Source organism: Chrysoperla carnea, chromosome 3 (assembly GCF_905475395.1).
Source record: "Chrysoperla carnea chromosome 3, inChrCarn1.1, whole genome shotgun sequence".
Lineage (NCBI taxonomy): Eukaryota > Metazoa > Arthropoda > Insecta > Neuroptera > Chrysopidae > Chrysoperla > Chrysoperla carnea.
The window spans coordinates 30,919,913-31,496,628 of NC_058339.1; the positions used below are offsets into that span (position 1 = coordinate 30,919,913).

At 28.5% G+C, this 576,716-nt stretch overlaps 12 protein-coding genes across 18 annotated transcripts; 5 read left to right on the forward strand and 7 right to left on the reverse strand.

The window, feature by feature from the left end:
- Nucleotides 1-17,325: 17,325 nt before the first annotated feature.
- Nucleotides 17,326-20,433, reverse strand: LOC123295110 (phosphatidylserine lipase ABHD16A). The gene is made up of 8 exons (XM_044876333.1): nucleotides 20,207-20,433; nucleotides 20,086-20,139; nucleotides 19,698-20,008; nucleotides 18,970-19,130; nucleotides 18,652-18,905; nucleotides 18,429-18,593; nucleotides 18,022-18,206; nucleotides 17,326-17,878 (listed from the first exon to the last, which is right to left on the reverse strand). Exons 1-8 carry the CDS (start codon nucleotides 20,288-20,290, stop codon nucleotides 17,470-17,472), a joined length of 1,623 nt encoding a protein of 540 aa, XP_044732268.1. The 5' UTR covers nucleotides 20,291-20,433; the 3' UTR covers nucleotides 17,326-17,469.
- A 1,117-nt stretch (nucleotides 20,434-21,550) lies between these two features.
- LOC123294581 (U3 small nucleolar RNA-associated protein 4 homolog) lies at nucleotides 21,551-25,745 on the forward strand. The gene is made up of 6 exons (XM_044875657.1): nucleotides 21,551-21,758; nucleotides 21,846-23,167; nucleotides 23,627-23,853; nucleotides 23,940-24,128; nucleotides 24,660-24,773; nucleotides 25,611-25,745. The coding sequence occupies exons 1-6, from the start codon at nucleotides 21,655-21,657 to the stop codon at nucleotides 25,728-25,730; spliced, it is 2,076 nt and encodes a 691-aa protein (XP_044731592.1). The 5' UTR covers nucleotides 21,551-21,654; the 3' UTR covers nucleotides 25,731-25,745.
- On the reverse strand, nucleotides 25,720-26,979 carry LOC123294582. Its single transcript, XM_044875659.1, has 4 exons — nucleotides 26,937-26,979; nucleotides 26,662-26,817; nucleotides 26,424-26,594; nucleotides 25,720-25,987 (listed from the first exon to the last, which is right to left on the reverse strand). Exons 2-4 carry the CDS (start codon nucleotides 26,806-26,808, stop codon nucleotides 25,811-25,813), a joined length of 495 nt encoding a protein of 164 aa, XP_044731594.1. The 5' UTR covers nucleotides 26,809-26,817; nucleotides 26,937-26,979; the 3' UTR covers nucleotides 25,720-25,810.
- A 256-nt stretch (nucleotides 26,980-27,235) lies between these two features.
- LOC123295812 (ubiquitin-related modifier 1 homolog) lies at nucleotides 27,236-28,560 on the forward strand. Of its 2 annotated transcripts, none has more exons than XM_044877272.1 (6): nucleotides 27,236-27,291; nucleotides 27,459-27,512; nucleotides 27,577-27,653; nucleotides 27,716-27,797; nucleotides 28,335-28,383; nucleotides 28,449-28,560. In XM_044877272.1, the coding sequence occupies exons 1-6, from the start codon at nucleotides 27,260-27,262 to the stop codon at nucleotides 28,515-28,517; spliced, it is 363 nt and encodes a 120-aa protein (XP_044733207.1). In that variant the 5' UTR covers nucleotides 27,236-27,259; the 3' UTR covers nucleotides 28,518-28,560. The 2 variants fall into 2 exon arrangements, with proteins under 2 accessions (XP_044733207.1, XP_044733208.1); XM_044877273.1 differs by lacking the exon at nucleotides 27,236-27,291 and adding an exon at nucleotides 27,307-27,365.
- A 201-nt stretch (nucleotides 28,561-28,761) lies between these two features.
- LOC123295104 (hamartin) lies at nucleotides 28,762-37,700 on the forward strand. 3 transcript variants are annotated; one of them, XM_044876323.1, is made up of 16 exons: nucleotides 28,762-28,839; nucleotides 29,104-29,334; nucleotides 29,413-29,533; nucleotides 29,621-29,756; nucleotides 30,866-30,978; nucleotides 31,043-31,229; nucleotides 31,290-31,363; nucleotides 32,026-32,362; nucleotides 32,856-32,963; nucleotides 33,028-33,312; nucleotides 33,962-34,505; nucleotides 34,782-35,458; nucleotides 35,942-36,407; nucleotides 36,616-36,773; nucleotides 36,845-37,135; nucleotides 37,381-37,700. In XM_044876323.1, the coding sequence occupies exons 2-16, from the start codon at nucleotides 29,241-29,243 to the stop codon at nucleotides 37,513-37,515; spliced, it is 3,726 nt and encodes a 1,241-aa protein (XP_044732258.1). In that variant the 5' UTR covers nucleotides 28,762-28,839; nucleotides 29,104-29,240; the 3' UTR covers nucleotides 37,516-37,700. The 3 variants fall into 3 exon arrangements, with proteins under 3 accessions (XP_044732258.1, XP_044732259.1, XP_044732260.1); XM_044876324.1 differs by having other exon boundaries at nucleotides 33,028-33,240; XM_044876325.1 differs by lacking the exon at nucleotides 33,028-33,312.
- Nucleotides 37,701-39,542: 1,842 nt separating this feature from the next.
- LOC123295171 (outer dense fiber protein 2) lies at nucleotides 39,543-46,533 on the forward strand. The gene is made up of 13 exons (XM_044876413.1): nucleotides 39,543-39,638; nucleotides 39,706-39,837; nucleotides 40,524-40,697; nucleotides 40,757-41,113; nucleotides 41,524-41,615; nucleotides 41,800-41,914; nucleotides 42,267-42,410; nucleotides 42,748-42,981; nucleotides 43,486-43,788; nucleotides 43,986-44,396; nucleotides 45,214-45,353; nucleotides 45,416-45,665; nucleotides 46,269-46,533. The coding sequence occupies exons 1-13, from the start codon at nucleotides 39,552-39,554 to the stop codon at nucleotides 46,449-46,451; spliced, it is 2,622 nt and encodes an 873-aa protein (XP_044732348.1). The 5' UTR covers nucleotides 39,543-39,551; the 3' UTR covers nucleotides 46,452-46,533.
- A 1,506-nt stretch (nucleotides 46,534-48,039) lies between these two features.
- LOC123294955 (zinc finger protein 135-like) lies at nucleotides 48,040-49,358 on the reverse strand. The gene is made up of 2 exons (XM_044876142.1): nucleotides 49,121-49,358; nucleotides 48,040-49,059 (listed from the first exon to the last, which is right to left on the reverse strand). The coding sequence occupies exons 1-2, from the start codon at nucleotides 49,256-49,258 to the stop codon at nucleotides 48,085-48,087; spliced, it is 1,113 nt and encodes a 370-aa protein (XP_044732077.1). The 5' UTR covers nucleotides 49,259-49,358; the 3' UTR covers nucleotides 48,040-48,084.
- Nucleotides 49,359-51,137: 1,779 nt separating this feature from the next.
- On the reverse strand, nucleotides 51,138-52,501 carry LOC123294956 (zinc finger protein 525-like). Its single transcript, XM_044876143.1, has 2 exons — nucleotides 52,177-52,501; nucleotides 51,138-52,111 (listed from the first exon to the last, which is right to left on the reverse strand). The coding sequence occupies exons 1-2, from the start codon at nucleotides 52,318-52,320 to the stop codon at nucleotides 51,191-51,193; spliced, it is 1,065 nt and encodes a 354-aa protein (XP_044732078.1). The 5' UTR covers nucleotides 52,321-52,501; the 3' UTR covers nucleotides 51,138-51,190.
- Nucleotides 52,502-52,924: 423 nt separating this feature from the next.
- Nucleotides 52,925-54,124, reverse strand: LOC123296443 (gastrula zinc finger protein XlCGF7.1-like). The gene is made up of 2 exons (XM_044877915.1): nucleotides 54,061-54,124; nucleotides 52,925-54,004 (listed from the first exon to the last, which is right to left on the reverse strand). The coding sequence occupies exons 1-2, from the start codon at nucleotides 54,079-54,081 to the stop codon at nucleotides 53,066-53,068; spliced, it is 960 nt and encodes a 319-aa protein (XP_044733850.1). The 5' UTR covers nucleotides 54,082-54,124; the 3' UTR covers nucleotides 52,925-53,065.
- Nucleotides 54,125-55,103: 979 nt separating this feature from the next.
- On the reverse strand, nucleotides 55,104-57,201 carry LOC123295987. The gene is made up of 3 exons (XM_044877447.1): nucleotides 57,023-57,201; nucleotides 56,363-56,960; nucleotides 55,104-55,108 (listed from the first exon to the last, which is right to left on the reverse strand). Exons 1-3 carry the CDS (start codon nucleotides 57,125-57,127, stop codon nucleotides 55,104-55,106), a joined length of 708 nt encoding a protein of 235 aa, XP_044733382.1. The 5' UTR covers nucleotides 57,128-57,201.
- A 9,319-nt stretch (nucleotides 57,202-66,520) lies between these two features.
- Nucleotides 66,521-448,332, reverse strand: LOC123296657 (potassium voltage-gated channel protein Shaker). Of its 4 annotated transcripts, none has more exons than XM_044878221.1 (8): nucleotides 448,142-448,332; nucleotides 113,529-113,652; nucleotides 111,217-111,482; nucleotides 89,237-89,880; nucleotides 79,130-79,259; nucleotides 72,405-72,595; nucleotides 72,168-72,335; nucleotides 66,521-67,952 (listed from the first exon to the last, which is right to left on the reverse strand). In XM_044878221.1, exons 1-7 carry the CDS (start codon nucleotides 448,243-448,245, stop codon nucleotides 72,175-72,177), a joined length of 1,620 nt encoding a protein of 539 aa, XP_044734156.1. In that variant the 5' UTR covers nucleotides 448,246-448,332; the 3' UTR covers nucleotides 66,521-67,952; nucleotides 72,168-72,174. The 4 variants fall into 4 exon arrangements, with proteins under 4 accessions (XP_044734156.1, XP_044734155.1, XP_044734157.1 ...); XM_044878220.1 differs by lacking the exon at nucleotides 79,130-79,259 and adding an exon at nucleotides 78,948-79,077 and having other exon boundaries at nucleotides 66,522-67,952; XM_044878222.1 differs by lacking the exons at nucleotides 79,130-79,259; nucleotides 448,142-448,332 and adding exons at nucleotides 78,948-79,077; nucleotides 113,762-113,822 and having other exon boundaries at nucleotides 66,523-67,952.
- On the forward strand, nucleotides 321,834-326,335 carry LOC123296658 (probable uridine nucleosidase 2). The gene is made up of 5 exons (XM_044878225.1): nucleotides 321,834-322,097; nucleotides 323,737-323,956; nucleotides 324,106-324,277; nucleotides 324,707-324,969; nucleotides 325,883-326,335. Exons 1-5 carry the CDS (start codon nucleotides 322,036-322,038, stop codon nucleotides 326,198-326,200), a joined length of 1,035 nt encoding a protein of 344 aa, XP_044734160.1. The 5' UTR covers nucleotides 321,834-322,035; the 3' UTR covers nucleotides 326,201-326,335.
- Nucleotides 448,333-576,716: the final 128,384 nt, after the last annotated feature.

Here is a 576,716-nt window from a genome sequence, read left to right on the forward strand (position 1 = left end):
ATCTTTTTTGTGTATAGCTTTCGCAATATTTTCCAATGGAATTTTAAATTGATGTAGATGTGTAATATCACTTGAGCTTTCTATTCTTTTAGATCTCTGAGTTAAATAAATTTCTTCCATTAATGCAGCTAAAATTCCTGTTGCTAATTCAGTTTCAAATGATGTTTCGTTGTGTTTAACATCGATTGAAATTTCAGGAATTACTTCACGTTTTAAGTTTATTAACTTTTTTGTGGAAAATTCAAATTGATGAAGAGATGAATCGAGAGCAATAATTGAACTTTCGGTATCAGTTAATGCAATTTCAAGATGGCAACAATCGGAAGTACATTTTGATATTAATTTATTTTCATAAGAGACTAGGTGTGATTCTATATTATATAGATTTGTTTGTGATTTGACCGGATCGAGCGAAAAAGAGTAAAATGGAATTCTAATGTATTCCATTACCAGTTTCTTGATCGGTTCTGTAATTTTAACAATTTCTAATCTCATTGAAGTAAATTTGGGTGGATTTATTTGGCTCAAATTGTAAAATGGATGAGTGAAGAAATCTTTTATCGTATCGTCTTTTTGATGTTGAAAACATACTGGCGATGGGCAAGGACATGGTATTTCAATATCTGATAACGATTCGTCGATATCCGTGTCATCATCCAAATGACTGCTGTCCACTAGTGAATCTGGTTCAATTTCGTCCGAATAGATTGCATGTTCTGATTTCGATTCATCGAATAATCGTGATTTTCTGCTATCGCTTGAATAATTTTGTAATTTCTCAGTAGATTCATGTATTTCTAGTTTAACACGTAAATTTGAAATCGATCGAAATGGTTTTGAGCTTTCGTTATTTAAATTAAATTCAGCTTCTACGATTTTTGCATTCATGGACTGAGTAATTTCGGATTTTATACCAAAATGTACAGATTTACCATGATGTTTGCTGCAAGATTTCGAATCGTTTATATTCGTATTAAATTGTATTCCAAAATGTTTTCGATTGTCCTTTTTAGAGATTCCAGGAGTTAAAACTTCAGAAGAAACTGACGGAATATACAAGTCAGAAGCAGAATGTGAATACTGCGAATCTGTTCGTATACTATCACCTTCTTTTTCCGAACAAGTGCCTGAATCTATCGTGGATTGGACATCGTCTTCGGATTGTTTGCCTATCTTACCAAAATCTCCAACAGCATAATCTATTTTTTGTTTATTTTGCTTAAGTTTTTCACTTATTGATGAATAAGAATTGTCTTCCCTCTCCGAATCTAATTCTGAAACGGATTCAGACGTAGTAGAAGGATCTGAAACTTCAGTCATTATTACGCCAGATGAACTTTTTTCACGGGTATGCTTAAAATTTGGAAATCTTGCACAATGTTTTTTATCAACTCGTTCAGTTCCTTCATCTCCAGTACCGCCACTATCTGTATTAAATTTTTCAACAGTTGTTAGTTTTTTTTCTTGTTTGTATTTTTGGCTATAACTCGTATCTATTTTATTAATATTGGGACTTTGTGTTTGATAAAAACATATTTTTTGTTCCAAAACTTCTTTTGCTCCTTCTGCTGTTCCAAGATCTTTTTTAGAATCATGAAAAATTCCATATACACAATCACAGTCTGAATTTTCTGTATCTTTTTTAGAATGATCTTTATTATTTCCATGATCTGGGCGTCCACTGCTAGCTATAGGAGGACAAGTAGAGTATTGGGGATTTGGAAGATAGCTACAATCCGGTTTAACTTTTTTTCTAGTCTTTAATTTTCGGTGTAATCTTTCTAAACATATACCACATGTTTTATCATCACAATCACGTTTCTTATCATGCTCTTCAATAATTCGAAAGTACTTCGTTCGGGTTGTCTCAACAAGGAATGATTCACACGATGTTTCAGTCTTACTTTGAGAATCTTCGCTTTGAGAAACATCAAATGAAACTGATGAGAACGATTCAATACCGTATTTAGAATCCCCTATACATACGCATTCATGATTGATTCTAACTGGGCATTCATTATTAATGGTAGGTTTTTGTTTGGTAAATCCACCAGCACGTTCCCGCTCAAACCCAAATGAATTCTTACTTCTTTTTTGTAGAAAAATATCAACTAAATTTAATGAAGAACCTTTACTGGATGCAGCTGCATAGTCATAATATGAAATAATACGTTCTGGATTTAAATTACTTTTTGAACTTCTTATAGATTCTTCAACGAATGAATTTGACTCAGTCTCTGATTCTGTACTACTACTTAGACTTGATCTAGAATCTTTTACCATCGACATGTTTTTCTGAAATATTTTATAAATACTTTAGTTAAATATCTACTACATATGATTAAAGATATACACACTGGATTTTAAACCTCCCCCCCTTAATAGAATCTACCCCCTCCCCTTAATAGCCGGTTTTTTTTTCTTAGGAGTCAGAATTGTAAGGTTTTTGAAAAACTTGATTTTTTAAAACCAAGTTTATATTTATATAAATACTTACAATATTTTTAATTAATTAATTTGTACAATTTTTTTGTTCTTAGTATTAATAATTAAAGTTAATTTCAATATATTTTTAACCATTTTTTAATAAAAAAAAAACAATAATTCCTTTTAAAATTCAATTATTTATTTTTTAATTTTCACAATTTTCTTTTGACGCAATACTGATAATTTTTAATTAGGTAGGTAAATTAATTTTAACACTGTTTTTAATAATTTTATTAAATATCACCAAATCAATATTTATGTTTGTTTCCATAGAAATCAAGGCAGATTGACGACTCGTAATAAATCGCAATCGTATAATACAATTTGTATAAACTATAAAATTTTTAAGTAAAGAGCTCTTTGGGAGCTTGGTAAATTTGAAATTTTTACCTTACCATATACCTCTGCGGCACAAAATCTGCACTGAGCAAATGTAAAAAAGGTGATATACATGTATACTAATTGGTGATATACATGTGATATACCTATCAACAAAACCTTAGAATTTTTACCAATTTAATAAATATGGATAATCAACTTGTGCAGATTTTATGACGCAAAGATACATAACATGTATCTAAACTACCTCCAAAAAAATTCACAAAAAATAAATATGCAATTTAGCAACCTTTAAAGTTAGTTTAGTCTAAATATGCAACAAAATTAAGATTTTAAAGTAGTAATCTTTTCCATCTCAGGAGTTTAGCGATTTGAGGGGATTCGATTTTTATTTTTTAGATGAATTTTTTTAAATATTGGCCGCATGTTTTTTAAATTTTCAAAACAAAGTGCCGTTTTCAAGTTTTTCGATTGGTCCCATACTTTTTGAATGCCCTGTAGGTATACTTGTAAGTAAAATGTGGACATGGCTAACACAGTTATAAAAATATCCTTTTCTATTAACACTTTATTAGAAATAATATATCTATTCTCTACTAGAGTACAAAAAGAACATTATGCAAAACGAACGGAAATATATAAAGAAATCGAATCTGAAATTTTTCTCGGCGAATACATCTGTATGTGCTCCTCTAATATAACGGAAACTATGAAGCGCTTCGATTACTATTACAATAAATAATTTAGATCATGGCCAATCCGTCAAATCCACCAATTTAAGCGTTTGTTTTAGTCTCGTTGATGCGATATAGTGACATTTACAACAACAACTGGAAACTAACAAAATATGAAAGAAACCGACAGTTTTTATGTTTATGATTGTTCAAGTAGAAACTGCTTATTATGGTATTATATGGTTTTAGGTTTATAATACACATGTAACCGTATTATTTAAGAATCGTTAGTTTATAATAAATCTAGTCAGATTGAAAATTGACGATAATATATGAACGCGAACAATAAAATTTAAATTTAACGATTTTATTTTATTTATTTTCATAAGTTTATAAACTAACAACGTTTGCCACTCAAATCGAATGCATTTTTAGTTTTCCAAGAATTTTTATTTCGAAAACTAAGCGTCTAGAGAAATAATAACAAGAGTACATAAAAAAAATAGACAAATATTGTTGAAAAAATTCAAAAAAAGTAACAATCTACTAACTTTTCTTGAATTATATACTACCAGTTATCGATTAGATGGAGTGAAAAAAAATTAGTTTTTCAAAATATTCAGCTTTCTGTTTTTGTTTTTCATATATATGTTTTCTATTTTTCATATGTTACCGTGAAATTTATCGAGAAATAAATAATAAACTGAAAAGTACTAGCAGGAACTCTAATTTTAAAGAAATCAAATACTTATTTTATTGGATTATGGAGGTCCTTTCGCTGCCAATGTTATTTTTTTTTAATGCACAATTTACTTCAAGCCAGCGAAACGACCTCCTTTTAATTCTAAACAAAGTTGCTGATATAATCAGTCAAACAGGACCTAAATTTGAGCTAGGAAGTGAAGTAATATAGTTACAATGATAAACAGTATAGAGCTAACAAAAGTAGTTGATTTATTTGCCCCTAAAACGTCACTTTTTTATAAGACGCTAGCGCGGATGTTCGTTTATAAACTGGCCTCTGAAAATCGTTAGATTTTATACTGACCGTTAGGCATTGTCAATTTATAAACCAACGAAAATAAAAGCGTTAGCTTGTAAATCGTGTAGTTCCTTCACAATCTATCGTCAGTTTAAAATCTGACTAGACTTATTATAAACTAATGATTTTTACGTAATCCGGTGACGTATGCATAGGAGCGAGATACTACGATCAATTGCGTCTGTGACAGTATATGCGTGATGAAGCGAGAAAGTAACTACATAGAGTTTTCCTGCTATACTCTGGCGCCCTGCAGCAACCCATTCGATGATGTTGACTACATATTATCTAAATTCTAAACTGAAGGTATATTTTCCTACATTTAAACATACTAACGTCTCATTTTTATACAGTGTGCCAGCCAAAGAAAGAATATAATTATATACAGAATGTATCTGAACAAATGGACAATAATAAAGAGTGTGGATAGTAAAAAAAAAATAAATGATTCCCTTCAGAATCACAAGGATCTGTTTTACACATAGCTTCGATTTTGTTCCGAATCTGTTAAGTTTTTTAGAAGGTTCTTTTTAAAATTTTACTTATTTGATATTTTGTTCTATCTCTAAATAGTTTATTTGATAAAGAACAAACTCTAGAACAGAATTCATCTCATTATTCAAAAACTGTTCAAGAACAAAACTTTAAATAAGAAAAATGTTTCTCAAAAAAATTCCAAAAAACCATGTTTGAAATATATTTTCAACAATACACAGATTCGGACCAAACGGTGGATGTCGCACGCCTTTTATCATTTTCAGGTATTTCATAAAGAATAAAAAAAGATATGTCATTTCGCAACCAAAATATGGACATGAATATACTCCTTTTTATTCAAATTTATTCCTTGTATGAAGTTTATTTTATTTCTACAAAAACCATAAATTCCAGGGCAGGTTCTTGAAAGACATTTAACAATATTTTTTACGAAAGTAAAAATTAAAAAAGGAAATATTGGCAACATATATAAATAAAAAATACGCATTGCGTAAAAAGACACCCTATAAGAAAAAAAAATTTGTCTCATAATATGTAGGGCATACATTCATACACGTATTGTTATTTAAAACAAGCAATTAAATTGCTTTGATATTTAATGCAAGAAAAACAAGATGTAAGTAAAACTGGAAAAATATGACAAAAAATTTGAGTAATTATTTCAAACCGACATACAATACAGCTTACATACTATGCAGCTTACTATATACAGCATACAGTAAGTTGTACAAGGTATCCTTCAATGTTAAACTCAATCTCGTTTATTATTAAGGTCCAAAAACTATTGTCATTTTCATGGGTGAAACCTTCTTAAGGTAGTACGAGCACCAAGGCATGAGTAAACTTGTGGTTGAAATTATTTGTACCTTATTTTCAACGTTGATGATAAATTTTATTATAACTTCATGAATGTAGACGAAAAATAAGAAAAAAAATTTTCGATATCTGCCTTGGTTTTCGAAAAATCGAAAGCTAAATAGTTAAACACAATTTTCAATTTTCGTGCAGATATGGAAAAATTGTATTCTAACTTTTCGTCTTATATTGTCATCACCAATTCACCATCACAACTGAAATTATATTTTTTTAAATTTGTGTTCCCACTACCGTGATCTTACATCCTTAATTAGTCGGGCACAACGGATTTTTGTTGTTTTCAATAATTTATTAACGTTTCAACTTTCATTTACATAGTTTTTTTTTTAATTTCCACCATCTAGTTTTGGAGAAATCTATGAAAACATATCATCCATCTACCGTTTTCGAATAAGACCAATGTTAAATATGGCTACTTTTGAAGTCATTTATTTATTTAAATAAACGGACAAACCCCCCTAAAATTTTCAGAAGTGATTTAGACTTAGTTCTACTTCATATTTAAGAATCAAGCCTTTTATCCAAAATTGTCTTGGCGCTCGTACATCCTTAAATTAGAACTTAAGATTAAATTAAAATTTATGTTTGGTACAATCCCTGTACATATGAAAAAAAATTCCTAAGAATTTTATTATTGTATATAAAACTAATTTAATTTATTTAAAAAAATATAATTTGTTTGTTTATTTTATAATTAAATTAGGTAAAAAGATTGGAAATAAAATTTTTATCAGCAACTTTTAAAATAAAAAAAATACAACCTACTTCAAAAAAAGTCAACAAAATAATTTTGGTATTAAAATCTTTTTATAAAGCCTCGATTGTCACAAACTAACCAGCATTATTTAAATAAATTTTTCTTTTCTTCTTCAACTCATCATTTTTCTTTTCTTTTTCCCAGCCACTTAGTAAACCAACGATTTGAAACTGTGGAAATATGATCAATTTTGATGATAATACCTACAATACTGTAGTACCATCTACCACCTGTTATCATATTGTACACTTCATGTACAAACCTTTTACTTTCGTGTTGCTTTCCTTTAGCTTCGTTTTCGGAACACCTGGGCCTGACGATGTATCAGGACTATTGCAGGAGCTATCGCAGTGACGAGTAGGAACAACCTGAAGGCCGTAAACTTCAAAATACTCCTGCTGTTCCTAAACAGCTACAAATGGTTCATGGAGTAGTGAGCGGGGATGGGCCAACTCATTTTTGGTATAACAACGGATCCTACTATAACCTAACGGATCCTACTCGTACCTCTACAGGATAGCCACTCTAACTTAACCTAGCCTTGTTTTGCGTTGCTGTCTCCTTCCTTTCCTCTTCATTTACTTATCTTTTGCTTACCTTCTACCCCCCCCCCACTTCGTAGTTTTTTTTTCTACTAGGTATATTTTTTATTTGCTTTACTTCTGCTTTTATTTCTTGCTCTTTCCTTTTGATTCCCCTCTTCGTTTTATTTATCTTACTGTTTCTTAAATTTGTTTTCAATTTATTTTTTCATTGATCTCTTTTAATTTCCTTTTGTTTCTCCTCTCCAGAACGTTTTATTGATACTGTACAATAAACCTACTCTCGTTTTCATATCGATCAATAAAATTTTATGAATAGATATGTTTATATAACAAAAAAATACTCGCAGAAACATTCCTATGTGACACAAAGTAAAATGAAGTACCAACATACAGAATAATCTAATAAACAACGGATTTTATCCTTAACATTTTAAAAACTTACAAACAATATTCGAAATTCAAATTAAGAAACATTAGTAGACATTGTGAAGAAAATCCAATATTCGTTAATAATATTGTAATAATTTACTTTCGTGTCTGCGAAGTTCTAGCAGTGACTCTCAAACTAGTTTTATTTTTGATTAGGTACACGTTTTATGATTTCAGAAACATTTTGCTTTGAAATCGAATAATTTAAGATCACGGTTCCACCTCCGTTTGTGTATAAAATACAAAAATTATTATTCAATGATTTGTTTCACAATCCTTAAGAGATTCTGAATTTTAACCCAAAGATTAAAATTTGACGATTCTAATTCCTTCACATCAGAACATAGAAGTCCTCCTGAGCTTTATTAAAACTATACTAGTATGGCAGCAGATTAAGCACAAAATCCAAAAAATTTCGCTTAACAAGGGACATTCACGATTAAATGGTTTGTGAATTAAAACATTTACTTATATAGAATGTATATTACGCGAAAAAATTTGAAAATGATTGAAAAAAGAAATCGATTTGAGAAAACACTATGCTTCCCGTCGCTTCCACCATTTTTTTAATTAAACGAACTTAAAAAACATAAATTACCTATCAAAGATAATAAATGCGCCCCAATTGTCTAGATCAATTTTTGTATTAGTTATATAAATACATCGTCGTAATATAAGTTAACGTGGTTGATTTTTGACGTATTCAAGTAGTGATGCTGTAGGTTTTATTTAATAAAGTAAATTTGTGTTGGGTATTTCAGTAAATTTTGATCTTTTAAAGGCTTTAGTTTCAATTTCATTTAGATTACACATTCCACATTTGGTTTCAGAACTCTGTTTATATAGATAATAAGGTCGAAAAGCCGCCATCTATATGATTTTCGAAAATTTTCGAAAGTATTTTCTATAATTTTTTTTCGTTTTTCGATCATGTTTTACAAGACCACTTGTTGAAACTACCTGCAAATTTTCAACGCTCTATATTTTATAGTTATAGAGAAATTTTGTCTTAAATTGCGCCCTCAAGAATAAACAGCGACATACGCAAACAAACAAAAAAAATTGAAAAAAAAATATTTTACACTTGTTAGATTTAATCTCTATTGAGTAGAGCGGTAACAAACCATATGTACCGAATTCTGAGTAACGGGTACGCCATCTAATACCGAGTACTCAATTTTCCGTTACTTTTACAGCACTACTATTAAGAGAGCCAAATATCTCAAGAAAGAACTACAAATTACACGATTTTCTGTGCAATAACAAATAGGCTAACTGCGCACGAAGCAATGAAGTATTTATCGTTGTATATAAACGTGAGCAAAGAAAATACTTACCATGCATACGAGTAAAAAAATAATGTTGTACAGAAAAAATGAAAGAAGAAAAGTTTCAGAAACACTGAAAAATTGTAGTAGTTTTGTAATAAGAAAAGCAACTGTATAATAGAAAGCTGAAATAGTAGGTAGATGTTTCTCTCTGAGGTATCGATTACTATACTCTAGTAGCTACCGTGTCCTGCAATGCTGTCAACAAACTGTTTGACTTACAAACTATAAAAGCCCACCGACCATCTTTTCATTATAAAAATTTGTATATCATCTGTTTCGAGTTTGCATAACAAACAAAGTAGGACGTTAATTGCTTTGTTACTAATTTAAAGAATTTCAAATTCTCTATCAAAATGTTATTTAACAAGTAAGATGGTTAACTAAAATTTTTACTATTTTTTTTGCGATTATAAAAACACCCATATCTCAAAACAAAAAATTTTAAGGAGATATAAGATATTAAAACAGATACGCTATATTGACTATCTCTTAGCTGGAAAACCCAATAGAGAAACTTCGGAAAGATTCGAATTTTTTGTGGACTAGTTCATTATGCTAGAATGTTTTCGATACTCAATATGCAATTTATACCGACCTGAATAAAAGTAATTCTATCTATGGTAGTAAAATATCATGAAGTCAAACGAGGTATTAACATTTGTTTCGATTGAGATACGTTAGATAGATAACTATGTATCAAACTATTTGAGATACAAAAGTTACAAACTTACTTCAACGTTACAGTTTAATGAATGGATTGTTTATATCGATAACTGTAGGGTATAGATAGATGGATAGATAATATGGAACAATATATACCTTCCAGATCAGATACCTACTTTGGTTTATATACTGGAGATACGATATACTTAAGAGAATTATTATTATGGTATTGAGAAGAGTTCATTAAAGGACGTTCTTGTGCCACCAATTGTATAGTATAGGGAATTGAACAGTATATAAATTTTAAATGAATAAAAAATTGAAAAATTTTGTCAAATTCTGAAAATTTAGATAATAATTATAGCCCCATAAAATAATACATAAAATAGCCATTTTTAGGAGGTCCTCAGTACCAGCTCCGATTATGATGATTTTTTTTAAATGTTTTCTTTTATAGATTGTTTAAAATGAGAAACCTTTCAGAGGGGGGAGATAATTTGGAAGGGAAAAAGGCAATGTCCAGACTGGTATATCCTAAAACCTAGCCTAAACCACGATGATAGAAGTTTCAAATTTCGAGAGAATATTAGTTTGATACTGTAAGTGTCATTTAAGAAAGGATTTTTCGAAATTCATCCCCTAAAAGAGTGGCCAGGACTCCCCATTCTTGAAACCTATTAGATCTAGATTAATTTTGATCACAAATTTGAAAAGTATGACCAACATATACTATTATTACATATTTGGTTTATCAAAAGAGGATAAAGTTTCGATTTGATATAGAAAATTAAATTGTTTTTGATTCTGATGACGTCATAAAGTTGAAAAATTCTATTTTTTTGATAACACAGGCAAATTTGATCCGATCTTATTGGAACTTTTTTGGTACCCACTAATTTTGGGTTAAGCTTTTCAGCTGTGATGCCAGTTTTTAGCTAGATATCACTAATGTGCTCAATTCCGAGACCCAGACTCCACATTCTTGAAACTTATTAGAGCTAGGTTAATTTTGATCACAAATTTGAAAAGTATGACTCAAATTTACTATTATTACATACTTGGTTTATCAAAAGAGGATAAAGTTTCGATTTGATATAGAAAATTAAATTGTTTTTGATTCTGATGACGTCATAAAGTTGAAAAATTCTATTTTTTTTGATAACACAGGAAAATATGATCCCATCTTATTGGAATTTTTTTTGACACCCACTAATTTTGGGTCAAGCTTTTCAGCTGTGATGCCAGTTTTTAGCTAGATATCACTAATGTGCTCAATTCCGAGACCCAGACTCCACATTCTTGAAACTTATTAGAGCTAGGTTAATTTTGATCACAAATTTGAAAAGTATGACTCAAATTTACTATTATTACATACTTCGTTTATCAAAAAAGGATAAAGTTTCGATTTGATATAGCAAAATTAATTTTACAAACGTCTAAAAACAATTATAAAGAATACTTTCTAATTCAAAGTTCCCATATTATTTTCTAATAACTGAGCAGAGGGCTGATCTAAGCAACCCAATCCTATGTAAGTGTATTTTCAACATTTTCCACGTAAGTGTGCCAAATGTTCTTTAGTATAGATTTTATATTCTATAAATATGACATCTCGTTTCATAAACCACATCTGCCGTGCCTCTGTGTATGTGCCAGGACGCCTACAAACTATTTTCTATTCATGCACAACAGTGTTACTTTATTACGCCGCGTTGTTGGTTATTAAACACTTCTACATCAGAATATTTTTAATATATTTCTTTCTAGGTGTATTCGCCGTGTGCAGGACCGAATTAATGCGCGAAGATATTTATTATTTTTGGATGAAATGAGTGAAAATTTCATTATTTATGTAATCATATTATCGATATTTTTATATAATATCAATATTTATTTGAAAATCTCGGCAATACTATATTATAGATTAAATATTTGTGTGAAAACTCATATTATAATAATATAATTAAATTAAAAGATATATGTTGGGAAATGGTGTGGAAATTTGAATTAAAACAAATGTTAATTACCTACACTTTAAAATAAATTTTTTATTTTAATTAAATAAACACGAGAGATCAAAATGTACACAGTTTCCTCAAAAGGATAAGAATAAAAACTAATACTGAATGCGTATTTAATTTTTACAAGCAAAGTATGCTATTTTATGACATTTTGTAACATGATAATCGCATGATGGTTTTCTTTAAAAATATATTTCAAAAATTACTTAAAAGGGTTTAGAAAGTGTTAATAGATCTTTTACCATTTCCTTTTAATTGGAAAACTAACTAATTAATTTATTTTTGAACATTGATGATTACAAATATTCAACAATATAGAAGTTATATAATTGTTTCCACGCGCGGCACTAAATTCGTTTCTACACTATAAGCAATAAAATTGGTAATAGTTTTTCTAAATAACGAAGTATGTATACAATAAATATATACGAAATTTAGTACATGCTTGATACAAATTATAATCATAAAAATGAATTCAAATTTTATTAACTTTATGTAACTGAAAAATTTTTAGAAAAGTTAGTACAGAGTTTAAAATATTAAAAATACGGTAACACATTTATTTAATAAAAGTTAAAACATGGTTCAACTTCTGAAAAAGTTCTTTAGGTGACCATCCCTACTGTGATATGCACACAGGGTGTCCGTGACTCAATGGCCATAGTTTAAGAGCGTATTTAGGCCGATCATTTAAGGATTTTTCATGGAAACTCGTGGTATCAAGCCAAATCATGTCTTTACGAACAATTAATTATTGATGGGAATGACGAGGTGAATCAGTCCTTTTTTGTGAAAAATTAGATAGTTATTTCCACAGCTAAGAACATTCTACAGAGCCGAACAATACAGTCTCTTTCACCGCTACCAGCGAACAATTTTCTGTTTAGTTATTTTTCAAAGTCGACTAAAATTAGGAATAATAATCATTACTGTATTATTTTAAATAATGCATAATTAAAATAAATTATAACTAATAATACTTCGATACTTACACATTTTAGTTCCTATAATCACTATACAGAATGAGCCTTCCTAAATTATTTGTTTGAATTTAAATTTAGTTTAAGGTAGTACCAGCATGAAATCACTTTTCGACAGATTTGGCCGAATTTTTTTTCTCGGGTTTATAATAGCTTTATTTATGAATTCCTAAAATTTCATAATTTTTGACCGTTTAGATCGCGAGATATTTAAAGACAAAGTTCGCGATTTTGAGGGTCATGTCCCATTTAAAGCATGTAAAATGTCCGGTCTCTCCAACTATTTTTTATGATATTATTATATATTGAAGAAAAAGTAGAAAAAAATGTTTATACAGTACAATTCTAAAAAAAAAAATTTAGAAATTAATTTTCACTTTGGAGATATTAATTTTGACGTAAATTGATCGAAATTGGGACGTTGGCATAATTATTTCCCATTTTAAACGGTAAAAATTTCTGAAACTTTGGGAATTAATAGTAAGCATTATTAAATTCTTAAATTTAATTTTTCGTTAAATTCTGTCGAAAAAAAAATTGTACCATTGCTTTAACATAGAAACTGCAAATACCATGCTGGAACATCGTTAAGAGATTAAATATATATATATATATATATATATATATATATATATAATATAGAGGTGGTCTGCAGCATCAACTGGGCTCTACTTACTTTAAGTAGAGAATTAGACAAGAAGGGGCTCAGAATAGCACCAGAAAAAACTGAAGCCATCCTCTGCGGTGGGAGAAAATTCAAAACAGCTTCGCTACAGATGGGAAATGTGATACTCGATACCAGTGCACACTTGAAATATCTTGGTGTTATTTTTGACCACAATTGTAGTATGAAACAACAAGAAATCGCGACTACCATCAAGGCTGAGAAATCAATAGCGGCACTCAGCAGGATCATGCCAAACATTGGTGGTCCGAAATCGAGCAACCGAAGGACCTTGGCGAATGTCGCCCACTCAATCATGTTGTATGCTACACCCATGTGGAGTCGAGCTCTCAAATGGAACAAATACAGAAAACTACTTTCAGGGGTTCAACGCAGAATTGCCCTGAAAATCTGTTGTGGTTTTCGAACAATGTCTACAAACACGGCACTGGTGCTGGCAGGAATCTTACCTATCGATATTCAGATAGATACTAGGTGTCAGAAATATCGACACACTCGAGGTATCGGTGATGTGAGAGTAAATGAGGATCTCGCCGAGTGGCAAAAAAGGTGGACAAAAGATACCGATAAAAGCACTTGGACCAGAAGGCTTATACCTGATTTATACAAGTGGTTGGGTCGTAAACATGGAGAAGTTGACTACTATCTCAGTCAACTTCTTAGCGGGCATGCGTGGTTTAATAGCTATGCTAAACGGTTTCACCTGAAGGACAGCGATCTTTGTGGTGCTTGTAATGTTGTGGAAGATGCGCATCATGTCTTCTTTCACTGCAAAAAGTGGAGTCTGCTAATTGAACTGGCAAACGCAAAAGCAGGCAAAATTCTAACCCCTGACGACTGTGTAGATTTCATGCTTGAAAGTGACGAAAACTGGTCGATAATTGCTACGCTGGCGCGTAATATCGTGCAAGAGAGAAGAAAGGAGATTGGATGACCCGAGAAGTCAAAAGGCACTCCACTCCTGAAGTAATGCTCACGCGGTTCCAAGAGCGGAGAAATTTTTAGAGAGGAGGTTTTAGTCGGGGAGGGTCCGACACTCAGTGCATAATGCATTTCCTCCTCTCCCGAAAAAAAAAAAAAAAAAAAAAATATATATATATATATATATATATATATATAAATATAATATATCTAATATCTAATCTCTTAAACTATTCGATAAAAAACTACTCGACTATAAAACTATACCCACGATTGACTTGGAATTAAGCATAGTTACTCTTTTTATGATGTAGACGCTCACTAAGAACGGAAAATTTCTCCCAAGATGGTAAAAAACGGGATGAAAGTTTGTATAAGGAAACCCCATGAAAATAATTTTATAAACAAATACAGATCGACAGTTTATAAGTCGAAAGTCTAAAACAATGATTATAAAGCTATATTCATAAATATTTAATCGGCAGACAAAGTCGAGGAAAGACCAAAAAAAGATAGAAGCTTGAATAATTTTTATACCGATTTCTAAAGGAAACACACTATAAAAGATTTTCTATCAAATATCATAGAATGAACATATTTAATACAAAATTACTAATATAGTTACGGTTCTGTAAAATATCTACTAAATTTTTTCTTTCTTCTCATGTACACTTTGTTCTTATTCATATTTTGAGTATTTAAATTGGTATCGAATTTCTTTTCATAAAAATAAATGTTAATAAGGAAACTAAAATCAACTCCAAGAAAAGGAGCTATCTCCTGTATAAAAATAAAATATATAATTTTTTATCAGAAGTTTAATGAGCGATGCCCTCTGCGTTGACAGCCAATACGACTGGATTGTGAATTGTTGATTGAAGACATCTCAACAGTTGATAAAGGGAGCATCCAGATCGGATTCTATCCCCAAATATTCAGTTGCTTTCTTTATTTTTATTTTTTTATTATGACGGTTGTTTAGACATTAGTCGTCATTATTATATTATATTGGTTCACTCAGTACTTTATGTAAACTTTTTGCATATTCGGAATAGTGCCAATATTATTAACAAAGTAACATAATAATCACATATCTATACTCACACTAACCATGACCCATAAAATTGTACTTCATTGTAGTTATTATCCAAAGCAATTAAGCTGTAGTTTTTATATACGGCTACGATCAATCTCCAAACGCCTACATACAAATATTAAAATAGATTCATTTATATAACAATTATGAATATTCGCTCCATGATATTTTGAAAGATTTCAATATTTATCGGCGTCTTGCGATTTCACACTAGTTTTAGCTTCAGAAACATTTAACTGATGATTTTGGAGGCAACGCTGGTATATTTTGACGTGATCGTTTTAAGAATCGTTTTATCGGATTATTTAAATCAAATATATTTGTAAGAAATACATAAAATAACTTAAAGTTTACACTTTTTATGGGCTCTATAAAAGCTAGTCAACTAGAAACTAGTCAAAAAGCCTATTTTGTATGTATCAAGAAGAAAAAGGAATAATTTTGAAACAAAAGTGTACAAAAATTTTAAGAAATGTTGTAGTATGTACTATAATTTAATGCTTCTCATCCAAAAATAATTTGATACATTTTTCTTATTTCCATTCACATATTATTTGAAATATAACAATAAATTAACAAACTTGGAGCACACAATAATAGTTTTTGGATATGCATGTGTCGTTAAAGAAATAATAAAACCCAAAAATCGCATATAAAATCTTAATAAATCAATATTAATCAATATTATTCAAATTACAATAAAAATATATATAAAAAAAAGAGGTTGAATGATAATTTTAAATGCAAAATTTTATAAAGGAACCACATACACGATATAGTTTTAATCGATGGTAAAACTTACAAATCACACTCACATTATTGAACATTCACAAAAGCGATCATTATAAAGTATTTATTATTAATTAATTAAGGCAGGATGTTTGGAAATAATTGTCCTTTTTTTGGAAATAAAGCGATGTATTTTTATTATTTTCAAAAACTTTACGTTTTATCCTAAAAATAAAGATCACGGTTTCTTCAATTTTAATGGTTTCCAAGTGGCTCGAAAAAATTCAGAATGTCAAAATAAATTGTTCGCAAAGTTGAGTTATTTTTAAGATTTTCTGTGTTTCAAATGCCTTAAAGTATAAAAACAATTTTATTATAAAGTAGATTCCAAAATTTCCCGATACTTTGATTTTTTTGATTTCTTAAATAATACAGACCAATCAAATTTCTCGAATTGTGACCGCTCTGATGAAATATTTAAAAAATTGTTTTAAATTCGTTAAATATCCTGCCTTAATATACAATAATTTTCAAATATGTTTAAGATAATTATCAATATGAAATGAAAAACTACATATTCATATTCAAAATTCCAAGGTTATAAAACTTGAAAATAAGCTCTGGGCGTGCTATAAGGTTTAAAATTAACATAATGCTTACAACCTATAAATTCAAACGAAAAAACGTAAGCTACAAACGGAAAATTAATCGAACATTCATGTTTATTTAATAGTAGATGTATACTTGATTACTTACGAAGAAAAATGGGTGTGTTGTTGAGTCAATGCAAAAATTCTGAGAAATTATCAGCAATAGCATTTTTACGCTTCACAGTTTTCAGCAGTCGTTATTTTGCTATCAAGCACTTTCATTGACTAAATGCATTCTTTGCATCTAAATTTTTTAATAAATTGTACAATTAATTATATGATAATTACCTTAATTATTTTGTTCAATGCAATGTTGAAATATAACCAAGTTTAGTTAAGTGGAAAATCTCAAAGTTGAGTTGTAAAGCGATTGTTTCTTAGGAGGGCGATAAAACGACAAAAAAATTCGTTTTCAATCAGTTACAAATGAGAAACCACCTAACCAAATTTGACCGTATTTTTATTAAAATGAAAATAGTTACGTATTATGCTAATTTAACAAAATGAATGCCTACGCCTTATTATTTATCAATGAAATACAAACAAATACATTGATTTAAAAGATCAAAAAAAAAAATTCTAATAAACATTTTATTACAGCTGCGAAAAATTATTAAACATTAATGATATTTGAATTTTGTACTTTCCCGATCTTTTAAATCAACGTTAAACAAATGACAATAATCATGCTAATCACTATTGTTTTTAAACTAACAATAAAGTTTTAAAAAAGATTTAATAAATAATTATGATAAGCTAGAATTGAAACTAGATGAACTAAATGACGGTGTATCCCATATTTGTTGTAAAAATTCAACCGGTAATGGTGTACAATGACTGGATTTATAATCTTTCAAATATTTTCTAGCCAAATATAATGCTAATTTATTTTTTGTTATTGTATCCATTTCATCGCCAATTTGCATAGGATATGATTTGGAATGTTGTAGAATATATGATTGAATAAGAGCTTCACATTCATCCTCATCGGTTAAACCATACTTTGCAACATATGAATCTTGTTCAGTTCCAGTTAATGCTAGATAATCAGTTAAAATTGATATTTGTTCTTTGTTATTGTATATTAACGGATAACGATGTAGCAATAACTTCGATACAATAAAATTACCACGATTTGTTGCTAAATTATTTTCTCTGAAAATTTAAAAGATAAAGTATAAATCAAAATTTTTGGATTAAAGATTATCTAGGACGGTATTATTTCGTGATGGGATGGTTTAAGGAGCATAAGCTAAAACGGCCGAATAAATATGAATATTAGCTTAAAAAATACATACTCTGTGCAAATAACTTCATCTTCTGACCGACGAACAAACAACACAGGCCCTGGGTACTCTTTTAAAAATTGAATATTATTTAAATTAACAAATTTTCTAATAGCTATCCGAACAATTGGTCCTATTGATTTCGGCATATGTTGAAGTGCTAATGGTAAAATATCGTCAAAAGAAGCATCCAAAACCTATATCAATAATTGTTATCAATACTTATTTGAATACAACAAATAGAACTAGTAAGTCTGTGGGCGAAGGAATTCCCCAGGCTAATAAATTAACCCTATTTTATCCACTTCAGAATTATTGCGAAAATTGTTCATGCTTTAACTTTTTTTCCCTTAATTTTAAAGGCCGAGAAATTCCCAACCCACAGTCTGTTATGCTTGTCAACAACAGCCAAAACCTACCACTGCTCGAACATTAGGATAAGCAGCAGCTGCCCAAGTTGTAGAATATCCACCAATACTCCAGCCATACAAAACAATATTCTCAACTGGAAATTTTAATTCATGAATAGCATATTGAACCACTACATCAATAGCATTTTGTTCCTGAGTTGGATATGGACGTCCCTATAACAATTCGAACTTTTAGCAATCATTATATTTATTATAAAAACTAAATTCTTACTGTACTGCCTGCAAAACCAGGATGATTCCAGCCTAACACAGAATATCCAGCATCAATAGGTGTACTCATAATACCAATTTCATAAAAACCGGCATTTCCTTCTGAACATATAAACAAAATATTACCAATTGGTGTTTTTTTTCGATTGTCAATAAACATAGCATCGATTTCATTTTTATCGCGTGTTTGCAATTTTGTTCGTTGACCATGAAAAGCTTCTATCAATCGTGCTCGGCCTTGAAATAAGTTTGCCGCTAAAATTTTTAATAAATTATTTTAAATATATTTGGATGCAATTAAAATTCATACTAAACGAACCTAAAAGTGATTGAATAATACCAATAGATCCTGGATAAATCAATCTTATACCAAAAGTGTGAATCGCTAAATACGCTATTATATCTAATGGTAACGTTAAAACATTAGAAAACGCTTCAGGTTTATTCATTGAATTTAATTTATTAATATTTGACAGAGAACTGCAAAAAACAACTTCATAGTTAAATACAATATGAATACAGGGGTTCCCAAAATACATTTTTAGATTTTAAACTCGAAATGAAACAAAACAAATGAAAACAAACAATTTACTGAGTCTATTGTTGAAATACCATGTTGATTAAGCATTCGTTTGTTTTTTTTACGTCATGTAAGGAAGATTAACAAACAAACACATACATAATATAAGTAACGTATAAATTTAAAAAATAAACAATAGGTACCTGTATATCACGGATCTAGTATTTATAGTAGGGATGTAGTATAAAGTCCTACTTTAGAAGAGGGGAGTGTATCACTCAATTTACTTGACTAGCTTCTAATAACAAGAAAAAATATTTTCACGAAAGTTTTATTAGCGTTTAATTTGATAAATTCGGACAATTTATGGAGCAAAAATAAATGATTCCCTACTTTTAACACAGGTAACTAGACGCTAAACGAAGTAAAAATTTGTTTCAAGTCATTTTAGGTTTAGAATCTTTAGATATACAAACAAGATGTCTTAATTTTTGTGACATATTCTATTTTTTATATAATTTCATCACCTATTCATGGCGGTAGCTCGATACTCAACAGGCCAAGCATGAAATTCAAAATCGTATTTTTGTAATGCTTTTTTATTGTCGAAAGTCATTTTCTTTTGATAGTTCTCTAGAGTTTTTAAAAACTGCATATACACAGGTTGATGCGCTCGTCCCCATCCTCGCATATACAATGACATTGCAAATACGGCACCTATACTTGTAGTAAATTTTAATAATAGATACAAACCATCGGGCATAAAATAGTTACGTCGATATAAATACAATATTATTATTGGTGAGGTATATAAGCTTAAATTCCACATAATATTCATCTAAAAATAAGGAAATAGAAAGTAGTACATAGTTCAAAAAATATCCATTTTTAATTCATTTAACGGCGTTGACCTACTGTATTCACAATTTGATCTCCGTACTTTTCGAGGCCTGACATTTCATACTGTTTCTACAATTTAGAAACGATTATATTAAATTTTTTTGCTGGATTTCATTTTAATATTTAAATAACTTACATTGTTATGATCGGCTGATCCTCGATAAATTTTATATAATTTTGGGCCAAATACACATTTCAAAGTTGTTCTAAAACCAGTCATGATTCCTGTCGTTTGATTCAAATCGTAGAAATTATGTAGTTGACAACACGTCAATCAAATTTATCGTAAATCAGGTGGACTGTTGAAAGTTGAATATGTATCATTTATTTTATCTATTTTCCTTTGAAAGGCTCTTCACCAATCGTATTAAAACTGTGATACACTGTACATGACTTGCGTAAATTTTTAATGTTTATTGCATAACATTTGGAATAAACATTTTACATTATTAGCATAATATATTTTAATATTACTTTATTTTGGCTTTTTAATACTTACCAAAACATAAAATGTTAACTCTAATAACTTTAATCATTATTAAAGTGTTACCTATTTTGATTTCCGTAATGCTGTTATGCTGTTATTTAATGGGATTTCGCCAAACACGTCAAAATGAAGTCGAATGGGAAACAAATTTTTTCTATTCGTTCGCTTTTCGAAATAAAAAAAGTCAGAAAATACAGTTTTGTAATGAATAACGTCACCGCCTGCAAGAAATATACTCTTTGACGCGACAATTCAAGAAAAATCTTACTTTTTTGATTATCCAATTAAATTAGTCCATAAAATATAAGTAAGGTTACAAAAAATCCCATAGAGCTAAAAATTGCTATGAATGTTCAGAATACTATTATAATTTATAAATGATTTGTAAAAAGTCCCCATCAATCCCCCTTCTGCAAAAAATTTTATTGAGGGGGAAGTTTGCAAAAATAGGCTTTTCGCGCAAAAATAGTTCAGACTAAAATTATAGATAATCCTATTCTCTACCAAAAGTGTCTCTACACCTTTTTTCATAAGTATTGCCATTTTCGTGATATAGCGGTTCAAAGAATTGAACAAATTACTTTTTTCGTAATACATTTTTGAACCGTTATACGAGTAAAAATATGAGGACTTATTTTTGATGAACCAGCTTCTTCTTCTTGGCGCTGTCTTTTCACAGCATCAATCATACTCTTTCGAGTATTATTAATCTAAACAAGGATTCAGAATTCAGTATATTAAGTCCAACAAAGTTAAAATTTAGGAAATAGTAATTTTTTACATTTATGACATTTTTCAATCCGACATAAAATCCACCAACATATACACAAATTCATCGTGTATATTACTTAAAAATAAACATAAAGTATAGAAAATTTCAGCTTTCACAGAAATTCTTCACGAATGTTTAAAAGAATAAAAAAAGTCTACTTAAAAAGACGAATTTCATCGGAGTACATATTAAACGATCTTTAGAAACGGTATTGTTAATACGCATGCTTACGTCAAACATTCGAACAAAAATAAAACATGTGCGTGTAGTTTGTGGGTTATGTTAACTCGAATATTTTGTTTATTTCTTAAACTTAAATAATAAAATGCCTTCTTGTAAAGTTCATAATATCGGGTTTTACAAGTTATATCCAAAGTCGATATCATGTATGTCTTATGAACCAACAAGTAAGAAAATCGCAGTTTGCAGGTACTATAAAATGTTAAAAACTTAAGAATTAAAAGTTAGTTAAATGTTAAGAGCGTTATTCTAACTAAAAGTAATGTTTTGTTTTAGGGCAGATGCAACAATCGAAATATGGAATATATCATATGCGCCATTTATAGAAAAAACTCTGGTAGGAGATACTGGTGTAGAAAGTGGAATTGAATCATTAGCATGGTGTGGAAATCGATTATTTAGCGCAGAAATTCGTGGCACAGTAACAGAACATGATTTATACACATTACGTCCAAAGTATAATGTACCAGTTACATCTGGTGCAGCATGGTGTTTAGATGTAAGCAAATCAAAAACACATTTAGCAGTTGGTACAGAAGCGGGATATATAAACATTTTTACAATGAATGAAGGCGAAATTACATTCGAAAAACTTTTAGACAAACAAGAAGGTCGAATACTTTGTCTAAAATATGACAGTACTGATCAACATATCGTTACAGGAAGTATGGATACAGTACGTATTTGGAACGTAAAATCTGGTCATGCAATACATAAGATGGTGACAGGGCGTGCTCAAAATAATCAGGAAACAATCGTCTGGTGTTTAGCTGTTACAGACGATTTTACAATCATATCCGGGGATTCACGTGGGAAAATTACTTTTTGGGATGGTAACATGGGTACATATAATGAAAGTTATGTATCACATCGAGCTGACGTGCTTAGTATTATATTATCGGACGATCAAAAAACAATTTATTGTGCAGGAGTTGATCCAATTATTATTAGTTTTGAAAAAGTACAATTAAAAGCTGGTAATTTTAAATGGGTGAAAAGTATACAACGTAAAATTCATGATCATGATGTCAGAACGTTAATACTTGCGGGTAATAAATTATATTCAGCTGGTGTTGACGGATATTTAGCTATGAGCTATTATCCACCAAAGACTTTGATAAAATATCCTCCAGTTTTACAAAGTCCAATTGTTTCTATATCAAAACAAAACAAGTTACTTTTATTACGTTATCATACATACTTAGAAATTTGGAAATTAGCAACGCCGAACACAACGGAAGAAACGGATGACAAATATACAGGAATATTACCACTTAATGAACGACCTGAAAAATTAGTCTGTGTAAAAAGTAAAAATGATGAAAATATCGCCTGTAGTGCAATTTCCGATGATGGCACTTGGTTGATTTACAGTACAACTAATAAATTACGTGTATATAATTTGTCATTGAATGACACAATTGAAATTCAACGTCTTGATGAAATTACAGAAGATTGTTCTTCAGGTTTTCGAATTATATTCTCACCTTGTAATAAAAAAGCATTTTTGGCATGTTTTAAAGGTGTAATTCAAGTAATTGGATTATCTCACGATTTAAATCGTGCTACTTTACTTCAAACTATTTCACATTCTAAAGGTAATTAATTCTATGTTCACATAATTTCAATCCAGATAAAATATTCTAGGCACATAATTATATGAAATTATCCCTTTTGCTGAGCTTTGACTTACTCAAAGTTCCTGAATTTGAATTTATGTTCTTCGAATAGGATAAAAAAATTATATAAAGCTTATTCACAGCCATAATTATGATTGGCTAATATTTTCTTTCAGAATTAAATTTCGACTTTGCCCCAATTTACTAGATCAATTTTTGTATTATATAAAAATGAATTTCAACTACCAATTTAAAACAGTATCCAACCCTACCGAATTAGATGCTTAGGAAAGCATTTAAATTCAAAAACTGGATAATGAAATAATGAACTTGGATAAGGGACCTATTCCAAATTTCCAAATTAGAATTAAATACCAATTGCAAAATATCCTAGAGTTCTCATTTATTATCTTTGATGATACTTATACTTTCTTTCAGAATTAAAAGATACAATAAATATCTTGGCTTTATCACCTTGCGGAAAATATTTAATTGCTACCGATACCCAGGGAGGAATCGCAATTTGGAATGAGGATAAAAATAAAGGGAAAGAACATGCATTATGGAAGTTTTATTGTGTTTTACCTAGATATCATTGTCCAGCAACAGCTTTATCTTTTCAAAACAAACCCTGTTTATTAGTAGCTGTTTATGCCGATCATAAGGTCAGTAAAAAAATTTCAATTAAATATAAAAAGTTTTGTATAAATTAAAATTGGGTGTAAATTAACTTTCTTTCTTTTATCTATAGATAATTGAGTACAATGTTCAAATGCGAAAATTTACAGAATTCTCGAGTTTGTTAACAACAAAAAATACACGTAAGTGGATTGGTCGGAATGGTTCGTTACCAATATTGGGTGTAACTCATGATCCAAGAGCAAAAAATGTAATAATAATGTATGATGATTCAGCGATTTATGTTATAAATAAGGCTAAGGTATAAATTTTAACTAATGTAAAACGTGTTTATTTAAAGTCAATTAACTTTAAATTAAATAAATAATAAGAATATCAATCGCCACGGTATTTAATTTATTGGAAAGCTAATTTTATGTACTTTGTAAATAGATCTACGCAAGAATAATACTCCAAAAATGTGGAAAAATTGCATTATTTGTGTAATCTCACACCTATGAATTAATTTTTGGGGATATGTGAAGTCGCTAGATTCTGCCGATAAACCACACACATGAAGCTAATTAGAATCCAACATTTGCCGTGATATTACCGGCATACGATCCTAATTACTCGGAAGATACGACTTCGAGATACATTTCATTGGCGCCAGCCATGGTGCTGTTAGTACTAAAATCATATTTAAACATAAATAGCATAAAGCTAGCTTCCCATTGAACCCAACATCATAGTGATTGATACTATTTTTATGGATGTAATTTCAATTTGATTCCCTTTAAAAAAAAGCCCGTTACAATTTATGAAATTAAATATAAATATTATATCTTTTTAGGAATTACCAGAATTAAAAGCAAAGATTCCACGAATAGAATCACCGATTGGTGATACTGAGGCCCATAATTTTACAAACAAAGAACATGGATTTTGTATTATCAAAAAATATAAGGTAAAGTATTAATTCAGTGATTGTTTATTAATATTGCTTATCTATTACAAATATAGCAATAAAATTTTTGACTCCTTTTAATTAAGATAGATTTATCGAATGACAGGGCTTATCGAGTAGAATATAAGAGCTAGGTGGCGCCATTTTAACCAAATATGGCGTAACTGACTATTGTTAGTCAAAAATAAATATTGAAATTTGAAAAAATTTGAAAAAAGTTTATAAAAATTTATGTTAAAATATACTTAAATATTCTGATTTTGAGTCATAAAAGCACTTTTTTCTTTTAAAATATTAAAATTAAAAATCGTAATTTTTAAACTGTATATCACGTGAGGTAAAACGCGAATAAGCTCTGCTGTGATGTCATAGCGGTATGAGTCATAGACCATCAGTTAGCTCAGTGTAGACAGCTGGGTATAATATATACATAGATAATAAGTATTTATATGTATTATAATCAGATGTCTATGAATATATCTGTCAAATTCATTTGTGTTATTTCGTATAGTGATACCCATATTACGTCATCAAATTGGATGCCCGCGTTTTTGACAGTTTAAAAAAGGTTTAAAATTTAATTTAAGTTTTTGGCAAGAAAGCGTGTGTATTTTTCCGAAATAAATTTTCAGTGGCTTTTTATTAGCAAAATCAACATTTTGAAATACTTTTTCAAAAATAGTGGAATACCCTATTCTCTTAATTAAGGTATTAAAATGTAACACCTGTAATTAGACTAATTATTTCATTATGAATTCCATAAAAAATTGATAAAAATGAATTTAATACAAAATAAAAACACTATTAATTTAATTTTAATTTTTTTTTTTTTTTTAGCATTTAGTATATTTCAATCATATGAATGAAGACGAATTTATTGCAGTTGAAGTAAATCCATTATCCTTTATTGAACAATTACCGCCATGTTTAAAAACAAAACAATACGGTACAATGTAAATAAAATATTTTTATTGAAAAAAGACGGTATTTTTATTTTATAAACTTCTTCCAATCTATCATCAATCTATGAAATATTTTCAAATACATTTTGGGAATGGTCCTTCTCCAGTTGGAACAATTTTAATAACCGCAGCTCCACACATAAATACATTTTCTTCGGTATCAAATAATTTTACTTCTAATTTATAACAAGTGGGAATGATAAATCTAGGTAAATTGAAGGCCATCGTATCATTTACTAATGTATATGTACCCTTCAAAAGTTAAAAAAAAATTAAACTTGATTTAGATCCAGAACAAATTTGATAGGAAATTTTCGGTAGATTCAAAATAACTCCGGTAAGTCGATGACAAAACTATCGCCTGAAAAGAAAAGTCTCTGAAAAACTTATTCCATTTTTAAAGATCTTCGAACACTGCATGTAATACTAATCGGGGGGTGTCTGAAAATAAGGTTTCACTCCTTAGTTTAATATAGAAGAAGATACTATTGAACCCCATGCAATGGAGTCACAATAGATAGACCTTTAAAAATAAGATAAACAACTTAAATAAACTTTTCTAGATGAACATTTCGTATAGGTTCCTGTATGAGTTTCCGGGCTATCGATTTGCCGGAGGTGTTTTTGCTTTCGCCGAATGCATTTTCCTTAAGGTTTGTACATATTCTGTATTTTATTAATTACTTACCTCTTGTATTGGACACTTTGGAGGAATATGAGCACTTTTTAAAACTGGGCCTACATAATATTTTTCAACTGATATTAATTCGCAACCATTATGACGCTTTGACGTAATATCTTGTATATCCACTGGCACCCATCTACCTGTTAAAGCTTTTCTTGTGGCTACCACTTCCACCTTCAAAATTACATTTAAAAAAAATAGATTACCCACAATTGTTAGCTTATTATGTTATTATTTATACCGTAAAACCTTCTTCAATAGTCTTTCTAACAAGTACTTGTCCGGTAATTCCTATAAGAGTACGACTTAATTTCTTAATTTTAATTTCACTTATATCAATTAAACGTTTCTCTGCATCCAAACAATCCCCAATTTTTTCCCAGTACATGTCTAGAAACTAAAAAAGTTTATTGACTTCTAAACTTTAGTTTAGGACACATCCTTGACTTTCTGAGAAGAAACTTAATTCTTAACATCAGGGAATGATTATTTACAAATATATTTACACTGACTTACAGAATGTGGATCTTCACAATAAATTATTAAGAAGTAGGCTTTCAAAATTATAAAAAATAAAAAACCCTTCATTGTAAATAATATAAATTAAATGAAATTTATTTTTTGCGATGTAGGGGCCATATATATAATATTTTCAAATCAATTTACGTTGTATTCATTATTGCATGCGACATGCAATGGATTATAAAAGTTTATGATAAGTTATTTTGCTTTTGTATTGTATAATATTATTTAATCTGGAAAATATTTTCATGTTATTTTTATTTGTAATCTAAATTCAATAAACATTAAAATGGAATTTATAAATTGTGTATGGATTTATGGAAAGATTCTTGTTGGATTTTAAAATTTGGTAATGATTATCTATAGTTGTTATCACACCACATTCTTGGTAATAATATTCTATGATTTATTAAAACATTAAAAGTAACCTCCAAAACAAATTGAATTTTCTTGTTACTGAGATTTGAAATAATTTTAGCAAAAGAAAATTATATTTGATTTATATATCTATTATAGGGACACAATGACATCTGTAATTCAAAATGGATTGCCTATAACAATTGAATTTGGGTAATTTTTAATTGTAAAAAATAGTTGAAAGAATTTATATTTAATCATTTTACTAATATTCCAGGGGTGGAGCGGAAACACTTTTTAACAATGTTAAAAGACATTCCATAACGTTACCACCACAGAAGGACGATACACTCTGTATATTATCAAATACTATTCTAGATCAATTTAAAATAATTAATTATTTAAAATATTTTTAGGGACAATAAAAAATTTATTAACATGGATGAAGAATAATTTATTGACCGGGAAACCAGATTTATTTTTAAGAGGCGATACAGTGTAAGTTTTTCAATTTCAGTTGTGTGAATTAAAATTTCAAAAGTTAATTCACAGAATTAATTCACAGAACAAGTTTTGGATTATAATTACATATTATAATGACATTGTATTTGTGATAAATATAAAATAGCCAAGCGTGATTATATTCATTCATTCAAGAAGCATATTACTTGTCGAAAATTTATTGGCCGTGCCGTTTAACTTATCTAAATTGAGATACCGAATTCGTAACGAATAAGCATAGATGAATCTTTGATTGTTACTCCATTGTTCAATTATATTATAAATATACAGCATATTATGTTGATGGTCTATATTTAATAAGTCTATATAAGTAACATCACTTCCAATAATCCTTTGAAGCGAAATACTTATTTCGCTAGTTATGATACCAAAAATTATCTAAAAATTAGAGCAATTGTATCATTATTATTCATGATGGGTTACCATTCTTTAATAATTATTACAAGTTTTATTAATTAATCATATACAATTTTTATTTTTAAATTGTTTTAATAAGTACATCGTTATTTTTAGGCGGCCAGGGATTATTGTTGCTATAAATGATGTTGATTGGGAATTATTAGTAAGTAATTGTGACGTTTAATAATTAAAAATTTTTCAACAATAAAATTTTGTATAATTTTGCAGGGCGATGTTGACTATGAAATTAAAGCAAATGATAACATATTTTTTATTTCATCTCTTCATGGCGGATAATCAGAATAATTAGATTTTTCTAAAATAAGAATATTTTTATTTTGTACAGTTTTTTTAAATAAAAAATAAAATTCTTTTTATATGTTTCTTTCATTTATTTATACAACAAAAAAAGTGAGAAAGTAATAGTTATAATACACCCCTGTATTTCCGTATGATATGTTCATGCCTTGTCTAGCACATGGTATAGATACATAAAAGAAAGAGATAATAATTGATAGATTAATAGAATATTTGAACCTACATATCGGACTATCGGAGTGAACTACAGTAAATCTTGATAGCATAATATATGCCCTTAAATAAAAAAATAATTTCATAGGTTCGTATGCATTAATTTATGTTTTAATTTTTATTAAAAAATACACTATTTTACAATGGTTTAACTTAAGAATTTCTTTAAACAATTAAATTTGTCCATAAATAAATTCTAAAATTGTAAGTTGTAAAATGTCAAATGAAAAGTAAGTTGTCAAAAAAGTACTTTCGATTTGTGTAGAACATAATAAATTTTATTTATTCTGCCTTGAAATTAATTTATTAAAATTTTTTCTTGATTTCACAAAAAAAAAAAACAATCATCTAGGTTGTTACATATCGAATGTAACAATGGGCATCACAAATTATAATATTTGAAAATAAATACAAGAACCCAATTTTCGCAATATTGAGAGAGTATGGTCAGTTTTTTGGTTGACATAATAATTTTAAAATACGAAATTTATGGAAACAATGGAGTTATTCAATTCCTTGGAGTCAAATGAACCAAATGTAGCCGAACAAATCAAAAAACGTTTCCATGAAAATTTTGTAACATGTAAGTTAAACTTTTTTAAAAGTTTATTTTTGTTGAGTATTGTTAAGTAAATAACTGTTTAATTTATCTTTCGTTTAGCTAAAGAACCTTGGCTATTACATGGATTATTCGATTATTTTGTACAAACAAATTCTATACGATCTGTGGAAATTATTGTCAGCGCTGCCAGGGAACCTCATGTTAAACATTTATATGATCGGTAAGTTAATTATTTTTCTTTAAGCTTACTTAATTTTTCAAAGTTTAATTTGGAATACATCTGAAATTTTAATTGTAAATGTTTAAGGATTGATGAGGGTCTTAGACAGCCAATTAAACTTCAAGCTTTAACTTTATTGGGCCATGTAGTTCGTCGCCAGCCATCATGGATATATAAAATAACTCAACATCCTTTACTCAAAAATTTGTTAAAATTACTTAAGGTAAAGTATAATAAAATAGACCGTGAGTACGTAATGGAGCAAACATTTTTTTTGTATTTATCGTTTGAAGAATTGATAAAAGTAAGTTTGGTATTCACAAAAAATTGAGATTTTAGCCGTAATTTCAGCGAATACCAATATTTTTGCATAAGAAGTGAAAAAATGGCAGAAAGTTTTCAATTGCCGATAAAGGATTGAAAAATAGATTACAATTGTTAAAAAAAAATCAATTTTACAGTTCTTTCCACTTTTGCAAACGTCTCCCCATTTTTTCGTGTTCGGTGTTGTCAATGACTTACTTTCAACATACGTAGCAGATTCAAAAACATCGTCGAGAATTCGATTTATTCGACACTGAAGCCATTGTTTAAACCACAATAGGGAATATTCATGAAATTTAAATTTGGTTCAAATATTTTTCTTCCGTAACTTTAATGACTGGACATTTTAACTAAACCATTATTTTAGTAATTAATATCTTTTTAATTACTTAAAATTAATTAATAAAAGTACAAATTCAGTGAGGGCATTTAACAATTTCTAAAACGGAATTTCAAATTTTTACACGGACGTAACATCAAAGTACGGGTTTGTCAAATTTGTTGACATACTGTATGATATTAATAACTTACATTTTATATGCTATTTCATTAAATTATACTATTCTACGGCTTTTTATTAGAAAACTTAATAATAACGAGTGTAAATTCTGTGTTGTAAATTCATTTTTTTAAAGTGTAAATTATGCATTGAACTGTCACCAATTGACAGATCACGTACTTATACGTCATCAACAGAGAGCGCCAAAAAACTGCGTTTAAATATCTCAAAATTATAATGTATTTTAAATATTTTTTTACTCTTAAATACAGCATTTTTAAGCAGTATTTATATTTTTTACTTTGTTATAACGGTGTAAACAATGAATTAAAAATATAAAAAAAATACATGAATATTTCCTATTGACTATCTTAACAAACTTACGTTTGTCAATCCTTTAAAAGGCAGATAAATAATAAGTAATATTATTTTTAGTTCATTATAGGTTCACGGTCGTAAACTTGTAAATTTTTAATTTACATTTATACATAATGATTTTTCTTTAACAGACTGAAACGGAAATATTACCACTGATGAGTGCTTTGTTAATTCTTATTATTCTACTCCCGATGATACCAGCAAATATTGGACCGTATTTAAATGATATTTTTGAAATATTTAGGTAAGTTTTTATTAAAAATAAAAATATATTCCAAAAATTTAATTGTATTTCTTTTTATTTGTAGTCGTTTGGCCGCTTGGAATCGAAACAATTCAGGTAAATTTTCTGAAGAATGTCTTGTACATTTGCAAGTCGGGATGTATGCCTTGTTCCTTAGACTATATGGAATGTATCCGTGTAATTTTTTATCATATTTACGTCAAGTGTATGGACCACGTGATCATTTGGCTGTATTTAGCCATACAATAAAGGTTGTAATCTTTATCAATAATTTTTCTATATATATTATTTAGAAAAATTTTTGATTTTAGCCAATGCTGGAGACAGTGAAAATGCATCCTTTACTGGTAACAGCCTCCAAAGACAATGAAATTACTACAAATCGGTAACATTTTATTTTGTAAATATATAATGCATAAAATATCAAAATTGAATATTTCCCAATTGGGAACTGATCAACTGTTATGATAACAAGTACTTAAAATAACTATAAAATTGCTTTGCATGTTATATTTGGTTCAATGCATGAATGGAATATCGGATAGAAAATGGATCAAATAGACGAAAACTTTTGAGAAAGATACTATTTTTTCAACTCGAAAAAATACATTTATTTGTTTTTTAGAAAGATTGAAAAAAGTGTAAGCGTTGAAATTGTAAAGCTAAATTAATTTAATCTTGAATAATTCATGAAAAAAAAATCAGCAAAACTTAAAAAATTTATTGAATGAACATCTTGAATTGAAATCGTTTTATTTCCTTTTGAGAAAAATCGAAAAAACTATCTACAATTGCTGGTTTTTTATTATATATACCGTCAGGAATAAATTCTATATAAAGCAATAAAATCTGAGGAGTAATAAAATCTCAAATTTCGATTATATTTGTCCTTGAGTACCCTAAAAGTGTATTGCTAATGGATTGAGAGAATTGAAGTTGCTATTCAATTGATAAAGAAAAAAAATCCTATTTGATTTTTCTTTTAAATGACTATTTTAGTGAATTGATGGCTTAATTTTAATGAACTTATAAATTTTAATCTCATAGATGGAAAGAAATGGGTCATCATGATGTGATCGTAGAGTGTGCCAAATTAACATTAGATCCATCAGAACGATTACGTGAAGATGCATTTTCTGGTTTAACGTCATCGTTTCGATCATCACGACCTGGTACTGAACACTCGAATACATCATCATCGTATTTCGATTCAATACATTTTCCGATACAAACATCCAGTTACCATCCATCATCGTATTTAAGTTTGGCAAATGAATTAGATAGTACAACATTTAGTCCAAGTGTTTATTTTCAATATTCAACATCACCGCCAGCTTCTGATATTAGTGTTACAACGTCTATATCGCATACACCTATTGGAAATGTAAGCTATTTGATTTTATACTAATTTAAGTTTAGAGATTAAAAGTTTCAAATTTTTTAATACCGAAAAGTATTCGACCGACTTGAAGAACCTTAAAAATGTAGAAATATCAATATTCAACCAACTCCATTACTAGATGAGTAACATTGGAAATCAAATCGAAATTTTTTAACTTCGACATACTACCGAAATCATCTCCAAAATATTGAGTTTCATGTAGGATTTCGAGCGATATCATAGAAAAACCTCTACCAACCGTCAAATTTACCCGATTTTTGTACATTTTAGGTCGAAATTACTTCATGTACCGACTTTTATTAAACTCCGAAACAAGTTGTTTGTAATTTTTTTACATTTCTTATTTAAATAAAACTCAGTATATAAAATAATTTTGACTCAAAAAATACAATAATCGTACTCATTTCATTATTGACTTGATAATTTCTGAAATATCCTTCATTCTTACTATAGTTTTATTATATTTATTTTATAGAGTTCTACACCGCAAGCAATTATATCTCATACAACATACGCGCATCAAGAAGGCACATCACCACCAGAGGCTGCTGTTGAGGCAACTCCAGAAACAACACCTATTAAGGTTCGTTATTGGGTTTTTAAATAAGAAATCGAAGCTTACTGATTAAAATAAATTTAATTAATAGGATTTAAGATTATTATCGACAAAACCGGTACCACCAAATTCATCTGTTGTGCGTGCATTAACAAATTTTAATCCAACAAAATGGGGTGATATTGGATTAAGTTTAAGTCAATCACAACCATCATCACCAATGAAAAAAGAGACATCATCCGCATTTAAATTCCCTACCGATTCATCACATTCAGCATTTGAACAACCGCGTAAAGATATAATTGTAAGCAGTATCATCGATCATAACAAATTCGATTCATGTCGTCTATCACGTCTTATGTATGATAGGAGTGTGGTAGGTCCATCATCTTCATTTTTCGTAGATTCTGGAATTGTTAAAAAAGTTCATTTCATTTGTCTCCCATTATCTTTAACTTTAATTGGTGGATGGGATGGGGTACATTTTTTAGAAATTTATGCTTAATGCTTTTGATGCTTTCTATTTAAAATGAACGGCGAATTTAAATTAAATTTCGTCAATAATTTTTCGTTTTAATGTATTCATTAACAATTTTTCATCTTATACAGCCTCTCTAAAGTCTGCGACATGTTTAGAATTGTAAATACGTTTTTCGAACAGTGAAGAAATCCATAATGTGTTACTCCGTCGGTGGGCGTCATTTCTATTGATATTTTAAATAACTATATATCCTGCATGTAAAGGAAAAATATATTTTAATTTTAGCGGTCATGTGATTTCGATTATTTATAAAATGTGGACTTATTATAGTTTCGTTATTAATTTATTTATGAGTATAAAGCGTTTCTTCTAATATATTTCGAATGATTAAACTTTCTCTCTACTATAATTTAATGTCTTTTTTGCACTCAAGTAGAAGTTTAGAAAACACTTAACTAACAATATTATTAATTAATTCTTAAAAAAATAAACTTAATTTTAATTTTAGTAAATAATTGGTAAAGAAATTGAATACTTTTCGTAGGTGAACGAATCATTTCCAGACCATAGACCGAATTCAAATTTACGTTCAAAAACACCATTAAATCATCCAACAAGTCCATTACGTGTCATATCATATGATTCAAGTGTACCAAATAGTCCTGTACCAATTGAAACAACAGCACCAGTACCGGGTGCAAAAGATTGGCATGTAGCAAAACCAAAACCCGAAAAGAATGGATTCCGTTTTGAATCACCGGTAACACAAGATATTAGCCAAGAAGACCAAGAAGTTGTTGAAATTGTTAAACAAGGCGAACAGTATCGTAATCATAATAATGATACAACGTTAATGGAATCATTAACATTACATCATACAAATCAACATCCGAATTGCGATAGTGTATTACAAGATTTTCATAATGAACCGCATAACGAGGATTTCGAAGAATGTGAACAACAGTTAGGATCACCGTGTACAATGGGTGGCCTTCATATGCCCAATTCACAATCAATGATACATCTTGTGAAACGTGTAAATAGGTTAAGGTTTTATAGTCAGTGTGTGGCAGATACATCATCAATAGGTTAGAATTATATTTTTTAATTTTTCAGTATATTTATCTCTGTGTTTAGGTTAATTTACACTCGTGATTGGAGTTAAAAATAGTTTTAAACTTGATAATGGCCAAAATCGGTCCTCGGATTTGCTACAAACAATTAAAGGCAAAAGAATCATGAAAAATGTTTAGAGAGTTTAAAGACTAAATTAAGTTTTTATCATTTATTAGAAATTTCCTGAATACCTGTCCCATATAAATTGAAAGACAAACCAATAATTAATTTATATTTTATTGTTTAAGATTATTCAACGGGCAGCAGTCCTAACGATCGAATACACATACATGAAAATATAAAAGTAAGGCGGGCAAATTCATGTCCTGAAATGAAGAAAAGTTTTACAGTGTTGCCATCAGAGCCATTGAGTAAAGTACTAAATGAAAGTGATGAAATTGAATCTTCAAATACTATACTAGTCTCAGAAAATAACAATAAAGTATCTTCTCTGCTTTCACCGCCAGCTTTGAATGGAAATGTACAAGAACAACAACTGGCTAAACAATTTAACACAATTGGTATTCAAACAATTGAAACATGGCCTCAACCATATGAATATTTATTTCTAGATTTATTCCCATCAGTAGAAACAACAAATACTGAATATACACAGACATCTGCGGGGCCCAGTCCAGCCCCTTCAGCATCACATCAACAACAACAACAAAATACAGTTGTACGATTTTCGCCATATGATATGCTAGATAAATATATAGAAACATCTAAACAAATCGGGGAAAAAGATTCTCGGCGAATAAAAAACTATGAATCAGAAATTAAATCACTTAGAGAACAACTTGAATTAGTGTATTTACAAGTACAATTTGAACGTCATCGTCGAGACGTCCATTCCGAGCGTAATAGACGGTTAATGGGTAAAGCAAAAAGTAATCGGGCATTTGAAGAGTACAATAATGCATTGGTAATTTGATTTTTTTTATTACATTAGAAATTAATAAATAATTTCTATAAAAAATTCCAAGACAAAAAACAGTGATTAAGAAAAAATAATTTTTTCGTAAAAAGAGTGGGATGCTTTTAAAATTTTTTATAATGACTTTATTTTTATAATATCTATCAATAAAATATTTACAAAAATTGAAATTTAGCACCCTACGCTTTTTTATTCGATAAAATGATTTTTTGTTTTAATCAATCATGTTTTTGTAAACTATTATTTTTTTATGTATTAAAATCTTATACATTAAGGGTAAAGGTATATTATTATAAACGCCAAAAACTTAACGAGTATGGTAGTTGATCGATAGTATTTATAAAACTTAAAATTAAAAGAATAATAAGGTGTAACTTCCTTATTGTTTGTTTCTTGTGGAAGATTAATAAAAAAATATTATTTATAACTTTTATTTGAATAAAATTTACATTTTTAAATAATTTTTTTCAGCGTGATCAATTAGCGTTATTACAAAAAGAAATAGAAAGTCTTAAATCTCAAATTGAATCAAATAAACGAGAATCGTCAACAAATGAGAAGAGATTACAAGAAGATATTGATTATTGGCAAAAACAATGCACATTACTTCAAGATGAAAATAAAATGTTAAAACATCAAAAAGAAAATATGGAGGAAGCAATTCAAGATCAAAATAAAAAAATTATTGCAGCTAATACAGAACGACAACAAACCGAAGCTACGCTTTTAGATTTACGTAATGAAATGCATTTTGCTATAACACAAGCAATTGCCGGTGAACAGGTTCGCGCTGATTTTGAACAGTTACAAAAAGAGCATATATTATTAGGTGAATTACAATTAAAATATCAAGAACGTTTTGCAGATTTACCAAATTTAAAATGTCGTGATGAAGAAATTGAATTTATGACTGAAGCATATGCTCAAGAAATTGAAGGTTAGTAGGCATTATTTTCTATATAAATATACTAGATAATAGGAAAAAGTTGATTATTACGACCTCCGTGACTAAGCTAGAATTGTTATTTGAACGGATGTAGTAAATTTTAAATGAAATTTTTATTTTTTTTCGAAAACAAAAATATACTTATTTGAACTTATTTGATTTGTGCTATGATTATAATTTTTGTTCTTTTCAATTTTAGCACTTAATCAGCAATTAATGAATCGTAATGCAAAAATCGAAGCTTTAAAGGTGCGAAATACAGATTTAGAGAATGCAGTGCAGCGACATGATGAAATATGTTCCGAGCAAAAACGTATTTTAACAGTAGTAAAAGAAGAATATCAAGAAAAATTAAATGTAAGGATAATTTTCTGAAATGAAAGCTTTATTAAAATTTCTTAAACTTTTGTTGTGCTTTTAATTTAAAGGCTGTAGAAGCGAAATACAACACACAGCATGCAATAATAAAGCGAATGGAGGAGAACTTACTAGAACTACATACACGTATTGATCGATTTGAGTATGTATCGAGACGAGTTCTAAGATCACCAGTGAGTATGAGTAGTGACATTGGTAGCGGTGAACGAGCTGGTGGCCCTAGCCCTCATTCCTCGCCGCCATTATCGGTATCACTTACATCGTCCGAGGGTGGAGGCAGTATGGCATTTTTACAAACTGGTGCAAGTACAGCGTGCGATGTGGAGATAAAAAATTTACAAGTAAGTGTTTTAATAATAATTTTATATTTTGTCTAAACCGTTTTTAAATAATTGAAACGAAATTATTGCCGCCCCATTTTTTTTTTGCCGCCGTAGGCACAGACCTACTTTGCCTACGCATAAATCCGCCCCTGCATTAGTCATTATAAAACAAATCTGAAATTTCTAGCATCAATTTTAACAATATTATTAGGTTTAAAAATTAGGGTAATTAATTATCGACTAAAATTATCCTAACTTTTAAGGATATAGTGGATCAACCAGAAAGCAAAACCAACAGCAGCATATTGAGTGATGCAGAACCAACAACCAGTAGTAAAATGACTTTAGGAACATCAAGTAGTAGTAATCGACAAACGGATAATTCAAATATTACATAAATATTTTCATACTTTTGTATTGATTATTTTGTTTTATGACAATTATTGAATATTATATTATTAATTGATTGATGGTGATTATAATTAAACAATAATAAAATATTTTTTAACGTTTAATTTCAATCATCTTCAACAATGTGAACACACATGTGATTTTTTAAAAACCTACATATTTTTTTGTTTTTGAAATTAAAAAAAAAAATGATGAAAAATGAAAAACATGACTCATTTTTGTTTGAAAAATTTATTAAATATCAAATTCATTTTAATAAAACATTATTTTTAAAGGTTATATTCGTTGTTTAATTTACTTGCATAAACTATTTTTACCCGACTGTGCAGAAAAAGAGTAATGTTTTTGGTGTATAAGTATGCTCATTTCTTCGTCCATGCCTTCGAGTGAAAAGATTTTCTCAATGGGGCCACAGAGTGTAAAGGTCTAAGTTTTGAGTACCCAATTGCGATACGATAGTTATTGTTTATTAAATTTAATATTTTTATGTCAATTTATTTGACCCATCCTGCAGCCTATGCGATTAAATGAATTTAGTTTAATGAATTGAAAAGATGGTAAGCAGTATTTACCCAAATTTTGCCATTCTGACTTTTAGTACCCACAACTGGTAATTTTACTTATAGTACTATTTTTTATCACACCGATTTAATTTTTTTAGTATTATAGGATATAATATCAATCCCCCTGGACGTAGATTTACCATTGATTTAACTCGCTGTGTTTATGCAAAAATGTTGTTGAATTTATGAAATTTTTAGTCTAAAAGTTTCTGATTTGTCCCGCTCTAGACCCAAACATTTCTGTTTTGCACCTCCATCCTCCAGGTCGGTCGAAAGGTACGGCTATTCGTTGTGTGCGTAGTCATGGTAGGGACAATAAAATCGATGCCAGCGCTTCCAGTGAAAAAATTTGGCGTTAAAGGGGGCTGTTATTACTAATTTGCAGTTCTTTACATGTTAATGTTATAGAAATGTCAAATTAAAATTATTGTAAAACACGAATTAATTAAACTTAATGCATTAAAAATTGTGAAAATAAGAAATCAAATTGCACAAATATTATTTTTCAAATGTAAATTATCATAATTATTTATTTAAACTTGTGAGACAATAATATTAAATTTTCAATGTAAGTCTTAAATGAAATCCATACAATTATATATGCATCCATACAATTCTATAATTAAAGTAGTGTATCGTTACCATGGAAACGAAACTCACGCACGGAGCGAATATAGGTACACCTAATACCTATATATACTATTAACGCGTACACCTGACACCCCTTGCATATCGTACGCAGCAGATCAATCGCTTAAAGGTGTTTATAAATAACCTTGGAGACATTTAGATTTTAAAAGAAATAAACAATATTATTTTTTTTTGTACGTCAAGCTTTTATCTGTGGCGAAGATACATGATTTATAAAGGTAAGTATTCGAAAATACTTTAATTTATGCAATCATTACGATTAAATATTCGAAATAGATTTTGACTCTTCTATTCAGGTGGTTGAACAATTTAATTTTTTTTAAAACTCATAGCAACGATCATTTGTGTAATTATTTAGATTTGAATATTCAATTCGTAATTGAATATGCTTATAATTAACTTCTGGGCTCGAAAAATAATTTTGAAAGCGTCAAAATATTGAAATTTTGATTGTTATTAATTAATAATTAATAATTGAAATGTTAATTAATATTTAAATTTAGTACAAAAAATTATTCTTAGTAAGAATATTTGTATTTTTTTTAAGAATTTTACTATTTCGACTTTCATCTTAATCATTTGCTTACCATTTGAATTGTGGTTCCCTTTGTTCTGGAAATTACTTTACCCTGGAAATTAATTGTGTCAGCATCAAATATTTTAAACATTGGTATAATTGTAATTGTAATAATAAATAAAATATTAATTTAAACGCCTTAACTTGCAATTTTTTAGCTATACATCTTGGATTTCGCGTCTACATAGGAGTAAATTATTCTGTTTAAATATTGTTTATTAATTTTGATTAAATGTTAAGTGATTTGAGTAGTCCAGCTAGTCGGAGCGATGCAGGACGAGGCGAATTTGAAGAAGCTGAAGAGGATGAAGTTATTAATGTGAATTTATTTGAACTGTATAATGTATAAATTGAAAGCTTTTACTCATTCATTTCTTACATTATAGGAACAAGCACTTCGAGATGTAGAGGATATGGTTCAGGACATGGCAGAAGGGATTCAAGAAACGTTAATCGATAATCCAAGTCTCAAAGAAAGTTTACAAAAATCATTACAAGAAATAAGAAAAGCAGTAAATGTAATTAATTTTTTTATTTATTAAAATTCAGTCAGTAAAACTAAGCTAAAATTTTTAAAATGAAATTTTTCCATTTAAATTTTAAATAAGATAAAATGATTTTTCTTGTTATATTAGTTACGAAATTTTAAAAGAGAAATTTGAATATAAATACGGTTAACAATACTAATCATGTCTGAAGAATAGTCTGAACGTGAAAGAAAAACATCCAAATTACATAACTTGCTTGCCGCTTCTATGTTTTCTATATTTTTCGTATTAACTATGCGTTATTTTTAACGTTTCTATTATTGTATAAATTTATCGCAAGTGTGACGATTCTCAAAAATAATTAACGCACTAGAATAAAAGAAAAAATCACATTAACAGGCAGGCCTAACGCAGCTAATATTGAGAAAATCATATAAGGTCAAAAAGAAAAGCATTCAATAAATATGCTTATTGAATGAAAATTATTATAAAATTGAATGAAAATTAGCATTGTTAGAAAGAAATATGTGCTTTAATTTTGAAAGCAACCTATCAAATTCAAAATGACGAGCTTTTTATTGTTAACAGAGCCGGAATGTGTATGTGCGTCTAGTAGAGATAAAAAACTAGAAAAATTACACTCGAACCGACACCATTCGTTGATATTAAGTCTTGTCAAAGAGTGTTTAATTTGTTACTATTCTTTTTAATTTAAGAGCACCGATGATATAATAACCGACGTTGATGACACTGTCGAAAAATATTGCCATCCAGAACGTAAAGATTATGATACAGCAGTAGTAGCGGAGTTACAAGAGGCTGAACGGCAAGCACAACAAACAGCTGCAGTAATAGCAGAGATTAAACAGAGTGTTGCTCAATTAACAGAGGTACTCAACAAATTTCAGCAGCATAAATGTTACGTAAGAAAATAATTTTTTTTTTGTAGAAACCGCATATGACCGACGATGAAAATATTCAATTAGAACAAAAAAACAAACAATTAGCAGCACTTTTACAAGAATTTGAAGCGAAAACACATCAAATACGAATGATAGTAAATCATATTGATGAAAATTATGGCAAAGATAATGCAATTGGAGAAATTCAAAAACAGAGAGAAATTAAAGATGAGGAAATGTTACCAAAAGTTATTATTTGTGGTACAATTGAAAATAATATGCCAAAATTAATAATTTGTGATACGGATAAAAAAGTGAAAAATAATAGTAAAACAGCGTCATCATCAGCGTCGCCAGCAGCTCAGTCAAAATTTACTGAACCACCATTGTTACCTCCCGCTGTGGTAATTTTTAAAACAATTTTATTAATTGACTATATTAAGATAGTCTTACACAATTGTTGCATGAATTTTCTCAATTTTTGCATTATATGAATAATGTAACGCATTTTTGGCAAACTGTATTTTATACGAACAAAATGAAACATTTGAAAATTCTTTTTAGCATACAAAAAATAAAGTACTTTGCAAAAAAAAGCGAAACACTTAGAAATATTCAAATTTTTTCGAAATTGCAAATAGCTTTCTTTATACATTTCAATTATTGTATCCACCCTTAATAACTTTTGACCTAATGTGATTATTGTTTTGAGTGAAAACACGTCGATTTAGATAACCAAAGATATCGATACAAATTTGGAAATTAAAATTCAATATTATTTTGTTAAAATAATATTTTTGTTTTTATATTAAAGAGTGTAATGCCGCAATTCGCTAGACGTTTAAATGAAAGTTACAACATGCAAGAAAAACTTGCAGCTGAAAATGCTGATCTCGAAGGTAAAAGGTAATCTAAATACGTAATATCCATGGATACGTAATAAAATCAATAATATTTGAATAACAAATTATTAAAAACAAAAACAAAAATAATGATAAATTTTCTGGATATTAAAATGCAAATCTTTTCAAATATAGTAATAACATAAAGTACTTATGATTATTTAAATAAATTTCTACTTTTTTAATAGATATCAATTACAAGAAGAGATTATAAATAAAGATCAAACCGTAGAAAGTCTTCGACAGAAAGTTAATTGTCTGCAAACTGAATTACGTGTATTATTATCAGAAAAACTTCATAAGGTTTCTGTTATATTGTTTATAGTTTTAAAACATATTATTTTATATACATTTCAGATCAATATTTCCCATACATTAATTTTTAATAATTCTGAGCGAATTAAAAAAAAAAATTCAATGGCGGCACTTTTTGTATCCCCTATAAGCTAATAAAATTTTTTTGGCCTTTAATTTAACGCAAACGTAGCCTTCTTTTTCGACGATATTGCTGTACTAGTATTAACGAAATTCATTCAAAATTTTCTTTCAAGTGAAATATTCTTATAAATTGATTCCATTAATGTAAAAATTACAAATTTTATTCGATGAATTTGTGAACGTTTTGTATATAATAAATGCATAAGCATTTTTTAAGGGAGATACTTGCTGTGGTAGTGGTTGTCATAAAGGCAGTAAGAATCCTACAATGGCGTGCAATTGTCCTGGAAAAGCTCCTGGAATTTGTCCTGGCGATGTTGAATCAAGATTACAAAACTATTCGGACACAACGCATGTGTTGGTATGTTAAGATATTAACGCAGTTCTCAAAATAATATTTTTAACTGTATGGTACTAATTAACCAAAGAATTTAAGTATTGGATTACGTCATTGGTATTAAAGTATTGCGAAATTAATGGTTCGACAATATGAGCACGGCAGAAAGAAATCCATTTCTATATTTCAATCTCTATCCTAATTAAAGGAGAGAGAGGATATTAGCCGCAAACTCAGTTTGTCTTTAGCAGTATCTTGGAATCTTCCATTTCGAACATTAGAAAGAAACCTGCCTTGGAAGCTTAGAAATATCTACTGCTGGTATTAAACATTATTTTGATGAATTATTTTGAATTTGTAGGAAAAACAACTTGGAGAAATGGAGTCACAAGTAAAAAGTATGCAAGCAGAATTGGAAAGCGTGCAGAGAGAAAGAATGATGCTTGAACAGCAACGCCGTGCTGTAGCTGGTAAATCTGGACCTTATGCCACAAATAATTATCATCTTTCAGGGGGTGGTGGTGGAGGAAAAGTATGTATGGGGCCATGCAGTCTTTCGGGACCATGTAACAACGGCCCTGGTGAGAAACCACAAGTGGGTAATTTTCGTTTTTATTGGTTAGGATTTGAAAAAATATACTCAAACTTATAAAGAGAAATAAAATAAAACTTTGCGAAGAGGAAGTGACCATGCGCCTTTGTGACCATGCGCCAACTGCTATGACAGATGAGCAATATATGAGAGTATGCGTTAGCGTTGTCAAAATTAACCGCACTAATACAACTACTATTCAGGGAGGGGCCTTTTCTTCCTTTCTAAAATATGGCATTCTTTTTCACCCCAAGAGAAATCAGTAGTCAAAAAATTATTTTAAACTGGCTCTGCTGTAGCCGAAGGGATAATTGAATCCTGCGTAACGATTTTTTTCTGTCTATAAGTTTGACGCTGTTTTGCGAAGAGTAAGTCTGACTTACCCTTCACAGTCTTAAGTGATATTATAAGAATACCACTTAGGCTACGGAGAGTCAATCAGACTTGGTAAGTTTCGAGTGTATGTCGATGATATAAAATAAAATTTAGGAATAAAAACCACTTTAGGAAGGTGAATCACAAATACTACGAAACGAACGAATGGCTTATACAACCCATGCGATTAGAAGTGCTTCAGCAAACGCAGGCAGCGGAGGTCCTGTAGAACAACAATTAAGAGAACTGCGTGAACAATATGCTCGATTACAGGACGATTTTCGATCAAAGTTAACAGAAGTAGCACAAATGCGTGCCGATGCTGAAATATTAAAACAGCAAATTAAAGATTCTGAATTAAACAGAGAGCAGGCAGTATCAAATTTGAAAGATAAAGAACGTGAAATTAAGAACTTACAAATGGAAATATCTCGAGTAATATATATTCTTTTATAAATTAATTCAAAGGTATCTCTAATCTTACGAATCTCTAATATTCATTAAAACTTCGCTAAATAATTCTTTGATTTAGATCGATTTCCATAAGGTTTGAGAAATCCTTTCAATTTTTATATTCTCAATATTGTTCAAATCTTTTCAATAATGTTGCGCTATAACAACATTTGTTATAGGCTCTCGGTAGTAAAGAATATCGTGCTGAGCAAGAACAACAACTATTTTTAACTCGACAAAAACTGCGTGAAAGTCAAGATGAACTTGATGAATTGCGCTCAATTGTTGGTGATCAAACAGCACAATTAGATGATTACAGAAATAAATATTTACAAGCACAACAAATTGTTGAAGAACAACGGAGACAAATCGATGTCATGGAAATGGAAAATCAACGAATCAGTGATCAAGTAAATTTAGAAATACAACGAGTGAAAAATCAATTTCAAGAAAAATTACAAGAATTAACACCATTACCGGATATTTTAAAAGCTACACAATTGAAATTACAAGAAGCACAACAATTACAATTGATGGCAGAACGTAATGCGGAAAAAATGGAATTAGAATTACAACGTTCAAAAGATAGAGTAAATTTTTAATTAAATTCATAGCAAACATTAGAATATAACTCGTATCTTAGTTAAGTATAATATTAGGAAATTAATCTAACCCCACGTTAACCAGCCACTTAGTTCATTTTTATATTCATTAATAATTTTTGTCCCAAATATCGAGCATTCATTTTTCATTTTAGATGACGAATAATCGGGTAGTTATATAATATTCAACTCAAAAATTAACAGACACTAACCTATTACAAAATGGGAGTCAGTAGCGCGCTAGAATCTCGCAAAAATGTTAAAATGAGACGATTTTTCAAATTTATTGAAAATAACGCACGATGATTACTAAACTAAAAATTTTTATACCCTACATTAAATATATGCATGGTATACTAAGTTTAGTCCCAAGTTTGTAACGCTTAAAAATATTGATGCTATGAACAAAATTTTGGTATAGTTCATAAAATCACCTAATTAGTCCATTTCCGGTTGTCCGTCCGTCCGTCCGTCTGTGGGCGCGATAACTAAAAAACGAAAAAAGATATCAAGCTGAAATTAGCTTGAATTAAATTTTACAGCATACTCAGGTTGGGTCTTGAACTATGTTGTAAACCGTTAGAGATAGAACAAAAGTTTAAATGTTAAAAATGTTCCTTAACAAAAAATAAACAACTTTTGTTTGAAACATTTTTTTGGTAAATATCACTGTTTACCCGTGAGGGCGCAAATTAGGCGTAAATTGTATATGTATGTGCAATGTGATATAGTAATCAACACTTTTTATGCATGGTATTTCAACAATTAACTTAGTCAATTGTTTGTTTTCACTTGTTTTATAAAGGAAATGGCACTTATATCAGAAATAGATAAAGCACGGGAAACTGATTCAACAACATCGGATCAAGTTGTTAAATTGACAAAAATGTTACATATGTGTGAAAAGAAATATGATGAGTTGAAATTTGATAACGACAATGCCAAGTAAAATCGTTTTATTTTTCATCTGAAATAAATAATTCTTTTACGGTGTTTTTATTTTTTAGATTAGAAATATGTCGATTAGAAGAATTAAACACGCAAAATGAAAAACGATTAGACGAAAAACTTCATGAAATTGTTCAATTGAATAGTCAATTGGAACAGTTACGTGAGGAATCTGCACGTCAAGTCGCAAGAACTAAGGAACGTGCTGAAAATCTACGCCGACAATTACAAATGCAGATTTCAGATATGGAACGTCAATTAGTACTTAGTCGAGCATCATGTCGATCTGCACAAAAAGAGCGAGATGAAGTAATATTTTTGAAGAATGGTTGCATTTAGTTGAAAAGAGCGCTGAAGGAATACAAATGACAATCACTTACTGTTAGTAGTAGTGTAGGAAGCAATCATAACATCTAGCGCTTTTTTCGCTGAATGTAGCTAAATCTTTTATCTAAAATATAAAATAGAAATACTCTAACCCTGTAAATACCAAAACATAAACTAATTGACCATCACTCCATTAAATTAAGATCATCGAGTATTTTTTTAGTTTTTCCGGGTACGGAACCCTAAACTCGCACTTCAAAAAAAACATTCTCCATTAAATACCTTTCAACCGAAACAAAAAATACAAATCATTTCATCCGTTTAGGCAGTACAATGCCACAGGCAGACAGACAGATACACATACATAGCGGACAAACTTAAACACCCATTTTTTTTGGTACGGGGTTAAAAACGTTCAAAAATATCTACTTAACAGTATGGTTTTCTATCCTATACGTGTTAAATATCGTCAATTTTGAACATTTATTGCAGCTTACAGAGACGGTATATGCTTCTAAAACTTTTTTCTACAACTGTGTCGTTTAAAACTACCTCTGTCTAAATACGAATTATTTTGAGTTACAGATTCGTCAAAAAATGCAATGTCAAATAAACAATTTAAATGAAAATTTTGAACAAGCACAATCACGCATACGCAGTTTGCAAGGACATGTTAACTTTTTAAAGAATTCATATTCTAATATATTTCAAGAAGGTGATGCTGGAGGACAAATTCTTGAAGCTTGTAGTTGTAACACTACCTCTTAATATATGGGAAATAATACATTTTAAAATAATAGGGATAATAGTTGAAATTCATCAAGTTTTTCGCAATATATTCATTTCTTTCTTTAAAAAAATTACCACTTCTTTTTTTGTTCTCCGTTTGGGTACAAAAAAAAAAAGTGTTCTACATTTATTAATCAATTGGTTCTCCATATTGTAACATAATTCATTTTTTAATGTTATGAAACTAATTCGTTGTGTTATAAAGTGGTGGACGTATTGAATTTTTTTTACAATTGGAATAAAATATTTTTTATTTGTTGAAACATAAAATGTTTTTTATTTCTACTATAATTCTGGGGCATTTGGACACTGTCTCTCGTCAAGATTTACGTTGGCTAAAAATTATGTTATTTAGGTATCGGTTGTTTCACCCATTTTTGATGTAATTCCTTATTTATAAACTTCTTCCCATATGTATTTTATTTTAAAATCCTATCCAGGGATGGATTTACACAAAGCACCGCCTTTGGGCAATGGCAAAAAGTTTATTTATCTAGTTCTGATACAATAAAATATATATACAATTTGAACTGAAGGCAAAAATTCCTCGCAAATCTTTTTTATTGATCCTATATGCTTTAAGAATTCGTCATTATTTCAGAAAGCGTGTGAATCAGGATATAAACATTATACGTTTGCTTGAGAATATATTCGCGAAATTTAAAAGAATAAAATTTTCAAAATCTTCGACTTTTTTTTGTCATGTCTAAGGTCTAATTTGCAGCTACCCAAAATTTGCCTCCTAGGGCCATGGCCAAAGTGGCCCAATATGTAAATCCAGACCTAATCCCAACTCAATAATTTAAAAAAATTAGATTGATAAACGATTGCTACAAAATATTTTGAATTTGTGAAATTTTCTCGAATTTTAATTATCATTCTTGAGGTGATTACCCCGGAGTAGATTCAGATCTCAGAAGTGCTTCATTTGCCCTTTCTTTAATATATATCATGTACATTTTGTTAAAATATATCCCCTTAAGGACCCACAATAAAAATTTTTTTTGTGGGTCCTTAAGGGGATATATTTTAACAAAATGCATAATACAGCCCATAGAAATGCTCATCTTAATTTGAATAATATATCATGTAGACAGACATTAAATCCTTGGTATTTTCACTGGAGCTTTAACTTCATTTATCACAAATGTAGCACTTTAAGGCAATCTAAAACCATGGATATTGAAATATTAAAATCTAAAACACACGAAGTATTATCATTCTATTTGAATTTCCACACGAAGTATTATCATTTCTATTTGAATTATCATTCTATTTGAAATGAGAGCCGCAGTCAATCAAAAGTAGGCACATTGCTTCCTCCCTGAGTGGTACAACCCCCTCGTCTAAAGTAGGACTTTATACTACATCCTTACTATAATTACTAGATCCGTGACTGAAACCCAATCATGGAATATAAACGAAATTTCAATTATCTACTCTGACAAAGAAATAAGCTTGAGAAGGTAATTATTGAATAACTGAATGCACTTCATTAAAAACATAATCTCAATTGTGATGTTTTATTTTTATTTAGAATATTTCTTATTTAATAAATAATGTGATGTCATACGATTTTATATATAATAATAATTCGACTAAATAAAATTGTTCAAACATTTGCTTTTTCCATTAAATCTTTTTCAAGTTTCAAATTATACGCTTCTAATGTAACAGGTCGCGTTGAACTGATTTTATGCACTAGACGATTGTGATTAAATAATGATGCATTTTGTGAGAACTTCTTGTAACATATTGGACATTCATAAGGTCGTTCGCCCGTGTGTATACGCTTATGTTTAATCATAACATACTTTGTTTTGAAACGTTTATTACATGTATCGCATTCAAAATTAAAAATACCAGCATGTATACGTTTATGAACACGTAATTGTGAATTTTGTTTAAAACTTTTATCACAACCGTCACATTTATATGGTCGCTCTCCAGTGTGTATTCGTCGATGATCTTTATACTCTGTGATACGTACAAATCGTTTACTACAAAAATCACATTGATATGGGTATTCACCGGTATGTGTCCGCCTGTGACTTATTAAATATGAACTCCATGCAAAACTTTTACCACAAAAGTCACACATATGTGGTTTTTCACCAGTATGTGTACGTTTATGTAACGATAAATTACCTTTTGTAGTACAGGTACGATCACATTGATCACACTTAAAAGGACCACCAACTCGTCTATCGTATTGTTTACGAGGTTTTCGAATTCTCGGTACTTTTACATCAAATTCATCTAATATATCATCAGTTACTATTTTCTTCTTTTTTGTTTTTCGTTTTTTCATAGGTTTTATTGGTTTGAGATCGCTTTTATCATCATCCCCAGCATGTGAATCTTCTTCTTTCACATGAATGTCATTGTATGACATATGAATATCGGGGGTGACATCTACAGGTTCCGATGTATAATCCACATCTGGTTTTGTGTCATTGTAATTTTGAATGTATTGTCGTAGTGTAGTATCCGATGATATTATTTGATTTTTGAACTGTTGTACATATTGCACTTTTTGTGCACATTCTGTGCATATTTGATGTGGGAGGCCATCGTCTGGAGCTATCTATTATGGAAATTTTGTATAAATTATATGATATTTATGTTTGAAATGTAAATTTACATACCTCTACGGGTGCACATTCCATCAATGAAAAAGCAATCGTATACGAAGATTCATTTTTTGTAAAAATATTATGTAAATCGATATTACTATTTAAACAAACACGACAAATTATATCAACATTGTTTATCAATAAATTCATTTTATTTTTTATTGTATATTTTTAAACTGTTTCTATTCTTGACAATTTAATTTTGTCTATTATTTATTGCGCATGTACAATTTTGTACATTCTTCTTAGGTCGGCTTTGTGAAGTAAATAAATAATATACAGTGTGTTTCACAGATTATAGTTTTTAATTTAAAACAGATCTGCAACTCCCTGTAAAATTTTTACTATTTTGGTTCTCTGAAGGTGCCTTGCTCCAGGTGGCTCTACTCGTTATATTCTTGTAGGGCCATCTATTAGTTTTGATAATAATTTATCCATTTCAATTGTTGTTGGGGAAACAATATTTTATATATTTTTAAATAATTAAACAATACGTCTTTCAAAATTCGTTTGCATGTAATTAAAATTCGTTAAATTTCTTTCTGTGTATTCTCAATTGATTGTCTTTATTAGCATTTTGTGGATTATATAGTGACATATTTAATTATTTTGGTCGTTTTCATTGTGCCCCTGTTCATAAACTAATTAGTGTAATTTAGTCGTTTTAAGTGTGTGTATATTTTCCGATTATTTCATTAAGTTTATTTTATCCGCTTAGGTCTTGTTAATCGGGTTGATTACATTTAGGTAGTGTTTATTTGTAATTATAATTGACTATAATAACGAAATAAAATGGTTTAACATTGCATTTAACTTACATCAAACTAATAATTAATTGTTATTAATAATGTTCATATAAAAATAAATGCTATTTTGTTTCAAATATTGCAATAAATTATTATTTTATTAATATTTGTCATTTTATTTAAAAAACTTCACTTTATTTTATATATTAGAAGACAAATAAATACAAAAAAATCAAAAAAAAAAAGATAAACTGAATAGAAATAATTCAAATAGTACCTAATTCCCGCCATTTTTTTTAATAGTTTACTGTAAGTGCCTTACTCCAGGGGGCTTTTTGGACAACATTTCATGTACAGTAGAGTTGCCTATCTATTTATGTAATAAATTCCTATGCTCTTTGTAATAAATTATAATCTGTGGTATTATATCAGTAAACTATATTCTCTGTCAATGGACATTCATACCTGTGGCAACAGTGAGGGTTTCCGTATCTAAATACTGACAATATCATACTGCACCAATAAGTTCGCTTCATTGCTGTTGGCAAGCACCCTACAAAATCCAATTTTTTAAATAGTTTTAATCAGTAACCATAATTTTGTACAGTTCGGTTTCCAATCGCGTGCCGTTCGCCGAGAGAGAACGCGAGATACGCTTTTTGTAGTATTAAGTGTGCTTACAAAGTTTATTATCAGTTTTTCATTTGTCTAAGTTCGTTTTGGACACTTACATTCTTTTAGTGAAATAAGGTGCAGTAATCCGATTGTCTCAACAGATTTTTAGGTGTTAAATAGTAAATAATAAAAGATAAATGATTAACAATATGCTTTCGTTCCTTACATAATACAAGGTATGAATGATGTCATCAATTTACACCAAGACCATATATTTATCTTTTACTCTCTTTCTTTTAACTCGTAGTTTCTGCGTGTCTTCATGTCTCCCGAAAAAATTTTGGAACAATTTTTAATCCTTTTCCCATGATCCAATCGATCTGAAACTTTGCAGGCAGACTCGTGGCAACAATAAATATTTAAAAAATATTGCGTTTAAAACAATTTAATCAAAGAAAGGCAATATAATAAAAACTTGGTTTTTATGGGTTAGTTTTTTAACATTATCAACATTGAGACTTTTGTCTAAATGGTACTTGAATTATAATCATAAATTTATTAAAATATGACTCTTTTTATTGCTTAGAAATAAAAATACAGATGTTCTCAAGACTAAGGTTTTTTAAAAAACAGTCGAAACTTTTTTATACAACTTTATTCAAATAAATTAAACTCATTTTGAAACAGAGAGTCCTATTTTAACAAATCATTTTTCTCTTAACTAATGTATTAATTTGTGTTTTCTTAAACCACTTCGATCCGAATAGGTTTTATCACACACTCCACATTTAAAGGGTCTTTCTCCAGTATGTGCATTCATATGCGTTTGAAAATGTGTACGTTGTCGAAACGTTTTACTACAAATATTACACAAAAATGGTCTTTCACCAGTATGCATTCGAACATGTATATCTAATGTGGATTTAAATGAAAATGTTTTAGCACACTGTTGGCACGCAAAATTTTTCTCTTTCGTATGAACTACACGATGTTGACGTAGCCCAGCATTATCTGTAAATTGTTTACTACAATAATCACAAATATAGGGTCTTTCACCAGTATGCGTCCGTTTATGTATAATCAAACTATTTCGATGCCTGAAACTTTTGTTACAAATATCACATGAGTATCGTTTTTCACCTGTGTGGATTCTAAAATGCCTGGCTAACGTGCTTTTATTCTTAAATTTTTTATTACATATAACACAACAGAAAGGCCTTTCACCAGTGTGAACTCTTTCATGTATACGTAATGTTGTGTTATTTATACAGATTCGTTCGCAATATTTACAAACGTAAACACCTTTTGGACGTCCTAATCGAAGGTTTTCATTAACTACATTCTTTTCCTCTATCGGTATGTTTTCTTCGGTACATGTATCGTTTTCTGGAATTTCCTCTTGATTATCAACTAATTCAGTGGGAAAATGAATTTGTTTGTTATTTACATCAAACTGATCAATAGAATTATCTTCATTTAATGAAGATAATATTTGAATTTCTAAATATTCATTTTGTAAGGATTTTGAATTTAATAAAATTTTATTTGAATTTAAACAAATATCCCGAAATTCGTGAACGCTTAATAGTTTTTGGTAACAAGTAAAACAAATCGTAGAAGGAAAACCATCATTTATTGATATCTAAACATGGAAAAAATTTCATTGTATTAATCTTTGTTTTTAATTTTACTAACTTCGCCATTTACCTCAACAGGAACACACACCATTATCGCAGTCGCGATATTATTATATGGCAAAAATCTTGTTGTTGCGGTAAAAATATCTTGTACATTGTCACTTTTATTTAAACAAATACGACAAACGTTTAAAGATTTTAAATCAATATTCATTTCAAGTTATTTTCGTTATTTTTTAATGGACATTCCTGGTCCTGCTTGTGTAGACTGGGTGAAACCTTTTTACCAGTTATTATTATTTACATGCCATTATTATACAATTTATTCATAATTTTAAAATCGTTAAGGAGTTCATGTAACTGTTATTTTGACATGTTTCAAATTAATTATTATTTGAAACTATTTCTTTTTTGTGTTTATTATGTCTTAGTTTTTAACCGACTTCAAACAAAAAAGGAGGTTCTCAATTCGACTGTATTTTTTTTTTTTTAAGTTTGTTACTTCAGAACTTTCGACTGGGTGAACCGATTTTGATGATTCTTTATCTATTTGAAAGCTGGTGCTTCCCGTGTGGTCCCATTTCATTTTGGTCAAGTTCTTATAACGGCATCAATGAGAAAACCATAAAAGTCTTTTTGCATTAAGAATGCACGACAAGAGGTCGAATAACTCAATATCACACCAACCGATTTCGATTATTCTTTTTTTAGTGACAAATTAGTTAATGTTATTCAGATTCACTAAAAATCACAAAATAAAAAAAAACTGTTAACAAAAATATAATGCAGTTAAATTTATTGTTATTTTTGGAGTCGGTAAACTGGTTACTTCACATTTGTAAAGTATGCTCGATTGCCTCTCTGGAGTCTTTCTTTTATCGCTGTGCTAGTTTTTCCTTCGTTATTTATCTGCTCTCCGAGATAGGTGAATGAAGAGGCTCCTTTAAATATAAATTAGACTATAAATGAGTTTTTTTATGTTTTGAAAAGTTTCCCTTATCTGTAAACGATTTATTACATATTTGACATTTATATGGTTTTTCACCGGTATGCGTTCGAAAATGTTGGATTAATATTTGTTTCGACGTTAACCATTTATTGCAAACGTGGCATTGAAATGATCGTTCACCCGTATGAACTCGTAAATGTTGATTCAATTCATTCTTTTCGTAAAATGATTTGCTGCATATTTCACACAAGTGTTTACGATCTTGTGTATGTATTTTCTTATGTTTTAATAAATTGTATTTACTACTTAGTTTTTTAGAGCATATATCACATTCAAAGGCTCTTTCGCCTGTGTGTACACGTATATGAATGTTCAATGCTGCATTCTGATTAAATCCTTTGCTGCATATATGGCATATAAAAGGATAATTTCCAGTATGGATGCGTTGATGTTTCTTTAAACTACGTAAACATCTATACGTTTTATCGCAAGTAGTACATTTTAACTGGCTGTTGTTATGGCGTAATTTATGTTGTTGCAGGGTTGATGTTTGTCTAAAAGTTTTTTCACAAATATCACATCTGTATGGCCTTTCTTCGTTATGAATACGTTTATGTTTTACGCAATCATACTCTTGAGCGAAACTACGAAAACATGTTTCACATTTAAAAGGCTTTTCTCCAGTATGAATTCTTTCGTGACGTTGTAAATTACAACTTTGTTTAAATTTATGGTTACATATTGTACAAATGAACGGACCTTCCTGTCGAATTTTCTTTTTTTCTATATTATTTTCACCGTTAAACGTTTCGTTATTAGATAATTCTAAAGTTGTTTCATGCAGTTTTGCATCTGATTGTAAGCATAAAAGTCGAAATTGATGAGCAATTTCGAGATTATTTATACACATTTCACATATTTTATCTGGAAACCCATCGCAATTAAAAATCTGAAAAAAAACTTTTTTAGATAATGTTGTGATGATTTATTTAAAATTATTTTTACTTGTATCGGGGCACATTCCATAATTTGCTTTGAAAATTGGAATAAGTCTAAAGAATTTTTTACACTATTTAAACAAATTCTACAAATATTGTATGATGCTAAACTCATTATATTATTCTATGTGTTTAATTACAAGAAATAGTATTATAATTCAGATTTAGAATTCAAATTTTGATGATGATACAGATACAATAGTTAGCATATTTTCTCAAAAAAATGGTTAATTGGTTAAACCGAACTTTTCCGTGAAAGTTCGTCTAAGCCGGTACCGAAATTCGTAAATTGTAGAATTTATAAGGACTTTTTTCGAATATTATCACAAACGAAGGCACCAGAAACATAATTTGACTGGTAGTTCCCAAATATGAGAAAATCAAATTAAAATTTTTTCTATCTGGGCTATTTCTTTACCATTGGAGGTGATAATGTTTACTTGCTTTAACATTAATTAGATCATTAAATAAATTTGTGAGTACCTACAATAATATATTTGAAGAAATTTATACCTGAGCGTACACTAATCAACTAAGCTATCAGGTGAATAAGAGACTATCAAATTTTATCCGTATCTTGATAATTTTTACAAAAATATTTTAAATTAATTAATTGCAAATTATAATAAATAAATAAATATTTTTAAATAATTAATTTATAAAATTTTATTTTTCTAAAACTAAATTAAAATATTTTAAATTATTTTTGTCTATCTATTGTTAGTTATATCTTAACTAACGGAGGTGACTGAATAATTTTAACATTTGTCTTTTAACAGAGATTGACCAAATCTTATGAAAAATATTGTAACCATCCAATTTTGTGGATTTATAATGAATATTGAACCAAATAAATTTATAATAATATAATCACAAAGTAACTTTATTACATTAAGTTTTAGTGCACAATATAACAATTTATGGACACTAATAAAACTAAAAAAACATTTTTTAAACAAAATTTATCTAACTGATTTACAAACTTTTGGTCCCATTAAAAAAATTGATAAATTTTAAAATAAACTTAAAAATAAAATAGAACACTTTTTATCAGACTGAAAAAAAAAAAAATGAAAAGTTTTTAATCAAAATGATTAAACTTTATTCGAGTTTTCCGTAACATTAAAGTACTTTAAACGGCCATTATTTTTCACCATTGGTAAAAATATAGGTATCCTTAAAATTATAAATTTGTTGTATTCGTTCCTAAGTTACGCATGCTAACAATAATGGGCTGTGCGCTACGCTCGATTAGTTTACTCAACAATAGGAAATATTCATGTATTTTTTTTATATTTTTAATTCATTGTTTACACCGTTATAACAAAGTAAAAAATATAAATACTGCTTAAACATGCTGTATAAAAATATTTAAAATACATTATAATTTTGAGATATTTAAATGCATTTTTTTGGCGCTCTCTGTTGATGTCGCATAAGTACGTGATCTGTCAATTGGTGACAGTTCAATGTATAATTTACACTTAAAAAAATGAATTTACAACACAGAAGTTTTCTAATAAAATGCCGTAGAATAGTATAATTTAATGAAATACCATATAAAATGTAAGTAATTAATATCATACAGTATGTCAACAAATTTGACAAGCCCGTACTTTGATGTCACGTCCGTTTAAAAATTTGAATTTCCGTTTTAGAAATTTTTAAATGCCCTCACTGAATTTGTACTTTTATTAATTAATTTTAAGTAATTAAAAAGATATTAATTACTAAAATAATGGTTTAGTTGAAATGTCCAGTCATTATAGTTGCGGAAAAAAAATATTTAAACCAAATTTAAATTTTATGAATATTCCCTATATTAGGTACTTAGCACCACATGTATCATAGTTCCACCAAAAGCTCAAAAACTCAAACCTCAGTTCGACCAAAAGCACCCAAATGCATATGATTGATAATAAAGTATTATATTTTAACTGCATGGTGTCCAGATAATATCAGACTTTTTATTTATTTAGAAAAATAAAATATATCAATAAATTTGGCAGTAATGGCATTTCAATGACTAAATGATTTGTACCAATTAGTGACCGCTAGCATAAAAAATGAACTTTGTGTGGTGTATGATATTTAGGATTTTCATTTTTTCCTACTTGAATTTGTTTTCGAATAACTACGTAAAACTCTAAGAACTTTTTTTGGTGTATGACGTTGTTTATGTTTGAGTAAACTACACTTTGTTTTAAATGTTTTTTCACAATTATCACAATTATATTTAGTAGTTCGATTACGTTTTGAATTTGACGTTAAAAGTGACTTTACTGAAAAAATTTTACAGCAATATTGACAATAATTTTTATAATTAGATCGTTGTATTGTATTTGCCGTTGATATGTTCTTTAATGTTTTAATAGGTCGAGAACATATTTTACATTTTTTTGATGGAATTGCTTTCAAATGAAGTTTTTTATGATGTTTTCTGAATTTAAATTTTGTTTTAAATGTCTGCCCACATTTTTTACATTTAAATATTTTATGTAATTCCTTTTTTATATTATTTTCTTTGTTATCTGATGTAGAATCTTTAGGTAGTAGTGATATATCATTTTTTTCATTATTATCATTTTTTACATTTACTTCTGTAATATCATCTTTAGAATTTGAGTCATCATCATCGATTATAATCGTATCACATTGTAAAATTTCAGGTTCATATTCAATTTCACAGCTCAAAAAATGACTGTACTTATCATCACGATCTTCTTGTGATGTTTCTGAATTTGTATCGTGTTCTAAGCCGTTGGGCATTCCAATTGTAACTTCATCATTCGATTGCCTTAATATGATATCTGACTGAATGCACAAAACTCGAAAATGTTGAGCAGCCTGAAGTTTATCTAAGCATACTTCACATATTACAGACGGATAACCATCGTTTGGAATAATCTACAATTGTATTTATTTTTATTAAAAAGTTGTAAATTGTTTTTATCCTGTTGTAAACATACCTTGATGGGAGCACACTCCATTATGGCTGGTGCAAATTCAATGATATCCATAAAATCGCAACATACAGTTAAGCAAATTCTACAAACATTACAATATGAGGACATGATAACAAATATTTGCGAATACCTTTTTCATTTAAAAGACTGTGAATAACTTGTATAATAAAGTAATATTTTTAGCACATTTGAAACATAAATAACATGATGCTCAAGGAGGGTAGCTCTGTTACTATACAACAATACAGAGGTTAAGTAAGTTATATTAATGTTTTTATTTCTTAAAACTATTTAGAACATTCTTTTTAACCTTGTAAATATATATTGTAGTTTATTTATATTTATTTTAATACTCATATTTATTGTTTGCATATGACTACTATAAACAAATAATTTGTTCACCATCTATTAACGAATTTTAGAACTATTTTATCAACCGAGCATTAAGATTGCATAATTCATAAAGAAGTATCGTGTAATCCCCAAAGAGATGCATTCAGCATATAGATTGGCTAGTTATTCTCATAGAGAATGGACTAAGCAATAAATGACATCTCTCTAGAAACAGAAAAAGTTTTTTCTGTAGGTCTGCCTCTCTAACAAATACTAAAATATTACTTGCATCATAGAAAATACTGTATATACTCCATTATTTTGCAAGATCCATAAGAATATGAACACGTTCATTCTCATTGATAATTTTCTTCAATGACTGTTAACCGAAAACTGAACCAATCTAAGTTTAATGATCAATTAAGATATAAAAATTCCTAAACATTAGAAAAATGCTAAACATTCTTTGAAAATGGTATAGAATTGTAAAAGGGAATAATAGCGAAATAATCAGGGTTTATCTTTTTTATTGTTTCACAGAAAGCAAAATTATTAAAGTTGTTTTTTAATAATTAATTTAAAGTTTATAAAAAGTAAATAAGAAAGATAAACCTAGATTATTTAGATTTTATGAATTCCTATGGTTTTATAAATTGACACGTCGATATCTCTTGAAAGAAGCGTCTTCGAGAAAATTCCTAGAGGAATTTTTTGATTGTTTTGAAGCCCTGAATAGCCTATATATTGGCTATTTAAACCGGAAACACCTTATATAACTTAAAACAAATTGAAATAACAAAATTCATTTTACGGCAAGTAAATAATTTTAACATTGGTGTCAAGTGAGAGGGCATATACCTGATATAATTGATCGGGAATCGAATCCACAACTTCTATCACCCAACCTCCGTTAATTAAGTTATAAGTATTGGACCCACATGAAATAATTCATACTTACCTTTTTAAATAATTACTTTTGTTTGTATAAGCCCAAAGCCTATAAAGAAAATAAAGCTTAATACCGACAATAATAAGTGATTTTTCTATAGAAAGAAGAAATTAACATAAATGATAATAATGAAAAAACAAATACTTAAATAGGAATGTCGTATATTAATCAACATTTATAAAATATTTTAAACTGTAACAAACATGACTAGATTCATACTGATTCGTCATTAAAATAAAGTGATACAACTTATAATTAATAATAATACCATAATAAAAAAAATTCGACTCACACACGCTAGGCACAGAGAATTCATTTTCTTCAGTTGGCAGTATTTCTCAAGTTTTTCACGCTGGAGTCGATGCGCATGACACAAATATGTTATAAAAACTTCTTATTTATTTAACATAATCGTTTTAAAATTGTATTTTTGTTCTTTGAGATATATAAATGAGAAGTCCCTTAAACATATTTATTGTGATTTTGTTTTGTTTTTATTTTTATTTTTATTTTTGTTTAAATAAAAAACCGAAAAAATAGAACAAAAATTGTAATTATTTCTGAGATTATGAATACCAAACACCGTTACAGAAAATTTTCACATTAAACGGATTATTATTTTAAATTTGAGCAAATGATATGCTGACATGAGTGTGTAATATGTGTTTTTGTGTGTGTGTGAACGATCAATTTAGTACAATCTCAGTGTTTTTATTTATTTATTTTTTTTTTGTATTTTATTTTTTGATGAAATTATAAGGCGGATTTTTTAAATTTTATTTTTTTTAAAGTTGTCAGAATTCGTTTTTTTTTTGTTTTTTTTTAGAATGATGATATTATACAATTGCACAACTTTTTCAAAAACATTTTTTTAAAACAAAATTGACTCTATTTTGTAGTTTTGATTGACATAGAAAAATCTTATAAATAATTTTATTATTTCAGCAGTTTGTTTTATAATAAAAATACATTTCCAATTAAATATATTCGTTGGAAATCATTTACGATATAGCTTTATATTTTTTTAAATTAAATTTTTTGTATAAATTTTTTTTATTATGTTCACTTTGGACTGTTTATGTGCTGCGTAGAACATCCTTTTTATATTTTATTAAATGCAGTAAATTCGATAAAGAATAATATAAGTGCTTTAAAATTATACATGGTAAAGAGAGCAGAAAAGTAGTGTCAGTTGTTAAGATCGAGAACTAAATTGATAGAATTTTAAAGATTATTATTCTTTTACGAATCCCCGCTAATACCATGTCAGTAACCGCCATATTTTAAATAAATAACACAGACAAGATATACAATAAAAAAACAGAGAAAAAGAAACCAGTTGGTAATGAGTTGTGTAAAAGTATATTACGAGTATAAGACAATTTTACAGAAAAAACATTATAACTATAATAATGTTTGGTCTTAATTTTTGTTTTCAGTTTTTTTAACATTTGTTTTTTAAACTTAGTAGTTTGTGAAAAGTGCACTACAATTTTGTAGTACATACAGGTTTAGAGTACATTAATTTTTTTTTTTTTTTTTTATATTTAAACTCGTTCAATTACTCTTACGAAAAATAAAATTGTATAAAAAATTATAAAAACAATTAATTTACATAAAATGTATCCCACATTATATTTAATTTTTTTTATAAATAATTTTTTTTTTTCATTTGATTATCTACACAATAATGATTATTTATTATTATAGCATTCGATTTTGTGTTTTCAAAGGTTTTTTTTTTTTTGTTATTTGGTCACAGAATATATTTTTTTTACCACTTTAATGTTTTAAAACGGATCGGCCACAATTTTGTATGCCATTTTCGTCATTTATTAAGAATCGTCATAATTCATGTTTGTTATTTTTAAGTATGAAAAATGCTAAATAGATGGAAAATAATCTAATTAATTAATATAATCTAAGTGTTTTTATCAATATTAAGCACCATGAGAATTTTTTATTTCCATTTTGTAAAGACAGTTTTTTAAAAGCATTTTCATAAAATTTAATTCCAACATTGTTTTTTTTAATAAATAACTACGTTTTAAATTTATTTTGAAGCATATTGTTCTTCATTTGAAATACAAAAGAAAGTATATTGAAGTTTAAAATTATTTTTAACGGATTAAGTAGATTTATAAAATATTTTTATTTTAATAATCATGAGTTGTGCGCATGTATCACGCATAAATTGTTATATCTAGGAATTTTTTGGCTTTGTTCCAATATACGTACATTGGGTGTTTTATCGGCCACAGCACAATGGACATTTTAGCAAGTGTATGTTTATTTCTCTATTCTGTCTATTTAAATTTATTTTTTTCAATAAACAAACAACATTAGTATGTTATTATTATATTTACTCTTTATACCAATATAGACACCATGCGCGAAGATTCTTTTTCTACTCTCATACCACGCTACATCATATAAGTAAGTATGCAGAATTAGGATATCCGAATAATGATTTGAATGAGATAAAGAGAGTAAATACATTCCTAAACACCGTTGAACGAAATCCAGCACATAGATGTATTTTATTGACAACAAATTGCCATTATTTACAATTCTCAGCCCTTTTTAGCAATCGCTGTTTCAAGTTAGGGTCTATGGAATTAATACAGCAATTAACGTTTTAACTTTCAAGTAAAGTCTTTTGGTTCGTTGTGTAGTTGAGTACATAATGAATTCTTTTTGAAGAACATGCTTTTCATATCCCAAAATCTACAACGTTTGAAAATTTCAAGAGTATGAAATGCGATTCAAATTGACAACGAAATTCGCAATAGAAACTGTCGGCTTTTGACGAGGTGTAAAAAACAAGCTAAAATGTTAATAGGTAATACAAAGTAGTGAATAATGAAGATTATAGTAACTCGCTAAGTTGGAATTTTTTCTATTTTTTCTGTAAAAACCCTATGCTTGATGAAACATGTTTAATGTGCGTCTATGAAGCATTATCATAAATAGGCTAATATATTGATATTAGTCACAGCGGAAACTTAACAGTTAAAATACCATAAACTTTTAACATTAACAAAACTAGAGTATAACATTTCCCCTTTCATATCCAAATAGAGAAGTGAAATGGAAGAGGTAAGTTTTTTAAAAAGCTTTTAATTTTCCAGTTATAAGTAGGCTGTGTAATAGAAAGAAAAAGAATTACCTATCTCAATTAGTTCCATAATAAAAGTTAGTTTCTTTATTGCGAAGCTATAACTTTATTACTATAACTTTGAAGAATCTACGGCTTTGATTTTTACAATTAATTTAATAATAATAGTGTAATAAGTTTTGAAGACGATCTTGAAAAGAGTTCAAGACAATCGCGTAAATCACATTTACTATTACCGAGAAAACCATTTCCACAGACGTAAGTAGTTTAGTTTAATATAGTTTGAATGATTTTAAACGGTAAAGCATAAAGCTCAGCATAAAGCGTTTACCTTACTCTCCAGACTGAAGACAAGGAATTTACGCAATTCAGTATACGCCGTGAAAAATTGGAAATGATACTTTGAATGTTATAAGTATATTGTGATTGTACATATAAACACATATGACATTAAAACTGTCATTGCGGATTTCCCAAAGCGATATACTGAATTGTGTAAACTCCTTGTCCTTAGTATGAGGATAACTCTAACTCCTACCTGGGGAATAAATCGAACACGACTCAAGATTAGATAAATATCCTTATATATCCCCCAATGTTATGGTAATCCGATAACAAACCCAATGTACACTGCAACAAGGCCAGTAAAAATCTAATTAGAAAAAATGTGTTGGAAATACATAGAATTAGGACGACTTTATAAATATTTTAAGAAATGATTAGACGAAATGGACAATAATATTGTATTATTTACCATTATTTTGTATGTAAATTATTTTATTTTGGACGATTTTCAGGTAAATTACGATTGATTATGTTTGTTTACAAAAAATATTTTTATCATTATTTTATTATTAGGTATTAATTATTAGTATTATTATTATTATTTTATACAATAAATTCAATATTAAAACGTTTATTTACATATTCAAAATTGACCTTTTTATTTTTAGCGTGCATATCAAAACGTATTGAATACTTTATAATAAATATCTACTATTTTTTTTTTTTTTTTTTTAAATATGCTTCATTTCTAGTAGACAAACTTAAACAATCGTGGCCGCCCGTCTCACGTTTGAAATAACTGCAATATTAAAATTTTTTTTACTTAATAAATATAGACACCATGGTTATTTTCTCCGTTATCCATAAAAGAGCTATGACCAAACTAACCCTCGTTTATTTATTATTAATTTGAATTTATTCAAAATATTTGATATTTTTACAGGTGAATTATTATCAATAAATAAAAAAATTGAAATCGTGTCGAATCGTTAATATATTTTTTTAATATAAATTTACTTAAGGTACTTGTAATTATTTTTAATAATTTGTTTATAAATTGATTTCTTTGAAAGCACATGAATCAATTCTATATAAATACCTTTGAAAAATTTAATAATTACATTTTTTTTAGATTTTGAAATAAGCGTTATAATGTCACAAATTTAATATTTTTTTCCTAACTACTTCTAATCTATTAAGTATGCATTGGACGTGTTATTTTATTTCTTAGTTTTACATTAAGATAGAAATTCATAATTTATTTTGCCAAATGACAAAAATTTGCTCACTTTTTTTTTTTCGTTTTTTTTTACTAAAAAAGAAAAATTCGTCAAACGACATCCGAGATATTATCTCCTTTTGTCTCCCTAAAAATACTAGTAAATAAACTGCTGTAAAAATATCAATAATTTTGAATTGTTTTGATTTCGATCGTTTGATATTAAAAATGATAAGTATCACTAAGTAGATATAAACTATTTTTTGATGTCGGTCGTAAACAGAGCTTGTAAGCATTAGAATTTTTTTTGTTACTTACAGGTCTAATAAACGATGTTAGGAGGGCGTGTACAAAAGCTCTGTTTTTTTAGCAATATTTTATTTATTTATTTGAATGACTCGGATTATAATTTTTTCTATATAAAATAACTTTATAAATACGTCTGAGCATTGCTGATTAACACTTAACGGTACACAAGAAATCAGTCATATTACGATGTGTCCGTTCTGTGTAACCATCATTGCTGGCAATGGCACGGTTCAGCTGACTAAAGATTTAATATAATTAGGGAACATATTTTATGAATGTTTGCATTTAGATTTACCTATTCTTTTGTTTTTTAAAAAAATAATTGTAAATTCGAACAATTGTGTGAGTATTAGGTTAAGTTTTAACAATATAATTATATTATATATTTATATTTAATTAAATTAATTTTCATTAAGAAAGCACGCATTATTGTAATAATTCGTATATATTTATTGATAATAATTATCAAATGAAATTGTATACAAATATATGGATCGCATTCGAGAGGAAATGCAATCTAATAATGTATTTTAATTTTCACATCGATGACATTCTTATTTTTTATTTATATTTAGTTTCATAGTTACAAGAATCATATTGGAGCATTAAATAATAGAACATACCCTTTATGTTGTAAATTATAGATCCCGTCAACATTGACGTCAGCGCCGCCAAGTCAGGATTATGTAAACTAATGGAATATATTAAGTAATTTTGTTCTGTCAATTAATGTTACGTACCGGGTACTAATCATTTTAAATAGTCTTTAAAGGTTCAAAACAAAAGTAAAAAGTGTTTTGTAATGTCAATAACTGAACATTGAAAATACAAATGGAAGTAAGTGAAATGTTTTAATAAAATAATTATGAATTTTTGAAAATATGAATCCAAATAAAATTTTATATAAATGTCATCCACTAAAAAAAAATTAAACTACAAAAATCGATTTAATTGATAGTATTATGGTGTCAATTAAAAAAATAAACCGCTTTTGAAAATTCGATTAGATTATACTTCTTTCTAACTTCAAATTTTGCAATCAATTAATGAATATATCTAACCTGAATTGAAAAATGTATATTATGCATTAAGTAAAATAATTTCAACAGTAATTCTGTAACGCTGATTCAAAAATTTTTCTACTGAAAGCGATCGTTTGAAACAATTGAATATAATTTAAGTAAAAATGTGTGATAAGAATAATTCGGCGGTTTTAGGCATGAAAAGATATAATGTATATTTGTTTTTTATTTGTGGGAATGAAAATATTATCGTATTTCTAGTAAAATTTGATATATGAAACACAAACATTCATTTTGAAATGTGTTCCATTGCGGCAGGCAGGAAACTAGCGACAGCTCTCAACAAGGAAGGGTCAATACGACTATTACGGTTTTTATTTAACTTTGTAACTGGTAAAATTTGGAGCTAGGCAAAAAGCTTTTCCAACCCTAAAAAGTTAAGCTTCACACAGCCCAAAAATATAAGCACTTAAAACAGTGCTTACAACTATTTTGTTTTTCAAGATAGATGAAGTGTTTCAAATGAAGAAATCTTATATTTCCAGAGAATTGAGTTTATAAAATTAAAAATAGAAAGATATTCTATATAGTTATTCCGAAACTTTTTAGTTACTTTAAGAGGTAAATTGAAGATTTAAAAAGAGGATATTGTTTAAGACTTTTAAATTTTTGTTATACCTATAATCAGTAGGAATATATTGTTAGTTCAGTTGAAACACTGCGTATTTTAATAAATTTAATGTATTTTAGTTTTTTATTTTTTTTCAACAACGATGTCCGTTGTTGATTTCAAAATGTAATATCGTACAGAACAATTTGATTTTACGTTATTTAATTAATAATAATAATAATTAAGCCTACTTATCATAGTTACAATTTGTTTTTAAGATGATGACGGTGTGAGCGGTATGTTATATTTATAATATGATACTGTCATTAAATTTAATTGATATTGTAAACTTATATTTTTCGAGTATTTTATTTTTATTTTTAAAATTTTTTTTTTATTAATCAAGTATGCTTTTTTTATAATTTAATTTTTTTTATGAAGTAATCTTGTTCTCCATTTGCACGTTTCATATAACAAATATCACCACATTGGAGGCAGGGAATTTACTATAAACTGACCCCCTTCAAGCGTTTGGCAGGATGTTGTTAAACATATTTTAGTTCTTAGTTAATCTATCTAATATATCAGAACCCTCATATTTGACTAGTCAAAATTAGATTGATATTCATGAAATGGTGAGAAATGACTTCGTACGTAAGTTAGACTTGTTTGTGAAAATACATTCGGATTTTTTTAAAGTTTTTGTTACGTTTTTCTTTTTTTCAATTTTGAATCAAAATAATTTCAACTAGAAGTTAGATTTGTCAATTGAGATAGTAAGATTGGTAGATATCTGTATAATTTCAAAAAAAGATTGATTGTTAATTATAACCTATGAAGTTGTTTTTAATGAACGGTTTAACATTAGATTTATAATAATTTGAGCAAAGAATTAATTATATATCTATGAGAAAATTAACAGGTATCTAAAAGATATTAGATAGAAAACACTAAGAACATTTATTGTGTTTATAATATTTGGTGTTCGATTCCATGGTTCCCGGCCATGACACGGGACCATCCATTTTTTTTGATAAACGGGATATTAATTAATAATAAATATATCTACAGAACCGAGGGGGGCTGGAAACACTGGAAGTAGTATAAATACATCTACAAGTTGCTACGACTGGATGATTTTGGCTATGGTTTCATTTTTTTTAAGTAGAGTTTCAATAAACGTATTTTATACTTTTTTTTTTTCTTCTTTGAAATACATAATTAATAGTAAATGTTTTGTCTTTTTTTAGTACTTTTTAGTTAACTAATTTTACTGATTTTACACTTTTAAAAATGGCGTTCCTTTCTCCTACAGAACTATTTAGTAGTAGCAAGATGAGAAAAATGTAATATAATATAATTAAAAGCATTTTTTAAAATTGATTTGCTTCTCATACTGAAACAATCTAGAATTTATATAAAATTACAATTATTGTATGTGTTTCAATTGAAGTTATTTTTTTTAATATTATTTAAATCAATTGAAAAATAGTTTTGTATTTTTAATTATAAGGCCTACTTTTGATTTTTTGAGTTTTTTCTAGACTTTTTTTTTTTTAAATTTTAATAAGTAATTTCCTCAAATAAACATTTTTTTTTAATTAATCTGATATCTAATAAATGACACGGTGTTTTAATTTTTGAACAGTCCATTTTTTTAAACTTAAAATCGGCAATTTATCTCTGTAGGTATTGCTAGTTTTATAAAAAAAAAAATTGTATCTCTTTTTAGTGGCATGTATTTGTTGAAAAATATTAAAAAACGCCTTCTTTTTTAGAATGTGTATGCTTAAATTATGATATAATTAGTTGTAAGTACATTAAATTTAGATTTTTTCGTTGAATATAAAAATAAATTTGAAATCTGATATATGGACATTTTGTACATATTTAAAACATAACCTCTATATATGAATTACTGAACATGTAAAATATCATGGTGCATCCATACATATTCATTGATTTGAATCCAATTTGCCTTACTTAAGAAATTGGACACAAAGGGACCTGCCTTTGGACTTTGACTGCGCGAATATAAACATGAGACACAACATTCTGTTGTGCAAGGGTTTCTTTCTCATTAATTTTGGTCCAGATGGGTGTACCATAAAATTTGATATCTAATTGACTTATTGGAACAATAGGTTAGATCGGTTATTGCCACCAATTTATAATATATTTTCATTGACTATTGAAAACCGTCTTTGAGTCAGCAGATATAGATGTGTAAGAAAATATTAAGAGAGTTAATCGGCCACTAAATATTTTAGAGATATTTTTCTTTGTTTTAATGAATAATTTAGGAATGGAGAAAGATAGTGAAAGATATTGAAAAAAACGAGATAGAGAGAGAAAGAGAGAGAGAGAGAGAGAAGAGACATAGAATATTATAGATATTAGGACAATTCTAAAATGGTTTTATTAGTGTCAAATAGATTTAAGTAATAAAAAAACGAAGGGGGTATTTTTTTCATTTGACTAATATAATTTATAAATTTATATGTATGATCTAAAAACGTGCCTTGGCTGGAAGATAAGGGGTAAGCATGCGCTCGCAGAGCACTCGTTTCATTCAACATTCGGTATCGGTATGCAACTAGACGCAAACAAACGCCTAAGTAATAAAAACAATTGTTATTATTTATAATATAAAATATGATCATGGCAAAGTATAAATTTGTTTTAAAATTATTTTTGTTTTTACATAAGTTACGTTTTTGTCATTTATTTTTATTATTAATTTTTTTTTAAATATTTGTTTACACGGACACAATATATCACTTGGTACGGTGATCGATCATCACGCGCCAACCACTTTCATTATTTTTAAGTTGCTCGAAGTCCTTGTTATTTGTGTGTGTGTCTTGTTTTTGATTTGTTTGTTCTTTTTTTTTCTACCTACGTTTGATCCACTTCACACATTCTTACATATAATTTGTTATCATATTTATCTATGCCTGGCTGTTGTTGTAGAATCCAGTGAAGCGCATCCCATTGTTTTATACGAGACACTGTAAAGGTCCGCGTGGTGGCGCTCGTAACCACGCCAACAATGTTGGAGGACACCACAGAGACAACGTCTCCTTCACTGAAATTAAATATTAAAATTTTATTATAATATATAAAAATTTTAGTATCATTGTATCTATTTCTCCTGGTCACGCTATAACTTGGCGTGTATATCGGATCGAAGAATTCCGCTATTTTTTTTGTGTGTGTTAATTATTGTCAGGAGAATGTTTTTTTTAAAGAAAAAATTAAGGAAGTTGAGGGAAATATTAGAAAATTTAAGAAAAAATATTAAATACAATAAATGGTGGAAACGCATATAAATAAGGCATTATATTACCTTATTATGTACTTATTAGAGCTATATGCGAGCGTAGCGAGGTCCACTGCTTTAAAATTTTATTACCGGTTAATTTATGCCCTTCGTCCGTTTGAAAGAATCAATACTTTGTACTTAGAGTTCAGTGCGATCTAAAAGTATTCTTAATTCAATTTATGAATAAGAATTCTGATCCGAAAAAGAGTAATAACTATTATTATATTATTTTAAAGGCAAAAGAAGGAAGAAAAAAACACGAAAAAAGAGAACCTACGGGTAAACACGAGAAAAAATAGAGGAATAACAATATGAGAAACCAATTAGAAGACGGTACTATACGATTTTTGATATTTTTTATAGGGTTTCGTAGTTAATCTTCATAGAAAAAAACAATGAGAAGATATGTAACTCATAAGAACGAAGAATACTTTGTGGCATGCATTTAGTGTGTTTCGATTAGCAAGGAATAAGTTGTTCTCGATTATTTTTTATAGATAATTTATGATTATTTCATAGATAATATTATATCATCTATCATCATCTATGGTGATCAGAAAATTAAATAAGTAACGTAAGTCAAATAAATCTATGCTTTAGTTTTAACCTTCTATATGCTACGTTCTATTATAAAATATATATCTGAATATATATATATATATATATATATATATATATATATATATATATATATATATATATATGTTATGTACAATAATGATTATCAGAGTATACACGAAAGTATGTATATATTCATGATGATATAGGCACTACCAGAAGTAGGTAGTTTGTACGGCATCTGGTGGTTGCTATGACAACAAGGGTGATAGAAATATGTGTGTATGTATTTTCGCGTGTGCATACGATAAGGCACCATTCTGTCTGATTTGTATTTGAGTTTGCGCTATATAATGCCAGTGAGAATGATCAGGGATTTGGAGTAAAAAATAAACTCATATCTCTACCTTGACCTAAGGCTGTCCATTTTCACAGAAAAATTCAATTCAATGTTTTATTGGTATTAATTTAATACTTATTAAGTATTTTTTATGTTCTAACAAATTAACTTTTATTAAAAAAGCTCCAAATACAATCAATTATATATATTTACTTAATTTATGATAATAGACAAATGATTTGTTTGATGTTTCAGATAGGTATCCAATTTTCAACATCTTATATTCAGAGGATTCATTGAACGCAGGAATAAAAGTGAAGCATCTACAATACATGTTTATACTAATTGTTTTAGTCCATATTTATGAAAAATTTGAGTATTTAATTGTAATGAAATCAATTTATTATATTTTTTTCTCTATAATAATCTCTACGCTACGAATTACTACTATATATACGTATAATGTGATGATACACACGTTTTCATAAAAGTGAGTGAGAAAATATAACTGATAAATGTTTATGAGAAGGAAAAACGAATCATCTGCAAGTGGTGGTGTTGTAAGCGGCAACAGGATCAATAAAGCAGAAGAATATAACACAGTTCCGTACACATTGTGAGAGTGAACCGCCGCCCCGCAATGTCGTATATAGTATATCGTGTATATATAGGTATTGTAACGACACACGAAGTTATCAATGACAACCTGATGGAAAATAAATTTTTTTTCTGAATTATAACAGTTGAAAATAAAAGAGATGAAAGAAGTAAAATTTGTATGATATTGGGAAATTGCAGACTAATAAAAGAAAAGAAATTTTATAATACGATATCTTAATTTTTTTCTTGTTAAGTCAAGTTTCTCAGTGATGTACAAGAATAGATTTCAAGAAGAGAGTTAAAGTTCAAGAATATTATTGAACTTTATGGTTTTTTATTCTATTAAATTCAAATAAATTTTGATCTTGGTGGCCAAATTATCATGTAGGTATGACACTGAAATACAGAGTGAAAAATATCACTTTCACAAACATTAAATTAAATATTACATCCCTAATAAGAAACTTTTTCTTTAGGAATTGTTCAAAAAAGACATTTTGTTCTATTTGAATAAAAGTATGTCGGTAAAAAGAATACTTGAGTATTAATCTCTCATTTATTATTTTCTATGGAAAATTAAATTTCAAATTAAAATTTATGGGGCGTATCACCTTCTATGTAACTTTTGAAGGTATTATTATACTATAGATGTATTGTTTTCAAATATATCATGCAGGTACATAATATTAATATTGAGGAAAAATGGCATAACTTGTTCATTTGGTTCATATAAGATATGAAGAATAAGGCGAAGATTGACAGTATGTTCACAATAAGTATGGTACTTATTGTGTATATGTATTCACATTTATATGATTAACATGTGCTGAAAGGTGGTGGTTGGTATGAGATGAATAAAGAATCAATTCATCTGACACAGTAAAATTGAAGTATCTCCTTGAATTCACTACTCACTCACTGACTACTCGTCACGATCATCGAGAAGAAGAGAGTACAGACTTTTGTATTGAATCTTTTTACTCTTAATATATCTTTCACAAACTTCATAACCTATTATTTTATAATAATAGATGATTAAACTATTATTATTTATCAATTTATTAATTATCTATTTATAAAATAAAAACTTAACATATATTTTATATTTTATTGTAAAACTGTTGAGCTTTACAATAAAATAATGAACTTAGAGTAGTGAAGTATATAGTTATAGTGAAGAATAATTAGAAATTATAGAAAGAGAGCCGATGGACTACAGATGCAGCTGTGCAGAATCATAGCTTTCATACATTATGCCAGAGACATTCCGGGAAATTACGAAGTCAACGATCTTAATAGAAAGGGCACAATGCTGCCGGACATAAGCATTAATAGACATCCGGAAGTTCCATTTGCGAGCTGCAAGTTGAACTTCAGAGAGGATATCTTAAAAAGGGTCAATCTTAGATGGAAAGAGGAATGTACTTGTGGTACTACAAGACAGATATGGTCTGAGTACAATCGTAGGCGTTCAGAAGATCTTATATCACTTCCAAGAGCATCTATTAGCAAAATTGTTGCGGCTTCTACAGGACACTGACTAAGTGGCAGGCAGGCTGAACGCCTGAGCCTGCCAGTGTATCATGATTATTGCAGGAGCTATCACAGTGAGAAGGAGGAAGAATCGATGTCTCATTTCCTCTGTCACTGCCCAGCTCTTACCACGAGGGGGTGAACTCACTTGAGTCAACCTTTCTTTGACTAATATGTGAAGGTATATGAAATAAACAGGGTCTTAAATATAGTAAAAACTGTGAAGGCGAGAAAAATAACCTGGTTTTGGCTTGTATTGAATTTCAGAACAGAGAATTGCAAAAGAAATGCTTACTGAAGTAGACAATCATTATAGGGAATGTTCGAGGTTGGAGTACAGTATTGGAAGGTAGATATAATGGATAGGAAAAAGTAAAAAAATAATTTACCAAAAATAGAAGTACATTATATTGGGAAAATTATTTGCCATGCGAAAACCGATACCTTAGGATAGAACGACGAAAACAAGCTCAAACTGTAATTTTCAAAATACTGTGCAAATGTATGAACGAACTGTCTAATAAAAATATTCCACTCTTTTGAGAAGTTTTGCCCTAGCTTAATACACCAGGTTCTTAAACTCAACTAATAACACAGATATTTACTACTAAATATAATATAGCTCTTACGATAATTGTTAATAACTTAAGCTTTACTTGGACAAGGTAAAATATTATTATATTAAATTAAAGATGCTTATTATAAAAAAATAATAAATTGGATTTTATAAAATGAAAATAAGCAAAGATCACACGAGAAAGTGAGAATATAGTAGTTAACAGAAATTAATGTTGTTGTACTCGTAGAACTGGAAGATTGTTGTCTTAAAAGAATCTCAAGCAAAGATTTTATAGTATGACTAACTTAATACAAGATATCTTCGGGGATGGTTATATAGTTTCTCTATTTCTGCGAATGTGAATATTTAATTAGATTATTATACTAACCCAGTAGTCAGACGTCAGTTTCAATACTCATAGCATTAATATTATTATTGTGGCGCGGATTATGGTTCTGTTTCTTAGAAAGCTGTTCCCTCGTAAGTAATATACCTTCTTCAAGCTCCATAATATCTGATGATGATTCCGATAAAGAGCTCTTTTTCATATGTTGACCTATTATAAAAGCAAAAATATTTTTATGTTCATGTAATAATATAACTAAAGGCAATATTTATTACATACCTAATGTTCCGGGTAAATATGGACAACTGGTAACATGATTGAAATTTTGTGATTGCATTTCTTCTTGATCTGTTTCTCGATGATAGAAATAGTTGAAGTTTGATACGATGACAGGCACAGGCAAGGCGATTGTAAGTACACCAGCAATAGCGCATAACGATCCCACAATTTTGCCCCATACTCCAACAGGCCTGTAATAAATAATAGGTAAGGAGTATAAGGTTAAAATAGGAATTAAAGGTGAAATTGGAAGTGAGTAGGATAAAAAATCAAGTTAATTAAATATTGTAAATTTATTATTAAAAAAATTTTTTGGTTACGGTTATTATTTTATCTAGTTCACAAGAAGCAATGGGATGAAACTGTAAGTAGATCAATCCTGTGCAAATATTTATTAGACTAGACTAAACTAGGTTTTTTTAATGAATCTTTTGGTGTCGATTTCTTAAAACATTCTAAATACTGTAATATCAATTTATTTAATAATGGCAGTTCTATGCATTAAGTAATGGGTAAGAAGTGCTGGTATGAATATATTGTAGTTAAAATAAATTATTTTGCACTTGTATTCTGCAGTTACTTGGCGATATCATTCGCTGTTGGTATTGAGAGAGGCTTTCCTTTAGTGGTTATAGAATCACTATGATGCCAGCTATCAAATGGCATTGAATTTAAAAAAAATATTTGCACAAGAATTTGTCCCTTGTTTAGACATTTTGGTAATTATTTTACTTTGGGGTAGTAAATTTTGAAAAAAATACTAAACTTTGTAGTATATAATAATTCTTGTAAGCTAAAATGTCTCCAAATAATTTCTACAAAATTTATTACTTTTTTCATTGTACAACATATATTTAGTAGTAATAGGTTACTTATTATTTCTTATATTTCAGTCTTCTATTATACTTAAGTACAGTGAAACTTCAACTGGAACAAAAACTGAATAATATGAACTTAGAAATTAGTTTCAGAATTTAAATATTATTACGTTATTTTCACCTAAAATTAAATATTTATCTATTAGTTAATTGAATACCTTGTGTTTGATATACAGTTGAAATATAAGTGATCTATTACTAGTAAAGTTTTATTTATTTTTTTTTTTTAATGAACGAGAGAATGGCACTTATATATCATAATAAATATTTTTTTAATACAGTACAAAAAACGCCTTGTGTTTTAATGCTTAAATAATTCAAATTCAAATTATTTGATAATAATAACTGATAATTTTTCTACATATGTTTCCAAGACTGACGCTAGCTAGGACAATCAGTCAGAATAGAAAAGCATAAAAACAAAAACAAAAATTTTAAAACCTGTGCGAATTCTAGAAATGTGTGACATTATTTTAGCTATGTTATTTTAAATCTGTATCGCTCTTTAAATTGACATTTAGATTTCGTTAATCAATAACGGAAGAAAATATACATACACTAGGGATTAATTATTAATATTAGAATAGAAAATTTTTCAAACAATAGTAAATGAAAGAAATTATAATTTTATAGCATAATTAAAAATAGTAAAAGTTACACATCTGCTGAGTATCAAACTTCGGAGTGAGCTTGATACTTACTATATAAGTCTTAATCTTTAAAACGATTTTCAGATCTCATATTGGGGTTTTTCATCAGATTTTTTAATTGACGATTTAAACGATTAACCTTTTCTATGAATAAAATCAATTATAAATTGCTATTTATGCTTCATGAAACTATAACACAGTTTTATGAATTTTATACTGTATTAATTACTATTAAATAATTCTTAAAATATGAAAAACATGAAAAAACACACAACACATAATCAGTTTTGAATTCTGAAAATACAATTATATTATTAGAAATATCAAAACCCAAAATAAAAATAAATTCTTACAGAATTCAAATTGCTAGTAGCATTTTGTACTTATTCAAGCAAGAACATGCTGCGCATATAGTGGTTACGAAAAAAGGATAATTCAAAAGAAACAAATACCAGATGCAATGACAAAATCAAAGAATAATAAATTATACTAAAAAATCCACAAAAAAAAAAAAAAAAAAAAACTTGAAATGTGAATTAGAAAAGCTGTTTTTTTTGAGAAATTGAAAAAAAAGAATAAAGAAACAAAATAAATAAATAAATAAAAATTCTTCTCTAAGTTTAAGAATTCTTATTTGGTAAAAGAAAATGCATGTTGTTTTTATTTACACTAACCTGATTTTTTTTTTAATTTAAAAAAAACATTTTCAATTAGAAAACTCTTCTTAAATAAAAAACTTATGGTGGAAAAGAAAAAAAACGAACGTGAATATATGAAAAGTGTAGTGTTTTAAAAAATTAAAATAAAGAAATCCATCATTCTATGTAAATAATTATTTTAGGACGGGGGGTGTTTAATAGAATACTTGTCAAAATTAGGTGAGAAGTATTGACCTGAAGAATAAATATTTGTGGGGCATAAACTATTGAAATGAATGAAAAATGTGAGTGTGTGTGACACTATTCTAGGAATATGACACACATTAGAAATGAAACTTCTATAGATCTAGTTCTAGCACTCTCTTTGATTCATTTGTGTGATTTGAATAATGTATGAGGCACAACTAATATACACTAAATGATATGAATGATCTTTTAAACTTTCAACTCCAAAAGTTATTATTTGTGTTTTAAATTGATTTTACTTCGCCAATCAACTTTAAAAACTCGTTTTAAAGTTACAAATGTTGTCCTGTATCCATATTTCAAGTACCTAAAAATGATGCTTTCACTATAGAAATTTCACTTCAACGAAAATAAAAAAATTAAGCAAATTATCAATACCTAAGTCATTCGAAAAGATTCAAAAAATGTTTATGCTTTGAAATTGGTGACATTAAAAATTTATAAAAACTCCATTTTTGGTCATCTAACTTGTTGCAATTTTTTTTTTTAAATTTAAATAAAAAGAACCGTTTGAGAAAAAATTTTTACGAATGTTTCATATAAACAAAATGAAAAAACAAACCTTAAAACAATAATCAAAACAAATTGAAAAAAAAAAACAGACTCAATATAAAATACATTTATGAACAAAAGTTTTGAATAGACGTTTAAAAAAGTTTTAAAAACAGAAAAATAAGGTTAGATAGAAAGAGCAATAGGAGATATGTAAAGAATATACAACATCGATAGCGGACCAAACATGGCGGAGTATATATTTATAAGACAACACCAAATTTCGAGATAAAATTAAATCTCGATTCTTAGCAAAATGGATGCTACATTTAATCAATTAATTAATAATATAATAGCAATAATAATAATACAAGAAAGGATACAAATTTCAAATATGTTATTTTACTTAAAACGAAAAAATATAGCCAAAGCATTTTGTTAATAATTAATTAATATCAAATTAAAACTAATTAAATACGTTAATTACTGTAACTAAGATAAAAAGAAGCATTACAGCATTATAGCAAGCAAAAAATTATTTAAATATTTAATATGTAAAACAAAAACAAAAAATGTATATATATATATATATGTATATTCCTTTCTTAGTATTATGATTATTTTGGAGACTGCTTCCAAAGTTTTCCCCGTTCTCCTGTAATAAATATTTGTGTTTTTCCGAATTTACACATCACATTTGCCGCTTTTTTTATTTTTTATTTAAATGCCCGGTATAGTTAATTAAATTTGCATTTTTTAGGATTAAAAAAAAAAAATTCGAAATTATAATATTGGCTTTTTGATTTTTAACAGTGCAAGTAATTGTTAATAAAGTGTGGCTGATAAGTTTAGTTTGAATTCATTCTTAACTATTTCCCCTTCCCTTCGGAAAACAATTTTTCTAAAATGTATTAAAATTTCTCCTAAATCAGCTTCTAACATATTTTGGTGCTAATAACTAAATAGTTCGTTATTCGTCTGAATAATAATTGATAGATAACGTATATTATGCTGTAGTTTAATGGTAGAGCTTAAGCCTGGATAGTTAGAGGGCTGTGACTTAAGTTTTTGTATATGTATGTAATATAAAATTAATAATTTAAAAATAATTTTACCTTCTCCGTAATAAGTACACCGAGCAATGTTTTTCGCAACCCAATGCATACAACGTGTTCTGTTATTGATTGCAGAAACCTAGCTGCCGAAAATATCTATACTGGTTATCGTTGGCTACTAGTTATCGAATGATAGTCAGTGAATGAATGAACAAATTTATCAATTTTTGTCATACTCGTATCTCCCAAATTAGGCCTCAGATCCAAATTTGGAAAAGAGTTTTTTTGTTGCTCTAGATGAGCTTATTTTCAGAAGCTAGGTTTCTTCAGTCAATAACAGAACACGTTGTATATGAAATATGTCAGGCGTATAGAAACGTACGAATTATAACCAATAAATTTTGCTTATGATGTATGTACCCGTACTAAACGTAACAGACCACACTCGTGTGTCAGAAAGTGTGTAAAAATAAAATAAACAATAATGTAAAGTGTATGTAAAAATTAAAATGATACAAATTAGTGTTATAAGAAAATATATTAGTTGAAAAATAAAATTCATTATAGCAAATGCAATGTGTAAAATGGAAAACTAAAAAAAAAACCAACCAAAACAAATTACAAAATATCTGGTGGTCAACGTCACTACGATGCCTGTTAATTTTTAGCGACAATATCGAATAAATTTACTTTTGATAAAATGGTGGACTTCTTTCATTTCAATAATTTAAAATAATTTTTTTTTTCAAATAGTGACTGACTGAATAAGGTTTACAGAGAAAGAGACGAATATAATGTAAGAAACAATAAATAAATAAAAATAAAATCAAAAAAAATAAATAAAGAATTTTCTAGATTTGTTTGTTTCGTTAAAATAAAAATTTTATGATATAATGGATTTGTTTTTTTTTATAACAATTTTGAGAAAAAATAAACACAAAAAGGATGAATATATTTAGGATTTAAGAAAAAATTATAATTAGGTATATCTTGTTTAAACTACAAAAGAATCGAATAGTTTGTTTAATGTGATTTATGTATCTGTGAGTCACACTTGTGTGCTTTCGATATTCAATAATTCTATTTACAGTAAATTTTTCCAAAGTGGAAATTATTTTATTATATTATTTTTATTTTTATATTATAGCCAATTGGTTCCTGTTCTATTGTCAAAAGTAGGGGAAGAAACATTAAAGTTATTCAAATTACAAGACTTACCGTAAGATTATAATGTTATTGAGTAAAAGAGCTTTTTGAACAACAGTTCTTAACTTTACTAATACAATAACTATTTCTATTTTTTAATAGATTGTTGATATTACCACAAAATTTAAAAAAAATACAATTGATAGCTACTTAGATAACGAAAAATTGGCAAAAAATATGTTTTAACTGTTATTTCGGTAAAATATTCCTCAAATAAACATTTGTTTGTAATTATATTAATATTTAAAGGGTTAAAAATAGCCGGAAATAGTACAAGTCAGCTGTTTCGTAAAATAGTAAATTATAGCAGTAATTAAATATCAAAAAGCTTCGAGTGTTTAGCTTCGATACATAAAGTAGTCACGTGAAATAGCAGGTTGACTAAACTCCCCGGAGCGAATGGTAGCAGAGAATAGATAGTCGTGATCAATCCTTTAAAATAAAACATGTGTTCTTAAAGAAAGTGTAAAAAGATTGAAATATTTGAGGATGTATTTAGCAGTTAAAAAGTTACCGATACTTTTGAAGAATTTTATTAGAATTTGATAAATTTGTTTTCTTAAAAAAGGAAGTTAGTTTTCTTAAATTAATCAGTTAGTAATATTCACGTATATAATAGATTCACGTACTCTACAGATTAAAAGAAGAAATCAAAATCAATTTATTGGAAGAAGCTTTGAAAAAGGATCTACTATAGAATTTCGTTTTCAGTATACCATTAAAGTTACTCATAGAAGTCTGTCATAGTCCAACTACCAATAATTTATCTAAGTTAAATTTTCTACAATAAGTTTTACTGATTTTATTAGTATTTAAAAACAATTCCGTGAAATAATAAACCAATCGTTTTATACCATATGTTCATTTGAAAAGTAAATATTATTTCTTTGAAACATTTTGATAAAAATTCTATAAAAACTGTTCGATTTTACAGGAAGATACAATTGTTAGTTTAAGACCAGATGAAAAATTTGGGATAACCAAAATAATGATTTTACGAATGAAATAATTTGATTTTTTTTTCTTTAAATTTAATAAAAATCTAAACTCTAATTTCTAATCTAACAAACTAAAAGCAAAAAGGGAATGTTATAGAAATATCAGCCTTAGATTTGAATTGAACTCTGTAAATGTATTTTGTTGTTGAAAACAGTTTTTAATTTAATATTTTTCTCAAAAAACTTAAGTTAAAGAAATACACATATGCAAATTTTTCATATGAACATATAGTATGTTAATCGAATTAGAGAGAAAAAAAAGGTGGTTAAAGGACAAAAAACAAAACGAAAAAAAAACAAATATACTGAGTATAAATGAAGTGGCAACTAAATGATGAAGTAAAATGAGTACATCATACGTCATGTCACCATAGCCCACGGTAGTCATCGTAACAACTGCCCACCAGAAGGCGTCCGGAATGGACTTGAAGAAAGAGTTCTCGGAGCCGGCCTCTGCGAAGTAGACGGCACTCGAGAAAAGCACCACACCTGTAAGAAGTGAAAGAACATAGATGAGTTAATATCTGTATAATAACTGTACCTCATATCCCCGTAGCCCACTGTGGTCATCGTAACCACTGCCCACCAGAATGTTTCTGGAATTGATTTGAAGAATGATTGCTCAATGCCAACTTCAGCAAAGTATGCCACACTTGAGAATAAGATCACACCTGGAAATATTTAATTAAGTGAAATAGACAGAAAGTTATACTATTTCTAGTGAAGAATATATGTACACTAAATTTTTTTCTTTACTTTCAATAACAATCTTGTTTCATGATCCATATGCATACTACATTCATGTTATTTCGAAATGTAAACAATTATTTTTGTATTTTGAAAATTAACCTTTTTCTAGATTATACTAGCGAATTGCTCCCGTTCAGAAGGGAAGGACTTAACCATTTAAAATAATGATAAAATAATATCCAGCTCCTAGTCTAAATAAACAATATATTTTAATAGCTCTCGTTGCTAGAATGGAATATCTCAAAAATTTTGTTGACTATTTTTCGAGGTATCTTTTGATCCCCAAAATGGATCTCGTTGACGATTGGACGTGTATAGTTTCTGAGATAACCTATAAAATCGTATATGAAAATCGACAATATTGAAAAATCGTCGATATCTCAGAAACAACCTACATTTATGAGCATGAATAATATAAAATTATTAACTACACAAAAAATGAACATGCAAAGTTCATATTGCTTCTCTCTGGATACGCGCTAGTGCTCTATAAACGCGCTAGTGTTTCTTAATAAGCCTTAAACAAAATTTAATCTGTAAAAAGGTAAATTTTCAAATAGTATAAGAAAATTATTTGTTTATCTTTGTAATATTGAAGTTTGAACTAGCTCAATATTTTTGTTTTAACGTTTCGATTTTACCAGAAATATTGTATAACCAATAACAAATTCTAAGTTATTATTATTAAATCCTTTATTAAGGAATATTTCTATATAATTTTAAAATTCACAATATGAAATGACTTTTAGAGCAGGCGATAGATAGAGGTGAGTGTACAAAAGTCGAGTACTGCATTTTGTCAATTGATTCTTGTTCAGAAAAGCTTATAGATTAATATTCTGGATGTTGCCGGAAACACTATTGTGCCAATTTTTTTTATATACCTTCCCCCCACAGAAATAGTCAAATGTCAATTTTTTGAACCAAATTAAGCTACCCCAAAAAAGATCCTTGTAATGTTTTCCTAAAGTTTACCGTTTTTTAATAATTGCAAATTGAGACTTTAGAATCAACCAATCTGTAATTACTCTCCGAAACTGAATTTTAGGAAACAATCACAAGGAGCCTTTTGACGTAAAATTACCCAAAAAACCTCGGGTAGCCTTATTTATTTCTAAAAATTGACATTTCACTGTTTCTGTGGCGGGAGGGGTATATAAAAAAATTGGATCAAGATGTTTTCGGGAAACATCCGGAATATTAATGTATAAGCTTTTTGAATCAATTGACAAAGTGCGTTCACAAAGTCTATCTAGCGCCCGCTCTATTTGCTAATGAAGTCTTAAATTTAGACGAATGAAAACTTCAAAATTCTAAAATATAAATTGTTTAACTAATAGTTACAAATTTTACACCTGCTCTCAATCAAAGCGAATTTTATCCTTTGAAATATTCATAACTGAATTTATCTAAAAAATGAATAGATTACAGGATTCATATTCAATTGTACAGGTTTTTCGATATTTCGACTAATATAATTAAAAATTGATCAAATACGGTTATTGTCTTCTTTATTTATAAAGAGTAATTATATACGCTAAGCAAAATAACAATTATATTATTTTAATTTCTTAAATTAAATAACCAAATATACGAATTTTAAAACTACACGTCCGAAGAATAGGTACACTTTAAATATCTACAATCTAATTTGTAAAGAAATGTGCTTTCAGATTAAATACCATATTAAATATCCAATTTTCAATAATTTTCATACGTGAGATATCTTAAGAAGATAAATTTTATGTATTCACTTTTGCTAACAACGAAGACGATAACAACATATTAATTCATTTCTTTCTTATACATAAAAATAAGTATTTAAAAGCTGTTAAAAAGGTTTTTTATTTTACAAATCGAATAATTTTCAAAAACATAAAAAGTTAAGTTTTTATATATCCAATTTATATACGTCACAGACCCAAATTCTTATTAAAAACAAAACATAAATAATAAGAAGTGAAAACCGACAATTGACTGAGTTAATTGTTGAAATACCATGTCACACATATATAACTGATATAGCCATAACATACATACTGTACAATTTGCGAATAATTTGCGCTTACACGGGTAAACAGTGATATTTACGAAAAAAATGTTTTAAACAAAAGTTGTTTATTTTTTATAAGAAACATTTTTTACATTTAAACTTTTGTTCTATCTCCAACGGTTTACAAGATGGGTCCTACGAACCCAAGACCCAATTGACCTATGTTGTTCATTTACGAACTCGACCTCACTTTTTACGTCCTAAGCACGCTTTAAAAATTTCAGCTTGATATCTCTTTTCGTTTTTGAGTAACCGTGATGATAGACGGACAGGCGACAGACGACATACAGACCACCGGAAATGGGCTAATTTGGTGATTTTATGAACACCTATACCAAAATTTTGTTCATAGTATGAATATTTTTAAGCGTTACAAACTTGGGACTAAACTTAGTATACCTTGGTATATTTCATACACATGGTATAAAAAGACACTCAACGATAACATAAATATTAAAAATTCAAATTTTGTTCATGGCCATTAATTAAAAATAAAAAATGTTGTATGCGTTAATAAAAGGCAATAATGAATAAATATGTTTAGAAATTTGATAAAACACATTAGCTTTGGAGTTTATCATTATATTTTAATCTATTATTTATATTAAGGGGTTGTTATTATACGACGGAGTTGATTTATATGTTATTAAAAGTGTGTTATATAAATACATAATAATATATGCATTCCTGTTGTTGTTGGAGGCAGGCAACGAATATTATTTTCACAGGAATTTAATTGATAGATAATTTGTGTAAATAATATTTTAATTTTGAAATAAATACGATAATCATTTATCATAATCTTATGTTTTGACATTGATTTAACAAGAATTAATAGTTATTTAATAAAGTATAAGAGAGAGATGTCTAGATCCGTCCGTATTTTAGTACATTTATGTGTATTTTTTTGGTACTTTTTCTTGCCATAAAGTCAGAAAAGTAAGTCTAAGCAATACATGTGTTTTACAATCAATGGTACAAAATTTAAGAAACTTTTTAAAAAGGTTAATTCCTGTATTTAAATGAAACATAAACAGGAAATCATCAAAGGAAGTGTTGTGAATTGATAGTGCAATTTTTTTTTGGAAAATATTAAAGTTCAACCTCATAACGCCTTTAATTGTTTGTTATAGGGGGTAATGAGACAATGTGGATTGTCGTCAAGATTATACTTTTCCTATGGTGAAGGTTTGTTCATCTGTTTTCAATGATACATGACGAAATAATAGTGAAATTTCACTAAATAAATTAATAGTTAAATAAAAAAAACTAAAAGAACAGGCTTTTGTAACTTGACCCAGAAAATAATTTCCATAAGTATCAAAAAATATAGAGTGATTAAGAAAAAAATCATTTTATCGTAAAAAAGCGTGGTGCTAGATTTCAATTTTTGAAAATATTTAATTGACAGATATTGATTAAATATTATGAAATATCTTAATAAACAACCAACCTTTTTTTACGATAAAATGTTTTTTTTAATCACTCTAGTTTTTTAAAAGAAATTATTTTCTGCTTTTTAGTTTAGCTAGCTACAAAAGCTAGCGTGATCGGGGTATTGGAAAAAACCTTTTACTTTTAAATACCTTTTACTTTTTCGTTCTCTGTCTTGTAAATTTGTTTAAAAATGAATGAAGAAAAATATTTCTTTTTCCCAGACCTTTCCAGCTGAGTGCTTGGATTTTGCAAATTAATATAAACGAAAGTTATGGATATAAGTTAAAAGTATGGTCGACTTTGCCAACATTCCCATACGTAAAGTATCTCGAATGGCATGATAATGTTTTTTTCGTATTGATCAATGCACAATATCCGGTTACTAATATAATTTATTTCCTTAATAATACTATTTTAGCATAATAATATGTAAGTATAGTGTTTTTTTTGCGATATCATTTTTCTGTGGAAAACGAACATAATAAAAAAGATTAGTGAACAATCTTGATTGTGTTATAAACAGATTAGCTAACTCTACCTAAATTTGTTTTCTAAAGTCATTTTTTATATAGTAGAATCAGGGTTTAACTAAATATATTTGTTTACTCTAGTGTGTGTTTTTAGTTTATTAATTCCATGTACGGAAGAATTAGAGTTTGGCAAAAGATCTAGGTTATTTTTATGTTTGTATAAAAAATTAAACTAAGTGCGCAACTTTAAATCGTTTCCTAAATTTCGTACATGTAAGATTATAAAAAAACTACTACTTTTGAAATATTTTCGCTTTTATACTCAGTTTTTCGCGGTACGGATGAGAATATGAATGGTACCTAGAACTACTTTTAACTTAGGTCAAAAGTATTTCTTTTAAAAGTTGGGTAATGGAGATAAATCTAAGAAACATTTTTGGAATTATTTCTAGCAAGTTAAAACTTTGTGATGTAGTTTTTAAGCAATACAAATTTGTGAGTACGACGCCAGCTTAAAATTGATGAATATCTGCCTTTTTCCTTATTTGAATAACACGATAATCAACTATCTGAAATCGTAGACTTTTATTACATTCAGAATCGATATGTTCATAGTTTGATACTTTTAAAATTGAAATTTTTCAAGTTTTGTACTACAAATCGACAACGCCGGAGAGTTGAAGATTATCTTCCTATGAAGATAAGAAACAAAGCAGACATGCAATTTATCTTGGCGTCAGATAGAAATTTGTCAGGTCCAGAACGTGCAGTTATCTCAATTACACCCTCTCTCATCATTGTTGTACTACTCAAGGTCTACGTGCACAGTAATTGTTGATTTGTTAAAATTCCAAAAAATATACAATGGCTATCTGCCTATAACTGTGTATTACACTTTTAATCATGAATATAGTTCAAACAAGCTGTATACTTTTTACATATAAACCACCATAACATATTGTTTACATGTAGCCAACTAGAATTTTATCATACAGGTGAACATTATATGTAAACATATCATCAACACATGTATTTATGTATCATTTGTATGCATATTATGGGTAAAGTCATCCAATAACAAATATTTTTAATACATTCTAACTGAAGGAACCTTTTGTGGCCAAAGGGTCCTTTTCAACCAAAATTATTCATAACTAAAAAGAACTAAAAGTGCTTAAGAAGATACTCAATTAAAAAATAAATAAGCTAAAACTTAGCTATAGAAATAAATACCACGATACTCGAAATAAATTTATTTCGAGTATCGAATCAAATATTTTTAATGAATGAATTATTTTTAATTCTATCGCAAACCAAACGTCACTCAATTGTTTTGCTTTCCCGGAACCCTTCTACTAACACTTAAACTTTATGGTATGGTATTAAAGTTGAATATTAATTATTATTACGAATGGGAATAAAGAAAAGTGTTGTTTTTAGACTTTTTCAGGCAATTTTTTAAATTTTTCTCTCCGTAAGAACCATCTTCGTACTTGCCCTTCAAAGATAAGGATTAAGATTATAGTTACTTTCCCGTATCTGTAAGAAATCCAAATAATATCTAGATATTTATATTTTAAATGTTACATAACTATTACAAAGTGATCCTTCATAGATTAACCACCATATCTGCACTCCGTTTGGTAATATACAAGTTCTGAGTTCTTAATCGACATTTCGAATATACGCCATATCTTACAATATGAGATTTAAAATTAAATTCATCGCCTTTGAGAGTGTCCTTTTAGAGAATTAAATTATACGGTTTTCGATATATCATATGTATGACCTTTAGGTGTCCGCTTTCAAATATGTCTAGACTAGAAGGGATAAGAACAATTTAAGGAGTCTATCTATGAAGCCGAAAACTATATGTAATGTAAAAACAAGTTTAGGGGTCATGGGAAATTAATGGAATAGCTGTTAATGTTATTTTTAATAATATATAAATTAAACAGCTTTCTGTGTGCATAAAATTAATATACTTCTATTATGGTGGAAGCGCTGTGACCATTCAAATAGATATACACGATGTTCCTTTTACATCTAGGCAAGTAACTATCACGAGTATGACAGAGTACATGCGTTCAGCATGTTAAGTAAGAGGTATTATAGGTGTTATATGAAATTGCAAAAGTGACTTGTATTGTGGCTTCGATGTTCTTTAAGCTATACGACAGTTCTTCTGTTGTGTGTATGCAGAGAGTTGGGGTCAACACATGTATATAATACCTCTCACTTAGATGCTCTTTAGAGGTTCATATCTTTGAGTTGACAATACTCTTTTGTTTAATAACCGAGTTGACAATTGATTTGTGTTTAGTTTGGTTTGGAAGCAAAAAAGTTTAATGAAATTTTTTAATTTTATGAAAATTTATGAATTTAACGTAATGGACCTAAAACATTGCATAAAACTTTTAACAATGAATGGCATAAAATTACTGCATTAGCATCGTAATGAATTATCACACTCCAAATTACTGTCAAAATGTAAACTAATAACAAATTACTATAGTAACTTTTTTAAGTCTCAATTTTTCTCAAAACCCATGACAAAATTTAAATAATAAAATTATCGTTTATTTTCATATTTAAGAGTCGTAGATAAAGTTTTGTATGATAAACGTGTGACAACGCATTATTAACGTAGAAACTTCTGCGATTGTTCAACTCGTGCTACGCGTTGTATGAATTTCGCAAATTAACGCTAATGATGCTGTTATCCCATTAGTATCGTAAATAACTATTTTTTTGTTTTAATTTAAAATTGAGAAACTCTAAAATTAAAAACCCGTTATTTCCACAATTAATTCTCAAATGTAACGTTGTCCAATGCTATTTAGTAGTTCGAACTAAACAGGTTTTGACTAATTTGTATTTAGTTGAGCTTTCACTATATTTTTGAAGGTGAAATTTTTTGATTTGAAAACTTTTTATATACTTTTTTTAACTTGTATAATATGTATTAATATTTATATACAATTTTATATGACATATGTATTAACATTCGTTTGTTCGGTTATATAAAAGTCGGTATGTCGGTATACGACTTGATTCCGCGACTGTGTAATATATATATAAATATATACATTCATATAAGTGTATATGTGTATACTGCTGCGAAATGAAATACCAAAATATGGCAACGTTGCTGCAGCATCTCTAGTCGTCATGACTACGAGTAAAGCATTGATTGGCTACCCTGTGACGTCAACACACGACGGTTACGATTTCACATTACGTTTCCCAAGAAACCAACAATTGTATATATGTATATATATATATATAGAAAATACGTATATGTGTGTATTATATGGAAAATAGCGACCGAGCTATATAAAATATCATTCTTATAGAGAATGAGTTTTCATAGAGAAGATTTTATAGTTTTCATATATTTTCTCTACTACAACAATAATAATTTTCTTTGGAAGTTCGCTCGGTCAGTCGTGTTACTTTTCATAAACGAACAATTTATTTTTTATTATACTAACATCATTTTTATAGATATTTTTTTGGAAAATAGAATAGGAAAACAACATTTCCATTAGAATATAATGTTATAACTAGACTTAGTAAAAAAACTACGTTTACAATCTTGCAGATTGTTGGACACAATATGGCTACAACTTGAACTTAGATTAGGTTGCAATGACTGTCCCCAAGTGAGACAGTCATAAGCCATAATGGTTATTCTAATACTTTTTTCGCTCATTAATCCAGCTCCACACTTGAGAGAGTCAGTGAACCTACTTCATGCACTGGTCATTCGAAAGAGAGTATTGCGTTACTAGAGTCTATCCTAACTGTTTTATATTAATTCTATTCGCGAACAAAGTTTTACCAGCCACTCACTATACCTATACTACGTTGCTCAGTATAAGAGCAACTGATATCATGGGAATTAGTAGCTTGTACTTAGCAGATATTTAGTTACTACTACTCTCTAAGTTTATTAAACATATTAAATACATGCATGCTATATTCAAATATCTCTGTGGATCAATTTTACGAAAAACATGTTTTTCAAAAGGCCGATTTCCATATCGCTTACAACAAATACTATTGACCTAAAACGTGGTAGGTACAGTTGATCCTGTGTGAAATTTTAGTTAAATTATTAACGTTAAATCAACAAAATATCACCTATATATCTAGGACAACTGTCAAAAATCATATAATATTGTTATTTATGTGCGGTTAGATTAATGGGAAAGATCAACAGACAAAAAAGATCTTATGCAAAACTTTTGATTTTTCGACAATGTTTCGTCAACTTTGTTGACTTCCTCAGAGCTCTGTGGTGAGAAACAAAGTTTTATTAACAGAGTGTCAACATAAATAACAAATACATCATTAATATTATAAAACTACAAATATAAAAACAATAACTAGGTACCTTATAGAATACGTCTTGCATATTAGCCAATGTCAAATGAGATATTTTAACCCATGAGATATTTTAGCCCAAATGTCAATGAGATATTTTAACCCATTGGATAGACAGTTAATACTAATGTTAATCGTTGGTGGATATCTTGGTTGAGACTTAAAAAAATAACTACTTTATAAAATTATTAAATATTTTTGAACCCCTACGTTTCGCATAAAATGCAATTCATTTTCGGATTTATTAAATAAAACATCTTCTTAATAAAGACATTATTAAGATCACAATAACCAAGATATTCAGCATCAATTATAGATAAGAGATCTAACAAAATTGCAGCCACTAATCAAAGTTTCAATAAATATCGTTAAAAGATATTGAGATTCATGATATACTTTTGATTGCTGTAATAATTTTTAATGCAACTAATAACTATGGAATTTGAAAAATAAATGGCATACACACATACACATATTTGAAAAACTGAAAGGGCACAGGCGGTGTTTAAACTTTTATTTGTCAGCTCAATTTCTTATATCTGAATTACTATGTTGTTATCGTATTTTTACATACTGAGCCAACGTTGTTAGCTCTACCAACTTTTAGGTAAACCTAACAACTTTGAATATCTTTTGAATAGAAAGTTGGTAGATTACCAACTTTGAGTAACTCAAAGTAACTAGACCTAAGATTATATCTACCAACTTTCAAGCAGAATTTGTTTGGCAATGCTGTACTGGGCTCATTAATATAGTAAATATTTTTTATCCTTTTCAATAAATCGAAGGAACTTGTTTTTCTTCGGATCTTCGTTGTAAAAATTTAGTTCGAATATAATTTTAGTTAAAACAAAAATATTAAATTAATTATTATTTTTTTATAAAATATTAATTTTGTGTACTTATTGTCAGCATAAATTTTTTAAACAAAATGCTTATGATTTGATATTTTTAGTAAGGCAATGTGTCTGATTATGACAGGAAGCAAGGTTATGTTTAAAAAAGGTAGTATAGTTAGAATACATGTAGAGAATTATTATTATATAGAAAAAGGAGCGACACACCCTTGACGTACACCGAGAATGGTTGGACGTCGTCGGTGTGCAATCGATCGCACATTCACACACATGTATAAACATACACACATACATACATACATACATATAACATTTATATATGCGGAATACCAAATAAAATGTGTATACTGCATTAAATTTTGTTACTTGATAGCTACATACAAGCCGAATATGTAGAAGATTTTTTTATATTTTGATATAATAAGATATATCTGTGCTGGTTATAATAGTAGCATATCCACATTTGACCATATAGTCGTATACTATACCTGTGTTGTACACCTTTGTACCCCAAGTGGCTTTAATCAAATCAAAATGACAAAAATAAAAAATCACATATTATTTTAAAAGGAAAAACAAAACTTAAATCACACTATTTTTATTTTTCTTTTCAAAAATGATTTCCTTTTTTTTTTTTTTTAATTTTTAAAAGCACATTATTATATAATCACTGTAATTTTTATCGCACTTACCAATAAACAAGAAAAATATGAGCAATCCCAGTTCACGCATCGAGGCCTTTAAAGTTCGACCTAATATTTGGAGGCCTTTTGAATGGCGCGATAATTTAAATATTCGGAATACACGCACTAACCTAATCACTCTGAGTATAGCTAAGGACATTGCCTGATTGGTGCTTTTATCTTGAGGACTAACGGGCGCCCTCGGAAGATTAAGCGTGTCCTCTTCTTCCGCTACGACAGTGGCGAGCGTGATGAAATACGGAATGATGGCGATGATGTCGATGATATTCATGACGTCGCGGAAGAAGTTCAATTTATTCGGACATGCCAGGAAGCGCACGGAAAGTTCAAATGTAAACCATATAATACATATAGTCTCTATAAGGAAGAATGGGTCCGTTATATCGGGCACTTCGTCTTCCTCGATTTTGGTGCCGTTTGTGGTTGTATTAAACACTTTATAATGTTTGAACTCAGGCAGCGTTTCCAAGCAGAATATTACGATGGATAAGAGGATCACAAACACGGAGATGATGGCAACGACACGAGCTGCTTGCGAACTTTCTGGATATTCAAACAACAGCCACACTTTACGCTGGAATTCGTGTGAGGGTAACGGTTTCTCTTCTTCTTTTATAAAACCTTCATCCTCCCTGAAAAATATTAATACAAATTATTAAAAAAAATTAATCTACTTAAATAAATTAAAAATGTTAATAAAAGTGTTCTTATTGTGAAATTAGTTTTTGATAAGGAAATTTTATTATGAAAACTTATTAAGTAAAGTTATAGAATTTCAATTAGCTACACCTGAAAACTATTTACTATCTTGATATACCGAAGGAAAAATTCTTTACTGTTTTTTAATGTACAGAAAAAAATCGTTTTCTAAGCTCAATAAAACTTTTTAAAATATTATTGGTCTGTCACACCATAAATATTTTTATTTACGAGTTTAACTATTCTAACATTGTCATAAAAAAACAATCAAGACACCCAGTATCGAAAATTTACTTGAAAAAATTTAAACCATCTTCGGAGTTTTATGTTAAAGTAACTAGTGGAAATATTCTTGTTTTGCTGTAATGACCCTAGAATGCTAGAATCATGCATATTAATAATGCATTTGTGGCGATACAAGAAATATAACTTCTTAAAGCAAAAAGATAACGTATTTATCACATTCACCATTTATAATCCGTAATTTCCGTAAATGAAAAGAAATAATATTAACTAATTATGTAACATTTAAAACAGTTTTAATTACTTCATAAAAAATTGAAAACTTTGTAGCAGTGTAGAAAAAAAGCTTTAAATCGAATAACAAAAACGGCCGGAGATAAATTATCGTGAATAATTGATTGGTGTTATTAACGTTACAATACTTTGAAAATACAAGAAAAATGAACATGGCACACTTTGTCTATAATACGGTTGTAATCTGTGAATATTATTTTTATTATTTATTTTAATTGAGTTTCAATATTATTTATTTTAAAAGAGAGTAATATAAAAATTATTATATTTTTCAAAAACTCAATTAGCTCAATTCAAATTTCCGCACTAAAATTGATAACACTCTTTATGTGTATGATGAATCGAAAAAAATAAAATATTAAAATAACTTTGTGTAAAATTACTATTAATATTTATATAATTAAAATGTATGTATATAAAATTTAATTGGTTTGTTATTAAATAATAAAATTTGAGAGTTATATGCACACACAACTTAAATTCATTTTATTTACATTTGAGTAAATTAAAATTGAACCAATGAGAAATGTTTAGTGTGAACATTTTCTACCTACTACATAATAACTAGTATAGGCCATATCTTAATATATATATTTCTTGTGTGTGTGTGTATGTAATTGAACTCCTCCTAGACGGCTGGACCGATTTTGATGAAATTTTTTGTGTGTGTTCGTGGAGATTCGAGAATGGTTTAGATTTACAATTTGGTCCAGTACAACTGTTTTTGAGGGCTCCGTACCAAAAAAATGAAATTTCATTAAATGGTGGGAGCGCATATAAATCATATCACATTATGTATACTATGTGTACTATGTATTTTTAATAGTATTCAGGTATTGTCAATAGGCATTTATTAGAGCCATATGCGAGCGCAGCGAGCTCTACTATCAAAGGTCAGGCCACTCCAATAAATAGGAGTTAAATTGGGGTTTAGCGGGATGGGTTTAGCGGACAGGCTAAACGTAGTATAGGTATTCATGAATTGGAGTTACGTTTTTACGGGACAACGTCCGTCGGGGCCGCTAGTACTCATATAAAGCACGATCTACAAGAAATCAGATCTATTTGTTTCAAAAACTAATCATTTACATATTTCTCAAAATAACAAGTGAAAACAAACAATTGACTGAGTTGAATTTTTGAAATACCATGCATAGCCAGTGTTGATTTCTTTATCACATTACACATGCAAACATGTGACACATACATAACTGATAATCAAGTATAGTACATATTATAAAATTTCCGCCTAATTGGCGCCCTCACGGGTAAACAGTGATGTTTATGAAAAAATGTTTCAAACAAAAGTTGTTTAATTTTTGATAAGGGACATTTTTTACATTTAAACTTTTGTTCTATCTCTAACGGTTTACAAGATGGGTCCTACGGACCCAAGACCCAATTGACCTATGATGGTCATTTACGAACTTGACCTCACTTTTTACGTCCTTAGTACGCTGTAAAAATTTTAGATCGATATCTTTTTTCGTTTTTGAGTTATCGTGTCCACAGACGGACGGACGGACAACTGGAAATGGACTAATTAGGTGATTTTATGAACACCTATGAAAAAATTTTTTCCTAGCATCATTATTTTTAAGAGTTACAAACTTGGGACTAAACTTAATATACTATGTATATTTCATATATACATGGTATAAAAATTTATAGGGTTCAAAATATTTTTACGATGTTCTTTGTATAACTGAATAAATAATAGTTTAAAAAAAAGCTAAAACACGCTTTTGTAAATAGCTGAACTAAAAGGTAGAAAATAATTTACTATGAAAATTTACTACTCAGTGTATCTATTAGTAGTTCAATGCAATTAATTTGAGTCATCTTGTATATATATATATATATATATATATATATATATATATATATATATATATTATATTTGTAATAAATTTTATTGAAATGCATTTAATTTTAATAGATCCATCCATATACAAGATGTTTCAGAACACCCATAACATTTTAAAGCTCAGAATTATTTATTTAAAAAAAGTAAATTTTTTTTTTAGTTATAAATCTGACGTGTTTTATCGAATAGTGATAATTTCAACTTAGTATTCAATCTGAAAATAAGAGTTTTAGATAGGAAGTGTTTCTTTCAAATTCAAATTATTAGTATACGGATTAAACCGGAGAATATAGGCTATTTAAAATGCGGCATGACATTTTTTTTTAGATTTAAATACCAAATTTGAACACATACCCAAATCATCGACATACCCATACATTTATTTTCAATAAAAAATCACGGTTGGAGGGGCAAGGGATAAAAAACTTGGAAGCACTGGAAACACTACATACGAACGGTCAATTGGTAAGAAATACTTGCTATTTCGGCTCACAACAGCAAAAAAATAAAAATGTTAATTTTTTGACATACACTTCGCTAGTTTTATCATGGGTGTCAAGGGTAATCTTGGACCCTCTGTGTGAAAAAAAGGTGAATACACGTATATATTAATTATAAATACTTTTTTTTTGTTTATGTATAATCGTAAAAAATAATAATAATAATACTATTAAATTATATATTTATTGTTTATACTTGAGTAAATAATAAATTTTATAATTTTATTGGGAGAAAATAGTTTTGAAGTGTGTATCTAATGTACGTATATTACAACATACATATAGGTGGAGTAGATATGTGTGATTTTGAAAATGTTTTTAAAAAAAATCCTATAAATTTTTCCAAATTATATTTTTAGCATTTTAGAAAATTAAGTAAATCATCAGTTCATCTAGGCGTAGATAATTTGTAAGGTGTGTATTGAAGTTATTCATGACATACCGCAGCATTGGCAATGGGTTTATACCACTTTTTTCGAGCCCGGTGATTCAGTTTTAATATTGTTTTGTTAAAACACTGCTAGTGTATCCGCCGTTCCATGGGGAGTGAATGAATGGCAGAAAAAACGTGATATACGAAAGAATAATGGCCTATAGATTTTCAATACAATTTACTTAGTTAACAATATTAACTTAAAAACAAAATACAATTTGGTTAAACAAAATTAAGTTTCTTGAGAATTTAATTTTCTTAAATGATTTGAGGTGGTTGAGAGAAAGAGTGGAAACATTGATTGAGCTTCTTTTTATAGTGCTTTCAAATTCGCACACTTTTCTACCACACTCTGTATTTATTAATATTTTATTGTCTAGAATATAATTGAATTACATGCGATTATATTCGTTAGTTGTGTGTTGAATGAAATAACAATAGTCCGATGCAATGTAGTATCTTGGATCTTTTTTACCTAGAATGATTCTTATTTTTTTGCTATCGATGAGATAGGCAACTAATTGAAGACGCAAAATGAAACTATCATGTCTCATTTTTTTGCATTAAAGGTTTGTCGAACAAAAGTGATTCTAATTTAAAATTATGATTAGACATTCACTATAATACATCTACCATGACAAAACAGACTTTATTTTTGTTAATAACCCTTCTTTGTATAAGCAGTAATAATTTATATCTATAGATCGACATTAAGCCTTGGATGCACTAACCAATTCTGTATAGTATCAATTTGTGTACCTACACGTCAATCTGTAGATATAAATTTGAATATTTGACCGGAGTTTTCAAAATCAAATTTTCTCAATAAATATTGTTCAAAGTGTAAAAAATATAATAGGTACTCTACTCTTGGGAAAAATTGATATTTTTCGATTTGATTATTCTATATTGCGTTCTACGCCACGCATGCAGAAATTTTTATCAAGAATAACTTTTTTCATAAAACAAATAATATAAAAGTTTTCCATATGGTGCCGAATTAATTAGACACACTATACAGGATGTTCCATGGCTCGATGGACATACCTTAAGAGCGTTTTTTTTGGAATTATTTATTATAATTATGTTTTTACTTTTTTTCAACATTATCAAGTTTCGGGACTTTTTAACGAATTTTCATCAATTTTGAAGAATCCGTAATCATTGGGTGTAAAATAAATGACGAATCCTCTTTTTTATGTGTATCAGATTTTGATATTTTTACGATTTTAATATTATACTTATCTAAAAGACTAAAATGATTAAAAAATAATGTTATCACTGTAGAGTTATGTAAAAAGTTTTATGATGCTTCGTAAAATCAATGATGGTGTAGTTTATATCAATAAGAAAATTTCTTAAGACCTCAGTAGATCCTGCGTAACGATTCTTATAAAATGCTATGCTTTATTTTGATAAAAATATTAATAGAAATATATGATACATGAGCTGGCAAAGTTTACGAGAGTTCATTTTAAGACGGCTGTATTTCGGATATTTTTCCCCTAATTAAACGTTAATTAACGCTGGATGCGCGCTGATAAGCAACGGAATTTCTATTTGGCAAAACAAAATTACACTGGTTAATTATGAAACTAAATCATATTAAAATTACAGTCACGCTATTTGAAAACGTTTGTTTTTTAATTATTAGAATAACATTTGGTGTGGTATTAGCAGCAGCAAACCTGTCTTTCTGGCAATTATAATTTATATTGCTATAAAGACAAGGAAAAATATTTTAAAAAAACTTTCTTAAAATGATTATAAAATCCGAGTTTTTTTTTGGGAATGTGCACTAGTAAACGCAATATACGTCTCAAGTGTAAGACGTATTTCGCCCCTATCTAATTGGAATAAGAACATAAATCAAAAACTCCGCCGTCAAGAAATCTTTTTTTTTTGCGTTTCCTATTATACCAATACTCTCATGAAAAGGAAAATATGTTTGAAAATTGATGTTGACATTTTCCTTCTTGTTTTTGCGATATCTTCGAGATACATAAAAGTATCATTAAAATATTCATATAGAAATATATATACTTTTCAAACATAATGTTTAAATAAATACAAGATAGCAAACAAACACTGTTATAAACAGAACACACTGTTGGATACAGGTTGGTTGAAAGCCAACAACAAAATTTAAAAATTGTATTCTGTAGACTTTTTATGGGGAATGGTTGTATTTTTAAATTTTGCACATTAATTGTATTGAATAAATAGATATATTAACGTATTTTAATTAAAGAGAATGAAAAAAAGACGCAGGATTCGAACCTGGGTCTCTTGAAGTCCTGCCAAGCGCCTTGCCAAGCTCCAGATAAAAAAAGATATCGGGATGCCATATTTTTATCCATTATTTTTAACAATTTTGACGCTACTTTACAGTTTTGTGGTCATATTTATTTTAAGATTTATTTATTTATGTGTAAATATGGAAATGAATATTTTATAAAATAATTTATTTCCGTGCAATACGAAAGTGCGTTACCAAATCAATACCCTCTATTATCGAAGGCAATAATATTTAGTAGAGACACCAGCCAGTATAACAAAAAATATTTTAATTTTCGCATCCATGGACGCTAGTATCATTATTAATTATAATCGAAAGACAAACATAAATAATTAATATATTAGCATATGTTAATCAAAACGAAATCGTAGTTAATCGTTGTTAAGAGTAATGTTAGAAAAGCGCTTGAGTAACTTTTCTAACATTACTCTTTATAAGTAGGCCACTCAGACTAGTATAACATCCATAACATCCGGCTTGCAAAGTCTGAGAGTTATTACATCATAACGTAGTACCCTTACAAAAATTCACAATAAAATGTAACCAATCGGCTGCTACAGATACCTGCAGAGAGGTATCAATGCTAAAAATTTGGCTGGAAACATTCCCAAATACACACGATCCTACAAACTTTTGAGTATGCTTCTACAGGGTGGAGCATAGAAGTGTGCGATTTTGAAAACGCTGTAAAAAGAAATTCAAACAACTTTTCTTAGTTATCGTTCTATTTTTCTTAGTTATCTAACCTCTAGATAATAAACAAATCAAGGAAATTAAGTACTGAGGAAAGTAAATTCAGTTTTTAAGTAAATGTTATTGTGTTTTAAGATAATATTATGGTGCATTGAGCTTATGCTGTGAAAGTAACTTATGAAAACAATATTAAAGTATCAAAAGAGCGTCTGATTGGCTAGGTGAATGTATGCGTCTAAAAGGACATCAAAAATGTCTACGCCTAGTAGGACGTCATCTTATTAGGGTTAAAAATTATAAGTAATACGCTGAATTCACTAATTTAACTGAATATAATAGTACAATCTGTTTCTTAAAACCCAATTAATTTTCTGCAGGTAAGTCATTTTCTCATATGCCATTTTATATAGTTTAAGATGATATTAAACAGATAATTTGTATTATACAATCGTACACTTATCTGCCACACCCTGTATATTTAGAATATGAATTTCCGGGAAAAAAAAAACATGTAACATATTTTATGCATATAAGAAACATTTTTATACAATGGTTTTGTGTTTCTTTTTGTGTATGAGAAAATTGTTTTGAATAGATACTGTGTGTGTGTTTTCATGTATATGTAAACGAATAGGTGACATATCGATTGTCAATATAAATTTCCGACAGTGATTTATAATATTGTACAAAAAAAAGCATAAGGCGATATGTATACAAAAAAAATATGATGATAGTTTTTTTTCTTTTTGTGTAGTAAAACAGTTTAGAATAGTAAAAAATAGGCGCAATATTTGACACTCATTCCAGATTTGCTGGAGAAAGGTTGTTGTTAACTTCGCACCTCACAATATTAATTTTCTCTATGAAATGATCGGTGATTTATTTTTGGAAGGATTTCTTATTCAACGACATTCAAATAAGAAGATAATTGAATAAAACTGGCTAAATTATTTTGTTTAACACTCAAGAAAGCAGATTCTCCATCACCCGACATTTAAAAAATTGCCATTTTTGAGTTTTTGTATAGGAAAAAAGCAGTAAAATTCAATAGGGTTAACTTTTTTGTGTTGTTTCAAATGGGTGTAATTTCTTTAAGGTATATTGGAGAAGTATTTTTTTGTAGTGGTGGTGTGGTAAGATTAATGCAGCTATAATCCATTTAACTCGAGAATACATTCGAACATGAATTGGGAGTAAACTGTGTGATGAGATTTTTTACCAGGTTCGATAATTTTACGCCTTGATACTATTCTACAAATGAGAAATTACAATAAGAGAGAATCTTTTTTCCTTCTTGGATAATTATTATATCTGAGTCTGTTTCAAACCATCTGTCTGCCTTTGATTAGATCTACAAATCTAAAGTTTTGCTTTATGAGTAAAGCTTCCATAAATGAGACTTTGTTAAACTTTCTCTTTGTTTTCTCTTGAAATAAATTGAAGACCCGTTACAAATTGAAATTTTCGATTCATTCGATTTTTCGTAGTACTTGTGATTTTATAATACTCTCAATTTTCATGTTAACGGTTTTAGCTACTTCGAAAATTTTACTATTGATTAAAAATCATTCTAGAATATGGTTCCCAAAATATCTAGAAGAGAGTTCTCAAAATACTTCTAGAGCTTCAATTGAAAATTCAATGAACTGATTGAACGTTATGTCTTGAAGCAGAATGTGCGCAAATAAATAAATTAATTTTTATAATGAAAAAAAACAAAATATTGAGAAACAATTTTGGATTCCTATTTAATGAAAATTTGTTTCAGATCTATTTGAAGCCAGCGAAATATATTTTAAATTCGTCCCGAGTTATTGTTCATGAGGTATTATTTTCCGAGTGTTCATATTTAAAATCGAATGAAGTAAAATTGTCTTATCTAGAAACAGTCTTATCATACGATCCAATAAACCAAGTTTTGTAATTGTGGATAAAAATAACGTTTTTGCATGATTTTCATTAAAATCGGGGAAACAAATTTTGAATATTTTTTTAAAATTTAATTTTGTCTAAGGTTGTCTGCCTAAATAATAATTTTCTGTCATTCCAAAAAAATTTTGAATATTTTTTGTAAGATCATATTTGGTAAACAAAGCACATTCGACCAAAATACTAAAAGATTCAACAAGAACACTAACAAGGCTGGCCATACCAAAAAATTATCGATTAAGGTAAAGGAGTCTTGAAATTCTATTAACGATTTCTTTATTCTTTCGAAAACTAAAATTTTGCAATATTTTTTTATTAAATTTTTGTTTAAGTCTAAAGTTTTTAAATGTTTATAAATCTTTTTTTTTGTAGGTGAATTCAAGTATAAATATATATTATTTTATCTTTTGTTGTTATTTTAAAGTGTTCTCGAAACGAAAGTTGAGGAATTATTTAGAAAATATATGTACCTTCACGTATAGGGTAAGATGCCGTACCATATTGAAAGATATGTATCAAGTAGACTATAAGTATATGAGCTTTTGTTTTCAAGTAAAAAGTTCGTAGCGCAGAAGCTGCGTTAGCTAAGCAAATTCCTTCAGAGATTGAAAAAATAACACATTAAGTCTAAAAATCCAATATTGCATTTTTAATTTTTCAAATATTTTTATTTCGAAAACTAAGAACCTAAAGAAAAAAATCAAAGGGTAATTTTTGTTTAAAACTAACCAAAAAATACAAAATTTTTCTTTTTTTGAAATTTTGTACATTTGTCATCCCAAATTTTATTCAAATCGGACTTAAATTTCGACCGCTAGAGAGTTTACAGACACATAAACGTATAGACACATACATAAATATATATATTATAGGTTACCTTGAACATGGTAGCGTAATACGAATGTGTAGGAACTTAGCAGGGGAATTTTCGAATTTAAAAAAAAGAAAAGTTGTGCTATATTGTGCTAGAGTTGTGCTACAATGTGCCGTCGAGAAAATTCGAAAATTCAAAAAAATAGAGAAATGGCGGCCAAAAATTAAATTTTACCTCAGCAGGGAAATTTTCGAATTTAAAAAAAAGAAAAGTTGTGCTATATTGTGCTAGAGTTGTGCTGCAATGTGCCGTCGAGAAAATTGGAAAATTCGGAAAAATACAGAAATGGGAGCCAAAAATAGTTTTTTCGTTAGCAGGAACTTAGCAGGGGAATTTTCGAATTTAAAAAAAAGAAAAACTGTGCTAGATTGTGCTAGAGTTGTGCTGCAATGTGCCGTTGAGAAAATTGAAAAATTCGAAAAAATACAGAAATGGCAGCCAAAAATAAAATTTTTGTTTGTATGTATTGTATATAAATATAAATTGATATTGTTCATGTATTATTTTTCTCTGTAGTTGTACACCTATATAACAAATGCCTGTGTGTGTCAATACGTGTACATTGTTAATACAAACATAATTTTAATTGGTTCGCACATACATATGCAATGTATATTTCTTCTATTAGGCAATTTATTATTTACCTTAAATTTATAAATGTATTAACTTTAATTTTAAGTTTAATTAGGAAAATCACATTCTATCAAAATACGATAGTTAAAAGATAGCTCTGATGATATTGTGAAAAATGCTTTAATATTGATTGATGTTTAAGCATAAAATATCTAATTTTTCCGTTTTAGACTTTCAACCCATGTCAAAATGCTTTTCCGGGTAAAATGACCTACCAGAAATCATGTTGAAAAAAAGCTCCTTTATGGTAAAGTTAGTTTCATGTAACTCTAATAGCGTCAGTTTTGTGAGGTACAGGTGAGTACAGTTGATAATATGAATTATACACTTCTTGGTATCTCGCCCTAGCGCTAGAAATTGCCGATGTTGATGGATAATAGATCTTCATAAGTATTCAAAGTTAATTAGACAAAAGTCTTACCGAAATATTTTATCCGCAATTTTTAGCATGGGATTGTAGTCGTTTGATTTATTGAGGATATCTAATTGGAGGTTAATTGGGGTGTATGCTTCGATATATATTTTAAATTGTATATACATATACACAAATATGAATATTAACTTCATGGGAGTCATCGACTTGCGGTATGTTTTTGATTCGGGAAATATCATCATATTTAAGCCATACGTTTCCAGTCCAATAATAGCCAATGTAATGCCCAACAGAATTCACACTAATAGAGCCTTTATACTCAATAACTCCAGCTAGGTTATATTGAGCACCACTTATGGTTACAAATTTTGGAACATTACTTAGGGCTTCTTTTACATTCCTACCAATGTCAACTTCGAAAAATAAATGCGGTCCGTACTTAACATTTTGTAATTGTGATAATTCACAACAGTTTGGGGTATTATATTTACCCATCGATACTGCTTCTTCTAAGGATTTTATTCCATTGGAAAGTAATGGACTATAATTAATGCTTATAAATACGTTAGTTTGGAATGTGCGAGTACCACATTTTGAACATTTACATTCACATGTTCGACTTGGTAGAGAGTAGAACAATTCAGTTATCAAGTTTGCGATGTTGCATTCAGCTTGAAGCGTAATGATATTTTGTGTAATATGGTGGACTAATTGTGAAATATTTAGCAATATTTTTGCACGCTCTTTATAAAATTGTGCGCATAGACCTTTTTTTACCAATGTTTGTATGCATGTATGCATGCCTGCTCTACCTTCTTCTACAATTTTTTGGTAGCTTGGGCTATTGCATGCAGCCATTGCCAAAATCTGACAGACACTATCAAATGCACAAGTATTTTCGACATTGATTAATTTTGATCCATCACGTACAATTTTGCAATTATTACCGTTAAGTATTAAAGGCAAGGAAGTGTATTTCCCAATATTTGATGAATCAAACTGTGGGCATGCTTTTACATATTTAGATTTTTTTGTTGATTTATTTTTATTTCGCCAATTGTGCTGTTCCTTTAATTCCAATATTGCTTCGTTAACATGTTCGTCTTTTAATGTTGTTGATGAAACGGCTCTCGATTTCTGGCTTGGCTCTAAATCGATGTTTTTGGAATATTCATCAGGATATTTTTCTACTTCATTGACATCACTGCCAGAAATTTTTTCATCTGAGCTGCTTAATCGCAATTTGAAGGTTTTCTGGTCTTCAAATTCTTTTTCTTCACTTTCAATTTCAGTCTCTTTTATTTTGTCTCCATGTTCTACATGAATTATATTCGCAGTTTTTATATTTGATTTCGTTAATTCCTTTTTCGAAAATGCGACTGCTTCGGTTTGGCCAGCCATTGCTAATTTTATTTTCCCAGGCAGTGACATCAAATGGGTAGCCACAAATCTGTCTGCGCGTAGTGGGTGTTGTTCATTAATTAATGTTCGATGTTTTAAATCATTAAACTCTGATTCTACAGCTGCTGAAGTTGCGTTAACTGAACCACGGCCAGTAGCTTTTCGCATTATTTCGGAAAAAATTGGAAAATATGGCAACAAAGACGTCAAGTAGCTCGCAAATTTTGGATTATAAAATCCGTTGACATGTCCAAGATCGCTTTTTGCTTCACTTTTAATTTTTTCAAGGCACTTGTCATATAAATTTTTGCTCCATTGCCAAATGTTCGAGTCTTCATTTCCATATGAATTTAAAAGCTCCTGATATTTTGTCGTTTTTTGTAATTTTTGAAAGCCAAGGGAGTTTTCAGTTGGAATTTCAATATCTTTCTCTAGTAAAACATCTTCCTGAGCTGGATAATCCGTTATTTCTTCAACTGGAGTTCCCTTAATTGATGATGTTAAACGAATCCTCGCATTGTCGGATAAGCTGAAACTATCCCCATTACGACTTAAAACAAGCAAAAAAATGTCCTCAGCAACTTTTTCAAACGCATCTAAAGTTTCTTGTTGACGCAATAGAGCAACTGATCTGATCAACATCGATTTTGCACCATATGGAGTTCCACTATAACATTTCCACCTTGATATCATGTTAATAAAATGACAAATATCAAGACGAAGTATACATATAGGTGCATTCTTGATTGTGCCGGTTAAAAATTCAAAACATGATGATAAATATTCTTTTAAACTTGCTTTTTGTGCAAAAACTCTAGCAACACTGCCAAGTAGGGCTTTGTCAAAGTCAGTTACTACTTCTTCAGGCAAAGGAAATGAAGATATCTGCTTGGCTCCTATTCTCAAAAACTCCAAGAGCCATTTAGAAATTGCGTCAGTATGGTGTTCAGCAGAGAGCATTTGGAAAACAGGTACAGTTCTATTATTAGCTTGACATACGGCTTGATAAAGATAAATATGGGGACTATAATCATTAGGTCTTTTAATAGGACGTACTACCGAACCAGTTCCGTCGATATATAATGTGTTATGAAATTTTTTATAGACTGCAAGTTGTTCTCTGGACCAGTAATGCACAAAAAATTCTATAAAGCCGACAGAATGAATTGCTGTCCCGTACTTGGTACCAAATTTCATATTTTCAAAGCTTTCGAAAATGTTATTGGTTTTTATCAATCCAAGCATTTTATCTCTTATTTGCATTTTAGCTTTTCCAAGAACTTGAGAACTGGGTAGGTGCGCTGGTTCATCATCCCCAATACAATCTATCAAACGATCGCCTTCTTTTCGCCTCCAAGTACTAGGTATAAAATTTCCATCAACCATTTCCCTCGCAACTTTTTGTCTACGCTCTCCTTTCAACTGTCTTTTGGTAGAATGTTTTACCGATCGATCAAACTCATAAATAAAGCATTCCATCTTAATTGAATCCTTCTGTTGAGGTAAATTAACGACTTGGCCGACAAAATGAGCTTTACAATCTGGGCAATCCCCAATGACTTTTAGAAACACTCCTGAGTCAGATATTTCATTATATTTAAAATTTATTGCACAAGGTATCTTAACTTCAGCATATATAGCATCATACAATGCATGTGTCCATGCATGCCGCTTTAATCGTCGCAATTCATATTTTCCTTTTCTTTGAAAATTATAAATAATAGATTCAGGGACAATATCGGACCAGAACTCAGTCAAATCAACTTCGAATTCAATGACTGCATCCAACGTGGAGTTCATAGAGTCATTACTAGAGTCGATTTTTTCGGCATTATCAACGATATTTCGGGATTCCAATATCTCCGTCAAAATATCATATCTATTCTCTAAAAGAATTGTATAAATATACTTAGGTTTTTTACGGAAAGAGTCTTCCATAGCTTCAGAAAGTTTTATGTAAACTTCACTTTTTGGAGGTAAAATTTTCCCCTTATCAGAAACTACTTCAAATTTTGATGATTTCAATAATTCTATTAATTGCATTATAAAAAGAGGACGTGGTTTTTCCATGATTATAAATTAAAGATTTAAAAAAAAATACCATACACGTATAAACAAAAAAAAATATTAAAAAAAAAAACAAAAACAAAGCAAAACAAAACAAAAACAAAGCAAAACAAAACAAAAAAACTGAATTCTAAATGAAAATGAAAACTCTCTTTAAAATAATCACAAAAAACTACCAAAACAAATAACAAAAAACCAAAAAAGAAAAACAGGATACTTAATTAAAACGAAAATTGTCTTTAATAAAATCGAATATATCTAAAACATCAACAGAAGAAAATTTTGATTTGTTAATAAAAACAAAGAAGTACAAGTATTGATACGCAAACAGTAAATGAAATTATGTGAACATCAAAAATATATATCAGTTAATATTTTAATAGTAAGCGATGTCTTCATAAGGTACTTTTTTGAATTAGTTGAGACAAAACAAATGTACATTTCAAGGACAGGCACTATTAAGAACCAATAGTCATATATAATATTAAATGTGTTGTATTTGTTATACACAATACATTCATACATGTGATAAACACATACATACAAAATAAAAATTTTATTTTTGGCTCCCATTTCTGTATTTTTTCGAATTTTTCAATTTTCTCAACGGCACATTGCAGCACAACTCTAGCACAATCTAGCACAGTTTTTCTTTTTTTTAAATTCGAAAATTCCCCTGCTAAGTTCCTGCTAACGAAAAAAACTATTTTTGGCTCCCATTTCTGTATTTTTCCGAATTTTCCAATTTTCTCGACGGCACATTGCAGCACAACTCTAGCACAATATAGCACAACTTTTCTTTTTTTTAAATTCGAAAATTCCCCTGCTGAGGTAAAATTTAATTTTTGGCCGCCATTTCTCTATTTTTTTGAATTTTCGAATTTTCTCGGCGGCACATTGTAGCACAATTCTAGCATAATCTAGCACAACTTTTCTTTTTTTTAAATTCGAAAATTCCCCTGCTAAGTTCCTACACATGTAATACGATTGGAAAAAAAGATACTTAAGTGAACTATAAAGATAACCTTCTAGAGAGAGAGTCATTAAGTACAATTGTTGAGAGTGATTCTGCGTACATTAGGGTGTGATCCTGCGGAACATTATTATCTATCACGGATCACAAATTAATAAAATGTAAATACAGTCTTTACCGAATAATATTTAAATTTTTGTAATATTTAAATTGCTATGACAAGAAACAATTTGTATTGTAATATTTAAAAAAAAAAAAGGTTTAAAATATAAAAATGTTGATCTTGATCCCAGGTATCTCACTTTGCCTTATTTGAATAGATATACCTGCATAATAGAATCTTCTTGGTATACTTTTATGACAGCTATATGCATGCATACATGGAAAATTACGCTCATATAAATTTATATAATGTTTTCTGGAAGTCTGGGGTATATTTTTAACCGACTTCAAGCAAAAAAGAAGGAGGACCTCAATTCGACTGTGTTTTTTTTATGTTTGTTACCTCAGAACTTTTGAATGGGAAAACCGATTTTGATGATTCTATGAAAGCTGGTGCTTCCCGTGTGGTGCCATTTCAATTTGGTCCAGTTATGGGAATGGCGTCCATGAGAAAAATATATTAATCTTAAATTTGCATTAAGTATGTGCGCGACAAATGGACCCATAACTCAATAACACGCCAACCGATTTCGATGATTCTTTTTTTAGTGACAAATTAGTTAGTGTACAGCAGATTCACCAAAAATTAAAATAAAAAAAACTTTAATAAAATTTGTAACAAAAAACAAAACCGCCTTCAAAAAACTATTCCAAAACAAATTAATATGCAGTAAAAAGTAAAAAAATAATTGCGTATTTTGCGAGTTCTCTTAAGTAAAATGAAATAAAAAATATTAGACTTCTTAAAAGTCAATCAAATTATTACGATAATATAATGTAGTTACAATTATTGCTTTTTTTTTGAGTCGGTTTCAGCCAAGTTAATGTAGCAAACTGTTCTGTCACAGTTGTTTTCTTGGCTGACACCAACTCAAAAAATTGCAATAATTGTCAACTACATTATACTATCGTAATAATTTGATTGACTTTTAAGAAGTCTAATACTTTTTATTTCATTTTACTTAAGAGAACTCTAAAAAATATTTTGAAAATTTTACATTTACTCACTATAAGTAATGGTGCGCTAGCGTTGCTTATTAAATAACATCGATCTATCGATGAATAGAGATTCATTATCTTCTTGTAAGGATATTGTATCTTTTTTATTTGAAATGGATTCCTTATAAACAAAAGGTTCCCACTTTTTGACAGTAGTATAATATGTATGTTTAAAGTTTTCTAGATTGGTGTCATGTGCCATGTGGCCGCCACCCTCAAAGTTATATGTGCGACCTCAACAACACTACACTCAGCTAAACATGTATATATATATATATATATATATATATTAGGGTGTCCCTTATATGACATATTTTTTTATTTTTTCAAAATTTGAAATGCATACCCTCTATATTTTTTATAAATGCTAAAACATACTCAAATATGAAATTTCATCTTTCTAGCATGATCGCAACCCGTGCCGACCGAGCTACAAAATTTATTAAAAATTATGTTCTGTCCGGATATTTCGGTCTGCTGTAAAACCAATATAAATGTAACAAATTGAGTGAATAAAAGTTAAAATATAATAAGATAAACATTAATCTTTATTTAAAAACATAAAATAATAAAAATTAGCTAGGGTAACTTCTCTTTAGTGTAGATTTTTTACAGTCCGGATACAAATTTCTATGTTCCTGGACCCAGCGCAACAAGAATTGTTTTTGCTCTTCTTCAGCCGTGATAAGTCCGTTAAAATCTTGCATTATTTTGACAGCCCTTTCGGCAGTGTCATTTACAACCTTCAAACGACTTATTCTTTTTTTTGCTTCCAGAAAAGCAGCATTATCATCCCAGGAAGATATATCTTCCTGAAGAAAACTGTCGTCGATCTGCAGTCGGGATAGTAATTGTTTGCTCTTTTCTGATACAAAATCATCCAGCGCTTTATCTGAAAGAATAAAAAAAAGTTAAATAACAAAAAACTCTTCTCTTTCTAAAGTCTGCTCCCAAACAGCACAAGCTCCATTGAAACGGCCAGTAATCGAAGCTGTTGTGTCGCAGCACATTATTTGTACTTTATTATGAAGGTTCCAGTCAAAAAGAGCAGTTGATACAGCTTTAGCTTGATGTTTTCCAGAAGAACTCTCTAGTTTTGGCACTGCAAGAAGCTGTTCTCTATCGTCAAATGAAGCAATAATTGGCAAACGTTCTTCTTTGAACTTCATACATCCATTCCGGGTAATAGTTTTCCATCCCAATGGACAGTGACTACGTCAGGTATATTGTTTTGAAAGTCAGTTTTTATTGCTTCTGCCCTGGATTTTCTCGTCTGAGTACGAATTCGCTGAATCGAAGATTTGTTAATAGGGAAATCATCGCTGCTCAGACCAAGCGCTTCTACGACCGCATGAAAAATGTAAACGGAATCTCTTATGCTTAACTGGCATCGATCTAAAGCTGCGACAAGTTTAGGTGTTATGAGATTCTTTCTACCTCTGTTTGAACTTTTTTCAGGGCAGGGAACGTCTGGCAAGTTGAGTTCAGAAATCGAAATCTGTTCTTCGTCCGAATCTTCTAGACATTCCAAGTTATTGGTAGCGGAAGTAGATGCCACATCTAATAACTCTCTTTGTCTTACACTCTTTCCTCTTTATCTAATTGTCTTTGCCTAGCTCTTTCTTCTTTATCCGCCAATTTTTTGTCTATACCACCTAAACATCCCGGTCGACCTGGCTCTCTTTGTTTCTTTAAAAATACTTTGTCTTCCTCTATTTTCATTCTCTCAAATGCATTTTGCATGATGTGCAAAATCAAATAAGTTATCGAGGTCAATTTTAAAATTATTTTCACGGCTTTTGAACGTAATTTGAGTTTTCTTACAATTTTTTTGCAGTTCTCTCCAAACATGATATAAATCAACAAGTTTCTTCACACAGTTTGGAAAAGCCTTTGTAGGAATTCTTGTTTTTCCCAAAATATAATACACTCCCTAATCACAAGATTTGCACTTTCACTGACAGTTAGTTTGACTTCGCGAATATTGTTATTTGATGGCAAGGCAGTCCGATAAGGAAAATATTTTGTTTATCACTCCGTAATTCAACCGACATCTTTATGCAATAAACAATAGCGCTCTACTAATCTTAAAAATCACTGATGAAATGGCAAAATAAACACGTATTTACAGGTCACATCGCATTACCAGTGTAACTTGTATGGACAAGTTTCAATCGCAAGTCGGCACGGGTTACCGTTTATAAAACTGACTAATATTTTTTTCTAGGCAATAATGGGTCATTTCTAAAGTTTTAAGAGGGTATGCGTAAAAATATTTCGAACTTGAAATTTAAGGGACACCCTAATATATATATATATATATGTGTGTGTGTGTGTGTGTGTGTACCTCACTTATGCATAGTTGGCCGCCCCACGATGTAGTCGTTCGTTCGCCCGCCGTCAGTATTGATCGCCCTGCGCGTTGCTGCCCTTGTATATATTCTATATTACCTCTACACTATATACACTATCGTCATTATTATTAATACAATATTGTTATCTTTGTCATACACAATTTATATTTCATATAAGTATACTCTTGTAATTTTATATAAATATAAATATATATATATATATATATATGTTTTATGTACATATTTTCTCATAGCAGAAGAGAAAAAATACATTTTCTTCGTGTCGATGGATAAGATACTACATGGATGAATGCACGTTTCTACATTATCAGGTCGTATGGATGGATGTTGTTGTGTATTGCCATCGTTCTGATTCAACTGAAGTTTAGTAAATGTGATTTGTTTGTTTAGTTACTGATAGTCGAAATGATATTTAAGATGAAAAATGCGAATCATATTAGCTTCAAAAGTTTCTGCCATAAAGAATGGATCTTTCTCTTGTAGTTTAGACTATAGTGGTTAAATGGCAATATAAGGGAAGTAGGTTGTACGGCTGATTCTGCAGTGCCGAAACTCACTGTATCGTTTTTACTACCTTTTTCGGTGAATATTTTAGCTTCTCGATTACTTTGAAAGGTTGATTTCATCTCTTTCATACTTATATCATGCACTTAAACAGCGAAGTCACAACTATAAATAAATTAGTTTCTGTTATGACGACGATTGAAGCGGCTGCCATTTCATCTACTGAGCCATGAACATCAAAAGTACAAATTACCAAAATCTTAAGCGAACCAACGGACTATGGAATATTTGACCATCAAAGTAATATTGAGGAAATTGTCAATGTACGCACACATACTTGGAGAACATTCCGTGCTTCGAAAATAGAAGAGATATTGATATATATATATATATATATATATATATATATATATATATATATATATATATATATATATATATATATCAATACGTCCGGAATTTGGTGCTAGCGAAAGCTTATATTAAGAGTTGCTCAACATAAACAAAATCACTAAGTCCGAAAAGTAGGTGCAGTATACTAACTGAGGTAGCACAATTATCTTATGCGGTATTAAATTCTTTTGATGGGAGTGCATGCTATATGAATGAAGAAGGTTCACTTTGCCTCTCAAAATAAAAGAGGAACTAGAAAATAGAGAGCCAAAAGTAGATGTTAAAATAGCTCTTATGGCGTAAGCCTGTTCCACGTGCCAGTCCACGTGTCAGTCAGTACATTCAGTTAACCACACTCGGAGATATCATAATTTACTCAGATAACCAGAATTCAATTATATATGTAGCATTAAAGGACAAGATAAGAGATAGTGATGAGCTACCAAGAAACGCTTTCCACGATACAACATGTATAGAGGAAAGAAAAAATAAGCTTTAAAAAACTGTAAAAAGATCCACTTCTGTAAAGGAAAATATGGGGACAGGCAAATTGCTAAGATCGACAGCAGAAAAGGTTCGCTTAAAGATTTTGGTGTCGACATTTGTCGCGTTCGTCCTCATTATTTTATAAATCAATCACTAATCATTTTGGATTGAATACTCGATTCTTACATAACAAATTTGAGTAACATTCCATTTTAAAGTTTAAATTACAAATTAATTTTAAACCCTTTTTAAATGATTATATAATCAAAAATATTATTAAAAACAAGACAGCATATATTATTATGAAGATGGTAATTAAAATTTATTGATGTTACGCAAAGAAATTCTAATTAAATTTTCAAATAAATTAATATTCAATTTTACAATTATTTTCTGAAAATTGGTTATTGGTGCTTGTTATTCTACTCTTTGCTTATAAAAACTGGGTGTTTCAAATCATTCGTTCGTTATAGCTCCTTCTAAAAATCAGAATAAAACATTGAAAAGTCGAATCTCTTATCAGTGAGTTGGCCGAATTGATTCGGGATGGTTTTCTGTTTCTATTAGTATTGGAATTAATTTATTCAGACTTACTTGTGTAAATGATAAATCTAGAAACACTAATTACAAAAATTATTTTTTTATAAAATTACTGGAGAAAAATAATACGTTTTGGCGAAATCGAGTGCGGGTTCGAACATATTTTGATTTTGTAGGAAATTTTTTTGAATGTTGTGTTTATCTATATTGTATTAGTAAGGGTCCAAATCACTTCCAGTTGAAATTAGAAAACGTACCCAATTGATCGACATTCTACGCGTTATTTGGAACAAATACGGGTGGTTGCAGGCACTCGGTATGCATAGATAACATTTATTATTGAATCTTTAATTGATATAATTAATTTGACAAATTTTGTTCGAATGAATGTTTTATTCTAGATGACATAATAAATTTATTTGAGAGTCGATAAACGAAAAAATTCCAATTTACTAGAATAATAGGATATTGTTAAAGTTAACACTGGCCAACAAAATTTGATTATATATCCTTGATACGAAAGATTATTTTGTATAGTTTTTGGAGTGCTGAATTCGCATTCGACTCCTGAATTTTTGTAACACATTTGTAACACATGTCAGTTTTTGGTTAGATTCGAAATTCCGTCACACCACTATATAATTCTTTTCTCATATAGAAATTGGGAGCCATCCTTTTTCTTCCCTCTTCCTTTAAATCACAGCTTCAATTTACATTCACCTTTAAAAAAGAGTAAACATCCACGGAAGAGGATTTTCTCAGTCGAAGTGAGCTGAGGTTTCACGAATGTGGAAAAGATACTGGCTAAAGATCTAATGAAGAAGTTATGAGTTTTAATCAAGTCAAATCTATCCTAAATAATGAATCATTAATTCCGAGTATGGTATGGTGTACTCTATCTCGTTTTTCTTTCATAAAAAAAACTATTCCCAAAATAAAAACAGATAACAGATCGATCATTCATTTAAAAAGTCTGCTTAATTTACCGCAATTCCTCTCGAGTGAACATGATCAATTGAAGAAAATAAATGTATTCATTTTCCAGAAATGTTTCCCAATGGTGAACTCAGTGATGATAGTAAAAAATTGACAGTTATCTAATGACGACATGTGTATGTATCAGAGCATAGACTACCTTGAAATATTTGTCTTGTTTTCTAATTTTATATTAACCTTGGGGTTCATTAAATGACAAAACTTTTTTTTTTAATAAAAAATGAATCGAACTTACCTGAATTTATTTGTAGCTAATTCTCCTAATTCGTAAAACTTAATCTCTTCGGAGAAGACATCTAGAGGCACATTGACCGGTCTTCGGAGCCGTCCTCCACTTTGGTAATAGTAAAGAATGGCATCAAAACTCGGCCGGTTGCGGTCGAAAAAGTATTCGTTCCGCAGTGGATCAAAATATCGTATACGGCGTGCTGGATCACCCAATAATGTATCGGGAAATTGATTCAGAGTCCGTAACTGCGTCTCGAATCTTAGGCCGCTTACCTAGAAAAATATTTTATTGTAGTTTAAATTCAGCATAAAAACAAAATTGTTGGTGTTTTGCTTAAAAATAATTCAAGAAAATTCCTATATGTGTTAGTATTCTTTCCATGATACAAAATTTTTTAGTAGAGCTGGAAGTGGACATAGAGTTTTACATACAGGTGTCCCAAAAATCACTGAAACTTGTTGAAATCGGATTATAATTTTCATATTGAATTTTTAAACTCTTGATAGCATCACATATTTTGATTCAACTGCTCAAAAAACATAAAGGTAATAGTTATTTACGATACTAGTGGGTTAACATAACATAACAGCATGATTAACATACGCCTACGAAGTTCGCACAACGAGTGCATAGCATGAGTTGGACAATTGCAGACGTACGTTAATAATACGTAATCACACGTGTTATCATACAAAACTTTATTTATGCCTTTAAAATGTGAAAATAAACAATAATTATCATTTAAAACTTTTCATGGCTTATTGAGAAATATAGAAAATTAAAAAAGGTACTATAGTAACTTGTTATTAGTTAACATTTTAATTTGGAGTGTACTAATTAATCCATTACGATACAAGTGCAGTAATGAATTCATTAACAAACTAAAGCGGTAATGAATTATTTTTCCCATGCTTAATGAGTGAAAAAAGTACTTCTTATCTCACGAGCGTTGATAAAAATTATTCTAAATCGTAAACTTTTCAATTAATTGGTCAAAGATTAAGCATTCAAATGTCGAAGAAAAAAAATGGGATAAAAATAAATTATGTTTTGAAACGATCCAGTGACTTTTGTTAACCCTGTTTCTTAAAAAAATTTTAACAAACAACATTTTTAAATGAATCAATTTTTAAATGAATATGATGTTTATGTGAAAGCTATTTTTATAAATAAAATTGTTTCTATCGATCATAATATTGATTCACGCATGGTGTCCATTAAGAGTCAACGAACACTTATTCTGCTTAATATTCGTTTGTAATGTCTATACAATAAGTTTTTAACTTAAACAAATTTTTAACATAAACAAATCATAAAAAAACACTGACTCACGTTAGCAAATGAAAGATTGTTAGTTTAAAAAAGAACTTTTGTTTAGTAAATTAAAAAATGTAAAATTTTGGAGACCGACAGAGGAATAAAAAATAAGCATATAAATTTTACATTTGTATAATTATAACAAATCCGGTTTCATATTTAAATGTAGCAAGTTAAAGTGGCTATAAATATAAAGTCACTTTTAACAATTCCTATACTCAATTCAAGTCACTTTAAGTTTAAAGGTCGAGCTGAGATTGACGCAATTTGGATACGAGTTTTATAAAAATGGAGGTCAGCGGGTATAGCAGGCTTATAAATACTGGGTTTTGGGTTATTATCGACTCAAAATCAAAAGAAAAAAAGTTCAATTTCATAGAATGTAACTCATTAAAATCGAAAAAATTTAAGAACTTATAAATAGTCTAGTCAAAAAGTTCAAATTGGTGAAACTTAGAAATACTGGTCGCATAAGTACGTGTGATAGATCGTTGGATTCGGAATGATGTCTAGAAAAAGGTGCCAGAAGCATTTTTCAGCACATATTTTAGGAAAAATTGGCAAAATACCTTTTTTTCATCTTTAATTGTCTATAACTTTAGCAATTTTTATGCATCTGGCGCATATTTCTATATTTCATCAATTTGAATCTGTTGCTTAGACTTAAGGAACACAATTATTTGGCTTAAAAATATTCCGAAAACAAAACTAGTGACAAGATGGAAAGAAGTAAGATTTTTCTCTTTCTCTGAGACGAATAAAAAAATGGCGAAACGAAACGTAATCAGTTTATATCGTCTCATAGCAACATTAAAGCTTCCTCAGTTAAGAAACTTGATTCCGAGTTAAGATCCAGCCTTAAGTTCAGTTAAGATTTAATAAGTTATTGATTCCGTTAAGGCTCGAAAAATAATATCCAGAAACTTCTTTTAAAGATCATGGATTTTAACTTGAATTAATTACCTAGAAAATAAATTTTTTAAACAAAAGAAGTTACTTACGTTGATAACGACCCTCTCACAAAAGTCGTGATCGTGTGGAATGGGCTCGAAGTGGGCCACGCCAGTGAACTGGGTATGGGCGTTTGGCCCATCTTCGTCCTGACTGCTCAACTTGGGCAGCGACCTGAAAATAAACAAAACAAAAATTAACTTCCAAATAATTGTAATAAATTTAAAATTTCTCAACACATTTTGAAAAAAAAAATTCAGGCCCATTGTTATTATAAACATACCTATGTTTAGAATGCTGACGATCTTTTGGAATACATAATAATTCACAACAATTGAGCATATCGGTAAAAAAATAATTGTAAATTTAATGCAAACGAGTAATTTTTATGAAATTAATTTGTACTTATTTAATTTAATTAATTAAATTAATTAACGACAAATTAGTATGTGTGTATGCCATTTAATCATTGATGTGTTTGATAATAATTTTATAAGTTGGTACTGAATTTTTTTTTGTAATAATCAATGCTGTCTCTCAAGGTTTAATTTTTTTAGCCATTTGTGTGATTGACTTTAAAGAGACACCAACTCATTTCAATAATTTTTTATTCTTATTAAAAAAAACGATTGTTTCTTGTGGGTTAAGTTGTGTATTGTTTGAAGTGTATATATTGAGTGGACCAAAAATATTACTTAAAAAATTATAGGCACAAGATTTGACAAAAAACATACAAAAAAAAAAAATTCAGACAAAATTTGTAGAAATTTTCGACAACTTTTATAATTAATGTTAATACGATTGAAGGTATAAGAAACGAGATATTTACAAATAACTGATGTTCGATACCTTTGACCTTGAATATCTAAGGACGGTCTCGTGTGACCATATGTGACTTTTGAGACAACATATATACTATCAAAATAAAGGTTTGTACAAAAATTCAGGTTATTCCGTTAGATTCCGAGGTGAAACCCTACGATGATTGGAATAAATACAAATTTTTTAATTTTTGTTTTTTGTGTGAAGCTCTCAAAATTATTTTGTCATAAACATTTTAAATAGCTCAATATCCATAGTTGTTTGACAAGAAACACATGCATAATTAAATTTGACCTTTTCTATTTATTATGAATGGGATAGGCTGAAGGTCCGTATGAAATTTTTTTTCCTTGATCACACGCTCATAAATCTTTTTTTTATTGACTTGGTTAAAATAAATTGATTAAGTTGTTTACTATTTACATTGTCTTTCAAAACCCTACATTTCACAGGTGATTTTTATTGTTGGAGAAAAGTTCTTTTGTTTAAAAGGTTCGCAAAAACGAATTCACAGAAGCAGATGAAAACTCGAAGTACTCTGATATTCATAAACTAAAGTAAAAAAAAACTCGGCATATGGTTAGATTGGGATATATGGAGATATTTTGTTCAGCCCTACGACCTATAGAGAACTGATTGATAGACTTTATTATTATTGAGAGCATTTCACAGTAATAATCTATAAGTCGAACTTTAATGGGGACTGTGGATGGATATTAGGCCTCTTTGCTAATTATCATCGATCGATAAATGAAGTTGACATATTTCGAGTACACTTTATACATAAATTGTGTGTTGCTCAATCGACAATTGATGTTAAAATGCATAACGTATTATTTATTTCTGAATCACGATTATAATTGAAATGTACCGAAAATACACTCAATGACAAAATTGATAAAAAATTGTTGGAACATTATCAAATGTCTGGTACTGTTAGTTTGTAACCGAATTTTCAAAGTTTTCAGATTTGTTTACGTAAATAGAGTCAGTTTGAAACCTTGAAAATGGGCTTTGAGAGGAAAAATTGGCCTTTCCCATCTACAGAGCTTTAAAGAAGTTTTTAAGAGTAAGCAACGTTGAATATAACAAGCTTATTGCCAATTAATTAACAGTCAATTAACAAGAAATAAATAATATATGGCATACGTACATAAATTCGTAAGACCAGTTACATTAATTATATTTTCTATAATAAATTATATATTAAAAATAAAAGGAAAATTAACATTTTTTATAACCATAAAGTTAATTTTTACATCAGTATATTCGGATAGAAGAGTAATGCAAATAACAAGTCAAGAGTCTTCATCGGTAATCTATGGTTGGCTAAAACCGAAAATGATTTCATCCTAAAGCTATATATGTCTTTCAACGGATGCCTCTGTTTTTAAAATAAAGTAGGATTTTTTTCATCATTTGTGAGTGGTTAGGTAATAGAATTCAAGACAGGTAAGTGTATTCATAATAAATTCTAAGAATAGTACTGACTCTTCATGTTATTTTTTCTCTGTTATGAACAAAGGTTCTGACCCTAGCGATTGGGTATAGACATTATGTGTAAAGATATTAGCAAAAAATCGACAAATATGACCCCGATCACAATATTAACACGATTTGTGTGTTTCTAGAAAAGTTATTCGTGAGAAGTTTAGTTTTCATCCATCGGGAAAAATTTATTTATGTATGCTTTTAAATTTCTACTTTCGCTTGATATTAACTGAATACTTGAAGCTTTTCCGAAAGTAAATATACCAACAAACTGAATCGAAAACCGTCAATTCTTCTTATATCAGATTTCAAGAGTATTTGTTAAGGAACTGATACGTATCTTTTTGTAATCTTAACCATTGAATGTAAAATAAAGGTGAAAAGATAAGAGATATTTTCGAGATCTTTGCTTTTTACCTGCCAGAAGGTGTTAAACTAAAAAGTTTTATTTGCCCTTCTAGTTGAGTGTTTTTTCAGTGCTTTTTCATCGTATCTCTTGCAGTAGCCTAAAACTGATTTCCTTGAAAAAACCGGATTTCCCAGCCAAATGTAGAGGAACAAGTGGAAGAATTTTAATTTTAACTAAATAGAAAATTTCTTTGAAATTCGGTTAAAAGTTTAAATAATTATTAACTGTAAATATTTCGAGTATAGTTATGATATTATTATGAGAACTATTGCTTTTTATTTGCTTTTTGTCTCTTTTAAACTTAAAATTCTACAAAATTAATTCGAAAAGTTAAATAACAGTTTTTTTTCTTAAATTATTGAAAAATTATTTTAACTTTTATATTATCATAATTTTTTTATTTGTCTATTAACTAAGTGTCACGAATACGTCCTAAAATACATTTATATTTTATTTTTTATTTCAATTCGAAACTTTTTAAAGCGTGTGTAAAAATATTTTTTTTTATAAATATTCAAAACGATTCAATTGTAACAACTTTTAATTAAAATTCATAGCAAGTATACACACACGATATAACTATATATTGTATGTAACGCCTTTTAATAGATTGCTAGTAATTATTGTTTATTTTCCAATAGAAACAATCCTTTAATTGATTTCTTCATTTGGTAGTTGTTATCAGTTCATAATCAATATTTTCATTAATTCACTATTGTTTTATTTTTATAAATGAAAACGATTAAAAACTATTAAATATTATTTACAGATGGCTTCTGTTAATTCATTGATTATTACAAACATTTGTAACGCTCAAATAAATGAAGAAAGGCAACCGAGTAATAGGCCACTCGTACATTTAGTAATACTGACAGTATCTTCAAATATTGACAGTATTACTGTTCTTGGAAGAAGCAATACTCATAATATGGAATGATAAAATTATTAAATGCGGTCTGTATCGGGAAAGCCAAGCAGGCTACGATAACATACTTAAGCTGAATTTCAGCTGGCGTCGAATTAATAGATGGATAATCAGAAACCATAGTAATTCACAAAAATAATGTTCAAATGTATGGTTATTCCATAGACCACTGCAGCCTAAACAAAATTTAAGCCAACTTATAACTGCCACATTGACTACGATTGACTTGCGATTTTCACTATAACCATTCGCTCAGTAATATTTACATGCCCGCTAAATGATACCTATGTCTCATTTATTTTTATGCATAACTTAACAGGCGCTTGCCATTGCAAGAAAAAAATTTATTGGAAAGTCCACAAATCCCGCGAATTGAACAAGATAAGGTGAAAGGAATCTCCAAGAATTTCTTACATATAATAAAAACCAAATATGCAAATCTAAAACTTAGGAGGCTTTGACGATTCATAAAAATGCCACGCCTCCTGGGTTAAGTCGAATTCGTGGGAGGCTTATTCTTTGACCGAAAGACTATTCGAAAATTGTCAATTCCAAAAGAATCACCAAATCGTAGAATTCATATCAAATACCTTAGGCTTACAGAGAACTGTCTATAATAATACTTGTGTTCGGCAAGTGGTTCTAAGTGTTGAAAACTGGCCTTATATGGTGAAAATTTGATTATATTGCAGGGATATAGTCAACTGAATTTCAACGTTTTAAAAAATTTATTGAAATCCAATTTGGTGTTTAAATTACTAATTGCTAACTAATTTTTGTAACTAACGAAATAGAGAAATCAAGGTTGTAAATGCTGTATAATTATAAAATTAAGGAGCATTCTTATTTTCTATGTTTCAAATAACACTGAAAATAGCGTTTCATGAATCATGAACAAGTTGTATGTAACACACTTTTATTATTTTTATATGCAATTGACGAAACAAAATTTCTGGCACTTCATTTTGACTTTGACGGTCTAAAATGTTTAAATTATTTTACATTTTCTCGGAAAAATTTCATTATTATTTATGAAAATATTTGCAAACAACTAAAATACTTAACAAAATTGAAAACTATTTGAAAGTAACGTCCACTCGTTCGTTCATGACCTACAAAAACTACTTAAAAATAAAGAAATAAATTTATTAAAAATAAAGCCGCGAGAGAGTTTTCTAACTCTTCTGACGTTGTTAATGATAATTATTGATCGCTTAAAATAAACGTCCTTGGTGTGGTATATTACACTGTAGACCACGTGTGTGTAAGGAACAGAACAGTACACCTAATGACGACACACATTACAAAAGAGAGTGTGTCAATTCGAGCTAATAATAATAATACATAAAGCACACATTGCACATACAGAATGTACACTGAAAGTGAAACCAACTCCGTATATAATGCTTTAATTTAATGATTGGATGCGGAGTTTCTGAGATATCGCAGTGCCCACCAGTCAACAAATGTATCCGATTTTTGTACTTTTTGGGTCAAAATTACGTTATAAACTGAGTTTTATCAAAATCGGAGTTTAACAAATTTTTTTTCGATTTTTTGCAATTTTTTTAAGGAGTTTGAAAAAATCGAGAAAACGCAAAAAAAAATTTTGTTTTGGAATTTGATGAAACTTGGTCGATGGGGGTAATTTTGATCCAAAAAGTATAAAAATCAGGTTAATTTAATGCTTAGATGCAGATTTTCCTGAGATATCGCAATATTTGGATCGATTTTAGTCCGTATCTCAAAAACTATTCGACCAGTCAACAAATGTACCCGATTTGTGTACTTTTTGGGTCAAAATTACCTCATAAACTGAGTTTTATCAAAATCGGAGATTAAAAAATTATTTCGATTTTTTGCAATTTTTTTAAGGGGTACCCCTTGGAAAAAATTGAGAAAACGCAAAAAAAAATTTTGTTATGGAATTTGATGAAACTCAATTGATGGGGTAATTTTGATCCAAAAAATATAAAAATTAGGTTAATTTAATAATTGCACCTATAGAAAGTTACGTTTAGTTAACTTAAGTGATAGTCTTTGTTTTAAAAAGGAGAAATTACCCAGCAAAGCAGGCGGGTATCTGCTAGTTTTAAACTTAGCAAAATAATATCGGCCATATGGATGTAGTTATAAATAGGAAATGTGTACAAACAGGTTACATGTTTTTTATTCATGTACATAGTCTAACAGTATATATCATAATAATTGTCCATACACGTAGGAAAATCATATTTGTTTGCAATATGGTAGAACTTACTAGTTATGTAGTTCTGTATATTCTCAAACACGATATCTTTTTATACTGGAAAATTAATAGTTAACCGGTTTAACCAATCACAAACTTAGTTACGTATATAAATCACAAGAATTTCGAAAAAAATAAATTTATAAAACTAAAGAAGAGAAAAATATTACATAATAATTTAAAAAAATTCAATTTTAAAACAATTTTGCAGAATACCTTCAATTATATGCATATGTCCAATTGAAGTCCGTTTCCATTAAAGAATTTATTTTATATATCCAAATTGATCGATTCAACTAATTTTACACTATTCCTTAATAATTCCAGGGTACTCGTAAAAGTTTTAGTCACTTCTCAGCCATAAGAATTGGCTAAATTTTTTATATGCATCCTGTATACATACACATAATATTTGTTGTGATTATTACAACATGAGTGATGGTTTATTTTTATATAAATATAATATGAATTGCGGGTATAAAAATACTATAAAGTGTTTGTTATATTGTATATGTCTGTATTTGATGTAAATTGTAAAAAAAAAAAAACAGTCTTTGTTAGAAAAATGAGGTTAGGTATATGTTGTTGTGTGGTATGGTTTTGTATGTGTTACATATATTATTGTTAATACAATAATGTTTCTTTTTTTTTTTTAAATGTATGTTCTAAATGCACAAATGGGATTATTATGATCTTGTTTCTCTGTGCATGCATTTACCGCTAAAAGCTTATAAAAAAAATGTAGTAAGGAACTACCTAGAAACCAGGTTTTCTCACAATGAACAAGCTTGATATGTAGTCAGTGGCAAGAGTGAGGGATGTAAATACTAAGACAAGTAATATTTTCAAAATATGAATGAACTAGCTTGATACCCGCCTCTCTTGATCTCACTTATTAACGTTCCACAACACTTGAAGGGATTGTTTTAGGCAGCTAAAAGATATGAACAGTTTTCAATTTTTTAAATTGTAAAATAGTCATAATTTTATAAGTATATCAGAAAAGGTGGCCATGAATGTGACATTTACTGTTTTAAATTTTTACAGATATCTTTAATTTATGGTTCAAATCTATATCTTTATAATTTATAGTTAATATGTTATTCCGATGTATGAGCTATATTGCTGTACAGTTTCATTAAAAACCATTAGCTAGTTTTTGTGTGAAAGCGTAACAAACATACAAACAAACAAACATCCTTACTTTACATTTATAATATATAGGGATTTATTGTTTGATAGTTTTGTATGGTAAAACCTATGGGAATTTGATTCCAATATATTGTGTACAATTTGCATATAAAATAAATGTTATCCAAATTTTTCAACTTTTTACACATAGGTCATAGGTCATATTACAATTAAGTGGGTTGTTGTAATTCTTGTGAGATTTCCTTACGGCACACATATATTAATAACATACATTTTTCTTTTCCTCAAAGCCTTCACAATTTATTTATAATTGTATTATAATTTTCATGTTGTTATACAGGCTGACTCAAAAAATGAGGAGGCTATAACACGGTAGTTTTTGTTTTTAAAGTTGAAATTGCCCAGCAAAGCAAGTGGGTAAGTGCTGGTCATTAATATTTCCAAAAAAATTTGAAATTTCTGGCATATTAAGTAGAAAAAATATAATATAAACATTAAGCTGAAGCTTTTTCAGTTTCAGGGTATTTACCATACCAAGTTCAGGAATAAAATGTGAAAAAGTTATCTTTTACAATAACGAGTGTTTATTGAAGTTCAATGTCCAATTCAAGGTTGGTGACGGCATGAAAGATTGGTGAAGTACTTAAGGACCATGCTGTATATAATTATCATTATGTGATAATTACTGTATACACATATAAAAATTTCTGCAATTTATACATTCGGTCTCAGCTCGGCATCTGTTTAGATTTCTGAATGAAATCATATTTATTTTAGAAAAGTTTTCGAAATACTTAAATTTCAGTAGACATAATGAATAGATAATTAGTTCAAGGTTAGGCTCTAAGAATGACATTAAGAAAATTTATAAATAATGTTGTTAAGAAAAAAAAAGTCTGGCATGTCTAACTATAATATAGGCACTTGAAATTAACTGCACTAGTTGTAGAGTATTTATTTTATCTATTATATTTTTATTAGGTATTTATAAGTAGTTTTTAGACTTCTGCAAAAGATAATTTTCATATTTTGAATATACATTTGTTACTATTATTTTTCATGTAAATTAGTAAAATCAGTCCTTGTTTTTGCACGAAAAATCCACTTTGAAAGCGGTAAGCAACGAATCGATATTTCGCATTTCCGGAATGTACACATATTTAAGTATACTCTTTTGAAACTTTGAACGCGTTTTTCTCGAAACAGCATTATCAAAGTCGGTGAACAAGATTTCTCCGAAAAGCCTCCACCGATCGGTATCAAATTTGTACACAATTTTCTGAAGATATTTTCCCCAGATATTGATCGAAGGATTAAAATTTCTGAAATTTTTTCGATATTTTAGACCTTTTGAAGTTGAAAATTTAAAGAAATTTTTGGCATTTTTTCATTTTAAATAATCCAAACCAGAGATATTGTGTTCACCATCGGACACCTTTTTTAGAAGACCTCTAGGGTAATACCTACAGGAGTAGTACCATATTAAATTTTTGAAACACTAGTTATTACTAAGTTGAATTAATTTAATTTTTCTACGGTATTTCTTTACAAGAAAAAAAAATCTCAGATTATTCCGAATTCTTCTGGATTATGCAAGAATGTTCAAATCTGTGGCCAACGTACCAACTTGACTTTAAAAGTATTTTCTTAGATTATAAACTGTAGACAGGATGTTCAAATCCTTCGAAAAAATTTATAAAATACTCAAACCAATTTGTTATATTTTCATACACAGGGAAATGTTTTGACCTTCAGATTTTAGAAAATTAATTAATTATATCTTCTGGATCTTTTAACCATCAAATGTACCCATGTTAAGTATGCTAAGTTTCCTAAAATTGACGCTCTTTTGCATATTTAAAAGCAAAGTGAATTGAATGAATCATTTATATGACCTAAAAGATTAGAAAAATTCCTAGAGTGTCCGAATAAAATGAATAAAGATGAATAAAGACATTACTTCTATTAATCATTTGAAGATTCCTACTAACCATAAAACAAAACAGCTTGCCTTGCTTCAATATACAACAGCATTATGAGAAAGAGAAAATTGAATATTTGCCAAATAAACTAACGACTTAATTGTTCATATATGTTGTGTATGAATTTTGTACAAATTATAACTTTGAACTATAATATGTGTCGATTGAAAATATGTGTAGGTTGGTTCAAGCAACTTAACCTATAAATACTTCACTATGAATGTATGAATGTATGTTTATATATAAATATTATTAAAACTATTTAAAATTTACTAAAATATAAACTTTATGTACAATCACATGCTAGCGTAATTTATTGTTTTATGAACTTTATTTAATTCTTCCCCATTCCATTGTTTTTAAGCGTGCCATTTAGGTTAGCTTTTTCTAATAGAAATGACTAGCGTTTACTCACTTTGGCATTTAATTATTATGTTGAAACAATATTATTCTCGAAAAAATTTGATAGGAACCATTATACTCTATTGTACGAAAATCGAACTTTTGGCTTCTTTCTTTCTAGATCTACGTTCTGTCTCTAATTCCCGAAATGATGTGGTTTAAAAGAACTTTTTAACTTTCTTGTCAGTGTTTTACTTGTTCACTTATGTAAGTAATGTTCATTATACAATTAAAAGAGGTTAGGTTAGGTTAGGTTATATTGGCTGTCCACCAAGGACACACTTAGATCATAGAGCCCATTGTGATAACATATATGTGTTTTACCACCTTTTCGCTGATAATTTCATTTATCAGCTCCTTAATTTCAGAGGCTGAGTGTACCTTCTTCATGAATATACCATGCATGAATACCTAAGCGTACCGCGGACGGAAATGGTTACTCCTTAACGACCTGAGCTAATAGGGCGACATTAAAAGGCGAAACAAATGAAAAATTATAAAAAGTCCGCATTAAAATTTTTCAAAAGCGTGGATTTAAGCTTGAAGTCAATTGGTAGCTCGGACTACCTTGACATATAGGCTCCGATTGCCAGTCTTACTGCAGTTTTGCTTATATTACTTAACGATAAATATGAGATGAACTAGGTGATATAGAATCGATTGGTTGATATAATTACAAGATACCACAAATTGTTGTTCTGCTAGCCCTTGGTTAGCTATTCCGTTTAAATTTATCTAAATATAATATTTAAACAAAAGATTATTATATTTTATTTGTGTGGTCTCTAAGTATGTTTGCATGTGTTTGTAAATTATGTAAAATTTCAATTTCAGTGTATACAATTTAACAATATATTTTTGCCTTTAGCGAAAGGTAAATTACTTTTCAAAAATGGCCTGAAATCAGTAAGTACAGATTAGTTTTTTGAATAATAAGTGTCATACTAAAGCAACTTGAATATGCAAGCGTCTTATCAATCGTTTGGACTATAATTTAAAGTATTCTACTAGTTTAAGTGTCTTAAAAAAAAGTTTAAAAATTATAATAATAAATTTTGCAAAATTTAATATTTTGAATGACAAATTCAAAGAATGGGGTGCTCGATATCTGTCAAATCAGCTAATTTTAAGAATGAATGAACATAGCACCCCACGATTTGAATTTTACATTATAAACAAAAAATTACTATCCAATTAATGCAATAAAGCGTGTTTTTCGTTATTTAACTAATAATAATAATAATAATTTTTTTTTAGGTATTTTGGTGGCTTTGATAGAGTGGCAAATTGGGACACCCATTTTGGTATCATGTCTTTAAATGTTGTACAGACTAGACTATCTTTAATAAAGTTATGTAATTTTTAACATTCTCCACTTTCAATTTCCTTTGCATTTTTTGTTTGGCTTCTTAGAAAATGCTATAAGATTATTATTATTTGTATAAAAATAGTCTGTTACTACTTCCTTTGATTTGCTGTCATTTTAATAAATTAGAAATTTCACTAAAATCGATCTTAAAATTTAACAAATTATTATTAGCAATGCTACTGTTCTACAAAAATAACTAGCAACAAAAGTACCTCTTTCTGAAGGTAAATACTTTCATTAAGGCATAAAGAAAAATTTTGTTCGGCAAAATTCTTTGTCAAGGTTACAGTTAACAGTTTTGATTTATCGTCAAGACTAGATAAGTTGACGAATAGTCAGTTTCAGAGTACTTAAAAAAACTACCAAAGAAGTACCCGCTTACAATTTTATCTTTCAATTTCGTATTCAAAAGTATTTCAAATGCATACTTTAAAATTATTATTTTTTTGCATGTCCAAATCACCTTTATATAATTTTGCATATATATCTCTGAAAATTTATCTAATTTTTGATTCATCAATTTAGTAATATTTATAATAATCATTTTGTAAATATTTATAGTGATGAAAATTAATTGGTTTTACTGCCTACACCCATCAAATGTTTTTAATTTAAGTTTAATAATTTATAAATTTAGACATAAAATTAATTTGTGAGTCGTAATTATATTTGAAAAGGCATTATTTTAAATTCATTTAAATGAATCAATCGTTTTCAATTTTATTTTCTATTATAAAATAAATAAAAAGCTTTCAATGAATGTTTAAGTTGATAGCAAAAACTTTTCGTGGCTTTGCTTACTGACAGCTTCATCAAGGTCATTGGATCAAGTGTAATGAATGGAATAACTACTACTTGGTAAAAGTTAAATATTTTCGTCATGCTCAAAAGTGTGTATGTATTATTGAAAATTTCATCCTTTCGTTAAAAGAAATTTTTGGGATACATTGCCATAATATAATTTGACAGGAAAATGTCTTTAAAACGACTACCCATCAGAAGGTATTTCAATAATTTCTTTGATATATTTCTAGTCATTTCTTAAAAAAACAAAAGGGTGTTATAAGTTTTTGCGCTATGCGTGTGTGTGTGTCTTTCTGTTTATCTGTGGCATAAATAGACAGACAGACGTAGTGCCTAAACGGATGGACCGATTGAAATTTTTTTTGTTTTGTTTGAAAACTTATTTAATGCAGATTGTTCTTAGCTATGTTTCAAGTGCGAGTTTAGTTTCCATACCCGAAAAATTTGACGAGGGTTTTTTTCAATTTTGTAAATTTCACTTGTTTTAATAGTAAAAATATCGCAAAAAGGGGCAAAAATTGAAGCAATTTTTTTGTAAATTTAGTAAAACGAATGAAAGATAATTCTTGCGTTCCATATTTAAGCTCATTTTTGTTTCATCTAGTGATCAATAAATATCATATATTGATATAATAAATAATAAGGATAATGATATGATGAAAATGCTACTTAATTATTTGTTTAAAATTTCGATTTATTTATGTCGAGTACATTTTCGTTATAAATGAATCTTTCTATGAAATAAATAAATAAATAAATAAGTGTATATACTAACTACATAGATGCATACATAATATAAACTACATACATATATATTGCATAGAATGAATATACAATATAATACATAATATTTGAACTAGGCCGAGTTGACGTCACACTATGTTGTGGTAGAGTTTATTCTGACCCAATATAATACTTTGTATATAGGCATGTAATGTATAAACATTATATGCAGTTATAGAAAATGTTTGTTAGTATTATTGTACACGATGGAAAACATGTTGAAAAATCACACTAAGCTGACTGATCGATCAACGCACAGCTCAAACTGCTGGGTCTAGAAGCCTGAAATTTTGTACACACGTTCCTTGAATGATGTAAGTGAGTTCATCCCCTAAGGGATTCAAAAGGGGATGTGAATTTCGTATATGAGAAACCCATGTTAATAATTGTATAGACAAATATAGATCAACTTGTGTTATAATGTAACCACTGAAGATACAAATTTGAATTAGTTAAAAGATTTCTAAAAGATTTTGATCCAAAAGTTTATTATTGGATGCAAATTTTCGGAGATATCCCAATATTTGGATCGATTTTAATCCGTATCTCAAAAACTATTCGATCAGTCAACAAATGCACCTGATTTTTGTACTTTTTGGGTCAAAATTACCTTATATACTGAGTTTTAACGAAATTGGGGATAAACAATTTTTTTTTAATTTTTGCAATTTTTTAAGGGGTACCCCTATGAAAAAATCGAGAAAATCGAGGAAAAAATTTTTGTTTTGGAATTTGATGAAACTCAGTAGATAGGGTAATTTGGATCTTAAAAGTATAAAAATCAGGTTAATTTAATGATTGGACCTATAGAAAGTTACAATGTCAGCGAGTATCATGGGCAAACCTTATATTCAAAAAAGTAAAAGTTCTCCAACGAAAAACTAAAATCCATAATAATGTGAACAAATGGGGGGAATAATTGAGGGCTATAACGTGATAATATTTGTTTTAAAAAGGAGAAATTGCCCAACAAAGCACAAAATTTTGTATTTGTTTCAAATAGAAAATATTTTTGTACTTTTTGTATTTTTCAATCTCTGAAGGAATTCGCTTAGCTAACACACTTTTATTCTGACTACCAATTTATTAGGATAATCCCCGCTAAGTAATTGCTGTTGAATAGCATAAAGTTAATGCACAAAATTTCAAATAACTTTATAGATGGACATAAGATGTTGGACAGAAAATATTCAAGAAAGTTATAAACATGATGTATGTATGTTTGTATATTTATTATACTCTAAAAAACTAATAACTGTGATTACTTTTTCACAACCAATAACTAGGTTTTATTTTTCCAATGTGCACAACATTTTTCTATATATGTACAGTAAATAGTAGCCTTGTCACCGCTCTACATCATCAATTTATTCTTCCTTCTATTTTTTATATGTACTCTATGTAATATATTGGCATTGTAAAATGTGTACATATATGAAGATGTTACAATTCACACATTTGTTTTTGTATAGTTTTCTTTGTCAGAGGAAAATACTGTCATTTTAATCAAAAAGATGTGTTTGTTGATTGGTTATTAATAAAATATTATGACGGCTTTATAATATAATAGCAGAACCAGGCCAAAAAAAATATGTTCAATTTACTAAAGCTGATAATTTGAAGATTGGTTATAGTAGTTGTGTACACACACATACTGCAATCAGTCAAGCGAACGATAGAACCGGGGTCAGATATATGATATCGAAACGATTAAGTTTTACGTGGTACTTAAATGAATTTACTAAAGCTGAAAATTGTTATACAGATTGTATAATGCATATAAATAACAGTTAAATAACAGTTAGTCAGTTAGGTGTTAGAATAAGACTGGTCAGTCAGCCCTTTTTTATGAATAATAAATAGATAATATTCATTTATGATTTTCGTGATATTTAAATGAATTTATTAAAGCTGAAAATTGTTATACAGCTTATATGTTGCATATAGATAACAGTTATGACGGTCAGTCAGTTAAACGTTATAACAGGGCTGGTCAGTCACCCCTTATTTGTGAACAATAAATAAATAAGATTCATTTAGATTTCCGTGGTATTTAAATTGATTTATTAAAGCTGAAAATTGTTATATAGCAATATACAAGCTTATTATTCGATTAAATTAAATTTCATTTTCAGTTCACTATAACTTGCAAAATAAGTCGAAAATTTAGTTAAATTAAAAACTTTCCTTTAATATAAATTAATTTGGTCGATTAATATTTAGAAAAAGATTTACAATTTTTTGTGTCTTTTGCTTACTTTTACACAAATTGCGGGAAAAATCTACATTTACCTAATATAACCGTGACATAACTTGATATCTAGATCTCGTAAAATAGTATATAAATATTACTTCTTTAAACAGAAAGATCAATATTTAACCCATTTAATTATCTGAGTAAGTTTAAGGTGTAGACCAAAAACTGAAACTGGACTAAATTATTCCTGTAAATAAGCAAAAATGAAAAACTAAAATGTTGAGCATACTGGGAGCTATTATTTCATCATTTTTGAGTTATAAACACGAAACCCAATAGGCTTATTTATCGAATTATGTCTGGTCCAGTTTTTTTTTACCGGCGTTATACCTACAACTGTGTTTTGGTATTTATTTTCAAAACGTAAATTGGACAAGAAAAGAAGTTTAGAAATTTGTAAAAAAAGATCTTCGCAAAAGCCATTTTTAGCTTCAGCTATACGGCAGATTAAAATCAAAAGTGCCAATTTCGTTCGACTATTAATAATTCGAAAAAAGCACATGTTCTAGAGAAAATAATAAGCTTGACAATGGTAATATCGGTCTTCTAACTAATAACAAAAAAAAATTGTTTTCTGCTTATACCTTTTCGATCCTAGAGCCTTTCCAAAATACTTGACTTTTTATGTTAAGTTACATAAGCTATTAAATACTCTAGTGTTCATCGTTCAAATATATTATCTTTATTGTGGATATGCCAATTTATTTCCAAGAATATAATAAAATCGGGACATTCACCACATTCTCCTTGTCACATATAAAGGCACACATATAGATATAGATTTTAGTTATCTTCTATAAAGATAAATATCGTATATATTAAAGATTTATATATTTGCTCGTTTTAAGTACCTTTATTTTTAGTTGGTTGTTGTTGGAGAAAAAGCAGTAAAAATGATACTGAAATTATGATTGTATGACAGAGGTAACTGACCCTAGATGAGGGTGAAAGGTTAAAGTGCACCACATATTATACATTTTCTGTAACAAGAGTAACATAAAAGCTGATATAACTACCTACGTAACTTTTTTTTGCAATATATTTTTGTATTTAAGATTTCATTTTTATTTTACGAATTGAAGCTAATGTTTTTTTTCTTCGCTTTCTGTGGATGTATTGTTTACATTCATAAACTTACTGTTATTTCAAATGTGGAAGAATTATCCTGAATGAAAATCAAAACTAGCAGAGTCAATTGTTTAAATACGAGGCAAATATTTAGATATCAATGTTTAAAAAAGGTAATGATCGTAAATATTGCTAAAATTATCCAAAACAGATAGATTAACAAAATGTTTTTACATTGGATGCTTCAGAATTCCAGTACACAATGTTAGGTATATGTTCTCTACCATAAGATAAACAATCTAGTTTATTTTTTTCTGAATGGACTCCCCACAATTTCTACTTCTTCTCTTTCATTTATCATCATCAGGCTATTAAAAGCTTCAATCAGGTCATTGAAGCTGCAGTACAAGTTATTCTGAATTTTATATTGTTATATTATAGTCTTAGTTCGAGATGAACATATATTTATATGCACTTTTCTGTTTGTTTTGTGGTATAAAGCACATACTTAAAATAATACCTTAAAGTTCTGAAACACTATGCTTAGAGTTTATGTTCAAATTTCTTCTTGGGTATATAATATGCTTTTAAAACTTTAGCTTGGTATATCTTTTTGATTTGGATTTTTGTGAGGAAAAGAAAGAAATGTAATTTTGTAATCCGGTTTAAAAAAATACCATTACGAGAACGAAAACTTACCGTAGCTCGGTCTGTAGCATTATCATACGATGATTACAACGAGAATAAAGAAAAGTAGGACTTACTCACTACAAGCACGTTTCTTTTATCGCAAAAAATACCTTTAATATACTTTTATTTTTCATATACTTCTGAAGGAGTTAGAGCACTGAGTTACACTTAATAACATAAATGTGCGGATGCCACTAATAAAATTTCTTTGTAATATTGATGATTGAACCACTATATATATATTACTGGATACTTACTGGAGCTGCGTTAGCTAAGCGAATTCCCTCAGAGATTGAAAAAATAAAACATTTTCAATAAAATCGAATCATTTTTTATTTTTCAAGAATTTTTTAAGAAAAATCAGAAGAGTACTTTATTGTTTAAAACTGATCAAAAAACAAAAATATTTTGCGCACCCCCACCCCTTGTTTATCTATCGATTTTTCTAATGAGCGAACTTGGCCTTTCAAATACCAAAACCCTTCTTGATACCAAATTTTATTCAAATCGTATTTAAATTGCGACCGCTAGAGAGTTTACAGACACATAAAACTTATAGATACATGTACAATACATATACATATATACATTTTAACATATACATATACATATATAAATTTTAACGATAGTCATTTTTGACATCTAATAGGTAGGACCCATGGAAATTTGAAGAAATTATTCCAAAAATCCATCATCAGTACAAAAGCAATAGCTCCATTTCCTTCGGCAATTCGCTAAAAAATTATTTTCGCCATAAATTTTAGATACGATTAGCTGATATACGAAAAAAAAAAAAAATTTGTTATCAGAGAATAGTACAATACAAGGTTAAGATGCAATTAAATAATATTAAGAAAATTATCTAATGCTCTTTGAACTTAAAAAATGCTCTTTTAACTTATAATGTTAAATCATTTGTTTTAAATTTATTTTTATATTTAGCGTTATTTCCCATTCAGAAATCAGAATCAATTACGAGATGTATTTATTACAAAAAGTATTCTTTACACTTATTCTGGTCTTTATTATTGGTAAGACTCCAATAAGAAGATCTAGAAGCTAACTAGAAAGACAATTTTTGCAAAATAGATGTACAAAATAGCATGTAGCATCCATCAAGAGACAGAACTTTTTTCAGAGAGTTTGATGAATTGATTTTTCAATTTTTAAACATTTTTAAGCGGAATGAAAACCATCTTAATTTTTAGACGGAGAATTTTTTATGCTCAAATAGGGTTTAATTTTTTTAATCGAGTAGATTCTTGTTTTAGTATGCAAAAGAGAATTTTTTTTTAAACCAGCAAATTCGTATCAAAATAGAATCGCTATATTAAAAAAATTGCTATGAAAGTAATGTGAGTTTTTGTAAATATGAACTTTTCTTTTGTGAACAACATTTACGTAGAACAATTTAATTTTGTTGTGTATATGTTGTGTATAAAAATATATATGGGAAATTTTTCATTAAAATAATTACAATTTTCAATTTTACCATCAGAGCTACAGAGCGTTAACCCATAAAATTAAACAGCATGCAACACAATTTTTACTAGAATAATTTTACTGAAATCAAAAGTAACCTTAAAACTTTCTTATTTTAGAATGAAATAATGTTCTGCTAAAATTTTAATTAAAAATAGTTCCAAAAATATTGTTACTCAGCTGGTAATGTTTACAATTTAAAGGTTATTAACCTATAATATTTTTAGATTAACCAAAAAATAACTTTAATGATTTTACCCCTACACAAATAATATGTAAAGTGAAAGAGAAAATATGAAAATGCAACCTAGTTTCTTTAACGAGTTACGTTCTGTTTTGAAAAGAAAAAAACTTCTAAGACAGATATCAGAAATATTAAGTGAATCGTGACGTTTAATGAGGGTTTCGTAGGTTCTTCATGTAAACATCATTGAACATGGATTGCTACTTTTTCTATTCTTATTGTACTAACGTTAACCAGTGCCATTTATAAATTTTTTAGTGCTTTAAAAAGCATTTTATCCTGGACTTCTACTTGAACATGCCGAAACAAAATTTTTAAGTATTAAAATCGTGAAACTAATAGACTGAAAAACATAAACAATCCTTTAAATTACCAACACATGTGGTAATGAGTCGAGTGGCTTCGGATACAATCGTTTCGACATTAATATAATTTCCTATGTTTGACAATGAAATCATTTCGATTATGAGTCCGTTATATCTCTTACATATTTTTTCTTAATATGTAAACATCAGTTAATGTAAGTAAATTTAATTTAATTGCCTAACGTAACAAGAATTGTAGTTAAAACTAAAAAAATAAAGAAAAATTCTACCTTAAATTTATATTTATTTATAAATATGGTGGGAGCGCATATAAATATAGAAATGATAGGAACTGAAATATATAGGTAACATTGTTTCATTGTTTTAGAGAGGATTCAAGAGAAAGCTATACTAACGTTATAAAACTTTCTAGACTTTACAATGGTAAAATATTTGTTAGACCACGATCCGTCAAAAAAAAACAACTAAATTTGTTATCAGAGAATAGTATATTACAAGGTTAAGATGCAATTTAATAATAATTATTATTAAGTAATTATCTTATGCTCCATGAACTTAAAAAAAATGTTCTTTTAACCTATTTAGTTAAATAATTTGTTTTAAATTTATTTTTGTATTCAGCGTTATTTCCCATTCAAAAATCAGAATCAATTATGAGAAGTATTACAAACAGTAATCGTTACACTCTGAAGTAAAAACTCTATGGATTTTTCTATCTGCGTTTTGTAGAATTGAAGGGGTAAGTTTGATGATAAAAAAAATTCAAGTTTGAGTCGTATGCTAGAGATCGTGTTAATGTAATTCAGGATTTTCAATTAATATGTTCTTCGGTTATATAATTTTTCTATACTGTATATACCAGATTGCAGAAAAAAAGGTCTGATATCATAACGTATCCTGGATTTTTTCCATGCTACATTTACCGATATTTATTAAGTTAGCCTAAGTGGCCGAGCGGTCTAAGGGGCTAATCTTGTCCGTTCGTCTACTTAGACTTAGGTTGCGGGTTCGAATCCAGGCAGTGTGAACAATTATGGTTAATGAGGGCGGTAGAATTGATCACATTGTCGTCGCTTGAATAAGATCGAAGTAACCGACCCCACCCACATCAAAATGTAATTGTAAATATGTTTGTAATTAAATAAATAAAGATTAACAAATAATGATGTGGGTGGCCTCGGTTATAGGCGTATATGTCAGGAGGTTATACCCCATTATTATTATTATTATTATTTTATTATATTTATTAAGTTAGTAAATAATCAACTAGAAAATTTAGTAGATGATTCTCTGTATTCAGAAAAAGTTCTGCTTAAGAAATGTGTTTCCTAAAATATTTAGAAATAACTTTTGATATGGAACGGAACCCTCAAAACTATGATAAGGTTAAACATTAAGTATAGTTAAATTCAGTAGTTTTATTTGTTTGATACCGTCAAAAAAGTCACGAATATGGGAGTGTGGGATACATGTTATCGTAATATGCAATCAAATCGACATTTGATTAAGGGAAATATGCTTATTTGAATTTGTTGTTTTTTCTAAATTTGAATGTATAATAAAAAGTAATAACAGCAGTTTGAGTTATAGTCTTATTATACATTTATTTAAAAAATCATATGGAAAAGCTTTATTGTTTTTTTTTTTTTAGTTTACAGTGTGGTTCAGAAACTTCTTGATGTAAAAGTAAGATGAACAAATATATAAAATTTAGAATTGATATTATTCGTATAACGTAAACAATTCTAATATCTACTGATTATCATTGGCTACTGGTTATCGAATGATAGTCAATGATTTACCAATTTATCAATTTTTGTCATACCTGTAGCGCCCAAATTAGGCCTCAGATCCAAAATTGGTAAATAACTTTTTTCTTTGTCTTTATGAGCTTATTCTGTTGGCCCCCGATCTGCAGTTAATAACAGAACGCCCTGTATAGTGATTATTGAGTATGGTTTCATTTTGTGACCTATTTCAAAATTTGATTACTACAAAAATTCACTTTCGTTGTTATGAAAATGCAACTTAACAACTAATGGCGAATTGTTATATAAGATACATAAATATATCTTTTTTTCTCCACACATAAAGGTATATTGTAATTCTGCCATTGTATTGCCATTTCTATATTCTTCAGAAGTAACTGCAACTAAAATGGGTGAAAATCTTGCATAGCACGGAATTTAAGTTTCAACTGATCAATAATTCTAGTTAAAATACTACAGTTTAGTTCAAGCATGGATTCAAAAAACATTTTTTTGGGTAGAAATTTTTGTATCTTTTTAGAACTTTTTTTTTAAGTAACAAACGTATACTTTTACTTTTTTGCTTACTTCTTAGTAAATTTATTCGGAAAATGATCTTTTTTAATTTTTGGTATACTATTGGTTGTAATTCTTGAGATATCGGCTAAAATTTTTCGAAAAGCTTTTATTGCGAAGATATTCTGGAGATAATTTGAAAAATACTCATCTAATCACCACAAGATTTTTATACTTTTTGAATTTTTATTACTTTTAATGTATGGATTACACACATTTGGTTAATTTTGTAACTGAATGACTCTTTAAGTTGCCCAAGGGGATTTTTGTTTTTGGTCAAAATTACTCTAGATAATGATATGATTCATAGCGGGGGGGATTATTTTAATAAACAGAATCGGCATGCTTCGTTTAAAAGGGAACCTTTTATATAAAAAATTAAATACATAAAAATATAGGTTAATGTTTATTTTTTTTTGTGTGTATAAAATGCATTTGTAATTTGATTAGATAATAATAAATAGTCAAGTTGTGTTATCAATGTGGTTGGTTTATGTTTGGCTTGGTTGGCATTTCAAATACATTGAATGAATTTACATAAGAAATATCCACATATTTATATTAGTATGTCAAAGATATGCAGGATATTGTATTATTTATTTAAATGTTAAATGTATGCCGTGTTTTGGTTTTTATATTTTACATACAACATCTAGAGGGGTGAGACGATGAGTCGTTTAAAATCAAAGTTATTCAGTCTATATTTTGTTCAAAATATGAGGTGCTTCCTAATTCGTACCGTGATTGAGTTTTATTGGAGGCGTTTCCATGGTAATGTAAGAACAAGCTCTTATATTACCATGGAAACGCCTCCAATAAAACTCAAGCACGGTGCGAATTACGAAGCACCTCATATTTTGAACAAAATATAAACTATGGTCTAGTGGCTAGGATACCTGACTCTCATCCAGGAGGCTCGGGTTCGATTCCCGGTATCGGAACCATTATGTAAGAGCTTGTTCTTACATATTAAAGTTGGAATAAGGAGAAGAAATAAGAACAACCATTTGACGTCTTTAAATCCACTTTTCAGTGGGTTATTGGTTGTTTGTGTAACCAAAGTAATATGTACGAGATGGCAACCATAGATCTCATTGATCTTGCATACGATCAATAAGAAACAAGAATCACCAGCCCCTTACAGTAACGATACACTACTTTAATTATAGAGTTGTATGGATGCATATATAATTGTATGGATTGCATTTATGACTTACATTGAAAATTTAATATTATTGTCTCACAAATTTAAATAAATAATTATGATAATTTACATTTGAAAAATAATATTTGTGCAATTTTATTTCTTATTTTCACAATTTTGAATGCATTAATTAATAAGTGTTTTTCAATAATTTTAATTTGACACTTTCTATAATATTAACATGTATAGAATTGCAAATTAGTCATAACAGCCTCCTTGATCGCCAAAATTTTTAACCGGAAGCGCTAGCATCGATTTTATTGTCCCTACCATGATTACGCACACAACGAATATATTTTGTTCAAAATATGAGGTGATTCATAATAGCCGCGGTCTGACAATAAGTTCAGTCATGGCGCAAGAGGCTGGCCACTACTGTAACCTTCGAAAGAGATAGATTTTTTGTTTGTATCCCAATATTGAATTATCAGTTACTAAAAGATAAAATGCTCTGCCGCATAGATGTATTGAACGGTAACTACCCACTGGTAGTCACCTAATTGAAGTTATAGTATGTAAAGTATAATTAAATTTATTTACGTGAATCTAAATCTTAAATCTAGTCCACTTTGTCTATTTAGTCTATTTACTCTTTCACTTTTGCTTAAGAGATTAATCACTTCAAAGTTTGGGTGCCTTTCAAGGCGAATCGAAGAATAAGTAAAAAAAGAAGATAAATAAAATTTCAAAAAAATTAATACTATATTACTAGAAAATATTGACAATTTTTATTTAGTTTTATAAACGTAAAAAATCTAAAAATATATTATCAAGTTTAGTTAAAATTGCACTTACATAATATAACCTGATATGCAAATAAGTTTTTCGAATCCATAAATAAACTGTTTCTAAACTTTGCCTCAATAACTTACCCAAAAAAAGAAAGTTTTTCATTCACCATAATCATATAACTAATATATATATTCTTACTAATTTCATGGTTAACCAATTTTATACGATATATCTTAATGTATATATGTACCTATATGAAAATTAATAATCTTTTTGCAATAAACGTGGAAGATTATAATCAACGATGAACTTTTACACATAAGAAATGATAAAGGGAGACGATGTATGAAGGTAAGATTGTGTGCAACTGTAACCTCACATACAATTAAAATAAACTTCTATACAAGGTGCATCATTTTAATCGATACATTCAAAAATTTCCTAAAATACACCAGCTATAAAATTTTATTAAGAAATAAATCTTAATTTAACCTTGAACTTCATTTAACATAGTCAACTCCTAACCCTGATAAAAGATAGAAGAATATTTTAAAATCCTAGTTGTTCCTTATAAAACCTTTTTTTTTATAATCGAATACTAACAAATAAGAACAAATTTGTGACTTCTCAATTTAATAAAATAAAAAACCTAAAAAACAGATAGATGACTTTCATTGTCCATTTTTATCTAGATGATATTTTTGTGCTGAAGACTTGATGAAGTTATTTTCTTTCAATTAAATTTAATAATAATTTATTATTTTAAATTTCATTTCCTCCGAAAATAAACGACTTCGAAAAAACTTCATTAATAAATAATAGATCGAGAAGTGTTGCGGGACACACGGTATATCTATTTTCCTTTCGTACCTTGGTATATTATAAATGAAGCGCGTACTTTTTTTATTTACAAGATATTTTTCTGAAAAATTAGGGTATTCATTTTATAAGTCAAATACTTGTTTGACTCTTTAAAGAATTTAATTTTTTTAACTACTTTTAGTTTTAACCGTATGAAATAGTTGTAGTATTATTTAAAAAAAAGACATACTTCTGATTTAGTAGTCAACCCAATATGTGAGCACATTTCGTTTGGTTTGATTAGGATATTTATTATGACATGACATAAAAATGGCATTGTACTTACTTTGAAATTGTCTTTGTTTTATTTAACTTCTGATAACTTTCACAACTCAATTTTTTTTAAGATAAAAATTAAAATTTTGACGAAAAATACAAATTGACGTTTATAAAAAGATTTTTGCATGGCAATCTGAATCGATTGAAAAAGTTATAGTTTCTTATGCAACCTAGATGAGATTGTTGGTGTCTGTTGCAGTTTTTTTGGTTTTAACTCCCAACCAGCAAATAAATGTCGTGCGATAGGGAACACAGTTTCAAAAATATTAATTTTTTATGTCGAACAAAATCAAATATTTTAACCAAGGTTAGGTTGGTTTAAAGATTTGTGGATGTATCGATTAAAATGATGCACCCTGTATATCTATATATGTGAAAGTCGTAATTTTAAACTATTGATCAAATTTCCGTATACAATACATTAAAATTTCCGTAATGAGTTTTACTTTGGTAAACTTAGTAAAGTAGAGGAGAGAAGATATTAACTACTTGAAAATTATTACAGTTAGATAAAATCATTTGAACATATAAATCAAACGATATATTATTACTATCTATATATACATAGTAACATGTAAACTGGTGTATTTGTGAAAATACTGAAAAACGATGGGGGATGGAGATGCAAGGAGTTATAAAATCACATTATTCCCGCTTCATATATAAGAAGAAATGTTTATTACTCTAGATCGATATTTTCATACAATTTATTTTCTTATCGCTTTTTTTTTTCAACAATTTTGTCATGCTATTTTATTTAAATATAAATTATTGTACTTATGTTGCCCATTTCTGTTGTTGTATTATTCTACCGTCTATTTGAATAAGTTTTGAAAATTTCGTTGTTTCGAAATATTTTATAGTTGAAAAAACAATTATTAAAGGCAATACCTTCAAAAATTTTTTTTTTATTATTCTTCTTCAAACTTTACCCACTTTGTGCAGTATACTGTAAATATCCATTTTTTCCATTTTTCTTGAGTAAATTTATTGATTTGAAAATGTTATTTTATGATAAGAATTATCCAGGTCTTTTTTTTGCAAAATTAACGCCAATTCAAGTAATTTGTTGACTAAAGCTAAGTACTTAAAGTGTTTACGCAAAAATCGCACAGATTTAACTAGAGATACTAAAATGTGCGTTTTATGTGACACAGAGATACGTTGGTTAAAATTTTTTTAAACAGTTTGATGATTTCCATAAACATTGAGAAAACCACTAAAATAAGACGCGTGAGATATTTTTAGAATCCTTTTCTAGAGACTTATATCAAAAATGTAAGTTATAAGCTTTGTCAAAGTTATAAGCTGAATCGCACTTATAAGTTGAATCAAAGTTATAGAACTTTTTTAGCAGATGATTGCAAAAGATAAGTTTGGTTATTAAGAAAACTGAGTATTTAGATGCAGCGATTTTTGGAAATTTGGAAATTTGGAATTTGGAAATAAAGTTCTTAAATTAAAAATTATTTTGCGGATAACACAACTCAAGTATGCCCATTTTTTTCCACTTTGATTGTTTTGTCAATGGCTTTCTTAGCTGTATTAAAGAATGCAATGATAAAGTTCTTACAATAACTACTTTTACTGAATTCATAAAAAGTAGTTTAAATCACTTATATAATGAAAATATGATCGAACATAATAAAATTCATTACTCTTTCATATAAATTAATGAGTTTTTATGGTGAAAATGTAATCAAAACTATTTAAAGAAAATTATTTTTTTTTTATAAAATAAATAAATAAATATATGTATATAAGTTTTATTTTTAACCTATCATCAATAAAAATTTTCTGTACTATGTTTTCTTTTCTCTTTTATTTTTTTTGATTAATTGTTCATATGCATGACTTTGGATAAACAAAATGCAATTTAGATATTTCAGTTTTTAGTTGGTAAATAATTGCCTGTCTGCTTGTAGTATAAACGTATGAATACATGTATTTTTGTATGTACGGTGAAGTTCTATAGAAAGAAAAAAGTTGATAAATTATTTTGTAAAATCATCTTTTAACACGTAAATCTTGTATTATTATTTATGAATATATATTTTTTTATATCCTTTTTTCTTGAATTTTCCTAGTTTTTATAACAGTAGGAATTAGTGGCGCATCGTGATCTAATACCTCTCATTGTGAAATGTAAATTTATCCCTATCCCTTTGATAAGTCCGGAGTAAAAATATCATAAGTAAACTACAAATAAACTTCACAAAACTCTTAAAAGTGCAAATCATTTATTTTAAATTTCTATTTTTGGTTTTGTAATGATTTAGAGCATTCAAGTTTTTTGATCCGATTTACCAATAACGAAATGGTGTTTTGTTCATTAATTAATATATTCTAAATTTATCTCTACTGATAAAATTAGGATATATATATTTTTTAAATATATTCAAATTATTAATTGAAGGTTTAAATAAATTAAGTTTTGTTTACATATTTGTGGAGAATCAATCTCAGTGACTTGAAAGTGGAAAATTTTATAACTTTGTAAAATTCAAAGTTATTACTAGATACAATAATAAATTTTTAATGGCAATGTAAACAAAATTTTATTTTATTCATGATTTACATAATGTGGAGATCATGTGAGTAGTTTACTTATAATTAAGTAAAAATTTTATCAAAGTGTATTCTCTTATCGAAATCGGGCATTATCCAATCGGCATTTGAGTTTGCCAAATGATAAAGAGCAAAGACAGGTCTTTGATCAAAAATACAAAAATTAAAATGAATACACTATTTCAGTCTTTTTTTATTTTAAGGTTTTTTAGAAAAAATAATGATAAATTTATAATAATTTGAAAGTTATATTTTTTTAGTAGGTAGAAACAATTTAATGAAAACATTAATTATAGAAAGTTATTTGGATCATTGTGATTTTGTCATTGAATGAACCTCGAACATCAAGGTACTAGATAAATTAGGTAAATTGTTTTTATGAAAAATTTAAGGTATGGCACGAACTTACAAATACAGACGTTGGTATATATATTTTTCAAAACTATTTTTGTGTGTTTTAAAATAAAGTAAATAGTTTGTAATTTCTTATTATTTAATAAAATTTTATAAAAAATTTGAGCATTATGATTTTTTCAGTCCCATTTATTGGCCAGTGCGTTAGAACAATTTGCTGACTAATTTTCGACGTTTAACTTAAAAATAAAATTGTTAAAAACTTTTGTACACGTTACTCTTAAATTCCAAAAATACCGAGCAAATCCTTAGCGATTCTGTCTAATAAAACTTTCGAAGACGGCATCACAAAAAATTATGTATATAAACCGTATAAAAAGTACAGTTTCCTGATGAAAAGTTTATAGGCTCGCATATGCTTGGATATGCTGATTTATTAAATGCGTATAAATCTTTATACTTGACTTGTGTATTGATTACAATTGTGAACATTTGAAATTGGAATAAGATTCAACTCACTGTCAGTGTATTGATTATTACACTTGATTTGAAATTGGCATAAATTTCAACTCATTAAATCAAATCTTAATTTGTACTTAAACTTCAGGTACTACGAGCACCAAGGCAAATTTAAACTTGTAAACTTTGATGATGGATTTTGTTATAGCTTCATGAATGTAGACGAAAAATAAGAATACAGTTTTTCGATATATGTCTTGGTTTTCGAAATATCGAAAGTTGAATAACTAAACAAAATTTTCAATTTTCGATATTTTGAAAATCACTTCAGATATCGAAAAATTGTATTCTTACTTTTCGTCTTATATTGTCAAGTTATAACATAAATCATCATCATAATTAGTCGGACACAACTGGTTTTTTTTCTTCAACAATTTATATTTAATTTTAATATATTTTTTTTAATTTCCACCGACTAATTTTGGAGAAATCTATGAAAACATATCACCCATCTACCGTTTTTCCATAAGACCAATACTAAATGTGCCTACTTTTGAAGTCAATTATCTAGTTTATCGGGCAACTCCCCTTAAAATTTTTAAAATTGATTTAGACTTAGTCCTTCACTTCAAAAAATGAAGCGTTTTATCCAAAATTGCTCATACATCCTTAATATTTTGTGTATCTAATCCTATCAACTAAAGCACATTTGATAATCATACCGAATGTAATCAAAACTATTTTAAAATAAACTGAAATTAAATTTCAAATAAAGTTGAAATAGTTATAAACTGAAATGGTTTTCATATTGTTGAAAATTTCATATAGCACAATAATAGATATCTATTGCAAATATTTATAATAATGCCAACTCGAAAATCATCGATGCGAAAAATTATTCTTGTTTATGTAATAAGAGTTACGTCAGAATAATATGATATGATTTCCATTTCTTAATAAATATTTATTACAAAGTTAATGTTTTAATATAACATAGTGGAAATAGGATTGCTAATTATTTTTGAGGAAAGTAAACAGTATTAGATGATGGTAGTAATTCCACCGCAATAAGACTCAATTTATATTTTATTTTAGTGTTTAACGAGGCATGCCGTTTTATGCAGCCAAGAAATGTTATACTTTGAAATAAAAATTAATATATTCAGGTATACCACAGAAAGATAAAATTGTGACTAGCATAGTTCTAGCTCGTAATTAAAATTCTAGCATGGCTTCTTTTTTCAAACATGTAGCTACTTGATAGATTTTAAGAAGATTTTCAATTAAAAATGTTTGTATGCTTCCTTGAAATTATTTTTCCTTAAAACATTTTCGTTTTAGGTCTTCATTTTACAAAATTTTGGCCTACTATATACTCAATACTCATAAAACCTTGTCTGTCCTGTCTTTTTAAAGACATTAAAAGTCACGAATAATAAAATAACTATAGTGTTGTCCGGGAGACTTTACTTCAGTCAGCTTTTGATCTGGAAGTGTCCTGGAAATATAAATTAAAAAACTTATTTTTTTAATGAATTTAAACATTTTTTTTATCTTTTTGCTTCCGTTCATCGCAAACAGATATAGGATGAGAAATCATAATTTTTAAATTTTGCACAGAAATTTATTTTTGAAAATAATGTTCATAAAACTCTTTCCCATTATTGTGTTCTGAAAAATAAAAAGATAAGAAAATTGTATCTCCCTTTTTTCGTTACAAAATTTACTTCTGTTATATAATTTTCTTTATATAGGCACAAACAGTCAAAATAGAAGATATCATAAAAAAAACAATAAAAATATACCGATACAGTACATTAATTGGGCGAGGTCGTTTACAAGGTCATCACCAACGAACAAAAATTTTTGAAATTTGGAAAAATATTAAAACTATTCAATATATGACAAAAAAAGAGCGAAATCATTGGATTAAAGTTTTATGCCAGGTTGGCTATGTTAGATTTTGGGAGTTGCGCAGTGAAATATACCGTGAAATTATGTCTCTAAAAGTGTGAGTGAAACTAATTTGGTTAGTTTTCTATTTACTTAAAGTATGTTTTTCAAATTGTATTCAAGTTTCAAAGAAATTGATTCATTTGTAATTTTTGTTACATCATAGAAAATTTTTAACTTAATGTGAAACGTTATATGATCAAAAAATCTGTAGTTTATCCGAAATAAATAAGTTAACATAAATGTTCGAATTAATCAATTTATAAAATATCATTTGATAAAATTTATTCCATGGGCAAATAAAAAAAGATAATATTCAATTCGTCAAATAAGGTAACAAAAAAAAAAAAAAAAAAAGAATCAAATTATTGTTAAAATTACATAAAATATAGGGTAATAATATAGATATCAAATAAAATTTATTTGATGCAAATTATTTGAAATTATTCTCCTAAATAAATGGTGTATTATATTTGTTTTATCAATAAATAACCACGTTCATGTTTTTGCCAGTTTTTACTGGTCTGTAGATAAAAAATCAAGCATCTTAAACCCTCAATTTATTATAAATTATAAGTCGATTGAATCACATTCTAATTGTTGATGCGGTAATATTCTGTTAAACATTTATTTTATATACAATTTCATACAACTTCGAAAACATCTTCGAAATAATTAAAATCAAAATTAATAATTTTTTCTTTATATATAGAGCGAACTAATTTTCATTTTTTTGAAGAATTTTTAAGGTTTATTATTTTTGTATTTTTATTTATTTGTATAGTAAATCTGTATCTTATTTCAAAATGGCGTCGAAATACATTTTTTGGAAGACAAAAAAGCATTTTTGAAAATATATTCCATAAATGATAGATAATGGCTTCCAATAACATAAGATATTTCGAACTTTTTGGTTAGAAGTATTTTAAAATATAAAAAATTTACAATGTATTTGAAAATTGTATAAACAGCCATGTTTTTTTTTCCAAAAAACATATTCGATAATAAATAATATAGAATATTAATCAAAAATGAAAGTTTACAAAATAAATTTGTTAAAAGATTCGTGTTTTGTGTACCTTGAACCATCTCCTGGGTCCTCCGCACCATTCTGCCAAAGGGGGCATGTGTCCTGCCTCGGCTTGAGGACAGGGGTCAGCCCCCATTTCTCGATGAACTCGATGCGGGAAATCTTGGCGTTGGATGGCGTTCACGAGAGGGGGCCAGTGCTCCCCCTCCCGATGCCCATGGCCTGCTGACAAGATGGTGGCTGTCAACCCTTTAAACGTCACGTCAATTGTTGTGATTTTGATGGTTATTACAACATTTCATTATTATTATTATAATTATAATAATTAATACAACACCTTCCCGTTAATAACTTACAACTAGAACACAATTTATAAACACAGTATATACATTTCATTTATAATAACAAAAATTTTATTTTTCTCACACTGCTACGTCATATTAATAATAGATACATTATATTTTTTTATGGCTGTTTTTTTATTAATTTATAATTATTTATCATTTTTTATTTATAATTACTCAAATTCTCAAATTACATCTTGAATAACTAGAAGTCACTAGTAATAATGATTGTTTATGTAATAAGATTGCATGGAATAAAAAACTGTTTTTTATTAATTGTATCTTTGAAATCATTTTTGGTCATAGTGACGTCATAAATGATGGAATTTATTAATTTTTTTAATGAATATTGTAATTACTGTAAATGGTTGAGTTTGAATGAAAAATAATGACAACATAGTGTTTGCCAAAACCAATGTCGTCTATGACGTTTAAACATATTTACAGTACCGTAACAAATTTTGTTTAACCAACATTTATTACAAAATTTTATAACAACAATCCGCGAAATAACAAAGTGGAATTTTTTTTTGTTAATAATAAGTTGATGACAAAAATTTGAGAAAAAAAAACCACGAACAAATTTAACAAGAAAAATCACAGACAAGACCACGCGCGCAAAAGATAACGCCTATGCTGCTGCTTGTCGCTGCTGTTTATTATAATGATATGTGAGGATATTTTTTTTTAATAGAATTATTTTAAATCAAATCTTTTTTTTTTGATTTTTTTGGATTAATATTTATTATCATGAGCCGAAACTCTTCGTCCTCTTCAGTCAGAGAGGCAGAACAACTAACCACCGCACCGCGTGCTCCTGCCACTGATGCGTCGCTGGATGTCACCACCGGTAGTTAGCTTGCGCCACAAATGTTGCGCCGTCGTTACAACATCCCCGAATGTTTGTGCCGACGCCTGTGTCTTTTATATGTATGTAGTAATTATACTATCTTCGTTCTAAACGTGTTTCATATATTATAGTTATCTCATGCTTGTAAGTATTATGTGGTACTATGTATCTTTGTTTGTATCATTATTAATGTATATATTTTGTCTTTTTCTACCTCTTCTAAAACAGTGTTGTATACTTTATTTATGTGTGTGGTGCTGTTCCTTGCTTTTGGTCTTGTTCCATGCGGTTTTCTACACAATGTTATATATACGTGTGTATGTATGTGTATTTATGTATGTATGTGTTTGTTACAACGTGATACGCGCATTTTTGACTCACGTAGAGTTATCTCGTATGTTTACTCACTTATTATGTATCATGTTGTATGTTATAATATCGACTATATCGAATATTTTCGAAGTAAATAGCTTAACTTTAAAATTATATTATCTCGAAACGAATATCATTAATATGTCTGTAAAAATTTGGCTGTTGTATTGAGGTAACAACCGGAAAGCCATTTTTGCTTCTTTTAGTTTTTAGGTTTAAGTTTAATTTCTAAGAAGCGGTGTATTTTTTTATAGAATGAAATTAATTTGTGATCAATTATAATTTTAAAGTTTCTGTTTCTGGGTATCCTAAACAAACTGATAGATTTTATTGGTTTTTTATAATGGTGATTTTATTAGAATTGTTTTAGGCCATGCCCCAAGGAATTCATTTAAAAATAAAATACTTTAGACCGCGTTCTATTAGCGAACGGGAGTTCCATTTGCGAATTGCAAGTTGATTCTCAAAGTGGATATTTTAAAAAAGGCCAATCTTAGATGAAGGGAAGAACGTTCTTGTGGAACTACAAGACAGATATTGTTTAAATACAATCTTAGCGTTCCGAAGAGTTTATATTACTTCTAAGGGTTTCTTTTAGCAAAATTGTTACGGTAACTACAGGACACTGGCTAGGTGCCAAGCACGCCTGACAGTGTATCATGATGACTGCAGGAGCTGCCACAGTGAGGAGCAGGCAGAAACGATGTCTCATCTCCTCTGTCCCTGCCCCGATCTTGCCACGATGAGGTGGGCACACTTGAGCCAGCCTATTTTTGACGATCTCTCCGACCTGAAGTCCATTGACGTCAAAGAACTCCTGATCTCCCTTAAAAGCTCCAAATGGTTCATAGAGTAGTAGCCGGGAATGGGCCAACTTTTTTTCGGTATCACAACGGACCCTATGGTCTAAGTGTCTCGCACACCAGGATAGCCACTCTAACCTGGCCTAACCTAAGGTCGCGTTTTTGCTTGTTTTACATGATACACGCTTGATCTTGGTGGAAGCGCGGATAAGTGTACATTTCTATTTATCATAAAATATCTATATATTTTTTAAATAATTGGCATTATAAATTATAAATACCAGACAATTTTGCCATTGCTAACACCGCGCTGCGCCAAATACAATTCCAACAATTAAAGAAGAACATTTTCAAATGTTTTTAATATGCACCCTAATTTATTTGGATAATAAAATACAGCCGATGTTCCTTGCTGATATATGATATATATGGAGCATTCTATAAAGGAAAGTGGATTCAAAAATGAAAAATTTTCATTCAAAGTTTAACCTCTTTTCACCACGTCAGAAAAAAACCATATATAGTATGCGCCAATGGTCAATAAAGTTTAAAGTTAATAAAGTAGTATTTCGCTTATATGTAGATTTTGGGAGACATTATAGAACTAATGAGAATCTAATATTTGATGTAAATCTAATATGCTTACAAGTGTAATATCAGAGCATTAACTATTTTTTTACACAGAAAACAAATGGATATACCATATTAAGAAACAGATAATGAAATGATTCTGAAAATGAGCTGAAGAAAAAAGTATGAATGAAATTTTAACCTTGGCTTTCCACATGTCTAAATTTTACTCTATTGTGTCGCATTTGCCAAAAAGTTTTTTTTCTAAAATCAAGTGTATATTTAGCTATATTATTTATTATAGTCAAGACATGAGAAAAGTAGACTGATATAATACAATTTTATCGATTTTTTTATACCATGTGTATATGAAATTTGCTAAGTTTAGTCCCAAATTTGTAACGTTTAAAAATATTGATGCTACCAACAAAATTTTGGTTAGGTGTTCATGAAATCACTTATACCAAATAAGTTCATTTTCGGTTGTCTGTCTGTCTGCCTGTCTGTATGCCCGTCTATCTGCCTGGACATGACAACTCAAAAACTAAGAGAGATATCAAACTGAAATTTTTATAGCGTGATCAAGACCAAAGAGTGAGGCTAAGTTTTATATTGAGCAATATATGTCAATTGGCAATCTTGCAAACCGTTAGAGAAGTATTGGTCTACTAACTATTGGAAATCGTTTTACCTCTGAAATAAGTTTGATCTCTTTTTGAGGTAATATCTACCTCTGGAGATTAAAACAAAAGCCTCTTGCATTATTTACAGAAACAGAAGAACATTGCCAGCGAAGTCTGTTCAATCGACGCCTCACTGTTTTAAAAAGTTTTTTTTTTTTCGGATATTCAAAGTTGTTTGATTTCTTTATGGGATGACATCCATCTTTGAAAGAATAAAACATAAGAGGCTATTATATTATTTAGAAAAGCAGAAAAATGTTACAAGAGGTGTAAATTTATTACTTAGTTTTGGGTATCTATGTATTCATAAGTTAAATGTTATCTCAGAAAATAAATAGTCCAGTTAAATGCAGGCTAACGAGAGTTTTATAATAAATTACTAATCTATCTAAAACTTAAAGTCACCACTATGTATAGATTACATTTCTTGCAGAAACGAATATCATGAAAATAATGAAATATATGTTTCAATTCCAATAATGAAATGTACCTACGTTTCAATTTATCTCTTTAATTTTACTAAGCAGGAAGAGGAAGTGTGAGATTTTGAAAACGCTCTGAAATAAAAACTAATCAGTTTAATTACATAAAAAATCATTTAAGGAAATTTATTAAATATGACTGAGCTTAAAGAATAGCTCCAGTCAGATGACATCCATTCATGCTTATACATATTTCGGGACGGTCAACTTATTCTTCTTATTCTTATAGTATTTTTAACATCAGCGGTCATAGAATTATTAAATTTGTTTATGTGACATAGTGCCTGTCATAAATTAATTTAAATGTTTAATTTCGGGCGGGTCGTTCCCAAGTACCTCATTCAACCGTCCAACGATCCTATAGTATTAGATATACTTCATATTTTGGACAAGCGATATACTTTATATTTTGGGCAAACAAACAGTATATGTTGGACTGCTAGTAACACATTTGGGCAAAAAACTGCTCTGTGTTGGGAGTGTATAGCATATTTAAAAATAATTTATGTATTTAAAAAAAATATATGTTGGAAAAAATAATTTGGAAAAATTGATCAATTTTTGTTTAACAGCATTTTCAAAACTACATGTTTCTTTCCTACTGTGTATATATTTGAAGGTTACTGTTAAAATAATAACATTATAATATAATTTAACAAAATATCTCTTTTTAGACTACACTCCTACGAGTAACAGAATTCAGTTAACAATGTCAAAACTAAAAGAGCAATTAATTTAGTTACATGAAATAGTTTTCGATATAAAAGTATAACATTTTCGATACCTTTCTTTGCTTGCTTATTATAGGTTAGAATATCCACCTTCATTTAATAGCTTACTTGATTCTGGCTCTTTACCATCTTCTTCGATATTTATACAAAAGCGTGAACTATTTTACCATCGTTTAGTATGTAATTCAATATTATTTGTGAAACTGTTATTATTATTATTTAATATTATACTGCCGAACAAAGTACAGGACTTTCAAAAAGTTTCAGTTTCTCTAAACGTGTTTTCTGTGAAATATCGTGGTATCTCATCAGTTCCTGTTGTATTGTCCGTACTGAATACAAAAATTACCTGCTTAAGATTTGCTAGTGGAGGTCATTGAACCAGATCTTGCAATAAAGTTTACAGCAACTTGAGGCTATGACTGTCACTTAAACTTTGTAGGCTTCTAATTTTATGTGTATTTAGTCGAAATATTTTGCTCTACCACATTTCTAGCCTGAAAAAATAATTCTGCCAGGCAAAAGCAGATGCAGAAAAGTGAAAAGATGTCTTGCAGAAAATTGTATTACTTAACCACATTTAAAATTCAAATACTCCTGTCACTAATTCAGTGGCATATCGTCTCAGAAGCAGGTAGGATGATTTAAAATAGCACTTCTGCCGAAGCTTTGTTGGTTAAATAATGTGTCCAGCAAGAACCTTAAAAGTATTCTAATTTTACTTAAGTTTCGCTGATTGGACCCCTTTATCTAGCTAGAAAGGTGACAATACAATACATTGTAATAAAATACAGATTACAAAATTAAAATAAGATATAAAGCCTTGCAATAATTAAATAAGTTTATTTGATTATCCTGATCAGGATCTTCAGGATTAACGATTTCCATATCTGAAAATATATACATTTATTTGCGCTCCCACCATATTTATACATAATTTTTGATAAATAAATCATAGTCTAAAAAAACTAAAAAACACTTAGCTGTTTTAAGTAATTTTAGCTTAATTACCTAAAAAAATAAATTATATCCTTACAAAAATTTCTCTACAATATTATCCAAGTGAAAATATCATATACTTGTTCAAAATATCCCCTTAAATTTAACCTTGCAATAATATCCTTATACATATTAACGCTTTACAATCGTCGAGAAATAAAGTAAATATGTATAAAAGTTGTACTAGTTGACCATGTCTATAATGAGCCCAGTTCAGGATACGCCTGAGGACATGCAATAAAGGCTGAGATTCAAGACTGAAGATTATCCTGTTGACCTTGCCTTAAAAAGGTTCTGAAAGTAATCCTTTTGATTACATTCGCCCTGTGGCCAGTACGAATCATTAGTATATTTGTTAAACTAATTACCTCAAGTTTTTCATCTCTATATATTATAAATGCCAAAATAAGCATGTTTGTTTGTTTCGCTTTCACGCTAAAACTAGCGAATGATTTTTAATGAAACTGTCCAGCAATATAGCTGATATATCAGAATAACACATCTCTATATATTATAAATGACAAAGTAAGCATGTTTGTTTGTTTGTTTGAATATTTATAAGAAAAAAAAAATTTAAAAATTAATTTAATTTGACATTAATACAGATTAATGTAATTAATAAATTACAGATTTCTGTAAAAGTAGTCATTTGACATTACCATAAATTATCTGTAAAAATAGTCAATATAAAATATTTCACGGCTATATTTCTGATATACTCAATGAACTATTATACATTTAAAAAATAGAAAACCATACATATATTTTACCCGTGTAAACAATTCTTATTTCGAGTGTTATAGAAAGGGGATACGCGAGAGCAATCATGATCAATCTTTACTTTTAAATCCAGCGAAGCGGGTGAGTATCACTCTAGTTATACCATGTATATATGAAATACATAGTATATTAATATAAATATTATCGAAGATAATAAATGAGAACTCTAGGATGTGTCGAAATAAATTTCGATTTTTGCCCCAATTCCTAGATCAGTTTTTTGTATTTTTAAAATACGTATTTTCGACTACCAAGTCCGCCACCAAATTAGCAAAGAGTAACATTCACTAGCTAATTCTTACTGATGATGACTACTTGGTAGTCGAAAATACGTATTTTAAAAATACAAAAAACTGATCTAGGAATTGGGGCAAAAATCGAAATTTATAGTATATTAAGTTTAGTCCAAAGTTTGTAACGCCTAAAAATATTGATGCTATGAAAAAAATTTTGGTATAGGTGTTCATAGAATCACCTAATTAGTCCATTTCCAGTTGTCTGTCCGTCTGTCTACCAACGCGATAACTCAAAAACGAAAAGAGGTATCAAGATGCAATTTTTATAGCGTACCCAGGACCTAAAAACTGAGGTTGAGTTCGTAAATGAGCAATATGGGTCAATTGGATCTTGTGTCCGTAGGATAGAACAAAATTTTAAATGTAAAAAATGTTCTTTAAAAAAAAATAAACAACTTTTGTTTGAAAAATTTTTTTGTAAACATCACTGTTTACCCACGAGGGCATGGTATGCATTAATATGGGAATATCAGTGTGTCTGTAGCTATTTAAAAGTGGATATCTTTTTTTATTTACGTGACGTTAAAAAACAAACGATTGCTTCATCAACACTGTCTATACATGGCATTTCAACAATTTACTCAGTCATATGTTTGTTTTCACTTGTTTTTAAATAAATTAAATGAATCAATATGTTTATACAAAGTGGGTTTTCTTTGTTCGAGATACTTATACGAGGGTATATTGACCTGTATCTGTACCTGTACCTGTATATTAAAGTATGTATAGCACGTTCATTTTTGAAACACTTGGTATATTGAAAAACATATTAACGATTAGTTTTACTCATATTGCAAGAACTTTAGTATTATGTTCAAACTAATATTCATTTCCAGCTATCGTTTAAAGTTTATCATCCATATATTACCTAACAAAATGGTCTGACTATTCTTTATTTTAAAACGAATCATAACTTTATGGTATACAAACACATTACTTTGGTGCTTGCTTTTGGTGAATAATAATTTGGCAATAATAAATTTTCAAGTTAAAGAAGAATTTTATGTATTTTCTTAATTATTTGTGTGTGAAAACAAATAAATTACATAAGATATCTTTTGAATATTTTCCTTGTAATAATTTATAATAGAATATGTTCCAAGAAAATGGAAGTGGAAACGTCGTGAAATACAAAATAAGAAATGTTGACGTAAAGAGAGAGCAAAGTACGATTCTTATGAAAATAAAATAGGGCTTTTGGTTGAACTATGGATTCTTATACTTAAAAAATGGATTAATAGAATGGATAAATGGAATTATAAAAACTATGGATTCTGATAACTAAAATTCTTGATCGATTAAAAATTTTCACAAGCACACTTTTTTATGTTGGGATTTTTCGATATAAGGTTAAAAATTCAGGCATAGGTAATTATACATGCGAGTGAAAAAACTATACCTATCTCAGATTATCATAATTAAATTGGCCAAGAGAAATTTTCATTTTTGTTCACCTCCTTATGGCATGAATAATTCGGTAAAACCGAGTAAAATCTGCCAAAATAAACCCAATGAATTTTCTCCTCAGTTGACTATAACCTAAGCGTTTGCAAAACTTACAGTCCATCATTTGGACTTCAGTCTTTTGTAATTAACAAGTTGTAATTAACAAATCATTGAAATTAAACGCTTTTCTAATCCTGATGAAACTTTAGCTCTTAGATATACCAAGGTGATCAAAAAGAGAAAAAATTTTTAAGATGCAGATTTTTAAAACTGTTTTTGGCCTTACCATTTTATATGATCACCGGAAACAAGGGACGCTTTCTTCGTGATCGCCTAATGACAAACCTTTTCCATAAAAATGAATTGTTTTTCTGGCCTAATTGTTTTCTTCTTTTTTGTCAAATAGAAAATTTTTTAACAGCCGAAGCCCCGCCTTATTCAGAACATGGAAGCATGTAGAAAATCCTTTATGTAGTGAGTGAAAGCCCACTAGAGCATTCGTTTATTACTAGCTAAGCATTTGTTAACCTTTTTTTACCACTACTAAGTGAAAGTTTTGCCTAATTGCGTTATCTCAAAGCTATAATCATTACATTCCTCACTGAGAAGATGAGAATCCTACCTCCATCTTTGACTTAAATATAACCCATTTGTCATAATTTGGAAAAACATTCTATGCGATACAAAAATGCGTTAATAGTTATTCTAAAGACAAAGATAGATATAAAATAGTATTTTTTGATAATAATGTGACCTATTTTTTGAAAAAAAAAGTATTCTTGATTGAAAGGCGTGCACAAAAAACAAATTTTTAGTTGATTTTTTGCCAGGCCTATCTGTCTTTTTTATTTATTGGTGTTTTTCCAAAAATTAATGAAATTATCCTTGGTTTTATTGCAGTATTATAACGGGAAAATATAATTTTTTTTCCGATGGGGAAATAATTACTTTGCCAAAATCATCGGTGTTGTTATTAATTTTTTTTTATTTGGCAGTAATCACTTCTGTAAATTCTTTAACTTAGAAGTTATAAAATATGGCAAAGGATAACTTTGAATCAAGAAAATCTTTATATCATTCAGAGTTTGCCATCCCATTAACCCTTTCAAAGCTTACAATTTTTTCGTTTATGAGTTTCTCATCCAATAAAATTCTTATTTATAATACTTTAGCAAGTTTTTTTTCTGTCTTACCCTTACCTTATTTCTTTATCAAATTCCGTGATCCTCATTTTCAAGCTTATTATGTCTAAGTTTGACGAAAATATACTCACAATCTAGAAATGTATCGCTTAGAAAAAAACAAGCTAGACAAATAATATGAACGATAAAATATCATAAATTTATATGTTATTTTTACATGTTTTCCTAATATTAATTAAAGAATTTTTGATTTTTTTCACCACTTTTCTACGAAATTTGTTGTTTTTAGCCACATTCATAGAATAGCCACGGGCTACGTTAACTAAGGGAGCAGAACTCCGCACGAATGGAGCTAGTTAACTTTTATTGTAACATCTAAAAACTCATTAACAATATAAAACTTTAAAATAAAATCAAACGTTCAATATTTATTTGCATTTTTTTTTATATTAACAAAAGTAATTTATTAGTAGTTAACCTTCAGCTTTGCAAGACTGTTCTTTAGAAAACAGATACTTCAAATTAATATTTCCTCTTGCCCTTTTTAACTCCTTAAACTCCCATTACTTTAGATAACAAATAGCTAATGAGAACTTCTGTCTTTAGCATACCTTCATCCACTGCGTGATATAGATAAGCAAATTAAGCATTTTAAAGGAGGGTTAATGAGTTTATAATTTAAGTGTTTAAATTCCTGCCGCATACATGTTTGAAGAGGAAGCAATGGGAAAAGTGAGAAAACATTTACACCTAGATTTATTCTTCAACCTGAACTTGGCCTTTGACCTTGCTTTACTTTTGACTTGGCTCCTGCCATTAGTCTCAGAGCTTAGAAGTAATATATTATTTACTTCATCAAATATTTATAAATAATATATATCCCCAAAGGGCATAAAAGGGCAGTTATATAGCTCGAAGAGAATAAAAAGCAAACCAGATATTACGTCAAATTTATGATTCCGAAGACATATTTATTAAGACCTATGTTTGAAGTTTTTTTCCTCCAGATCCCAGCTGTGATATTCTTTGATGTGATCAAGATCATTCAATTCTGCTGTGTTTGTTCATTTTGTAGTACACCGACTCTGGTTAAAATCATATTTTCAGGGTCAGGATAACTGTCAGGATAAGTTTCTGGGATAGAAAATATAACTGCTAGAATTATTACATGTATAGATGAAAAAAAAAACGCTTCATGAGATAAAAAATTAATCGAAGAAAAATAAAAATAATTTCAGTGGAAATGCTTATTATTTACAGTATAAGAAGGAACACAATAATTTGGTCCTGTGTTTGTTACACACATGTGCTGGTATATCATCATTGATCAGAAGAGTGATGGGGGGATGAGCGACGCAAGTGGCATGCTGCAGCAGTGGTGGCGGCAATCAATATTGTGCCTGTCCCCGTAACAGTGAGAGTTTGTTGTGAGCGAGGCTGCTACACAAGGATCATTTGCAACAAACTCTCTGTAATATGGTATGTATGTATGTATGCTTTGTGTGTAGAAGAGTAGTGTAGTAATATTTTCTTATAATACGAAAACTCACACCTGACCTTGTTCAAACCCAAATTCTTAGAACAATAATGATTTCATACGAAATTTGTAACGAAATTGTAATATTATTTATCATTTAACATCGGTATGAGAAAAAGTGGTTTTGAGTAATAACTTCAATTAATACCAAATTTGCCCCGCGGAAGCTGCGTAATTTTAGTAAATATTCATATGGAAATTAATAGAGCTTGGACCCATAATATTATATGTATAGCATATTCGTTGAAAGAAAGTTATTGAAATCAGAATCTGTGGAAAAATGGGACAAGTATTGAATGGTTGAAAAAATGCAATGAAATTACCAATCTCTTTTACTTGCTGAAAGTTAACTGTCCTTTTTTTACTTCCTTAAATTCCAACAGTCGAGCCATGTTAAAATCGTTATTTTGTTTATTATCAAACTTTTGTCAATCCGCCAAAAGGCAGGTAAAACGAATCATAAAACTTTCGTTTTATATTTAGAATCTTGGACTTGAATCTTTACACATTTATTTGTTATAATTATTTCTAGTTTTGTTTAGAAAGTTCAAAAATAGTTTCTTTTCTCCTCGCCCTATCTGTTAACGTTCCGACTTCCGATTTTGACATGAAATTTTATAAAATTTAATGATGGTATTTTTCGACATGTACTAGACAGAATCGACAAATATTTCAAGAAATTTTTCGAAATCATTCATCTCCACATAACCAATTGCTACATTTTTTTTAGAGAAAATTTACTCAAGTCATATTTCGGAGAATTCGGTAAACAGAAAACTAAATCATTTTGGAAGGCACAAAAAGTTTGACAGGTTTATATAAGTGTTTGTAATATTTGGCAGATGATACAAGATTCTAAGAAACTATATTTCTATACATTTTATACAACATTAATGTACTTGAAGGTAGTTTTTAGTCTCCAATGCCATTTGTTTAAATTGCATGTTTTCGGAGAATCTTCTAATTCTATTATTAGAAAGAAGTTTGTTGTACTGTTGAAAATAAGAAATTTAATGCGCGTCCCAGTCTCTCGTGCTATCTGCCATATATGATCAGTGGCTTGAGGCATCTGTCGTTGCTTTAAATGGAATGATCCATATTTATGTTTTTCTTTTTTTTGTAATTTGCAGGATGGATTTATTTGGATTGATCAAAAGCATTTTGATGACAATCTGAACAGCTCTTTAACCTTCTGTTTTGTTATGTAAGATAAAATGAAATAAATATGATACAAAAAAGTGTGAACTACCGAGAAAGTGAACAATATTAAAAATTGTTGTTTGATAATTTTATGATAAGTTGGTAATTTGTGTTACTTTCCAACTCTTCTACAACAAGAAATTAGAGATTTGTAATATCCGACGCAAAACTGTTTAAAGTTGTTTGTTTCATTCCATTCAACGCTTTTATCAACTACCATTTTACCATTCGTTAGTATCCATTGGAATTTGGGAAGGATTCGGTTTTGCTTACTAAATTATTTGCTTTGCCCTTTTAACAACATTAATTATAATTGCCAGACCGTTCTAACACTACACTAGGTATTATTAAATTTGTTAGCATTTTTCCAAAGTTTTCAAATAGCCTCCATACTGCGTCAAACACATTCTTTTAAAAATCCATTATTACAGGATTTTACTCTCTCCGAGAAAAGGGACTCCGAGTAGATACCAGCGTTATTATCATTATTTTCCTTCCATTTATTACGTAATACGATCAACTAACGAATCGCCATACTGTTGCAAATAACCTGAAATGTGGTGTCAGTGCCTCCGAGTCTATAAAGTCTTGTGAAATTGGAAAACAAAAACTATTAGTAAATTAAAGAGAAAAGTTGACATTATTAAACAGTTATATAATATTTCCTCGATTGAAGTTAGTTTTTGTATAAAATTGTTCTGCTATAATATACATTACAACAACACAACTGTGTATATATACATAGACACACACTACGTAGGATAATGGTATGAAGGTAGCAGCCTGCGCGTCGCCTCGATTTACCCCGATGACTCTAATCGTCGTTATTTCACATTGCCTGAGACAAAAGTGTGTGTTGTATTTTGCTTATACAACACAGAGTAACATGAAACATACGCTATAGCATCATCATCATTATGCCAGCTGATTCAAAGTTGGCTGGTGTTGTTCGTCCATCAACGATATATCCTTTTATAGACAGGAATTGTACCCTTTATTTTATTTAAGCTAGTACAATTGTTCTTCATCTTCGCTTCAAATATTTCATTTGGAAATGAGTTTCAAGTCAAAAATAGATTGATAAAACGATTTGTAATGGTCTATAGTATTGTGATAAAGTTTTCATGACCACACCATGTTAAACTGGCAGTTTTTGAGAATATGAACTGTCAACGTTACAAAAAAATTGATCTCAAGACGACTGGATTTTGCGTATTCATTTTTTTAATCGATTTGTAAAGGGGTGACGTACACTTGACATCTATATTCCCGAAAAAATCTACGAAAATTACTGATTTCATAATAATTTTAGGTCAATTATTTCAAAATTATTTCCCTTGTCTTTTTAGCAATATGCTTGATAATTTCAGAATATAATTGCATGGCTGCAATTTTAATTTGATTTAGTTTTATAATTAAAGAATGTAACTTTTTAATTTACCGGATAGAAAATCGGTTGCTTTACCCTACTTAAGTTCAATCATGACAATAATATTCGAAATTCATTCGTATTAAAATAAACTTTCAAAGACGTTGCGGGCTCGTACCTTATTGTGCTAGAGAACAATTAATTATGTTTATGTATACGACTACTTGTTTTATGATAACGATCCGAAGGACGCTTATAATTTAAGTTTTTCCTCAAAGAATTGGCGTTTGGGATCAATTTCCAAGTTTTATCCTAGATTTAATAACGCACTAAATGTGCTAGTTTCTATGATTAAGGTCACTGTTAAAATACTCAGGATTCTGTTAAATAGAAAGGGATATGCGATCTGCTTGCAGGTAAAGTGTTTTCGTAGCTTGTTGTATTTAAAAAAATTAGGGATATAAAACATCAGTAAGAAATAACGGCTTGAAATTTGAGGAATAAGCACGAATTATATAGAAAAATTTTGTACCTTTCTCGTTTCATTCAAAATTTAAATTAAGAATATCTTGAAATCTGCTTTTTTAAATCGTAACAAATAGACGAAATAAAAAAAATTTGTATTTCAAAAACATACAACTTTTGTGTGTTTGAAATACTTTATCATAAACATAATATATTTGCCACACAAATTATACAAAATAATATTACCTATATGATGTAAATTTTACTGCATACTGAAATTGTAGCAAATCTACTGAGTTTATGAAACAAATGTTTTAAACAAGACCTGTTTATTTGCATTTTGCTTTTTGATTTGAACTTTTTTTCTATCTGGTATGGTTTAAAAGGTACATTTTACATTCAGATTTATAAATTTTATACTATTTAAACGTCTACTATTTATGCTGTTTAAAAATTAGTCTTTGAGAATGCACTGAAGAAATTTCCAAATAATTGATAAATATAAAATGAACAGAAGATTCCTAATTAATTCTAATCTAAACTTCTTAGATACATCTAAGCTTCTTTAAGTTTCTAATTCGTCATTTGGTGCAATATGTTATCATCAGCGAAATAACTTTATCAAATGAAATGGGATTCCAATATATATTTGTTTGCTCCAAAGTATGCCAAGTTTTACATTCATTCATTGCAATGTATAAAGTCATGGATTTCGAATCTTTTTTTGAGTGTAAATATTTTTCTAAGCATATGAATTATTCTTGTTGGTTCTATCACAGGTATTAAATATTCTTTTTTTAATTGCAAAGTATTCCAGTAGGATGTATTTCCCTATTCATTATAAAGTGAATATTATGTGTATTTTTACATTCATATTTAAGTTTTACTGTGTATAGTATACCTGATACTCGTGACACATATATAGGTTATATTTTCATAATGACGTCATTCATAGATGGTTACAGAATGAAGGCTTTTTTTGATCCCAAGCAGTCACTAACCAACAAACCATTTCATACACAACTTATAAAATGGCATATACCGTGAGTTAGATGGATAGCTGGAACTCTAGGCTAGGTTACACAAGCTAACAGCTCTAGAAAACAGTATAGATATAATATGTATATGGTTTGTGAATGAGGAGATGGTATTTTGCAGATTGACCCAATTTTCCAAAGTGACCTATTTTTATACAAATAGAATTATTAATCGCCGTAAAGAAGAAACACGATGTACGATGACGTAGATATTATTATCCATTCTATTGCAACCACATTAATGTGTAAGTTTATTTGTGTGCACTTCAAAAAATAGTTGGTAAGGTTCGTGTTTTCTGGTGTCCGTTGTCAAAAAAAAAAACAAATGTCTACCGCAAACTGTATTTTAATTATTTTCAAATACTGTAGAATAATTTCAGTAGTGATTCAATCAAATTAAACTTGAAAAGGGGGTGAACGTAGCATCAAATCAGATATGCTTATTTTTTCCAAGTTTTCAAGTTCGGAAGCCAGATCATGTCGAAAAATAAGAAGAACCTCAAAAATTTTGATCTTATTTTAATTTTTAGCGATTTTGATCTAGAAGGACTGATTTTTCATAAAAAACTGTAGTATTTGTTTTTAGAGAAGGTTTTAGAGAAGGAAATTTGCAACAATTTGAGATCAAGCCGGTTTTTATAGGATCGATAGTTTTTGGAGTTATAGCCTTTCAAAGTTTGTCTATTTATTCAAGTTATGCAATTTTTTGCAAAATTTCACCTTGTAAACCGTAAGAGATAGAGCAAAAGTTTAAATGTAAAAAATGTTTCTTATAAAAAAATAAACAGCTTTTGGTTGAAACTTTTTTCGAACAACATGTAAACTGTTTACCAGTGAAGGCACGAATTAGGACAAAATTTTGGTGTCCATTTTCTCCAAGACCCTTTGGTGTCTTTCCTTACCCTTTGGTGTCTTTTCTTTAAGTTGAAAAATCCACCAAGCTGTAGATTTTGAGAAAACTTTGCCTTTGGTACCAAATAGAAAAATATTTGACGCCGTCAAGAAAATAATAAAAATCTATGTTTATAAGGCAGCCTATAGTTCAAGCGAGGGTGGATGTAGTAAGTAAAATATCATAAGGTGAATTGAAAGATGCTTACTTCTTATTTTATAATAAATTTCTTCTCAAATCCCTACGAACAATAAATGTTGTGGTCTAGCTACATACTTGACAACATTTTTTTTTTTAAATATATAGTATTTACGTGAAAGCAGAAGAACAAAGATGTTTAAATAATGTATTTTCTTTTAGATACATACAATGGTGGTATTATACACAGTGTTTTATAATAATTATGCTTCAGCTGTTTTAGAAGGTGAAACAACCGAAAACAAAGTAAACTTTTTCTGAGCAATTAAACCAAAATAGTTTTAAATGTTATTCAGTGTTTGTTGGATTTTGTTAAATGATTGCTTTATGGTAAATTTAAAAAAAAAAAACAAGTGAAAACAAACAATTGACTGAGTTAATTGTTGAAAAACCATGTACAGACAGTGAAATACGTCTCTTTTTACGTCCTCAGCACGCTGTAAAAATTTCAGCTTGTTAGATTTTTTCGTTTTTGAGTGAGATCATGCTCACAGACGGACGAACAACCGGAAATGGATTAATTAGGTGGTTTTATGAACACCCATACCAAAATTTTGTGCGTAGCATCAATATTTTTAAGCGTTACAAACTTGGGACTAAACTTAGTATACCTTGCATATTGCATATATGCATGGTATAAATAGTTATATAAATATGGTGGGAGCGCAAGTAAATGCATTTGCAAGTAAATAGAAGGGCAAATACTTAAATTGAATTTCATCCATATTTTTAAAAGTTTGATACCAAAAGACAGAATAGAGTATTGACTCAACTAGAGTATCAAAGGTCATCGGTTGAAAGTTACGATACATTTTAAACATGAGATGGATATTGGGAGCACCTACGTGATAGTTCGGTATGTGGGTTTGTGTTCTAAGCAGAATAAATTAGATACTTTAACTTCTAAGGAACTTCAGCGTAAAATTCAGTCAAAACATAGCAAAGTAATATCAAAATCTCAAGAAAACCGCAGTTACTTCATATTTTCAAATTTCTCTGATTGAGTTACCTCATATTTTCGAAAAATAGAGTTTTTGCATTTCGGGAAAAAGATGTAACTTATGATCATAAAAAAGAGTGGTAATATGAGCCGAAACATTACAAAACAAAAATGCAAGAAACTCGAAAACATTCAGATTTGCATCATTACAAGGTAGAAAAATTGAAATTTCCAATTTGTTGCAGGTTTTGAATACTGTTTGTTTTTTTCAAAACCTGTAAAAAGCAAACTATTAAAAATATTTTTGCCATTTCCCAAAATTTACCGAATTTATTATCGAAATTCGGTAGATTTATTTAACTATTCAAAAAATGTAGATTCAAAATTTAATACTCATTTCGATGAGTTGAATTATTCCCAATGAAATATAATTTTGCAACATTCTGTAATATCTTTTCTAAAAAAAAAAAAAAAAACTACTTGTGATTGCTATTTGTGTCTTTATAGTCTTTGTGGTGTGTTTAAATTCTGAATGATTATTAACAAAATTAGTAAGGTTTAAAAATAGCACACAAAACATTAAATAATATTTTTTTTCTTAAATCTATTTATAGAATTATATTTGGAATGTTGGAATATGTAATATTTTGAAAACATGATAATTATTATTTAAATACCTTGCGTATTTGATAAAATCAATTATACTGCACTATGATAAAATTTTCGTTTTATTGAATATATAATTTAAAAATAGACATATCATTTTTTTTCGGCGCTATATGCAGATTAGATATAAAAGCATCGTCGTATATTTATTTTATTATATAAGCTTATATTTGGTTTAAAAACGTGAAATCTTGCTGCGCTTAATTTATATTTTATAGCTTTTATATAAGGTGTTTCGTTATGATTGTATTTGGATAATACAGGGATAGGTACACTCTTAAAAGGCCATAGGGTTTGAATCCGATGCACTATTAATGAAATATTTTTCGCTTTGTTAATCGTAGTTCCGGATTTGAAGAATTTTTTGATTAATATCAGTAAAATTTTTATGCTCTATATATGAAATATATCAGAGTATATTAAGTTTAGTACTAACATAATTTTGGTACGGGTGTTCAGCGCATCACACAACTTGCATGTTTTTTAATTTTATTTTTTTTCGAAAGTTTAATAAAAATTACTAAGAAAAATTTAAACCAAAATTTTTTTCAATTGATTTTTCATGTAATTCTATAATTGAAAATGATTTTTCTAAACTAGAAATTCGAACGCCAGTGCCGTCAACACATCGTTTTTAGCAACGCCATGGTGAAATGATAAAATAACATGGTTTGTCTAATTAAACGTAAATTTCTATAGAAACTGAAAAATTTAAATTTAGTGTGTTTCCGATTGGTTCAAAGCCTATGCGTAAAAACGTCATTACCGTTTTTTTATTCAAAAATATAACTCTTTTTTTTTTATTAATAATTAATAACAAAATGGAACTAGTTCAGCTAGTTACAAAAGAGGTCTTTTTAGTATCTTTAAACTATTATTTTTAGGATTTTAAAAACAACAGCTTCTAAGAGTTTGGAAATGATTTTTCTTGTACAAATGCGGGATTTCGAATTTGTAAGATTTTTCTGAATAATTAATAATTATATATTCTTATATCGTTGCCTAATAAAATACAATCTAGCACATTTTGCGAGAGAACGGCAAGTTTTTGAGATATACATTGCAATTGATATCATTCGTATATTATTTTAGTTGAAAGCTCAGAAATTACACGAAAGTTTCTTAAAGACCTCTTTGGAAAAAGTGAAAATTGCAGTATTTTTACTATATTGGAATTTGATAAAACTGATTAATCGAGAAATTTTGACCTTAAAGTAATTTTTTATATCACTGATAATCCTGTACAAAAAGTTTATATATATTTTTTGGGTCTTCTTATATATAGCTTTAGATTAATTTCCCCAATTAATCTAAAGCGATTCATATACGATTTTACCCGATATCTTCCCTACTTCTTAAAATATATGCCAAATATTAAAAAATTGAAATTGATTTATCTATTATATAAGTGGATCTTGTCTTAAATTGGAATCCATAAGCATAGCAAAAACAAAAGATATGATGCGTACACACGAAATGATGAAAAAAAGACATATTCCACGAAGCAAACAAGATGTTTGTCCAATAAAAAGTAAAATAACAATAAAAAAATTATACAAAAGGAATAACAATAATATTATTAAACAAAAATCCCAAGCAGTCATCCAAGCCAGGAAGAAGCGTTTTTTTTTATTCTTGTTTGTTGTTGTAGCAACTAGGAAGCAGCAAGCAAAACTTCTTCTTTATATTTATTGTATTAGGAGGTTATATATTAAAATATTAGCGCATTATGTTTACGTTATAGATTCTATGTAACGACTGTTACTTCACACACAAGAGTGAGTGGTGTGTTCGTTTTACGTCGGTTTCGAAACGTTGCTTTTCATCTATTCGAATTAGTTTAAATAGAATATATATAGATGGTGCCACTAAGCGGCATGGTACGCTCTGCTGTTGTTTAATGCGGTGGTACTGCAGACACAGGCGGGCGGTGTTGACCTTGACATACGTTGACCTACTACACTGTATACCATTTATACATTTTATACTTTCCTGTCGTTCTCTATATTATTCATTCTGTATAATATTATGTACATTATACATGTATCTAAAATGTACATAATGTAACGTAACAACAATGCTGCCACCTACATAGAACATTGAACCGTTAATTCATCAAATATAAAAGTATCAAATAGAAATTGTGAATTGGTTAGGCTTACGTAATTTTCAATGAAGGAGCATTCTGATAGACACAAGAAGCCCGAACAAGTAAGTATAACTACTTGATTTTAGAAATTATATTTGGCAGTGCAGGTTTGGAAAATAGATATACTTGTCGTGAACATATTGTGAACTGGATCGGGTTACATAATTTTAGTACGGCCTCTGCAAATGTAGCATTATGGTCATGAGGCAATTATATTCCAAGAGCCAAGCCTGCCAAATTGTGATCCTAGGCTGAAATTCCGGCATAAGTACATGCCAATCGAGTAGCAAACAGATAACGTTTAATTAAATGCCCGTAAATACTGCCTTCTTCTTTCATATAAGCAGAATCTGATCGTTTCAGAATATCGGGCTTAATCAAAACATTCCATTTGGTTAATATATTTCAAGATACATCAGAAGTTTCCAAAAATGGGTTCATTTTACAGACTAAAATGGATAGCCAAAATTTGAGTGATGATGATTCTCGAAACATTTTTCGCGATGACATCCTTTCTGAGCTCTTTTTTCGGAATGGGTAAACAAACCAACAGCTTAGTTGATTAATAATGCAAGCAGTTCAACAGAAGTTTTATCAGGCTATTCATATACAAACGAACAAAAAATTATTTGTAGTATTTTTCGATAGAAGTTAGTAAAGATTTTAATAAAATGTGAATAAAAGGAAGGGGTGAATGCTTTCTGCAATGACACAGCCTACCAATCAATTTAAAAACCAATCCATTGTTATAGTAGGTCTTACATTCTGTTTCAAGTTATTTTATTTCAATTGGTGTAGGCAACAATCTGGGACTCTGATCTAGGAATAAGAATGACGCAATAAGTATTCTGTACCTGATGGAACAGCAATTTTATCTGGACAAGGTCTATATTTTTCATTACAAACAAACCCTTCTTGTCAGCATTAAAGCATACTTCTTTCTGCAAGTTTATACACATTTGAATCTCATGTGGTGCCGTTTATTCTGTCTTGAGAAATATTAAAATATATTATTTGTCACATATTTAAATGGTTTACTTCAATTCGAAACAAATGCAATTATTAATTTTTCAATATTCTTTGGAGAACTAGAATTTCGGTACTAAAAATTATGATTGAGGTCAAAGTTTAAAAAGAAAAAATATGCGCTGGAAATGGTTGTCGCATAATTTGAAGCTTCCTTTAGGTAATTGATTGATTGCCATTATCAAGGAAGGTAGGGAAGGGCAGTTGGCCCACTACACCATCCCCATTCCTTGGTACTAAAGCTAGACACATTCATGCTTGTCATGGCCTGATATAAATACAGAACTTGCATAGATGACAATTATATTATATTCCTTATGGTTGAGAAATTTTAGGCAGATTGCCTAGTAATTGGTAGGCTGTGTGTATTTGTTCGGAGGGAAATTTTATGGAGAGAAACAGCACTTCAACCTCCACTTAGGTTTGGCCCTTTCGTCTTTGCGAGGCCTAAACTGGGAGGAAATTCTTCAAATCTCGCTACGTCAGTTTGTCAATTATATCTAGCGGGTGATTGTTTAATTTATTTAACGCTGTATTAGTAACAACGAATTAATAGCTCAATGAAGGCTTTGCAATTTTCTCTTACGCAATACAGATGAATGATGAATTAATCTTAGTGCCCGAAAGAAAAGCCGATATTTGTAATATTTAAATTTATAGATTGACACTCCGAAGTACGAAACAATTGAATAAAAATAAAAATTTACATTTAAGTTATTACATTTTTATTTAATGGCTTTGTTTGATTCTCTTTGTCAAAATAAAATAAAAACATTATAAAAAACATTTCACCTACTTCAACACCTAACCTAAATTATTTGCTAGAAAGCAAGATATTAAAATGATTGTTATTATTATTATTATTATGATTGTTGTGCCTCTGTATATTTGTGTGTTTGTAAGTATTTATAAAGTGTGGTTTTTATATTATTATTTTTTTGATGAATGAGTACGTCATCATATGACGTATGTAATAAATATAAATACATATGGACGTCATTATGTTTACAACATGTAAACTTCACTTTTTAAGTATAGAATCGCATGAATTTTTAATGTGTTTTTATTATGATGATAAAAATTTCAATTGATTGTAATGTACCGAGTGAGATTTTTATTTTGTTATGAATGAGAAATGATTTTTCTGTTGTTTATATCATTTTATGTCGTCCTATTAGGTCAGTTGGTTAAGGCGTAACCAAATCCGTCCACGGTCTGCTTAGGCTAGCGGATTCGATTTCCGCCGCCGCAACAAAATTAATTTAATTAATAGATGTGATTGGCTGATGTAGTGCATAGTATATGCATGAAGGAGGTGCACTCAGCCCCTGAAATTGAGGAGCTGATAAATGAAATTATCAGCGGAAAGGTGGTCAAACCCATATATGGTATCACAATGGGCTATAGCCTAAGTGTGTCCTTCGGGGACAGCCAATATAACCTTACTTAACCTAACATATCATTTTACACAAAGGTGAATATTCAAAAGAAAAGAGGGTTTATTTTAATTAAGCTGTTAATTTCTGATTGATTCGTACAGTATACAGTTTATTTGGTACATACATTTTGCATAAATATGGCATCAAGTAAGTGGTCGCAGACTTATTTACAAGCCACACATTTCAAAAAATCTAGGAGAATCATTTTTGTTCTAGTTTCTCTGAATATTTTTCAATTTATGCTTTATCATTTGTTGATTTTAGATCACTATTCCGACGTTAGGTTGGACGATAACTGCTTTTCCGAACTGCGAACTGTAACTGTCAAATCATTATCATTTTTAAAATGATTTCTAAACGGTAAAAATTGTTGTGTTTTCTTGTAGCTTTTCATTTTTAAACATCCTAAACTGTCTGTAGTCAAGCTGTCTAACAAAGATGTTTGTTTCTTCATTATAAAAAACAAATATAAAAAGGCCGAAGTATAGTTAATTTTAATAATTATTATGTCTTGAAACGCTAGACTCAAGGAGAAAACTAAAACAGAGGCAGACTGCATTAGATTTGTAAGTTTTGAGTGCCATGTTTTAATGAATCACTTATACAAATATTTATTGATGGCAAATAAAGTTTTTATACCCAGTATATTTGAAATATATATCTAAGTATATTAATTTTAGTTCCAATTTTGTAACGCTTAGAAATATTAGTTCATAAAATAACCTAACTAGTCCTTTTTCGTAAAGAGATATAAAACTGAAATTATAGCGTACTCAGAACGTAAAAAGTGAAGTTGAGTAAATGAGCAACATAGCTCAATTGAGTCTTGGATTTTGTAAACCGTGACAGATAGAACAAAAGTTTAAATTTTTCTTATAAAAAATAAACAAATTCTGTTTTGAAACATTTTTTCGTATTCATAATTGTTTACCATCAAATTAGGACAGGATGTGAGGGCGTAAATTAGGACAAAACTTTAGTATCCGTTTTCTCCAAAACTACAAAAGATAGGAAGTTGGACGTAGCTTCAACCAATAAAAGTGGTCTTGTGAAATATTTTCGGAAAGCTAAAAAACATTCTACAAAACTTTCGAAAATTTTCGGTGTTTTCGAAAATTAAAACAAAAGGCGGTCGAAAGGCCGACATAATTGTGTTGTTATTTTAAACTTTTCTAATTTATTGAAATAAAAATGTAAAAAAGTACTGACTTTCAACATTTATGTTTCATTATAATGAAACTCGTTGTTTTGAGAGATGTCTTTAACATTTAGAATCTTCCCGAATATTTCAAATATAGAATTTAAATTTCTAGACAAACTGTAACCATAATCTTTCATTGTGGGCCCATTAATATTAGTATTTTCAACCATCTTCAGAGGGAGAATTCATCCATATTGATAAAACGTGTATGAACGATATATATATATATAGCCCTACACATTTCAACTATTATACAAAAAACCACCCGCTTTGTGCTAAAAATAATAAAATACAGTTAATTTATGAAGGACTACAAATAACCTAAAAATAGTTTAACATGAAATATAATGATGAATCTTTTATTAGGTTTTTGGTTGGTGTATTATGTTGGAAAATATATGTTCTATTTGTATAATACTGTTAACATTATTCACACTTAAGTGTAAGAGGAAAAAGATATTCTTATAATACTGTTATAATAATATCTTTTTCAACTTACACTTGGAGTGTACTACTCCAAGCTAAAAAGAACAACTGCCATATTATGATACAATGATACAACAAAATAGCATATTATGATGATAGCAAGAAATACCACACACAATGTAGCAGCAATCACTTTTAAATGTATATATATATATATTATATAGTTTAGTTCACAATAAATTGAATAGTGAAGTCTTCCGGTGATTACTTCCGATTTAGTAAAATTCGTCCTTGCTAAATAAAATACACATCACGACGGTTGTCCATGTGATAATAAATTATGAATATATAAAATAATTTGTACAAGGTGTTTAAAAAGAAACGGAATACAAGTTGTTACTTGTATTTTTACGTGTTGTATACAGAATAGGATGTATTTAAGGTAGTACGAGCGCCAAGGTAAGTTTAGACTTGTGGTTGAAATTATTTGTACCTTAATTTCAATTTTGATGATGAATTGCTATAACTTCATGAATGTAGACGAAAAATGAGGGTAAAATTTTTCGATATATGCATTAGTTTTCAAAATATCGAAAGCAAAATAATTAAAGAAAATTTTCAATTTTCGATGTTATGAAAATTAATCCAGATATCACAAAATTGTATTTTTAGTTTCCATCTTATATTATCACGCTTTAACATAATTCACCATAAAAATTGAAAAAATATATATTTTTTTTAAATTTGGTTCTCCACTACCGTACTCATACATCCTTAATTAGCCGGGTAAGTTAATTGACTATTAAAGCAGCCTGGTGAATTCTCACAGAGATTGAAAAAATGACACATTTTTCATAAAATCGAATATTGCATTCTAAGAATTTTTATTTCGAAAACTAAGCGTCTAGAGTAAAAAATCACAAAAGTACGTTTTTGCTTAAAACTGATCAAAAAATATAAAAATATATCTTTTTTTGTTTCATTTCCTTCGGCAAGTCGTTAAAATGTTTAGGATGGTAAAAAAGTGCACTTACGTGAGAGGCAAGTATATGCTGTGTATTTCGAACACATATTAGTGCTAGGTATCTAGTCCGAAAGTTCTGACTTTTAATGACTGATAATATTCTTAGGTACCATGCTTCTTATTATTTCGCAGTTCATAATTGAACAAGTTCGTAGTGAGAAATAAAGAAACAAATTTCAAAAAAAATCTGTGGTAAACTAAGAGGAATACTTGACAAGTTTTATTTATATATAATTTTGAAAAGTTATCATGGAAAAACAAGTCGAAAAGTTGGAATGGAGAGACGTCAGGAATTGGGAGTCTCCTAGCATGAGCACTGATAGTCGATCAAGCTTTCTCAGTGAATTTTGTGAATTTCTTCAAACCATATTCAAATAAATATGAATTTTTTGTTATATTTATAAGAAAAATAAATTTTAATAACTCGTTTTAAGCTTTTTAATATTTCATTTATATATCAGGTATTGCGAGGAAGCAAAATTATATCAATGAAGAGAAAATACTGCATTCTATAATACATATAGCGTGATTTTATCTGTGTATACAATACACGTGTGTTTTATCGATTGGTGGCGTATATAGCGGGTATTTTCCAAACTAAAGTTAAATTGTGCGCATAGCGACATACAACGGTGAAAAGCTGAACTCAAATTCACCATGTTGTGTTTAGTTCGATATAAAACCACCATAGAAAACCACTTGATATGAAAGTTTAGAACTATTTCACTATTATTTAAAAGTATTGATTTTTTAAAAGTGTTTTGAAAATTTTATCGGGCACTGAAAAATAGATTGCTGAAATGGATTATAAATTGTTTTATTAAATAATTCGATTTAAAATTTTATACTTTTTGTAAGTTATTAAAATGATTTTCTTTTCGTGATTCATAGATGGCAATGCATTGTAATTAAACTAAAGAAAATATTTTTCTTATTGTAAAACTTTCTGCATTTAAAATTGCGCGGTGAATTTAAGTTCAACTAAAGTTGAACAATTGCGCTGTAACACAAATTTTCTTCTGAGAGTTATTAGGCATTAAATTTCTTATAAATTGTCATTGAATTTAAAATGAAAAATAAAATATCTTTTGCAAAGAAAATATTAAAGGAAGAATTTAAGTTAATTCCTTTAATATGTACCGAAATGGCAGCCTTTTTTTTATAAATAATATACCGAGTTTATTGTTAAGGCTACTAAGCAGTTCGTTAGGAAAATAATGCCAAAGAATAAATGGTGAAATATTTTGGAAGTTATAGAGTTAAAGTTATCAAGAAATTTTTCAAAAACTTTGGGAATAAATGTCATACAAAAAAGTTTAGATTTTGTCACATTAAAATGCGATAATAAGTAAGGGTCGAACTTTGAAGAGTGTGTCTGTCGGCGTATTTGTGAGCATAACTCGCCACGGATTGGCGGATTTGAATGCAATTTTGTAAATATGATGTTTGGTGTATTATATTCACAATGGCTGCTCAAGAGCTAATAGAAAAAGAACGCAAGTGTGTGGGAACGAATGATAAAATATTTATAAAATTTCACAGTTTAAATCGTGGCTTACGTCTTATTTATTACAGAAAATCTAGTTTAAATGTCATAGCCTATATTAAAATTTTATTTTTATTCCAGCGACATTTAGGAATGAACTTTTATTAACTGCGTTGTTTGCCGTAACATTATTTTTTTAATATTTTTTTTTTTACATAGAAATACAGTATACAAGTATACAAAGTGTTTGTGAAATAGTGAGGAGACGTTACATCTTGCCAGGTATATTAAATATCTATACATATAAATACCTATATAAAATATCTAGGCTTACCAATAATTTGTTTACTTATGACATTGCACTTTTAATTTTAAACTAGGCCTATACGCTAATGCAATTTGCACAAATGGATTATTGCGAGCAAATTAAAGAAATACATTGAACTTGCGTACAGAGATTTTGATTAAAATAGTACGGTAAAATAATAAAATCATTCTTGTTCTATTGATGAAATTTTGATACCTTTGAATAAACACAATATATTGCTAATGATTGTTATAACTACAAAGTTATAAAAAATCACGGTTCCCAGACACATCGGAAATTCACCTGCCAAGTAGCATGGATCCACTGAACAACCTGGTACTATTAAATACGCCCTAACTGTTCAATTTTTAAAGTTTTGGTTACTTAGTTATCAGTGCGTTTGGGGCATGGAAATTGCTTGTTTACCAAGTAGTGGATTTACCAACCAGTGCTCAACTTTTCAAGTTATGAACAAACATCGAAATATGCGTACCCCGTCGTTTAACATAAGTATGGACTGTGGCCAAAACAATTTTTTAACTTATCTGACATGCCAAAAGTGAGAAAATTCTGCTGTTACCTAAGTTGAAAAGTTGGGACTGTTCAAAAACGAAAATACATACTCAGCTGAAATTTTTAGAACTCTCAAAACGTTAAAAGTGAATCCATTTTATAGAGATCAGTTTTTTTTGGTTAAAAACTCAAAGCATGTAGATATCAAAAAACAAAAAAAGTCCATCCAAGGCAAATTTTCGGGGAAAAATTACCGTCAATTTATCGTACATGACTCTTGTTGTTTTCTTAAAATTATCTTAGTTAAAAAAATAATAAAAGCACTAATATTTCTTCGATAGAAAATATTTCAACAATTAAATCAATCAATTGTTTATTTTCAAATAGGTTTTATATTTGCTAAACATATTTTTCAAAGAGATTTTATATTTCCACTTTTAAACTCTTATAAAGATCAAGTGTTAATGATTTTAAAATGGTTTGACCCTTCATGATACTCAACAATGAATAATAAAAGCGTCTATTGATGCTTGACCATTTTTTTACATAAAAGAAAATTATTATTTTAATAAAATGTTAAAGCTATAAGCTCTACTAAAGTAATAAGTGATAAAAAAAATAAAAATAAACAACATTAAATGAGTATACAATTTTTATCTGCTTTTTAAAGCGATAATCTTCTAAGCTCTAATATAAAAAATTTTTTTTTTTATTATTATTATGTTGATAATATTCATAGATTTGGAGCTAGGCGTTGTGTTTAACAGTCACTTCAGAATGGCTGGAATTCGAAATTCGATAATTTTTACCATGGTTCAGTGATATTTGTCTAGAAGTTTTTAAATGTATGATTGAAGTTTAAAATAGGGGATCGGGCTAAATTTTTTTATCATTTCAAGTGAAGAATTCCGACTGGACATACAGAATAGTAAAGTTGTAGTAAAAATCTTTACTGGTATGCAATATATGAATGTTTAAAATTCCTAATTAAACAAAGAGGAAGATACCCACTAGTGACGTCATACGTTGGAATCGCCATAGAGACTACATATAAAACTTTATTTTGCTAAAAGAATATGGGAAACCTTTGAATTTCTAATTTTGTCATGGTATCAAGTTTAATTTTAATTTGACAACAGGATTATCCCGTATTGATGAATATTCTTTGAGAATGATATTTAAATTAGAAGTTAATTGAATAAAAAATGAAAAATTGTTTCAGCCCACAACAACAAACCAAGCACGGTTCTCGTCGTCTAACAGCCTGAAAATTGTTGGTGATACCGGAAATAATTAGCTTTGCTTTTTCAGTCCCTGTTCATACAGTGTGTCGCATTTAAGATGAAGACACCCTCTTATTTTCGTTGTTTATAGGAAGAAATATTTTGTACTTTTTTGTTCAAATTACTGCCTGTCATTTTTGAATAACCTGCATTATTTATTCATACTTGTCTTTCAATATTGTACTTAATTGATTGTATTAGGAGCTATTGATGCAAAAACGGACTTAAAAAATATACGTTACTCGATATACAAATTACCTTTTTGGCAGAATAAAATATTTAAATTAATAAAAATGGTAACAATAAAAGAAAAAATCGAGTTTTTTTTAGAAAACCCCGAAAATAAACCCACACACTCTTAAGTATAACAATATTGATTTTTGTTAGAAAAAATTAGAAAATAAATTATTTGAAAATATAAGTATAATTCTAGTAATCATTAAATATAATTATTAAAACATTTGAAACGTAGTAATTTAACAACAAAAGAGTAATAATCTAATTGACATTTACAAATTTTTCTAAAATTTTATATAATTAATAAAAGGTAGTAATCAAAATATAAATTGACTTTATGTGTAGTAGTATGTAAGAAGGTCACTTTGGCTTTTTCTTTCACAAAAAATTAATGCAAATAAGCTAAAACTCATGGAAGAAAGCATGAAAGCAGTCGTTTCAAGTCGGTCAAATTGTTATATATTTAATTTTTTAATAACTATTTAGTTTGCTGGGAAGGTATTCGCGTGGACCTGACTATCGTACATCGTACGACCAGGCAGAAATATTCACAAAAAACGTTAAACCACTCTCCGTTCGAAAAATGATAAACAAAATTTTTTTTAACGAAAAAACGATCTTTCTACCATCCAAAGATTGTATAAACGAAAAAACATCGAAAGTCGATTTTTTACAGTGTGTTTTTGAAACTGAAAATATCGTTTTAAAATAACTGTAGTATACGCATGTTATATGTTGATTATAGGTTTTTATAGCATCTAAAAAACATAACTACCTAACTACCTTTAAACATTCCTCAAACCTACACGCGTTCTTAAATACGTACACAAAAAATAATAAATATTCATCGTCATTTCTCTTAATTTTCTAATAATAATAATTCATTAATGTTTAAATATTACATGACAAGTATATGACATGGTAACATAACGACTTCCGAATAATTAATTCATTATTCACACGCATGTATACAATCTGAAATTTATGTAATAAACGAGGGGGATTCTGTCATCATACTTATTGAAAGAAAAATTAGGAAAACATAACGAGTATGCTTTACCGGATCTTAAACGAGTAAAATATTTGAAAACATTTCTCCTATATATCAATAGGTATTTACGTTTTTAGGTTTCCATTAAGTGAGTTTGATGGATTTTAACAAGTTGCTGGCGAACGAAACGCCAGACCATTCAAATTTCACTTAACACTAGTACAGATGGATAAAATTTAGTATATAAGTTTGCTAATTTTATTGAAATAATAGATGGCTAGACATTTTAAATTGCGATAATTTTTTTACACCATCATTTAAATGAATATCAAGATTCAAGTAAATTTCATAGAGGTTGTGTAAAACCAATGAAAATCAGGAGTTTTATAAAGACTGATAGACCAAATTTGGTGCAAAGTGGCAAATAAGTTCATCGTCTCCTTTTTGTTCATGTTTCGAAATGCAGTCATGTCAAAAAGCCACCCTGAAACTCTTTAGATTTTGGAATTATATATCTCGCCCTGACTTGATATCATAATCTCAATCAGAGATATTAAAAAATCTACGCGCGGTTTTTTTTCTCTATCTCCCGAATCATATCTATAAATATATAGGAGACTTTCTATAGATATAGATAGTCACTCATCACGATATCTCTGGAACTATAAGACCTAGAGACTTGAAATTTGGCAGGAATATTCCTTTTGCCAAGTAGAGGTCAGCTAAGAACGGATTTTACGAAATTCCACCCACAAGGGGGGTTGCGGGGGTGTTCATGAATAAAAAATTCATATTTTTCAATTATGGCTTTTAATAGTTCAAAACTTGCTCAGAATGTTTTAAATTACATTTAGAAATTTTTTTAACCTTCGGAGGGTAGAAAGGTGTAGCGAGAAAGTGGGAAGGAAATATCGAATATTTACAAATATACCTAAGTGGGGTATCAAATAAAAGAGCATGACGTGTACATTACAAAACTGTTATCCAACGCAAGGAAATGTGGAGGGAGGGGTGCAAGTGGGGATGTTGCCCAGCAAAGCGGGTAGTTCCCAGCTAGTATTTAATAAGCTTAATATAAAATATCCTACATTTAAAGTGATGAACAATAATTAAAGGGACTAATGAATTCGATTAAACTTATTTATTAGTAGATTGCTGTTTATATTGATTTTATGTATCTTAGTGTATGTACAGTACGATTCAATAAAACATAATTCAAATAAATCACACAATTTATTACAATATGAAAACACCTAGATGGGTGGGAATATGTTATAGTTATTTTTTCCGCTTCTTATGATAATGAAACTTCGTATAATATGACCATTTTTTTCATAATGAAAAGGATAATTATTTTAGGTGAGAATAATAATAATAATAATAATGGGGTTTAACCTCCGTTTCTCTGACATATGCGCCTATAACAGAGGCCACCCACATCGTTATTTGTTAATCTTTATTTATTTAACTTGATACATGTTTACAATTACAATTTGATGTGGGTGGATTCGGTTGCTTCGTTCTTATCCAAGCGACGACAATGTGATCAATTCTAACGCCCTTATTATTATTATTTATTAAATTGTTCACACTGCCGCTGCCTGGATTCGAACCCGCAACCTTAGTCTAAATAGACGACCGGTCAGAGTCTAATGCCTTAGATCGCTCGGCTATTTAGGCAGTTGTAAACATTTCCCCTAAATAAATACACCGACTATTTCGCATTCAGGGGATAGTATAAAACTCTCGAAATTAAAATAATTCCAGGAGTCGATCTATATTAAGCACAAAATTTCATTCTCTTGCGTTCAATCAGAAAGCACTCTTTAAATCTAAAACTATTTCAAACAATCGTTACATCTTAAAAGCTGTTATATGGATGATAGAACGATGTGCACAAATTTTCGGAGATAATCAATCTCTCGACAAATTGTTATTGAGGTTAGATCAGTTTTCACAGATTGAAATGTATTTCAGCACATGTACTGTTGTTGTTGTTTATGTATATGGATGGAAAACTTTAGGAACGAACAATGTTTGTTGTTGATAGTAATCAGTGTAAAGGTCGAATGTAACCACTACAACACTACCGCACACGCCTAATTCTATTATCAATACAATAAAATCAATCAGGGTAATATCAAATTAATATGTAAAACATAATGTCAATTAATTTTATATTAATATTTGATAATAAAAATATGTGTGTGATGTAGATGTATTTTAAATTAATATTGATTGTTAGTTAAATCAATTTTATCCTATTTTATTTAGTTTTTTTTTTTAGTAGAACGTGATTGAAGAAATTCTTTCTTTATTGCTCACATGCTCAGGTTCGCACTTATCTATTATTACAATAAAGAAAGTCAGCATCTATGTATTGGTACCATTTTCGAAACAAGGTACAATTATAAAAAAAATAGGATTAATAAAAAATATTGTATCTGTTTTTCGTGTTACGACAGTTGGTAGTCCGCTGCCCCGGCACAGTTTCTCTTTTCTTACCAAACCCTTTCTTTTCAGATAAATAAAAATTAAATGTGTTACATCCGTCTAATTTATAACTTACTTAATAAATTTTGATTTATTATACCATGTATATACGAAATATACATAGTATATTAAGTTTAGTCCCAAGTTTGTAACGCTTAAAAATAATGATGCTAGGAAAAAAATTTTGTCATAGCTGTTCATAAAATCACCTAATTAGTCCATTTCCGGTTGTCCGTCCTTCCGTCCGTCCGTCTGTGGACACGATAACTCAAAAACGAAAAAAGATATCGAGCTGAAATTTTTACAGCGTACTCAGGACGTAAAAAGTGAGGTCAAGTTTGTAAATGAGCATCATAGGTCAATTGGGTCTTGGGTCCGTAGGACCCATCTTGTAAACCGTTAGAGATAGAACAAAAGTTTAAATGTAAAAAGTGTAAAAAATTAAACAACTTTTGTTTGAAACATTTTTTCGTAAACATAACTGTTTACCCGTGAAGGCGCCAATTAGGCGGAAATTTTATAATATGTACTATACTTGATTATCAGTTATGTATGTCTTACATGTTTGTATGTCTTACATGTTTGTATGTGTTATGTGATAAAGAAATCAACACTGACTATGCATGGTATTTCAACAATTAACTCAGTCAATTGTTTGTTTTCACTTGTTTAAAAATACAATTTATAATTTAATTTAAAATTCAATTTATATAATATTCTTAAATGCTATAGATATAATATGCTATAGATATATATATTTTTAATGGTTTTTTGTTTCAAATCGTTTCTAAATTCACACACTTCTCTGTTCCGCCCTGTATTTTCACTAATGTAAACATTCAAAACCAAAGCTACGTAAATATGATAGTATTAGAGAAGTAGGTAATATAAATTACAAAGACAATTAATTATCAGGTGTATTGAACATGAAATCTATACAATTATATAATATCAACAATAATATCGGGTTTAAGAGTATAATGACAATAGTTTCGTATATCGGTTTGCATATTGAGCAGTAGGCCAATGAAAATTTCGAAATGATATTTTAGGCTTAACATACAGCAACATTTAATGTGATGAAGGTGCTATGAAGGAAGCACTTAAATGGATCAAGCTCTTAAAAATGGCCTGGTTAGGTCAAGTATCCTCTAACAGAGAATTATTTTCGATGAAAATAAGAAACTGGAAGTAATATGCTAAAAATATACTGTTAATACTCGTTAAAAATTTTAAGCAGTAGTAAACTACAATAAAATAAAAATGGAATCAAATGAAGATCCTATCATGTCCGTATGTTTGTTTAGTAGCAAACAAAAAAAGTTTAATATCAAACAGGCACAAAAATCTTTACCGTCTGGGAATCACAATAAAAATTATTTATATTTTTTAGAAGCGTATACGTAGAACGAAATTTGTTTAATACGAGTAGTCCGGGGCATATTTTTCTAAATTTGAGTTATACTTGTGACATATGAAGCGGATAACTCAGTATACAATTCTATTGTATGGAATAAATAGAACTTATTCTCTGAACAACTGAGATGTCCACTACAAACCTCATCAATATATATCATCAAGAATTTATCGATAAATTTTCAATACTCTGAATGTATTAAATTTTATAACATTGTATTTATCGGAAATTCTGCTTATCGTAAGCCATAATATGTTCTCAGTTGCATACAAAAATTAAGGATTCCAAAATTCTTAAGGAATTAGGAGCACCAAAGAAATTTTAGACTTAGGGTTGAAATTATTTTTACCTTATTTTCAACTTTGATGATTAATTTTGTTACAACTTCATGAATACAGACAAAAAATAAGACTAAATTTTTCAGAATCTGTCTTGGTTCTTCGAAATATCGAAAGCTAAATAATTAAACAGAATTTTAAATTTACAATATTTTGAAAATTACTCCAGATATCGAAAAATTTTACTCTTATACTTTTCGTCTTATATTGTCAAGTTATAATAAAATTCACCAACAAAATTTTAAAAATATATTTTTTTTAATTTGTACCCCACTACCGTGCTCATACATTCTTAATTAGTCGAGCACAATGGTTTTTGGTTTTTTTTTGTTTTTAGTTGTTCATTAAGGTATTAATTTTAATTTAAATAGTTTTTTTTTTTTGGAATTTCCACCGACTAGTTTTAGAGAAATCTATGAAAATATATTATCCATCTACCATTTTACAATGATAAATATGCCTATTTTTGAAGTCATTTGTATATAAAAAATCATCAAACTTAGCTGCATATAAAAACACATCAAGCTCTTTATTTAAAATAGCCTTGGTGCTTGTACATCCTTAACCTTGAAAAGCGGTATAAATGAAATACCCATTTAAGTTTTCCATTTTTACTGCCATATACTGTACATGTATTTTGCTTGTATAATTAGTTTAATGCACATTTATATACATACAGATAAATTTTCAGTTACTTTTAAGCACAAGGGATATCGAATTGCGAATTATGTTGAAAGGGCTTAGTGTAATCCTTGTGACAATCACAGTTTAGTTTTATCGGAGCAAATACAGGGAGTAGATTTTTGATTATATTTGAAATACCACATGATTAGGAATTAAACGTTACAGATTAAATAAATATATGTTTTGCTTTTAAAATAGGGGGATATTAGTTAGTTATATCGGTAAAACTTTTTATCGTAGGTATATTAATTACAAAATTTTATTAAATGTTTAGAATTTATGATTATTTTCGAAAAATGGAAATATTTCTTTAATGACTTTACTTAAAATATCATTACAATATTTAATTTCATCCAATGTGATATTTATTATAATCGTAAATATTTGGATGGATTGATGGATGTTTGTTACTCTTTCACGCAAAAAGTTACTAAACGGATTTGGATGAAATTCGGCATTTGTTTTCAACTATTATACACTTAAATTCCTTAGAAGAAAAAAAATAACGTACAAAAATGGCGATATGCGGGGGAATCAATATTTTATTACGATCTGTTACATAGGAGGAGCTAGGGGTTGTTTCCTAATTTAGGTACAGTGTCTTTAATTAGAATCATAATTTAAATTAAACTTTAAACAAAGAATGAAACAAATCGATTCATGGATTTGGATAATTCTTTTTTTCCCTCATGGTTTAACGTTAAGGAGATTGAAGAGATAATCAGGTGAAAAAGGCTTACGAGGTAGTCAGACTAACGGAGCTTTGAAAAAAGTGCAAAAATAAAAGAACAAACCCTATAGAGGTTTTTGAAAGCGTTTTGGTACAAAAATAAAATTTAAATAAGATATATCAAGCTTTCACTCCTGTATTAAGAAAATGAAATAAAAGAAATAAGTTTTTTCTGCAGTGTTGTCATTCAGAATAGTGTTAATTTATTTCCTGATCGTTGTCAGCATAATTTTCAAAAGATGATGATTCAATGAAAAAAGAGTTACAACAATGAATAAATGATTAGTATTTAAAGTTGAGTACAATAAAATATTTTAAATAATATATGAATTAGAAAAATTTAATATTATAAAATCAATATTTAAAATGATGAATACATATACCATAATAACTGTATAGGGGAAAGTTCGCTAAATCGTACTGATATCTAAATTACACTAATATCTAAATCGTATCACTTTTAAATTTCTCAAAAAAAAATTTCTTATACTGATAATGCTCAATATTTCATTCATTCTTTTTTAAATAATACAAATGTTGTACAGAACATGTTATAAAAGGGATACTTTTGGTAATTGATGAGCAATACCAAAAGCAATACCAAACTCAATACTGTGACAAAGTTCATTTTGCAAACTTAGTCTTGCATTTATGTACGAGACTAAAGCATCATAGCAAGTAGAAGCCTAAGTTCGAAAGATAAAAATTAGCCTGTTTTTGGTCATGGTATTTATTACTACTTGAGAGATACCTTAAGCTCCATCTCTTCAATTTTAAAATGAAATCTGTTAAATATTGTATGGCTATTTCCCTCATATTTTCTAGCTTTTTCTTATAAACTTAATGCTCAATTTAGAAATCGAGGTCTGCATTGGTTTGACCAGCGTTGGCTTTGACTAGTAATCAAGTTTTTGGTTTGATAACTTGTTCAATGCTAATAAATCATGTCTTGTCCTGTTCCAGTCCAGTCTTTGTTATCAAGCTTAACTCAACTGCACAAGATTTTCCACCAAGGCTTCAACCACTGTAGGCTCGATTGTTATACTCGAACCTAAAAATTGGTATGACATATGCGACATTCCTCTAAAACTATACTACCTAAACTATGCTTGTTTGTTATTGTTATGCTTTCATGTACTTATTCAAACATGAACTAAAACTAAAATGAACAATATATTATTTTATATATGAATATACCTACATAGTATTACAGTTTAGGTACCAAGTAGTACAATATATAAAACATAGAATTATAATATAATATTAGAATATAATATGTATTATATACTTATACAAAGTATGTCAAAACTATTGCATTAGATGAACAGAACAATATAGTTGATAGAATTCTTAGTAGTATGTTTCGTTAGCGATTGTGAAACCAAGATACCATTAAATATCTCGTTTATTATCCATTATACCATTTAAAAACAGTTGTAGAAAATAAAATTTACTATAATATAATCTTTAAGCGATTTTCTCTATAATTTTTACAGAAGTATTTACGTTTAAGCCTATAATATACGAAATTTGATTAATTTGAAGAAAAATTGCAAAGAAAATTAATACTAGTTATTTTATTTTCTTAAATATTGAATATGAAGTTTAATGCTCTATTTCTTTTACTTTGGATCCAAAAACTGTAAAAGAAATAGAAATTTTTACTCTCGTATACTCTATATCGCTCTGTTCTCTTGCTGCGGTAGTTTTGTGACACACTGTATAGGTAGTATGTTATAATATACACTAGGTCAACCATAACTGTGAGAAAACAATGAAAACATGTGATAAAACATTATATACCACATGTTTACTGAAAAAATATGAAACCCAGCTAGATCGAAAACTCCCCCGAAAACTCCTGCATACTAAAATCATGATAATCGTTGGTATCGTTTCCGAGATTAAACGACGTTTACTTAAAATGAAATCTATCTAGGCCAATTTTTCGTCCCATAAATCCTCTGCAAACTAAATTTAATGAAAATCTTGAATTGCTCGTTTGAATATAAAAGATAAGTAATCAGTAGGATCTGCGATGGTAGAATGAGAACTAAAGTCATAAAAACTATTTGAAACACCTTTACTTCCGAATATTAATGGAAAAGTGGAAAATGAAATGGATCAATTCGGATATTTCGTAAATATTTTATTCATTAGCTTATTTTAGAAAATTAAAAATATATTTCAACATTCGCTAATTATATCAATTAACTCCAACGAACAGCTATAAAAAATTTAAAGTTGGATATTTCTTAGCAATAGTGAAATAAATAGAATTAGCTTTATAAATAGATTTCTCAATAAACATACGGTACCCGATTATATTAGACGGAAAAACATAATAGTTTTAGAATTTATATACATATATGTTAGCAGTACAATATTTAATGTAACATTTCCTGGCCCATAATTTAATTATTTTTTGAACTGAACAATGCCAGCCAATTCATACAGTTAATTTTATATGAAGATTCATTATATTCTCTTAAAAATCTTTTTATATTTAATTATGTTAGATTTGTATTCTCTAAAGAGATGTTAAAATGATTCTGTTCCTTGTTAATTACACATAATGGATGTCCCATCAGGTAACATCAATTTAAGGTTTTTAATATCACGCTTAATTAATTACGTTATTGATTTGTTATTTAGATTTTAGATAACATCATATGAATGTTATTTAGATAAAATTATATGAATATTAATGTTTGAACGGCTTTATTTGACAAATTGTGATAAAACTTTCTTCAAATATTCCTAATCTTATATCTTAATTAGGAGAGAAAATGTTTTAACCAACTTCTTATGGATAGAGATTACTTTTGTGTACTCGAGCTTCCTTGGAGGATAAATGTTATTAGAAGGTTGTGTATGGCAATAAGTCAGAAAAGTAAAGGCGTGTGCTTACTTCCTTGCATAAAATATTGGAAACATTACAATCACACAAAAATTTGGCTTCAATTATTTCAAATTTAATAGACTTTCAAAATAATAGTAGGAACTAATGTCAAAAGCTCATAGTTTTTGAATAAAACTACAAAAAAAGAGAAAATAGGTCGAAAATTTGTCAGTTTTGCTCCTATTATGCAAGTAGCAGATCTTTTTTTTTTTTTGCTTGCAAAACGTAGTTTCACACTCTCTTAATGGGTCCAAATAGCATACAAAAAAAAAGTAACTTTACATCGCGTTTCGCCGTTTTAATGTAAAATTTGAATGGTATTTGTTATTTTAATGCCCTACGCCGCGGCCGATGTAAATGAATTATAAACACTTCGTAAGCTCAAAAAATCCAATTCCATGAAATAGTCAAGGAATGTAATTTAAATTTAATGTACATTAGGGACACGCTTTCCTGTAATTGATATGTATTAAACATCAAATATAATTTAACATTAAACGTAATACCATCCCTAATATGTCTTCTATTTATGAAATGTAACATCAATTAGGGGTAACATAAATAGATTGAAATTAATACTCAACTAATGTGTGACAAGTCATCTTAAATTTCTGGAAAATATATCAAAGGATCATGTAATATATGTTCTAAATATTTACTTTTGGAAATATTAACAATAAGTGATATTCACTAGCGGATCTTCAATTTTTTAACTATAGGCCCTTTTTACACTGTCAATTTTGATTTTTTTGTTATTTGTATCTAAAATGTTTGAAAGGTTTTTTGAAAGTAGGAGTCTATTAAAATAAGAATAGTACCTATGTAAAAACAAAGTTTGATGAGGCATTTTAAATTAAGAAAAGACCGCCGGGAAATTAGGAGACTGTTATCATATGTCTCCTATCAAAATTTTATTACCAGGGTTTGTTCTTTCTGTAGAGCTTGAAAATTTATAATTGTACGGCAAGCAAAGTAAAATATTAAAAAAAAAAACATATATTTAAACAAACTCTATTAGTAGTTCTGTATTAATTATTCTTTATAAGATATTTGATTTTGTAACAAAATAAATTACTATATTATACCTTTCTTTTTCTGTTTTCTATCTTCTCTTTCTATCTTCAATGGTTTTGCCCTTGATTTTTCTGACGGTTAAAGCCTTAAATAAACAACTGTATGTAAATAAGCATTCCCCACATACCGCTTGTGAGAACTATATTTAAAATTCTTTGTAAACCACGTTAATTAAAAAAAAAAAAACTATGGTAACATGACAAACATGCCACCCCTTCGACCCCCTTAGGGGTCGAATCTTTTGGAAAATATCTTATAGGATGGCTACGTCATACAAAGGACACATTCTCCAAGTTTCAGGTCTGTACGATTAGCGGTTTAGGTTGTACCTGATCATTCAGTACAAAGCATTTTATATGTATAGATTGAATATATTCATAAATACAGCTTATGTATTGTATAATTCAAAGTGTTTATTATCATACAACTCAGTAATAATATACATATGTGATGAAAGTTTTATATAATAATAATAATAATGATAATATACATTAACAACTTTTAATTAGAATTCCTTATATTTCAAAGGAATTTAAATACATCTATTTCGTTGGTTATGGTAATATGCACAGGTATCTATCTGAATCCAAAGTCAGTACCTACCGTTCTGTATACACCAACTTTAAATGGTTTATAATTATTTATTATATAAAATAATAATATACTGTGTTTAAACTCTACAGATAACAACAATATTTACTGATATAAGTTTTTTGATATTAACTTCCTAACATAGAAAACGTATACTGTTAATATTATACAATGAAGTATTCAGTATGTGTAATGTGATAGAGTAATCAACACATGTATATTTCAACAATTAACCCAGTCAATTGTTTGTTTTCACTTGTTTTTAAAGTAAATTAAATTGCTACATAGTCTCTTTTAAATTAACTGGTAAGATTATGGTTATTCTCCACTAATATTATTTATAAACCAACGAGAATTTTAGATAAACACGCTGTATATTTTATGTAATCTAATATAATCAAAACTTCACCACCCTATTGAAATTTAATTATGAATACAATTTTCTTCAATTGCCTATCAACCTAAAACTATACCCTCTAAAGCTACGTACGAACGTACACGTATCTATAATCATTAAATATAATAGACATCTAAAATTTTGGTACGTATAATATACATTTACTTGTCAACCACACACAATTCTAATACACACATATACAGGGTGTTCTGTTATCGACTGCAGATCGTTGGCCTTAAGAATAAGCTCATAAAAACGAACGGAAATGTTATTTACCAATTTTCGATCTGTGATCTACTTTGAGAGATAACTAACCAAATAAATTAATATGATATTAATACAAAGTAAATAGTTTTATCGAATCACAGTTCACTAAGATACTAAAGGCAATACCAGCCTATTACATAAACTAAGTGGGCTGTCTACATACACGTGTGTTATTCTACAAACACAATTAAGTTAGTAAGAAAAATATTATTGTTTTTGTTATGTCAATCAGCCAACTGATTGAGACAAGTTATTGTATGTATGTATATTGTATACTAAACAGACATGTTATTGTACTTTATTGTACCAGAAATCAAAGGTTTTACTTTTCGGCTGCTTTGTACGAACTTACTCATATTGTATTGAATTACAGTCAACATATTTTGAAAATATATATTTTCACAAACTTTTCCTTTTCTAAGAAGTTTCTTGAGAAAACTATTTAAAATGAAAGTAGTATACTGTATACATAGTATATGTTACCAACACATGGGCAGGTATTGATTGAATGTCTGATTATTGTAAAACATTTCATATTAAAGTTCCAGGGGAGATAGAAAATTTGAACATAGCAGCCTTATTCTAGAATAAATAGAGAACGCTCCACTGGCAAGTATTTTCGTGGAGAAAAAAGTTATTTCGTTGAGAAAGAAAGATTTCTCTTATCCAATGTTATTAAGATTGTCGCTGTTCAATTTTTGCACTATTTCTTCGAATTAGCAATTACAAATACTTTTTTAATGGTACTTGAGAACTTTAAACATTAAAAAACAAGTGACCGTTGTTTCAAAAAAATTTTTGAGATTTACATTTCGTACTATTAACACACTAAGGAAATTTTTAAACTCGGAAGTGGTGAATAGCAAGAATTCAAATTTAGTTTTAAGTTATGAACCATTTACGCAAATACAGAAAAGATAAATAAAAAAATTTTTAAAGCTTTAGATGTTGAAATTTTATTCTTTTTAAAAATGGTTCGAAATATTAAAAACTATCTTTACATGCATTTGATATTCTTTGGTCAAGATAGTTTATTTTACATTTAGATGTTGTGTCATTAGTGTCACCATGACCAAAATCATTTCATAAAGCTTTAACATATTCCACAGTTTAAACGTTTTCAATTTAATGTCATCATGTTTTATGTAAATTTATGGTTTAAACTATGCATTTATGATACAAAACAATGCCTTTGATTACATATATTGCTTTTATTTTAGGAATACATGCCACATGACATGCTATACAGGAGAAATATTTGAGGAAAGAATTTTTTATTATATATATATAAGAACAATTTGCATTTATTTTTTGGTGGTATTGTTGTGGTATGACAACAAAATCAATGTAACACTTGAGAAAAGGTGTTAAAAACAAAAAAAGTCAACTTAATCGGACAAATTTTTAACTCCCGAATTAAAAAAAAGGAATGTTATAAGCTTGACCACTATGTGTGTATGTTTGTGTATTTGTCTGTCAGTAGCATCGTAGCGCCTAAAATTTAAATCTGATGAATCGATTTTAGTTTTTTTGGTTAAGTTTGAAAGGTAATTTAACGGAGAGTGTTCTTAACTATGTTTCAAGAGCGAGTTAGGGTTACATATCCGAAAAAACTAAAAAATTTGCGATGATCTTCAAAACCAATTCAGTTTTGAAGTGGCATGACAGATAATTTTCACATTTAAATAATTACTATGGAAATGAATGGTCAAATAAACCTGGCTCAATTCATTTTGAAAAGTGAAATGGTAAAATAATTAGTGAATTCAAAACAATAATTCAAAAGAACAAAGTCAACTCAAATATTTCAATTTTATTTAAAAAAAAAAATGCTATAAAAAAATGATAGCTCTGTAAGTATCCTTTCCATCTCATCTGATGGCCTTGACCAATCCTTTGATATTATTTAAGAAGAAGTGTTATAAGTTTAAAGTGTTTATCTGTGTGTCTATCTCAGAAGCATCGTAGACCCTAAACAGTCGAACCGACTTGATTAAGAAAAATGGTTTTACAATAATTAAATCGCATTTGTCGGGGGTTTTTTTAATTTTGTAAATTTCATTTATTTAAGAACATGATGTTATATATCTCAAATATAAGAGAAGGGGAACATTTTTAGGCCGTGGTTCTATTTTACGTCATAAACCAGCACGATAAGCTTTAAAATGAAGGGTACTTCGACCTAATTTTTGACAGATGGTTTCATTTGTATTCAAAAAATTGATTATTTTATTCAAGTGACGGCCGTGATAACAAAAATACATATTCGAGTTTTGGATGATAAGTACTGGTTTTATCTTTATACTTTAAACAATAAAGCAGAGAAACGACTGCAATATTTTTACCATTTACAATGTTTTAATCCACTTTTCGTAAAAACAAAATTTAAACAATGTCCCTACTCTCAATTGTATAAAAAAATTCAATTTTACTCGTTTTGTGCGTAGTCATGGTAGGGACAATAAAATCGATGACTAATTTGCAAATCTTTACATGTTATAGAAAATAACAAATTAAAATTATTGAAAAACACTAGTTAATTATATTTAATGCATTAAAAATTGTGAAAATAAGAAATCAAAGTGCACAAATATTATTTTTCAAATGTAAATTATCATAATTATTTATTTAAATATGTGAGACAATAATATTAAATTTTCAATGTAAGTCATAAATGCAATCCATACAATTCTATAATTAAAGTAGTGTAACGTTACCATGGAAACGCCACCAAAAAAACTCACGCACGGTGCGAATACACACACACAAACAAATTCACTAAACTCTTAATTTAGCAGATAAAATATGTAGCCCATAATTGATTAATTTTTCCTTATTTAAAATATTCAAATTATAAAATCGTAACCTGATAATAAAGATATAATTATTATAATTGAATAAGGTATTCAATTATACATATATCGATACATAGAGAGTGCAGTAATTAAATGTTTTGAAAAGATGAAGTTAATTAACCAATATTATATGGATAATACCTTCCAGTTTCTCATTCATATAAATTAAATTCATACATAGATAATCAATAATAATAAACTTAACATTAACTACATACAATGTTAGATGAAACCTATGTATCTATTGTGAATAATTAGCTATTATGCACATTTAATAACACAATAGTTTGCTACCAAGTACTACCTGCAGACACTATTTACAAAATCAATTTACAGAATGTTTCAATTGTGTATCGTATGAAATGATTGGTATCATTGCTTTTTTGAGAATTGATATAAATTGATTTTTTGTAATCGGTAATAAGTAAATTTATACGCATTATATTTTCCAATATACGTGTTTTTAAAATATATTTCCATATCAAATGAAAGTTTTTGGTAAAATAATATGTTTAAAAAATGGCGAGAAATGGCAACTGTCAAAAGGATTGAAAAGTGAAGTGGAATTATTAAAAAAAAACTACTACTTATTGAACGATTTGGAACTGTTCAACAGCACCATGCTAGATATAGCTTTGGCAATCGAGTATCGATATACTGCACAAGAACAGAAGAAGGGAGTAGCCGTCGTTGTATTTGGAGAGCACGTGTGAAATGAGTGATCCAAGTTCGTTAGTTTTTTCAAAGTCAGAATCAAAGAGAGAAGAGATGATGGAGATGGTAGACTATCGTTTCTTTACCCTCTTAATTTGCCAGCTTCAGCAATTAGAAGAAAGTTTTCATAGTGAAGATTTGTGCCTGTTTAGTGATGCCATTGTGCTGGATATCTTTTCTAGTGTGCTCATCGGAACAACTAGATATTTTTTAGGTTTGACCTTCTTTTAAAATGGGTAAAGTAATTCTGAGCTGCTGTTTATAAAGGAAACTGATGAACCCCTATTTTGAAGAAAAACTTAAAAAACATAAATATAAATCCCTTTTTGTAATTTTTCGATCGAAATGGTGAAAAATTCAGGTGTATTTCGTCTCTTCCTTTAGATTTCTGATAAAACTAGCGGACCCTACAGACGTTGTCCTGTACACACGTCCCGCTACACTCATCCCGCTAAACCCCAATTTAACTCCCATTTATTGGACCGGCCTGAGCTTCGACCTTTGGCCTGGCCTTCGGCAGTGGAGCTCGCTGCGCTCGCATATGGCTCTAATAAATGCCTATTGACAATACCTGAATACTATTAAAAATACATAGTACACATAGTATACATAATGTGATATGATTTATATGCGCTCCCACCATTTAATGAAATTTAATTTTTTTGGTACGGAGCCCTCAAAAACAGTTGTACTGGACCAAATTGTAAATCTAAACCATCCTCGAATTCCCTTGAACTCACACAAAAAATTTCATCAAAATCGGTCCAGCCGTCTAGGAGGAGTTCAGTCACGTACACACGCACACAAGAAATATATATATTAAGATTATTTGATTTGAAATAAAATTTTAAGCACAACATTTTCCTATTTCACTATACGTCAATCAAACTAGGCAATAATTAGTAGTTCAAATGTTAAAGTTGATCTCCATACGTCGTTCTAGGTTCTTTCGTGGTCACAAAAATTCCGCACCGTGTATGAGTTCTACTGGAGGCGTTTCCATGATAACGATACACTTATTTAATAATAGAATTGTATGGATGCATATATATAATTGTATGGATTGCATTTATGACTTACATTGAAAATTTAATATTATTGTCTCACAAATTTAAATACTATTGTCTCAATAATTTAAATATTAATTAAGTTTAATTAATTAGTGTTTTTCAATAATTTTAATTTGACATTTTTTATAACATTAACATGAAAAGAATTGCAAATTAGTCATAACAGCCTCCCTTATCGCCACAATTTTTCACTGAAAGCACTGGCATCGATTTTATTGTCCTTACCATGACTACGCACACAACGCACGAATAGAGAAATTTGAAAAATTTTTCATAAATAAGATTGGAAAGTTTTTGAGTTGTCTCATTATTTATATAACACCTGATATAGATTCCCCATTTAAACATAATAATTGTTGTTACAAACACTTCGATTGTTTGTTATGTGATTAAAGATTTATGAAGTAAGTACACAATTATGTAAATGTATTCATAATATGGTTATTAAGTCAATGATAATATTACATACCTTCGTTTTACAAACCAACAGAATATTTCACTACATTACATTATTACATTGCATTACCATATAGTAAAATGTTATATCGTAAATTGTGTTCTTTGTATGTTTGTTTATTGTTTGTTTGTTCATATTGGAAGCGATAGATAGATATTATTGCTAACACATACGTATGGGTAAATCTTTGTAAAGGTGTTGAATTTAATGGTAGGGTAGATATATTTATTAATATGCTGATACAAATATGCATGTTTATTGTTTTTGAGTGGTTTGTTTTATGCCACTATTAAATCAAGTTAATGCCTTTATGCTCAGGCTATGTATATTAAAATAGTTATCTGTCTGAGTGGAAATTGAACCTAAAGATTTTGGCATTCCTAGCCAGTCCCATCAGAAATTGGATGTCTTGCATCTTTCTTCTTATTTAATTTCTTTTCATTTATACTTTATGTGTATTACATTTTAATATTTCTTCTATTGCAAATCGAAAACTCAAATTGACGTGAATACATAGTTCACAGAGTTAGTTATACAGCTTAAATATCACATACCTACAGAATACCTGTTTGAAAAAGTGTACATCTATTATATATATTTCGAATCTGTAGGTTTCAGCCACCGATTCTGATTAAATTTTGTGAATGGGTTTAAGTAGATTCGATGATGGTTTAGATTTACCATTATGTTCACTGTAACTGTTTTCGAGGACTCCGCACCAAATTTATTTTTCATTTATGGTGGGAGCGCATGTAAATCATATATTACATTATAATAAAACTTACTATGTGCTATGTATTTACGTATTAATGAATTGGAGTTACGTTTCCACAGGACAACGTTTATCTGAATATAATTTCTTACTAAATTGCTTAGTGTTACATTCTGAGTTTCTTCTTTATCACTACGTTAATTAAGTTGTGGGTAAACGTAAGTTAAAAATATTCGAAGCAACTTTTTAAACTTGATAAGCCTTTAAATGAGTGATAAGCCGAGACCGAAACAAAACGAATTGTATTATTTATTTCTAATAAACTTAGTACTACAGTATTTGGCTTTGCCAACCACTAGTTGTCTTTCTCTTTCACACTTGACTTTGTACGATGGTCTTATACAGTTGCAAGAACAAACAAGCCATGCAAGACTAAGAAGAATATGCAAGACTTGTACGATTGATTGTATTTATCATCCATTTTTAGAAAATGGTTCCTATAAGACAGGAGACTATGAAGTCAGAAAATTTGCTCTAAAATATTATTATTATTATTCAGATTATTTTTTACTAGCGTAGATCCCTAAGCTTTTAAGAAGGTGAAAACAAACCTTATAAATTTATATAAACTTCATATTGAACAGCATGAATATCTATAGATTTCTACTTGATTGCATGCTTTATTTAATAATAATTTTAGTTTTACTACATATAAAAACAATGTTAACTATATATTTGTCTTTGTTTACTTATTGGCTAGGTTTGCTTTCGGCGCTTTATTCATCATTATTATTATTGTTGTATTTTATGACGTAACATGTAAAAACATTAAATATACATTAAATGTTAGATTTGATTACGTTTATTATAATCCTATTTATATGAATGGTAGAGTCGAGTCGATTAGTAGTCATTCATTTTGGTAGACCATAGAAAGAAAAGGAGAAACATATTTATATACGTATGGTCATATGTGGAATAGAGATTTTATTTCCAAATAAAATGGTTTTTGTGTGTAAATAAACATGGAAGGAAGACATGTTTATAAAAATATCTGATTCTGAAGAACCTTCCTTTAATCTTTTGCTGTATTATGGCCTACTGACTTGAGTAAAGCTACTTTTCTAACGTGTTCATTCCCACAAAATTTTTTAAAGCTTAAATAGCGAAACTGAAGATTGTTATATAATCCAAATATGGTGAGCGATCAAGGTTGGAACTGAAAAAGGTACAGAATCACATTCTGAAGAAGACTGAATATACAACAATGATTTATTTTAGTGCTATTGTATTTTTACGATACTTGACATGATGATAAATTAAAAATTATTAATAAGATTAAAAAACTCTTTATATATTCCTACTGAAAAACTCTTTACAGAGAAATTGACAATAATTCTCAAGGTTAGATTTGAACAAGAATAAATTGTCGACTTATGCGCCAATATGTGCAAAACTGAAAAAAACTGTAATTTCCATACATTTCGATTAAAAAAAATATAACTGGTGAATACTTGTAACTACATCAAAGTGAAATAAACACATACCAAAGTGTATTCATGTTCTGAATGCGGATATGCACCATACGAAAATGTGACTGTTGTAATTTATTGAAATGGTTTTGTACATTTTATGCAAAATATTGTCGCATTTTATTTTTATTGTTGAATTATTATTATTACGCCTTTTTTATATTAATGCATGATGCTCTAATAGCATAAGGTGGATGTTTTTTTATAGGAAAAAAAAGGGGGCTATTGTATTTATTTTTTTATACCTATGAGCTAAATTATAAGATTCAATCAATTTCCTGTGTCCTTTAAGCCTTAAGTAGGTAAGTACTTCGCTACATATAGGTTTTCGAAATAATAATAATAATAATAATACTTAGGAAACAAATTTTTTATGAGGTAAAAGCAAAACCAATTTGATATTGTATAATTCGTTAGATTCGAAAAGGTATACATTGAGTGTTCCCTTTTTTGGAGGCTATTGTATATTTAAAAACAAAAAAAAACTGTACAAATATGTAGACCGAAAATCCATCATAAAGTGAAAATGAGATGTAAAAAATGTGTTTGATCAATTAGCAAGAGTAGTTTGGTAATGAAAAAAATTGCGGTTTAAATCGGGATACCCTTAAAAAAATTGCAAAAAAATCGAGATTTTTTGTCATCTTCAATTTCGATGAAATTCAGTATATAAGGTAATTTTGACCCAAAAAGTACAAAAATCGGCTCCCATCGCATCCCCATTTGAGCCCTTTAGGGGATTAATTTCCAAAACCCTTCTTAGAGCTCACTTACGTTAGTGCTCACTGAAGGAACGTGTGTACAAAATTTCAGGCTCCTAGACCCAGCGGTTTCAGCTGTGCGTTGATCGATCAGTCAGCTTCAATTCTTATATATATAGATATAGAATATTTTCAATACTTTCCACAGTTAGGACATTTTGTGCAGTTAAGTTTCTTAAAAGGCACACCACTAATAAAATAAAAATTGTCAAAAACAAGTAAATTTGTTTAAAAAAACTCGATCCTTCAATCACAAATTAAAAATGTACTTTTTTGATACCAAACTTTATCTTTATGAATTATTTATTCATTGTCGGCTCACGGTCTTAAATACTAATACAGGTATTATCGTATTGGTTTTAATAATATTTTTTAAATACTAGCGCTATTATAACATTTAAATTCCGACATTTATAGGCAATAAATTATATAATTTAGCATATCGTGGCACTATGTTACTGCTATTAATAAATTATATAATTTATAGTTTTAACATTTTTGGTCAATTTGTATATGTTTATAGTGGGTTATAATTTTATAATTTCATACCGACAACTAGGCACTGCCTACCATTACGATATAATTTTATATTATGACATACATTTACGTTGAGGGCTTTAGGCCAGCGATTCATATTTGCCAAAATACAATTTTTGAGAATATTACCAGTTTTTAAAATGCGTTTGCCTAAACACCCATTGGCTCAAATTTTTTGTACTTTATATGGGTAAGACAAAACATATTATAATAAATATTTGAATAATACTGTTAATGAATTTGTATTGCTTTAGATTTTGGAAGTATGGAATTCAGATAACATCTCATTCCTATTTAATTTGAAACTTATTTAGGCATCCTTTAAAAATTTATTCAAATATTATGCTTCATACACCCTTCTAAAGTTAGCCAATTTGGGGTAATCCCCATAGAAAATTATGAGCTTTCATAATTTTGAATACAATAATCAGGTATGCATAATTATACACGCCTTTAAAAAACTATTACATAAACGTCATACGCCCCAATATAACCATTAATTCTTCATTTCATTAATTATTTAAGTTAATTCCATAAAAATTATTTGGCCTAGGGTTCTCTTTTACAAATTGTCAAATATGCCCTTCTGGCATGAGAACCTCAATATAAAAACCTATTAAATGTTATGAAAGCTATGACCGATCAAATTGGGTTTTCATGTTTGTGAAAAATATGCGACGGATATTAAAATAAAATAATACGATAATAACTAAAAGTGATTTGTGACAACAAAAACTTACACATAACATGATTTCGTTCTTCAGTAGTTGATGTATTTTGTGAATTTGTGGATTACTTACCTAAAAAAAAAAAGAAAAAAACAACTTTAATATATTATTTAATGAAAAGAAGATAAATATCGGACCTATTAAAAATCTTGATTATGGAAATAAAAAACGAAACCTTTACACTTTCCGCTAGTGGGAGTGTTATATGTATGACAGCATGTATTTCATGGAATTTTGTAAATAATATTTTACCCACTTTCACAGAAGCAATCGGGCTGAAATTTGGAACACGTTTGAATCTCGTGGAAATACAATTTGAAATAAGTATGAACTGGTATTCTCAGTGCTTCCACCATATTTTATACACATACGTTTTTTTTTTCTAAATAAGAACACCATCATTCTTACATACACTCACTGTAGTACATTGGAGCAAAAAAAAACCGAAAATAGTTTTGTATTTATAATCGAATATTTGAAGTAAAAATGTTAACCGTCTCAATGACCGAGCGAGTAAAAGGCACAATCCTCTTTAATCATTTCACTATTTTCTAATCGTTTGACTACCGACAGGGAGGTTGCGGGTTCGAATCCAGGTAGCGGTGATCTGAGCAATTATAATTAATGGGGTGATTAATTGATCACATTTTCGTCGCTTGGATAAAAACGAAGTAACAAGCTCTACCCACAATGTACAATTTAATGTACAATCAATAAATATTAAAAATAACGATGTAGGTGGCCTTTGTTATAGATGGATGTCTGAAAAACGGAAGTACTATCAAAATACAATAAGTGATATATAATAGTGTAATAATATTATCTTTTTCTGCTTAATCTCAGTGTAAATTAGGTGGGTGTATTTTAGAGTACAATAAAACATACTTATTATCTCATCAAAGATCTTTTACAGTAATCAATTCGAGCGAATTTTTTTTGACATTTATAAAAATATACGATAAAATTAACTTTTTAAGGTACAATATAACTTTTTTGGAAAATAAGAAACGTCTAAATTTAATAAAGTTTCTAAAAAAGGAACAAAAGCATATGAAATAACTATTTCGAAAATTGAAATATAAAATATAAAACTTCTACTATTCGACTCTACTATTGGAATTAAATCCTGTATAGTTGTGGTATCACCAATGTAAGAGTATATTTTCAAGTTTCAAAAACATTGAATTTGATGTTAACATGATTGAATAAAATTAAAACCAATGTTATAAATAGTTTCAAATAGTTTAAATACAATATAAAACTGGTGTTGGCGCAGAGAAATATGTTTTTATATACAATAAATATATCACTTTACTGCTGCCTTGCACTTCCACCAATAACAAATATGATGTGCTATGTGAAGAGTATAAATCAATTCTATAATGAATTTATTCATAATTGATTTTATGAATGTTCCAAAATAATGCCCAGATTATACCAAATTCCACATTTTGTGGCTTCCAACAGAGAAAAAGAAATTTACTTTTGATTGAAATCGATAATCGGTAACTTTCACATTATTTTCGACTTTTTTTCGGGTTTTATCGGGTACGGAACCCTAAACTCGTACTTGAAGCTAAGAACATAGCTAAGAACACTCCCCGTTAAATTATCTTTCAAATGAAACCAAAAAACTCAAAATCAGTTCATCCAGACACAGACACATAGCGGTCAAACTTATAACTCCCCCTTTTTTTTTAGTTCGGGGGTTAAAAAGAACTGCCGGAAATAATTTGTATTTTTTTTTAATAACTAGAATAATATCCGGCGCGGTGTTAGTGATTGAAAAACTATCTGCCAATTATATTTTATGTTAAAAGGAAATAAAAATTACATGTCTTAATACGTTTTTAAAATCAGAATTTTTCGGGAATGCGGACTAAATGCAACCGGCATCAAGTAGCTTAAATCGATTCGTTTGTGCTAAATTAATCTCTTGTATTTTTTATTTCTTAGAATATGGAAACCATTGTAATTTCAATGGGAAAAACTTTTTCGTGTTTTTAAAGACACAACACGATTGGTGAGTATAATAAATATATTGATTTCGGTGGTGTTAGTAGCACACATGTTAAAACCATTATAACTGGTCGATATTTTGTCTATATTATTTACGAAGAACAATTACACTTCGGCCATAAAGTTTATAGTTTGAGTCACTGTCAGTAAACGTTCTTCTTAATAAATATAGTATAATGTGATTTAATTATGCCTAGTATACCAACTTTTCTTCTTCGAGAATCGATTCTTCAATTAGGTGTTCTCCTTCGGATCAAGTTTGTGATTGAACGACAAAAGTCTGAGTTATGGACAAGAAAGAAGCAGTTCAAATCATCTTGCGTGTAGGATTATGGATTTTGGGGAATATCTCAGAAGAGACAAAATTTTTCTCAATTTGCCCTTTGAAAGTATCTTGAAAATCACAAAGAATTTGAGATTAAAAATTTGATGGAAATTAATGTCTAGGGTAACTTTAACCCAATAAAACACATAACTTATTTCATTCAATGATTAGTTGAGCACCGTTTGAGGTGTCGCTTAAAATCTTGTAAGTAAGTGTAATCTTGTAATTTAGTCTAGCTAATTTAGTCTCGAAAAACAGCCCTTTAATCGTCACGTGACTTGTTTGTGTTTATGGGTCCTTGTAACCTTCAATAATCCATAAAAAGAAAAATCAATCTAATTTTGTGATTGAGTGAAGAAAAAAACTACTCATTCAATTGTCAAAGGCACCTGTTTTAATTTTTTTTTCGGGCATCATTCAAAAAAATGATTTTTATTAAAAATCTAATGTAATTTTATACCTAGAAATTAGGGAAAATCGATTCTAACTAAATTTTTGTTTTGAAGTGTACAGAAGTGTATTTTTATATTCAAAGTAATAAATAAATTAAATAAAAAATATTTAAAAAAGAAACTATAGTTTTTTTCATTTTTAGTAGACCGACACGCATTACATAATCTATTTGTTTGAACAGAATGAGTAATGATGGTCGTCTACGCATTACAATATATTTGTTTTTACTTTGGTGAGCATGCAGGTAATAAAAAGTATTATTCTAACACAATAAGTGAGTTAGGTGATCGAAAACTATCGCATAAGGAAAGTGGACTGATGTAGCAGATAGTGAGAAGAAAGTTCCTTCGCTGTTTTTGGATCAAGTGACATCATTTTCCATCTTCAGTTATCGTTTGTAGTTTTGAAAAATCACAAATTAAAATCAAAAGTCAAATTAAAAATGTTCATAGTAAATAAAATTGTATTTTTTTCGCATGTTTAAAACTTACAGAAATATTTACGTTTGAAACTTGAGGTCTAAAAAACAAATTTTTGTAGTATATTTTTTAGTTATTCACTGCGCGCTAAATTTTCTTATCGCAAGAAAAGCAGCAAATTGTACATTGTTTGGTTAAACATTTATAATTCAACTACAATAATTGGGATCTAATAACTATAAAAAACTTTTCTTTTTTTTTTTTAAATTTTTGTTTGTTCGTTTGAAATACGATGCTCGAAAATAAAATGGCCATTTGAAATACATTTTCTAATATCTTCACGTGGCACGGGAATCCAGTTCTTGTGTCAAATCTTTTTTTGTGCGTAATATGGAGTGGAATGATTAGTTTAATATAAACAGTATTAACAATTTTGGCACTATTTCTAGCAGCAATGTTTTGCATCAGGTAAACATTTCTGGCCTGCTTCAAGCATCACTACAGATCAATTTGACCTCAAAAATTGCAAAACATTGCAAAAGTCTTTTTACATGATAATAATCAATTTCATTTTATGCAAATAACTAGGTTTCAAAACTATCATGTACCGCACCAAACAAATTCGTAGCGGATTGCTTAATGCTTATTGACCGATCGTGTACTGATTTCCAGGACTATTATATATAAAGATGGTATTGTGAATAAATTTAAATAAGGCTGTATAAGCCCAATTACTTCCTTCAGGTTAGGAAGTTTTACACACGTTAATAAAAATAATTGAGAAGTTTTTTTCGAACTCACGAAAGATCAGTTTCTTGTTTATTTATTTTTTAATCAGGGTACGACCGAATATTATTTTTTACAGGTCGCTGTATGTAATCATTCGTCACTTGTCTTCACCAATTATTTTAATGTTCGTTTTTTTCTTTTCTTATCGAATATTTTTCGTAGATTGAGACACACGTGCGGTTCTTTATCGTTTATTTTCATTCGTTATTTAAACAAATGACGAATGATTGAATCGGTTTTCGTTTATTTGTAAATATACAAAACGAAATTTGGTTATATAAATCATTAATTCATAGTTACAACAAATTTTATTCATGAAATTATAATCGTTTATTTTTCCACAACTGTATAAATCTATGACAAAAATTTACAATCTGAAAACAAATGTGAAAAATTTGTAGTATTTTAGTAATTTATTTAAACATATTGTTAAATATGTGTACCTACGTGAATACAAGATGAAACAAAATATGATCCGATTTTAATAAATGTAAATATAAAATTAGTAAGGAAAAGTGGAAAAAGTAAATTACACTCTAATTTATCGAGCGCTTTATTCTATAATACAAGATAAATATGTGCTATTTGTAGGTTATCTTTTTCCTCTAAACTCTCGGATGAATTCTCGCAAATTTAATTCGTGAATGACCCTGTATCTTTAAGCTGTTCTGGTATACATTAGTACAGGTTAATCTTGACCATACAAATTGAATAAGACTTTGTAAACGTAAAAGACGACTTTAATAATAATAAATTCTCTAACAGAAAATTATTATAGAGTTGTTTGATTTAGGTAAATTTAATTACCTGGTTACTTTTTTTTCTTACAGGGTTTTAGTTTATTTTTTGATATTATTTTTGAAGCATGTATGAGAAATACGAAGAAAAAACCTTGATGTAAAAATTCTTTGATTGGTTTTAAGTAGCACTATAAAAACTTTTCACTTTACTTATATAAAATACTTAATACTTGATCCAGGTATATTTATGATATGACTTTGTAAGTTTTTGCATTTAATTATAATGCTATACTCTGGAGAAATAATTTGAAAATTTCGTCATTGCAAACGACCAAAATTACTTTCATTTTATGCAACTAACATGGATTCATAACCACCATTGTTACTTCCGCTCACAAGTACAAAAGTACAAAGTACAAAAACTGTCAACACAATCGATGATGAAGCGGTGTTATCAACGTAGTATGTATGTCTATCGGTATGCACGTCAAAATTATTAGCGAAACTTATTTCGATTCGCGTAGAAAACGTACATATACCGATTTCAGTTTTTCAGAAGTTTTTGAATTAAATTTAGCCAAGCCAGTAAGTTAAACAAGATAATATTATCTATGAACTTCCTGTAATTGTATTGAGTCGTTAATGAAGGTTATTGAAATGGTTGGAAAATTCAAACCGAATCACCGGTTTTTTTTTTCTTCAAAATTTAAATTTAAAAATGACATATTAAAACTAATCATTACGAAATAAATATCTATTTAACATTAGATTTGTAGCATTTTGTATAGAAACTAAAACAAAAACAAAAAAAAAAAAAAAAAAAAAAAAACAAAAATAAATAAATAAATAAACATAAAATGCCCCAGATTTTAATGACCTAAACTTGTAATAATGAAATCATCACCTAGTTGAGTAATTCTATCCGATCATTGTTATAGGGTGTAAGTTTTCGATAACCGCGTCCATTGTTTTTTAAGGACAATAATTTATTATCAAAATGGTTTTCTATTAACGATTAATTGATTGAATATTGTTTAATTTACAAATTGTTTGGTAATGCGACATATAATTTTATGTGCTGTGGGATATTTCATGTAGATACCTAAATACAACATTTATTTATGAATCGGTACGGTATTGTCATGGTATGTTTGAAAATTCAAGTGTAACCTGTTTTTTGTAGTATACTTTATTAGGGGAGAGTTGTATCGTACTGCAAACTTTACCAGTTCCAGATTTCTTCTTCAGTTCGAAATTTTCAAATGGCATCTGTTCGAATTTTTTAGTTTTGCAAAGGCACAGCTTATGAGTAGAGCAAACTTTTTTGTCATACTTGAACTTCATTTAATTGTACTGACATTGCAAAATACCCAGTGATGCAGAAATATTTTTGTTGTTTTAAAACAAATTCATAAAATTAATTATTGTAACTATTTGTGTAAATATTTGTTTTACAAATTATCAGGGCGTACATAAATTCTACTTTAATTGATTTTCTACAATTTCACTATTTATCGAAATTTCAAGTTTCTGGTTATTAACAGAATAATTGCAAGTTGTAGTTTTCTTCTCTTCTCAACGGTCCCATTTCTGAATGACACAATTTTTAATCGTTTCAGCACATCTTGATCTTGATCATCGTTCACGACAAATGTGAAGATGCTTTATTGTGGCGATTTATGATTAAGGGGCGAATCAAGGGCGCAGATAGACAATCTTTAAGTGGCGTTAATACATTGTGTGGGCTATGAGACGGAAAGATATGTTGAATAATTCGTATTAGATTCTCTAATCCATAGCAATTATTTCACTATATTTGGAAAATCTATCAAGGAAAATATGTAAAAAACTTTCGTGGAATTATTTGAAATAATATTTATAAATAATTTGTTCCATAATTAACAAAACTCATTTGGCACATCTGTTTTATTCATTTTATACTTTTAATTAAGAATATGTAACCTGACAAAGAAGACAACGAAAATATTTTGCTTTCAATTGCACAGAAATCGGATTTTATTTTAAATTTATATGGAATGAACAGTGAAATTGTTGTTAAAAAGAAAATACATGCATGCTCTTTGTCATACACCCGGAGTATTACATTATTTTATACGATGCATTTAAAATAATTTATCAATCGAATCGAAAATGACAACTTGGAAATTGTAACTATTTTCATTGTATCTATAATAATATTCATATTTATTTTATAGGAGAATAATTAAATTATCCTTGACATGAATACTACACAAAAACCAATATTGTTCGTTTTTAATACTATTTATATTCATTACAGAACGACCGCAAATACAATTACAAATTGAGGTAGACTTAAATTACTTTCAAGATCATGTGGTAAACATCATTATTCACAAAATCATGAAAAAGTTTTGACAGACTCTTGTCAAATAAAAAAAATCTTGGATGTGTTATTAAATAAGGAATATTCATGTATTTTTTTATATTTTTAATTCATTGTTTTCACCGTTATAACATCAGAAAATTAGAACGTATATTTGAAATGTCAAATAGTAATTTTCTTAAAAATTTTCTTGGAATCAAACTGTTTGCGTTCAAGAAATCGGAAAAACATAATAGATTCAATGTGAAATAAAACAATTTTTTTTTTGTATAATAATCTTGGTTATAATCCAACAAAAAATTGTTGTATAGACATAAATATTGTTTTTTTAATGGTATATTTTAATATAAATGAAAATTTATGGTTAACTGCACACAAAGTTGCCAGGACAATTTGGAATTAAATAATATAACTTGGCATTACTCCCAACCATTATTTAAAAAAAAAATTATTTTTGTGAAAACAATTCATAATATTTTTTCTTTTGTGATTACCGCATTAAATGCGGCTGAAAACAATTGTTACTATTATAATTTTTTTTAAAATTTAAATTATAATTATATATTGTCATCTATTTCTACTTCCATAGATGTGAAAAGTTTTCGAATTGTACAACAGATGCTGTAATTAATTTGTTCAGTGTATTAGTTGATTGTTGTGTGATTGGTCACAAAATCATAATTTAAGATTCTGGGATTAAAAAAATTAAAATTTGAATTTTACTTTTACTTCATTGTACGACGTAAAAAAATAATTGGAATTGTAAGAATATTCGAGGTGAGGTTTTCAATGGAAATATGCGTGTCTGAATCGACAGTGATTAGTTTCAGTTTGAGCCCAGCGCGTATGTAATGAATTAGTAACGACCCGGATCGGAAAAAATTATCCGCTTATACGGATTTGGATCATTGATTTATAGATGTAAATTCCGTGTATGTTTAAACTAAGCAGGAAAGAAATAAAGTAAAAATTAAAGATATTTTTTTATATAAGTAGACTTGCATGTTGAGATGCATTGAGCATATTTTTGTTTGTTTGCAGAAACCTGTAGCTGTCATTTAAAAACTATTTTGATTTAAACTACCATAAATCAAAAAACTTGCTCAGTGTTTAGCTTAAAAAAAATTCAAGCACCAATATCTGTCAATAAAATATTAACAAGCATTCCAAGCTTTTTTACGATAAAAAGATTGTTTTCTTTACAACTCTTTTTTTTGGAACTTATGAAAATTATTTTCTATTCTTTAGATCAGCTAGTTGTTGCAAAGGCGTGTTTTTAAGATTTTTTAAACTATTAGTTATTTTACAATTTAAAAAATGGAAGAATGAATGATACAAGGAAATCATGCTTCATTTATCTATAAAATGAATAATGTTTAAAGATATAATCACACAATTGAATAGAAATATCGTATATCATGAAAATTTTGTTCATGGGTGTACGTATAAAAACATTATTTTTCCACTTGATTGCAAAAGCAACGATTAGTTTAACGGCTACATTATTTAATATTTGTAGGTTGGATTTTGAAAAATGATTTAATTTCAACCCGGAAATGCTATAGAGGGTGGTCTAAGTTATATCAACTGAACTTCATCAAACGGTACATAGCATGATAATAATGACAATTTTTCGATACTCTTATTGAAGGGAAAGAGTCTTATTTTGGACATATATGTCAAAAAAAAGGATTATTTTGTGAATATTGTTGAAACTGCTACAAAGAAAGCAGAACTTAGCCTGGAACATTGCATAACATTGTTTGGTCACACTCATATTTCTAAAACGGGTTATTTATACCCATAAACTTTGGATATTTAGCTTATATTGTCAAATTTTCAATTTTTCCGTAAAACATTTTTAGTAATATTCCCAAAAGTATCCTTTTTCTTCCAAAGTTCCAACACCTTGTATTTAAAAAATGACGCTTTCCCGGCTATAAATTTATTTAGAAATTGTCATAATTTAATTAATTATTGATTGTGTATTATATTTTGAACCTTACCACTGCTATCAGGCTTGAATCATTCTGTACAACGTTAGAAGTTAAAAAAAACGAGATAAAAAGTAAAACAAATTATATTTCATAAAATAAATGAAAAAGTAATCAAAAAGCTAATTAAAAAAGTAATCAATTGGGTTTTTCTAAAACTTAATAATAATAAAATGAATGCCCAATAGGCATAGTTTTTGTATAATTTGTTTTTTTGTAATAATTTGCTTAGTTCGTTTTCAATATTTACATAGAAAATAAATCACTTTTTTAATAATAGAAAAAAATTACTGCTAGTATTTACTCGGGTGTTTTATGCTACCAAAGACTCTATTGGCAAAATTGATGGGTTGATATTTATGAATGTTGCTTAATCATTGAACAAGATCAACAGCTGACAAAACCAACACCAGCCCTTTTTACATGGTTGTATATGAAGAAGTCGTAATAAATGTTGGTTTTGTAGTCAGTAAGTGCTTTTAAAAATGTTTTACCTTTGAAAAAAATCATTTATCAATTTTCCTCAAGTTTTAAGCTATAAAATCATACCAAAATTAATGATTCGTGTAAAGCATGACAAAGGCACCAAAAATTCAAAAAATAAAGAACTAGAGCCATTTATTTTAAATATATTTCAGATTTTTCACGTACTGTTTTCGTAATAGCTTTACTCATATTTCCGGTAAAAAAGCATGTTGTAAATATTTATTGCTGGATATATGTATAATGGAAAAAAACGAAGTTACAAGAGAGAAAAAACAAAAATCTAGTAAATGTAATATTAAACCAACTCCCGTTTTGTACACTAAAATTACGACATATTTCCTTAATGAACAGACGACACATTATTATAAAACAAAATACATTTTAGTTAATCAGTAACTTCCATTAAATGAATATGAGCTCTTGATTTTGTAATCTATGTAAAAAATTAGAAATATCGTCGATAAATAAAATTTTTCTTTGACTATAAGTACGGGGGCAATGCGAAAACATTACAACCCTTTTTTGAAATATTATTACTAGAAGCGCAAAAAAATTCCAAGGGGAACTTATTTTTAATCTTTGAAACAAAATAATTAACTGTGAAAGGCCAAGATAGTGAAACCGGAACAGCATGTAGGCCGGATATTTTGGGTTTCAGGTTTAATTACCGTCCTCTCAACAAAAATTAATTGAAATAGCTACGATGGGCTGATATAGTAAAATTGCCTTCCTTGTATGATAAATGCTTAGAGGAAGTGTGTTTAGTCTCTCAAAACTAGTGCAATATCCAACTAAACAGGTATCACAAAGGATCCTATGACCTAAGTGTGTCCAACCTAGGCAGTTTCGATAGCCTAGCTGTGGAATATTTTTTTATTTAAACTGCTGTATTCAGATTTTAGATATCTGTCTGGCATTTTCCGCAAAAGACGCAAAAAAACATATAGGCATGGTTTCATCAAGATCATGATAGGTACAGTAACAATTAATTAAACGATCGGCGATATTTTAAATGTTTAGAAAAGGTGCTATTGTTTATAAAGATAAATGAAAAATACTTTAGTAGGACAAAAATTGATTAAAAATTGCTTATGCAAAACCAAACTTCAAAAAGAAAAACTTTCAAATTTTGGATGACAAGTTCAAATTGGTAAAACATAGAAAGTCTGGACCTATAAATGCATGTGAAATGTGCCTGTATTTCACCAATTTGAACTTCCACTAGACTGTACCATTACCCGACTAGAATAAAGATTGATTTCTTTTTAATTTCAGGATAAAATTTTTAAAGATCTAATTCTAAATTAGATTTCTTAGTCATCTGAAAATAGTACTTCTGTCATTAAAATAAAACTATTTTAAACGATAACTAATATTATGATACATTATGGAAGTAAAATTGGATATATTAAGGCTATAAAAATAAACTATACTACATGTAGTAAAACCTTAAAAAAAATATCATATATATATATACAACACTCACGTATCATCGGTGTTTCTATCACGATCACCACCTCGATGTCGAAATCCCCGGTTGTCATCCCCGAGGCCGTAAAGTCCGGCGACAGCCGCCATTTTATTTGTGCAGCTGTCGCCGTTGTTCTTTTATTTTCCTGGTGCAGTATCCAGTGCTTCTACCTTACTCAAGATCCCATCATCAAGATGAGGCTGTTAATAAAATTGTCTATTTTCTTTAACGTCCAAATTCGATTACTGTTATATTCACTGATTTTTAACATATTTTAGTGTTTTATTTCGTTTTTTTTTTTTTATATATTATTTTATTTATCTCTTTATTGAATCATTGTCTATGTCACTTTTCGTGTATGTTGACTGAAATGTCTTTCCTTTTCGTTTTCGATTTTATTTATTTATTTTATTCGAAGATTTTTTACTTGACGGAATAAGTTTGTTTGAATTTTTGTAAGTCATTTTTTAGCAAAGCAGTACTTTTTTTTAATGAAAATTAAGTCATTTGAGCAGTGAAAGTTAATTATAATAAAGGAACGGATTATATGCCGATTTCTGTTCAATAACTTCTGAATACTCAGACTTGCATATCATGAAAAGTGAAAAACATAAATAAAAACATGCGTATTTTATTTATGTAAAAAAATATCGAACGCCATGTAATTTGAAATAGAGTAAAAAGGTTGGCCCTTTATTTGTGACTACAATATTAAAAAAAAAAAAAATGTTCAAAGCCATTCATGTTATTAAAGTATAACGATATTAAAAGATAATCCCTTTCACAATGTGATAAAATACTGCTCGCAAAATTTTCGGCTCCAAAAATTTAGAAAACTTTTTGGTGTATATAATTTCTGTTAAAACTTAAAATTTAATAACTTATTCCATTAATTCCGCAAAAGCTATTGTTTAATACACGATAATCATACATAAATTTAATAAACTAACTTTCATTATTTAGTAAAACATAAAAACATTTTTAACTATTTTTAACAGTTAATACAATATTTAAATAAAATGCGGGCTACTAAATTTGTGGTAACACTTTTTTCTGGAACAACAATAACTACATAGTTTTTTTTTTTGTTATACATTGTTAAATAAAGTTGTAGCGTACTTATACGTTCATTTAATAGTTTTAGATTAGCATTGCTTTAATTAGAAATCCTTAGAAGTTATAACCTATGTGTTCGTTTATTTTCTTTCTGGATGACACTCTAACCACAATAGAATCTATAGTCCCATTTTATTTAAACTAAAATTGAATATATATACTTATATCTACTATATGGTTTCATAATTGTTTTAGAAATTTGTTGTAAGTATGTTATACCAGAGACACTTTTATCTGAATTGATTTATTTGCCGATGGTGTACATGCTTACGCCTGTATCTTCGAAACAGTGCAGCCTCTTTATCGTGAATTTACTTGCAACGTCTGCAGCTAACATTCATTTTGCAACAGTCACATTAAAGAGGTGACAAATAAGAAATTTTTGGTCTTAAAATTTAAAAATACTACCGTTTTTAGGTAGGCGTATTAAATTAACTAGATAAATATTTGAGCAGTTCAAACCCAAAGGATATAAGACGAATTTAGGAATTGGTAGGTAACGCGTCTGCAGTCGACATTTCTATGAAATTCGTTGACTGTTGAGTCAAATTCTTGACGGTAGACTTCACCATAACCTTCGAAAACGAATTCAAATACTTACTTTTTATGCGTGCAATGATAGCTAAATAAACTTACCGAAGCTAACCATTAGTTGAGTGGCACACTTTTTGTTTATTTTTGTTTGATTTTTATGTTGATTTGCACAACTTATAATTTTGGCATTGAGTTGAAATTATAACAGGTCTGCAACTCTATTAATTCGTCCACTTTTTGCGAATGATTTGCGATGAAACAAGACTGATCAAATCTAACATTCATTTGGTGGCCAAGGGAGTACCAGATAGTTTTTGCTCAAATTTTTCTTTGTTGTCTGATGTTAAAAATAATCACATGAACTTATAAATTAAATAAATATAATCTGGCATTTAGATATTTAATTAAATATGATTTTTTAACTTAAATAAGTTGTGAGATTACTTTCTACCTTAGCCATCTAACAAGTTCATAGCGGAAATCAAATATTGTGGTTAAAGTTTGCCCTCAAAAATTATTTTTATTATTTTCTACTAAAGAACATAAACTTTTATCTATAATCAAGTATGTGTCTGTAGAATAATATAAATTTTTATGTGAATTCAACCATGTTATAGTTTTACTAAAAATCCTCTACGCGAACAACATTTTTATATGCCAATCATACGTACAATGTTTAAAAAAATTCTCAGGGACCTATGAAAAAACTTCAAACTCATATATATTATGATGATACATGTATGCCATACCATATGTGTATATAAGAGTCTCAACGATCCTTGAAATCCTTTTTATTTAAAAAGGAGAGTTTATTTTTTTCCTAAAATATGTTTTATTTACAATGATTTTTATACCCTGTATATGTAATATATATAACAAAGTATACTAGTTATAGTCCCAAGTTTGTAACGTGAAGAAATGTAAACGATAGGAACAAAACTTTTGTATAGTTATCCAAAAATTTTCTAATTAGTTCACTCGATTACTCAAAAATGAAAAAAGATATGAAGCTGAAATGAGTTCAAAAATCAGCACCATAGAATTGCCTGATTAATGGGTACATACGAGTAAATTACGGCAATACTTTGATGTACATTTTCACCAAAACTATAAGAGAAAGAGATGGAAATTTGTAGCTATCTTCAATAAGTAAACCTCATGAAAAAGTTTTGAAAAAACAAAAAAAAAAGTTTTCTCGAAAAAAATTCGAAAAATTTTCGAAAACTAGGACAACTATTTGTTGTTGTTGTTGTTGTTGTTGTTGTTGTTCTTTTTAACATATCTAATTTATTAAAATAAAAATAATGCACCACTCATATTCAACATTTATATTCATCTATGCAAAATATTTTAACCATTAACTCAGTCAATTCACTATTTTCACTTATGTTTTTTTTTTTTTTTTGCATTTATGAGTTAATACATGAAAAGTTTTAGGTAAAAAAATTTGAAGATAAATTTTAAGGTCCAGTGAGTATTGGTTCAGCTCACTAGAAATCTTATACCTGCTTATACCTAATTCACATTCTCGCGGATTATCCTCGACGAATATAGTCGTCAAAGTTAACCAAAGTGAAGCAACCACTGCCACTCTACTCTCTCGTTTTACTTCGCAAGCAAGAGAAGTTATCGATATCGAAATTTTCAACATATCTTTACGTTTCATGGTAGTGACAGGGCATTAACACAAATTTGGAGAAAAACTATGTGTTGTGTGGGTGTGTCCCTGTTCATTCTTTCGTCATCGTTATCGCTCGAACAAAAATAATGATATCGACTTCGTTGAGGTGTCGATCAAAGCGCATTAACGGCAATATGATCTGAAAGGAACTTCATAACATTCGATCGAGTCGGGTGAGGTTAAAAAAAATTTTTTCCTGATTGATATCGTACGAACAAAAATGATCTTAACTTCGTTGAGGTGTCGATCGAAGCGTAGAAGCGTATTAACGGCAATATGATCCGAAAAGAATTGCATTACATTCGATTGAGTCGTTTTGAGACTTTTATAGCTATTTATTAAGATATTAAGTTGTGTGTGGACCTCAAGGGTCTCACCAGACCCTACCCACGGCTTGTTTTCATTAAAATTCTATTCGATTTTGATGAAAAAAAAAAAAAAAACCATTTTGATGAGAAAATGTGGATAGTTAAAAAAAAATTCAGAAATTACAAGAAAATAACAGTTACCTCGTCGCGATAAATTTAGTCTATGCCTTGAAGGGTCGTAGGTGTTTTTTAACGACTCTTAGGGCGTGATAACTACAAACTTGATTATATGAGCTGAAATGTTATCAGTAGCTACAGGAACAAAATCATTGGAGATATGGAATGGTTAATATTTGATTCCACACAATAATATTGGTGAATGGTTCTTCTTATGATAACTTACAGTAGGTTTTTTTTGCTTACTAAGTTAACATGAATGTTAAACACCTACCTATAATCTATTTAATAAGCAAACCTACACTCACTATTTGATTAACAATAATATGAAATATATATAATTTCAAAAAAAAAATATATATTATATAATTAAATAATTTTAAAATCAACACAGTAAATTAAGCAAATATAAAATATGTTGTTTCACATCATAATAATTCATATTAAAATATGTAAAACAAACACATATTGCAATGATTGCTCGATAATTAATGTGAATCCATCATAAAATATAATTCATTTTAGGGAAATGTGTAGTACCTTGAATCGTTTGTATCTCAGATCTAATTTTACTAAACAGGAAACAAGCAACTTAGAGAATAGTTGTCCAGTTATCTTGGTTTTACCGTTTACTTATTTATAAGTTGACTTTTGTGTCTTGCTAACTTCCCAGAGGTAGTTAATGTACTGGGGCTGGTTTTGAAAATCTCCTGTTTTACATATTTCCGCGGTTTCAAGGCCGCAATATCCGAATTGCCAATTTATATTTAAAATAACATTCTACCCAGATATATTAGAGTAATAAAGACTAATAATGGCATTCATGTGGTATTGATGTGGAAATGTAAACTGACTGTACTGATTGCCACGGTGTGCCTACTAAGATCCAATTTTTATGCACTAAGCATTCTGTACATACAAACACATAAATATCGAAAACTGATTCGATACACAAAGTGACACGAATGATACAAAAATAGTAAATATATATTTGACTTAATTAGAAACAGTTTATTACGACACTGTCAAGGAATGGTTATGTTTTTCACACGTATCTTGTATGCATGTTTGCATGTATATTTGTTTTTTTTTTTTTTATAAATTTCTTTGTTACCTCGGCTCAAATCATCCCAATGATCTCTGGCGGTTATAGCCGCTTTGTAAGCGAATAGACTTCTTACTTTTTATATTTTATTTAACGCAGTCGGGTTTTTTATTTTTTAAATTATTTATTTTAATAATTTATCCAATCTCCGCTTGTTTATATCGATGGCTCTTCTATATATAAAGAAATAAAACATTGTATGAAGGAATAATAATGCTACAAGGATAGATTTTTTCACTGTTATACTTTAAAAAATGGCTTTAGAAAGCACACAAATATAAATTATGATATCAGGTACTTCTCTCTCCCCTATATAAGCCAAAATTTTAATGGCGGTATCCTACGTAATATGTACATGATATATAGAAAATAAAAATTAAATATGTGTCAGAACTCAATGATGTAGGTTTGTATTATTTTCAAATAATAATACGTCAGACTCATATTTGCATTTCAAATATAATTATTTGTTTGAATTTATGTATTAACCTCTATAAGGTGGAGTTGAAATCAGTGACTATTTGTTTGAGTTTATATTTCTAAATATTTGGATTCATTGCTATATTAGGGGTAATATTTAATTCAGGTTTTTAAGAAGAAATTGGGCAGTAAAATATAAAATAAATTGATTATGTTAATTCACAACGTTTCGCTATTAATTTATAATTCATCAGACTCTCTTACAATAAGAATAACACTGCTAGTACCGTAAAAAAAGCAAAAAACACTAACAGACCCCGTATACTGAATTGTTTAATTTCAACGTTTTCGACCTTCTTACTTCATTCAATTTACAAATTTAGATAAAAATAAAATTTTAAATAATTAATCCATTATTCAGGTGATTTTTAGTATGTGTATATGATATGTGGGATTATGTATGTGCGTGGAACTGCTGTACCAGCGTCAAATTTTCAGTCTAGTGACAGTGCTTGATTGAACTCGCTATTCATTTTTATTGTTAATAAGCTAGTAATTTTTTTAACAAATTTTTAAACCTGTATATATTATGATTGTGTTTATAGCGAACAAGTAAATAATTATTTATTGTATATAAATATTTGATATTAATATTTGAATTGTATTATATATTAACATTGTTTTAATATGATTGTATCAGGTTTGTGCATTTTAGTTTGTATAAAGTATAGTGCTGTATTAATTCAAGCACAAAACAAGTATAAAAACAAGTACGCACTTGAAATATATATAAAAACACTCTCCATTAAATTACCTTTTTCTTTAAAGCATTTTGAAGATCATCGCCAATACTTTATTCAGGGTTAGAACACTCTGGGAAGTTAATGCCCACAAAAGGCACTCTCTTTACACTCTTTCAAACTATGTACCGATTTTTAATTCGGAGACGCTATGAAGTTGCGCAAAATATCAAATACTCCTTCAAACAAACAAAAAACCTGAATATAGTATATAAAAGTATGTGCAATTTAGTTTTAAAGATAACTTTATAAGAAAAAGCCTTTGTATAGCAAATAAGAGGTACATAAACATTTCAAACTACTTTTCTTTTAGAAATAATTCTTAACGAAAAGTAACATTTCTTGTTGAAAATATTCTTGAAGTAAAATCTGTGTTGCAAAAATAAATTTATCTCGAAGTTCTTGTATTCTAGAGAATTTGGCTTTCCATTACTGCTTTTTTCTATTAAAAAAAATTAAGAATATCACATGTACATTTTGTTTCGAAATTATATGAAACTTTAAAGAATATCTTTGCCGCAAAACAAATATCGAGTTCATGGAACGAGGGTGTGTAGTTTTTGAGATATCGTTAAAAGCAGACTTTTGTATTTGGTTTAAGATAAATAAGTCATCGAGGACCTAGATGCTTTAATACCCACCACTGAAGTAAAAATTATTAGCTACAAACCATTTTCTTTTTCCATATAACTTTATGATTTGCTTAGATTAGAAACTTACCCTAGTTTTGAAACTATTCAATAATGGTTTATACTAGAGCAAAATGTTCAATTTTTATTGCACGAAAAACCATGCGGATATCCATAACATTCATCAGAATGATTTTCATATATAAATTCACCAAAAAAACAGCAGCAACTATATATATATAAATTTAAACCCATAATAAAATATTGTATTTCTTTTTAAACTAAATAAGTAAATACAAAAAATAATATATAGTTTTTTCTTCTTAACGTTATAACAGTTGACGTTAATGTGTAACGTGCACGGTATGAAACAATAAATAAGTTTTGTTTTTATAAATGTGAAATACAGTGCGTTTACTTTTTGGCTGTGCTAGCTTCTTAAAGTAGAATGTCTGTAAATCCACTTTTTTACAGATGAAATTAACTTTTGATTAGATGTTAAGAATAAATCTCGTCTTAATTTTTTACCCGACAGCATAATACAACATGACATTTGACCTGCATTTTTTTTTTTAAATATACACCCATCAAAACAAAATGTACATAATAAAACCCATTGAAATGTACATTTTAATTTGAATAACATTTGTCTTTGATAAAATCTTAAAAACAATGACACTCGCCAGAATAAAAGATAAGGGCAGACTTTTTAAGTTCCTAGGTTAATTTTAACCAATAAATAAAATTTATTTTTAGGAAATTTAAATCACATTTCTAGCTTAATAAAATGATGAATTCAAGCTTAAGCGTGATATCAAGGAAAAAAATAAGTTTTTAATTTCTAATATATCTTAACAAATATATATTTAGGCTGGAATTTTGAAGTGAATTCATATCTTAAATGAATTTATTTGAGTAGGTCAATTATAAAAATTGTAAGTAGATTGGATTTTTACGTACATTGTTTTCATTATGGAATGATCCCTAATTAGTCAACAAATAACCACTTGAGATTCACAAATGAATGTTTAGGAAATCTAGCAACTCCCGCTCCCGAAGATACTTCAATCTAGTTTTTAATGGTCGTAATCCAATACACGTTTTTAAAACGTATAAAATAATTTTTTTTATATGAATTAATATTTGAAATTCAATGTTAAAAAGCGTGAAGTTGTTAAAGTTGAGTAAATATATTCACTTTTAAGAGTAAGTTCCATAGTACGTGCTCCATTGTAACTTCGAAACTTTTAGTAATTCAAAAATAAACAGAGTGTATTTACGTTACTATTTTAATCTGAGTAGCAAATATGTGGAAAATTAATTCAAATAATTTTCTTTTCCTATAAGTTGTTTATAAAATAATGAATTGTACACTCACTTGCTTGCTTAAAACTACCTATACAGAAATATATCATACAATTCAGAGTGCCTACAACATGCGACATTAGATATGTTCTTCTTATACTCTTTTTATACACTATAGGGTATTATCGTTTGTCCAAAATAAATCATGAAATTTGAAAAAAGTTAAAATTTCTGTAAAAATAAACTTAAATATTCTGATTACGAGTCACAAAAGCACTTTTTTCTTTTAAAATATTAAAATTAAAAATCGTAATTTTTAAACTGTATATCACGTGACCTAAAACGCGGGTAAGCCCTGCTGTGATGTCATAGCGGTATGAGTCATAGAACATCAGTTAGTTCAGTGTGTGCAGTTGGGTATAATATATGCATAGATAAGTATTTATATTATAATCAGATGTCTATGAATATATCTGTCAAAATTATTTGTGTTATTTCGTATAGTGATACCCATATTACATCATCAAATTTAATGCTCGCGTTTTTGACAATTAAAAAAGGTTTAAAATTTAATTTAAGTTTTTGCTAAGAAAGCGTGTGTATTTTTCCGAAAAAAAATTTTCGTGGTTTTTTATATGCAAAATCAATATTTTGAAGTACTTTTTCAAAAATAGTGGAATACCCTATTTGTGCTGAGTGTAAGTTGAAAAGGGTACCATAAAACTAATATATCATAATGCGTTTCTCTTTACACTCAGCGTACTACACCAAGGTAAAAAGAACATGTCAATTATTATTATTATTATTATTCGGCTCACATGATCGTTCGCATCGTGATTCACTAGTAAATACTTTTTTTTTTTTAAAGAGTTAGTAATAGAGTTTTATCGTGTTTTTTACACGGTGTTGTGACGGTTATTTATTCTTTTAATGTAAACGATTTTACTGCGTATACATTTATTTATTTTTATTGATTTTAATATGTTTGTATTATTTTGTTAAACTTTTTCGATTATGGAAAATGGAAGGGAGGCATTTATGTTTTTCAGGACTATGTAAGGCAACGCATTAAATGTGAAGTTTGAAAATTAAAAATATTTTGCAGCTTATTAATGGGTAAAATTTTTCTTTGGAATTTGATGAAACTCGGTGAATGGGGTAAATTTGATCCAAAAAGAATAAAAATTACTTTAATTTAATAATTGGATGCAGAGTTTCTGAGATATCGCAATATTTGGATCGATTTTAGTCCGTATCTCAAAAACTATTCGACTAGTCAACAAATGCACCCGATTTTTGTACTTTTTGGGTCAAAATTACCTTATATACTAAGTTTTATCGAAATTGGAGGCATAATAAATTTATCGATTTTTTGCAATTTTTGTACCCCTTTGAAAAAATCGAGAAAATCGGAAAAAAAATTTTGTTTTGGAATTTGATGAAACTTGGTGGATGGGGTAATTTTGATCTAAAAAGTATAAAAATCCGGTTAATTTAATGATTGGATGCATATTTTCTGAGATATCGCGATATTTGGATCGATTTTAGTCCGTATCTCAAAAACTATTCGACCAGTCAACAAATGCACCCGATTTTTGTAATTTTTGGGTCAAAATTACCTTATATACTGAGTTTTATCGAAATTGGAGATATAATAAATTTTTCGATTTTTTGCAATTTTTTTAAGGTGTTCTTGGAAATCTTGGAAAAAATCGAGAAAAACCCAAAAAAAATTTTGTTTTGGAATTTGATGAAACTTAGTGGTGACGATATTCGTCAACTACCCTTTTACCTGTCAAAATTTACTTGCAAAAATTTACTATTCAAAAGTTTTCTATAACGAAATTTAAATAAATGATTCAATTTAAGTATGATATGAAATTAAACTAGGTAACAAAAATGTTAAAAAATTACGATCTGGTTTTTTTCGGTCAAAGATTTTTTAATGGCAATAAAGCTTTATAAACGATCTACATTATGAATATCTTAAAGACACGTAATCGTAGATCAATCTAATTACTATGAGTAATTGAAGCTGATTGTATATGATAAAAAATCAATAATTTCTTAGAAGAAATTATCATTTAATTATTCTAATTCCTTGAAATGATACATATGAGTAACAATACATATTAATTATGAAAATTGATTTTGTTTTATATTACAAGTATAATAATTCCGAATATTTCAAACTGTTCTGTCAGAGTTGTTTCCTTGGCTGACACCGATTCCATAAATAACAATATTTTTAACTACGTTATATTATCGTTATTTTTTAACTTTTTAGTGCACATTCATTTGTTTTGGAAAAGTTTTTCTTTTGAAGTCGGTTTTCGTTTTGTTACAAGTTTTTTTATTTTTATTTTATGATTTTTAGTGAATCTGAAGTACACTAACTAATTTGTCATTAAAAAAGAATAATCGAAATCAGATATCGTGATATTGAGTCATTCGTCCTCAGGTTGTGCATACTTAATGCAAATTTAAGACTGTTATTGTTTTCTCATATATGCCGTTGTCAGAACTGGACCAAAATGAAATGGGACCACACGGGAAGCACCAGCTTTCAAATAGATAAAGATTCATTAAAATCGGTTCACCCAGTCGAAAGTTCTGAGGTAACATACATAAAAAAATACTGGCGAATTGATAACCTCCTCCTTTGTTGGAAGTCGGTTAAAAAGAGCGAATGATTCGTCTATAATAATATTGTTAGGAGAACAAACCTTTAAGATAAATATTTTTCATTAAAATATAATATTACAATAAAAAGAATTAAATAATAAAATATTATTAAAGTATACGTCATTAAATATTAATCACACACTTGATAGTTAAAATTAAAATCGCAACCCTTTTACTTCGTGTTGTATATTATTTTATGAATATAATCCGATTGTATTCTTTGTCATACTTAATATAATTATATCGTTATACTTAAAATGAGTTACGTTCGAATTAAACCTATAAAGGTATATTACTAGTATATCCTTATAAATTATGATATTTAAAGTATGTGGGGAAAATACTGAGATTAGAAAAAATTATATAAATATTTAATTGAACTAATTGTTTGGTCAAAGGTTTTAAGTTAGTCATCCGGATCAAATGAACAATTAAGTAATTAAGTTTTTGGTAGTTTTAATTTTAATTATACAGGGCGTATTAATAATACCACAAAAAATATTTTGTAAGGTTCCTTGCACAGAAATTTAAAAAAAATTATGTAAACTTATTTATGTTCAAAACTTTTTCGCTTTCGAGAAAAATAGTGATGTAAGATTCTTATCAGTGAAATAAAAATAACTGCCTACAAATAACATATGTTATGCTGTATCTACGGTACATGAAACTTTGCATTAATTTTAAATTTTTGGAATTCACAAAGATATTGATTCAATGAGATATTGAGTACTTACAACATCAAAAAAATTTTTACAATTTATGTATGAAATTTGTCCAGTTATTCCATCATTATAAATCAGTTTCTGCAGTTTATCATCAGAAAATGCTTAGGAAATTTGAGAAAAATCTCCAAAAACAAAATTTTTGTATTTATTTGCTATCATATTTTTTTTTCTGTTACATTTGTCAATGAAGGAATGAAGTCGAATCTTTTTATATACATGTTATATATCAATCATAATAATTAATACTCCTTTATGAAGGGTAAGTAATCAAATATAGTTAGGTTTCTATAAAATCCATAATGATGAACAATTTATATTTATCAAGAAAAATTAACTTCATCATCTGCTTTACGATATTGTTACGCAGCTGTATTTCATTTACAGTAAAGCCTCTCAATATATTGAAAAATGTTTTTTTTATATTTTTTTTTTGTGAAGAAAATTATACAGTTCATTTTGAGACGTTGCGACAAAAAACGTCTTTTTCATTATTTGTGTTTGATGCAATAAAGTGAAAAATGCAATAAAAAAGTTCTGCACAGTCATTTATGTTATGAGTATTGTGTGTAACACAATACTGCATAACATTAGAAGAGCGGCTTGTTTATAAAATAGCCAAAAAGTCTTTAAATTTCTCTTAAAATCTTTTCATTGTGTTAGGCAATTATCTGGTAAAGTACGCTGTAATTTTTGGCTCTTTGTGTCAAAATTCAATTCCTTCTGCCCTAAGTTAACATTTTATAATAAACTGTTTACTGTAAACTAATTATTATCGGTAAAATTATAAGTAATAATATCCTTTACTAGCTTCACAGTCATCATTGTTTTTTTTTTCATTGTATTAAAAATCAATTTATTGATTATAATGAAAGTTTTATTATGCTGGCATATTTATTGTAAGTACAGAGAGAGAAAAGTAAAATAATGAAATTAAATCGTTCCTATTTTTAAAAATAACTTATATTAATCGTTCCTTATATTTTTTTTTTAAGGTGTAATAAGATTTAAAAAAAAAAACAGTTTTAATAGTTGTTTATATAAAATGTTCTCAGTATAATAGACACAGTGAAATTTTACTTATTTTAACACCTTTAACAGACAATTATGATTATTTAACGTCTCTCAATATTTTCTAAGTTATAAAATATTCAAATTTTGGAATCTTATTCACATAAAAATTATGTTCTCTACATCAGGCCTGCAAAACGTAACGACCTTACGACTTTTAATGCGGCTTCCAGATTAAAGGAGTTAATAATTGACAAACTAAAACCAAATTTTATCATTTTTCACGATTACTCTGTGTCCAAAATTTATAGATAAAGTTTTGCTACCTCCAAACTTTACCTAAATTTCCTTTTACCAAGATGGAAATTTTTAAAAAATTCATCAATTTTTATTAATTTTATAACTTTGATTATTTACGTAGAGGATTATGTAAAATTTTTCAATTTTTTTCTGCACCTCTCATTTACTTTTGTAACTGTACGAATTTCAACACATTGAAAGTTATCAAAATGCAATACACATATTTAGTCATTAGATTTATGCTTTGAGTCTCAAGAAATACCTCTTGTTTGGTCTTTGTCTAACGGAGTTCTCAGTTTTTTAATAGACTCACTCTTTCAATAGACGAAATGCGAGAGACACAGTTTTTGTCGGGGCTTCTGTTTATACATCCAACCTTCATTAAAAATTCACGTATATAACTTCTGCCATGATTCTTGAATTCGAAGAATTATTAGACCGAGGTACTTCAAAGTTATTGTAGAAATCGGAACCATATCTAAGAACTACCGGAATAGCTCCGACTTTAACAATTGTGTGGATAAGTCTAGTTGGAGTTATTATTGGTCACTGCGTGCTCAAAAAGCTGTCAGTATGGTTTTATGCTACGTATGTACGTCCTTGAACATTCTTGCAGACTGACTGTTCCAATTGATTTGATTTACTGAATTCGGAATGATGTAACTGAGCTCTGGCTGGTACAAATTGGGAGAAAGTTATGGTGATCAAAGGGTCAGAGGAAAATAAATGAACAAGACATGGAAGAGAATGAATTACATTGGTAGGGTGAATAATTTGAATAGAAAAACATATCTTAAAGGTGTACTGGTCAGATGCCAGGCTCCTCGGCTATAATTGAGACTATCTTTTTTGACATTTGAAAATTGAACGTAGTGTACGGGATTTTATAAATAGCCTGAATTAAAATTTATAATATATTAGCTATACTCGTATTATCACAGACTAGTTTGTCTAATAAAATGACCAAAGTAAAAACATACTAATATACATATTGACATGCACGTCATTGATTTTATTATGGTAACCAAATCAATATTTATTACCAGGATATCCATCTATTAATGAGTTTTTGTTATTGCTTTTTCGACAATATTGTATTATGTTTAGAGGTACGGCAAAGAAATGTGCGATTTTGAAGTCGCTATAAAAAGATCTCCCATGAATTTTTCTTAATTATCTTTTAAACACACTTAACGACATAAACAATAAATGATGGATTTTAGGCGTAGTCTATTTTGCAGGTTAGCGGTTAGATTAGTAACAATATGACACGGACTTGCCATTGGAATTGGAAACACCTAATGCCGAATAATTCGGTCTTTTAGTGCTTCAATAATGTTTGGATAAATCGCTTTCAAAGGGTTATCTCAATGCTAGAACATTCCTTGCTCCTTTGTGACTGAATAAACTACTAGAAAATGAAAGACTGCCGGAAAGCATGGGCTACTGACTTCCCACACCATTTTCTTAATTAAAAATATCGATTTAAAAACACTGTACAATTTACTAAAAAACATAATTAATTTTATTCAGTATTTAATCTCTTAAAATACTTCTTAATGCAGTTAAAGATGTAAAAAAAATAATTTTGAAAAATCGATGGAATTTTTTTGAAGAAAATTTTCAAAATTACACTTTTGTCTACCCCACCCTGCATATAAATGAATTTAATTAAGGTTTTTGTTCATTTGATATAAATTTTATTACCGTTCAAATTGTTGATGCCATTCGAAGTATTGTAATTGTTTTAAATTAATTCAATTTTAATAAATTCCTGGAACTTTTTAGAGAATATTATCGGGTTAGAATTGTTTTATTGTATGTGACAATGTTTATCGTAGAAATATTTCAAATTAGGTATTTTCTATATTAGGTTGATTTAAATTTTATAATAGTTATATTTGAAACACTTGAATTCACCTAGTACATAAATCATTGTTTGTCATTTGCACATTATAATTCTCATTTTGACTAAATGTAGAATATCACTGTTTATATTTTAACCAGCATTTTCAATAATATTCTTCTCTACCTCTTACAAAAAATTTTAAATCGTCATAAGTTTGTTTGATACTAAAATGGTTTCGAATTTGACGAACGTTTATAGATTTTAAACTTCAATTTTTTTGAACTATAAAATGCCTACAAATTGGCATCATGTATTAACTTATAAGAACAACTTCTTGTAAACCATGTAGTTTCCGGGAAGCTTGCAGGTAGGGTAATTGATAGCAATTTTTGAAAGGGAAAAGCTGAAGGAGTTTGTCGCCCAACCAACCAAAAATTAAAATTTGTTGGGGTCCGGAAAATGCACCTTGTTTCGAAAAATGTCAAACCCGTTCCGTTTTATACTAATAATTTTAATATCTTGTAAATTGAATAGCAAAAAACGAATATCAATCAATTTTAACTCATTAATGAATAATTTCAAATTGAAATTTTTCAAACGATTTTGAATACAATAATTTTGCATACTATATAATGTGTACTAATTTATTAGCCCCATTTCTGTTATTCAAAGTTGGTAATACACATTACATAATTGAACAGCTTTTTTTTTATTGAAACTTGCCTTGCCACCCTAGAATATTGCAAGTCAGGCAACGACAAAACATTATATCACAATTTGTTGAACTACACATGGACTACTCTTTAAAATATTTTAAGATCAACGGAGAGTTTGTTTTTATATTACATTTGTGCAGGGTCCTTTTTTACTGTAACATAATATGTATGTATATATTATGATAGCTCCGGCAACAGAAATACTTTTAATGTTAATTTATATAAAAATAAATACGGTAAAAAACACATATCTGACCTCAATAAAATCACGCATAATCAAAGAGTAACTAGTAATAACAAAATCATATAATTTCACAAACAACTTCAAAGTTTTACGGAAGTGGATACATAAGGTTTATTTTTTAATATAAATTTGATATCAAAGGTATATATAATAATCTAATGATTGACTAGTGATATGAAATGTAAATTTGATTATATGTTGTGTTTGTCAAAGATCAAATTTCTTCAATATAATCGTAAAAGTCAGTCAATCAAAAAGTATATTATTCATCGGTAGAGCATGTAATTATCAGAATAAATTGTATTAAAGTTAAATCGAAATTGCTTACCATAAAAATATCACATTGGTAAATAGTAATCTCTGTAGAGTTGAATTAGAAAAGGATTCAGAAATTTTTCTATCAAAAGCCTTCAATTTATCAAAAAAAAAAAAAATTATAATTGCGTTTTGTCAAAATTCATGGCAAGCTGAATCGATTGAAAAAGTTTTAATTTCCTATGTAACTTAGATGAAAATAGTCAACTTTTCCTGTCGCTTTTTCTTTTTTGCACTTTTTTTAGTCTTACCTCCCAATCAGCAAACTAGTCAGAACGATGACGTACGATAAGGAACATAGTTCAAAAAAACAATTAGTGGTGTTTCAGAGCTCATTTATTTCTAAGTCAACAATTTCTAAATTCGACCTAATAAACTTTTATTGGTGGGTATTTTAGTACTACTTTCGTTTTAAACATAACGTAAAATTTTGAGCATGTAGGTACATGAAAAGAACAAAGTCGCACAAGTTTACGATAACAAGTACACACCAAATTTTACAATTATTTTCTCTTTTGTTAGAGGCTAGCATGGAAAGGTTAACGTTGTAGGTGGAATAAAAAAACTTTAATCCACTCCGAATTAATATGAGTAGAAGCTGTTGGTTGTTCAGAGGAGCTATTTTCTATAAGATTGTTTAACTTAAATGAATAAATAAAAAAATACTTGAATTATGCTTGAAAATGTATATATAACTTTTTTGGATATACGTAGGGGCCCCGTTTTTTCATTTTATTTCAAAATTTCAATAGACATTCAATTGTTAACTTTCAAATAGATAATGATACATCATCTGGCCAATTGGGATATGGTATACTTAACTTTACCTTAACTTTAATCAACCTAACTTTAACTTAACTTTTACTTAAGTTTGCGTTCATGTATCCTTTACAGCCACAGGCGAAGGATTAAACGATACACTACACTACCCAACTTGGAAGTACGCAGGTCCTTAATTTTATTATTTGCATATTATTTTTTGAAAGTTTTGGTACGGAATTATTAACCAGTAAATAAAGCAACTGTTGACAGTTATGGTAAATACTCTTCATATTATTAATAACAAATATGTACTATCAAATAACAAATATATACTTTATTTTATAATATGATACGTAGAAGTATCTTTCCAGTGGTAAACTTTGATGATGTTAATTTATTCTTATATTTGATTAAAGTCTGTACAAATAATAATGATATTAACGAATGATGTTTTTTGATTCATGAAAGCGATGTTCTATAATATATTCTAAGTATATATATTTTATTATGACTATTATATTATTACTAAGAACATGGTATAAAGAAAAAAAAAATCTTATTTATTTTCCCCTGAATGAAAATAAAATGTTTCACGTCTCTTTCTTCGCACACACTTCGTATTAACTTCATTGAGAGAAAGCAATTGTTTATAATTGAAAATCGAAAAAAAAAAATTTATAATATAACTTTGATATTGCCCTAGGAACATGCATATGTGATCAAATGTTTCTCGAAATAATTTTCAAGAGAAATAACAAAAAGCTGTGCTACTGGAATAAAACATTTTGGTGGATCACAAACGGTAACCACTGCGGAGAGAGCGATAAGGAATAAAAACGATTAAAGGTCTGCAGTATCAACGATTGTAGAAAATTCTGGTGTCAAAAATTCTAGGACAAGGTTTTAAAAATGTTCTAGGAGAAAGAAGAGAAAGGGACTTTGGGGAATTAATGAGCTTTACCAAAAACAAGAAGTGCTTTAACGCCGAAATTTAAGGGATCATAATGCGTTTTTCAATAAAAGGCCAAGTCTAGGATCGGTGCTTGAACTTCTATTATCGGTAGCTTAGTATCCATCAGGAATAATGAATAATTATGCCTTTTAAAGATCATATCCACTACTGGTTGTTTTGTTCGTCGAAAGTGTATAGAAAAATATGCTTTTTATGAGTGTTTTTATAATCTTACTAGGTATTCTTATTTATATATTATTCTTTACTGTTGCTGTCTAAAGTTTGTTCTTTATAAATTTATTTACGATCACTATGTTTTATTTTTGGTAATATTTTTCTCTAACATAAAAAAAATCAATTCTATTGTGGTTGCAACAGTCATTTTTTTAAGAAAATTTTTTAGACTAATAAATAAATAAAATTTATAGTAAAATGTCTTTATTGCTATCGTTTTTTTATTAAATTTACAAAATTCTTTCACATGGGAATAAAAATTGCCTTTAGTTTAACATTCTCGGACAAAAACAAATTGATGATTTTATATATTGAGCCACCGGCTCACCTGTGTATTCACTTCTATCGAAGGTCGCAGATAAATGAGCAATTATTATAATCTTTCTTTTATCAAAACTCGTTGGTGATGAATGCAGATCCGTTTGATCTAATCAACTGATTGAAGATAATCAATTGTGCAGGGATCTAGCGAAGGATAAAAATGTGAAAGCATCGGGAAAGACATTCTGACATTGATAATGTACATTACCTTGGCTATTTTATGTATTGCGCTTTTAAAATTTGAACATTTTGGCCTCATCGAGTTTACGTTAACAATTGAATAATTTGTAATCATCGTGTTCCTCGCCTTTTTTTTCAAACAAGGAAAATTAATTAAGAAACGACTGCTGGTTTCTTAATAAATTATTTATTTGTTTGAGTAAGAAAAAGCTTAGGAACGAGCGCTAATTTAAGAGTTATTGGCTGTTAAAATAGTACAGTAGAAGTCCAAACTAGTTTACTTATGAATCTATAATTACCAATTAGACTTATTTAAGGTTCTTGTTTCATTTGTAATAATCGTAATCTTTGCAATCTTCATAACTTCCGTTCGGAAAAGTTCTGCGAGGCTCAGTAGACATGTGTGCATTGTAAATCGTGTCGTTCTCAGTTCATCTGATTTTTACAACCGACAATAATCTGTCATAAATATACACCGTCTGATTTAATTCTGTCATGAATAAACTCAATATGTTGGTGTCAACTCTTTTGGTCGATAAATAGTTTTTTACCAGAAGATGAATGATCAAACAGTGGCAAACGATATCTGAATAAAAGTATAAAGTTATTAAATGTGTGTTTTAAATGATTTTAATTCAACTCAATTTTGAAACACTGGTGTGTTAAAGAATTCTTTAACTTCCGGATAAGTAACAAATATTCATGACACAAACTCAGTGTGTTTTTAAAGGCAAATGTTTTGTTTAACGGAAATGGCTTTGTTATGGTAACGTTGGGAGAATACTTTTTTTATTCGAATAAGAGTTTTGAAAAAAATATTATTGGATTGTTAAGAAATAATTGTGCTTATTAAAAAATATATCACTTCTGGAAATATCAGAAACGCAGCATGATGAAACAAACGTTAACAACATTTTTGAACATGATATTTTTTTTGAAATAAAACAAATTTGTAAAATGAAAATAATCACCTCTTTTGTATGTAAATAATACATTCATCGCTTTACTAGTATCTATGTATAAAATAGAACTATGGAAATTTCATAGAAATTACATAGGTACGTTGTTTAATTTTCAGTAAAATAAATAACGTAATAAAGTAATTAATATTGTTGGAAATTTGAATAATTTTTTGAAATGTCGATTCCAGAAAGGATGATAGACTGTATTTCTCGACTTTTGCATAATTACAGAAATTGATGTAATTTATTTAAAAAAAATTTTGTTCAAAATAGTTCGTTCGCCAGTTTATAGGGGGAACAATTTGTGTTGGATACAAATCAAGTACGAAGCAATCAGTTCGCAATCATATACCTGATAAATTGAACGGGATGGAAATCAATGGAATTACCGAAATAACAATGCTATGTCAAAAAAATAGTAAATATATGCCAGGAATATTCGAGAGAACGGTTTAGGGAAGGTGACGTTTTCAATGTAGTCGTAGATTCGTTTTAGATTTACAGTAAAACAGTATATTTTCGAAATGTTTTGGTTGTTTTCATTTAAGAGATAATACATCCTTAAAATGTCCTCTATCCTGAAAATTACAAACAAACTTTCATCACGGATTTTCCTCCTTGGGAAATCGTTTGTAAGTGGATTTACATATTTAAAAAAAAAATAACATATTAAAAAAATATACTTTAAAATATTCATAAAAAAATCGAATCATATCCACGAACAAATCTTAAATCTATTCTAAGATACAAATTAAGAGTTAATCATTATTTTTCAAGTATTTAATTAAACATAATCATGCTATAAATTTAACGGCTTCAGACTATACCTGCAAAATTTTTAATTATTTTATAATAAGTAATAGCTGCACTAAATTCTTATATGAGCCTACGTATAATACTGTGTCCAAAAAATAAGGTGACATTTGAATTTAAACTGCACGCGTTTGTTGTGAATTATGAATTCCTTCCGCCCGGACAAACAGTCAACAAGGAATATTATTTGAACGTTCGTCATTTGCGTAACGCTATCCACCTAAAAAGGCCGGAATTTTGGAAAGACAATTCATGGTTTTTACCCCACGATAATGCACCATCCCATACTGCACTCATAATTCGTGATTATTTCGTCAAAAACTCAACCCATGTCCTTCCGTAACCACCGTATTCATCTGATCGCCGTGCGACTTCTGGCTGTTCAGCAAGCTCAAAAGACCGCTCCGGGGACGTTTTGATAAAATAGAGGAGTTTCAAGCCGCAGCGAAGACGGAACTGAAGACAATCCCGGAAAGTGACTACAACTAGTGTTTCGAAGATTGGAAAATCCGTTGGCATAAGTGCTATATATGTTTTATTACAATTTTGATATTTTATACTGTAGCTTTATTTACATTGAATAATTTCTAGGTCAATATTCAAATAACATCACATATAATGCGTATATATACGCAAGTAAATAGCTAATAAAAAGCATACGTCAATAGTACACAAATACATAAAGAACTGTAGAGTTTTGTTGGCTGTTGTAAACCAATCTCCGTGTCGCATGCTGTTTCTAGTTGTTAGTAAGTTAGGGTAGTTGTATAGCATAGACCGTGAGTATATATTGTGAAGCCTAATTTCTATGATTTTGTGTTGTTGCTAATATTCGAGGATTGATAAAGGATAGTTCAGCAGTAAAGAAAAATGAATTATGCGACTTTCGATATTCGATGGTTATTTTTGACGGTCGTTCATGGTTAAAGAATCTCTTTGATACAGAGGAATTTTGAAATCCTAGAAAATTTTATTTACAATTTTCCGAAAAGTGCAAACCTTCTAACACTTATTTCTACATATTGTGGAGTAAACTATTTTCTTTTAATACAGAGTTGTTTGATTAGATGTTATCAAGTAAGAGATTTTGTCCAAATAGTAATGATTTATAAAAGAGTATACACTTTGAAAGTACAAAAAACCGTCCACATATGCAAATTGAAACAAAAAAATCGAAAATGCGTTTTCTATAACCTCAATAATCGGTGACTCCAAATTTATCGATGTAAATATCACTTGATTATGAGCTCACGGTTCAGCAGAGAAATCGTTGTCTGTGTGAGTGTTTCGAATGACGAGGTATGTACGAATATATTGTGTAGGTCAGAAGTACCGCATACAACATATTCGTCGTTATTATTAAACTCGTTATGTGTAGAGAGAGTGGCTGTATCCTCTTTCGTTTGCTTGTGTGCCGTTGTTGGTATATAAAACGACGAACGCATTTTGTCGGTGGAGCTATGTAGGTATATGTATTCCATTTGTAACAATGGTTGTGTGAATAGCTAGCTACCTAGTAGCATGTTCCATGTGTTCAGTCATCTTTTTACATTCGTGTGTATTAGTATAGTTCTTATTTATGGCACGTCATATCGATAGATAGTTACGATATTTACTAGCGTAGATACATATTCCTCTCTTTATAACACAGGTACTAGATGTTCCAATGATTTATATCATCTGCAACAAGCGTTTTTAGTAAACTCTCACCATCTTAAACAGGCTGTAGCGAAAATATCAAATGATCTTATTCTTGTTTTATTTGATATTGTTTATTTTGGATAATCTTTTTCTCATCCTTTTAGGATATTTTAAATAATACTATAGGGAATATTAATGAAATTTAAATTTGGCTAAAATATTTTTTTTCCCTTATTTTATTGGCTGGAAATTTCAACTAACCATTATTTTAGTAATTAATATATTTTTAATTACTTAAAATTAATAAATAAAAGTGCAAAGTCAGAGAGAAAAATTCAAAGTTTCTAAAACAGAAATTCAAATTGTAAAACGGACATGTATTGGCTGGTGAAATTCGTTGACATACTGTATGGTATTAATTACTTAATTAGTTATATTGTTCTACGACTTTTCATTAGAAAACTTAATAATAACGAGTGTAAATTCTGTGTTGTAAGCTCATATTTTTAAAGTGTAAATTATACATTGAACTGTCACCAATTGACAGATCACACATTAATACGTCATCAACAGAGAACGCCAAAATACTGAGTTTAAACATCTCAAAATTATTGTGTATTTTAAATATTTTTTTACACTTAATTAACGTATTTTTAAACAGTATTTATATTTTTTACTACGTTATAACGGTGTGAACAATGAATTAAAAATATAAAAAAAATACATGAATATTCCCTATTATGAAACTGTAAAAGAATTGAATTTATACATGGTTAAAAAAAGCATATCTTTTCTTTATGGAAGTTGACTCTATTTGACAAGTTCGTGTCCCCAAAAATTGATAGGGACTCTGACTTTTACGCCTCTCATATAAATTATGAAAATCTTGTAAAAAAGCTAATTGAACCTATTGCTTCATTCACGCTTACTTCGAAATATTACGATTTAAAATGTTTGATTAAAAATGAAGAAGAGTGCTTGATTAAAAAATATGAAACATATAGTAAATAGCTTTAGAATTCTCATAATGTCGAGACCAACAAACTCTTTTTATAGAGCCCATACTCATAACATTTTGTGAAGAGATATATAACATGGTTTGTGTATTGTGTTTGGTGTTTTCAACATTTTTATACAGACCTTCATTCATTTATATAACTCGCCAGATCTGAGAATTAGGGATTTCTTAAAATAAAATGGTTCGTAACGTTTTCTTTATATAATCGTTCTAAGCTTTCGCATAAATGGATAAGAATATTAGTATACCTCAGCTATAACATACTGGTTTCGATAAGGCAGAAAAGAGATTATTCATGTATTTTTATTATTATTCCAATTCGTTGTTTACACCGTTATAACGTAGTAAAAAATATTAATACTGTTTTAAAATGCTGTAAATAAGTGTAAAAAAATATTTAAAATAGATAATAATTTTGAGATGTTTAAACGCAGTCTTTTTGTCTCTCTCTGTTCATGACGTATTAATATGTTACCTGTCAACAGGGTGACAGTTCAATGTTTAATTTACACTTTAAAAAAACGAATTTACAAACGTTATTATTAAGTTTTTAAATAAAAAGCGTATAATAATATAACTCAATGTAATACTATACAAAATATAAGTAATAACATCATAAAGTATGTGAAGCAATCTGACAAGTAACGTACTATGACGTCACGTCCTTTTTAAATTTTTAATTTCTGTTTTAGAAATTTGATTTTCTCTCACTGAATTTGTACTTTAATTAATTAATTTTAAGTAAGTAAAAATATATTAATTACTAAAATAATGGTTTAGTTGAAATGTCCAGCCAATAAAGTTACAGAGAAAAAACATTTGAACCAAATTTAAATTTCCTATTCCTATAAATTTATATTTCCTATAAATGAATATTCCCTATTCTTTGAGGTAATGATTCTTGAAATTATATCAATTTTCAATGATGTTTTCTTAAAAATTTGCATGGATATTTATGCTGAAATTTTAACCACATATTCTTTGAGTAAAAGTCTACATTTAAAATAATTTTGAGCCATTAAATTAAACATTGTTGTCATGCTCATACGTCCTTAAAAAAAAAATGTCAATACAATGGTAGTATATTATCATTTTCGCCAAATAGCGAATCATTTTAATCTACATGACCTAAACATTAACGAGGTTCTAATTTTAGTGTTACGGAACATAACGAGTAAAGATATATCAGTAAAACGAAAATAAACGACTGTATTAAACTTTTATGATGTACACAACGAGTTGGTTCATCAATAACATTGATAAAGTTACTCTCTATAAGTACCTTTTTTTCTATATTAATGGTGATGTGGTATACATGTGATAGTCTACGTCATATATTTATATTTTTTTAAACTAAAACACAGCGTATCATCCATATAAATGTATTCAATTTATTTTAATGAAGCAAACAATTTGAATAGTTTAGAAAAAATTATTGTTTTTATTTATTTTGAAAACAGTAAAGTTTAATATTCATGTATATAATAAAATGAAATGCAGTTTATGTATATTCATTTCATACGTGCATTGAATTTTGTATCAAAAGTGTCTTCGTTGCCGACAAACAAGGCTTACTCAAACGATAAATCTTCTTCATAACTGGTAGTAGATAGAACAAAATTAAAATAGTTTTTCATTAAAAATGTTTCAAAAACTGCATAGCTATGGAGAAAACTGAATGCAAGTTAATCGTATGACGAATGCGAGTTAACCGGCTCAGTGGTCGAACGATCTAAGGCGTTAGTCTTTGATTGTTTGGCTACTGACTGGGAGGTTTCGGATTCGAGTCCAGGCAGCGGCAATTTGAACAATTATAATTAATGGGGATGCAGAATTGATCACATTGATCCACCCACATCAAAAAAATGTAATTATAAATATGTATGTAGTTAATTAAATAAAGATTAACCAATAATGATGTGGGTGGTCTCTCTTATAAGGCGTATATGTCAGAGAAACGTTTTTTTCTGTCTTGTAAAAGTGGTTTGTTTCTTATAAACAGAATTGAAGGAAAAAATAGACAAAAAAGTAGATTTTTGCATTAAATTTATGCCTAAATTTTTTGGTTTTCAAAAAAATGTTGCCCTTTAATAAGAAACAAACTTCTAGTATCATTTGTACCTACTTTGATATTTTACCAGATAAAGAGTGAGCTAATGACTATCTTAGTCTTAGGCCTTAAAATATTTGCCTATATTTGGCATTATATTTTCCCGAAGAAAAATGTCACCACAAAACTTTATCTCTATATTAATAGACCTATCCTAAATATTACACAACAGCCTCGTCTCTAAATATTGAATTATCAAAGCTTTATGCTTTTGAAGACTATTAATCTACTTCTAAAAAATTATTAGAATCTATAGTGTTATAGTTTTATTGATCCATTAAATTAAAAAGTTCTTAGATTCAAAAAAATCTTCGGCAATGAAAACTTTCTAGTATGATAATGTAATTGGTATAGTCGTTATAATATGCTCTGTCCTTGTTGATATTTGATTTCAAATCAGTTTTGATTTTATGCCACAGAATGCGAATATGAAACGATGCCATTAAATTGCAATAAAAGAGGAAAAGTCCTTGAGTAATATCAATTGAACCAGGATATAAATCATGATATAATTTATGCAAAACACCTAGGTTTTTTATTCGAAGTTATATCAATATATTGAGAAAACTGATAAACAACAAAAGACACTTAGAAATATAATTAATGGATTAATAACCATTAAAAAGAAAACGAACATGCGTACATTTATAAAAAAAAAAACAACATCAAGAAAGACAACAATAAACAGAAAATAGAACTAGAAGACACACGACAACAAAATTGGTTAAAAAACATTTAAAACACCAGTTTTATATAAACGTTATAGTGGGCGAGCGAAGGGTATTTGGGACCACATTTAGAGATGCTTTTTACCTGATTACATAAGGAGATGGTATAAAACAACTTGTAGTTTGAGAGAAACTATTGTCTCGATGGTTTGATTTTATTGATGATGTTTTCCCCGATAAGAACCGTAAACGAAGAAATGAATCATGTTTCTTTTTACGTTTCATACTTTTGAATTAAGCACTACTAAAAATGTTTTGTTATAAGTCTTTATTCAATCATGGTCGCACTTATCACTTTTTTTGTGGAGAGTCACTATTATTATAATAATTTGAACCAAAACTATTGTGTCCTTTCTGACTTAATCAAATTTTTTAATTTAATTTTACGAAAAATGAACATTGGAATCATTGAATAAATTTCTGAATATATAGAAAAATAATATTCTAATTCATATCATTTCGTAAGATCAAATAAATTACTTCATATCTTTTCAAAATCAAAATCATTTATGTTGCACCCGAATTAAATTATTATGTTGTATTGGAATCGACCAATTCTTTGCAAAGCACTGCAGATAAGGGTTCTTTTATATGGAGTAAAATAAGCTTATCGATATCTTTTATCTATCTTTTATAAACGCTAGAACCCTATATTCTAAAAACAGAAAATGGTTTTAAACAAGCATTTGTAGCAACATTTGAGAATTGGAATAGACATCATTCGCAATGTTATAATAGTAGAATGTTATTTTTATTAAGGTTTTATTAAGGTTGCCTTTGTACAATATTGTAAAAATAGTGTACTACATCATACAGCAGTGGTATGTACGTATAGATATGCTTATCACATTCAAGTAAGTATTAATTTTATCATGATTTTAACTTAACTGTCCATTTATCACGTATTCTGTATGATAATAGCATGATATTAAACATCTGTAATTCTGTATATAATAGACATCTCTCTTACACTACTTATACTTTAAATTCAGAAAGTAACACTATAATCCAGTAAAACGGTCCACAAAAAAGGGTCGAAGTGGAAAGTTTTGGTGTAATTGTTTTGTTTGGTTTATTCTATGTTTTTTGGGGTGCTGAATACGAATCTGAATTTGTCCAACACAAAATTTGCTCGGCAAATATGAGAAATCATAAAAAAAAACCACTAAAATCATGTCTTTTTTGCATAAATAATCTTGCTTTGCAAGTTACACTGAAAACCCCTAAAAGGCATTATTTTTTGATGATTTCTCAACTTCAGATTCATGTCCAGCACCCCAAAAAACATAGAATAAACCAATCAATACAATTACACCAAAACTTTCCACTTAAAACTACCGTTTTATTGGGCTACTAAGTTATCTCTTAATGATTGCGAGTGGTGGGTTAATTCAAAAAGTAATGTAAATATATAATAAAATAAAAGAAAGAAAAATCAATACAAACTGATTATCATTTTCCATATATTCTTCTATAGAACTGATTACATAACTATAAAAATTGTTCATAACCTGGAACTAATAAGATTAAAATCAATTTTAACTCAATGTTATTCAACATATTACCTACCATATATAATCTGTCCTTTTCTATCTAATGTGTATAGTATATAATTTTCTGTCTAAATAATAATAGCAAATGCTTTGTAAATTATTAAATAATATTTTGATTAAAATATCTGAAAATTATTTTTAGTATCAAGATACCAAATGTAAAAAGATATAAGCGTAAAAGAGTATACCAGAAAGCCTTGAAATTATATCTTCAACATAAAATGTAAACAAAATTAAATATTAAAATCATTCCTAGTCACAAATGTTAATGAAAAAAAAGTTAATTTTTATGACAAACTTCTCTGAGTGTCTTAATCATTCCTTATTTCAATAGATGTACAATTTGTTATTTAAATTATTTTACATATATTCATTCTCATTTAGGATATAATAAAGTGCGGAGATCTTGTAAATTAATGAAAATGGTCAACGATAGTTTGCTTCTAAACCGCAAAAGTGACAAGAGTTCATTCACCCGTTACCCGCCAACTTCGCTGAGCTAGGTCAAACTTTTTCTCTAATTAATAAAATTAAAAAATTTTGTCTTTTTATACCATGTATATGAAATATACCAAGATATATTTAGTTTAGTCCCAAGTTTGTAACGCTTAAAAAAATTGATACTATGAACAAAATTTTGGTGTAGGTGTTCATAAAATCACCTAATTAGTCCACTTTCGGTTGTTTGTCTGTCTATCTGTCGTCTGTCTGTCACTACGATTACTCTAAAACGAAAAGAGATATCAAGCTGGACCCATCTTGTAAGCCGTTAGAGACAGAACAAAAGTTTAAATGTAAACAAAGCTCCTTATAAAAACTAAACAACTTTTGTTTGAAACATTTTTTCTTAAACATCGCTGTCTACCGTGAGAGCGCAAATTATGCGCAAATTGTATAGTATGTATTATAAAGGAATATCAGTTATATATGTGTGACATGTATGTATGTGTAATGTGACAGAGTAATCAACACTGTCTATATATGGTATTTCAACAATTAACTCAGTCAATTGTTTGTTTTCACTTGTTTTCTTTAAATAACTCCTGAATAAATAATAAATCTTCACTTAAAATTTCCAAGTCTAAATTCCAAATTTTACGGTTGGTTGAAAACTCTTTATAAATTAACAGTATAAGGACGTACTATAAGAAATTATTTCTACATTTATGGTACATTATTATAGTTTCATTTGAAATTTGGATTATTGTATTTCTTTAAAATTTTTGATAATTTTTATCAACGTCAGACAATATAATACAAAATTATATGAATAATATGCGTTATATTGTCTATATAAAATCTAATCGATAAATTGGAAAAACATAATACCTATTCATTGAAAATTATTGGTATAACAAAGTATATTGTATATAAATTTTCAACCAAATTGCTTTTATGATATTTCTACCGTAAAAAATCATATTTGTTTTTATAAAATATGTTATATTTTTCCATAATATGAATGTCCTTGAATATTTCAACGAATTTTTAATTTAATCAATTCTTTCATTAATTAATTATTTATCAAATCATAAAATTTTTAAACTAATTTAAGATAAAAACATGATAAAGTAAGGGTTTATTTTAATACACAAGAAGGTCCTTTTATCATATGTTTATTTAGGATAGTTTTAATATCTGTCATCGTGCAACAATTTCAAGTGGTACAATCAATTTTATCTGTGTGAAGTCATTCCATATTCTTTAACTAAGTATTTTAACAATAACAATCTGCTAAAAGAAGGACTTTTAATCCCCGAATAAACTTATAATATATAACCAAAGAGGGGTATTATAAGCTCAACGTGTCTGTGCAACTGCGTATTTTTGGCATCGTTATTCCTTAACAAATCAACCGATTATTATTTTTTTGAAAGGTAATTTGATCGAGAGTGTTCTTAGGTATGTTTCAAGATCAAGTTCAGGGCTTCGCACCCAATAATACCTGGAAAAGAGGTGATGGTCTCTAAAAACGGCTAAGTAGATTGGCTTAAAACATACCCAAGGAAAAAAAATCGATTCATTCCTTTAGAAGCTACGATTCCACTAACGAATCAATCAGACCTCATTTCGTGTCGGGGTTTTCTTTAAACTTTTAATTAATTGTTTTTTAGAACAACACTGAGCTTTCTAATGGTATGCATTTTTCTTTAGAAAATTAGTTAGGAAAGGTAGAAATTTGAATATATAATTAAAATATGCAATATTTTTATTAGGTTTGCAGTGCAATAAAAAAATACACTTTTATTATTCATTAAAATTGTCGAAATTCGAATTAAAAAATAAATTAACTGTTCTTTTCCAGAGAAGAAGTCTCTTATAACATCAATAAAGCTTTTGTTTGAAAGTTTTTTTTTTCAAGACTAATTAACTAGTTCAAATAATACTTAAGCAAACTATAAAATTTTTAATTTAATCTTTATCTTGTTATAACAACTACGAGATATAGTAAAGCTATCATTGCAACAGCTACTATCAGGTTTATAATACACTAGTTTTTCTAACTACTCTGTTTTATTAAGTTATGGAAGTGTTGTGCTATGAGTTTCAATAGTGATAACTTTACAGTTTCGGAACACATCACAAACGAAAATTTGAAAAAATTACTTGTATCGATTTGTTTTAATAAAATAAAATTTTGCAAGATTAAAAGTGACGTTTCACGTTTATTTATTGATTAAAATTGTTTGAGTATCGCAGGTAATGGAAGTAATTGGAAGTTTATTGTATGGCCCACATAGAAAACTATAAAAATCACCCCGAAAACGGGAATAAAAAAATTTTAGGAAATGTTTTATGGAAATTGTAACAGATGTTGCTTCATAAGATTCCAAGGTAAAGCTAAATCTTAGAAAAAAATTAACCATCAGCAAAATGATAAAGAAGTTTAATTTTTGTAGATATTTATTTTTAATCTTCTGATTATTTCAGCTAATTTTTTTTTTATTAAGATATCTATGATTTTAATGTAGCTAAACACAAAGTTTGAAAGTTCTCGATTAGGGTACTAATAGAATAGAAATATTTTTCACTTCTATTAAAAAAAAAACTATTCAGTAAGATATTGATAAAATCTCTACGGATCATAGATACCATGGATTGTATATTTCTTATACCGATTTTTAATCCACTCGAAAAATTACTGACTGTATTATGGGATATAATACCCAGTAGTAATTATGATTATAAATTTATTTTTTAATTACAAGCAGATTAAACTTTAAAGTAGTTTGGTTTTATTCGTTTTTAAAGTGTGCTTGTTTTTAAATGTAGTTGCTTACTAAAGGCTCTGCTACACAGTCTGATTTATTTTATTATAAACACACAGAAAAGTAAGGATTAGTTTTCAAGATATCGGCCAAAAACATTTTTTTGCATGTATATATATCATTAATACTCGCTTTTCTTCCATCTCCTGAGCATGCACCTTAGTACGGTTTAAAACTAGATGTTGAAAGCTTTCTTTTTTTTTAGTGTTCACCCTGCCTCCCAAAAATTAACATAAAACGGCCTTTTTTCGTCATAAAGGACTGGCCTATAACGCTAGCATTCTTTGAATGAAGAAAAGTTTTATATGTGTCACAACAAGTGGAAATTTATTTGCAAACATGGAAAAGATTAGGAAAATTTCTGTTTGTTGAAATGGTATCCTCTAGTATAAACAAGATGCAAGGAAAATATGATTTCATTGTTTTTATTCATGTTAGCAAGTAATTATTTTCATTGCCCAAGAAAAAATTTAAGTAGTCAAGTTCTTATTTGCTTGAATTAAGTATTGATATCGTTGACTCATGAAATATTTACTAGTTATAAGAACATCAACAGCCAAGGAAGCGCGTCCGTTTCAATCCAGTAGTCCTGTACAACAAAGGGTAGGGTTATTTTTATGATAGAAAAAATAATAAGTTTAGGATGAATGGTCGTAATATAAGAACCTACGTGTGATGGTGACTTTATTGCTAGATTCGTCTTATAGCGAGATTTATTTTATGGTACATTCATCCAAATGTTACGTTAGAAATAAAAGTTCCTATACATCATACATTGAAAACTCTGTTTCATAGCAGTAGATGTTATATATTTTATCTAATTCAATATTTAAATACAAGAGAAAAAGTATAAACTATACATATTTTTTCCTCTAAATAAGGTCCTTTGTGTATTCAACATTACATAAAAAACCTCTTTTTTTTTCGAAATCCTTCAACTTCAACCTTCGGAATTGATATTATTTTATAGTTGTCATTTCTATTGCAAATAGAATTTTTTCTGCCCATGTGAGTATATATGTTTAGCACACGTGTTGCGCAAAAATCAAAAAGATCCTGGTAAGCTGAGTTTCCTCATTAAGCACATATGTCTCCCTCATTAGGTACTTTTTTTTGACATGATTTTTGTCTTTTGAAGTTTTTAATAAATACATCTGGTAGGAGACGGGAAGTCGATACTCCAAAAAGTCACTTTGAGCTAGATGCGGGTTATTGATTTTTTAAATTATTTATTTAATTTGTCTTAATCATAATATAAAATAGTAAAGTTTGCTCCAAGAGCAAACTCCTTCGTAAAAATTTAAGAAGGTGAGGCGGGATTAGGGTGAAATGAGGGTGTACAACGGTTAAGGGGTGGAGAATACTGTCCATGTGTAAAGAGCCAGTCGGTGGGGAGCGAAAGTTTAAGATGGTTTATTGTAAGGTTCCATTAATTCAGTGTCGTCAGCAAAAGTTGCGGACGACTGATCGTTTATGTGAAGCAAATATTTTGAGGTAAATAAGAGCAAAACAACATTCGACAATCAATAGTCACACCATTCATGAATGATAAAAATTCTATAAAATATATTCTGTTAAAGTTGGACTATTGGACTACTTCCATGTACGTACAGATACAGAGATATTGTGTTCTATACATGAATAACTTTTGAAGGACGGGGAAATTGAAAAAAAAGTTTTTTGAAATTTGCTTATAAAAACTTAAAATTTTTTATAACAATTCATTCAATGAGCTTTTGTTATTATTAGGAGATCGAGACAACTTTAAAAGCGCATTTTCTGATGTTAAATATACTTCATTCGTTGTGTCTTTCAGAAATTTGTATTTTGATAAAGGTAACCTTCAGTTTTGTTTAAGAATAACCTTCCTTTTTGTTTTCCAAACTGAAAATTTTGATGTCATTGAATACATTTATTATGTGTGCATCTCCGTTTTGCGTATGTCAACCCATTTTGGTTTCACTAGACTACTCCAAATATTAAAATTAATTATTGTTTGAAACTTTACAGCAATATAGCTGATATATCAGAATAACGCATGAACTATAATTTATAAAGATATAATAAAAAAAAAAAATAAATAAAAAAATTTAATTTAATTTGACGTTTATCATTTTTTAAATTTTTATAGAAATCTTTAATTTATGGTTCAGAATGATGATTATAGATGGATAAAGTCTATGATCGTCATTTTGAACCATAAATTAAAGAATTCTGTAAAAATTAAAAAATAGTAAATGTCAAACAAATCATGGCCAACTATTCTGATATACTCAATGAATTATGACTAAATACACTTTAAAAAATTGAAAACTTCATATATTTTAGCTGTGTAAAACAATCCCTTCGAGTGTTATGGAAGGGGGATAAGTGAGATCAAGAGAGGTGGAGGCAATAAAGCGATGGTTTTTAGTTTTAAGACCAGTGAAGCGGGCGGGTATCAAGCTAGTTAAAAATACAAGTTTTAAAATTTTTTGGAAAATCAATATTGCAAATTGATTTTATTGAAGCATAAATGTACCTTTGTAATCTCCATAGTAAAATGAATAAAATTTTTCAAAGAATTCACCAAGTGGTATTTTTATTGTATCGAACCTAACAGGGGAGATTATAAAGCTTATAAAAATAAATAAAATATGTATGTAGAAGTCGTGTGGCGTTTACTACACTGATTTTTTTAGGCAAAAATAATATACTTCTCTCTGCTAAAAATACGTATATGTGAAGAAAATAAACAACGTAGAATTGATTGTCACAATATATTTTAGTACAACTGTACTAACATACCAAAAAGTTTATTTTCTCTTATATGTAGAAGAATTCCAAGTTCCATTGAATTAACACTCCATATTTTATACAACTGTTGTAGGCGAGAACTATGGTGATTCTATATAGTATGTGGCAAGTAAAACCACCCAACAAGTTTTTTTTATGCCCGTTTATAGATTGTTCATTGATATTTATTGGAAGAAATAAAATATAGTTATTTATAGTGTTTCAATGTATAACAAACAAGGTATTTTGTACTGGTCAATATTATTAATTACTTAAGGTTACACGGCCACTAACGTAACGTTCATTAAAAATGTATATTAATTAATGCTGTAACCGATTTCTTAGTTAATCGGTCTCTTAGCTTTTCCGACTTTCAGTTTTTATTTTGTCGATGACTTATTCACGTTACTCGGAAAATTCTAGTAACATGGATAGTATTAATTTTATCGTAGTTAGAAAATTTTTCCAAATTTTCTTTTAAATCAACAAATAGCAACAAATAAGAAAAAATTGACTTGCATTTACGAAATGCAACACTTTTAGTTATGTTTTCACACTAGCTTAACGTTTAGGTAGGTCTGTTGCTCGATTGGTTCAAGCAACAAAATTGTTTTCTGGCAACTAATCAGCAACACATTTTGGCGTTTTTTCCCATTTTCGTAGATTTTACATTGTCAGTTTTACAGAACCCCTTTTTACTGATTTATTTTATAGCAATATTGTTATTCAGGAAAGCATAATGCTAAAATTCAAAATGATAAAGCCCAAATTTAAACTTGTCAAAATTTTTCCAAGTCGTAGACATTTTCAGAACATTTGCAAGGCTCTAAGAACCAAGTGCTTTCAAAAGCTTCATAATTCCTTTTTGGAAAAATACAAATCATATGTAATGCAAATAGTATATATAATAAACTTTTGTGGAATTTTTTTGGTTATAGTGAGCAAGAAAAAACAAATTATATACTCAGCTTTCTCAAAAGTATAGAAAAATGTTAAAACGCCCAAAATATAAGTATCATTAACGTATTATTATTATTATTAAGAAAGAGTCAAGATAAGTTCTTAAACAAGTGCACTTGTATTATATATGATTATAATCATATATTTTATATTATACTATAATAATTTTTGTATATTATATACATAAATGTAATTATCATTAACATATTTCATTCCATTTACAAAAAATGTATGGGTTTTTTATACACATTTCATTTTATATTTAGCTAGAAAGAAGTATAGTTTAAAAAAAATAATGTTGCTAGGTCAAATTTCAGACCAAAACGATATTATCGTTTTTTTCTTTTCATAAAGCTGAAATTCCAATTCCAAAATTATTCTTTTTATCCATTCATAGCAGAATGAGGTTGATTGCCAGACAATTATCCACTTTAACACCTAAAGGAATCATGATTAGTTGATCTTGTATGCAACCAAACATTTCATGCTTTGTAGTGTTTGATATAATATAGACTTGCATGGTATATATGACATGACATTTTCTCTGAATAATGCAAATGCGTGAATTAGTTTATTTAATATGAAAAGTGTGGAATATTTAATTAAACACAGTCTTTAGATCTTACAAAAGCAAAAAATTCTTTTAGGACTTTCGAACAAAATCCTTAAGATATTGCCCCCTGAAAACGTTTTTTTACTGCGTGGTTGCTACACGGTCAAAATTATGCAGTCAGTATCGAATTGCCTTCCTTGTATTGTAGATAATATCGCCAATATTAGCATGATTCGTCTCATCCCATTTTTTTAATCAAAAATAACTCTAAAGGCATTAAAGTTCTTAATGATCGGACTAAAAATCACAACCTAAATAAATATTGTTTTTGACATCTCAGAGGCCGGATTATAGATGGACATCTCAAGAAAGTTTTGCTAAATTTGGTTTGCGAATGCTGAGGTATAAGTTTTCTGTAAGCGTTTTTTGCAACCAACTATATACTCCCTAATTTACTGCATGAATAAACAATACCTAATATTAATATGAACATTTAAATCAGAAGTAGGAAAGATTTTAGCTTTGAATATAAAAGTTACAAAAATGTTACAAAAGCTCATAGTATTTTAAACTTACTAACATATAAAACTAATTAGTGTATCGAATAAATTTAGTGAAGAATATTATTCAGCAACTCTGCGCATTGCAGAGAGTTTAACATATACATAGTTTGAATTTATTATTATATGTATAGATATACATACAGTCACAATTCATTTACCATTAAACTGAACAGGAATAAAATATAAATTGATACAAAAGTAGGTAAAGCTTAAAGAAACTGAACGAAGTGAAAAATTATCAAAAATATAAATGAATGCGGTATTTTTATTTTAATTAGTATAAGTCAATCACGATCGAATATACAGGGTGAAACATTTTAACCTATACACCTAAATATTTCGTTTTATAGATAATAAATCAAAAACAACTTAAACTAAAGTTGCAGAGTTTAATGGAGATTATTGCATTTAGTCGAAAGAAAATACGTTTAAAGCTTATCGATAATTGTAGATCAAAGTCATGGACAGTGGGGAATGTTTTATATTGCCCTTGACAACTTTTGTCTAAAGCATCTTTCAAGTAGTTACCGTGTTTTTATTCGATTATTTTACGTTATTTTTTGATTGGAGTTATTTAGGTATATTAATTCAAATGGTTCACACAATATATGCATGGTTCCGGTTAAACACAAATGGTAAACCACACATGCCTTGTAAGATTCTGGGTATGAATCTTTAATTACACAATAACAACAACTGTAAAATTACAATCACTATTATCTAGTGCACTTCTTAGCACCATATTGTACATGCATATAAAGTCCAAGAATCCGTTCCAGTAACAAATACCTACCAAATAAAATACCTTAAAATAGAAGGTAAAAATTATAGTAAAACATGTTTAGAAAATTATATGGGCAGTTTGTCTGTTCGGGACAAACTTTATATTTCAACATTGTAGGGTATGTGAAAGTTTGCAAGCAATATTATGACAACATCACTTCTACACGGTAAGAAATACATGACGTTTACTACAATCCTGATATAGTATAGAGACAGATACATATAGTAACTATGATAGCATTAGTAATATTAGAGTATTGAATGGGGCTATCTATCAGAAGTATTGAGGGTATCACCAACCAGTACGGACCTGACACCCATACATTGCATTTATTAGATAGGTATAGCTATTAATCATGTTACTATTCCCTCAATAAAGTATAAAGTATGGCGTTCACAGCGATACTGACATAGTGATATCCACAAAAAATTTCAGCATCTTTGAATATATATCAGCACAGCCAATTCAAATTGACAAAGTGGGTTGGGCTAGATTAAAGGATGTGTTTTTTGGGTGTTAACTTCCCAGTACATATACCCAATTTTTAATTTTTTTTTAAATTGAAAACTTGCGCAAATCAACGATTCCAAGTTTCTAAGTGAAATCGATTTATGTTAAAGAAATAGCTCTTGGTAATAGGAATTTCGTAGCTCCGTTATGTACTCGAACTTTTGAGTTATGTGTGCGAACAGACAGGAGGGCAATCTGAAGAAACAGACGGACAGGCAGAAATGACCCTATTAGATTATAGAAATTTGAAATAGCAATCATTTGCACCTGCTTGCCTCTAGCTACTTATGACGTATTTATTTTACTGCTATAGGAGCTTGAGCTCCATAGAAATACCCAAAGTAATACCTGGAGGACGATGTTCGCTTGCAGCATATTAATTTGTTGTATATATGTATGTATATGTATGTGATGTTGCGGCAGGTGTGGGCCATCTGCCAAGAACTTATAAAACAATATAGAATGAGTATGTCTAACGAATGTTAATAAATAGATATACAATGAGGCTAGAGGTATTGTTTTGTATTCTATTTATTAAGAAAATTAAAATTTAGTAGCAAATAAAATTGAAATTAAATTTAATCCCAAAAGTATGTTATCAATTATCAAAGATTTTCTATTAGTAAGAGAGCTGGCAGCATTTTCTAGGGTTTATTTTAAGATAGCCGAGTTTCGAATGTTTCTGTTCTTATTGCACTTGGGTAAGAATGAAATACCAATGTCTCGCATTTGCGAGGGGTTGTTAATTAACGTCCTTTGTACCTTATTAAGCAATTTCTATCTGGCAAATTAAAATTAGATACTATAATTATAAAACTAAGTCATATTAAACCTACAGTCACATTAAAATGACTTAGAAACCGTTTTCTTTCTTAATTATTATAATAATGTCGGGAACGGTGTTGGCAAAGGCATCTGTCGTTAATATTAATTTTTTATAGTCCAAAATGGACATTTAAAAAAATTATTTAAAAAAAATTGTGGTTCAATAATTTTAAATGCAACAATTTTCTTAGTCTTTACGAGAATGCAAACTAGTCAATGCAGTCAATATAAACCGCTCTCAGAAACCAAACGTTCATCATTTATGCCAAATTTCAATAATAAAAGAAATATTCAAGTAATAAAGCAAATTAGTGGAGACTTTTTTAGGAACTTTAGTTGTTCAGAAAAACAATAAATAATTTTTTAACTAATGTTACTTCTAGCTTTCAATTAAAATTTTTGAAGAAAACTTTTTTTCACACTGAAATCGATATACCAAAAAAAGAGTGATAATTTTTAGTTGATTATTTCAAATTTTCACTGATAAATACATCTTCTTCATGTATAAACCATGCAATCACCAGCCCAATACAACTATTAACTTAATTAATTTTTGTTGTGACAGCGAGATACAAGCTATGTGAAGTATACTCAGTCTCTCAAAATAATTGAGGAGCTGATAATCCACGGATTGTCAGCGAATCGGTGATATCACAAAGGATCTAGTGGCCTGAGTGTATTCCTCATAGACGAGCCATATAACCTAACCTAACCTAACTCTCTATTATATACCTTGTTTGACCTTTTCATTGGAGATTTTATAATGTTTAACAAAAATTAGGTTAAGCTGATTTTGTCCAAAAAAACCACATACAATTCAATCCACATAATCCATGAACCATATGATTCGTTGAAATAAGACTAAATAAAATAATATATTATAAAAGTATATCTACACGACACGGCATGATAAACGTGTTATAATCATAGATATTATATGTGTTACGTGCATTGCTTTCTGTATACAACCCTTATATTTTAGCAGCATAAAAAATACATTACAAAATTGATGAGACATAAAATCGTCCAACATGACACAACAATAAGGTAAACTATTTAAATATGCACACCATAATCGTTTGTTACAATAAAACTCGTGTATATTTAACTGCATGATGATATTTCTACGCCCTAATTCCTCTTCTATCTTTACTATTTACCCGTAACAATATAATATACGTACATTTAACAACATATATAAAGTGTTTCTTAAAGACGTACTTCTTATTGTTGAAAGGATGATCTCTTATGGTGCAGATTTTAAGATAGCAAATGACTCTTTTTTGACTATTCTTATGTCCCTTAATAATACATAGATGAACTTATACAAGTGAAATTTACAAAATTTAAAAAACCCCCGACAAATGCGATTTATTCCTTGTAAACCGATTTTCGGAAACTCCTTCTTAAATCAATATCAAAGTGATGTTCGAGGACATCAGATGAGATGAATGGTTAATTAGAGAGCTATCATTTTTTGGGACAAATTTTTGGAAATATTTTAATTGAAATTGAAATATTTGAGTTGACTTTGGTCTTTTTAATCATTGTTTTAAATTACCTAATTGTTTTACCATTTCACTTTTCGAAATGAATTGAACCAGGTTTATTTGATCATTCATTTTCATAGTAATTATTTATATGTTATGCCTTTTCTAAACTGAATCGATTTTGAAGATCATCGCCAGTTTTTTAGTTTTTTCGTTTACGGGCACCTAAGCTCGCACTTGAAACCAGGCAGTCCGCCACCAACGAGTAACATACATAATAGAAGTAATTACGATTAGCTAATGCATACTAATGATGACTACTTGGTAGTTGAAATACGTATTTATAAAATACAAAAAACTGATCTAAGAAATTGGGGCAAAAATCGAAATTTATTTCGAAATATCCTAGAGTTCTCATTTATTATCTTCGATTATATTTATATTAAATTGTCTTTGTTGTTAAATAAAACTTTTTCTTAAATAGTTTTATTTGTGTCTTTGAATTTTAGTATTATAAATATTTTTTATAATTACACCAATCTGATATACGAAAAGAAGTAAATTTAAGGATTAAGGTTGAAACAATCTTTTATACTTATTCCATCGTGTTATAATTATCAATTTCAAGAAATCTTAAGGATTTATGCTAAAATAAAAATAATCCATCATATGTAAGTGTGAATAATGATTATAGTACTCTCCTGTATGTATAATAATAATATATACTAAGCCAAACAAACAAAAATGTAGAAATGGGGTAGGTACAACAAGAAAGAAAAGTTATGAGAAGATAAATATTATTATTTGAATTTTATAAGATTCACATCTTCCATTTCACTCTCTTTTGACTTTTTCTCTAAAACCATTATGAATTCATAAAACGTATTCTATGTATAAGAATTTTGTTTATATAAATAAATGAATATGTCTTACAGAATGTAAATAAAATATAAGTATTTTTTTTAACTTTCTAAAAGAAAGTTATTGTATTTGTCTCGAAAATCAAGATCAAAATTTTTATGATTGATTAATCTATTAATGAAAAATGTCACAGAGCGCCAGTTCGCACCGGGCGTGAGTTTTATTGGCGTTTCCATTGTAACGATACACTACTTTAATGATAGAATTGTATGGATGCATATATAATTGTATGGATTGTATTTATGACTTACATTGAAAATTTAATATTATTATCTCACAAATTTAAATAAATAATTATGATAATTTATATTTGAAAAATAATATTTGTGAAATTTGATTTCGTATTTTCACAATTTTTAATGCATTAAGTTTAATTAATTAGTGTTTATCAATAATTTAAATTTGACATTTTCTATAACATTAACATGTAAAGAATTGCAAATTAGTCATAACAGCCTCTTTTATCACAAAAATTTTTGACTGGAAGCGCTGGCATCGATTTAATTGTCCCTACCACGACTACGCACACAACGAATAATTACAATACATAGTATGTATTCAATGTTGCATGTATATAAGTAGTGGAAGCGCAAGTACTATAATGTAACATATCAGTTCTTACATGGTATTATATATTTATTTGCGCTCCCACCAAAATTGTTAATTTGTAAAGACTGTTGTTTTTAAAAGAAAATAAATTATAATCAGTTATGGGGACTCAGAAAACAGAAAACTTAAAACTGTAGAGTAATAGTGTAACACACAACAAATTGATTTATTTTAATTTTGTAATTATTTCAATGAGAATATTATTAATTTCATCCAGTAGAAAATTATCGGTTTACTTTCTGTAGTCATATCTATCAAGGTTTGTTTTACTTTTTCTCATCTCTATTTGTATTTCCGTATCAGTATTCATTTCTATATGAGATATTGTTGGTCCTTGTTTATACTAAAAAAAATAACAAAATTTGGTGTATTCATTTATTTCGACGACGATGTAGAATAGAAAAAAAATCTATGTAGTGTTTTGCAGTCAACAAATGGTAGAATCATAAATTATATTTTGTAAGATGTTGATATTCTGGTGTTGTTTATAATTTACTTATGTAATTTTCTAAAGTGTTACATTCTTATTAAAAAATAAAACCATTTCAAATAAGGTACACGCTTTACTATCCTAAAGAAATGCTTTTGGGGTCCTGTAGCTATGAGTTACAGAGATGCAATTTCATCTTAACATTTGTTAAGATAAAATTTACTATTAGGGTTTTCTATCATCTTCGATCAAACAATTGTTTTTTGTTTACCAATTTTTGTTGTGTCCATTGGCGTTCCTACTTGTGTTCCTACTTTAGACGAGAGGAGAGTTTCCTTCAGAGGGGAACCAAATATGCTTGGTGTTTATTAGCTGACATTTTGTTATTACACATTTGTATAAGACATACATTTTTAAAGAAAAGACGCAATATTATTACTTAAGTGATTTAGCTTTTATTTATACCTATATTATTAAGACTATTAAATGAATGGCTTAATTGACTTTTCCTAAAAAATGTCCCAAAACAGATGTATAGCGTGAATATAATACAGTTGAGATTTGTTCGATAATCGAGTTTATTTGTGGGCAAGATCACAGTCTAATACTGTGCTTACTTCAGAAGTAGAAGAACCAAAATTTAAACCTTTAATAATGAAAATTTCTTTTTAGAAAATAAAATAAGAGAGTAATTGTAACTGGTTCTACGTTTTTGGGGGCAATGCGTCTCTTAAGCTCCATGTAAGCGAGTACCATCTTTCAGGCAAATTCCTATTTTCGCTGTGAGTTACATATAGGTAATTTAAAATAACTTATTACACGTTTCACCCATTTAGTGGTAAGAAGTTTTCAGTAACGTGCTTCTCTCATTTAAGGGCTACATCTTCTTGGGCAAAACGTTGTAACTTATTAAAAATCTCTTTATTACGATTCTCCTTTAGTTTCTTTTTTCTTTTCTTTTTTGTAAAAGTAATAAACTTGCATACTTAATAAAAGTTATTTAATATTTGATTCGAGCTACTCATTTACATTTAATAGTTGTAAATTATGTTATGAGAAAATTAGAATAATGTTATTTATGTTAATGAATAATTTGTTATTTAAGTGTTTCAATATAAACAAGAAAATATATGCAATTTTTCTATTGAATCCATTTTAAATGTGCATATAAAATTATAAAAAAATTATAAATTATATTATAGATAATTAGCAATTAATTATGTAAAAGCAAACAATCTTCTCATAAGCGATCCTTATAGTGGAGACCATCACAGGTGATGAAAATACTTCCCCGGTGACGAAAATAACGCTCTATAACCACCCAATTTTTTTATTATAACACACTTGTGTAGCTTAGAGGTTAAACATGAGCTTTGTATTCAAAACTTGCAAAAACTTTTTTTATACTGTATAAATACTCTGTAAATATTAGCTTTACAAAAAAATAACAAGTGCTTAATTTATTTTATTGCTTAATGATTTTCTACAACTATATATATAAATTTTTTTCAAAATGCTCAAAATTTTCAATATTCAAAGAAAAAGTTTTCGCAGACATCAATATAAAAGTGGTGATTAATCTATTTCCCTAACTGTGAAACATAAAAATATGCAGGAAATCTATATGAAGTTTCAGATCCATTACAAGAACTTCTTTATGGTAGGTACGTGGATATAATTTATGCTATTGTATAGAAATATATAAGTTAAAATAAATAAAGCCCACAGGCTGTATATTTTTGCAGTTTGTAAAATTTGTTGTTGAAATATAAAAGATATTATCGTATCTTGGAATACAATTTACATTTACACCTACTCAAAATAGCCCCTATCATTATTCGTAGTCTTGGTAGAGATAATCAAATTTAGTTTCAGTGGATAATTTTGTTGTTAAAGAGGGTTGGCTTAACAATTTTTCAATTCTAAACATGTAAATGGTACAGTAAATATCAAGTCAAAATTAGGGTTTCTTATCCCTCGACATTTTTTATTTGACACGATTTCATTTTCTTGTTTTGTGATGTCGGAAGCTTTGGTTAGACTAAAATTTGAGTTTCGCTATAATCGATTATCTATGCATTATATTCGAGTTTTTTTTAGTTACATAACCTTACAAAAGAAGAAGTCATTTTTGATTTTAACTGGTGACTAGTTACCTTACACGTTGAAAAAGACCACGCACATTTTGTTGAGAAAAAATTTATGTACATACCAACTAAGTCTTCTAGTATTTGAGATAAAAACCACACACAGAAGTATATAATACCTTCAATTAATATCTACGGAATCCTAATAACACATATATCACTTTAACCGATATATTTAATTCTATTAAATCGATAAATGCCATCATTACATGCATTGGAGAAAGGGATGTTTTTATACGTCTATTGAAAAGTGAATTTTTGAATACGCATGAGATAGAGAACTTGTCAACGACAGACATGTTTTTTTTTTCCATTTAAACATTTTCACATTGTTAGTCCATCAATATTTTTAAATTGTATAGCATGACCTTGTAACCTATAAAGGCTATATATTTTAATATACAGAATTTCATAATTTCATTTTAAATGGATCATATTAAATTTTTTTTCAATTGAATATAATCGAATTTTGTTACTAACAGTTAATTCAATCAATTTATTTATTTTTCTCTTAAAGTTATTTATCTCTGGAAAAATTTTTCAAATGTGAAAAAATTCAATAATTTTGTAATTATTTTCTGAAATAATACACAGCGAACCTGTCAGTTATTCAAAAAAATCAGTTAATCAAATATAATTACCTTCCAATAATTTTCAAATTGCTTGAATTTATTGAATTTCAAATAATTAGGATGAATCAAATGATACAGATGAAAAAAATTTGTTGTATTTATTGAAAAAATCAAATGTTTTGTATGTTAAGTGAATGAAAAATCAGTATCTCCATTTTGTGAGACTCAGGCTTTAAAAATTTTCCGAAATCCTCAAAGAAAGACCCTGCTATGAAAATAACTGTTTTCCTTGCTTGAATGAGTCCCTAAAATCTGTATTTGTTCTAGACCTAAAACAGGTCGTTAAATTTCCTTTTTAATACGAAATTTGAGTTTTGTTACCAATCTTTTTTAATTTTTTTAATTATTATTTTTCCCATACATTTAATTTTTTAAATAGAAATAATTTTTTTAATGCAATTTTCTTAATATCCATGCAGTCGTGTCGTATCGTACAAGTTGACATTGACCGATGACAATCATTAGCAATTTAGAAATTTATATTCTACAAAATATCGTCACGAAAAAGTTAAAATTTAAACCCGCATTCTTTAAAAACAGTTATATAGTAACTCTGTTGGTAGAAAAACAAACACTTTTTACATTGAGATTTGAAACTATGATTTTCACACTGTTATAATCAATCAAACCTGCCACAATATCATTACACTAAACATTTTCAAGTTAAAAAAATACTTTGCTCTTAGAATTTTATTTTTGTTAATATGTGTTACACAATCGAAATCTTTCGGTTCACCGACGAATAAGAGATGAAAGAAAAAATTTTAAAAATGAATATATATATATATATAAAGTTCTTCCGGCATTTGAAAATTTCGATATTTATAATGGTTGTCCCCTCTACGGCTAATTTTAGAAGAAATAACGTATTAATTTATTTTATTTTTATCTAATAAGATTATTGATCATTGGGGTTTTTTCATTTAAGTTTTTACATAACAAGTACCTATTCCAAATATTTAAACAATATTTGTAAATAAATTTTTGTGTTGAGTTAAAAATAAAACTTTTTTCTGAACCTTTAAGGAGCATATATCGAGAATATTGACGTTACAACTAAATTTGAAAATTTCCCAAATTTGTCAGAAACATCCCATTTGTCAGAAAATACAATTAACATAACAACATGCTGGAGGACTATTGAATACAAAAAATTTATACTTTTATATATTTCTCGAAAACGGTACCTACTTACCCTCTTTTCCCCAAAATAACTTATTGAAATATTAATTTATGCCGGATGTTTTAGTATCATGAAAATTCTTCTTGTCCGATTTAGAAAAGAAAAGAAAAACAAGTGAAAAAAAAACAAATGACTGAGTTAATTGTGGAAATACCATGTATAGACATTGTTGATTACTCTATCACATTACACATATATACATGTCAGACATACATAACTGATAATCACATATTAATATATAATATAAAATTTGCATCTAATCTCGTGAGTAAACAGTTATGTTTACAAAAAAATGTTTCAAAGAAAAGTTGTTTATTTTTTTGATAAAGAACATTTTTTTACATTTAAATTTTTGTTTTATCTCTAAAGGTTTACAAGACCCAACTGACCTATGTTGCTCATTTACGAACTCGACCTCAATTTTACGTCCTAAGTGCGCTGTAAAATATTCAGCTTGATATCTTTTTTCGGTTTTTAGTTATTGTGTTGACAGACGGGCGGACAACCGAAAATGGACTAATTAGATGACTCAATGAACACCTATACTAAAATTTATTTCGTAGCATCAATATTTTTAAGCGTTACACACTTGGGACTAAACCTAATATACTATGTATATTTCATATACATATAAAAATTTGCATTTGTGTGTGTATAGATATAATGTATTAGTATTTTACACTTTTATCACAAATAATGCACTAAAACAAAAGCATGTTTTTATGGACCCTACTATAACGTGTGAATTACATTAAAATGATGTTAAAATTAAATATTTGTAGTACCTACATGGTCTAATAAATTCGTATTGTCTGTAGCTTTAACCATAATCTAATAAAATGTCGTATGCAATGATGTCTTTAATGAAGTACCTACATTTTGAAAAAGGTCGAAATAATACGTCAGTACGTATAGATACCTAATTAATCATACCACAGCACATAAAGTCATTATTAAATATTTAAAATGTTTATATTTATTTATTATTCATGATTTATTAATAGTTTCAAGTTATTAATTTGTGTTTGAAGATCTGTAAAATTGAAACATAGTCTTTTATATATATATATATATATATATATATATATATATATATATATATATATATGCAAGGCAATACAAACAAAGCGAGAGATCTCATGGTATACCTGGTAAGAACTAAGTCTCTTTCGTTATATTATGAATTAAAATTTATTTAAGAACACTATATTGACGTGAATGGATTTTGACAGTATGTCTTTTCCATTAGGAGTGAGCACTTTTATCACAAGACCACGTCCTTCTTGAGAATAGTATTAAAACTTCAAAATATTAATATAATATAATAAAAGTTTCGACCGTTTTTTGTCTAGCCCATAATCGCCGAATAAAGTCTAAAAATAATGAGATCATTAGTTTTAAGGTTTCACAAGTGAGTTATGTAGAAATAACTTGTGCTTGACATATTTTAATAGAGATACCAGAACGGTAAACTTCCCTGGAATGGGGTAATATTAAATTATTGGCTTGAAAATAGTAAATCTATGGATATAAAAAAAAATGCTGTAGAAAAGCATATTTTCAGGATTGTTTAAGTTTCCAGGTTATCTTAAAAGGCGGTCTAACATTTTTATTAAAGTCAAATACCGGAACGCCATTTCGAGTTGTTTCAGATAAAATCAAGCCCTGGAAATACATATTTACTTCCTATACACTAAGCTTTTAATATTTACAGAGAGCTTCAGGTATATTTTAATATTTACTCAGAATAAATACAATTGAATTATATAAAAACAAATTCGAATCTAAATATAAATTGAAAAGGTTAAATATCGATTTGCTGTACGTCAATACTCGATATTTATAGTTTGTTTTGAAATATTAAGTAATTACTTTTTTTTTGTCATATACGTTTTTTTTTGGTAAGAAACAGGGAAACATATTATTACAGTAAACATTTATTAAACAAATCGGTTTGTCATAATGCAGAGTTAAAATTTTATTATGAAGTGTAAAAATACAAAATTTAATTTTAACGTACCTCAACATCTTTAAGAAAAAATATTACTGTATTTTTGTACTAATAAATGATTTTTTTTTTGCAGGAAAAACTTTTTTAATCTATGACAAGTCTCATCCTATATATATCATGAAATAAATGTGTATTCAACCAAAATTCTAAAATATACGTACAATACTTTAAAGATATGAATGTTTCATTTTGTGATGAAAAGTTTGAAAACCGTATAAAATACATTAAAAAAAATTATTTTTAGGTTTGTACATGGCGTCTAATTTATAAGTTGGTTCAATATTCTTCATTAAGGATGTTCCAGCATGGTATTTGCAGTTTCTATGTTAAAGCAATGGTACAATTTTTTTTTCGACAGAATTTAACGAAAAATTAAATTTAAGAATTTAATAATGCTTACTATTAATTCCCAAAGTTTCAGAAATTTTGACCGTTTAAAATGGGAAATAATTATGCCAACGTCCCAATTTCGATCAATTTACGTCAAAATTAATATCTCGAAAGTGAAAATTAATTTCTAAATTTTTTTTTTAGAATTGTATTGTATAAACATTTTTTTCTACTTTTTCTTCAATATATAATAATATCATAAAAAATAGTTGGAGAGACCGGACATTTTACATGCTTTAAATGGGACATGACCCTCAAAATCGCGAACTTTGTCTTTAAATATCTCGCGATCTAAACGGTCAAAAATTATGAAATTTTACGAATTCATAAATAAAGCTATTATAAACCCGAGAAAAAAAATTCGGCCAAATCTGTCGAAAAGTGATTTCATGCTGGTACTACCTTAAAATGACAAATGAGAAAACATTGGAATTTTGTACGAAAATTTTGCAGATTTATGCCGCTTATATTTTCATGATATTGATTTGGAATGGATCATATATCAAGTGATGTTTCCGAAAATTCGGTTGTGCGTTCAAAGTTTCAAGGAACGATGGGAAAACTACACCAAAATTCTGTTAGTAGCGATTTATCTTTTGAAAATTTTGTCAAAATATGCGCTCTCAGAGGTAAACAGTGACATTTACGAAAAAATATTTTAAATCAAAGTTGTTTAATTTCTTATAAGGAAAACTTTTACATTTGAATTTTTTGTTCTATCTCTTACGGCTCTTAAGATGGACTCAAGACCCAATTGATCTTTATGCTCATTTACGAAGTTAGCCTCACTTTTTACGTCCAGGGCACGTTATAAAAATTTCAACTTAATCTATCCTTATCCTTAATATTCGTTTTTGAGTTATCATGTTAACAGACGGAGAGAGAGACAACCGGAAATAAACTCTTGATTTTTGTTAGTAGCATAAATATTTTTAAACTTTACAAACAAGGGGCTAAACTTAGTGTACCTTGATATATATTACATAGATCCAGGGTATAAAAACGTATGTAAATCAAATATGGTGGAAGAGTTGAGAAAATTATGCTTCCTATACAAATACATTGGCATCGGAACTGAACTAACATCTCAGCTGAATCGGTTGAAGGTAACTGCTTTAAAATTTAGTAATTGCATTCATACATACATACATACATACATACATATAAACGTTGCAAGTTAAATAAAAGCCCGTAGAAAAAAGAATTTTCTTAATTCTCACTGTACACTTCGCTTGTGTTTTTTATACCATGTATATATGAAATATACCAAGGTATATTAAGTTTATTCTCAAGTTTGTAACGCTTAAAAATATTGATGCTACGAACAAAATTTTGGTATAGGGTTCATAGAATCATCTTATTAGTCCATTTTCGGTTGTCCGTCCGCCTGTCAACACGATAACTCAAAAACGAAAAATGATATCAAGTCGAGTTCGTAAATGAGCAACATAGGTCAATTGGGTCGTGGGTCCGTAGGACCTATCTTCTAAACCGTTAGAGATAGAACAAAAATTTAAAAATGTTCTTTATAAAAAAATAAACAACTTTTGTTTGAAACATTTTTTTGTAAACATCACTGTTTACTCACTAAGGCACACATTAGATGCAAATTTTATAGTATATATTCATATGGTATAAACAGTTATGTATGTGTGACATGTATATGTGTCTTGTGATATAGTTATAAACACAGTCTATACATGGTATTGCAACAATTAGCTCAGTCAATTGTTTGTTTTCACTTGTTTTCTTATAAACATTATTTTCAGGTTTTTGTAACAAAAATCAAGAGTCATAATAATATTATTATATCTAAAATACAAGTCTCATAATATACTCGTAGTTTCTAATATTATACTCGTGTTTCTGGCAGCATAGTAAACTCATTAATTAAAATAATTTATGTGCTTTATATACAAAACGATATGAACATTTTATGCTTTTTCACCATATTTTAAGTGAAATAAAACAACAAAAAAGTTGGGATTCTTATACACGTATTATTAAACCTATGTTATACCAATTTAGGATTATCAATGCTGTTTTTTTTTTTGCATATATTATTAAATGTCTTTTTTCTGTCTAATCAGCATATATTATTAAAAACTACTCAGAATGTTATCGTTTTTATTCCGAAAAACAATATAATATTTAAAAAAATAATAATATTATACGCAAAATACTATACCTTTTTAGTCGTGGAAACGAAACACTAAAAACAGTCAAAGTTCGAAAAATTTGAACAGTAAGACAGATTTGAATGCGGTTTTCTGCATTCCATTCGTTCGAGCGTCAGGAAATTTTGTGAAATAAATTGATTTTTAGGAAATTAAAAATATGACACTTACATACATTGGTGCCTGGTGCCCAGGGTAAACGGTCGTCTCCTTGAGTTTTCGGTAAATTCGTTAAAAAAATCTGCCACCGAATATCGCGTCTAAATCGGGTACCAGGTACCTGGTACCCAAGTTACCCGAGGTATCCTGAGCACTGGGTACATCGTAGACCAATTCTGTCGTGATATTCGTGTTCAGAGAATCCAAAAATCATCACTATTAACCGAATTGTGAATTTAGTATATTTGCGATACACTGAAAATAAATTTTTTATAAATCCATGTAGATCAAAAAATTTCCTGCCGCTCTAACGAATCAAATGCAGAAAACTGCATTCAAATGCGTCTTACTGTTCAAATTTTCAAACTTTAGTGCTTCGTTTCTGCGGCTCTTTAAGTTAAGGAAGACTACGCTTCGGCGAAAGGTGTATTTTCAACTTAAGGAAGTTTTCTACAGTAAACTACAGTATCAACTGTATATGGAAGCATGGAAAATTGACATGACTCTTAAATATGTCTTGTCGCCCTGGTAACTCAGTTAGTTAAGGCGTAATCAATTCCGTCTGCGGTATGCCCAAGGTAGCGAATTCGATGCCCGCCGTCGCTACAAAAATTAATTTCATTAATAGTTGTGATGGGCTGGTGTAGTGCATGGTATATGCATGAAGGAGGTTAAATCAGTGCAGCCTCTGAAATTGAGGAGCTGATAAATGAAATTATCAGCGGAAAAGGTGGTAAAACACATATATGGTATCACAATGGGCTCTATAGCCTAAGTGTGTCCTTCGTAGACAGCCAATATAACCTAACGTAACCAAAATATGTTTTTAGCAAGAAGTATGAGCCCACTTTCTTCCTCTTGTAGTACAAAATTTAGAAATTAATTTTTTTAAACAATATTGGTAACAGTTGGTAACAGTTTTAAATAGCGATCCATTGAAACTATAATAACCATCCAATAAAAACAAATATTATATTTGTCAATAACAATTAAACTTAATGTACTATAAAAATATACAAAAAATTCTATAATAAGTATGAGCTATACGTTAATTTTCTATAATAATATTAAGTAAATTGTGTTAGTAATTTTCTCGATAATAAACACAATTGTTTACAAACATGTAGAAACATATTCAAAACATGTTTTAAATGACACATTTATGAACGAACGCTAGAAGGAGGTATGAACATGTTATAATTAATAAAATTAACAAAATTATATACAGAAGAATGTACCTACGTATACGTTTTATATATTTTGTCAAAAACTTTTGTTATCAAAACAAATAAATTGGGGCAGTACATTATCGGTGTGGTACTGAAGTCGTGTGAGTCCACACGACTAACTTCCCAGAGGGGGAAAAAACATTAAATAAAAGGTCTTGTTAGCCTTCATAGATTATTCTTCGAACATGTACTGCAGCTTATGCTGGGACGATTATTATCTTCATAGATTCTGTTGATTCAGTTTTTTTTATTACCATGAAAAAACGCCTCAACTAATTCTGTCTCTTTCAGTTCTTAAATACGCAATTACGCGTCGAATAAGCTCAGTCACGTGTTATGTCATAACTGGTTCTCGAGATAATCGAGGCATAATAATCCGAACGAACATACGCACATACGCACATACGTACACACAGACAGACATCACATTGGAAAGGTTTGATTCGGGTATTGCAGCCTTGAAACCGCGGAAGTATGTAAAATTGGCAATTTTCAAAATCGGACCCATTACATTTACTTCCTCTGGGAAATTAAAAATGTACCCATAAGCAATAAATATGATAGTATTCTTTGTAGCGCTGACAAATTTACGGCACTAATATAACAGCTATTCAGAGGATTATATTTTTCCTTTTTCTAAGATATCTCGTTCTCTCTCATGTCGATAGATGTACCAGAATATAAAATGGATAAGAAATGATATGATATTGAATTTGAAATATCTCTGTAAATATTATACACGAAAATAAATATTAGTTTTATAATTTTTCTTCCAAAATTATTCTTATAATTTTACTTCCAAAATTTTGCTTCCAATTTTGTTTCCAAAATTATTTTTTCAATTTTTTGTTTATTTTTTTCATTTTTCTATAGTGTAAATGTTATTTTACTAATAATGATAGACAAATTCGAATTTTTTCTTTGACTTTGTATACTTAATTTTTATTGAAATCACGAATTAGCTCAAAGGTCCACAGTTAAAAGTTAGTAAGATCATAAGCAATCGGGCATAAATGTACGTAAACTAATCCAAAAGTATGCAGGGATGAAATTGAATATTTTCGTTCAAATCTCAAAACAGACAAATTTAACGATTACAATACTTCTTTTAGTTTGTACAAAGTAGGAAAAGTATCACAATTTTAACAAAAAATTTTCGTTTTTTTTTCGACGTAATTAGAGATTTATCGATTGAAATTTTTGCAACCCTAATGAATTTTGAAAAATATTTTCGTAGACATAAAAGTTAATTAAGAAGAGTTGACTTAATAATATTGCCATTAGAATCGTACCACTTCATCGTCAAGTGTTTGCGTAATACTTTTTTAAGAGAACTTCAAGGGTCTTTTGACATCTGCCAATTTTTGTTTTATAGTTAGAAACGTTTCAAAAAAGTCATCAGTGTGGATAAAATAACTGATTATTTCCTGAAAGGTTTAGAACTATTTCATACAGCAGTATGTTTTCTGACAGAACGTCCACTTTCTCCTTTTACCTCATATGTGCGTATACTGTATACAGAGGTAAAAATCAGAGTGTAAGTTAAAACACATGTATAGAAAGTTTTATAACAGAAGTTTTGACATAAATATCGAGTATGATATTTATACAGTACAAAGTTCTCGTATGAATTAAAATGGCTTTAATAATTTGTGATATATTATTACAGTTTATAGACAATGAATTTTAGATGTTGTAAATTGAAAAAGCTTAAGTAGCTGTGCTTAAATTGCCAAATATTTTCATAACCAGAATAATATTCGTTATATCCCATGTCGATGCAAGTGTTCATAAAGCACAAATGAAATTTATTTGAGTCACGCACGATATTCTATTGAATTATTTTATGGCATGGGCCGTGATAATGCATAAAATTTGATTTAATGGCAAATTTTTTCAACAAATGCCCTTCAATTTTTAGATATTTCAAAAAAAAAAATAAACCTTATGGGTTGTATGAAACTACGATTATGTTTAAAATGGCGTAAATAATTCAGTTTTTGACGTTTATGACAGTTTTCATAGTAGGTCAAAATGTAAAACAAAAATGTTTTAAAGAACACAAAGAAATTTTTGTTTATAATTTACCCATATTATAAGATATATCATGACAAATGTTTCACATGAGATTTAATAATATGTGTACAGGGTGATACAGAGAAATGAGCGATTTAAAAAAAGAACAATTTATTAGAAAGAAAATAACTAAATGTAAATACGCTCAAATAGTAACACCAGTAATTTAACGATGTTTAGTCAGGCGTACACATTTTTTCGTTGGCCCAAGTTATTCATCACATTACCTTGAATTAGAACCACCTTGTCAATTTTGTTTCAGTGCTTCAAATGTAAAGGATCGGTTTTCCTGATAAAGTTTCAATCACGTTCGACATTCCTCGTTTCATTTAAGCTCAAAAGAAAAATCGCATATAGTTATATCATATTAATTCACAACTTATTATAATTAATTTTATAATTCACTTGAAAATTCAATTGATATAATCTTCTTAAATGCGTTTTTTTTTTTTTTTTTTGTGATAAAAGATGCCAAAAGAAAATTTCGAATAATTTATGGTTTTTTACAACGTTTTTTTTTACTGCAAACCTTTTAAATAGAAAATATGAAATATCAGATCAGAATTCTCTCTAACAACTTAAATTTTTTGAGGTGAATATTTTACTATTAAATTAATATGGAAATTTTATCGAAAAATTGCTGCAATAGCCGCACAACTATAACCATAAAATTTGAATAATAAGAAGTAGAAAAAATATATTCAAGTAGTTATGGCGAATGTATTGAAAAATATTTCACACATTTTCAATTTTATCTACTACACATTTATAATCTCACTGCAGATATTTCTGGTTTTGACAACATTCTTAACTATTTCGTTTATCGTTAAAAAATTTCTATTAAATATTTTTGAATTTATTTAAAATATCACGTTAGACCGTGAACCCATAAAAAAACAAATTTTTATTATTCTTTTTGCTTGAGATTTTGAGAATTGATCAAAGTGAATTTGGTCATAAAGAAAAATCCGTTTTAAAGGGAAGCTCCAGTGTTTAGTTTTTTAATTTACGTGGTTTTCGATGGTTTTGTTGGTTTGTCGTATATATTAAAAGAAAAGCATTGATAACAAAAAACAAACAAAAAAATTACAAGAAGTATCATTTTGTACGCATTTGCTGCCAAAGACTTTTAACATATCGCAAGGCAAGATCGAAAGAGACGAATATTTAAAACTCGAGTTCCATAAATTTAACATGCATGCCCCGATTAAAACCTTATTTTTCTTTAATTCAAAACTTACCTTCTTGCACACTCTAAACGACAAACAATGAGAATCATATAAATTTTGCATCATTATGGGCTCATGGTCTGTAATTGTAGGTGAGAATAGAAAATATTGGAAATTGGCGCGTATTTCAATGTTATAAAATCTTTGTTTTTTTATATAACTTTTATTAACATAAAAATTTAAAAACAAAATTGTCAGGATTTTGACATTTTTATGACAAAAAATTGTTGAAATCCGGTCAAATCCTGAACTTAAATACAAACAGATGATTTACACGTGCCCTTTTGACACTGATCAGTGTTTTCGTCTAACATATGATAGAACACTGTCTTAGTTACAAGAAATTAAAATCTTAAATAGAAAGAAATAAGTTATAATTTTTACCCTCTCTATTACACTAAATTAATTTTCTATTCATATTTAAATCACTAAGCAAAAATTTTCAAAAAAAGATCACATCATTTTACACATAATTTCCTCTTCTGAAAACAACCCACACATACAAAAATTAATCAAAATACATTTGAATTTTGTACGAAAAACGATATATTGCACATGACAACGCGCGTTATATTACTTTTTCTCATCCGCACAATAGCACATTTAACGCGGGAAAATATTAAATATTGTCTCTTAAATAATTTTTTCAAAGCATATTTAATTTTTATGGTAAAAAAATTATTATTTTACATTTTAGATATGAATTTCGTAATTAAGCTATTAAAAAATGATTTTATTTATAATTGTGTAATTATTTAAAATTAATTTTACGGTTAATTTAAAAATTTTTATGATAGGAACTTCATTTGTAAATGTAACCACTTTAAATTCAAGCACAATATTTTAAAAAATTCACCGGGAAATTTAAATAAATAAAAGAAAACACTAAGATATAATTTATTACAAGTTTTTTTTAATAGAAAATGTCTTCTGCTACTATATTTTCAAAAAATTATAAATAATAGATTTGGAAACGATAAAAAATAAAAAGTGATGTTAAAAATTTTTTTCTGTTTTTAAAGAAATAAAAAAAAAATGGTTATTGGGTTTGATATTTCACTAGCTGCAGAGCTATGTAAAAGCGTACTGTGCTTCGTAGACGCTCCACCAGACAGCAAGTCTTTGTATGTGTTTGACACGATTGGTGTATATGTGGTTGTGACGGGACATCCCCGGCCGCATACGACGTACCCACTCGATATTTGCCGAATAATAATTTAGAACGCGCGCCACTTGTATATATCGTCAAATGCACAACATAATATGTATAATACGTAACACACATATAAACTATATAGGTTCTAAATAATCTAATATCTATGGCTAATAAACTTTTTGTAACGGTTAAACTCAACAATTATTATGCGGTAAAAACTTAAAGAAAAACAAAACGATTTTGTTCCTTCAACTCAATGGACCTCGCCACATTAGATAGAAAAATTGCTTTCTGTGAAACCTTTTCTAAACTATCCTAAAATGTTGTTCGGATCATTGTGATCAAAAGCATTCTTGAAAACAAAAATTTTTAATGAGTAGTTTTCGAGCTACGATCGATCAAAGCTGCACATATAATATATTTGTAGTACCTATATGGCTAGGAAAATGACTTTTTGTGAAACTTTTTCAAAGCATCCCCAAAACGTTCTTCGAATTGTTCGGATCAAAACAGTAATATGTATGTAAATTTTATCGCCCGTTGCTCGAAATCTACTCGTCAAAAAGTTTCATGTACATGAGAGTTTTTGATCAATCTGATCAAAAGAACATTTTGGGGGCACAAAAATTCCACAGAAAGCCATTTTCCTAGTCATATACTAAAACTTTGTTGTATTTTCGAAGTTTTAATCACCCGAAGCGCGAAAACTACTCGTTGAAAATTTTTGCGGCCGTGAGAGCTTTTGATCAGAATGATCCAAAGAACATTTTAGGGTGGGCTTAAAAAAGTTTCACAGAAGCCATTTTGCTATATTATATGGCGGGGTCCTTTGTTAATTGCTATCTTAACTTCTAATTGCTATCTAATTTAACGATAAAGATCTCAATCTACTTAAACAATTTTGGGTACCGACAAAATTAATTTTTTGAACTTGAAACAACATACGCGTTGATGAGTTAGCATAAATATGTGTTTTTCATTTTTAATTAAACTTTGAACATTAAGTCTATTTTTATTAGGATTTTAATGGAAAAATATTCATTTTAGAAATTCGAATCATTTACTTCTTCCAAAATTGATTTAAAATTCTGGACTTTATGCCGCATTGAGGAGGCTATAATATTGCAGATATTTATCGTAGACATTTCTTAAACAACAATATAATCACATCCACTAACTGATTCAACAGATGTATGAACATATGTCCACAAACTCTTCGTTTCCAAGATAAATGTCGGTGAAGTTTGGAGAACTTTTTTTTCTAGTATCTGTGTTCTAAACATTGTTTCATCTTCCAATATAAAAATTTTCTGAAAATTGTTATTTATACACACATTTTTTTGTTTTCATTTCTATTTAATAAGTAAATTGGGTTTTAAAAAAAATCTTTAAAAAAAATTGGCTTAATTTTATTCACATAGATCGTACTATTTGATAAAAAGTATCCATTTTTCTGCGCAAATAATTTCATGATATAACCCTGATAAAATAGGTTGTCGTTATTTTTCACAAATGTTAAAAATTAACTTGAATTTTCAAGGAAACAGTAAATAAAAGCACGGAAACATTTGTGAGTTACAAATAAAATTTGTAGAAAATACAATATATAAAATTTATCTAACTGTAATTCTGATAAACAACAACTGCTAACACAGTTGGATAAATTTGGCTTAAAACAAACTAAAAACAAAAAAAATCTGACTTGGGCACATGACTTCCTTGCACACTTACGGTGCGAGAGCTCGCAACGTTTTCGAGAGTTTATTTAAGTTTGGAATTTAGTCTTAATTAACTTAGATAGGAATGCAGTAAATAAAACCCCGCTAATACGACAACCCAATTTCTGACTGGAAAAAAAAGTATTAGATTAATATCAGGAACGCAGTTAGCAATGGCAAAACTATCAGGCAATTTTAATTTATATTGCTAAAAGGAGAAAGAAAATTTACGTTATGATATTTATAATGAAATTTGAAAATCAAAAATTTTCCATATCGCTACGCACAAGGACTTTTCGAGGAATCTGGGGATGCACAACTAGATAAATTCAAACTTTCAAGACAATAACTTTCAAGGAACTACGGCTTCTTTGTTGATGATACCCACAATACTCCTGGTGGATAGCCCTAGCGGTGGACGAGTATAGGTGTTCGATCCATACCGGTTGGCAATACAGGCAATACTGGTGAATAGTCCTGTTCAATACTGTAATATTACTTATGCTATCATAAAAATTATAGTATCTGTCTTTTTGACGTAACAGCATTGTTATAAACGTGCATTTCTTACTGTGTAAGAACAAGGAAGAAGTGCATAATAGAAAGCCTATAACAGGATGTAACATCATTTTCACGCTTTTGGAGTCTCAATTATACGAGTACAATTAAATTCACAAAGAGAGGTGCACATCTAGTAACAATTCTTCATCCAAAATTTCAAAATTCTACTTTTTGGAGTGTTTGAGTAAAGTTGGTAGTAAAGTTTAAGAGGCCCGACCCGGTAAGAAGCTGTCATCTTTTTTGTGGTTGACAATTTGTTAATCAAGTTGAAAATGGTCCACTATTTATAATCTGATATGCGCGGACTTCTTTTTTTCATAATAAAGTTACAAGAGCATTTATAAAAAGGTAGGTTGTAGAAAGAAAAATATAGCTGTGGCCAATGGAACAAGAGGTTTCCAAGATGGCCTTGGGAACTCGTGTGTTTCTTTTATGTTCAGTATGAAGATTTCTTATTTTCAGCATTCAAATAAGAACCTACTTGACTTTAGTTGCGTATTATTAATAAGTGTTAAAATACAATACATCCATTATTTATAGTACAAGGAAGTAAAAAAATACAGAAAAATAGATACGAAAACACTTAAAACCATGACTAAATATGTTACAATAAAAAAATAAACTTTTTTTTTACACATTCGTTGTTGTAGGTATAGGTTAAATATATCTCGTTGAACTAAACTTCCGGTAACTGAAACTGAATTTTCTGTTATGATATGTGACCTGAATTTTATATGAAGTGAGAAAACTACCACTATTAACTTGTCAATGCATACATACATGTGAATATAATATTTTATAAGGAGTTGATGATGATATTTTAGTGTGGAGAAAAAAAAAGACAGGAAATGGGTAATATGTTTTTTTCCCTTTTAGTTTGTTGATAAAAAACTGTAATTTTCTGGGTATATATAACTTTGTTATAGATATTTAGGATAATTTATTTTCCTAAAGAATCTTTCAGGAATAATAGTCGAAATTTATACATAAGTAGTAAAAGAGCCAGCGATTCACAAGCCACTGACCCGAAAAATAATGCATCACACTATTCATTTTCTGTCGTTTTGGTCACCTAATAAAACGTATTATTTACGCGATATTGATGTTTGTTGTTTGAAATTATCATCATAGTAACGGCTGATGTTATTTTTGCTCAGTAAAAATAAATTATTTTAATATTTTTTTCCATCAAAACAGCGGAATATAAAGATACACAGCGTGTCTTTTTTTGGTTGCTCAAAAGACAAAAAATAAGTCTTATCGATTAAAATGTTTCAAGCAAAAAATGTTGGGTATGTACGCGCATCTTACGCAGGCATTAAACTTGACCTAGGTTTTCAAGTTCAAACAAAATCTCACTCAACTCCCGAAACTGGTAATGTTATTGTTTAAAAAAGTAACTTTTTTTGTTCGAAACATTTTTTTGTAATCCGTGCAGTTTTAGCAAAAAAAGGCTGAAAATTTTTGTAACAAATATTGTTTTTTCGTATCAAAATTGGTACTTCTAATTGTTATAATTGTTGCTGCAAAATCTAGGCACTCTTCGAAATGAAATTTCGAAAAATCCAATAAAAGTGGTTCGTTTTTCTATAAGAACCATTTTTGTTGAAACTGAATGTACAATCGCATAAAAAATTGATTTTAGCTATCAATTACTGTCTAAACTATTCGGTTTACAAAAAAAGATTCAAAAAAAAGATGTAAAAAGAACAACTTTCTTCTTTAAAGCCTTCATCTGATATTTGTCAGTTGTGAATCAGATTAAGGTTTTAATTGAACCTAAAAACTTAGATCGAATTCAAGGCATAATATGTGTGCCTTTGAAACTTACATTTTTCCTTTGAAGCATTTTCCTCGATTAAACTTTTTTATCGAGTTTGAAGTATTTGTCAACTTAAAAAAGCTTACTTTTTTATTCATTTTTGTTAATCAAAAGCTTCCTTGAAATAACTAGGAGCAATGTTTCCAAAATATTCCATTGTAAATATCCGAAATAACTACCAATATTTAATAGTTAATTGTTCAAAAATATTTTGGAATAAATAAAATACCGGCCAGAACGCCGAAATACGCAGTAATTCCTTTCTTCTCACTCTCAGTTTCCTAATAGATATTATCTATTAAAATATATGCTTTTCGTAAACATTGGTTTTGTTGTTCATTTATTCATAACCAATTTAGGGTAATTTAACATAAATAATTTATCTACTGTTAAATATCCATCCAGATTTACATGATAGTTTCAGAGAAAACGAGATAAGAAAACACAATTTTGTATATCATATGAAAAAAAAAAAATCACACCCTTGCTCGAATACACGAATATCTATTATATAGCTTATTGTCTTAAAAAAACCAAGTATTTACCACAATTGAGTTATCAAACTTTTAAAGTTCAGTTAGTCAACAATTCATAAATTTTTATTGTTATGTTTTTATACGGATAAGTTGAAAAGATTCGAGTGATTCTTAGAAAATTAGAATAACAACTTTTTATTAGTTGCAATTTACATACATTACAAGGTATAGCTGTGTGATGCGAGGAAACGGAAGAAGACACTTTGGAGAAAATTTTATCACAACTGCCTATGCTTGTCATTTGGTGCCAATTTTGTTATTCCTGCAATTTAGGTAAGATTTCATGGTTTATTAAATAAAAAACATCCTAAACTTTAAAAAAAAAAGCTTTATATCCTGGTGATAGCTATTACTTTTCATATATATCTCTTGATTAAACAATCGAGGCAAGACGTGACTCCTTGCTTTAGGAAATGAGAAGATATCTTTGAAATAATAATAATGATGGGGTTCAACCTCCGTTTCTTAGACCATGACAGTACAGAGGGCACCCACATCATTATTTTTAACCTTTTATTTATTTGTTAAGAAGCCACATCCGAATATACAATTAATTTTATGAAGTGAGTGAAGTCGGTTACTTCGTTCTTACTCAAGCGACGACAGGGAGATCAATTTACCTCCTCAATAACTATTTTTGTTCACACTGCCGCTGCCTGGATTCGAACAAGCTCCCAGCAATCTCCCATTCAGGTGTCAAAGGAAGTAAAGACGCCCGGCTTCTGAGCCGGTTAAACATATGTTTGTATATCAAACAAATAAATATCCACGAAAATTAATGCTTTGTTGATAAAATCTAATTTCTAGGTCGGTCCAACCAAGTAAACCAAGACTATGTTAATGTGAATTCAAGAACTTGTAAATCTGGCACGTTTTCACAAAATAATTTGTTTTTAAGAGTTATTATAACCTTTCAAATCAATTGCCTGACTCATAAAGATTACTGCACTCACATTCTAATATCAAAACTATGTAAAACAAACATAATGTTAAAATTTATTAAGTTATGGTTTTTTTGGTTAAAACAAATGGTGTCATAATGTCAAGTGCATAGTTACGTAAATATGTAAGAAAATGTAAAATGTAAATATTATTACATAAGTTTTATAACTACCACGATAAGGATATTAAACTGTATAGAAAACAATAAATATCACGTATCATCATGGAGAATCTTTAGATTATTATAGATACAAGATATTCTGAATAATATGATTGAGAGTACATTGTGTAATGCACAGTCTTTATTTCATTGTGTTGAATGTGCATTGTTCTGTGTAAATATGAATGCTATATCTTATTTAACAAATACTTAAGAAAAAGATCAAGAGGTGTCGTGAGACAACCGGTAGGAACTATATTTCTTTCGTACTTTGGTATATTATAAATGTAGCGCTTACTTTTTTTATTAACAAGATATTTTTCTGAAAATTTAAGGTAATAATTTTAAAAGTCAAATACTTGTTTGATTCATTAAAGAATTTAATTTTATAGCTACTTTTAGTTTTTACTGTATGAAATAATCGTAGTATAAATTAGTTAAGAAAGACATACTTTTAATTTAGTAGTCAACCCAATATGTGCGGTTACATTACGTTTGGTTTGTTTAGGATATTTATTATGGTAACATAAAAATTGTATTGTACTTACTTTAAATTATCTCTGTTTTCTTTAACTACTGAACTTTCACAACTCAATTCTTTTAAATGATAACATATTAAACATATAATTTTGACTAAAAATACAAATTGACGTTTATAAAAAGATTTTTGCATTTACTCAAAATTCATGGTAACCTGAATAGATTGAAAATAGTTTCCTAGGTAACACATATGTCATTTTTTGGTGTGTGTTGTAGTAATTTTGGTTTTAACCCCCAACCAACAAACAAATATCGTGCGAAAAGGAACAGAGTTCCAAAACTTATCGATCAGTTTAAGAGAAATTAGGACATTAATAGTGTTAAGCGGTGAAAATATACTTTTTAACGTATTTTTCAATACGTTTTAGCAAACTTGAAAGGACAAAGCTTCTTTACAATTGATATTAGGATATACGCCCGTACGCTAGCTTAATTTTTATACTCGTGTAAATTCAGGAAGGGTTCATTTAGCTTAGTCAAATTCTTGTAACTTTTCGAAATATTAATCATAAAATTATATCTCTGTGCAATAAAACTAAGTCATTGCAAATCTATTCAAATTAATATATGATGGTGGAAGTGCCGAAAAATTCATAAAAACATGATTATAATAAGTATGTTGTGTAACTGCGTTCACTGCGTTTCCGCCATTTGATCGCTACATCTACGTTGGTTTTGAACTTCTCATCCAATATTATGGAGCCATGGGTGATGCAAAGACGAAATTTTCAAATGGGATGGTGGATCGAGTGACTATTCCTTTGAAAGGATTTTCCAGGACTAATGAAATGAATATAAGAAATTCCAATAGGATTTCTCACTGGCTTATGGTGATATAAAATTGACGGCTATAGCAATTGCTGTTAAATTAAGCACAACATAAAGGCAATTGCATACATCAGATGTAATTTGAGTCAATAAGTACCGTGGGAATAACGAGACATGATATCCTGTGATAACGTAAAAAGTCTCTCAAACACAAAAACACTGTGTTTGTGGATCTCACAAGAGGAGAAAGGACCCATGGCTCGTATTTTCCATGATATTTATTGATTCCAAATTCACTCTTTCTCTGTTTCCATTTTATTGTATTGATACACCCATTTAAATAAGCCATCACTTATTGCGTTTCATATTTTTTTAACATAACTTTTGGAATATCCTCTTACTACAATGCACACAATAATGGCTAAAAATGGTATCTTCAAACTTTTCGTATTCTATATAAAAAAAAATCAAATGTAGAATTATTCTTAAAACGCATTTTTTACATTACCAATTATTTCCATGAATAAATACAGCAATAGAAATTGGCACTTACCTGTAAATAAAAAAAAGAATACTTTAAAATTTTATTTAAATTTAGTAAATATTATTAGTTTTTCAATGGTTTTGTGAAACATAGAACCCATTTTCTTTACGGAAAATAGATTTTTATGTTATCTGACCCTATATTCAAAGAAAGTTCTAAAATAGAAGTAAATCGGACGTGATAGAAGTAAACTCTAATCAACCTATAATTTACCAAAAATATCCCATCCAGCTGATTTTTTTTTTGCAAATCCGTGTTATTTAGGGAATTTGGAAGATTTAGTATTTGAAAACAATGATTTTGTAAAATCTTGGCAAATGAACAATTATAGCTAGTTATTTATATTGATAGAAGGAAGAATAAATCATATATTATATCTTATGTTTGACGAGTTAAATTATTTCTGTTAAAAGTATGTGGTTGTTTTTTCAACGGATGTCATCTAAGTGTAGTATGTGTAGGTATAGTTTGGTTACCATCAACTACATTAGAGATCTTCTCTCAATCGGCAGGTAAAGTTAAACATAAATTGAATATCACTGTGCAATATTTGAACAGTACATGAACTTATGTACTCGATTGAAACCAGACACATGGACAGTAAGCACACAACCAAACTTTACTTCAACAACTTTTTGATGTACTCATGAATATTTGTACATGGTGTTTCAGGAATAATATTCAATGGTTGCGAATAGTGAATATTAAAGCAAGTAAAAAAATCAGAGGAAAAAATATTCGAATATTATTGGCTTGAAAGTAAACTCGTGATCCACCCTCATTGGCTGAACTCTGTCTGTCCATATGTCCGTCCTTGAACATGATAACTCAAAAACGAAAAGCGATATTAAGCTTGAATTTTTATAGTGTGCCCAAAAAGTGAGCTTGAGTTAGTAAATGAGCAACATAAGTTAATTGGATTTTGGCTCCTTAGGACCTATCTGGTAAACCGTTGGAGATAGAACAAAAGTTTAAATGTAAAAAATGTTCCTTATGATAAAAAACAACTTTTGTTTGAAACAATTTTTCGTAAACATGATTGTTTACCCGTGAGAGCGCAAATTATATTAGAACATTATACGACTGTGGCTACCTAATAGTGATTATCTTTCTGTGCTTCCATGACGTGAAAAAACAAACGATTGCGTTGTCAACACTATTTATAGACGATATTTCAACAATTAACTCTTTTAATTGTTTGTTTTCATTTGTTTTTGGTTTCTTTTTGTGTGTATAAATACAAAAACTATATTCGACGTCAATGATAACACAACTAAAAACCAATATATTTGTTATATTGGTAAATAATAGTATCATATCAATCGTATGTAATAAGTATATATGCGTTAGCCTAGGGAAGGCATCATACAATATCGGATTCCTTTGTTCAGAACCAAAGAGATCTAAGTGAGTAAATACATTTCATATCTTATTACAATGCATTATAGAAATTGTCAATAAAGAGCCAACATGAATATATCTTATGTAATACATTAGCTTACATTATCAGTAAATTAGAAATAATAAAAGAACATACACTACAGTTAGAAATTTTTAATTCATTTAATGGATTAAGAGCCATACCAAAAACATTTTCTGAATTTATTAACGCTGATCATTTGACGATTGGTAGTTGTTTATACTCACATACTCAGTGAGTCAAGCGAATGGTAGACCAGGTGTCACATATATGTTATCAAATTGGTTATTATTGCTGTGGTATTTAAACAAATTTGATAAAGCTGAAAATTTTTATACAGATTGTATATTGTATATAAATAAGAGTTATGCCAGTCAGTCAGTTAAATGTTAAAACGGAGCTGGTCAGTCAGCCCTTATGTATGTACAATAAATAAATAAGATGCAATTCATTTATTAAACTTGAAAATTTTTCAAGGTACTTTATTGAATATTAATCATAAATAGAATGGTCGGCCTACCTTATTATGAAACAACTCCCGTCAGGCAAAACATATTAAAAAATGTATGTACTTCTGGCAATATTGGATATTCAATATAAATTCTGTAATTTTTTAATTCGTAATTAAATGTTGGATTGAAATCGCATCGACTTGAAGTGTTTGGTAGTATAATGACTAAACTACTACTACTAATTTGATAAAAATAAACTATGTACTAATATAATTAAAAAATAATAGTGAAACAAGGACTTAAATTTTGGAATTATAAAATTTTAGTTCATTAAAATCTTTAGTTAAAAACACAGTTATTCCAAAGTTTTAAGTTTTCTTCTATCGTTTTTTATGTCAAAAACCAGTGAATTATCAGGTGAAAAAGATTTTCTCTATATTATTGTATATAAAGAGGTAAAACTACAAGTAAAACAAAATTATAAGTATAATTTTTTAATATAACTATCTTTTTAGAGCATTGAATAAAATCATTACAACATCGGTTTTACTTAACATGCTTTCCTAGAATCCGATAGGGTAATATCAGATAGGGTATTTATTACTTGGGGATCGTCATGTAATGTCAAGTCCCTGTTATTGATTCAAAAGCGCGCTGTTAGAGCTATAATGAATGTGGGCCCCAGAACTTCATTTAAACCGTTATTCAAAGACCTACACATACTAATGGTTTACGATATATATATATTTTTGAATGTGCTATGTTCATGAGAAAATATTCGAAGCATTTTTCAGAAAATCTGGTTAAACATACACATAACACACGGGAAAAAAGTCTGATCAAAATCAATCAAGGTCAAACAACAAAAATGTTCAACGGACCTTATATATAACTACCTCTATTATAAGAATTTTTAATAATCTACCTAACGACATTACTGACTCCAAAAGTTCGGCAAATTTCAAAAATAAACTGAGAGCGTTTCTGTTGAAAATCAATGCATAAAGTCTGAAAGACTTCTTTTAGTGGTGTGGGAAATTTAGTCTATCATTAATATTTTAATTTTTTATATTATATTGTACTATACATGTATTTTTATTTCTGATTTGTTCAACATCACTTTTTGTTTATTTATGAATAAAAAATTATTAAATCTATTATATTATTAAATCTTACTTATTCATTACTTGTAAAGCATCTTCTAGCTTATGCCTATATCAAAAAGTTCTCAAGGTTTCAAATAGTTGTTGATGATACTCTAGTTTAAAAATTAAATTGCAATGAAAACCGTGTCAAATATAATATATTCAATAAACAAACATCTGGTATAAAAAAAATATATAAGAAACTTATAAGGTAACTAAAGTATATTCTCACAAAGGTGAAGTTTAAATCAATATTTTCCATCTAAAGGACAAGAAAAAAAAAACATACAACAAACTCACACACAGTTTAATGTTGTGAATCTGGATCAGTGCCAAACGATATTTCAAATGCTGATGTATTCATCTATTAAATACCTAATAAATACATACTTATCGATACTTATAATGTGTTTCTGAGAGTTTTAGGTTTATCAAATATCATTCTGTTTTTTTTTAAAACTAATTATGATCGTTTGGTTTTCTTGTAATTATGTTTTTATCTTTTTGTAATAACCAGGAGTTGTTTCATGAAATATTATCTTAGTACAAATGTTGTTAAAAAATTCATTGCGACATACAATCGTATAATACAAGTCCAGTAGAGTCTCGATAATTGATGTGTGGCAATCACTCAAAAATTATATTTTTAACCCCTGAACCAAAAAAAAAAAAGGTGTTATAAGTTTGACCGCTATATGTGTGACCGCTGTGTGACCGCTTTATGCCTAAAAAATGAATCGATTTTAATTATTTTATTTTGTTTAAAAGGTAATTTAATGGAGACTGTTCTTAACTACGTTTCAAGTGTGAGGTTAGGGTTACGTACTAAGTACAATTAAAAAATAGGCCACGGTTCGGTTTGGAAAAGGCTGTAAAGAAAATGATAATTTCATGGAGAGAGTTCTTAAATATGTTTCAAGTGCGTGAAAGTGAAATGTCCAAAATCCAGTCATCTTTTATTTTTCGTGGCGTTGTCAGCCTTGATACAAATACGAAGTAAAAACTTGAGGGGTACAAGTGATGGTAGGACATTCATTTTTTTAGATTTTTCTAAATTCAAAAAACATCCTTTCAAAACAAAGAAAACATGCTTTATTGAAATGTGAACTCAAAAGTGTAATGTTACAATTGTACTGTAAAATTTAATGTTTAAAAGCTTTGCAAATATTAAATTTACCAAAAACAGAAATTATTTTGAAAATTTTGTTGAAAACATTCCACATGGAAGAAACTGGTTATGATTTTATTTGTATAGGTTTCTTCAAAGATTTGATTTCATTTTTCGACGAAATATGTAATGTGATATCGGTAACGAGGCCGTAATTTTCAAGAAATATTTCAAAATAGGAAGGAAAGTTAAATACATGAAGACAATTATTACTGTCGATAATATCTTAATGTGGTACGATATTTCTACTGTCGCTTTGTTAAAATATCAATGAGTCCCAATTCCTTAATCAATAGTTTAGTATTATATAAATAAATACGTATTTCTACTACAAAGTAGTAATGAATTATTTAATCGTACTTATTCTCTGGGGAAATATGTTACAATAATTATTATCCTGAGAGCTATTCAGTCTGTGAAATATAGTCTATGAAATAGTCTACTACAAAATAGTCGAAATACAAATACCTTGTCTGTTTAAATAATACAAGATGCGGTATAAAAATTTTACTATAGGGTGATCAAATCGGGATTTAATATATTTAACTTGAAATAAGAGAAAACGGTATGAAATATTAATATGATTTTGTTTTGTTTTGAGGTATTTAAGCCATTAAACCGAAAATCAATTTCATCGTTTTTTTTCATGAAATAATGGATCTGTTCTCTTTATTTTTATACAATAAACCCACATGTGCACTTGTTAACGTGTGTTTATCATATTGGAGTGTAATTAGCTCACATGTTTCCCCAGAAATCGCTACAATTTCTTCGTGAAGTTCTTTTGATTTTGTGGGTAAGCAATATTCAGATTTTTTCTGAAAAATGACTCAGTTACCAAATTAATTAAAATTGGCAATAGGAACCTGTGCAAAACTCCTGCTTATAAACAAACGTTACGATTCAAATAAATTAGGCCTTTATACCACAAACACAAACTTTTATGGCTCAGTTTATTAAAGCGTAACCAATTACGTGCGTGATATGTTTGTTCAATTACAGGTGTCAGGAAAAAAAAAATAAATTAATAGTTGTGATGGACTAGGGTATGTTACAAGTTTGATATTTGTCGTATAGTTGAGAACCACAAAAACGAAATATCCATATTGATCTTCTAGATAATAAATAATAATGAAGTTTAACCTTCGTTTTTCTGACATAACGATTACAATTATGATGTTGGTGGAATCGGTTCCACAATGCGATCAATTCTACCGCCCCCATTAATTATAATTGTTCGCTATTGCTGCCTGGATTCGTACTCGCAACCTAGTATAAGCTCAAAAGACTAACGCCTTAGAACGCTAGGCCATTTAGGCTCAGATCTTCTAGATAAATTTTCATTGAAGAAAGTATAGTATTTATTTTCGTGGTCAATGATTAGATCCGGGTATAAAAGGTTAATTTCCTACCAATCTTTTAATGTATTAGTATTTTAAATAATTCTAACCTACTTTTCGAGGTATATATTGTTATCTGATAGTACATATTGATATATCTCGTATAAATGTGTAAACATTGAAACTAATTCAAAATTTTGAGTAGTATTATATCTATGAATAGATTTATTCATGTTGAATAATTTATGGATAAATGTATTGTCTAATAACTGATATATTATTCATCTTGTTCGTTCAAACTATGCTTGTTGAAACATAAAATATATATTAAACCACACATACGGTTTAAAAATGTTGTTTTTCTTATTTAAAATTTACTTATAAAAATTAAAAATAATATATTTTACAAATAATAAAAATTAAATGGGCAAATTTTATGATAAATTTGATTTTGTCAAACATGGCTTTGTGAAATTTAATTTTAAATTAATACAAGTAAAGAAAAAAGTAATATTTTTTACTTTTGAAGATGCAATGGAAAAATCTGATATGTTTTTATCTATCTAATTTTTCTGCCTGTAGTATGTTATTTTTAACTCCCGAACTAAAAAAAAGGGTGTAATAAGTTTGACCGCAATGTATGTATGTCTGTGTGTGTGAACCGATTTGAATTTTTTTGGTTTCCTTTGAAAGGTAATTTAACGGAGAGCTCTTAGCCCTCCGTCGTTCCAAGTGTGAGCTAAGAGTTCCGTACTAAAAAAAACTAAAAAATTGACGATGATTTTTTTTACTATGGAAATGAATGGTGAAATAAACCTGGTTCAATTCATTTTAAAAGTGAAATGGTTAAATAATTAGGTAATTCAAAACAATAATTCAAACGAACAAACTCAACTCAAATATTTCAATTTCAATTAAAATCTTTCCAAAAATTTGTTCCAAAAAATGATATCCTTCTCATCTCATCTGATGTCACTTTGATATTGATTTAAGAAGGAGTGTTATAAGTTTAAAGTGTTTATTTGTGTGTCTGTGTGTTTCTCAGTGGCATCGTAGCCCCTAAACAGTCGAATCGACTCGATTGAAAACATTTTATAGCTAAGTTTCCAAAAATCGGTTTACAAGGAATAAATCGCGTATGTCAATTCTTAAAAAAAAAACACTCCGCCCGTATTTAAGGTACTGGCAACTATGGTTTTAGAAAATCGAAGTCGTATTAATAGCTCTTAGCAAAAGTAAGCAAACAGTAATTAGAATAATAGTCTGTATATTTAAGTGATTAAATGTGACTTGTAGGTATATAATTTATGCGAAATTTTTTTTTCATGGAAAATTACCTCCAAAAAGTTTACAATAGTTTAATTAAAAAAAAGGCATATTATTATATAAATTAAATGTAGACAGTTTCCTGAAAAATTCTTAAAGTAGTTATAATATTGCTACTATCTTATTTTTAGCAACAAAAGTTTTACAACATGATTTGAGTGAAATTTTTTTAAACTATATAATAAAACTATTTTGAATATTAAATATATACCGATTGTACGCTATTTTGTTAGCTATATAAAGTAAAGGAAGTCAGAAGACCTTTTATGGATATTCTTATGTATAAAACAAAGCGAGAATGGGTTCTTTGTGTTATGGGGTGCTATGGTTATGTGTTACTGTATGTGATTGGTATTGTATGTGCACAGCTTCAAGTGATGAGTCTGACCGACAGGTAAGAACTCTTTTTACTCCATATAATATAAATGGCTAACGATGTGGTTCACAAACAGTATTTTTTTTCTTCATATTATACACTTGTGCGGATAACATTTAAAAAAGCATAATGCAGTCATCACTGTTTAATAAATCAATTCATATTTATAAAATGTATAATATCTTTAAACAGTTTTCATGATAACTTATCATTAAAAATATTTTCTAATTGTATACGGAAATGTTAAATTTATTTCATTCAGGAAGAAACTTATCATTGAATGTGATGAAAAGTAAGTTGATTGTCTTATTACAAGGTGGTACAATAAACTAGTATTTTTTATTTAAAATTTTCGAAATATTTTTTTGTTTATACTGATAGTAAAGATATGTTCTACATTTTAAAATTTACCAAAAACTGTGCTCATCTAGCCAAAATGTGGATCAGATTAAATCGGGAATAATTTTATTCGACTGAGCACAATCAATATATCCGGAAATAATATTTTTATAGTTGCTTTTTATTTAATTGCTACTGTTTATCTTCTTGGGAGACACATTGAGTAAAATTAAAGTTCCACGAAACAATGCGCAAAGCTTTAAAACTGTTTCCCAAAAATTGCATCTAATATATTTCTTTTCGTCTTATAACGACAGGACTATTTACGATTCCAATCGAATAACCTTAATAATTATTTGCTCTACTGTATCCTGATCTTTGTGCAGCAAATTATTATGTAAAACACGACGCATTTAATATTAAATCATTTATCATCAAAATAAAATAAAAATTAAACTTATATTAAAATTGATAAAATATTTTTATAACAAAATTTGAAAAGTTTTTTGACTAGAAGAAAATGACTACACAGCTATCATCAGAATAACAAATTTAATTAAAATCAATATCACATATAACAATAATAATATATTTATTTCATTTTACCAAGTATGTGTGTGTGTGTGTGTGTGAGTTTGTATAAATGGGTGGATGTGTTTTAAAGGATGGGTGTGTATATAAAACTTGGGAAAACAATTTGGCCATTTGCCATGACTGCTAGAGAACATCTCTCTAGTAGTATAGTATTTGATGTTCAAAATTCCATGTGAACCTCATTTGTTGGTAGGTCGAACTTGTTATTACACATATAAGTATCATATACAGTGATCTAAGTTAAGCGAAAATGTTCCAAATTTATTTATCTACTCATGCTCTTACATGATAAATATTTTTTTAATTTTCTATTTGATATGTAATTATAGGGCAGTAAAAGCTTAATTGGGGATGATGACTTTGAAAAAGTGTATGAATTTGGTTGTAACAAGAGAAGTGAAATTTACAAAATTACATATCTTTCGGATTCGGAACCCTAACCTCGCACTTGAAACATGTCTAAGAACACTATCCATTAAATTACTTTTTCCTTAGAGCTTTCTCAAAACTGAACCGATTTGGAAGATCATCGCACATTTATTAATTGTTCCGGGTACGGAACCCTAAACTCGCACTTGAAACATAGTTAAGACCACTCTCCATTGAATTACCTTTCAGACGAAACAAAAAATAACTATTATTTACAGTGTGGGAACCATTCTGTAGAAGACTTTTTAACCTTTTTAATCTTGTTTTATACTGTTTAGAGTGTGATTTTGAGTCGCCGGAGTTTAGGTTTAGATTCTAAATTTCTTTTTTAAATTATTTTTAACTCCCGATCCAAAAAGAGGGTGTTATATGTTTGACCGCTATGTGTGTGTGCCTGTCTGGCAGTCTGTGTGAGGCATCGTAACGCCTGTACGGATAATTCAAAGGTTTTTTAATGGAGAGTGTTCTTAGACACGTTTAAGGGTTGTTTCAATTTTGCAAATTTCACTTGTATTAATTCGTTTGTTTGTGACAAATGAGTCAAAATGGAATTTTTTTGTAAGTCTAAGCTTTAAAACCCAATCGTTTTAATTTTAATTGTAAAACTATTCATTCTTCGACCAAAATAAGGCATATTCCCAAAATTTCCTTTGGAATAATATGTTAGAATTAAGATCAAATTAGTGAATCTTATCCGCGAAAGTTCATGTGTTAATTACTACCTCGCTCTGGTATAATACACGGTATTTAGCAAAAGTTATTATAGAGTTGATTGTGATAAAAATCATTTTTAGGAGTGAATTTAGGGTTCAAAAATATTTATTCGGTGGACTACGAAATAATTATTCAAGAAGAAGGTATATACATAAATTATTTCCTGAGAATTATGATAATGCTTGAATTATTTTTAATTTCTCGTAAAAGCACAAAAATATTCAGATCACTTTGTATTCCTTCATGGGTTTCGAAATAAAAATAAATAAAATAAAAACATTTTTTTAGTACACAAGCCATTGTTCAGCAGTTTATATAGTTGATGCCGTAAATGTTGTTAAGTCGCCAATGTCCTAAATTACATATGGGAACATATTTACAATCAGTTAACAGCTTAGTAATGACTGAAGCCTTTCTGAAGCCTTCAATGATGATGATGAAAGCACAACAATATTGGATAGTGATAATCATGGTTTGCTATGTGTGTATATAATGGTTCGTTCTCAGTCCGTGAGCCCATAATGAAGCGAAATGTTTCTTGGTTGGAAAACGTACTTTTCGATTTTTGTATTTCACATTTTTTTCTTCGAAAATGTTAAACCCCATCAATCGTTTTTACGATTTCCATATTCCGATAATTTATGCTTTTTAAGCTCTTTCATATACATTCTCTAAATGATTTACAAAAATACTTTTGCTTCATTATGGGCTCATGGTCTATATATTACTGTTTGAGTGAATGAATATCGAATGTTCGTAATTCCTTGGTAAACGTAAAATCGTTGTATTTACACGGAAAGGGTAGTGAAATGAAGGATTTTCAATACAATCCTCTTTTGAATGGTTTGTAAACCCTATTACGATATTATATTATTTAAAGGTTTTAAATTCTTATGGCATAGTAGTTTGACAATAGATTAAGGCTTTGTTTTATTAAAATTTTATTGTTGGTTTATTAAAGTTTAAAAAAATATTTTTCTTGGTTTCAAAAATTTTGATAATTTTATATTGGAAATTTTAAATAGTTCATTTTCTGGTTATTAAGAATTAAATGTATTCTTTCCCTGAACTATTTTATCTATTTCAGATTATTTACCTTTGTATTGTACTATAATATAGTCTAAAACTTAATAATAAATTTTGTATATGACGCTTATTACTTTTCTTATATTTCGTATCTGTCAAAAGAACTCGAATTTTGTAGGTTAAAATTACTCTAAGCAACGATTGTTTAGATAACTGGAATAAAAAGTTTTCCCCGATGTTTTACATCTTCCTTAAGGGTTCTTTGAAAAAATCGAGAAATTATGTTCGAAGAAAACATAATTCTGTTCGAAGAAAATCTAGGGCAAACAGTTTTTTTGAGGATTTATATTCTAAGTACTTTCCTACGTTAATTTAAAAAAATTGTTTATTTTTTAATTATTCGCCAGTCAGCTTCTACAATATCGCAAAAAGCGATGTAGAGCTGCTTGTTTGGATATATTATTTGAATCCCTTAGGGGAGTATGAAACTAGGTTTTGCAAACAAAAAAATTATATTTACGAAAAATTGTTTTAAGCAAAAGTTATTTATTTTTTTTATAAGATACATTTATTAAATTTAAACTTTTGTTTTATCTCTGAAGCTTTACATAAGCAAAAGACAAAATTTTAACATTTTTGAAAACCATGTAAATTCAAGCACCATATCTCAAAAACTACTAGATATACGGAGCTATGGATTGGTTTCAATTGTTTCAAATTTAATATACTTTACAAATAGAAGTAATATCTTATGTCAGAAGCTCATACTTTTTGAATTTAACTGCAAAAACTGGAAAAAGTCTAAAAATTTAGCATTTTTTCACAGATTACACAGTTAGCACACCGTTTTTGCTTACTTAGCGTAGTTATACACCTAACGGGTCTAAATAACATACCAAAAAAACAGTTTGAGGTACATCGCGTTTTGTGATTTAAATTATTGTTTATTTATGGATTGTTCCGCTTGTGTTTCTCGGCGCTTGAGCATACAGTATATATAAACAAGACTGGCAAACATTCAACGTTAAAGAAATATAAATATCATTTATTTATGTAATAAAATGAATCTATTTGAACATTTTATTTTGTTACTTAGATGGTAATAAACTGGTGAAAATGGTACAGCAATAATGTTGATGCTGACACTTTGCTAATGTAATTAGATTTATTAGATGGTTTTTATTTCTAGTGTATGAGAAGTAAAAGAGAGTATTTTATTTCTAATCGTATACAAACAAACTATACCGTAATAGAATATCTATTTCAGCTTTTTTATCGAATTTAAATGCTTTAGTTTTTAAAAGTTTTAAGTTGGATAAATTTAGTTATTTGTTATCGTTTTCTTCGAAAAATTATGAACTTTATGAAAACTTTCAATTAAACCAGTTATATCTCAAATTTAGGGCACCTCAATAAGGTAAGAGAGGAAGTGAAGCGTTATAGAAACAAAAATTTAGCACAAACCTCAATAAAAAAATGAAACGTTGCTTTTTTCACTTAAATTTATTGTTCCAAAACTCTTGAATATAAATGTTCGTGCGAAATATCAGACGTCCATTATTAGATGCCTCGAATCAATGAATACATTCTATTGAAATGGGAATTTTGTTTTTTCATTATGTAAAACACATGAAAAATTTACGTTAAATGCGGAAACGGGAAGGGAGGCCTAGGTGTCAACACCACTTAAAGTCATTTATTTAATAATTCTAAGACAACTTGTTAACCATCCAACTAAATTGGGAGATGCTGTGGAAGTGTGAAAGTTCTCAAATTTGGCAAAAAAGAATGGCATTTCGATATAAAAAAGGATCGAATGGGACTGGAAAATTGATTCATTCAAATAAACTTCCTTGGAAAACTAAAATACATTGACCTTTTTTTAAATGGTGATTATGGTTTCATATTGTAACCAGGAATTACTGTTAACATGTAGAAATCTACATAAAAATGTTACATCGTGATAATATCTACAATGGAATTATCTAAAATTTAAGATCAAGGTCGTTACAGGTATTTACAGCATTATTGCTTTTGTAACATAAAATAAATTAGATTCGATAAACTGGAAAAACTCCACATGCATATTTGTGGAAAAAGGTTTTTGTTAACAACAAGAAAATAGCTTTTGTTAACAACAAACACTTGATTTTGTGAAAATGAAGAGATATAAATATAATATTTAATGCAGATGGCTGACTTTATGAAAATTCAAAATTGAATTTGTTAAAAATGTAAATGTTAGATGCAGAATTTAATTATGACCGTAAACCCATAATGAAGCGAAATTTCTAGTATTGAAGTAAAACTTCTTTAGGCACGCTTTACTTGGGGAGTAAACTTGAGAATGTATGATAAGAATGTTACGGAAATGTGTTATCAAGTTTGTTACGAAAATTGTGATCAAGTTGAGAGCGAGATATAAGTTAGTAAAGATAGAAAGAGATCAAGCTTGTTACGAAAAGTGTGATCAAGTTGAGAGGGAGATATAAGTTAGTGAAGATAGAACGAGAGAGAGAGTTACGTTTCAACAACATAACTATGTCCATGTCAGAGACCCAGCAGCTTAGTGGCAGAACACTGGACTACAATATCGGAGAACAGGTAATTAAGAATTTTATTAGGTACTCAATAATACATGAATGAATATATTAAAAAAAAAAAAAAAAATCATGAATATTTCCTTTTATACAGAAAAATGAAGATTGCACTTTTCAACCTGTTCGATAATTAAGAAAGTTTCGCCATTTGCATGCAAAGAATCATTGAAATGCGATAACAACATAAAACTATGGAGCTACGATTAACTTTTGATTTTTAAAAAATTTTTCTCTATCAATACTGTAAATAGATGACAAAAAGAATCATAGAAAGTTTGCTTCATTATGGGCTTACGATCTTCTAGAGCACGTCTAATTCAATCGTTTAAAAAGAAAGTCAAATGATATAAAAAGGAGCATTAACATTATTTTTTTCCATCTTAACATAATAATATTTTTTTAGTATAATCTACAAAAGGGCTTAAAATGTCTTGAACTTGTAACAAATTGAGAGGCTTTTCTATTGTGATTTGTAAGTATATAACAAGCCCATATACCAGTTGTTGTATAAGTCTCCGTAGAAGTAGGTATATACTATAATACGAAATACGTACCGAAAGTTTGAAAACTATTCGAGTTTGAATTACTTAACATTTACTGCAATGCAACACTTTCATTACGTTCAGCTAGTAATTTTTGATCAGTTAGCAAAACGTTCATACTGGCTTCATAAATATCTGAAAACCTACTAGTTTACTACTTTATTTCCCCTTAATAATTCCCTGCGAACATATAAGAATTATGAGAAGAGTCTTGAAAAAGTGTCTTGAACCAGATGTTTGACAACTTTTAGAACAATAAGTTGAAAGAAAAAGAACCCAATTTTGAGATAATTATTTCATTCAATTGAGAAATCTTAAACAATATGATCTATAAATTGTAATCTAGACACGAATAGTTGTAGTCACATAAAGACATTAGAATTGTCAACTCATTTGGTTTGCTGACAAAAGAAAGTATTAACACGCGAAATTAAATCATGAAGCATTAGTCTAGAAAAAAGAAGGAAATTAATATGATGTGGAAATATTTTATATGATAAACATAAGTGTTACTGACGGGAAGTTTCTAAGCCAAAAAAAGGCGTGGTGTAGGCACTCAGTTGTTGACGTCAAGTACTCGTAGACAATGATGAATAATATATAATGATTTGATTCATGAAAAGTTCCGTGAAACTTAGACAGGGATGACCTAAGATTGGTGGATTGAAAAAGTACACTGATCCTTTGGCAATTGAGTTCAAAAGCTGAAAGTTATGTTCTTTCACATTATAAAGTTTGATACAAAATATAACAAGTGAAAGTAAACAATTGACTGAGTTAATTGCTGAAATACCATGTATAAACAGCGTCGATTACGCAAGCGTTTTTTTTACATCATATATGTTACGGAAGCTAGCCACTCTTAGATAACCACGCATACATACATGTCACACACATATAACTGCTATTTCCATATAATACACACAATATAATTTGTGCTTATTTGTCGCGCTCACGGATAAACAGAGATTTGTACGAAAAAATGTTTCAAGCAAAAGTTGTTTATTCTTGAATAAGGAACATACTAACGAACGGATTACATAATGCTCCAAGACCCAACTGACCTATGTTGCTAATTTACAAACTCGACCTCGATTATTACATCCTAGGCACGCTATAAAAATTTCAGCTCAAATCTCTTTTCGTTTTTGAGTTATCGTGCTTCCAGACAAATAGACAGACAGCCAGCCGAAAATGGACTAATTAGGTGAGAAACTTGGGACAAAACTTAGTAAACCTTGATATATTTCATATATACATGGTATAAAAACTTCTTCTATTCGTATATGTACTTTAGAATAAAAATTATCGTTATCTAAAAAACAAACGAAATGTCGAAGAATAACTTCGCTTATTTTTGTCATATTTTGACGAATGGATACAAATATCTCCACCAATAAACAATCATTAAAATTATAACCATATTTACTGGTAGGAAGCAAAGGTTCCTGAAAAAAATGTTTCGAAAATCCATCACATATCTTAAACTTCTTTTATAAGCATTTGAAACACTTTCTGTACATTATCATCCACTAGTGAATGGATAGCAGGCAACAAGAAGACCACCATAGCATAATCAACTACCATGTATATATTTATATTGGGGATGGTTTGATAATTCTGCAGCTGCAATGCGTCACCCCTCTTCTCTCTGTGTTCCACTATGTAACATTACGCCAGGAGAACAGTATGACGTAGGTATATACGAAAATTATATACTAATATATGTTGTGTATATGAATATACACATACATACATGTACGTATTACGTACAACACTCTCCATTTGGGGGGATGCGTATCTTTTAAAAGGACACCGTTTAATTATTTATGAATGTATCGAAACTAAACATTTTTACTTACTTTGAAAACTATGTCTACAAATTTTTTAATAAGTAAAAGAAACATAGGGGCTAGAACAACCAATCACTTAATGAAACATGGTAAAGTACCTATATTGTGAAATGAGGCCGATAAATTGGTAATTACACACTTGAACGTAATTAGAAGCACAAGAGAGATGTCAGTTGGTAATAAACACAATTTTTTACGAATGCGAAATCAATCAATTTGTGCATTAATTTTTGTATTTGTGTATTTATTTCTGTGTTAAGCAAATTTTTCATTGAGCGATCAAAACTTACGTGCGTGTTTTTCAAGAAAATTTGGGGCATGAAATGGTCAATATCAAATTGGAACGAAACCAGTAAAAACAGACAGACCATTGATTGAGGTAATTGTTGAAATACTAAATGTATAGACAGTCGTTTTTTTACGTTATGTAAGTAAAGACATATAGCTATTTTTCTACACAAATCTCTTTCTCACGGGTGCAATCTCTTTTGCACCCTCTCGGGTGTATTCAGTGACGTTTACGAAAAAATGTTTCAAACAATAGTTGTTTATTTTATTCTTAAGAAACATTTTTTCATTTAAACTTTTGTTCAATCTCTAACAAGATACGTCCTTCTGACCCAAGACCCAATTGACACCTACGTGCCTCATTTACGAACTCGACCTGACTTTTACGTCCTAAGCACGCTATAAAAATTTCAGCTTGTTACCTCCTTTCGTTTTTTAATTATCGTGTTGACAAACGGGCAGATGAACTACGGAGGGGCGGACAGACGAATAACCGGAAATGATCTCTTTAGGTGATTTTATGAACATCCATAACAAATATTTTAATATTTTTCATACATTCATGGTATAAAAAGTGCTCAGGCAGTACGTATAATATAAGTTGAACATTTTTTCGTAATTGTTTTCGTGTATTTGTTGATACATTTTCGATTATCAAAGGTTTGATTTTTTTTAAGCGCTCTTGAAATTACCAATATTTATCGAGAAATAGTTTTCTCCCATTAAAGTTTTCCCTATGAGATCATGTCAAGAAAAAGACATTGAACTTGTGAACCATATGCCCGTCGTTATGTTCAAGCTTTTCGATTATGTTGTATTTACGAAGGAAATCATATTATTTGTGATTTAAATTGGTATTATTGGATCGTATTATATTTTATTTATTGTCGCTTGATTAGTTTATTATTCGTCGTTGAATTGAAACTAATTTATGAAAAAATAAAAATTATTATTTTTTATATAATATTTCGTAAAATTTTCAATATCAATAATTTTGATGGTCTATGTAAAGAAAAATTAAATAAATAAATAAACAATTTTCAAATGGGACATATTTTTTCAAGTCTAAATACAAAATATATTAATTTAATTTATATTAGGTTTTTGGTAGTACATACTATATTATAATAAATAATTAAAAAAATAAAAAATAATTTTATTATTAGTGTATGACTACAAGTGTATGAAATTAATAATAAAATTATTTTTTATTCTTTTAATTATTATAATAATAATAATAATAATAATAATAATATTTTATTCGTTCTTTCGATATACAATGTATACATAGAATTCGTCAAAAAAAAAAAAAAATTTATAATATAAAATTTTTATTTATTACAAGCATGGGGAAATAAATATAATTGATAACTCTTGGAAAAATAAAACTATTTGAACATAATTAGATTAGGTAAAGTGCAGCGTATGCAAAATATAAGGGTTTTGTATAGAATATTATTTTTATCTGACATTTGTGTCAATCTCGAAGAAGTTTAATGGAGAAAAAAGCTTTTTAGCACAGAATGTAAGTTTCAAAGGAATCCAGCTTACGTGGGTATTGAATTCGATCTAAGCTTTGAGATTCAATTAAAATATCACGCTAATTAACTGCTAAGAGTAAGAGAAACACTAGATAGTTATTATTTATAAAAAAAGTTAACAATTGCAATAGTTAAACAAAAATTGAATACAAAAAGCTACCTTTTTCTTATGTAGGTATTTTTTAAATTAAATTTTTGAAAAAGTACGAGATAGAGAAAAGTTATACGAAATATGAAAAAAAACACATGTCAACAATTGTCTGATTTAATTATTGAAACACCATGTATAGAAATTGTTGATTACTCTGTTACATTATATATAAATACATGTCACACATATATAACTGATATTCCCATATAATACATACTATACGATTTGCGAATAATTTGCGCTCTCGCGGTTAAAGAGTGATGTTTACGAAAAAATGTTCCAAACAAAAGTTGTATTATTTTTTTATAAGGGACATTTTTTACGTTTAAACTTTTGTTCTATCTCTAACGGTTTACAAAATGGGTCCTACGGACCCAAGACCCGATTGACCTATGTTGCTCATTTACGAACTCGACCTCATTTTTTACGTTCTAAGCACGCTATAAAAATTTCAGATTGATATTTTTTTTCGTTTTTGAGCTATCGTGATGAGACGACAGACAGACAAACAGACAACCGGAAATGGACTCATTAGTTGATTTTATGACCACCTATACCAAAATTTTGTTCATAGCATCAATATTTTTAAGTGTTACTAACTTGTGACTAAACTTAGTATACCTTGGTATATTTCATATACATGGTATAAAAAAGGAAAGTCTAGATTCAACTGTCTAGTTTAACCTATATTCGTCTTCTTTAAAACTTGATTCACAGAAATATTCATACAGGAATTTAATTCCTGATCAAATTCAGAGGGTATGCATTGTAATTCAAATAAAGTGTATTTAATTTTAAAGAGAATGTTGTCTGTATTATTTCCATAAAATTATGTGCATGATATAACATGTGTGCAAAATTATACCTCAAACGATTCAAAGCTACAATCATGGTCTAGTTTAACCGTTTGTTTTATTTTATTTTATACCGAACAATTATTGTTAATATACAACAATACAACAAATATTATAAAACATAAGCAAAACTATACGTCAAACGATATTTTTGATTGACCAAATTAACATTCATACAAAAATAGTAGCCCCCAAGTGTTCTGAAACTGAATTGACTACTAGACTGCTAGATGGAATACTCAAATAAAAAGCATGTTTCGTTGAGTTTAGCGTGGGTAGCGTCTAGAGCGAGGTGCATCCTTTGAGGTCCAAACGCATACATCTTCTCCAAATTGTGTTAATGCATTGTCCTGACCATGAAACGTAAGGATATAATGAAAATTTCGATTTCGATAATCGGAACCATAACAACAACTTCCTATACGGGAAGTTATTAAATATCCTCAGAGTTTTTCTTGCATTTCTATTGAAATACTTACAGCATTGCAGAAATAGGTATATCGTTGTCATATATTTTAAAACACAAATAATTATAGACCATGTATAGACAGTGTTAATTAGGCAATCGTTTGTTTCCTTTACGTCATATAAGTAAAAAAAGGCAGCCACTCTTACGCACAAAGTAATAAGAGTATCTTCTCACTTCCACAGTGAACCATAATTTTCGATTTTACGAGTAAACGGTGATGTTTACAAAAAAATGTTTGAAACAAAAGATGATTTACATAAACTTTTAGTCTATTTTTGTAAGAGGCCCAATGTATGCTTCTCATTTACGACATCACTTTTTACGTTCTGAGAACGCCATAAAAATTTCAACTAGAAATCTTTTTTCGTTTTTGAGTTATCATGATTACAGATTAACAATTGGAAATGGACCAATTAGATGATTTTATAAACACGTATATATACCAAAATTTTATTCGTAGCATCAATATTTTTAGGCGATACTACTTTGGGACTAAACGTAGTATAATTTGATATATTTTATATACATGGTATAAAAAATGAGTATATTAGTTAATCTTTATGTACAAAGCGAAATGGTAATCTGTTACTCGTTTTTCGAACAGATAAATAAATTTGCATTAATTGAAGAACTATAGAACGTTCAGGAAAGGATATAAAGTATACGAAAATAGCGGAAAGAATTAAATGTTTAAGAGAAATACTCGTTGGGTGAATACTTGAAACAATTTACCATAAAATATTGAAACTAAGGATTTCTCTATGTTGTGGTTTGCGATTTTCAGATTCCAATAGAAACGTTCATTTTGGCTCTTTTTAAATCCATTTTGACTAATTTATAACGTTATTAGAAAGTAAGGTCCCATATGCTTCTTTTTTTAGGATTTAAAAAATTTTGTAAAACCATACAACAATTTTTGAGTTTAAGAGTACATATTTATTAAATGAAGCATTTATTAGCGAGCCAGGTGTACAAATCTTATGATAACTACACAGTACAATGATCATCAAAGTCAAATTTTATATGAATTTTTTCCAGCTTAACTTTAAATAACACAGCTTTTTACTAACAGTATCGATTAGACCTTGATTAATGATTTAAAATTTATATTGTGAATGATAAATAATCTAAGTTCCGTCTATGAGCTGTAAATAGTTAGTATAGCTAGTATTTTATCGCAGCCAATAGCATCCTACAAAATTTATTGTATACAATTTTGAAGTACACCCATAATAAACACGATATACACATGTAGAATGAATGTATCGTGAACAGGGAGTATCAACTATAACACAAAGATCTTTGGTTTTCATTTCTCGAGTTTTATGAATCCTTGGCTAAAATAAATTCAAAGATCTTTTATAAAGCTAATGAACTGACAACATCTCATATCGAAACAGGCAGTCAGTACGTTTTCAATTTTATGAAATTAAAAAATTATTTTCATTAAAATTGCAAACAAAAACCTTTTTTTCACAAGTTTTTATTTAACTTGCAATGTTTGTGTGTATCCCTATATATTATCAATGTGAAAGTAAGGATGTTTGTTTGTTTGTTTGTTACGCTTTCCCGCAAAAACTAGGTTACGCTTTCACGCAAAAACTAGCTAATGAATCTGAATGAAACTTTACGACAATGTAGCTCATCAGAGTAACACGTCAGCTATAATTTATAAAGAAGTTTCTGAGATATAGCAATATTTGGATCGATTTTAGTCCGTATCTCAAAAACTATTCGACCAGTCAACAAATGCACCCGATTTTTGAACTTTTTGGATCAAAATTACCTTATATACTGAGTTTTATCGAAATTGGAGATAATTTATATTTTTCGATTTTTTGTACTTTTTTTAAGTAGCCCTTTGAAAAAATCGAGAAAATCGGGAAAAAAAATTTTTGTTTTAAAATTTGATGAAAATCAGTGGATGGGGTAATTTTGATCCAAAAAGTATAAAAATCAGGTTCATTTAATGATTGGACCTATAGAAAGTTACAATGTCTGCGAGTATCATGTGCAAAACCTCATTATCAAACAATTTAGAGTTTCCCAACGAAAAATTAAAATCCATAAAATTGTTAACAAAAGGGAGGATAAGTGAGAGCTATAACGTGATAGTCTATGTTTTAAAAAGGATAAATTGCCCTGCAAAGCGATCGGGTATCTGCTAGTTTTGGTATATAAAAGATTATTGCTATTTGGATGGATCTATATTGAGGGAGATACCCTGTATATATAAATGACGATCATAGAAAACATAACCCATAAATATATCCAAACAGTATGTAAATGGTTTATATATGTGGTAAACAACAATTGCCATGCTGCCTGATGTTGTTCACCATATAATACCTTAATGAGAAGTGATCAAATCAGATTACATATGAAATATATTCCTAACTGTATAATTTAGTGACCAATAATACCGCCAAACAAGCACACATTGTTGTATCATATTGTGTGAAGAGGATCTATCTAAACAAATTATATTTTTGAAATTGTTTTATAAAATTATTTTTATGAAATAATATATGTTGAAGTTAATATGGCAGCATATTGTCTGCCAAAATTCTACTGTCCTTCCTGCCTGTAGGAATCAGAACATAGTTTCTCACCAACCAAGGCATAAAATATAATTTTCATATCAATATAGATAATTAGTTTCTTTTTTTACGTAAAACATTTCATAAGAAACGTACGATAAAGTTATATTATTTGATTCACAAATAATCATTTCTCTGGAAAAGTTAAAGGATCTTTTTATGTTCTTAAAAAGTAATTTTTGTACGCTGTATATATGTAATAAAGGCATACTAAGTTTAGTCCCAAGTTTAATGCTTAAATATTGATGCTATGAGTTAAATTTTGGTTTAGGTGTTCATAAAATCATCTAAGTAGTCTATTTCCGCTTGTCTATCTGTCTGTCTGTCTGTATGTCTGTAAACACGATAACTAAAAAACGAAAAGAGCTGAGTTCGTAAATAAGCGGCATAGGTCAATCGGGTATTGTAATCCGTTAGAGATAGAACATAAGTTTAAATGTAAAAAATGTTTCTGATAAAACTTTTGTTTGAAACGTTTTTTCGTCGATAATGATAAATTAAATTAAAGACTTAAACATCCCCTTGGAGTTCGCTATGGTCTTTTAACGAATGAAATAAAAAAGTGATACAGTATAATTTTCTCTCAATCGCTTGAGAAAATGATTCATTTAGCGAATCATTGATTCATATAGAAATCCAACCTTTACCTCACTTATCCCCTCTATATACTGCGTCTACACAATGTCCTTCTATATACTGTAATATACACTTATTGCAAGCCTTCTTAATGGGACATTCTCAGCAAAAATAAACGCAAAATTTGAACCATTCTAAGTGATATACCTATAACAGTACATGTAATTCACATATATTGCTATAGCTTTATCACTTAGAAGGGTAAAACATGTGCATTTTTTGTGACACAGAGGTATATAGTCTATAAGTATATTTATTTCTATATAAAATCGTTTTTTCTATAAAAAAAAAAAGCTATGCTCCCTGCGTAGTCCCTGAAAAATTGCAAAATTTCGAGCTTTTTTCACTTTTTGCAGTTCAATTTAAAATTGATAAACATAAGAATACTCTAGAGCTTGAAAAATTTATTTCATAGAATATAATTACTAATAAACTTTGGCAATAAAAGAAAACTTTAAATTTTAAAATCGTTGGTGAATTCAATCATCAAATCAATTGAAAAATTTATTTTATTTTAAATAAAATTATAAATGCAAATTACAAATAAATTTTTCAATTCAATTAAACATGACCCAAGTAGGTATGTTTGCTGATAGTGCAAGCACGTTCGTTCATAAATAATAAGGAATAAACAATAGTAGTGTTTCCGATTATATTTCATTCAATAGTCAACAACTAACTATTTACTATATTATTCTGTATTATACAATAAGTTATTTTAACTTTAGCTACTGCAATCATTGTAACATAACTAATGTTTACGATTAACATTCTCTTCTCGAGCCAAAGTGAATAAAATGAACATAAGTTTTTACTATTTTGTTGAGATAGTTTTATCACATTTTAAGGCTAAAAATTTTTGGAACTATTTTCCTTAGCGCACGTTTGAGAATTGTTTGCGGGTGAAGAAGCTAGACCGAAAAAATAGTAACAATTTTTTGTGTAAAGAATATATATTATCTTTATGGTAATAAAATAGAGTGTAACCAAAAAACTACTAATAATATTTAAAGCTGTACAATTAACTGATTCTGATCTTTGGTAACTTTTGATTATGGCTCATGTATGGCGTTTTATATAAAATTTTAAAAACATGGTCATAAAATTTATCTGTTTAAATTTTTATAATAATAATTAATTTGAAAATGTCAATTTTCATTACTGGAGAAACGTATATTTAAGAATACAATTTTATTGCCATTCATTTCCTGGTGCTTGTTATTCCCTCTCGTTTTTTTTATTATCAAAAAATATACAGGGTGGTCTAAATAATAACAGAAGTTCATCGACCGTTAGATAGCGTAAAAAGTTATAGTATTGGCAAATTTTCATTGTACGTAAAGCCGAGGAAGCGTCTTATTTAGTTAAAGGGGTTTACTATAGGGTATTTGTACCATGTCTCCACGGTTAATTTTCGTTATTTATCACCATAATTCAATTTTTATACCATGCATATATGAAAAAACAAACGATCAACACTGTCTATACATGTTTGTATGTGTTATGTGATAAAGAAATCAACACTGACTATGCATGGTATTTCAACAATTAACTCAGTCAATTGTTTGTTTTCACTTGTTATAAGTAGATTCAAGTATTCACAAATATAGTTTTAAAAAAAATAAATAAAAAAATAACTAAACACTAACGAGAAAAGACCGCTTTAACGAGAAAAAGACGCTTTCCTGATTAAAAGTGTATTGAGAGATGGTCAGTATGTTAATTTTATCTCTCATTTATATTTTACTGTTATAATTGGTACTCCTTCTCCCTTCCCAACAGTGAAGCGAAATTTCTATGATTCTTTTTGTCTCTATGAGACTTATGGCCAAATTGTGTCTCGCGAGGACTGTTACTACAATCTAACCTAGGTGCGATAAATGCTATGCTTTAAAAAATTAAATACTATCAGGTGATTAATGTTCTAATAAACATTTTACTAGAGCAACCTATTGCGTTTATATTAGGTAGTAAACATTTTCATAATTGCAGTGTAAGGCAGTCGGCACCTACAACGGATAGAGAATAATGCTTAAATAAATGAATAACACTATAATTCAATTATTATAATTCAATTATTATAATGTTCATTCATATAACCGGACTTGATCACATAAATAAAAACATATTTAAATAATTATAATAAACAAGAAACTGAAAGCTAGTTGAAACAAGCTGTGAATGCAACCATTGCAGTCTACATATTCAGCTTCCCAGATGATAAAAAAAAACTGGTAACTGTGAAATTTTAAGTATTATTTTGGAACCGAGTTGTGTATCTTAGAGGTTGAGTACGCACTTTCTTGAGTCGTACTGAGATCAATACCCAGAACTGGAGACTATTCTTTTAATGTTCTCCAAATTTATTAAATCAATTATCAAAAATATTTCTGCAAATATTAGTTTTACAAAAAAGTCAAGAGTGAATAAAGGGTATTCCACTATATTTGAAAAAGTACTTCAAAATGTTGATTTTGCTTATAAAAAGCCACCAAAAATTTATTTCGGAAAAATACACTCACGCTTTCTTGCCAAAAACTTAAATTAAATTTTAAACCTTTTTTAAACTGTCAAAAACGCGGGCATCCAATTTCTTGACGTAATATCGGTATAATTATACGAAATAACACATAAGTTTGACAGATATATGCATAGACAACTGATTATAATAAATATAAATACTTATTATCTATGGATATATTATACCCAGCTGTCTACACTAAACTAACTGATGGTCTATGGTTTATACCGATATGATATACAGTTTAAAAATTTCGATTTTTAATTTTAATATTATAAAAGAAAAATGTGCTTTTATGACTCGAAATCATAATATTTAAGTAAGTATATTTTTACATAAATTTTAACTTTCTTCAAATTTTATAATTTAGTTTTCACTGCCGAAAGTACCCTATTTACCGTTTCTTATGTAACAGGAAAATTTCAAGTTTCAATTATTAGTCATTTTCAAGAAATGGGTATGGCAGTAAAAACCATACCCGAAGCACTTTCCTTTACATACAATCCATTGAGTGGCAGATAAAAAATACCATACGCATGAACTAAGATTGTCCTGAATAGTCCTAACGTCCACCTGGTATATCAAAAACAGTATAAGGACCTCAGATATTCGACATCGTATAAACAATAATATGATAAATACTGGATATTGGCGAACGAAATTACCTAGAGATGGCTCTGGTGTGAATGCAATATGGCCGATATAGAGGATTTTCGTTCAAGTTGTCAAAATAAATTTTTGCATTTTTTTTTGTTTATTTGTTTTTTTAACATGGAGAAAGCCCTGGATATTAATATTGGTGATATATTTTATCTACTTGGTGGATCAGTAAGGCCGTTGATGGAACGAGAGGCGCTTTCTCGTTCCAAAAACTTGTTTTTCTGTGGTATCCAATCGAAGCAAAATAATTGTTTATTAATCAAATCTTTATGTTTGCAAACGTCGAACATCACCGAGAAACCTCATGAGATCTAAATCAAAGTGTTTGTAGCCAATGACAAAAAAAAAATCGAATGCTATTGTTCTTGCAAAGCGGGCGCGGGAAGCAAGTGCAAGCATGTTTTTGCGACATTGTGCGACAACTGACGCCTGTAGATCTTGTTTTCCCACACTGGGGAACACCACAACGTTTTTCATTTTTGATAATTTCCATCTCAACAACAAAAACATTCAGCACTTGTGTAGCTGTCAAAACTCAAAATCCTCTATAATAGTTTCACTAATCCTCGCTGCGCGGCGCCACCGTATCTTGCGATCGCGAATACGTCTGATAATAAAATCCTATTATTAATTATATATGAAAAACAATTATACATTTTGTTGATAATTACATTTGATATAAATGTAATAATACAATCAATTATTGTATTATGTTTAATGAATTGAAATTGAAAATTTTGCGAGTAACAAAATAATATTTTTTAAATTAATATGTACATTTTTGTTTTATTATTTGTTTTTACAGGTTTTTAAATTAATTTATGCAAAAATTAATATAATTGAAAAATTAATGTGTTATAAATGTGTAATATAAATAAAATAAATAAATATATATAAACAAATAAATAGACCTAATAAAATTGAATGAAAATAATATTGTAATTTTTTTTGAAATAAATCAATTATATTTTTGTTAAAATGTACTTGACAAAATATAAAAATAATTTAATGGCAATAAAATATAAAAATAGGAAACTTTTAATTATGTTCTATATAATAAAATTGTTTATATTTTAACGGCTGTTCATCTTGATTTTTAACCGCCGAATTGAAAAAGGGACGCTTTGTATGTGTGTTTGTCTGTCTTTGGCATCGTAGTGTCTAAACTGATGAACCGATTTTAATTTTTTTGGTTTCGTTTGAAAGGCAATTTAACGGAGAGAGTTCTTCGCTATGTTTTAAGTGCGAGCTTAGGGTTCCGTTCTCGACAAAGCTCAAAAATTGGCAATGATCTTCAAAATCGATTTTAACATATAAATGGTCATTTAAATGGAAATGTATGGAAATGAATGGTCAAATAAACCTGGCTCAATTCATTTTGAAAAGTGAAATGGTAAAATAATTAGATGATTCAAAACAATAATTCAAAAGAACAAACTCAACTCAAATATTTCAATTTCAATTAAAATATTTCCAAAAATTTGTCCCAAAAAATGATAGTTCTCTAAGTATCCTTTTCATCTCATCCAATGTCCTTGATCATCACTCTGATAATGATTTAAGAAGGAGTGTTATAAGTTTAAAGTGTTTATCACTGCGTCTGTGTGCGAACCGCCTTGATTGAGAACATTTTATAGCTAATTTTCCAAAAATCGTTTTACAAGTTTTCTATAACATTGACTTGTAAAGAACTGCAAATTAGTCATAACAGCCTTTTTTTATCGCCAAAATTTTTCACTGGAAGTGCTGGCATCGATTTCATTGTCCCTACCATGACTACGCACAGACCGAATAGGTGATAGAAAAAATAATTTGACTCCCAATGATTCACTTTAATTTGCTGATTTGACAAATATTGACCACTATTAGTCAATCTAAATATCCTTACTTTTCAAAAAATATACCAAAAACGATCCTAAAAGTTTTATTTTTTGAGAAAATCCTGCTGTATTTAGGATATATAGAAATTAAGAATTAATTTTTCATTTACATTAACAACTTTTTATGTTTTAATAATTACCTAGTAGTAATTGTTTCGATATAAAAGTTATGCACAATTTTGTGTAATTGAAAATATTATTTCTAACAAAACTTTAGTTTTCTAAATTTTATACATTGGTATACCGATTCTATTCACTCTTGAATTGAGCAAACTTACAACGAAGAAACTGTAACTAAAGATTACAAGAAAGTTTTAACAGTAAGTTATGCTATAACATACCATGACTAATTGTACCTATATTGAATAAAGTACCTACTTACAAAATATATTGTAGAAATTTTGACAAAATAGTTTTGAAAAAGTTAAAATATTTAAGTACATGCAATGAAAATTGCTTTAAGTATGAAACAATCGATTTCCATTTAAACACTACAATAATTTAAAATTAATTAAAATTTGGTTTTATTTTAAATCCTTATTAAAAATCTCTATCTCTATCCTTACTCTATCTTTATCTCTATATATTATAAATGCCAAGTAAGCATGTTTGTTTGTTTCTTACGCTTTTACGCTAAAACTAGCGAATGGTTTTTATTGAAACTCTACAGCAATATAGCTCATACTTCAGAATAGCACATGAGATATAATATTTAAAAATTAATTTAATTTGACATTACCATAAATTACAGATTTCTGTAAAAGTAGTCACTTGAGATTACCATAAATTACAGATTTCTGTAAAAATAGTCAATATAAAATATTTCACGGCCATCTTTTCTGATATACTCAATGAATAATTACGGTTATTATACATTTCAAAAAATAGAAAACCATACATATATTTTACCTTTGTAAAAAAATCCTTACCATTATTTCGAGTGTTATAGAAAGGGGATAACCGAGAGCAATATTTATCAATCTTTATTTCTAAACCCAGCGAAGCGAGTGGGTATTACTCTAGTTTTAAATAATTGCATTAGCATTTTAAAGTTAACAGTAGTTGAAATGATAGACATACGCTTGCTGGTGATTCCAATCAAATACAATTTTCGGGAATAGAATAAGAAATAATATTTTACTACTAATAACAGATATTAAATTAGTAAAAAGGTTATTGATCGCAGCATCAAATATAACAAATTGGAGGAAAAGTTAAGAAAATTTATGTTAGAAATTAAAATTTAATTTGAAAAAGAAAGAAATAAATCTAACATTTATTTTTATGTAATAATACTCATAGTATTGTAAGAATTGAAACAAAAAATTTTAGATCAATATTTTCTTTATTACTTTCCTGTTAGATTGTATTTATACAGACTGTGTTTGAAATTCCTGAACACTTATACAGCTCATCGAAAATATAAAACAAATCCATACGTATATATATATATATATATATATATATATATATATATATATATATATAAAAACTTTTAACAAAAAGAAAACCGAATTCAAAAGAAAAACTTTCGAATCGGTGTCAGCCAAGGAAACAACTCTGATAGACATTTGCTACATTAGCTTGACTGACTCCAAAAATAACAATAATTTTAACTATATTTTCGTTATTTTTTACTTTTTAGTGCATATGAATTTGTTATGGAAAAGTTTTCATTGCTATTTTTTATTGTTAATGAAGATATGTTTCAATTTAAGAAAATATACTTTCTATGATTTTGTCCCTTTACTAATAATAATACCACTAACTAACATTCTCTTTTAAACCCTCCACGACAAACAGGGGTGTTATAGGTTTACCGTATCTGTATATTTCTTTGAATTTGTACCTGTGTATCTGTTGAACATTGTAGCTCCTAAATGGATGAAAAGATTTTGATTTTTTTTATATTTATTTGAAATTTAAATTGATTGAAAGTGTTCACAACTATGTTTCAAGTGCTATTTGAGGGTTCCGTGCTCGTTAACAACTTGAAAAGAGGAGATGATTTTCTAACGTATGAGCTAATTTTCTAGAAACACGACTAAGAGCACTCATGCAGAAGAAAAGGAGCCAGCAGCATTGATAAAACATTGACTGGAGTATCAAGCTTTGTGCCGATTGGAAAGAAACACAAATATCTTTTAAAAATATAATAAAATACAGCTTTTTCTTAAATCTAAGTTCCATTGATCCCCATGACCTAACGTGTATTTTGAACGTCAATAAAATCGTGCCAAAAGTTAGAAACCATCCTCAAATTATATTTTAAATTAATATTTTATTCCATCCACATGGCAAACATCGGCAATTTGTTGTGACAATCGATCAGAAATATTGCTAGTGGCTCTCTATGACACAAAACCAAACTCGAATACACGCGTTAAACAATAACTTATGTAAGGCGATAATTCCTTATTTATCAAAATTAGTTTAAGAGATTAAGAGATAGCCCCATTATCAATTAAACAAAAAATAATTTTACCTTTTTTTAAAAATATAATCCGTTGTCTTTAGCCCTTTATATAAATAATACCAATAGTAAAGTCAGTGTATGAAATTTTAATAGTTATCGATTGTTCCAATAATTCGTTAATAAATAAACATGAAAATTATTTATTCATAATAAAAATCAATTGTAATAAAATGAATTGAATATTATGATATTGACAATTTCTTCAATATGTTTTTTTTTTTTTTTATATTTTGTCGAAAATTTTAATGTAATTCATATAATTCGTATGAATGGGACGATAGAAAGAAATTATATTTCATTTAACAGTTAATTGTCATTCATTGTGATTTGTTTGGTTAATTATTCTTTTGAAATTTATTTACATTAAAATTTTTCTTTATGAACATTTTTGATTAAATTTAACTTCTAAATATTAATCGAGCAGCTCAATTCCGTATACGATATGCCTAGGGTAGCAGATTCGATTCCTGCCAACACATATTGGCAGGACTCAAACATTTTGTGTTGGCACATATCTACCACAACAAAAGTTATTTTAATTAATAGCTGTGATGGGTTGGTATATAATAGCATGGAACCTGCATGAAGAAGTTATACCCAGCCTATTTATCAATCTCAAAAAATTTGAGGAATGTACGTAGGGTATATCCCCAATAATGGGCACCTGGCTTGCAAGTGAATTTCACCTCTTTTGAATGGTCTTTCATCGCGGATTGTGATTTTAGTTTTTTTTAGTAAGATTTTACGGACGTATAGAGTGACCATGATCATTTGACAACACACCAATCTTTGTAAGGTGTGTCTTTTGCAAAGGAACCCTCTCAATATATCAAGAAAAAACATTTTTTCGAAATTGGAAAAGTTGCGCTATTGATTTTTGAGAAAATTGGGTTCATTATAAGATTGGATGAGATAGTAGTCTTTGGGACATTGCTTGAAAAATACTCATCTGTTCGTCAAATGAACTGAAATGATCTTAGTCAGGAAAGTCTGATAGATTTCGCAATTAAACGAGATACTTCTGACGTGACACGGGGTGATATTAAACGACTGTGTGGATATTTCTTTGATATATTATATAAAATCGTGCACGATAATCTTATATATCAGAGCAATTAAAAAAAAAAAAAATTAAAAATATTCCATTCTGATATTAATGCTTTCTCTTTTAAAAACTCCTCCACAGTGGTAATATACATGGAAGTTAATACAAAATAAGGTTAAAAGAATTAATAATTATTCAACTGACTGAATACAGACAGTATTCAAAATTCAGATCAATAATTTCTACATTAATTATTCATAAAAACCTGCTATATGTATAAATACAGTGTAAATCAGTTATAACGACTTTGAAGGGGCCATCAATTATAAGGCATTGTACGCGATACGTCCATTTTTATGCTAAAAGGAATTGTATCTATAGTATGTGTTTGTTGGTCATTAGTGTGCTGAGCAAGTGCAGTGTCAATTAAGGCCGCTATAACCGATATATGATTGAATAAACTCCCAAGCAAATAAAAATTACAATAAAAATAGGCTAGGGAAGTGCTTCCATTTTAAAGAAAACCGCTTTGATATATCTCTATATCCGTGTTATATCTCCATATCCGTGTGAGTTTTGCATCCGTGTGAATTGCTTGCCCCTCTCTTGGGATCATACGGAATCCTGGCAATCATGGCACATATTCTTTGCAAACATGAATATCATCATTCTTAAAGGTTTTCGTCAATATAGCAGACACTTTTGGACTAATAAGACTAATACGTTGGTCATTATAGTGGATAATTCCTATAGGAGAAGGACGTTTTTCATATAAGTATTAATTAATATAGGGATTCAGTCGGGATATTTTAATTTGACCATTATAAGCGATTCGTCGTTATAACCGGTTTTGACTGTATATGTATATATAACTAAATGTAATAGTATGTGTATTTCAGTTAGGGGAAAAACCAATATTAACGATATAGGCCTGGAGATCCAGACACACTCTTTTCAGTCATTTGTCGCCGGGGCGAAATTGCAGGACTGTAGGATCATTCTAACATACTAACTATACCAATATTTTATTTGTGAAATTTTTTTGAATTAAGATTTTCACATAAATTTATTGGGTACTTCTTAAAATACCACTTTTCGACAGAATGTTACTGATTGGAGCCGTCAAAAATAATCGTGCATGGTAATAATCGTAAATGATTTGTCAAAAATGATTGATTATAAAAAAATTAGATTATTACAAGCGCTATGATTATCATTTAAGTTTCAATAATTTCGTAATTGTATCTATGAACGGTCACTAAACTTCTATCAATAATTTGAAGCTTTCAGTCAATGTCTCTCAGTCAATAAAAAATTCCATTTTTTACATGACGCAGTAGTAAGTACTAACAATTCTTCAATTTTAGGTTGTTAGTGCAAATTAACGTTTAATAGATCCCTTTATTTAAAAAACGTAACGTGTTAATGGCACACTTGCTCAGTATGGTCAAATACACGCTGGCATTATGCCTAATTGCTTAAAAAATCCGTTCAAAAATTTGAATACTGAGATCTAGGTAGAAATTCTCTACAATTTATCCGCGATAGTTAATGAATTCTACTCCAACCATTTTTTCGTTGCATTTGTGGAAAGTGTTTTAATATTCAGGTATTTGTTCAAAGCCTTTCTACATTCCCGGTAGCAAAATAATTTTGCAGATAATTAAACCACTTTCATTTGAAAATGTTTTGGTACAGATAAGATACACTAAATTTATTTTTTAACTTTTAAGCTAATATAAAATAAAATTTAATTTATATTAAAAAAAATAGACAAACAACACAATCATTTTCTAAACAAAAGTTTTCACTGGTAGAAACTAATTTTTAAATAATAAAAGTAACAGTTAACCTCCATATAAGTCAGTATACCTACTCGAATATCATAAAAAATTCAGAAATAGATAAAAACTTTTATATACTTACTAATAAAATTCGGGCCATGAATGTGTATAATAAAAAAACACAGATATCGACTTACCTAAAAACAGAAAGAAAATATACAAATTAATATTAAATCCAGGAGTAAATTAAATATTCAAGTATAAAAACTATAAAATTGCAGTGGTATATCTTATTATGCGGTAAAAAAAACAGACATTAAAGAATTAGTTTCGAAGGAGTTTGTCAATGATTCGCCTGAGTGCATTTATTAAATGAATGCATCCTTTGATGCTAAAGAACGTAGTTATTCCATTTAACTTTTAAGTAGAATCCAAAATAAATTTTTAGAAAGACAAATTTATTTATTTTATTTAATTATTGTCTGTCTAGTGAGAAACTACTGAGTAAATCGAAATCGATTTTTACAATTCGAAATATATAATTTGCTTGGAAGGACTATATCGGTACGAAAAAAAATTAACTACAATAAAATTTATTCAATGATTTTCATAATAGTAAGCGAATTTGAATACAATATGAAAAGATAAGAATTTAACAACATAAAATCAGTGTCTTCGAGCCATTTCCGTTCTAAAAAAGTAAATCTTTAGAATAAGGTTTAATTTCGAAGCGACTTAAAATAAATAAATAATCAATCAATCAATCTATCTATATCCATAATTTCAGTTTTCATACAGAATTTATTCGTTTTTTATGTAAATTTTTAAAATCAGTCCATTAATTTTATTACAGAGAAAAGAGGTCCAGAGGTTGGGTGCATTGTTTTTACATCTTGACAGGCAAATATTTAGGAAATATCCACGACATTTATGATATAGTTTCCGCTTTAAGTTTTCTGGTTTCTAAAGATTTTCTCGGGGTATGAATTATCGAGAAATTTATCTTTAGGCGAGACGGGAAAAAATGCAATTTCTCGAGAACTCGAAAAATCAACTCCGTCCCCTAGGTAACTTAAAAAATTAATCTGTAATGTACTTTAATCTGCAATAAAGCAAAAAATTGAAAATAGCATCGGGTTTTATTATAAAATTATTTCTTGAGATGCTCAAAAACCCGGGGAATCCCGATTGAGGATTTTCGTGTACGAAAAATAAAAAAGGTCGAGAAACCACAAACCCTAATTTAAGTCCTCAACCGTTTCAATAATATTCCATATGAGTCGCCAAAGTGCGTTTTTGGCTTCATGTAGTAGAAGTTTGAGGAATGTAACTCGTATATCATCTGTTTATAATACATTAGGTAGCAAATTGGAATGTTATTTAATACGATAAAGGTACTCAATAAATAACCAATATATCCGATTAATCTAAATGCAATTAAAGATGTCATATATCTACTAATAGATTGTCAAGATATCATGTTTATATTACTAGCAAATTTAATAATATTATGGTAATATAAATACGAGAATATATGGATCAAAATTATCACTTACTACCGAATTCCTTATGATAAATAATATTACCTGAATGATATCAAATAGTTTGTTTAAAAACTTGAATGATAAAATAACCTTAAAATGTATGCCACACACAAATATTTTCATGAAAATGAACAGAACAGTGGATTTTACTGCATAAGTTTAGACATTGATTTTTTGTTTGTTGAGGTGAATAAAGTTATTAAACAAATAATGTATCATAATTATTGTAAACAACATTGCCAGCTCTCTGTTACATGACTTTCCCAATTTCGTTTTATTTTTTCACCAAACCGTTCATATTTTTATCCCCAAAAGTACATTTTTTTATGAATTTTTTAAATTTATTTAAAAAATAAAATAAAATATAGTAAAAGAATCTCTGATAAAAATATATATTCAAGTGTGCAAAATAATTTTTCTAGATGCCCGATCAAAAAGTATGAACTTCCCGGCAGCATTTAACTCCAGAAAGTGAAACTTTTACGGTTGTATTTTTGCTGAAGGAATCAAGAAAAGTAACAACAAACGACCAAAATTTTGAATACTCTCCTTGATTTTTATATCACATTCGCCAGGATATCCAACTTTCTGATCTACCTTGAAATCTTATAATCTATTCATATATTCTTATTTTGGTGGTGAAAAACAGATGATAGTTTGTATGAAAATTCGTCATTTTTGATTAACTACTAAATCGATTTTAAAAATTATTTCACCAATAATAAGTTACAATGCAGAGTTTCTGAGATATCGCAATGTTTGGATCGATTTAAGCCCGAAACTTAAAAAAGATTGGGCCAGACGTCAAATGCACCGGATTTTTGTACTTTTTTGGTCAAAATTACCTTATATACTGAGTTTTATCCAAATTGGAGATAAACAAATTTTTTCGATTCTTTGCAATTTTTTTTAAGGAATACGTACCCATTCGAAAAAAATCGAGAAAAACGTAAAAAAAAATTTGGTTTCGGAATTTGATGAAACTCGATGGATGGATTAATTTTGATTCAAAAAGTATAAAAATCAGGTTAATTTAATGATTGGACCTATAGAAAGTTGCAATGCCAGCGAGTATCATGGGAAAAACTTCATTTTCAAAAAAATTAAAATCCATAAAATTTTGGACAAAAGGGAGGAGGGCTGTAACGTGATAGTCTTTGTTATAAAAAGGAGAAATTGCCCAGTAAAGCGGGTATCTGCTAGTTATTAAATATAAATCCAAATCTGAGGTTTCTAGAAAAAACCAATTTTAAAATCGATATTTAATAATAATGTAACATCAATTTACGTTCAATTTCTTAACAATGCGGTATAAATCATAAAAATTACATTAATGTCAACTCATCGATTTAAAATATTAAATGATTCAAGGAAACGAATTATATTATGAAGTTCTATGATGTTCAATAAAAATTGCATTTATATCGAATATAAGTAAGTCGAAAACGATATATACCTTATTTTATATAACTATTGCAATTCTAATTTCTACAAATGTGAAGATGACAAATTGTGCATTATCTATAAGTTACGATATCTAGAGATATAAAGAAGATACTTTTTACCCTTATTTTGGATGTAATAAAAAAAAATTTGTATGTATTTTTTTGGAATATTGCCAATTTTTGGATGGCATTTTCTTAAGTATATATGGTTTTTAGTTCAATAGTAGTTATTTACAACTTTGTCTGCATCGCCAAAGCAATGCATAGACTGTACCTTGTAAAATGTAGTATTATGATATATCAACGTAGTATATCGTTTTTCAGGTGTAGATTTAAAAGAATATTTTTATTTATACGAACATGTATCAGATTGTAATGATATCGACTACATCTTATATACAACTTTGATATGGGAAATTTAAGATAAATAAAACACTTGATTATACCTGTGTCCCAATTTAATCTAAAAGTTTCTATAACACTCGAAATAATGATAAGGATTGTTTTACACAGATAAAATATATGTATAGTTTTCTATTTTTTAAATTTTTGTTTATTGTATAATAGTCGTTATTATTCATTGAGTATATGAGAAAAGATGGCTATGAAATATTTTATATTAACCATTTTTACAGAAATTTGTAATTTATGGTAATGTCACATGACTACTTTCACAGAAATCTGTAATTTATGGTAATGTCAAATTAAATTAATTTTTAATTTTTTTTTATTTTTTACTGGTATATCTTTATAAATTATGTCTCATGTGTTATTCTGAAGTATGAGCTATATTGCTGTACAGTTTCATTAAAAACCATTCGCTAGTTTTAGCGTGAAAGCGTAAGAAACAAACAAACAAACAAACATATATATGTAATACTATACTCTGTTTAGGCTCAAGTTTGTAACGCTTAAAAATATTGATGCTACGAACAAAATTTTCGTATAGGTGTTCATAAAATCACCTAAATAGTTCATTTCCGGTTGCCAGTGTGTCTGTCCACCTGTCTGTGGGCGCGATGATCAAAAACGATATGAGATATCAAGCTGAAGTTCGTAAATGAGGAACATTTACGAAGGATGCATCTTGTAAACGGTAACATATATAACGAAAGTTTAGGTGTAAAAAATGTTCTTTATAAATTTTTAACTTTTGATTGAAACATTTTTCGGAAACGTAACTTCTTATCCGTGAGGCCGCAAATTAGGCCAAAATTTTGGTGTACATTTTCTCCAAAACTAAAAAAGATTGTGAGTTGTAAATTTGCAGGTAGCTTCAAAAGTGGTCTTGATTTGTAATGTGATAGATTAATCAACACTGTCTATACATAGTATTTCAACAAATAACTCAGTCAATTGTTTGTTTTAACTTGTTTTCGTTTATAATTAAGTTTGTAAACAAACATTAACAATGAAAACATTACAAAGATTAAGGTAAATGTACCATATTACGGGATGTTTAGGCATAATCCACTTTGAAGCTGATTATTGAAATAAATATAAATATTTCCACTATAAAAATTGATTTGTTGTATAAAATGATTTATTGAGAATTAGTTTTGATCATTTTTTCATCCCAAAGTCTTTAATTTATAGTATTAAACGTTAATTTTCTGGACTTCGAGTTTGTCTCTAATTCCGTGATAAAATTTGGCTTTGAACCTGACTCCGGGAATGAAAGTACATAATTCCGGGATACACACTTAACATAGGTAAAATAAAAAAATTGTTTTGTTTAATGTAAATAATATTATTGAGTATTATCATATAAAATTTGATTGAAAAATAAAAATTTTTAATTTTTAATTAATTTAAAAAAAAATCATAACATATTGCGAAATAGTAATGACAATAAATCACTGGTATTATAAATATTATCGTTATTAAATTAATGAAGTTAATAGAATTGTTATTTTCTTAAATTCTTTTAATAATAGTAAAAGTTATTTTAGCATTAATAATCATCAATAATTAATTTAAATAACAAAATAAAATCAAGTTTCAATTTTCTCCTTTATTATGTGATACTCCCGGAATTGTATACATAAGTAAAAACTCTGCTCATTATTCCGGGAGTTGAAAACACATTATATACTTATCATAAAAAGCAAGTATTTAAGCATAAATTATGCCAAATTAAAAAAAAAACATATCCCGTAATTACCTCACAAAAATCTACGGTATCTACTGCTTCAATCAGTAAAAAATATTTTAATAATTATAACACCAATTTTAAACGAGAGTTAAAAATAATTACCTCTTATTTTCCCTAATTACGGTAGACTCCCGTAATATGGTTCAGTATCACTGATTTAAGAACATAATTCCGGGATTCATAATTTAAAGAAAATAATTAATTAAAATAATTTGAAAATGCTTTAAAACGATTTATTTATTCATTCTAATCAATATTTTTACATATTCAATAATTATAAACTTACCAGTAAACTAAAAAAAGCTTAATAATCTGACACTGTCATCTTACGTTCAAAGACAACATATTGGTTATAAAACCAGATGTTAACCGATTGATCACTTTTTCGATTGATATGAGTATTTAAGAGTGATTTGATTTGTTCAAAAGTCGATTTTTTTTGTTCATATTTTAGTGCTACAGGCTCTGTTATTTTTTAAAATCAAAAATTTATTTAGTGTTTCTTATTTTTTGATTAAAAGAAAAAACTCCCGGAATAACGTACTAACCCGTAATAATGTACATTTACCTTAAGCAAAATTCTAAACTAAACATATCATTAAATTTATTTCATAAGCCCGAAAGAATGAAAAACATTTATATATCATAGTAATAAAATTTATTTTACATTGATATTTATAAAACTTGCGACAAGTCTTGTAATAAATATGTAAATATTGTTTTGTAATTTCTAGAACATAAAATATTTAATTCCTTATGGAATATTATTTCCATTCGGCAGTAAAATGTTTATATAGTATGTTGGCAAGCTTATATTATAATAGTAATAAATGTACAGCCGATTAGGAATGATATTTTATTTCCTAAAGGTTCCTGTATCATGGAATATTATGATACTGTATTCCTAAATCCATTAAAATATTATACATATAGTTAGTACTAACGAATATTCAAAATATGTTCAGTACAGAAATTGGAAGTTGTGAATACGTAAATAGTTTTGTATTGAGTTACTCTTTTCTCATGGTTTAACCTAAGAAATGTTTGATGTTTACTTCAACGCTGGTATGGACAGACAGACAACCGGAAATGGACTAATTAGGTGATTCTATGAACACCTATATCAAAATTTTTTTCGTAGCATCAATATTTTTAAGCGTTACAAACTTGGGACTAAACTTAATATACTATGTATATTTCATATATGTGTACATGGTATAAAAATTCTAAATAATAATAATAATCTTTATTCGAAATACAAATATTCTTTGCATAGAATGTGTCAAAAATATCATCTCAAAAAAACAATATCAAGATAACGTCTATTATTAGCTAAAAATATTGTATGAAATATTTCTTATCAAATAGTAAAATTATTGTTATAGTCCATTGAATGAATGTTTTTACTCGGAAGTACTCCGATGGCATCTCCGATTTTGATGATATTTTTTAATGCCTTTATTTTTATATTTAACAGCCATATAAAACTGTAATTTTTTGTTTAAATCGCCGATTTATCATCAAGTTTATGACTTGAACGTTAGATTTTGCATAAAAACCACTTGTTGGAAGTAAAATCCACCATGAGAAAATAGAACAAAATTTAAACACCGGTACTCATTTGATAGATATATTCCGGTAGCCCGGGATGAGGTTGTCACGGAATATTGTTTTCAATTTTTCATTTTTTAAGTACTTCATGAGAAATCAGGTACCAGCGCAAGGGCTATTATGGATAAGAGGCTTGATTTTTTTTAACATGAAGTTGGACTAAATCTAAATCAATTCGCAAAATTTAAGGAGGCGGGGGGGGGTCCCGATTATTTAAATAAATAAATGACTTCAAAAGTAGATATAATTAATATGACTTATGGAAAACGGTAGATGGATGAAGTGTTTTCATAGATTTCTTCAAAACTAGTCGGTGGAAATTAAAAACAAATTTTTTATATTTTATAAATAAATTTTGTTTAGTTTTATTTAATTTTATTTAGCTTTCGATATTTCGAAAAACAAGACAGATATCGAAAAATTATATTCTTAGTTTTCGTCATCATTCATGAAGTTATAACATAAATAACAAATGAAGTTAAAGCAATTTAACTTCTTTTCAATTCAATTTATTTTTTCAATTATAATTTAATAATTTAAATTTTTTAATTATTTATTTTTTTCATTTATTATAGGAGACTTTGATCAATCGATAGACTTGCTATAAAATAGTGATTATAGATAGAACATTGGTACAACATCCTAATAACATAATGTAACAGTTAATTATATCTATATGAACTGTTAATAATATAATAATACAATTGAGATTTGTAGACTAACTCTGTATGTATGTACACAATATATGTATATCCTATGAAATATAAGCATTGTAATCAACATTTGCTTAGTATATATCTATCTGCAGGTTCGGTATGTATGGAACGTATTATCATCTATACATATGGAGCTTCATGCCAGAAAGCCATATCCACCAATTGTGTTCATTTTGAAGTAATTTGACAGTGTATTTAATACATTAACATCATGGTGTCAAATTTTTATGTAACATCTTTCCGCTCCGTTGTTGTATATTTTTTTGTGGTAGTGATTTTGTAAAGGGGCGGACATAACGAAAACCTGAGTAGCGCGACCAGAGCGTTCTATTTGATTTTTGATGGCTTCCTAATATGATGGACTCCTAATCTACTGAACCGATTATAAAATTGATTTGCACACCGTGTTCAATTTGATCCAACTTTGATCCAAAAGGTAGGATAACTTACATCACAATTTATAGCCGCAATATTATTTTATTCTAAATTATTTGTCTATTATTTGACAGTCACAATTATCTGTTAGCTCCAAGCAAATCAAACAGATGGCGATATCTGTTGACTGGATTGAGTAAATATTCAATAGATGGTGCTATGTTAAAAATACAAACGTTTCATATAGGCTACAATTACTGTTCCCCTTGAATAGTTTACTACTATGTAATATAACAAGAACCTTAGCCACAGCAACGAGTGGCCGGGTCTACTAGTTGCGATTATAAATTGAGATGTAAGCTATCCTACCTTCCAACTTGGATCAAATTTCACACGGTGTGCAAATCAAATTTAAATCGGTTCAGTAGATTGGGTGTCCATAGCGGTTAAACAACGTGACACGTAATGTTTATATACAAAGATTAAGACGTGCTTAACAAGCATATTTTAAAAATTTGTAAAAGTTCAATCGAATGTCCTTATCAAGTTGTATTTTGTCGAAAACACCCGCCTGACATGAAGCTCTCGATATAACATGTAAAGTTAGCTTATAGTATGCTAGCCAGGCCTTAATATTATATGTAATGTACCTACATCTCAATATTATATGTCATAAAGTTAATTGTTCTGCATGAACAAATCAGTATTATTATCATCATTGCAATTAATTGCAACATTAATTCGATAATATTTTATTATAAATTATGTTATTATCTATATTGTTTGGACAATAAATTTATAATAGCGTTCGATTAATTTTTTTTTTCAAACTCGATTAATTCATCAATTAATATAATATAATGTAATAATTTAATCTACAAGCCCATCTGCCTATAAATTTTACAGTAATTTATATTTATTTATTATGGTAGACTGGTATCCAGCGTGACAAACAGGCCGAAGTTCTGATCTGTATATCAATCAAATCAATTATTCGATATTCTGTTCATGTTAATGCTCAATGTTTACTTAAGTTCTTGAAATGTTAATGTCATCCTGATCCAAACGAACGAAGGCTGCTGGACTTAAGCTTATGGACTATATGGTCGATTATTAAAACAAAAAATCGTTACTCAAATCAAATTTTTAAGTAGATTCTTTCAGTTTTTGAATCAATATGATCGTTGAAACTGATTATTATTAAAATCGAAGAAAAATATCATTTTCTTTTTGGAATTTTTGAAAGAGGAACCTATTAAAAATTCCCTACAAAATGGAGAAAATCTTCTTAAACACTGAATTAGACTGCCATAAAATTGAATTACTGTCAAATGTGAACATCAATGGACCGTAATTTTTTTGATACTGACTTAAATAATTTTATTTCTACATTTTTGACATTCTACCCCAGTAGACATGCTTCCTTAAATACCCAAGCTAATACTACTCAAATTTGAAATAATTAAAAAAACCTTGACCTTAAAAACCGGGAAAACATTCAGTTCTTCTATTGTAGAAGTGCTAGTCAAGTAAATTTATTTGCACTTCTCAGAGCTTCCATAATATCATCAGAATCCTACAAAGTTCGGAAAAGACCTAGTTGATCCCATTTTCGTGTGTACTAACACTGTACCAATACCATATGAATTTATATAGATTTTATGAAATCGGTACGAAATTGTCAAGGAAAAAATCACTCAACGAACATAACACAAAATTTTTGTAAGTCCTTTGTTGAAATATTCGAGCATTTAATGAAGAAAATATGGGTAAATTGCAGTCACGATTCAATGTTTAAGTGCATAATCGATGTATTTGCATTAAATTGGTGTTTAAATTCACAAGGGAAAAACTTTCTATGGTTCAATAAGTTTTAAGATTAACTAACTCTTCTATGTTATAAAAAATATATAAAAATTAAATCTATCTTTGATTTTAAACATATACGAGTAGACAGCTGTGTCTCTAGAGCATTAAAGAATTCCGTACCTGAAAGTTTAACGTAAGAAAATGTTACACTTCTTTTTGCATTGACTATGGGAATCGAACTTGCTGCTCTAACAATATCAGGTACGGTAGTTGGTCTGAATTCACCAACCATCTATGCACAGAAAGTGAGGCGCTAATAGCGGTTACTGGATGCATTTTGTTCCAAAATATTAAGAGTTCTAAAATTATAGATTAATTATGAATTCAACAATTCAAATATTGTAACAAAATATAGAAAAATTTGTAAAATGTGCACTTTTATTCATTTAAATCCGAAATCCAAAAAAATAGCCTTACACATTTCAAAATTTCTAGAATAACAACCCATTATTATTACGTTTAAAAAGCGCGAAAAAAAGGTTATGCAAGCATTTTCCTCCAAAAAAACCATATAATTTTCACTCAATTTACGAAAAAGAAATACTTGATATATAAAATTTAGTATACTACATACATATTATATAGCAATGAAAATTCATACTATATACACTGGGGTATTAGTAGTATTGTGTGTGTACCCCTTGTGTGTAAGAAAATACTTTCTGCATTCAAATCGATACGTTTTGGCAATGTTCCAAACAACCCCGGCTGTTTCTCTTACTTTGTTATACATTAGATGGCAGCACTAACAGCGAGTGCTACCAGCTTTTAACTCCACCGCCTTAACAACATTATACATAATACATAATAAAAATATGTTGGTACTTCCTCAACTGAAGATTGTGTATATCAGTCGGAATATGTAGGTAGGTATGTGTGTATGATAGGTACGTACGTATATGTATACCTAAATAGAGAAAATTGAAGAAAATTTCAATACGCTATTTTCGTGAAAACTTTTTTATACGATTAAATTAATTATTGTAAAGTTTTCACTGTTGGAATACAAATTAAAATTTAAAATTTTTTTAAATTAAAAACAAAACTAAGGTTTTTTATTAACATTTTTTAATTGTATTATTTTAAAATTAACAAGAATGGATTCATGAGCATTTTTGAGTAATTAATAACTATTGATGCTCTTATATTTAGATTTTTTCGTTACTTACTGACATTCACTTTCGTCTTTCTTAAAAGACATAGAGATATTGGATTGAAATTGATCTGCGATAACGCTCTTTTGTTTACAAATTTAGGAAAAATATCAGAAACTCGTTTAAATGATGAAGCCCAATCGTTTAAATTATTTTATTTTGGTATTTTTACGATTTTTATCCAAATGCAATTCTTAGTTAGCATATGAAAACGGAAACTACGGAAAGATGCTTTAGTAAAAAGTTGTCAAGGACATTCGCCTGTGTTCATGACTTTGACTTACAACTATCCGAAAGCTTAAGTTTTTCAAAGAATGTTTTAAACAAAAATTGTTAGTTTTTTATACGGACCTACTTTTTCGATTCTATCTCTTACCGCTTAGGATCTAAATTGGCTATTCAGGAAAGTAAAAAAATTAGACCCTATCTGATGTCAGAAGATTATGTCCTCCCTTCCAACTCTGCAACTTTGGTTGATTATTTTTTGTTTAGTTAACTACAAAACGATATATTAAGGTGTATATATTAAAAAGGTCCGTTCTTGTATATATCGTCTATAATTTTTATGGGCATAGGGGCATTCTGTTAAGCTATAGTTAAATACCCGGCGTATTACTTATATCTTGAGAGACAAAAACAAGGAAAAGACATTCTAAGGCAAAGAAAATTTGTGGTGGGTATTCATCTTGAAATATATACAACAAGTATAAAATATATTATTTCTCAAATTATTTTAAATAGGAGGGTTTTTTAACGAAATTATGATAATTTTTGGATACTGATAAAAATAGTTTTTTCTGATGTGTGGAAATAAATGTCAGAAACTCACAAATAAACGTGGTATGGTAAATGTTCCCTATTAATAGATAGTTTACTATCTCCATAATTTTAAAATAGTTACGAACACAAGAAATTGATTATTGATTACTGGAATAAACATTTTATGTACAGGCTGGTCTACAATAGTTGATCTGGCTATTGGTTATCGTATTTTACAAACAAAAATGAAAAATAAAACCACAAAGGATTAAAATACTCTTCTATCCATATGTTTTGAGCATCCACTATTATTTACACTTTACATTTTATTGTGCTACCTATCATATGATTCAAAGCACTAAAGTGTCGCTTCAAAAAAGGTTGAATATGTGAATATATAGCAATTTGTTTCATCAGCAGCTTTTATTTTGAACATTAGTTTTGAACATCATATTCATAAACCGTTTAAAATTTTCATAAATAAAACTTGTAATGCTTTGAAACAAAATAATTTTGTTGTTTGAATAAATATTTAAACGTTTAAAAATTGACTACAAAATTCACACAAAACACTTTAGTGCTTTGCATCACGTCACTTGTAATGCACTAAAATCTGCAGTGAAACCCAAAAATTAGTCAAATAACGTAGAAATTCGGTAATCTAAAAACAAAAAATTCGTTCTATGTTAATAAACTTGAAAAATCATAGGTATATAATATTTACATTTATACACATTTCGAGTATTATGTTAGTAAGGAATTAAGTATAAAAAATACAGTTTTGGGGAGTCTTATTTTAAAATTGTGATTTTTTACACAGTACCTTATAGAAACATTCACAAAAATGCTAATTGTTCAAAAATTAATCGGTGATTGAGCTTCAAAAAAGTTTTAATCATGAAGAAAATTTATCACTGATTCTGTTTATGCAAAAAACCTTACGGCACTTTTCAAAAAGAAAATATAAAAAAAAAGTTTTTGAGGCTTTAACGATATTTTTAGAGAATTTTATTACATTTACGTCATAATTGACGGCCGAACTGAATGATTTTTATAAAAGGATTGAAAAAGTGAATTTCTACAATTCCGTTGGTTGGTCGACCCACGAAAAGTTAAAAGTTATTCTAATATTATAAGCTTATTTCGTATCTTAAAAGTGACTTACAAATGTGACAAACAAAAACTTTGCTTATTTTCATCATGCAAATAACGTTAGCCGAAGCAGATTTTATTATTTTACCATTCCATATACAACTTTCACAGAACATTCTGTTAGTTACACCAACGTAGTTTTTAATCGTCACATTAATCTAATCCCCGCGGCCCCGTAATAAATGAAGGAAGGGGTAAGGTAAAACTGAATTTCAATAAACGGATAAAGAGGTCAACGTGAGAAAATAGAATTTATTAGGCAATAAAAATTTAAAAAAATAATAAATTATTAATTTTTAATTTAATAAATTATTATTTTAAAATTAACTCTTAAGAGTATATACCACGTTTTACAGTACAAAAAAATGTCGGATTGATGTTAGTTCGAAGGAATCTATTCAAATAATTCCTTGAGCACCTTTATGGTATTTCGTAAGAGCGTTACTTTTGAAATGATTTCAAAGTCGCTTTTTATGAAAGCACAATAAAAAATTTGCTAGCATTAGTATAGGATAAGGACATTTCTAATTCATTGATGTAAAAAAATTTTATTTCACAATAATTTTTTTGTGAAATACGATTTAACTTTTGCCTAAACAAACATTGAAAATAACAAAAACAGAATTTTAATTTGTACTGAAGAACTATTTATCAACTAAATTTGTTAATATTTTAAATGCATAGTTGTAATAATTTTTGTCTACTTTTTATTTTACTACTGTAGAATGTGAATTCAAAAAGGAACAAAAATTAAAATCAATTCTACTGTTGTATAAAACACTATACTGCAATTACATTTAGTATCAACGACACACAGAGACATCATACGACATTTTCCTGAACTAATACATTTTCATACCGTTTTCAATAACATTGTTTTAGTTGATATAAAAACCATTCTTCTATTTCCATTTAGTTACCAATTTTCACCACCATGGCCGTAATGGAATTATTTTCACTTAACTTTTTCAGTTTTCCGTTGGTTTGAGTCATTGCTTAGCGTGTTATTTTCAAACTAAAAAAAATTCTCTACACTTTTAAAATGAAATCTATTGTTGTTCACAAATTGATTAGAAATGTTATTGTTAGATTACGAAAACGCAGAAAAATATAAATTTCACACACTTAAAGAAAAACGAAATTTTTCGAGTACCTACTAGCGTTAAAAATTAAAAAAAAAAAAACTATGGGGAATAATTTTCCATAATATAAAAACTACTCATTCTTTAAATTAGATTTGGGTTTTGGTTAAACTTTCTTGAAGCTCTAGAAAATGGACGTTAATATCATTCTGATCAAAAATCCAATGGAACTGATTTGGCTGCGTTTTAATCGATGAAATTGAAAACTGTAATTCGAAATTAACTAGATTTTTTCGGGCCAAAGTTTTCCTAAAGGTTGATTATGTTCTAAATTGGAAAAAATTATATTTTTTAATTTCCTCGAGCTCTTAAAAAGGGCCATCCATTAGATATTTCGGAAAAATCGATGAAATTTTTGAACACTAAATCCACATAAATCATTTAAATAGATAATTTGAACCCAAGAAAAACGAAAATTTACTCAAAACTAATGCCGGATTTGTCATTTTTTATAACGATAAAACTTTTACACCCTCGTCTAGGCAGGCAAATACAAATTCACTTACGTCTATAGTCGATTTTTTTGAAAATCCTAATTCAACTCAAAATTTTAAGACGATTTTTATAATTTTTGAATCCTTGTGAAATTAATTTTATTATTTCAAGAAATTAAAATTCATGTTCGAAATAGATTTCTTTCTTAAGAAATACTAAAAGAATCAACAAAAAATTTTTCACTAACTTCGAAAGATGAAGTCTTATTTAAAAACAAGGCACTATTATATTTTGTATTTGAAATTATATAAGAAAGAAGATGTCGGGCATCTGATAATGGTTGCGCTTACTTGCGTTCACTAGTGTGCAGTCCGGAAAAATTTTCGAGGAAGTTTTCATTTCGAAAAAAGTTAAAATCATTTTAAGACAATTTTATGAAAGTATTTTTCATGCCCTTTTAGCAACATAAATTATAATTGCCAGAAATTTTAATCAAGCTGTAATTTTAACATGATCTAAATTTATTTATTAGCTACTTTAATAACGCAAATCCTTCGTTACTACATACAGGACGTGCTTCATAAATTAAAAAAAAAAATCATTTTGATAACTCAAACCTTTTTGTTTTTATCTCAAATTAAAAATGTTTAAGCCCAATTTATTCAAATGTAGGTATAATAATTGGATAGCGGTATAATACAACCAAAGTTTAACTGCTGCTCAAATTTGGTAAAAATATTTCTGGAAACTTAATTCTAGTAATGATAGATTAACATAATACAAAACTTTATATTGATCAGCGTGTAATATTTTTGTAAGACAAAAATTGTTCTGTTTAAGAATGTCTAAAATCCATTCTCGTTGTAAACGCACGTTTTAATTTTAAAACATTTCGATATAGTATAATAGGTGTTATTACATTGGTCGCTTTATTGTGTGAATCGAACTAGATTCGGAGATGATATTGTTTGGTTAGCGAATTGATATGACATATCAGATTATTAGTCATTATAATATGTATAATATGCTGATCATGCAAATGATTGAATCATCAATTTATTTAAATACATGATCATTTTCTATCTTTATCTAACAAAACCACATATAAAACTCATTGTAAACATTGGTTATCAATTAATAAAAAGTTACATATCATTTCACAAGAGTTTATTATTACATTTTACTTTTACGAAAATTTTATATCCTGGTCTTTAAAAAAAAAGATTGTTTCAATTCTATGGTCTACATAGAAAAACTTTGTGATTACCTCCGCGTTGAAACTTTATATATGCGTTCTTTATAGGGTTGGTTCTTATCACGAGGGTCGACTTATTTAGGATTGCGCGGCAAGCTTGAAATTGGCAGATAGCCTTTTTTTGTTGTAACAAGAAGAAGAACAAAATCGAATTAAAAATAGACAAATCTTTCTATTTGACATTCTGAAAGCTGAGGTTGACCGACACAATCAAATTGGTAATTTTCATGATGTCGACTAACGGACACCTTTTTATTTTTAGTTTAATGATCTTCCCAAAACCCAATCATGCCAAAAGGTGATGATATTAAAAAGTTAGTTAGGGCATAGGTAGAGTTAGTTTAGGATTGGGAGTTTTGTGATATGAACAATTATGTATTTTAGTAATAATGCATAGTTGACATGCTTCCTGGTACTACTGCAAAATGTTTTTATATATGGTGACAAACGGATTGAAACTCCATGGACCTAGGAACTCGAAAGTGTGATTCCTAGCCTGAACGTGACAACACACTCGATTTATTAATGGAGCAGGATTATTTTTGCAGTACACAATTTTTGAGTTTATTAACATTTTAACAAACCAGTATTTTTGAAAAATGAATGAGTGGTCTCTTGGTTATTAAATGATTTTCTCATAATAGTTCTGAATCCATACATGAAACATTGCGAAAGATAACATATAGCCCATAAAATTTATTTTTTATTGGAAATAAGAGGTTATCTAACGGGAATATTATATGTTTTATTTACTGTACCATTCAAATTTAATAAAAGTACATACATAGTTCTATATTATACAAAATTACAAATAAATACATTATATAAATTATATTCCCCATACATTGTGCTTAATGAAAAATATTCCATTGAAGATACAAGGCGATCTATACAAATCAAATGGCTATTTATCGAGAAGCACTCGATGATTTGGAAATAGAGATGTGTACAAGTTTTTGTAATAATTTATTGTATTTCTTTTCTTAACTCAGAGCATTTAAGTTTCAGTTCACATAACGGAACAGTCATGATTATGGACGCATGTTTGAGTATGATGACATTGTTCAAAATGGCGAGTCTGTGACTTCGATCGAGCTGGTGAGAGTTCCGCCGGAGATTTAAGATAAATCGACATAACTCATTCTGTACCGTTCGGTGGGTTAAAATACATTTTGTGATTTAATGTTTCAATCAGTTGATTCTCTGCAAGATTAGCTTAAAACCAAGTTAAACAAAACTTGATGAAGTAATAACTCCTCATTTTTCCACTCAATCAAAAGAAAACATTGTGCTATCATGCTTAATCGCAACGATATGTATCACTTAATCGCAACTATTATCAGAATGTACATTTTAACCAACTGATCCACTTGAGTCGACTTGCTAAGCTCACTTTACTTTAAAATTTATATGTAGTTATTTTTAGCACAAGTTTCCCCTATATTAAAGTACATAAATTTTTCCTTTGTATATAAGGCCAATTCAATATATTATTTATGGTACGAAATACCATTTTATTTTCTATACTAACATATGTGTAGTAGTTCTTCTATTGTATACGAGCCATTCATTCATCCAAAAGGAAATTTTTCTTGTTTTTAGTTTTGTTTACTGGAAATATGTTTTTACGATCTCTTGGTAATGCAAACATCTAATTTTAGAAGTATGATATACATATAGGTCGGTCATTTTCACGTAGGTTCTGTCAGTCAAAAAAGTATTTGGTATAGAACGAATTTTTCCCGAAAATTGTGGTGGGTTAGGTATAAAGTTAAAATCAAAAGACCTATCAAATAAACGAAACAAGAAATTGGTTTTTAATTTTTATAATATTTCTTTCCTATGATCCTACTAATCCCACTTTTCACACACCGAGCACGTTATAAAAATTTCAGCTCCACATATATTTTTGTTCTTGAGCTATCGTAAGGACGGCCAAACAGACAATCAAACAGAACAAACGGAAATAGCCTATAATTATGTAATTTTATGAACACGTTCATCAAAATTTTGTTTTTGTCATCAATATTTCCAAGAATTATATCCGTTGGACTAAACTGAATATACAATGATTTATCTAATATATAGGATTGACAATAGAAATTTTTAGTTTTTAATAGTTGAGAGAATCATCCGTCCTCTTAAGTGTAAAAATGTGCTATCGTCTAACTACTGTCAATAAATTAAATGATTGCCTATCGGATAAAACCTTTTTAGTACGTGATCTAAATGAAAATTGGTAAGAGTTCATCACAAAGATTGACTGTCACAGACAACATACTGTAGCATATATATAGTACGTGATATCATTTATCTATTATTCGATTCCGTAGCAAAATATTATTCTGGTCTCACAATCTCACAAGTTAATTATATAAGTCATTCTGGAATTTTGTTAACTTTTTTTATTCATGTTACATTTTTTTAAAACGAAGTTTGCAATGCACGATTAAGGCACTGGAAATTGCGCCCATAACATAAGGGTTTGTTAATATTAATTTATAGTAGTTTTTCTATTTTGCAGTACTTTCCTGGTATTTCTTTATCAATCTACTATCAATTGGCTCCAAAAAACAAGCTTCATTCCCAACCTGGGGTCATTGGAATCCGGTATCTAATACACGATGGTTTTTAAGACCGCAATAACTTTAAAACAAAATTCACGTGTTTTTTTGCATCCCTCATTATAACTACTTCTGTTTTGCGAACACGTAGGCAAAAGCTAGCATTTCATAATTTAGTCAAGTCCGACTCTTATACTTTCAAAACTGTGACTGCATTACCTGAGCAACAATTTTTTAAAAAGATATTCAGTTCGTGAGAATCGTCATTAAAAATTTCAAATTGGTACTAAAACCGATAAAAGAAGAGCTTTTCAATTTTCATTTATTTATAATTTTTTTCTTTGGTAAACACGGCACTTTAGTGAAGTACTATACAATAAAAAAAAATATCCTGATATACTTGAACACAAAGCTCAAGTTTGATAAATATCAACTTCACCGCCTTTTAAACCGACGCAAAAAAACAAGGAGGAGATTCTCAATTCGGTTGTATATTGTTTTTATTCAAACGCGTTATGCTATATTTTTAACCCCCGGCCTAAAAGAAAGGGATGATATAAGTTTGATCGCTATATGTGTGTGTTTTTCTGCGTGTCTGTCTGTGGCATCGTAGTGCCTAAACGGATGAACCGATATTGATTTTTTTGGTTTCATTTGAAAGGTAATTTAATGGAGTGTGGATGAAAAATTCTAATCCCTTAAAGGAATTCCTTTCCTTTTTTTTGAAAATTAGTTTTCTGCGATTTTAGTCACGAGATATGCGAATTGGAGTGAAATTTAAAAAATCTTTAAGGAGGAAATTTTTTAAGAAACATAAAAATAAAATACAATCATTGTCGTCGACTTCAAAATGTATTTTTTTTTACTTTGTAATGATTTTTTAACTCGGTTCTACTCTTTTTTTTTATAATTTTTTTTTGTGTATATTTGTTTTGAATGTTAACTGTAATTTATTCCCATTCTTTTCTTAATTTATCGTTGTTTTTTTTTTGTATTATTAGTTATTATTATATTCTCAATTTAATTATAAGGTAAGAATATTTGCAACAAAACACGTATTGTAAAAGACATAAAATATTGTGAAAACATGATTTACGTGTTTATTTACAGTTAAGTATATTTAAGGGGTTTTTCATTTATAATGACAAAACTTCAATGAATAAACTTGTATTAGACATATCATAAACTTTGTATATTATTTGAAAGAGCCTTTTATGGCAATTGACTTGAATGGTTTTTTTTTTTTTTTTTTTTTTTTTTGTTGAAGTGACTATTTGATTTGAGCTTCTTGCTGTGTATCAAATGATTTAACAGGTAAAAAATTAAAAATTGGCATTTCCGCACGCAAAAATAATTAAATTTTACCTAATTTGATGGGAGTACATGCATGTGAGACAGAACAACACTTGTGTAAATATGTAATTAAAACAAGTGTAAAAAATTACGTAGTTAACCCAAGACTTTGCTATTTGAATTATTAATTTTTAATTACTGAAATAATTCAATTCAAATTTCTCACAGATAAGTTTTTTTTTACAATTTGATTCACTTTTGAAATAGTTACCTATAGAACAAAGAAAGATTAAAAAGGCAAAACTGTGTTACAAAAAAAATTTAAAATTGTATTTATCAAAATGCAAAAATAAGAAGGAAATAAGTACTAAAAATTAATTAATACAATTAATTTTTTTATTTACTAAAAATAAAAATAATCAAACAAAAAATGTATTTACATATTAATCCAAATATTTAAATTTTTGCAATATTGAGTGTTTCAAAAGAATAGCCACAGTTAATTGCTCGTTAGGATATTAAATTAAAATTATAGACAAAAGTATATAGATGGGATTGTTACGAAATAAAAGATTGGGAACCTAGATTTGAACGTTTCTTGAAAGATTAAATGAATTAGATGATATAAATTATAGGCCAACTTAATTTTTTTTTTAATGTATACTCATATTTTTACAATTTTGATTATTCGAAAGACTTATCTTTCATTTCCTCAAAATTTTGCAATAGACGAACAAAATGAACCCTAGGAAAAAAATTTTTCTAACCATAGTTTCATATTTTTACCAAATAAAGTAATCTGATGTTTAAAATTCCGAGGTCAAATCAAGAGTCATCATGTTGACTCAAAATAAAACCAAACCAAATCTTTTGGGACAGCCAATATATGTATTATTCAAAATTTAAAAATACATTAAGCAATTAATATAAACTGATTAAAAAATGGGTTAATGAATCTTTTTATGATAATCGCTAATTTTCACAATGCATTCATTATGTTAGAAATGTATCCTGATAGGTGCCGTATTGCTATTAAGTAGGTATTGAAAAAATCATTAATGACTGCAATCTATATGTCAGTTATAAACAAGCATAAACCTTAAAAGAAACGGTAATGGTCTATGGAATGACTGGATCTTTAAAAAATATGGGTCATTTGTACACTGGATTGCTATTATGGGTTCTTAATGTCTTACTCAACGCCTACGATGAGTCTTTTATCGCAGTTATATTATACGCTATTGGATATCGTATAGCAAAATTATTTGGCCAATTCTATTTTATTGAATCTGCGAGAATATTAACATCTTTAAGTCGATTAAAAAAACGCACTTTTTTTACTGAAATTACAATTTGCACTCTCTAAGTAAAACATTTTCATAGTTATCTGCATTACTGAAACTATGAATACTCGAATATAAATTATGAAATTCTTCACATTAACTTTGAAATATGTAAGGGAGTCCTGTGCAACGTTATTAAAAGGATTTTGTTATTTTTCTGCATCAAATGATATATCCCCTCTAATCTGATGTGCAAGTTTTATAGTTCGACAAACATATGGGGAGTTTATAAAGAAATTAAGATACGACATAAAAGTTTTGTACTTGTATTTAATTATTATTATGATAACGGAAAAATTTTAAAATTCAAAATAATGTCAGCAAATGTAGAAACAAGATTTTTATCGAAATTGTTTAGATTGTAGCCCTTTGTAATTGCCCTTGTTCTATAAACATAGTGCTTAGCATCCTAAGACAAGAATATTCAACTTACTGTGCATATTTTCTAGGAAATCGATAGAATTCGGTCTATAACTTCTGTTTCTATTTTGGCTCTGATGGATCATTGTGGATCAACTCTTGGAATAATTACTATAGACATTTTGGGCAATCATTTCTTCGTCAAACTTATATTCTTTAGATTCGTCAAATAAGTAATCGATTCGTGCTAGCGGCACTCGCCAAAAGTTCAGAAGTGCAAATCATAATTACTTTTATAAATAACTTATACTATTTGTTGCTAATTTGATGACAATTTCCACGGTTTTTTTTTTTTGAACACTTTGTACATAAACTTTATATAATATATCATAAACTCGGTCGTGCAGTTGGAAATTGTTAATCGAAAGTTACTTAAATGTGGAAAAAGCCCAAGAGATTGTTCAACTTAATCCTTTACTGCAATGTTTCAACAAAATTTCCACAAAGAATAATTTATTTTAATAAGTATTTGTATACAATTTGGGGAATTTTAAATGATAAAAAATTATAATGTGTTAAAAAAAATGTTAATGAGACGTTTATCTGACCTCGCTACTAAGATATGTTTTTATATTTTATATTTAATTACTAAAAAAAGTGTACAGTGGTAATTATCAGTAAAATAATTGTTCTGGCATTTTACAAGCATGTTAAATAAAACTATATTAGAATTTCAAACCTACCACATGTGTCAATATGAATAAAAAGCCACTGATGGACTTGTGTCATATGTTAATTGTTTGATTTTGTTAAATAAATAAATTGATATTAAGTATAATAAGGTTTGATAAAAAGTTAAATCAAGGGTAATAAAATGTTCATGAATCTTGACAATCAGTGTTATTTTATACTTAGGGTTATTGTTTTAATTTCATGGTAAGCAGTCATAATGAATATTTTAAATTAATAATTTTTATTTCATACACTAATTTTTCTTACGGATGTACAACCTGGGCTACGATGGCATTAATTTCAAGTATAAATTTTTATACCATGTATATTTGAAATATACATGGTATATTAAGTTTAGTCCAAAGTTTGTAACGCCTAAAAATATTCATGCTACGAAAAAAATTTTGGTATAGGTGTTCATAGAATCACCTATATTTATAATTAGTCCATTTCCGGTTGTCCGTCCGTCCGTCCGTCTGTGGACACGATAACTCAAAAACGAAAAGAGATATCAAGATGAAATTTTTATAGCGTACTCAGGACCTAAAAACTGAGGTCAAGTTCGTAAATGAGCAATATGGGTCAATTGGATCTTGGGTCCGTAGGACCCATCTTGTAAACCGTTAGAGATAGAACAAAAGTTTAAATAAAAAAAATGTTCTTTATAAAAAAATAAACAACTTTTGTTTGAAACATTTTTTTGTAAATATCACTGTTTACCCACGAGGGCGCTTATTAGGTGCAAATTTTATAGTATGCATTAATATGGGACTATCAGTGTGTGTGTAGCTATTTAAAAGTGGATATCTTTTTTTATTAACGTGACGTCAAAAAACAAACGATTGTTTCATCAACACTGTCTATACATGGTATTTCAACAATTAACTCAGTCAATTGTTTGTTTTCACTTGTTTTTAAATAAATTTTCTACTTTAAGTAAAATTAGGAAAACAATTTTTCGATGCCTGAAGGCTTAGGATTTAGAAGAAATAATCGCTTTGTCTGAATTTTGTGCCTATCGATATTTCGAGGGCTTTTCACCTAATTTCGTCGAAGTTCTAACCGGTGTAACGTCGTGGTAATTCAGAAATCTCAACCCTTTATCAACCCTGCTCGTACATTCCTTATATGCTCGGTGGCAGCGGTTTTCGTTATAATATCTTTATCATTTTTAATATGTTTACTTGCTACAAACAGTTTTACGGCTAGGAGTTTTTTTTTTATTCAGTTATTATTATTATCACAAGTAATCAAAACATGTCTTTTTTTTGAGTCTCTCCATAAGAACAATGCATTAAAAGACCCAAATTTAACATTATATAAATTAGTTTAAGATCTCAGCCTGCATTTTTGGATACTTATTTTTCTATTGAAACTAGGCAGGGTGAAGTACGTTTGGTATTCAAGAGTGGTTGCGATTATTGCGTTTACTAGTGCATAAACTGGACAAATGCTGTGTAAATTGTCGATTTCAATAAGATTTTTTCATATTTTGTTTTGGCGTTCTAGTTTATGAAACTTACCGTTGCTAGCGACAGATATTATCCCAATAATAAAAAAAAAAAAACTTGTTCAAATCATTTAAGTGTGGATTCAATAATTCTCATATGATTAAGTTTTGAAATAAATAATATTATTATACAAATTGTTATTATTATCATCCATTATTCTTTAAAATAGTAATTTATTTAAATAAATAAACATCCGTAAAACTTGGGATAAATAACTTAAATGTAATTATAGTTGGCTAGACAGAAACTCGATTTCTTTACTAGCGCGTATCTTGTGTAAGACTATTTGAAATATTTTGGTATAATGGCTCTAAATTCTTTGTCTTTTTTAGTTTAAAAAATGGTCTTGCTGATAAGAAATGTAACAAAATAATAATTGACACAGACGCTGGAGGTGACGACGCTGTTGCAATTGCACAATTAATACTTGCAAATCAAATAGACTCACCACCTACAGAAATATTGGGAATTACTTGTGTAGCTGGAAATACTAAAGTTGAAAATGTTGTTGTGAATGTTTTAAAAATTTTACGTGTCTTAAACGCAACAGATGTACGTAAAAAGATTATTTTCATTTTAAAAACTTATTTTTAATAATATTGTTTATAAAGTTAGGGTAACATATGATAAGTCTAAAACTTCAGTGATATATTCAACATTTTTTCATTTAAAAAAAAAAATTCCCATTTTGTAATGTTTAGATTCCAGTTTTTATGGGAGCAAATCGACCACTATTAAGAAATTTTACGTTCGACTTTTTTTATGGACAAGATGGCTTAGGTGATGTTAACTTTCCAAACCCACCAACAATTTTTGATGTTCAAAATAAGAGCGGTGTGAATGCCCTAGTTGACATCACTTCCCAATATCCAGGTATGGATGGATAAAGTTAGGTTATACATATATAAAAATAAGCTATAAATTGTTGCTCGATTTTTTTTTGTCTGCTGTGCACCTATGTTTTAAATATGTTAATCTTAATAGAGAGCCATTAACAACTCAATATGTCCAAACAAATAGCAAGAAGATAACATCTATCGAAAAGGTTGAAAATGATTAATTTTTTTTATATTTCCCTCTATTTTCAACGTTTTAAACAGTTGGAAACGTTTCAACCACTGTCTTTTAACATCAAAATACTCGATTTCTATAAATTCGACATAGATGCCCCAAATAAATCTCATTTTTATGTATTACCAAATTTACCTGTATCGTCCATTTTCCAAAATATAGGCAAGAAGAATCATAGAAATTGCGCTTCATTTGTATTGAATTCAACCATCTTTTATTATAAAATTATAGGTGAAGTTACAGTCATCGCCTTAGGTCCATTAACAAATATTGCACTTGCATCAAGAATAAGTCCAGATTTTCGATCAAATTTAAAAAATTTACATGTTTTGGGAGGGATTCTAGATGAAACAGGTACTGCTCCAAATGGTGCAGAATTTAATTTTTATTTTGATCCTGAAGCTGCGTTTACGGTGTTCAATGACACAACATCGCAAATAAAACCTGTTATACAATTAACCACGGATGTAAAGTACACAGAAATGATTCCATTGGTATAACTTTAAAAGTACAGGTAAAACAGATTTCTATACATTCATACTTCAATACTGAAATATTTTCTATTTGAAAGTAGGGCATAAGCATAATTGGGAAAAAAATTTGGTATAAGTGTTCATATAATCATCTAAGTAGTCCATTCTGTCAACACAATAACTCAGAAACGAAAAGAGGTATCAAGCTGAAATACAGCGCACCCAGGACGTAAAAAGTGAGGTCGAGTTCGTAAACGAGCAACATAGGTCAATTGGGTCTTTGGTCCGTTGGACCCATCTTGTCAACCGTTAGAGATAGAACAAAAGTTTAAATGTAAAAAATGTTCCTTATCAAAAAATAAACACTTTTGTTTGAAACATTTTTTTGTACACATCAATGTTTACTCACGAGGGCATACATTAGATGCAAATTTTATAGTATGTATTAATATGGGATTATCAGTTATGTATGTGTGACATGTTTAGGTATATGTGTAATGTGATAGAGTAACCAACACTGTCTATACATGGTATTTCAACAATTAACTCAGTCAATTCCTTGTTTTCACTTGTTTAGATGTGATTTTAAGGTCATCGGTGCATTAGCTTATAATTTTTTTTATATCTTCTATATTGAACGTTAGAAGCAAGCTTGACTTTGTAAGTTATTTTCCCAAAACCCAACATAATTCTTAAAAATGCAAACAATATGATTGAAAGTTGCAACATACTATCAAAAATTAATATAATAGTATCGAAAGCATGATCTGCATATTCCCTTCTAGAATCAATTTTCATTTTTTTAAGTTTAATCAGTTCAAGAAAATAGCGGCTCAAGTAGAAAGAAATTTCTTCGTCAATATTGCGAGTATGATATAGAAATCTGTGTCCCTAAATAAAAATTGTTATTGGTTATTTTATTGATATTTCATAGGAATGGCGTTGGAATACTTTGGCTAAGATTGATTCACCAATCATAAAATTTTTTAATGAAATCGATAAAAAGGTTTGGCAATCATCACGGGTAAAGTATTACATACCATTTGATGGGTTTGTAGCTGCAGCATTTATTTCGTCTGACGTGGTTGTATCGACAGAACGTTATTGTGAAGAAGTATTATATTGTGGTGAAGATAATTATGGCAAAGTTATCGTTAAAAATGACAGTACATGTTACCAAAATGCAAATGTAATAAGAGAAATTGATACAAAAGTTTTTATGAACCTTTTAATTAATTTATTTTCGATCTGAACAAAAAATATAAAAATATTAGAAAGATTGTTTGAAGCAAAATGAGAATCGTAGTTTGGAATTATTTAGGTTCTGGAATACAAAAAGTACCGAAATTGTCTGTTGAAAGTAAATAAAAAACATAACTTATATTTTCCTATTTTCTATTTTTTTATCTTTTAATGATAATATGATTTCCTGTATTAGCTATTAATCTAAAATACATTTAGTCAGGATATTTTCAAATTTCAGCTCGGTTAAGAAGTTATAATGTATTGGTAAGTCGAAAGCCTGTGCTAAATGGCTGCACATCTGATAAAGACCTAGTTTTAAAGTCCAATAAGATTAATTCATGGATAACAGTTAATTTTTATATACAATTCTATTGTTTTAAGTAAATTTAGAAATTTCGCACAACTACTAATAACTGTTAAGACAAGTGGAATTTACAAAATTTAAAAAACCTCCGACCAATGTTTCGGATGGATTGGATCTATGTTCCTTGAAACATAGAAAAGAATATTCTCCCTAAAATTACCTTTTTCTTTATAGCCTTCTCCAAACTGAACCTATTTTGAATATCATCGGCTTTTTTTTTTAGTTTTTTTTCGGATACAGAACCCTAAGCTCATACTTCAAGCATAGCTAAAACTCTCTCCATTAAAAATCCTTCAAACAAAAAACAAATTTGCTTAGGATCTGCGAAGCCACAGACGGACATACAGCCCGACACAGACATAGTTGTCAAACTTATAACAGCCCCATGTTTGGTTCGGGGAAAACTGATTTTTATGTTACTGGCATCGTTTTGAGACATCTGGTAAAATATTCTATCAGCAAAGTAAGTTTTATAAGCCGATAATAATGTAATCGAACTAACTTATCGGTGTTATTTATTAGGAACAAATTAGTTTTTTTTAAGTTTCCAGTTTATTTGAAGAGCACGTACCATTCAATGTGAAAATATATCTCCCATTAAAAAAAATGAGAGATGGATACATATATTTTGCTAAAAATAATAGAAAGAGAGATGATGGTAGTCAACCCTCCCTGATAACCATAAAGTACAATAATAGTTTTTACATGTACATCCTCGTAGTTGTTACGTTTTCCCTCAAAATTAGAAAAGTAGTGATAAACCACTATACTGCATAATAAAATATCACGTGGTAGGGGATAAAATAGTTTTTGAGATAATTCGAAACTTAAGAGATTTAAAAGATTTGAGTTGGTAAATAATACATATCTGATATTTTTTTCAGTTTGTAAATGTAATTTTTTAAACGTGAAACTTTTTTTGCAGGGCAATGTACATATTTCAGTGACAATTTAAAAGAACACTTTGCTCTTTTGAACACTAAAAACTATGAATTAAGAAAAATTAAATTTTAGTGTTATCAGGGAGAGTTTACTACGGTCAGTTTTCGAACTATAAATAGAGAAAAAAACAAAACAAAATCAACACCAGTGACAACTATCATAAAAAATACATACCCTCCGGCCACGAGTATCATCTGCATTGCTCATAGGTTTGAATAAATTCCTCACACTTGGCTATAAAAAATGACAAAAACGTGAAAACGTGTTGTTATTGTAATCCACATGTTTGTAAATTATAGTCATGATTCCATATTTTTCACATAAATGTTTTCCATATATAAAATAATATGGGTTAGTTCTGTTTAGTAGCATTTATTAATAATATTTTTGGCAACTTTTGTTTCTTTAAATTATATTAGATTTTTTGTTATTTTTTAAATAGTTTTTAGAAAGAATTTTTTTATTGTCACAAATTTATTTTATTAAAATATAAATTTTTATTATTTATAATTTTTGGTGTAAAAATATTCGTGTAGATTTCTTTATAGAGATATGATTTATATTTTATTAATATATAATTTTTTTAATTTGTTTACATTTATTTATTTATTATTTGTAAAGATTTTTTATATATTTAAATGTAAATTCTTGTATAAAATTTTATATATATATATTTGTGTTATAGTTTTTCTATAAAAAAAAAAGTAATCAAAAAATGATATATAGAAATGAATTTTTAAAATTCATTAAAATTTTCTTTTGTATTGATTCACGACATGTAGTCTCTTTCTGCACAGTTTTCCGTACGACGTATTTATCATTACTATTGCACAGAAAATTGTGCAAAGAGAGAAATCCTGCATTCGTAAACAAAAATACGTTGTGCAATACGTATGGATTTCTTATTATACACTGGAGCACACACATTATTCGTACTTTTAGCTCTACTTACGTGTAGAATGATAATTTAGCGCTCTTGTTGTACAATATTATATTATAAGAAGATAAATTAAATTAAAAATAAGTACAGTGCCAAATTTTATCTCTGATAATAACAAAAACTATTCTATGAATGTATTGTTTGGTGTTCTATCTTGTGTTTTTTTTAAATTCATTAGTTTTAGTCACAGATGTAGCAAAGTACTTCTTCATTGTCGAAGACTTTGAAAAAAGAATTATATAAGTAGGCGAGGCGACTACACAGGCAAATATTTTTACAATTCCAAATTTATTTTTGAAAAAACCATTATACCGATTTAATTCGAATATAATCGGTAAAAACTGGAATGCAATACCGATTTCAGTGCATAAAGGACTTCAGTAAGTTTTTCAGTGCATATGAGACTTCAAAAATATTCCCAAGTTATCAGAAACAACACCTTTTATGTATACGAATATCCGATGACGTACGTACACCGACATTTTTAGAATCCAGTATGGGAATAATCCTATTCGATCAATGCTTAAATTAATGAATATACAGGAACATCATGAACAAAAGAGAAACATTTTGGTTAAAAATTTACCGCAGGAACCACTGACACGGAATGTGTCGGTTTTACCTATCAATGTACCTATGTGTGTCATTTCATTCTCACCCGATTGGCTTAGAATTTCGATTTTCAACAACACGCACTTGTTTTTTGGCATTAAATATTTAATTAAATGCATTTACATATCGTAAATTCCATGTAATATACGCATACGCTAAACAGAAAAGAGATACATTTATTGTGTAGAGCCAACCTCCCATGGCAGTAACCAACACCAACATGTGAGGAACACGATAAAATGAATTTTTGTAAATTGTTATTTCTGAATATCCGGGTTTTTACAAAAGTGCCTAATCCCTGTTAATCAGTGGCGGATTTAGAGGTTTGCCGCCCGTAGGCTATTCAATTTTTGCCGCCTCTAAATTTTGATATCTTAGTTCACAATCATATCAATTATCTATCAATAAAATTGCAACTTTATGATTTGTGCTCCACTATCCTCATTACATCAACTTTTCCCGTATGGTTAGTATCATCGAGAACTATGGTACCGTGTTAGATCCTTGATTATTTTTACAGCAAAGAATTATCAAAATTATATTATTTAAAAAGCAACTTATCAAAAAGAAAAATAATCGCTGAGCTCATAAAAATTATTTGTATTTTCTAAAAAGGTTGGCTTATTGTGAAAAAGTTAACAAATGTAAACATTCAATTTAAATAATTCGTGTACGACATAAGCGCTTAAGGCATGATCATTTGGATTTTCCAAACTTTTTCTTACTACAAATAAAATAATTAACTGATAAAATGTATCCATTTTCTAATCCACAAATTGTCTAACTTCATATTTAGTAGAGGGAATTTTTTTATTGTCATGTTGCAATCGTTCAAATATCAGTTATTCGATTGATTTAAACAAAAAGACTATACTTATTCTGAATCTCTATAAGATATCGAACTAGTTTTTTATTTAATAAAAATTAGTCAGTATTTTTTACGCATAAAGAAATAACTTTCTGGAATAGAATTTGACAATTTGCAAACTTGCTGCAGCAATCATGATTAGACCATCGATATTGTATCAAGATTGAATTGTGTAAGGAGATCTCATAATTATTAGGTATACGGAGAAAAAATTATAGTAATTATCAGTGAAGAAAATATGTAAAAATAACTAAATTTCGACTATAATATGGAATCGCTATTGCGATATTCTAAAAATTCATGATCATTACATTATAATCAAAAGCGTTTAGCAATTGTTTATGCAGAGATTTTGAGATATTTATTATTTAGCACTGTATATAGGACTATATTTCGGCTTTTGTTGAATATTTTAATTCCTCTATAATTTTTGAAATTCGTATTTTGTGTGTGTATTATAATTTTTTCTAAATTTTGTCAATCGAAATAAAAAATTTATGAACTAAATTTGCCGCCTCTTAAAATTTGCCGCCCTAGGCTCCAGCCTACTCAGCCTGCTGGTAAATCCGCCACTGCTGTTAATCAATGATTTTTTTTCGCATTCTTCTAAAACTAATTTTATTTTCTATCCATTCAAATGGGAGTGAGAAATATTACAATGGCAGACCTATTTTTGCTTTAGACATGTGTAATTTCAATCAGTGAAAAAAAAAACTTTGTACGCGTACAAAACTCCAAGCTTCAATTTAGAGGAAGAAAAAATAAATCAAACCTTATTTGGGGGTTGTCAAGAATATTAATGTCATAATCTCTTTATAACGATGGCTGAAAAAAGTAAATTACATTTAGTAGCCGGTATGACCATATGTTCCAAAACTGGACAATATTAACCCTAATCTTTGAAAAATATATTTTTAATTCGGTTTTCTTAATATTTTTAAAATACAGCAAATAACCGATATTTATTAATCTACCGACGTTATCGTAGTCGTAATATATTTTACCGACATGACGTATCGGCTCATATTATGGAATCTTGGACTATATGTTTTAATATTTCTAAGAATCATACATTATCTCTAACAGCCAATAAAAAATTGTTCACAAAAATCAAAAGAAATACACTTGTTGTAATTCATATTGATTGATAACATATGAATCAATTAACGACTACTTAAAATTGAAATTTTATAGATTGTAATAATAATGCTATATCAAAGACTCATTCGATGTGTATTATTTTAACGATTTGCTCTTCTATTTTTTTTCCAGTTATTTATGAAATATTTATTTGCTTTAGAATAATATTTATGACGACATTATATTTTGTGATGTTTATGATTGTGTTACATAAAAGTTATGATTTAGTTTTACATCAACGTATTAACCACGTGATCAGTATTTATGTATGAATTTTTATTGTTTATTACTTTAACCTCACATGCTTTTTTGTACTAGTACTAGAGAGGTTTAATTTAAAAAAAGGTAATTTTGAAAGCAAATAAAAATACATTTCGTAAAGTGTACTGGAATTAAAAATATATTTTACTGCTATCATTTCTAACCAGAATAAATGTCGTGAATGGAGCCCCTAAACATAAACATCTAGGTGGGTAAATTGACAATAAAAAGTAACCCTCTGTAACGGTTGGATGATAAAGTTTTTATTAACCAATCATCTGAAATATTTAGTATCTAATTTCACGATATTACTAATAATTTCACGCTAGTATTTAATTTTGTGCTACTTTATATCCTTGACGAGGTATATTTTTGTAGCTAATTAACGCTACTGTCCTCCAAAAACATAAAAAGTAGTAAAATTTGTAAAAAAAACAAACTTAAAAATTTATTCTCTTCTAATTTTTCATGAAAAATGGGTACCTAAAATGTTTTATCAGAGACTAGCGACCCGCCCCGGCTTTACACGGGTGCAATGCTGATACTAAATACACTACAGAAAAACTGTGAACGTTGTATATAAAAACATAGCGGCCCGCTCTGGCTTCGCACGGGTATAAAATATATAGCCTATGTGATTAAAATCGATCCAGTAGTTTTGATTTATTCATTACTGCCCGTGGCCCGCACGCGTTAAATTTGGAGTAAAACAATCCCCCTTTCCCTATGCCATGAAGATTTCCTGCTATCTTTGGAATATCTAAATTCATACACTACATTTTTACTTATTTACTTTTTACTTTTTTAACTATTAACCTCAAAAATAGCAGTACTTCTCCACTATTTAATGGATGTTATTATACATATAAACCTTCCTCTTGAATCACTCTATCTATTAAAAAACCGCATCAAAATCCGTTACGTAGTTTCAAAGATTTAAGCATACAAAGGGACATAGGGACATAGGGACAGAGAAAGCGACTTTGTTTTATACTATGTAGTGATGTTTTATGTAATTCAATCAAAACCAGTAACAATGATGACAAAGAGTGGATCCTGACATAATTCATATATAAACACATTTATGAATATATCAGCTAAAACAATATCGGGTAGCCGATATGCCCCAGCTATAACGACCCACATGCATTAAAATTATACGGTAGACTATCGGTTTAACCGATCAGAGTCAACTTTCTTTCACATAAACATACTTTTTTAGTTAAAAAATTCAACATCATAATATTATTTTCAGCGTAAGTAACTGTATCTTGGACCTTAATAACTCATATATTGGTTATAGAGACCAATATTAATGGAAGTATAGACAGCCACAACGACTAATATGTACGGAAGCTTTCACTTTAATATAAAAATATACATACTTATTGCTCATAACGAGATAGGTTACAACGACTATTATTATTTTTTCTGCCAATATACACGTTATAACCGCATTTAATTGATATTGGTTTTAACATAAACTGAAATCGATATTTCAAGTTTTAAAGGATACATAATGTTTTTTTACAAACTTTGAAATCATTCAAATAGTTGTACTACTGCGTAACGGCCGAGTAGTTAAAAACGCCGTTAAAAAAAATAAGTCATTCATACTTTATCTAGTTACTATAGCCTATATATTTCATTTCACAGAACGCACACTTATCTAGAAGAAAGTAGACAACGACACCATGTTATTAACTTTTACGTTTAAGCTGTTTTATAGAAGAATAAAACGAGTTTGATATATAGCGTCGACAATATTCTATAAATAAAATTCGATCAATTTTAATAAAAAGAGTATAAAACATAGTTTATCGTTTTCGTTGCAGCATTCAGAGCTAAAATGACTTATGTGCGAATTTGATTGGGTATATAGATTGGAAAAGTTAGTGATAACACGCAATATCATTATAATAACCTCAATAAATGATAGTTTTTCCATATTTTTAGAATTTTCGATTAAAGTATAACTTATACGAATAACAGTGAAATGTCGGCTTATAATGAAACATATCTCAATATAAATGTAAAATTTTAAAGTCAACATTTTTCATAATTTCAAGCAAATTTTCATATTTTTTTCTAAAACGTTTTCCTTTAAAAAATAACATTTGCATAAAATTTATTCCTTACTCGGGCAATAAATTAAAGAGAGAATGAAGTACTGTCTAGACGTAAATTCTTTCGTAAATTCTTTTTGAAAACCGTTTTCTACTTTTACACACGTATTAAACGTTATCCGATATTTTCATCTAGTAGTTTTATGGATAGAAACTCCAATAATATTTAGAAGAGTCCAATGACATTAGAAAACCCGGTACAATTTTTAAAAATCATCATTTTTTGCATAGAAGTCGAAAAAGATTTTGGCTATAAGTTTTTTCTTTTAGCTTATTTCAATAAAGTGTTTGTTTAAATATTTATTTTATATTTTTTTAAGATATTCTCTTATCTTTAAAGTTTTTTTGTTTTTCATCGCTAAAAGCAACGAATTTTTTCATAATTTTCTCATATATTATAGTTCATAAATTTTAAGTTTTAATTTGAAAAAATCTTTCCTAAGAAAATAATAAATATTTTAGTATACTTTCAGCTAGAAAAAGGATATGAAACTTTAATAATAATAATTTAATATCTAATTAAATAAAGTTCGTAATGTAGTTTTTTTTTTCTTTATAAATATTCATTTTAGAATAAAAAAAAAGCTTTCATATTATAATAGGCAAAACTTTTACTTCAAAAGCAGATCGTTATAATTTAATTTTAGAATATTATCAAATATAGTAAGGTTGTGTAGTCCTGTCTGTTGTCGAACTACAGGATATGCTTACTACTGTTATAATTGAGAAACACACAACAAAAAGTATAAAAAAAGGTGTGGTATTGTAAATACCGGCTGATACATTACACATTGTGTTTTGAAGAATGCGTCTTATACTAAATATTATGATATAAGAGCTAGAAACGTCACGAAAACCTTTCATTTCAAGACCCCCGCATTTAATTATTTTCTCACTTGATTTTGGTTTCGTACAAGTTTTCTGCTTCTTTTCCTTTTGAATACCTGGTGACTCCTAACAAAGATCTAATAAAATTAATGCTGAACTAGCATAGCTTTATGAGGTGAGTTGCGTCTATAAAAACCCTCACTGCTGCACGAAAGAACTAGACGTAAAACGACTTCAATTATTTGCATTTTTAAGTTCTTACGATAAAATTGACAAAAATAATCGTGACCTGAGATACAAAATTGATCCAAATTAAGTCGGGCGTGCTGAGGATGCATGCATCCAGCACTGATCTAGTGTACTTCGTTCTTTAATCTTTTAAACATTTAATATATATGAATTCTAAAAGTATGTACTTGTAACATTTCAAGTATTGTTGCACAAACTCTTATCGACACAACCAGTAATATACAAAAACCGACTAAGGGAAGCAGTTAGGTTAGTAATAGCGTGTATCCTATCTTGTATACATAGAGTTATTGTAAATTTTTTCCGTTCATACATTTCCAAACTTTCCATTGAACTGTATATTTTTTACTGTTACATATATGTTCATAAACAAGCATCTGTTATTTTTAATACCATAGTTTTATTTAAAAGTGAACGAATTAAATACTCATGTAAAGTGAAAACAGTTTTTAAAAAAAACTATTTATACAAAATATTTCGCTGTCCACGGGAAGTATTGAGATAATCATACTAAACATACAAAGAGAGACTAACTGTATTGTTTTTCCATTTAGTTATTATTTTTTTTTATTTAGTACTTATAACGGGGAAAAAATTTCAATGTTAATTTCCACTCTCATTAATCATTAAGCGTTATTTTTTTTTAAACATACATTTACAGAACACGTCATAAAATATGATAAAACAAACGAAAAGGAAAGGGGCGGTGTACAGATATGGCTGGCTTTAATATCGAAAGGCAAAAATGTTGGCACTCAGTATGTTGGGCACTGAGTGGAGTTCAGAAAAGTGACTTAGGTTGGTTGTTTAGCTGTTGGTTTTGATGCGCGCGACTACTAGTGAAGTAGGCTATGACTGCCAGATACTGTGAGCACCTCAAGACTCAAGAGATGATTCACTAACACCTCTTCTGTCTTCTCCTTTTCCATTTCCCTTTCTCTTTGTGATCAAGATGCTACACACATGCTGTTGTTCTGTAGATACCAAAGAGGTTATGTATAACATAAAGGCTTAAAAGCATAGGAAACCCAATAAGTGAATTATTGACTGTCAAAAAAGAGACCGAAAAAAGGGACCGTCTGCCCTCTTTGTCTCGCAGCCTGACAAAGCACTAAATTAGTATTTTGAATTATTTTATAAACACGTGCATGTCTGTGTATTTCATAAAGTATAAGACAGAGGAAGACAGCTATACGCTTACAATTTTTAGATCTCTGTCTCTATAACGATCAACGATTTGATGGCCACATTACGGTACATTATTACTTATTACGGACATTTATTCTATAGTAGATACACAAGATGTTGTATTTATATATAAATAAAATGAAATAGCGCGTTCTTCGGTCCCATTTTACAAAATCACTACCACAAAAAAATATACAACAACCGAACGGAAAGATGTTACACTTCCAAAAAAATTATTATTAATCAATTTTAAAACTTATAATCCCAAAACTTTCCAAAGTAAAACATGTTTGAGGTTCGAACAAACTGACATACTAAGAGTCCTCCTGTTAGTAGTAATTACTTGTGAAAAAGAGCGTAACTACATACTATATTACTTGAATAATAATATATCGATGATTAACCATATTTTACAAACTTTGTCAACGTTCCACATCAACTAGTTTAGCTAACGTCACGTATATTATAAGGTACTTTAATATCAACAATTTTCAACATTAAATCTGTATAAGAACTGATGATCGGTATTAAAGCTATTTTTTTTTTTTTTTTTTTTTCAAAGTATTCTGTGTAGCAGCATTGTATAATAATAAGTATAAAGTGCATTGTATTCAATATATGAAATAAATCATAATATATGTTTTCTCATATAATGGTAATAAATTGTTATGTTAAAAGGTAAAGCAAAAAAAAAAGAAAGATGTTCATATGATTACGATACTTATGTAACAGACCATTAACATCCCAGATGGTGAAAATAATAACTGCCTTAAACGCTGCAATATTAGTTATTTAATCTAAAAAACAGAAGGTATTTACCTTAGAAGGTAAACTCGCGGTTTCTATACAAGAAATACTGTTATTACTTTTTGTTTTTATTTACTTTTAATCATGCATACGATATTTATGTACATCATGGTCTTTCTATTATAATTGATGTTTTTAATATGAAACATACAGGCGTAAACTAAATATTGACAAATATCTTGTTTAGTATTCTTAATTAAAGAGAATTGAGATTACTAGACAAGATATTTGTCAATATTTAGTTTACGCCTGTATGTATCATATTAAAAACATCAATTATAATCGAGAGACCATGATGTAAATAAATATCGTATGCATTAATATTTTTGTTAATATTTTTGAATTGATTTTCTTCAACTTCACTAATAATCAAAATTTTCAGTTCAATAATATTAAGAGAAAAATTTTAAGTTTTATTGTCCCCTTCCTCTCAACGACGCAAATTCTATGTGCTGAGTCTTGTCAGCAACTATCCGTAGGTAGTTTATTACTGTATTCAAGAATGATCTAGTTTCTTCTTCGTGTTTTAAAATTTTATATGTCTCTTTAAATATTAGAATCTCAGAAATCATAACAAGATGATACAGTTTTCTTCGATCTTTAAGCATTTTCCTATATCATATTGTAACATTTTAATAAGATCCAACCCCCCAACGCAATTATGAGATCTTTGCTATGATATGGTGGATATTTTGGATAATTCGAATTTTACACTTCAAAAAATATACAAAATAATCTATCGCATCAAGTGTACTTCTAGACAACTTTTATATACTAATTTTATCGATAAAAGTTGCTTCTCTGACGAGTTATTTAAGTGTATTAAGAAAATCCATCTAAGATATACACATACATACGTTTTTTAAACAACGGTTTTCAGGTTGAATACAATCATTTCGTATTAGGACATATAAAATAGGAATGGAAAATCAAGTAAGCTATTTATAATGACGTTATTGTTATTATGTCATCGTTTCACAATAAATTGCGTAAAAGATAGTTTCATGCCACACTATACAATAGAGGTACAATAGGAAACGACAGCGGTGGTGGGTTTGTGTCAGTACAAAGGGGCGTGCACAACAATCTGGAACGAAATCTAGATAGTTTTGTAACGTGTGCTTATCTATGATTGATATTCGAGCATATTTTATAGTTGAAACCCATTGAAAAGTTTTCATCTTGATCGAAGCTTTCTATGTATTATATGTATTATAACGATCAAATAATCAAGCAATTAGCATATTACGCGAGAAAAAAAATTATATTTTATGAAAAAATTACCCAAGTTATTTGTATTTTGTGTGGAACAAACCAAGCATAATTATAAAAATGAAATGACAATAATTGTTCTCTACCACCGTGGATATTGTGTATTCTTTAATTGTGAATAACTTGTGCTTTTTTTTTTTTCTTATTAAAAATTCATCTTCAATTTCACTTCGCCGTTCACTGGTTTCTTTTCTTTTGAAAATATTTTTTCATACAATAAGTACGGTGATATATTTTTCATATCAAAGATAAAATTCTCGCAGAGGACAGTAGTGGAAATTTCTAACTATCACCTCCAAATCACCAGATTGTATTCAACTTTAGATGTTTATAATTTTGAGAGATTGGTTGAGTTTTGATTTCATTTTTAATTGATAAATAAAGTTTTTTGAAAAATTAATTAATAAAAGTTAACTAACTAGCTCAAAGAATTGATTTTCTAAAGTTATATAACAACACGCCCTTTAAATAAAGTAATTTGTCTTTACGTATAAAAACTTTAATATATATTGACAAAAGTTTATTTGTTTCGAAAAGTGCTTAAAACTTTCTCTCTCTAGACTGACTTGGTATCACACACACATATATATATATAGTGATATGTAGTTATATAAAATTTAAATTTATCAGTATAGAACGGGTCAAACATCTGCTTCAAACAATTTTGAATTGTTTTATATAAAATAATATATTATTCTCTATACACTACAATAGTCTGTCTAACATGTTTAAAAGATGAAAAAATGGCTATCAGTTCCCTAAATATATGGGGCATTATATACGATTTGTAGACCATTAAAAATAACCCACAAAAAAAAAGATTAAACTAGGTTTCCTCCAGACAAATGTCGTACAATCGTGTGATCAAATCGTAATAATAAGAAACAACTTTTGAAAATTGATTTATATTGTTCATTTTTATAACACAAAAGCCAAATGGCAGCATCGAATATCGTCGATTAAACGTATTGTGCTAGTCTAATTAAGACAAATTTTAAAAAATCTTAATAATTAGATTTTTAACCTTCTGCAAGAGGTCTTTTTTTTGTGTATACTTCAAAATTTAAAGAATGATTAAATTAACACTAGGTATGTTTGGAATTTGAATGAACTTGGGTTTTTTCGTTTGGTACAAATTTACCGAAGTTCTTCCCCCCAGTCTTTAATTGATATATCATCTATTTAGACCCACGATTTTAAACTTTTGGTTAAGGGGACTGTAAAACGTAATAATCTCATCATTGATCATTTTCTAGTTTTTGTAAAAAGCTTCAAATTGATTAAATATCCTTCAATTCTTTAATAACAGGAAAAAACAAATTTACTGAAAAAATAGTCTGAAAGTTTCTACCGTTTAGGTATGTTTGTATGAGCACACTTCCAAGTCGAAAATTAGGTAACTTGGTAATATTATTATTAACTTCCCTGAGGAAGTTAATGTAATAGGGCCGATTTTGAAAATCTCCAGTTTTACATATTTCCGCGCTTTTCAGGCCGCAATATCCGATTCAAACCTTTTCAATGTAATGTCTGTGTGTGTGTGTGTATATCGATTATCTCGCGAACCAGTTATGGCATTAAAAGGTGATTCGACGCGTAATCGCGTATTTAAGAACTGAAAGAGTCTTCAGCAGAATTAGTTGAGCCGTTTTTTAATGATAATAAAGAAATTGGAAAAAAGTGAATAAACAGAATCTGAAAAGTGGATAAAACACATCATTTATCTATGGAGATAATGTTCTTCGACAATATATGTTCGAAGAATAATCTATGAAGGCTAACAAGACCTATTTTTTAATGTTTTTTCCCCTCTTGGAAGTTAGTCATGTGGACTACAGGGGTCGCACTCGCACGACTTCAGTACCACACCAACTATATGTACTGCCAATTTATTTGAGCTAGAGTTTCTAGAATCAGGATTGTTCTTTATGAAGAGTATATTTTATCGTTGTCGTCTTTTTCTGTTGAAAATGTTAAATTTTAAATGACCAAACTTCTTTGTAATTAAATTTTGCAAGTTAATCGTCAAAAAAACTATTAAATTGCTCAAACTCGTATTCAAAATAGAAGAAGTCATCTATCGAGAAAATCTAATTTTTCTTATCTTTTCAATGAATTCGACAGACTATAATAATACTACTAAATCAATAACATTTGCATGAAAGAGACATTTCGTACATACACACACACACACACATATAAATGTAGCCAAAGTACCACAAACAATACAATGAGAATGGTTTTTTAGAAGTAATATTGTGGGTATCAGTTTGCTTACTCAACAAATAATAAAATAGTTCATATATTAAAGTCAACTACTGTGTTCCATGTCTTTATGTAAATATTTAAGTGTAATACCTCATGGGTTTCTTCGAGGTTCGTTAGTACTTTAGTGTACGTTAATATACAAATTCGAGATGTTCATTCGTTAATATACATATTAGAAGTTATCTTAAATCGGAATAATAAAATCTTTGTGTCTTAGAATGCTACTATTTTCAACGTGTTTCATGGTAGAGATCACTGAAATCAGACTAGGACCTTCCGCTTATCCATTGCAGTGCCACTGCAACCTTACTTATTAATTTTTTGAATAACAATAATGAAATCTAATTAAGGAATTTTTTCTATCTATTCGGCAATGCTTTTGAAATGCATATGCAACCCAACTAGTTTGCAATAATTGTACGAAAGGGCGACTACGACGTACTATTCTGCGATATTCGATTAACTTAATCGCAACTGAATAGTCAATCAGTTTTGGAGTTATTTGTACTGAAGTTGAACAAATGTTGAGTCACCGCAAAGGCCTAGGATAAGTGCAATATTTTGTGTCTGAATTTGAAACAACTCACGTCCAACAAAAGTCTGAGATACCTATAATAATGATGGGGTTTAACCTTCATTTGCCAGATCACGTCTATAACAGAGGCCACCCACCTTTTTATTTGTATTCTTGAACAAACAAAAAATTTTGTAAAACTTGATTTTAAAAAAATTATGGAAAATTTATGGATCACATTAATTGGATTTATGAAAATTAATTAAAGTTGAAGGAAATTTTTTGGTTTTTAGAGACCGGAAACTTTAAGCAGACAATTAATTTCTATACTAAAGAGGTACAGGCAATAATTAGAACTTCGGAAATGGGAATTAGATATTCATGTTGCACCATTTATTAAATTTTTGTGACTGTACCCAAACAATTTCAGGGAACATGCATAGAATTTCAATAAAATTTGTATAATTCTGTCAACTTTGAATTGAAGAGATCGAAAAAAAAATATATGAAGAAACTTATTTTACATCAAATACCTTTAAGTTCCATTTCGTTACTGTGTAATCGTGATTTGACCATCGACCTCAAGTAATTTTGGAAATAGACTAATTACGTAACTTAACATTACGTAACGTAACATTTGCCTATACAAAAGCCCTATACAACGCTTTTTTTTTTTTTAAAAAACAAAAATAAAATACAAAATACTTGTACGATTTACTTGTAAATGTGAAATCATGTATGCAATTTCATGAATGTAAACATTTCTACATTTAAATCGAAAATAGTTAGTAGGTACTATCGTCGTCTTTCTATTTGGTCTATTTATTAAAACTATCAAGAATGTCAAAGTATTTATCCTGAATTATTCATTTGTATATTGAATAATATTTTATAATACCTAATAATAAGAAACAGCCAATAAAGATAATGTCTACATTTGTGTGGGAATTGCATAGGCTGTAAGAAGCAGGAAGTATGATATTTTTTAACCGACTTCAAAAAAAAGAGAAGGTTTTCAATTCGACTGTAATGTTTGTTACCTCAGAACTTTCGACTGGGTGAACCAATTTTGATGATTCTTTTTTTATTTGAAAGCTGGTGCTTCCCACGTGGTGCCATTTCAATTCCAGTTCTGACAATGGCATACATGAAAGTTTCAGTTATCAATGAAAGCTCATAGTAGTTAGTACAAACTTATTTTACAACTTAAGACTATTAAAACTTACATTCCAAGAATATAATCTACAAGCGACAATGAACACTTAGCAGAATTAATAAAATTTATTTCTATGTATGTTAATGATTATTTTTAAACCTTTAAAGGATAAAACGTAAAGAGAAAGGCACATAAAACGAAAAAAGATGAAAGCACAAAAATATATTTACAAAATTTGTGTAAATATATATGGTATTAAAAACAAAAGTATTTATAATCACTTTAAACGTAATTAATACTTATTGTTTTTTCGTTTAATTGTATACCGAAATTTATTACTTGTTTTCTGAGAAAAAACTTTATTTTTATTTATTTCAGAAGTAAAAGTATTTTCAAACATTTCGAAGAGAGTACAACATATTTCTCTTTTTTTATTTGTTACTATAATGTTCACTCAATTTTGTTACTGTTTACGAAATGAAAGTCATTAAAATATTTGTTAATGAATATAAGATGTTATTTGTTACGTCAAACATAAATACATAGTAGAGTGTAAGTTTGTTTGTAAATATACCATACCAAAAATGTTTTTACTTCATTAAATTACATTTTCTAGTCAAAATATTAAAATTAAAATTTGAAATGCATAAGTATTATCATAGATATTTCCGCTTTAATTAAAAATCTGGTATTTATACTCGTGTTTAAATAAACAAATTGGTAATTGTAGCTTCTTTGATTTTAAAACTTTTGCCATATGAACTGGAAATTCTGGTTACCGTAAAAGAAACCAAGTTGATTTCATTCAAATACGAAAAACTTTATTTTTTACTTTTTTTTTTTAATTTTTTATCCTTAATTAATTACATTAATATCAGTTCTCATTAATTACTACCTGTTTCAATCTTCATTGCTACGATCCTGAAACATTATTTAAGTGGTGAAAATTTTTTTAATAAACTCCATATTTGTTCAAAGGGATCAAAATATTTATAATACAATCATTCAGGCTCGTCGAAGTGAAGCCTCATAAGGTTTAAGGATGTAGTAGTACTCAATGTAAATTATAAAAAACTTTTAAGTTTACTTAAAAGTCACTTTACTCATATACACTTTCTTTACTCATATACAGGATATGTACTACCTTTCTTTACCATTTTTAGATAGACGGCGGGGAAGGGGGTTGTCGAGTAATTAACAGCCTCAATTTGCACTTTAAAGGTACAATCTAAATTTATGTTTGAGATACAATCTAAACCTTGGTTCTAAGGCTCATCTTTACAATTTGCAAATAAGGATAGCAGGTGCTCTAACGATGAACAAGTTCTTGAACCATAGCTTAAAATTCTTTTACTACAGCCAATTAAAATAAAAATAAAATGAAATACTTAATCAAAATCGGTCATGTGTTCAGAGGCTACGTTACCACAGATAGAAACACACGTTCACAGATACACATGTTAAACTTTGTTTTCGTTATGAGCTTTATAAAATATTTTGATTCTAAGAACTGTTTATATGAAGTATAATTATATTTTCTAATAAAATAATAATGGTCCTATAATTGTTTTCTTTTTCAATAAAACAATTAAACCATCAAATTCTTCAATTTTTGTTTTGCTATTCAAACAGTTCAAAAACAAAAATAATATTTCCAAATGAAAAAAAGAAATTATATGTATTCTTAGAACAAATGAGATTTTTTTTATTAAAACGTTTTTATTTAGATTATATTTTCAAATTGATTTATATCAGTGCCACAAAAATTTATAAAGATGTTGAGGAAATTATTCTTCAAACAATTATTTTCGTACATTCAGACTATGACCGTGTCAGAACCATGGAAAGAAGAACGCTTCATTCTGAGCAGTTTGATCTATGATTAAATTAGAACTCGAATGCTTCCATAAGAATTACTTTACCATTGAAAATTTTCTGCTATGAAAAATTTAATGCTACAGATTACATCAAGAAACCTTCAGTGGTAGTCCTATTTTTGTTGTCATGCAGAATATTAGAAATTTCTTTCTCAAGATATTCTTTACATACACTTACTCTGTTCAATGTTCAATAGGAAAAATTTCATTATTATCAAACATAAACGATCATTATATAAATATGGTTTTAAATACATTATATTTCTTCATTAAAACATCATCATTTCATTTAGTGTTTATTCAAGTTAGTTATGTTTACACTGAGAAAATTCGTTGTATATCAATCTTTACATTAAATAATCAAAAATTTTTATTGAAAAAAGAAATGGCTTCCATACCATTATTGAACGAAAGATAAATTTGTTCAAATGTTAACCACGGTTCAATTTTGAAAAAATTTAGAAAATCGCAAACAAATTTTTGTTTTGGAATTTGAAGAAACTCGGAGGATGGGGTAATTTGCATCTAAAAAGTATCAAAATCAGGTTAATTTATTTAATGATTGGATGCAGAGTTTCTGAGATATCGCAATATTTTGATGGATTTTAGTCCGTATCTCAAAAACTATTCGACCAGTAATCAAATGAAACCGATTTTTATACTTTTTGGGTCAAAATTACCTTTTATACTGAGTTTTATCAAAATTGGAGATCGAAAAAAAATTTGTTTTGGAATTTGATGAAACTCAGTGGATGGGGTAATTTTCATCCAAAAAGTATAAAAACAGGTTAATTTAATGATTGGACTTATACAATGTCAGCAAGTATGATGGGGAAAACTTCATTTTCAAAAAAGTTCTCCACCGAAAAATATAAATCCAGAAAATTGTCAGCAAAAGGGTGGATAAAAGAGGGCCATAACGTGATAGGAGAAATTGCCCAGCAAAGCGTGCGGGTATCTGCTAGTGTATATATAAATTATAAACGGGATGGTCATTTTTGACATCTATGAGGTAGGATCGATGAAATTTTTTGAAAATTCCATCATCATCAATAGCGTAATAATAACTTACCGTAAAAGTCAGTTTCATTGATATTAAGGTAGTACCAGCATGAAATCACTTTTCGACAGATTTGGCCGAATTTTTTTTCTCGGGTTTATAATAGCTTTATTTATGAATTCCTAAAATTTCATAATATTTGACCGTTTAGATCGCGAGATATTTAAAGACAAAGTTCGCGATTTTGAGGGTCATGTCCCATTTAAAGCATGTAAAATGTCCGGTCTCTCCAACTATTTTTTATGATATTATTATATATTGAAGAAAAAGTAGAAAAAAATGTTTATACAATACAATTCTAAAAAAAAAATTTAGAAATTAATTTTCACTTTCGAGATATTAATTTTGACGTAAATTGATCGAAATTGGGACGTTGGCATTAATAGTAAGCATTATTAAATTCTTAAATTTAATTTTTCGTTAAATTCTGTCGAAAAAAAAATTGTACCATTTCTTTAACATAGAAACTGCAAATGCCATGCTGGAACATCGTTAAAAATATTTTTCATTGTTTTTATTTTAATTTATAGGGAACGTATAAAAAAACACCCATTAATAGGTAGGTCTGTCTGTAGTATGTAGGTACTATCAAACTACTGCAATATATATTTGATTATTCATAATGGATAGATATAATGATAATACGTATAGTTTACATTAGCACTTAATAAGCTTGAGGCATATTAAGTGTTACTAACAGCAGGTATTCTACACGTTATTATTATATGTTTGTTCAGCGTTCTTTGTAATAAGAACAATAATTCATCAAAACTGTTCAATAACAATTTTATTTTTATAGAGAGGCGGTATCTCGTCGAAAAATTAAGAACACTCCTTTGGTAAAGAAAAGCATAACTTGTAATCAATATATCGGTCATAATCAAGTAGTCAATATATCAATTATAATCAAACATCTTAAAATGAAAAAGCATCTTTCGAATGACTTGACAAATAAGAGAGTCGGCTATTGGAATATTGTTCCTATCACACAATGCATTAAGTTTATTATCTGAAAATATTAATAGTTTTTTCAAGAAGGACGTGGTCTTGTGATTATAGTACCCATTCCTCATATGGAAGGTTATCAGGTCGAGAACAACCAGGTGAATATAATTTTATGTTCATATTATCTTAAAATATTAACAGTTTTTTCGAGGTTATGGTCTGTGATCATAGTGCCCGCTTCTCAAGTAGAAAGTCGTCTGGTCGAAACTCATCCATGCCAATGTTTTTTTTTTTTTTTTTTAAATTAATTTTAATTTTTTTTTATGTTTTACATAATAATAATAATAATAATAGTTTTAACCTACGTTTTTATGACATATGCCTTATCACAGAGGCCACCCACATAATTATTTGCTAATCTTTATTTATTAACTTACATTCATATTTTTACAATTAAATTTATGATGTGGGTGAAATCGGTTACTTCGTTCTTATCCAAGCGACGACAATGTGATCAATTCTGCACCTCCATTAATTATAAATTGTTCACACTGCCGTTGCTTGGATTCGAATCCGCAACCTAAGTCTAAAGAGTCCAACGGTCAAAGACGAACGCCTTAGACCGCTCGTCCATTTAAGCTCTTTTTATGTTTTATATACATAATATATAACGAAAGGAACATCGTTGCCATAATATTAGACAGTTTGTTCATATATTTCAATATACCATCCTACTTATTGAACGCTTGCTGAAATCTGATTTTAGACTATTGTCGTAGTTTTATGCTAAACTACCCGGTTATCGTATCGCAAACAGATTTTGTCAAGAGACTCTACTAAATCTACTTAATGAAATTAGACCTAAATATTCTAGTTATTTAAAAAATTTTATGCATAGGACATCGGAGATCGAATTTTTAGAATATTTTTTTGTATACATATCATTATTATTATGAAAGATGAAGCATTGTATTGAGAATTATTGTTGAACAGAAAAAAAGGTAAATAATGTATTGTTGGGAGATGCGGGAGGTATGTTAATTAGTTTTTCTCTTACGAATTAAAAAAAAATCGATCATTCAATAATACTTTTTAAAAAAAATTTATTATTATACAGCATGATATTTTATGCTTGTAACACGCTCATGCAAGTTGCACAAATATATTTTTTGCAAATGAAGTAGACTTTTGTGCAGCGTTTGCATGTTCAAGTAGTATGTGCAACGTTTAGAACATGTAATCGTAACTTCTGAAAATTTTCTGCCTAAAAGGATATTACTCAAGCAAAATTTTTTGCTTGTTTTGCAAGCTTCATGCTTTCAGTCACATAACTTTCCTTCCTTGGCAAATTCAATTTATATGACTGGTTATTACGAAAATCATAAATTAGTATCGGATTACAAATACAAAAATTGCAAAAATACTGTTTTCGAAGATAAAAAAAAAGCTACCTACATTATCATACATAAATTACCTTGATAGGCAGAAAGTAATTAAATCTGCATAAAAATCCAATTTAAATTGGATTTTAATATCCATTGATATTGTTTAAAAATTATAATATTAGAACAATATACATATATTCAGTATGTTATATAATAATTGTTATTTTATTATTCAGTATTAATTAGTTATCCGGAATGATTCCTATTTAATACAGTGGTTTTGTTTTAATATGGTGGTCGTAGGCATAATGGGGATATGGGTAAACATTTATTTGGCTAGTTCCATGTAGTGTTGTAAAGTAGTTACCAGAACGATTAATTAACGATAAGACCAAATTTACAAGAATGGTTTTAAAGAACTCAATTCAAAGCTTACTCCTAGCTACTTACGATGAATTCATTACCACCCTAGTATGGTATTGAACTATTATTTTTTCGCATACAGAGCGAGAAAAGTACTTCTTATCTCACGGGCGTTAATAAAAAAATAAATGTCAGCGAAACAAGATTAAGAAGCTGATAATAGAGACATGCTAAAAATATTGTGCGAAAAAAGTATCTGGCATTATGTTCTTAATGTCTATGGCCTATAGTGATACTTGTCGCAATGTCCCATACTTGGGACATTTTTCAACAACCTGTATCTGGAGAAGTACGCTTATTTAGCTGTAAGCTTATTAAGAAATTGCCAGTACTTTTACATTATCTATAATGTGATGAAGCTCTGCGGTTATATGTTGAACCACCCAGAGATATCATATGAATCCGGAGAGACTCTGGATGGATAAATATGGAACGAATAGAAAATTCTTAAATAGACGAACGCTAAAGAGGAATAAAATTAGAAAATTATCTTCTTTAGAGCGAAAAAGTACTAAAATTTCACAAGATATTTAAACTTACCAAAGACTCGAAAGACTAATCAAATGACTGTTTTTAGTAATTCGAGTTATTTCTCCCTTATTCATACATGTACAAAAACATAGAAACCACTAAACCGAGGTACACATGAACGCATATACAATATTACTGAAAATGAATAAACAGATGTTACTATTCATAGCAACATTAAATTGTTGATAAAAATGATACTAAAAGAGGCAGCCCATCATGGTTTTTGAAATCAAGACTGTCATATGTATGGCAAATATGTACATATGCATGTTCTTTTGCGAAACACGAGAGACCAAACGCGTGGGGTGATTTTGATGATTCTTATGATTTTTCTTTTGATCTATCGAAAGCATCATTAGATTTGCTTGATTTATTTTCAAAAATATAAAGTAAAGTTGTTAACTTCGGAGGAATCTATTTTCAAAAAGTTGTAGAATTACCGTTTATTTTTTATGCAACCATGGTTGGTGTTTTGGGAGAGTGTTGTCTCCATATAGTCCTCCATATTGTATTGGTGGCTTCATCTATATTTTATCTATCATGCCAAATATATTTTTCGGCATCTATAAAATGCCATCGCCCTCCAAGAAAATTAATAGTTAATTCATAATGATTTCAAAATAATTGTAAAATTTCTTAATAAAATGCCGATGTATACGCTTGTGTTTGCATAAAACACAATATACAGTTGTATATTATTAATTAATAAAAATTACCTATTCTGTCTATGTTCACTGAAAAGTATTTATAAAAAGTATAACTATGAAATGAATTTATGTTGTATAATAATTGAAACAGGTGTTGTAGCAATTAAATGTATTTATATATAATAAAACAATCCACAAAATAAATGTAAAATGTCACTGTATGTTTCAATTTCGTCTGATTATTTCAATTAGTTTATTAACTTCACCGAGTATTTGTAATTTGGATCTGAAAATTGATATCAAAATGTCCAACGTATTTTTATGTTTTATAACCAGGACAATGTACTAACACCACTTTTAGTTTCATGGCTCTGGGTAGGTACTCTAGTTATTATTTCTCGTGAATGAAAGGTGGCACCGATTTCATATTTATGCCAATCGTTTTAAATTTTGAATTATTTATGATTAAAAAAAAATTTACAAATATTGAATTTTATGAATTTCTAAACCTACAAAAAAAAAACGTTTTTGCAACTGCCGGTTGTTGATCTGACGACTTTGGCCAGAGAGTGCGTGTTCAGTGTTCAGTCGCCAAACTACACATCTTTTACAAGATAAAATAATTAATATTTATTATCTGGGAATTTGATGAAGTGGATCATAAGAGCCGTTTTACTTGAACAGCTTGTTTCAAAACTGTTGAGCATTTTTTCTGATTTGAAGACAAAGTACTCAGTTTTAGCGTAAACATATTCGCCTAGCTCAGAACACTTTTCATGAAAATGTATTTATACCAACATTCTATCTCTTCTCATTCACCACAACGAAGAAGCAAATAGTTTAAACTTTTTGAAAAACACGTGAAGATGTAATTTTAATCTGCATTGAAAGAAACTTCGCTTAAGATTTTTAAATGTTTATCGAGACTCTTGAGCTTCAAAAGGATGCTCCACGCAACTCTGTAAGCGTTATATTAAGTCAATTGTTCCTAGTTGCAGTTATCTCTAAACTATATAACCGCTTTCTGCTTCCGCTATCAAAAATGATTAACTATTGAAAAGCTCCATGAGCTTTCTGTTAATTTCTTGTACAACCATAAAGGAATATTCAGTTTTAATTTCAATAGTTTAGCTCAAATGCATCGTATAAACACTTAGATATTAGATATAATAATATTATAAAGGCCCATTAATTATAGCTACGGACTCCGGAAATAAAATAAAAACTAAATAAATAATAAATGTTTAATAATTCTTTTAAAATATAATAATATGTTGTGTAGTTGAGCTGAATATAAACACTCTAACAAATGAATGTACTAGGAGCTTGTATTATGTAGGTATGTAGGGTAATATGTAGTACCAAGGGGATAACGTATCTTCATTCTTTGTAAAGTACTCTAAGTACTCTAAATACAACAGTTACTTTTTCTACTCGTTTATTTACAAATTGAATGATATATTTTGAGTGGAAATCACGTTCCACCCGAATCAATCCTTATTGATGAGTAAGCATTTTGCTTTGCTATATTTTAATTTATGGCATAACGTAAAATGTTGAGAAGGTAATGATTCAAAAAAAGCAATGTGATGTTTTACGGATCCAACAACGTGCTGGACTGCACCGTCAAGTCCTATTTATCCTGGATCAATAAAAATACAAGATGAAACTGTTACTAAACACTCAAAGAAGAAAACCTGTAAGAGAAACTTGTAAGGTTTTCATAGTGTCAATCACATGAATTATATGATGATGTTACTTAGATTCAACTGTATAAGAGAGCACCTTGATGAAGGGAACAACTTCAGATACGTAAGTAACTAACAAAAATAAACAGAATTTTTGAAATAGATTTTATTAGGCTGGCCCATTTTCAGCACGTTATAACCATATGTATAAAAAATAGTATGCATTACACAGGCAGAAAATTTCAAGGCCCTCAGACTCAATAATGTTTGCTGTGACATCCCGAAGTTGCATACAGCTGGAAAGTTCGAAATTTCCCCATTCAAAGCATGTAAAACTCACTGCCCGCCCATTTTTACGATTTTAATAAATTCTCTCGAGAAAATTTTAAAAGTAGGAGAAGTAACTAACAAAAATATATGGAACTTTTGAAAAAGATTTGAATGAGCTGGCCCATTTTCAGCACGTTAAAACCCTGTACCTCTTTTCATATCAAGTGTCAAAGATAACAGATGATTTAAAATCAACTTTCAAAGAACATTGGTAAATTGCGTTTGCCAAAAGAATTTTGTATACAAAAATACGTTTTCATAACAAAAGTATTGAAGTCTAAAGCTAATTTTGCATCAACTTGTACGCATATGTAATAATATTATGGTATGTGTATGTATATAAAACGTTGTCTCGTTGATTAATGAATGATAACAAACATGACACTGACGCAAAATCGATCGTTGGAAATGAAATTAGCACGATATGTTGAAAACCAACTTACATACTATGTACATATTATTAAAAAATATAAAATAAAAACTAACAAGCTAAATAACCATGTACATGAGTTTAAATATGTTATTTTTTATCTGTAACTATATAATTTTATAAACATTTTTTATATAGACTGGTAAATAGCTGGGTAAGGACTCTGATCTGTTCACCACTGGAATCATTTGTTAGAATTCCTCCCAGAAACATCCTCGAAAAATAAGAATTAACATAACGATTTTTTTTTTTTTTGTTACGCAAATTAGATCTCGCGAAACTGATAAATGGGTCGCATTATACTCGTTGAATACGGTCGTCTTTCAAATTCAAGGCCGTTTTTCAAATCGGTTATAAACTTAAGATAAGACATTTCTAAGTAGTAATTGTGTTAGCGCATTAAATCTGACAACGCTGAAACGAATATTACCATATATTACTCATCTGTGTACTTATTATAGCAAGCAGCACAATGGTCACTGTACATAGAGTAAATTGAACAAAGTTGCTGTTAGTACAATTTACTTAAAAATTAGACTAAATATTCGGCAAAAGGAAACTTTTGTTCATTGTTTTTTCATAAACTATATTGTCAATTAGATCCTATTTAAGCTCACAGCATATCTAATTTGTTCATTTACAAATGTTTAGTTTACAAGGTTACTTTTTATAGCAAAAACCGCGAACTAAAAATGTTCAAAAATATTATCAGGTATTCAAATGTCAAAAAATTGCATTTATCTGTTTACAAATTTTTATCCGATGGTTCTTAATATCTATATAAGGTACTTACTCTAACAAATGAATATAATGATACTCTAATTATGACTAACTAAGTTTAGGTGGAAGTTTTTATGTAATTTTTGACCCATGTAAACTCAAATTTTTCTAAAAAAGGTGATCGAAGTTATATGTAATCTGAGCTCGTATCTGAAAAAGTATATTTTATAACAAAAAAAAAATTTTCTCTATCCAGAGCCGAAAGTACGTAATTTCTGCTACTATTGGGAGGCAGAAAGCATAAATGTCTTACTTTCGGCCGAAAATAAAGAAAAATAGTATACATTAAACAGGCAGAAAATTTGAATGCCCACAGACTCATTTGTTAAAATTAAATTTTAATCGAATTTAGGTATTTTATGTACATCAAAGAATTTATTTAATTAATTGTATGTGCAAAATCATTTTAATGAAAATATTTATATAATATTTTTTATTATACCTAGAATATTTTTTTAATAAATATTACTTTTTTTTAGTTTATTTATTATACCATATTTAATCAAAATAGTTTATAGAGTAAAAAAAAACTATGATGAAGTTATTTTTAGATATACAAACTCTATTTCCAATTTCCAATAACATATCAAATTATTATATCAAAATGATATACAATTATTATTATTCTTTGACAAGCATGTAGTTAATATGTTACCATATCAAAAAATTTGTTGGATTTTAAATTTTCATATATCATTTTGATTGTAATCATCATATTGAATGGCGTAGTAAAAAAAATTATTTGTTGTTTTTAAAAGCCCTTAATGGCAGTGTATGCTTTACTGAAATATGTATAACTGTTCCTGGTAGATACTTTTCTACCGAAACACTACCAGGTTCAGCAAATGTTTTTTCGATAATAATTTTGTTTAAAAAAATTATTGGATTCCGATAAGGATTCCTTGAGCTCTATGAAGTCAATTTGAGTGCTCAATAACTCTTAATGAAGTCTTACAATTTTATTTTCCAAACAAGGTAAGACCAATTTTCTTTGCGTTTTCACGCTTCCATAGTGCATCCACAAAAATTATACGGAAGTTTTATTACAACTTTTAAAGAAGAAAATACTTTTTTTAAATTCTCGTTAGTCGTTTGGTTACCTACCATTTTCGGTTTTTATTTTGGAACGCATAATTTTTTTGATAGGGTTAAAAAATCACAAAACATTGTAATGTCAAAAAATAGAAAACATTTTCTACCTATGTAATTTCAATTGGTGATTCAAATTGTATAAATTCTACCAATAGAAAACACATCCATAAAACTGAATCAAGAATAGAATATTTAAATAAACAGGGTGATCAATAATACAATGTGCGTGCCTTAGATTTGTGACTTCGATTTTGAAATGATTTCGAAATTGACTTGACTTAGAATAAATAATAATGAAAACTTTGTTTAGATTATCGAATTATTTGATTTAACTTTCTAATTTCTCTACTCTAAATCATTCACTTTATTTTTAATTTAATTAATCATAATCTTTAAGTTGTACAAAATAAATATATTTTGTACACCGTTTCCGAGATTATATATATATATGTATATATCAGCAATCTCGGTTCCAACGATTTTCAAGAACATTCATCTTATATCAATCTAGCAAGGTTTCCTTTTTAAGAAAATTTCGTTTTATCCGTGTTTTCAAGAAAAACTGAAACAAACTGCAAAATACGACTCTTGCTGACATATACTGGTGTTTATCATAGTAAACGAAGTAAAGTATATTAGCGGGACATTCAAATTTGTATTTGGATGGGGACATTTTAAACGGTTCTTATATTATCGATAAAATTTGTTCCTTTTAAACTCAAAAAATACCGAGCAAAGCTCACATGTAAATATAAAAGAAATTACAACAGCTTACATGGTTTACCATAATATGATAGAACATAAATACTATTAATATTAATTATTTAGATAATAAATTGTAAATCCATTGTTTGTACGGTACAAAGTCATGCTTAAAATTTGTCAGTGGATTATTGAATCACCCACAATATAGTGTTTTACACATATAGAATTTTAATAATAATATTTTGAACACAAATATTTGATAGAAATAGATCAAATTTACATAAAGACTATTGTTAAAATTTTATATCTTTTAGATACCTATATGTATGGTGCGAAGTATTCATGCGTAAAACAAATCAAATTGAAAAATCATATATGAATATCTATCTAGACTGCTTCCAGTTACATTTAATATGGAACATTCATGTTTTAGCAACCAAGTTTACAGACCGTGAGCTCATAATGAAGCGAAATTTATATGATTATTTGTGTTTGATATCTGGAGAATTCATAAAAGTAAAATAATAAAAACAGTTAAGACATACGTGTTTTTAATAATGGATCGAATGCTGAATTTAAATTTAATTATGGAAGGACACCTTTATATTAACTTTTTTTCAATGACCTAACCTTCTTTTGCCAATCCAACAAATGACAGAGAAATATAATCTTAGATATTTTGCTTCGTTATAGGTTCGCAGCCTATTTATTATTACAAGTTATTACAAGCTTTTATTTAACTTGTATAACTTGCAATGTCTGTTTACATGTATGTGTGTATGTATGTTTGTCCGGGAGCTGGCTGGAATTTAAAATGGTTATTGACAATGAAACAAATAAAGTTTCTCCTACTGAATTTACCTATTTCCTTTTGTGTTATTTTTTCATTACCCAGTAACCATTTAAAATAACTAAAAAACAGGTTTTCTGGTGTCAAAATGTTATCTGAAATACGTAATTGTTTAACAATTTCTGAAAATAATTCCTATTTGGAGATTCCGAATAATATTTTCAGTTTTTTTGACATAGTAAGTTTTTGAAACCTGCTCACTCATCTGATAATCGACCGAATTATTTCCGAGTCTTTTTATTATACGGGACTATTTTTTTTTTACTACGAAGCCTTTTAATGTATGGGCGCACAATACCAAGTACCATACTGATAATTTCAAACGATGGTTTCCTATGTACCAAATTTTTAGTCTGATTATATAGTTTTAAATATCACCACATATTTTTATAATAGAAAAAAAAAATGAGCTTTTGAGGAAACACAGTGTTTACCAAAACGATACGATGTGCATTTGGGAAACCAAATATTAGTAGATACGTGAATAATAACTAATTGAACTGATTTACTTAGAGGCTTTGATAAAACCTCAGATCATCATGCAATTTAAATTATAATTTATTATAGTGCTAAATTTTCCACGAATAAAATTAAATTATCTCGATAAGTAGATTATATAGCAAAAAACATTTTAGTACTAATTAAAACTCAATAGTTTAATTACATGTAGGTAATACAATATAGTCGTTTAGTTAAAGTTATCAACTCTTAGACTGCAGTGAAACCTCGTAAACTAACTGTTAATTTAAAACAAATTATATTATTTGTTACGTTAAAAAAACATCCATCAATTTACTATGTGTTATTACAAGGAGCTTATAATCGAAATGAGAGATTTTACAAAATTTTACACAAACAGTTTGGAGTTTGGTCGTCGCTACAAAGAAAAATCAAACCTTCTTGTCGAACTTGTAAACAAGATAAGCTCTTAGCAATAGTTTTTCAAAATGTGGTATAGAACAATTCTTACTGTATCGAATACATTTGAAACTTTTAACATTCGAATCCGAGATTTTTGTAATGTAACAACATAGAAGGTACGTATATAAGATTTTATTTTATAGTTTTAAACGATGACAACATATAACTTGAATAGAATAATAGATAATGGTATTTAAAGCATGCAAAAACTCGATCATCGATGTTAGTGTGATGATATAAGCAGCAAAACTGTAATAAAAAAAAACCTTTTTACTTTGCAATAACAAAGCATTTACTTTTATCTGTAAATTATTCAAATTTTATGTAGGGAAATTTTTTAACACACCCCCAAAAACATTCTATTTGATTGACTGACTGACTGACTGACTCACTGACTGATGGATGGCTGTGTGGATATTGAGAACATTTTTTTTTTATTCCTGTAAGTTACATAATGTATTTAATGACTGCATATATGATGCTTACAGAGTCTATAAAAGTTATACTCTTGTTTTTTGTTCAAATAATTGTTGCCTCTTCAACGGTGTAAGCAAAACGCCATTCTATAATTTTCTTAACCATTTTAATGGGCTACAACCTGAACGATATTATATATCATTGATTGCCAAGTATATTTTTCGAAAAATGATTCAAGACTCTCATCTGGGTTCCACGAATACCTATTGTAGGGATTTCTCAAAACAACGAAATTTTTCTCATTCATGTGTTCTTTGAGAAATAACAATCACACGATTTGTGTTTTGAATTAGTTCTATTCTTTTATGAGTCTACCCAGAAATATTAACTAAACTGTACCTGAGATATTATTTCCAATTACTTCTTAATACGTTCACAACTTGACAAAATATTAATACTGTTATATTTTTAGATCAACAACTTTTTAACGATATGTATGGAGAGTAAGTTAATGTTATAAGATTTGAAGAGAATATTTTCTTATCGTTTAAAAATACTTTAAACATATCGTCTGCCCATCAAGTGAACTAGAATATGCAACATCCCATCCACCCTAAACGAGTTTATTGTACTGTGATTTTGCAAATAATTTTTGAATCATTTTCTTCAGTTTTCAATCAAAAGAGGATTATTTTGAAGAGAAAACATGAAATCAATTTACTTTCTCAGATGTTTTTCATGAACAAATTATAATAACTAAAATTCTGATTAAATAACAAGATAATATATTCTATTTGATGTTACTTTGTCATGTATTGACTCACTCCCATGGATTGATTGGGAATATATATAGGTAATTGAAGCATTGTATTCAACCTTTTAAATTTTCTTGAAACGGAGCACATTCTGTCCTAAATTTTTCATATTCTTTAACAACATAATTTCTTTTGCATAGTTTTAAAAAATAGTTTTTTCTCGCACACTCCGTAAATTTTTATGATTTACTTAAATAGAGTGTTATTCGTGGGTAGAATCCTCTTTATAAAATTTTTCATTACAAGAAAATCATAAAAGTTTCTCGTAAGACTGATTTGATTATATTTTGTCAGGTAAGTTTTTAATAAAAACAAAATATGTGAAGTTGTATGGTTCAAAAGAAATATTTTGTTATCTAGAATTTAAATTTGAATTTGTAGGTCAATACTTTTTTAACCTTTAATAAACGTATTGCATTCGATTGGTGGCGAATATAGTCCGTTTTAGAAATAAATGTTCCCAAAGAGGACAAAGTTCTGAACTTAAAACAAAATTATAGTCATAATAATAAATACATAGCTATTTAAAGATTTATTTAAAAAAAAATTAGTTTAAACACATATTGTAAAGCGTATGAGATACATCCATTAAACGAAAATCCATAGCCATCTTGTATTGCTGTACATTACTGCGGGTTTTTTGGACGTATTAAAAGATTCGGAAGAACTGTTTACGAATAAAAAAATTGATTTTTTAAATTATGTATAACAAATTTAGAAATTTAGAAATTGTTCTCTGAAAAACTTAGAACATGATTAATAAGTTAATTCAAAGAATTGATTTGAATTCCTTCCTCATTGTCAATGATATCCGTTTTCTATTTCTCACTTGTGCATTGAAAACTAATTGAAAAACATTAGTACTTCGAATTTATCTGAATACCACTTGGTATAAATATCAGTTTTTGCCATTTATTATATAGAGAGTCCCGTTTAACCGGAGACCAAGCTCAAAGTCGAAGAAAAATATTACAAAAAAGGATATAGATTAAACTATAAGGTTGACCTGAACTAGCTAGGACACGACATTATCTCATTACTGGTAAGCTATAGTTTATTGGCAAAGTTGTTCATTTTAATACGTTTTACAATTTTCTTTCTGGATCAATCAAGTTAAAGACTAATGAAGAGGTTAAGTTTTTAATTTAAGGTTTTTAATGAGAGTTAAATCAACTTTTACTGATACCTTAGCAATAAGCGAAAGTGACTGATTTCTCAAATGTGAAATTATCGAAGCTGTTGCTACGGACACAATCTAATTACGTTTACCTGTAAGAAAAAATTTGCCTTCTTGGGAATTTCTGTTGCACGGAACCTGGAAAGTTTTAAATTCCGTGACAAGCTTAACGTCGATGAATTAACACCGTTATTGAGAACAAAATTCAAATAAATAGGTTATTGAAAATAAAATGCAAAAATCATTTTATTGGGCATTTGAAATAAAGACTCGTTGCCCGGTACCTTAAAAATAGTAATTATCAAGGTGACCAGCTTTATTTAGTAACACGCCAAAATATTTTTGCATTTTTATTCAATTATTTTCTCATATGTAATCTCATTGAACTTTCATCAAGTTTGTGTTTTCCGTTCAAAAGAAAATTTTCCGAAATCAGTTTCGAAAATTTTTCAGCAAGAAGTTGTAGAACTTTTAACATATAACAAAAAAAAAAAAACAATGGCATGGGTTTTCAAAAATGTTAATTTCCAGTGAAGTCCTGTCTTTACCAGCAATATTTACAAAATACGAATAACTTATAAATAAATAAGAAAAGAAAAGAAAGAATTGTTGAACAAAACAACAAACTTGATAATAATCTTCTAAAGAAGTAAATCATTTAATTAAAGCAATATCGACAAAAAAACACAACATTTGAAAAGAAATTTGTAACAAAATAATAAAGGTAGAGATGTTTGTTTTTATTCCCATTTTTTTTATTTTCACTAAGGGTAGAATTTAATATTGTTTGTTTGTTTGTGTGTGTTAGTTGTTTGTTGTATCGACATTGCAAATATCGATACAACAAACTTGCATGATGTATATGTTTTGTTTATGGTCTTGAAATTAAACAAAAACAAAATATATAGAAGTCCAGGACCAGGCTTGGATATTTGACGTTAATTTAGTACGGCTGAAAGTTCGAGAACGTCTAGTCAGGGCTGTGCTAGACAACTTTTTCCTCAACGGGAATTGTCATAGCCCCAGACTGCTAAGAACTCCGAAAATTGTTAGATCGCGGCGATTGATTTAAGCTCCATGAACTTTCAATGAGGAAGATAAGTTCTCCTATACTCAACATGGCTGAATTTTTTTTTCAACTAGACCTTCTCAATATCACCCTCGGTGGATTTTTATCAATTTTTAGTTTGCCACTAAATTAACAATAAAGAATGTTTCTTGAAAAAGAAGTCCCTGGATTTGAAATATTTTCATTCAAAAAAGTTGTCAGACATTTCTTGGAAACTTCTTCAAATTGGATGAATTACTGAGTTTTACAGTATGATATGGTAAATTTGGTACCATATCATACTGTAAAACTTGATTTACATGTACCATAAGAAAATTGGAAAGTATATAAGAAGGTAAGTAATTAAGAAATTCATATTTTACGTATTTTTAAATATGTTCAAAAACACACTTCACTTTTCCGTCCGAACAATAAGAATTATCTGGACTTTTCGATAATCTATTTTCAATGACTGTGAAATACCACGCCTTGTTCTAGACGGAACTGTATTATATTAGTACATATCTATCTATATATTGAATTTAATTGACAAGGGCTTTTATAAAGTAATTAAAGTATGTAAATATTTCAATATATTATAATTTTGGTATTTATTTCAAAACATATTGACGAATTGAAAACGTAAATTTATTATTTCCTATTATTATTGTTATTATTATTATTATTATGTAGGAAATCAATATTATTTATTATTTATACATACAGTTTAAATTGTTTATAACGACCATTAAGTCTATTGTAATTCTTGTAATTTTTTTTTATTGCAAATGATAAAGGAATTTTTATGGATATATTCAAAATACTTAACCGTAATTATTTCTTTGATTAGACTGTTGATCTATTACTTATAAATATAAGTAACAGATCATCGTGTTACAAATTTGATTAGTTACACATACAATCGCTAAGTGACCTATCATCTTTTATTTAAATGTATATAATTATTTCTTTAAAATAACTCATTTAAATATAAAATAAATATAAATTAGTACATCATATTTACTTGGCTCTATTTACAACTAGTCAGTAAAATCAGACGATACATTCGATTATAAGTTTTTTATCCAAAAGCGCTGTGTTTGGTAACTTTGGTAACGTTTTCAATGTACGTTGATCAAACATAAAGACTTGGTAATGAGTAAAACTATACTAAAGGTGTCGAGTAGACAGTTTAATTCTGGAACACTCTCTTTTTGATTTGTTTATTTATATAACGCCAATACTATACTTACGGCTATAAATTAAGTTATACTTATATTACCCCAATTTCTATTACTTAAATTTTCTTCATAGGTTTATTTTTTGACCAAATTTTACGATTTAAATTAAAATGAGCCACAACAAAGAATGGCAATCTTGGTCCTTACTACTTTTACGATATTAATACTGTTTGTATCATAACAATTAATTTCACATTAAGTATCTTCTTGAGGAATCTAAAATGATAGTAGATGTCAAACAGTTACTGAGAAGTTGTCTTTACAATTTGTTAAAAGAAATGAAACTAGTCAAAATTGAAGAAAATTGTTACCATATAAGAAAGGCCCCATAATGCGTTAGTAAAATTGAAACTATCATTTCATTAATACAACCAATCATTAATTTCTCGAATGAGGTTGTATTATTAAAAAATTTCTAGCTATCCATTTTTGTCGTCACTGTATTATTTTATTTTACTTATTATTAAATGTTTTCGCTATAAACAATTTCCACTGTTTGTTAACATATTTATATAACAACTACACATGTCTATTTCGTTTAACAACTGTTCCCCGAAATTTACTTAGCTAAAGCACTTTAAAATAATATGAAGGGAAAAGAGAGATTTCATATTATTTTGTGTAATATTTGCTCAGAATATTATTTGTGAACATATGGAAATAAGTACATACACAACCATTTATTTATATATTGTTTAAGCCAAGCTTACATTATCCAACGATAAACTAATATTGAAAATATTAAATTATGGTTTAATGCAATTTTAAACTAGCTATTTGCATGCCGGAAATGCAGAAACGTTTGCTATAGACAATCTGTATTGAGAGGACACGGAAGGTTGAATTATTCAAAAGAGGTGTGAAAACAATAATTATTTTAAAATATATTCGCTTAAAAAATATAAGTGAATTTTACATTAGGTATAATTAAAATTACTATCCACTCTTGAGTGTAATAAAGCGCGTTTTTTAAATTATTTTAAAAACTAATAATTTATTTTCTTCTAAGTAGAATAAAAAAAAGCCCATAAACGTGGATGGATATCGACTTAACGACCATGAGGAGCAGGTATTCTAACAACACCATCTAATCATTAGTAATAATATTTCAAGATGATATTATTTAAGTAATAAAGATGAGATTATCGATCATTTAATAAATAATTAGACTTTTAGACCCCTTGATACCTTGTTTCTGTTATAACAGTGGTGAAAAAAACAAACAAACCCCAAACTGAATTATTTGAGGATTTAATTAAACAATATTATTTTACTTTAAGGACTCGACTCTTGCTTGACAGTAGGGTGTCCCATGTTAAATAATAAAGATTTCTTGATTTTTTGCTTAGTTCTGTGGGATACAATATTCTGTTGTTATTATATGCAATTTTCATTCCAAATGTACAGCTTTTACAGCCAGGAACAAGGATACAGAAAACAATACGAGGAATTATACATTATTATACCATGTATGTGAAATATACCAAGGTATACTAAGTTTAGTCCCAAGTTTGTAACGCTTAAAAATATTGATACTATGAACAAAATTTTGGTTGGCGTTCATAAAATCACCTAATTAGTCCATTTCCGGTTGTCTGTCTGTCTGTCGCCAGTCTGTCCGTCTATCATCACGATTACTCAAAAACGAAAAGAGATATCAAGGTGAAATTTTTATAGCGTGCTTAGGACGTAAAAAGTAAGGTTGAGTTCGTAAATGAGCAACATAGGTCAATGGGGTCTTGGGTCCCATTGGGACCCATCTTGTAAACCATTAGAACAAAAGTTGAAATTTAAAAAATGTTCCTTATTAAAAAATAAACAACTTTTGTTTGAAACATTCTTTTGAAATCTTCACTATGTACCCATGAGAGCGCAAATTATATGTAAATGGGAATATCAGTTATGAATGCGTGGCTATCTAAAAGTGGATATCTTTCTTTACTTACGTGTCGTCAAAACACAAACGATTGCGTCATCAACATTGTCTATACATAGTATTTCGATAATTATCTCAGTCAATTGTTTGTTTTCAATTGTTATTCATAATTTTAAATCTTCTTGAGAAGTAACCTTACTTACATAAGACATTGAAATTCTTAATCCACTTTTGCAATCATAGTCAAAAAAGTGCAGCAAAGCATATTTAATTGATCCTCATGATTTTTTCGAAAGTTTGTTAACCTCGTTTTTGATGGTTAAATATAGACATATATTAAATATCTGAAAATGAAAAGCTATTTAAAACAAAGACTCAAGATTTTCTTTCATATAAAATTAAACAAGTGTTAAAATTTTATTTTTCCACATAGCTACTTGGGGCTCACAAAGTAATTGTGTATAACAATAGCAGCCAGCCAACATCATCAGGTAAAATTCATTACTTGTTGAATAATATTATCCAGTCAAAAGCATGTTAATTAGAAAAATAAAATAAAATGAAATAAAAAAGAGCTTCCACTTTTTTCATTTTATTAACATGTCAGTTATTGTTGCATACATTTTTCAACCTTTTGAATGGGTAGTTTATAAAATACTTTAATTGTACAAGGTAGATAGTTATTGTGTGCTCTAATATTTTTATATCATTGTCTCTTTTGCAAGTAGTTCAAAGCTAGTTACAGATCGAAAAAATGATATCGTTATTTTATTTCCATAAATTAAACGGATAAAGTGAGTAAAATGTATATTTCATGATGATAATGGGTGTTTATTTAAGGAAAATTTTAAATCGAACTTAAATTCCTGAAAACTATATCAATCGCCATGATATTGGGTTCGATGGAAAGGTAATTTTTATATGTGTTTAAATATTATTTTGATCTTAAAGGTACCGTGGCTGGTTCTGAAGCGCAAATCGTATTTTTCCTTTCTATTGAGCGAAAAAAAAAACTGGTAAATTAAATTTATTTAGTAAAATTGAAAGTAACTTCTGGTTTTATAGAAAGTTATGCCAAAAAGCGGCACCCTGGTACAAGAGAGTGAGATAGCTGAAATCCTTACTTTACGAAACTTGCACGCCCCTTAGGTTCTCATTTTTAAATCATTCTGTCAAATGTTAAAAAGATTTCTAGTTTACTATGGCAAAATAATAGCCATGATTATCTTCTTTCGGTTTTTTATCGATATTCCAGATCATTTTTCTGATGGTGTGAACAATAAAAATTCAACTTATTTGGAAATCTTGATTTGAATTATTTCGTATCATTCAACATTGTCTTAATCATTTTCTTACTCAATGTACTATTTTTAATCGTGTAAAATCAGCTTTATGTTATTATTCAGTATTTTTGACAATAAAGAAATTGAATTTATTAAAAAAAATTGTTTGATATGATAATAATGACGTTTATTGATATTTTATAACATTTTATTATTCTATAAATTCTTGGAATTTATTCGACAGTTTCATTGATTGTAGAAGAATATATTTGAAAATATTTTTATGTAAAATATTTGTTATTTTACATTATTTATCTTGATTGAATTTGAGGAGAAAAGTGGGTGAAATTGTAAAATATTTACCGTTCTTTTAAACATTTAATATAACACTGGACTTATATTTCTACTTGTTCTTAACTCAATGGATCATGATAACATTCTTTTAGTCAGTTACAAGTTTAAAATATTTGAACAAAATATTTTTCTTTGACTTTTATGTTATTTTTTTGTTAATTCGAAATGTTTATCTTAATTGAATTGGATTAAAAACATGAGAGAAATATTGTAAAATCGACTACTTTAAGAGAAAACTATTTACTTGAGGTCTTATATTTCAACGAATTATATCGAGACGATAAGATATTCTTTAAACCGTTTACAAATATTTATACAAAAATTTATACTTGTCCACAGTAAAAATTTACCTTTGTTCAACACTGACGATTGTTGCCGAGAAAACTTTTTGATGTACAGACATTGTACTTGCACCAAAATTGATTGCACCAAGATTTAAGTGCTTTAAAGAGAGTATATAACTGTTATAAAATTTTTAATATCTAAGGTTTTGAGGGTGTTTGATATATTTCTTTCGTGAAACAAGGACTCAAGGACAACAAACCAAAATACTACTTACAAACAAAAAGTTTTAGGCACCTCAAGTTGGAAAAATCTCAAAGACTTTTACACTTAATGAAATTGTTAAATGCTTGCAGAGTAAAATATCACTTTTGTATAGAAAATTTTACTGAAGCTACATTTGTGTTTTTACTTCCAAATGTTACATTACTTAAAATGCACAAACTTCTTCTTCTTTTAAATTCGATGATGTAAGCGAGACAAAAATATTTTTTTCAAAAATTAAATAAAAAACAACAAAATAACTTGTGAGCAGCAGAGATCTATCACTAAGGTCATATTTTCTTCTCATTAAATGTTTCTTGTTTTTTTTTTTTGCAGCTTTTTAGTTAACAGATGTATTATAGACATGAAAGGGTAAAAAGAATAGCTAAGAAGCTATGTATCCCGATCAAAAGGCATTTTCTTTAATTCACGCACAAATTTGGAACTTATCAATTCTGCTGTAAAGAGAATTGAAAAGTTCCTAAAATGCTCGATGTACATGTAAATTCCGCTTGATGTACTTTTGTAACTAGCTGAACTAAAATTCTGCTGTAGAGGTGTGCAAAGTCTTTAACTTTAACAAAAGCATGATATTTCGATGTCAAAAATTACATTCCAAAAGGCAATCCCTTTAACTTAACTCACAATTAATTTCTGGTTGTAGAATGGAGTTATAACAAAACCCCAGCTTTCCTCGTTGAGTTTCGATACACCAATTTTGCATTTTTGGACAAGAAAACGGCTATAAAATACATTAATGTATAATATATGTCTATTTTAATTAAATTAAATTAAAAAGAAATAGGTCAAAACTCTATTCAATTAAAATTCACTCCTTTTATAAAACGATGTTACCAACGAGACTAGTCAGAAATGTTGAGAGAGAATAAAAGTTAAAACTACAATACCATAAATTATATTACAATCGGATTTTATAATAACATATATAGTAAAGTCCTCCATTATAATAATAACTGGTAGCAGTGAAATTATTTGCTTTAGGTATACAAGAACTCTACTACGACTCTTTAGTCGGTATGTCCCTGTATATAAATAATATTGAATGTTATTACATTGTTGAGAAGCAACATAGAGAAAGTACGCGGAGTTTGTTTGTTTGTTGGCCAACATCAAAAGATAATTATAACAATTTTACTTCTTGCACACAACCCAAATAATAATAATGATAATAATAATAATAATAATGATAATGTTATAACAGGCTAATGTGTTTTTACCTCTGTGTACGAACTAACAAGATAAAGTATAGTCAATGTTTCCCAATTAAACATTTCTGATCATGAGATTTGAGGTCCTCTTATTCATTACTTATCAGTCATTGCCCTGAAAAGCTAATATTGGAGTTTTCCTCAAAAAAAGGCTCAACTATTCGATTAGCATCTCATCGATTTGTCTTTTTGAAGTTCAATTTTTTGATATTCGTTAATTATTAGGAAGGAACATACTAAGAACATAAGGCTTGTTGATATCTTAAAAGAGGTTAATTAATTAGAAACAGCGACAAGAAAGTCATTTTTTTACGTATGACCAAAGAGAAATGGCCAGTGAAAGAAACAGTGAGTCACCGCACAGGTTGGCCCAAATCTTTGGCTTGTTTACTTTGTAACCAAAGTTAATAGCAGCAATGCAAAATCATTAAAGAAATTATTTGGAAAAAACTGATAGTGGCTTTGAAACTTCTTCGATTGTATTATTTCTTGGATTAGATATTTTTTACCATTTGTGTCAAGCCTGCTTTAAAATTTTCAAGAAAGTTTCTATGTACCCATACCCGGTTTGCATCGATATCTATCGATAGCTTATTTAGTGAATATGAGAAGGTTTGTTTTATATTTGAGAAAAAAAAAAAAACTTAAAAAAAAAAGAAACCGACTAACAAAAAAACTATTCCAAAACAATTTAATATGCACTAAAAAATAATAAAATATCGATTATATAATGTAATTACAATTATTGTTTTTTTTTTTTTTGGAGTCGGTGAAAGGTATGATTTTAGAATTAAAAAAATATCATTTCACTTTCGAGAAATTATTTTTGACCTAAATTGTCAAAATTGGGAATTGCAAGTTGCAAAACAATTCGTTAAATTCTGTCAAAAAGTGGGCTTTACAATAGTTTTAGCATGTGAACTGCAAATGTGGAAATAACTTAAAAGAATGAACATTTAAAAAATACCCTGAGTGTTCGTTCCTTGATACTTCGGCCACGTAATTTTTTAACGCCAATTATGAAACGCAATTTTTTGTTTGTAAATTTTATGATATTTTATGCACTGCTATTACAAACGCCTTTCGTTAGCCGGAGCATAAATGTTATACGTATATGGAGGTTTGGTAATCTTCACACCATATTTTTGGATGTTACTTTAATGTACGTATTATACTATACTTATTTGAAAGAATTTTCTGTTTATTTCCATTTTAAGTAAATGAGAAGGAAATTTGATACATGAAAATTTATTTTTCATTAAATGTCTTTATTAATTTATGTAAGTGGTTTTATTATTTGTTTATATATCTGACTAGGGGAATTAGTAACGGAATTGTGGTTATATCTGTAGAATTTAATCTGTCTTAATTATTCGCTAAAACACGAAAACAATTTTACATGTATGCATGATCTGATATATTTATAATTAAGGGCTAGCTTTGTGCATGAGCCGTTTTCGTAATATTTATGTTGGATTCTATAGGCTAATGTTCGCAGGTGTCTGTCATTGTTTGATGTGTACGGTATTTACTGCACAATAATTTCTTTACTTTACCTCAATGTTCAGAAATGCACTTTAAACTAGATTCTTGCTCTGTTAGATAAACTTGTTTGTAACCATTTCGTTGATTTTAAAAAGTACATACTTGTTCATTGAATGTTTTCCCTAAAAATAATTTCTTTAAATTCAAAGAAATCATTTTATCGTAAAAAAAAGCGTGAGGTGCTAAATTTCCATTATTGTAAATATTTTATAGACAGATATTAGCAAACGAAAAGTCATAATAAAATATCCTAAAAAGCACCCCACGCTTTTTACGATAAAATTATTTTTTTGAATTTTAAGAAATTATTTTCCATGTTTTAATTAAGCTAATTACAAAAGCGTGTTTACAAGTTTTTTCAAACTATTATTTATTTTGTGTTTTTTAGTTTTTAAGACTGTTATTTATTTATCAAAAATTCAGTAGAAATATGGTGGGAGCGCAAATAAATGTATATATTTTCAGTAATGGACTTTGTTAATCCTGAAAATTCTGATCAGCATAATCAAAAAAACTTTTTAAATTATTGTATTGTCATCGGTCCATGATAAATATGCTAAATTTCGAGTTAATTCAACGTTTTGAAAGGGGTCAAAAACATGTTCAAAATTTCCTAAAAATACTAACACACTAACATACGTATGAAGCTAATAAAAGCGTGTTAAAAAGTGCTTTAAACAAAATACTCTATACTCTACGCAAAAGAAAGCGGTCTTGAAATTTGTGCTAAAACCAGGAATGAATTTTCTTGAAATAAGAATTAAAGGAAAAATAATTTTGTATCTAAGAATTTTTTTTCTTGTTATTGATCCAAGAAAAATTATTTTTTGTACGTAGTTATAAACTTTCTGAATTTTTAATTTTTCTCGTGAATTGACTTATGCGTAAAACTACCTGCTATGAAACTTCAATTCCGTTAGTAGGAATAGTTACACAAAATAAATCCAATTTTTTGTGTGCGTTCATTTTGAGAGAAGGTACAATGTAAATCTATTAAAACGGACATTAAAAGTATAATGGTCGCTTTGTAATAAATCACTAACCTACTTTTACCCATACTTAACAGGATTCTGTTAAGTACAAGATGGTGTGTGTGTGTAAGTTGGTGTTTATGAGTGCAAGTGTATACATACTATGAGAACTGTTGTATTATCTTGATATTGAAAAATAAACCTTGACATTATTAGAAGCAAATAAGTTATGTTTTATATCAGTTAGGAATGAAGAAAAAAACATACAGTCAAAAAATTCTTGGCGTAAAACTAGAGTACGACCTCCATACAAATACGAATTTTCAATAAGCGGTGCGACTTGCAGGGAGTTTCTCTGCAAGAGAAAAAAGAGACCATAAATCTGTCTTTGAATGACAACGAAGAAATGACCGGTATGTTTAAAATGAAGCGTTGCGCTATAAACTTCCCATAGTGGGTATGCAGTTTAGAGATAGGACTAATACATCACCTTGTATGACGCAAAATTTCATGTGCAAAATTTCAATTCGATATCCTATAAATATCGAAACTAGGAGGGTGCCTTCATCTTAAATGCGATATACTGTATCAAAATTTATTATCTACAATTTGGCATATAATAAATATTTTAATAATCAGTTTGGACTTAAACATTTAAGAACATTAAATCTTTAGACTTTTTGAATCTGGCATTTTTTTAATAATAAAATTCATTCAGAATATACAGTTTTAATTTTACAAAAGCATACTTGACTTAAACATATTATGGAAGTATTTAAACATTGTATTAGTAATGGTTTGAAAAATATGTGTAATATGATAAATAGTTATAAAAGTATGTTGAGAAGGAAAGAAAGAAAAAATTAAGCTCATGCCTTTAAACCAAACAAGAAAGAAAGGCAGCGTACGGGCGGATATGCTTGCTTGTATATATAAAAGCAACCAAATGAAAGTTTCAGCCGTTTTTTTTGTAAATTCTAAAAACAATTTATCATGTGTTATATTTCTCAACCTTCGTCAATAAACATCACCGCTCTACCAAATAAGTGCAACAACAAAACGAAACTCATACCAGACGTTGAAGGGTAACAAAGTTTATTCAGTTTTTTTTTTTCGTTCACATTAAGGTAGGAGTAGTGGTATAATTCCGACAATTTGAGGTATAAATATTTAATATTCGAAAAAATAAAACTACAATCCTAGAGTTACCGTTTTTCTCTGAACGGAGAACTAAAATCACTCAAATTATAAAATATTCATTTGCTCAACTTGAAGCCTCTAGCACCAGGTCTGTTCAAATTTATTATTTCTTGTAAGAAAAACAACTCATTCTACTCAACTTATTTAAAGAAAAAGTAGTTGGAAGGGAACCAGCAATCCTTATGAGAGTTTTTATCTATTTTGGTCTTTTCGGTTAAAATTCAAAGTAACAGATCCGCTTTTCATTTAAGGTTTTCGATTAAATATTTCGATGTCTAATAAAAAATAAAATAAGGTAAAATGAATTAACTTTTAATTTCTAATAAAAAACAAAAGCAATAGATATATTGTAATTCAAACAAATTATAAACCAACTGCAAAGCCGCTACGCTTTACAGACTGTAAACAACATGGTTTGTAGTTTTCAAGGTTGAATTTAAGATGTTCCATATCTTTTGAAACTATTTTGAATCTTTTATCCACTTTACAGGATTTCTTTAAAGCTTACAGACTCGAAAGTAGGATGAGTCTTTTGGGTTTTGCCCAATATTTGGTCAACAAGAAAGTTGCTACTCGGACTACAATACGTATAGCTACATTTACAGAATGTTACTGACATAGCGAAGATTGGGCTACAGAAAAAGAATTGATTTTTAACAGAAATTCTTTTAGAAATGACACGAATTCAACAAATGCAAACATCCTTAACATATGACGTTGTAACTGTGATTATTATACCATGTTTATTTGAAATATACATAGTATATTAAGTTTAGTCCCCAGTTTGTAACGCTTAAAAATATTAATGCAACGAAAAAAATTTTGGTATAGGTGTTCATAGAATCACCTAATTAGTCCATTTCCGATTGTCAGTCCGTCTGTCCGTCTGTCTGACCGTAAGCACGATAACTCGAAAACGAAAATGATATCAAGCTGGAATTTTTATAGCGGGCTTCGGACGTAAAAAGTAAGGTTGAGTTCGTAAATGAGCAACATAGGTCAATTGGGTCTTGGGTCCGAGCACCCATCTTGTAAACCGTTAGATATAGAACAAAAGTTTAAATGTAAAAAATGTTCCTTACCTTATTAAAAAATAAACAACTTTTGTTTGAAAAATTTTTTTGTAAACATCACTGTTCACCCACGAGGGCGCTAATTAGGTGCAAATTTTATAGTATGTGTTAATATGGGAATATCATTTATGTGTGTGTGGCTATTTAAGAGTGGATATTTTTCTTTTTTTACGTGACGTCAAAAAACAAACTATTGCATCATCAACACTGTCTTTACATGGTATTTCAACAAGTAACTCAGTCAATTGTTTGTTTTAACTTGTTCCATATAGATTTAATGTTGAATATTTCTATAATAATATTCAGAATGACGGTTGTAACAAACTTCCACGAAAGTTTATATTATATTAGACAGTTCTAGTATACAAACAATTCTCACAATTTAAAACTCAAACTGTGTATGTAACATTTAACTGTAATCAGAGAATGTAAAGGGTGAGGTATATTTTGGTTCATTTATGTATTACCGATTATTTCTAATATTTCTGAATGAACGAAATAAGTCGATATTCGCACGATTAATGCCGGAAAATACGAAAGACTTTTTATTAAGAGTAATGAAATGTTTAATATTTTGTCTATCAAAACATTATTTGTAAAAATATCAAAACATTGATAACTGATTATGAACTATTATTCGCAGTGAGCCAAGTACAAATATTATAGTAATAATGAGTTAAACTCAAACCTAAAAAAGGCTCAAGACTAAAGTTTTGTTCGAATGGGCTACTGCATAATCCCTCCAAGGTAATTATTTGATTGTATTATTATTCTATTCATAACCGGAAAATTGACTCCTCATTTCTAGTTAGGTTAGGTAACGTTAGGTTAGGTATGGTTAGGTTTGGTTATATTGGCTGTCCACGAAGAACACACTTAGGCTAAAGAGCTCATTGTGATACCATATATGTGTTTTACCACCTTTCCGCTGATAATTTCATTTATCAGCTGCATAATTTCATTAATTTCAGAGGCTGAGAGCATCTCCTTAATGCACATACCATGCACTACACCAGACCATCAAAACTATTAATTAAATTAATTTTTGTTGCGCGACGGGAATCGAATCCGCTACCCTAAGCATACCGCGGACGGAATTGGTTACGCCTTAACCAACTGAGCTAATAGGGCGACTCATTTCTAGTTAATATGCATTATAAAACAAACTAAGATCGCTCACCCTGTAAATGGTAAATGAATATGCAAATTAATTTTTATTTTATTTTTCAATTTCGTTAATTAACGTTAAAATTGTTATAAAACCCATTCAAATGTAGGGAAATTGCAAAGTGTGTAGAATTCGTGTATTACTTTCTATGTAAAAAAAAACATGTTTGGTAAAATCAATATTATTATGTGAGGATAAAAAATGAAAGAATTGGCGTAACACAGCATGTTTTCATTCGTATTTTGATAGAATCCATATTTGTTAATAAAAGTTAAATGTTGTTACCAAGACATTTAGTCACAAGTATTTGCAAAGAATCTATATATAATTAGGGCGAATTTTGAAATTTATCTCAAACTATTTATAAATGCCTTCTGATTATAATTTCTTTTTTAACCCACTTCAAACAAAAAAGTAGGAGGTTGCCCATTCGACCGTATTTTTTTTATATGTGTTACCTCGACTGGGTGAATCGAACTTTCGACTGGGTGAACCGATTTTGATGATTCTTTATGTATTTGGAAGCTGGTGCTTCCCGTGTGGTCCCATCCATGTGGCATTCATGAGAAAGCCATTAAAGTCTTAAATTTGCATTAAGTATGTACGACAAGAAAACGAACAACTCAATATCACGCCAACCGATTTCGATGATTTTTTTTTAGTGACACATTAGTTCGTGTGCTTCAGATTCACTAAAAATTACATCATACGCGAATAGATAAAAGACAGAGATGGGAGGCAGGAAAATAATTTGAAAAAGCAATGTCAGGGTTTTTTAAAATCACTCTGTTCTCTTCGATAATGACGTTAAAGATTTCAAAGTTGAAATTAACAAAGTGAAATGTGATTAATGACAAAACGTCAAGGATTACTACATTTTAGCGACAAGTTTGCTGGGATTTGTAAGATTAAATTATACAACTATTCAGATATCAGACAGTTTGAAGAAATTTTGAACGGAGTTAAAAAAGTATAACACTTATCATGCGAGTGCAACAAGATGATACAAATGATAATGTATCTTCTATGAGACTACTTTGAGTTGAATGTAAGCCATCATATTAATGGTATTACTATTATTGATGACCTGGTGGAAGCGGCCGAAACAAAGAAAAAAAGGATAACATAGCTGAAAATTTTATGGGTAGTGATGTATAATAAAATCACAAGGTTTGATGCATGATAAGACCAAGGTTTTGTCGATTAAAGTCAGAATTATGCAACTGAAAAGAAAAGAGAATTGCTACAAGAAAATGTTCATTTTTGTTAACAATGATAATACGTAATAGTCTGCCAAAGAATTTACATTCATGACAATATTTGGTTAGTTGGTTAAAGTCATCATCCCGGAAAGTAGATTGACCCGTGCTTTGAATCCCGGAGTTAATTGAGAGTTTTTTTTTTTATATAATATTGAATTTAGATAATAGACAACACAATTTGCCTAGTTAACAGCTGCACTTTCGAATCACTTTTTATCCGACTATAAAAAGCAGGTCATAATTTGTACATATATATGTACTTGTACATAACTTTATATCTAGAATTCTCGAATCTTGGTTGAATTGTACCTAAAATTATTCGGTCTCTGATTTTAATATCTATAATATGGTTAGGAATAAATTCAGATCTTATTTTTGAAATTTAAAATGAGCAATGGAATTCGCTTTCCCGTTCAAACAAAAAACATGATAATAATAATGAGAGAGTTTCCTTGTTATCCAAAAAACTAATTTGTTAAGATTTCAATTAAAGTCATATGAATGTTTCTGTTTATTTTTTGCATAAAATGTAAAAAAAAAAAAAAACAACCATACATTCTGCTTATAAAAGCCAGCTACAAACATACGATGGATTACCGGAAATTGTTATATTATTCAAAAATAAATAGTATGGATATTTGAGATAAAACGAATGTGTTTATATACAAAAACGAAAAAGGAGAATTAAATATTTATTCCAAATTAAAATTCAAATATTCAAATTTTTATGTAGAAGGTGAAGACAAGAGTTGATTATTATACCTATGAAGTAAGTAAATTTTTTTCGCCCACATAAAAAAATAATGTAAATACATGTAGGAAAATACTTCGATTATGCAAAAGAATTTCATTCAATAAGTAATATTAAAAAGTTTTTACTTAAATATTACCAATAACTTTAATTTACTGATTTTCACTAATTTAGATTTCCTTGCTCCTCTAATTGCATTTAAAAGGGGAGTATTTTATTATATTTGAATTTGACAGCATTGGCAATAAAATAATTGGCAAGGATATTATACGCAAGAAAAGAAATTGGAGTTGTGCAATTAGCTACGGGGGTTAGTTGAGCAATTGCTCAACTTGCGCCAGTAGCTAGTATGTTATTTATACCATTTTGCTAGTAATTTTAGGAGCAACTTATCATTGAAGTTACTTTATCATGTTAGGGATTTATTTTGCTATTTTACTTACTATTTGTTAAAATAACATTTCATTTTAGGATGAGAGAATATAAATAAAAAACAACAAGGGCTATTGACACTGCTCAACAGCTTAAAAATGAAGCCAAAGCTTTAATACAAAACTAAAAAAGCGTAATGCTGCTGCTAAAGAATATGACGTACGTAGGACTTAAACCACATATTAAAAAAAGAATTTAAAAAATAACGGTGATATTGCGGTAATGGGCTACACAAAACCACAAAAAAAATTTTCCGCAGAACAAGACATTTCTTTAAAAAACTATCTACTACGAATGGCGGGGATATTTTATGGATATTTATCACATGTTCGTCGTCGTTAAACCTTTCTAAGGGCAATTTAATTACTTCGATCCCTGCTCAACTTGCCCCATACCCCAATAGTGGGATAAGTTGTGCACCTACGACTATAAGTTAGTAAGTTGTGCAGTCACTTAAAGCTAGTTTTCTCGAAAATTATACCAGATATCGAAAATTTTCTAAAAGGCACTACCTAAAGAAAGGAATGGGCTATCTAATGATATATGAATCAAATAAATATGATTACTCGTTTAGAAGCTTCAACTCTGAAGGCCAAAACCTGCTCAACTAGCCCCGGTCTACCCTAATCGATTATGATTTTACTCAACTTAATTCTATTTTCCATTTCAAAACAAGTTAAAAATTTATGCAAATTCAAAATAAAATAGCTTTGTAACTATTTTAATAGCTATTGTAACTTGTACTAAACTTTCTAGTTATGAACCAATCACATCTTGACATTAGTTAACATATAAGTATGCCATTGAGAACTGTCAAACTTAATACCATATGTATAGGTATGTTTGGTAAAAATTTTAGAACAGTTTTTAATTGAATAGTAAAAATACTTCTTCAATAAATATAAAACTCGCCCACATTTATTTCCAAGTTTAACATACCGAAAATCGTAATTATTGAATATCACAAAATTCTTAAAAGTAAGAATAATATAAATACCACCTACAATATTTTAAACATCCTTTGTATTTTTGTAATACAAATTTCCTTTACCTTTTTTCAACAAGTAATATATCAAAATATTTTTATTTTTTTTATAATAAATTTTGGCAAAAAACTTTGGATGGAATTTGTGATTTCTATTTAACAAATACACACATTTTTTTTTATTAAATCATAAACTAGCACAATATTTATTTATTAATAAATTTTGTTATTTTTTATAATTTCGTTGTCACACAATTTTTATTAATTGAACTAATTTGTTTAAACAAAACAATAACATTAATTAACTGCATCATATTTATGAACTAAGCTGTAGAGGAGAACTTGATTTTATTATATTTTTTTTTAAATACCGGTTGATTGATTTGAATAAAAGAATAAATTTTATTATAGATAGAGAGATTTTATTTTTACAGTATTGTTTATTTTATAGAAAATTATAATACACATACACAGAAGAGAGGAAACATATTTCTCTAAATTGATTTCGATGTTTTTATTAATAAAACATTTTGCATATGTTTATTTATTCTTTGTTGTATTTTTAGAAAAATCATTTTCCTTTTTATATTATATTTAAAACAAAATGTCTGTTTGTTGTCATAAGTAGACAATAATATTTATTGTATTTTTGTTAAAAATACCAAAAAAATAATTTAGCACCAATAAAATTCACTTTTTATTTCACAATTAAATTCACTAATTTTTTGTTGTTGAGAAACACATCATGTGTTATCATCCATATTAGGTATGTACACAAAGATGAATCATGTGTAGGAAAAAGTTCATTGGGTCATATATTTCAGTTCAATGGTTTCATTCATCAAAAAATAAAATATCTATGAAATGAAATTGTAAAATAAAATAAAAAATCAAAATAAATAAATTAGAAATCAATCATTATGAATTAAAACACTGTTCAAAATCGGTCCATCATATTTAAGAAACTGTCAAGGTATTAAATATAATAAAAATTGAATATTCATTTTTCGTTTTTTCCCAAAAATTTGATATTTGACCTAGTAAGGTTCACCGCACATACATTTAGTGAAACACATCATTTTTACAGATGTGATCGTGAGCATTTATTTTATGCTTAGCGTATTGCCCTACTACCACAAATACATATAAACACACAAATGTAAAATAATATACGATGTGTAGTTTTCAAACTGTTTTCAGGTTAGGTGTGTTCAAAGATTTTCATGGTACTGTGTTCTCTGTAGGTCGATTGTACATGATACTAGTTTTAATGTATAATGTATAGATAGATGAATGTGTATATGTAAGTCTGGCGTGGCGTGCGTTGATGCGCGGGAACAGGCTAACCCACTGCAGAGCACATGGGAGTCCGGGTAGTCGTCCCTTATATTATACGTACATATATATATATATATATACAGTGTGTCGATGTCGATGTTATATACAAAACTACAACCACGATGATCACGGTGGCCGCCTGCTGTTGCTCCTGCCACAGTCATCAGGGTCTCTGACACTAGATCATTCAGACCACCATTTAAAACTATGTATAGATGTATATAAGGTAAGGTGTAGTACCTATAGTGCTATGTATCTAGAATCATTTTGCCGTGGGAGACATTTTTTTGAAATACGAGTATTTTATCAGAATTCAGGTAGGCTAAAGTTTGATTGACAATGTAGTCTTGTTTTCGAATATATTTCACGAAAATTTATTTCCAAAGTATAGGTAAGCGAAGTGCACTTAGGATTAATTAAAATTACCACTTGAAGTTGTTCCTAGGTACTTAAAGAAGCGCATTCAAATAACAGCTTTAAAGGTTTTCGATGTTTCAATCGTATAAATTCAAAGATGTTGTTTCTTGGAAAAAGAACACGTTTAAGAGATAATCTTCACGTACAATCGGTGTAGGTGATTCTATGTATACTATTCTGTCACATATTGTTGAACCATAGACAACATTTCATTTATCATGATTCATATTGTTCTATCGATACTTATATATCGATTTGATATTTATCGAAAAAAATACAAAGTAATGAATGATAATTTTGACTCTAGGTACTTGATTTTCTACTATATAATAATTTCTACTATATATATTAAATGTTGTAATATATTTATATAAATATACTCTATGTACTCTGGTTGTATATTGTGTTGTCTACAAGTTTGATGACGGAATTGGATTAAAATTATTTGTGTTTTGGTCTAATTTTCATTTCGTGATATGTTTTATTAAAATCTACCTATTGTATAGTATTAGTTGTATCATATTACTGCACATTTAAGTACTTGACCAAGATATGGTTATTAAAAACTATTTTTATAGCAATACCGTACCAACTTTTTTTATTAATTTTAAATTCTCTTCAACTGGACCTTTTCCCTAAAATTTGGCAAGAACTATATACATTATAGAAAATTTATTATAAACACTACGCAGTGTCAATACAGATATTTTTATTTTTTGAGATCTTTTATTTTCAGACTAAATTATGTCGAAATCTTTCTGCTTTTTTAATTTTTTAATAAAAATTTATTTTAGGTGAGACCAGGAATAATAAAAAAAGATGAAGAAGAGGTTTACTCACAATTATAAGTTAAATTTTATAGAATAAAATCGCACATATTTTTTAATATGGTTGAAATCACATTTCACTGGAGCAGTTTTTCTATTCAGTATACTTTTTTATTTTCTAGATAGAATCTAGAGTAAATCTATCTAGATAGCTCTATATGTAACAGTTTCGTCCGATCTAGCTACAGTAAGTTTAGTAACAATGTACTACAGGGTATGATTCGTGTCGAGACATAACAAAATTTTTGAAATGAAAGGATGTATTGTAAAATTATTTGTAAGAAGGTTAATTGTTTCTTTTCTTCTTTCGTTTCGTTTCTTTTTTAAAAACTTCTTCTTTCTGAAACTAGTTAATAATTCCCACCTTTAAGATGTTCACGAAACTGCAAAGCATGTGCTTATTAAATATCATGCTTAATAAGTCTGGTACAGATTCACAATAAAGATAAAAGACAATTTCCTAGATCAATTTTGTAAAAATATATCTTTATAAATTATAGCTCATGTGTTATTCTGATGATTTGAAAATTTCATTCGAATAGTTTTTGAGTGAAAGCGAAACAAATAAACAAACAAACATCCGTACTTTCACATTTATAATATATAGAGATTTTTTTAATGATATTAGAAACAAGTCCGGTACGATATTATTGTAAGCTTGGTAGTAATATCAATAACTAAAATCACTATCTCCAGTTATTTGTGCCAATTTATAGGATTCTTGATAAATACAGTGAAACTTTTATATAGACGTATTTCATACATTATAAACTGTTTCTGGAAAGGCTATGACAGTTTAATTTTATGAATACTTTAATACATATATATATTGCATGTTTAATATAACAAAAAAAATAAAAAGGTTGGAGAAAATACATATATTGTTAGATCAATATTATATTATAGATATTATTTATTTATCTTTATTATCTGATTTAGTTTTTGGAACATTTTTAGACTGGTCTTTTCTACATCACAAATGAAAATGAGAAGGGGCATGTTATGATATTGGTTTGAAGAAGATTGCAACTTCTTCCGTGACCTATCAATTTTTCTTCTTTTAATAAAATTCACGGAAAAAATTAGTGAAATCGATGTGACTGCTAAGGTTTCAAGCTTAGATGTAAGGAAACCCTATGGATATCGAACGTTTGGCTATTATTAATCTATATAAATTTGTAAAATCATAAAAGCGGGGCTATAACGGTACTCAGTTAACACTTGAGATTAAAGAACTATTATACTAAAATTAGTGAAATATCAGTTAAAAACCATTAGAATAAGATTCACTTATGGACAACTGTATGTAGCTTGCTCGGGCGTCGGGAAAACATCTGACTTATTATTATATACAGGACATACCTTTGGAAACATTATCTACGTTCGAAATGATTATAATTATGGGCGTTAATTATAAAATACACATTTACAAAGCATGATAAGAAGTAAAAAAGAAATGTTAAAAATTTTTGGATAAGAATCTTAAGACAATATAAACAAAAATGCAAGTTATAATATTAGCACATTATTGTTTTTATTAAGGAATACCTTTCACGAGTTATATTTTAAAATATTTAGTGTGTGTTTTATACGCAAAAAGCTTGTCACATAAATATGATAAAATTATGATGTATGTGCATGTGTATAAATGTATAAACAATGTCATACCAAAAAGAAAAAACACTTCCGAAAAATTACAAAAAAAAATTTTCGTACGACTGACAAAAATAACGGTTGCATGTACTGAACAACAAAAAATGCGAAGCTTTTTATTTTGTTAAAAATAGCTGCAAGCATAAAACTTAATTAAGGGCTCAACTGGAATTTTAAGATTAAACAAGCGAGCCTTATGATGTGCTACTCCAACACACTCTGAGAATCGAAGTGCTGATATAGAATTTGGAAATTTAAAGCTAGTTTCATTGAGAAAAATTTTGATAGCCACATGACTTTTCGATATGAGTATATTTGAGCAAGTGTCAATTTAAAAACTAGATGCCTCTTATTTTTAAAACTTAATACCTTAAAAACATTCCTTCAATGTCAATTTACTCTTTTTCTGTAAAAAATACGACAACTTTTACAAGGACCATTTTTCTGAAAATATGCGCTCTTTAATAGTCTATAATTTTCCACACTTTGCATATTTTTGGAAATATTTTGATATATGTTATTCAAGAAGTTATAGTTTTCATGAAAACGGAGCGACACGTGTGCTGTATCAGAGAAAGTATGAAACTTTATCGTCGGTATAGATCAACGCTCAAAGCTTTCAATGCTTTAATTATGTTTTCTTTTGTAATTTGTTTTGCCATTTTTGCAAAATAACGATTTGTGAATGTCAAAAAAGAATCTAAAGGGACATCTTTATTCCACGTGCTATTGTAAGACTCTTTCTGAAATTTCCAAAGATAAATAATCAACCAATTTATAAATGACTTATATCAATTTATATCAGGCTAAACAAGAAATGCTTAGTGGTCATTTATTTTAACTCACCAGTATGTTGTACCAAATACAAGTGTTGCCCATTTTATAAACCACACTATTTTTTGCACATATTCAAGAACAATGTCTTTTAACTCAAATGAGATTATGGTTGTTATATATGTTTATAAGTTTATCTATAAATTTAATCTTAACATATTGCGAAATATGTAATTTTAAATAAAATTGATTGTTGATGTACGTAGCGTATGGTGTTATGTACGAAACCACAATTACAGTGAAGGTAAAGTGGTAAACCATCTCACTAATCTTTCTGGATATCATCCAAGAACAGTCGGAGAAATTATCAAATGCTAAGATTATTATATGCATTGCTGGGTACATCATTCTTTTACAGATATACAAAAAAGCATTGCCAACTAGAGTACATGTAGAGTAATGGAGTGGTGACGATTTAACCTGTAGAAAATTATTTTATGTAGTACGACATTTAGGTTTGTGATAGCCATTCTTGTTCACCGACTACAAAAAATGAGAAGGCTTTTTATTTCATATTTATTACCCGAAGATATTTGTATGTACAAATATAATGTATATTATTACTTTTTGTTTTTGTTTACTTTTAATCATGTATATGTATACGATATTTATTTACATCATGGTCTCTCGATTATAATTGATGATTTTAATATGATACATACAGCGTAAACTAAATTTTGACTAATATATTGTCTTGTAATCTCAATTAAAGAGAATTGAAAAAAATACACTCGAACCCGGACTTCGTGGATTCATTTTAAGCGCCTTACCAAGTAGTCTGATACTGTGAACAGTATAAATTGTAGGTACCCGAAAGTATCATTGTGCAGTCCGCCACCAAATTAGCAAAGAGTAACATTCATAATAAGAGTAATCACGACTACCTAATTCTTACTGATGATGACTACTTGGTAGTCGAAATACGTATTTATAAAATACAAAAACTGATCTAGGAAATTAGGGCAAAATTCGAAATTTACTTCGAAATATCCTAGAGTTCTCATTTATTATCTTCGATAATATTTATATGGTTTTATAGGACAATACTGTATTTAATTGAACAGAAATTTTAATTTTGAATTTGGTCGAGTTTTTAATATGCCACATACCTAGAAAGCTAGTGCTATGTGCCTTCATGAAGGATCCTGTCTATAACAAGAAAGAATCTCAACAATTTCATATTTTTCATTCGTAAACAATAACCGTTTTTTGCACAGGTCTATAAACCCTATCACGCCTGAATCCGTTTGGCATGAGAATTTGCTATGAAGCCCTCATTTAATTTATTGTGAATTGTAAAAATTTAATTTAATTTTTTTCTACGAGATATTTGATTTTAATAGACTATTGACACAATAAATTCATTGATTTTGCTTAAAATTTAAAAAATATTGAAAATCATTTGTACTTTTACCAAATAAACTACCAAAGGGAATATAATTCTACTCGGATACAAATTTTTTGTATCCTCGTTTAAATTAAAAGAATAATTTATCATTATCAAAAAGAGTATCTGTAATTTATCATGAAATACTTCTCCCAATATTATCTACAATGAAATTGATTTCTGGTTTGTATTTAATTCTTATACTCATATAAGTTTGTTGTGGGCTATGTTTAATCTAGACATTTTCCATAATGCTTGGCCAGTATCTTTGTATATTTTATTTCCCTATAAATGTTTGTTTGTTTGTTACGCTATCATGCAAAAGTAGCGATTTGAACAATAAATTAAAGATTTCTGTAATAATTTAAAATTGTAAATGTCAAACAATTCATGGCCACCTTCTCTAATATACTTAATTGTCGTGTTTTTGGATATACGCAATGAATTATGCCTATGATATTTTAGCAGGCGCGGATCTAGAAATTTTTTCGGGGGGGGGGGGGGGGTCGTATGATTTTTGTCATTTTTGTTTTTCAATAAAATAACAAAAAAACCAAATAAACAAAGATTTTTTTTTGTTTTTCGGTTTGTAAAATATTGATTCAGCTCTTTTTTTTGAAATGCGGGCTGTTTGGGGGGGGGGGTTATGACCCATGTGACCCCCCCCCTTAGATCCGCGCCTGTATTTTAGCTCTGTGAAACAATCCCTTCGAGTGTTATGGAAGGGGGATAAGTGAGTTCAAGAGAGGCGGAGTCTATAAAGCGATGATATTTACTTTTAAGCCCAGTGAAGTGGGTGGGTATCAGGGTAGTTTATAGAAAAGTTGTTAATCATTTTGGGCATTTTGAAAACTGTCTAGTTGTCACGCATAATGTCCGATTTAATCTGTATATACACGTTAATATTTATAAACAACAATAGTATTCTTGGCACGCGTACAAATGGTCCTAATGTTTTATATTTATGTTCGTATTGTGGAAATCTGAAAAGCCAATTTTTTATAATACGATATCAAAGATGAAAAAAAAAGAGTATAGAAATACGATACGTACTTTTATTTTTTTTTTAAACGTACTTTAAATAGAGCATATCAAATTACTGTTTATCGTGTTTAAAAATTCAATTATTGTAGTAGTTGAATATAAACGGATATTAAACGTTATACGATAAAAATTAATTGTTTTATGTCGCAAAAATTCATATGACATTCATTATGACATTATTATAATTGGATTAATATGTTTCTGTTTGAAAGTATTGAGTTGTTCAACAAAAATTTTAGTTTCAAAAATCTATACATTGCACATGTTACATATATATACAATTTTCTCAATGGAACAGTCTGATTAAGTATGTTGAAGGGCAGATTCAGTGGTGTTGACACTCACTTGCAGACTAGAAGCACATTGTGATACCCTATATGTTTTAGAAACTTTTTCTCAACTATTTTGAGAGTCTCAATACACCCCCTACTTGCATATGCCATAAAACTAATCAGTCCATCACATTTATTATTTCAATTAATTTGTGCTGGTGGGAATTGAGTCCCATACCCAAGGCATACCTCATATATAACTCATATAGTACAATTAGACTAAATATCTTAAAGGAAAAAATTAATGAAACTTTGAAATTTTCCACAGTTGTTTATTAGAGTGCAAACACTTGTAAAAGTCGATTTCTCAGGTTCGTAATCCCCTTTTTGTTAGGGTAGTTGGGGGTTCAAAACAGTTTTTTACAAATTAATTTTTAAGTTAGTTTAAATTAAATTTCTAGTTTCGAAGTTGACCGAGATGTTAAAATGGAATTTTTTTGTTCATTTAATCAAATGAAAAGGTATCTGCTAGTAAACCGTTAGAGATAGATCAAAAGTTCAAATGTAAAAGTTATTCCTTATAAAATATTAACAACTTTTATTTGAATTATTCTTTCGTAAACATCACTGTTTACCTGTGAGGATGCAACTTGTTAGGATTAGGATGCTAGCTAATAAATCTCAAAGTTTCAGAAAATTTGACAATTTGAAACACGAGATTGTTATGCCTACGTTCCTAATCTTGAAGAAATTAACGTCATCATATATATCTCGAAAACGAAAAGTGATACCTAATTTTTTTTCAATTTCATTCTACAAACATTCTTTTAAACTCTTCTTTTTTTTTCAATTCTGTCGGGAGAATTTTTTAATATTGTACAAACTAACTTGGAAATTGTGAACTATGCAGCTGATCTTGCGAACTAAACGAAAATCCTGCAACTAAGGGATCTCACAGTTAACATTATTCTGAGCCTGGGATAAAAATTGGCCTAATCTGTCGACAAGGGCATTCATGCTAGAAATACGTTAATGATATGTATACTATACTGTTTGAAATTTATATAAATTTATAAATTATTATGTAATATTAACCAACGGGTAAACTATTTTATAATAGTAACTAGTAATATAACTAAGTAGTATCACTGCATAAACTTAGTATATTTTGCTTCATCTTCTCTTATGTTGATGACATCATAACTATAATAATGTGACCTCGTCGATGATAAGGTGGTGTTAAAAGCTCACCCAGGTCAACTACTGTGCAGAGACTAAACAATATTGTTGTTGTCGTACATATATTTAAAAGGTAAAATATTGTTTAAAACAAAAACCAACAACAGTATATACAGCCGGGGTGTATCTATACACCTTCTCTCTTTTCGACGATTCCTTTTTATTTTTATTATACAAAGAGAATAATAACATTGTTTTAGAAGGCATCATGTGAAGATTCGCCCACCAATGACTGACTTCCATACTCTCTATTTACTTCTTTACCCTTCATCATCCACATATTCAACTTCATTATCATTTAAGAGTTTTCATTACGAAAATGTGTGTTTGCATTATTAAGATTCTACAATACCTACACTACAACAAAATAAAACATTTCCTTTCAACGAATTTTCTTTCAGAAAATGCAGCTATTTTCTTTCAGAAATGTTATATGTAAAATTGACAATATTTTCATTCGATCCGTATCTAGAAGATGTTTTAAATAGTTCTTGATAAAATGTATACAGTATGTTCAAAAAGTTCGGGACTTCCCTTGAGTTTAAAAAAATGTAGATAAATGGCGGTAAGGGATTAATAATAATGGTGGCAATGGTTTAATAGAAATTACACAGCTAAGTGGGTATCTGCTAATTAAGGCAATTATAGAAAATAGCAAGTAATATATACAAATCTCAGAAAACAATCATAATAAACCGAATTACATTGGTGTTATGGATATCGTATAAAACCATCCATTAGTACTGTAAATTTTGCTGAACAAAATTCCCTATGTTTACACAGTTACTGCGTGGCGAATTTTTCAATGCAATTTTACTGTAAACGTTCTAGGTTCCGAACATGTTTTGTGTTTAATCTGTACTGTACTTGAAATCGACTAAATTTACCTTCTGTTTTTTTGAAGAAACTAATAGTTCTTTCTTTCTTCTTTTAACTGTCTGTACGTAGTTATTGACTTACCAGATTTTAAAACAAATTTTCGAAAATAAAATGGCGTCGAATTTAAAGATTCCTTCTTTAACGTGAAACATTTCATCATAAACAATTACAACTGTTCTATTTTTAGCCATTTTTGTGATTTTTTCAAAAGTGGAAGATTATTTGGGAGGTGGCAAGAAGGTCAAGGCTTAAACATAATTGGAATTAACTTGTTAATTGGAACCTTATTAAATTACTATAAGTATATGAAATTGAATAGAATCAATGATAAGAATTAATCCGAATATAAAATAGAATAGAAAATAAATAATAAAAATAGAAAAAACCTCATGAGCAGGAAAGCTCCATCATTGAAGTCATATTTCCCTCTCATTTAATGTTTTTTATTGTCGGATACTGTGAATCGAAATTTGATTTCAATACCTTTATTATGTCACAAAAAAAAAAGTTTTTTAATAAAAAAAATACCGGCATAAAAAAGAGACATTAAACAAAGCCTTTGCTCAACTAGCATACCGATTTATAACTCCCTTGCTCAATCTGGAGGGACTTTAGCGTCCGGAGACAGTGGGATGTGGAATGGGATTTGTAGCACACCTCTCCGCCGAACTTCGATAAACTGCAAGAGTCTTTATTATCGGGGAAAATATGATAGCAAATAAAACCAATATTGAAATTCATCACACATGGTTCGTTACGGTATTCAAGAAAAAAAAATCAATTACATAATAATAACACATAGGTAATAATTATGAAAACATGATTCTGTGTATTTTATACATGAATGAAGTTTTAGAGTAATTCATGTGTTAATTAATTAATCTTGAACTAATTAACTCTCGTATTGTCATCAACAATACACTTGTGAACTAAATTTTATTTATTTAACTAAATTATGTTTGCAAAATTAGTAATTTTAATTTACCTCTGAGCTTGAGCCAACATATACGTTGCCACCGAAAAAACTAATGAGCTTTTTAAATTCAGTATCAATGAATTAAATTACTGCTGGTAAATGAATGGAGTATTAAGAATAAATTAATGAATGGATTATTGAATTGTTGCAGGTTTACTGCTGGACTTGGACAAAAGTGAATATGGTATTATTTAAGGACTTTGAGAATTTAGGACCCTTCTGTATATATGTAATGCATAAATATTTATTTGTGCATCCCTATTTATATAAATTACAAATAAACAAATATATGTACATAAACATAAACCGACTCAGGAACTTTTTCGAAGATACTGTACATATAATAGCTGTTAAAAAGTTTTTTAAAACAACAAAAAACCTACATTTATATAAAACTTTAAATCGACACGTTCCTTGAATTAGCGTATGAAAAAACTTTATTATTCTTCGTAAGAACAAAAAATCTACCGATTATGAAAACTCCATCAGATATATATGGTGAAAACAACCCCTCATCTTCTTGTATTAACTAAGTACCTTATAAAAAAGGGTCCATAAAACAACATAAAATAATGGTTTATAAATCTTGGAAGAGAAATTTGTCAAACATTTTATTTTATAATACATAAATCTAAACAACAAGTCTTATATCGGCATATAAGTATGAAGTTTTTAAGGCTAGGGAAAGTTTAACGAAAATAAATACTTTGGCACAAAAAATTAACCAACAATTTCAAAAAAAAAAAAGTTCTAGAGATTATTTCATAATTAAATTAGCTCCAAAGTTTTAATTTGAATTTCTTTTTATACTATTAGCCTTCGTATAGGTGACGTTGCAGCAATTAAAAAAATTAACACCGAAAACCAGCCATTCTTAACGCTCAGTGGCAATCAATTAAGAGGAATATGAAAAGATCTTCAGTTACATTTCGTGCAAAAAAAAAAACGATAATCTTGTATTATTAAATTATTAACGACAACTGGTGACTTAAAATAGAACTATAAAAAGCAACTTAAATTGATTTTCAGCAGGCGTTAACAAGTCAGAGGAAAATTAATAAACCATAGTAATTTTCATGCAAAGGCATGAATGAAGCCGTTTACTTGACTGATTTAAGCCATCCTATATTCAATAAAGTAGGTTTGTCCTCAACAGTGATTTTCCTACTATTACCTCGTTTTTTTTCTCATTTGTATAAAATTTTTCAGTTAAAATGACGAAACCCGGCAAGGACACTCATTTGTTAAATTTTATCGTATAACTGAGTTCGGTTTATCATATAACTGAATTATTTATAAAATATGCTATTTTTAGGTATACACAAAAGTATCGAAATAACCTAAAAATTAAACAACATATTTATATCCATTCCACGTATTTTTAAGTTTAATTCGATAATAAAACTATTAAATTGATTTTTATCAAATCCTAGAAAATCAGTACCTTTGTTGATTACACATAGATACAAAAATAATTTATTACTCATGTACACAATTACACGCTTTCAGTATGTTTGTTGTGATTTTGTGTGCTCTTAATAGCCACAAGACATGAAACATTCGCAAATCAAATGATTATCAGTTGGAAAAAAAATGTTTTTTAAATAAAATCGATCAACTATGAATAGGCAGAATTATTTAATGAGTTGGTAAATAGTTAGAGGTACTTCATTCCGTCCATATTCAAATATATTAAAATTTAAGGTTTATAATGAAAGACTTTTTAATCAATCTTCCTGGCGACTATCGAACAAATTATTTGAGACGTGAAAGATAAGGGTTTAACACACTATGAATGCGACGATTTGTGGATTAGTCTTTTTGCTGATATATTGGTTCGTCACGAGGACGGAAGAACACAGAAACTTTGGATTAAGAAATATGTTTTATTTAAAGCTGCGAATAAAAAGCTTGTTTTTAAGTTTTTTATTTTGGTGTTTTATATTTTAATGTGTAATTGTAAACTTAGAAATCTGACTTAAAAGTAGACAACAAGTTGTTAGTATGGTATTCAATTGACAATCATGCTGCCTTTTTTAAAATAATTATCTGAGTAAGTATTGTTATGACATATTTTTTAAAACCGAACTAAAAAAAGGGGTGTTATAAGTTAGATCACTATGTGTGTTTGTCTGCCTGTGTGTCTGTGTGTCTGTCTGCCTGTCTGTGACATCGTAGCGCCTAACCGGGTGAACCGATTTTGATCTTCTTTGTTTCGTTTGAAAGGTTTCTTAATAGAGAGTGTTCTTTCCGTAAAGAAAATACTAAAAAATTGTCGATAATCTTAGATATATTTATGTATCTAAAACACATTCGAAGTGGAGCAGGTTCAGAAGAACATAATTATTATACAAACGCAAACATTTTAATGTAACCCTTCGAAGAACGTCTTCTGTTTAAATTTGAACAGACTCTTAATAGTAAGGAACCTGGATGTAGATATAGTATGAAATAAAAGAAAAAACACTTAAAAAAGTATTTAAAAACAAAAATTATTCGAAAAGTTACAAAATTAATAGAAAATAGTTTTGATATAACACTACAACACAAGTACCTCTATATATAATCGCAATATATCTAAAAGTCAACAATGTTACAAACAATACCACCATAAGAGAAGATAGTTGGCACTCATTGTTTGTAAATATGTTTGTTGAAGTATGCCCTTGACATGACAACACTCTTATATTCCTTTTTATCATAAAGAAAACTGAGTTTATTCGATATTTATATACATATATATTTATTTATACATAGGCATTTTAATAAAGTCTAGAAGACGACCAAAATATTATTTAGCACACAAAAAGTGAAAACTATGATTTTCTTTTATAGTATGTTAAACAGCACCCTTATTTCGATCTATTTCATTGAGTCATTTGCCAATGCTTTGTTTTGGTAGAGTGAACGCTCAATGTTATAAGCAACCAAATGGTACAAAGATAAGACAGTCGACAAGAAATCAGGGAAAAAACTCACGTATTTTAAAATAGCAGAATTAATAATAACAAGACATAATATTGGTGGTATTTTACCATAACTATAGTCAGTTGAACTAAGGTAAAAAATATTTTGATATATACTTTCCCCCATGAAATAAAACACAAATTTTAATTTTCATTCGAAAACTTCATTAACCCCAATATCATGTTGAAAAAATGGATTGATTTGTTTCAAGTTGTATTATAGAGAACTTTGGACACTAGATCAGGTGTCCCATCGACTCGTATTCCGCCAGGTATTCTAAATAAGTTGATTGCTGTTTTTTGTATTTCGTATTATGTGAATTATTTCGGTAAATATAGATTATCAATATCTTTAAACCCTTAACAATCTGTTTTAATCCGATATTATATTTATTATATATCTAAAACTCACTTAATATGTTATTAAATAACAGTTTATATTCAACATAGATTATATTCTAAATCGCTTAACGTAAATAAAAATTAACACTTCAAATACTGTCAATGCATAAGAGATTAAAATGTTGTAAAATAAAATCACTTTACCAATTCACCAATTAATTTTGAGATTGATTGTTCGAATAAAATTATAGTTTAAAGACTAAAAACCACGCTTTATTGTACTTAAAAGTGAGAAATAATTATAATGTAAAATTGAAAGCACGGGGGAGGGGTCGTTGTCTCTACATTGATTCATTAAATGAGCTGATTTGGTAGAGGTGTGGTCGAAATTGAATTTGAATTTGAAGAATTTGGTTGAACTCGAATTTGAAGAATTTATAACATTGTTAGCTATAAGTGAATAAGAGTGTTAAAATGAAAACTTTTTTATTACACTCACTCATTTATCATTCAGCAATCGCTAACTTACTTATTTGATTAAGGATACTTAGTCATCAACAGCTTAAAAAGAAGCTTACCTGAAACAAAAAAGTACATTTTATTAGTCACATTCTTGATTTTATATGTTAAACATTCAAAAAAATTATTGTAAGGTATAAAACTTTTTTAATTAAAATATGTAAAAAAAGTGGACAAAAAATCATCTAAGCTAAAGTATAACTTCGAGAAAGCAACTGAGACGCTTTAATTTTGTATTTTTATTGAGATTTTAAGGCAAAGTCTCTGAATAACTGCAACTTATATTAATCTGTCATTGAACAGTAAGACTTTCACTAAAAAACTCTTCAGTACTTTATTATTATTATTTGCAAAATTTATGAGACACCTAATTTATACTTGACTGAAAGTGTACAGTAGTATAGAATTAAGTATTATTTGAACATTTCACCATTATATTTATGACGATCATAAAAATAACAAAATTTAATTAAATCAGATAGAGCTATGCTCCCATATATAATATACACGCGGAAAAGAAAACAGTAATGAAACTTTACGTTGTATTATATAATTACGATGTCGCACAATTAGTTACCATTCAGTAAGAGATAGAAATACTTTATATCTTTTATTTGACTTTACATATAATTTGAATAAAATTTATATATTCAGCTTAATGATGAAGTTCTGAGTCGGATAGATTGAGAGTCCTAATCGATGTAAATTTTCATAAAAATCGTGATTAAAAATCTAGTAACAGACCCTACCAGACTTAAAATAGAAGGTTACAGCTCAGGTTGTCATAAAACACCGCATAATAGTAAAATATGAGTTTAAGGAAAGCAGTGGCATGCACCTCATCGTGCAAAAGTCAGTCTACACTGGATTATTGAGCACAGCAATGATTACAGAATAAACAACGCAACTGTACAGTGTACAGGTATGTGTATAAATAACAATTCATATATCTTTAAAGTTTATCAACTTCTAAAGTTTTTATTAAAATATGAACAAAAATACAGTTTCTACAAGAAAGTTCGTTTTAAAAATATAAATCTTGTCCCAAATTGGTTCAACTATTAAAACTAATTTTACTATGATATGAAAATCCATGAATTTGGAACTGTTTTGATTCAATTAAAATATTTTGTCCAATTTATACGAAATATTCTACACTTTTCTTAATATTGAAAATAAGTATATAATACGATGATATTATACAAAAAAAAAGTGAAAACAATCAATTGACTGAGTATATTGTTGATATACCATGTATAGACAGTGTTGATCACACATAAACTTTTGTTCTATCTCTAATTGATTACAAAATAGGTCCTATGGACCCAAGACATTGACCTATCTCGCTCATTTACGAACTCAACCTCACTTTTTACGTCCTAAGCACGCTTTGAAAATTGCAGCTTAATGTTTCTTTTCGTTTTCGGTAAACAGTTATACGTATAAACAATTACCAAAATTTTGTTCGGAGTATCAATATTTTGAGCGTTACAAAGTTGGGACTAAACTTCGTATACCTTGTTAAATTTCATATCTACATGCTATAATAAAGACTAAATACGTTCGTATGCCTATACATTGAGAATAAAGCGCATACTATAAAAATATTCAAGTATGTTCACAAATTATAGTTTTTTTTTTTCAACATTTTCATAACGACTGAATGAAAGAAAATTGTAGGGTTTTATTAAATTTCACGTGATTTTTTTTATATTATAGGTACTAAGACTATTAACGCATTCATATAGTTATTTCTCGTCCTTTATCTAGAGTTTTTCATTGAACGAACTTTCATTGAACAGTGTACACAGTTGTATTCGGTGTAATCATATTTACATAAAATTATTGAAAATAATCGGTGCTATCTCTAGGTACAATTACAATATACCTATTGTAATTGAGCCAAGCATGTTCCACGGAATAGATCAATATATCAACTTCATTCTTTTAAAAAGAACAATATTTAGAATCGTTGCTCAAAAAGTTGGAAACATTGTTTTTCTTGACTTTTATATACATATAAATTTTTTTTTCGCAAGAAAAGTGAAAAATTATGAATTGAAGAAAAATTTTTAACCGATTTTGTTTGAAAAATCTCTTAAGGGAAGTATTCAAAACTCCATGGGTTCGATTCCCACTTATATGTGTATGGTTCCAAGTTTTTGATGATACTAAAAGTAATGCGTCAGTAATCACTTGTCTTAAAAGGTCAGATCTATATACTGTTAAAATCGGAGTGAAAACACTTTTCTTCCCAACAAAAGCAATAAAAATTATAGCGATTCCTTAAATGTAATTGGTGTTACGTGATTTTCAAAAACTGTAAAAAATGAAGGTTTTTGATTTATTGATTTTGTTCTGAACAGTGGCATTTAATTAATTTTGAAACACTACAAAGCATTTTATAGAAACTTCAAACATTTGAATTATAAAAGTACAAAACCTTAATTTAACATGTTTTCAGTTAATTGGTTTCAATTTATTCATAAATTTATATCATAGGAAAATTTTCATTAGTTTATACAAGAGTCACATGTCGTATACAAACAACCACTTTTGTTTCAATAATTATTATACCATGTTTATTAAATATACCAAGGTATACTAAGTCTAAACTACAAGGTGTTTAGTCCCAAGTTTGTAACGCCTAAAAATATTGATGCTATGAACAAAATTTTGGTATAGGTGTTAATAAAATACCTTAATTAATCCATTTTCGGTTGTCTGTCCGTCTGTCTGAAAACACGATAACTCCGAAACGAAAAAAGATATCAAGCTGAAATTTTTACAGCTTACTCAGGACGTAAAAAGTGAGGTCGAGTTCGTAAATGAGCAACATAGGTCAATTAGGTCTTGGACTATTTCTTGTAAACCGTTAGAGATTGAACAAAAGTTTAAATGTAGAAATGTTCCTTATAAAAAAAAAAAAAAACTTTTGTTTGAAACATTTTCTTGTGAGGGCGCAAATTAGGCTTAAATTGTATAGTAGGTATTATATGAGAATATCAGTTATATTAGTTATGTATGTGTGACATGTATGTATAGAGTAATCAACACTGTCTATGCATGGTATTTCAACAATTAACTCAGTTAATTGTTTGTTTTCAATTGTTTCTAATTATTTTTTAGTATGAGTGCGAATTTTATACAAAATTCGAATGTAGAAGAGTGCTGTTAAACATGAATTTTCAGGGAATAAAACATCATTTCTTCAATTTATTAAATTTTTTTGAGACAGCACGGGAATATAAAAGTTCAGCTGGAAAATTCTTTACAGGTGCTTTAACAACTAAGCCGTCAGGTGGATGAATTATGGCCATATCTCGATTTCTTGTATTATACTTTTATTGATTACCAGTGCCTTTTTAGAAGCTTTATTTAACTTCAATGTAAGAATGTTTGTTCGGGTAGAATTTTGCAATTTTTTATTCTTTCAAAGGGGTACCCCTTAAAAAAATTGCAAAAAAACGAAATATTTTTTATATCCATTTTCGATAAATCAGTATAAAACGTAATTTTGACCCAAAAAGTACAAAAATCGGGTGCATTTGTTGACTGGTCGAATAGTTTTTGAGAGACGGACTAAAATCGATCCAAATATTGCGATATCCCAGAAACTCTGCATCCAATCATTAAACTAACCTGATTTTTATACTTTTTGGATCAAAATTTCCCCATCCACCGAGTTTCATCAAATTCCAAAACGAACATTTTTTTCCCAATTTTCTCAATTTTTTCAAAGGGGTTATGGTTAAAACCTCAAATTTTTTTACTATTAAATCCACCCTTATTAGTCCTCATTAATAAAGCAGATAAAAATAATCATGGAAATTTAACATGAATCTTCGTTAACATTAGATTATAGTTTAAATTGAACATTGCTTTTTCTTAGTATAATTTAAATACCTTATATACTTTGTTCATTGATTATTATTTATTCCAAGAAAAATTAAAAATCTTATCAAAGTTTGTAAGATGAAGTCGTTGTAATCAAAACTTCTTCTCTAGTAAATACGATACCAAGCAAAAATTACATAGGGGAAGCTGCAGTACTTCAATTAAAATTTATATTAAAAAAAAATTTTTTTTAATCAGAAATTATTTCTGTTTAAAGCACTTTGATTCCTCGACTCTTTGAACATTTTTTGAGGGTTGAAATATTAAACGATTATCGATAAAAACGTGTGAACAATGATATAACATCATAATATATTATTGCTCACATTCTAATGTATCTAGAATCACCTTCACTGATAGTATCTGAAGGCGGTCTATCCAAAATGTAAACGTTGTAGTTCACTCTCAGAAACATATTGTAGATAAATATCAGTGAATTATTTTAAAACCCCACATGTTTGTCTTACAGACCTCCATTTAGTCTTACAGGCAAACATATTACCATGTTTAATTCGTTAAGTTCAAGGTACACTATGTTGTTACATCACTTTGCCTAGTTGAAACTTTACCTCCTCAAAAAATAACGTTATGTTAACTGGAATATGGTATAACAACTTACTCCCGATTAAACGGTCAGTTACGTTGAGTATGGTTTATAAAACCGTATGAAATTGGTAGCTTGTAAAAAGACAGTCATATGTATACAAATTTTTTCGAAAAATAATTTTATGACAAGAGACTTCGAATAAGCCAAGATAAATTTTGACTCTTGGTACTTCGTTGTACCCTATCTTATTTACCCTATCTATATCCCATTGGTTTGAGAATTATTTAAAACTAAAATATTATCTCGTGTAATACATATAATACATACATCATTAAAACTTTCTGAGCAATAATATCAAAAACTGATTTTGAAAATTTATACTAAGAATATCATTTCCAACAATCTGATGATTAAGAACAATTAAAAAAAGAAAGTATAATATGATATCGCTGCCAGTACACACATATGAAATTTCAAAATTTAATTGCATATACCAAGTGTAATTAATGAAAAACAAGTAAAATTAATTTGATTAAAAACTAAATTGAAAAATAAAAGCACTATTAAGTTACTAATTCTATTGAAGATTGTTAAATAATTCAAGGATATTATGTATGTTGTACTTATCGTAGATGTTCGAATTCTGCTTTGATGAAAATTAATATCCACGATACGTAGAGCTCTATACATAGATTAGCTTGTGTTTACTTTTTTCTTTACATTTTAATGGCTGATAAACTCTGATATTTTTGTGGTTGACTAGCAAAGACAAAAAGAACTACGCTAGCCGGCTTAAACGGTGTTTAAGCGGACGTTGAATATATATATTATGTGAAGAAACCATAGTACTATGCAACAATACTGCTAAAATGTACGAAGAAAAAGTCTCAAATAATCCACTTTTTTATGGCATTTTCATAAACTTCTGCAAATTCTTTTTATAGATTTGATGCCTAGCCTTTTTATAGACAAAAAATTTTCCTGTTCGAAAATGCTCATAAGTTGGGTGTTTCTTTCCAATAGCCTAGAAAAATTTTTCTTGCTGCACAAGCTTGTAATTGGCCGTATGGCAGATCAAAATATGTTTACTTTTGTTAACAAACTGCTTTCCTATATAAGCTTGAAAGCAGCAAAAAGTTGATACGCATCCAAAATTAAACCATAAAAGACTTGCAATGACATCATATACTTACTGGTACTGAGATATTGTATGGTCAATATCCTGATTGACACTCTCACCTACGACACGATCGTTTCACATACTAGGGAATAAATATCAGACTATTTCCTAAAATAAATTCCTTGACTCTCTGGATTTCTTGAGTTTAAATTTTGTTCGCTTTTCTCTTTCGATTAAATCAAAATTTCCTCTGAAAGCTAACGTTTTTCGAAAAAAAAGTTTTAAACAAAAGTTTTCTTTTATGAGGATCAACTTTCTAATTTAAAGTGTTATTCTATCTCTTACCGTTTAGGCTCTCAATTGGCTATTAAAAAATCCGAAGAACTAGGTCCAATCTGATGTCAGAACATGATGTTCCCCATCAAGCTCAGCAACTCTTTTTTTTTGTAAAAGATTCACTATATTTAGGTGTATTGATTAAAATGACCCACCCAGTATATATGAAATATGTTGATCATAACAAACGATATTTTGGCTTAAAATAACGACGAAGATTGGTCGCTGTAACTTTGGTTATATCCGATGTTGTTATAGCCAATACAATCACAAATGCGTTTATATAAGAATTTCAGTCGAGTCCTTTCCACTTCGGTTTTATAAACAATTTTGACTTTATAAGCAAAATTAAACAAACATAATTAATGAACTTTCAAAGCGCAACCTTTCACATTTTTGGGAAATATTAAATTTCGGCTTTTGCTATTACCATAAGAAGTACAAATGATTCAAAATATTTCACATATAGCTTGAATTAATTCATAATGTATTATGTTGGAGTTTAATAGATTAAAACAAATATACTAAAATAATTGTTGTTCTCTACAACAATATAGTATAGTCGACTTTTGATAATTATATTCATACGATGTATATGAAATATACCAAGGTATACTAAGTTTAATCCCAAGTTTGTAACGCCTATCTGTCTGTCCGTCTGTCATCACGATTACTCAAAAACGAACAGAGATATCAAGCTGAAATATTTATAGCGTGTTGAGGACCTAAAAAGTGAGGTCAAGTTCGTAAATGATCAACATAGGTCAATTGGGTCTTGGGTCCGTAGGGCCCATTTTGTAAACCATTAGAGATAGAACAAAAGTTTTAATGTAAAAAATGTTCCTTATAGAAAGATAAACAACTTTTGTGCGAAACATTTTTTTGTAAACATCACTGTTTACCCGTGAGAGCGCAAATTGTGCGCAAATTGTAAGTATGTATGTTATAGCTATATCAGTTATATATGTGTGACATGTATGTATGTGTAATGTGACACAGTAATCAGCAATGTGTATACATGGTATTTCAACAATTACCTCAGCCAATTGTTTGTTTTCACTTGTTTATTTTAAATAACATTCATTTATTTACTTGCTTGTATTGATATAAAATTTTATAAATACCTTTAGTTATATGTACAGGGAGAAAATTTTCAAGTAGGTTTACGAAAATACTCTATTTATAAAAAATATTATTAATTATCAATTAATTCACGTTTTAATCAAAATTTTTAGGTTTCTGTATTAAAATATATTTTTGTAACAAAGTACAAAAAACTTACAGACCAACTTCTTGTAACTCGAACTGTCTTCCTTGCAACTATGTGGAATCATATATTATTTAACGAGAGATATTGGGAGATATTAGAATGCAAGGCAACATAATTTTATCTGCATTTTTAATCGATTATTATGTCATAGAGTGATTTTTGTGTTATTTTGCCAACAATTATTGCCACGATAGGTGGATTTATCACAAATTTTTTTAAGTCCATAAATTATTATAAATAACTTGGCAACTGACTCAATTCCTTTTAAAGTATAAATATGATTCGAGGTGAAAATTAACCTCAGAAGAGGAATGCTCTCGAACGAAATAACCTTGTACCCAAAGCGTAAACTGTTCAAAATTAAATGATATCTTCCATTCTTAAAATAATAGTATACAGTAAATATATATATATATATATATATATATATATATATATATATATATATATATATATATATATATATATATGTATATATATATATATATATATATATATATATATATATATATATATATTTATATATCAGGGTTGGATTCAGAATTGATTTTAAAATATTTATGTTAAAATATTTTCTTATCATTATGCAGAAATAAAGGCTCTATCGAATAACATTCTATTTCAAACGGTTTACAAATGATATCTACTTTTGTATTTAAAATGTGTATTCAAAAGTATTGACTTTTTTATGACGGTATACGTAAGAAGTACATCCCTGAATATACAATTCAGCATAAATACCCCATTTCTATAAATCTACATCCAGTTTCGAGTATTCTATACGATATACATACAGAAAATGTATTAAATAATACAAGAGACATCTATCCATTGGGATTTTAAACAAAAGCTGTGTTGGTTTGAATCTGAAAATTTCATATAAATACTACTACTATATTGGTATATAATTAATAGTCTCTATAAAAACACATATTTCTATCATAAAACTGTCACGAATTGTAGAATGATAGTAATCTACAAAGTAGCTTTAGAAATCGTGCCATAACCGGTAAGTACATGGTATATATTAAATTGAATAAAATTTTAATTAAAATTTTGGACTAATTCGAGCTATTAATTGTTTCGTTAATGAAATATTTTAAACAATATTTCACTGTTTTTTAGCCTTCATATAACGGACCGTATGGTCAAGGGTTGTGTCACCCCAGGACCGACATTCTAACGTAACCTTACCCAGCCTTCATATCATACATGGTAGTGCTCTGATCAGAAATTCAAAAAGTGTAATTTCATCCTCAAGGTCTATTGCTACAGCTACGAAATCTACGTTTAAGAGTTCTTCTAAGAAACTCCTAGGAAACTCTCGTATTTTAAACTATTTTAACACTATTGTTTTTGTTGTCATCGGATGCCCACCAATTTCACTTCACATATTGAGTTAAAAAACTGTAGTGTCATCGAAATAGCACATACTTTCATACTTTACATTTTCGAAGCTTGCCAATGTTAAGAATAGTTTTTAATCATTCTTCGAGTTCGTTTTTTTTCTACTGACCCATATATAATGGGTATTGACTATAGATACTTTTATAATTTGTAGACAATACGTAATTAATTGATTGCGAATTGTTTTTTCTGTACCTACATACAAATATGGAGAAAACAAAAAACTGTGTTAAATACAATTACGCCTAATTGGTTTGTTATGGAAACTGAAAATGACAGTTATTGAGATATAATAAAAACTATCTCTGTTTGTTTAGAAATCCGTACCACAAAATATCCAAAACAAATCAATGAAAAATTTCTGTCAGATTATCTAAAGCTTCAACAAAATGAATTTGAACGAACGGTTATTAAAGCTTTCCTTTGTCTCTTCTCCAGTGGACAATAAATATTACGCCTGATAGCTAACGATAGGCAATATCACTTGTGTTGTAAATCTCAGAAACTTTTCTTTCAAAAACCCTTCCTTTATTTTTATTCCGGTACTGCAGCTTCAAACCATTTGAGCGAAAGGATGTACTTGATTTGTGCAGTTCCCATTTTTTTTTTCAAGAAATATATATATTTATTTTTTTATCTAGAAGTCAATTTACAAGAGTATCTTTTAAAAACAACTTGTAATTTTTTATTAGATGAAACAAAAAGTTGTGAGTTAGCTAAACGGCAAATTAAAACATTCGAAGAACTTACATACATTTGTCTACAAATATTTTTGATATGTCTTTAAGCTATAAATTTGAATGTATTCTTTTACTTATAGAGCTGGTATTTGTTTATAAAAATACATGTTTAATATTTTTTTCCTAGAACGATCATCACTAAAACACAAAATATAAAATCATATAAAAACAATCATATCAAACTTTCAGTGTTTGTGTCTAACAAATAAAATGAATAACAGGGATACTGAAAATATACAACCAAAAAAAAGAAGCGTTTTAGAAATGTTGAATATTGTTTAATTACATTTGAATATATATTGAATATTTATTAGTACTGTATATATGCCAGTTCCAAGCCCAAAAATTTTTGAACCTTGAGCAATTAGAACTTTCAAAAATTGAAGGGTGACAGGGTGGAAGTGGTATATCCCAGGGTGAACGAAAGGCTCAAAAATCTCACAAATCTTGCTAACTCTTCTACCTAAGAGGCGTGACTAAACCATGGATCACAGAGTGAACGCCGTCAAAAGGGGAACGTATTACCCAAAAAAATTCGCAGAATCGGACTAATTCTGGCATAGAGGAATAGCTAGCCGGCAGATTATAGGATGAACGCAACGAAAAGGTGAACGTTACGGAAAAAATTTGCAGGTTGGTTCGTTAATCATGTGATAGCCTTGAATTAGCCATGTTTTTAGACCCACGGAGTAGCCATGCTTCCAAAGGCTATTTTCTTAAGTCCTAATTGTTCAAGGTTCAAATTGTAGAAACTATGATTGTATTAGGTACAAATTACAAATCCATTATTTTACCATTCGAATTATCAAAGTTCAATTTCCAAAGCTATTTTGGTTTGGAATTGAATTTGTTTGTGTCATTTTATAGGATTTACAAAACTTAAATACTAATAAACTTAGAATATATTAAATAAATTCAATAGCATGAATGGGATTCATTTGGTTAATATCAGAAACATTCTATGATAGGCAGTAGGTTTTCTGATGAAAATACGAAATATTAAAAAAATCGGCAAAATAGTTTTATTTGAAAATACTATAATTATTTCGTTGATTCTAAGAAATTTCCAAACATATTGTCCATGTAAAATTTATTTTACATAGAATATTTACTTATAATTTAAGAAGGGCCATAACAGAGAGAAAATAATAATTGTTATTATACTGAATAAATATAATGCTCAAAAATATTAAACCAAAAAATGTTTTTTACATTTTCAAAAAAAGAAAATAAAATAGAACAAACTGTGATAAAATTAGCTTTTAGAAAACAGATCAATAGCTTTCGAATAAGGTAACTTATAAATATTTCTTTAAAAATATTATTCTTAATTTTCGCCTTATATTGTCAAGTTATAACATAATTCACCACCAAAAGATCCCCATCACCATTAGACTCTTTTTGGTGAAATCTATGAAAACATCGCATATTATCCATCTACCGATTTACCATAAAACCAATGTTAAATAGGCCTATACTTTTGTCATTTACTTATTAAAATAATTGGGCAATTGCCGCTAAAATTTTAGGAATTGATTTAGACATAGTTTTTTTGTCTGTACCACTTCCCTAAGAAAGTTTTTATCATTTCTAGATTTCAATTTGACTATAAATATAATTTTCCGGCAGCCAAACAAACCTCCAAACGGAAAAATATCAAATATACCATTGCTTTTGGAGGTGTCTTAATAGAATAATTTCTTTCGTTTTTCGTGGTAAACCAATAACTTTGTATCGGAAAATTAAAAACCTATCGTATGCTGTTAATAATAAAAGAGATGGAGAATTTATATTGACGACAGTTTATGAATAGAAAGGATAAAGTAATATCATTTGTTTTAAAAAAGGACAGAAAACATGTATTAATAGTATCTATAGACAAACAAAGAATATGTGTAGAATTTCTGTGTTAGTGTGTTTGTGAAAGCACACCCATATAGCACTGCAATGCGGTACACAGCCACTATGGCGCTGCGAGCGTCAGACATGCTGCCGCCTTCGTCACTCACCATTCTGTAAAACTTGACTGTTACATTTCATTTTGCGAATGAAACGCATGATTATGAAATATACAATCGGTGGACGGATGGAACTGGTGGTAGCGTTTGTGGGTATATTGTGTGAAGGTCAATTTTTACTACATTTTATGGATCAAGGTGCTTTTCAATCGACACTAATGCTTAATGACCACAATAATAGAAATTTTATTTGTCTAGAGTATACTTTTTAAATAGCATTTTTATTTGGTGGGCAATTGATTTATTTTTATGGACAAAAACAAAAGAAATATATAAAAAAATTTGGTCTTTTAGAATTCGACAGTGAACAGGTGGGCTTTAATATTAAATGGCATCTTCTAATTTTAGTAGAGCTCCAATCCTATCCTTTATCAAAATTTTGCAACTAAACGACCAAGTTTTCTCTTTGGCCTGTGTACATAAATAATATTTGCCAACTTCCGCATACAGAAATATGAATCCCATTTTTATGAATTCTGTGACCAATTATAAAATATTTACAAGTTAAGTTGATTGAAAAGCGTGAAAATACAGTTTATGTACAAGCGAAATAATTTTTTAAAGAAAGTATTTATAAAGTAGAAATACTCAAGCAATATTATCTTTTCGTTAATTCAGATTTTTGAATAATATGGTTGAAATTTCCGAGGAAAGTAAAAAATTTTAAAATTTGTGTTTTGCAAAGAATTATGGCAGACTATGCTTATTTTTAAAGATAACAATTGCATTATCTTTCAAACCAGAAGTGCCTATTAAGACGTTCATTATTAATTCATTTTGTTCGAATCGAAAAGAGATTGCACATGATGGAATTATGACGGTTTTGTCTTTAGGAACTCCAAAGGTGTAATAGATAACTTTATAAGGCGTATTTGTATAACACTTTTATGCATAATTTTATAAGGCGTATTTGTATAAATGTTTGCTTATGAAAACTAGAAAACTATCAGAGTATACATTTGGAAGGCCTATTTTAGTGGCAGACAAAATTGAAACATGTAATATATTGGATCCGTCTACTTTGTTTGTCCAATCTAGATTAACTGTTATGTGTAAAAATAATTTTTAAGGGCTGAATTTTTTTTTTCATTTAACAGAAAATTCGTTATCACGTTATTTACATATTTCGAAAGTCTATAACGTTAATTATTCAATGAAAAATTATTGTTTCTGAACGAGGAAAATGTACACAGTGCTGCCATCTCATTACCATTGGCAAAAGTTGGAAAAGTTCCATAATAAAAGAAACAATGACATACATGGGAAAGAAAATTTTATACATGATATTAAAAAAAAAAAAACTATTAAAAAAAATTAAAATTTTTCTTTGAGATTTATATCGAAATGTCTAAATTTGTCCAATTTACCAAAAGAGAAACGACTTGGTGAAAATTAAGTAAAAAATTGTGTTTTTTAAAAAGTATGTGACCTAGTGGAAAAATATAACACTATTTTAGTTCATGAAAATGATTGTTAGATGGCCGAATAACTGTGATAGTGGAAATTGTTAAAACGTATAAATGCGCATGTCATAAAACACAAACACATGTAGACATTATAAGAAAAAATGTTGACGGAAACGCCTTCTACCATGTGTTGTAGTCATTACCACATGTATCACTTGTTGATCATGTGTGCTTGATAATGTATAAAGTTTTAATATATATCAAGCTATTTATTCATGAGCACTTTTTGAGTATAAAATAAATATAACTTTTTATTTAACAGTTTTCATGAAAATTTGGTTTCGTTCTGTTGTGAACTGACACTCAAAGTTTGTTTTGCTTGAAAAAATACGAAAATCGGATTTATTTGAATGAAAGAAAAATTTTCCCTTTGAGGAAACTTAGTATACCTAAGAGGTAATAAAAGATAAAATTATATTTGACGCCTAAAATACACCGTAAAATAATATTTGGAAACGGAACTACGAAAACTACAACTTAGAACGAAATTTCTAAGAAATAACTTGTGTCGGAATACTAATCCTAGTTTACAAATGTAATTCATTTCTCAAAAAAACAAAAAATTTCTGGGAATCGTCAAATGATCAGATTTTTAAAATTTTTTATTTTGAATGTCAAATATCCTACACATGTATGTTTTTGATATTAGTTACCTTTTATAAACCAAAGACTCGGAAAGCCTGATTAATTTTGGGTTTGAAATACAAATGACTGAGATATTGACTGAAAAACTTGCATCGGAATACTACCCGTTGCATACGAGTTGATATCTCCGAAATAATCCGTTAATTGCAAAGTAACTCGACTCAATTATCTTCTATTATAAAATACTATTGATTAAAAACATAAACGCAAGTCTCCAAGAATAATGTACACATTTGCAAACTTCGTTGCCTGAAACCGATGTAGCAGAATAGTTGAAAGATATAAATCAAGTTATTGAAAATCCATGTAGGCTACTGTACTACTATTTCTGTACAAAATTGTGGGCTTGAACTAACCTCTTAAAGTTAACCCCGAAACAATACCGCAATAAGATTAAATAATTTCGCATAGACTAATCCAATTTTCATATTATTATCTCAATTTAAAATTAGGAACTAATATAATTATTAAACAATATTCTGAACATGTTACAGAAAGATACAAGAATATCCTTAAGAAATGTATTTACAATAATAACAAAAAAAACAAGCTACAAACACCAAATATTTGTATTAAATAACATTTTGCTTTAAATAACATTATTGTTAGAATATTCAAACAAAATAACACCCAATGTTACAAAAATTGGGATATAGGTACCTAATCAAAGCCGAAAAAATTAATTACAATTTGGTTTTAATGCGACGTTTTTAGTATCCTCAAAAATCGAGCAGAAATCCATAAAATAATATATCATGTAGAAAAACTTAAAGCCGATAACGTAGATAACTAAGACACCATCCAGATCCTTGAAAAATTGTGCTGTTTGGTTTTGGTAACCCGTCAGCACCCATTTTATGAGTATTTTGCTCACCCTCGATTTAAAACAAAAATAAATTTTTTTTTTCAAGAGGTATCATGTGGTTGAAATTTTCTTTATCTTCTTTATAATTTTATCCTTTTAATTATGAATTTTTCAGATTTTTACCTACAGTTCTACCTACAGTTCTAAAAATTTTTTTTATGTCCTTTAGAAACTGTGAGAATTTGTCTCATAACACAGTTCATGTACTTTTGTTCGAGTTTATTAAAAGTCAGTAAATTTAAAAAAAAATTGTGATAGAAATAAGTTTAAATGGATTTAATTTCTTAGATTATTTGTTGGCTTTAATATTTTCACTCTCAAACATCATTCAACAATGACGTAATCAAACTTCAGCGTACCAGATTTCAAACAGGCAGTACCCCGGTTCATATTCATCTTCGATATATCCCTATTCAGATAATTATAACATTAAATATATCAGAAACTTATGTTTTAATAATTTGTTTGTTCAGAAATACATATTCGGAATTATAACATAATTTAGAATTATTAAATATGACAATATAATTTTTAAATACCTTGTAAATATGTATTCATAATTAAATACATATCAGAAGTATGTTTCTACAATGTGCATGCACATGTTTGGAAAACTTTCCTCGTCATTATCTGAGTGTACTACACTATAGCAGAGACTATATCTCCTTACCGATATATTCTCTGACTATAGTATTTTATAAGTGAGCATAATAACATTGAGCAAATAAATGTATATATTAATATTTACTAAATACCTACATTAACTTTAAGTGCAAAATTTGTTATATTTTGGTTTGAACTCATCCAAATAATTTAAAACTTTATACAGCTACATTCAGTGCTTAAACCAGGAACTATTTGAAAAGTATGTTGGAAGCTTTAAGAGGTATCTTTTAAGAACGATAATCAATTTGTGCCAATTTAAGAAAGTAATTGAAGAATTCTTTGAAGGAGAACTTTCTTTAAAGCGAGTAGATGTAAACAAATGGAATAATCCAAATTTCATAAAAGGTGACTATTATGTTTTTTTTAATAGGAAGTGTCAATTTTAACTTTATGCATCTAAGACAAAGTAACAGTAACAAATTTGATATTTTCTCAGCGACCAAAAAAATTCAATATTAACAGTGACTACGATATAATTACCAACTTTTTTTTACGAACATGTTATCAAAACATGCTATCAAATAATCATACCATATAATTGCGGTCATAATTTTTTTTCAGTGTCGCAAAGTATTGGTGTAATATACAGTTTCGGTGACCTTAAGTAAAAAAATTAACATGAATGACAGCTTTACCTAAACAAACATTACAATTTCAAGTTAAATAAACACCATCAACTTCACTTTGAGATTGAGGTTTCGTTAATATTTTTACCTCAATATACGTATACAGGTATTATTTTTTCCAATATTGGATGATAATTTTTCAAGTGTTCTTACGTTTTTAAGTGACTCGTTTACAACCATATCAGTTTTGTGTGTTAAAAGATTTCTTCTAAACGAAAAAAACTAGAATCCAATTTGAATTTGTACCTTTCTTTGATTTAAAAGAGGAACAATGTTGGCACTATTCTTTTAGTTTTATTAGTTTATTTAAAAAAAAATTTCTTTTTTAAATGCATTTTAGAAACTAGAATCTTTATTTTAATGTAATGTATGTTTATAAACCCTTTTCTTAGTTTCTTTAGGGATGTACCTCGCTACATTATTACCAAATGTTTTATATTATATGCAAAGTAAGAGTATAAAAATCTTAGATGCCAAGCTTGACCTACGTTTTACGTATATAGAGGCAGTGAGGCGTTCAGACCATTTTTTTTATACGAAAAACTAAAAGTAATATAATTTTGTTTGATTGATGAAGGTATTTTTCCGGTATGTGGTTATAGTTTCTAATTTTAGAAATTCACAAATGTGTTTACATGTATCAGTAAAAATCGTATTACATATGCAATGCATGACCTACTTTTATGATTGAGTCTTTGGTTTATATCCATAATTTTATCATTTGGTTATTTTGATCTTGATACAGAATGTTCAGAAATCAGTGCTTGCATGCTTATAAATTCAATGGAAATTCAGTGATAATTAAAATATAAATTTCTATTGAAATCAAAAGCCGAAATATAGCATCGGAAGAAAGATTATACAATAATCTTCTAGAATACATTCTAACTCTGAATTCAATCAAACTAAATCCAATCAAAATAGAAACAAAACGAAAAACCACGGATACGTGTTAACTTGACTTTATTATAGCATGGCTTTTAATGGAATCATGGAATGGGCGTAATCACAAGGTAAACGGATAGTTCAAAACTTGACTCCATGACACAAAGTCACAAAGAAAAAGATGATCAACACGTAGATCACGGAGTAATTTTGCGGTAAGAATATATCGTTCAGTCACCTTTTATTAACATCAATAGTTTCACAAAATTTTATAGTCATTAATGCATATTAAAATTAACAAAATGGAAATTTAGTTGTTAAAATTAAATTCGACCATTTGTGTATAATCAAATATACAGATATTTAAGAAAATTTCATATAGCAAATTAACTTTAATAGAGATAAACCACATCTTAAGGCTGATTGGTCACATCTGGTTTTATAATACAAGTGAAAATTTAACAATATATAGATAGATATCCAATTCACAAATGTCCGTAAAATTATCATATAGAATATAATAGGTCCAGGGTCAGCGTGGTATTTGGGTGTAAATTTGGAACGGTAATAAATAAAAAGGGTTCTTTTGAAATTGTGTCTAGCAACTAATGTGCCCTGCACCCATCAATTATTTATTTCTCAATCTCAATCCCAAGTTAATTTAATTAAACAATCCCAAGTTAAATTAATTTAACTAAATAGACTATTCTTTCTACGGAAACACTTACGCCTTACAATCCAAACTAGAACTATCCAAAATTTCAACTTTTACATCAACTCAAGAAAATAATAATTGTCAGATACTTTTAATATACTACTATTATTTTCTATAATTTTATATTTCATATTCTATAAACCGCTATTTTTACTTTATGTCCTAGCGATAATATATTTCTAACTCTTTTGAAATATCAGTGGAATACTAGACTTGGTCCAAGATCAACACAGCTGTATATTTAAATAAGATGAGAAATCTGAATTTCATCAAAACTATCATTATTTATATAACGAAGATATATTATACATGCATATAGAATTTTACAAGATGTGATGAAATCATATTTTCTCAACCAGAATTTCTGTTCTGATTAAGAGATGTTATTCACTAATTTTCATATACATTTTGTACCTGACTCTATACTCACTCATAAAATTGGATTTCCTGCCATTTCTATTTTCAATTATTCTGTGAGAAATATTATGCTTTTCCTTATGCGATTTTTATAGAAAATCCATTTTTATACCATGTATAATTTATATGAAATATACAAGGTATACTAAGTTTAGTCCCAAAATAGGTGTATAGGTGTTCACAAAATTAGTCCATTTCCAGTTGTCTGTCTGTCTGCCTGTCATCTGCCTGTCTGTCATCACGATAACTCGTAAAATGAGGTAGGTTTTGTAAATGAGCAACATAGGTCAATTGGGGGACCCATCTTGTAAACCGTTAGAGATAGAACAAAAATTTAAATGCAAAAAATGTTTCTTATAAAAAATAAACAACTTTTGTTTGAAACATTTTTTCGTAAACATCACTGTTTACTGGTGAGAGCGCGAATTGTATAGAATGTATTATATGGGAATATCAGTTATATATATATATGACATGTATGTATGTATAATGTGACAGAGTAAACAACACTCTGTTAATGTGCACAGCTATGAAAATATCGGTATGTGAAAAGGTTTTTAGATACGATCCGAGACAACAACCTTTTCAATTTCTAGTCAATCGGAAATATTGCAAATACGATGACTGACCGTAGACTGTTTTACACATATATCCAATCTTAAAGCAAAATATTTGTAAGTAAAGAAATAAGCTGAATATAAATAATTTAGTATGTATAAAAAAGTTTATGTAAAATAAATAAAAAGAAAATATTAATATGTGGTATACTACTTTACCTTGCTAGGGCGAACTCGCCGAAGTACTCTGTCATCGCAAACATGATGGATAAATTCTTTTGAAGTATTCATCACAAAAATCAGATATTTATAAAAAAACCACACATACACTCACAATAAAATGTGTTTATAAGGTATACATTATATTTATCTATCTCACTCTTACATTATTACGATGATGATAAAATATTATATCTGTCCTATTTCTTTTACTATGTTCCGTATATACTTTTTCATTCAATAACAATAATGACATCATTGGCATTGCCATTATTGAGGTTAAATGTGAATGCTGATGATAACAACAATGGTTTATGCTGTCGAAAAAAACTTTTATTATTAAATTGAATAATAATGATGTTGTAATAGGCGGAGAACTGTCGTCATACAAATACTGGGTGAACCATTTTAGATTTTAAGGAGAAATATCTTGCAGAATAAGATCCATACAGGAAAGTGTTTCTAACGAAAATAATATGTTTCAGAATAAGTGGCGGCACAATTTTCGGTAAAGTTGAATTTGACTTTGATTTCCAGGATCATTAAGTAGTCACATTCGATTCATAAATAGTTTGATAGAAGGAATTCAAATAAACTCAACAAACGTTTTAAATTGACACATCATAGATTGTGACTTAAATTTGTGATACTAGCTAGTAAGAGAAAATCCTTAACTTGCAAAGTTGATCTACTACAAAAATCTGTTTACATCGTTTACTTTGGAGAAACACTCCAGTTCTAAATTTAAATTTCTGCTATGTAGTATATACGAAAATTGTCTCAAAAAAAGATATAATATATATTTTTGTAGGGAACAACTTTCTACCTTAAAATGTTTCCTGTTAGTTACAAAGCCCAATCTACTCTTGAAGATATCTGTCCCGCTTTCAAAACAAGAAAGTTGTTTGAAGTACTTTCTGTGGTTTAGTAACTCTACGTCTTTACAAGATATTGCTTACTGAAATAAAATGGTTCATCCTGTTCATCATAATATAAATAACGTATATGAAAAACTTTTAATAAATGAGAAGTACTTATAATAACTTCTAAGAAGTCTATCTTTCTCCATGCCATGAAATTCTTATTTCGTCAATTTGATTGCTTAATAATAATTAGCCTCGCATCTTGTGTGTTCTGAAATATCGTTGATGACATATTGAGCCATACCAACATCTCTAAAAACCTTCCCTTCACCGCAGATCATATTCCCGAAACTAATATAAAAGTTTCGCAGTGTGTGCTTCACTTTGGCAAGTAACTCGGCTAGGTTAATCAAAACTTTAAAAGAACAAAAAATTACTAACATAGGTAAGTATTCGTATACCAAAAGTGAATTATGGAACTTGATCCTTAGTTAAAATCTATAATATTAATCAGGAAAGCAACATATCTTAACAAGTACTTCTTATTTGCAAACATTTTTCATCTACCTTATTCAGACGGTGTAGTAGTACTACTGGCTCCTGGTATACAATATTGTGCTATATACATAAAACGTACCTACATCACGACATATTAATTTATATTTTTAAATTGATTTTATTGAAAGATTCACCAATATATTAAAAAAAGTAAAGTAAAAAATGATGTTTATAAATAAGATTTTATTAATTTTATATCGTTGATCAAAAATATTATTCTGAATGTTTAAAAAATATAATTATTATTTAAATTTTGTAAAAACAATGCAGATAGTCATATTATTATTACATAAAATGTTTTGGAAATAATACGATATTTTGAAAAAAAAATTGGAGAAAGATTCAGAATTTTATTATTATTATTATTATTTTTTTTTTTTTGAAGGATGTAAAGAATTTTTATACCCTTCATGTTTTCACTCTTTTGTTTATGTCGTTGATCAATGTGACTCCACCTTTTGTTTAATTGTAAAGGAAACTTCCGGCTCATTTTGAAATTGAACAACACTTTCTCAAATATCATCTTCAATTGTTCCGGTAGTCGCCTTTTGCATACAATTTAAGTTTTGAAAAACTTTTATTCAGATCATTGTTTTGCTTGCCGGCATAAAAATACCTCATTGTAAAATGCTGATGGCGAACGATTTAATTAAAACAGCCTGTATATGCTAAGTATAGAATGGTATGTAAACATGTGAGTAATCCTCTTTATTCGTAATTAAATTTTATTTAAAAAATGTATTCCATATTACACTCATTTACATGGACCGGACTCATATGTGACTTTAATGCTCATTTCATTTCATATAGACGAGCTAGGAATGTTTGTAGTGTGGTGATATTATTGGTTATTATAGATTTGATGATGTATTTGAATCAGCTGGATTAATAAATTGGTGGAAAATTACACAAACACTTTCGGGAAGACAAAATAGGGGTGATATTTAATAGCATTAAAAATATTCAATATTGATTGCAATCTGGTAATTTTTATGAAAGAGTATTTGGCTTGTTTCTGGAGCTAAAACTCTTTTCAACCACGTGATATAAACTATTTCTTTCTGTTTTTTAAAGTAAATTATTCATTATTTATTTGTCAAATTACGGTGCAAAATCAATGCGCAGTTCGAAATAAATAAAAGATGGGAAACAGAAATTTAAAAAAAAAAAAAAAACGATTTGAAATGTAATGTAATAATAAATAAATACATTTTTAATTAGTCAATTCTTAACTAGCTTAAAGATGAACTAATGCAATTGATAAAAAAGAAAAGAAAACATATTACGACTACATAACACACACACAAAAAATAATGAGAAAAATTCCAACATATTAATAAGTGAAGACCATTAGTGTTATAAAGTCTTTTTTCCTACTGCGTCTGTAAGATAAATTGCGGGTTAGTTATGTGCTATATGTTTATATGATATACTATAATGATACCCGCCCGCATCGTTTTGAAATTTCCATTTACTAGTAAAGACTACGGCGTTATAGTCTTCACCTTCCTCGCCCTCACTTTACTTCTCTTCCATTTCACTCGGAATACTTTTTATTATAAATTCAAGCTTATCATCTTGATTTTCAAACTGGTAACTGCCTGTATCTTTAAAAATTATTGCCTATGTGTTAGTTTGATGTATGAGCTACATTATTGTTAAGTTTCATTAAAATCTATTCAATAGCTTTTGCGTGAAAGCGTAACAAACAAACAAACAAAATTTACTTTCGCATTTATTATATAAATAGGGATAAATGTATACAACACATAAGGGTTGGTAATTCTTTCATTTGGCATTATGCCATATTTTCCATTGAACAAATAATACTATTACGTGAGAAAGCTTTAGATAGATAATCCACAAAACTGTTATCCAACTCTATTTGAAAATTATTTTGAATGAATGGAAGTAGTATATGTTATAATTTAATCCAACCTAATTATGAATGAAATTTAATCAAGGGAGTAAATATTTTATTATCTAAGTGCATTTGCATATTATTTTTGATGTAATTATAATTGTGTTCGTATGGTAATACTGGTCCAAAAGACAGTAAGAAATATACCAATATGCCATAAAATATCTAGTAACAAAAAGGTGTTTAGTATAGAAAATAGTATTTGAAATATGGTAAGGCCTTGTAGCCTTATGTATTACAATTAACATCTAAAAAATATTTTTTATACAATGGGGAAATAGCTACTGTAAACATAGAAATTACTCGAAAATTGCTAATTATGGGAATTTTTAGTTATAAAGACGTTAAGGAAAACTTTTCCGAAAGATAAACAAAAACCTACCAGGAGCTGAAACTTTTGTAAACTATTTATTTTTATTTGCAAATAATATGCCTGAATAATAATAAATAGGTAATCTTTACTTTCCTATTGTAATGAAAAAAATGACAACATTTAACCACTAGGATTCGAACCATAGTTCTCCGACTATTTCAGGTCGATGCTCTAACAACTCAGCTATAGTTACTATATTCTGTGAATTATTCTTATTCTATTATATTTTAAAAATTAATTATTTTCAATTTGCTTAGTAATAAGACTTATTGTAGCAAACAAAAATCACTAACGCTGACCCTGAATAAAGTTAAAAGGCATCATAATACTTAAATTAAAAGCTTTTTCAACGTAAACTTAGCCTACACCCCAACGACGCTACTATAATTTATAAATGCTATTAAATTTACTTTTATTTATTTCCAGGTAGTCTGTATACGAAAAAATTATTAGCTTCTACACACTGTATTTGCTAATATTTAATTTTTATCGCGATTAATAATTCATAATTGTGTTTGTTATATCAACAGGTAAATTCAATTATAAACAATCATAGTTTTAATTCATAATTACAGTTGTTTTATTTATGATGCTCAATTTATAATTTCTGTTTGTATATATTTTTTATGTTCAATATTTATAGTATGAAAATTTTAATTAATAATCAAAGATTAAACTGTCTGATTTATTGTTATAGAATTTATCTCTTTTACACAGCTTGACAGAATAATAGAAAAAGTGAATTGTGCGCGTAGGCATATAACGGCAATTCAATACTCACTCAAAAGTGTGCGTTAGATTATTTTTGGTAATTATACACGCAGACTTTTCTTTATAAAAAGGACATTTAATTGCATTTTTATATGGATTGAATAGTGAAGTCTGGATTTTAACTGATAAGAGGTACAAGAAAATTTAAAAGGTTGTTTCTCACAAAAAAATCAACAGCGTTTGTCCGAAACATTTTCCAACAAAACTACATCCAAGAAAACCACATGGAATCTACGTCTGAAGGTTAGTGAAATACATAAATTTAGCAACAGAAAATTTGTAGAAATAGAAATAGTTCTTATATTAGCCAAATTCAAGTTGTTAATTGAAACAGTAATATTACGCTGTTGGATGCTGCCTTTAGACCAACTGGAGGTTTCATAGAAAAGTAGTAGCTTTTGAATAAAATAAAAGGACCGGATAAATTTGACATGTAATTTGTAATCAGCTACCCCAAAAACCCTTGCGATTCAATTTTGTATTGAATTACTTAAATTTTAGAATTTTTGCCACATTTAGAACTTTGGTGAAGGGGGTAATCTATAAGGGGTGAAGGGCGTAATCAGCAACCCCAAACACTCCTGCGATTCAATTTTGGAGTGAATTACATAGATGTTACATCCTAAAATATCTTTTTCATATTGTTAGAAGTAGTATCAAATTATATAAATAAAACTTCCAGGTGCTTTATCTTAAAAAAAAGCAATCCTCTACCGATCCTTAGAACATTTTATTTTATTTTGATCCGTTGTGTTTGTATTCTGCTTTCACTTCCTGTACGTATCTACAATTATTGATTGAAGAAACTTTTAAATGGAAGTTTTTATATTAGATTTTTTGGTCTGAATAAAATCACAAACCAAAATTCTCCTATAAAAATCAGTTCAATGATTCCTAAATTTAATCTGTGTAAAGAATACCATACATAAAAAATGTAATATATAAACTACCCTTTAAAATATTTTTTGGTAATATATACCATACGAATTTTATAACGCGTAAAGAGCTCATATTTTTTCTTAGCTAAAAAAAAAAAATGTACAAGGTGAGCCATTTTAATCTCTATATCTAAATATCTTGTTGTGTAGTTACTTAAAAAAAAAAAAAAAACGACCTAAACAAAAGTTGCAGAGTTTGATGGGATACATCATGTTCTGACAACAAATTGGATCTAGTCCTTAGGGTTTTTTTTAGAATAACACTTTCAATTAGAAAGTTGATCCTCACAAAAACACAAACAATGTTTTGTTCAAAACATTTTTTTGAAAAACGTTAGCTTTCGGAGTGAAAAGCGACTTAAAAATTCACTTCGTCATTTTTGCATTTGTCCTTGACATCTATTAGCTAAAGCATTTTTCCACAGTGTTTTCGTTCGATTAAATGCATTGATGAAATATTTTTAAGTCGCGTTTCTTCTGAAAGCTTACGTTTTCTAAAAAACGATTTTCAACAAAAATTGTTAATTTTTGTATGGGAATCAACTTTCTAATTTAAAGTTTTATTCTATCTCTTACCGCTTAGGATCTTAATTGGTTATTAAAGAAACTAGATCCAATCTAATGTCAGAACATGATGTTCCCCATCAAATCTGCAACTTTTACTTGAGTCATTTTTTGTTTGGTTAACTACAAAATGAGATATTTAGGTGTATAGATTAAAATGACCCTCCCTGTATATAAATATTTGTATATATACTCGAAGTAGTAACAAAAAAAAAAAAAAGAATTGAATACACTAGAGATTTTCGTTTGAATTGTTTTTAAATCATTAAAAAAATTCGATTCGATAAAAATGTACATTTTATTTAATTCTAACATACTCTCGGTGTAGAGTCACGTGCAGTATTTGACCGTCATTTCAGAAGGCCTGGAAGTTTGAGAGATTGCTGTCAAGAGCGAGTCTTACACCTGCAAAAGTTTTCATGAAAAAAGACTTTTCATTCAGAAGGCCTGAAAAATTTCGTGGTAAGCATAAAATAGCTAAATTATCATTGAGGACGATATTGAAATAATTTGTTGATCGAATACAAAAGAAATAATATTTTACGATAATCAACAAAGCAGGGTCTTTGCATACCTTGGGAGTTGCATATTTAAGGTGCCAGAAAATTAGTGTCTTTTCTATATTCATCAATTTATAGCTAATTGCGCAAAAAAGACAGAGTTGAATATTATTTTGCTTTAAGTCCAAGAGCTACTCAATTTTCCAGTTTTGTGAAGACATTCAATACCTACGCCTGGCACTAGATCTACTCAAACCTCTTTCAAATAATATTTTCATCAAGGGGCTGACATTCACCCAAATCGAATACATATGTTTTTGTGAAGGTATTTTATTTTGTATTATTATTGAATATTTCTTTGATATATGAATACTTCATGCAATACTTCCATAGTATATTTCCATAAAGTAGATCTACAACACTTAAGATGTACAAGATGTTAAGATGTGGCGCATGAGCTTAGCGGGGGGTGGTTTAGCGCATGGGCTAAGCGAACCGTCTAAGATAAGTATTAGCTATATCAGGGCTTCTTAAACTATGGGTCGCGACCCCATTTGGGGTCGCGTAGCAAAATTCTGGGGTCGCGAGAGGTAAAAATACAATTTAACAGAAAATGTTTTTTAACTTGTAAAATTATTGTTATAAAGATAAAATAACAATTACCGTAGATAAATATATCATAAAATCTTCTAGTTCGGAAAGATTGTTTGTACCTGCATTTCTATTAAGAGTATTATAATAACTTGAATAACATTTACTATGAATTATGAAATGTTATTGGAATTATCTCTAAAAGCCGAAATAATCCCGAGAAATAATTATCAACAAAATTTCTAGGTAATATTGCTGAAGAAGCAGCTTTAACACATTAAATCCCAATATCGTTCAGCGATAAAAAATGTTGAAGAGGTCTTACGTCCAGCAGTTTCAAACATTCCACCAAGATTTGTTTTGTTATGCAATAAAAAACAGGCACATCCATCTCATTAAATTTTTAACTTATACTTTAATTTAATACTAACCACGCAACTACTTGAGTATATTCGAGAGAATTAAGACGGTCAGAATCCACTTTTATTTTTGAAACTATAATAAATACAATTTTAGAATTTTTTGTGCAATTTTTAATTTTAGATTTTTGTATGTTTCAAAACGAATTTTAAAGTTATATATTTTCATATGTATATGTATATTGTTACCTAATAAATAAATTATCAAAAAATATTAATTTATTTTTCTTTTATATTTGTATGGGGTCGTCAAGAAACTCGCAATCATAAATGGGGTCGTGAATTACAAAAGTTTAAGAAGCCCTGAGCTATATTAATAAATAATATTACAAATGCAGGTGTTTACGTTATTATTTAATAAAATAATTGTAGGTGAAACGAAGCTCATCAGGTCGGCTAGTATTTTAGATTTTTAATAAAAACAAAAGTGTCGCGTTTTTTATTTGCTTATTGTATTATAACTGTGAATACTAAAACTTGTACAAGCATTAAAATTTAATGTCTTAGTTATAATATTCCTGGCTTCTTAGTCATAATTATTATTTTTGAGTACTTTATGAATATTACGAATAAGTAAAATATAGAACATTACAATAAGCTTTGTATTTATTAAAGGCGAAATTCGTGGAAACAATGTTCTTCAGATAGCTCTATTTTTTTTGTTCATTTTGGTCTATTGTTAACATCCGTAAAATTTTTGGTTAAGGAGATTACACACACATATAGTTTTGTAAAACGCAGAGTTGTATTAAATAGTTTCAATTTGGAACTGTATAAAAAACTTAGGTAAGGACATTTTTATGAACAATTTACGGTCTAGTAATTCTCTATCGAAATCGGTTTTTGGCTTTTAAATTTTGAAACGTCGCGTTCCTTGGTTATTTATAGATTTGATAGTCGTTGTAAACGAAATGTACATTTTTATTATGTTCCAATTAACCTATATTGCTTCCTTTGATTAATAATTCTGTTGACAATTTGTCGCTTTAACCGAGATTTGACTCCAATAATTTTTACATGAAAAAGTAGGTTAAATGTGTCTATTTACATATATTAGGTCATTATATCCAATATTTCGGCTTATAATGTCAGTGATTATTGATCGCCATAACCGATGTTTCATTATAACCGACGCTGCTATGACTAATACGTTTAAACGTTGTGTTACTTATGTATGTGACAATTTAGTTGTTATAACCGATTTTGACAAAAGTTGTTATAATTCATTTTCTGTGAACTATTGAATGCATCAATCGTATAGTAAACAGGTTAATGGTTTATGTATGTAAATGCTTTATGTAAAGTTAACAATTATTTTTATTTTTAAATAAATAGGATATGTTTTATTAATTTCAAAACTATGATCAGTAGAATGAATGAAAGAATTTCTATGATCGTCTAAGCACCAATTTTTGAATATTATCAAATAGCATTATCCATCAGCTCAAATGAGTAGTCTACGTCTCAGAAAATGTAACATTCACATTGAAAAACCGGATAGAATTAATGTAACTTGTTATGGAAACTCTTTTTGTACATAGAATTACGGATATATTTCTTTAATTTTTTTAAATCGGTCATGTGTATACGGGTGGTTGAAAAAAAAAACTTGAATGTAAATTAGTGATTGAAAAACTTGATAAAACACGTAATTTTTCACTCGAATAATTATAAAAAAACATTACAAATGATTTCATTTACAAATTCACATAGCCTCCACCATCGACAAAAACATAATATATACAAGCCCGTTCCCATGACTGCAGGCTTTCGATGTATTTCTATCGTATGTAGAAAAGAGAAGTCTACTTTACATATACAGGCGTTTGTGTTACAAAGACTCTATACGATAATTTTAATTTATGCTGGTTCAGAAGGTAACAAACAAATTGAAAGCAGTGACCACATTTTATTAATACCACTTTGAGAAGTTTATACAGAGCTTAAGTTTTCGACCGCATTCATTTTCAAGTTATTATCAGCCAAATTTATCAACGCATAAATAATTAATTATTGTTTATATCGTACAGATCAAAATCTAATTTTCTTTTAACGAGTCATTAAAAATAAGAACTTATTAAAGCATAATTAAAATTTAAATTATTTTTAATTTTTTGGGTTATGTTATTAAATTTTTAATTAAATATATTCTTAATTAATTTCATATAAGAAATTTTATACATCAAAGACCTTTGCATTGCTAATTAATTCACAATACAAGAAAATATTTGACAGAAATTTAAACATTCAGAATAATAAATAAAAAATTTGATTAAGGTTATTATATAGGTTGTAAAAAGTCCTCACACAATAAAATATCGCCGCGTAAAAAAAATAACACATAAACATGCGCCACCACCAAAAAAACATATAATGCGGTATTTTATTTTTTTTTTACATTTTTTCACACACAAAATTATTTTTAAATTTCACTTTATGGGAAATTTTAAAACTATCCCTTTTAAACACACATGTACACATTCACTAAAAGAAAATTAACTACTGTATGAAAAAAACTTATTAAAAAACTATTTCGTATTAAAAATATCTACCGGTGTTTCAAGTTACAACAATTGAATGAAAATACCCCCAATTGTTGTGTATATCTATATATATTTTAGAGGGGGTTTGCCTAGTATAGTAGTAGATTATGCGTGGTTCTGCGGCACTTATCATACATATAGCAGGGTATAATAACAGGGATGAAAGACGGGCACAGCAGCCGGGACCCCGGACACACATGCTAGTATTCATATACAGTGTTGATGTAGCTAGACAAAGAACGTCATATCAATCGACTATCTTTCGCATACTTTTATCACATTTCGAATATATCGTTCCTTGTTTGTTTTATGTATAATTGTCTTTGTTCCTCTTATTGATATAAGGTATATACTTAATATTTGTATTAAATTTACTTCCAAGACTGTTTTTTGGGCTTTATTTTAAAATAAATAGGTATGTATTTGAATTTTTGTGAATATTTTAAAATAAATCTTATATACACAAAATAATTATTTTTATTTTTAAAAATGAAAGAGGAATTAGATTTTGTGATTTATATTCAGAATGTATTTTTCAAACTTTAATTAAATTTATATAATTCACGCGAAATAATAACTTCTATCTGTATATTATACAGATTGCAAACATAGTATGCTATACGAACGTCATGTTTTTTTAGATGTTTGAAGATAGCTGCCCAGGTTTCTCCGAATTCTGAACTATTTTGGTTCGGCTCAGTGGCTTGCTTTTTGGTTCATTGTTTTGTTTATTAATGAAGGTAAGATATCCAAAGGCTAGAATATTATGATTCATAAACAAGATTTTGGGATAAATTCCTTAAGTAAAATAGAGAGAGGTTAATTTAAACGATTTCTTGATAAATTAACAAATTTAAATTACTTCATTCTCTACTAAATCAATATTGAGATTTTTTTAAATTTCGAATAGATCTTAATGCTTTTGTATTATTCCCTAATGCAATCCAATTTTCGTTTGTTTGAAGATGTCTGTGTATAGAAGTTATGTGGATAGTCCAAACCAACTTTTTGTAAAATCAATAAATTTTTTTGGAAATATTTCAATTTTTTCAGCTATAAATATGCATTCGTGATACACCCATTTGAGCTAGAATACTTACATATTAAAGATAATATCCACAACGTTATCTATAAGGATATCTAAATTAATGCAGATATTTTTAAGAGAAATGTAAAAAGCAAATATGATTTCATAAAAATCACAATAATCATTAGCGGAAATTCATTTCTTGTAAACTTAATTTGCTCATATAAAGGCATTATACGGAAATAAATTTTTATTCAAAATAATTTTACTGAGTTTAATACTATATCGCTAACGTAATTCCTGCACTATACCGCGGTTGATTAATTTTTTTTACCGAATTAATTGGATTCCTAAATATATATACATTTTAGAAATCTATTATGCACGTAGTTTAGAAAATGTGGAAAATGTCTTGCTTCCAATAATATTTATTTCAGTTTAAAACTTTACATATGTTCAAATTACAAAGAGAAAAAACATTTCGGAAAATATAAAGTTATTTGCTTTTATATTATATGTCAATAATATTCAACGATTCTGTTTGCATATTCCTAGAAAAGGTAAGAGTTTTGGTATACCTTTATTAAATAATATATAAAAGGGACTTTTATATAAAAAAAACTATAAGGTAATTGTTCCGAGTGCAAACTGTAAGAGCTAAATTTAGTGGAATATTTATGCTAAAATATATAAAAATCAAAATTTATAAGATTTTAAATAAACGATTACCTACTTGAAAACTTCATTCAGTTTTCATATTACGTCTGCTAGGGGAGATTTACATGAAACCAATACTTTTTATCTTGAATCGATTTTTACGTCAGTCTGAGATGATCCAAAAGTCACAGAGTTGATCCGAGTAGAACTAAACTTACCATAAGTATCTTTACGCTACATTGCAAGAGCAATTTTTTTTTTCTGTAAGTTTGGTGGCCAATTTTAGTTTGTTTTGATAGAATATTAAAAATCGCTGAATTTCTAAACTTTGTGTTGGTACTACTGTCTTTGGATTTTTTTTATTGTAATGACAATTAACAACTTGTATTTGATCAACTTTATTAAAATATTAACGCTTGCAAAATAATGAATATAAAAGCGAATCATGGAAATTTGAAAATGAAAAAAGGCATTTTCATGCGAGATTAAATCCAATAGCAAATACATCTTCTTATTATACTTGAGATAAGCACCTCATAGCCTCATTTACATTCTCAAAACTGTTGTATGTTTGTTTTTAATACCACACTGTAATTAATATAAATTAATGTACATATAAGTTTGACAAAAGGTACGTTTTATTTTGAATAAAGTATGTTATGTAGAAAGTTAGTTTAGTAATATCATTATGCGTAATATTGCGACACAAGAAGCATGACAAGAAGTAGAAAAAACTTTTCCTGTGCCACAGTCTATCTTACCACCATGTGATGTGTGCTCTGGTGAAGTATGGTATTTACTAGACTTTGTGTCATCTTCGTTCATTCAATACTTGCCATGTATGGTGCCTATATGTGCGTATGTCATTAAATATACCAAATATAAATGGGACTATTATCTTTGGAACATCTATAGGGTGTTAAATATCATTTGGTTCACATAGAAACGCATAATAAATTCACATAGCAGCATTTGCTACAGACAAATGTTTTGGTAGCTTGCCCGAACTACTGATAATACTTTTGGTCTAAATATATATGTTTTTTACCACACATTCACATTTAATCATCCTTAAAATTAGAAAACCGCATTAAATTAGTCCACCTGTTTACGAGCTACGATGCCACAGTCAGTAATTTAGACAGATGCTTCCAGCAGCTAATATTATTTGATTGTCTAAAAGTTGACTCTACTCTGACATACAACATACATGTTTAATATTCTGTCATTAATTAAATGGCTTTTTTTTTACTATAGTTAAGGATACCTCAAAAATACATCAGTGGACAAAAGGATTCCCAGGAGAAATTTGAACTTTAGAGATCTTTTCGATAACAGATTCCGTATAAAAATTTTGAAGTCGTGCATATGTTTATGATCATATACTTAGCTCCTAAAAAATTGATTAAACAAAATACCTGCAAATGCAATTCTTAGTATCTGAACTGATATTAAGCTTTAAAGAAGTCATAATAAATTTATTAGAACAACTAAGTAAAAATATCAAATGTAGTATCGTATTAATTTGCGCTACTCTCCTCTATAGTCAAAAAGAAAATTGAACGTTTACTAAAGTATATAAATACAATTTGTATTCTTGGGATTTTACCGGGTTTAACACAAACAAAAAATGTTTCTCACAAAAAAAGTAATTTCGTTTTAGTATTTGATGATAGCTCCTTTTTTGATGCATGCATACACTACTCTATAGTGACAAAGAAAGTAATTCACGCTTTCTTGAATTCTCAATACATACTTATATGAATACTATATACAGAGTGATTTTTTAATAGTTTCCAATCTTATGTTTCAAACTGAAGGCTTATTTCTAGACCTACATTTTCAATATATATTTTTCGGGCATTTTAGACTATCTGTAAAACGTTATTATTTTATGAATTTACATGTTAGAGATTTTTTTGGTACAAAGTGAAACTTTAACCTGAAAATACCTGAAATCAGGTGTCAAAATTTGAGGTCTGTGTAAAAGCTTTTCAGACCAAAACTACTTTTTTACCACAAGGAACAAGAATCTTGTGTCAAATATACATAGTTCAATTTAAAAAAGCGAAGTTAAAACTAATTACTGTAACTATTATCGTTCCACCCGAACATTGATTTTATACGTATTTTTGAATTTTTTGTTAAATTTTTCGTCCCGTTTCCAGAATATGAGGCTGGGAAGTTTTAAAAAAGCCAACCTGTATAAGACATATGTAATACGTAGACTCAACAATAAAATATATATTGGCTGTTAATACATATTATATTCCTTCCGTTTTTCCACATATGTATCACGAAAACCTTATAAAGTAAAGATAGTAGTGTTGAATATTGTCGTTCTAACGTTATTTATACTAATTTAATAAACTTCTGGAAATAAGACATTAAAATTTGTAATTAGAAATTCCAGTATGCTTTAGACAAACCTTATAACAGGAAATTTTCAATAAAATGTTTCCATTTCACAAATTAATATTCAAGGGTTTTGGTGGTAGTCATTCATTAAAAGGGTTTCGATGGAACTCCTTTTTGATGGTTTAATCTGGCATGTTTCTACGGTTCGCAGAGTTTAGTTGTTGAATGAATTTTCTTCTACAAATGCAACTATTTCATTTTTTAAGAATGCGTGAATATAGATGGACAACTAGATTGGAAAAACTTTATTCATACACAGAAATGATAGTTCTATTTGAATTTTATGAGGAACAGTCAGATACCGGCCCGCTTTGCTGGGTAATTTCTGCTTTTTAAAACAAAGACTATCACGTTATAGCCCTCACTTATCCTCCCTTTTGTTCACATTTTTATGGATTGTAATTTTTCGGTGGGGAACTTTTTTGAAAATAAGTTTTGCCCATGATACTCGCTGACATTGTAACTTTCTATAGGTCCAATCATTAAATTAATCTGATTTTTATACTTTTTGGATCAAAAATACCCCATCCATTGAGTTTCATCAATTTCCAAAACAAAATTTTTTTTGCGTTTTTCTCGATTTTTTCAAAGGGAGACCCCTTAAAAAAATTGCAAAAAATTGAAAAATTTTTTTTATCTCCAATTTTGATAAAACTCAGTATATAAGGTAATTTTAAAAATCGGGTGCATATGTTGACTGGTCGAATAGTTTTTAAGATACGAAATAAAATCCATTCAAATATTGCGATATCTTAGAAACTCTGCATTGTAACTTATTATAGGTGAAATAATTTTTAAAATCGGTGAAGTAGTTAATTCAAAAATGACGAATTTTCATACATGTAAAAGGATACATGTAATAATAAAACAATTTATCAACCAAAAACACAAAATCTGATTTAAAACTCGGTTTAAATGTTTTCAACTGTAACATAAAAAGTGTACAGACAAAAAACAATGAAAGTTGTATAAAATTTCTTGTTTGTAATAAGTAAATAGTACGTTTATTGGTGAAAAATGAGAAAATATCAGAATAATAAAAACTCTACATCTAGACAAATGTATATATATATTATTTTGCTGAATTGTGACAGTGATCCCCGTCTTGTGTACATGCATAACGTTTATTTAAATTTTTATACAAATTTACCAAATAAATATAAATAAAGACTACTTTTGCACCAAATTGGATCTAATAAACAAGATACCGAATATAAAGAAAACTTTGACTATGTATTCCATTTTATCAATTTACTACGTAACACCAAACAATTACTAATCTGTCAAATGACATCAGACAGGGGACGCAAGATAAGCATATGCCAGAAAATTATATGCTTTAAAATTTATGTGATTAAATATCATAATTAATTATAATAGTTCAATCTGTCATTGTGTAGGATGCTGTTTTGATTTATCGTCTGTTTTTCATTCAATGCTTTTTATTTTGTTTGTAATAAATGAATAAATCAAACAAATCATTTTTTTCAAATATATCTCAGTTTATATATGAACTAATTAAAAATTACAACTTTTAACCGATTTTGAAATTAAAATTTGAGTGCACCTCCTTAATGCATATACCATGCACTACGCCAGCCCATCACAACTATTCGAACCCATAACCCTAAGCATACCACGGACGGAATTGATTACGCCTTAACCAACTGAGCTAATAGGGCGACTGAACTACAAACAAAATTTATACAAACAAAATTTCAGGGAAATGATTGTTTCAAAAAATTGATGAAAAATATCACAAGATATAAAAACCTTAATTTAATCTGATCACACAATGAAGACTCAAACTAATGATAAAGTTACTATCATCAAATTTCGAAAAAAGGTAGTTTTTTAAATCAAATCACGTTCTTTTAACTATACATACGTTCGTACGAATGAATACTTTTCTGAATATAAGTTGGAGTGGGTACTTTTTATTTATTTTTATGTATATAAAAGGATACATGACTGACTTTCCTAGACGAATTCTTGTATGCTACAAAAATGTAGTCGATGGAGAATGGGATGTATTGTGCGGTTTCTATTTATTTACTTTCTTCAAATTCTGAGAAATTTTGTTTTTTTTTCTGTGTAAAATAGTAGACATTTAATTAAGTTTTGTTGTTTCATCTTTTCGTCAAAGTTATTTTGTTTACTTCGAAAATATTTTTTAATTTCACCGTAATTAGTTTTGGAAAACTCATAAAGGTTCTCACATGAAATGTAATAATTTTATTACTTAGTTACATATCAATGAATTAAAAATTCATTATGCTTTAGTTGTTATAACTTTTACCGTTAAATAATGTGGTTTTTATTCATCTTTCGTTAAACTATTACTTCTAAAACAAATTTCAGCATAATTTCAATCAAAAATCAAAGCATCGTCGTACAGTATTTTAAATTCTAGCTTAAATAAACATTTATCCGCTTATTAAGATTGCTAGATGTTAAAAATTCAATAAAGCTTAGAAAGCATACTGACTTGACTTTTTTCTGTATAATATAAATTTATTCGAAAAAGGTTGTTAATTAAATTGTGGGACTATCTATACAGGGTGGGATTTTATTGTCCCTATCATGAATACGCACACAACGAATAATTACAATTCACTAGTGGTATATGTATTCAATGATACATGTGTACAAATTGTGGAAGCGCAAGTATTATAATGTAACATATCAGTTCTTACAAGGTATTTTATATTTATTTGCGCTCCCACCAAAATTGTTAATTTGTAAAGACTGTTGTTTTTAAAAGAAAATAAATTATAGTCAGTCATGGGAACTGCCAACAGAAAACTTAAAACTGTAGAATAACAGTGTTTGGCTTGCTGTACCATAAACATGCAAAAAATTAAAAATTAGTTATAGCCCTGCCTTGTAACGACAATAACTTTTGTTTGCATATTTGGGGATAAATAAATTTGATTTGAATTTATTTGCTTAAGCTACGGCTCAAATGTTGAACTCAAATAAAAGAAGTTATTGAAAGGTATTGTAAATTAAAAAAAAAAAACAATTCAAAAATGGAGCACAATTTGAACAAACAAAACAATTTTTTAAGCCGTTTGGTTATTTAATTTCTCGTAACGTATATGGCAGATAAAAAATTATGGTTTTGACAACATGAAAAGCGAAGTATTCCATTTTGATAATCTTGGCGCTCGAATCACAGGTCAAACTTCGAATTTATAATTACCAAACTTAACTTTAACCATCCTTAAAAAGATAGCAAGGAAGTTATACTGAAATTTTTGCTTTATTTTACGAGAGCAAAGAAGTTTTCCAATGTCAACAACATTTAATAAATATAATGGCATTTTTCTTTGTGTTTTATGGTTAATTTCGTGTAGCAAACAAAATCTGTTATTTTCGAATTTTGTTGTATAGAGTAAGATAAACTAATTTAAAGAAAATAATGGGAAATTTTACTGTTCAAGTATCAAACGGTATAATAATGTTTTAAAGTTCATTAAACTCCTGTTATAAAGCTATACGCTTTTCGAACTGTTCAAGGTTACTAGAGGTTATTGACATTTAAACGTTACAGGGAGAAAATAACAACAAAATATATAATACTGATGATGTAACTGAGGTTTATGCTATTATTAGGGTTTCATTAAATGAAAAAGTTTTACGAAAAGTATAATATTTGTCTTTTAAATCAACAGAACGACAATAGCCAGTTACATTTTAGTTTAACAAAAATATTTGATGTTTATAAAGTTTTTTCACATGAACCATACGTAGAAGTGCAAGAATCTTTTTCTATACAGGGTGACCTAATTGAGTACAGGGAGAAGAAAGCCAACATTTCTACATGAAATTTTCTTTACAATTTATCGTTTCGATTCATTTCGACTATTAACAAGATATGGCTTCGTTAATTATTGTCATTTTCAAATGATAATACCTTAGCTGTAGAAAATAAAATTTAGAACAACTTTTCATCTAATTGTTTACTGTAACTTATATTTAGGGAGATATTTACGTTAAAGATACTAAAATACAAAGTTACTACTGTTAAATTGTTTATCGAAGTACCAACTTAAAATTTCGTATAAAGTCATCATGATTTCTATCTGTCATTTATCCCCATCTTGTTTTGGCGCACATTCGTCGTTGTAATTTTTTTTATAAATCTGTTAGATGCGTTATGAGACAACACGTTTTTATCATTTGTAAAAAATTTTTGTCGAAAAATAACAAAAAGATTTCTCATAACTTACGAGAATGTAAAAGTAGGTGCTTCGGAGAAGCCGTGTGCGATCGATAATAAAAAATCCTACAGTATTTTAAAAAAAAGGATTCAAATTCATGTTTCAATAGCTGCCATAAGAAAGCTTTAAATGTTTTTAGCTGTCGGCCAAATATTTAAGTATATATTTTTTAGTTTTTTTTTTTAATTTTTATATTTTATACCATTGGAATTTGATAGACCACTCCATATACCATATATTGGAGAATTTGCATGTGAAATAAAGTAAATGTAAAAGTTTTAAATATATTTTTCCCCGAGGTGACATAAATTTAACATATGTTAACTATCTATAGATACAAATGACTGAGTCTCTAATTGAATCATAGAGGTTATATATCTAAGTGTCATAACCATATCAAATTTATAATATTGTAAATTATGTTAAGGGTAGATTTTATTACCCTTTATTAGTGGTGTACCAAATATTCACATACAAAATTAATGATTGCATATTAATATAACGTAAAGAGTATCAATTGTCGAAATAATCTATGCCTGCAGTAGTAAAATTGATTTGATCAGAAACATTTTCAAATAATTTCTTGGAATGTGGGTTGAACTCTTTGACTTGGAAGAAATTTTTGGTTTAAAACGAAGTTGATTAATTAGCAGCCAAGTAGAACAGTACAATCGAGAAAGACTTGGCTGAAGTGTAGCATATAAAAATTTCTTTTCCCAACATCTTTGGATTGCTGTTCTGATTTAAGTGATTCTTTACGAATTTTATCGAGAACAGTTGATAATAAGGTTTTATTTTACCACGATAAAGTTGCTTTGATATTTTTACGACCATGTTGAAAATTTTCAGTAATTCAGAGTAGGTAATACTATTTTAATCTAACAGTATGCCTTCAATTTTTATTCTTCGAAAACATTGTATTTATTTTTTATAATCCTCAAAATTCACATGTTCTCAACGTCAAGAAAATATGATTTTATACATAAAAATATTTCACAAAAATAAAAATAAAACTTCACTTACCTGTTATACAAATTTTCATAATTCATATAAAGCAAATTGCTGAAAGCATTTTATAAAGCAGTAAGCATGAATAGATATTTTTTTCAAAAAACAAAAATTTTTAAAAGAGACGTTTAAAAATATTTTTTGTTTTTGAAAAAAAAATAAGCTCTGCATATCTACATTAAATTGGGAAAGGGTACATTTATTTTAATTTTTAGTTTATTTTTTTGTTTTTGTAAAGCTTTTACAATTATTGGACACATGAATACAACATGTTTCAGGAATAACATCTATTAAAGCTGAATTAAATGTTGAATAAAAAAAACTTATTTATTGCGATAGTTTTTCCTGAAACACATTACAATCAATACAAAATTATTAACAGTCATTTTATTTACAAATAAAAATAATAAATATAGTGTCTTTTAATACTTATAAAGCTAATTTTTAACCAATTTCTTACATAAAATTTCTAAAAATTGCTTTAAACAATCTGGGAATTATCAACGACACAGCCTCCAAAACTGTTTAAAAATGTTGTATAGCCGTGCTTTTAATTTTTATTGAGATCTCTTTAAGGATGTATGAGCACCAGGGGAATTTCAGATAAAAAACTTGAGTTTTTTAAATATGAAGTTGGACAAAGTCTTAATCAATTCTGATAACTTTAGGAAGGGGGGGGGGGGGTGCCAGATTATTTAAATAAGTAAACGACTTTTAAAGTAGGCATATTTGACATTGGTCTTACAGAAAAACGGTAGATGGATAATATATTTTCATAGATTTCTCCAAGACTACAAGACTAGTCTAACTAGAAAAAAGAAAAAAAAACATTCATGAAGATATAACAATTATCATCAAAGTTAAAAATAAGGTCCAAATAATTTCAACCACCAGTTTAAACTTGCCTTGGCGTTCGTACTACCTTAACGTTATTGCTCTCTCTGCTAAAATCAAATTAGTTGATTGGAATGAAATGGGAGAAGCAAATTTTTTGTTGTTGTTCGATGGTTAAGTTAAAATCTATTATTTTTTAATAATAAATAAGTAATAACAAAATTGGTTTAAATCTTAGCTTTTATAAACTTTATCATGTGTAAGATAATTCACTGTGTACAATAGCATAACAAAAAAAAAAATGAAAAAAAAAAAAAACATCAAAAGCTTTGATAAAAAAAAAAATATAATCACGATAACATTTTCGATGTAAAAACATATTTGCACGTAAAATCTAAAGCACTGTTATATGGATATTTTATTGACATTTAACATCAATTGCACGTACAAATTATCTTTTATTGCTTATCAAAACATATAGAAGCCATCTCTTGTTCGCAATATATATATGTATAACGTTGCCGTCTTCACACACATGGACATATTGCACGAAGGATGTGGTACGGGTGAACACAGAGGTTGGTGTAGATGACGAGTATGTGATTATTTTAAAATGGTGATGATGATGATTTTAATAATAATATATGGTGGATGGTGTTTGTTGGTATGTGTGTGTGCATCTCACAACACTGGTTGCATCATATTTCACATATCCATGTCTAACAACTGCACACACATGTTTTTATCTGTCTCCATCTGTACGACCAAGAAGCAAGCATTAAGCATAAAAAGGGTAATGTAAAAGCCGTGCTTTATAGTTAGTTTATCAGTATACACAGGGTTTTCAAAAAGTATTGGAACCGCCTCTAGTCACAGACTTTACAGAAAAATGACCAGGAGACTCAAAGAGAGAAAAATGTTTTTTTTTCGAAATTTGACCTTGAATGAACTGAATTTGAAGTTCATCCAAAATGAGAAAAACTTTATATTATAAAGCTTATACTTTTAACTATTTTTTGAGTGAAACATTTGTTTGGAAAACTAACAGCATCCTAGTTTCAAATTTTCCTCTATCTTCTAGTTTAGTCTCCTACTTTTCCAATACTTTTTGCAAACCCTGTATAATCATATGTATATTTAAGATACTTATATATTTAAAAGGCTATTTACTATTATGTTTACATGAGATGTTCGCACCCGTGGATTTTAATCTGTGAAATAAACACCTCCATTCCTATCAGATACATTGACCCTAAATTATAGATGATTGTATGTTTAATAAATTGTTTGTAAATATTTCACCGAGTGTTAAAATTTTTTTCGTTCACTGGTCTGCTTCCTTTAAAATATGCAGGCTTATTTATTAAAAAGCGCCCTACCATTTGTTTCGAAAACCAAATGAAAGTAAAGCATTAAAAAAAAGCAAACAGGGAATGAGCTATGTATTTTTAATTGGAACTACATATTTTTTGTAGAAGATAAGGTTTTGTTCCTTGCCATACAAAAAAAAAAAAAACACTCCTTTGCTTCAAAGTGTCCTTGTATATAAAACTTAAAACAGTATTAATATTCCACCTCAAAATGAGTCGATACGTTATTTCGCGTTTTTTTCCTTCCATTTGCGAAATGTAAAGAAAGGAAAATCACCCAATGTACCGATAGTGATAAAGCAAGCAGTATATTATTTACTCAGTAGGAAATAACTTTAAGGATCAATAACTTGTCTTAAAAAAACTATTAATCATATTAGTTTAAATACCCATCCCGCTATTTGAGGAGCTCTAAAAGTGATTCGAAAAAGGAAAGGTAGCAAAAAAAATTTGCAAAAAGATCTGTTGAAATTTAAAGAAAGAATTTCGATTTCTAATGGAAAATCACTTTTGGTGAAACTTTCACAAACTAATGCTGATACCTCTCATGTGCTGGCGAAAAGATGTTATACCGTTAAAAATCGGGTTCTTGTCTGAGATAGCGAACATCTGTATTAATATTCGGCTGAATAGAAATCTTCTCAGTTTTATACATAGTAAGATGGTTTCATCTAACAAGCCTGGTATTTGAAATTTTGTGGCCATATATTTTGTTGATCTATTCATGAATAATCATAAAAATCCATAGTTTCAGAAAATTCGATAGATTTGATTGGGCCTTTTAACGATGAAAGGCGTATGGAAAGGGATTATTTCACAGTTATATTATTTGAAATATACGTTGATATTGTGTTCTTTTTTATATGAAATTTTGTAAGGTGCTAGCTATAGTATCTCGCTTCAAAAACTTGTTTAAATTCTATACTAGTGGATAATAATATTTATTATATGTAGAACATAGAACATAGTAAAACCACCTTTTAAAGTAATAATATATTCTTATGCTTGATTTTATGTATACAACACATTTAGAATATGAAATGCTTTTGTTTGGCAAAAACCGGAGGCGGGATAATGAGTTTTTGTTTTATTTGCTGTGTATTTTACACGCATTAATTTATGGCCAAATTTTTTATTATACCATTGTCGTTTGAAAACAACTTTTAAACTTTTGAACATTGAACTTTGAACTTTTTAACAATGAATACAAAAAAAGTACCTATGACCCGAGTAAAATGAATCCATGACCATTAAAACAAAAAACAAAACAAATTATTGTAAAAATTTGCCCTAGAGTCATTAATATGAAAAATTAAAATTTTAAATTAGCAAGCTCGTAAGGAGTGAGAAATAACATTGTTCTCCAATCCACCTTGTAGCAAGGTTTTCTCGTTCACTATACTCGTTTTGCTAATTAAAAATCTGCTTGCAAAAAATGTCCGCGTGGACACGTCTTTGGGAAAATTAAAAGCAAAATAAAATAATTTTAATGTTTTGTAAGGATTTTTTTAAGATTTTGTATATTGGCTTCATTTAAACAAGCTTCAATCATGGTTCATTATTTTCCAAATGGCGTATAAATATTATGCATAAAACTTTGGACAAAGGCACAGCGACAGCCGACAAAACTCTCCATTTTCGCATTTCATAGTATTCATAAAAGTATTACGAATCACCCTTTTTCTTTTATGATTTACCATGAGACGTAACTGTATCAAATCTGAAAATAATTTACTTTTTTGCTTACTTATGAATACGACAAATTTATGTTGGAATTCTTTTAGGTACTGCTAGAAATTAATAAAATCTCGCGACCATTAATAAAATATTGCATAGATGCAAAGCATTTCATATTATCTACACAAAAATCAATCATTTAAATGCACAATATACAGAGTGAATCGTGAAGAATGATCCTAGCCATATGAATGGATTCTACTTAAAAAAATAAATACACACATTCTGATCTGATTGTCTTCTATTTTTAAGGGAAGTGCTCAGGTAGAATTATTTTCGATTCGCTTGTCATTATTTTGTTGTAAATATTGTTAGTAATGCGTGTGTAAAATTACAGATCAAAATTCGTAACGCTTAATCGTTATGCAAGCGTTTCTCTAAATAATGTTATTTTACATAGTGTAAAGATTCGATAATCTTGGGTTTCACTGAGCCGATTTTCATCAATGCGATGGGCTAGTTTCAACAATAATTTACGTTTTGAATAATTTCTCGAATAAAATTTAAAAAAAAGACAATTTCATGATAAGCCTAAACTTCTTAAATAATAAATTGATGTAACTTAAAAACAAAACACGATCGAATAAAACACTTTTACACTATTTTCTTGTATAAAATCCACTCCTGGTGTTAGGATCATTTTTCAAGAATCAACCCGTACTTTTTTCATTACAATATCATATTTATGTCAGTAATAATGAAAGGCGTATGAGGTACATTGAAACCACTATTTACATTTAAAATATTTATATATCTAGTAATTAAAATAAAAAGCGAATAATATAAGTAATAAAACTTGCATTAGTTCTACTTTAAAACTTTTATTGCATTTCTAGTAAAACTAGGTATTGATCATTGCAGAAGGTAAAAATTTTAATGTTAATTTTATTACTTAATTGTGTTTGTATAATGTAAATATTATGGAAGTTTAAAGCTGTGAGTGTTAAAATGTAATACTAATGTTGTGTTTGAGCAAGTTTTGTGGAATATGTTGTTATTTTTGTGGCGGTTTTAAATTACAAGTTTATTTTTACATTGACGAGCACTGCATGTACACTGTGAACAAGGTTTCAAATCATTGATAAATGTATACAAGCTTAATTTAAGCAGTTTTTGTTTAACGTACTTCATTTACTTTAACTTACTTCATTTAAAGACTTGTTTGTTTTAATCAGAAATATAAACGTAAATTATGTCAAATAAGTAAGGCAGCTAAAAAGTCATTTATTAATTTCAATTTCTTTTTTACTAAATACCCGGTAAACTGTCTATTCCAGAATATATAAAACGACTTTCCTAAATATTTGTATGATAGTTCTTTTTAAAAATGTCATATACAAACCTAGTAGAATTGCAATATTTATTAGATTTTTTTAACGAAAAACGCTAAAGACATGTCACGAACGTTTTATTTTGCCTGTTGCTAGAATTGACATACACTTTTATTGATATCTCTACATATCATTTATAAAATTCTTTAAAAAGTTCAACGATATACAGGTCAAAAAATTTATCAAGCAGGGGTTGTTCTAAGGAAATTTTCTTAAGGTTGCCAACATTCGATCGCAAGATTTTAAACTTTATCATTTAATGAAATCATAGACTCATAAACATAGATCGAAAAAGAACAAGGCTCTGATATAGATTCCAAAGAAATCCCAAATAGTTGAATAAAAGTTCCCTATTAAGTTCCCGTGCTTGAAAGCTTTTATTTTTAAGCATTTATTGCAGTGTAGTTCTATGGTAGTTATAAAAAACCCAAAAAACATGAAAGTTAATCAAGAACATAAATCCAATACATTTATTCATGTGAAATAAACAATTAGTGCTAATTTACGGATATTATTTATTTCGTTTCAATTAGTTAAATTAGTTTGGAAAACCTTTTATATATGTAATAATATTTCATATATTGAAAGAAATTAGCTTCAATTGATAGCGCACAGCATATCATTTAAATAATGAACATACCGGCAAACAAATTACGAATATTAATGCTATCTATCTATGTATGAACTACATTCGAGTCTTTTCTATTCATACCGAGAAATTTAAAGCTTTCGATTGAAGTATTTGCGAATTTGAGTAAAACAGGCTCTATGTATCTGTGATTCAGATTACTTTAAACCGGATGTCATTCCGGCAAACCACAAAAAGGTGAAAAACAAAAACTTTCTGCAAAAATTTTTTAATGCTGGAGATAGAGCATTCTTTAACTTGTAAAATTAATTATAAGGTTATTGCCTAGTAGCTCAGTTTGTTAAAGAGTAACAAATTCCGTACACGGTATGCCTAGGGTAGCGGGTTCGTAGTTTCTATGGCATCAGTTCTTCGTTAACCAAAAGCCATTACTAAACAGTTAAGAGAGACCTGTGATCCGAAATAATCATCCTTTCTTCTTTGAGTAAAAAAACTTTGACCTGTCTCGTCTATTTTGGGATTTATTAATAATCGGCACACACAATCACAAAAAAACTGCTATTCTTTTGCTAGGTTAATTAAAAATTGTACTTTTAAAATTGTCGGATCACGGACATTCCATCTTACTTACTTCCGAACTAAAGGATTTTTACTTTTATTATAAAATTATTTCTATTAAACTTAAAAAAAAAAACAGATTTCGACCAAAATGAATCGTGTGTGATTAAGAAGTTTTCGATTTGGGTGAAAGAGAACATTGCACTAGGAAAATTTTCGTGGATAAAAAAGATATTAATAAAATGGGAGAAAGATGTATCCCGGACCTATGAGTTTCAAAGCCTATAAAAATGAATAACATAGTAATTTATACATTTATTACAAATTACATTATATAAAGATTATCAGCATGAACTGATTTTATTGAAAGTATCATTTACAAATTACAATATTCACTCCTATACATTTGTATTTATCCGTTATGTTCCTGTATCTTATATGTAGTAGTACAAATCAATGAATATGTAGACATAGTTCCACAGGGCGCCCCAAAAGTTTAATAATCACCTTCGACATGTAATTCTGGACGATGTTTGGAGCTACAGGTAAATAATGCAATTCCGTATAATAAAGAGTTGGGATTGGCTGGTGTAGTGCATGGTACTTGCATGAAAGAGATGTACTCCAGTCAAAGTAATTTAATAGCTGACACAATAGGTCCTATGGCTTAAGTAAGTCTGTCGCGGACAGACAATGTTTACATAACATTTTTTCTTTTTTATCATCCCAAATCATTCCCCAAAAAGAGAGTAACCGAGTTTCGAAACAACTTGTATATTGAGCTCTATTATAATTTATAACGTGAGCGCTGAACTTCTATTAGAATATGTTTCTGTAAATATAATTATGAAATTAATCCATACACCGACTTTCTTGTCTTCGAATTTAATTCTATAAGATATGTATGCACACAATTTATAAACATATACATCGGCGTTGTATTAGCTATGTGTGTTACAGTAGTTTAAAATACTTAATTTAGAAAATATAATTTCCAATTTATATGCAATAAATTAATTTCGAAAGTTTTATTTTCAAAGTTTTTTAATATTATTTTGAACTTTATTGATTTTTTGTTTATGTTTTAGAAAAAAAGTTTAGTCTTTTAGAAAAATTAACTATCTAATTATAATTTTTTTTCTTATTTTTGAAATTATCTTTTGCCTAAAATAACATTTATAGCAATTTGTTTCTGTAAATGAGATACATATGCCGATGACCGTAATAACGACCTAGAAAGTTGAAGCTTGGAGATGATCCATTGAACGAAGGAATTAATTTGAAGATTTATTTAATGATTTTTTAAGTTTTCATTTACCGTTTTCAACACTACAATTTTTATTTTATTTTTAATTTTTTTTTATTTTTAGCATAGCTTGAGAGTGCATTCTCTGATCAATTTTAAGTTGAAAGTGCATTTTGTCCAAATCCTAATAGATAAGGAGCTATAGGCACTATTGAATTTAACTAATAAAGTAACGATATATGCCACTTTTTACGATTATATCTATAATATTGCAAATATTGATGCCAGAAAGGTGAATAAAACACGAAAATGAGCAGAATTATATCAGCTATAGTTTTTGAACTACTTTACTCAAAACTATCTTTACTTTATTGGTTAAATTTAATAGTGCCCATAACTCCTTAACTATTGGGTTTTAGACAAAAGTCCAAAAGGCACATTCGACTAATAATTGTTCAGAGAATACACTCCTTAGCTATGATCATCGAGTAATGTCTCATCCTATATATTAGTTTATTAACAAATTAGCAATTTTTATTTTTGTTTTTAAATACTGATTACAACTTTACAATAGTATTCTGTTTTTCTTAACTTATATTGTTTTTTTGTTTTTTGTTTTTTTACTTTGACTAGCAGTTGAGGATAATTGTCTTGACAACTGTTAATACAATCACTGTGATTGTCAGTCAAAAATGTGCATATTATATTTTGTTGGTTTGATATTTAGTAATAAATATCTACTTCAATTTCTATGTACACCCATCAAAACTACCTGGGTGTCAATAGTTTGAGTACAATCAACATTATTATTATGTACTACTATAATTACATCGACATTTCACGTGAATAACTTTACCAACTTTACTTATGATTTAAACATAAATATTTCTAATGTACATTGTTTATAAAATAAAGAATGATTGATGAGTTACTTTAATTTTGTATTGAGGACACTTAAAAAATCTATATTAATAATAATCACATCAAATGTATCAGAAATGTTTTGGCAATTTAATTATTAGTTAAAAATCGATAATACATTAGCCAATTATTATTTAGATCAAAATTTTAATATATTCTTTAATCAACTTATGTATTTTAATCTAGGTCATTAAATGTTTGTTAAAATTTAATTATATAGACATAAAAACTTAAATAAGTTTTATTACTGTAGGAGATAATAGAAAATCTGATTCAGAAATTCTGGTTTTTAATTTTTAAGTTTCTTCTTAGTATGACAAATACTTGATAAAAAAAACATTTTGAATAATTCTTCAGAAATAAAGCCTGAAACCAAATTTTACGTTTTCGAAAAGACTCTATAAATTAAAAGTAGAACTACGTACTATAAGTGTACAAATGACACTAAACGACATTATTTGGAATACTGAAAATAGCTATTTCTGTAAAGAACTCAGCATTGAATTTAAAATAGTTCCTCGATTTTGCGTTACAAAGAGAAAAATTTTGCAGTTTTACTTCATAAGAGAGATATTTTTTAAACAGAAAAAAAAATGACAAGAAAATTATTGAAAATATTAACTAAAACAAAATGAAAATAAAAATTAATAATAAACATGAAAAAATATGATCATTAAAATTTAATGGTAAGAAAGAAATTGACTTTAACTTTATTATCCACCATTAATAAATATTATTATTGTTTATTAAAATATAAGCAAATCGGTAATATCCATGTGGAATATATAAACAACGTTTTATTCATTATAAAACAACGGTTAACTATTCATGTTTTATTGATTTTTTTTTACTTTATATTATACCTGCAAAGAACACAAGTAAAGAATTTTTGTGTTATTTAAATTCTTTGTTATAGTTTATATACAGAGTGTCCACGCCTTAATGTGCGTTGTTATACTCAAGATACACTCTTATAGCAAAACCTTTCTTCTTTTAATTGAAAAACATTTTAATATTCAATGATACCTAACATTTGCGTTCAAAACCATTTATCAAAATAGTACACAGTTTGCTACTATCATCAAAAACATAGTCTACTACAGTTTTTAAGGAAATAGTATAACTTCATTATTGGTAAAATAACGGAGAGCAGTTAGATTTATACCTCTGAATCCAGGGATAGTCAACGAATCTTTATAAAAATTATTCGACTGTATTGTTTAAAGCTTACCCAAATAAGTTAAAAACAAAATTTGTACGATCTTGCCCAAGGGGTGGGAGCCACTTCTTTTCGGAGGTGGAAAAATTTATGTTGAAAATGACAACGAAAATCAATGTAAGTGTGAATTCTAAGCAAAAAAAGTTATTTAAGCATATATCGAAAAGTCAATACTTTCCGAGTGATTGGCGATTGAAATTCGGAGTATTTAACGTCAAATAACTGAGAAACTTGAAGTTTTTTGAAGAAAGAACATCGTAGAGTTTTAAAAGTACTATGAAAAACCATGAAAATGAAAAGTTTCAAGTCATTTGCATGAAAATTGTCGGAGTTTATAAATCATTGGTGACTTAAAATTGTGTAAGAAATACTCTCTACGAGCTATGAGCCTCGAATTTTCCACCACCCTGTATTTTTATTGAAAATAATCATATATGGTGTGGTAGGTGGATGGCATGTTTTAAAAAATAAGGTCAAGTTCCCTAATTAGCATTATTGACATTTTATTTCATTTTTTACTTTTTATGTTTTAAATATTCTGGAGGTTGGTACATTTTGTCATGATAAGGCGTTATTATGATATTGAAAGGGTTGATTTGATTATTTTATACGCATGAAAAAATAATTACTAACTGTAGTTATCCTCTATTTTTTGAGTATTGTTTTTTTATTTGTGAATTTTAATTGAGTGATTGTTAGCAATGAAAAATATTACAATTTCATGAATGAATGAATCATGAAAGTAACCTTTAAAGAGGACTGTATCATTAAAAGTTTTCTTTTTGAAGCAATAAAGCCACCAGCATTTTGGGATGGATTGGTAAATCTCTTTAACTGGGTGTCTTAATGATAATTATAACAATGGAATTTAACCTCCGTTTCTCTGACATATACGCCTATAACAGAGGCCACCCACATCATCATTTGTTAATCGTTATTTATTAAACTGCAATCATGTATACAATTACATTTTTTTTTGATGTGGGTGGAGTCCTTTCGGCTTCCTGGATTCGAACCCGCATTCTAAGTCTAACTAGATAAACGGCCGAAGTCTAACGCTTTAGACCGCTCGACCACTTAATCCCTGGATGTATTTAACTGGGTGCCTTTAAACGCTTTACAATAAAAGATCTTAAAACGAAGAAATAGCAGAAATAGAAATAGAAATATTAATTAAATGTTTTCTAATTACACGTAAATAAAATCTGTTTTCATAGGCAATTAAATAATATAGACAGGTAGGTATTTTGTGTCATGTTAATTATAGATAATCATAATTATGAATGATTTGTCATAAAATATTCTCTATTATCCTTTATTATATAACTAATTTGCTGTACATTTACGTAACTTTAAATATTCATCGTATTATAATTACCTAATTTAATTGGTTTGCACCTCTATATAAACCGCCCTCTAGAAGTGATACTTGTGGTTCTGGCCCTCGCCTCACCTTGCCCGACTTCGCAAAAGGTGGTGTTTAGTACTTCAGTCAAAGACAACTCGAAGCATTCAGACGAGTACAGGCGAGTTTCATCTTCACATTAACGTGATTACTTGTGTAGTTCAGTAGCTTTTGTGGCTTAGTATAAAATTTATAATGGACAAAATCTTAAAAAACGTCTTTTGAAAATAATGCTGTTAAAATTATTAAAAAATTGCTTTATTTTATTGTAACATACATAAAGATAATGGTAATAATGGATATGATAATTATTTAATATCCAGGAAGCTAATGGACAGAGACGAGGGGGTAGGGGGGTGTCCGCAAACTCCAAAATTTTGAATTTGAAAATCTGAAATTCTTGAAAAACTAAAAATGCAATATTTGATTTTACGATAAATGTGTTATTTTTTCATTCCCTTAGATAACTCAGCTTTCGCACTACGAATTTTTGATAATAATGTAATTGTGACTTATTTTCTAAGAGTATTTTATTTTAAACGAATAAAAAAGAAAGAGAAAATGAATCAATTAATTTTTTTGAGCAGTTTTGTTGTATCTTTTATCGATAATATATATAACTGGCGTCAAAATTTAATTTGTTTTATAAAAAAAAATCGTTAATTTCGTAGTTAATGCGAATGAGCAAAATCGTGGTTTTCGAGGGTATTCTTACCTAGATGCAAATGGCTTCTAGATCGGATTTCCAAATCATCTTCCGGATTATAGACTAGCCACTAATTATAAATAATCTTTATTTATACACCCATCAAATATTCCATTTTTCAATTTTCTACAGTGTTTATCTATACAGGAGTCGTATGACGTTTCTCTCATATTTTTCATATATTATTATTACTATTATATATGTTATTATTACTATTATATAATTATATAAAATGGTTGATGAGAGATTTAAATTAAATTAAATTAAAATTTAATATAATTAAATAAATAAAATATGTACCTAAACGTGAAATAAGTATACATTATACATATTAAAATTTTCAACTCCAAATTCATTTAAAATATACAACAAGTAATTAAAATAATAAATCAATACTTTCATTACTTTGTTGTTTATGTAATAGGAAGAGGTATAAACTATAAAATATATTTTCACGCATAAACAATAAAACTTTTTTAAATTTTATTTCAAGGTCATGCAATCATATAATTATAATTAATGTTGTATAATGTTTGTTAATTCATATTTAAAGTCTAAAAAAGTCTCATTATTTTCGTTGAACGCATGGATTGTTTTTAATATATATGAACGTCATTAGTAATCTCTAGAAAAGGACCATACGGGGACTTTGGAATCTAACACGAATCAAATCACCATGAAATTATTGATAAATAACGAAAAGATCAAGGAAAGATAACAAGAGGATTGAAGGAGTTAGGACATGGTGTTGAAATTTTGCAGCAAAAATTCTAGTTAGTATAACAATACTTACTAGGCAGACCACCTTCCAAAAATGGCAAGTACGTAGTTCTCTTACGTACCAAGATGAACGCAAAAGAAAGCTTTAAGCAACCGAGAATATTTTTACATAAAAAATAGTCCAGCAAGACATAAAGAAAACATATACATAATCTCAACGGAGAGTTAATCACAATGTTTCAGACTTGAGCTAGGGGTCCAAATTCCCAAACCAGGATTATTTACAAGTTTAGTAGATTTTCTGGATGGGCCTGCTTCAAATCATAGAAATAACAACGAAAAAATTAATGAAGTTAGGAAAAAAAATGAAATTATCATGCCATTCAGAAAGTTTCTAGATGCTATATTTATCCCATGACCATGACAGTGAATATACTTTTACCGGCCGGCAATTAACAAATCATAAATATTGAACAAAATTAAATAAATAATAATATTATTAACAACAGAAATAGTGAAAATTACATTTTTTTTTCATCAATCGTGTATAAGGAATATTAAATTATATCGCCCTTGAATGTTAAAACACTCTATTTGTTGTGTGTATACCTGTTGTCGCTATTACAACTAGGCCATAATGATATATTAACATACGAAAATTCTCTAGGACACAAAACTACTGTGGGTATAGGAATACTATATTAGTGACGTACAGAGAGTTTAAAAAAAATGTTGGTATTAAATGAGAGGATCTTCATATTTCAGAATTAAGGTTGCAAACAGAAAAGTTAATAAAAGAGTTATGACTAAATAAGAAACAGTTTCATTACCAAAATAACATTATCAGAAGGATTTAGTCATTGAGACAACAATGCTGTTACAAATAAAAATATTCCAAAGTAGGATAACATATCTTGGTTATCATGGATATGGCACGCACATACACACAAAGCATATCTCATTTTGTTACGAGACTTTTTCCCGATTTCTCATCATGTCAGACGCGTAAAGGAACTTCGTTCCAAATGTTATCGAACAAACATTGAAGAAAACAACGTCTAAGAAACCAACCTTAAAATAAAATAAGCAGAATTGTTTATTTAGATCTATTCGGGAATTACGAGGCTACAGCCAGGTAAACTCTACGATTGATTTCGATTCGCTATTCGGTCGCTTTATCTTCTGCCTAGTCTTAAAGTCGAAATTGAGAAAACAACTCTCAAGATTTCCAAAAAAAGACTGTATTATAGAAAAAAAAAAGCGAGAAGTTTTATGAAAACCCGTAAGAAATATGTTATTTTCGCCATTTATATATTTAAAATTTCAAAAAATGCATGTTGACGTGGATGTAGCTAGCACGTTAATCAGCAGACCACGGCCTGATTGAGGCGATATTATTATCTTAAGACAATAATCTATAAAAAGTATCGGTAGGTCGGTGCGGTACACATTTTTTTGAAAAACAATATAATAAACCATACACAACATAAATTTCGAAAGAAGAAACTAAAAAGAAGAAGTAATACACAGCCTGAAGTTTCCTAAGACGAAGGTAACGGAAGGAAATAATCAACAATATTATATATATACCCACGGAAAATGAATCTTAATTAAAAGTTTTTGTTATTATTTTAACATAAGACTTATTCAGTACCTAAGTGTACATGAAACTTGAGTTCGTTTGTTGTTAACTTTCCAAGTTTTCAAACACACATATACATACATTTTTTGTGAAATATGAGAAACGTCTCCTTCGTTTGATGATTACTATACAGGCTATCTCAAAAGCAGTGAACAATTTAAGAATTATTTTTTCTTTTAAGAATTTGTTGAACCAATTTTAAGAAACCTTTATTCCTAATATTCTCAATATTAAAATGTTTGAGCCCGACGATCCTAGAAAAGTACATAGACACAAACGCACTAAGACCGTTAACAAAACTTCTATCGAAGACACAAAGCGAAATCGTAAGCAAATTATATTATTTTTGCATAAATGCTCTCAAGATAAGAACATTTGTTACATGTTATATTTGAAAAATAACGCCTATCGGTTTGCACGCATTAAAATCTGTTTTAAGTATTTTGTCTTCTTTAGCTTTGCTTGCATCTACTCTTGCCACAATTGATCACAGCTCAGTTGGTACTAACAAATTCTTTTGCACCAGGATCGAAAAACGCCGAAAGACTTTTCATCTCAGAATTCCATTTCTTTTGCACCATTTTTCTGGTAGTCATTACTTTTGAGATACTCTCTAATATAATATTTTATAATAACGGTATACGGTACTTTATGTAGATTTTGACCAATCTCTCATTTTGTGTGTGTATTTTCTTTTTTATTATTATTTTTTGTTTTACCAAACAAAATAAACATTAATGATACATGACTTTTTTCATTATGTTATTGTTGGCACGTTTAAAAAATTTTTTGTTATACAGGATGTTTCTGCAAATTATCGTTAACGATTATCAAAAAAACTGGAAAAAAAAAGGTGGTGTAATTGAAAAATGTCTCCAGATGCATATACTCGAACTTAAAATATAGAACACTCATGAAAATGAAAAACTTGCATTGGCAAGTTGCTCAATTTGTTCATTTTGGAAAGTTAAGGTGACGAACTCGTCTATATATCATTATTTTTCCTCTATTTTCTCATAAGTTTCCCTATATCTCAAAAAAAAAACTTCTATCTACAGACCAGATCTTTTATCCTCCATGAAGAAGCTGTTTTCTATTTAGGATAGGTTTAAGGAATGCCAGTTTTGACGAAGATCGCTGCTACAATCAAGTACATAAGTACGCAACTAAAAGAAAGAAGTATATCAAGCGAATTTCCAACGAAGTATAGAGAAAAAACAATAAGAATCAAAAAACAAAACCTTAGTGGGAATATATTCGAAAAACATGTACTTTTAAGGAATTGTATTTATCCTTCTAATCTCCTGTGAACTATTTCAACTGGCAGCCTATCACAGAAAATATGCTGTTAGAGACAAATATAACAACCCAAATACCATGTTCACGAAACGATATTACACGAAATAATGGAGTAAAACCATAGACGTAATGACGTTTTGCTCAGAAAATCGATTACAATATACTAAGAAGCCGATTGTACTGAAGAATATATTTCCTAGAAAAACATATCGAGTTAAAATACTCATACGAAAAAACTTATTACACTTATAGAAATAATATATTTTTTGAGGATATGAAAAATTTTGTAAATCACTTTCATTGAAATGATGTACAATTTTTGAGAAAAGTTTTTGGAAACAACATGCTGTTCAGAAAATATAAACATTTTAAAGTATACAGTAATCAAATTTTCATTGGATACTGAAACAGACATTTTGGATTTTGATTTTGATCTAGCGATAGGAGACTTTTCATTTTTAATGTCGATAATGATTTGAGTAATACAAAAGCGTAGTGATATATATTTTCTTCTTTCACGTCAGAATAGCGCGACACACCGACATTCTTCTTTTGAGGGGACAGAAAGTAGTATAAAAATATTTCATTTCTACAGGAATGTATCTGTTGGCATAACAAAAAATTGATAATTAAAATTAATTAAAAAAAAATTAAACTTCCATTACAAATTTCAATTCAATTCAACTGTAGAAATTATAATCAGTATACTTATCGTTATGTTTTATATGACGTCTGGTTAAAAAAGTATTACTTAACATTATTTTTTGTACACACTCTGTATATAACACACATAAAGTGATATATAGTTTATTTGCATAATATAATACACTAAACCAATAGTTTAAAATATATTAAATGAAGAATTCGACGGAAATGTTAATGTGTTGTGTTTGGAACAAACAGAAACAATACTATAAAAATTTGTGAAGTGAAATAATTGTAGTGGATGTCCTAAAATTACCAGATCAAACAAAAGTTATAAACTCTTTACAAAATTCTAAAATAGGTAAAAGTATATTGGCGATTTCGATCTGTTAGCAATTTTTTAAATATTCTTTTTAATTTTAAGAAAAAATAAAGCAATTTAAATGTATATTTTGTCAGAAATAAAGCTTACAGTAATTTATTACCATAACGTTTTAGTATTTCCAAGTTTAATATTCACAGAGAAATTTACGTTCAAAATTCTAAAAACTTTATATTTTAGGACGGTGAACGTAAATTTCTCTGTAAGTAGTAAACTTTCCGAAAACATTGCCAGGCGGATTTTGCATATTATAAAAATAAACATAGCCTTAATCGATAACGTGTTGCCGCAGATAAAAATACCAATGAATTTTTCGTTTTAGAATTTTGTAAAAAATGCATAATATCTGTTTGATCCGATGTTTTAGGGACACCCTGTATGTGTTAACATCAAAATAATAAATATTAAATGAAAAACAATTTATTTTAAAAAAGGAAATTACCATAAAAACATATGGATGACAAAGACCCTGACATGGACATTTTCTTGATAAAGTTCCATCAACCATAATAAAAACTACTATTTTTAACACGCCTTTATATGGGTACTTTAGACAAGTGTTTAATATATTAAATAAGACTCTCTTTGATTATGGGCCTGTGGTTCATAATTTTAAAAATTCCAAAATTTTAATCGGTGATTATTTCGACTGATTTTCTGCCTCAAATGCTCGATAAGGTGTGCTCGCAAAATTAATTTGAGAATTGGTCTTCATTCGAACAATGCGTAGTTCCCAAATTACCGAAAAAACAAACAATCTTAAAGCTAAATGACAAAGGCTAATATTTTTATTAAAAAATTACCATGGCTATTATTACCATTGTTCGTATGAATAAAAAATTTCTTTTATATACTAGACTTTTAGTGGTTTCTTAACAGGAAGATGGTTGGACTGAAATAATTATATTTCAGGAAATTTGAGTGGTTCTTAGCTTTTATCTGAAAAAATTTCCAGTTAGTTAAGCCATCTAATAATGATAAGAAAAATTTCTACAGTGCTTTTTAAGGTTATTTAAGTTCCGCTTCTCTAATGTAATCAATAAAAAGACCTTAAAAAGTATTCATACCTCCACAGTACAAAAATAAAACATTTTAATAAAATTAATCTATATAAAATCCCTGAATGGTTTTTTGCATGGTTGTAAAATAAAAAATTATTATTTAGTATGTACTTTTAATAAAAAAAGTCGGTCACTTATTCATAATAGTTAATAGGTACAATGAGTTTGTTATATTTTTGGTCATGACCTAATCTAATAAAATGGTTATTGCAACTACTACTATTAACCTTTAGGTTATAAATAAAATATGTGTTAAAAATGATAGGGGAAGGTCATCCTACATGTATGATAGCACATACAACAGAAATAATATTTTTTCCAGGTTATTACTTCAACAATAAAACCAATTTATTTAAATTAATTGCAATAATACATACGTAGTTGAATTCAAGAACTAGAGCCAAAGTGAAGTCGTTTTTACAATAAAACATATAAGTAAACATATCTTTTCTGACTAAATTATCGAAAAATTGAAAGAAATTAAGCAATTCATTGAAATAATCACCGGATAGAAGCATTCGATTCAAACTAGACCCTTGTACTGGCAGAAACTAGCCCCATTTACTGAGTTTCTTCCCATTTACTAACAGAACATAGAGAAACAATCGGATTGATTTGCCATTGAATATTGCAAAAAACCATGTTAATGGACTCAGATTGTTAACACCAGGACAAAATGAGTACACTCACGAAATATAGAAAATCGACTAACAGGGAAATTTTGTGGTAAAAATTATCTGTCACAATTTCAATTACACTAATTTCAATTTTGAATTGATATCTCAGATTAGAATCAGTCTCGTTCGAATAGTTCCTTGGTTGGATTCATATCTTAAGGCAATAAGGAACTAAGAGTTATAACCAACTTGTTAAAATCGTTTGACTTTCTGAACAAAATTTTATTTCACAGCTTGCATTAAGAATCCTAAAAATCCAATTTTTTAAATTATGTTGAATCTAGATAGAATGGAAAACTCTATCCGTAAGAATAATTTCCAAGACTCACCAATTTGACTCTCCATCACAGTCTCCTTCGCCACTATTGCTCAATACCTGGTATGAACTGAACTCCACACTAACTCAAGATTCACTGTATAGAATTGTTTAGAATGCAAACACATAAATCTAGATTGAATCAAGGCCAACAGACATGTTAATGTGCAATACATTATCTACATAGAAATCTTATAACTTTCGATTTCATACAATTGATAAAACTATTTGATATTCATGTTCACAGAATATATTAAACATAATTGTGGATATATCAAGATAAAAAAACCACCCCAATTGCAACTATATAAACACATGCAACAAACACAAGGCTTTTATTGTTTCAGAAGAAGTATTTTACTTCGAAAATCGAAATAGAAAATTTCATGGTATCAGAGAAATTTTGTATAATGTAGCATTCTTTAATAAATGTTTAATCCCTGTATGTATATGTGTGATGCTGCGGCCAGGCAAGAAGGTAAAGACAAAGCAACAACGAAAATAGGCAAGTATTAAATAGGTATTTATATTCTGGATGAATGTAATATATATATATCAATGTATACTAAGTTTTTGACCAGGGCTTGGCCCCGTTTTAGGTCACGGGATATACAGTTTAAAAATTACGATTTTTAATTTTAAAATTATAAATGAAAAATGTGCTTTTATGACTCGAAATCAGAATATTTAAGTATATTTTTACATAAATTATAATTTTTTCAAATTTCATAATTTATTTTTGATTAATACCCTATATTATTGATTCGAACCATAAAGATCATATCCACTTTGCCTTGTTGGTTATTGCATTTAATGTATATGTATAGTTTTTTGATAACCTTGTTTCAACATCGTATAAATTTATTACAATCGGATATTCCATTATTACAAGATAAAAATCACACTGGAAAAGTGTTGGCTGGCATCTTCATGAGCTGTTCAAAGCTATATTGTTTTTCATACATATAGAGACTGCAAAATTATTACTTTTTCAAAGAATAATTTAATATTATGAAAACGTGTCAAGGGTATTATATGATTGTAAAATGTTTAATTGTTTTCCTCGAACTAATTTTCATAATACAAAGTTTATGGTTTGTTATGAAAATCATTGGTTTTTTTGTTTGTTTTGTTATAACTAGGTCTAAAACTTTTAAAGTAGGCTTCTGTTAAAGCTTTTCATCATTTCAAATTATTATTATTCTTGAATTAATTAAGATTAAATTTATAGTCGAATTGTTAGCTCTGTTTATTTTTGAACCAATGTAAACCATTAACAAGGGTTGAATCTTCCTAGAAATATTCGATTATCTTCCAAATAAGCGCTTAAATAATTTTTAACCTACTTCAAACAAAAAAGGAGGAGGTTATTAATTAGACTGTATTTTTTTTATGTGTGTTACCTCAGAAATTTTGACTGGGTGAACCGATTTTGATGATTCTTTATCTATTTGAAAACTAAGATTAAAACAACAAATGTAATATTTGTATATATTGGGGCTCCCCGTGTGGTTCAATTTTATTTTGGTCCAGTTCTAATTACGGCATCCAAGAGAAAACCATAAAAGTCTTAAATTTGCATTAAGTATGATTCCGATTTCGATGATTCTTTTTTAGTGACAAATTAGTTAGTGTACTTCAGAATCACTATAAATTACGAAAAAAAAAAAACTTTTAACAAAAAGAAAACAAGGAAAATAAAAATAATTTTAACTACATTATATTATCGTTATTTTTTTTACTCTTTAGTGCATATTATTTTGTTTTGGAAAAGTTTTTGAAGTCGATTTTCTTTTTGTTAAAAGTTTTTTTTTAAATATTTTTTATCAAGTGCAATAGTTTGTTACCCCTTTCCATATTTTTAGATTTATTTATGCTCATCGTAATTCTGTTTCCAATAACATAGCTCTTTGATTATTAATAAGTATTTGGTGATATTTCGACCATTATATTGATCGAAATATTGCTTTACAGATTCACTGACTCTTTTTCTACGAAAATTTACTAAATTTAATTTTGCTGAAAGAGATATTGTATTTAAAGTTGGTTGGTTCTAGCTATCATGTCTCAGATCTTCTCGGTTACATACATTTTGCTGCCGAAACCTTGCCAATTCTTATTATTAAGAATATTACATACACGCTCAATGCAAAACTTGTAATTTAGTAATTTAGTGTTTTTATGTAGTTTAAAATGTTAAAAATGTATTTTTGGACAATGAATGTAAATATGAAGTTCAATTTTAATCTTACCTTTTACGAACTTTACGCCGTGGTCGACGATAATCTCCATTAAGATTTGGGTCATTATCTAAACCTCTACCACGATGATGTCCTCGCTTAGCACCAGATGACATGTCACCACCACCACCACCGGTAGGTTTCTTTTTCTCCTGTAGTGGTGTAATTTCCGTACTCTCGTCAGGTATGTCAATAATGACGCACTGATTTTGATCACGTGACCTAGTGTTGTCCGCACTAAGCTCGGACGAACCTGAGCCTGGGCCACCCATCAACGAAATCCAGAATGTATAATCCACACAATAATGTGAGGCGAAAAATAAAATTCATACACGTCTTGGTAATCCGTGGTAAAAATTTGTATGTAAAGCTTTTTAAATTTTTATATCAAATATTTGGATTTATTCACAAAATATTGCTTATGAGTTTTTATTATTTAAAAATAATAAACACTAAATTTTTTTATTAATTTTTATTTAGAAAAATAATGTTCACTGATATAAAATAGATTTTTTTTTCTTAAAGTTTGTACAAAAGTTTGTAAATTGTTGCGTTTTTTTTTTTTTCGTTCGTTTACGAAATATGAATTTGGTTCTTTTTGATATTTTGTTTTATTCAGGATGCGTATTTCGGGATATGGAATGTTTTGGTGGTTTTAAGGCGTTTAAAAGGCAAATCGCTCTAGAAACAATAACAATTTTTTTTAAATATGGTTATTAAATCCTTCAAAATTGAACATCTTATTTATTTTGATTATTTGATTTACATTTCCGAAACTGCATGGAAAGTTCGTCTACTAAGCAGGTGTGTGTACAGAAAAAAGAAAAAGCACTAAAGTGTAGCCAATGTATACTTTCGGAACGATTTTTTTAGACTAATATTTTCTGAAAATAATGATTGAAATACGGATTATTATAACGAATAGTGTTAAATTCACGCGAATTATTAGGTGAAAATAATATTGATACACTGTACCTATGATTCTCAGATACTATCTACATCATTGACTAATCTATTCGTGGTATAAATGAAAGTCCCTATCCACAGACTGTCTGTCCTCATTGAACTCATTAAACACCACGTAGTGAATTTTGTAACGGTTTTCACCTCATGTAGACAAGTTTCTTCAGAAGGTTTTTGTATGGTACATTCTAATTAAAATTTTGTAATTTCATACATATTTAGATTGCCTGCTAGACATATAGTCCATTCTAGATAGCTAGACTAGGTCGCTCATCATATATACATGTCTTATAATTACAGCATAGCTATATTGTAGTCAATGATAGGATCTTTTCTTGCACAGCAATTAAACTGGAAAAATAAAATCCGATGTATCCGATCCGGGGTCACAAAAATATACACCAACTAAAAATAGCACACTGTTTAAAAATCTAAGCACATTTTTTTCAAATTAGACCTATATCTGAATTCATAGTGAAATTCAAAAAATTTGATAAAAAAGACAAAATTTGAGCGAATAATATATTAATTGCTCTAACTTCAAATATACAGTAAAATGGATGTATTTTGAAGTGTTTATAACACATATTTAAATTTAAAACGTACAAATGAAAGGGAAGAGAAATATAGAAACTTATTTTTAGAAAAAAATATTTTTGACTATAATCAATATTTTTTTTTTTTTTTTGTAAATGATAAATTGAAATCGTTTGATGTTAGTAGTACACGCAACTTAATATTCAAAGTAACAAAAAAGATTTATTATTGGCATTTCACTGAAATAATTGAAAAAAATATATACAAGTACAAAATTTTCACGTGTTTTCCTTGTAAATCAATTAAATTAGTAACAATGTAATTAATAAATTTTAAAGTGTAAATTTTTGTTTTATTTTAATTATTATACCACGTATATATGAAATATACATAGTATATTAAGTTTAGTCCCAAGTTTTTAACGCTTAAAAATAATGATGCTAGGAAAAAATTTTGTCATAGGTGTTCATAAAATCACCTAATTAGTTCATTTCCGGTTGTCCGTCCGTCCGTCTTTGGACACGATAACTCAAAAACGAAAAAAGATATCGAGCTGAAATTTTTACAGTGTACTCAGGACGTAAAAAGTGAGGTCAAGTTCGTAAATGAGCATCATAGGTCAATTGGGTCTTGGGTCCGTAGGACCCATCTTGTAAACCGTTAGAGATAGAACAAAAGTTTAAATATAAAAAATGTTCCTTATCAAAAATTAAACAACTTTTGTTTGAAACAATTTTTCGTAAACATCACTGTTTACCCGTGAGGGCGCCAATTAGGCGGAAATTTTATAATATGTACTATACTTGATTATCAGTTATGTATGTGTCACATGTTTGTATGTGTAATGTGATAAAGAAATCAACACTGACTATGCATGGTATTTCAAAAATTAACTCAGTCAATGTTAATTTTTGTTTTCACTTGTTTTTTGTTTTCACTTGTTTTTTGTTAAAATTTTTATAGTGAATTCATATTGTTCTAATTTCAATCAGATATATAAAACATTTTTATCAAAGAAATTTTAAAACTTCAAATATTTATCAGATAGTGATTTCTCGACTTTTACTTCACTCAGGAACAGCGATACTCTTCATTATTTTTTAAGGTCTACATTTGATTTGGTTTTTATTAATTAATATCTTTATTAAAAACTATACGACAAATTACGTATAGTTTTTATTAAAAACTATTACGACAATTAGTATTTTAAGAATACTAATATCAATTTTTTGTTGTTGTATTGGCCAGCTGTAACACAATATAAAATTGTTTTCCTGAGTAATAAATTTATTATGATTAGTTTTATTATTATCAGCCAATGAAAACCACTTAGCACAAAAATGGGCCCTTGTCATTTAAAACAACAGCTCACACAATCTTACATATTCAAACCAATAATATTATACCTTTGAAATAATAGAAACCCTGGGGGAGGGAGGCATACTTTTATTAGATGTCGGTCTATAAATCGATGAAAACAGAAATTTATTTGCTTCCATGATAATTCTTACATGCTTTATCTATAATTTTTTTAAATAGAACTGGAATGAGCTACATTTTCTCGTTGCAAAACGCGAGAAGCAGTCTTTAACAAAATTTAATTTCTTACAATTTTAAGAGATAAATAAAAACAAATAAAAAATTTATGACATCAAAAATGAATTAACGGGGTGTACTTGTATAAAATGAAATATTTCTTTAAAAATATGACACATGTCACGATTTTGTATTATTATTATTTTTTGAATGAAATAATGGAATAAAAAGATTGTCAAGTAAAAAGAGAATATGATTATATATTTTATGGTTGTTAAATTTGTTTTTTAATAAAGTATAAATAATTGGTTTTATTGTTTGTTAATTATATTATAAAATCTGTTGTAGAAACAAAATCGAATACGGAAATAATTAGATTAAAAAAAAATTGTTTTGCAACAAACCAATTGAATTTAATTTTGGAAAAAACATTTTTATGATACGAAGTTTTTTCCACAACAAAATAATTAATTAACATTTACAAGTGTAGGTGGTGTTTACAAACATTAAAAACATTCACAAAAATGTATAATCAGACAGCGTATTTACATTTTCATCAATTTGATTGTTGTCTAGTCAGAAGAACGCTTGAATTTTAAATAAGATAAGCATGGGAAATATAATCAATTGTTTTTATTATGTAAGAAAAAGTTGAAATTATACAGGATGGGTCATTTTAATCTATAATGGCTAATAGCTCGTTTTGTAGTTAACCAATCAAAAAATAACTTCAACAAAAATTGTAGTATTTGATGGAGGATATCACGTTCTGCCATCAGAATGGACCTAGTATTTCGGGTTGCTTTAATTAATAGCCAATTTTAATTCTAAACGGTAAGATATTGAATAACACTTTAAATTAGAAAGTTGCTCTTCATAAAACAACTAATAATTTTTGTTTAAAGGATTGTTTCGAAAAACGTTAGCTTTTGGAAATGCGACTTAATGTAATCCAAAGAAAACTCGCTTAAAGTCTTCCGATAATTGTAGGTCAACAACTCAGACGTTTTTTAAAATTGGAGTCAGCGGAATTGATTACAATACTAGCTAAAGAGAGGCTTATAGTTTAACAAATTATTATATTTGATCGAATCTGACACTTATTAAACCTAATAATTTTATTTTCCAGAATTTCCATACCCATTTGAGGTAAATTTAAATTAACCACTAATTTCCTTGCAAGAAACAAAAATCTATTCATTTAAGGAATTTTCTTTTTATCTTATTCTTTAATTCGTACTGTACTTAGATCGAGTAAATGCAAAACTTTCTAAATTTCTCTCAGCCAAACCACCCATCATAATATGATTTAATTAAAACACACACACACATTAATGAAGTGAATTCGTTTAGTATTTAAATACAAATTTATTATGAAAAATTTTTTGTATATCTACCATCATCTAAAATATATGACATTGAAATAATATTATGATGAAGAGGTTGTTGTATTCGAACTGAAGTGTTCTACAACTTACTGATGATGTCAAGGTTAGAGTGAAATTATTTCATTATTAAATAAACCTCTATTTCGATTTAAGTAACTATTTATTTTCTTGGCAATGTTTCATTTTAATATTTATAACTATTGATGATATGTGGACAACTATTATAGACCAAATATTAAGGCTATTTACTATATAAATATATTCATAAATGTGGATAGGTATAAAACAGCTGAGTCTAGAAGCCTGAAATTTTGTACACACGTTCCTTAAGTAACAAGAAATGAATTTTGGAAATGCATCCCCTAAGGAGCTCAAAAGAGATGTGAATTTTGTATATGAGAACTGCATGTTAATAATTTTGTAGACAAATATAGATCAGCGTATGTTATAATGTTACCAAGGTTTTTTTAATATAAAATATTTACAATATTCAAAAAATAATCATTCTTCTTCCAAGCGGAATGATATAAATGCTTCTTTATAAATTTTAAATCTGAAACTATATTTAATCGTTGTAAGAAATATTTGAAGCGATGGTTTTGAAGCTATATACTTAAAGTTCAAACCGGCAAAAAGAGTTGACTACTTGTTTTGGAATTTGATGAAACTCGGTGGATGGGGTAGTTTTGATCGAAAAAGTATAAAAATCCGTTTAATATAATGATTAGATGCAGAGTTTCTGAGATATCGGAACATTTGGATCGATTTTAGTCCATATCTCAATAACTTTTCGACCAGAAATCAAATGCACACGATTTTTGGACTTTTTGATTCAAAATTACCTTATATACTAAGTTTTATCGAAATTGGAGATAAAAAAAATTTCTCAGGGGATAAAAAATTTGAAGATAAAAAACTTTCATTGTCAATTTTCTTTGTCAATACCAAGCACTTACTGATATAATCGAATGCTAGCAGGGCAGCATTTGTCCAATTTGAAGTACTACTCTCGATTTTAACTAACAATCTATATCGATAGTTAAAAAAATTAATCATTTTTTAAAACTAACAAAACACTAATGAAATTGAAAAATTTTTATCAATTGGTATTCCAATATAAAAATGCAATCCTAAAACATAATATGTATCTCTTTATGTGTAGAAACATAAAAAAACGATTTCGTTTATTTTACATGATATATTATATAGGTTATCGATTCATAATAATTATTTCAAAATAAATATTTGATATTTTAAAATCAAGCATTGATTGGATATGCTTACTGTATTGTGTGAGTATACAGAATGTTCGATTTACATCTAGGCATATGAATATCACGAGTATGACAGAATACATGCCTTAAGCAATGCATCTAAGTAAGAGGCATTATAGGTGTTATATGAAATTGCTAAAGTGACTTGTATCGTGGGTTATCTGTTGTAGTTCATCTATTCAACTAAGAAACTCCCATTCTCTATGCGTCTTACAACTATCTCAACGCAAATCGAAGCTTCAACACATGTATATAGATAGTACCTCTCACTTAGATGCATAACGCATGTATTCATACTCGTGATATTTATATGCCTAGATGTAAATCGAACATTCTGTATAGAACCATAACATGCATTTGATATTGTTGAACAATTTGTGTTGCATGTAATTAGGACACATTTGATTAAAAAAAAATTTTTTTTTTGAAAGAAATAGCTAAAGCAAGGCAGCGTACATTTTTGGAATTATTTACAATAAGCCTAAAATTTGTGTGGACATATTTTGTAATCTAACCACTCTGAGATAGTGATAAATTCAGATAGTTTTCTATCTTAAGTTGTGGGTCCGGTTAATCTTAATTAATCCCGCCAGCTTAAAATTGATGAATATTATTCTTCTTATAAGATAATCGACTCACCGATACCATCAACTTTTGTTCTACACTCAACAAATCAGTACGCAGTCCAATACTTGAAAATTGAAATCCTTCAAGTATGTCAGATAGCAGTTACGCTAGTCTCTTAAATGTTAGACCAAACTCGACAGTGTCGGACCGTCAATTGCGGAACAGTGAAAAATTTGTCGGGCTTATAACTTTCTAATTGAAAATGTTCATCTATTTGTTACCAGTTATGGAGTAGACTGGGCTTTTAATTGAGTCTGAAAATTTAGGTCAAGTTTAATGTCTGCGTAAGATGTACGCCTATAGATCCAACATTTTTTGTTTAGAAGAATTTTTATTATATATTTTTATTTTTCGAGTTTCAAGCATATATCAACTTAAAAACAGCGTGTATATTTTATCCCGAAAATATTTTTGAAACTGATTCCTCAGCTCATTTTTAAAATTCCTATAAGAAAATGGCAACTTGTTCAGTGTTTAATTTAATATAAAAAACTTCCTATGTATGTATGTATACTTGCGGGCAAAAAAATAACATACGCCTTTTTTTACACATTTTCACACATTCTTCTATCCTATTAAAAATTTATGGTGGAAGCGCATGGATAAATACTCAATTATTTTATCACATTATCAAAGAAAACTTCCTGAACGGAGGAAAGTACTAGAATGCTCAAAGTCCTCGTCGTATTTTTACTAAACGAAACTAAAAACCATGCCCTTTGAGACAGCCCTAGTTTATTCAAAATTTAAAAAAAAATATATCGGAGGTTGAACACTTTAAAATGCTTTTGAACTTGAATTGGAAATATTGTGTCTTTTTCGTCTAGAAAGATACTCTTCTAAGCCGAATATTAGTACATTCTGTATAAGATTTTATTGAATTTAATTTCCATATTTAATTCAATACATACATAACAATGATTTCGTCGAAGTAAAAAGCCTAGTGACTGATAGTTTAAAATGCAAGAAGTATCATAGTTTGGGATGGAGATATACATGGCAGATGGGAGTCTTTCAATATTATTTAGCAATCAAACTGATTGATAATACTGTAATAGGTTTACTTTAGACATTTTAGGTCATTCTTTTCAATCTAAAATATATCGATAGCGTCTAATACTTGGTAACAGATTGTAGATACAAATTTATTTAAATAAACAGAAACAATTTGATTTTCCTGTTATTGTATTTTGATAAACAGTTCTGTATTCGGTATAAGTTAAAACAAAATAATTTGTTTGGAGATAAATTTGTAACACATTTTAAGGAAGTTGAAAGTTTTCCAAATTTTCTAATATAGCTTTCTATGATATAATAACATTCCATTTTACATTTCAAATTTTCCCAACGCTTCTAATTTAACAATAGATCTATACAAAAATAAGGGAATGTCTGATTCCTTTTTAAACAACAGGCTGTCACACGCATCGCCCACAGTCATTTTGAATAAGATACACAATCGGAGAATCAATCATGTAAGAAACTAATTATCAGTTTCAAAGCATTTATTTTTTTACGATGAGTTCACCCTAGTCAACCGTAGTAGCTCAGTTGGTTAAGGAGTAACAAATTCCGTTCGCGATATGCTTTGGGTTGCGGACTCGATTCCCACAGTATCAACAAAAAATAATTTAATTTATAGTTGTGATGGGCTGGTGTAGTGAGCACATATTTGCATGAAGGAGATGCACTCCTCAGCGGAAAAGGTGGTAAAACACATACATTGTATGACAATGGGCTCTATCGTCTGTTTTCGTCCTTTGTGGAAAGATAATAAAACCTAACCTAACCCACTGGCGCAAATTCAATGATAATTTTTGAATTCGTTAATTTTTGACTTTACAGAATTTTCAGAATGTCAGGAGAAAGTTTTTCCACACGTTTTTCATGTGGGAAAATTCAATATGAGAAAAATGAAGGTCTAACAAGTACAGTAAACAAGGCAAATAACCCACAAATTCAGTTTGGTTTTTTGGATGCAAATTTTTAATTCTCTCAGTAGCTTTTCAGGCTACGCTAGATTTTCAGAACTATCGGATTCAGGGTAGAAATATTGTTCAAAGGAATCTGAAGATTTGGCATATGATTGACGTTTCAATCTGAGCCCCGCTTCATACACCAGTCTACAAAAATATTTCACTAAAGATACATTTGTTCGTAAAGTTTTATCTAACGAAGAAAAACTAATATCAAAAACAAACTCAATAAATCCATGTACGCCACATGTATAAAATGTTGCATGTAAGTTTAAAAAAAACCAATAAGAACAAATTGAGATACTGTTTATAGTTTTACTACAAACTCTTTGTTATTACTTATAGAAAGTTTGTTTAGTGCTTCATAAAAATTTTCTATCTTAGAGTATTTTTATAACAAAAAAACAAAATTATGAAGCAAACAATTTTTAAACTTCTTTTAATTACTCCTTTAGTAATACACTTAATAAAAATTTATTAAATAAACATTTATAAAAACTAAGCATAATATCCTAGAATTACAGACATAGTACGGTATGTATAATAGATTATACTAATCTATTCATAATCACCAATATTTATGATGATTGTCTTCAAATATTGAGTATGTTTTGGGAAATTTCTTGAAAATTCTTCGTATTTCTTTATGTAGCACGCAAAATTTTATTTGTGCTACAACCTTAAATTTATATAATACAAGTGGTTTTTCATTCATACTAAGAAATAGATAATTGAATGACAAGTGTCAAAATTATATTATAAGAAATTTAACAAAATAAGTAATTTTTAAAGTGTCAAGCAAAGAAGCTGATGTTTCAATGACTTGATTTCTACGAGTAATTTAACAAAATTTATACACAAATTAAAATTGATGTAGGAATAACAATAAATTTTCTCGATAAAAAATGTAAGAAATTTGAATTTCTTGTATCTTATCATCGATATCGTATCATATCATATTGTTTGTTTGAATTTATTAAATCTTAAAGATTTGAGATCATCTGAAATGGGAGGAAGAAATCAAGTTTTTATTTTACAGGCAATTTAAGCATGCTATTAGACAACACGAGTGAATAAATGGAGTTAGAAATGAAAAGGGAATGTTGGTTTTTCCTATTACAATTTATATATACAATTCATATATTTTCAGCTACTTTAATATAGATTGGCTGCTGCCAACAGAGTTTAGAGAGGGCGAAACCACAAAAGGGATGGTCAAGAGTTGACTTTGTCGAAGCAAAACCTAAACGAATGTATTATTTTGCATATCCGCTATCACTGGAATTCTTCGTTCCTAACTGTTTCTGCTTAGCAAGTTTGTTAAAAGTTCTGCAAAATGTTTTTAAAAAAACATGCTTGTGTAAAGCAAAAAACTCTACCACAATCAAGAGATTTTTCTCCTTCCCTGTGCAGGACGCATAAAGAAGGAAATGTACAAATAGATGTTAACAAAGTCCGAAGCCCGTAGTGTAAACAGTGTTAAATTAAACGACGAATGTAATCAAATAATAAAAAACATGATTTATTAAGTAAAGTTTAAAATAACTCATGCCTTGCTTCTATTTTGTTTTTGTTACATAAGTATGCATGTAATTTTTTAACAGGTTTCATCTTAGTGAAATAAAATTTGTCTTATCATTTTTCACGGAAATATTCCTTATAATCCACACGGAAATATAAAGATTAACCTTTATCACGCATCACTTCCTATCAATAGCTTATGAAATATTGATTACGCACCAAAAAAAAGTCAATGTCGGAATAATTCGTACACTATAACATTGAAAATGGTAGAGAAATTTTTAGTTCATACAAATTTGATGTAATCATGTCACGATTTACTACACATAACAGTTCAAGGTAGTCAATTTAACCCTGATTTAACGAAAATGTATGTATCTACGCGAAACATAATATCAACCGAAAACGTGATATGTGGTCATAAACACTCACGAGTTTTCTTGATTTTTACGAAAACAGCAAAAAGTAAATACTTAATGATCGAAATTTCTAATAAAAAATTACGATAAAAGTAATAACTTAATGTCAATACTTGGATTTTGTTTCGAATGGTATGCGCCTTTTTTCATGAAAAGCAACAGGTTACAAAGAAAAACAGGAAAAGTTTTATCTGGTTAAAACACCGAAAATGACATTTATTTAGATAAATTAATGTTTGTTCTAGAATTGTATAACATTTTCGAGATGAATCAACAATTTTCACCAAAGATAAAATATCTCAAAAGTACTACATCTTTGTGTAATACATATTTATTTTTTTATTATATTTCAAAAGAAAAATATTACAAATTTTCCATATGGAAAATTCTTTTATTTACACAAAAACACATGAAAATTTCCCACTTTAATAAAATTTTTTTCACATCACAACGATTTAAAAAAAATTTGATAACACACTTACTAATTTTCTTAAAACAATTTTCTATCACTATAAATTGGAAAAAAAAAATAAACACACTTATATGTCAGAAAAATTAATTTTTCTGATTGCACACGATAAATGGGGGAAATTTTTCTTCTTATTCAAGGAAAATAAGTATTAAGTTGGACACTTAAGGATAAGAGAAATAGGTTAGATAAGTCGAAGAATTATAGAAACAACAAACAAGATTATTAAAGAACCGCACAGAACAAACTGTCACTAACGAGTGACTACCACTGACGGGCTACGAACTCCGGACTCCGCGTGGTGGTGTATATGTATGTGTGTCTACGTCCGTGTGTGTTTGAATGTTGTTGGTTGTATTATATGTGCTTAGCAAGGATCGATAGGGGCGCAACAACCACCCATATAACATATATATACATTATATATACACCAACCCCGTTCTATTAAACAATATACTGACTAAGTCAGTCACAATATACCATATGTTATATATACGATTATATTGTTGGGGTGTGTTCTTGAGTCTACGAGAATTTTTCTTTATAATAACAATGCTATACAATAATTTTCTTTCAAACATACGGACATTCCATTAGTATGAAAAACTAGTGTATATGCTTTTTATGATTTTTTGTTGTTAATATTTTACCTGGAAACACTAAATCGGATTAAAAGTTTTGTATCTTTGTATATTACCGATCTTTGATATTAGGAAACCTACATTTCTTAAAGACCCCAAAAGTATCTTTATGGCTCAAACTTCAATAATGAGGCATTCTGAATGCGAAAACTTTTTATATCTCAGAATTGGGTTTTTCTGACAATTTTTTTTTTTTAAATCTGTTCACGTTCTGGAGAATACCTACTTAAATTTTTTGTAATTTTTCACATTTGATTCTTCTTTTTAAGCAATATTTTTTAAATATCTTTATCATCCCTCCAAAAATTTTTGTAATTGAATGAAATCGAGAAAAACTTATTATTGGACTTTATACTTCTTAGACTACTGCTAACGTATAATACATAAATTCTTAAAATTCTTAAATTAAAGGGACATACAAAACGAAAAATATATATTCCTTATCGCAACAATATATCCTTTTTATGATGAGGTCATACACAAAATTCTTTAACACCGAACGACCGATATTTCTTATAGTTTATTATCTTCATATATGAATATTTTTCTCAATTAGGTCGTGGTTTTTTATCTACGGTGACCGCTCTTCATGTGGAAGGTCGTCAGATTAAAATCCACGAAGATAAATTTTTCTTTGATTTTTAATTTTAAAAATTAAAATTCATAGATTTTAACGAAATTAAAACGCCTGCCTGATGTCTCCTGACAATGCTCGCTGTTATTTTCCTTTTTTAATTTTATTTTCCGACTAGAAGTTAAGTTCAAAAATTTTTCTCTTAAAACTTATATTACATTGAAAAAGTTTTGTTATTACATTTGTGTTCTAGCTCATAAAATATGTGACCGGCAAGAGTCTCACGCATGATTCCTGGGCAACCCTAATTATTTGCTAAGCTTTTTAGCTATTTTATCCGTTTTTCTTTTATTTGAAAATATAATTCATCAAATAGCGTATCGTATATAGAAGTTTTGTAGCGTTAACATCAAATTATAATAACTTTTATTTCCTATATTTTAAAGAAAATACTGGCATTCTGTTGTGCATTTTGAGTGGATTGATATTTACAAAAATAAACTATTTTCTTTTTATAATAATAATTTTTTAAATGTTTTTAGCGTACCCATGTCAGTACATTTATTTCTACAATAACAACAATAAGCTAATCGATGCTAATAAACAATTCACCTATATCATTATTGATTGGCTTTCAAAATAAATATGTTTGATATATGATTGATATTTTTATGGCATCGTAAAATTATTATGTTATTTCAGAAATTACAGTGAAAACTATTCAAATGGAACTAGATACTATATAAATTTCTCATTGTTGGGAGTTATTGTTATTGGTCCGAGGGAATTCTTGTAATTGATGGCCAATATAATGTATTGACACCACTTTTAGAAGGAAGTCTGTGTGTATGCGTGTCCGAGGATATTTTCTCTTTCACCAATTCAGGAAAATAAAACTTGAAATTATTCTGTTAATTAAGAAACTGGAAATTTTAAAAATTTGTAAATTTTTCTAGAAAATCTTTTAAACAATAATTTATCCCTTTATAAGTTTTTCTGTATAACTAATATTTTATATTGTATCCCGTAGTAAAAAGATTAGCTTATTTATATACTTTTATTTATATACTTTTCATATTGTTAAAGTTGTTTCCCATGTAAAGTGTTATTTTAAACAACTTTTATTAAACATATTTTTTCAAATTGTAACGCTTGCTTGTTGCGATATTTAGCTTTTTACTTTATGGGGTCCTTTAAAGCGTATTCCAATTCCGAGAAAATTTGTTATGGTTATAATCTTGATCAGCGTGAAATTTCTCATATAAATCTATATTTGAGTCAAATTCTTTGTACAACAAAAGTTAATTTTTATAATTTAATGATACTTCTATGGTTATAAAAAATTCTGAATACAATCCTGTTTGATAAAAATATTTCGTCTTACAAATATTAAACTCTATAAATAATATTTTAATTGATGAACGAATATCGTGATAAAAGATGGTTAGTACCCATAAAATAATAATTATAACCTAGAAATATAAAGGTATGTATATACGTTAGAAAATGTTCTAGGTTAACAAAAAATATTATGACACTCAAGAATAAACTTTATGGACATATAAACTTATTCGAGTTCGATCTGTTTTAACTTAATCATTTTTGTCTAGATTTTCTAAATCTTATTTACAGGTTGAGACAATGTTTTTTTTTACTGATAACCATAAGAATATCAAAATATTGCGTTATACAACTGGTGTGATGTTTTAATGGTAATATATTTTAAGCAGTAATAGACATGAAGGAATCTGAATCTTTGCAAAATATCAAAAATGTTTTCTTTGATTAGATCAAAGCGGAGGCTAAATACATATTAATAGGCTTTTAATAAAGTCCATTAAAATGAATCTTAGTTTCCTGAAATTTCTGGTTTAAAAATTTTATGAACATGTGTTTTTCCTGAAGGTATTTTTAATCGAATGTCAGTAACTCTGAATTCATTGACTTTGAACGTCATAGCCCCCGAGCTAATCAAATAATGCAATGGGGAATAAGAAACGATAGCAAGGTAGAGTGATTACTAGTTCTTATTTTAAACAGAAGTTTAAAACTAATTAATGAGTTTTTGATATAGATTAGGAATAGCTGTCAGTGTCGGTGCTTACAACCAATTAAAGGCCAAATAGTTCAAGCAAGCCTAGCTTTTAAATTGACCAGGTTAGTAAGCCTACGTGGATGGTAGTAGCAAAGCTAGCTTCCGGTGGCCCCCCCAAAAAAAATGATATACTTGATAAAATTCTAAAGAAAAAAATACATAGAAATGGAAAAAGAATAAAAAAAGAACAGAATATTCAGAAATGGAAACAACTCGACCCAATGTTATGATATTTTTTCTTTTTGGATCATATTGCCGTTAATATGCTTCGATCGGCACCTCAACAAAGTCGTTATCATTTTCTTGTTCGCACGATATCGATCAGGATAAATTTAAGGAAAAGCTCGCCCGACTCGAGCGAATGTTATTAAATTCTTTAAGGATTATATTGCCTTTAATGCGCTTCGATCGCCACCTCAACGAAGTCGATATCCTTTGTTGTTCGCGCGATATCGACGACGAAAAAAATGTTAACGGACGTACGTACGTCTGTACAGGCACACACACACACACACACACACACTTCTCAAAATTAGTGTTAATGCCTTGTCCCAACCATGAAACGTAAATATATGTTGAAAATTTCGATTTCGTAAATCGAATCCTATAGTGGGAAGTTAATAAATTTGATAAAAATGATTTAGTTACTCAGATGCATAAAATTTTGTCAACATAAAACCACTGGACAACGATATTTGCGCAAAAACCTTTTCATAAATGAAAACAAGCTTTTGTATATTACCCCCTATTTTTATGATTTAAAGTCTTTATATTATCAACATTGAGTGAGTGTAGTGTATTGTTATGGTTGGGGGTGGTTTCATATCCTAAGATGATATGATAACCTTGAGTGGTTGTTTCTTTATTAAATTACATTATTATTACATTGTTTGTTTTTGTTTGTGTTAGTAATAATAATATCTAACTTTCTTTCATACATATAAATAAATAATACATATTGTATTTATATAGACCTACACAATTTTATTGTTGTGTATTCGGTTTTCTATATCGTCATAGGATACAGGATACAAAGCCCACTTATAATCAACAATGTAACAATCTCATTCATATGATGCTTATAATTTGGGTGTTAAACTACCCGATTACAAGAATATCATTGATAAGTATCTAAACTGAACAAGTGAAATTTACAAAATTTTAAAAACCCCCGACAAATGCGATTGATTTTTGGAAACTTAGCTATAAAATGTTCTCAATCGAGTCGGTTCGACCGTTTAAGGGCTACGATGCCACTAAGAACACACGGACGCACAGATAAGCACTTTAAACGTATAACACTCCTTCTTTAATCAATATCAAAGTGATGGTCATGGACATCAGATGAGATGAAAAGGATACTTAGAGAGCTATCATTTTTTGGGACAAATTTTTGGAAATATTTTAAGTCAAATTGAAATATTTAAGTTGACTTTGTTCTTTTGAATTACTTAATTATTTTACCATTTCACTTTTCGAAATGAATGGGGCCAGGTTAGTTTGACCATTCATTTCCATATTTATATGTGAAAATTATATGTCAAGCCTTTTCCAAACTGAATCGATTTTGAAGATCATCGCCAATTTTTTTTCGAGTACACAACTTTGAGCTTGCACATGAAATAAGGCTAAGAACGCCCTCCGTTAAATTACCTTTCAAATGAAACCAAAAAATTAAAATCGGTTCATTCGTTTAGGCGCTACAATGCCACAGACAGACAAACTCACAGACACATACACACATAGCGGTCAAACTTCCCTATTTTAAGTTCGGGGGTTAAAAATAGTTTAATTATTCAATTTAAAATTAAATATACATATATTTATGACATATGCAAATTCACTGAAATGCATGGCATGCAATTGAACATATTTATTTCCTTTTATGAAATACGTTGATATTGTAGAAAGAGCTGCTTGTAGGAAAAAATGAATCCATAGAATTAAGTCAGCTTTCAAAAAACACAGCGCAAACAAAACTATTTTATAAATCCAGCTTTCATTTCTCTAAAGTGTCTTCGTTTCCAATCATCCGTTACATCTAAGAACAACATTATTTTTGAAAAATCCTAATCAATTTCCGGTCTCGAAGTTCGAAGAATTCAGCCATATTTAAGCTCTCAAAAATGTTAGTGGTATTGGTTACGCCATTCATCGCAAAAATCAAAGTCCATCTGTTAAGAAGTAACAAGAACATATTTAAATCTTCGATAAAACAGAGTAAAAACTGTGCCCGGGTATCTACAACGATAGCATATACAAAACTAATTTACAATAAGCAAATGCCAAACAAACTCCTTCTTAATATCTTTATTTAATATTGGAACGTGAGTTTTATTTGATCCATAATAATACAATAATTTTGTTCTTTATAATAATTCAAAGAAATTTTCTGTAATAACGATATAGATATTGTATTTAATTTGTTCAGGACCCAAAGAATTATAGTATTAGATTATAATACGTTTGTGCAATTATTATTATTATAAAGAGATAGTTTTGAGGGTATACTCTATTCATCGAATGATTTAGCTCACCTACGCATAATGAGGCTGGTAGCCTTAGGCCCAACAAATGGTGATTCATAAAAACATTACAGACAAAAAGCAAGTAAACAATACGTTTTGTTGCAATGAAAAATCTGTTGCACAATTTGATTTAGACTGGTTAGTATAAAGCGTTTATATACTAAGCTTTTTTTTTAAGAAAAGGATTTTTTCGCTGCCATCAACATTAATACAAAAGAATTAATTCCACAACTTTGTGTACTATCCAATTTGATTTTACAATGCACATTAGCTCATAAGCACTAAAACCAAAGCCTATGCTATACATTCAATGGTAAACCGGGAGGAAGTAATAGCTTAAACGGAGGGATGGATTTAAAATTGTTTCTATATAGCTAACCCGCCCCAAAATATATCTTCTCTACCCTAAAACTTCTCCGGTAGTTTTCAAATGCGAAAAATACTTAGATTCTTACTCATGATGAAGCTTCACTTCATGATTGCATGGAAGAGACTATCAGCGGGGAATGAAAGGACGCAATATGCTGCTGGCAATCCAAAAAAATGATAGCTAATCAAAAAATTTTAAACTCGAAGTGCGATTTGGGCTAGTTATCAAGAAATACGAAATTGGAAGTCACTAAAGGAAGGCAAAACATTCTAAAACAGATGAGACTTCCTTAACCAATTTGAACAAGTCATCAACAATTTTTTTTTTTTAGATTTATTTACATGAATATTTTGAAATAGTAGGAATGTTTTATTTGGTTAATTAGTCAGATAATATTTTAATTTAAATTCTATTAAAGAAAATATTTTATGTATGTATAATATTTTTTGTATAAATTAAAACATACCAAGTGAAAATTAGCAAAACGAAAAATTATATTTGCATACGAGTATTTCCATTAACCTCATAGTGGAATTTAAATTTTTAATAAGAAAATTTCATTGCATAACTTCCATAACTTTTAATAAATAAATTGGAAAAAATAGATCATTGTAGATGTTAGAATATCAAGAGCCCGTAGTATTTTTTACTACACCAAAATGAAAACCATATCTGAAAAAGTATGATATGAATCGACGGTTGTCTGATTGAAAACTGGAACATATGAACTGTAGCTTTTCAATGGAGTATCTATTTGAAGAAACAGCGCACAAAAATATGAACATTTTTATAATTTATTGTTCGTAGTTTCTATAATAATAAAAAATTGGCGTTTTGATCTCGCCTTAAAAAATAGAAAAAGTAAGGAAAAGTTTTCTCAGAAACGAGACTGTACATTGCTTATTATAACACAACTTTCGAACCGGACCATGTGGTTTATTAAAATGTTTATCTCCGCTCGTGAGATAACAAGTACTTTTCTCACTCGTATGCTTGGGAAAAAAGTAATTACCGCCATAGTGTGGTGGTACCGCCATTGTAAATTTACTATTAAGATTTAAAGTTTGTGATGTACGGAATCTCATATACTTAATTATTTAAAACTAAGAAAGTACAAATGATATTAATCTACTGTCGTCTAGTAAGGTGTGGCTTAGAAAAGGATACCAATCTATATAGGTACATATCTACCGATTTCAGAATGTCTCGACAACGAACGTCTGCCTACTGATAGATATAGATTTATTTCAACTCAAGTATGCAAATTGAATCTTTTTTATTTTACAAACTTTTTCTACGAACTACATATACTTACAACAAAGTAACACATAGAATATATCATTGAAATTTTCCTTGTTGACTTACCTAGAAAGAAAAGAAAAACAGAATTATTAGTATTTGTTAAAAAGAACAAAAAAAAAATGTATAAAAAGAATTGATAAAAAGTGTATGACCTCAATCAACCTCGGTAAATATTTTCAAACATTTTACTTATAATAGAATAGTCAGTTCAAAAAGAGTGTTTTTGTTTTAAAGTCATGCTAGCAAGTTTTGAACGACCTATATATAGATGTACGTATTTTATTAACTCCCAAATTAAAAAAAGAGGTATTATAAGTTTTCATGTGTGGGAGGATCCCATTTTAATTTTTTTGGTTTCATTTGAAAGGTAATTTAACGGAGAGTGTTCTAAGCTATGTTTCAAGTGCGAGCTTAGAATTTCGTCCGAAAAAACTAAAAAATTGGCAATGATCTTCAAAATCGAATCAGTCTTGAAAAAAAAAGACGAATAATTTTAACATACAAATAATTACTATGGAAATGAATGGTCAAATAAACCTTACTCAATTAAATATTTCAATTTCAATTAAAATATTTCCAAAAATTTGTCCCAAAAAATTGTTCTCTAAATATCCTTTTCATCTTATCTGATGTCCAATCCTTGATCATTACTTTGATAATCATTTAAGAAGGAAAGTTATAAGTTTAAAGTGTTTACCTGTGTGTGTGTGTGTGTGTTTCTCAGAGGCATCGTAGCCCCTAAGCGGTCGAGCCGCCTTGATTGAGAATATTTTATAGCTAGGTTTCCAATAATCGGTTTACAAGGAATTAATCTCATTTGCCGGGGGTTTTTTAAATTTTGTCAATTTCACTGGTAGTGTTTAAGAATCCCAATAATTACAATATAACGTAGGGTGTTTCCATATTTGCGTCGAAATAATTAAGTTTTTACTACTTCTCATATTATCTTTAAAAGTCATTATTTGAGTAAATTTTTTCATGTATTTTATGTTGTAGATCCAAAATACATCAATATCTAAAATACATCTTGTATTTATTCCTCTGTTCAAACATTGGACTATTTTGCTCTGTGAGTGAGTTTGTCTTAAAATTGCTTAGATGTAGAAAATGAGTAGGGTATTCCCTATATATAAAAGCTATAAAATGATACGTAAACATGTTTGTCAAACGAAAAACATATTTGACATACTTTACATGTTTATAAATTTTATCTTGTTTGTCAAAATTTTTTATGATATTTACTTCATGTTAAAAACTACAATGTCTGATGAAATCAATAAGTTTTTCCTCTTACCAGTAAAGACACCAAATACTTCAGACCAGAGAGAATTTTTTTCTGCATTAAATTACAGGAGTTATTTTTTTATTTCAATAGATTCATAATCACATACTGAATGTAAATGCACAAAATCCTTACAAAAATAGGAGGGGGTAGTGCCTCCATTCTAAGAAAAACCGTTTTAGGCTATATCTCCATAACCGTACACTTTAGACCGAAAATAGTAATAACCCTCTTTGTAGATATTTAAGTTTCCTTTCTCTTTTCTTTTCTCTCTTTTCTTAATATCTTTTTTGCTATAATCTTTTTAGCCATTTGTTTTCTTAAAAAGGGTTTCAAGGAGTGATTGCTGCTTTTACAGGTAGAAAGGCAAACTATTTATTGCACTAATATCAACATTTTTAATAAATTTATTGAATTTTTATCATTACGCTATCCATATTACTATCTTTCTTTACTTTTAGAATTCAAAAGGGCAGACTCTGTCAATGTATTGAATTTTTTCTATTTAAATCGCTTGGCCTATATGTTTTTGGCATCATTACTTCTCAGTAGATAGATCGATTTCAATACGACAGTTTTATTTGGTGGGAAACATTATTGCGGTAATTATTAAAGGAAGTTATTTGGCTTACTGAAAAATCTGTTCAGACTGTCATAGACATTATTAATTTTTGTGGAATGAATGGAGATGCAATAATGTGCCACTCACTGATTCCTAAGGTCCAAGTTAATGAATCCAATTTAAAAATATGACCAGGGAATTATTCAAGAAATCAACTCAGTAATTTAAGAACGTTTATTTATAAGTTAAAAACATATATGCCATCAGCTCTCGTACTAATAATATTGAAACTAATATTGATGGCTACAATATTGGACTTGCATTCATGTAGAAAATAATAGATTCTTCATTTGTTGTGGAAAATGAAAGATTGAATCTACTTCACTCGCATGTTGTGATGGTCTCGCAATATATATGTATAAAATGATGTACCTTCTATTCCTCATGTCAAAACCAGAAAGAAGAATCTTTCTAGTGACTGTTTACTAAATGGATGATGTCGTATTTATGCCAAGGAAATAAATAAACATATACGTATTGTTGTGAAAGAATTTTTAAGTTATTGGAAAAGAACATTTTTCAATTTTCGTACGTAATTTTCATCAGTGTGATCATCAGTGTGAAGATACACAGCAATATTATTTTTAATCATTTTGTATATACGCTATAAATGAGAATATAGATTGAGAGCACGTAATAGATTGAGAAGACTTATTGACTAAAGTATAAGAAAGAAAGTCTTTATTTGCTTTGACAAAATTTGAGGTGTTCTTCCAGCCTTTTATGCCTACTATAAAATTTATATTGTTTACGTTCTTTCTGTAAAGATGGAATTTAAAACCCAATCTCAACCGAAAGGCTTGAAGCAAATCGGAGACCTAGTTAATTTTTTTCAACAGTTTTAAGCCAAATAAATTGAATAATTTTTTTATATGGCAGTTGGTAAATTCATTACTATCACTTCTTAAATGTCAATCATTTTTAACCCTCGAACTAAAAAAGGGGGTGTGTGTGTGTGTGTCTACCTATCTGTCTATCCATCTGTCTGTGGCATCGCAGCACCTAAGCGGATGAACCGATCCTGATTTTTATGTTTTGTTTGGCAGATAATCTAATGGATAGTGTTCTTAGATATGTTTCAAGTGCGAGTTTAGGGTTCCGTATCCGAAAAAACTTGAAAATAAGCGATCTTCAAACTCGGTTCAGTTTGGAAAAACCTTTGAAGGAAAAGGTAGTTTAATGGAAAGTGTTATTTGATATGTTTCAAATGGGAGTTAGTGTTCCGTAGCCAAAAATTTGTCGAGGGTTTATTAAATTTTGAAAATTTTGCTTGTAATAAGTTGTCAATGTTCAGCCAGTTTCTTTGTGTCTGTTTTTAGTTGTACGTTAGGGAATTTTTATGGTTAGAAAATAATACTACAAGAATCTAAAAAAAACATCGGAGGAAAAAGGGTTTACGGACATACTCGCTCTTTTCAATTTTCAATCCAAATGAATTGAATCTAATGCCATGGCATCAACATATCGTTAATGATAATATTGTAAATAGAAGAAATAAACAATGAACAACTATAAAGAAATTAATATAAATATATTGGTAATATTATCAAGAAGGTAAAGTGAAAATTAGTTATCTGAACCTAACACACGTATATATAAACGTATATACACACAATATTATGGTATATACTCATCAACTCAGTGGGAGCATTGGCTATGGTCCAAGTGTCCTTGACCGAGTACACGATTACGACATGCGAAACCAATAATATAATTTTATAAGGGTTATATTAGATTTCTTCGTCTGTGTGAATTTAATAATAAAGTCTGAATTCTTTCTGCGAAACATTAAAACTGTTTATATTAAATTTATACATTAAATTGGTATTTAAATACATCCCCATGGAAATAATTGTAAATAAATGAAAAATTTGGAATGAATTCCCAACAACCTTAACCGAATCCATACCATATCTCATCCATATCTTTGATATTATCATTCATTTAACAACCTTTTGAGTTTTTAAACAAATTTTTTTTGGACAAAAATGGAAAGATCGCATATAAGTTTTATCGATCGACTTCTGTTTTTCCGTCACACGCTGTTTTACGAAACTTTTTCCTTCGGGCGTTTTCATGAAAAATCATAACAGTTTTGTTATAAAACTTACAATTGGTCTTTCCATTTTTGTCAACAACAAAAAATTTTTTTACTTTTAACAACTCAATGGTTATTTTTTGATAGAAAATATTACGCGTTATTTTTTCATGACAGTTGTGTTTTAGACCGTAATATTGTTACAGCTTAAAACAAAATGCTGTCCCTAACCTCCAGTAAATTTTTAGTAAATCTGCCAATTGAGCTCCTACATGTCATACCTAAAGATATTATCTTTCATTTTTGTAAGCGAAACTTTTGAATACTTCATAAGACTCCACTAGGCATGGTTTAAAAATGGCTTATAAAGAATAGAATGTCCATGGAGTATTCCAAAATTTATATGCAGATTGCAAAGAATTTATATCTATGAAAATTGCGACCCTAAAATATTTATAACCGCACATAAAACTGAAATCTATTTGTAAGAGAATATTAATTAATAAGCTGTGTTTTAAATATACTTCTATGATCCATTTTCCGTAAAGTTTTCTGGGATATTTTTCAATTTTATTACCTGTTTCAGTAACTTATAATTTCTTTTTATTGTCTTTGAGATATCTTATATGAATTATAAACTTCAAACAATTGTAGAAGTCACTAAAATGAATTAAGAGATCCTAATGTAAAAACAGAATTTATTCTCAACAAAATTATTGATTAAAAAAATGTTTTAATCTTTATACGGTACAATGTATATAACCTTCAAAACCTAAAATTATTATGTGTGAATGCAGCTCTAAAAGCAACTTAAACAAAAGAGTCACACGATACGACGAATGATTGCCTTACTTCATGATATCGTTATAATTTCTTTCTAGCTTATATGTTTTAGTAGAAACTTATACCATAGATTATACAAATTTTCTATAGAACATAGCTAATGCTTACAAACTTAAAGTCTGTATGTCTCATGAAACAGAAATACTAGAATTATTATTTTCTTTCTTTTTTTTTCTATTTAAAGCACAAAATATTTTTGTTACTAGTTATAGTTGCACAAATTTTATCCTTGTATTTATTTTTTTATAAAATGGAATGTTTTGCAATAATATTTTACTTTATTTTAAGCGTAAAATTCATTCAATTCCTTCAAATCCATTTGTTTTATTAATGTTATTAGCTTCTTAATACATCAAACATACAAAACTCACTTATAATCAGCTTGTATACGATCGAAATAAGTCGTTATTACAGCTATGTAACATACATAACTAGATTTTTATTGACAATTTAATAGTATCAATCATGCAAGGCAATAATTTTTTTAACTATGAAAACGGAAAATATTATTATCCAAAATTGATACCTGAAAAGAATTTTTTAAAAACTTTTTAAACATTTGTTTACCTAAAGTTAAAAATAAAATACCAAAAAAAATAAATATGCCATTATTTTTCTATAAAAGACAAATATTTTCCATCTAACTAGACATCTCTCACTTGATTTTTCCCGGAGATATGATAATTTTAAGTCATAGATGCCGATGCTCGACAATACAATTTTACTGTCTTTCAACATTATGATTTACGTAAGTCGAAATTAATATAAATAATTTGTTCTCCATTTCGGATTAAAATCAAGAGCAACTAATCATTTATTGAAACATGAAACTCTATATTTAAACTACAATGTCGGTAGTGTATACCAATCATTGTAAATGATATCGAATATCAAATCAGAACGTTATATGGTAGTTATATTACAAAACCTCTACTGTATATGGTGAATACATTATTTTAATAGCTAATATTTTATATGTAGATAATTTCACTATCAAGGTTATACGAATAATAAACCAATATGCCTACGCTTCTCAGTCTTTTTTTTTACAGTATCAAAAGAAAATTTGTTAGCAAACAATGAAATTGTATTTTAAAAATTAAAAATTCAACTACTCATATGTCCATGTTATGTGTTCCAATTAAAATTAAAAAAAAATAATAATAATATAATTTTTAGTGTCGAAAACGACCTGTTTTATTGTCGTAAACGATCGAATTGGTCAAGTATTCAGATATTACAGTTTAAAAATTTTCGGAGAATGTAAGTGCTATTTTTGATAATTCTTAATCCTTTCTCATTCTCTCAGAGCAAATATTCAATTATAGTGATAAGAGTGGCCCGACAAACTGAAATCTACATCGTCAAAGGCAAGAAATATTCGTAATTTCCTGACTTGTTTGTTGTCCTTCATTATTTCGTTTGAAACTAAAAATTAACTTACAAAATAAAAAATAACAGAAAATATAAATATGATTTAAAATAACGGCCGTTGCGCGTTAATATTTTTGTTGAATATAAAACACTTCACATATTTGCCATGAATTATATCGTTTCTTGATATTAATGAGTTTTATCTCATTAACGATAATGGTGTGTTAATTTTTGAAAAATGTAATTAAATATTGTTGATGATTTTTTAAAGCAGCATTTTTATCAAAAAGAAACTCTCTTCCAAGAATATTCCTTTTTGAAAATAATAATTAATACAGTAAATTTTAATGAAAAAGATCATTATTACATTATTATTTTTGTCTTGATGTACGAAACTGGGTGAAAAAGTAGAAAAGGGTAATGCTATTGCAGTATTAAAATATTAATCTTTTCTAATAAAACTCAGTGTAAATAGTGTATACACTATGGATATAAAAGAGCATATACGTTACTTAAACTTGATATATTTATTTAACTAGTAAATCACATTTGACAAATTCTGTTAGGTGAATTGAAAAGTCCCAAAATTGATACTTAGCTCTCCCAGGACTTTTAAGAACATTTCGATACTAAATTCTTAAGATACTGAAGGTGGTATTTATTAAGGTCAAATCAACAAAATTCCCATTCCCTCTGAAATACATCCCATTCGACCTTGAGCTGAATGCCAGCCTACAGGCGTTTTATTTAATTCACTGTTGCTTGAAGGAGGTAGATTTTGAGAGACAAAAATTATTTATCTAATATTTACCTTTAAATCTTGATTTTTTAAACGTCAAATCAGATATTATATTGAAACTAGTGAGAAAACAATGAAATTACGTCTGGAATCTAAGGTAGCTGTGGATTACAAAAATAGTACATGGTTTTCAGGGAATTGGCATTCAGGAATCGTATCAATAGTGCAGTGCGAACAGTTGTTGTGGAATTATTTTTAAATAAATTATTTGTGTATATATTTGGAAAGTCACGATTGAAAATTGATTTTGTTGCAGAAAGTACATTTGCAATAAACATTTAAATCGGAGTTTTCATAGAATTCATTCCGTTGTGTTGTTTATTGCATTGAACGTGGAGGAGTAGAACGTTACACAATTTTTTAAATCTTCCGATATTAAAACTTGCATGTGTTCATAACATTACAGTATTTGGTGCGTACCGTTCGACAAACTGTTATCAAAAGTATTCAATTACATTAACGGTGTATAAATTTTCCAACCACAATAATAAAAAAGTTGACAAAGCAACAAGGCATTGTTAACAAAGAGGAGACTACAAATATTGCAGATATTATTTTTTTGTATGTAGGTGAAACTATTAGTAGTATTAGCTACCTTTAAATGTAGCGTGTAATAGGTTAACTTTACCAGCTTATTATATAATAATGCATTATGTATGTTATAAAGTAACAACGATCTGTGCATTTAATTGAAATGAAAAATAGAATTGGACATGCAGGTATAGGATCGTTTTCCAATGAATCAGCCTCACTTTCACCAACGTTTTCGTTTTCCTATGAATCAGACCTCATTTACAACAATTGTAGGAAATAACTGTTGAGATAGTTATATTGCTATGCCACAACTGAATGCTTAAAGTAGAACTACGATAACAAGCAAAAAACGGATTTTATTAGGCATTTCATAGATAGATGAATATTAAGAAACCATCGTAATTTATAGCAAAACTGTTCAAATGTATTCTTAAAATGTTAAAAAGAACATACCCAACTTTTTTAAAGGCCAAGTCATTACTTAGTCCATTGCCGTTATTTTTAAGATTGCTTATGGTTGTCATATTAACTGCTGGACGTCGTTAATGATTTTTTCAATTCATTCAAATACATTTTGAGAAAATCAGATACATTCAGAAAGCCTTTTTTTTTTTTATCCAGAAGATTTTTAAAACTCAATTTAGAGTCAAATTGATATTTTTTTTCTACTTTTAAAATAATTGTATACTGTGGAACAAAATCTAGCTAGAATATTATTTGCTTAGGTGCAGTTCTTTAGCGGCCTGAATTTACATTAATTAATTGCTCTCGTGAGGTCGTCAGGTCGTCAACAACTATGAGCCACATCCACGAAAAGTATTATTAAGGACCTTTGAAGTGTTATATCAGGATTTTCCATGTTGTATGAAATAATTCACGAAATGTCAGAAATTAACGTTCCAACGTAGTATAAAAGTTTCTATGTTCAGAATATTACACAGAACCGAAATGAATATCTAGAAATATAGAAACTTTACCAACAAAATCCTTAGCAAAAAAATGGGTATTATTAAGTTCAAAGAAGCTTTTTAAATGGCATCCTGGCACCTCGGTAAAATCTTAGCACTGATGTTTGATGAAAATCTGATTCGTCATTTGAGATTTGTTAAAAATGATGACTAAGGAACTTTTTTGTTCTGTGTACATTTCTCGAGTATCCAGTGCTCTGATTTTGAGTAACCTATTTCTATTTTAATTAATAAAACCTTCCACCTTTCCATTATTGTGATTCCAACTTTCCACTGATAATTTCAGCTCTTCAATTATTTTGAGAGGCAAACTAAACTTCTTTAATTTATATACCATGGCCTAGTCCAACTCACAACTTATAAGGCTACTTTACGCAAACTTCGTACGAAATTGGTTACGCTTTAAATTAAACAACACAGCCACTGTGGTTGGAAAATATCTTTAAAGTTTATGGTACGATATTCAAAATAGAAAAAACAGATTTCCGTCATACAATTGTAAAAATAAAATGAAAAAATTAGGATTATGCAACGGATTAAGTAATTTAGTTTTAATAACAATAAGTATTTTTATTTACTCAACTCAACTAATATCCACACCACCAACAAGTAAGTATATCTAATGATGTCCTAGTTGTGTTTCAAATTATTTATACATCTAACTAGAAAATGAGGAGAACTATTTTTAGCTATTACTGGTTAAATTTAAATACAACATTGAAGTTCCGTGTTATTATTGTTTAGTTGTGTTCATTGTGTAATAGTTTTATTCTGTGTCTTTTGTTATTTTTATTAATTTATTTATAATAAATATTCATATTTTTAAACTACTTGCAATAATTCTTTTTAATTTGACATAAACACAATAAACAATAAGAAACTTTTCAGGCGTATTTATTTGATTAGCAGTATCAATTTTATTGAAAACTGGTATACAAGTTAAAGATTATAATTGGAAATCGTTTCAATTAACTGATTTTTGTGTATGAATCTTAATGTTACGTAGAAAAAAAGTTAAATTTTAACTTTTTCACATAGTTTTATAAAATCCTTATTAAATGTTATAATGGAAGTTTATGATTTGCTAACAAAATACATTTTCTAACTTCTGTCTTTTGTATAAGTAAGTTGGCGTTAAAAACTACTTTCAACACCGTTTTTACTGTGTTTTATTAACAAAAGCTCTAATCCAAAAATGAAATTTCTATTTTAATTAATAATATAGAATGGGCAATGTAAGTCCACTGATTTTAATCAATGTAAGTGTTAAGATGAAAATTATCCCATTTTTTGTAAATACTAATAGATTGAGTTTAATCTAATAGCTAGTTACAAGAGCAGTTATCCTAAGATAGTTTAAAAATACAGTATACGTCAAAAAAAGAATAATTATAACTTTGGCATGTCTACTGATAAGCATGACTAAAACCAAGACTGTATTTGACAATCATTGTTGAACACACTAGATCTTAGAAGTTTTAATCTTGCAAGTTTGATCTTGATAATATTTAAGAGCAAGACCAAAATAATATCAAACAATGTTTAAGTATGGTATCTTTTACACAAAGAAGGCATAACAGCAAATAATTTTTAGTATTTAGTGCAAAAATAATAGATATGAATCACCTTTTTCGTCCCTATCTTCAGATATGAGAAGACGCGAAGATCCCCATTACAATTATGGGCGATTACCATTATTGTCAAAGATCCAGATGCATTTTTCAGTAATTAATTCTAAACAACCGTCATTTTTTGGCCAAATGGTAAAGAACCACACAGTTTTTATACAATAAAAAAATGAAAACCGTCCTTTTTTAATTATTCTTTCATTATCCATAAATGTTTAATATAAGCTTTATAAAAAAAAAGCTAAATAAAATTAGGTATTAAGTTCAAAGATACATAAATAGTTTATATATAATTCGATGTTAATTTTTCATAATATTGATAGAATTATTATATTCTTTATATAGAAACATAATAACATATGCATGCAATAATGACTAACAACCTAAAATCCAATAATAATAACATTAGAACATACTTAGAAATAATATTTTAATATTATAAAAGAGTAATTGTATTTAATAAAATATCTATAACATTTAACCTATATTCAATATTTCAGGTCATTGATTTGAAAAATAATCATAATATGTTACAATAATAATTATTCATTATAAAAATTGATCGAAAATAAAATTAAAATGTATAATTGATTAACAATTGTGATAAAAATATTTTTTTTTTTTTTAATATTTTATTCTGATTAAAAATGTATATTTTGCTATCTCATTCTGAATTTTAACGTCATTAATAGACTACTGCTAGAAATTCAATAGATTTGGTTATCTACCCCGAAAAAGGAACGATAACAATGATTTGGGAATCGAAAAGTATATATTTGTTTTTTGCATATTATTTTCATGAGATAAATACTACATAAAACTGCAAAAATTATTAGCACAAATAGGTTTTGAATATTTTTCGAAAATTTGCAATACCTTTGGCAAAATTTTTGAGAATCTCACTTTCGTGAAATTTTTAAGGTCATTTGCAGGGTTTAAAGAATTAAATAAGAAGAAAATATTTAAAGAGCTGTTGTAGCGCAATCAAAATATTTAACTTACTTATATTCAAAGCTGTTCTAAGAACCCAAAACTTGTAGGTACTTCAAATTATAATATCTATAAAATTTCAAAAGATCATACCCACTAAACATGGTTTTGAACTTTTTCTTATTGTGAAGTTGTTCGTTAATAGACCAGACCAGTGAGGATTCGAAATTTGTTCCCTTTCCCATGAAAAACTTTGTATCAACACTTTCGCATGGTCTTGACTTTCTCAATAACTGTGGGAGTCCATTCGCTGATTTATTTTCTTTTAAATTTAATTGTGTTTAATGGAAAACTAGCACGCAGTGGCTTATTCATTTTTTTCATTAATTTTTGATTTTTCTTCAGTTTCCAAATGTCCAAATATGCACTAAGTAGGTGTACGTTTTTATACAAAGTAGATGTTAAAAATGTTATTGAATATTGTACAGAGTACAGAAAAAGTATCCTGTAATTATTATTATTTTGTTTTTTAAATAACAAATATTAGAGTTGTTCAAGGAAAATAGGAAAATTAATGGCAATGAAGCCACTTCCAGCCGAATAGGTTTGTTATCAAAGCCATTGTCAATATCTTAAGCATATGATTAGGAAGTATATGGCCGAACAAAAAAATAAATAGTATTAGATTAACTTTCACTAATATTTAATAATTTGTTATTTCTCCACAACAGCAGCAAATCCAAACTGTATTTTTAATATTTAAATAAGTTTTTTTGCCTAATTTCAGAAATTGATTTCTAAGCCCATAAGCTATGCAAATATAATTATGACAATATTATTTTCGCACTGTCAAATAGCCTATTGAAGGTTCGTAAGTTAAATTAATCAGGATGATTAAAAAATAATTTTTTTTATTTAATTAGGTTACTTTAAATCTTTTGTAACAGTAGTGTAAAATGTGTACTAGTTAAAACGGAAACAATTGTTACTCTGGCGCCATTGTTGTGACACGCGACCTACACATGATGTGGGTAACATGGTTTAGTTAGATTCGCCACAATAAATATGGAACAATATGCAGCGGGGGGGAAATTACTAAAGCTTTCGAATATGTGTTACTAGTACGCAATAAATTATTTATTGTTTTGTGAATATTACTTACCAACTGGAAAAAGTACATAAATCGATTTATTAGCATATTAATCAAAGAAATTTACTGCATTTTTATTTAAAATTAACATACAAATGTGATCAATGTATCTAAAAGATACTTTGATATACCAAATTTTCCAATCACATCTCTGGAAAAAAATTGATTGAAATTTTGACAATAATGTTACGCAATTCAAATATTGCATAATCGAAAATATCCAAAATTTTTTACCAAAAAAACGAGAGTATAAAAAAAAGAAAAACATATCTGAAACAATTATTTTTTTATACATCTCTGATAATCTCTGAACCTATTGAGATTATGCTTTGATTAATCCAGATGATGCAGTCGGTTCAGAAGTACAACTTTTGAAAACGTAGTGTTGTGGGCTACGATTTCAATTATCGTCTATCAATTCTGGTTGAGTAGTACATGATTCTTATCACGACACTGGTTTTCTTGTCACGCTCTTAATTGATAATGAGAGTCCGACAGAAAAATCTTTCTTACAAGAACTCACAAACTCTTTTAACACTTTAAAAACATTCTTAGGTACTATTTTGATAATTTTTGAATTTAAAGATGGATATAACAAACAAACCTTAAACCTTAAAACGAAACAAAACTTTAAAAAATTTATATGAAAAAATAATTTGAGTATTTTGTTACTTTAATCAATATTTTATTAGTTTTTTAAAGTTAATTTACCGATTGGATGCATAGTTTCTGAGATATCGCAATATTTGGATGGATTTTAGTCCGTTTCTCAAATACTATTCGGCCAGTCATTAAATGCACCCGATTTTTGTACTTTTTGGGTCAAAATTACCTTATATACTGAGTTTTATTGAAATCGGAGATGAATAAATTTTTCGACTTTTTGCAATTTTTTTAAGTGGTATCCTTTGAAAAAATCGAGAAAATCGGGAAAAAAATTTTGTTTCGGAATTTGATGAACCTCGGTGGAAGGGGTAATTTTGATCCAAAAACTATAAAAATCAGGTTAATGAATGGACTTATAGAAAGTTACAATATCAGCGAGTATCATTGGTAAAACTTCCTTTTCAAAAAAGTTCCCCACCAAAAGATTAAAATTCATAAAATTGTGAACAAAAGGGTGAATAAATGAACTCTATAACATGACAGTCTAAAGGAGAAATTGCCCATCAAAGCGGGTAGGTATCTGCTAGTTTTATGTAATTTTTCTTTTATGAAAAATCATAAATGACTTATTTACCAGAGCAAAAATCAGATAAACCATTTGTTTTATCTACAATAACATTGTTGTGCCACAGCTTGTCTGCAAATTAACCTCAAGACTTTCCTCCCCAGGATATAATTAAATTGTTACAAAAATGGTCACACAATTGTTATTTACCACCAACTCCCGTAGTATAAAAAATAAGAAACATTTGTACAAAAAACCTATTCGTTGTGTGCGTAGTCATGATAGGGACAATAAAATCGATGCCAGCGCTTGCAGTAAAAAATTTTGGCGTTAAAGGAGGCTGTTATGACTAATTTGCATTTCTTTACATGTTAATGTTTTAAAAAATGTCCAATTAAAATTATTGAAAAACACTAATTAATTAAACTTAATGCATTAAAAATTGTGAAAATAAGAAAACAAATTGCACAAATATTATTTTTCAAATGTTAATAATTATCATAATTATTTATTTGAATTTGTGAGACACTAATATTAAATTTTCAATGTAAGTCATAAATGCAATCCATACAATTATATATGTATCCATACAATTCTATAATTAAAGTAGTGTATCGTTACCATGGAAACGCTCCAATAAAACTCATACACGGTGGTATAATTAAAGTAGTGTATCGTTACCATGGAAACGCTCCAATAAAACTCATACACGGTGCGAATACTATTAGAAAGATTGACTAGATTTAATAACCTCATGTTATTCAAAACTAAATAAATGCAAAATATGTATGTCTCATTGCATTCATTGTTGTCTAGAGATAGATAATATGTATATGTATCCGTTACACTATGAAGGACGTCTGAAGAATTATTCGATTTTATGGCGATGTGCCAAATATTTATTCTATGTTGTATATACACACTTTTTATTGAACAAATACCTGTAGAGCTTCATTAAATTAGAAACCACATCTAATAGACTTATTTTCTAACATTTGTTTACAAACAAATTAATCATTTTAAAATACCATTAAAAACCTAGTGGATATTAATCATGTTTATATTTTATTTTATTTTATTTTCTCTGAGAGTGCAGTGTGGTTGAAAAAATAACTCAAGAAAATAATCTATACCTACATAAATAATCTATACATAGAAAATTATCTGATCTGTAAGTCCCGATTGATAAAACTAAATCTTACTACAAGCGCTATGAGTGTTTGTACAACCTAGATGCGAACATAAGTTCCAAAAAAGCCCCCTTATGGTGAACATGTTATAATACGTATATTTCTCTGAGTCCTTTTTATAATATACAAGTGAAATTTACAAAATTTAAAAAACCCCCAACAAATGCTATTTATTCCTTGTAAACAGATTTTTGGAAACTAAGCTACAAAATATTCTCAATCAAGTCGGTTCGACCGTTTAGGGGCTACGATGTCACTGAGAAACACGCAGACGCATAGATAAACACTTTAAACTTATAACACTCCTTCTTAAATCAATATTAAAGTGATGGTCAAGGACATTAGATGAGATGAAAAGATACTTAGAGAGCTATCATTTTTTGGGACAAATTTATTTAAATATTTTAATTGAAATTGAAATATTTGAAATGGCCTTGTTCTTTTGAAGTATTGTTTTGAATTATCTAATTATTTTACCATTTCACTTTTCGAAATGAATTGAGCCAGGTATATTTGACCTGGCTTTGATTTTTGTTATGACGGGTGGTATTGAACCTGCTACCATAAGCATATCGCGAACGGAATTGATTACGCCTTATGGTAGGTCCACACGATACCGACTTCACACAGACTTCTATAGAAAAGTAACTGATGTATGTGTAGTACAAACACTAAAATGTTGGTTAAATAGAACGCTATTTTTTTTCAAACACTTCTGTACCTCCAAAAGCGACCAAATCTTTTGTCTGACTTCTATTGAGTATCGAAAAAGTTCAGTTTCAATAACACACTAACAAATATTATATCTTACTTTTCCTCACTGCTAATTATTATACAAGCCTTACTTAAACTTTGACACTATCTATTTTGAGTGATTGAGTGGAAGCGATGGGAAAAACAAAGGTAGGTACTAAACAGGAAACGGGGTATTCAAAGTAAAAAGTTATCAATGGATTTGATGAGCAAGTAATCGATTGATTTTTTAATGAACAAGAATATAAGATTTCTAAAAACTAAAAATAAAATAATAAAATCGTGAAAAAAATAGAAACTACGAAGTTATTGGTTGATATAAAACTAATACTAGTTAAGTTTTAATTATTTGTTCTTTATCATGAAATTTCCTAGAGACTATCGAATTAACAAATCGAGAAAAAAATATAATAATCCAATTAAAGTTTTTAAAAATACGCAACGTACAACATACAGCTAATTTATAAAAAAAAACATTCAATGCATGTTTATGACATTTTTAATAATTCATGTGGATTTTTTTTCTCATTTATTTTGACAAACTAAATGAAAACTATCTCGTCCATGACAACACACATATCTAGCTGGCGGCCTGTGAAAAGCTAGTTTACATTGTAAATGTAATTACAATACGTACAATTACAAATATTTGTATTAAATTCAATAGAAATTGTGTTGTTTTGTTTGTACTGTGTAGTAAGTAGGGTGTACAGTATTTGGACGCACAAACAATAAAAAACTGACATTAATTAATCTTGAAGGTAAGATCCCTGCTTAATTTTTGCAAGAAACTCAAAAGTTGAAGGATTAATAATCAAGAAAATGATGACGAAATAAAACCCAAACTTGCCTCTTATTTCAATCATTTTAAATTTAAATTCAAACAAAGACAAATTTAATTTTCCAAAAATTACTTGGCTTTTCAAAAAAGGAACTTCCATTACAAAATTATAAACATACTTATGACAAAAAATCAACAATTTACGAAAAAATCGGAACGTACACTCAGGCGTACTATATTTGTTGGTAAGCAATTCCGTTTTCCACTTTAAAAAAAAATTTATCTGTGAATTTGCTATTGACAATTTTGGCTTGAATATAACCAGCGTTACTGTGTTATTTGTACATTCATCCTCAGGTTTAGTCTTTCTCAAGGTTAAATATTGTTTGACCTATTTAAAACCTAAAAAAAAAATAGAGTCGAATTGATAACCTCCTCCTTTATTGTTTGAAGTCGGTTAAAAAGACGTTATTGGGAATTGAAACGTTTCAGTTGGCATATACAACATATACCATTCCAGTGCTATCAGTTCAAAAGAATCCATTAATTTTATGTGAAAATATTAGCTTCAAAATATTTAAAATTCAAAACTTATAGCCACAAAAGTTGTAGGTTTTACCTTTAAAACTGTCTTGAACAAAAAAAATTTTATGATAAAAATTTCAATTCAAATTATGAACATTTTAAAAATGATATCCTTAATTGTAAAGGAAAACTTTTAAACAGCAAATTTTATCAATAATAATTTAACAGATAAATAACACTCACAGGAATAAAATGATTAAATAAGCTTCACTTTACAAGTGAAAGTTACAAAATTTAAAAAAACCCTCGACAAATGCGATTTATTTCTTGTAAACCGATTTTTGGCTATAAAATGTTCTCAATCAAGGCGACTCGACCGTTTAGGGTCTACGATGCCACTGAGAAACAAACAGACGCACAGATAAACACTTTAAACTTATAACACTCCTTCTTAATGGACAAGGACATTAGATGAGATGAAAAGGATAATTAGAGAACTCTCATTTTTTGGGACAAATTTTTGGAAATATTTTAATTAAAATTGAAATATTTGAGTTGAGTTTGTTCTTTTGAATTATTGTTTTGAATTACCCAATTATTTTACCATTTCACTTTTCAAAATGAATTGAGCAAGGTTTATTTAACCAGTAATTATTTATAACGTAAAATTATACGTCTTGCCTTTCGGAACTCTAAGCTCGCACTTGAACCATAGCTAAGAACACTCTTCGTTAAATTACCTTTCAAATGAAACCAAACAAATTAAAATCGGTTCATACGTTAAGACGCTACGATGCCGCAGACAGACAAACACACAGACACACATATATAGCGGTCAAACTTATAACACCCCTTTTGTTTTAATTCGGGGGTTAAAAAGAATGTGCGATACTGCTTCAACAACTGGATTTTAGATTAAGGTGAATTTGATATTGATTTTTAAGTTTAGGTATCGAGAAACGAGACATTCTGTATTACATCATAGAAATTTTACACTGTAAAATTTTCGATTAGTATAACTACATTTGTATTTATAACACACGAAGATGAGACATGTGGATGGATCAGAGCACTATATGGAACGACACTCATGGTGTAGAGTACATAGATATGGTGATGATGGAATCAAATGGAATCAAATGTAAAATTACTGAATGGAAATGTCCAATCATTTGAAGTGAAAACGGAATTTCACACTGAAATACCAACACAAACACTATTACACTATATATGTTTAATATTCGATTATATCCTCGAACCAGTAGAGTAGAAATTCAATAGAGAAATGTATTTTGATATTATAATTTACATGTTTTAAATATAAAATGATCTATGCTGTTTTGTGAAATGGATTTGGTTACAAATTCAATAAAATTGAAATTTTTCACCATCTGACCGGCTATAAAAAATGTCAAAAATGTTCAAAAACAACGTACTAAAACATTAAATTATGACGCAATTTTTGGTACCAAGAAAACGGTTCTTATTCGTCTTGTTATAAAGATAAATTAATTTGCAGTTATGTGTATGTATTGAGTAAACGAAGGTACAATGTTTTAGTATTGTGCACTGTTGTCACAAATACTGCAAGCTTATAAGAGCATTTTATTTGGACTTAGCGATTGTGCTAAGTCCAAATACGTATTCATGCCCGCCCGTCCCGTCAATACGTAATTGCCAGAGCGTAAAAAGTGTCTTTACGTCATAAATGAACAATGAAACTTAGAGCATAAGTTTAAACGTAAAATATGAAATATTGAATAATTTTAAAAATTTTGAACAAATAAAAAAAAATTGGCATGTAAATATTGAAACACTTGAATAAAGAAACCAAAAATATGGTGATCAAAATCCAGTTGATTCCGTGATTCTTGAACATTACTTTTAGTGTCATACATGCCTTTGTCCCAAAGGATAAAATATTTCGTTAAAATATCTTTCGTCTCTGAACTTTGGGCGGTTATTATCAAACCAGAATTAAAATCTTATCAATTTAGAGTATATAGATAGGGTCGCGATCATTGTTGTGGATATTATTATCTTTCACTCCTCATTCATCTATTTACGCATTTTGTATATCCTATTCCTTTTCGCAATTGTTCACCTTATTACGTATTGAGCAATTTAAATCAACTTGTTTTTCCATGCATAAAGATTCTCAGATATTTTGTACAAGCATAGTCAGTACTGACGTCATTGTTCTGTAATATATGTATGTCGTTGAGAGAACAAAATATATGGCAGTTTTATATGTTTGAATTTTGATCGAATCTTAATTAACATAAAATTAAAGCAGTATGATTAAATATGGTAATAATTCACAAAAACCATCTTCTTGATATAGTGGTCCTATAGAGGTACTTTACAGGATTCCGTATCATTAAATTTGGGACTAGAGTGGATATTATGAATCATAAATTTTATCATGTGTTCATAGAAAAAAGTTTAACGAATCAGAAAATTGGTATTTTAAATTAGTGGATGGATATAATATAGGTTAAATTTTTGTATACATAAATGGAAAAAATGTCCGTTTCGATTTTCGTATATCTTTCGAGAAATTTACAAAAGTGCTGGAAAGAGAAATTTACAAGAGTGAATTTATGCATTTAAAAAAGTTAAGATTGTCCGAGGTTAGTTTATAACGACTGTCGTATAGTGAGACACACTTATACCATAATATGTTTTATGAAACTTTTAAATGAGGCTGGTTGTTCTACCCAGTTACTCTACAAACCATTTGGAGGTGCTTGAGAATATCAATAGTGCTTTATCGTCAACGTGCTTCACATTGGAGAGATCCTGAAAGAATGGTTGACCGAAAAATATCGTGTTAGTTAATGTTAAAAATACTCAGCGGGAATAAAGAGTAAATATTTTAAAATTGAAACAGAAAATCCTTAAATGATTTTATTTAAACATTGCATGCAATATTTTTTTTAACTTTATTTTTTTATAATTCATAAAACATGCAATGTTTTTCTATCGTTTTGTTTTATCTGACAAACAATAATAATTATGCAAAATTAACATAAAACAGTCCACACACAGCATGTATATGTACAATAACAATAACGTAAATAAACTACAAAACAAACCTAGTTAGAGCTAAACTGTAAAAAAAAGTGTGTTTGTTCCCTGATAAAAAAATTAAATTAAAAAAATGTGTGTTGTAGACACGTATGGGAAGATTGTTAAGGTTGGTCGTGCTACTTATGCTCATAATTTTTACACATGGCATATTGATCTGCTAGATAATGTAAAAATAAAATATGTTAAAAAAATCAATAATTTTTTGTCATGGTTAGCCATTACAGACTAGGCTGGCCCATATCGGAAAATCGAAATAGAAACTGACATGATTTCCGTGAGTTGAAATGATTTTCTTAATTTGACTTTCCTTTATTATTTGAAATACCTTCCAACATCCCTTCTGGTTGAAATGGGAAAAAGGTTTTTAATATAATACACGATTTTTTTGTTCAATTTTATTTACAAAACATGTTTTTTTCTCTTATTTTACAGATATATAGAAAATAAGATAAAACCCTCATGAGTATATCCTCGGTAGCAATCGGCAATGCCTCATTTCCTCATCTTCACGGGTCTCAAAAGTAAAAACCACCGCTTTACAGCCTACACCTAGAGATCTCACTTATCTCCCTTCCATAACACTCACAGGGATTGTTTTACACAGCTAAAGCATATGCAATTTTTTTAAGTATAGGTAAAATAGTTATAATTCATTGACTATTTCAGGAAAGATGGCCATGAAATGTTTTACATTTACTATTTGGAATTTTTACAGAAATCTTTAATTTTTGGTTCAAAGATCATAGGTGAAGCAGTAAAATGTCAGAATAATTTTTTTTTTTTTAAATATATCTTTATAAATTATAGTTCATGTGTTATTCTGATGTATGAGCTTTATTATTGTACAGTTTCATTCAAATCCATTTGCTAGTTTTTGTGTGAAAGCGTAACAAACAAACAGACAAACATCTTTACTTTCACACCAATAAGGATAAGAATAAAAAATATATTTCATTTCGTAAGCAGATTGATGAATGTTGGCCTAAATTCGTATCTTGATCAATGAGCCTTTTCAAATTTGTTAATAAACAAACTTCATAAAGTATATCCCAAAAACTAAAAAAATTCAGAGAACCGACCTAGACAACTATCTTCCAAACAATAGCTTCAAAAGTATACTACATATTACAAAATTTATTTTACAATAACATCAAATAAATCTATCAATAAGTATGCCAATGTGCTTAACATAACCTCATTAGAAGTAAGATACAAAAACTATTTTAAAAGTATAACAATTTAAAAAACTTTTTGTTTCCCGATTGTATTTAACTTTGGAAAAATAAAAGTAGTTCTTACATTCTTGTACTCCGATGGAATAGCAAAATTCCACGGAGTTAAATGCAGCCGGGAAGCCCATACTTTCGGCAAAGAGATCGAGGGAAATAGTATACAACCCACGGACAGAAATTAGCTACTCGGACTCATGTGCTTTATATCAGCTTCACTTCAATATTAACCATACGCCAGGACATTAAACTTACAGACTTAGGTTCATAACTATATTATTTTTAACTAATATTATCTACAGCTAAGTATGTTTGTATACGGCGTGACCTCAATGTGTTTCCATTAGAGGCAATTATCCAAACAACATTAGCCCACGCTAAAATGTTCACAAATGTTCTACCCAATTCGATTGAGCCAATGAATAAATTTGGCACCGATTAAAATCCATTCTGAATTTTAGTTTTCGATAAAACCTTCAACTTCGATCAAAAATTTTGTCATCCCATTATACGTGTCAATTTTACAGTACTTCAATTTAAAATCGTGAACTAACTACATTCGTCATTGATTATAATTTGACAATAAATTTAGGTTCGTGTGGGGTGGGAGGAATGTTTGCTGATATAAATAAATTTTAAATATTTGTTTTTCTGATGAATTATTCCGTCATAGTTAATTAAAAAAATGTCAGCTATTAAACATAAGTCGTTTACTTAAGTTTATTGAACTACATTCAAAAATAACATGGATAAAAGTTTAAGTACGCCAGAAGAATCCGTTTTTACTTAAAAGATTCAGTGGGTTGGAGTTTCCATTAATTATCAGGTAGTTCAGTGAATTTAAAATTGTTTATTCTCCATAAGATTTATTTATTTATTTTTTTTTTTTTGGAAATTTTTAGTGTGTCGGCAAGGAAATTTTTACAATAGTGACTCTCGCAGCTGTCTACAATAAACACACGAACTAAAGAAAGATTTAAAAAATATTGACATGATATCTTAAAAAAATTAGGTACATCATTACCTGTCCTACCTTCTGATGGGTGCAGTTCCATGCCCTTGATTTAAAATGCTTCGCCCCGATGTCAACATTTTCTAATCACACATAGAAAACCATTTGGGACATATTTTTAACACAGCACAAAATTGACAACAACACAAATAGCACCGTTGACCATATAAAACACTATTTTTATCATTAACTACACGAAATTTTCTCAACATTTAGGCGATACGAGTGACAGTACCACTCTAACTGAGATAATCACAAACTTATAATTTCAATTATAAATAAAAAACAGAATCAATTATTTTTATACTATTGATGTGGTGAATTATTTGAAAAATGCTGTCAACTTCTAAATCCATCCAGCAAGGTCACTAATAGTCTGAATGGCCATGAAAACTGATGTTATATTTCATTAATTAAAATATCGTTAAAATTGAAAATTTGACAAAGTTGTTTTCATTTATGGAATTTTGGCCATTGCACAAACCAAAATTCATCTAAAATTTGACACAAAACCCACTTACCTAAATTTACACAACAATAACAAGAAACTAAGTATGCGATTAAAATGGAACGATAAGTAAAATTAAACTGGGACTGATACGAATCGTATAACATTAAATTACATTAATTTGTAATTGCGTTGGTGGCATAAAGTGTAAAATAATTGTCACAGGAGTTGAGAATATGAGGAACAAAAATATCACGAATTAGACATTATTATAATAGTGTTGTCCAAGTCTCGCGCGGCCAATACTTATAACAACAGTCGTATATATACTTGGTCGGACCTATTTTCAATTTAAAATTAGCCATCGTCTCAACAAAAATAAATTTTATGTAGATGTTACGTTTTGAATTCAATCTAAACATTTTAGTGTGTTATTATAATATTTCAGAATATGTGTTTTTTTTTTCAGATTTGTCATTCGTAAACATTTTTTTTTTCTTCTTATTTTAACAAAATTGTAATATATTTAATTAGATGCAAAAAATCAACGTTTATCAAAAATAAAGAAACTACTGTATTTAGTTTGATCGGACCTCTGCCCATATATAGATAAAAATCCGAATTTTTAATATTTTATTAATTGCTAATTCATACATATAAAATAATTTTTTGTAAAAATGTGACGAATGATTTTCATATAATGAATCATTAGAGTTTATACTCTAGTTTAAGGCAGTATGAGCCCCAAGGCAGTTTTAGATTTAGGGTTGAAATTATTTGTAGCTTATTTTCAACTTTGATTATCAATTTGGTTATAACTTCAAGAATATCGACGGAAAATAAGAATAAAATTTGTCGATATTTGCCTCGGTTTTTTTCAATTTTCGATATTTTGAACTCCAGATATCGAAAAATTTTATACTTACTTTTCGTCTTATATTGTCAAGATATAAAATAATTCTATATATATATATATAATTTTATATATATATATATATATAATTTTATATATATATATATATATATATATATATATATATATATATATATATATATATATATATATATATATATATATAAATCGTTCAGTTTACATCTAGGCATAGACGTGCCACGAGTATGACAAAGTACATGAGTTAAGCAATGCATCTAAGTAAGAGGAATTATATATTAATAAGTCCGGCTCAAGGAGTTTTTTTTTGCAATAATTTATTTAGGTTTTAACTTTCATTAAAAATTTTTTCTTGTTTCCTCTTCTTATGGACGTTTTTTTTTTTTTTTTCAAGGTAGCCAGAAAATTTTGTATGGCTCCCACAAGCTTGAAATTCGAGGATATTCCTGTTTTGTTACTCTAAAAATAGTCGAAGACTAAATGAAAAAACCTGCAGGATGCAGCAGGATGTAAAGAACATATGCAAAGCCTTAATGGTGTGGTGAATAAAGTTTGGCATTGGCATGTGATCTAACATTTAAAAAATGTATTCTTCATTAAAACATTGCTGTTTTTCCCCAATAAATACATTATTTGTATATAGAAGTTCAGGAAGTTTTCCGGCTTTTTTTTTTAGTGATGAATCATCAAAAAATAAATAAGTCATGAATTTCCTTAATACAAAATAAAATATAACAGATTTCAATCAAATCAACGTCATAATATTACACATACATTTTATTTTTTACTACTTTTGACTGATTTTACCACACGAGACGACAGTTATATGTTTCAAATTATTTATTTTACTTATATATTCCTTTTTCATATTTTAAATACACTGATAGTAGTAGAAAGTGTAGTACCAAAATTTGCATTTATGTGCTTTCTTAAGCTATTTTTGAAATATCGAAATGGAAATGGTATCTCTTTAAGGTATTCTTGTTCTTCCTGAACACTGTAGATTTTTCTATATATTAAAGAATTGTTGATAAAAAGTGTGATTCATGGAACAAGATCGTAATATATCATGAGTCACATCCCATTTTACCAAGTGTACACCCAAATGTACCTTTACTTTCAATATAAAATTTTAAAGAATACTCAAGAGAACGGCATTTTATAACGTACGTGATTGAAACATTGAAAACTTTACAAATTTCTCTTCTCTTCAATCTTATAACACCCCCTTTTTAGTTCAGGGGATAAAAACAAATGCACATCGATAATCGTTCTTGATGTTGCTGACCATCTTGTAACTAGTATTTATCTTTATGTAGAAAAATATGATACGCCATCTCAAGGATAGTTATATCTGTTAGGAAGTTGGTGAATGAATCAAGTTACATTTATCATTGGTTCTACATCTTACCCTATAGTATAAATTCATTTAAACATTTATTGCATTGAAATAATTTTATTTACAAACATAAATAAATTTATGATTTATATTTATATATATTTGACAAATATTTTTATGGAAATTAATGAAGCATTCGAAAACTATGTAATTTTCATTTTAATAATAATTTAGATTTTATTTGTAATTAAAATTTATTTCCAATGTTTGCCAACTGTTTTCTGGGAGTCGAGTATCAGTCACACCTTTAATATTTACTTTGCATTTTATTTAAATTTGATTTGAAATAAAAATTGAAAGGAATAGCATGAATATAAAAACAATCAAAACCTTTAGGCCTAAATAGTATTCATAAACTAAAAAGTATTAAAATTTGTCGAAATTTTCAAATAAACTATTTTGTAAATTAGATTTAGAACTTGGTGTAAAGAGCCTGTGTACTGCTGCAAGTTTAATTTTTACACTCCATTTTCTTTTGATTATTCAATAGTCTACTTTCGATTATTCAATATATAGTCTCTTCTTTCAGAATTCCAACAGAATTGAGTAATGATATCTTTTGGCAACATTTCAATGCTTTCATCAATTTAGTGAAAGGTACTCTCTTTCCGAAATTAATTGTTTGTGAATTTTTATACTAAGTTTTCCACATCAAAATATACTTTTCGGTTAAAGGAAATGATTTTTTAACAATGCAAAATTATTCGTACGTATAATGCGAGGGGATTACAATAATGATAAACACTTGTATTCTTACACGAATTTTAAATGTCATAATACCCTAAATAGTTTCCTTTATTCTGTTTCCGGTTAATTGTGAAATTATATAACAGTTTAACAAGTAACAAAAGATCCATTTACGATATTTTTGTATAGCTCTTTTAGTTTTTTACTATCTTATATTTTTGAAGTACATGAGCACTTACTACCTATAAAAAAACTTTTAACAAAAAGAAAAACTTTTCCAAAACAAATTACTATGTACTAAAAAGTAAAAAAATAACGATAATATAAAGTAGTACAGTTTGCCACATTAGCTTGGTTGACACTGACTCCAAAAATAACAATAATTTTAGTGAAAATTCAATATGGTGACCACTAGATGCCATATTGTAAAAATGTAAGAGTGTTCCTATGTAGAACATAAGAGGCTAAACGCGTCGACCCTTTTTGATGATTATTTAGAGCGCTTCTCTAAAGGATCAAACATGCATAGGCTGAAAATGAAAGTCGACAAACTATGGTAAGTGGAGTATCGTTGAATAGAGTATCGTTGAATAGGCATTCGAAAACCCTAGCTATAAAGGGTAAAATAGAAAGAAAATTATTTAAAAAATCAAAAAACCCAACTGAGTAAATATAAACTGAAAAGATAAAAACAAGAACATCAGTTTACATAATGAACAGTCGGGATCCATTATTGTGAAAATTTGAGCCGGTGTAGATTTTAATGGATCCGGACTGTTAAAGTTGCTAGATTAACTGCTATATTTGTTTTTTCTTTTCAGTTTATATTTACTCAGTCGAGTTTTTTGATTTTTTAAATAATTTTTTTATTTCCCATTTTAATCCATTTGTAAATATCTGATAATTGAGAATCTTTATTATATAAGTATAATTTAATAACACGTAAATCAAATAATTAACCATGAAATTCTGTTTAATAAAAGTATTCATTTTATTAAATTGTTTGTTTGCTTCAAAAACAATGGCGATAACTGATGACATAAATACAATAGGAGTACTTTATTAGATTTCTAATGTATGTAGGTATGGTATAATATTGTGTAAGAGACTAAGAATTCTTAATGAAATCAACTTGAATCGGATGATGAGGTTGACGATGATAGAATCTTCTCATGAACCAACACAAATTGTAATCACAAGAAAAATACAGCATAATTCGCTCTTACAAACGCAGCTTCCATTTCGAATGTTATATATGCTTAAAATCTGACCAGCATAATATAATGAACTATATGTGATACGAATGCATATTGTTATCAATATAAAAAATTTGCGAAAGTTGGAATCAAAACTACAAATAAATTTGTAACGGACACATCTTTCCGTAAGCTATTAATTATTCAAGTAATTAATAGTGCAAGGTTTTCATCTTTTCGAAGAAGGTTTAAGAGAAGACTTTATAAATTAAAGCGACATTTTTATTTAAAGATTTGGAGCTCTTTAGAAAATCCAGAGAAAAATGGCATATTTTAAATAATTTTAATTAAATATGAATTTTGACCACATGTGGCTCGGCATACCCAACAATAAAAGTCAGTTTTATTTTAAAACTTTGGTTCACGCAAACCAAGACCATTCGTACGATCCTAACTATCTCAAAGTCCATGATTTGAAAAGGTCATAATTTGTAATTGAAATTATTAACATGGGTGTAAAACACTATTACAAATAATATAAAAAATTTTGGTCGGGATTGGATTTCGATCCCAAGTTTATGAATGAGTCAAGCAGCGATACCACTGATCCACTAGGCAAGTTGATTCGGATTGCATTTTGAACTCTAACAACTCAAAAAGAACAGTCTTAGTAAATCACTTTACTTGATATTTGTGTAAATGAATTTCATTGTACAATTAAAACGGAGAAATAGATGTTTTAAAATTATCACACCAATGGAAAATCCATTAAAACATTTTCTTATCTTCTTGAGAAGAGTAGGTATTATTTGTTGGTATGTTCATGCAAAAGGTAAGACAGTTGTTATAATTAAATGATCAGAATGAAATGAAATAGTAGTACCTTTATTTTTAACACTTGTAATTCTATTATTTTACACCAAATTCAATTACTTTTTCTTATTAAATAGATAATTAAAAAATGGGAAATTTTTTAATGTTTTGTTTTAAGTATTGAGGCGGTTTTAAAATTGTATTTCAAATACTTAGAATTCTTGTTAATTATGTTTGATAAATGAATATTCAGATATAATCGGTCTAATAACAGAATAACGAATAACGGATTTAAATTTAACATTAATTTATTAAGAAATTTTTGTAATTAAGTTTCTTTAAATTGTTATGTTGTTACTGTTTTCAAAGTTTGTCAAAATTTTATTTGGTTTCAAATCTAAGCTACACTACTCTATTTCAGATTTGGGAACCTGGTCCCCGTAGGTTTATTCGTTCCTTTTACACATGTGGTGCCTTTACCAAAAACGGTTGTGTGAAACAAAATCAAAATTGTTCCATTTTGAGTAAGTGATTCTTCTATTTTACGCTTTCTCCTTTACCATGCTAAATTATCATATCAGTAATGCATATATTATATAGAAAATGATGTTTCAATTTGTAGAACGAATTGTATCCAAAAACAGCTTAGTCTGTCAAGAGCGTAGTTTTGATGACTAAAACTACTGACTCAATTAAAAGGTTAATAGTAAAAAAAAATAATAAAAGGTTTGTATTATGTGTAATTGTAAGTATATTTCAAACAAAAACACATCTCTTTTCGGCTAGCTTTAAAAATGATTTCAATCATTTCGAAACCCTTTTATGGAGCACGCGGTATATAAAAGTTTTCAAAGTGTTAGCAATTACCACTAGCGCGTTTGTAGCGCCACTTGTCAACACTATAATATTCCACCCTAGCGCACATATTCCCTGCAATGACGTCGGTTCTATTAACAAGAAAATATGAAAATCGCATGACGTAGATAATATATACGCACGCAAGTATGAATATTACACGTTTATAACTTGTACTGCATTGCGCTTGCTTATTTATGACAAGCATGCGTCAAATATCGTTTAAATAAATAATTTAGCATTTCATTTACAGATGGAGTTCACTATGCTTAACTGCGTACGTGCTGCAAAATGTGTACATTTTCATGGTGAGTTTTTCACGAAGCTATGTCCTGTTGACAATCGTCGCTAGATGGCTCTAGTTTGTATGATATTTGAACGCTTTTATCACACAGTTTCTACAGGCGGCGTTGTTATTTTGGCGTTTGTTAATTTTAATCGAAATGGATTGAATTTTAAACATCATTTAAGAATTTGTATGGCTTGTAAGTTTCAAACACTGGTCGAAAATTAGTAACAGATAAACTAGACCCAAAGTTATATTAAAAATTGTTATATTATTTTTTAATTAAAAATAACAATTTAAACTTGGTAAAGCGTTCAAATACGTCTTTTTAGAAATTAAAACTTATTTTGAGACATCAAAAAAAATGTGTTCAAAGTTTTGCGATTTTAAGATTGTTTTCAATTTGATTTAGTTAGCTAAATAAAAATTATAAAGAAAGTTTCAAAGCTATTAAAATTTAAATAGTCAAAACTTAAGTTCAAAGCTAAATACCTAGTTGATTTTAAAAGACATTATGTGTATTCTATAATTGGTTTGCGAATGCGAGTTCGGAAAGTTTTTTGTGCGAACTATATCAACTTTTTATAAGAAATTATTAATATTCTTTTACTTTTCATGCTTTTTTAATTTGTTTTGTTCTGACGAACTGATACTGCATCTTCAATTTATTTCAAAAACACGAAAATCTTATTCATTTTACGATTTATCAAACGAGAAGTTTCTAAGACATAGAATTGTTCCGTTATAACACTCTCCTTTTATCAAAGGTGAAGACCAACGTTTTTTTATGTTTTCTTTACTAAATGAAAAATCGAGAAAGTGCAAAAAAATTTTAATGACCTTTATTAATGCAAAGGCAAGTTTTGGAGGTATGGACAGAAAACATTACCTACCCTAGTAGAACCCTAGTATTCGATGTTTGCTGATAAACCAGAAACTGCCTGTTTAGTTGTTATAGGGACCAAATTTATGCATTTTTTGGATCAGAATTACTCTGGAAAATTATTTTGTGCAAATCGGGGACAAATAAATTTTTTCTTTTTTTTGAAATAACTTATATCTTAAGAAATGAAGATAATCGCCAAAAACTTGTTAATGCCCTTTAATAACACAATGGCATGAACAATTTTCCAGTCGATGTTTCTCTGAACCATGTACATTAATCGAAAAAACCAACATGATTTTTCATGCTTTTGCGTCATTACCTAAAGGTTTTTGCGATTTTCTAAAAACTTTCTTTCTTTTAAAAATTGAAAAAATATATTTGTCTTCGATTTGGACAAAATTTATTTTCCAGATTAATTTTGATACCGAAAAATTTAGAAATGGGATCCTTCTAACGAATAAACAGTTAGTTTCTGAGATATCGGCAAAAATCGAATACGAGGGCTCTATCAGATTAAGTTATGTCTTCTTTCAATACCCTCTTAACTTTTCGACAGCTTAATGATGATGCTGATAGTGTCATGCCTGAGAACACGCATCGACTACCAGGGCTTTTCACGACTTTCGACAACAATATTATATATAAAATAAAATTAATAAATATTTTAAATAAATAAATGTAATTTATAATTAGTGTGAAAAAATGAAATGACAATTTAAATTAAAAAAAGTAAAACAATTAATTATAATCCAAACAGAATAATATCAATAATAAATATTATATTATTAATATTATTCACATATAAATTACATTATTATCAAATATTTGATTTATTCAACTATATTTTATACTCACGGGCATAGCTACTATAGTATGTCCATGAGTACATAATGAAACGAAATTTATATTATTCTTGTTTTATCACATTTGCAGTATTGAGAGGAGTAAATTAATTCAAGTTATTAAGAATGATAATAATATGGTTTAAAAAACTAAAAAACACACTTGTTGCTTGTTCTAAGTATATATGTATAGTATGGATTTCGGTAGTATAATAAATGTATATAACTGATGATGTCCTATGCATGGGTATGATATTAGAGAGTTACATACAAACATACATACATACATACAGGTGAAGCTAATATAAGAGTGTTAAAAATGAGTATTTACCGTGGTTCGATTGTCTATTTTATAAAAATTTTTTCAAAAAATTGAAAATAGCAGCTCTTTTTTCAACTGCTTTGAGAGTTTTAAACCTCTTGCTACTTGATTCTACGTAATAGGTTGGCTGATAAGTCCCCGGTCTGACACATAGATGGCGTCGCTAGTATTAAATGCATATTATTTTTATATAGTACCAACCTTCAAATGATTCGTGTCAAAATTTGACGTCTGTAAGTCAATTAGTTTGTGAGATAGAGCGTCTTTTGTGAAGCAACTTTTGTTATTGTGAAAAAAATGGAAATGTTATTATAAGGTCCATTAAATCTCTTAATATAAGATAGGCATGGGAAAATTGTCAAATTTAACTTCATATATTCGACAATTGAGCACGGATAAAATGCTTTTTTTTGTATTTTCAAGCTAACCTTTATTAATCATTTTTTTCAAGCTATGGTTAGGTTAGGTTATATTGGCTATCCACGGAGGACACACTTAGGCTATAGAGCCCATTGTGATACCGTATATGCGTTTTACCATCTTTCCGCTGATAATTTCATTTATCAGCTCCTCAATTTCAGAGGCTGAGTGCACCTCCTTCTTGCATATACCGTGCACTACACCAGCCCAAACCTATTAATAAAATTAATTTTGTTGCGACGGTGGGAATCCAACCGGCTACCTTAAGCATACCGCGGAATTGATTACGCCTTAACCAAATTAACCGCGGAATTGATTGAGCTAATAGGGGCACTTTTCAAGCCAAACTTTAGCAATAGTTTAAATGACAGACAAAAAAAGTCATAAAAAATTTACTTCATTATGAACCCACGGTCTACTACGGATACAAGTGTTATTAAAATTATAGAAATATAATATTCATTGTTCGTATATTATGGAATAGAGCTATTAAAATTACCAATTTCCATAGATTGTATTTTCGCGTTTGCGTAAATTATATTTTATAGAGCCTAAGTGGGCGAGCGGTCTAAGGCGCTAGTCTTCCGATCGTTTGCTTACTGAGAATTAGGTTGCGGGTTCGAATCCAGGCAGCGGCAGTGTGAACAATATATAATTAATGGGGGCGGTAGAATTGATCACATTGTCGTCGCTTGGATAAGAACGTAGTAACCGACGCCACCCACATCAAAAATGTAATTGTAAAATATGTTTGTAAATGAATAAATAAAGATTAACAAAGAATGATGTGGGTGGCCTCTGTTATAGGCGTGTATGTCAGAGAAACGGAGGTTAAACCCCATTATTATTATATTATTATTATTATTATTTTGGAAAATCAAGTAAACCTTTTTTTGGCGTTTCTAATAAATCGTTAAATTGTTTGTTTCTATGGACCTAATAGTCGGATTCAAAAATTATTTTTGTGTACAATAAACAGATTCATGAGGTATATTATAGGCTATCTAAATCAAATCAGAAAAAAATTAGAGATTGTAATTTGATGTGGGTGGAGTCGGTTACTTCGTTCTTATCCAAGCGACGGCAATGTGATCAATAAGTCTAAGTAAACAAACGGTTAAAGTCTATGGCCTTAGACCGCTCGGCCACTTAGGCTCGTTTACTATTTGTCATATAAACAGTCTCTTTTTGATAATCTGAACACACAAAATTCAGCTTTCGTTCGCTCACACTCTTCACACTGCTCTCTAACAATCACTCAAAAATGAGATTATTTGTTTGTATGTACACCAAAAATGATTCACTTGTTTAATGCTGTGTATAATCTGGATTAAATATTTACATTCCAATGGTGTTTTTACAATGTTCTTCATAATGAATTTTTTTCAAACAAACTCAGTAACCGGAACAAATCAAATAATTGGATCACTCCTGATTTTTATTTAATCCCGATCATCGGAGACTCTTCTGTATTTGCTTCTACATAATTTTGTAAATAGTAGGTAATATGAACATATATTATTCATTACATACTTTATATTCCATAGCTGTAACGATAGTTATCCAATAACTATTGAATTATGCTACTCTAATATAATTAACTATAAAATAATATATATATGTATACAGTGTGTTTTTAAAATACCTTTTGGCCTGTGGCATGCGTACTTGAAATAAAATTCATTTTTGATTCATTTCGATAGTGCTGGCAACTATCGAGTCTGTAACGTTTGAAAGAATTTCAACTGGGTTCAACGTGATAATTTTTTGTAATAGATTTAGGCTCTTATTATTTGGAGCGATTTTTTTTTTTAAGTGATAACCAGTATTTTTTTAGCAAATTTGAAACTTTCAATTTTCAAATTTATTTTTTGTGAAAAAGTTGCAAGATCCTAATACTTCTTTTTAATTTAGCTAAATTAATAAAATAAAACTCTTGATTTTTTTAAATTGTAAAGAAAATTTTTTTAAATTGAAAAGAGTATAGTTTGAAAAAATCATTCAAGAGTTAAAATAATTGTGAACAAATATTTTTCAAAGAAAAGATACATATTTAGTCATTAGGGAAAGCGAATTTGCGAATTAAAACTGCACCTTTTAGAAGAAAATATCCTGAATCGATCAAAATAATCACATTGTTTAAATTATTATATCCTGAATTGTTTAGTTTACCAAAATTTCGAAAGCGTCTACCGTGACCTTGTGGTTGCTATAGCTCTCTGCTACTTTTAATTCTCAATTTTTTAGATGTAAATTGTATAGTAAATGTCAAAGTAAAATTTTTGCAAAATAGCAATTATTAAAACTTATTGCATTAGAAATTGTGATAAAATAGTTTTAAGAAAAGGAAAACCGATTTCCAAAAAATTTCAAAACAAATTAATATGCACTAAAAATGAAAAATTACTATAATAATATCTGGATAACCGAGCCAGCCGTGAATAACCGTGTCTTTGCTCGGTTATTCGCCAATAGATGTCAGCAAGAGTCATATTTTTCACTTTAGACTACTCAAACGCCTCCTTTTTGTTATGTTATAATTTGCATTGTATTTCATTAACTACGTTATACACCAATAGATGTCTGATGAATTTTTCATGAAAAGACGGATAAAACGACATTTCTGATAAATGAAACCTAGCTAGATCGACTTATCGCCCCAAAAAACCCCTACATACTCATTTTCATGAAAATCGTTGGAGCCATTTCCAAGATCGTTGATATATATATATATATATATATATATATATATATATATATATATATATATATATATATATATATATATATATATATATATATATATATACAAGAATTGCTCGTTTAAATATATAAGATAGTGTAGTTACAATTATTGTTATTTTTGGAGTCGGTGTCAAGGAAACAACTGTGACTACATTAAGTTTGCTATATTAACTTGGCTGACACTGACTCCAAAAACAACAATAATTGTAGTTGCATTATTTTATTGCCATTTTTTTACTTTTTAATGCATATTAATTTGTTTTGGAATAGTTGTTTTTTGAAGTCGGTTTTCTTTTTGTTAAAAGTTTTTTTATTTTGTGATTTTTAGTGAATTTGGCATTAAATAATTTGTCACTAAAAAAATAATCATCGAAATCGGTTGGCGTGATATTGAGTTATTCGTAAATTTGTCGCGCACATACTTAATGTAAATTTAAGACTTATATGAATTACTCATTGATGTCATTATTACCAAATTGAAATGGGGCCACATGGGAGGCACCAGCTTTTAAATAAAAATAGAATCATGAAAATTGATTTGACCAGTCGAAAGTTCTGAGGTAACAAACATTTAAAAAATAATACAGGCGAATTGAGAGGTTCCTCCTTTTTTGAATTTGAAATCGGTTAAAAATAAGAAACGAAATTGCAAAAATAATATTTTTTATACGTAAATTAACATAATTACTTAACCCATTAAATAATTGACCAAGTGGGCCAAACAGTAATGAATTTATGGGTTAAAATATCAGCCACTGACTCTTAGACCATTCTGTATACTAAACAAAATGCATTTTCAAATTCACATAATGTAATTATATTGAACAATATCGCTCCCATACTTCACCAATATTATTATATGGTGTATTTAAGCGATCTCTCGTATATATTATTCCACATATTCCATATTCCATCATCATACCGTTTATGAACAACAACAACAATAATAATAATACCAACTTTGAACCGTATGGTTTGTTAATTAATTATATATACAACCATATGAATAATTGGAAATTTAATGTTGGTAATAGAATACTATTATTGTAATGACTTTTAGGGGAGATTTTGTAATAATGGTTACAATAATGTGTACAATAACAATAAATAGAACTGACTACATTTTATTATAATTACAAATCATTGTCAAATATTTCTTGTGATTATAAATTAAATCGTAACAGGGGCGTAGCTACCGCCGTACCAGCCGTATCGATGATACGGGGCCCCCGGACTACAGAGGCATCTTACGTGTGTAAGCAAAAGTTATTAAAATGTTATCCACATTGTCACTTAGGTATAAGTTGAAATTTAATAATACAGAGCCAGAAATTTTAGCAAAACTGAAATCCTGTTCAGCTATAGATGATATAAATCAATTTGGTGAAAAAAATCTTAAGAAAAGTGTATAATTAATTTGAATTCTTTGGTTAGGTCAATTTCTAGGAGGAAGTGATAACTTATAATTACTTTTCGTTTTTTATAGTACTTTAAAAAGTGTTTGATATACTTTTCTCAAAAAAACGTCAAATTTTTCTCAAACGTCAGGTTTTAGGCTTGTTTACTGGAGTAAGTATAAAATCTTACCAGGTGCCTATATAGTCATTACAGTTTTTTGAGTTTTTTCGGTTCAAAATGCTTTCGATTGATCTTTGAAAATACTCCAAATACAAAAATAATTTCGAAAACAACTTTGAAGAAGATAAAAGCCCATGAACGTAAGAACAAAATCGGGTAAAACTCCATTGATCCTATTTTCTCTTTGTCTCAGAAAAATTGCATTGTAGTTAAGGTGATACGTCAAACATAATATATAGCTCTCAATTTTAAGTTAAGAGAATTTTATTTTCATGATTTGACCCAACTTTTTGAGTATATTATTTGAACTTTTCTAACTCTTCTCTATCATTTGGTTTCTTTCTTTTACGCTTTTTGCCAAAATATTTGAAGAATAAATAAAAGAACACGAGTGAAATAATAATATGTTATGTCGCTGGCTTGTGGATTTGCAGTTAGTTAATTTAAGCAACATTATATAAATAAATTTAATGTTTTGCATTGCAGTATTTAAGCAGGAAATATGTAAATTATAGTTAAAGTAAATAAGTTATATATGATATTATGATGTCATATTTTCAAATGAGGAGCTTTGTAATCAAATACGTCAAGAATTTGCGCTATGTGTGTGCTGATGTTGTTATTCTAAAAACACCTAGATCCTTTATATTATCTATAGAAGGCAATAAGGCAACATAATACAAATATCAGAATTACAATATACGATGTTCTTATTTAACATGTAGATATAATTTTAATTGTAATATTATTTCGATAGGTCTAGGGTCAGACCACGTCAAGACCACGGCCTCGTCGATATAATTATTATTTCAAAATATTAAACTATAAAAAAGTGTCGGTTAGACACTTTTTTGGTTTAGTCTCTATCTGATAAACGTGGGATAAGTAACATAGTTGCATAAATGGCTCAAACAAATACACTCAAACAAATTGTAAAAACCATTAAAATTTCCAATTTTCGAGCTGTCAGGCGACGGACACCCTGCATATTTCAGGATTATACAACATATTTTTTTTAATTTTTTATTCAATTTTTTGTTGTTATGCAACATATTTTTTTTGGACTACCAATTTTTGAAATAGAAGCGGGTTTGAATATAAAAAAATTCTGTGGGAACGAAAATGTCAATAGTCTTTAAAAGTCCCAGGTGTTCTGAAATAATTGTCAAATACTACGGCCAGTTCTAGACCAGACAAGGCAAGCTACATGTTAAATCATTAATGCCACATTAAAGATCCATTAAGTTTTAGTAAATATTTTTATAGGCTACATTAAGAATTTCATTCACTTTCAAAAATCATACAATAATCACGTAATCAAACTATTTTTACTTAACTAGTGCATTAAAAAATAAATTTTTATAAGTATACGTAGATGAATGATTTACAAAGTTAAAGATATTTAACTGGCGAAATATTTGAAGCATGTACAGCACGCGTGAGCAAATCTCTCATCACGTGACTAAAGATTACCAAGTTGAGTCGGTAGTTATAAAAATTATTCTCGTTTAATTCACAAATAAAGATTTTTTGTTCAAAAATTCAAAAAACCGCGTTTCACGACGGGCCAGACATGCCAGAAATGGCCAAGCGAAAGAAGATAATCCGGAAAAAAGTTTTTGTTATTTAATAACTAACTTTAAACCTAAAACAAACCTTTTACTATTGGCTAAATTTAGATATATATTTAAATGATGGTACCTTTCACACAATGAAATGCTTAGAAAGATGAACTTAAACCAAAATCAGTTGGAACGAACTTACACCAATGTTAGTTGGATCATCAAAAAGGCCATCTGCATTTAATTTGTCATTCGTGTTTTTCCTACCATGTTGTACCTAGGTTTTAATTAATTAATCAAAATCTGTAAAAATTGTAAATTTCATTTAGTTTTCGACACATCTCCTTATTCCGAAATCAGTCCCCATTCAGAGAAAAAAATACCTGCTGTATTCGTTTCAAATTCATAGTAGTTAGTACCGTAAATTGATAGTAATCTGTAAATTGTTTTTTAATTCATGGTCAAATTTAAATTTGTTGTCAAATTTGTATATGAATTTAGTGAAACAGAATTAGTCTAAGATCCCAATTAGGATCGACCTTCACCCATCTGTTTACCGGATGAAAGTTATTTTTTATGAAATAAAAAATGTTAACAAATATCCCTGCAATGGGTTGCCTAAAAAAATGTGGTCCAGACTACTTTTAGTGAAAATATCAACAGTAAAATTTTTTGAAATTTTTCACTAACTTGCATATCTTACGAATTTTGATCTACTCGAAAGTAAAAGCCATAAAGAATATGCAGCAGCTATGTTGTCTGCCTTTTTTCGTTCACTATTATCGCATTTATACAAGTTGAAAATAGTAATTACGTGCATCTGTTAATTCATTGACTCGCATATCTAAATAAAGATAATTTTGTTACAATTACGGTGGCATATGATTGGCCACAAAATATTGGTCAAAAATAATGTTTACAAGCTTTCCAAGTTTTGATATTTATATTAAAAATGGTCTTGACCATATTTTTTAAGGCAACCCGTTACAGGAATATTTGTTAATATTTTACATTTCATAAAAAATAACTTTCATTCGGTAAACAGATGGGTGAAGGTCGACCCTAATTCGGATCTTGTACTAAATTGTTAAAATCATAATACTTAAGTACTACAAGAAAAAATATGGTGCAAACCTCTCTAAACCTCTATATACATACTAAAAACAACTCAATCAAATAAAAATAAAAAGATATTTCACATGGTAATTTGTCCTAGCAAATAATGTTTTTGTAACAGCTGAGTTATTACAAACGTATAGTAAAAATACATGTAATTTTAGATTTTCAAGTAATTTGGTTTCCATCAAGTAAAACACAGTGAATTGATTTTCAATTTTGTATTTTGTACAAATAACTTAACTTTTCTTGTAAATAACATAATTTCTGTTTTACATTTTGAATGTGGAAGTCAAAATAACTCATTAATATAACATACCGGATTCATTAAAAAAAATTTGCTAAATATATTTTCATGAAAAAATCATAAAAAAAAAGAAATTTCTAATTTAAAAATATGTGTATAGTGCACGGTCTGCAATTAACATTTACTGTCAACTGTTATAGTAAATCACTTATATTCCGCATGTTAGGTTATCAACCCTTTGCGTGACTGGTGAAGTTTAATAGGCTACAGACGGCTAAAGTCTTGAAACTGTTGAATTTCTTGCACTTTACGTTTTGTAAGAACTATGCGTTTTATGTTTTGACCAACAAAAGATTTGTTTTCTTTTAAATAACTAATTACTGTTAATATTAGGCTCGAATTACATTACATTCGGGCTAAATTTTACTCCAAGAAATTCTGATTTGTAAGTCAGATACTGTATTTGAAAATAGTAATAGATTTGAAATGCTTTTAGTTTTAGAATGGACTGACCGAAGTAGATAAAACGAACAAAAGAAATTCAAGGTTACTTTAAAAGATTATTTTTTTGGGAAATATGAAAGGCATTATTACTCACCTGTTTCAATTTGTCATTAGACATGCGAAGGGTTAAATATGAACCACATTGTGAACATGACTCTAAAAGTATAACAGTGTACCTATGTAAAATTTAACAATATAACGCGTTTTAAGAGAATAGAAAACATTTTTTATCTTTAATAATGTTTCATCAAGTACCGTTCCCTTCACACAATATCCTTTTTTTCCTGGTGTAGTTATTTCCTACTTATACACATACTGTTGTTGTTTATATAATACGTATCCCTTTAGGATTTTAGGGACATGAGGTTTTCATTTACTAATTGAATTGTTGAATTGAAATACGACACGTATAATTAGTTCCCCCAACTATCATAAACAATTTCATGAATGTTTCATATACAGGATGTTTTGTTCTGTACTAAGGTATCTTGATCGCAGTTTTCTCAACTTTTAAGGGATACAAAGAGTTTTTCCAAGAGTCGTGCTTCTAAACAAACATATTAAAATCGATCCCCCTGCTTTGGAACTTCATACTTCAAACAGATATTACAAGCAGAAGAAACAGAAAAATTGTGTTACCTGTTACCTGCGCCTTTCGTTTCTTTTTGTCGGTTGTAAAACGTATTGTTAGCTCATTTTTAATTTTGTTCGGTTCAGAATTAGTTAATTTAAAATAATGCTTGGGATTACATAAAAAATTAAATATAAACCTTCATTGACCGTAAAACTTCAGAAAATGTTAATTATTTCATAAATTTTTTATGTTTCCCTTATATATCTCGCCCAACATATTTTTTTTAAATAGATGAACAGAACAGGATAACATTTAAAGCAAGTTGTACAGGTAGACTGAAATAATGTATTAACATTTCATTATTTAATAGAGAGTATTCACATAATATAAACAATAAACTTTATACGGAAATATCATAAATATTCTATGTACAGTAATTCCAAAAAACATGGTATTATGTAAAATATTTTTCAGTCTGAAGTTATGGTCAAAAAGAATATATAATATGGGCCAATAGGTTGTTATATATACCAGCCACTAATTTCCACCCTTTCAGCATGCATTAGAGGAATGGGCTAATGCTAGGGTAAATATACAAACTATATGGTATTTGTATATCATTTAAGCTGTTTAACATAATTTGCTGCCGTGTCGTTTAACATAATAATGCCAAAACTCTCGTGCACTTCCTTAGGTTAGCGATACCGTTACAGCGGCAGGCAAAAATATTGCGAAGTAAAGGTAATATGTATATATACCATATCTATACCGTTTCACACCTCAGCTTTCCTGTGGAGTTTTAAACTCAGACCCTTCATCACGAAAGCTAGAATTAAGCTACAAGAGCGGAAATTCATTAGATAGCACAAACGAATAAAAAATTGAGTGTTGGAATTACAGAATTTTTAAAGTAAAAATAACGCTTAAACCAAAATGTATTTCCTATTAAAATCTGAATTTTCGTGAGCAAAATAGTAGTATATACCTATAGCAAGTTTAAAAGGAGGAGTAAAAAAACTATTCTCAATATCATTGCGCTGTTACAGTAGCCAAGGTTTTTTGAGCAAAGAATATAACCTAAGCCATGTTCTTCGTTTTTAACCTGCATAAACAAGCCATCACTCAAAAAAATAATAAACAATCAATAAATTTAAGAAATAATTGGACATACACTTCAGAGTTTAAGATTGCACTAACATAGGGGATTGATTTGACAGTGCCCATGGCATAAAAAATTAGTGAATTAGAAATGTATTTCAATTTGAATATGAAAAATCTGTCATATTTTTACACTTATTCTGAATTATTTGAAATAAATTGACGCACAAATGTAATTTACCAGGCACATTTTATAATCCAGAGAAAAGAGGCGGGGTTACGTCTTGAGTATGACCCTAAGGGCTTTAAAAAAAATATTACATTTTTTATTTGTTCTCTCAAGAAGTTTCAAGTGGCTATTCAAAATTTTTAAGACATTATTAAAAAACACATTTGGGGTAAGAAAATTGTTTATTTGCAAATAATGGAAACAACTGTGTGTATTTTAATAAATTTTTACTTAAAGCTGGTGAAAAGGATTTGTTTATACTTTACACAGAAGGTGAAAAATAACGAAGGTTTGTCTGTGAAATTTTTTTATACATTCTATTAACTTTATTAAAAACTTTTATTTTATCTAGTTGAATAGTTTTTTGTTTGAATACGGAAAAATGATATTAATAAAGTTTTCATTTTTTTTAATGATATGCTGCAGTTCATTCATAAATTGATTTCAACAAAATGTATTTGCCTTGAAGTAATAAATATAATGTTGAAAATGAAGGCTAAGGCAGGATAATCCATTTTATTATAAAATATATAATAAATATTTACTTGCATATCATAAACACGAACGCGTTAATTTAATAATTTATTTTAGAAAATAGCATATACAATTGATAAGCGATATACAAGGCGTGTGTTGCAGAAACTAAGGTAGGAAGCAATGGAAGACAGTTGTTGAACAAAATGGCCTTGAAGTTTCTTATTTATTATATCAAGGCGGAGTAGAAGACTTTTGAAAATACCTGTCTGTTTTCAATGTACAAACACCTAATAGAATTTGAAACTCATTCCCGAAATGTCTCTTAGATAATCAACTTCAATATAAAAAAGGCGCTACAACATCATAGTTTTGTATCAAAACAACTTACAATTAAAATCTCTGAGCAGATAGGAATCACATTCTATTTTTTGAATATTTTGATTTATTTACATTTTTTATACCATGCATATATGAAATATACATAGTATATTAAGTTTAGTCCCAAGTTTGTAACGCTTAAAAATAATGATGCTAGAGAAAAAAATTTGTCACAGGTGTTCATAAAATCACCTAATTAGTCCATTTCCGGTTGTCCGTCCGTCCGTCCGTCCGTCCGTCTGTGGACACGATAACACAAAAACGAAAAAAGATATCGAGCTGAAATTTTTACAGCGTACTCAGGACGTAAAAAGTGAGGTCAAGTTCGTAAATGAGCATCATAGGTCAATTGGGTCTTGGGTCCGTACGACCCATCTTATAAACCGTTAGAGATAGAACAAAAGTTTAAATGTAAAAAATGTTCCTTATCAAAAATTAAACAACTTTTGTTTGAAACATTTTTTCGTAAACATCACTGTTTACCCGTGAGGGCGCCAATTAGGCGGAAATTTTATAATATGTGTACAAACTATACACTAAATGTCGGTCGGTAATGCAGAAACCTATAAAGTCATTTACATATGTACTATACTTGATTATCAGTTATGTATGTGTCACATGTTTGTATGTGTAATGTGATAAAGAAATCAACACTGACTATGCATGGTATTTCAACAATTAACTCAGTCAATTGTTTGTTTTCACTTGTTTTAGTTTCAATTACATTTGACTGTTGTTTCAAAGCTCAAAACTTAAAACTCTTACATATAAATATTTTCTCAAAGAAAACTTGGATGTCATTTTGTAAACTTACATATCTTGTGTCCTGTTTGTATTTGATGATATCAAATCAAATACCTATTCGCTGTATCATCTGATTTTATTCCAAAATTTTTCTATAAAATTTTCTCTGTCCTCGAGAGGCTTCGCCTGTAACTCTCGTTAAATTTTCACCTAGCATAAAATATAGTGGAAGATCCTTCTTGCGTTGAAAATTTTAAGTTTTAACTTTTACTGTTTGACTTACACAATACTTGATAAACAAAACATAAGTTGTATAATATAATAAACTTGTACTTTGTTGTAAATATTATTTATAATAATTTGAAAATAAATTTTAAACAATAAAATATTTTATGAATAATATTTATAATATTGCCAATATTATGAGTATAAAATATATAATAACCTTATTATATATTCAATGCTATATTTCACGCTATTACATACGTAATATTATATATACTTAGATAAAAGTATATAATAATTTCAGCTTATATATTTTATCATATGTCTTATACAGATTGCCCAAAAGAAGCTTCTGTTACAAAATTCTTCCAACCTGTTAAGTGATTTCACTTATTCGGCGGAGTGTTAGGCCATTAAAAGATAGTCTTAAGGTAGTACCAGCATGAAATCACTTTTCGACAGATTTGGCCGAATTTTTTTTCTCGGGTTTATAATAGCTTTATTTATGAATTCCTAAAATTTCATAATTTTTGACCGTTTAGATAGCGAGATATTTAAAGACAAAGTTCGCGATTTTGAGGGTCATGTCCCATTTAAAACATGTAAAATGTCCGGTCTCTCCAACTATTTTTTATGATATTATTATATATTGAAGAAAAAGTAGAAAAAAATGTTTATACAATACAATTCTAAAAAAAAAATTTAGAAATTAATTTTCACTTTCGAGATATTAATTTTGACGTAAATTGATCGAAATTGGGACGTTGGCATAATTATTTCCCATTTTAAACGGTCAAAATTTCTGAAACTTTGGGAATTAATAGTAAGCATTATTAAATTCTTAAATTAAATTTTTCGTTAAATTCTGTCGAAAAAAAAATTGTACCATTGCTTTAACATAGAAACTGCAAATACCATGCTGGAACATCCTTAAAATAAAAAATTTCATTAAAAAAAATTTGTATTTTGCTTTTTGCATATCTGCAAATTTTTCACCATTCGTTGGGGTTACTGCACTAGTGTATTCGATAAAAGGGCTTTTTATGTCTTCAAAATGTGTCTATATTGCCAAGATAAACGTTCCTTCCTATTCATATCTATTATCTGCCACAAATACAAAGAAATTTTGTAAACAAAATCATTTGTCAAATTTTGCTTAGTTGGATCTATCCAACTTAGCCGAAACTATTCTTAGTTATGCTTCAAATTATATAGCATGTGAAGTCCAGAAATAATCGTATATCATATGATTAAAGTGCAACGTTAATTAAGAAACTATTAACTCATGTCTACTTTATTATGAAGGGCATAACTGCTTTATCGAGGTTTACTTATCCGAGAATCACTATGGGTAAGAAAAGTCTGAGTTTCAGGCTCCCTTACAAAATCGCAACTTTCGGAACAATCTGTACACATTCACTCATGTATCAGAAAAACGTTATTTATGCCAATTCGTGTAGGTACAATACAAAATATTTGATGTATTTCTATACATTAATAATTGAACATGACTTTGAGTATGTGGGTAGTCAGTCAGTGGTCGATACTCGATAGATACGTATGTATTCCATGTACCTTACGGGCTTTTGATCATTTATAATCATATTAAATTGTTATTTGAATTTGAACTTGAATACATATTCCTTCGCCGTCAAGTTGAAAGGGCTTAGGTGAAACAGGTAAGGAGATTACGTATAAAATGACGATGTATGTTTTCAATGTTTAAAACAATAATAGATAGCATTCTTTTAAAATGTTGCCAGAAATATGAATTTGATCGTCGACGTATGGCTGGAATGAGATGGAGGAAAATTTATTTTGGAAGAATATTCTTTATAAAGAAAAATTGTTGAATATTCAAAAAAGCATCGATTATCAAATTTTCATCAACTAACTGTTTCATTCAATAGGCCATTATGTTTTTGTCAATTCATATTGGCCAGTGAAATGTAGCTCAAAATTTTAAACTCATAGTGTAAAATTTTTTTAAATGAACTTTTTGGACTCATTTTCCAAAACTGGGACTCTAATTTGATTTTTTGTCGCCGTTTGGTAGAAAGGTATAGTTCAAAAAGATTAACTTCGAGATATTTGAAGTTAAATATTTACTGAATGTCAGTGCTGGTAGTGGGTAAATCATATTTTATATATTAGAGCCAGGTTATTCATATAATGTTTCCAGGTTTCTCATTGATGCCAAAAAAAATTAGTTTTTGGGAAAATGGTATTTAGATCAACTTAACTCTTTTTGATTAAATTTTCAGACTATTTATTGTTACTCTCATGGGTCAGGTAAAGTAATTTCGGATGCAGTAGTATCAATCTCAATTGTTTCAAATTGTAGGACTTGCAAACTTTCATGCGATTTATTCCAAAATTATAACTTTATGACTTAAGGCCTTTCTACCTGATGGCGAAGGAAAAATTCTTTACACGTCTATTGGGATTTACATTTTACACATATTCAAAGAAATAAAAAAAAGATGAAAAAAAAATTTTTCATTTATTATATTTTTAGCTTATAATTTACTTTGCATTGCAATCAAACGTTTTCAATTATCTTTAATTAAGATTGCTAGACAAATTATTTGTCAATATAAAGTTTACGCTGCATGTATCATATTAAAATCGACAATTATAATCGAGAGACTTTGATGTAAATAAATATCGTATACATGATTAAAGTAAACAAAACAAAAATAATAGCAAATTATAAATTTATGAAACTCATAAACAAAACCACTTACATTATCCGATATTGGTACCCCGCAGCTTGCTTATAAGCTTACAAAACAAGATTCATAGAGAATGGATTTTTCAACACAAATCAAAAAGAGACATGCTTAGCATGATGTTATAAACCAAAACAAAAGTAAACAATTATACGGCTTTGAAACCAGGCACTTAATTTGAAAACCTCCCCAGGAAAAATTTGTTTTATTATCCATACACTCTTGTTATGAACATACACAATACCGTTACGATAATTGGCACGCTCCATTCATAAAAAAAAGAATATATGACCGGTATATGAAAGAAATAATAACTAGGAAAATTTCTTCAGTAAAATTATAGTGTTAATGTTCTTTCTACTTTTTAATCTACCTTTGAGTTGTCGACTAAGAAAAACTTTTTAATTTATTTTTTCGTGTTTACTATGTATAATAATATACAAGATTCTTAGTTGTTTGGAATATTCATATACCTAGGTATACATATCTAGAAAACTTTATAGATATTAAGAAAACATTCAAAAAGAATTTATTATGAAATATTATACTGTTTGGAATGAGAATAATTTGTTAAAAATACTTCTCATATCATAAAATAGTAGTTAACAGAAAACCAGTTTCAAAAAAATGTCTTTAAAAAAATTAGGTCTTAAACACTCTCTTGTAAAATGATTATTTCAATAAAGTCATTGTAAAAGATAATAATAAATATACGACACTGATTATTCAAGCTTAGTAACATACCCAAATAAAAAAATTATAACGTAAGGCAGCAAGCCGGAAGGACTTCACCCAGGAAGGTCTTAACCGCCCCTCTTGACAAATTTTTAACTTATTGAGTCAATAATGTGTATAGTAACATTTATTTCAGCTTAATTTATTAATTTAAGAAATTTTTTGTTTTTTTATATTCTGCTGGACAACTTCTTAGATACAAAAAACTCTCGTTGACGTAATAAAAATTTTCTTTCACGGGATCCGGGCAGTTTTTGATTGCAGGCGTACAAATAGAGTGTCCGCTAACCGGCACGTCAACATTCCAGTATTCTGAGTGTTTCTTAAATAGAAGGTTCTTGCGTATAGCTACAGATCCTTGTAATAGATCTTTTCAAAGTGCATGGAAATATTATGATAATATTAAAATAAATCAGTGAATACAATTCCAGAAGTAAAATTTAATATACATAATCTGAATATGACAATCACATAATGTGAAAGTCGTTTGATGAATAAAATAAATACTTGATAAAATACTAGTTCTGCACTACATTGCAGTACAGTTAGACCGCCAGCCCTCGCCACCGAAACTTATTGCGTTCATTGCATTTGAAACATTTTATATGTATTTTGTATGTCCTGCTAGACAAATGCCTACGAGAGAAAACTTTGGGAAACGAGGCTATCTTTCACGAGGGATGGAATATTTTTATCCTGCCCTCAAACTTCAAGTTAATATCCAATTTTCATAAATCTACCAATCCGATGCTTATCAAAATATTCGTTTACCGTCATCAAAAAAACAAAAAAAATCAAATCCATCAATTTGAAATTTGAGAGAGCAATGAAATTTTTTGAGTTCCGTGAAATAGAACACTCTACTACCGACAATTTACTTACGTAAAAGGCAGTCCCACAAGACATGCAGAGCACACATACGAAGTCTCAACGGTGATGTAATCAGTTTTAAGGTGTGAGCTTGCGGACTAAGAGCCTTGCATATTCCTATTATATTATACAATATATTACATAATAATGATATTGTTATGATGAGAAAGGTATACCAACGACAATATCTACCTCGAGAACTTAGTACTCTAAAGGTATTATAATTTATAATATGAATAATAAAACAACTATAACTTAATTAAAAGTTTTCATTTATACGTAAGTGAATTATTATTATTATTATTATTACAATAATTACCTTATTTACAAGGTGTTGTAAGAAAAAGTTCTAGTGCAGACAGTTAGGTTTAATACGTTTTTATTAGCTTCATACGTATGTTAGTATGTTTGTATGTTAGTATATTAGTATGAAACGGAATCATGATTAAGATCTCCTTCAAAACGTCGGATTAATTCGAAATTTGGCATACTTATCAAGGCCGATGACAATACAATAATTTAATAGGTTTATTTGATTATCCTTATCAGGGTTTTTATAAAAAACGATTTCCATATCTAAAAATATATACATTTATTTGCGCTCCCACCATATTATAGTCTAAAAAACTAAAAATTACAAAATAAATAAAAATTAAAAAAAAAAAAAATTTGTAGTGAAAACATTTTTATGAGGCACACTTTCGTAATATTCTTGTTTGAAAATATTTTTTTCAGTGCAAAACGGTAAGTAAATTGATATAGAATTTTCCAGACAACAAAACAGGAATTAAGGCCAACTTTCACCCACCCATTTGCTTGCATAAGGAAAGTTATATAGTAAAATAAAACAATTTAAAAAATGTTATATATGGGTTGTCTAAAAAATATGGCCAGGACTATACATCCAATATTTGAAAATAATTATTTTCAACTTCACAAAGTATAGTTAAAAATGTATCATTACAAAATTTCAATTTAAAATCAATTTTAAAGTCATATTAAAATCATAAAAGAAAATGAATACAGAGGCAGTATACGGAGCTTGTGCTATTATACATCCAATTTAAATTTTTGAATGTATAAGTAACTACTGCAGTAGAACAAAAGAAAAAAAAAATACTGAAAATAAATGACACAAGTGTTTATTATTACCTATACAGAATGGCCCAAGATTTAACAGCACGCCCAAGATTTAAAATTTGACTGTAAGAGAATCCTTCCCGAAATTTACAAAACGTTTCCAGAAAAAATATCTAGTTCAACTGATTTTATAGAAAATACAATAACGTTATGCAATGATCTATACTTAAGACATCGTATACCAAATTTGATTTTTATAGACATATAGTTTAGCATAAAAAAATCACCCTTTTTTCTAAAATTTCAATTCCCTATATGTACAGAAGTCCATTTTCAAGGCTTATTTTTCAATACGTCTGATATAGCTTGACCTTTTGTAACTTGAACCATCCTGTAAGAAGTTATGAATTCTCTGCTCCTTCATCTTTTTCACTTCATTAAGATTAGTCACGAGATGCTAATTTCGGATTCAATTTTTTAACGCTAAGAACGCTAGTGATAAATCTGAAATTGTTGATGTAGACATTCGGAAAGTTAAATCGTCAATGAGAAGAAATTGTTCCGAGACTTTTAAAAACTTTGACTGGCTTTTAGATGCTTGTTTTTATTGAAATAAGGTAAGTACAAAGTTTACCTGAAAACAGACAACGATTACTTTAACTGCGTTTACGAGTGTGTTATTACCAAAAACTCAAATATTACTAATTTAAAAGTAATTAAAAAATCAATTTTTAGCAATAATTGCCATTTACTATTTCTAATATCATGCCTCATTAGGGAAATACTTAAAAAAAACTAACAAATAATTGTAGTGTCGATGTAATATTAAGAAGGTTTAGTTTTGTTATTAAAGCATGAAATGTTATATCCGAACTCAGGCGTATTTAAAAAATTCCGAAAACGTGAAAGAAAACCTGAAAAGTTTCTCTTTCAATAAAAATATCCATTAAAATTATTTGTAACTAGTAAATAAGCGTAAATGAAATATGACGTTCGCATCGGACTTTCTTCCGAGACAACGCAATATATTTTAGCATTTAATATCTTACCTGACTCGAATACATTAGTTAAGTATCTTTTTTTATTAAAAAAAATAAATAAATAAATAAACAAAAATAAAAAAAATTAAAAATTAAAAAAAAAAACGTTTGAAAAATTGCATAATACTCGTCTTCTAGTTGAGTTAGTGAGTGAACAACATCGTTCTTTCCTTGTATTTTACAATTATGAATCTAGGGTAGAAAATTTTAGAATAAAAGTTTATGAAATTATTCAAGCATATATATATTTTGTTGTTGTTGATAAAGCAGATTAAAGAATAAAAAATAATTGCAAGTTTTACATCAAACTACATAATTAGTAAGAATTATTCATCAGTATTGAAAAGTTTACTTTAATACTTATTTATTTATGAGGGAATATTAATTTTATATAAGTAAGAAATAAATTATTATCTTCTGTACCTTAATTTTTTGTACTTTAAAAGTAAATTGTCTGAGGTCAACTTTGAATCGAAACTTTTTAGGTATGCGAAATGATTTGCCCCTATTTCTACCAATCACAATATGTTATGTAATACGAGTGAGTAATAGAAGGTGTAGTATCAAAATTTACATTTAAAGTGTTTAAAGGCCATGCATTAAAAGCAAGATGGAAATTGTCTCTGTTTGTAGCAATGTCATTCCTCAACACTAGGAATGTATATTCGTAGAGAATGTTTATATAAAACAACTAGAAAACAAAATTTTTAAACCGTACATAATGTGTGACTATGGTACAATATCATAATGTACAACTTAATCTGCATGATTTTGACCCTCTTCAAAACATTGTATTAACTCGAAATTTAGCACACTTATCAAGGACCGATGACAATACAATAATTTAATAAGTTTATGTGCTTATCCTGACCAGGGATTTTATAATTCACGATTTTCATATCTGAAAATATATAGATTTATTTGCGCTTCCACCATATTTATACTGAATTTTTGATAAATAAATAAGTGTGTAAAAAACTAAAAAAGACAAAATAAATAATAGTTTAAAAAACTAAAAACACGCTTTTGTAACTAGCTAAACTAAAAGGTAGCTAATTCCTCCTTGACAGTCGGGTAAAAAGAATTTGTAAGTAGCTCTGAAATGACTGCACATATATTCAGAATTTATTTTGACATAAACTAAACACACAAACTTTGATTTAAACAAATTTATCATTAATTATAAATTTATTAATGGTGGTATACAATGAAAATAAATAATAAATACGTACTGAGAAAATATTACGAAGAATGGTGCGTTTAATTTGATTATGAAAAGTGATAAAACAAATTTACAAGATCCAAAAACTTTATTATTCGTTTTTTGGCGTATTATATAGTGTTGTGTATTATATCATACATAACAAAACTTTAATAATTAGTTTTAGGCAGTGGTACTCTTACATTAAAACAAATACCAAAAGTTATATCTTATTAATAAGTTTTTTATGTAATTACTTCTTTGTTTATACTAGTGATGTGCCGAATATCCATATTTTTATCTGAAAAAAATATTTTAATGTTTTACTTCATTTCTGCCTTAACTAGCTTTAACATCTATAATATGCAATTGGAAGCATTAAAAAGTGATTCATATCGATAGCCACATATGCGGATCTACATCTTTACTGACATTGAACAGCACTACAGTATACGATCAAGGTGATTTGTTTCAAGTGAGGAAACAAATATAAGAAGTAGATATTAGGACAAAGTTGATAATTTAAGGTTGTTTCCACAAATTCTTATATGATATCAGATTGTTAAGTAAGCTTGTAAACGCTGTGTAAGCGCTTAAACTTGTAATTTAAATAAAAGAAGTAGTGTATAAGGTATATTTATTTTGGTTTGGAATATGAGTTTTTGCTCAAGCATCATACATTTTCATACCTCTTAAAAGTTTCCTTGGAAAGAAGCTTGTTTCATTTATCAACTTGCCCAATGTCTATAATAAATTCTGTCTATTTATATTCAAAGAAATAAACAGTTTCTTAAACTACAACCAGTAAGTTTCACCGGATGATTTTCATTCCTTCTCTGTTGTATAGTTACCTGATAAAATGAATAATAGATTTTTATGAAAAAGATATGTCCAATGCTCGAATTAACAAAATTTTAAAAATATTTATATAGTGGTGAGAAAAATTTCGATAACCCTGAAATACATTCAAGCAGTTCAACATACACGGTAAAAAATGTTTGCTGATATCTCTATGTAAGTAGAAGCGTGAACGCAATGCGGTAGTAATGTAAGTGGCGCCAAAGATTTTTATACCACTCAGTATTGTAAATAACGGCATAGTTATGGCTCTTACGGCAATATTATACAGAGTATTATCATATAGTTTTCGAGTATGTGTCCCTATACCATACCAGCATTATAATAATCGCCATACATTTCTTAACGTATTTAAATTTCTGTGAGTTCAAGAGAATCATAATACGAATTCGACGAAAATACATTTTACATAGTGTGGCAAATCGGTTTTTGTAATGAAAAAAGGATGATGACTGATTTGAAACGGGTTTTTAAAATGATAGAATGGAGTTTGAAAAGTGTGCTACGAATTTTTTCGCGGACTTGCGATAATTTAAAATTAGTTGGTCACTTGACTCCCTGTTCAATTAAAAAAAAAAGACCTTTTTGGTAAAAAATATCTATTATATAGGCTTCTTGAGCTCATAATATTACGGTCCTTTATGTTCAACCATTTGAAAGTAACTACTTTGAGGGTTGTCGAACTTTTCTTCCATCTCGGAGTTAAAATTAATACTTTGCAAAACTTAGAAATTTAAATAATATGGTTGCGAAATCTTATCTTTTAGATTATAGATCTTTTATCATGAGATAAATGAGCACTCAGTTTGTTTATGTATATTGAGCTTCACTCGATACTTCATTCACTATCAAAAAACATTTCTTCAAAATAATGATCCCCTTTCGAATTGTGCGCTTCAGCAGGGTCTTCTAAGAAAGAGGTTTCTGTAGAGTCATAAAGTGCTTATAATACATAAGCGTTTTGAGAATTTCGGGATAAAACCTAGGGAATTTTCTTTTTAAAATAATGTTAAATAATTAATTTAAAATTTTTGCATTTAACAGAATATAAAAACAAAATTTATTGTATCCGATAAAAATCCCACTGTATTTTTTATCGATTGAAAATCGATAAACTATAGTTTTTATGTTAACAGTAATAGGATTTGTACTCAATGAGGCATCAATTATTACATTATTGACTTTTCAATGGGCTTCCCTTTTGTTTAAAACTTTTACTCATAAACAATTCATGACACATTCAATAAAATTAAATATAATCTAATGTCACGTAAAAGACGATACCATTTCAAAAACCATCATTTGACATTTAATTTGGTTTAATGGTTTGTAAGTTTTAGTACCCAATACAGTTTATAAATGTTGTATAGACGTTTCAAACATCACGTTCAAACTTAAAATAATTTATCATTTTACTCTCTTGTATAAAGTTAAGCGAAAAAAATCAACGACGATTTTTCAACGGTCTGGTGAGGGAGAGATTGGTGGAAAACGAACCCTCGTTGTTTTTAAAGATCTATTAAATGCATCTTTAATATTTATCGATAAACGTCTTCTACGCAATCCAATTAATTGATGAATAAAGTTTGGCGATGTACGAACTTTATGGTGTTCTGTGGCATAAATATTAATTTTACTGTTTCTGACTTGTCGTAAGACAAATTTAAATGTAAAATATCAGTGTATTAATGTTCGCCTCTATAGTCTTTCACATGGTTAATGTTGACTTTAAGTAATAGGTTGGCTGATAAGTCCCCGGTCTGACACATAGATGGCGTCGCTAGTATTAAATGCATATTATTTTTATATAGTACCAACCTTCAAATGATTCGTGTCAAAATTTGACGTCTGTAAGTCAATTAGTTTGTGAGATAGAGCGTCTTTTGTGAAGCAACTTTTGTTATTGTGAAAAAAATGGAAAAAAAGGAATTTCGTGTTTTGATAAAATACTGTTTTCTGAAGGGAAAAAATACAGTGGAAGCAAAAACTTGGCTTGATAATGAGTTTCCGGACTCTGTATTTTTTCCCTTCAGAAAACAGTATTTTATCAAAACACGAAATAATATTATAAAACATTTTGATGGTAATATAGTGATGTTTAAAATGAAGCTTTAGGCTTTAAATCAAAATAGGCCGTTACCGATTGGTCATTCTTATAAGTAGACAGGCCTCGAAGTTTGTCTGCTGGAAGACTTTAACATCAGGTGAATCATGTAGTTTATAACCTAAAGTTACTATTACCTTTTGGTATTTCATCTTATACAAGAAATAATAAACATTTTTTCACCTGGTCAAATTGTTTGAAACCATTTATGATGTTTAATCAACCCGATATCTATTATAATAACTTGTACCGTAAGAAAAATATAAAAATATTTTGAAAACAACTTATAGCTATTTATGGTTGAATTCATCAAAACAATTTTATAAAAGTATAAATACAATTTTATAAAAACAATAATTTCAGACTTGTTGAAAATGGTATGCTTTACAAAAAAGTTTTTTTTTTACATATCATCTAATGTACAATATTTACTTAATATTTCAATTCTAAAAAGTTTGAAATGCCGCAAGGTATTATTTTCATTCATCAACATATGAAAATATAAAACATGTACGTGTTCGTCATGCATTTGTGTATTACACTGTGGAAACGTCTTCGCCGTTCTTCTGTTAATAATTATATACATACTCTGCGTAGTTTTTTTTCAAAAACCATGTTTATGTTTTGATGAGGCTAGCGTATACAATTAAAAATAACAATAATATGTTAGTATGCATCATATAAGTGTTAATATACAAAATATCTATAGCTTACGGATCGAATTAAATTTGTTCAGTGCCAACATAAGAAGGAAGTTCAGAAACGAGTTTTCAAACTATTCCAATAGGATGATATACTCATGTATTACAAACAAAGAGCAAAAACATTTCGATTAATTATGCCGTGAACTTCATTTCACCTACAATTTATTTGAGTTTAACTTTTGATAAGCGATTATTAGATAATCTTAATTAACCTGAAACTCCCATATAATAATAGTTATACCATGTTAAGCCCAACAGCTTAGTCCACATACTCGGCCCACCCGCTAAACACAAACTTTAAATCTTACTAATAAAGTGTATATGGAATCTTTACGCTGCGACATTTGAATAGTATACATATAATATAACAAACATTGTTAAACGTACAATGATAAAATATAGTCCCAGAATTTCGATTTACAAAGAATCATTTCTAGCATATTGCTTGTGAGAAGAATAATTAGAATTATTTTTGTAAATATTATAAACCAAATGAAATAAAAAAAACTAAGTAACGTTGATATTATAGAATATACATTTATCCATAATTATCTATAAAATTATTTACATGGGATTTCCATATACAAACTATCTCTTATTTCACCACCTTACGTGTAGGAGTGAGATAATTACTTTACAACCTATTCTCTTATCTACCGGGTGTACAAACAACTTCATTCAAATCGGTCAAGCCGTTTCAAGTTGTTCAACACAAATACCGTGACACGATATTTTTATTTGTTAGATTTTGTAAAATTTCAAAACTAAACGGCATTTATTAGTTTTTATTTTTAAAGGGCTGCGATACAAACTCCTTAAGAAAACTGTTAAAAATCGGTACAAATTTGTTTTTCCAATTTTCGTGAAACTCTGAATATTAAGTAATTTTTTAAAATTAGAATTCAATTTGTGATTAGAAGAATGTTTTCTGAGTCCATACAAGATAATACAAGAAGAGCGATTTAGGCAATATCCAATGTTTTTGAATCATACTGGGGACTTATCTAGTCAACAAAAGTAAAATTATAGTGTACGAAATTTTAAGAGATAAAAATAGCAGCTAAAATCATCTCAATCGATCAGAGGTTATAATTTCTTTTATAATTCTTCTTCTCTGTTAATGTTACCCCTTAAATACCATGCTGTTAATGGTTTCAGGTATCGCTAGTCAACTTGGTATCGATATTTTTACTAAAAAGCGTAAATCTATACTAAAAACCGTAGAAATAAAATCCCATTTAAATAGGAAACTTTTCTAGGCCACGTAATAAATTTACGAAGACCTAGACCATAGTGTATTAAAACACCTAATAATAATTTATGATTCTTGTCAAAATGAAAAAAAGCTAACATTTTTAAGCTCTCGGTTTATATAAAGTTAAATGCATGTATGCAGTGAGCGTTGAGTGTATATAAATTTCCTAAGTCAAAACAACGAGTCTATGCCATGTATGTAGTAAAGCTAGCATAGTTTATGCTTTGTTACTTTTAAATATGTAGACATAAAATAATAACCAAGGTATGTTACCGTTGCATAAACAAGATCACATTACCCCTAACTACATAACATATCTATAATAAACTACTACTATAAGAACAGAAAGCTCTTTGTATTGTATTGTTTCTGATCGAAAGTCATTAGTTTCACTGAAAAATAATATTAAAATGTTTAGTATCTATCTACGTTTTAAAGTGTATACATGGACTGTAGGACCATATTGCAGAGCAAATTTTTATAATTATTTTTTGTCTGCGTTTTGCGTTTTTAAGGTTTGATAAAAGGAAGATTCGTTTTATACTTTTTGGATCAAAATTACCCCATCCACTCAGCTTTATCAAATTCCAAACAAAAATTTTTTTGCGTTTTCCTCGATTTTTCCAAAGGGGTACCTTAAAAAAATTGCAGAAAATCGAAAAATTTTTTCTGTCTCCATTTTCGATAAAACTCAGTTTATAAGGTAATTTTGACCCAAAAGTACAAAAATAGGGTGCATTTGGTGACTGGTCGAATAGTTTTTGAGATACGGACTAAAATCGATCAAAATATTGCGATATCTCAGAAACTCTGCATCCAATTATTAAATTACCCTTATTTTTATACTTTTTGGATCAAAATTCCCCCCACCCCCCCAAATTTCATCAAATTCCAAAACAAAAATTTTTTTGCGTTTTTCTCGATAAATTATTATTTTTTAAAAAATATTCTTTTTTTTTTTTAAATATTATTTGTTATTTTTCAATAATTTTTATTTGACGTTTACTAAACCAATTACATGTAAACAATTGAACTGTCGGATTTTAAATAAAACGTGTGATTCATTGCAAATATCACTAAAGAGCAGTGCTGCTATAGAATCAGTTGTCTCTTCTACCTACTTTGCACACAATAAATAGGAAAAACTAAATTGAAAAAAACCACACACACCCTTCTGTTTTAATAGCCGACTAATTCCCAATCAAAAAAACTCACTTTGTATTAGTGTATTAGAAAGTGACTGGGTCTGACCCTCAATGCTCATATCCACCATGGTTCATTATTAAATGTGTTTCAACAGAGCCTAGCAATGCTATAAAGGATATTATGGTGCACTATAAGCCAGGTATGATTACTTACTGAAAATGAAATGGTTAGGTTTGTTTGAAACCAAATTATTACTAACTTATCTGCTCTTTGTGTATACACAAAGTTTACCGATATCTGTGAGTATTATGATGCTATACAATAGAAACTTTCATAATAAATTTAATCACTTCTAATCGTTTCGATTGTTGGTATAACCTTTTGTTGAGAGTAAAATTCCGTTAGAATATCGCAACTCAGTTGTTACTTGCAATATTAATTGTTTTATTAATTAGATACTAATTAATACTATTAAATTTTGATGATTTTGGAAAAATAATTTCAAACAAGTAATTTATTTTGCAATTTCTCAATTTATTATCAATAATGCAATTTCAAAATTTATTATCAATGAATATGCTACAGGAAAAGTTGATTCTTCAGTACGAGTTGACTTGTCGTTTCAATAAAAATTGATTAAAGTCAAAAAGGGATGAAATTTAATCAACATTTAGTAATCAGAGTTGACTATAGCTAGATAAAGTATACTCTTACTGTTTGCGGTAGTTAAAATTGATTTTTTGCAAGGAAACGGTCTACCGATTAACAAAATAAGGAAAACAAAACCTTTATTATATGTCGACACAGAAAAAATTTTAAAAATAAAATACTATACGTAATTCTACGTAATTCTAGACATAAAAAACTTAAAAAAAACTGATAGAAATTACTAAATAATAAAAAAAAAACTAAAACACTAATAGAAATGTAAACGATTACTTGTTGCATCAAGGCAAAGATTTGTGGTATTTTGAATTGCTAAGTACATCAATCTTCTTACACATGATTCATATTTTGTATTGCAATAACATTTAAAAAATCCTTACCCACTTCCAAGTGACTTTGAAGTAGCAAAAGTCCTCACTGAGATTGTTTTATTCACATGGACTCCATTTTTGAATTGAGTATTATTACACTTAAACTTAATTAATTTACCAGTAAATTATAACTAAATGGTTTGTATATAACTGACTAGTTTTTAACTGATACACAGCAACCGAAAAATAGTATATCAATTAAAACAAACGGATAGATAATCAAAACAAAATATGTCTCTATCGAATTAATGAACTGCTAAATGTTTATTTATCCATAGCAGGCATAGTCAACTCTTCCCAGAAAAAGTATGTTATTATTCAAAATACTTATTTTGAATCAACTGTTACTAATGTTTTTAGTAAGAGTTGACTCTGTATAGAAAGAGCCAACCAACTCTTACTAACAATCGACATTTACTGTAACATACATAAAAATGTTATGCTCGTTTGTGTATTCCTTATGGACTCAAAAAGTTCTGCATCGATTGATCTCAAATTTTAGATTTTTTATGACACACACACAAAGGCAAGCCACGTTAAGGTACTTCGTTTTAAATTTTCTTTTATATTACCTTAGTTTTGCGTGTTAAGTACGCCAATATATAGTAAGTTGATAAACAATGCAGTGTACCAAATTTAATTTTTACGTTTAATGTTACTGATTTGATTATAATAAATCTTTTGATTTCGTTTTGACGATTTTATTACTACAGAATGTGGGTTTGTGAATCATTTTACAGATTTAATAGAATAGGTGAGAACAATTCTGATCAGGATTAATATACAATAATATTGATTGGCATTAACAGCACAGTCTCATGCCAGTGATACGAGTCGATGATTATCAACTCGCGCTGTAACATTGCTCTCAATTTTTACATGTATTAAATATTTATAAAATAATATAATTTAAACGAAACGTTATATTTAAATTTCACGGCGTTATGTAAAATTTACAAAAAGAAAGAAAAACCTACTGGGCCTGAACAAAAAATGTTTTCTCAAAGTTCATACATCTAAACAAAGCATGCTTAACGCTTTATGTATTGGTGTAGAACAAATAGCAGCCTATATGTATACAACTAGAGTAACATATAAAATAATACTTTTAGAAAACATAATATTTACAGATCCTGAGCTCATAACAAAGTCAAACTATATGAGAATAGCAAGCCTACCAACTTTTGCAACAGTTTTCAACTGATAAAAGAGTTAGAAATGGAAGTGTAATTGTAAAAAAACGAAACCATATTTCAACCTGTTCGATAGTTGTAAGCTTTCAGTCATTCACAGTAAAACAAAATTATTTCAATAAAGGAAAAACATTTATTTGATGTATTTACGATCTTATAACAAGTAAATATTTCCTGATTTAACTATCTCAGTACTTACTTTATTCAAGAAAATTAAGTGTTTCATTGCTAAAAACTTAAAGTATAGCTGGTAGGTAAATATTTTCTTGAACCAAGAAACTATTTACTTGCTACCATGCTAAGAATATATTTTCTTGCAACTTATATTTTCTTTTGTGCTTGCACAACTTGCACAATATTGTCAATTACATTATTGATTGGCCATACAATATATAGGGTGTTTTTTCAAACTCGAAAAATAAGTTTAATTGAGAAATATGCTTGAAACGATTAATGTTAATTTTAAGGGCACACATCTTATACGGGCATAAAATTCGATCTAAGTTTTCAAGTTCACCTTAAAAAATTACTCTGATTCATAACTGGCAAACATTAGACGAACACTAACTTAGAAAGTTGTTCTTTATAAAAATGCAAGATATTTTTTGTAAGCCGAATAGTTTAGACAGTAATTGATAGCAGAAATTTAGCTTCTTTTCGTTTTTTGATTCAATTTGGGGAGGAAATATTTTTACGAACTGACAATTTTGATACAAAAAACAATTTTGGGTCCGTTTTTCTTTTTAGTCCGTTTTTGCTGAAACTGTACGGTTGACGGAAAATGTTTTGAACAAAAATTGATAGTTTTTTCATCAATTACAACCTTCTAATTTAAAGCGTTCATCTATCTATTACCAGTTATGAAGTAAAGTGAACTTCTTATTGAGCCGGAAAACTTAGATCAAGTTGCCCGCGTAAGGCGTGTGCCTATACACCGAACATTTTTGCTTGAAGCATTCTTTGTATGGATAATACTTTTTTTTTTTATTTCAAGCATATGTCAGCTTAGGTTAGGTTATATTGGCTGTCCACAAAAGACACACTTACGCTATAGAGCCCATTGTGATACCATATATGTGTTTTACCACCTTTCCGCTGATAATTTCATTTATCAGCCCCTCCATTTCAAAGGCTGAGTGCACCTACTTCATGCATATATCATGCACTACATCAGTACATCACAACTATTAATTAAATTAATTTTGTTCTGGCGGCGGGAATCGAAGCCGCTATCTTAAGCATACCGCGGACAGAAATGGTTTCGCCTTAACCAACTGAGGTAATAGGGCGACGATATGTTAGCTTAAAAAAACACTCTGTATAAAAAAAAAAATAGTTTCAGTTGCTATAATATATGTTACAAACATGGATACCGAAATACTTTATTTCCATAAATTCGAAACTGGACAATTTTTGGTTCATGGGAAATGAATCATGGAAGTTTCGATTCATTATGACCTCACGGTCGAATAACCTTATTCACTAAAAGCACGTACAAAGTGGTCCCCTGAGTTTTGTTTGCATATTGTTTGTATTCAAGTATATATGAATATATATGTATGTAAGTTTTTGTTATTGTGTTATTTTTCCTTTTCGTTGTTATTGTATCCTGTACATAGATGTGAACAGGATAATATCGCATATCACATTTATGTATGCTATTTTTGAACAAGAATTGTATATACCTTTATATAAGGTTTATTTATTTAAACTTTTATGTACATGATGTTTCACATAAAACGTTTAGTTTTTATTATTATTTTAGTATTTCACATTTGTAATGGTCGTTGGTTTAATGATATAGACTTGGAATTTATTTAAACAGGATATATATAATACAAACATAACAGTCCCGAGCGGACCAATTATGAGCCTAAATAAAAATATTCGGATGGAATACCGAAAATTTGTTTGAAATAAACTATCTTGTATAAAGGGTATGTATTGGCCAGCGAACATGTGGTCGAGTTGTATTTATTGTCTTTTATAATTATTAGTTTTCTAAATCAGGCCGTGGCCTTGTGGTTATAGTGCCCGCTCTTACGGAAAATCTACATACACGTAAATTCTAATTAATTATACACTTGACAATTCCCAAATACATACATACTTGTATTATATTCCCATATATTACAAACCATGTAATTAGCGCCTAATTTGCGCTCTCACGGGTAAACAGTGATGTTTACGAAAAAATGTTTCAAATAAAAGTTTTTTTTTTTATAAGGAACATTTAAATTTAATTTTTTTTCTATCTCTAACGGTTCATAAAAGGGTCGTAAGGACCCAAGGCCCAACTGACATATGTTGCCTATATACGAACTCGATCTCACTTTTTATGTCCTGAGCACGCTTTAAAAATTTCAGCATCTTTTTTCGTTTTTGAGCTATCGTGTTGACAGACAAACAGGCAGACAACCGAAAATGGACTAATTAGGTGATTTTATGAACAACTTTACCAAAATTTTGTTGGTAGCGTCAATATTGATAAGCGTTACATACTTGAGACTAAACTTAATATACCTTGATATATTTCATATACATGGTATACAAATTATCATAATCTATGAAATAAAATTATCATTAACAAATGAAAAACAAATTCAATTGGCTATCAATTGCCTAACAATACCACGTATCATATTTAATCAATTCGTTCACATTAGTAGTGGTTATATAATGGTGGTTTTCCAACTCAATAAATTTGAACCACAAATACAAATAGATAACATCATTTAACTGACCACTTTAACCATGTTCACAACCACTTATTTTGTATGCAACCCATAATATACTTTTAAGTAGTTTTTACATCTTTAATTAAAACTAACCCGAACAACAACTATTTATGATTCTTTCCTATTTTATTTAGAAATTGCAGATTATATAAAACTTATGGAATTAGAACTCCATAAGGATTCCATGAGAATCATCATTATCGTCCATGTGACGGTTTTTTTATAATTATATTTTTATTCATCGTATGCGGATGGCTTCGTATGACGAGTTTGAAATATTTTTTAAAATGCTGCGATTACGTAGGCACATAAATTATTAATTGTGTGCCTGTCTGTTAGTCGGTGGCATCGAAGCGCTAAAACGGATGAACCGATTTGTACTTTACTTGGAAAATGCCGTTGAATTATACAGCTAATTGCTGTATTCAATATTTCACTAAATTCGAGCGGGTTATTAAAAAAAATAAATTAGGTATTATATATTGAAAATAAATGATCTGATGTATCCTATCTCTTCATGTAATAAAATGTACCATCTGCTCGTAATAAGTAGCTCAAAATAAATGGCTTGAAAACCACAATATCTGATTTACGTGACTCTGTTTAAAATGTTCGTCGGCCAGATTAGAGTGTGTTTTAAAGACAGATACGTTTTGCTTTAAAATAGCGTTCAATAATAATAAAGTTTTTGCGAAATCATATTTCAAAATTCGAATGAATTCTGTAGAAATTAGAGACAGTATGCAAAATTGCCAATTCTTTTAGCTCCGAGGGAATCCGTTTTCAAACACACGTTCCGCATTTTAAGATGTTTGTTGATTATTGAACCTTTCTTGACTCTGATACTAGATTGATACTCGCCCGCTTCACGGGGCTTAAAAGTAAAAACCACCGCTTTATAGTCTCCACCCTCTCTTGATATACACAGTTTTCAATTTTGTTAAATGTAAAATGGTCATAATTCATTGAGTATATCAGAAGAGTTGGCCATGATTTGTTTGACGTTTTTACAGAATTTTTTAATTTATGGTTCAAAATGATGATCATTGATCTCATCTATAATCATCATTTTGAACCATAAATTAAAGATTTCATTAAAAATTTAAAAAATGGTAAATGACAAATTAAATTGATTTTTTTATTTATTTTTTAATATATCTTTTTAAATTGTAGTTCATGTGTTATTCTGATATATCAGCTATATTTTTGTACAGTTTCATTAAAAACCATTCGCTAGTTTTAGCGTGAAAGCGTAAAAAAACAAACAAACAAACATGCTTACTTTCATATTTATAATATATAGGCCTAGGGATATTTATAACCTATATATGTAGCCTATATATAGGGATATATATAGGCTACATTAGGTAAATGAAAAATATAAATTCTTAACACATAAATGTATTTAAAAATTTCAAAATGTTCCAAATATTTTAAAATAATGTCCTTCAAAGTTTTAGAACTAACTCGGCCACCGTTGAGAACTGTGCAGTTAATTGATTTTGTTTATCATTTGAATAAACCTTTTCAAATTATGTATTTTATTTATTCAATTTAAATTTTCTGCTATATATTCTGTACATTTGGTGACACTCAAGTGTGCAAACCCGTCGGCACAGCTAACTATAAATAGAATTGATACAAATATTATACCTATATATTCTGCAACATTTACTAAATCGCCATTAAAAGGCTTAGTGACTTCAAACTCCATATATGTTTATAATGTGATAAATCTTTTCCCGTACATTTGTCATTTATCCATTATAATACTATTTTCAATGTGAAATATTTAGTAGTGTATGCAAATGTTTCCAATCGAATGAATCAATACTAACCAACGTGAATAAGTGTGAATATGAATAAATTCAATAATCTAGGAGCTGTCGTCGTCGTTTACACACTCAACTCAACCTAGCAAATCATACCCATAAAGTTAAGCTCTTGCCCTAAAAAGCATGTTTTTTAACCCCCGAACTAAAAAAAAAAAACAACTGAAAACAAATAATTGACAGAGTTAATTGTTGAAATACCATGCATAGACGTCACACATACATACATGTCACACATAGATAGCTGATATCCCCATATAATACATTTTAGCTTGATATCATTTTCGTTTTTGAGTTATCGTGTTGACAGGCAGACGGGCAGACGGACTGACGGACAGACAACTGAAACTGGACTAATTAGGTGATTTTATAAACAGCTATACCAAAATTTTGTTCATAGCATCAATATTTTTAAGCGCTACAAACTTGGGACTAAACTTAGTATACCTTGCATATTATTACATATATGCATGGTATAAAAAGGGTTGATATAAATTGGATCAATATGTGTGAGTGTGTGTCTGTCTGGCTGTGGCACCATAGCGACTAAACGGATGAATCGATTTTGATTTCGTTTGAAAGGTACTTTACTGGAGAGTGTTCTTAAATGTGTTTCAAAAGCGAGTTTAAGGTTCAGTACTCGAAAGGGTTGTCGGAGGTTATTAAATTTGTTGACTGAAATTCTTGCCAATTTGGAAATAAATATACACGTACTCAAACAACCAGAAAGTGTCTGTTTAACTTTAGTAAATAACAAATCTAATTTTTAAAAAAACGTAGCTTGGGATAAAACTAAGCGAGATAGTGACAGCGCTTAGACTACCCAGATATTATCTGTTATGTAATGATTGCCGTAGGTAAATACTAATAGTTTTGTTGTCCAATAATATTAATACTGAATAGCAAACATCGGTGGACGCTTAAATATTGCAGACAATGCGGAATTCATACTACACATTCAGTCCGATATTGCAATTAACTATTTTAATCATTTAAATCACTTTTTTGGGGAGTAATTCAAAATAAATAAAATGATTTCAATTATTATTGAAAACTTCAAATAAAGTATATCTAAGCTGGAAAGCCCAATTTCTCAAAAACTTGGCATGTCTTGAAGTAACTAAACTCACAGTAGTTCATAAAATGTTTACTGGTTATTATACTTACTTTATATCAGTTTATGCAGAATTAAGAAAATCTGTATATTCCATTTTCTACAGTTCATAGCATCAATATTTTTAAGAGTTACAAACTTGGGACTAAACTTAATATACTATGTATCTTTCATATATACATGGTATAATGATAATGTCCAAGCGATATTATTTAAAAATTTTATAATACATTTTATGATACCATAGAGATTATCATTTAGCTTAGATTAACCAGTCTTCTAATTCATACTAGGCTTAACTTATTCAATAAAATTTGTTACCCCTATTTTGAACAATTTTCGGTGATATTATCTTCTCTAAATAACGTCCTAAATATTAGTTTGATGCGATGGTTAAAACATATTATATCCATGTGTTATTATACCATGTATCTATATGAAATATACTATTATACCATGTATATGAAATATACTAAGGTATACTAAGTTTAGTCCCAAGTTTGTAACGCTTAAAAATATTGATACTATGAACAAAATTTTGGTAAAGGTGTTCATAAAATCACCTAATTAGTTCATTTCCGGTCGTCTGTCTGTCCATCTGTCATCACGATTTCTCATAAACGAAAAGAGATATCAAGCTGAAATAGCGTGCTTAGGACGTAAAAAGTGAAGTCGAGTTCGTAAATGAACATCAAAGGTCAATCAGGTGTCGGGTCCATACCCAACTTGTAAACCGTTAGAGATAGAACAAAAGTTTAAATATAAAAATGTTCCTTATCAAAACATAATAAACTTTTGTTTGAAACATTTTTTCGTAAACACCACTGTTTAACCCTGAGAGCGCAAATTATGCGCAAATTGTATAGTATGTATTATATGGGAATATCAATTATATGTGTGTGACATGTATGTATGTGTTATGTGACAGAGTAATCAACACTGTCTATACTTGGTATTTCAACAATTTACTTCGTCAATTGTTCGTTTTCACTTATAATATTCATAATATTAGGTTTTAGGTAAATTTTCAGTAATAGTACCAATTAAAATAAATTAACTATACCTAAAAACATTACATTGTTGTGTTAATGATCATTGTTGTAAATTAATCTAATTATCATTGTTTAGTTATTGTGTCGAGAGATAAAGTATACGTTTACATAAAATGGATTGTTTGTGTATATACAGGATGATTTTTTGAAAACATCCATCGAGTTAGAAATCATGGTAAAACAGGGACCAAAGATTTTAAATGAAAGACTTTTTTTATATCTTCTTCTTTGTCACACCTTTAAGCGAATTGTAAAAGGAAATGGAGCTATTGTCTTCGTACTGATAATGGAATTTTGAAAAACGTAAGTATCGTTTGGGCGATATGACCCAGCCTCCAGCCTCCTCTACTTCTTTATACGTCGCAATATCTTCCCGGTGTATATGGTTTGTGCACTTTCGGAATCCCACCAAACTGAATTAGAGAATTACAGTACATGAATGAAGTGTCGTTTGGAAATGTCAAGTGCACAGTTCCCAACCCATCCTTTTCCGTAAATATTTAAAACAAAAAATTTCAAAAATCTCATTTCAATGAAAATCATCCAAGAATAAGAAGCATCTAATGAGGGATAAATATGATTTTATTAACAGAACACTGTTTTTCACCTTTTTTTTTTATAAAAAATGATAAATATGTCTACTTACAAAAAGATTTCTACTTATAAATGTATACTTACGAAATATGAGAGATTTGAAAGTTTGTATTTAAGCGTAAATATAGTTTCTGAAATACATCAAAAATTTAATAAGATTTACTTTAACGTAGACATATTATAATGTAAACAATAATATTCTCTATAATAATGTAGGTCTTTAATTAATCGTTATAGTTACAGCGTAGGACAAAGAAGTGTGTGATTTGAAAAACGCTGTAGAAAAATAAATTTTTCCAGATTATCCTTAAACAGTTTGTGTTTTTAAGTTAATTTAGTTAATGTTGTTAAATTCCTTGCAAATTTTATTTCCGATGGGATATCGCCTGCCTAGGCGCAGACAGTTTTACAGTTAAGTACGAAAATATATACTATACTCTACGCTTCCGCAGCATTGCTAGTGAGATTTAAACCAGCTCTGGGATCCACTCTTCCAATGTTTCAATATTGATTTGAAAATTCGCTTTAACGGCGTAGGTGAATTTTAAGGTATTCATTGTGACTGAAGCAGACTTTGCAGTCTTAAGTCGGAAAAAGACTATTTGAAAAATTTGATTTTCAAAATCGAACACATTGCTCCGCACTATATGTGAGTAATCCAAATAGATTGTATTAGGTACAAACCTTTTACATTTTGTCATTTGAGTATAATATTCCTTTTTGTTCCCTTGACAAAATTAATACACGTGTTCCAGAATATTAAAGAGCGGAAATAACAAATATATTTACACGATATTTAAAAATTGGATTGTATGAAAAATTGAAATATAGATTCCATCTAAATATAGTAAAAAAAATATTGCATAGAAGAACTTGAAACAAACTTACCACATTAAGTAAAGATTTCGAGATACAAAATTTGAACTTACCTAGAACAAAATTAAAATTATTCGTTAACAGAAAATTTATGATAAATATCAGGACTTGGCGACATGCATATCTTCCCGAGTAATTACCCGAGTATTGTGAATTTTATTCAACAAAGTGATATGGAAATAACTTTGGAAAAATTGATTCAAATGCCGGCTTAGTTTTAATAAAAAGTTGGTAAATTTTAAATGACGGCCTGAGGACCTGAGGGTCTCCTAGTTATTACACCTTTACAGCACTAGAAAATTTCATGCTATTTTGTTTAATTTATTGACACTGACGTTTTTGGAGCAAATATGGTTAAAATTATCAAATATAATGGATTTAAATTATGACAACATTCGAGCTATGGCTAATACTTTACATTTCTTTGAAACATAGTTTTCTCAATCTTCCAAGGTCGTCAAAAGACGAACTACATTTGGTGTATTAAAAAGCTTTCAATTTTTTATTTTGTAGTTTTCTAACGTCCTTCTTCATTTAAAAATAGAATTGTTTTACACTTTTGTTATACATTGTATTGTAGTGATTAAAATTTTAAATCAAATTTAAAACGATATATTTCATGTTTTCCAATTTTAACATTTCCGTATATTTCAGTCATATTCAAATAAAATAATCATATATACCTTATTAGTGCGTGTTTGAATGAATTCATATTAATAAATACCTCTTTTGTAATACTCGAATGTTCGAAAATATTGTTCTTTATTTTTATTATAACGATTTTGGTAAATTTCCATAAACCACTAATTGGATTATTTAATGAATAATTATGAAATTAAAGGTAGAAGCGTAGCGTAGTATATTTGAGCTAATTCATTATTGAGACTTGCAACATAATTAATTAATTATTCTTTTTGTATTTAACTTATGAAGTATATTTTTGATCTCCAATAATAAACACTTGCAAAAGGTTTGTTTTTCAATGCTTTCTTAGCAAATGAATACTTGTTTAACTTGTTGGTTACTGTTTGTTAATAAAGTTAAGTATTATTTTATTTTCTGTAACCTTTGAATGGTGTGTTACAATAACAAAATTAGAACTAGTTTGCGCTAAAACACGGTTTTTAGAAGTATCACCAAATATTCATTCCAAGTTTGATATTCTTCCTTATATGTACACATTTTCTTTAATTTTTCTGACCTTCAGGATACTACTTGAAAGTCCGAAAACATATATCCTTTCCAAATCGTTCCCATTTCAGTTTGTTGTTCTGGTATTTTCCTATAAGCAGTTAAAATGAAACAAGTTTAGACTAATACGTAAGATTTTAGTTTTCTTACTTATACCTGTATCCTAATTTTCAGCTTATTTATGCTGCTAGCTCAAATAAGACGAAATGTGAAAAGTTAATACTCAACCCTTTTATCCCGAAGGACTCGTATCTTGGCAAAAACGACAAATGTGGACTTTCATTATAAGCATTGCATATTTCTGGCAAAAGCCTACTGTGGAGAAATGATCCAATGTGGGACAATCATCTGTCGATTTTTAAATTGATGTGCCTCCCTGTTTTTTAAGAACTGCCTGTTAATAAGAATTTTTCTAAAAGTAAGAGTTTATAAAGACTTACAAAAACACATAAGAAATGTACAAAAAAATTGATCAAAATTTTCATAACAGGCGTGTACCTTGTTCCTCATCATTTACTCCAGATATAATTTCTCAATTTTCCTATTCCAGTCTATTGAATGTTCTTGGAAACTATGTTTTGTTCGTATTTTCATAAAATAATATACGGGATAGAATACAGTTTTGTAAAATCCATCTTAACTTTGAAGAATAACTTGAAAAGATTCGATGAACTTTTTATTAGGCTACTAAAATTAATCCACTGATATAATTTGTTGATCCTATAAATATTATTCTTCAAGTATTAAATAAGCAAACGAAATATGTTAAGCGAAAACGAGAAAAAATGTACACAAACAAAATAATGAGAAGGAACTTTTAATACAAAAAAAGTAACACAAGGAATGAAAAACATAACTTAAAAAAACTCAAATTAAATTACAAGAACGCTGTAGTTAAGATCATCAACATCACTTTAAAATATGATTTCTACGTCAACACATAAAATATAATGTACCACTGAAAAAATTGTCTCTCTCTGTTCTATGTTCATCATTACTCATAATAATCCATAATGGGATTGTTTATCCGATGTGCAAACTGCTCTGACAATAATTTATATATACATATAAAAAAAAAAAAAAAAAAAAAAAAAAATAAAAAAACGCAGTAAAAAGTTGATAAAAATTATGTTAGTCACCCTTAGTATAAGATAGTGTACCCTTTGAGAAACAAAATAGAATAAAACCAAATCACGTAACTTGGATGGATTTCAAGCTTACAGCCTTCTGCATGCTAAGCAAACACCATGATCGTTAATGATGATCGGAATAATTTCAAAATATATCACTATAGTAATAAAGATAAGATTATCGATCGTTTATTTTGGTAATTCCGCCAGTTAATGAAAAGAGTGAAATTTTTCTAGCCAATCGGACTTTGGAGAAAACAAGTTAGAGAAAATTACGTCGCAAGAATCATATGTCAGCACCACAGTATTTTTAAAATAAAACATAAATTTCGTTGAATCAAATCAAAAACTTTGTAAATTTTATTCAATAAAGCAAACTTTAAAAAATTAATTATTGTGCTTACTTTCATAAGCAAACATGAAGAATCAGACCACGGATAAATAAGAAGCGAATGAACATCACTTTCGATTGTTTTCGAGATCGTGATACGTACTGACTCAAACATCACTAAACACAAGTGAAATTTATGAAATTTAAAAAAACACACCGACCCCTCCGTCGCAGATTTTCTTGGCATAAAGCTAAGAACATTTTCTATAAAATAACCTTTCAAACAAACAAACCGCATTTAAATTGGTTGACGCGTTTAAAAGACACGATACCACAGACAGAGAGACAGACAGAGATACACAAACCCACATAGCAGTTAAACAACACTCTATTTTTGCGTCGAGGATTAAATAAATTGTTCGACACAGGTATAATACGATTTATACTAGGACTTATAATTGAAGGCTCTCAACTCATACAAAATTGTTATTATATTGTGAGAAACATAATTTTTGAAAAAACAATAAATAAAATTTAGGCGTTAGAATTTGTAATTAATTATGGATTATTTGCTCAGAGATATATTATATTGTTTATAAAGATTTGTTCACATCATAGCCATCTTTCTACACGATGATTTAGAATGAAAAAAGAATACTATCAATTTTTTAACGAGTTTTTCGTTTGGTTGTACCATTAATATTCATGGCATAATATTAGGTATTTAAAATTAGTTATTGATGCAAAAAGTTAAAGGTTTATTTTTATTCGTGTTTTCTTTTTTACTCTTTTCATTATTCTACTTTAGTCAACGAACGTAGGTACAAATAAAAATTGATAATATTGTAATTGATTTTAATAACTTGAACTTCAATAATATTGAAGAAAGTTTTTAAGGTATGGTGGATTGTTGTTTTATGAAATTTTTTGTTTTTCTTTTCATATTAATGAATATTAAACAAGATATATTTTATCACATATTTTTTAATCCTATGCGGTATTATTGAAACACAAATACTCGACTAAACAATATCGAATGGCCGTACAAACTTCATGGCTATTGATACTAAGCACATATAGAAGCAAAATTTCCTTTCTTTTTTATATTCCTCTTTGGTGATTTACAAAAGTGAGACTAGTAACATCGAAAATTGAAGTTTTAACTGAAAACATGATAATTGAAAATTTTGATTTCATTTATGATTGAGGTAAAGATTGAATTTTGCTCATTTTGAAGTATGACTGCACGTCCTTACAACTTTTACAATAAGCAATAACTCTTTAAATTTCAGCTAGAGAATAACAATAATTCTAAGCGATATCTGATATTGCAACCAAATAAATAAGCTCGTCGGTAAGCTGCCAATAAAATAAGTTATTTGGTCATTTCTCCATGATTGAATATTATTATTATAACATACTACAACAAGCCCATGCTAAAAATTTTCTGGTGAAATGATCCACCAGAAATCATGTTTAAAAAGATGCTACTTTATATAAAAGATACTTTAAGTACCAATCCGTCAGTTTTGCGCGGTACAGGTGAGTACAGGTGAGAATTGCGTGGTCGCAGGTACAAATGGGAAGTTGCGATGAAGTATTTTTGTACGGCTTTTTTTTGTAAAGCAGCGGTACTGGAAGAAAATTTTTTATCTCTGGTCAAATTCGCTTCGAATACCTAGCAGAGTTAGTATCCACCAATGCCGTACATATTTGATGGTGCAGGGGTGAGAAACCAAATGGTGTTACATATTTTCACCTGTACTCACCTGTACCGCGCAAAACTATCGCCATGGTGCTTAAAGAAGCTTTTACATAAAGGAACATAGTTTTCAACATGATTCATGGTAGGTCATTTCACCCGAAAAATGTAAGCATGGGCTTGTAGTCTATAATGAACTTATATGAAATTTGACACCAAGTAATTTCTTCTGTACATTTTTTCGTTGTATTAGTTCAAAATTCTGCTACTCCATGCATTCGCCCACATAAATTTCCTGTTTTAAAATAATTGTAAATGGAATTTATAAGGAGTGAAACTTTTACAAATAAACCCATTGTTTTTAGCCGAGAATTGTTTCTTTAATTTCCGTAAATGTTTATATATCATTTCCCATTAAATTTTTTTTAAATGATAACACTTAATATTATTATTTTAATTAACATAATAAAAAAGTATGATGAGGAAAAAATAATAACGAATTTTTGTCGTGTACCGCCGTAAAAACAAATGAAGAACACGAATTTAATATTCGAGATATAATTTGTTTATATTCGATAATGGTTCAGTACCGACTAAGTTAAGGCTTACTAACATTATATTTTTACCTCTATATATTGTACCTGATTGGTCTTTTAAACAGAACCTGTTTTGAAAATTCGATACGAACGCTGGGTGTTGATCCTGGTACTTCTTTCAAAGAAAGCTAGTTTTTAGCCTCCTGTTGTTGTTGTAAAATCATTAACATTTTCATTAACAAGGAAAAATTAATGTGAAAGTGACCATAAGGGTCGTACTCATACTAACAGAATCTTTTAAGTCTACACTAAAGTATATTAGGGCTTTGCCACATGTAACCAACACGATGCGTAACCTTGAAAGTTTGCTTTACGAACATTAAAGAAACTTGTACATGCTTTATTTGAGCGATGAATAATTTGCGTGGTAAAAAATGTGTTCTTTGGATCAACATATTTGTACTTGTGTACCCAACTTTATAAGTGGTATCCTTAAAAGTGGTTAAATTAAAGGAATTAAACATCAATAAACCCGACCGAAATTCACAAGGGGGCTCTATTACTGAGAAGATTTGATTTAGATTTTAATGGGATCCGACTGTTAAAGTCGCTATGTAAACTACTAGATTTTTTCTCAGTTTTTATTTAACGCAGTCGTGTAAGTATCCCAGCCCACTCATTACATATACTATATTAAAACTTTTTAATTCAATTTATTATTCCTTATTAAATTTAAACATATTACTTAGATTTATTTATCTAATCCCCTTTTAATTTTTCTTATTTTGATACGCTATTCGATAGGTTTGGTAAATTTTTTTTTTATTAAACGTCTTAAGGGCCTTAGGGAAGATACGAGGTAATAAAGAAATTTACATACAAACATAGCCACTCCTTGACAGTCGGGCTAAATAAGCAAGTGTCTTTTGTTTTTACGTAAACAAAAATTTTTATACCATGTATATATGAAATATACAAAGTATATCAAGTTTAGTCGTAAGTTTGTAACGCTTAAAAATATTGAAACTATGAAAAAAATTAGTCCATTTCTAGTCAATGAGCAACATAGGTCAATTGGGTCTTCATCTTGTAAATTGTTAGAGATAAACAAAAGTTTAAATGTAAAATTGTAAAAGAATTAACAACTTTTGTTTGAAATTTTTTTTCGTAAACATCACTGTTTACCCGTGACCGTTAGGCCGCAAACTGTGCGCAAATTGTATAGTATGAATTATATGAGCATATCAGTTATATATGTGTGACGTGTATGTATGTGTAATGTGACAGAGTAATCAACACTGTCTATATATGTTATTTCAACAATTAACTCAGTCAATTGTTTGTATTCACTTGTTTTCTTTAAGTCTGATGAATCAGTAATGAAGTTTTTTCATCTCTTTCTGTATTAGTACTTAATGAATTGCACAACCTCAATTAAGGGATGTCGCCACTATAATATATGGACGATATATGGGAGTTCATGGTTGTGTGATGGATTTATTTTATATTGAATATGAAATGAAATATTTTTTGGCATTGAATCAAAATCATTTTAACCATTCTGTTTGCCACATAATGCATGTTAAACCGCACACGCCTCACCTATTTATGTGTGAAGAGACAAAATTGCTATAGGGTATGAAATGATGCTTAAAATATTTGTTCAAAGATTTTTATATAGTTTAAGTATATAATATAGAGAAAAAAGCAAAACATTGTTTATCGAATCACCGCCCGTAATATCAAAATATCAATACCTTTAGCTTCTGGTGATGAAATGTTTACTCAAGCAGAAACTATCGTCGTACTTTATTTTCAAGATTTCATTTTTATATAGATGATTTATAAACATGAGCTTAATCGACAAGGAGATATAAAAAATATACAAATAAACTGCACCACAAAAATTTGGAGACGTGAAACTAACGACGACGTTAAAGTACCCACTCAGTATTTTTCGAGGAAAGACAATTTTTATGTAGGTAAGAATGACATATCAAAAAATAAACTAACGAATTTCAAAATATAAAGAAAAGAATACACTTACGCGGATGCGAAGTTAGATTACAAACGATTTTTAATTTTTTTTTGTTCAAAACATGTCATTTTTATGGATTAATTATTTGTGTAATACAAAGCTTCACGTGGAAGGTGAAAAGACTAATATTTTGCAATTATTCATCGTAAACACGAATTTTAATTTCGATTATACCAAAAGAAACTTGCTATCGTTGGACTTTTCAAAGACTAGGCATTACATTGAAAATGTTTTCTAAATTTTTCTGCTAAATTACATTTGATTTGCAAGGATAGATAAATAAATAATGTCAAACGTTGGAGGTGATGTATTTAGAGTGTAACTTTTTCATTGTAATTGCAAATTTCAGATTTGGCTCTGCCAAAAGTAACGGTATTTGATAATATTCTCCATTGACTTTTCAAAATTTTTCAAAAGTGAACTTTCCTGATAAGTTGACAAAAGTCCATTTTCTTGATAAGTTGATATAAGAGAGAACCCAAAACTCGCACTTGAAACATATCTCAGAACACTCTCCATTACATTACCTTTCAAACGACACAAAAAAAAATCAAAATCGGGTCATCCATCGGTTCAAAGAGAAAAACTTCTTTCAGTGTGCCATTCATTTGAAAAAAGGCAAGATTGTTCAATACACAAATTTAGTAGTCGGTGATAATAACTAGATTATTTAAAAAAAATTGTAATATTGTTGTTAAGTTTTTTAGAAATAAATGTTAATGTTTAACTAACTATACTTTAATGCGTTATGAATGTTATTTAATGCATTTTCTGTTGTTTTTCTGAAGCTATAAATATGCCCCCCTTATTATTGAAAGGCTGTAAATTGTTTTTTGACACTATCTGACACTCTATATAGTAACATTAGCTTAAACGTTTTCAGGACTTTTATTTATTTTCAGTAAATGAAAATGCATACGTATTTCATTTAAATCTAATGCTAAATATAAGTTTACAAAAACCCAATATTTCAATATCCTGGACCACCACAAAGTAATCATTACCACCTACACTAACAACAAAATCTACTGTTATTGATTTTTCCTATCACACAAGTCTTTTACAAACATCGTGTTTATATACTGCGGAAAACTGCGTTAAAAAACATAAATCAGAAAATACTTTAATTAGAAAATTTAGTACAAAATACGTGTGAGAGTAATATCTGTCACAAAAACAATAATCATAAAACCAAGTAGTAAAAAGAATTTTTTTTTTATTCAAAATTACTTGATATAACAAAGCGTAAATGATTTAAATTTACTTTACCTTACAATACTTATATAAAAAGGTAAGGGAAGACAATTCATGAATAACAAAGATAGAATGATATAATTTAAAGGTTGAATATGAGGAAGAAGGTTAAACTAGGAAAATTTACAAACGATACTAAAAGTTTGTTACATAAAAATCATAAAAATTATTGAACCTTAAAAGATAATTTAAAGAATGAAACCTTTAGTTAACAAGTGAAAATAAATAATTGAATGAGTTAATTGTAGATATAACCTATATAGATGGTGTCGAAGAATCAGAGCTGGTATTATTTTTAGAAATAAGATTAAAAAACAAAAAATATCTGTAGGATTTGGATCATTTTTTCCCCGAAGATTTTCTCTTCGCTTTTTGTAATCTACGTGCGGTTTAAAACGAATTAAAACAACAAAATTTCCGCCAAAACTGATGCACTTTATATTATTGGATAGGTTTAGTATGAAATTAGAATCAAAAGACTCAAATTTTCAAGGTATTTTCAACTCTCTTCAAAAGTTTTTGAGAAAATGGAAGTTGTGTCCTAATTTGGACCCTCACGGTAAAACAAAGATACTTTGATATGGAACATTTTTTGCATTTAAATTAATTGTTCTATCTGTTACGTTTCAAACGATGAGTTCAACGTATCTATGAGCCAATTGACCTGTATTGCTCGTTTACGAATTCAAAATCACTTTTTATATCCTGAACACGTTATAAAAATTTAAGCTCGACTGTTTTCGTTTTTGAGTTTTTTTGCTCCCAGACAGACGGACAGACCAACAAGCGGACGGACATACAAAAATGTTCTAATTAAATCATTTTATTTCAAAACTTCGCTTATATCAAAATTGTAGTTGTATATTATTTGTTTGTAGCATCAATTTTTCTAAGCGTTACATACTTGGGGCTCAATTAAATATACTGTGATATATTTCATATAGAGGGTATGAAAATCTATAAAATAAATATTTTTTTTATAAGGGAAATTGAAGGGTTCTTTAGAGTGTAGTAAAATTGATTTTTACCTTTACAAGCAAGCAAATTTAGGATATTTTTTTCATGTAAAAGTATATTTTTTGAAGAGGTGTAACAATTTCTTCACTTTTATATTTTACTCACAAGTGGAAAAATAGATTACAAATTACATCTGAACCAAAACCGTGGCCATTCATAACCCTCCAACTGTTCCAGTTGTTTTTAAATTGATTTTTTTACAAATAAGATATCCATTTCTATACTAATTTTTGATCGTTTCAATTTTTTTTTAATTAAAAGGTTTAAGTTAAAACTTTGCAATCTTATAAAATAAATAGTTTGACAATGACAGTGACTTTTAAACGCTTACAAAAAGATACTTTTTTTGCTAAGTAGTACACTTAATTCTATAATTCGACTATTTTCTAATCGTAACGAGCGCAAAACAGTCTTGTAAAAACATTCAAGATTATGGAAAAAGCACTGCTTCGATAATCAATTTGATTTCTGCCTTTCATTTTTTATAAAAACTAAATACCTGTTCGGTTAAGGTTGTTTTATAAATTTGTGTCTCCACTAGCATGCTCATGCATCCTTAATTTATAGTCGAGCACAAGTTTTTTTTTTTTTTTTTTAAATTTCCGCCGAGTTTTCTAGAAATTTATGGAAACATATCATCCATCTAAGGGTTTCCCAGAAGAAAATTTGTTATTATGCCTATTTTTGAAGTAATTTATTTATTTAAATAGTCAGAATTGATTTATAGAAAGTCCAATATCATATATAAAAAAAAACCAAGCATTTTATTCAAAATTTCCCTGGCGCTCGTACATCCTTTAGTTCGAATATCATTATACAGGCTACAGTATAATCAATACCCAAAATAGATGTTGATTATTGATTAACTTGATAACTAAATATCTATTTAAGTGATCATTTTAGACCAGGATATACAATTTAAACTAAATTTTTCAATAGGATAAATTTTGATAACCACGGTAAAAGCCATTTCATCAATATCGTGAAAATAAAATAATGTTGATGCTGAGATGTGTGTAACAAATTTGAAAAGCGTTCGTTTGTTTGCTTGTTGTTGAGGTAAAGTGATAATAATGATTACCATCACATTACGACTTTACACAAAAACACACTCAAACCATTTAAAACAACTACCAAAACGAACCTCTAAAAACAACCGTTGTAACCAACAACAAACTCTATAGACAGAATGTAGATGAATGATCCTCCCATTAATGGTACACTTTTGAATATTATTACAGTTTAAATGGTACCGCATAGAAAGTTCATATGAAGAGAGGAAATATTCTCTGGAGCTTGCGATGCCTACAGGAATTAAAACATCTAGTAAAGTGAACGAGGTACCGTTTCTATTATAATTCGCCGATTTTGTACAAAAAGACAAAAGATGTTGTAAAAACCATTGTTTTTATCAAATAATTATAATATAAATTGATGATTTTGAGGAAATGATCTAGGTTACCTTATTCTTATTCTAGTATGTATTTATTTTAAGGTATTTCCAGCATGGTATTTGCAGTTTCTATGTTAAAGCAATGGTACAATTTTTTTTTCGACAGAATTTAACGAAAAATTAAATTTAAGAATTTAATAATGCTTACTATTAATTCCCAAAGTTTCAGAAATTTTGACCGTTTAAAATGGGAAATAATTATGCCAACGTCCCAATTTCGATCAATTTACGTCAAAATTAATATCTCGAAAGTGAAAATTAATTTCTAAATTTTTTTTTTAGAATTGTATTGTATAAACATTTTTTTCTACTTTTTCTTCAATATATAATAATATCATAAAAAATAGTTGGAGAGACCGGACATTTTACATGCTTTAAATGGGACATGACCCTCAAAATCGCGAACTTTGTCTTTAAATATCTCGCGATCTAAACGGTCAAAAATTATGAAATTTTAGGAATTCATAAATAAAGCTATTATAAACCCGAGAAAAAAAATTCGGCCAAATCTGTCGAAAAGTGATTTCATGCTGGTACTACCTTAATAATATTTAGGCGTTAAACATTTCATCCGTTCAAAATTTTTTAAATTTATAAATCAGAACCTCATGGTTTATTATAAAATTTACACATGGTTTTATAAAAAATTAGTTTTTAATGCAGTAGCTAATTAAAAATAATATATCCTCATCTTCGATTAGTTCAAGTAAATTTAAAATATCTTGTGCAGATATTGTTTTTTTACGTTTAACTAGGCGTACAAAAGTCCCAATGATAATTAGCAAATGTACAATAAAACAATTTCATGATTAATTAATTAATTGAAATAATTTATTCCAGGTAAATTATAGAAATATATTCATCAATTATTCTGTATTCATTGAATTGAATGCATTCAGTTGCTTTCAAAATAATAATATAAATGAATTTAAGCAAAGCGTTAAATCATATTTATTAAACTAATTACTAAAATTAGTTAATAATAATTAATTATTATCACAAATATTTTAATTAAAAAAATATTCACATTTGATTATTTATACAAATAAACACGTGAACAGGTCCTGGCGTACACCATAATAGGCATTCAACTTACCGTAAATACACGCACAGACCCGAAAATGTGCGTAGTGAATAATTTTTATATTACAATTATATGCATCTCGTGGAAAAAAAAAGACCATAATTTCTGTGCTTGATAAAACATAGATTGGTTGAAAAATTTGAAAAATTCATAATTCTAAAATAGATAAAATTATTTCAAGGTAGAAAAAGTTTCAACCCAATTTTCCATTCGAAAAATAAAAGTTATTTACGTTTTAAATCTAGCGTGAGCCAAATGCTCATTATAACACGAGTGCTGATATGGTAAAATTGATTTAGACCTTCTAAAACGATCACAAACTGAAATTAGAGAGAGAATCAAAATGCATTTACTTGTCATTGTATCTTATTTTGAGCTTGGTAAAAAAAGAATGATTTTAGGCACTATTTCCTACCATTTACTCCATTTGAATTTACTTTTATAATCAATTTGTGAAATAAGCATGTTTTTAAGGTATTTCTTACTAAAAGGTTTTAATTGAGTGGAAAACAATAGTATAACTAATTTTTATTAATTTTCGCATGACGAAAGTGTAAAACCTGTTTTTGACACATACATTTCCTTGTTAAGTGCATACATACTTTATGATAATACAAAACACAGATAACTATTAAAACTACCACACAATTTATTAAAAAGGTATATATTTATGACCTTTATGTACTCAATAGCACGTTATGTTTACACCACCCTCGTATAGTCGTTCGTGTTCTGCTGGTAGAAAGGTAGAAATCTGGTTCGCTTTAATAATATGGAAAATGTTTGCTGATCATAAATCTTATGGATATGGTCAAGTACAAATTTAATTTGATGATTATTTAATATGTTTGTTCATCAGCATTATTGGAATATGACCTAACTGAACTTACGACCTAGAAAGGGTTACTTTATTGTAGCAAATAATCTATCGTTGTTCACTTATAGATTTCAAAAAGAGGTATCGAAATTTTGAAAAAGACGATATTGTCGTGAATATTGCCAAAGTAGCTATTTACAAAAATTGAAAATTTGACAGGTAATGAAATAAAGATAGTTTTCTTAAAACAAAGGGACGGCACGCTCATATTTATACATGATTTTTTGGTAGTTTATCACCTTAAATCATGAAAGCTTAGCTCTGTACTAAGCTAAGATACTGTCAAATTTTATTAACCAGGCATTTTGGTAATACAACTTCTTATGATGTATCTAGGAAAACGCTTTCCTGGATAAATTTTTTTTATTTGATAGAATCCAGCTGGTATATGAATAATTAGAATCTATCTTATTTTTCAAGGAGCTGATATGCTAGTGAAAAACCCAGTCGTTTGATGATTGAATGATTGGAAAGATATGGTTTTTGTGTCCTCAATACTTGGCTGGAAACACCGGAGTTTTCGATATATTTCGAAATGGACAAATTACAATTTTGTTGCCTGACCTTCTAATTGAAAGGATTAATAAATAAAGGGTATGTAAGCTCCCGAACTATAAGTCTATAAATGTAAGATACGATTTATACATAATATTCATATTTTATGGAATTGGTACAGTTGAAAATTTTTTACATTGTCTGATTTTGTTCTATTTATTAAAGTTTATAAATAGTTCTAGACTGGATGTTATCGATTATGCAATTCTTTGTATGAATCCAAGTGCAACTATATCAATATTCATAAATTATATGTCTACGCTAATAGTGTTATAGTAAGGAATTTGCAGTTAGTTGGTAATCGATTTAAGGATAATGGTCATTTAAAAAAAATAGCATACAGTTGAGGCGCTATAATGTCATGGGCACATTTACCAAAATTTCTGGCTATGAAATTCCCAGTGGGAGAATGTTTCCCTAAATCAAACGACTTTGTAATTAAATAAACGACAAAGACATAAATATTTACAAATTTAAAATTTATATCCGTTGGGTTGTTTTGAAACGTTAAAATCGCAGGTTATCATTAATTTGATGAAGACTGTTGAAGTCATAACAGATGCGGCATCGTTTATCGGCTACAAACGGAGAAATACAAAGAATAAAAAAGAAAATTGTAATAAATGTTTATTCAGGTTATGTTCGTTCACTCCATTTTACTGCATTTTGACAATGATACAAAATAAATGAAATAATAAATTATTAAAATAGAAGCGACAATACATCCATATTTCTTTCACAAAATTGTTTTTTATTTCTTACCCCGTGTATAAAAGATGTGTATGGTTATTTTTTGTTGGTATATTAAACATTCATTTTTGAGACGTGAATGGACAATGAATTAAGGTAGCCGGTGCGGAAAATGTTATAACATAAAAAATAATATTTGAAACATGTTATTTAATGGCGAAGTAAAAAAAAAGATATTTATTAGTTATGTTTATTATATACGTTTGCTGTTGTTACACCAACATAAACCTTCTATCTTATAAAAACTTAAAAATGTATATATAATGTAAACTTCGTTCCAGCATTTTGAGACCGCGTATCGCAAAAGACAAGTCATCTAAAACGCTTTTGAGATAATATCGAGTATCCGGGTGAGTTTTTTATACTTCTTTTTAGCGAATTGCCGAAGAAAATGGACGTACGAGCATGAACGTGCATGAAAATTATCAGAATAGGCTATAACTGTGTTTCTAATGTATTTCAATAAATTAATATGCATAACGTTAAGATCAAAGTCTTAACTTATTTTTGGTCTACATATAGCTGCCTGTATTACTTTCCCTAAACCCACGTTTCTGAAACGAAACCCTCTAAGGAATATTGGTAAATCCCGATGTCGACTTGGCTATATTACCCATAAAAGTGTAAAACTGGACTTGATATCATGACAAAATTTGAAAGTGAAATTAAAATTGATTAAATAACGAAGAAGTTATAAGCAATCAAAGATTGCATTCAAAGGTTGCCTATCTCCTTTTAGCAAAAGAAAGTTTTATATGTAGGTAATCTTTAAGGCGATACCCACGTATGACGTCGCTAGTGGGTATCTTCTTCTTTGTTTCATGAGGAATTTTTAACGTTCATATCTTGCATACTAGTAAAGATTTTTAAAAACCAACTTCACATTTCTATTCGTGAAGTGAGAATTCTTTATATGAAGTGATAATAAAAATCAATTTTGTCCGATCCCTTATTGCGTTAAAATATAGGTATAATTATTATTTTTGCTTTTTCTCATATATTATAGCAGGGCTATTTATACGAAAAACTATCTTCATTTTTGTTATTATAAAACCGAATTAAGTTTCGGCATCACAACGCTAATGTGCAACTGTTTCACATCACTTTTATTGGAAGCATCTTTTTGGATTATGTATTTGTATTCAGTGTATTTGTTATTCGGTTCATTTTTAAGATAAGGTCTTCGACTATAAATTGATAGACGGAAACTTTTCTTATACGAATTTTCACAATTTGCTTAATATATTTTTTTAAACTCCTTGTATTTCTATGTTTTTCTATAATGTTGACGTCATGGACACAGAAATTATTTACATATTCACTTGGTACGTGAAGTAATGTTTAGTAGGAAAAAATTTTATCATTTGTTTTATTATAATATGCATTCATATTTCAAGTCAACTACAAAAGGTTAATGTTGAAAAAAAGAAGCTTAAAAGTAACATGTTTCAAGTAAAGTGAATATGTTTCATTTGGAACAAACTTAAAGCTTATTTAGTGTCTATTAATATTAATATAAATTAGTAGCCAAATAATCCTTGGAGGTATCTGTGATTGTATCAGTTAATCGTATTACTCTCCCTTAGGTATTACATAAACAAATCAATCCATGCTTGTCTGATTGGAAGGGTTTATACTACTAATTTAGATAAACGGGCATTGATTAATCTGAATAAACACATTGCTTCTTGTATGTATTTAACAAATAACCAACCTGCTCTAAAATCAATGAGATAATGAAAATTATTATAAGCAATTTAATTTCACAAGTCGCTTGTGTAAATGTTTGCTAGCGTCTAATATTGTAAATAAAGTAAGTGAAACAAACAATTGACTGAGTTAATTCTTGAAATACCATGTATTAACTGAGTTGATTACACTGTCACATACATACATGTCACACATACATAACTGATATTCCCATATAATACATACTATATAATTTGCGCCCTCACGGGTAAACAGTGATATTTACGCAAAAATGTTTCAAACAAGAGTTGTTATTTTTTATAAGGAACATTTTTGATTTTTAAAATGTTGCTCTATTTCTAACGGCTTACAAAATGGGTCCTACGAACCCAAGACTCAATTAACCTATGTTGCTCATTTACGAACTCGACCTCTCTTTTTATGTCCTGAGCACACTGTAAACATTACCAAAATATCACTTTTTTGAGTGAAATGAATCAAAAAACAAAAAATGGCCTCATATGGTTCAAAAAATTCACATTTGACTGTTAGCAGTCAAAATAAAATTAATTTAAAAAACATTCAAACAGAAATATTCAAAGAAATCGGATACAAAAGCCTTTCCCTATAAATGCACCCGTATGTGCTCCTCTAATTGTTATTAATTAAAATAATACTTTTAATAATCAAAGTTAAAATGCCCTCAAGAAAACACTTAACAAAGTATTTAAGGTCAGTTTTAGATTATCTTTAGTTACGAAAGTTTTAATAAATTGCAAATATCTCTCCACCACTTTTGCATTATCTGTTCTTCTAATGTTGTTATATTCAAAATGTTTATACATCGAACGAAAACTATTTATTTCTAAATAAGTATAGAGCCAGGAGTAGTATTTTACAATCGCTTTCGAGCAGTTGGAAACTTTTTAATATAACTCATAATTTCATTTTCCACAATATTCATACAAGAGAATAAGTAAATAAAAAACGGAAAAACTATATTGTCCTTTCCTTGAAATGATAAAATGTTCGTGGTCCAACATTTTTAAAATTCCAACTCCCAAAATGCGAGCTTACACTTTTCTTTACCCTTTTTTTGATGAGTGTCGGACATTTTCTATTTAATTATCTTCTCATCTGAATATTATCTTCATTGAATCAATTTAAGCTTATCCCCGGCTGTGTTTTGAACTAAATGTCGAATACTATGCTTGATCTTGGACTGAATATGTCAAATAAACGTGGTTTTGTATTCAAAACACCAAAATCTATATTACAAAATGTGAGTTGAAGTTATACATAATAATTTGATATTTCAATACAGATAATATACAAGATAAATACGTTTGGTTGTATTCTCTTTTTAGTATCTTTATTTAATCCTGCTTTCCCCAAAAATAAAGACTTATGTACCGAATCATACTTTTGATAATCCTCAACGACTCTCTTTGGTTCAAATGTGTTTAAGTTTGATAAGTAGTGCTGTTTACTAAGCGAATCGATGTTATTAAAGAGAGGAGAGATTTCATCAATTTAAAGGGGAGAGACTTTCAGAGGAAAAACCGCCATGGTCGTCGTTGTTTGTGGCTTTAAACTTTAAAACAAATTGATATTAATTAGGTTAGTTTCAAGGATTAGGTTTGATTCCTGTTTGGAGTATCATATTCCTCGCCCATCTCCATTTTAAGACAAGATCTTGTTTCATGACAAGAATATGTTTTTTTCGACTTTTATGACTTTGAATGTGAGTGAGTCATAAAAGAATTATGATCGCAAAGATATGTAAGTTGAGTAATCTACCCTGACATTTTTTTTTTAAATCAAAGTCATGCTTAGAACATACTTTCTTGCAACAAATATTTTTACAATGAAAAAATAGGGGGAAGGGGAATATACTTTTAAAGCTTCCAGAAGGTACTTTCTTGACTCAACTTACATACAAACTTTAATCCTTCTGGTTTCATTTTATTTTCCAAACGTTTCTTTTTTCTAGGATAATAAAAGATAATAAATTACTGCAAAATGGACATAAATAAATGGGAAAAATATCTTTAAAATATTAAGTAGCCTTATCTGTTTATTGAATTCACTTACAAAATAAAAAATATGGTTAAAATATTATTTTATTATAAAATATATGTATTCTACACGAGAAACATACGACACATTGTTTAAAATTTGGCTTTGGTCCAGCTGAATAAAGTGGTGAAGTAAAACATACTACCCAACACAACTAAAAACATTTTATTTTTACCCACCACAGACCTAACAAGCAAATACAGTCGTCAAATTATTATTATTATTATAGTTCGATGTTACTGACTATACCCATAATAATAAAACTGAACTATTTTAGTCCAAGGGCTCGTGGCTTTTACCCATAGCCCATGAATGAACTTGAATCCAAAATTTAATTTTGCTAGGTGGCATTCTGTATTTTCGATTCTAAAGTCAGATGCTGAAATCCCTGAAGGTGGTTTTTATCAACAAAAAAACTGATTCCAATTAGAGAATTTACATGTTTATACAAATATCAACTGATACGCGAAAAATCGATTGCAAAAACTCCAAATTTATATTACAACAGTTCATCAAACTTATTTTTAATGCCTAGTGCAATTTTCAAAAACATTATTAGAAAACTTTGATTTTTGTTCTACAATAAATTATAGTTACAATAGACCTTTTTCACATTTTTTTTTCTTTTTTTTTAATGAAAGTAAATGTCTTGATAAGTGGGCTAATTTTTTTCCCCGATTTTTTTGAGGCCAATGAAAATCATTAAAATTCAAATTGGTGAAAACGATCCGGAAACACACGATGTTACACTGTTTTATTGTCATTGCTTGTCGGATTAACATCACAGATCACGTGTGCGGTGGAGCCAAAAAAATTGTTTTATATTATTTCACTCGTTTTTCACAATTTTTTTCTTAGTGTTTTTATTGCTAAAAATGTGTAATTTTTGAGTTACAGGCTCCACTCGACCTATATTTTCATAAAAAATTATCAAAAAGCATTTCTGTTTTTCATGAAAAAGGTCTATTCCTTCGTAATGTTAATGTTGTTGGTCGACAAATTATTAGTTATAAATATTGGGGCTCCAAATGGAGATTAATTAGTACTTCCAAAAGGAAGTGTGGAACGTCACTTATGTGCCAATGTGTAATATTACAATTACCAAACGCACTGGGCGATGCGGTAAATTTGAAAGACGTAAAAATTGCATTTGGTCATCCGTTTGAAGATCAAAATAGGCCCATACCTAGTGTTGTAGAGAGCGAACGATAATATGCAGTGTGAAGAATATTTGAATTTTTGTATTGGCAATTTTAACATACATGAATTATTCCGACATAAAATATAATTTTTGCAAAAAAAAAAGTTAACCTGCAATTACATATAGAATAGATTTAATAGTTTTAATAATATGCTATGTCAATAATTATTCTTCATAGCAGATTCATAACTATATGCCATTGCAAAGTCATTATTTGTTTTTTTTTTAAATTTGAAAAAATTGACGTTAGTCTCTTGACTATTTGGGTACATAACAATATGTAATTGTATTATCTTAAAATTGTATTTAACATGAACAGTATAGTGAAATGTTTTTACACAGAATAAAATAAATATAATAATAATTGTGTTAGACACTACATTTATTTACGGAATAAAGAGTTAGTTATGTAGAATATCAAATGACTTTTATAGAGAAAAATACACCAAAACTGTAAGTTATGAATTATGAGAAAAACACGTGTACAGAATGTTATAATTTCAAAAAGAAAATATTTTTAAACGTTTTCTAGAAATTGGAAAAGTTTAAGTAGAAAAATCTTAAGAAAAATATTATAATAATAATATTGAATAGGGAAACTGAATAATTTTCATTTTCCACAATATTCATACAAGAGGATAAGTAAATAAAAAACTGAAAAATTGTATTGTCCTTTTCTTGAAATGATAAAATTTCCGTGATCGCACATCTTTAAAATTGCAACTTTCAAAGTGTGATCTTACACTTTTTTTACCCTTTTCTTGATGAGTGTCGGACATTTTCTATTTAATTATCTTTTCATCTGAATATTATCTTCATGGAATCAATTTAAGCTTGTCCTCGACTGTGTTTTTTACTAAATTTCAAATACTATGCCTGATCTTGGGCTGAATTTGTCAAATAAACGTGGTTTTGTATTCAAAACACCACAATCTATATTACAAAATGTGAGTTGAAGTTATACATAATAATTTGATATTTCAATACAGATAATATATAAGATAAATACGTAATTAAATTAATTGATAATATTCAATAATTTTATTTTGAAATTTACCATATACCATTTATTCAGTTTTTGCTTCACTTACTACGTACCCAACAAATAAGGTAACTAACCATCCTAGTTTCCATAAAATCAATGGTTATTTCATATTTTATGTAAGAATGTATTATTCCATATACATATATGTGTGTGTGGTGACGTCACGTATGTCCGCACTCCAATATACATAGATATATACTGCAGTAAATTTGCCATAAATGAGAAATAATATATTCGAATTTCACATATAATGTGATAACATTAATAAGAAGGAATTTTTCATACACAAATAAAAGAAAAGATTACAAATAATTGAAGAAATTTTTTTTTTCTAAATGAATGATAATGTACATAAGTTCAATTATTTACAGTTCAATGAATTTTGAACAAGGAAATCGGTTTTTCTTCGTATAGAAAGATAGAACGATAATTTAGATAAAGCTTGAATTAATGAAAGGTTAGTAAGATAATAAATAATGGTTGTAGATTTTATTTTTATCCTTTAAGTGAGAGTTATTTATTTTAATAAAAAGTGTGGGTGTAGTCGCAGTTTGGTAAGAGGTCAAATTGTTAATAATTAAAACGTAGCAGATCAAGGTCAAAAAAAGGAAGTTGTTAACTATGCCTATGAACATAATAAGAAAGCTTGGCACATATCAAACCCTTGTTACTAGCCAAGAATGTAATCACACCTATCAAATTTGAGTGACTTTTTCGTTTAACCTACCTAAGATTTTGTAAATATGATGTCTGTTACTACAGTCTAAAGTACTAGTGATTTTTGAATCCGTTGAATTTTAATCCTTATAGGCAAATAATCTTGAAAAATCCTAGGACGCCGCTACATTCCTTACACAAATCTTAAAGTCACTGATTTCAGCTTCTTGACAAAAGTATTAGAAATATTTATTTTTTTTACTAAATATTTTAGTAGGATGAATTGTTGTCTCAAATATATTATAAACTGTTGCATTTGGTAAATACAATTTGATGAAAATCAAAATATTAATCAGATATTTAATACAATATTTATCAACAGCCGAAAAGAGAAATGTGTCAGGTGTTTTTTTGTACACTACATTCTATATTATATATGAATATAGCGCTGAGAATCATTACCAGTCATATATTCTATATCTGTGTGTCTGAGTTATACTGTATATCTATCTATACATAGTGTGTAGGTACCAGATATATATAAAATAACAAATTTATACTTGGAGGAAACTTATTGGATACATAATATAGTAGAACATTTGTAAGTCTCAATGGACCGCATAACGTCTGCAGTATGGATAGACATCACACTATGCTCGCATGGAGTAATGTTGCTCAGTGGGTATACCATATAACAGTTATATTCTAACGAGTGTTTAAAAATTAATAAAGGTGGAAAACCAGTAAAGTGAATGGGAGACCAAAGGCAGGATTTTGTGCCGGTAAATGTTATGCTGTCATTGATAAAATCACATGAATTTGCTTATATTATCCTTATCCCTACATATATTATTCATGTGAAAATAAGGATGTTTGTTTGTTACGCTTTCACGCAAAAACTACCGAATGGATTTGAATGAAATTGTACATGAGCTGTAATTTATAAAGATATATAAAAAGAAAATTAAATTTAGTCTATGGCTTTTAACTACGCCTTCTGTGGCCCTCATTTTGAACCATAAATTAAAGATTTCTGTAAAAGTGTGCATAAAATCACCTATACCAAAATTTTGTTCCCAGCATCAATGTTTTTAAGAGTTACAAACTTCTGACTAAACTTTGTATACTTTGTGATATATATTACATATGTACATGGTATAAAAAGTGTCTGAAACTCTCTGTATATGAAAGTATAAGATACATACATTTACACCCCCCTAGCCGGATATAATAACAGCTTACAAATATACTATCCTTTACTACAGACACATTTTGAAATTTATGTGTATTGATGGTATCCAATGATTTTATAAATTTTACAATTTTACAATATATTACTGTACAAATTTCTATTTTCCTCCAAGCTTTATGTATTTTCCAATATAAGTCCAATAAATCCATGCCATTCGATTTGAACGATTGGTTGATCTGGCGGAGCAATTGTTACAAAAACCGACTGGTTGTGCCCCCGGTTCAAATTGTGACTAGGAATTATGCGTAGGTTATAGCCCGTTGGATTTCGAATTATTTTAATAACAATTTCTAGAACATTACTATATTTCCCAAACTTCTGAGGTGCCAGTTGAAACTGGTTAACGGCAATATGATCCGAAAAGAATTTTATAACATTCGGTCGAGTCGGTCGAGTATTTATTTATTTTAATTTTTAATATGCTGGGAAGTTATTCGTGTGGACCTCAAGGGAAGCAACAGAATCTAGCCACTGCTTCTTCATTATGCGTTGATTTGCACTAATTTGTATACGTCAAGTAAATAGACATAATAATAATATATAAATCACCCTGTAGCATAATATATGATGATATACACTCACGTAACATGGTTTTATCAATGTATATAATATGGTACCTATATCATGTTATGTGCCTTGTCTTGTCTTCGTAACTTTGTAACTTTACCCAGAGAGGTAAATGGGAGATGGATAGATTGATTATATATGTAAGTGACTTCTATCATCGTCTATCCATACCTGGATACTTGTTTTTATTTAATAGTAATTTTAGTATAGAACATACATAAGGTGTGGACAGGCAAAATGGATATGGTTTGTAAATTTTATAAAATAATTTAAAATTTTTTCGAGAATATATTTATAACAATGTCTACTATGATTTTCATTTACGATGTCGATGAATTGTGGCCAACAATTATTCAGGCCAACATATATAAATCGAATTCCATGTCTTAAGTCAACAGATAGGAGATGTGTAGAAATATTTGGAAAAACTGATCAACCTTTTATTGATCATAAGATTTTTCGACAGGTATGCATGGATTTGAATCACTAAGAGGAATAAATTATAAATAAATTGTTATTTTTGTCCCAATTTCCTTCAAGAGTTTTTTGTATTTTATAAATACAAAAATAGTTAATCCTAATTACTCTTATTATGTTTGTTACTCGTTGCTTATTTGGTGGCGGACTGCACATTGATATTTTCGTCCAACTACAATTTATACAGTTCAAAGTATCTGTCAAATTGTAGTGTCAGTGACCCAATTACGCATTTACAATTTGACAGATACTTTCAACAGTATAAATTGTAGGTACACGAAAATATCAATGTGTAGTCCGCCACTAAATTAGCAACAAGTGACATACATAATAAGAGTAATTACGATTAGCTAATTCATACCGATGATGACTACTTGATAGTCGAAATACGTATTTATAAAAAACTGAAAACTGATCTAGGAAATTGGGGCAAAAATGGAAATTTATTTCGAAATATCCTAGAATTCTCATTTAATATCTTCGATCGTATTTATAAGAATAAATTATAGTTATGTAACGGCAGTGAAGAAGAAAATATTCTTTTCTTTATTTTGTCAATTTTTCACAGAGCTTAATATTTTTTTTAGCAAATTAAAACAGAAATTCTTGCTGACAATAATCACAAATTTGTTTCGGTTAAATAGTTGCATCTTGCCCGATCGGTATCCTTTTAGAAGGTATTACCTACATTACTAAGTCTGAGTAATAAATATGTTTTAATTAAAATATCATGTATACATGGATGATGATATCGCTCATATAAATTGGTAATATAGCCAAAATAAATAGACTTAAATTGAAATAAGGTATATTATTATCGAACATAAACCTATTTAACAAACTTTTCAAACGGCTTACGGTCGAATACTTTTTATAGACGACGTTTTATATTATAACAGAAAATATGGTGGTATTATATTTTTCCTACATATATGTCTCGTAATATTTATTTACAACCAAATAGTTTGCATATAGTAAATTTTAAAATATAAATTCTTGACGCATTATTGTTTTATCCAGTACGTAAGGGCAGATAAAATGAACTCAAAAATGTTTTTAGAGTTTTAGAAATAAAATAAAATTTAGTAACTCAGTGGATGGGGTAATATTTTAATCCAAAAAGTATAAAAATCAGTTTAATTTAATGATTGGATACAGAGTTTCTGAGATATCGCAATATTTGGATAGATTTTAGTCCGTATCTTAAAAACTATTCGACCAGTCAACAACTGCAACCAATTTTTGTACTATTTGGGTTAAAATTACCTTATATACTGAGTTTTATCGAAATTGGAGATAAAAAAAAATTTTCGATTTTTTGCAATTTTTTTAAGGGGCACCCCTTTGAAAAAATCGAGAAAATTGGGAAAAAAATTGTGTTTCGGAATTTGATGTAACTCAGTGGATGGGATAATTTTGATCCAAAAAGTATAAAAATCAGTTTAATAAAATGATTGGATAAAGAGTTTCTGAGATATCGCAATATTTGGATAGATTTTAGTCCGTATCTTAAAAACTATTCGACCAGTCAACAACTGCAACCAATTTTTGTACTATTTGGGTTAAAATTACCTTATATACTGAGTTTTATCGAAATTGGAGATTAAAAAAAATTTTCGATTTTTTGCAATTTTTTTAAGGGGCACCCCTTTGAAAAAATCGGGAAAAAAATTGTGTTTCGGAATTTGATGTAACTCAGTGGATGGGGTAATTTTGATCCAAAAAGTATAAAAATCAGTTTAATTTAATGATTGGATGCAGAGTTTCTGAGATATCGCAATATTTGGATCGATTTTAGTCCGTATCTCAAAAACTATTCGACCAGTCAACAACTGCAACCAATTTTTGTACTATTTGGGTTAAAATTACCTTATATATTGAGTTTTAACGAAATTTTAAATAAAAACAAATTTTTCGATTTCTTAAGGGGTAGTCACATATAAAAATACTTCACATTTATTCTATTTTTGTACATTTCAGTATATAAATAATATACATATACCTACCTACATACATTCATTTAAAAGAAAACAAAGGATTACTCTTGCTAACAATATGATATGAATACATAATTCAAAAACATTTCAAATAATATATTTAATAACATAAAATTTATTGTTTAAATCTTGTGCAAAGTTGAATTATGCATATATAAATTTGACCAATGGATGGTAGTGGTTTTGAAAATATTAAATTATTATATATTACATCCCATCCTAACATGTTAAAATTAGTCAGTAAAATAGTACAATATATGAGCTTTATACATTAGGAAATCGTAGAATTTATATTAATTAGGTATATAAATAAAATATATAACGGTATATTTTATGGTAATATTTTATTTTGTATTTTACTTGAATTTGACCCAATTTTCATTTTCGAGGAAAAAAATAATCTGAAATTTTTTTTGAATTAGGTACTAATGTAAAATTCACTGCCTATAACGTAAATATGGTATCTAAGAATCAACAAAGCGGGTGTTCTTAATAATTTAATTTCTTAATTTCAAACAAGTTATACGATCAATTGCCTGTATGCCCAATTTCTGGAGCACGAAATTGATACGCTCGAATTTATTCAACAATAGTTCCAATTCCCTGAATCTTTATGGCATGAGCTTTTATTTAAAGTCACATATTAGTGATTTAGGGTAAAAATCATGTTTCCAGTACTTTAAATTTAATATTCTAAAATTTTTACAATATATTATTTATGCACCAAGTTATATTAAAATCGGCTAAAATAAAGATGGTAGGTATGAGATCCTTTGGGTTATAAAGGGTATTGAGATCTCCGAAAAAGACGATAAATCTACTATTAACTACTTTGCATCGATATTTGAATCAAATTATGTCGCCATATACTATAAATATGGGAACTTAGAATTAATATAAATTCATCAAATCAATTTACGATAGAACAAAAATACTTCCTAAAATTTCTCAACAATGTGCTTAGATTTTTTAAATTAGTTTCTAAACGAAAGTTACGAGCCACACTGAAATTGGGCCATGAGATTCAGTTTTGATTGGCTACCTTTGATTTTGTCACTCAAACCTTGCTTTTCCTTTATATTTTTCTAAAAGTTTCTGTTTTGAAAAAAAAAAACACATTGATTGTTTTATAAGTCGAGCTGATATTAAAGGCAATGCACTTTCTGAAACGTTTTTCCAAAATAATCATTCTTCAGTCAGGGAATTTTTTATCGCAATGCAATTTTATGTCGAGATGATTTACAGCATAATATTTTATCTTCAAATTTATTCTTTCAATGTAGTACGAAAAAAGAAGTTACACTTTACGTAAGTAAAATTGAATATGCTTATGTACAGTGTGTCGCATTGAAAATAAGACCCCATCATATTTTCCTTATTTAAAGGAATATGGATTTGAGATTCGGCATAGTCACATTGGGGTGAGGGTCACATTTTTTGAGGTACTTAACTAAAATCTGAAGTTTAAACTTAAAATTATCACATAGGGGCACCGATTATTAATATTTGGCCTAGCGTCAGAGATGGTTGGAGATATCGAAAAAAATTATAAGAAAAATTGCTTAGAATATTTTTTTATATCCATATAAGGGGACCCATTTTCATAAAAAAATGCGCGTTTTTAATTTGGTCATTATTCAAAATTTTTATCAGTTTATCGAAATATTTGAAAACATAACACTATTAAATTATAAATTTGCCCAGTTTTTAAAATAGATTGATTAAAGACCAAAATAATGACAAAATTAAAAAAAAAAAAAACTAATTTTGACATCAAAATGGGTATATAAGTACAAAAACAAATTCTAAGCATCTTTGACCACTGGTTTTTTCGATATCTCTAATCATTTCTGATGGAAGGCAAAATATTTAGAATATTATTCAATTTGCAGCAGGCTTCAAATCTATATTTCTATAATTAACGTTAATATGAGGTTGTCTTTATCTTAAATGCAACACACTGTATATAAACAAAATACAAAAGAAAAACGCTTGAAGTAGAAATAATGAACAATATAAAAATTTTGATTGAGAGTTCATCGATCGTTCTTACTATACAACATACAGTTTATATTAATACAATTTGTTCAATTCATTTTGAGCGCCTTGCCTTGTCAATCATTTTGATTGAACACAAAAATAGAAAGAACGGTAAATATGCTGTCACAACAAGATAACATTATGATTGGTTTTTTTTCTTAATATATTATTTTCTTACTTATTGAAAATTATAAATTGATCGGATTTTTAATAATAGATTTTCCAAATGACGTATCATGTGCTACAAAAACTTATATTTAGTTCTTTATTTTCAAATAAATTGTAGTTGGATGACAAAAGGTAACACATGCAGGTAGTAATCATTCTGCATGTAACATTTTGAAATAATGAAATTTGAAGTTTGTATAGCTGCTGTGGTGACGGTAATTATTTTTAAGAATATATCAATTTTCTGGTGTTATTTTTTCACAAGGAAGTTTTAAATTAACCTATTTAACTACGAAGATAAATCAACTCTCCGGCACTATTAGCTTTGATCTCAAATTCTAAAAAAACGGCGTGTCTCTGTAATCCAACACTTATTAATATTTGAAAGGGTTGGACTACCATCTGGTCATGTCGTTTAGTGGTGAAAGCCTATATTGTAAGAAGCAAATATTAATCAATTTTAAGTGGGCTAATTAAAAATTTTCGGATCCATAACTTAAGTATTGTAGCTCTGACAAAATCACCCGCAGTACTCAGTGTAATTGGTTCCAATCATTAATCAATATATTATTTCAAAAAATGTAAGCCTTGGCGCAGATACGGAGGTCGTTATAAACAAAATTTAATTTAATAACTGCAGTTGATCAATTATTAAGAGCCAATGGTCACCTAGAGGTTGAAATTCGACCGTTATTACCCGACTGCCCGGCGCAAAGGAGTGGTAATGTATATCTGTCTATATATCAATCGCATGTGTCACAATAGAGACCGAATTCTTGAGCTGATTTTGATGATTCTTACGTCAATCGATTTGTCTTTATCTCGCGAGGAGTACTGAAAGTATTGCAGAAAAAGAAAAAAATGAAACTGGACGAACCGTGTTAAGTCAAGAATCATTAATTCGTTTGATCTTTAGGGCGCAACAAAATACCAAAAATACATACACAGGCTGAAAATGAAAGTTGACGAACTATATTAAAAAAAGTCTTATTAATTCAGTATTGAAAATGATATTTATTTAACGTTTTTATTTAACGCAATCAGGTTTTTTAATTTTTTAAAATTATTTTAAACATACTTGTACCTTGACACTAAAATAGTGCAAAATTTTTTTTAATGAGTAGTTAATTTAATTTATTTATAAAACTGTATATTCCTTGCATTAAAAGCTCCTGAATAGGTATATTATTTAAGTTTAAACGAGAAAACGTCTTTGTAAACAAAGAAATATATTTTTCTTCAATTATATATTCATTAAATAAACAGAAAGGGCTTAAACATTCTTAAAGCTCACTATTTATTTAAGATATATTCAAAAATTATTAAAGGAATTCATAAAAAAGTGTAAACAAAATCATTAAAAGGTTTAGGTTCTGTTTATGAATAAAATCTTTTCATTATACAAATTAAAAAAACGTACTTTATTTATTCTATTTAATAAATAAAAAATATGTCATCATTATATTCAATTTCGAAAACAAAATCGTTCTTTATGTATTTATACAGGGTGAGGCCGAGAAGTTTGCAATTTTGAAAACTCTGTAAAACAAAAATCCGTCATTTTTTTCAAATTATTTTTACTATTTCAGAAAACATAAAATGCATGTGAGAACAAAACGTTGATTGTATTTCCAGGTGCACTATAAATCAATTGTTAGTTTATATAAAATAACATTAAAAAAAAAAAAAAACTAAATGTAACTCAATATAATGGGTGCGTTTAGCTAGGAAGCGCTTGTAAGCAAAATGGCGATTGTTAAGCGGTAAGCGCTGTCAAATAGTGAATAGCTATATTCCTCTAGGACGCTAAGTTAGCTTTAACCGGGGAACCTAACCTAATTTAAATATATGTTTGTAAATTATTCATATTAAAAAATTACCAATAATGAATAATATATTAAGTAATGTTGTGAATGATGAAGAATGTGTCAGTGCAACTGAAGTTAGCAAACATGTCCTGCCCGAAAACTGTACAGTTTGTTTTTCAGCGCTTGTAAGCGCTCTCAAGCGCTTTTTTCTGCCAAACGCACCCAATGCATGAAAAAAACGTCTGCTGGATGACGTCAATTCAGGCATACACATTTTTCAAAACACTTATTGTCAAAGAATTTAATCTTTTTCTTCTGATATTCTTCTTCAAAGGTAAACACAAGAATAATCCGTAAATTGTTATATCCGAGTAATTTACAACCTATTTCAGAAACTTTACTGGCTTAGGATACAATTTACTTTAAAATTAAGTTTATGTTATTAACTTCATTGCTTTTTATTTATTTGAATATTAAAAAAGGAATGATTGGGAAAATTGACGGCTCTTGCTTTATATCGTTTTCAAAATCACACATTGCCTGCCCCAATCTGTATTTTGAATAAATATAAAGCAACTATATTAAATGCAATTATTTATAAAAAGAATTCATGTTTTTAAATCTGATTTAGGTTAGCGTTCAGTATTTTAATAAAAAAAAAAGTATGTTATGACATATGAGCACCACGTGACTTCCTTGTACGCGAAAGTCACGAAAAGAAATTCTAAGTGGATTCAAGTTTTTCAAAATTGCATATCTCTGTTGAAAACTTCACACTGAACTTTTCAGCGATTACTAACTTCCTACTCCTTCTACAAGAAATATGTAGCCTCATTGTACATAGCAGTATCTGGAAAAAATAAAAGATAACTTGAGTTTACTATTGCGAAGTTTTGAAGATAACTTGAGTTTACTATTCCGAAGTTTTTTTATTTCCTGATTTGGAATATTTAGCTTATATTTTTGGACGAATTTCCTGGCAATTCGTTTCAACCTTCTCCAGCATTGCTATCACGCATAGCAGGATAAATGCCACGATTTAATGATTACTTTTAATTTATTAATACTTTCACCTATTTGGAATTTGAATTATTGGAATATTAAACCCAATTATACTTAAAACAACTAAAAAACTAAATTTATGCTTTCAAAACCTTGACTATACTTTTTTTTTTCTAAAAGTTTCTTCTGATTTTTTTTTTTTTTTTTTTTTATAATCTTCATAGTAATAATGTAACTACGCACCAAACAAAATCTATTAAAAACTCCATGTTTTAGTTACATATTTTTGTTGAAATTTGTAAATATAATACTAATCCCCTTTCTCGACAGTCTCGCTTTTGCTGAAACAATTTTCTTTTTTTTGTGATATTTAAAATAAAAACAATTCTCTTCAAAGTATCTTTTATGATGTCATTTATTTTTATACGTACAATGTTTATAAAAAGTTTTCGTATTTCACATTTTTCGCATTATTGTTTACATACTTGTATGTTTCGACTCAGTGATTATGTTTTAAGAGAAAATGTGGGGTAGTTAAAAACGTAGAAACTCCTACTCCACAAATTTTTAAAAAAATTCTACAAAATCCAATTTGCCATATTTGTTTGCAATCGCTATTTTCGTACATTTTTAAGAAAATACGAATGCACAAGGGATGTTTTCGATATATAACATTTTGTCAACGATAAATTATTGAACTACATGAAATTTAGAGAAAGAAAGATCTGGAAAATTACATACGGCCAAGAATCAAACGCAGCCTTCATAGAGTCACCACACTGACGTTGGGAGTTGTACAAGCGTTCCATATTATTGCCGTCGATTCCACGACTGAATTATTTTTCCGAAGGTTAGCATAAAATGCTGCTGCTAGGGGCGTAAATGCAATGTGGCCAAGACACTGTGTAAATATTGACTTAATGTGATATACTATATATATATACTGTAAAATTATTTGCTTTACTTTATAGTATTCTCAGACCAAAGGGTCAATACTGATTGTCAAATAAGAAGTTCTGTACGGTTACTAACCATCTGTTAACGATCAACACAAAAGTGTAATAATTTGAAAAAATGAAATGGCTATTCACTCAATATATATTTTTAATTTATTCCCTTTTAACGAAAGGTTAAAGCTTTTTTTTATCAGAATAAATTCCATTAGCCAATGTATAAATGATGATATATTTTGTAAATTATTTCAACATATAAAGAGGGAATTAAAAGCAATAACAGTTTCCCAAGGGATTTATTATTATCAAATTGTTTTTAAATGTTATAGCTTTTATTGCAGGTTTATTGTTATTACCATTTTCAATTTAGATTTTTTCGAAATAATTTTGTGTTAACGTTCTTTCAGTACCATACATTGATTTAAAAATTACCCTTGGTTAGATATTGCGTTATAGATATAGTGTTGTGTTTATAATTAACAAAAGTACAATTTATGGAATTTACCTTAATTTTTTAATATATTTTAAGAATGTTAAAAAAAAAATTTTTTTAATTAATTGTTTTTTGTCTTATATTACATATTTTATTTATTCTATTTAATAAATAAAAAATATATCATCATTATATTCAATTTAATTTATTTTCAAAATCACATTTTCTGTGTTCCACCCTGTATAAGTATGTCATTAATAAAATCTGCCAAAAATTTGCCATGGGTGATGTTTACCATCTGTTAAAATTTATGAACGAACAATTCATTAGGTATATTTTTCGGATAATAAATATTCTACATGACATGGAGCATAAAAAAAATAATTCAAGCTTTTCTAAAGCAATAACAAGCTGACATCCATTAACAATATATAGGATAACGACATTCAGGAGTAAGATCGTCAATGAGTTCTAAAGGATGTGATGAAGAAAGGCAACTTCTAAATGAACAATTGTTTCAGAGCCAGCGTCACCAACAACTATGGTACCTGCTGCTGACCTGTTTAGAAAAACATCAAACAAAATATTTGGTATAGTTTATTTCCAAAAAAAGCCTGGATCGCATTGTCTCTAAAACTATGTTTAAATCGTAATTATGTAGTTAACCTGGCTAATTCGAAGCAGCAGTTCAAGTCAATAGTTAAGCTTTTATAAACTAGCTAATAAATTTAAAAATAAAAGTTTAACTAAAATTTAAAAAATAAAATTTAAAAAAAGAGTGTGTGTACTTATGTACACGCGTTAGAAGTTATACTTCTTTGGCGTATGAAAAAAATTTAAAATAACTCAAATGCAGTAGTAATCGACAATAAATATTAAAATCAATCAAAAAGATTTTGTTTAAATAAAAAATATTTTATTAACGTAAAAATATTGAAATTTTCATCAACTTGATTCACTGTAATATTAACAGATTCTGATCGAGGCTCAGGAGTTGCAGCTTGGTTTGAATCCATGTTACATGTTTGTTGCCGTTGTTCATAAGGTCGCTTGGGTTCTGCTGTAGATATATTTCCTTCCGATTTAGATTTTTTGCGCTTTCGGTAACGCCGACAAATTTCTGCATTAGTCATCGGCATCGCAACTAAAATGAAAAAAATCACAAATAAGTAACATTTAAATTATAGAACATGCTGTAAAATGTCTTCAAAAGAATTTGATTTTTTGATAGTATTCATGATTTTCGTGAATGAACTAATTTTGGACTTGCCAAGTATTAATATAGTTTACAATTAATCATTGTAAAATACATTAATTATTAATCTAAAATAAATAATGTTTCTTATTGAATATTTCATTATTTATTATTTATTAATTAACTTAGATAATTAATTTCTTTGTAATCAATATTTTCACAGTTAATAGTTATCAATATTATCACTTGAATTAAAATACTTGCCAGTATATTGAAGTACAATGCTAGATGTTTTCTATTAAATGCCGGAAAATTATTCAAGTAATCTGTAATATAAATTAAAAAGAGATGATTAAAATTATTCGATTCGATTCACAAAATGATAAAATATTATTATCTAAAGTAATAAATAATAAATAATTAAATTTTATTATTATTTGATTATTTGTTAGAAAAATAATAAGTTCTTTAGAAATATATCTATATATTATACTTACAAAATTAACCTCTAATATTTGAAAACACTTAAAGTTTTTACAGTTTTTTCACAACACAATGTCAAAAGTTTACAAATAATATTTATATATGTAATAAATTGAAGAAAAATGAATAATTATATAAAATTAATATTCAAAATTAATTATTCATATGAATACTATATTTCACAACCATTGACTTGAACTGGCTCAGGGATATAAGTACTGTGTACTGTATAGTATGAAGACTCAGTACTGTAACTATATTCAGTGTTGATATATTTTTTTATTATTTCAATTCTGTGGCTAACTTCACCATGTCGTTCGTGCGCGCGCAGCTCACAAATTCACTCTCATCAAAACGCGCCAAAAGAAGTATAACTTCAAAAAAAATTCATGTTAGCACTCATCGGATTAGATGCATTAAACTGCGGTTTTATACGCACCAATTAAAAATTGTAATATGAACTTGAAAAGTTAACCATAAGTATATTTTGCAGTAAGTTTAGTTTCCCTTTAATTGTAAGAAATGTTACTTAAAAGGAAATGGAATAGATATATCAGCTTCAGGAATCGGCGCCAACAAAGCTCTACATTAAATGTTTAAAATTCAGTTAACCTTATGCCAGTGCTTGAGTTAAATGTGTTCCTACAAATTATAGAAAAATATTTATATATTAAGCCGGCGCTGGTACTGGTGTTACTTTCTTTATATCGATAAAAACCGTGGTAATATATAATATTCATTCACACTTTCAATAATATATAACACGATCATTAATTAGTTCCGTTAGATGAGATATTCAGCTCACACATATAGATAAAAAATAATTCGTCTTTGAAAATTGATTTTCTATCATCAATGACTGACTTTGTTGATGATAAAAGGTATATATACAGTTCAAGTCAACAACTTTAACCTATTAAATACTTTAAATGTATGACACTTAAGAAAAATATTTATTATATATGACCTTACCTATTCTTGTATTTTGACCTTTTGATATGGAAAAAGGTTTAGGAAAAAATTTTACCCTAGTAAGATTAAACAAAATTTCCATATTTTTTATTCAAGAGTTCGTTTTAGATATCATTGCATTCTTTATATATGTTAAACACGCTTATATTAGTCTTTCAGATTACCGCTAGGGCTATATCGAAATCAAAAAATGATTATATTGCATGAACTCACTAAAAGATGTTAGATTTAGCATTTTGTAACATCAAAGGAAGATAGTGATTGTCATAAAATCTTTGAAATCAAGAGAAAAATAAAATTCTAACTAAAAATTGAATACAGTATGTAATTTTTTAATTTCTTTTGAATTGATTTTTTTCTTTGATGAACACATGTCATTTTTTTAGTCTCTTTACTATGCTACAACGATTGCATAGATATCACATTTTTATGGTATATTTCTAGAGCGTAGTGATTTTTAGAAAGATACAAAAATAATGGCATGGATTCAAAAACAATTTTTATTTTTCGAAACTTTTTTTCATTGTAGGTTTGCGATAGGCAAACCTACGGTTGGCAGTTGTAAGTGACAAAAGTCTTTTCTGCATTTTAGAATTAGAGTTATCTGTTTAAGTACTCATAGAAACGTATAGTCTAGGCTTGGAATGCGAAAGCTATAGTAGATGGATTCAAAATAACATCATTTCGTAAAGCAAAATTATTATAAATTATACTCATCATGAACGGGATCCTTGCAAATTAATATTGTGTAAAATTGAACCTAGATTAAATTTGAAAAAGTTTCTTGAATATACTTTAGTTAGTTTATAATTTTGTTTGATTTATCACAAACATCAATTTTTTATTTGATTCCATAAATAAATTGGTACACCCTGTAGGCTTATAATATAAACGTTAACATATTATCTAAACTATAATATACATTGGCACACATCAAAGTATTATTTTACACAAGATAAAGAATGCAAGCAAAAATACTTGTGATGTTGTTGAGTGCTTGGTAATATTGCATGTTCTTTGAGTCGTCATTATCTTGATAAATATTAACGTATATTAATGTCAAGGGGATCTTAGTTTTATACATATAGAGGTTTATATAGACATCCATTGTATTAGACCGTGAGCCCATAATGAATATTATAATGAGGCCATATTTCAGCTGAATTTTAAAGCAGTTATCCTTACGCGGTTGAACTGAAATTTGGCATACATGTTTAATTTGAAAGACAATGGATGGATAGCTAAGTGACTTTATTCTAAAACTAAAATAGTGAACCATCCAAGAAGGCGGAAGGTTCTTTTTTTTCACACTTCCATGATATGGGTTTATTGTATCAAATGAAAGCGTTTGCTGAGAAGAATACGAAAAGCATTTGTAAATCGGGGGTGAATCTGTTCGACCATATTTTATATGCATATCAATATTAGTTTTCAATTCAAAATTTCAATAAAAAATACTTCTTTAAAAGACAAGCTTTTATTGTACAAAAAAGAAGATAATACTTCCACAATTACGCGACAATTTGTTATAGCTTCAGGCACTCCATATAATCCTTCATATTTTAAATTGAGCGCCTTTGAATTTTAAGCAAAGCCATGTATGAGTTACTCCTTGAAAAACTATTTTTATTTGAATATTTTTGAGGATTGATAAAGTTTTAATTGTGAAGTTGTTCGTTTCTCGTATAAACATTTATAATGGTTCGTCTTCGACCATTGCGAAAGAGTTAGAAATTGAATTTTGCTTTAATTGTGCTACATTTTCACCCTTTTCCTTATTTGCTAAATTTGTGCAATGTTTGGCACGTATAGTATTGTATATAGCCTTTTTTACCAGCAGACCAAAAGGACCAACGATAGTTAGCACTTCAAACTTCTTTATTACCAAACTTAGCTCCACCAATTCTTAAAAGATAGATAAAAAGAAGAATAGATTTTCGTATTATTATTATGAGCTCCCGGTACGTATACAAAATTCCTATGTGATACTATAGGGTATAATGTTATGATAAAGATATTTCTAATATGATAAAAAAATATAAAAAACAAAATTTATTACATTACAGAAAACGGAAAATAAAATATTTTCTTTTTTGTCGAAATGTTATTTCTAAGAATAAAATAAAACACTTATAGTTGTCTGGTGCACTCGTGTACGAACTTGTGTATTTCGATTAGATGTAGCAAGGAATTTATTAAATTGTTTTGGAATGTGATTACGATAACACCTCTCTCTTTAGAGGTATAATAATTTCCAATTGATTAATTTAAGCGACCTCTCTTTCATTCAGGATAATTTTCCAAATTTATATTATCAACACAGCATCGCAAAATATGGAGCTCTACTTGTCGAAAACTGAATTTTTGAAAGAAAAGTTAAAATTATATCTGTTCAGCATTTGTTTGAGTTCAAACGTTATGCAGATCTATATACTAGAAACATGTTTCTAAGGAATAAGAAAACATCTTTACAGGTTTATTTTTTAAATTTTTCTCCGTTTTATTTCGAAAACGGGATAAGGAGAATTTAAATGTTATTTAGTATTTTCAAGCAGGGACGTCTTTATGGTCAAACAGAGAACAACTTTGTTGTTTAAAATGGAGCTACATCTTTTTTGTAGCAAATCTTGGTTCTTCATCACCTTGCGACAGATAAGTCAACTTTTATGAGTCACTTTTTTGAGCCAGTAAATTTTGTTTTAAGACTAGATATAAAAATAATAAAATAAACTTTAAATAATGAATTTAAGGTCAAATAACATGCAAAAAATAATTTGATGTAATTAATTAGTAAGAGTTAGTATCAAACACAACACACAAATTTTACAACAATTCACAATTCTATTATCAATCATTTTTTTAACAACAACAAAAAATTAACGAGTTTATTACGTCACAGCAAGTCAACCATATTAAAATACATTGATTGTTAAAAATGATTTATAGCATTAAAATTGTGTATAAGACAAAAGAGAACACGGAATGTATAGTTTATAGGGAATACGAAACTATAGTTTAAAATTATTAGAGCTCTATGATGGGTAATTAAATAAAATTTTGTTGCACTTTAATGCACTGCTAAAAATATGTTGTTAATTAAAAATGAAAATATACAGACCTTGAACCCATAATGAAGCGAAACTTTTATGATTTTCTGATAAAGGTAAGTTATAAAGCAAAATTCGATTTAATCGTGGATGCAAGAAGTTTTCAACTCGAATGCCTTGAAAAATTTCATTTCCTTTTCAACCCTTTCAACAGTTATTTATTGCAATTTATCTGTTATTTGTTTTTACGTTCTGGTTTGTCAATGGATTTATTATAAAATCAATTGCTGGCTAAATAACATAATCAAAACACGAAAATATCGAAAAACAAATTCTTTAAATTTGATACCCAAGCCACGATTAACGCACCATTTTTTTTATGTTCTTAAAAGAACCACCGATATTGTTGATTCGTTATGGGTTCAGGGTTTATTATGACAAATACTCTTAATATTTAAATATGAATAATTATGATTTAATCTAATAGTATTAAAAAAGTACGATGATTTTCTTGAAATGATAATTGAAAACCTCTTTGAAAAAATCGAGAAAAACGACAAAAAAGTTTTTGTTTTGGAATTTGATAAAACTCGGTGGATGGGGTAATTTTGATCCGAAAAGTATAAAAATCAGGTTAATTTAATGATTAGATGCAGAGTTCCTGTGATATCGCAATATTTGCATCCATTTTAGTCCGTATCTCAAAAACTATTCGACCAGTCGTCAAATAAACCCGATTTTGGTACCTTTTGGGTCAAAATTACCTTATATACTGAGTTTTATTGAAATTGGAGAAGAAAAAAATTTCCCGAATTTAGCCAATTTTTTAGGGTAAAACTCGGTGGATGGGGTTATTTTGGTCCAAAAAATATAAAAATCAGGTTAATTTAATGATTGGATAATTATACCATGTATATATGAAATATACATAGTATATTAAGTTTAGTCCAAAGTTTGTAACGTCTAAAAATATTCATGCTACGAAAAAAATTTTGGTATAGAATCACCTAATTAGTCCATTTCCGGTTGTCCGTCCGTCTGTGGACACGATAACTCAAAAACGAAAAGAGATATCAAGATGAAATTTTTATAGCGTACTCAAGACCTAAAAACTGAGGTCAAGTTCGTAAATGAGCAATATGGGTCAATTAGAAACCGTTAAAGGGTAAACCGTTAGAGATAGAACAAAAGTTTAAATGTAAAAAATGTTCTTTATAAAAAATTAATAACTTTTGTTTGAAAAATTTTTTTGTAAACGTCACTGTTTACCCACGAGGGCGCTTATTAGGTGCAAATTTTATAGTATGCATTAATATGGGAATATCAGTGTGTGTGTAGCTATTTAAAAGTGGATATCTTTTTTTATTAACGTGACGTCAAAAAACAAACGATTGCTTCATCAACACTGTCTATACATGGTATTTCAACAATTAACTCAGTCAATTGTTTCTTTTCACTTGTTTTTCTATAAAAATTTATATAAAATTTAACTTCCGTTTGCCCATACCTGCTTATACAGTTTTTTTCTAATAAATAACTCTTATAATAATACAAGGCTGAATTATTATGAATTTAACAACGAGAGTAACATTAATTTTCACTTTGTAAGCTTTATTATGTATAAATACGTTTATTTCGTACTAGCCATATCATATGAAGTTAATAAAAAAAAAATCAATATATCCCACTGGCAATATAGTACAAATGCAACCACGAACCTAATCAATCATTCATAGATTCGTCTATTTATGGTATTAAAGTAAGAAAAACAATAACGAGTTAAGGGAGTACATTTTAAATACCATTCATTCAATCGGCTTTTCTTGTATTCGTACAGTAACAGTATAATAGTTTTAGATTTCTTATTACATAAGATGGATACAATCGTATTTACTTTAGGGAAAATGAATACTGAAATATGTTTTAATATTTTTATACCATGCATATATGAAATATACATAGTATATTAAGTTTAGTCCCAAGTTTGTAACGCTTAAAAATAATGATGCTAGGAAAAAAATTTTGTCATAGCTGTTCATAAAATCACCTAATTAGTCCATTTCCGGTTGTCCGTCCGTCCGTCCGTCTGTGGTCACGATAACTCAAAAACGAAAAAAGATATCGAGCTGAAATTTTTACAGCGTACTCAGGACGTAAAAAGTGACGTCAAGTTCGTAAATGAGCATCATAGGTCAATTGGGTCTTGGGTCCGTAGGACCCATCTTGTAAACCGTTAGAGATAGAATAAAAGTTTAAATGTAAAAAATGTTCCTTATAAAAAAATAAAAAACTTTTGTTTGAAACATTTTTTTGTAAACATCACTGTTTACCCATGAGGGCGTTAATTAGGTGCAAATTTTATAGTATGCATTAATATAAGTGTATATCAGTGTGTGTGTGTGTTTATTTAAAAGTGAATATCTTTTGTTATTTACGTGACGTCAAAAAAACGATTGCGCATCAACACTGTCTATACATTTTTGTATGTGTTATGTGATAATGAAATCAACACTGACTATGCATGGTATTTCAACAATTAACTAAGTCAATTGTTTCTTTTCACTTGTTGTTATTAAATTTCAAGCTATCTTTAATAATAAAATTGGTGGATTATAAAAATTTCTTGCTACTTTATAATTTTACTCAACAAATTTTTTTGTTGAATTTAATTCTTTATGATTTTTCTTCAAGTAAGTAATGGAGCTATATGCCATGGTTAGGTTAGGTTATATTGGCTGTCCACGAGGGACACACTTACGCTATAAAGCCCATTGTGATACCATATATGTGTTTTACCACCTTTCCGCTGATAATTTCATTTATCACCTCCTCAATTTCAGAGGCTGCACCTCCTTCATGCATATACCATGCCCTACACCAGCCCATCATAACTATTTATTACATTAATTTTGTTGCCACCACGAGAATCAAACCCGCTACCATACAAAACATACCGCGGACGAAATTGGTTACGCCTCAACAAACTGAGCTAATAGGGCGACAAATACCAAAAATTTTTTTATGTACAAAGGAACACTCTCCATAAGAATTAAAAGAATTTCCATTAGTGCAGCATGAATGCGTAAATTTCGTTTCGAATACGAGTTTTTATGAAACATCAAGTATTAGAAATTTTCCTTTTATCGCATAGATAAGTACCTAGATACTTATAAGAGAATAACCTTAATTTAATTCCCTTCAAAAGTTTATTCCTTTGATTCAACTACTACTTTGTCTTCATCTAGTTACTGTCTCTAAGCATATCAGTATAAATTGAGAAATTGAAGAGTGATTCAAGGTACATTATATCCGCGGTACAAAAGCATTACCGTGACATTTATTATTTACCAAACTTTTCTGAACTTTTCTCTTAAAATAACAAAATTGTTAATTAAAACATTATCGATATAATACCAAAGAACTTTACACTAAAAATTTTATTATCTAAACGTAAAAATTAAAAAAAAAAAAAAAAAAAATTACGATTAAACTTTTCTATTTAATTAATTTTTTTCGCTTCCAGATTTGTGCAGTACCTACTTTTATATATTCTTTTTTGATATTTTAAAAATAAAAAATAAACACTAAGTACACCATTTTTCATTTGTCATGTCATGCATAAAATATGTTGATTGTATAACTTTTCTTCTGTTTTCTTTTTAAAATACTTTTATAATTAGCGTAGAATGTATAAGGTGTTTAAAAAAGGAAAAAGGACAACTTCTTGCTTCCATAAAATTTTATTAGTCGGCAATATTTATCTTTTTTTGTTGCATATAAAATGATATTTCTACTAGTTCTCAGGTGATGAATCCGAACCCCGAAAATAAAGGTTTTCTGATAACTAAAAATGCCAATCATTACGTTTTTATATTTCAAGCTCAATAAGCAATTGAAATTGAAATTAAAATTTGCATTGTAGAGAAGATGTTTTAAAATTTCATAAGCTTTCATAACCTATATACTTTGTCAATTTTCCTTAAATGCATTCATATGAATAAACTTGATTCTTCTTTGAGATGAAACAATAGTCTAATTTACCTTAATTTCACAGAACAAAAGAATAAATGTATTTTGTGACACTCTTTTGTGTTCTCAGAATGATGAAACGTCTACAAATAATCATCAAGTAAATAAATTTGTACTTTGACAAGTTCATGTTATTTTTCTGTATTCAATTTTACAGTGAAATACAAAATTTTTTATGAAATTGTAGAGTTTCATGATTTTTTGTTGGTTTTTGGTCTGTTATTTTATAAATTTTGTTTTTGGAAGGATTTTATTATTTTTAGTTGTCAAAATCAGGTGAAAATTCTCGAATATCATTGGCCAAAGACGATTACGTGATAGTTGTTATGATGGCTGGCGTCACAATTGTCAGATACTAGGAAAGTATACATTCTAAACCATTCATACCAACGTATTTGTGTACAGACATCTCCAAATTGGCAATGAGTAGCATACGCTATTTATAGCTAAGTCATACTAATGATGGCTGCTTCGTAGTCGAAATACGTATTTATATAATACAAAAATTGGTCTAGGAAATTGGGGCAAAAATCGAAATGTATATGTTACACATTGAATACGTAAAGAACAGTGTCATGAAATTCACAGGAAATTAGAAGTTATTGTTTGGCTTCGAGCTCGTAAAAGCATAAACGTCATGACACTTTTTGAACAAGAGGGTGGGGATCACAAAATACAAGATTTTGAAGTTTTTTAAAATAAAAATATATTCTTGTATTTTTTTTTCAGTTTTAAACAAAAAAGTATTTTCGTATTTTTTTCTCTATACGCTTAGTTTTCGAAAATGTTCAATTTTTCCAATCCTCAGCTCCTGCGCTACGGATTTTTTTTCTTAATGGGTATGTTTTTAATATGTATAAATCACACAATGAAAATACTAGCAAATTTCTCCTGAAGTATACACAGCTTGAATATATACTTCCTTCTATCGTATTTTATTGTCATTTTTAATGATAAATGAGCTAAAATATGAACAGACAGATATAAGAATAGTTTTTTGTTTTATTTTGGAATGTTTGTATTATTTCTATAAAAAGTTTGTTTTACATAAACGCAATTTGTCATCAATTTTACATACACTTCAAATGATCTGTTGATAGAACAGCAGTATTCAAATGTATTTCATTTACTAAAATAAATTTTCATTCGTATACCTACGGTTATCGTTAATTAAGTAAATTTAATGAGCCATCTAGGTATATTCCGAAATTCAAACACCATTTGTTTTATTTAAATTCTATCAAAGGGGTATAAATATTTATGAAATTATAGAGAAGCTGCGTAAAGACTAGTGGTGTTTTTTTTTATAAGTGTTTGTTGTTTTTTTATAAGTGTTTCTTATTACAGTCAGTGTTTGCGTATTCACAGATTTCTGTATAATGGGAGTCAGGAAAAAAGTGCGACAGCTGATAATTCAATTTTTATTCAATTTCATTTCACAGTCTTGTAAACGTTCTCTTTAAAATTTCCATAACTTAGTTCAAGCTTGTTTTTTGTCACTTTTTAAACTGAAAATGTGGTGTTTCTAACAAATTAGAAAAGTCTGCCAGTATCTGCATGTTTTGGTTTATATTCGTAAATGTTTTTCGAAAAAATATAGAATAAACTTTATATTTTCTATCGCATTCTAATCACATAACTACTTTCATAGTTTTTTTTATCGCCACATAACTATAAAAGTAACCTTCAACAATGAAGTATCTAAAGTATATCTATATTGTCTCTCAATTATAATGAGAAGTAAATAGACCAGAAGATAATTTTAATTCAAGAGGTTGTTTTTAGGTCAAAATCTTTTATACAATCTACACCATTGAAAAATTATTTTAATTTAGATTTTACATTAAAAAGGTAATACTTAGTTCCATACTTAAAGCATAGACTTGGAGACACAGACACAAAATTTCCAAGACATTGTGGCTATCCATACACCCAATAAAAGGAAAAAATGATTTCAAAAATTTAAAAATTAAATTTTTTGAAAAATCGTTGTCTTTCAGTGATTCTATTGTATTCGCTTATGTAATTTTTTTCATTCTTTCCATTCTTATAATTGATTGCGCCACAGTGACTAAAAATATGATCACCATTGTCCTTTGAGTAATCAATGCGTAATTCGAGCTTTTAATGGATCGACTCATAAAGTAAGAAATGGTTTTAAATTTTGATTCGGTGTCGCCAAGCCTAATGGTTAGAAAGAATGTTTGCACGATGTATGATGTAAAGCTATTATCCTCTCTAGACCTAAGTTATTATTTAGTTACTACACGCAATGTCAAGTGTGTTTTGACTTCACCTTTTTACCCTCACATATATATTTTTTAAACCAATTCTCTGTGTTCGTTTTTTGTTCTTATCTACATATTTAATATAATAGCGTTTTCTTAATATGATGTTGTTTTTCTAAAGCTCGTTACGTTTTTTTCCCTCTCATTATGAAAAGCGTTCACTCATTTTGCATTTACATTTTTAATTTATATGGGATATAAAATAATAATGTTTCTTTAAACATATATTAACGGAGAACAAGACAAAATATTTTAATGAAATAGTGTGCCTAGCACATTTTTTCTGTGAATTACAAATGTTACTGTCTTTGTTGCGAATTTAATTTTTCTGTACGACAGTAGGGTAGTTTCCTGATGTCGAATTTGCCACATTACCCATAAAATTGTAAAAATAAATTTGATACCATAACAAAATTTGAAAGTAAAATTAAAATCAATTATCAATTAAAAAATGAAGAAGT

Coding starts and splice junctions, on each gene's coding strand:
- LOC123295110 (XM_044876333.1), bottom strand. CDS start 20,290: ATGACTGGTTTTAGAACAACTTTGAAATGTGTATTTGGCCCAAAATTA. Junction 18,207..18,428: donor ATCCTAATGTTCGAGCAGTG/GTAGGTTTTGGC, acceptor TTATTGATATAG/GTTTTGGATGCTTCTTTTGA. Junction 17,879..18,021: donor GATGAAGTTATTTGCACAGA/GTATGTATTTTT, acceptor TTAAATTTTCAG/AGAAAATAATTTAGCAACAA.
- LOC123296443 (XM_044877915.1), bottom strand. CDS start 54,081: ATGGAATGTGCCCCGATACAA. Junction 54,005..54,060: donor TGGAATGTGCCCCGATACAA/GTAAAAATAATT, acceptor GTTTTTTTTCAG/ATTTTTAATTGCGATGGGTT.
- LOC123296657 (XM_044878221.1), bottom strand. CDS start 448,245: ATGTCATCTGGTGCTAAGCGAGGACATCATCGTGGTAGAGGTTTAGAT. Junction 113,653..448,141: donor CGGCGTAAAGTTCGTAAAAG/GTAAGATTAAAA, acceptor GTTTATTTTCAG/GTCGCTGCCCAAGTTGAGCA. Junction 72,596..79,129: donor GTGGGCTACGGGGATATGAG/GTACAGTTATTA, acceptor TATTTATTACAG/GCCTGTTGGAGTATGGGGCA.
- LOC123294582 (XM_044875659.1), bottom strand. CDS start 26,808: ATGTACTGGGAAAAAATTGGGGATTGTTTGGATGCAGAGAAACGTTTA. Junction 26,595..26,661: donor CTATTGAAGAAGGTTTTACG/GTATAAATAATA, acceptor GTAATTTTGAAG/GTGGAAGTGGTAGCCACAAG. Junction 25,988..26,423: donor CAAAGTGTCCAATACAAGAG/GTAAGTAATTAA, acceptor TAACTTTTGAAG/GGTACATATACATTAGTAAA.
- LOC123295987 (XM_044877447.1), bottom strand. CDS start 57,127: ATGTCCTCATATTGTAATGTTTGTAGAATTTGCTTAACTGTATGTTGC. Junction 56,961..57,022: donor TGGAGTGTGCTCCCATCAAG/GTATGTTTACAA, acceptor ATACAATTGTAG/ATTATTCCAAACGATGGTTA.
- LOC123295104 (XM_044876323.1), top strand. CDS start 29,241: ATGGAAACAATGGAGTTATTCAATTCCTTGGAGTCAAATGAACCAAAT. Junction 33,313..33,961: donor TTATGTATGATAGGAGTGTG/GTAGGTCCATCA, acceptor TACTTTTCGTAG/GTGAACGAATCATTTCCAGA. Junction 36,408..36,615: donor ATATGCTCAAGAAATTGAAG/GTTAGTAGGCAT, acceptor TTTCAATTTTAG/CACTTAATCAGCAATTAATG.
- LOC123295171 (XM_044876413.1), top strand. CDS start 39,552: ATGTTAAGTGATTTGAGTAGTCCAGCTAGTCGGAGCGATGCAGGACGA. Junction 42,411..42,747: donor CGGACACAACGCATGTGTTG/GTATGTTAAGAT, acceptor TTGAATTTGTAG/GAAAAACAACTTGGAGAAAT. Junction 45,666..46,268: donor CACAAAAAGAGCGAGATGAA/GTAATATTTTTG, acceptor TTTGAGTTACAG/ATTCGTCAAAAAATGCAATG.
- LOC123294956 (XM_044876143.1), bottom strand. CDS start 52,320: ATGAATATTGATTTAAAATCTTTAAACGTTTGTCGTATTTGTTTAAAT. Junction 52,112..52,176: donor TGGTGTGTGTTCCTGTTGAG/GTAAATGGCGAA, acceptor TTCCATGTTTAG/ATATCAATAAATGATGGTTT.
- LOC123294581 (XM_044875657.1), top strand. CDS start 21,655: ATGCCTTCTTGTAAAGTTCATAATATCGGGTTTTACAAGTTATATCCA. Junction 21,759..21,845: donor AAGAAAATCGCAGTTTGCAG/GTACTATAAAAT, acceptor GTTTTGTTTTAG/GGCAGATGCAACAATCGAAA. Junction 23,168..23,626: donor AACTATTTCACATTCTAAAG/GTAATTAATTCT, acceptor ACTTTCTTTCAG/AATTAAAAGATACAATAAAT.
- LOC123295812 (XM_044877272.1), top strand. CDS start 27,260: ATGGAAAGATTCTTGTTGGATTTTAAAATTTG. Junction 27,513..27,576: donor CCTATAACAATTGAATTTGG/GTAATTTTTAAT, acceptor CTAATATTCCAG/GGGTGGAGCGGAAACACTTT. Junction 28,384..28,448: donor ATGTTGATTGGGAATTATTA/GTAAGTAATTGT, acceptor ATAATTTTGCAG/GGCGATGTTGACTATGAAAT.
- LOC123296658 (XM_044878225.1), top strand. CDS start 322,036: ATGTTCATGAATCTTGACAATCAGTGTTATTTTATACTTAGGGTTATT. Junction 323,957..324,105: donor GTGTCTTAAACGCAACAGAT/GTACGTAAAAAG, acceptor TGTAATGTTTAG/ATTCCAGTTTTTATGGGAGC. Junction 324,970..325,882: donor ACACAGAAATGATTCCATTG/GTATAACTTTAA, acceptor GATATTTCATAG/GAATGGCGTTGGAATACTTT.
- LOC123294955 (XM_044876142.1), bottom strand. CDS start 49,258: ATGAATTTATTGATAAACAATGTTGATATAATTTGTCGTGTTTGTTTA. Junction 49,060..49,120: donor TGGAATGTGCACCCGTAGAG/GTATGTAAATTT, acceptor TTTCCATAATAG/ATAGCTCCAGACGATGGCCT.